At 41.4% G+C, this 560,670-nt stretch overlaps 7 protein-coding genes, 1 long non-coding RNA gene and 1 pseudogene across 11 annotated transcripts in view; 7 read left to right on the top strand and 2 right to left on the bottom strand.

The window, feature by feature from the left end:
• Window positions 1–19,920, top strand: part of hdac7a (histone deacetylase 7a) — a 57,626-nt gene extending 37,706 nt beyond the window's left edge. For both annotated transcript variants that reach the window (XM_053424567.1, XM_053424568.1), the window contains 19 exons: window positions 196–305; window positions 892–993; window positions 1,392–1,557; window positions 2,162–2,367; window positions 3,168–3,371; window positions 3,936–4,161; window positions 4,646–4,779; window positions 5,030–5,150; window positions 5,322–5,371; window positions 6,065–6,172; window positions 8,067–8,122; window positions 8,917–9,004; window positions 9,161–9,280; window positions 9,367–9,464; window positions 14,736–14,854; window positions 15,031–15,164; window positions 15,595–15,676; window positions 16,203–16,341; window positions 16,448–19,920. In XM_053424567.1, the coding sequence (XP_053280542.1) occupies window positions 196–305; window positions 892–993; window positions 1,392–1,557; window positions 2,162–2,367; window positions 3,168–3,371; window positions 3,936–4,161; window positions 4,646–4,779; window positions 5,030–5,150; window positions 5,322–5,371; window positions 6,065–6,172; window positions 8,067–8,122; window positions 8,917–9,004; window positions 9,161–9,280; window positions 9,367–9,464; window positions 14,736–14,854; window positions 15,031–15,164; window positions 15,595–15,676; window positions 16,203–16,341; window positions 16,448–16,490 (2,306 nt within the window). In that variant the 3' untranslated portion in view covers window positions 16,491–19,920. The remainder of the gene's footprint in view (window positions 1–195; window positions 306–891; window positions 994–1,391; window positions 1,558–2,161; window positions 2,368–3,167; window positions 3,372–3,935; window positions 4,162–4,645; window positions 4,780–5,029; window positions 5,151–5,321; window positions 5,372–6,064; window positions 6,173–8,066; window positions 8,123–8,916; window positions 9,005–9,160; window positions 9,281–9,366; window positions 9,465–14,735; window positions 14,855–15,030; window positions 15,165–15,594; window positions 15,677–16,202; window positions 16,342–16,447) is intronic.
• An 8,750-nt stretch (window positions 19,921–28,670) lies between these two features.
• On the bottom strand, window positions 28,671–32,597 carry LOC128442534 (twist-related protein 2). Of its 2 annotated transcripts, none has more exons than XM_053425032.1 (3): window positions 31,366–32,597; window positions 30,909–31,156; window positions 28,671–29,279 (listed from the first exon to the last, which is right to left on the bottom strand). In XM_053425032.1, exon 1 carries the CDS (start codon window positions 32,219–32,221, stop codon window positions 31,574–31,576), a length of 648 nt encoding a protein of 215 aa, XP_053281007.1. In that variant the 5' UTR covers window positions 32,222–32,597; the 3' UTR covers window positions 28,671–29,279; window positions 30,909–31,156; window positions 31,366–31,573. The 2 variants fall into 2 exon arrangements, with proteins under 2 accessions (XP_053281007.1, XP_053281006.1); XM_053425031.1 differs by having other exon boundaries at window positions 31,322–32,597.
• Window positions 32,598–40,832: 8,235 nt separating this feature from the next.
• On the top strand, window positions 40,833–41,377 carry LOC128442294 (trypsin-1-like; annotated as a pseudogene).
• Window positions 41,378–47,198: 5,821 nt separating this feature from the next.
• Window positions 47,199–53,076, top strand: LOC128442923 (E3 ubiquitin/ISG15 ligase TRIM25). Its single transcript, XM_053425549.1, has 4 exons — window positions 47,199–48,021; window positions 49,037–49,176; window positions 50,161–50,328; window positions 50,567–53,076. The coding sequence occupies exons 1-4, from the start codon at window positions 47,404–47,406 to the stop codon at window positions 51,273–51,275; spliced, it is 1,635 nt and encodes a 544-aa protein (XP_053281524.1). The 5' UTR covers window positions 47,199–47,403; the 3' UTR covers window positions 51,276–53,076.
• A 395-nt stretch (window positions 53,077–53,471) lies between these two features.
• Window positions 53,472–104,950, top strand: LOC128442711 (MICOS complex subunit mic25a). The gene is made up of 8 exons (XM_053425277.1): window positions 53,472–53,669; window positions 57,110–57,203; window positions 58,756–58,978; window positions 59,766–59,910; window positions 80,402–80,485; window positions 86,803–86,873; window positions 97,231–97,366; window positions 103,778–104,950. Exons 1-8 carry the CDS (start codon window positions 53,586–53,588, stop codon window positions 103,829–103,831), a joined length of 891 nt encoding a protein of 296 aa, XP_053281252.1. The 5' UTR covers window positions 53,472–53,585; the 3' UTR covers window positions 103,832–104,950.
• A 249-nt stretch (window positions 104,951–105,199) lies between these two features.
• On the top strand, window positions 105,200–107,873 carry LOC128442295 (E3 SUMO-protein ligase ZBED1). The gene is made up of 2 exons (XM_053424689.1): window positions 105,200–106,076; window positions 106,457–107,873. Exons 1-2 carry the CDS (start codon window positions 105,200–105,202, stop codon window positions 107,467–107,469), a joined length of 1,890 nt encoding a protein of 629 aa, XP_053280664.1. The 3' UTR covers window positions 107,470–107,873.
• An 80,950-nt stretch (window positions 107,874–188,823) lies between these two features.
• LOC128442895 (plexin-A1) lies at window positions 188,824–442,028 on the top strand. Its single transcript, XM_053425513.1, has 33 exons — window positions 188,824–188,970; window positions 228,955–230,349; window positions 250,753–250,935; window positions 311,301–311,432; window positions 327,235–327,335; window positions 329,513–329,636; window positions 329,941–330,094; window positions 331,426–331,525; window positions 339,758–339,872; window positions 357,238–357,438; window positions 368,146–368,242; window positions 373,413–373,636; window positions 381,144–381,295; window positions 382,794–382,914; window positions 383,053–383,189; window positions 385,765–385,932; window positions 392,973–393,066; window positions 395,153–395,389; window positions 400,573–400,716; window positions 407,471–407,705; window positions 413,570–413,718; window positions 417,626–417,723; window positions 418,286–418,444; window positions 419,638–419,704; window positions 426,101–426,247; window positions 426,895–427,054; window positions 427,829–427,932; window positions 428,030–428,126; window positions 430,935–431,125; window positions 435,522–435,691; window positions 436,800–437,012; window positions 439,423–439,573; window positions 441,846–442,028. The coding sequence occupies exons 2-33, from the start codon at window positions 229,171–229,173 to the stop codon at window positions 441,939–441,941; spliced, it is 5,700 nt and encodes a 1,899-aa protein (XP_053281488.1). The 5' UTR covers window positions 188,824–188,970; window positions 228,955–229,170; the 3' UTR covers window positions 441,942–442,028.
• A 93,787-nt stretch (window positions 442,029–535,815) lies between these two features.
• Window positions 535,816–536,358, top strand: LOC128442640 (uncharacterized). Of its 2 annotated transcripts, XR_008338858.1 has the most exons (4): window positions 535,817–535,879; window positions 535,967–536,029; window positions 536,118–536,249; window positions 536,333–536,358. It is a non-coding gene; the product is annotated as an uncharacterized LOC128442640 (long non-coding RNA). The 2 variants fall into 2 exon arrangements; XR_008338857.1 differs by having other exon boundaries at window positions 535,816–535,879; window positions 535,967–536,249.
• On the bottom strand, window positions 536,313–537,700 carry LOC128442639 (putative nuclease HARBI1). Its single transcript, XM_053425197.1, has 4 exons — window positions 537,268–537,700; window positions 537,074–537,186; window positions 536,882–536,993; window positions 536,313–536,773 (listed from the first exon to the last, which is right to left on the bottom strand). Exons 1-4 carry the CDS (start codon window positions 537,698–537,700, stop codon window positions 536,403–536,405), a joined length of 1,029 nt encoding a protein of 342 aa, XP_053281172.1. The 3' UTR covers window positions 536,313–536,402.
• Between the last annotated feature and the right edge of the window lie 22,970 nt (window positions 537,701–560,670).

The raw sequence follows: 560,670 nt of genomic DNA on the forward strand, positions 1-560,670 counted from the left end.
ACACACACACACACACACGCACACGCACACGCACACGCACACACACACACACAAATGAGCAGGATTGTGAATACACTCTAAATTAGGAGCTTAAACAATTGTTTCACAGACGTAATATAATCTAATGTAATTAAGCTATGATCCAGATACATAATTGTATTTACACTCTCCCACTGTCTGTCTGTCTCTCACCAGACTCGTCCCCCAGCAGCAGCAGTACTCCAGTCTCTGGCTGCAGTTCACCCAATGACAGTCTGCCCAATGAAAATGGACTACTGCCATCTGCAGGCGGCCTCTCACATGAGGTCAGCATGCATATACACACACATGCACTCGAGCACCTTTGGAGTATAAACGAGTTGATGTAAAGCGAAGGCGTCTTGCTCCAGTGAAATGAGCTAAGAAATAACGTTGAAATTTTATGATAACCAGAAAAATATAAAAGACCAACGATAAATAGAAGCATATACTTTTTAGCCTCTTAGACATTTAAACGAGTGAGCACAAGGTTTGATTAAAAAGTTTTTTCATGAACATGAACTGTGCCGAGCCCTTGAGTAATGACATGTTTAAAGCAGTGACACAAGAGTACAGGAACAATGAGGGTCAGCCGTTTATGCATAATTCATTTAATCACCGAATCCGAACAGCAGCCTCTGCCACACCTGCTTCACATGTCTGATTCATGATTCAGCTCAGGACAAAACATCAGCTCAGGTTTAATTAGACTACATGGGTTTATGTTACTCTACATGTGACATTCAATCATATTCAGAGCACACAGCAAAGACAGATGATGTAACGAGAGCAGAGCAGCGATGGAGGAGAGTTCCTCTGATGTGAGGATAAATGTGATGTTTTTTTAATAGAAAATATGTTTGGAATTTCCAGGCCCAGAAGCTGCTGCTCAGAGACGGCACCCTGGCTAACTTCACCATCCAGAGCCCCTCCACTCTGCCCACCATCACACTGGGACTACCAGCCAACGCCAGGGTAAACAATGAACTGCACCACACGTCTGTCATAACAACTCGATTAGTCTTACATTATCTTCTTTCCCTAAAACAAGTGGGAGGTGCTGCTGAATAGGCTGAGAGCTGCTGAAGTCTAGATATTTTCCTGAAATATTCCAAAGGGGGCTGGATGTAAAAATGCAAAAGTCTGAGTCAGTTGCTCTGGACAATCTCTGGAACCTTTCTTGCCAGCACCCATGTAAAATACCGGGAACATGTCAGAGTGAACCCATTTGGGAACACGGCAGGAAAATGTCTGGAAGTTCACAGCGATTGAGTGAGAATGTTGAAGATAGATGCTAAACAGGAAGAACACAAATATCTCATGATGAGAATGAGTTAGGATTGAAGATGCTGAATTGTGCCGGTTGTGTGCAGGGTGAAGGAGAGATGTCCTCTCTGAAGGTCGGCCGGCTGCCGGTGGTTACAGCCGGGGGCTCGTCCGTCTTCCTGTCCCTGAGCAGAGAGGATCAGGCCGGGCACCCCCACCTGCCCGTCATCATCCTGGAGTCCTCTGGTCTACCGCGCGCTCCGCTACTCAGTGGTGAGGCGAACACACACACTGATGCACACACTGTAGACATGTTCCTGCATAAACAGCCTCAGTGACTGTGCACACAGACCAAGAGCTCCATATTGTATTCATGTTAAAACACTGATAAGGAAGCAGAGTTCTTGGTTTTACTTTCTTTAACCAATTAAGTTCTTAGACTTGGCTGCACACACAAACATTTACAAGGCTGCAAAATACACAAATAGATGCACATGGTCACGCACAGTTTAGATTCATTAACTTGAACCACTGGGGAAGCAGTCCCTTTTAAGTTGAAGGGCTTTTCATTGTATTTTATTAAAGGCTAGAGCACCACCCAGTGGCTACATTCAGATACTATATACTATATACTACTAGAATATTAACTTCAGTTAATGTTTTTTTTCAGTAGACTGTTTTAATACACATCCACCTCTGCTTTCTCTGTCAGAGGCTTTACTTTTTTTGACACGTCATAATTAAAAGAATGATATTCTATAGACATTATCCAATTAATTTACCAATCAATATTGAATCTGTTTGTGTGTGTACATGTCTGTCTTTCTCTCACACAGTAACACACTTTCTCCTCCTTTTTGTTCCTGTTTTTCCCCAGTTCCGGGCCTAGACCCCATCCAGCTGCAGTTTGCCACCCAGTTAGACCACCTGTCTCCTGGAGGCTCTCATCCCCACAAGCCCTTGAGCCGGACACGCTCGGAACCACTCCCGCAGAGCCAAAGGACCCTTCATACACACCTCCTTCAGCAACATCATAACACACAACTCCTGGAGAGGCTCAAACAGCAGACCCACCTGGGCAAGGTATAGGACCTCAGTTAAGACGGTGGAATCATACTATCACTGCCTTATTCCACATTTGCATCTGATTGAAACTTTAAGGTTGTCTATTACAGACTTTGAAATGACAAATTGTGAAACCAAATAAATGTAGGAAACTGCCTTAGCTTGTGAATATATTTTAGAAGATATTGATTTAATGCAGGCGTTGTCACACTGAACTGCACCTCTCCAGTGGCTCGTTACAGACAACACGAAGCAAACAAGAAAAAAAAACCTTCTCAAAGTCTTAACACGATCCAGTTTGAACACAGACATATAACACACATTGAGAGTATGACACTGATGGAGGATATCATTATCTCCAACATCTATTATTATTATTACGAGCCAGAGAAATTATAGAAGAGACACTACTTATTACACTTATTGCATTTGGACAGTCCTTTTTCAGAAGGACAACAAAAAAAATCTCAAGGCTGCAATCTTAGATGTGATGTCTACTGTGTATATAAACAGCACCCACTAATGATGATTGTTGTGACCACAGCAACGTTTTATTTCGATCAAGCTCTTCAGATTTATGTGCATGGTAAATCTTGTGGTAACAATGAAAAAGAACTGCACATCATATTTTACAAAGTATTGACTGTCTACACTACATCAGCCATTGTGCTGGATCTGTGCTTGTATATTTTAATGAGTACACTATCACTAGATAATGTCTTCATCTGCGTTTACACAAAATTATCTTTCTGTGTTTTTCATGCCAATTTAAATGCTTAAATGTTTTTTTGTGTGTGTGTCTGTGTGTGGATGTGCAGCTGATGTCTAAGTCCAGCGAGAAGCCCAGACTGCATCAGATCCCCTCTGAGGACATGGACTCAGAGGACGGTGGTGGGATGTCGCCCACAGAGCCGACCTATCAGAGCAGAGCGCGGGCAGAGTCACTGAGGGAGGCGGAGCCAACAGCATCCGATAGCCATGAGGAGCAACTGAACCTGCAACATGCACTCATACTCAACCAGGTTGGAAACATTGTATATTGTGATACATGAGGTCGATAAACACAGCAAGCGGGCAACAGATGGAGTAAAACCTATATGAATTTATCCACTTGTCCTGCAGATGGCAGCGTAACACCTGCACCTGCATGTTTCTAGTTGTAGCCGCAACTTCTCTTTACCTTAAAGTGATCATTTCAGCATGATGTGATAACATAGTGCATGTAAATGCTGAGCTTATGTGGAAGCCGCACACAACACAAAGCACACAGCTGAGAGTTTTAAGTATTAAAAGTTAAGGAAGAGATCAGAATCATAAATGACGCACAGATGGAGAAGACTGCTCGTGATGGTTCATGTCAGCTCAGAAGTTTTAATGATATTAGGCTGGAGAAGCTCTGTAACCTCCATCACACAATATCAGCCACAATACAATTAATGTTGCAAACTTTAATGATTGTTATGAGCAGTGATATATACAAATCTTATTGTCAGTTCTACTTCCTTCTCTTATGTGCATTATATCTATTTTGAATTGATCCATAATGTGAATACGTTCCATCCTCATCACCCCAACTCTTCCTGTAGTCGTTGCTATGGGAGCAGCAGAAGCAGCTGCAGCAGCTGCATCGACAGATGGAGACGCTGGCAGTGCCGATGCTGCGCGGTGGCATCGGGGTCGGTAGCGGGCTGGGCATCCATCGCCCCCTGTCTCGGGCACAGTCATCCCCGGCCTCCACCTCTCTCACTCTGCCCGAGAAGACCCTGAGCTTGGCTCCACAGGAGACCAGCAGCAAACCACGCTTCACCACTGGTGAGTCATTCATGATTGTAACATGTTAAAATTGGTAAATTTAATAATTGTATTAATTATATTTAAAATACTGCTGTGGCTTTTGGGGTTGAAGATCCTGACTAAACGACCACAACCTCCTGGTTGGAATAAAGCTGGTGATGCATGTTGTCGGCCATCTTGCTCCCATGTGAAATTATAAAGTTGACAAGCAGTGTAGTTTGCTTTAAGGCCAGAGTCAAACTGTCCCATTTCTTTTATTAAATAAATAGTTTGAAGTGATAGTAAATGCACATATTTATATTGCAGTCGAGAGTAAAAGGATAAGATTAAAATAACTCACACAGGGGTTACCCCTAGTTGCTAATTGCCAATACGTGTATTTCCTTAAATGTCAATCTCTGTAAAGGAAGGAGAACTTCCTGAAGTTAGGTCATTGATCAGTCACAACTGTGGGAAATTATAAATGTCTATATGACGCTTGCGTGTGTGTGTTTGTACACAGGTCTGGTATATGATTCTCAAATGCTGAAGCACCAGTGTACATGTGGGGACAACAGCAGTCACCCGGAGCATGCTGGCAGGATACAGAGCATCTGGTCTCGACTACAGGAGAGAGGCCTTAGGGGAGAGTGTGAGGTATGAGTATGAGCGTGCACACACACACACATAGATTATGTGTGGCATAACATTGAGAAAGGTGCAGACACTGATTTATAGATTATTTATTTTTTTTACCCTAAATCAATATCCTTTATTTAAAAATATTGATTTTCAGTTTAAAGGTACAGATTCTTTTGAAACAGAACTTTGATTAGAACAACATATCTTTTTGCACCATCAAGTATTAACGATAAGAGACTCAAATAATACCTTTTTGTCCAAACAGACTATTCGTGGTCGTAAAGCCACTCTGGAGGAGCTGCAGTCAGTCCACACAGAGCGACATGTGTTGCTCTATGGCACAAATCCTCTCAACAGACTCAAGCTGGATAACCGCAAACTGGCCGGTATGTATAAACCTCACAGTGATGGATTTATAAAATCTAAAAACGATAAAGGTGAACTCTGCTTCATGCCTATCGAGTCATTTTGTGGCATAAAGTAGTTATACTAAAAAGTAAAAAACTACTTACAAATATATATTTCTGAAAATATAACACAAATTTCTGTTTCCTCAGGAATCCTCTCTCAGAGAATGTTTGTGATGTTGCCATGTAGAGGAGTAGGGGTAAGAGAAAAGATGCTCACACACACAAACACACACAACCCTATTTTTGATCATAATTCTCCAAAGCTCCTAATGAAAGCTATACTATACACCACATTCAATTCACTTATGAATGATGACATTTTTTCAAACAAAAGCAACAAAGAAGAGTAAAAGGATTACAAGAAGGACAGAGAGGAAGACAGGATATTAAAGAGGAAAAGAGAGCTGGCTGGGCCAAATGCTAATGTGGGCCTGACAGTCCGCGTCAGACCATGACAAGTCAAACTAACTGGAACAATATGTCCACGACCAGGATAAAAGAAATTCCTGGAATTTCATTGCCCAAGCCTGATGGACAGTAATGGCAGCCCGTGACCAAACAGCACAGAGAAAGGAAAAATAAAATTAGTTGTAAATATGAGTCTGACCACAACATTAGAGAGTGAAACATTTTCACTTTCGAGTCACAGCTGTAAATTGGGTTATCCTTTCCCCAGAGAAATTCTTCACTTTACTCCCATGTCCTGCACATATGTACAGGTGGGAATCATATTTAGAATCAGTGTGAAGGTCTGTCTGAGGTCTGGATTATCGACAGTTCTAAACAATAATTAACACAAATAATAATAGTTCCCCACTTTTGGATATGTGTGGATATTTCTTTTTAATCAATAGATGAATGACCTCCATCATTTGTCTGTTGATCGGCAGGTTGATAATGACACAATATGGAACGAGTCGCACACCTCTACGGCGGCACGCATGGCGGCGGGCAGCGTGGTGGAGCTGGCAAGCAGAGTGGCCAAAGGAGAACTGAAGGTGAGAAACTAAACTCTTAGCGTCCAAGAGACGTTCAAGGGCACCAGAAGTTACTCTGTCAACTCCATAACAGTTGGAATTTTTCTGCATGTTTCCTGCCTCACTTTCAATTAAAAAATTATGTTTATATATAAAAACCTATGTCAAAACTTACCACAGATATCTACATTAGCGTATCAAAGGGTGCACCCCACAGGAGAGTATGTAAGTGTCTCCATCTACTTACCTTCAAACCATCTTATTGGCTTAACACTTGGCAAGTGTGATCGTACTGGTCTGAAAAGGTGCATTATTGGATTTGGTACAATTTGGAAATGCACTTTGTTCACATCAGGTTCACTTTACATAAACAGGCGACCATCTTGGCAACAACAACAATGGAATCACTTTCTTTTGAAGCAAATGGTCTTGGAACCTGGGTCTGAAGATTGTATAGGTTGCTAAACAGACCTCTGAAATACCAAAATGTATGAAAAATAACAGCAGTACAAATCATTCAAACGTATATATGAAACACACACATGAACAGTAGGACAGGTAGGATGAACACAAAGTGTTCTAACTTCACTCTGCACCATAGACTGTTTATAAGAAGCTCTCCTCACAAAACGGACAGTATATCTTAGAACTGTTTGAGGAGGACTCGCTAATGACAAGGAAGCTCAGGAGCTTTAACACAGGACAAGAAAACAGACCATTCCAAACAGGGACTACACCAGTATCTGAAGTATGTAAACAGCTAGTTCAATATACTTCCACCAAACATTGAGTAAATACATATTGTGTGAAAGTGATTTTATTATTTTTGCAGAGACATGAAAATTATGTTTCACTCCCACATGCAAAGTTCTTATTTCAAGGCACTGAGCAATGGGACTTAATCAACGTTAAAAACATTGTGAAGTCATTCTGGAGTATGTGTGTCCACAGCTAACGATGCTTTTTCTTTGAATGAAAACTATAGAATCTGAGAGAGACTTCAAAATGCAAAGTGTGGCTCATTCTGCATTAAGAGGCCACTTCAAAGACGACTGGGTTTCAGTTTTCCCTGTTATAAAACTGCCTCCATTTCCTCATTCTCCTCCTCACAATGATTTAAAGTCTGGGAGAAACATGAAATCAAATGTAAATATACCACCGGCTAAAAGCGTATCTAAGGCAGCAGCTTCATTCCAACGTTCAACCCTAAAATAAAGCAACAACAAAACTGTGCAAAACAATAAACGGCAACCTAGGATGAGCCATTGTTACACACAACCACTGCACTGCTACCACTGTATATATTCATTTACAATAAGCACCATGAATGGCTGGAACTCATCCATTTGATCTTGTGTGTGTGCTTGGGGGTTTACTCTTTGAGGCAAAGAAATTGGATAATTAAAAATGAAAACCCTACACAACAACTTATAATAATGATCACAACGTATAGGAATTCATATCATTTTCAATACTAAGAAAGGGCAGAGAACCTTTTACCTAAACTAATTTAATATATAAATCGGTTTAACGAACAGGAGGAATAAAAGAGAGTTCATGTCTTTCGGTTGTGCTCATGGGCTCTAGTGTGTCCCTGTGCTGCTGCTGTGAGGAGCTGTGAGTTGAGGCTACAGGAAGGAAGCTGTGTTCATATACATTACAGGGATTTTCTCATATCATTTAAGATTAAGATCATAACACTCGGCACTGATGTAAACAAACCCTACACAGAGCAAAAAGCAAATGGTTGTTGTCGTTTTTTTGTGGTTTTTGAATTTCGGTAGCGGGTTTGCGCCTTTGAGGAAGAATTTAACTTTTCTGTTTAATTCCCGTATCGTATAAAAAGTCAGATTAAGACGGTGCATTTAAAGTTCCAGTCACACACTGATTAATAGTCTCTTCTTCATCTGCACAGAACGGCTTTGCTGTGGTCAGGCCGCCAGGGCATCACGCAGACCCCTCCAATCCAATGTAAGTGTGTGTGTGTGTGTGTGTGTGTGTGTGTGTGTGTGTGTGTGTGTGTGTGTGTGTGTGTGTGTGTGTGTGTGTGTGTGTGTGTGTGTGTGTGTGTGTGTGTGTGTGTGTGTGTGTGTGTGTGTGTGTGTGTGTGTGTGTGTGTGTGTTTGTGTGTGTGTGTGCGTGTCAGTCAGACACATGCTCAGCCTGACCACAGAGAGTGCTGCACGGTCAGCAGCTTCTCTTTGAAGGATATTTAAGAAATAGGGAAACATTAAGATTAATAATTGATATGTTATTCCACTAGATTTAAAACCCCAACCCAGAATAATTTGACGTAGGATGCTACTTTATACCTTTAGAGACTTTTAGAACTGTTTTTTATTTTTCCATCTTGTTTACACCAAGGGTAGCATCGCAAAGCAGTTGGTAACTACGATATGTCGATGTAGCAAAATGATATGAAAAAGTGGCATTATAATAAGATTAAGATGTATACTGTCTACATAATGTGACCAGGTTGTAATACTCCACATGTCTTTATTTGATTATTGATTATTCTGAGTTCGATCTTGTTCAGGTTAGGTTAATCATAAAATACTGTTTACGGCCAGTGTCATTATTTATTAATGGGGTTTATATTGGGACATTAATGTCCATGTCAACTTAGTCACTGTCTAACCAGAGGCTTTTTGAACCTTTATGACTTTATAACACTCACATAACAACAATAATAAACTATCTATGGGAGAGCTCAATGAAAACTACTTTTGAATATTCATATGTATCCACTGTGTTTTCTTCTACAGGGGTTTTTGTTACTTCAATTCAGTGGCAATAGCAGCCAAGCAGCTCCAGCACAAGCTCAGCGTCGGCAAGGTCCTCATTGTTGACTGGGTAAGATGGTTTCTTTACTCTCACTCCACGCAGGGATTTCAACCATTGTTCATTATTTTGATGTGATATTTGGTGTGAGCGTGTCTGTGAAACTCTGACGTGAAGTTATATCCCTTGGTGCTGATTTCTACATGTCTTCCTTCGTTCTGCTGCTAGGATGTTCACCATGGTAACGGAACCCAGGAAGTGTTCTACAGCGATCCCAGCGTTCTCTACATCTCGCTTCATCGCTACGACGACGGGAACTTCTTTCCCGGCAGTGGGTCACCGGCTGAGGTGGGTGACATCCACGATCCTTTGTAGCCCTTTTGTGAATCACAAGAATTAAGATAAATTCTAAATATACATGTCTCTGGTTTCAGGTTGGTTCTGGAGCAGGTGAGGGCTTCAATGTTAACGTGGCGTGGACGGGAGGACTGAACCCGCCCATGGGAGATGCTGAGTACCTCGCCGCATTCAGGTAGAACCGGCTACTGCTCTGTCTTACACACTTGCAACACAAACTGATGACATGCATACAGATGGGTGACAAATCAAAGGGGAAAAACTGGCACAAAGTGTCTGAGCTGAGTGAGAGGGCTCCCTGATACAGATCCTCTTTGTCTGTGGGAGCGCTGTACGCTCCAGGGACGAACAACATCCCATATTCTTCCAAAATCTCCCGTAGATCATAGGTTTGGCAAAGATCTGGTTACTGTGAAGGATATAGCATGTGATTCATATAACTTTAAAACTCATCAAAGTATTCACTGACCCCATGTGTCCTTTTTGGAGGCATCTGCTTTCGCTTATTCATATTCTGTTCGTTATTTAGTCGCCCATCGTTATGTTGTAGAGATGTAGGAGTTCTCAGATCGAATAAATTAGAAAGGCCTCCTTAAACTTATTTCGAGATGAGTTTTAAAAATTGTAAATCTTGTATGTGTTTGTCACTGCAGCTCTTTTTTATTAAGATCTGGACACAAAAAGCCGCCGGAGACATTGAGCCACAATAGCTCTTCCTGTTGTCATTGTATCAGCATGCTCACAAAGTGAGACCAGGACACCAGGAATGCAAATTGTTTTTCTGTCCCTCTGGCTTTCATTTGGGTCCGGGATGTGAAATCTAGTCAAACTGGTGAAAAAAAAACAACTATAGTTTTGCCACCAGCTGTTTTATTGATCAGGATAAGGACATTAAGTGGAGCTGTGATCAAACAACCCCTCTCACTTCCTCTACACTGAGCCACAACAAACACAGTGAAGCTGATCAGAAGCTCGGCCTCACATCGCCTCTGACGTACTGCTTGCGTAGTTAATAATCCTTGTCATTTGGAGAGCATGTGTCTGCCGGTGCCTGTTTCCAGTAACTTCAGATGCTTTACAGCAAATGGCGCCCAGGTCTTGAGTTTGACAGACTACAGCTTGTTACTTCCTGCTCGCGGGTTGGGTAATTGTTGTCGGTGGGTGTTTGGCCCCAGTAAAGCTTCAGTAGTGTGGGCTTTTTGGTTGTCTGGTGCAGCAAACCCCAAGGGAACTGCCGTAACCACACGGTTACTGGAAAAGGGGAAGAGTGGCAAAGTCGCAGACATGACAGGGGGGAACCTGGGCCCATACACACAAGCATGCATATGTTTATATGCAGCACAAACACACAAAATCAAACACACACTCCCACAAGCGCCCATCAGGTGGGTGGGCCGCGATCCAAACATTAGTAAACTGACAAAATAAGCAGACAGGCCCAGACAGCAGTGATCTGCCTCACTGCATTAAGTTCCTGTCATGCTGATTTCTGCTCATTTGAAAAGATTTAGATACTAGTGCAGTGTGTTTGCATGACCTGTCCTTCTGAAACTGTAAAAAAGTGAAGACCTGCTGTGGGACCCTGAAGCTGCACCACCGCTGCTGCATAAAGACCTGTTCACCTGTTTATTCAAAGTCCTGTTAAACTCGACTCAGAAGCCCAAACTGAAGGATCAGTGGTTGTTTCCGTTGTCGTGAATTTGCCCACTGTTGTGAACACGCTGTTGTTGTGATCACTTACGATGATTAGTCTGAGCTGCACACCCACTCACTGCTGGAGTGCAGGAAGCCTCTTTATTCAAAGCTCGACACCAAACTCGACAATGCACTTTTTTGGGTTCTTAACAATACAGTGTGGAGATGAACAGTTCCACATACAGATTGATTCAGGATTGAGAAGATAACAAGGCAAAGGCGCCCTTGGCCATAAGAGGCTGCTCCAGGACTTGCCTCTTTGTAGCATGATCCTGACCTCTGACCTTTGTTTGGCGCAGAGCAACAGAAAGACAGATTTACCCATGAGAATCATTTGTAGGTGGGGGTTTGTGCACCCAGTATATTTGAGAGGGAGCAGTTCCCCTCCGAGGCAGTGACACGAAACCTGACACTAGACATGTAGGGTAGTGAGAGCTGTTATAAGAGAAAACGTTCATCTGGCCGCAGATGTCCTGCCTGCAGTGTGAATATTGTATTTTATATTATGGTATTCCATAATGTGGCATGGTATTTTGTGTGGAGAAACGTTTTTCAACCAGATATTTGATTTAGATGTAATCTTTAAAATGGTGCCCTCCTTCTGGAGTCTGAAGAAAACAATTTACTGCAGCTTTGAACTGCTCGATATTTGATACTTTCATATCCATCTGCTTAGAATTTAGAATGTGTTCCTCCCTGTTTGCACAGGAGAAGTTGTGTGTGCAGTGAACGATGTAATGCTGGCTGCAGTGTTTTATTTTTCTGTGACAGACCGTCTTCAGTGTTTGGATGTGTAAGAGCTTCTGTGTTGTCCAAGAACAGTATTCAGAGAGGAAGGTGTGGACCTGCCGCAGCTCGATGTCACAAAGAAAACAGAGAAAATAGAGTTTAAAAGAAAAAAAAGGATCAAGTTACAAAATTGAGTCGAACCATTCTCCCAGAATTAAGATGGAAGTTCCTCCTCATGATCAAGGGCGCCAACCAAACTGTTTCAAAGAATCATTTTTATTACATCATGCCACTTGTATGGCCTTCTCTTCAGATCTGGACCTAATATAAGTTCTACGTAATGATTTGATTTGTGTCAGTCTGCCTGTAGCCCCAGATGATGAGATGATGAGACAAATATTTCCAGATGATTGCCCACTCAGTTATAGAGAATCATTTAATTTTAGTATGTGATGTGAATATGAATCCCTGATTCCAGGTAAAACGTTTTTCTATTAGGAGCTATAAAATGAGACATGGGGGGAAAAGGGACAGAGGATGGCACGCAACAAAGTGGACTTGAACATTGAACTGGTCAGTATCTAAGATACAGAGGCCTCCAGGATGCCAGATACGCTGTTTCCGTTAAAGTTCCCCTTAAACTTTGATCTGGATCAGGGGAGGGATCTGGAATTTCTAGTGAGTAAATGTGCCGAGAAAGTAAATAACTGCACTGAACTCACTGAGAAGCAAGAGGAACATTTCGTAGGTATTATGAATAGCCCGTGAGTTTTAGGTCTAACAACTTACCATGCGTCTCTGTGTAATTAATACAGTTTGCAAGTGTTGAACGGTCTGAGGTAAAGAGTAGAAGAAAGGGTTCATGGGTAAAGTCTGAGTGCTGCGACTTCAGAGAGGGGGTTTTGGTGCTTTTTCACATTATCCTTCAACCCCCCCTCCCCCTTTCTTTTCCATTACCCTGACCCTCACCACCCTACACACACACACACACACACACACACACACACACACACATAGGTTCTCCCAACTCTATTTCTCCTCCCTTGATTGATCTTTAATAAGCCCCCCCACCCTTCATCCACCTTCCCTCCTTCCCTCCATCTTTCCATTAGTTTGTCTGTAGTTACTGTCTGGGGGGAACGCAGGAGTTTTAATGGGTCTACAGGAGAGGTGGGGTCGGGTTTTGTGGTAAGGTGTGTGTGTGTGTGTGTGTTTGTGTGTGAGGAGTGTGTGTGTGCATGCTCTGCTTCATATCCGCATGTTTATGATGGAGTGTAGGTCTGCTTAATGGATCGTAATTATTCATCCAATTAAAGCGTAATTCAACCCCAACATGCAACACACAGCGTTGTAAAAGTGTGACACAGTAAAACCACTTCCGCGTCATGTGTTTGCGTCAGTGTTGTGCCTGAAATTTCATCCATGTGCCGCCTTTTGTCTTTGTGTTGTGTATTTGCGTGTATATGCTTGAAGTGTGTTAGTGCTTTACGTATGTGGGCTCATTTTTGTGTGTGAGCTCATGTTGTCCATCTGCATGCAGTCATGACAGCAGTATGTGTTTGAATATGTGCGTGTGTGCTGGTGTGCTGTGTGTGAAGGGGAGGGAGGGAGGGAGGTCTCCAAAGTCCCCAGGCAGAATAATGAAGTTAAATGGATCCCAGATGGGCAGTTTTTCCTCTTTTCTCTGTGTTGTCAATGACGTGAGGCGAGTGACAAGCCTCTAATGGGAAACAGACTCGCACACTCCGACTTTGAACTCCGCCGACAGCATCGAGCCGCCGAGTTGAGCCTCTTTCCACCTCGGGCCAGCTCCGCTCTCTTCTTAACAACAATAGCATTAAGGAAACGTTCACGTGTTTGAAGCTCACAAACAACACTGTGCAGCTCCGAGAGCTGACCAAACAATATGACTCTGTCACACACACTCTGCTGCGGCCTCACCGGAGAAACAATGGTCCTTTGTCAGTTCTGCCTAAGCTGCTGAGTCTGGGATCAGCCAAACCTTTGCTCCACTTTTTATGTAAATTATCTTTTTAGACTTGATCATAAGTATTAGTCATGTCAGAGGGTTTGGTCCAGTTTTGAAATCCCTAATTAAACTGCTACTATTTACTAAGTATTAGGAACTTAGTTATGAAATGAAGTGATTTGTTAAGCTGTGAATCACCTGACATGTGGGCAACAAGTCAGGTTGTGAAAGTACATAGTCATGGTTTGCACATTGTGTTGAAATGTGCCTTTGTGAGTGATTTTTTCATTCCAACACAAATGCATTTTCTCATGCGTATAGTGATTTCACTCTGCTGTTTTGTTAGGGTGTCAAAACAACTCCACTCAGTGATACCTGAAGCTGGACTGAAGCAGTGGGACTTTAGAAATGTACTTATGTGTTATGTGTTAAATTCACCTCACACTGACATGTCAGGAGTTAATTCCAACTGTCCGATGTCCTTTCACCCTCCTGCACATTGAGCAACAAACTGAAAGTCAGTCCGACTCTAAAATGAATTAACATACAATATCAACACAAGGAAATATAAAAATAGAGTGAAAATAATATATACAGTGTAAATAGAAAGTATACTATCGGAGCCGATTGCTAATGTTAATGCTCTCTGGATTTTGAACTTGTTGTGGCACTGACATTTCAGATCTCAGAATCCAGGTTTCATGAGTGATTTCTGAGACTTGTTATTGGTTTGCATGTGACTAAAGAAAAAAACCTATTTCCTCTCTTTCTATTCTTGGAGCAGCTGTACTGTATAATTAAGGCTCCATATCTGGACAAAAGACAGCAATAGAAAATTTCAAAGAATGGATTTGAAGTGCATTTCTAACCTCCTTGAAGTGGAACACAATCTTCAATGATCACCTGTTATTTTAGGGGTAAAAAAGTAAAGTTCAATAACACTTGCGTCACTGTATAAACCTCTATCGGTAACCTGTAGGGACTGCATAAACACAGACGTCTCTTTATGGTCTGTTTTGTCAGTAACAGTGGTCTGTGTTTGTGTGTCTGTAGGTCTGTGGTGATGCCCATCGCTCAGGAGTTCTCCCCGGACGTCGTGCTGGTGTCAGCTGGATTCGATGCTGCAGAGGGAAACCCGGCTCCTCTGGGAGGGTACAAGGTCTCCGCTAAATGTGAGCATAGCCCTCGCCATCATACTTGATTCTCATGTGATTATTATTATACCTGTAATTAAGTCTACTTTTTACAATATGTGGTGTCAACATTGCAACTGTACCTCCCAGCCAAGATTTATTTTTGGCTTTTGCGTGGAACTCATACTTTGTATGTGTACCTTTGTGTACCTCAGGTTTCAGTTTCCTGACCCACCAGCTGATGTCTCTAGCAGGAGGTCGTGTGGTTTTGGCCCTCGAGGGAGGTCACGACCTTACAGCTATCTGCGACGCGTCTGAAGCCTGCGTCAGTGCACTCCTGGGCATAGAGGTAAGGCATGCTGAGTCATGGAATTGTTTGCCTGATCCGAGATCATCTGTGAATAACATGTCTGTTCAATGCTGGAATGCTGTACAGAGTTTGTGGAATATGAATATGTAGATAATAGGGCGGTTAGGGAAGACAGGCATGGGAACTTTGCATTTCATATACCTTTCTCCTTAATAAGTACAAATAAGGTTGGGCTATTCACAAATCTGAAAACAATTATTGAAAGAAAACTAAGCATACAAACAAAGTCATTGAGCCTGTTTGTAGCATATTTAGTCAAATGTGTCTTTTTTTGACTAACATCTGTGGATTCAGTATGTTTTTAGACAGTATCGGTAGAAAGTTATTCCTCATGACAATAAATCATGTAAATCTTTCATATCTCTTTAGTCACTAACCATTTAACCATTGAAACCTGTCTGTTCCATAGGAGCCACTGTCAGAAGAAGTCCTTCTTCAGAAGCCCAACGCTAACGCAGTCCAATCGCTGCAGACTGTGATACAGATACAAAGTGAGTATTATTTATTCAAGTTGTTGTTTTGACCGTCACCTGTCAAAAGTTAACTGAGTTCATCCTCCTCCTTTGCTGTCTGCTTACCATTTGAACTTATTAAGACCAATAGAGCAAATACAAGCCATCGAGACATTTGAAAACAAATCAACTAAAACCTAAACTTTTTTTTTAAATCCAATAGATCTGACAAATTCACTAAGATCTTCTTCCAACTCAAACTTCTTCAATGCAATTTCCATCGTTGTTGTCATCAAAAAAACTCTACTGTTACATATCGCTTCCCTTGCTTAGATTGGGAGCCACTCTATGAAACGCCTCTTTAAAAACATTTTTACATGCTAAGTGAAACAAACTATAATATTACTTAACTATTATTTCCCATAATGTATTTTGCCTTTCCTGCAAGTATTTCAGCGAGTCACATGTCGCAACCGTTCTTTTAAGATCGATGAGCTAGTTCGGCCTATCAGAACCAGAGCCATCTCGCTGTGGTGTGACCTGTAATGGTTTGTGGATGTTACAGGTCAGTATTGGCAGAGTGTGAAGGCTAACAGTGGATCAGTGGGTCTGTCCCACCTGGCTGCTCAGACAAGAGACTGTGAGGAAACAGATGCTGTCAATGCTTTGGCCTCGCTTTCTGTGGGAGTCCTCTCCAGCAAGAGGTACAGAAAACACACACACATACACACACAAACACACAAACACAAGAGCATGCTTCATTTTTGCACTAACTATCCACTCACATCTATTTTACACCTTACTTTCCAGCGGCCCTGATGAGCCAATGGAGCACGACTGCGACTCCATGTAGAAGAATCCGACCAATCACCTCACAGAACTCGCTTTAAGGAGCTGGGCCCAAGTCGTGTCCCCGGCTCTCTTGCGCTGTCACATCACCATGAAGGGGGGGGGGGGGGGGGGGCGCGTTTGTAATGCCACTGAGCCCCATGCGCCTTATTCACACACACACATGCACATCCACTGACTCTCAATGCTGAACCTCTAAGGATCTGCCACGTGAACACCTCAATGCTGGTAACCACTCAGATGAAGCCAGCAGCACGACATGCAGCTTGGAAACCTTCTGGAACCTCACCAAAGAGCAATACACATGAGCTTTTATGAACTTTTCATATCTCCGGACTAACATTGGGCTGTTTGTACGTTCAGAGGTCCGAGCCCGGTGACCTCGAACCCTACAGGAAGTGACAGAGTCCAGCTCTGATTCTCCTTGAAGCACTATCTACCAGCAGCTGATTTGGTGCCTTACCTTTGCCTTAACGAAAGGACCGACAACTGTTTTTTAGAAGGGGACAACTTTGGATTCTAAAAGGTTTTCTCTCGTGCCACGTTGCTTCCCGTATCAGAAGCAACTGTCAACCAAATGGGATCCAAAATGGCTGACACGGAACCTACCTACTGTATGACATCAGGTGAAATCAAGAAGTGTACACATTAGAGATGCTCTGACGTCCTAATCCGGATGTATGCTCATCTCATCCACCCATCACCCACCCAAAGGACTTGTTTTTCTCAAATTTAGAGACCTGCAACCGCATGAACATTCCAAAAATTAAGAAGCATCCATTGTGCCAGGATTTTGGCGACTCCACCTCACTTCAATGATGCATCCGGCTGCGCTAAATGAACGCTCCCTTGCAGCGCTCATTGCAGGAATGCACAATATTCCATTTGCACGGAGCTGCAGCCGTGGGAATGAGCGGCAAATACGCGCATCACTTGTACTCACACACACAGGCCTAATCGATAAGATGCAAAAAAAATTCCACATGAAAAGTGACCACATGAAATGAAAGAGACCGCAAGAGAGGACACGAATGGTCTGTTTAAATGATGTCATAACCACTAAAAGAAGACAAAAGAAGTCGGGGGAAATAGAGAAGATGAAGACACAAAGTGGACCACTGTGGTTTTTGTAGAAACAAAGAAAAGGGCAAAATGTCCTTGTTGTTAAATTGCACTGTTCATTCCGTAATGTGAACCATAAGAAATTCCAAAGCTCTGGGGAAAAAAAACAACAACTCCTCTCTCTAGGTTATTTAATGTTTCTTTTTTTGAAGATCTGGAAGAAATGGTGTTTGCTATTATTTTTTTTCCCCACTCGTCATGAGATGTCTTATGAAGCCTGTTACTCATTCTTAGGAGACGCATCCGCCGAAATACTGTACAGCTGTAGTTCCTGTGAAGTAGGTCTGAAAAGTAGGCAAGATTTAAAATGAACTCTTCTTCAGTGTCTTACACACAAACACACACTCTTTATACATACCTACACACACACACATGCAAAGATGAACTCTTGATGTACCACTATTATTGAATACTGTATGTTATTGTTAATATTTGAGACTAAAGGAGCATTCATTCCACTGTGGCACCACTGAGGACCATTGTATTGTTCTGTAGTGGCAATAATGTTAATGCACTTAATGGACATCACCCAAAGAAAACTGCCTTAAATCCGCCTGCGCCTGGCAACAGAGCTGTGTGTGCAAGCAGCTCGAGGGACCAGCATGGATAGTGCTCTCACAGAGACTCTTAATTTGTAAAGGACGACATTTGAACCTGTGGATTTAAGTGAACATCATATATGCAGACTTTTGATAATGGCCTCGTTTGAATGCTATGTTCGTCGTGTTAAAAAATAACATTAGATTTGGAGCTTCATCACAGTCTAATTAAGGAAACTGATGCTCTGTGTTTTGTTTGTATGTGAACTTAGCATCTGCACTTCTTCGAGCTGTAGACCACGCCATGCTAACATCCGTCATCTTTGTAGTAGCGCTCGTGTTGATCATTGATGTGAGGAATTTTTCTGACTGCCCTGCTGTAGGGGCGTGGAAGGGCTCTGCCTCCTAGAACTAACAAGATTCATGTTTCTTAGTTTATTGTGTCTCTTAAGTTGTTATGTAGCAAAGTTAAGTGTGTTGATGCACATTAGGTCCAATTAAGGCTTTTTTTATTTTTAGATTAAAGCTGCAGTATAATGAGATTTTGCAAAATTTACATTTTTATTCCAGATTTCTTAAATTGTATGTTGTGTAAGCTTCTGAAGTAGCTTCTTAGGTAGACACTAAATGGTCTCTCTAACCAAACTTGGACGGATGAAATTCATATTTGACTACACTCCTTTATCTGAAAGCGGTTCGTACATCCATAATTGGATTTAAAGCAGCTCATGTTGGCAGAGATTTGGTGAAAGGAGACTTGATTTGATGCAGCTTTTGTAAAATCTCGACTGAAATCAGGACAATGTGCAGTTCATGTGACTGGCTGAAGGAATTATTGTCAGTTCAGCTTCCAGGTAGGGAAATGTATTGTAGTGTTGAGCTTGCTTTAATCAGACCCTGGGCAGCGTCTGCCCAACAGAAGGTCTCCGAGTTTTTTACATTAGACAAAATGACCACAGGGCCTCTGTCACCACTGCTCCATGACAGTCAGAGCTATTGAGGACATGTTGCCTGGAGGATTGATGCTCTTCAAAGGAGTGCAACTGAAACAAGTGTGTCACTCTTTTCATTTTGTTCATAGTGTTGTCAACAAGTGGCAGGAACAATATGCTGTGTCGGTTTTACACAGGGTGCCCAGCAGGTGCCTGTGATGTCTTTGAAGTAAAAGTCCATGTCGACTGTGAGTGTGTGTCTGTGTGTGTGTGTGCGTTTGTTTTTTGTGTGTGTGTGTGTGTGTGTTTATGTGTTTGTATGAGAGAGAGATAGAAATAGAGTGTCTGATTGTATGTGCACTAGTTTATATGTAAACTTCTATCATGTGTTTTGTGTATGCATCCACAAGTGTTAGTCTGTGTTTCTGTGTGTGTGCCTGTTGAATACTGTAAGTGACCTCCTGTATTATATTCCCAGTTTTTGTCTTATGAAGAGGCCACTACCGCCTCAACTCTTAATTCCCTTTATTAATGATGTCATGTGTACCTTCTTCTTAAAGAAAGACACTGTAAATAGAAACTTCAAGACCAAAATACACATGTCACACATGTGCCTTGATGCATTCAGTAGTGTGTGTATTGGTAACTCTTAACTAACTGGACTTACGGTAACTCTGTATGTATGAACATGACTTTGAAATCGTTGTTTCATGCTACTCTATAGTATTTACCTGTATGTGTTATTTTTCTTTCACTTTTCCTACCATGTGTATGTATAGAAAGATTCTCTATTTTGTACTGTTATTTTTCTCTTTACTCTTGATTAAAAGAAATAACTTCTTGTATGAGCCAGTTTTTTATATTTCCTTGTCCAAGTATCACAAAATAAAATAATGGAAAATGGATTATATTTTAATGTTAGCAATATCTCTAAATAGAGAAAGTTACCAGATAGATGAGCATTTAAGTGAGCATTGTTTTTACTATCGTTATTGATTAATATTATTACTATTGTTATTAGTATTACTATTAAGTGGGTATTATTATGTTGAAACACATCTGAAGCATTGTTCTTCTTTCAGATAATGTAATGTAAAATTGGACAAGCAGCTCCAGGTCAGGATAAAGGCACCTGGAAATAGACTGTATTTGTGTTTTAAGTGACATTTCCATCTTGACGTGGGTAGCAAGCTGTGAGTTTCAATTCCATCTTTTCAGACATGGTCAACCTGATGATTAAATGCTTGCGATATACATAAGATACAAATTACAAACCAATATTTTTCCAGCGTTTTTAGTGAGCTAATGCTGCCATGGCATATTACCATGTTAAATTACCAACATATTGAGATCGGAGGTAAACTTGCTGTTTAGCAATGCAGTTGTTGAAACAAATGCATCGTGATGTGAAGTGTTCACATGCTTGCTATGATACTATGTTGGCGTCCGTGGCATTGCAATTTTAAGCTCATCCACAACAAAGCCGGAAGCTACATCCAGTTTTAATATATTTCTAATATGTAATAGGGTATTCCACTAGAGGGCACACCACAGAACCACAACTCCCAGGTTTTAATTCTAGATAAAAACACATATGCAAAGTTAAAAGCAGCAAACCTACATCTCTGGCCTTAGTAGCTGCTAACTGGCTCAAACTCCTGAAGTTATAATCGACACGCATCCTAACTTTAAAACTTGAATGCAAAAATGTCTGGAAAAAACAACAAATATATCATGATTCATGACTAATACAAGTCAGTCAGAGTCAATTTCAGTTCAGGGCAATTAAACCAAATGCTGTTTGTCATACAAGCATCTCATTCATAAACCTTCCATTTCTCTGCTGTGTGTAGACAAGATAACGAAATAGGTGTAGACATGATCCAGCCTCAACCTTTATGGTCAGTGCTATAATCTGTTTTTAATATTTTTTAATCACTGCATGGCTCTATAAGCATCAGGGTACAGTTTGTCTTGAGATGACGTGAATTCTTGGATCTGACATTTCATCCCAGATGTGACGTCTCTGCGTGATCAGCTTTCTGATCAGTCACCTGCTGAAAGCCAGGATCCACAGACCAAGCAGCTCCACAGGTCTGTGAACTAAAGCTTCTCTTAATCAACGTGTCATATGACTCTGATGATCTCATTCAAATTAAAACAGGGAGGGTTTGTTGGCAGAGCTTAATTTCCCTGTTATATTATGTTTAATAACTAACTTTGAGCCTTCTGCAGCACTTCAGCTCTAAAATATTTGTTAGTACAGCCCTCTCCCCTGAAAAAAGCAGAAATCCTGAATCTGAAATCTAAAAACCAACTAATCAGTTTTCTGCATCAATCTACGGTTAGCTGTGTTGGACAGGACGGCTTGATTCTTACATTGGCAAACGGAGTTGAGAGATTTGTGAATTTGATTCACTTCCTAACTTGGACCTGCAGACGTCAGATCAGAACAACTGGAAACACCTACGAGTTTGAACGGAGCCTTTACTGAAAACTCACCAGTCCTTCGATCTTCTACAAGTCAGAGTTTGTTGAAGCCTGGTGCAAACTAGAGGATTTTTAGCTCTTGACTTTAGCCCCCCTAAAATGTTCTTCAGCCCCCTAAAATAATTATTGGGATTTTTTTTAAAATTATTTTTAATTTAAAATCTTTTAATTAAACTATTGTTTTACACATGGACAAGTTATTTATAACTCTAACATGCTACATATGTAATTTCTGGTTTGTATGTTTTCTCCCCCTTCAAATTACAATCCAATAGCCTCTCATCATACTTAACAATAAAAGACCGGGCACTAGGACCTTGGGGAGTCTGCATCGCTGCTGCGCTGGCTTTCTCACTCTGCCAAGGAACGTCTCTCATCAAGACAGCAGGATTACAGCCAAGGAGTTTAGCTCATAGTAAATGATGCACAGAGTGAAATTGTAAGTACAGGTAGTTACAGAATGTGGCTATCTGTAGTTGTTAACGATTGTTACCTGCTTCAATTTAGGTTTACTTGAGGCAAATGAAAGGGAATATTGTAATGAGCTATGTTAACACTAAGCTAGTTAGCTAGCTATTTTGTTAGAAAATGTCTCCAGTGAGCAAGAGTGTGAACGAGCAAATTTGAAATATAAGAAATAACTATCGACAGCTCTCTATTCTTTGCATTAATACCTATCTCTAGTATTTTAAAACAATAATATCAGTGCCTATAGAATGTTGTTGTTTATAATCAGTTCATATTTGTGTTGTCAAATTTCACAATGACCCTGAAATTCTGTCTTTTCTGTTATCTTATACTGAATGAATGCAAGCAAAGAAACAGAGAAAAATCACACTCTTTCTGATTGAACCGATCTATGAACTGTCTGAAACATGGATATCCGCTGCGAGAGCAAACATTCAGCATCCTTAGGGGCTAAGCCCCCCCTTTCTTTCAATCCTAGAAACGCCCCTGATAGATAGTCTTGTTGTCCTTGTGACGGCACTAATCTTCTCTGGTCAGGGTCAAAAGACATAAGGTGAATAGATTCATACAAGTGTGTTTGAGTATGTATATATGTATGTATGTGTGTATATTTATGTTTGTATGTGTGTATCTATCTGTATAGGTTGTTTAGATAAATTCATTTGATGCATTTCACTGCAGGTTCCCATAGCAACCCCCCCCCACCCCCACCCCCACCTCCCTCCACAGCTCAACGGTCAAGTGACGACAGTCTTCCAAGGTATATACCTTGGAAGACTGTCATACCTTTGAAGTCTGTCTTACTTAAGAAACCGCCAGTTTTCACTTTTCGCTCAGTTCTCGTCTGACTACTTGGCTGGTTGCACCTGAACTCTGTTCTTTGGATTTGACTTGAAGTCAACTAAGATCTATTTGAACTCTGGTCTTTCACCTGAACTCGTTTCTTTCACCTGAACTTGTTTCTTTGGATTGAGAGAAGAGAAAGATGTTCCGGAGGCCCCGTGACAGGGAGGCTGTTGTGTCCTTGGAGGCATCTGCCTCCTCCAAGAAGCCATGGACCCCACCTGATCGGAGGGGCGAGAAGTGGCGTCGCGTTCCATCCAAGCCCGTGGGCTTTCTCCAAGCTGCCTCCTACGAGCATCAGCCGCAGGTGAACATCGCCTTTGGCTTTCCATCCATCCAGAGGACCGAGAAGACAGAGGAGGAAGCTGTGAGGAAGGAGCAGGTCCGGCCTGAGGAGACCGTCAGCTGTGTCACGGACAACTTTCAAGCGTTCATAAGTCACGAGGAGATGGACGGTGAGGAGAGCCTGCAGGAAACGGTTGAGCTCGTCTTCAAGAGGGCCGTGCAGAAACCAGACTCTGCTGCAGTCTTCGCAGAGCTGTGTCAGCGCCTCTCAACAGTAAGTGATGCATCTATGACTGGAAGCTACTTTTATCCTGTTTCTTACTTAGTTGAGAAGTTGATCTTTTTTTGCAGGTTGTAACATTCATTTAACACTTTGATAAACAAGCTATGCTAACCCCTTAATGCACACCATGGGTCATATCTTTGAGATAAATGTATTATATCATTTAATATTCCAGGTATTCATTAAATATCCAGTTTTTGATTACCAGAAATATTGATCTTTATTTTTCCTTTATTACTTTATGAACAAACATATATTTTGTATTGCACATATTATTCTTTCTCACTAGTAATGGATTGTGAAGAAACTCTTAATAATAATTTGAATTTGTCCATAAGGTAAGAAAGGAAAAAAGAAAATAATGATTTATGTTAATCAAAAACAAAATAACTAATGATTATCTGGAATATTAAATGAAGAAATAAATTGATTTCAGAGATATAGCAAAGAAACATTCATGCCATGCATGAAATAACATAGGAAATTAAAACAGGTCATTATTGACCCATGTTGTGAATTAGAAGGGTAGCGATACAAAAAGTATTTTTTTTCAAATAGTAAGAAAGGAAAAATTTAAATAAGGATTTGTGATGATCATAAACAAGTTAATTGAGGAATACCTGAAATACTAAATGAATTAAAATGAATCGTCACTTTGGCTAATCAAATAATAAGTTAACTAATGATTGTCTGGAATATTAAATGAAGAAATAAATTGATTTCAGAGATATAGCAAAGAAACATTCATGCCATGAATGAAATAACATAGGAAATTAAAACAGGTCATTATTGACCCATGTTGTGAATTAGAAGGGTAGCGATACAAAAAGTATTTTTTTTCAAATAGTAAGAAAGGAAAAATTAAAATAAGGATTTGTGATGATCATAAACAAGTTAATTGAGGAATACCTGAAATACTAAATGAATTAAAATGAATCGTCACTTTGGTTAATCAAATAATAAGTTAATTTAGAGTTGAGGATAATAATCAGCACACACTGATAATTGTTGACTGCATTTGGTGTTTGCTGTATAAAGTGATTCTTTACACATAAATAATCACAATGTTTTCCTAAGTATGTGAGTTGCATTTGTGTTAATATTTCCTTATGGTTTTCTTCTCTTCAGGTGGAATTCCAATCCTTGTCCGACTGGTCGGCCAGCGTCTCCTTCAGGTCCCTGCTGGTCAAACACTGCCAGGCAGAGTTTAAGAAGAACTTTGAAAGGGAGGACATTTCATGGAAGGGGGGGTCCTGCCTAGAGCCAGTCAGGGACGTGAGGGTTATTGATCGACTGAGGGAAGAGAAGAACAACGCCAAACCCTCCTGTCGCTCCATACATACCATCCGGTTTATTGGGGAGCTGTTCCTCTCCAAGGTTCTGGGTGAGAAAGCAATGCACTGCTGCATCAGGAGGCTGCTGCAAAATGGAGACGGGCCGTCTCTCGAGAGCCTCTGTGAGCTCCTCCAGCTCATCCAGCAGGACCTGGAGGTGGTCACATCCAGGGAGGTGATGGACTCGTACTATAACCAGCTGAAGTTCGTCGCAGAGAAAGGGAGGAGGGCCCCAAGGCTCTCCCTTTTGTTGAAGGACACGGTGAAGGCAAGGAAGTGAGCAGGCTCCACCCCCCACACAGACACACATGCTGCATGATTACAAACCTCACTGATGGATGACCGAGGGCATCTCCTCAATCCACGCTGCTGGGAGGACTCGGCGACTTTAAACTGGTGGTGGTTTCTCATCACTGGAAACTGTCCAGACCTTCTGCCCTGCACAGTGAGGAATATAAAGACAGTTATTATTATCAGTGTCTGATCTTATGAAAATGTGTCAAATAGCAAATGAGAGATGAGATATTTTCAAAACTTTTACATCATGTTTCTGATCCTCACCGGCTCAGGTGAACAGTTCCTTCAGTCAGCGGTTTGAAAGTTTCCAACTCGTCTTCATCGATCCACACTGTAAACTCAACATTCGTCACTTTAACCCTGTACAGACTTTGGAGAACGCTGTTATTGTAAAGTTGTATTGTATACCACAGTACATGTGAATGTAAATACACTTGTGCTTTTTTCTATTCTAAATAAAGGATATGACATGATATTACACAGAGTGTGATTTTGGTTTGTGATGTCTTATTGCCGTAATATGTGCTTCTGAAAAACTGCTGCATCCAGTAATTATGAAGGAAGAGAAGGAAACATAACAAATCCTGATAACAGACTCATATTCATATATTTTCTGATAGTGCAGCTCCAAGTTGAGTTAATCTGATCATGTTGTCCTCTTCATTTGGTTACTTGAGAACTAAATAGAGGTTTTATTTAAGATGATATAACACATTTAAACTCTAACTTTACAAATTTCTCAAGTTGAAATCCAGATAATAAAGTTATTTTCAGGCTTTAACTCTTTATATAAAACTTCTACCCACTTTATAAATGATTTGTTCTGTTGTGCACGATTGGGGTTTGTGAGCTGTGGAGAGTTTTGTTCATAGAAAAATCTCCTACTACTGAGTCCCAATTGTAAATAAACATTTTGAGAATAGTTTGTACTGTTTCTTGTTGTATATATACATGCGAGTGATGAATCAGAGTAATAATTCCATAAATTTTCTAAACTGTCTTTCCCATTTAGCATCTTAGTTGATGGGGACCCAGAATCAAATCAATACTTTCTTTTATTTGCATAGTCAGTATTCACAAATCACATTTTGCCTCATAGGGCTCAACAACCTGTACAAGGAGCGACACCCTCTGCCTTGATAAAGCAGCAAAGGGGACAGTCAGAAATAGACACCAGAAAAGTAATAATAAGTGAACATGTAATACTTTCTACTAATGCAATGAAATATAAAAACAATTTAAAAATACAAATATAATATAATATACTATAATAGATAGCAGGGGCGTCGTTAGGCCTGTTTTAGGGGGGCTGAAGCTGGGATTATTTAATTTTTTTGGTAATTTTAAATTTTTTAATTAAACTATTGTTTTAGACATGGACAAGTTATTTATAACTCTAACATGCTACATATGTAAGTGCGTTTCTGGTTTGTATGTTTTCTCCCCCTTCAAATTACAATCCAATAGCCTCTCATCATACTTAACAATAAAAGACCGGGCACTAGGACCTTGGGGAGTCTGCATCGCTGCTGCGCTGGCTTTCTCACTCTGCCAAGGAACGTCTCTCATCAAGACAGCAGGATTACAGCCAAGGAGTTTAGCTCATAGTAAATGATGCACAGAGTGAAATTGTAAGTACAGGTAGTTACAGAATGTGGCTATCTGTAGTTGTTAACGATTGTTACCTGCTTCAATTTAGGTTTACTTGAGGCAAATGAAAGGGAATATTGTAATGAGCTATGTTAACACTAAGCTAGCTAGCTAGCTATTTTGTTAGAAAATGTCTCCAGTGAGCAAGAGTGTGAACGAGCAAATTTGAAATGTAAGAAATAAGTATCGACAGCTCTCTATTCTTTGCATTAATACCTATCTCTAGTATTTTAAAACAATAATATCAGTGCCTATAAAATGTTGTTGTTTATAATCAGTTCATATTTGTGTTGTCAAATTTCACAATGACCCTGAAATTCTGTCTTTTCTGTTATCTTATACTGAATGAATGCAAGCAAAGATACAGAGAAAAATCACACTCTTTCTGATTGAGCCAATCTATGAACTGTATGAAACATGGATATCCGCTGCCCCAAGTGAGCAACATTCAGCATCCTTAGGGGCTAAGCCCCCCCTTTCTTTCAATCCTAGAAACGCCCCTGCTCAGACATATTGACAGGTTTAACAGATTTGTTATCATTTAATCATCAGAACACACACACTTGATGATCTGGCCAGAACGTCAGACCACACATTTGTCGTTTGTAGGAAACAATTTTTTTGAAAACCTCTTTGGGCGGATACTCGCACTGACCCTGTGATTGTCAGAAGGGGAAAATCAGGTCTAAAATCTTCCCGATTATCCTCTGGCTTGCAGCAGCCTTACAGCCAGCAGATTACCACATGAATTTAATGTAAAGTGCAGCCAAATGTTGAATGCCATGTAAATACATTTTTTAAGCTCTCCAATACTGAATATATATTAACAAACGTTCTTCTGAGTGTGAGAGACTCTACCTTTGCTTTTTTTTATTAACTTACACTGAGGATTAAATAAATCCTGGAAGCTAAGTCAAAATCAGTGGACTGCAGAGACAGCAGCTGTGTCAGGGGCCGCATCCTTCGGCTGCTTTTCAATACTGATTGCATCACAGCGGTGTGACCAGGCTGTCCTCTTTCGAATGCTCTTTCAAATTCCGAATGTGTCCTTCCATCCAATGAAACGAAGGCTCCAACAGGTAGATCCTCCCAAGGTCAACCTATCCCAGAATTCACTGTGCTTTCAGTCACTAACTGTTTTTCAAAGATGTCATGGCACCAGTAAGCATCAAGAAGTCAGTATCACACTTTTGTCGCGTCCGACTGCAGCTGTTGCTAAGCGACAGCAGTAAGGGCGTGACACACTGGTGACGCGTTTCACAGAAATCCTCCATAGAACAGGCCGTTTATTTTCCGTTTGGTCTTCGTTGGCCTCGTAGACCACATCCTCCGAAGAAGCCGCCCCCGGAATTGGGACAAAGTTTGTGTGTTGTTTATATGTATGAGGTCTTATGATAGATGTGGGACTACCAGTCATTTCGCTGCAAGGAGTTTTTATTTGTCATGGTTTGACATAATGCAATATGGCCAACATTCGGTGATACTGAATTACAAAAGCAAGTTACTGATCAGTTTAGTTCAGCTATGCTGTTTCTCTTTTCAGTGTTTTTGTCCAAAGTTTTAATGATTTCAAGCACCAAGATACACAACTTGAATAGGATCAAGTTACAACCTAGAGGGTAAGTCCATACAGGCTATAAATATTCCTTGAGTCCTTAATTGCACATTAACATGCTGTTTTTTGGAGGAATTAACTGTCCCTGACCGGCCAGGCAAAGGCACAGAGAGACCTCATTAAAAAAAATGAGCGAGAGAGAAGGAGAGGGAAAGAGAGAGAGCGCGGGAGAGAGAGAGAGCGGGGGAAGGAGGAAGGAAGGGAAAACAAGAGAGACAGTTTAACAAGTGAGACAGGAGACAAAGAGGGTGTGGTGCCAGCAGGACGAACAGTAAATCTCTGCGCTGTTCCTCGGCCAGTTTAAGAAACAACTGGAACGTCAGCAATAGTTTGAAGGCAGTTTTATTTTCTTAGACAAATATGTTTTTGTGTCCTTTATGTATCACTACATATTGGTCTGCAAGCCTTTCTCTGCTTGTGATGTTTATAATCAGTCAAAGTGTGTCATTTATTTCACATAGAGCACCACACTGTACAGACTTCAAGTAAATGCAACACAGCCACACAGCCACCCTCTGTAAACTGATTCACAGGAGATGAACACACTATAATGTAACGTTTGAAGGTGAAGTCTTGGTTTAACTGCAGGTTAAAGGTTTTTCCGGTGACAGCAATTGTATAAATTCACTTTGAACAATTTAATAGGGGAAAATAGTATGAAACAAAAACAAAAACAAAACAAAATGCTACAACTTCTTCAGTAATGTTGTTATCTTCTCGATATATGGCATCTTTTAGATTGTTTGGCTGGTCCAAAGAAACGTCCTGATGTCAGTCTGTATCCTGATGCCTTTTATTAAGTCTCTTAAACAGTCTCTCTCCTTAATTCAAACATGAGGTACCTAAAGGTTTCCATTGCCATCAAATCCACACGATTAGAAATTGTAGCAAGGAGTAGAGATGTACAAGGAAGAATCAGTCACTTTATACAGCAGCTGGAAAGATAGAAATATAGACATGTTACTATGATAACAAGTTATATTCATATAAGAGTTTGTGATGGTCACACTGTACACAGTTTAATCAATTAATGTTGGACGTATGAATAAGACTCTCCCACATTACTGCTCCAGAGGACATTAATGAGGCACCTATATTTTAATATTATATTATAAGAAGAAGATGAGTCATTTTCTTAATTATTTTCATCTTCGCATAAAAGCAGAAGCAAATGTTCCATTATTTGTTGTATACCTTCTCACCCTAGCATCCCTGTACTGCACTCACCACTGTAAAAAGAAAATGTATTACCATCTTTAAAAAAATATTTAAATTGGTGACACATAACTATATTCTGTTTCTTCAAATTAAAGTTAGCAAGTGTTTAAAATAACGTCATCAATTATCAGTCATTTTAAAGTTGGTCGCACAGTTTTCTTTTTCAGTGAATCCCTGTTTTTCTAAATGTGGCTCTCCTCCAGTCTCAGTAATTTGACGAATGCTTACTGAAATTGAACTTTCTATGTAAACTGCTTAGGGCTGCTTTGTTTCAATTTTGTCCCAGAACTGAATTATTTTCAAATGTCAAGTTGCTTCTAACGTGTCAGTCAAGTTCCGTCCTCTGAGCCCACACTGTGCTGACTGCTGGGGCTCGATAAAGAAAGACTTCAAGCGTCTTTATAGGAGCTGGAAACATTAGCTACCTCCCTGCACATTCTAATGATAGGTTGCTGCATACTGGCGAATGAAGGAACAAGTGGTTTGTCATTGATATGTGTTGAGTACAAACAGCAAGGCAACCTTTATTACTTTGTAGTTTGGTTTAATATGAAATGAAAGCTAATGTTGCCGCCAACTTTTGCTTGGCATTAACATCTGTTTTACGTCAGGACAGATTCAGAGGTACAGCAACTCTAAAAACTGGCTTTTTTCTATAATTTGGTAATTATGTATGTCGACTTTTAGAGAAAAGACATATGTGTGTATGTTTTTGTGCATGGTTGCGTGCGCATGCAAATACCTGTGCATGTAAGCTAATTTGTGTGCATATAACTCAGCCCTCACCTCCTCTATCACTCCCAGTGGTTTTACGGCGGGAAGCCACATCAGTCCCTCCCTTTGATGGCAACACACATGATTCATGGCTTTTTAAGACCATTTGTTTTCATTACGCCTCCTCGTCAGCTTGCCGTAGCTGTATCGCGCTTTCATGCAACGCAAGCGAATTGGGCCGAAAGGAGAGGAAAGAATTTCTGGAGGAGAGGCTTTTTTTTGGCTTTGGAAGAAACAAAGGGGCTTCGTTTGGGTAAAAAGAGAAGAAGCTTTAGTCAGGATGACAGCCGCCCGCAGCTCCTTTTTCCACTGTCGCCTGGGTTCAGAGGTGGTCAGGGATTCACAGTATGTCAGAGTCTTGGAAAAGTAGGAGTCGAAAGGGTATGGAAATGTCAAAGGTCTGAAATATCAAATTTTGTCTTTTCAGTTCTGACCTTTTCTAATCCCATCCCTGCTTTCTCTACATGTTGAGTTTACTATATTACATAAAACCAGTGCAGTACTTAAATGCAGACAATTAAATCAAATAAAAACATGAACTAAAGATCAAATGTGGCTCAGAGTATGCATACCTATGATGATGATGTGATGTTGACCCTTGCCAGTTAAGGGTGATAAAAGATAGGGATTAAACCAGAGGTCAAGCTTCGCAATCCAGGAAGAGCTGAGGGGTCCGGAGGGGGGGTTTCTGGAAGAACAAACCGTGTTGTCATGTGGAGGCAACATTAAGGAAAGGGCATCCTTAACCATCAGCTGGTTGAACTGAATGTATGTAGAATGATGTCCGGCTGTTTTTGTCTCTCGCCTGTCCTGTCGTCCCCTGTGATCGATGTAAACAGAGGACAAGTGTCGTAAAAAAAAATCCTCAAAAAATTGCTAGGAATCACAAACTGAGCACAATGTCCCTGTTTTGGTACATTTCTCCAAAACTGACACACATGAGCCGCAAGAGCTCAACAATAGAATGATAAGAACTCATATTTACATCAGTTATCTGGTCTGACAACAATGGAAGTTACTGCAATTTACATCAAAGGGTAGTGGCTTCAAACTACCAAACTCTCTTCTCATCGAGGTGTCGGATAGTCTTTCCCACTGAGGCAAACAGATGAGCTACATTGAGGAGTTTATAAGTGTGAGTCCACAGTCAGCTGTCTGCAAGAATACTCCCGGCATGAGGATGTTTTAGGCGTAAGGTTTTTAGGAGTCAAAAGACAAATCTTTCTTCCTGGCGGGGTTAGTGACTCGCGGACATGGACGACCAGGCCCCCTCCATTCTCCACACGGAGAAGGCGTAGCTCAGTCTTTCATGTGCAAGGTAGTTACATCCAGCTTGTTTAGAGTCCATCTCGTCGCTCTCCAACACCTGGTACAGGAAGTCAATGTAGCGCGATGCCAGCTTGAGGGTCTGGATCTTGCTCAGTTTGTCAGAGGGAAGTGTGGGGATTATCTTGCGCAACGAGGCAAAGGCATCATTCAGAGATTGTGTCCGCTGACGCTCCCGGATGTTGGCAATCACCCGCTGGCCGTGCGGGTCCTCGAGGGCTAGGAGGTCTCCGGGACTAGGACCGGGGACGGGGGAAAGGGAGGGGCCTGAGGAAGGTGGCCGGTGCAGAGGACTCCTCTTAACTCTCTTGGTTCCAGAAGGAGTGTAGACCTGGATCTCGTCCCCTGGCTTGACTTTGCTATCATCCACTGCTGTGGTAGGAGCAACTGTGGCGACGTGATCCTCAGGATGTGAGCCGGTCTGCCTTTTACGCCCGGTGGCCCCTGGTGTGGCTACAACAACGGGACATGCGTTCGAAGGTGGTCTACCAATGTTCTCCTGGCTGGAAACCACCCCTCCCTCAGGGTGGTCATCATTAGACTGCTCCTCCTCTCTCATGCTTGGCCACGTTCTTCTTCTTTGAATATCTCAGTGGTTCTCTTTTCTCTTCAGTGTGGTTCTCTCCACTCCCCCTCTGCTCCTCTCACACAGTTTTCTTGGCTCCGTTCGTCTTCAGAAACTCCCTCCGTTACCTTCTGTGTTCCTCTGGGCCTCTGCTGTGTCGTTCTGCCTTCTCCAACAGTCATAAGATTCTCCCTTTGTCACATCTAAACGTGTTAAGCCAAAATGGGAGCGTATCACCTCCAGGGTTTAGACTGCCACAACGCTTCTTCATCCACACGCATGGAAATCTGCCAGCGATTTCTACTCATTCTCTGTCAGCGCATACACTGCATCGGCAAACTGGACTGCTCTCATGCTCCGCTCCTCTAGCTGCATGTGAGACAGCAGCAGCCCGAATCTGACTTTTTAAAGGGAGGGGACCGTGAAACTTTCAGCTTCCCACCCATTTGACTCCCTGATTGGTCCGGAGGTCTTTTTTTTGGACAGCTGAGCTTAAGACAACAGGAAGAACAAATTTTAGGCAATTGGTCCGATCAAAGGGACGAGGCGGAGACAAAGGTGTGTCGTACAGCCAACCAAACTGAGCGGTTGTGACGTTTGCTTCTTGTCATAGAAGTTGCCCAAGTTTATAGGTTCCAGATTTCCTCCAAAGCTCGCCGACCACCCCCCTCCCTCTCTCTGCCTGGTTCTCTGTCCTCTCCATAACACTGCTCTCCAAATACTTCAGAGAAAAGAGAGAGAGAAAAAAAAACTGTAAAAGAACCTCCACAAATGTTTTTGTTTCTGGGTTGAAAGTTGGACAAAGGTCACCTACGTTCTTCTGCCACGTGCTGGGTCTTTAGTGAAATGTGATGATATTTCTTAAGATGCAACATTCCAGACAGATGGAGTCATGACGATTGGGGACTTAAGAAATATATCTTAACAGTAAACAAAATTATATTATATTGTAGTTGTCAGATCGGCCAATTGAAGTGATTGAAGAGGAATAGAAATATGTAATCCTTGTAAAACATGTGGAAAAAATAGATTTTTTACAAAACAAAAATAGATTTTGATGTTTTATGAGCAAGTAAAGAGCTTACTGTAAATACATAATGTGACAAATTAGATGCTATAATACTTCATTATAGGCCTAACAGAGAGAGTTTCTTTTTGTTTGTGAAACAACAAATACAATGAATTTCATTCTGCTGGCTCTGACTGGGCTGTAGATTCTGAGCATAGACCCGAAGGGAGGAAAGCTGGCACTCTAATCACAGCATTAAGGCAAAAATGAGTCTTGAGAATCAGAAGGAGGCCTTTGAGACATTTCAGTTTCTTTCATCCACTGAGCTACATCTAGAACAAGCTTTGGTCCAGGTCCAATGTGGACTTCACGCTCCAAACTTTCTGGGTGAGCCTCTGGCATGGCCCTCAACCACACCTCCGCAAGAAAAGAGTCTATTGTTTGCGTGATACTTTATCAGAGACAAGATGGATCCCTGTGATGAATACACTGGAAAACTTGTTGGTTTGCACAGAACTAGAAAAAACTAATGTCATGTCAAAGATGGCTCCACAACAAGAAGAGGGACCTGTACTGTCTGAACACAGATGATACCCTTCCTTTTTTGTGCGCAGACAATTTCGTCACGACAACATTTGCACTGGTATTTGTAAAAAGCACAGCTCAGTGTTTGAAAAAGATGATGGAGGTTTTGAGTATCTTGAACCAGTTTTTTAACAAACTGTTATCTTCATCTTTATCACATAATTTTCTCTTTTTACAATCAATGGCCTCAAGTGCCTTGTTGCACCTGTGTAGCATTTCTCTACTAGACAAAAACCCCACAAACACCTGGTACCATCTGCCTTTTGTCTGGGAAACAACACAATCAACATGACTGCTGTGTCAAATTAAACAATAGCTGTAGACTCGGGTCTATGTCGGCCCTGATTGGCAGTGATGGAAACAAGAAACCTGGGTGAGCGCGCTAATTAGGTAAGACAGCAAGGTGAGAGAGATCTTCATTTGTCAGTGCATTTGTGATGTTGACATTTACATATGGAGGGGGAAATCAGAAAGGCAAACTCCGCTACTGGCAACCGGGAAGGACTCAATTCCCTTTTTAAAGGTTTAACCGCCGATTAACCGGTGTTAAAGAAATCTAGTACACTGGAGTTGCAGTTCTTTGCCAGTGCAAATCTTTTGTATGGTCCTATCATGGGTTTTTGTTCGCTGGCCATCTTTCTGCTTGTTTCAAAAGTACAAAGTTCCATTGAAGCATCACAGGATGTGGCTTCCATGGAGTTCTCTGACCAGATGAGGGAAATGCACTTATTGAAATAAAGACATGAGCATTTGTCTAGGTATTTTAACTCTGCAGGACCTGACAGTAGGTATGCAAGGAAATATGGAGATTAACTAAACAAGTATTTAGATAGTGTGACAGGTAAAATGTACAAATATCCCACTGTTCCTTAACAACAGCCAACTGCATCTTTGTCTCAACGTGATCGCAGTTAAAGGGAAAGTTCACTGAAAAATGTTAATTCACTCATTATCTACTCACCACTATTCCGATGAAGGGGTGGGTGAAGTGTTTGAGTCCACAAAACACTTCTGGAGTGTCAGAAGTAAACTTTGTTGCAGCAGAATCCGATACAATTACAGTCAATGGTGACCTAGAGTTCAGACGTCAACAAATTTATAACATAACATGCCTCCATACTTCTCATGTGGTGTCATCCAAGTGTCCATAAGCCATTTATATTTTTGACATGAAAATAGGTCATTTGCACCATGTTTTAAGCCTCAACGTCCACTAATATCTTCATGCGATGTGCAATAACGAACCATAGGTGGTGCTGACATCCGCTAGCTTAGTCCCTTAGGGTGGACTTTTAGGACCTCGTTTAGGGGAAAATATAAATGTCGGGCTTGCAGACACTTGGATGTCACAGCATGAGCAGTAATGAGCCATGTTGTGTTTTTGTTTTATTAAGTCTGAAGAAGGACTCACCATTGACTTCAATTATATTGGATTCTGCTTTAACAAAGTTTACCCCTGGGACTCCAGAAGTGTTTTGATGACTCAAACACTTCACCCACCCTCCATCGGAATAGTGGTGAGTAGATGATGAGTGCATTTCCATTTTTCAGTGAACTATCTCTTTCAGATGACTATCCAGTTGGATGCTATCTCTACCCATATCTCTCATAGAGGTCACCATGTGTGAATGGCTGGTAAGTCTTAAGGCAAACCTTCTATATGAACAGTGTGTTCTTTATCACAGCTGCTCTTAATTTGCCGCTTGCTGTTCATCTTGGCATCGTGGCTCAGTTGTTAATGTCGCTGGATGTACATAACATCTGTTGCCCTCAGCATGGGCAGGTCAGGGTAGTTAACATGAAGTTTGCACAGCATAGAAGAGCTGAATCATTTACTCAAAAATATAGCAAACTCTCTGTGGTTATTTCCTGTAGAGTTTGTCTCATGACACTGTGGGCAGACTGCAGGGTTCCCCCAAGGTTCCCCCATCCACTGCAAGGTAAAGCCCTTAAATGCATCTGGTTGCTGGGTCATTGCCATAGAACAGTTCAGATGTGTAAAAGGCAAAGTATAAAATGCACCATAGGGATTTATAGTGTATTACAAAAAGTAAACCAGAATTGCACTCAACACAGTGCATACCTCTACTGAGGCCAAACAATCCTACGTCAACATCTGTATAGCTCTAATAATAGAAAAGTAAGAAAAGGGAAAAAGAATGTGGATCCGTACCAAACTCAAAGGTCTCAACACCATAAATGTTAGTAATTTAATCGTCAAGGTTTCTAACTTTTTTCCAAAGAAACCAAAAGAAAGAAACTCTATTGCACAATGTCAATTACAGTGGTTAAAAAAAGTGACATTTAATCGCTGTCTTACTAAAAAAACAATTAAAACAAGAAAGACGGCTGCTAACTGTCAATGTTTTAAAATGTTACTGTTATTAAGAACGAAAGGCATTCAACACATTTGGGCCTTTAGGATTCGCACAAATCTATTTGGTGAAAATAGGACCAAAGCTTTGTTTGTATTTAAAACAGTTAGCTCTGATAACTTGGCTACAGAGAAGTTTTAAATGCTTCAATATCTCCGTTGATATGATTGTTTAAGATAAAATAAGATAAGATAAGATCAACTTTATTTATTTCACATTTCTCACAATACAATCCCATTTTACAGACTTCTCACATAAGCAGAGGGTAAATAAATACAGATTTAAATATATAATATTAATATTGTTACATAAAGATGATCATTTAAAAAGTAAAGGGAGTCACAGCATATACATTAGACTCTAATCGAGTTCACACTCTAATTTAATTCCGTCTCTAAGCTGCTTGATGTTTCATTATATTTATCGCAAACGTGTTAATTGTGCACAATGTGTGTATCAGAAAAGAAAGTCGCCTTCTGCCACTGGAAACAATGAGGGTTGAGTTGCTGGACAGGAATCCACAACTAATGGACATGTTGGAAATTGGTAAAATTAAAGTCAGAGGAGTTTCACATGGCCATTTGATCCATTATCAAAATAAAGCATTCCATTCCGTACTGTAAGGAGGTGGAGAGTATGAGTAGCATATCCTCAAACATGGCGTGTGGTCACATTATGATTAAATTAATATAAACACAATCAGCCTGGTGTTGAATGACTTGAAATATTTATATGACTTATTGCTGCAGTCCTGCTAGACAACGTTTCAAATTGTTGCTGTGGAAATCAGTGTCTGTGTGCGCAGACCGCTGACTCCTTTTCATCTTCTTCTCTTCAAACATCATCAGACTGTGCGTCCTCTCTGTGGGCGACGGCACACCTGTGATGCATCACAACTATTTACAGATCACAGTTCCCTTGAAACTGTCCCTCGCCTGCTAAAAATAAATACCTCCGAGCTAGAGGAGTGGTGGAAAATGGATATCAGGTTCTTGATATAAACACATATATGTAGGAGCAGGGGAAGGGCGAGGGTCGGGGTCTCGCTCACAATGCTTGGTTTTGTACGGGAAGACCCCCCGGAGGCTGGCTGCGTCTGGAAACAGGGGAAAGAACACGGGACCCTGTCTGTTTGAACTGCACGCTCAAATGAGGGCTTAGCATAAATATTTCCACCATGAGAAATAGGAGAATGTTATCACATGTGGAGCTTGTGTACACACACACACACACATGGTTGAAAACGTTTGGTTTTACAAAGTGGCATACACAGACTCATGGAAAAGAGGTAAAGAGGACTCACCATATAAATAAGTGAGTAAAAGATTTATTAGATTTTAATATATTTGTGCTCCACTGATAATTTGAATAGAATGTTTATTCCTTCAAGACCTAAGGCGCAGAATAAAAAACGCACTTCAAGACCTAAACATTTTTCTAAAACATCCCCATAAACCTGAGGATTTTCTGAGGAACGCACATAATTGCCAACATTTACAAACAGATAAAGCTATAAAATAAATAATAGGCAAATGTGGAAAAAAGCACAAAGTAAAACAATAACGTTTTCAGATTTTCAGAGAAAGGACTGTAGAAGCATAAATCAAAACAGCAATGAATTCGTAATTTAGATTCCGATTTTTTGTAGTTGTTTACAGTATTCTCAAGTCTTTGGTTCTCACTGAGACAGCGTGCCTCTGGCAGACATTGCATGTATTACTTTTCCCTCATAAATTGACCCCTCACTATGTATGTTTTCATGAAACAGGACTTTGATGTAACTTGTATAGGAAAAGACTTGAGAGCGACAATGTTGTCGGCTCACTGACACGCTTTAGGAAACGTGCAGATAATTTTGGCCAATGAAGTCGGCCTCAGTCCGACCAAGTCCTTTAAGAACGCAGCTTTTTTGCGATAGATCCTCATGTTCTATTTGCAATTGGGTCTTCATTCATTCCTGGACTTAGTAAAACCCCAGTTTTCCAACACACTATTACTGGTCTGATTGCATTATGGGCAATGTAGGATTTTCACAAGGAAGAAGAATCATTAGGTTAAAAAAAACAATATCTCTTGTTCTGCTGCGATGATATTTGATCCTTTTTTCATTAAATATCCAATAATTTAGTTTTCACTTTCACTTTTTGTTTAAAGAAAAAAGAAAAATCCTCGACAGCAGAGGGTACACAGAGACACAAAGACAAATCTGGAGATGAACAAAGGCTTAAAATGCAAAAACTAAAAGTTAAATGATACAAGTTCAAAGCACAAAACTATAGCAAACATCAGGTTATATGGATCCTTAAATAAGAATTCTGTTTTTCCTGATTAAAGATCCCACATAATTACAATTGCAGTCATACATTCACAGTTCTTCTATAAAATGTTGCAGTTATTGCTCAAAACTTTACATTCTGACTGTCCCTTGCATCAGTCCAGGCACATAACAGATATCAATCACAGCAAGGGTATTCCTTCACTGTAACTGGTATCTAACAGCACCATTGGGTACATGATCTCTCTGTTGCTGTGTCGTTTGGAAGCTCAAAACCTACTTGATGTATCTTGCAAAAATAACTTAAGTGCCACTAGAGGTCATTGTGTCATTGCCTAACCTTTTATTAGAGACATTTAATAGTATTACTCTAACCATTGCTGTATGCTTTATAAAGATACACACTTAATAATATTGAATGTAGAGCTTTTATACGGCTACAGTCATAGGTAAGAGTTATACAAGTGTTGACAATTTATATTGTTGAAAAATCCATATCCTCGTTCAAGATAATGCTCATGTCAGGCCTGTCGTTTACAGCCATTATCCCCATGCTTTGTCCAAACTGTATTCTTACTAATCCATCATTGGACAAACAAAACATTTGTTTCTCTCTCTCTGAATTTTTTTTTTCAAAGGTTTTCATTTATTTTCAATGATTTTGATGTTTAGAGATTGTTTGGTATTTCTTTCCCATTAATAACGATGCTAAGACATCACAGAAAATCATGTAGCCTAAATTAAAATTGATGATAAGAATTTAGTTCCCTACTTCCATGTCTGATCCTGACTCATTATGTGAGACAAGGCCCTACATTTGACGACAGGTTATTTAAATACTTGACTCTACAAGCCTGTGAACGATTAAACAAAGCAAAATAACATATTACTTGCATCATGTATATGTATAGAAATAGTATATACTTTAGTAATAGTATGTTCATACTCTTTATATATACTGTATAAACACGCCATCAAGCTCTATGTTGTGCACAAGTATAAAATATTGTGTAGATCTGTCTTTTTCAAGATATATCAACAGTCTTTTTATTCAATTAAATGAATAACTATAACGAAAATTACCATATAGATAGTTAGCTAAGTTGAAGGATATAGAGTTCTTGACAGTGTAAAGGTTGGCAAAATTCACTTATGCAACATTAATGAAAAAACATTTGTGAAACAAAAACATTTATTATGAATATAATAAATAACCCAAATTACTAACAGTGTACTTACTAAACAAAGTTGTGTATGTGAGTATGCGTGTGTGTGTCTGTATGAGTCAGCGTGCTTCCAAAATGGCGGTTCACCACGCTGAAGTCAGCCGATGGGTCGAAAATAGCGGCGTGCTCCTCTCGAAGAGGTGAATAGAAAGAGAAGATGTGAGCTGGAGAAGCCAGGCTTTTCCCTTCGGTGTTGCATGGAAAGAGAGTGAACAGGGGGACACCTGGCCTTATATTGGCCCGGTGACCTCACAGGTCATGGGGCCCAGAGTGAACAATGGAGTTGAAACTTGTGTCCCTGGTCGGTTTTCAAGACCTCGGCGTGACGTTGTGGCACCCTGTGAGACGGAGTTCTGGAGGCTCTGGTTTTCTCCAGAACAAAGGACATGCGGCTTTAGGCTATTGACTACAAATGTAGGCTGAAACTGTATTTTACAATATGGGTTTATGTACCAGAGAAGTGATTTCTGCCATCTCAAAAGAATAATTTAATCGATTAAAATGTAATCGATCTCTAAATTTAATCTCTAAGAGAATGAATAAGCTCTGACTGACGAGTGAAGGAAACACATCACCTGTGGTCAAAAGAAGAAAGTCACATAGTATTAGATAATATTTAACGTTGCTGTGATAGTTATTAGTCATCAGTGATAACACAACCAAAAACAGTCTCAAAATTGTAAGTACACTCAACATTCATGAGGGGCCATTTATGGGTTCAGTATCTTGCCAAGGACACTTCAGCATGCAGATGGGGAAGAGTGGGGATTGAACCGGCAACCTTCATGGTGGAGAACATCCGCTCTACCCCCTTGGCCACACCGCCCCACGTCACGTACGGTGACTCTTTTTTGATATCATGCAACACATATATGATGAAGAATTGAACCACTGCATGGTTAAGGATTAGAACGTCATCAATTTGCTGACAATAAAGATATTCTTATTTTTTTAATGCAGTGTTTTATTTCTAAGTAATTCTGGAAATCATTCACTTGACCCCAACATCCAGCAGCAGGGATTGGCTCCTCACCGACCAATGAGGATTGCCAGAGAGCAGGGCAGCTCACCTACCTGTGGATATAAACCCAGGATCTTGGTGAAGTCTTGTCATCTACTCGATCACACAGCAACCATGAGGTCTCTGGTCTTCGTTCTGCTCATCGGAGCTGCTTGTAAGTGTCTAATTGACTTGCTTTCTAAGAGAAGCCAATTCTTCTTCTTATAATAAGAATAGAAGTTAACAGGTTTACCTGCCCATCATGTGTTTTCAGTTGCCTTGGAGGACTAAAAGATCGTCGGAGGGTATGAGTGCACGCCTTATTCCCAGGCCCATCAGGTGTCTCTGAACTCTGGCTACCACTTCTGTGGAGGCTCCCTGGTCAACGAGAACTGGGTTGTGTCTGCTGCTCACTGCTACAAGTCGTAAGTTTCTCCTTGATGCTATGAAGACAACGTTTTTCATGCAGGAATCATTGTGTTTAAACAGCATCATGAAAGTCACGATCAAAACAACCATCTCTGTCCTTTGCAGCCGCTAGGAGGTGCGTATGGGCGAGCACCACATCAGGGTCAGTGAGGGATCCGAGCAGTATGTCAGCTCCTCCCGTTATCCGCCACCCCAACTACGACTCCTGGAACATCGACAACGACATCATGCTGATAAAATGGACAATGTGAAGATGGAGAATACACAAGTTGTCTATGAGAACAAATTGCTACAAGGTTAACTGGAGGATGCTCTAAGAGAGATGCAGCTCGCTGGTGACACCGCCTTATCGGAGCAATTGGTGGATAGAGATAAACTAGACTCTCTGACTCGTGAAAATCTACAAGTTGCCTCTGTGAACAAAAAGCTACAAAGTGAACTTGTCGATGCTTTACGTGAGAGACATGTGTCCGACATCTCCAAGCAGCGTGATCTGGACGATCTGACTGAGGTAAATCATCACCTGGCTTCCAAGAGCAAGAGGGTACAAGGTGAACTTGAGGATGCTCAAAATGATATACGCCTTGCTCGTGAAGCTGCCATGATCAAGCACCAGTACTACACAGCTAAACTGGACAATGTGAAGATGGAGAATACACAAGTTGTCTCTGAGAATCAAAACGCTACGAGGGGAACAGAAGGATGCTGTACAGCAGCACCATCAACATCAGAACACCAGAAAGCCTACACATCTTCTGCCGCAGGCTGTAAACACATCTCTTCCGACTACACCTTCGGCCTAGTCCCAATTCAATCCTTGGCCATGTGGTGGTTGGAATCTTCTCCTACAAATTGGGACTGCATTTCAAGAAACCTGCCACGTCAGTAGTGGTCGTTGTAAACAGACGAGTCAAACGTTTTGCCGGGGATGTCATTGTAATAAAAATGTTTTAGATCTTATATAAACCAATGATATGGTTTGAAGTTACTAAAGTGACAATTAAAAAAAAATCCAAATAAAATGTTTGCAAATGCAGGTGAATCAATGACATTTGAAACTGAAAAGCTTGGCTGCTCTGCCTTATTTCACGTATGAATCAACAGCTCAGAGGTTCAGGCTGCTAGCAGCTTTGTTATTAGCGGAGCAGTTAGGTTCAGGTCCTTGCTGCTATACGCTGGTTCAATCAAGTGCATCATGAGGTTTCCAAGAGGGCTGGTGCGATGTGACAATACGGTATTATCGTGCAAAAAAAAAAGAAGATCGCTAGCATGCTAAAGTTAGCGCATCGCAACCTTTTGTTTTAAGGCTGTTGGGAAATTACCATAATACATTGAAATGATATCAAACCGAGATATTATATTCAACCTTATTTATGGAGCAAATACTACATTTGTGGGTACCTCTCCCAGCTTGCCGGTGATTCGTGAGGCATTGTGTGTACCCCTAGATTTTAAGTAAGGGTCACAAAAATCTCAGTTCCTAGGCCTCAGTCCCAACAGGTATTGTGTGGATCAATAAACTTTTATCTAATCGTGTCTTATCTTGAATTAATTTTCAAGAGGGGCACCATTGAGACATTTTTCGACGCCCATTGAAAAGTCCTCCAGAATACGTAAATTTTAATCACTTTCTAACTCTCTGCAAATTTTGGTAAGAATTTGAGCATGTTGAAGCCCTCAAAAAGCCAATTCATTTGCCTGAATGATAATAATAATAATAATAATAATAATAAAAACAATCATTACTATTTCAATAGGGCCTCCCACTGTCAGTGCTCGGGCCTTAAATACCAGGTCCCAAAATATCTGCTTGATTTAATACTTAAAGTCTAGACTGATAAATGTATGAATATACAATAATTTGCACAAAAGGCGTTGATTTGACCCCCATCACTTGCATATGAATCACCCAAGGATCTCTAAAGGGCTAGTATGAATACAACAAATAATGACTGCAAGAGGAGAAACATGTTCACATGAGCACCAGTCACCAGACCATAGTTGTAACACAAGACGGTACAGTATCACTAAGCCGGAGGCTTAAATCTTTTAACATGTGAAGACTTAATGTTACCTCACCAACGTCAGAGTTGTTTTAAGAAAAACTTCTAACTTGACCTGTCAAATACAATGAACATTAGTTGATGCTGTCTGTCTGTCTTTTCTTTTCTTTCTATTCTCTGGGCCAGTCAGACAAAATCTATCTGACAGGCTTGCTGCCAAAACAGGAAATTCCACCTTTTTTTTAACAGGACAGCATGTCCGCAAACAGGTAACTTTAATCCTTTTGACTTCTAATTGTTTTTGACTCAAACGTTGCCAACTATGAAAGTTTGTCAGGTCTCTTACAAAGAAAAAATTGCTACTTAACAAATAACATAAAACTTTAGTTTTAGTTTGTTCGTTTTTTAGGTAGCTTATCACTAAATATATATATTTTTTTATTTAAAACAAAGCCCTGCAACTAATAAAATACATATCCTTAACAATAATAGGTAGATATAATACAACACTCATTATTCAGTCATGTAAAAATATTGCAAAAATATGAACCATTGGCCATTTCATCTATGTGTTATGTTGTTTTTTATGTATGTGAAGCTCTCCAAGTTAAAAATCCAATAGAAAACACTGTTCTTGAAACTCCTTTAACATCTAACATAGCAGTTTTCTGGCAGAGAAGTTCAAATCATTATCATGATATGATGTTACATCACCATGACCCACATTGGCATTATGCACACTTAATCTGGCATGCCCCCTAACAAAGTCAGGTTAATTGAGAGCGGAGTCCAACATTTCCTAAACATGCTAGAATTGGTTCACCAATCAAAACAGAGAGGGCCAGCTAGTCAATCAGAGCCGACTGGGCTTTCTCGGGAGGGGGGGCCTTAAAGAGACGGGAGCTAAGTGTTTTAGAAAGAGGTTGAAAACAGGAGCTGCAGCAAATTACACTATGAGGAAGGCGATGTGTTTTCTGAACATTAGAGCATGGAAACCTTTTCATGTAATAACCCAAATTAAAATTATCAACCAGATTATGAGCATTATATCGTTTAAACACTTGCATCAGTACTTAGTCTTACAATCGTGTGAAAGCCAACAGTGACAACAATTTGACAATGTAGCAGCAGTGGCCAACCTCCAAACTTCTTTTAATTAATTAAAAAATTTAGCCCAAAATCAAAAAGTCACAAAGCTCTTCACAGCAAGCAGTCAGCGGAGGTGGCAGTCTTGGTGTCCAGGCAGCTTGGGATATTTCTGGAATATTAAACTTAATGTCTGCTGACGCAGCAGGAATGCTGATCATCCGGTTCAGTTTGATGTTCAGGATTTTGGTTGCCGGCAATGATATCACGTCCAACTTCCAGTAACCAGGACATTATGGCTGTGATGAGAAACAAAAGACAGTGACTAAGGGGAAGGTTCATTTGGAATCACTTTCCTTTCAAAAATAAAAGAGAATCTGTGGACAATCACACACTACCGTAAACCACAGACATATTGAAACATACAGCAGCAGCTAAAGCAGATTAACAGCAGAGTTAATTGTTTAACTTGGCTAACTTGCTCTTTCCCTGCTCTCATCCTAGCTACCTTCTGTGCCCGAACCCTGAACTTTCACTACTGGGGTCCCTCAAGGTTCCGTCTTGGGTCCCCTCTTCTTCTCTCTGTACACCAACTCTCTCGGCTCTGTCATTCACTCACATGGCTTTTACTACAACAGTTATGCTGATGACACACAACTAACTCTCTTTTCCCCAATCTGAAACACAGGTAGCAGCACAAATCTCTGGCTGTCTGACTGACATCTCTCAGTGGATGTCTGCAACACAGACTGCTAGGACCCTGGGTGTAACACTCGACAGTCAACTCTCCCTTACTGCCAAAATTACTGCAACAACCCAGTTCCTGTAGATACATGCTTCACAACATCAGGAGATTACGTCCCCTTCTCCCTGGTCATCTCACGCCTAGACTACTGTAACTCCCTCCTGGCAGTTCTACCTGCTATGGCTATCCGACCTTGGCAGCTCATCCAGAATGCAGCAGCTCGACTGGTTTTTAACCTACCTAAATTCACACACACTACTCCGCTCCTCCGCTCCCTTCACTGGTTAACAGTAGCTGGCAACATCCATTTCAAAACACTAGTATGTGTACCGTGCTGCAAACGGATCGGGTCCAGTCTACATCCGGTCTACATGGTCAAACGTTACACCCCAGCCCGTTCACTGGCTCTGCATCTGCCAATTGGCTTGCTGCTCCCTCCCTGCGAGCTAACCCTCAACAAAATCAGGACTGTTTTCTGTCCCGGCTCCTAAATGGTGGAACGAGCTCCCTAATGACATCAGGACAGCAGAAAGTTGACACATCTTCCGCCTCAAACAAAAAAAAAATCTCTTCCGGCTTTACCTTGAATAAAATGATAAAAATAGCACTTTGGCAGCACTTATAGTTCAGCTTTCTTGAAGAAAATGTTACTTTCTTGATTATTGTTGTTCTGAGCTTGTACCCTCATGGTTGAATGCACTTATTGTAAGTAGCTTGGATAAAAGCGTCAGCTAAATGAAATGTGATGGATAATTAACTTTGACTGAGCCAATTGAAACTGTGGTGTACTGGGTGTGGAAATTTAGAAGTCATTGTTCAAGCATGTTTTCTCCACTGCAGGTAAATTTCCTTGAACTGAAACAAAATATGATCACACCTTACAGCCTTTAAAGATACAGACACACAGCATAGAGATTTTTGTGGAACAGGGTGAGCCTTGCTTCCTTCAAGTCACAAAACTAACATGTCCCTCAGGAGATTTTATTAATGTTCTATGGCTGCACAGGAACAGAGAGGATGCTGTTTGGCTGTAGTGGTCAGGACAAGGACAGAGGTTAATGAGGGAACAGTGGTAGATGAAATGCTGTGTATTTCTTGATGTGAAGCACTTTGAGTGGTCATTAGAACACTACTATATAAATTATTTAGCTGTAACCTTCACAACCCTTTCAAAACTTAGTACTCACAAACGGCGGGCCTTAAAATAAATAATGTTACAATAATCAAATCTGAATAGTCTGCATAAAAAAGCAATTTAGCGTTGACAGAAAAGTCATGACATACCACAAATAACATACAGCTCAATGTATAACCTCCTGAGATTCATTTCAATATAAAATGCATGTACTCATACTTGAAGATTATACTTTTCCATTAATAAAGTTGTCATTTCATAGTTGACATATTTCTTCAAATTTCAATGATCCTGTCTCATTCATTTTTTATTTGTAAATCGTCAGACACTTCTAACTTTGTTTTGTACAGTATAATAATGAAGAACTGTGATGATTATCAGCAACAAAACATAATGGTGGATACGGTGAATAATGTACATATTTCACCGTTATTTTTGTTTTGTATATATGTTTTTAAATTGTAGGCTAGTCAATAAGTAAACAGCATCTATTTCATGAACTGAAACCTGTCATGAGGTCTTATGTAGGCTAATATGTCAAACAAGCAGTCAGGACACGGTACCTGCAGTTATCATTATCGTCACTGCTCTCGTCTGGATGGTTAAGCTCTTCACTTTCAATGCAATACTTTTCTTTTTTTCTGCCCCATCTTTGCTTTATATAGGTGACCTTAAAACACACCAAACATGGAACACTACAACACAGAAGGAGGTGGATGGGTATTTCCTCCCCAAAGTGTGTACAGTCAACAGGAGACGTGAGCCTGATGACACACTTCCTTGTGTGTATGGTACCTGCTTCCCCCATTTACAGTATTTGGACCAAGCACATGCAGAAACAGACTTGTGCACACTTCCATGCTTACAATGAACCAGACAGAGATGCCATGAGATAAAACTTTTCTCTTTTTGAGATTAAGTGCAATGCATTCCCTTCATTGAATTTTCTACAAGTTGTGCGGGGGAAATCCTTTGAGAAAGAGTTCTGAGAGCTTGTGTGTAAAACTCTCACGTGGAACATGTTTTTACCATCAACAGCAGCCATGATGCGGGTGTCAATTACTGGCATCACAGACGACCGGGCCTCTTGGAAAGGAATGTTGTCCTGCACCTCCTGCCATTCAGATAAATACATGATGATGATAGGCTGATGCCTTCCTCCTTTGCTCTGTATATATCCAGCTGTCGCTTCAGACTCACTTGTGGCCTCGAGAGACAAGAAAGCAGAGAAACAAAAGGTAGATATTTTTAGCAGAGGGCGTTGACAAGAAGAGAATTAACAGTAAGAAGATACCATCGCCTCTCAGCATGTCTTTGTCCAAGCCGGAGGAGCTGCTTGTGCACGAGCTGAGCTGTCCCATCTGCCTTCAGCTCTACTCCAACCCTGTGGTTCTCCCCTGTGGGCACAACTACTGCCGAGCTTGCATCTGCAAGTCCGTGGACAAGTGTGGCGAAACGCTCCCACGTTGCCCGGAGTGTCGAGAGGAATTTGAGGGCGTGCGCTCCCTCCAGAAGAACTTCAAACTCTGCGGCATCATTGAGGGTTACCAGGCCACCATACAGCATCTGGACAGGCAGCACGACACTTTGCCCCAGACCATGGAAGTTCTCTGCGACCACTGCATCGACCAGCCAGCGTTGGCTGTGAAGACCTGCCTGAAGTGTGAGGTGTCCCTGTGCTCCAGGCACCTTCAGAGACACCATGAGAAGGAGTCATTCAAAATGCACACCGTGGTGGAGCCTCTGAATGAGCTGGGGGTGAAGGGCTGCGCTGTCCACCATCAGCAACTCGAGTACTTCTGTTCCAATGACATGACATCGCTTTGCAGCACATGCTTCATACAGGGCAATCACAAGAACCATGATGTGCTCACCTTCAGCGTGGCCGAAGAAGAGATGAGGCGGTCACTGGCGAGCTGCAATAAGGTAGTTTTAAATTGCTTTTACAGGCTTTAACAGGACCTTTACTATTACTCCGTTTTTTTAACATCTATAATGTGTGGAATCAGTGTCAAAAGAAAGCGTTTTCTCTTTCACTGATCAAATTCCTGAATAATTAAATAATTGACAAGACGATTGCTGGATGGAAAGCTATTTGGTATTAATATAAGAGAGAATTACACACACTCGGATGAAATTGGTGCCTATATATTAATTTGCTCACAGTAAGTCAGTGTGAAATATTTTCATTATGAAGTACAATTTGACAAATATGGATAAAAAGAATAATAGGACACTCAGTACAGTCTCCTTACATTTAATCAAATCACACCAGATTTCACACATTCATAGACATTAGTTCACTGAATCTGACGGTGAATACTGTTATATAAAAATGAGGACATCATATTTTATGCTTATTGTGAAACATTGATGGAAACATTTGAGATTTGAATAAAGTGACTACGTGGAAACCACTGAATGACAACAATACAAAAACTTGAAGAACCTGTTTAAGTAACAATGATAACGTGAGATCTCAGTTACAGGTGACTAAGTTAAATGAAGAAGTACTGAGCCCTTGTTCCAAAAAGTCTGAAATTATATCAAGATAAAAACATGAATATCAATCAATATGATAATGTCCCAGTTTTATTCATTTTGAGTTTAAAGCCTGATTACTGCTCCTGAGTGAAGGTTGTGAGTTTAAACACATTTTAATTGTGTGTTAATACCTTCCCACTGTGCTTACACAACACATAGGCTATTTTAATAATGATTGAACTTTTGCTATATTGTGATTATTATTTTTTTATTTTTTTGCCCAGCCCCAACAGTAATGTCAATTCACAGAGATCATGGGAATGGAAGAGCAGCTGTGAGAGTGTCACATGAGAATATGCTCTCTGTGTTTTCCCTGAGTCAGAAAAGAACAACCAGTCATTCCAGATTTTCCTCCTGCTGTGTTTAACACACAAATGCATTGAATGTGTGTTTGCAGCTTGTGTCCTGCAGGCTGCAGATGACCGAAACTCTCCTTCAGAAAACGGCAGAGGAGCAGGGAGCCTCCGAAGCCATAGGTGACAAACTGATCAACAAGGCTGTCTCACTCCTGGACAGTATGGCTGCACTTGTGGACAGGTAATAGATTGTACATGTACGGGTAGAGATTATCCTCAAGCAGATACACTGACGTACTGAAGGATGTTTTAAACGCTCTGTAGTTCCTGAAATGGTGTCTTATATCATAAGTTATAATTAAGTTTTATGTGAGAGCTTTCTGCTAGTCTCTCTCACCTCCTCTCACCGGTGTGACGTTAGACTCTGATGGCAAAATGCGGGTGTGGTTGCTGATGTTTCTAGGCCAAATCTGAACAAAGCAGACCCACACAGTCCACAGCAAATGTTTTGACTTAAACTCTTAATAATAATATGTCAGCAAATTTTTTATTTGTCAAACTTTGAGTTGGCTCACCTAGACACTGAGCACAGCGGGTGACAGTAAATATGTTAGTGGAACTGTCCTTCAGTCGCCTTATGTCGGTTTATTATAATCATCAAGTCACAATTTGTCTCTAAAATAGAATTATTTTAATCCATTAAAAAACCATCCAGTCTTAATGCACATTATTTAAACAATTTATTTAAATTAGTAAGATGTAATAACCTTATTTCAAAGGGGAAAATGAGTGAACTTCATTATCATATAAAGGTGACTGAAAAGGAGTTTCACAGGATTGTTCTGCCTTTGTCAGAAATTGGCACTGATTGAACAATAACACACGTTCCTTCTTAAGGCTGGACAAGCCAGACCAGGGAGGGACTGTGTAGATTAAAACTGAAATAAGATTTCATCTAATGAATGAGGTTCAACTGCATTTTATTGCCTAGGAGTAAACCTTTCACCCGAAATATGATCAGTGAACTAACGTCAGGGATTATTCAAAGTTTTAATAAATGTAGGATGTCTCATTATTCATTAGTTTAAAAGTCTGTCGTGGGTAAGTAGTTGAATATTAATGCTAGTGATGATAATTAAAATGAATAACTCTTGTAGGTGGATCACCCTTATGATGTGACCTGTTTTAACCTCCTATTTATGTACTATTGTTGTTTTGCTTTCAGGTACAGGGAGCGTCTGCGTGTGCTTTTGGAGGAGGAGAGAGGCCAGCGCAGGAATAGCTGGCAGCTCGGAGTGAGTGCACTGGAAGAGCAACAGCAGCAGTTACTGGATGCCCAGCGAAGTGCAACACAGGCCCTGAGTGAGACTGACCCATACGTCTTCATACACAGGTACACCAGAACTAAAGTAATTCTCTCTCTAAAGTCTACTTGTAGAATAATGAAGCTTCAGACCTGAATGACAAAGCTTTTATTTTGATGAATTGTGAACTTGGGTCAAAGGATTGTGTGGATTATAATATGTGTCACACATACAGTATGAGTTTAGAAATTCTATCCCAGTCCCTTTATAAAGATCTGTTTGTTCATGTTTGTGGAAATGAAGTGAGGAACCTTCTCTGCTCATTAGGTTCCTGACAATTGAAAATCAGATGAGAAAGGTTGTGGACGTCCCCGTTCCCTCCACAATCCCATCAAAGGCACCGCTCAACACCAGGAGTCTCCAGGGAGGCCTCAAAACCCAGGACTTCCGCTCAGAAATGAACCGCTTCCTGGATTCACTTCACATCATCCTCAACCCGCTGGACCTCTCCTTCAACATCTTCACCGCCCATCCCAGCCTGATCGTGTCCAATGATCTGCGTACGGTCAAGTACAGCTCCAGCAAGCAGCCTTACCCAGAGCACCCGGAGCGTTTCACAAGTGCACCACAGGTTCTGTGCAGCCAAGGTTTCTCAAGTGGTGAGCATGTATGGGTGGTGGAGGTGGGGGCCAACAGCATGTGGTCACTGGGCGTGTGTTACAAGAGCATCCCGCGCCGTGGGGACCACAGTCGTCTGGGACACAACTCTGTGTCCTGGCGACTGCAGTGGAAAAACGGCAAGCTGACAGTGTGCCAGTCCTCCGCTAATGTGGCTCTGGGAGAAACGACTATCTATCCGCTGAGGATTGAGGTAGCGTTGGACTACGAGGGGGGCACGTTATCGTTCCATAGCACCAAAGGGCGCAGGGATCACCTGCATACCTTCAGGGCTGTGTTTAGGGAGCCAGTTTACCCAGTGTTTGGTATTCAATCCAACACACCAGATTCCTGGATCACTCTGAACAATGGGATGTGAAATGTCAATTTCTAAATACTTTCCTTGCATATTTGTCTGTTCAACCAAGTAAACTGGCCTAAATCCTGAGGTGGAGGAAGTAAAAGTAAAATTACCCTACTCCTTTTCTACTTGAGTTAAAGTAAGTGCTGTTAAATGTAGTTAAAGTATTACAAGTAAAAGGACTTGCTGAGTGAAGCCTGTTCTCTAATGCAAAACTCTACTTCATCATTATGGTTGAGTCTCAGCCTTTTCCAGATCTATGTTAGATGTTGGTTAACCAGTGATGCTACTGCTGCAGTGGGAGGGTTCTTATGTTACGTGCGCGCTCTGATTGGATCAGTGATTTGTTCCCCTCTTATTATTGATTAATTTAAAAATTGTAAAAAACAAACATCAATTTGTAGCACAATGTATTGTAAAGATGTTACAAGAAGAACATTTGCTGATGGGTAAAAGTGAAAAGTACCTGAAAATAAATCTACTTAATATGCTATACACCATTTTATGATGCCATGCTATTAAAATGTTTATTTACTATTTAGCATGACTGCATTACAAAAATTACTAATCATATGAGATCATTTGTTTACAATAATTGTTTTGTTTCTCATGATCAGGATAATTTAGATGCGGTTTAGATCTGGTTCCAAGTCCTCTCCCACATTACAGTAAACACCTCTGTCTAAATTACTCAGAGTGAGATCATTACAGACCTATTTCTATTTTACCTTTCCTCAGTACACTTCAATGGAAAATTCTTCATAACCAACATCTTGTTTGTTGAACCAATAACAGCATTTTGGAAAAGCAAACCGCAGCACTGACGCAGCACTGACATTTGTAAAATGACCTGAGAATCGGAGTGGATGTGTTAAATGTCTCCCTCAGATTTCAGTGCAGCTTTTGATACGATCGAAGATTTTAATTGACCGACTTGAGAAATGGGTTTACTTGGATGCTCGTGATCTGTGTAATTTCCGTTTTTTCATGATTCATGCTTCCACTGGGGAACATCGCTATATCATTTACTGACAATACACAGCTTTTTTCTTCAGGGAACTGGATGCTCTTATTGCCTACCTCAAGGACAGGAATCTATGAATAGGTAAAAGCTTTCTTAATCTAAATGAGGATATAAAAAAACAGAGGTAGGCAACTTTTAACCGGCCCTAAAACGGCAAGATTATACTCGCTCTATGTTTGATAGTCTCAGCACATTGATTAAAACACATTTTCAATTTAACAAGGTTATTAGAATATAATTTTTTTAAAGTCCGATTTTTTTCCGACTCGGATTCTACAATGCTCATTTACACTTAACAATTTAAATTTAAATCGTTGTAATTCCCTTTTTTACCGTATTACTAAAAAGTCAAAAAGAAAGCATAAACTATTTCAGAATGTTATCTGTATATTTTAGAATTGATTATTTCTAATTGATTTAAGTTGTTTATAAATAATCTTACTCTTACCTACATCTTTCCTTTTATAATGACCCATGCCCTAACTGAAAAAAAGCCTAAATGGCTGACAGATGCATTGGGGGGAGGTTTGTTTCCTCATTTTAATATATGTTCATGTTAAAATCAATTAAAAGTCTTTGCAATGAAATGTCAAATGTTGTTTTAATTTTTAGATCATTATACGATTGCATTCTGATCTTTTGCATACACCATTAAAAAGTCAAAAAAGTCAACTATTCATGTTTCATCCTATTTTCTTATTTGTGTTAACATTTGATTAATGTCCACTGCACGACTTTGAAAATCAAATGTCACGATTTTTATATGGTCAAGGTTAAAATAAAAATGCAAACTGCCCTGATGTGTTTTCATTTCATTTCTTTTTACTGAAGTATAATATGTGGGAAATGAAAAGGCTGATATGGCTTTTGCTGATATGGCTATTTTTTTTCTTCAGATTTAATATAGTGTTCCGTAGGCTTGCACAGATTTAAAAGTGAATTCATTTAAGAGTTTAAGGTTTGACACTGGGGTTGCCAGATTGGGCCATTGACAGGACACTAACAACGTCTCGGTCATAAATTGCTTTACTTAAATACACATGATTTTACTTAAATACAAATACAAAAGTAAACACATTCAGAATGAATCTTCTTCATGAACAATTTTAATTAGTTGCTTAATCTCCCAGATAAACACAGTCTGGGTTTTACATATCACTACGAAAGGGGGATGCCTGCGAAGAATCTGGCAACCCCGATCCCATCTGTCACAGATTCTGTCCCCGGGCTGGACGCTAACATCATCTTTTCATGACGCTGTCATCCCCGTCCATTCGCAGAGGTGACACTTTACCAACACAACCATGGGCTCTGGGGAGAGTACAACCAGGAAGGTGTCGTTCGGCGTGGACGATGAGGACAGAGTCCGGATTCTCCGTGGAGTCAAGGTAATGCTAATCTGGCTAGCGCTTGATAAGCCATGCTAATCTTTTTATATGGCAGTCTACGGTGCTGCCCGGTGCTAACTAGCTGTTAGCGTGTGGCTGGTACAGCTGACCCGGTGGTCCACGGTTCCCTCTGGGTGTCAGGCAGTGTGGCGCCGGTTGAAGCTGGAGGAGGAGGATGTGAGGAGAGGGGCAGTGACAGGTTGATGTGCGACCTGGGGCTATTTCAACATGCATCTTATTCCCTGCACCAGACCTCATCCCCAATACGCTACATGGTAGAGGTGTGCCTTGCTCATCGGCTCAGGAACATATCTGGCATGTGATTAGTGTCTTTTAGCAACAGTCAACGTGTGCTGGTACATTCGGCGTGGTTATTATCCACCTGGCAGGACCAGGACCAGTGGAAATCCCCCATTTCCACAGCTCAACCAGATCCTGTCCTGGTTTGCTAACACCAGGGCGTCCAGGTCGCACCTAGGTGAACCAAGTGTTAACCTTCGCCGGTGCTTGAGGTGAACATGTCGGCTGCACTGTGGATGTGATGCAAAGTCAACAAGGGGATAATCTTGTGCCTCATGGGCGTAGCCGAGAGAAACTCGGTGGTTTTACATTTTCTTTTTTTTCCGCATGGAGTCTGATGTTGTGAGCCTAATGACAGCGCTGCCTTCCATTGCTTCGGGATTTGTGGGATTTTTGCCTACTGCAAGTCATGACCAACAAATGAATCGATGATTTAACTTTATAGGAAGCCACAAATATAACACTGCTCAATACTGAAACCTTTTAAATATAGTTAATCGTGGGGACTTAAAAAAACATCTATTTTGTATGATTATAGCTTGTTTGCACAATTAATCATATTACAATGGAGGTCGATTGAGATCACTAGGGCTGCAACTAATCATTATTTTCATCATCACTTAAATAATCAACTGTTTTTTTTAAAGTAATTGCTTAATTATTGTGTCTATAACATGATGGGAAAGAGTGAAATGTTTATACACTGATCAACTGAGGTCATCAAATGTCACATTTTATGTTCAACAGTCCAAACTCCATTGATATTCAGTTAATCCTCAAATCTGAAAAAGAAATACATTAAACCCCACATTTAAGAAGCTAAGAACGACAAGAAAATATTACTATTTAGTCAGTAAAACAATTGCAGATTAATTATCTGGTAATGACCTATTGGTTAATTGGCTAAATTTTTGACACAGATTCTGTTTAATTTTCAATAGCAGTATAACATAAATGAAAACAGTTTTAAAAAAGTTCGCTTGACAGAATGCAAAGACTATTGATATACAAATATCTTGAGTTCTTTTACATTTCTTTTTACAATTAAAAAATATATCAGTATTCAGTACACCTTGACCCTCACAACCTTTTGGGTGTGTTTCCATATGGAGCACTCTCCTGACCCCATCTAACATCAGTTAAAGGGATATTTCACTGAAAAATGAAAATACACTCATTATCTAACTACCACTATGGCAATGGAGGGCTGGGTGAACTGATTGAGTCCAAAAAACACTTCTGGAGTTCCAAGGATAAGATGTAGCCAAATCCAAGATCCATGAAGTAACTGGTGACTCCTTCTTCAGATGTAAAAAAACATAACATGCCTCAATACTGCTTGTGTGGTGTCATCCAAGTGTCTAGACTCTAGAAGCCCCGACATTCATATTCGACTTGAACAGTAACATTTACACTGTGTTTTAAGCCTAAATGTCCACTAATATCCTCCTCAGAGGTTTAGGATCACGTTCTCACTGACACACCAGAAAACTGTATGCACTATAGCCCAAAGACATGCACTAGCTGTGTGTTCGTATCGCTACATCCGCTAGCATCGCTAGAAATGTAATGGACATTTAGACTTAAAAAACACAATGTAGGTGACGTTGTTTCAAGTCGAATAAGAATTTCGGGGCTTTGATGACACCACACAAGCAGGATGGAGTCATGTTATGTTTTTTCCATGTTGTTTTATTTGGTCTGAGAAAGAGGTTGCCTTGGCTGCAACACTGTTTACCCCTGAGACTCCTAAAGGGTTTTGTGGACGCAAACACTTCACCCACCCCTCCATCGGTATAGTGGTGAGTAGATAATGAGTGAATTTAAATTTTCCCGTGAACTATCCCTTTAAGATATCAGCTTGTGGTTTAACCATGATCTCTTTTTATTCCACTTGTATTCAAGCACCCACAGAGAATGTGTGAATGTCTGTGGGGTGATTGAATCTGTAGCATTCCTCCTATCTGAGAACTTGTTGGATCAAAAATTGACAAATTTCAAGGAGGATTTGAATTCACCTTTAAATCTAGCTTTATATAGTCAACCAAATGCAAGCTGTTACGGTTTGAAGGAGGAGATGGACCCAGGATGCAGAGGTTATAACAAAAGGGGATTTAATATACAAAAAGGTCTTAAATAAGACAAAAACAAAACAGGAATACTAACAAAAGTTACACTGGCAACAAGGCGCACGGAGAACAAGGAACGAGGAAGCAGGAGAAGCTGGTCGAAACAGCAGGAACAAACCATCTCTCACGACGTGTGGAGAAAACAACGAGTACAACCCGACACCAGACAAAGGGAAACAGAGGCTTAAATACACAGCAGGAAGGCCGGGGCAATTACACCAGGTGAAACACATGAGGATTGGAGATCACAATCACAGACAGGAAGTGAGACACCGAGAAGCTGAAACAAGACAGTGAGAGCAAGGCTACAAAATAAAACAGGAAATAGAAAACACACAGACGACTGAAAATAACAAACTAAAATGACAGGACACCACACAAGCTTGTCAAAGTATAAAAACCTTTGGATTGCCATTGATAAACCACAGAAGTTTAATTTTAATAGTTGTGTTTCTTCCATGCATTACAGTGATTGTGAACTTGTTTGTAAAAATGTAAAAAGCAAAAACAAAGAGGCTTACAGATAATGAATTGGCAGCGCCGCCTGAACATTCACATGCTATGAGTCATAGAAACAGTGAGTCAGTGACTCCAGTCGTTTTTGGTGTAGCTAAGTTTAACCATTTCCTTGGAGACACACACACACACACACATACACACGCACGCACGCACGCACACGCACACACACAAACGAAGTACAGCTGCAATGATCCTCTGTTTTTTGGGGGATACTTGGCCGTTTCATGTGTTTCCTCAAGCCAAAGGATTAAAAAGATGAAAGAATGATTTTCATTTGAATAAAGATGACACCACATGATGTGCATGATATGCTTCATAGTCTAGTAAACTTTTATTAGGTTGTTTGAAAGGGAGGCCTAACATTGTTATGTGATGAAAACAAAATGAGGGAGAAAAAAGCATTTAATTTCTTTTCAGTTCTGTGTTGATTCTGTACCTCTAGACTGCCAATCCTTGTCATTTTGTAATTTGCCCTGTATCCCCTCTATTTAGCTGTCAGAAGATGTTCTACAGAGGATGAAGGGAGTAGCCAACATTGCTCCAGTGCGCACACCATCGGCAAACTCAAGCACGCAGAAAGACACAGGTACCATTCACCTTTTGGCCAGTGTGTCCATTACCTGGCTGCATTGTATTCCTCTTTTATTAGAGCTGATCTGGCAGGTTGCATCTCTGGAGCATGAAATGCAAATGTAAACAAATGCCTGTTTGAATTGTCAGTTAACTGAGTTATAACAATTTAAATCCTACATTTACTAATGAACACGGCCCTGCTCATGTCAACACTTTAGAATGTAAGGGTCAGTTGAGAAGAGAAAAAAAGAAAAGGAAAAGCGTGCTAGGCAAGTCTTCAGTCGACATGAAAACCTCAGCCCAGATGTGATGGAGCCAGAACGAGTGTCTCTGAGATGTTAAAGGTGTTAAAGTCTGCTGTCCCAGTTAATGTCCATCCATCATCTATTCTTTAAGAGTCATAAGGAGGCTGGAGCTAATGCCGGCTGACATTGGGTGAGGGGGAGATACATCCTGGAGAGATCCACAGCATATGGCAGAGCCAACATATAGAGACAAACAATCATGTTCCACCACTACATTCACACCTAGGTTTGCTAATAAATGTAACCTGCACGTATGGACAGTAAGACAAAGGCAGACTAACCCAGGGAAAACCCTCACAGACATGAGGACGACGTGCAAACTTTGTGTTGTGCTGTTTGCATGCTGTCAACACAGGTACTTACAGTGATTGTACTTGCACACATTGTGTGTTATGCAAAAGAGATTCAAAACGTTTTCTTTTTTTTATTAAATGTGTTGCAGAATAATTACAGATTTAGACGCGACAGGTGAATGCCAGCACAGATTTTAGACACATCAAGGTCAGATGACTCAAACTGAAGTGCCGCACTTACACAGTCATACGTGTGTAATGTCTTTTGACGTCACGGTGGATATAAAAGGAACTGCAGTACAAATTGGAGGCATGAACATTGAAAGACAAGACAGTAATAATAATCATAATCAGTAAACATGGAACAGTTAATCAATAGAAATCTAGTAATTACTGTATTGACCCGTGGACCAGATTACCTTGGTTATAAGAGCCCCCTAAATCTATTTTTCCAAAACAAGGTCTTGGAAACAATGATATAAATATATAAAAAATTTACTCTTTGAGATCCAGAGCTCCAGAGCTTGGATGTTAATCCAAATATAAGGCTCAATTAAATAAAAATGTAAATATCTTATTTATCTTTTGTCTCTCAGGCACTTACTGTCACACTCTTCTGTCTGGTTCTGAGGAGGATCATTGTCTCTGATAGTTATATCCCCCAGTCTCTTTGAGCTCATTATGGCAGGTGTCACAAGGATAATCTAGGTTGTGTAAGACTTTTACTTCTGCTGAACTGCAGAGACACTATAAATAGACTTGAGATACTCACTCGTCCAGCAGCAGTAAAACAACAATGACATCTGTTGGAATGGTTATTACTGCAGTACTGTCTTTATTCCACTAGTCTTAGTCCCCCACATTTTTAAATGGAATTTTCGGGAAGGTAACTGAATTATATCTGAAATGATAGCTTGTCTTCTGTAAAAGGTGTTTTACACTTGATACCCTTTCTGTATTTGTGCAGGTGCCTCTGGCAGTGCCAGTTCAAGCCCTCCTCCTCCGCAGACCTCACAGCGCCGTGCCCAACCCAGCACCCCGTCCAGCTACCCGCCCAGCACCCCGTCCAGCAGCCCGCCCAGCACCCCGCCCAGCACCCCGTCCAGCAGCCCGCCCAGCACCCCGCCCAGCACCCCGCCCAGCACCCCGTCCAACACTAGCAAACCAGAAACTAAAGACGACCAGAAGAGGTGGGTTTGAATGTCATGCATTGACTTAAATCTGTTAATGTGTTATGCATTTTAATATTCCCTTTGCTGACATCAGAACTTGTGCACAGCACGGTTGTACGGCCACTTGATTCATGTTTGCAAGTTCTTCCCATGTCAGTTCTCTCCAGATACTACGGTTTCCTCTCACAGTCAAAGACAAGAGACTGGGGTCACATTAGCATAAGCGCTAAATTGAGCGTAGCTTGAATGTGAGTGTGAATGGTTGTTTGTCTCTGTAGGTTGGTCCTGTGATACACTGGAGACCTGTCCAGTGTTTAAAACGCCTCTCGCCTAATGTCAGCTGGGATTGGCTCCAGTCCGTGGTATAGACGATGGCTGGGTTGATGGAACAGTGGTTTTTAGTTTAATAGGGACTAAAGTTGTCAGTTAAAGTTTACAGTAAAGGGTCAGTTGTTTTGGGTCGGATACCTATATAGGAGGCACATTTGAAAGATAGAATAGACCAGAAACTATGAAAGTCTTGTCTGTGAAGAATTGTCACTGTTATTTCAAAGTTGTTGAAAATATTTAATATCAGGGTTGAAACTTGCAGCTACTTTGATCCCTCTGGAGATTCTAATCTTCTGAGCTCATTTCAGATTCTCAATGGCTTTGACCAGCCTGAATATTGGCATATGCTGCCACCTTGTGGATATATAAGCCCAAGACATTTGACCATAATCTGAGAGCTTTGTAAAGCAACAAATGTCAGAATTATATTGTGTTTTACTTGATTATATATTAATTTATTGTACTTGTGTTTCAGGTTTGAGAAAAAGCAGACGATCCTTAAGGAGGAGCTGGCCAAGAAGGCACAGAAAGAGAGAGAGGCAGCGAGGCAGGAGATGACTAAAGCCATGACCTGGGAAAGACAACACACACGACAGGAAGCTGAGAAGTTCAAACAACTGGTAGGCACACATACACACACACACACACACACACACACACACACACACACACACACACACACACACACACACACACACACACACACACACAGAAAGAGTCATTTACACATCAGATGTATTCCTTCTTTCAAAAAGGGATAGCACCGAAACATTTAATTAACTGATTATCTGCCTACCACTATGCCGATGGCGCGGTGGGTGAAGTGTTTGAGTCCACAAAACACTTTTAGAGTCTCAGGGGTAAACATTGTTGCAGCCAAGGAGACGTGATAAAACAACAGCAAAAACATAACATGCCTCCATACTGCTCCTGTGGTGTCAGCCAAGTATCCAGAAGCCCCGACATTCAAATTCTACTCAGCCCGCATCATTAACACTGTATTTTAAGCCTTAAAGTCCACTACCAGAGGTAGGGATGCTAGAGGATAACATAACTGCTAGCATATAGAGCTTGTGTGCAGTGTGTGCATACGAATAAGAGGACAGGTAAGCTAAAAACACCACACAAGGGTGAGGCTGCCTGCAGCATTATCTAAAGTTAAAGATCCAAGTGGAGTTCTACAGATACTGAGCACACACGTCTTTTGTTGTAAAATGTCCGGCGTAATCGGTAACACCGGTGTTTTCACGGGTGGAGGGACAATCTCCAGTGTGCCATCACTAATGGTGAAAGGACTGTATGTAAGTAGCGCTGTTACATTGTTACAGACCACTTTACACTACCACTACCTCTTTACAGTACACGTCACTTTCTCCAATTCACACACATTCATACAGCCTTCTTTCAGTTGGCACAGCTGTCAGGGGCATAATCTTAGTGTGTAACTGTGACAACAGAACACAGTGGCCAATTGGCCATGCAGTCACACAGCATATAATGTGTGTCTTCCAACCCCTGTAATCCTCTTATCTTATTTTCTGGGTCTGCACAAATATGCACCAGTCTGCCATAGTGAAGGATATGGGCTGGGACCATGTGGGGCCCACTGTAAGATATGTGCGGCTCACTTATGGAACTGGTTACTTGATATTGAATATCCAGTATTTATAGGAAATGAAAATTGTCCTGCTTTTGTTTCAGAGAGTTTGTTCCTCAAGTATAGGTCTGGCGAGACATTTGTTAATAATGAATAAGATTTGTTTGAGAATTTGTATTTGCTCAGTGTAAAGCGATAAATATGGACTAAACCAAAACAGCACACATTCCGGATGGCGGATCATGGAGGCATCTGATTGTGGTGGCAGCTAATTGTGGATTATAGCAAGATAAACAGTAGGCCTACTCACATACTCTACCATTGGTGACAATAACTCCTCCACTCATTTCTCATTGCTGCTCCCTTCATCTCGATCAGACATTGTCTTATGTATAAATACTTAAAACATTGACAAACTTCTCCTTTATGTCACAAACTGTTTCTTCTAATCCATGTTGTAAATACTATTATTTCTGTCCGTCCTGGGAGAGAGATCCCTCCCATGGGGCTCTCTAAGGTTTCAATGTTTTTCCCCTGTTAATAGTTATGTTTTGGTCGTTTTTTCCGTACTCTTGTTAAGAGGGTATGGGTTAAGGACAGAGGATGCCCCACCTGTGAGACATTGCTATTCGGGAATATGGGCTATACAAATACAATTTGATTGATATAGTTTGTACTAAAACGTGATATTTTCCCACTAGTCGGGAGATATGCTGTTTGAAAATAAGAAAATTAGGCCATGTTTCTTTTCTGAAGTCCTTTAACTGAGAACTGGACAATACTTTTGTATGAAGATTTTTTTTAAGGATTATTGGTTATTTTGACATGAACATTTAGATAAGCCTATTACTCTGATTCATCAGGATTAACCGTAGTTATGAAGCTGTTCAATAAAAAAGTTTTGCAGTTCAATTGGAATCTCTCCATAATGTACAAAATCTGTTATTTCAGCTCATATAGAAGTTGCATATCAAGTTGAACAGCATGTCTGTCTTTACTCTAAAACTCATCTAATGAGACACTGGACGTTGCTGACAACACATTGTACCTGTTCATCATTTTCCTCCATGAATATGCTGATCATCAAATATTGATGTGTTAGGCCTTAGCATTCCTGTTACCTCCTTGTTGGCAAAGAACATGTCTCTTATCCCTAGAGTCCCTGTCAGCATGAGAACGAGTGTGACACCACTGACAAACGGTATATGACATTTTTTAAAGAAAAGTCCCTAGTGGCAAAAGATGAATAGTCTAGTTTTTTTTGCAATACTACACAACTCGCAAATCAGCTTTTTTTCTTGCCTGGTCTGTTGACAAAGACTCTAACATAAATTCAACCTTCTATTTCCATTTGACTGTCATTCACAGCCATATGTTCTCTCATATCTGTCCTTAAGTTAACCTGGTGGATAATGTGAAAAATCCTTTCACCCCCTCAACCCACACTCCTATCCATAGTGTCTTTTATCTTAAATGAGACCATTATTTATAAAATAAACATCATGTTGTATTGAAGAAGACTTGAAACTAGAGATTGTTTCTCATAAACTTTTTTTCTCAACCAATGACGTTGCCCTCTGCTGGTCATTTGAGAGGATACAGGTTTTAAGAACATATATAATGGCTTCACTTTCTTGACCCAGACTCTACGGCTCTCTAGTCTGTGTGACGTATTTTGTGGTCAGTTTTCATCCCAGAGCGTTAGACCGAAGACTTAAGAGTTAACATGCTGTGAGTTGAAAGATGAATCTGTGTAAAAGCAGATAAATTTGAGGAAATGAGTTTGTGTCGAGGGTCAATTCATGTTTCAGCCTGCTGCAGTTTTCTCTGGTTAAATCACACGTTGGAGCGTTTCGCACAGACACAAATTGGGTCTTTGGAAATGCATTTGTAATTTGCATGTTGATGCTCCCTCTGCCTCCTCCTCTCCTTCCTGCTCATTTTCTTCCTCCTCTCTTTACTTCCTCTCTGCCTCATTTCCTTGCTCTTCGTCGTCTCTTCGCTCCCTCCTCCGGCCCTCTATCTCCGTCTGTTTTTCTCTCTTTTTGTATCCCGGCCCATCACTCTCTTCTGCCCTGCCCTGGAGACAGTATTATCAGTGCTGTGCAAGCGGTAAATAGCACCCCGAGAGTTTCCTGGAGCTGGAGATAGGACTGGTGTGGCGTAAGAGGAGTAGTCACAGGGAGGGGGGGAGGTTGTTTTACACACCAGCGGATGCCTGTTTCATGTGACACCCCCCCCCCCCCCCCCCCTCCCCAGCTTCACCTTCTCTTCCACCTACCTCCCCCATGTCGAGACACGCCGTAACACCTGCCTTATCTCCACTCCAGCACACTCCCCCTCCTATTAGAAAGATGGTGGTGGCACGTCGTGCGCAGAATGACCAGTCGAGCAACTTCCTGATGCCGAGGGCTCCTTGTAATTACGGTTTCTTGTGCTTTGAATACATAAATGCAAGGGCAGAATCGCTCAGAGTCTCAACTCAAATGAGATCTTCCTTTTGCCCTGTTGTGGAATCAGTGAGTGGGATCACTCATCAGCTGAAGCTCTCTGCACATGTCAATTAAGCTAAAGGGCTGTGGTTTATTTGAGCAGTTGTTACTAGTTATTACACCGATGTAAAGATACAGACACCACCACGTGTGTGTTTCCCTGTCCTGCCTGCGTTATGTGGTTTGAAGCAAGGTATCAATACATTGAAAAGGGGAATGTGTGCTCTTGCTTTCTTTTTTCACGTCAGAAATATAGAATTCATCACGACAACGTTACCTTTTGCAGTTTCCGAATATCACTGCATTGTTAGTGTAGCTACCTCCTTTTGAATCATCTGAAAGAGGCACTGCAGAGATTGTGGCCTTGCAAGTTCATAATGGACTCAGATGTGACAAATATTTAAAAGAACAGTCACTGATGCAGCAGAGGCTGAGATGACAGACAGAGATGTTCCGATAACGATATCAGAAAATGCCTTCTATATTGCTACAAATGCCAGGTTGGGCATCGGCAAGTGCACACATCTCCGTACTGGTTCAAAACCATGTATTTAAAGTATATTAGCTCCAGCCAGATACAACTGGAATTTTCCTTTCCTGCAATTTCCTTCTTTTTTCAATGATCCAAAACGCTAGCAAGTCCTGGAAAAATCCCCACAAGGAAAATTCTGTCATTTTTGTCGCCAGTTAGAACACCAGCAGTCTGGTAGAGTATGTGAAAAATTTGAGCCAGGCCATAGACCACTGATAGCAATCACTTTCATACAGGGTCAGGAGCATACAGCTGTTTAAATACATTTTATAAGTGGTTATTTTTTCAAATGCACAGGTATCGGATCAGAACTCGTTAATCCACGTATCCGAATCTGTATTGTGAAAGGGAGAAATTTTAAATTAACCACGACAACGCCAAAAATAACGTCAAAATGTTACTTGACATGTATAAGTGCCTTTGTTCACCCTTTATGTTTTTATATGTACAACAAAGCTGACAATTAATGTAGGTTCATAAACTAGCAACTAATTTCAAATCCTTCATAGAAATATTAATGTTTCTAATATTATATATATAAATATAATTTTTAGTGTACATGTAGAACTGATCACAACATTGACTACAGTATGTAGTAGTTGTTGTTTATAAATACAAACATATCTTAAATATGGCTTATTATCACTTACATTGTCCGTAGCTACTTAGTGCAATAACAAATCATAAACACCCAGAGTGCTCCTTTTAGGCAGTACAGGTGTTTTCAAAATGTTTTTCCAAGGATTCAAATGGATTTTCACAGCAGTGTCCCCAAATTAGAGTACCTGGTAGCATGGCTGCTGGTATCTTGCCAAAGTTAGCGAGCTGCCATGGTCAGTACCAATTAACATTTGGCAGCAGGCCCATGTTAATTTCACACCCTGTGAGGGAAAAGTTTAAAGAGATGACAGTGATGCAATATTGCCAGGAGAGAAGGATAAGTATGACTGAACATATCAGAAAATGAGAAATAAGAGGTGGCAGCTGATTAAGTATTGACTAAGTAATTGGGAGCAAGAAGGATGCGAGGGTGAAAAAGAAGTGACTGAACATTTTGTGAAGGGTGAGGCTGAGAAATGAAGAGGAGCCGCGACTGAAGGGGAGTGAAAGAGACGCTGACACCCGTTTCCTGTAGAACTGAGCTGAAGAGGAGGGGATGAATGAAAGGCTGAAAAACAAAAAAAAGGCTCCAAGAGTGATTTGACAATTTCCTGGAGGATCAGGAGGAGGTGGAAGAGAAGAGCCGCAGTGGAAAGAGGAGAGGGGAGGAGTGACTATTCGAGATGTTGCTTTGAAACCTTAGAATTATATAGGAGTGAAAAGGGGGAAAGTATGATGAAAAATAAAGTTGCAAAAGGATTAAACATTTTGCACAGTTTTGATAGAAAATAAAAACTCGACTTGAGTGGTGATGATGAGATTGAGGCTCTAACGTGACGGATGATGACCTGCAGAGTTCTAGTAAAGAGGAAGAGGAGGAGAGTGTATGTAAATGTGTGGCTGATAACTGTGTAAAGAGTCACTGTAGAGTGATGAGGAGGGTTTAGCCTTGAATGTGGAACAAAGGTGTGCGGAGACCGAGCTACAGGTTACTATAGCACTTCCTGTCCTGGTCGCATGGGCTCAGCACAGAGTCACACGTCAGGAGAGAGCCAGACAATGATGTGTGGCATCTTCCATTTAGTCCCCTCTTCGCTCCCTCACCCATTTCATCCTGTCCTTTGTCCTCTTCTGAGTGAACTGCGTGATCCCACCATTCCTCTGGCCCTTTCTTCATCTGTCAGCCAAGGCCCTCATCCACCGTGCCGGACTCTGTGAATAGTCTTTGTTAAAGGCAAATCTTCCGCAGATTAATTTCAGAATGAAAGAGGGGGAACAGGAGAATGGAAAGAAAGGAAGCAAGTCGAACTAAAGGGCTTAAAGGGAGTTTTCTTTTTATAATGTATTAATTGCCTCTTGGCGTCTGTTGAAAGCAAAAAAAAGGTTATAAGTCATATTAGCATATGGTAAATTTCCCTCTCTCTCTATGTGCTCACAGAACAATTAGGGAAGCCTATTTTATTGGCTGCCCTTTAACTTCGTCTGACGGAGCTTCAGCTCATACCAATGCTATCCGTGCTTTCCTCAGTCTTTGAACATGGCTGTGGGTGAGTGAGCTGCATCCTACCAGGAAATACTGTCTCAGGGACAAATGTAAGTTGGTTAAAGTTAATGTGTGCTGAATTTTTTATATATGATTAGAGCAATTATAAAGGTACATCCTATTTAACGTTTTTTGTAGATTAAATCAACACTACTCTACTGAATATCAATGTCCAACCAAATGACCAAACTCCTAATCTTTATTCACAGATTATGAATGTAAATTTTGCAGAATCTGTAGGCTAGAAACCAGATTTAAGTTAGACCAATCCCTTTTGAGCAGACTTTGGTTGGCTGCAGGTTAACTGTCCATCTGGAGAGACAAAGACACGGAAAACATTGACCGATATGCATCTGCCTTCAACACTAGGACCTGAAAAACCAGGAAACCTCACCTACTGCTGCTTTGATTTCTTAAAATACATCATTAATTCCTAAAAGAACACACAATGCTCCTGGCAGCAAACCAACCTTTGAGATGCAGTGTGTTTCTTTAGAAGCAGACTGGATTTGTTCCCCTCTTTAAATGTCATGTCTCTCTGACAGCTACATCCCAGGCATTGAGATTTTTGAAGTGACATTTTTACTTCATTTCAATTCTCTTCTAAAATGCATGTAAACCTTCCACAAAATACACTCTTTGCAGGCGCACAGGCTTATGGTATATAATTAACAGAGGTTATGTCAAGATTAGGTTAGGTGCCAATTTTAAAGGATGGTAGTTGCACAGAGGGATTTAGTTCTGTATACTTCAGCTTAAGTTTTATGAAGTAGTTACATTTGTGGGTTTTACTACAGTGAGATCTGTTGAAAATGCTGGATTACGCAGTTCTTTCGTTAGACTCTAGATGGCACCAAAAGCCTTATCCATGTTGAACTGACATCACAGAAATGTGGACGCTTCCCTCTCTGTCTTGCACTCTCATAACCGTCTGCCTCTTTGTCTCAGCGCCCATCATACACACAATTGAGTTAAATCTGAAGTTCTCTTATTGGAGACTAGTGAAAAATATTATTCCACAGGTTCCCCAATGTCAATCTACTTTACCCTTTGTCTCTCTCGTACAATCACTTGCCCTCTCTCCCATCACTGATACTGCTGGAGAATAGGTTTTACACTAAATTCATTCTGATTCAGATTTGCCATTAACTATTCTCCCCTATTGCTCATCCTGCTCTAAAAAGTTTGTTTTGTAAAACCATTTAAAGATAAAACACTCAAATGTCAGGTCAGGATACTTAGCTTCACAACCACAGTTAATTAAACTCTTCCAATTAATCATGATACTTTAAATGCAGGAAATACTGCAGACAGAGTTTTTCAGTGTAGGTCAGTACTGCGTTTGATCCGATAAAGCCTTTACATGGGTTTTTAAGGTGGTCTCACACACAGCCCATAGAATCTCAGTATGTTAGTACTGGTCATGGTTTTTTAAAGAGGCACTACACTTTTGAAAATGATTTATTCTAGCTGTAAAGTAAAGGATGTGACTGCACTGGGATGTGCGGATGGAAGGAGGTTCTTTGAGAACATTTGCAATTATCATTTTACTTTACAATTGCTCTATTCTAACTAATGCTTTGCTCCAAGCTCTTCAGCTTTAGGCATTACTGGGGAGGGATACAACAGCTTGAAGTGACACAGGGTTGGACCTACGTGGCCCTCCACCACAGTCATGTCTGCCTCAGGGGATTCTGCAGGGAATAAGAGCTCTTACTCAAGTGAGCCCTGTAGTTGACTTCCAATTCTGCAGTGGTGGAGGAAGTACTCAAGCATTTCACTTAATACATATTATAAATAAATAGACAAACATGTTCTACGTACAAGTATCACCTGAGTAAAAGTAAGTGTAATTGCTTTTAAATATACTTTAGGTATTAAAACTTAAAGTACTTGCCGAGTGTTACCTATTCACTAATTGGTCCACTTTCTTCGTCCTTATGGCTGAGTCTCGGCCTCTTCTAATTCCATGTTAGGTTTCATTGTTTCTTTTCACCAGTGATGCTGCTGCTGCACGGGTGGGGGGGGGGGGGGGTTAATGTCACACCCAATCCCCAAGGCTCCCATTTTGGTAACCACTGCTGTAATTCAGTATGTGTGGGTTTAAACATGATTCTTCCTGTGTTACGCACCCATGCATCATTTCACCATTGTCTGTGGTTGCTTTCTGCTCAAAATCTATTGCTACAGTACACAGTTATAAAAACACTTGCAGAATATGCCTCATATCTCAGGAATTCTCCCCTAACACTGCCACCTCTTTTTTACGATATAGATTCTGCTTAATGTCTCGCGTTTGACTACTAGTTTTTTCTGAAGCGGCAGTGGATCGAAATATGGCTGGGATCCCTCCTGTCCGTATCTGTTTGTCAGAGAGTGCTGCCGGAATGAGCCAGATGTTGGCTCTGATTGGACAAATCTGCCTCTCCTGTTTATACCTAAATCCTTGCAATCAGCCAGAGATTCTCTGCTGGAGGGGGGGGGGGACGACAATGTTGTGTCTCTCACACACTCTTTCAGATTTTGGTAAGTGTGTGAGGGTATCGGCTGCGTTCACACACGCACACACACATTAGAGTGAAACAGACCGAGGCAGATGGGGACATGCTTCATTATAGCAATAGGTATGAGCTGTTGAATTGCTTGATGTTTTATCATGTACGCCTCTGACTGCTTATTTAGTCCGACATATGGTAACACACTGCTATTATGCTGTTTTAGATGAGTGAAGAACAGGTTAAATCAGTTGCTTTGCTCAGCACACAGATGTTGTCCTGAATTCAAAAATGAGTTTACATTGTTGCAGCAATTTACAGAGTGTTACTGTGCAGATGCTGAACACGCACGCTTTAATTTGTGTACATTTTGCTGAGAAATATGAGCTCTCACTTGTTCCAGTGTTTGGGTAGAAAAACTAGGAGGAAGTGATTGTAAGCAAAAATCGCGGTTGAAGAGACGATGTATAAAAACGGGGGGGGTGAACAGAAGAGAGAGGGAATGCTGGGAAATGAGGGTGCATGAGAGACAGCAGGAGTAGCATTGCAGGAAATAGGGGGAAAGAGGTGGGTGAAGGAATGGGTATGGATGAGACTACGGAGAGGAAGCTGCAGCACAGATAAGCCTGCGGTTGTATCAGTAATTGTAATCTGCAGGAACTGACATGGTTCTGCATGTAAAGCTATTAGGCTGCTCAAAAGCCTGCTTCCCTGTGCTCCGTCAGATAGTCAGGTGAGGCGAGCCATGCACGCGGGCGGACGAGTCCAGTTAATCTCGGCACCCTTAGAAACAGGACTGAGAGAAGAATGGAGTCGGAGTAGATGACTTCTGTCCACGTTTATCAACAACAATGCTGCTGCAAATTCAGCCCCGTTAGAGTGGTCCGCAATGACAAAAAGACACAATTTCACATAAGCCATGAGGACGTTATAGGTCACTGAAGCAGTCAAGGGGCAGGTACACTGTGTCATCCTGCTAAATGTAGTTCCTGCGCTGTAATACTGGAATACAGCCTGGGAAGATGAGAGGTGCCACAATGTTCCCTAACGGACTAGGACATACATTTTTTTATGGCACAATCAATATTCTCAACACCTCCGCCTGTTCCTTCGGTCCTTAACTCTCACAGAGGAAGATCATCCTCACTCACAGTCCACTGCAAGCCGCCTCTGAACTAACACCGACTCTGGGCTGATAATGAAATTCAGTCACGGCAGCCTACAAGTAGATTTTCAGCAGGGTTTGATTCCAGTTACAGAGTTTAAGCCTCTTAACATGTTCAAAGTCCCAGCAGCACGTCTGCTGGCAAAAAAACACATGTTGCAACAAATGAGGGAGCATTTTTAGTTTTGGGAGTTAACATCAAAGATTTTATGAGCTTAGTCAATATCAAATTGCAGCTGGATTTTTCATGTCAGACATCTTGACATGTCACAGTAGGAAAAATTTAGCTTTTTCATTTTCAGGGTCCCGGTGTTGCTCACGTTGGCTCGGTGTCCCACTCTTTTCTCACTGAGACACTTAAGCTGATGTTCATGTTATTATCAACACCTGAACCTTTTATACAGGAACAAGTCAAACTGTCAGCTGGAAAGACTTCTGCCAGATTTCTTTACTTTTTCTTTCATGCAACACAGATTTAGTTGAGTGAGTCACACAAATAAGTTCTGACTGCAGTGACTCATGCTTCGGGGTAAAGTACTTTTGGATAAGCAATTCAGGTTTAACCACACAATCTTAACTGAGACGTTGATAGGTAATTAAGAAGTTAGGACATTCCTATTGTTCTCCTGCATAAGTCTGAGGCGGTTTGTTTGTTTGTTGGTTTGTATATTTGTTTATAAGCAAGATAACACAAAAACAACTGAACAGATCTGGGGATGCAGAAATGTCTACGAAAGATATTAAACATTTTATACAATATTTGTATCAAGTCCACAGAGAATACCCGTTTATTGGGATCATTTTAATAGATACTAATTTTTCATGAACCCCCTGGCAGTCTGCCACGGACCCCCATTTGAGAACATTGGTCAGGATGTCATGATTGACGTCATAACAACAAATGGAAAGATAAAGATTGAGTATCACGTGAAAGATGAAGCAATCAGAGTAAAAGGAGTAAAACTATAAACGGAGGAGTACCACTCCTCCCTCTGTATTGCTGCCTAGCTGTAATTATCAGTCAGATTATTATTGAGTGCTAATTTATTTCCTCGCTGGGAGCTATGTGTTAAATAAACGCAGCAGAGTAAATAAAGAGAGGGGGAGAACAGACTGCTGCTGCTATCAGATGGCAACACAGCGCACACGCTGCCCACAGGGGAAGAGTGAGATGCGTTTATATTTATACGCGTCTGTCCCAGAGATACTTGTGAGCCCAAACACTTGTATTCCCTGCCCATGTGGTTTTCTCAACATCCATTGGACTGTTAACATTGGTGTGCTGCCCCCGGATGCTCTGTTCGTGTGTTCCTGCTGCACTGGATCAGGGAGTTGGCCTTCCACAGCTGATATCGCTACCCAGTAGGCCCCCCATCGGCTCAGCCAGCCGCCATCTGTTTTCCCTTCAGCCCAGTCTCCAAACCTACAGTAAGAAGTGGCTGTGAAAGAAACATGTTCCTATTTAAGGGCGTTTAACTAATGAGGGATAATTTAGTGTCTGAAAGTTGTATTTTTGTGTTTGGTTCAGCTGTAATTATTTCTAAAAGATTGAGGACTGTTATGAAACCTGAGTCTCTGTTCATATTCAGTATTTTTTCGAATACCTTTCTCAGTGAGAAGGTTTTTTATATATTTTTTTAACAAACAAGTAAAAATTCCTGATTATCAAATGAAGTTAACACAATCAGTCATACAAGAAACTTTTCCTGATTAAAAAGTTAAATTTACTACATTTTTTATAAAAGAACACTCTGATGAAATATTTATTAAACAAAACTACAAAAGTGAATCGCTTTCGATGGCAGCTCTTGGTTCTTGTCGGTTTAATGTACTCAGCAAAATGGACACAATTGTTCCATACCAAAAGATGATTGCAGCCTATACATTTTTCTAATTTGCTGACCAGTCTTATTTTTTCTTCCTTTACTTTCTTTTCTTTCTCATTATTTGTGTTATCGGTGTTCAGCCACATACCAATAACATAACTCGCCCACTGGCGAAACCGTTGTTTTTTTCTGTAATTTAAAATATGGTTCATGTTTACGTTTCAGTTGTTGTGACCACATTCGTCAGATATAATAACATCATGAGAGTATCACATATCTTGTCACATGACATGAGGAGAGTTGACCGAAATTGAGATGAGGATTTTGGGCAAAAACTTTACGGATGTTTTGAAAGTTTACTGGCTCAACATGTTTCAGAGAGAGAGCATGCAAGTGAGCAACAGACAGTGGTGCAGAGCGCTGTAAACTACACAATGAAGCAGCTGCGCAAAAACGTCCTAAAATCTTTTGTGTTATTATGAGACGGGGACTGTCACAGTCTTGGTCATTAATGGGAAACACTGCACAGTTTCAAGTGCAGCGTTACCCACACCGGAATTTAATGCTGTCTTTTCTTGTCAAATGTCTGCTGCAATCTGTAGCACCGGTGTTGTTAGGAGTTTATTACCTGGTGGAAAAATTGTATCCATATACCTGTCCCTATATGGTTGTATTAAAGTTGCTGTCTGTCGAATTAAGTGACATAATGTAGTGAAGCTGCATGTGGCAGCTGAATTCCCTTCACCTCATCCTCCCCTTCCAAACATAAAAGAGAACCTGTGTTAACCTTTTAGTTCTCGTAAAAACCCAAAGGGTGTGTAATTTGTCCAGTCTTGGCTACTACAAGGAACATGGCGGCTTCCACAGAGAGAACCCCCCCCCCATGTAAATATGAAGTATTTCAATATAAAGGGCCCATTCTAAGGTAAATAAAACAACAATTTTTATAATTTAGATGAAACACACTCGACAAAACATCACTAGGATTATTTTATATTAAATATTTGTCAATAGATGCCTTTCACCTAAATCATTAACACAGAACCTTTAAGATATACCGAAGTGGGTCTGCCACTCAGTTTTGGTGCCATTGCTCTCATTTGCCACGAAATCCATGTTTTCCATAGAGCACGAGACTCCTGTAAAACTGTTTGTGGGGCATGGTAATCTACATGGTAACATTTTCGTTTTCATCCAGCTCATTGTTAGAATTCAATGTCAAAATCTAATAATGCATCCATGGGTAAGTTTACCCGGCTTTCAAGGAGCTCATTCATCGGACAGCTTTGATTGCTTGTAACCCTGGAGCCTAGGCACTACACAGACAATTTGTGGAAAATCGAAACAAGCTTTCTTGGCAGCAGATCGATACCCACATGTCAGTTTTGGTGTTTGGTCAACGCCATGGTGCAACTGGCAGTGAGATATTGTAGACAGTGGCAGCCAAAAATGGAAAAAGAGTGGTCAAAGTAGGAGTTAAACAGTACGACACTTATTTCATATAATTTCCGTATTCTGTGAGTGAGTCATCAGTATATTTATAAAGCCTAATTTTAACCTCATGTATTGATAAGATTGAAAAAGTAAAGCAAGAACATTTGAATTAGCAGAAATTGGTCGTGGTCCTGCTTAACTAATAATAGGTTGTTTTGTCTCTGACAGTAAATAAGTTGACTAACTGAAGCTTTTTTCAAACATGAAAGTGTTAAAAATTCCCTTTTTACCTGGTGTATTCTCACATGGGCAAACTCTGACATTTTATCAGATGGAGCTGGCCAACCCTACATAACATTTCAGGAGAATGTTGGGACTTCAGTGAATGTCTGAAAGCACCTCAAGATAATCACTCACAGATTGCTGTCGTTTTAGCTTCTCCTGAACTAATGAATTTTCTTTGAGCTTAACCAGAACTCTGTGATTGTGTGAAACATGTCACTTTTCATTGCACAGACAGTCGCGAACATAGCTGTTGTCAACTTTTGTTGTAATCACTTGGCCTTGTTCACTGTGTCCACCGCAGTGTCTCCTGTCTGCTGTTTCATTCTGTGTGTGTGTGTGTGTGTGTGTGTGTGTGTGTGTTTTCCACACTAGCCTTGTTTAAATTATGTATGTTGCGAGTGTGATTGTCACGGGTTAAGGTCAAAGGGTTTGATCAGGCAAATAAGTGACAACATTTTTCATGCAGCTCAACCTCAACACAGAGTCATGTCATCAGCAAGGTATGAAATCCAGGTATGACCAGCATCATGTTTGGGGTCAGATGCAGTATCTCTGGCTCTAAATAGTTCCCACTGTCATAAGAATTTTACCCCGACGACAGGGCTGTCGTGTCTGAGGTTGGCAGTCTCTGTTAGTTGGTGTCTTGGTTGTTCCATTGGCTCAGACTCCTTCAGTCCATTTGGCGTGCACATTCAAGTTTGGCCTTGTGCACTGTGATGGGAACTTTTGATTGTTTGCCAGGCTGTTCCATATTTCTTAAAAGAAGCTCCAGTCAACAAAGCAAAACTGATCACAGACAATGGGAACTGTGTAAACGTCTCTGCGGGATTTATTTTTTGATGTCAGATGTTTCCACAACAGAGACCCTGCTTGCCGTCTCATTCTTGCTCTGATTTTGTCACTTCCTTTTTACCGTTATCATTCCCAGCTCGTTTTCCCCCCACAAATTGCTCTATTTTGTTTATTCTGTCTCACACATTATCACTTCTTCTGCTCTCTCTGTAGTTTCTAGATAGATGCGTCACACCTCAAGCTGTGTGCCGAGTATAGTTTCATATGCAGAAGGTGCCAAGGCAGGAATGATATACAGTAACACGTTTGTAAGCCAATCTCCCATTTAGCCCTGAGCCAACTGCTGCCATATTCAACTATGCACCTTATTAATAACTGATGTTGTTTTTCTGCACTTGTTTACATTTGTTAAGAATTAGTTTTCCCTTTGGTTCCCAGCATTTACAGTCTTTTTTCGATTTCTTCCTCTCAACCAGATGAGGTCGTTTCATTGTTGTCATTTCTAATCATTTTTAGGATATTTTTAGAGCAATTATTTTAAACTGCCAGGGGAAAATAAAATTGATGTCTCATGTGATAAGCAGCATTTGTTTAAATCTCTGTAAATCTCTTTTTAAACAGATACATCAGTTTAAGTTTGCATGTGAGATCTGAGCAAATATATATTATGATATATATCCGCAATAGTTATCTAGATCTTTCTGTTGATGCTATATTCAGGAATTGTTTTTTTATGTCCAGAATATTTAAATTAACTCAAGTGCTGAGTAAAATGAAACGCCTTTCTTGGTGGCAACTGTGCGGCTCTTTAATGTTCTGTACGTCCAACAGCACAGTGCTTGAAATCCCTATAATTTTACACTGTTTTGTTGTCAATCATCGCTGCAAAGTGGATTCCTTTTGTGAGCAGGTGCACTTGGCCAGTGAGCCCATGTCGACTCAAATAAGACACAGGAATTAAAACAGACATTACAGAATGAACAAATGCATAGCATCGACGCTCAGTTTAAAGATTAACTTGGTTTTGGGATAATCCTGAGATGACTTTTGTGTGTTTGTTTGATCTGTTCATCATTCCCAAATCTTCAAGCTAAAAACTGTTTAGCTGTCTATCCATTCTTAGGCTAATGCTACTGTTGTACCATTCGTAGATGGAAAGGACAATCACTTCTTTTTACTTTTTAGCGAAAGGAGATTGAAAAAGTCCAAAAGCTGGTATTGATTACCTAATGAGATTTTATCATTTATTTATTTGTCCTACATCCTATATTTACAAATCAAAATCATACGTTTACCCAATATGGAGGACTAATCCTTCTCAAGTTAGAGAACTTGTGTTGAAACCTCCCTGGCAAAGGTAACGACATCTTTGGAGAAAATAAACACTGTATGATGAATTTTGGGTTAATTTCACCTTTGCCAACCTCTATAATCAGATTCTGCATCTTTATGGGCAGAATCTGTAGGGGAGGAACAGAACTTTGGAGCCAGCGCAGGTAAACCATGCGTGTGGGGAGCAAGAAAAGTGGAACACATTGACCAAAATTTATTGGCTTTTCTAATTTATCTACATTCATATGCAGATATCTGTTATTGGAGGTTAGGCCATACATCACCTGGACCTAAAAAACCTTCAAAAAGTATCACTGTTTGTGTTTCGTTTGAAGAAATGTTTGATTTTGGTGATAAAAGAAAATAGTTGTACTGTAAATGGTGGATGGTGAATGGAAGACAGAGTCTTGGCCTTGATATCCGCTTTCTACAACGAAGCCCAAAGATGTGTTTGTTTCATGTAGTGATAGTGTTGCCTTAGAGCACGTACACGTGATAACAGATAACACTTCATAGTATAGACAAAAAAGACTGAATGAATGACAGACACTCTCAGGTATCCCAAAAGAGAGACCGATGAAACAAACATAACCATAGAAGCCTCAGACATCCTCTGTGTGCATGTGGTCCTTTGAATGTGCCTTGATGCGGGTGTGGTGCGGTGTGTTGGGTGTAAAGTCACGCCTGGCTGGCTATTATCTACCGTAGACTCCGAGGTCCCTGGAGGGACACCAGAGGAGTCATCTGATTCACTCGCAGTTTCCTCACTGACTGCAAATTAAACCGGGGCCGACACGGAGAGAGTTACAGATAGGAAGGAGAGCCGTGTTTTTTTAATTAAATCCATTCTGTTTCTGCTTAATCGCTGCCAAACAGATACTTGTCTGACATAATATTAACACATGAACAGTTCCTCTTCCCACCTGCATTAACATGCACCAGCTGCAGCTTTTCAGCTCACAGTGCATGTATCTCTCACATCAGAACCAGGAGCCCCCTCGCTCTCCGTCTCTCCTCGGTTAGGGGTCTGTTTATGAAACACAGACGATCGGCTCTGATTTGATTTGGCGTTCAGCAGCCCTGATAATTATGATGAATCTTCCTTTCTGTGTTAGTGGTTGTGTATGTGCGTGTAGACTCTCCTCACCTCAGCTGTTTCTTTACCGATGCTGCTTTTCAGTGCCGCTGTGCTGTTATTCAGATCCGGGGACAAGAGTGCTTCGAAAATATTGATTGGCATTAATTTGCCGGGTAGAGCAGATGCATGCGCTCTAGTACATTAGGTTAGTTCAGTCACTGTCTGACAGCCTGACAATCACAGAGATACGTTAGTTATTATTCAAACTTTCTACATGTCAGGTTTCCAGTGTGTTAATACCCATCTGGTGTCAAACTGAACTTTATGAACCACAAACTGTATACTCAAAGTTACATTGAGTTTGCCTCATGGTTATACTTTAGTTTATAACCTAGGGAATGATATGACGGAGCCAAAATGCTGGAGGCCAACTGTCTTTCGGTTTCACAAGGCACATCTTCATTGCATAAGGGAAGTGTAAATTACAGGTGAAGTGTCAGTAACCTAAACATAGTACATGTGATGTTTCGGAAAATGTGACTTCATTAAAGCCAATTTGATTTCTGAGGCACAGAAATAAGATAATACATTTCTGTTGTTGGAGAGTTTCAGCTTCTCAACCGCTGATTTGAGACACCACAAGAGGTAATTTGATAGCCACATGAAGAAGAAGGTTGCATTTGCTGAGTGTGAAACGAGAAGGCCATTTTAACATTCACCTGAAGGGCTAAGGCTTCACTATGGTCACCTTAAAGGTCCAGAAAAATTGTTTTTCTGGGTTGCATAATACAATAAGGTGGCACAACGGTATGTTGATTAGTGCCGTCACCTCAGAGCAAGGTTCCCTTTTCGAATCGCACTTCAGCCGGGGTCTTTCTGTGTGGAGTAGCTTGTTCTCCTTGTGTCTGCCTGTGTTTCTATCGGGTATTCCAGCTTCCTTGCCTGGTACGCTGGCAACAACCAAGGAGTACACCACCTCTCGCCCAATTTCAGCTCCCCTGACAACCCTCAAGGGATAAGCTGGATAATGGATGGATGGAGAGAGAACCTAATATGTTTCAAAACTGTGACTAATTGCAAGTATTTTATATGGAAGATTTTAAAGTGCCTTAACCAAACACTGTGCTATATTAAAGCTGTATCCACCGACCGTTTGTGCTTCATTCTCCCTCTTTCTTGATCTCTCCTTCCTAACTCCGCTTTGTTTCTCTGCCCCCGCTGCTCTTTTCTCCTTTCACTTTCCATTTCCCAACCTCTCTAGTCGCCAGATGATTTAGAGGTGATGGTAAGTTTAGCCACAATTTAAAAATTCTTTCTCTCCGCTCCATTTCGAATGCTTTCAAACCCGTGCAGTTTTTTTATTTCCCCATTGTCTCTTTGCACTGGCTGAGAGTCACTTTAAAAAAGTGGAAATAATATTCAATGATTTCTATTAAACTGAACTCGAAAAAAGACTCCATAAAAAACGTTTTGAACATCATGCATGTCTAGAGTCTAATATCCTATACTCTAGCAATCCAGTTACTAATTTACTACTTCATTAATTGAGGTTATTTAATAAAAATTCTAACTTAAGAAAACTGAATCTAATAAAGTCAAGAAGGTTTTTTTTAAATAAAGTTTCAGTTTTTCAGATATTTATACTCTCAGTTTTGCAGCCGTCACATATTCAAACGCAGACATTCTGACGTTCTGCGTTGGCGCAGACAAGAAAAGTTCAGAAAACGTACGACGCAATTTCAGTACATTTCTGAAAGCAGCTTATCTCTTCCTTCTTTCCAAACCTTGTTTTGCTTTTGTTTTGTTTTCACCTCACTCTCTGTTGTGTACCCCCCTCCTGTTTTTATTTTCTTCTGTCACTGTCAGGGTTTTGTGGCTTTGCATGTGCATTCATGAGCCTGTATGTGCATGGGCATGTTTTTGTGAAAATACGAGCATGTATTCCATCTTCGGTGCTATTGAACTACCTAAAAATACTATTATATGTAGTGTGCCGAGGTTCTGGCTTCATCTTTCTGTGCTGGCACAAGCAGGGACACAATGGATAGTTTGCTATCCATTATTAAATGGGTGGCTGAATAGAGGGGCAGTTGAAAGTTGAAGCTGTAATTTGAGGCTCTATATGGAATTTTATTTGATCTTTCACATCTCAGGCCTTTTAAGACTATATGGCCAAATATTTGAGTGCTAACGATCGTGGCCCACATGCTGGGATGTCTTTGTGTCACATTATAGCATGTACAATAATGTGTTTGCTGCATTAGTGCTTAAAAAATGCTTTCATTGTGTTGAATGAATGTTCAGTATTTTGGACTTTAACTTCTTGCCCAGCCATGGGCAAGAAGTAGTCGACCACAGGTCGGCTGTTTTACCGATACACGTCAAACATTGTTATTTACAGAACTGCGTCGTACAGCTTGATACTAATGCAACATATCGTTAGAAAGCTAGGATTCTGCTTATTCCACTGAGATAAACCATTTCAAGATCCGATTACCACAGCAGGTACAATCAACGTCTCAGTCAGAAGTAGAAAAAAAGACGATCACAAAGTCGATGTGACTCACCTAAGAAGATTCATATTAAACCACAGATCGATAACATTCCAACAAAAACGGTGTTGGTACATGGCCAAAAGTACAGACGATCCAATCCAGTAACATAATCAGTCCAAAACACACTATTACATCAAAGAATAGCCACTGTCATTTGTTGCATAATGTCAGTGCAGCCACCTCCTCCGTGTAAACTGGGACGTACTCTCACTCGTAATTTCTGTTTGCATGTAAACAAAGATCTCAAAATGGTGTATAGCCATATCCTATTGGTTCATGTGAGCTGTCAATCTAAACTTGACCCAATCGGCGCTGGCATGGGCTGGCATAGGCTGTCCACAGCCTGCAATAGCCAACGAGTCATCTTGTTGTTTGAAAGAGCCTGCCCCTCTTCTGACGTGTGTAAAGGCTGAGCCAATTGCAACCGATTGTTCTGATGACTGGCGTACCGTTTAGCCAATGAAATTTCCAAAATAATGATGTGATGTTTGACAGGGGAAAACAAAGGAGACACCTCGCAAATCACTGCGCAACAGTGTCCAGCTGTTCTCAGAGCACCGTGCTTCGTCCCCGTCGTGACTGTTACATTTTGCTAAAATATATGAAAGATGTTTATGTGTATACATTTTAAACCATATGACCGGTTTTGTGTCCTTTATATAAAAGTATGATTTTTAGTGTAACATTAGCCTTTTTAGCCGTGTTGGTTACCATGGTTACAAAGAGTCCTTTGGAGTCGCCAAATGGCCTTTGTGGAAAACGCCTAGACATGCGCTTTCTGTGGTATTGTTATCAAATTTGGACTTGGGCTATTCAAGGCTTCATGCTAGGGTCCCATTGTGTTTTCCAGCTCATAAGTCCAAGCTAGAGTCATCTGCAGGCATCTGTTTATTAAAAAATATTCAAGCGTAAATAAAAACCTTCTACTTCACTGTGTGCCAACTGCTAATTACTCAATGCCAGTAGCACTTAGAGTGATTCTGTTGGGGGGGAAAGTTCAAAATGTTACCTTTCAAAAGAGACCAAGATCATGCATGTACTCCAAATGGTTCAAGAACAGCTTTCCATTTAATTTGGGTATTCCTCAATCAGGCGTTTTAGGCAAATCTCACCTGCCTCTTAAGAGGTTAAAGCATTGTTTTAGAGGGAATTAATGTCTTCTATTTATGGTCACGATTCATCTCGTAGCTGCTATTAGGCCAGGATTTTCCGAAATGTGATTCTACATTTTTCTCTTCACCTTCCAATCCTATATATCTTGAATTCTCCCAGAATAAACTTGTGACCCCTTGTCGGGGTACTACCCTCAGGAGTGGAGCCATCTTTGTACGATACTAAATGATGATCACAGACATTTGTGTTTGTGTGTGTGTGTTATCTTGTAGGTTCAGAAGCTGCAGAAGAAAGATGCCCAGCTCACAGCGCTGGATGCCTTCTACAAGGAACAGCTGGCACAACTGGAGAAGAGGGTACAACATTTACACAAACATACGCACACAGACACAAACTTGAAAATACTTTATTAGAGGCTTTCACAGACTCCCAGAGAAGACAGAGCTGTAGATGTAGGTATATTGTATGTATATAAATATATTAAACATCTCCATGAAAATACACACACATACACTGATTTACAATCACAAAAATACAGGGACAGACACTCACACGTGCAATAACTCTCCACAAGTTTGTGTATATACGAAGAAAGTGGATGGCTAGAGAGGATCTGGGTTACAAGTCTGAGTCTGCTGAAACAATTGAAATTACATGATTAACATGGTCAATGGCTCCCAAAACTGAAACCCTTTCAGATGGGGCACTTGCCGATATTAGTATCTTTTGTATTAAAGTGATATTACCCTTGAGGATGTATGTGCCATGTTTTTCTGCAGTGCTAATACAGTGGGTACAGTGTGTTAGCACTGAAAGCATTCAGTACAAGTCTGAAGTAAATTAAAACAACCTGCCATCGAGTAAGACAGCAAGTTCAGTCTGCACAAGATCTGTCGAAAAAGCAGAGAATTTGATCCAGGCTGAGCATCTCCTGAGAGCCCTTACAAGCCCTTTCATTCTCTTTCATCCACCTGTCTGACATTTACAAGGCAGAGAGGTGTGGAAGCTGTTCGTCTCAAGTTAGGTCTCAGCCTCACGGGGCGCCACACAAGGAGGACCTTTCCACAGGCTCTCTGGGGAGAAGCACTCCTCTGGTTCTCGGGTGGAGAAGACCTTTACTGGACATTATGTGTCAAATCTCAGTATTATGCTCTGTTTACCGTGCCTAATTGAAGCCTGTCCTAGGGGCGGGGGGAGTGTTGGCAGCAGAGGGCATCACATGGGGCAACTGTGACAATAGAGTGGCATCACCACAGATACAGTTGCCCCCTGTGGACCTTCAACTTACTGATGACAGACTGCAGACTTGGTAACTTTTATTCTTCATGTTTCGACAAAACCACCTGGTCTTTTGGAATATGCACATGGAGCAATATCAGGACAAAAAACCTTTGCTTTAACATTGCTGGTTAAAGTACATTATTTATTTTGAATATATTGTGATCAATATATGTATTGATATACAGAAATAAATAATTTTATGTGAAAATAAAAAGGAAATCTCCCAAATCTATATTACTTTAATTAATTAATTATTTTAAAAATAAATGTCAATGTACAAGGAAGCACATTCCAAAGGATTTTGCAACACATCAGCGATCCTGGAGGTTACTATAGGGTTGAATACACTTCCAGTTGACTCACATAGGAACACAGAGCTATGTGGAAACAAGGCGTGAAAGACGAGACTGGGATTTAAATCTAGTTTCTGTGTGCATATGCTCATGTGAGTAGAAGTTACGTTTAGTGGGTCTGCCGTAAGCCACAATAAGCGGATAGAGTCACTGACTCGAGCAACAGGCTTTTCTCTGTTCGGTTAAATCTGAAGTTTTGGCTTTTTGAAACTAGGCATGTCCAATCCTGTCCTGCTAGGCTCTGCTGAAGACTTTTTTCTTTCTTTCTTACTTTCTTTCATTCCTTTTCTCCGTCTTTCTTACTTTCGTTTTGTCTTACTTTCTTTTACTCCATGAATTTCTGTAAGTATTCTTTTAGTTTCAAGTCAAACATACACACTGGCTTACATCACAAAAGGAAAAAATCTGTATTTTTTATTTACCACACAGTCATTTATGTTTTTCATTTATTACCTTGGTAAATTGTCCCTACACACATTTTAAATACGCGCGCACACACACACACACACACACACACACACACACACACACACACACAAAGGTCTGGGTGTCAGCTGCCTGGCTATTTGTGCTGGTCTCATTAGTAACAGGTTGGGTTTGCAGAGGGAGCAGTAGACTGGCAGGCTGGCATACGAGTGGCACAAGCTGTATTTGCTGCTGAGCTTAGGATGTCTGTTTACAGAAGACTGTGTGTGTGTGTGTGTGTTTGAGTGTGTGCATCAGAGTCGTGTTTTGCATGCATACTGTATATTCAGCTGCATGTGTGCTGTACATGTATATTTGTGGGTTAATGTGTGTATCTGCGGGGCTCAGTGTGTTTGCAGACTGCATTGCTGTGGTTTTAGTCTGTTTGACTGTTCTCAACGTTTGAGATTCGGTTATCTCAAACTGCTCAGCTGAACTGAACCAAAAACTGAGCTAGGTTTTAGTTTATGTTATACCACTCTTTGCATTGACAGACTTACAGGATGAAGATGTAGATGTAAGTGTCATGACCTTTCTTAATATGCACTGGGGAGCAGAAAGACCGATTTTTTTTTTTAGCAGTCTACTACCTTGGAACCGTCGCTCGGGATAAAGTCTTACTTTAAAAATATGGGAAAACTACAAGGTAGTTCTCAATTCTCTGGCTTATATATGCACACTAGTATGATGGTATAAGTATTTATTTCATGGTCTCTCTCCTTCTTCATACTGTCTGTCATTCTCTCTCTTACATTCACACACACCAATTAGGGCGTACAGAGGGAGATAATAATCATCCTCCAACTCTGACAGGCTGCTTGATATGCTGTCAGTATTGGCCCACACACACACACACACACACACACACACACACACACACACAAATACGCCGCTATTAAAAATACATTTCCTGGTGACTAACCTGAACCTTCATTACTTGAGTAATCCTAAGTATAGTCTGGTTTATAATCAGGTCTTCACCTCAAAATCTATACAGAATTCCTTATATTCCTTAATTCCGTATGTATGTGTTAAACATACTGAATACATATATGTATATACATATATATTTATGTGCGTGTGAGTGTGTGTGTGTGTGTGTGTACGTACGTGTGTGTATACGCACATATGTATATGAAATTAAAGGCACATATTCATAACATACTGTTTATGTCTGTTAGCTCTTGAGTCAGATTGACTTTGAGACAAAGCATTTTTTAAATGCTGTACTTTTCTGCTGTGTTGCACTTTCTTATGGAAATGCAAACACTCTGGGGTCTATATAGAGTCAAAGTTTAACGCTCTCATCCTGTGAAGAGCCATCTTCTCAAAATGCTGCAGCGAGGGATTCGAATCAGCTTATTAGTTTATCTTGTTAACAACATTTCCACTGAGGCTGCGCCCATCTGGAGATGAAGATAGGAGTTTTATAATAAGTTAATGTTTCTAAACATTGTATGTGTGTGGCTAACATTCCAGTCACCTCATTATTTTTCCCTGAGAAGAAAAAAAAGTATGCTTGCGTTGTTCCCCAGTGGTAAACACTCCACAAAATCCAACCAGCTACAATCAATTAGAATATGTGGTGGGGAGACGCAGGCACTGCGAAACAGATAAATATGAAAACAAATGTTGTCAGATCCTCTGGAGGTGTTGGTATAAATGTTTAAATCAATTTTAATTGTTCTTCTTGCACATATGACTCTGTAGACATTTATTTGTTATGTTGTATTTCACATCTCGTGTGTGTGTGTGCGTGTGTGCGTGTGTCCTTTTCAAGCAGCTATAAAATTGATGTCAATTGTCCTTATGGCAAGTCACTGCACATCTGGAACGATCAGCAGCCAAACCCAAATCCTGGAGGTCTTAAATCTGAGCTTTCACTGGGATCAGCTTAAAACAATATGACTAGCTTAAATTTTAACTTGGATATTCAAACAACCCTGTACCTGCTTGATAACTTTTTCAGGTAACACAAAATCGTTGTTGTTGTAATTTATTTAGCTTTAAATTTGTGTTGTATGAGTGAGTCACGCCTATTACAAAGGATGATGAACAGTGACTGGTGACTACTACAGATACAAGGATATGCAGTGTCAGGGGCAGTATAAAAGCTCAGAAATGACTGGATTTAAGTTGGTGTCAGTTCAGTACCAGTGTAAAAAGAGTAAACATGGCAGATGACAGCTGGATCAGAAATCTTCTGAACACCCCTTAATTCAGGTCACTATGGCAACCAATGCTCCCACTCCTATTAATTTATCCCCATGAGTGAAGTATTAAGAATAATTCTTACAAAAGGGAAATTTAATTTTCTGTGTAAGAGTGATACTTTATGTGATCCTGATGTGTGGGTTATTGTGCGTGCACATTCGTGTGTTTGCACGTGTGTTATATGAACCTGCTTATATTCAGAAAAATATAACACTAATAACACAGGCAACATCGATGGATGTTAACAACCTAGTTGTGTAAGCAACACTTTCTTCCTTTGTTCTCTGCCAGCATGTCGCTATGATTTATTTCATGGTCATTTTGACAAGGTGTTCATAAATACATCTGATTTTTTTAAAAGGTATAAACTGTACAGTGAAACACAGTACACCTCAACTGTGTTTATGCAAACGAAGTGTGAGATGTGCCTTAGACCATGTGTAAGGCTTTATAGTCTGGCAATGTGACGAGGTGGAGATGGGGGGGAATAGGGAGATAGCATCTGAATAAAGCATTGTTTGTTACTTAAAAAGGCTTATACAATTTTGAAAAAGCTAATTCATTTAATTAGTTCATTTAATTGCTATCCATTGTTTCAAAGTCCATTTCATTTGCATTGGGGCTGCATTTTTGTTGGGGGTTGATTTGACCTGAAACACATGTAAATACAGTTTCTTTTGATTTGACCAAAAACATGTGTCAGTAAATGCAGTATTGGAAACCCTGTGTGTGCTACTGTTTAATGTAGCATCAGACCCCAGATTGTCTGTGACAACATTTAAAATCAAGGTGAACTGAGGCTGTGCAGGATTTCAATGCCGATGCACAAGGTGCAGAGATGGAAAAAGGTCTGGGGGCCATGCAAATGAAGTAGGGCAAATCTGTGTTGTTGTCGCTGAGAATAGATGTTTCTGTTGGAATGTTAATCTGCTGACACTTTGGGGATTTCTCTAGGACTGTAAACTGAATTCTTGGAATTGGGCAGAAAAAGACAATATTGTTTAAAATTATCTATAAAAAAAAAAAAAAAGATATATGTTGTCCCTAGCGGCACAAAGTGTTTCGTCCTCTGATCACTGAGCAGCTTCTGGCTGAAACCCCACTTCTACACTACACACGCATTTCTGTGGATCCATCATGACCCAGTATTCTGACTGTTAAAGTGTGAGACATTGGATCTCATTAATCCTTTACATCACAGACTCATTTCTGACTTGAAAATATAATAAAAACAGTCAGCTATTCATATTTTATCATTGAAAGTCACTACATTAAAGCGGGACTGTGTTGCATTTCAAGATATCATGTAAATCTGTGTTTAAGTCATAGTCGGGACTACTTTTGTACCTGGATTGTCGAGGCGAATGATTTTTGCCCTTAAATACGAGTTCACAAATATCTCCCCCTCTATCGTTTTCCTCTTACCTTCATGCCCTCTGCTGCTTCACCGTTATTCTTCTCTTACCTCCCGTGCAGCTTTTTTCTCTTTTCTTCTCCAGTAACCCTTCCCTCCCCAGCTGGTACAGTTTGCTGGTTAAATATTTGGTTGGGATACTCTGGGCTGGAAGGCCTAAGCTCGGAGGATCAGCAGAAGAGAGGCTGCAGTTGTTGGGGATTAGCTGCTTGTTTTATCATAATACCCCTGCCTGCTTGTTTGGGGTTGGTGCTCTCTGGGCTGCAAACTAAAAAATCACAGTTTCTTTAAACATTTATGAGTAATGCAAGTCATTATTGCTGAGCTTTAGTTTTGCCAGAAGAAACAGAAAAAAAACATCCTCGGGATTTGGATGCAACGCCACAACTTTTCCTTCATACTGTACTTTTATTAGTCTGTGGTAAAGTTAACTTTAAGACTGGGAAAAATGTTTTTTGGTCATGTGTTGGGACAATATCGAGTAAAGAGTAAATGAAAATAAAATGACTATTAGACTAAGGCAAGAAGTCTATTTGATTTGATAAAAGAGTCAAAAGGATGGGAATCCACAAAGGATTGTGAATAATTTAATGGTTTATTGTTATCATTAAAGTTAGGCTGTTGAACTAAAATTAAATGTCAGTTTTCCAGGAAGTTAAAAGGAACAGTTCTATAGATATTCAACACAACTGTAACAACGTTGAAATTCCGGTGAAGTACTTGTGTATAAAACTGTCTTAAAAGATGTATGGCATGACAATTATACAAAAAATGTAATAGTAAATGTGCTTTGATACAAAACTGAATTAGTTATCCACTACAAAAAGCCTCCAAAAGCCTTTTTCCATTTAAAAACATAAAAAAATTAAAAATCATATTTAAAAAACTAAAGGAAAGAGCTCAACTAATGCTTTCGGTTTGTCTTCCTGTGTTCTCCTATGTCTAGAATCGGGAAAGATACGAACAGAGCAAGGACCAATTCCACCAAGCTGCCTCCGAGACTGAAGAACACGTGAGGTGAGACACACATGCACAAACACACACATGTTCACAAGCTAATTTGCAGTTCCTAACGTAAGGTGATATTATTCCCTGGAGCCTCTGACACGCACCCACCAACTCGCACATGAGCATATGTAACAGCAGAATAACAAGCGGCGATTGATAGTAATCTGCACTTTTTCTCATTTCTTAACTAGTTAAACGAATACAATCTCTTGAGCAAACCTGACTAATGTGATAAGTGTTTTAATTGGCTGCTTTAATTAAGCTAAATTTAACAATACCCTATTTCCCCATCCTCGCCTCCCACTGTGGACTTGTAATGAGCCACAGCCAGGGAGAAGGTACCTAATTATTGCCTCTGCAGTCTGTAAACCACACAGCTGTAATTCACATTGGAGACCTGGCCTCGACTTGCTGTTAAATTTGGTGTCACACCAGTAACGGTGCTTTCAAAAGACAAGAGTACAGCCACGCCAGTGTTTATGGGTGAGGACAAAATATACTTGTTTATGTCCTTCAGTGTGTCCCTATCCCCGGAGGCAGATTTAAGCTTGTGGCCAACTTCTTGGAAGAGTTTTTCTCATATTATGTCCACAACTTGAATTTTTTTTATCAACCTTGCTAATAAAAAAAGAAAGCCAATGAAAAAGAAGATCATGTGGGTTTTAGAAAAAAAAACTACATTTCTAAAATATATTTAAAGGCATAAGTTATGACAAATGGTAAACTTAAACATCCCATTGTAAAATTCAAATTTTTTAGTTAAGCTTTGACCAATGGTGGTTGCTGCCCTTGTCCATGTTCTCCTTCCTAGCCACATCACATCTTCTCCCTCCTCCTGAGGGATGATCCCAAGCCAGTGTGTTCTGCGTCTGCCCAAGGCAATCATCCACATTGGACATGCGCAGAAATAATTTAAACGGATGGGCTCCAACCGCAGAGGACCACATTTATGCTCCGCTCAATGTGTGTTCACATGGAGGTTAACACATCCTCTCCATAATTTTGAGTGACTGTTCACTGCTATCTGCAGTTTAGGAATATGAGATTCCCATTAGTCTACTGCAGCATGCTTTTGATCCGTGCTGGATGTTGAAGACCGTGGTGATCTTACCTCTAGGCAAAACAGTACAGTAATACCTCTAATCCTCTGCTTGCGTGTGTGTGTGCGTGTGCGTTTGTGCGTGTGTGTGTGTGTGTCGAGAGGGAAGGAGGGTATTCTGAATCCATGAGTGTTCTATCAAGGAAGATAAAACAATCCAACGCTTCCTGTACGGCAGTACCTTTATGGTAAATTATATGGGGCTTTTGCAGGCTTTAGGGAATGGATTAGGCTCCATTCATTCTATAATGTAGTCTAAACCTAACCTTTTTGGAATTTAGAAGTGATAGTTAAATGAGTGGATTAAAGTGTAAGGAAACGAGTGACTGTGTTTATGGTGTCAGAATACAGAAATGGGATGTTTTTGATCTGTCTATGTGTACTTAAGTGGTTACACCATGGTTCATTTCAGTAGAATGGAGTCATTGTAATGTTAGTTACACCTGTGCTTTCCCACTGTGACAAGTCAGATACATGTCTGGCTCCTTATACGTCCTCAGCTGTGTGATCTCAAACTAAACAACCTAATAGATATTGTTTGTTCCTGTCCATGGAACCTACCAGCCGCAGATGAACTGGACCTCTGTCTCCATTGTAACAATAATGAACCTCATGTTCAAGTTTTGGGGTGTTTATGGTCTAGTCACCACAAAACGTTTTGCAAACCATATCATATTTTCAAAGAGAGGTTGGGATGAAATGGAGTTCCAATAACATTGTTTCCCGTGTGAAAGGAACCAGTGAAGTCACCGAGGTATCTATGATCCATGACAGTTCCATGACCTGTGTATATTATTTGAACCACTTCTTTTAATTCAACCACAATCTTTCCGAAACCTTACCGAGTAGTGTTACTTCCAAATCCTTACCACACTAAAACAGTTCCTAAGAACATCACATGCTCTACACTGTAATAATGAAGAAAAATGTCCGACCTAAAAGTAGCTTTATCTTAGGAGATGCTCAATGGGTCATGAGTGGCAAGAGACAAACAAATTTGATTGTTCAGGTCGCAGGTGGATCGTTTTCTCCCCTTGTGGCTCTTTTGAAATGGAGATTGTCCCGGCTACAGGACACAAGAAGAAACCTTGGATTGTATCAAGTAACTCTATTTTCAAATAGTTTTTTTATTTCTTAATATATGAGATATATAAGGTGAACAACCACGATTTAGAGGTCAGCCAGACCAGAATCACATTCACTCAGAATTCTTCTGAGTGAATTCTGTAACCACTGCAGCTTTGATTACGCTGAAAATTGTCTCACATTAATTTAATTCCAAATGCCTTTGCTGTTAGTAAAAGAGAGGTAGAGCCTGGAAATTGATAGACGTTGTGTGTATGTGTGTATTTGAAAGCAAAAGACAATTCGGTGTTCTAACATTTTCAGATGACAAAGCTCCTGAGAAATCAGTGGGAAACTTCAGACAGACTCTGGTTTTGTGCTGTAAACAGTTTTGAGTGAAGTTTGTCTCAGTGCGGAGCATTAGAACAAACACCTATAATATTTGAGGTGTCTAACCCCCCCTGGCTCCCGTGTGTGTGTGTGTGTGTGTGTGTGTGTGTGTGTGTGTGTGTGTGTGTGTGTGTGTGTGTGTGTGTGTGTGTGTGTGTGTGTGTGTGTGTGTGTGTGTGTGTGTGTGTGTGTGTGTGTGTGTGTGTGTGTGTGTGTGTGTGTGTGTGTGTGTGTTAATCCAGTGTTAATCCTTGAAGTAAAATGGCAGTGTTAGCTTCCGGCATACTGTGGTTTGAGAGACCCAGACAATCACAGGGCCACTCTGTGTCATTGTCCTGTGTGTTCATACGAAAGAGATAGAGGATGAAAAGAGAGAGAAAGACACCTTTAGCGCTCTGAAATATCAAACTCAGCGAAGCGTAGAAGAAAAAAATCATCAAGTTTCCTATTGTTGTCTTTTCCTCTTCCTGTCTCGGTTTGCTTTCTCTGACCAAACCTTCATATTTGCAGCTCTGATGTACTGACTGTATGCACTGCACACCAGGGATCCAAGTTACACAGATCTTTTTGTTAAGTATATAAATAAATAAATAAATAAGTTAGAGAAAACCAAATGGAGAAGAGAAAAATCTTCTAGACTAAGATATGCCATTTATGTCTATAAGGTTAAATATCTTACAACACTAAAGTAGGTCATGAATAAAATGCATAGATTATGTACTGTATATATAGTTATTTAAAAAATGTGGTTTTGTTTCTTAAATCACAAGAACATAATTCAACAACCACAGTCACACTAATAATGTGTTCTCTCCAGCACATAATGCACGCTTTAATAATTGTTCTTTCTTTGTTAAGGGGAGTAAAACAACACTATCAGGACATTCAGCCATGTAGTATCAATACTATACATGCAAGAGCAAGAAATGCAAATAAATAGTTAAACAATATAATTGTTAAATTAAACTAATACCACAGGCCCCCAATCCACCACCTTGTCATCACATGTTCCAGTTTCGTAGACCTTCCACCTCAGAAATCCACAGATTTCGTCAGGTTACATAATGCTGTAGATGTTGGTCTGACTTCAGGCTTGCATCAGCAAGACAACTTTAGAACTTAAGTCTACACCACTGGGTCTCTAGATGATTCTGTACATTTGAACACTAAAGCTCCAGCTGCAGCTTGTGTAGATTTAGGCCCTGTCCCAATTCCTCTCTTTTGGCTCTACCCTTAGATATGAAGTGCCCTTCCCTGGGAGTGTCCCCCTCCAAACGGAGCCACGAGGATTAGGGTTAAAAAATCTTCACCAGTGAATTGGTACACTACTCGCTACTTCATCAGCAACCGAACAACGTTATTACGCTGACAAACAATATCAACTAACATTATTATATCTGATAACTGCAGGAAAGATTGATCTATTGATCAATACACAATCAGTCAGCATGTTTACATCGCTTATGTAAATGTAGCATTAATCATTACATTTTCATTTGCTTCTTGATTGAAAAAAGATATTCGGCTAGATTTAAACATTTTCTCATGGTTGTTTTGGTAGAGTTCATACTTGAATTTAGGAGCAATTTCTGCCCGGCGGTCGCCATGTTGATTGGCTTCCTCCCTTCATATTGCATTTAGGAATTTTCATCTACCCCTCCGTTTGCAGGGGGGTCCTGAATAAACTTTGGTTCCAGGAGTGTTTGAAGAGCTAGATGGCCACTACCCCTGCATCACACAGAGAAATGGGACAACTCTATCCCTTCACTCGCAAAACGATGGAGTAGGGCGAAGGGGTGAATTGGGACAGGGCATTGCTGAACCTGGGTGAGACTACTGGCGCTGAAAGTCTAAGTGAGGTCCAATCTTGCAGTGAGAGTCAGTCGATAGCTTTGAAACAAATGCCACATGATATTTGCAGTGGTTCAGCACAACTACCCTGCCTTATGACATGTGTACCCTCTTGTTGGTGCTGCCACCGAAAAACCGAGGCCTCTTAGCAGTGGTCTGTGGGAGCAAGCCCACAATGCCACAGTGATTGCTAAACCTAACTGTGGCCACTTAACAAAGGCATTTTGAATTCCCTCACTCGTCGACAACCTTCAGCTGTGCAATTACAGAAAGACTGAGGGAGACAGGAGGAAGGAAACTGTTGCCTTTTCAGATACATTTTGTATGAGAGAGCGAGAGAGACAACCTCCTCCTCTTCAATGGTGAAAGTAATAGAACGGGAGCGAGAGGGAGACGGACAAGGCAGATGTCCACGTCAAGCAGCTCAGGTCAGTATCCTAGGCTTTTTAACAAGGCCAGCTGTCTGTAACAGTAGTAGCTGAACTAGCCTTAATAGCCAGCCTTTGTCAGATCCTCCCAGCCTTTGTCAGATGATACCAGCCAGCGGAGATCACTCAGAGATACGGCTGGAAACATTGGCAAGGCAAGTCTGATTGAAAAAGGCAGTGTTGCTGTGCTGTAAGAAAAAAGCCAGGCAAAAACATGTCGTTCACTGAAGTTAGACCCAGATACATTTCCAATGTGTTCATTAAATGCCACTGAACTTTAAAGTGGCCTTTTGAAGAAAAACTAAATAATTAACCCTGATTTGAATGGTAATGGTAGCTGTGCTATTAACTTTATCAAGTGGACAGCAACTATACATGCAACCGCAGTCCGCCTTGATTTTACAGCTGTCAGGAATATAAGATTGTTTGAAGGTATTCATTGTATAAACAGAGGCCATTTCTGTTCATCCTGAATCTGATGCGTTATAAGAAACAACTCTTGTTTTACTGACTAATGAACACATTTGAACAATTTACACAAACTTTCTCATTTCCGACCCTGAGAATGAATAGTGCTTATGTTCAACACACTCCATCACAAGACCTGTCAGGCTCTACGCCACCATCCAGTCCAGTCACAGCCCTTTCACTGGGTGGACTGGTGGTATCTGAGTGCAGGTTTTTAAACTACAACATTTCCTGTCATTAGCCGGCGTCTTTTACCTTTCAGCAGCTGCCCACTCGAGATTTTATAAAAAAAAAGTAATAAATGTCTCTCACTGCTGTACGTGGAGTTTTTATTTTTTTAATAGCTGTTTAGATATGTGACGACAAAAGCTTCAGATGGTCCTGGAGTAAAAAAGTTTATGGGCTCAAACTAGGGTCAGTGTGATTTTTTTATTTGTAAAGTTATTTTGCAAGCTGAAAAAAGCCAAGGTTGTCCTTAAGGTGTCTATCCCATTCAAGGGGGGCAATTAACCGTATTGTGAAACTAAACAACCCTAACCTTAATATAATGTGAAAATTCATATTAGACATGGTGTTGTCAGATTTTGTAGAACAGGTGAGAAGCGTGGCTGACATCTTGCTACAGTGTACGGCTCTCAATTTGTTAAAGCTAGATCGTTTACTAAATAATTTCTGAACAGCATAAAAAAAACTCATTAACTTTGAATACACTAAGACTGGGGTTTTCGCTCTGATAAACCATCTTCAGCCGGGCAAACAGACACTGGTCTGTAATGCACAGTCACTAGTTCAGTGAAGTTTTTGTGGCAAACTTAAAAAATAATTTTGATACTACCCACAAAATATTCCAGTAACGAGGAGCCTCATAAGAGCAATGATCCTGACCTTGATTTAATGGGAGGCAATTTGTGTTTAGGTTTTATTGGGTTGGTTGTTTTAATTGTTAATACGCGATTAAAATATTTTTAGTGGATATTTATAAGTAGGAGAGCATTGGACCTGGACTTATTCAGGACATTTGTGTATATATGAAGTATCATGCAGGGTCATGTTACAGAGTGCGGTAAGAAGAAAAAAATATGTGCAGCATTGACAAAGGAGTATCAGGAGAGACGAATATACTGTGCCTCATCATCCATGTTTATATAAGAGACCGAGTAAAGACTGAGCTCTAGTACATAGAGGGCACTCTCTTCCTGGTTGCAGGTGTGATAGGAATGGAGAGATGGGGGAGGACGTGTGAAGCAGAGTGGAGATACAAGATAGAGGAGAAGAGGATATGTGCCCTCAGTCAATTGAAAAGCTGTCAGGGTGCAGGTGCATACAAGCTACAAGCTGGAGATAAGAGGCAACTCTGTCTGTCAAGCTGTTTTCCTCTTCACCTCTATCGCCCTCTTCTTCCCTTGTTATAATTTATTTTGTTTCTCTTTACTTAACCTCAGCGCGAGTATTAATCAAGCCAGCCATGGTGCAACCGTCATTGCAGGAATTCTGACCCTGTAACTATTCAAATGACAGTTTATGCCTCAGTAAGTAAGGATGGATCTGTGTACGCCAGAGTCTCTAGTAAGCATGTTCTCATTATTGGACCTGTCCAGTAGTGAGCAAATTATTTGAATGCTGCAAAGTATTCTGGATTAGAATGAGAAGGTTTCCCCAAGAGAATAGCTAGACATGTATCTACTAATTCCAGAAAAATCTCTGTCTGAATGTGGCTTGAATATCTAAGAACCTTATCAGCTTCACTCTTCAAATGTGTATTGTGAAGCGCACATGAAAGTGCTGTGTCGACTTTGATGCGATTCGCTCAATTGGCTTGAATCAACAGCAGAAGCGTCGGCAAGACCTTTTTTCCTGTACATTACACACAATGTTAAACATGTGGTGCAGTAAAACTTAGTGAAACTGGAAGAAGCAGCTTCCTATTGTGTTGATTGATTAGTTGCAGTGGTGCAGGTTGGTGTTTTCTCATTTCTCTCTCCACCTCTTTTATTCTAAGCTAACGCCTTGAATACAAATATCAGAGGGCTATAGATCTTCTCTCTTCAGTCATCAAATCAGATATAGGCCATATGTCCCCTTCATACACAGGCCTATATACCCCACAGTAACACAAGAAGGGCTGCAGCAGCTGCCTCGATAAGTCACGTATCAGACAATGAATCAACAAGACTTGGAAGGGGAAGAAATGGAGGAGAGTGTAAAACAGACGATGATTGATGGTGTAAGCCCAAGTTGTTCAGGGCAAAGACTGCTTCTGGACTCCAGAAACAGAAGGTCGACAAAAATAGACAAAATGCCCAGGTTGATGACTGGCCAAAGAAACCTGATAGAGACATTTCTTGCCGGACTGAGGAGAAAATCAGTAACATGCACTACCCGGCTTTGTCTTTCCACTCCTTATCATTGCTATCATGTTTTTTTGATGAAACCGTATATTTCCACACATTAAATACATACATTAAACGCGAGGAATGTTTCATTCAGCATAATTTTATGTCGTTAGGACCATAACATATGTCGTTCGGACTCGTTCTCACTAACAAGATGTTGCAGAGTTTGACTGCACTTGTGTTGTAGCCCTCAAGTCAGTCACAATATTGGATTCCCTTAATTTTCCCCTCCTACGGCACTGCTTCCTATGAGATGTTAACAAGATTTTCTAATTACTTGCCTGAAATGCAGTAGAGATACCAATACTTTGTAGTTGACAGGATAGAAATAAATGGTGCATAGAAGAAAACAATGTGTCACATGTACAGCCAAAGCTATTAAGGAAAAAAAATGTCACTCTTAACTAAGCATGGTTTTGAGGCAATAAAGCATTCTTCTTATCAGTCTTGTTGCTTTGCCAGTAACTTTTGTAGTTCTTGGTGTGTTGTGTGTCTTTTCCATTTACCAATTTCTCCCCTTTGATTTCCCTCCCTCTCTCCGTCCTGGTAAGCTGGTCTGCGATGTCCACGAGTCTGAAGCCTCTGTGTTCCGTCCGCCTCCGCTGCTGAAGATTAAAAATAATGGGCAGCACCATTAATTAAACAGCTAATCTTACTGTTTATGTTTTGTCACATTTTCCGCTCACAGATGCGTAGAGAGCTCCCCCCCCCCCGAAAAAATGACTGCTCCTGCAGCAAACACGCACTCACACACATACGCACACATTAACCACAACGCGCCGTTCCATGGCTCGACGAGCTGTCAGGGATGCTGCTTTACTTCACTCCAGTTAAAAAGAAGACGCCGCCTCTCTCTCCCTCTCTTTATTTATTTATTTTTGGAAGCGGCGCAGTTAATATTGTTGATTTAAGACCTCACCTTCAATTTGCTGTAGCATGTGGACAGAGCTTTAGCTTTTGCTGCGGCTGAAGCAATTTTCTGCTTCAAGCGCCTTTAATAAACCACGCCGCGCTATCAGGGGGCTTCGGCTTCCCTGATGAAGGCCATTTATTTCAAATTAAAGGAGTGTTCCTTATCTTCGGGAGCCTCTAATGGAGAGAGAGATAAAGACGGCGCACTTTGGTGTCGTCGTCTCTAGGTTGTTAATGTAACGAGAGAAACGTAGGGCGCGAGCGAGGGAGTAGTAAGACAGGAGACTGAGTTGAAGAGAAGACAATCAAGTAAAAAAAACAAACAAGACAGATTAAATAGGGAAGATTAACCATAAGAGGTGGTGTGGGGGAACAGATATGATTGACTGTCGTTCCTCTTTTTGAAATGGGCCTCTGAGTGAATAGCAGTGGATTTTTCATCCCTCCCTTTCATCTTTCTATCTCACTTTTCCCTGTGCCTCTTTTTTTATTTTCCTCTTTTACCTTTATCACCCATTCTCTGATCAACTGCCTTTGCCTTCACGATATCGTTGCTGATGAAAAAGCGTGTGTTTGCCTGTGTGGCTACGACTATGACACACTGGGGTCAGCTCTCCTCTATGAATCAAAGCTAAAAAGAGCCTTTAACTTGGCTTTCAATGAAATCTGGTGTGAGCTGCTCCTCGCAGAGAAAGTGTGTATGCTCCGGGCACAACGTGGAGGAGACGTGCGTGCGGGTGTGTGTGTGTCTGTGTGTTGCACATGTTCATAGTACTTTCATGTTGACAGTGTGCTCCAAAGTGTGTGGCCATGTGCATTTGTGCACTTGCCTTTTTATACTTGCGTGGTTGTTCAAGCCTTGCTTGGTCTTGCTTCAATCAGTCAGAATCCATTACAGTGAGGTATACAGGTAAACCCGCCATCGTTAACAATCTGACAGATAGACGGGCAAAGACCAATTATAATACAGCCCTCATATCAAATTAAGCAAGCTCAGTCTCTCAGTGCACACGTTTCTGTTATATTTGATCAGTATGCTCCTATCCACCTAATTAAATGTGATTTAGCACTAATTACATGATTTGAAATGAAGCACTTACTATGCACACCTTAGCTTGTTAAACAGGTTGCAGTGGGTGTAAATGTTAATTGTTTTTTCATCTTTGTCTTGCTTCATTTAATCAGATACATTTTCCCCGCTTGGGAATAGCTTTTCATTTTCACATTTTTCTTTTGTTTGGTCGGTTTGTTAAGAAAGAAGGACACTTTTAATTTGTATGTCTTTCACTGTTGCCATCTTTTACCACGGTTACCATGGTTACCGTGGCTAAAGGCATAATTTCTTTCTAAAGGCAAGTTTAGAAAAGAATTTGAAAAATGCCTGTTCGCTCGCACATTGGGATCATTTCAAGACATTGGCAATTATCAGTGAATTCAGTTTTCATTTCCAGGCTGCATCTGTGTGAACACAGCCTCTTTCTCTCTCTCGTTTTACTCACTGTATGTTCTATACTACTCTGTCAGAAGCTGGATTCAGCTTGAGAGCAGAAGCAGACACCTCAGATCAGATTGATACTTTTTTTTAAAGAAATATCAAGAGGAAGATTTAGGTGGTTAAATGTTGCAGATCAGCTGTTAGAAATCTTCGAGGTTCTGCTCTTTCCTAGTTTTTTCTGACTTCATTATCCCTCTGCAAGGCCGAAGTTAGTCAGGTAGAGGGAAGCAAACCTAACTGTTTTCTATTGTCCGTGTTTTCGCAGGCCTCGTAACACAGACCCAGTGTGTCTTGGCCTCCAGACTCAGATTTTATCCTGCTACAAGGACAACCGAGACCAGACTCTAAAGTGTTCAGACCTCGCCAAAACATACATGCAGTGTATCAACGCTGCAAAGAAGGTAAGAGTTATTCAAATCTAGATCTCATGGTTTAATATATCTACATATTTCCCCACCACAGACAACAATTATGAGCAACCCTCTTTTAAGGCGAGTTGGTGTCAATACACTTAATAATAATGTACATAAAGTCACTTGGTTCTGGTTATGCATTTCATGTCAGGCATTTCACATGCCATATAACAACCACGCAACCAACAACCCACAAAGACATCAAACAGTGCTAGAGACCAGGCAATCAGCAAATGAAGGAGGGGAAGAGTGAAGGAATGAATTGAATAAATAAAAATCTCTAGTGTATCACATCATATGGTCAATAGTGAAGGACCAGAATTGTTGATGAACGTCAATGGATTTTTCTGAGATAAAGGTAAATATTAGAGCTGTGAAAAATAACGCGTTAACGCGTTATGATTAAATTACAGGATTAATTCGTTTTTTTTTTTTAACGCATTTAACGCATGCGCAGAAGGACCTTCCAATTCCGCCGCCTCTGCACTAGTTGCCGCTCTAATGCAGTCAGACGGCAGCTGCCATTCAAACAAACAAACAACATGGATAATTCTGATGAACCGGAGGACCTTCTGGACGGGAAGATCGTGTTCCAAAAAAACAAAGATCGAACATTCAGTAAAACCAAGGTGATATGCACACTCTGCGAGAAGTTATCGTTTCACCGTAGCAATACCCGCCTAACCACCGCAACGCGAAGCATGTGTTGGTTGGCGAGGGGCGTTCAAGTGGAATGCGACAAACCAGACTCACTCGCCGGACACATTGTGCAAAAGAAGCGGTCAGCTTTACTGTCAGAGAATTTGAACAAGTTAGTTTGCCTCACCAACTGGCTAAAGACCGAGTAGCTAAGAGGGCCTTTAGAGGCATTAGATTGTATCATGGTGTGGTTAATGGTTGTGTGACAAAAAATATAAAAAATGTCAACCATCCTATGGCTAAGAAGCTCAAATAATTTCTGTTTAATTTAAAAAAAAAAGTTTTATTCAACCACACAATGGCTAAGGAACCCGAATTCTGTTTAGGATGAAGATTATATTAATGTTCCATATGGAAAAGCAATGATAACTGCTGAAGAACTGCTGAGTTGCAGCACAAAAGAAAAGTTAAATGTCATAAATCTTGTTTTCACAAAAATATTCCGAAAAAATCGGTAATGTGATTAATCATGATTAATCCATAGAAACCTGTGATTAATTTGATTAAAAATTTTAATCATTTCACAGCCCTAGTAAATATATTACAGATTTACTCAAAAGTACATATAATTTCCGTCATCACCACAATCACCATAGACATCATTATATCCTGATGGGAAAAATACAGAATCTATGCACAAAAAACACATCTTTAATTACACACACTGTTTAGTATTTTACTGCAGCCCATGAAATTTATATAGAGAAGTTAATGAGATAATAGTCCTAATGTTAAGCAATAGGTCAAAATCCATTCACATTAAAACTAGAACAAACAATAACTTGCTATATTGGTCCCCCATCCCAACGTTTTATATCAGACACAGTGATTCACACACCAGTGATTCCAAATTACAATACGCAACATCAACACAATGTTAGTCTCACATGGCCACTGACATATCTCCACAGTGCTGTGTCAGAGCTGGATCGAGGTCTGGCTGCACTCATTATCATTCTGCTATCGGGTGAAAAAACTGCTCTTACTTGTTTGTATTTCTTTAAACCAATGACAATAGTCTTGGGTGACACTAACCCCAGGATGCAGCGATGGTGCCCTTCCAAAATGGTGTCTGCAGGGGTCTTGTTTTTTGTTGTAAGGTTTGCACATGGGGAGGCAAAGACTGTCAATATATAATGGCTAAATCCCAATAAAAGAAAAATGCTTAAAAAGAAGAAAAAAAAAATACAGTAGACAACGTATTTTAACTGTGGGATTGAAAAGTTCCACTTTTGTAGGTTGTTTTTCACTATTGTTCATCAGTGGTGGTGACAGATTTGAAAGTGTGTTTGAGTTTTATTTTGGTTTGAGTTGCAACTTTCTTACAAAAGAATTAATAATGTCATATTGGAGAAATGTTTTTTATTTCCACAGCTGCTGTCTCTTTGATGTTAAAGAAAAGGTCATATTCTTTTAGAGATAATTCTGTGCAAGTAAAGGAGGGAAAATCTGGTTAATAGGGATTTGAGCGCGGCCCCTTCAGGTTTTTACTTAGCAACAACAGCCTTGTCATTTAAATCAGCTTTCAGATTGAACATTTGTAAAAGTATGCTTTTTTTCAGCACTGTCAACCTTGTTTTCCTACCAGTGCCACCTCGTCAAGGCAAACTCATTCAAGGCTTTGATAAAATAAGTCTTCAGTTAAAGTTTCCCTGGGCACTGTAGCTCTTTTTAAAACCAGACATTTGCTATTAATGTGTGAGTAGTTAGTTAACTTATCGACTGAAGAAAAATGGTGTCAATAATAGAGAGGCTCATCCAGTCAGATGAGGCTGTATCAGCATTCTCACCATTAGAATTCTAGGAGGGTGTGAAACCAAAATGCTTGCACTGCAGACTTTTTATGTTTTTTTGCATTATATGTATATTTTAATATTTTAAGTGCAAAGCCTCATCTTTTAACCAAGTCCCTAATCACAGCAAAGAAGACATACTTTATATGATGCGTGAGAGCCATGTTTTATATAGTATCATTTTATTTATCAATAAAAGGAGATAAGAAAAGCAAAGCAATAAAAACAATATATAAATAAAGGAAAGACAACAGTAAGTGAGTCAATTCTATTGTAAGCGTCATTAATATATAAATGACATCCACGGCTGGTTGCACCAGAATCTTAATTCAAAACAACTGATTTGTTGGCTATGTCCACCAGCCTCCCTCCGACCACAACTCCCCCCTTGCTCCGTGTTCTCACCAAGTTGCCAATACAATCTATGTGTGTGGTGGGGCCAAGTAGTGCATCCCCTATAAACATTACCAGAAGCACAACTGAATGTGTCCAGGAGAGCTAACAAAAAGCAATCCAGCTGGCTGCTCCATGTGAGACGCTTGGTAAATTAACTTATTTCGGTCTTGCGTTAACTCTTGGAGGTGAGGCTGTGGTGTTATTGGTTTACCAGCAGCGTGATGGGCAGGGGACAGGTGTGTCCACAGTGTTTGTGTGGTCTTCAGTCCATCACAGTGTGGTAAACGGGTGGGAATAATCATGTTCCCCCATTACATTACCTCCAATCAGAGGTGGAGCCATTTCACTTGAGCAATGTAAAGAGGGGCGATGGTTTTAAGGGGTGGAAGGCACATGAAGTTCCTGGATAGGCTACCAGAATGAAGAAAGAGAGAGAGATTCAGATAATAACACACACTGAATATAAGCGTGAGGCTCTGCTCAGGGTGCTGATATGCACCACCACCACCAGAAAAATAAGAAATGTAAAACTGGAGATGGTAAAAAATAACACGTACAAATAAAGATTGAGGAGTAAAATAAATGTTTGAAACGAAGGGGAACAGTAACCTAAACTTTACTTCTTTGAAACCCTTTTCAAACTCAGTACTGTTTTTAAATATTCTCATTTATATATCTAACTTATGATGTGTTTGACGTGTCTGATGATTCTCCTCTTCAGCAGTGTAGTTTTATTTGCAACATAGAGAGCCCTTCTTATGCATGCACTCAGTAAAACCTAGCCCTTGTACTTTACTTTTCAGTGCTCAACCTTCCTCAGTTGGACCTGCTGCTGTATTATTCAAAAGCAAAGACAAGTTCTTCAAGTATTTGCATCATTGCAGCAGTTTTGAGTTATTAATTCACAGAAAGTTAAAGGAAAAATCGCGAGGAGGAGGAGAATGAGGAGGAGGAGGGGGGGAAGTTGGAGGAACGGATACTGGAAGCCTGTACTTCCAAGGTCTTTACAGTAGAGGCATTTGAAGGTGTAGCTGCTCATCATGCACCCAAACAACGTATTAATCTACCTCATGCTGCTCCCAGCTCACATCTCTACCGCATTGCTCAGGGGTACTGAGGCTTCCCCTGGCATACAGTAATACAGCATGTGATAATCAGCTCGCCGCCGAAACTTGATTCCTCTGTTGTCGCTAATGTAAAGTGCTTGTGAGTGAGGCTGCATGTACGTGTGTGCCCTGTCAATATCATCTGAGCCTTTGTATATGCCTTGTATTACTCCATGCGGAAGAGAACGCACATTTATATACATGGGTTTTGACCCCCTGTTTGCGCTCTTGTATTTGTCCACTTCTGAGAACCAAATGAGTAAGCTCTTTATGTGTATGTGTGTCTGTGTGTGTGTGTGTGTGTGTGTGTGCGCGTGTGTGTGTGTTTGTGTGCTTGCGTGCGTGTGCGCAACAGAGTGAAAAATGATTTCTTTCTCACATTAGCTAGTGCGAGATAACAAGGACTGAAGTGAAGACGCTTTGAAGACCGTCTTTAAAAGAGCACAGCAGATCATACACTGTGCTTGTGTGGGGGGTGCGTGAATAGCTTGCTATATTGCAGTCTGCTTAAACCTACACATCAAGGTCTTTGCTTCTGATTGGCCCCCAAGGCATCTCTCTTACTTTCACCCCATCAATTTGAAAGTTTATAAAGTTTTTCCTCCATTTTCTGTCTTTAGAAGCTGTCACAGTGAGTTTGGGTATCCCTGATAACTTTTTTTATGGGGGGAAGCTGCAAATCACATTAACATCATTACTGTTTTTTATTAAGGATTCATTTGAAATCCACATTCCACACGGTACCATTCCAGCTAAAATCCTGATCCATATTTCATTCGCAATATCTGTCACAATAATTGCGTTTCTTTGCCCAACTTTGATTCTGCTGCATTTATTAGATAACCTAAAAAGATGCCAAGTAGTTGTTCATGAAAGGAAGATACAATAAAAATGTTTGTAACCCATCACCTTGAGCAAACCACTTTCAAAGACAAAATAACAATCTCAATTGATAGAACTAGTATAAGCTGTTCAGTAGTATGAAAAGATCAAAAGTATTGTACTTTTTATGAAATTGGCACATTTTGCATATTTCCTAACAGTTCGCCTCAAATTTAGTGAACTCCAAGATGAGCACCGATTGGGGTATGATGTATACTATACTATATCAATATTAATACTGCTAATATAAAGATCATAAATATAAATAGTTTTGTTTTTCTACTGACTCTTGACTTTGCATTAATCAGTATTTTGGTTTATGTTTTATTATAGATAATTCATCCCAGCCTAAAAAATTCACCTTATCAACCTTTGAAGTGAGCTTCAAAGTTCAGCACTTTCTTCTCGAGGATTTTCCTTTTCGTCTCTATCAAAGTGTGATCTAGGACTATGTTGAAATGATGGTTTTCATGTTAAGTTATTCATATTTAATTGTCATATTCAATATTTTAAGTGCTAGATGTTTGATTCCAACAAACTGGAAGGGGCTATGATACTGTGATGTTCTACCATGTCCTCTTAACAAAGCAAAACAGGGTTTGCTGCTCCTCTCTGTAATACATGTGTGCTCTAAGCCAAGTGTTTTCATGTTCACATGAACGGTTAATTGAGTTTAAATCTCTTAAATTTTGTATTAGGAAACTGCTGCTAATTCATTCAATCAACGTTAGGAGTTAAATGATAGAAGAAAACCTCTGAGGGTGAATGACTTCTGAGCTTGTGTGCAAAAGGTCTTAATTTGAGGCTTATTTTTTTCCAGGGACTGTGTTATGTTTCCAGTCTCACAGACACAACTGTGATATGTTTTGATCAGTGTCACAGCAGGTCAGTGAACAGGCCTACATGTCAAAGGAGTCTTCCAGCTGAGTTACGCTAACATCTCCACGTGTGCATGTGTGTTTGATGGCAAATGGGCTGGGGGGGTCCCCACGGAGTCTGCAGAGAATGAGCAGACAACCTCTCATCATTATTCTCTGGGAGACTGAGCCTGACATGGGCACTGCCACTTCGAACACATACACACTGCCCGGTCCAGGGGGATGAACTAGTCTTTCATCTGCATTCTCAGATGCAGAAACATAAACATCACACACATACATGTACATATCGTCTGTACACCTGGTAAGATTCTGAAGTCATTTAGCGCCAGTCTCAGAGAGAGACCGGCATTGATGCTAATCAGTGTCAGAGTCTCTGTTCACTATGGAGAAAAAGAGAAAGCAAAAGACAAAATATGAGCAGAGAAATAAAGAATAGACTCTGTTTAGGTGAGAGTGAAAACACCAACACAGAGAGGAAACTGGTATAGTCGACTGGTATACACTGTGTCCACTCCCAGATATACTGTATGTGGAGCTGCAGCAAGGCTGGGATCTGCTCAGCAGTCTAAACCTCTGAATCTTTAAATGCTGTTATTTTCCCCTTCAGCAAGGCCAACTACTGATGCGTACACACATTCACAGGTATATATCCGGAGCCCTGCTGTGGAGTACAGACATAGCAGGCTTTGGGGCTAATACCCGGGGAGCTGCTCCTAAAGTTAAAAGCTGCCTGTCGGACTGAAGATTGAGATGCTGAAATGGAACCACAGAGATGGAGAAGGAGGAAGGATCAGAGTCGAGCAAAAGCCAAAGCAAAAAATATAAAAAAGTTTAGAGAGTGCTGAGGACCAGCAGGCTGACTGAGAAACTGATTTCAAAACACCTCTACCTCTGTATACCTGAAACTGTCTTGATTCACTTTTTTGCTTTATGCCTTGTCATGTAAAAAAGTAAACGTGTATATGTTTTAGATTATTGGTTATTAGTTGCTGTCGATCTATGTGGTTGTCATGCAAAAGATTCCGAGTGACAGGTACAAACACTATAAAGTGAATGATCGGTTCTTACAGGAGAGACAGAACGACATGCTACTTACACACAAATGCACCTGAAACTGAGAACTGACTGTGTGAACGGTAACAACTATATGGACCAGGAGGCACACAGCTGGCGGGAAAGATGTAAATCTGACAGGCCGCTTCAGTCTAGATAATTAATGGTAAAAACAGATCTAACAACAAAGTAACTGTGACGGAGTCAGAGAACATTTACTGAAATTGACAGATGAGCTATGTTTTCTGCTTCACTCTATAGCAAGAGCTAAAAAGATAGCTTACATACTGTCAAATCAGAACTTGGCATCACTTTGTTTACTGCATTGACTGACCTCAGCCAAAGGTCTGACAGAGGTCAGTACACTGGGCAAGAGGCAGGACAGGGCTGACATACAGAGACAGTAGGGTGTCTAGGCTCAACGTTAGATGGGGTGAGAAGTTTGGACATCTGGAGGGAGTTTTGAGTGGAGACACTGCTATCCAGTGTTAAAGGGAGCCAGTTGATAGGGTTTGGTCATTTCACCAGGAGCCTCCTGGGCGCAAGCATTGGAGGTTAACCGGACTTGCCCAACTGGGAGGGGACCCATAGGTAGACCCAGAGCTCATTGGAGGGACTACATACTTCCACTGGCCTGGGAACACCTCGTTATACACAACTTGTTGTTCCTTTGTGGTGCTTCGTGGAAGAAGTCAGGTAAATAGCAGATATCCTTGAACAGTGGTCGATATCAAGGGCGGGGTTGCTGGGTTGTTCAGTTGTTGACAGTAGGGCTGCAGGATATATCGGCTATGTACGATATATCGATATAATTTCCACGGGGATACAAGATTTGACAATATCGTTTATATCGATATATGCGTTAAAATGGTCAGTTTCGCCTCAAGCGTCTGCGTTTGCCTTGGGAGACTGTGAGCGCAACCACGACCCCTCCCACTCTGTCGTTCCGAACGTGCCGATTGCAAAGACGCGTCGTTCCCGCCCCCACCACCCCGTCACAACAAATCAAGCATGGAGGATCCCGATAAAAAAAACGAGACGGCGGAGCGAGACGAAATTGTTTCTAAAAGGAGAAACAACGGCTCCATCATATGGAAATGGTTTGGTTTTAAAAAAAAAGATGAGCAGCAGCTGCAGGTCATCTGTAGGGAATGCAACAAAACAGTTGCGTCCAAAAGTGGAAGCACCACCAATCTTTTCCACCATTTGCAGCAGCGGCACAAAGTGCAATACGAGGAATGTGTGAAACTCCGTGGCTGTGCTGCTGCTGCTGCATCACCGACCGCGAAAGCATCTTCTGCGGCTGCCCCAAAACAATGTCTATTGCAAGAATCCTTCACTCGTGGTGAGCCATATGACAAGAAAACCGCAAAGTGGCGTGAGATCACTAAAGCGGTAGCCTACCACATTGCAAAAGACATGGTCCCGGTCGCAACGGTCGCCCAGGATGGTTTCAAAAAGTTGCTCCGAACAATGGACCCAAGGTACAATTTGCCAAATCGAAACTATTTCTCTGAAGAAGTGCTGCCAGAGATGTACACCACTCTCAGGCAAAAGCTGACAGCCCGGCTCGCAACAGTAAAATATTTTGCGGTCACTACCGACATGTGGTCCAGTAGGACCTGCGAGCCGTATATGTCATTGACAGTTCATTTTATCGAGGACTGGAGAATGGAGTCGGCGTGCCTCCAAACCAGCTACTTTCCTCAAGATCACACCGGAGAGCACATCGCTGAAGCCCTGCAGGATGCGCTCTCAAACTGGAAGCTGGAGGAAAAGCGGCTGGTGGCCATAACCACCGACAACGGGAGCAACGTTGTTAAAGCGGCCCAACTGCTAAAATGGCTGAGGATGCAATGCTTTGGTCACCGACTTCATTTGGCCATTGGTGAGTACAATGGCAAAGTAATAGTTACAGGGAAGAGAAAATGTGTGCATGCTTTAAAACGGTTGTTTGCCATAACAACTTTTTCACACAGTTAAATGGTGTTTGAATTTGACATAAATCTAAATCACACACCTCCCTCTTAAACACAGGTGATCTTCCTTTTTTAGATAATAAAAATCAAAGAAGAATTACATTTTTTAAATACTTTTATTTTAAATGTTTTCTATTAAAGAACATGAACACACAATTGAAAAAGTGAATACAAAAACAAAATAAAATAACACGGCGTACTCTACTTAACAGGTTTCTAAGACATTGTTTAAATTAAAAGGTTAAATGAAAAAGTAAATGATTTAAAATATTTAACAATTTTATTTCAGGACATGGCATGGATGATCACCGCATCACAAGGTGCATTGCGCTGTGCAAGAAAATTGTCAGCAGCTTTTCCTATAGCTGGAAACGGAGGAGAGAATTGGCTGAGGTGCAGATTCAGCTGGGTCTACCGACTCACCAGCTCATCACAGAGTCAGCCACACGTTGGGGATCGAGACAGCAGATGATCAGCAGGGTCCTGGAGCAAGAGGCAGCCCTCTCCAAAGTCCTGTTTGCTGACAAGAAGTCGAGACATCTTGTCCTTAACTGGCAGGACGTAGAGGTCCTGCAGGCAGTCCAGAAAGTCCTGAAGCCCCTTCATGACTTCACAGACGCTCTCTCCGGTGAAGAGTATGTCACCCTCTCCTACGTCAGGCCTGTGCTACACCTCTTCAATTCAAGTCTCCTAATACGGGAAGAGGATGATAGTGAGCTGTGTAGGTCGATCAAGACCAGAATCTTGGATTACCTTAATGCCAAGTATGCTGACCCAGACACAAGTGACCTTTTGGATATGGCATCACTTGCGGATCCACGTTTCAGGGTCCAATACATCCCAGGTGAAAGAGTTGAGGCACTGAAACACAGAGCTGTGTTGGAGGTGGAGGCCTTGCAGGCTGATTTGGGCGGCGGTAAGCCGGACCCGGCTGGCCCTGTGCCAGAGGAACCAGGAATGCCACCACCATCCACAAAGAAGAAGTCACTGGCCAGCTTCTTCAAGCAGAGCACAGCCACCAACACCAGGCTGACACAGAGGGAGGCGATTGAAAGTGAGCTTACAAGCTACTTACAGTCAGCTATCATCGACCACGACACAGATCCTCTCCAATGGTGGAAGATGCATGCCGATATTTTTCCAGCACTGAGCCTCCTGGCAAAAAAGTACCTTTGCGCACCAGCAACCAGTTCCCCTTCTGAAAGGGTTTTCAGTTGCAGCGGCAACATTGTCAACTGTCACAGGGCATCCCTGAAGCCTGAGGCGGTTGATAGACTAGTTTTCCTTGCACAAAACCTGTAAAATATAAGAGCACTGCAAATGAGAAACGTTTTTTTGGCCTGTTCTGTTGGTAATTTTGTTCTGTTTACATTCTTGTTCTTTGCACAGCTGTAGGAGAAGAAAAATCTTAACCCTTTTCATTTAATTAAAACTATTTAATATATTTGTTATTTCACACAATGTTAGATGTTGGCACCACATAATTTGTCAAAGAGATTTAAAGATTTTATTTATTTTGTTAAGAAGCATAAAAACTGTTCTGTTCATGTGTTCATGTGTTCATTCAATTTACCTTTCTTGCACTTGGCACATGTGCCAGCCAGAGTTCCATGTTCCATTCTGGTGAAAATGACTATACAAAATCACATGTTGATATATGTTGCAGTCATACTGATCTGTGTTTTATTAAAAGTGCTTGCAACGTCTCACATGTGGCTTTTGACTTAAAAAAAACCATCTAACCCACTCTATAGAAAATATCGAGATATATATCGTATATCGCCATTCAGCCAAAAAATATCGGGATATCATATTTTGCCCATATCGTGCAGCCCTAGTTGACAGCATTGTCATTCCAGGGCTACAGGTTAGTGAGATAGCAGAAAGGATGATCAATTATCACTGCTGCCAATCAGAGGCCCCTTTGCAGATTTCCTATGTGCTGTGTCAAGATGGAGCTTTCTCAGTGGCAGAATTTAGAAATGTATCCCTCACATTTAACATCTGGCTGACTTTAGTTCCTTAAGGTGAAAGACTCCTTTTATTATAACACCTTCTGCTCGGGTAGCAGTTATGAGGTACCACTACTATGGCCTAACAAAATCCAATATGACAGTCCTGCAATGAATCCCTTGTGAAGCTGTTAATGTTCAGTTTTTGTTGGCTATGTGACATGTTTAGAGCTGGTGTTGTTGATGTACTGAGCTGGATTATAGTGAGAGGTGTTAGGAGAAATCTGTCCCTCTCAGTTATGTTTATCCGGAGGGGCTGGACAGAACATTTGAGCGTGACAGCTCTGAAGTTAAAGCAGGGGAGCATCACATGTACCCACTGCAGGATGTTATAGCAATTTTTCCGAACGCTGTTGTGATGCGAAATGGGACACCTTCAAAGTGCAGGATCCCGCGTGCTGCTTCTGAGGAATACTTATTGTATGAGTACGAGTCCCTGTGGATGGCACGCCAGAAATGGGAAGAAAGAGAAAATAGTTTCATCAACTTTTGATAAGTCCATTTGGAAAGAAAACCCCTATTGACAATACTGACACACTGATAATAAATCTCTATCTGTTGCCAATCTGAATGCACACAGATTTTTGCGAAGCCAGTGAATCACAGTGGTGATATTGATTTTCTTTTACCTTCCATCTTATTCTTGATTGAACAGGAGTCATGTTGGTACAAAGATCACAGCAGCTCAGCTGCACTGCTGACAGAAAACAATATAGACAAACTTACTGAAGAAAAAAATACAAAAAGAGGGCTAAGGACTAGTATTTGTATTGAAGAACAAAAAAGAGATTCTGTAGATACACACAATGTTGACACTCTTAGATAAGGGGGATGGATGTGTTTATGTTGGCATGGTTGTGAGGGCGATGCAACCATCAGCACTGACAACAACAAGGTAACGGTGGAGGAGGTTGTGACAATGGACCTCTCAAGAAAGACTGGCTGAGTTGGATTATAAAAGAGGGTGTGGTGATCAATACATTCATTCTTAACCAGTCATACTACTGGTCTCATCACAGCTGTGGTAATCCCAGTGACGCACAACAGAGACTGCACAACAACCTGAAAAGGCTTCTCCAAGAGCAGCGTGGCATGACCATGCGAACATCTAGTGGCAGATGGTGTGGGCTTTTATTGAATGAACATGTACATTGATGATAGAAATAAATAAAATAAATTGTTGATGAAGCCTTTTTATCTGATCACTCTGTCACATGTGTCTGTCGGTCACATCAGACCCTGAAATGTGGCACAACAGCATTGCAATGGAGGGCATTTCAAGATTAAAACATGGGATAATACTGTTGCTTTAAAACAAATTTAGTGAGGAGGCAAGGATGCACAGGATTGATGAGCCGCTGTAATCTGACATCTTCCAACAGAATACCAAGTCACCCTGGACCAATCTGATGTATGTGGTGTTGTATGGGTTTACTCTGTGGCAGCCTGGTGTCATTTCCCCAAGATTTATCAAAAGGTTTAACACAGACAGCTGCGTGTAGTGCCACTGTGCTTTGACATAGCACTTTTCATATCAAATTTATCAACATGTCTTACTCTGTTGCCTTCAGATGGCTGCAGGGATTTAAAGACCTGATCGAGAAACTTTTCATAAAGTATATAAAGCGGCTGTGACAACAGACACTGTAAGAATCACTGCAGACTGATTTACAGAGGTTACTGCTCGAAGCACAATACACTCATTTTTATGCTGATTTAAACACCTCTGCTGCTAGAAAGTAAATATTTAAAATGCTTTATTTACATTCTAGCCATCAATATGTATGCAGTTTGTTCCTGTTGATAAAAAACTACCTAGTAATCATCAAATGGCATCAGATTGATGTTGCCTTGGAAAGACAGGGTCTTGCATCTATTCTATTCTCAGCCCAAAGTCTCAGGATTCTATCTTACCCGCAGAGCGAAGCAGCGCCATACACAACATCTTTGATAGTGTCAGACTGTCACAGTTTTCCCATCCAGCTCCAATGTTGTTTAAATGGCTAAGAGCCCATCTCGAAGCTGTGGAAAGTGAATCCCTGATAGACCAACAAAATCTGGTCTAAAGTCTAGGCTGTAGTATTTCACTGTTGTTTTAAGGGCAATGGGACTGCTGTACAACACACATACTTGATGCTCGTTATACACATACATTTTCTTGTACACTTCCACTTTGCGCAGAAGGAGATACATTTCCTCTGCAGGGAAGCGTTCTTTATTACTATGTGACAAATCCATCTTTAGAATATCAGTCGGTCATGGGGCAAATGCACCTGACTGTTAAAGGGAATGGGAGCGTATACTCTGATTGGTCTATTACGTGTTACACCCACCACACACTCGTGAATAATCAAGAAACTAAATACAAACCTTTTGAACCATTTGCTTGCTGCAGCGACCATTTTTCCCACCACGAAAGTAGCAAAACTGGATTTGGACGAGTCCTACATGCACTTGAGCTAACGCTATAGACAATGTGCTCATCCCACTGCCCGTGCACCTTATGATTGTGTACCTTACACGTACAAGCAAATATATCACTGAAGTGTCAGACCACCACTGAATATTATTACAGCAAAGTGGAGAGACATTACATGAACATATACCAGAGTAATGAACGTGAAGAAACAAACTAGCAACTGAAATATTAAGGGAAGTATAGGGGGAGGGGAAAGGCTGAAGAACAGAGGTGGAGCCAGACGAGGGGTGATGGAGGGGAAGGAGCCTTTGTGAGGCAGAAAGATGGAGAAGAAAGAGTGAGACAGATAAGACAAGGCCAGATGGGGGGAGGCGTGAGTCCAGAAGCGAGATATTTGTAGAAAAGAGCGAAGATCAGGAGGATAAAATTGCGAGAATGGAAATATGGGTGCTACAGTGAGGAAAGTAGTGGCAATGGAAGAGAGGGATGGAGATGGACCGAGGATGAAAGATGTAGAGAGAGAGAGGAAGAGGAGGCAGGCCCCTCAGCAGTCAGCACTAATGAAGAAGAATGAGGAGCCTGAGCTGCTTGCTGGACCTGCAACTGACCACATACACCAATACTGACACACCAACACACACACACACTGACACTGACGTCGAGAAAGTTTCACACATACCCTGATTATCTGCTTCTCATTTTATGACACAAAATTTATGAAGCGATCAAGTTGTCAAACTCAATATTCACCACATTGCTATCTATGAATAAATATAACAGTGTCTTGTAGCTTTCTTTAAATTCACTGTTTTAATTCTTCTGAGAGAATCTCTCTTAGATTCAAAACTCAGGCATGGAGTTTCACAGCAAGCTTCTGAAATAGTGTAGCCTGCTTTACACTCCATTTTTCTCTATCCACTTTCTAAATCAAGAACTTCTCTCCAAAGTTGAAAATACATTTTTTATCTTTTGACACGATCCTATAACTGCTCCAACCACTCTGAGTTCGTGCCCACCAGAGAAAACAGGAATAAAACATAGAGGAAAAATAATATATTAATCAATTATTCAGAGGTTGTCGTTCATGCTGTGTGCAGGTGTAGAACTGCTTTAAAAAGGTGACATGCGTTTGGAGCACATTTGTGTCAGATTCTTGCTCCTCTTTGCTCCGAGTTAAAGGGCTGTTTGTGCCTCATTAGCTGTGACTGCCTACAGACAAGGGGGAAAAAATCCTAAAACGAATCCTCCAACTTTTTTTCCGCCCCATTTTACAGCTTTGAACTAAAGTTGATAAAGACTCGCCAGAACACGGGATTATAATCAGGGCTGAGATGAATGTCTGTCGACCAAAACTTTTATTTTGTATCTCTTTCTTATAACTGAAATTGCAGCTCACCAAGGAAGTTATTTGTTTGTCATTAGCTGTTACGTCTGTGTTGCTTTTTATAAGTGTATGTAAAATTAATGCTGTGGTGTAGTGTGGAATTTTTTATTAATGTAAATTTTGTAATTACTTACAATCTCTGGCATACTCTGGTCATACACTTCCTGGTGCACACACAGGCAGTAGTAATCTTAGCAGTAGTAATCAGTAGCCGGCGTATTGTAGAGCGATGTGGTGATCCCAGGATGGAAGTGCAGCTTTTCTGGAGCTTTGACATAAGTACAAAACAGAACAGTGGTAATGACTGCAGGGGCGTCGCTGTGGATCAGAGGTTCAGACTCTGACTATAAACACCAATGTCCCATTAAGATCCAGTTGGGAACTTGTATCTTTTCTGCTTGTTTCCTGCCAGCTCTACACTACTGTTATCATATAAATAACAATGAATGATGAATGTGGTAGAGATTTCTTTAGAAAAAAAGACAGCAAATGTGCAATTTGTTGAAATTAGTTTGAATTCATGCCACTTAATTCTAAAATATGCCAGCAATTTCACATTTATTATGTATTTTCTTCGTAGAATCCAAAATGCTTCCTCACATTGCTCATCAAAGGATTTGGTGCCATTATTATGTTTCTAAGTTTTAATAAAAGGGAACAGTTACCAGCAGGACAATCGTTAGATCAGTGACTGTGCATTTTCCAACACTCTTGCTTTTAAACACTCTGAATTTCAAATTAAATTATTACAGTTTGAAAATTAATTTATTTTAGAACTGTAACTTGATAGTGACAGCCTTAGGCTCTAGATGTTTTGACATCTATCACACGCTGCTTGATGTCCTTCAGACTCATCAGACCTTCACTCTGGGCATGTACCAACAAGTTGTCAATTATTCACTCAGTTATTCTCCGTACAACAGTCCTACAAACTTTTAAGGCACTGCAGATGTTCATTTTCTTCGCCATCTGTAACTAAGCAATGTCCCCAAATATACAGACAAACATCAGCAGCTTTCAGACATGGACCCCGGAAAATTCACACAATTAGATCTGGACTCCTGAAGTTTTCCTTGTCACACATTCAATTATTGTCGATTAATCTGTTGATTATTTTTTCCATTAATAGATTATTCATTGGATGAAAAGACAATATCTTCTGATACAATGCTGTTTATATGTGTTCCAGATATCTGCAACTTATTTATGTTATGTTATGTTTAACTTATATCCACTTTCAGATATTGACAATTTAATTCTGATTAGGCATAATCCAAGTTCGAGATGTCTTGAATTAAGTATCAGCTAGTTGAGTATGATGTTGTAGATGTAAATTAAACTTGAATTATGATAAATCAGAGTTAGATTTTAGTTAGCTCAAACTGGAATTGAAGGTTGTGATTTAATATAATATATAGTAATTAATAGGGATGAGCGAGTACAGCATTATCTGTATCTGTATCTGTATCTGTTAACCATATCAATTATCTGTATCCGTATCCGTACTCGGAGTGGGCGGGACCTAACCCGGAAGTGGGTGTGATTTAACCCGGAAGTGGGCCGGGTTGTCTTGAAATGGGCGGGGCTTTAACCAGTATGTTATTTTAAGCATGCAATTGATATGGGTTGATCAGAAATTGTTATATTTATTGCTGATTAGAAAACTATTACAGGACAGCATCAGCATTGAGCTTCAGATCAATGATTTTGATCACAATAGCAAACGAACTATTTACAGAACAAGTTTTGTAACAATGAATACAACACATGCTGTTGCAATTATGAAGTGAAATGTAATAACAAGTGTTTTCATACTCAACATAACTTTCTTTTTTAACTTTGAATTTTTGTGTGTGTGTGTAAGTGAGTAAGAGCGAGACAGAGAGAGAGAGGGGGAGTGTGTGTGTGTGTGTGTGTAGCTTAATTTGTAATATTTTTTATACCACTACTACCTAGAACTTGTCAGACACTCAGTGCGTGAAGTAAAATAAAACTGGTTAGAGCCAACTGACGGTTTAAAAAAAGTTTAAACCGTTAAAGTAAAAAAAAAAAAACTGTTTAAAAAAAAAAAAAAAAAAAATCTCCGACAGGCAGAGACGCAACGCGAGTCGCTTTCTACCAGCACCACGTCTGAACGAACACACGTTTAACAGAACTCTACTGGTTAATAAGTAAGTACAAACTGAAATAAAAACAAACTTCAAGCTGAAGAAACCCTAAACGTTAACGGAAAAGACCCACAAACCTGAGTGACTGAGAGACAGAGAGCTGTTCTTTGAGTGAGTGAGCAGAGCGGTGTGTGAAGGGGAGGAGCGCTGTGACGCTGTGTGAGGATTTTCATTCAGTCCGAGCACAGATATTGACTCGTATTACTCGTATAATACTCGTGCTCGGCAAAAGTGCTTTATCCGTACCGGATACTCGTTTCAGCCGAGTATCCGGCTCATCTCTAGTAATTAAATATAATTGTAGATATCTATAATGAGAAACCACTCATTAATGTCAGTGTAGGATCAGTTTTCCTTTGACCCATATCCTGTTGAATATAGACAGAACAATGTTGATTTATGAAGCAGTGATTCTCTTTAACATGGTGGAATATGTTGACTTTTACAGATATGAAAGCAGAATCAAAGAACCAACCTAATAGTATTCATTTGAACTAACATCGATTTGCAATATATAGGAAAGTTATCTAGAGGAACGCTTCTATGATAAGCTTAAAAAGATTTTCCCCATTAACTTACAATGTCAGACTCTAGTGACAATAGAGAATCCAGTATTCTCTCCATCTCCTCCATGCGGTCTCTCCCTGATGTATTGCTCCACAATACAGCCTCACTCCTCACAAGATAAATAATGAGACAATTTACACCAGTTTATTAAATTACAGCATGATTTGCTTGTTTACTTTCTAACGTTCCTTCTTAAAGCTTTAGAAAAAAAAGACATCTGAAACATTTCTGTAACGCAGAAGTGCAGTTTTCAAGCATATCTGGGCACGTGTGTTGTAATGTGTGAAAAATCGTGACTGATCTCAGAACTACTGAAGTTGAGTGAAGGACGGTGACACACTTGTCTAGAGCTAGCTGTTGTCAATCATCCATCAGAGATCCCAAGATTATCCACAAATGGACACGAATAAAGACCCGAAAAGGGCTGCTTTTTTCAAACTAGAGTTTGTCAGTATGACGCAGTCACATTTACATACACTGACGTGTGCAGATATGTCCTCTATACTTTCTATGATTTAAACAGACAATATCAGATCCCTAATGGTACAGACTGCTGGTCTGAGATGTACAGGGGAAATATCTCTTCCACTTTGGTATTGTTCTGATTGTTGTCTAATTTCAGCTTTAACTAGTCGGGCACTGCTTGCCTTGCTTGTTCTGACTGCTCTAACATGTGGGCATGGTTTCTCTGCTCAGGCTAAATGAGAACAGAGAACAAGGGACCATATGTAGAGCAGCTCCTCGTTCCTGTGCATGGTTACCTGCATACATTAACATATACATAGTAGCACACAATTACTTTCATCATCGTTTCACGGTTTGTAGAAAACTTGAACGTTTATCCGTTTTTTTTCTCCATCTTTTTTATCTATCTTTAATGAAATCTTGCTTCATCTGTCAGTAGTGCTTTTCTTTGCCTGCTTTCTCACACCACAACCTTTCATCTAGCTTCTGCGTCTGTCCGTATTTCTTTATTTCTCTTTCTCTCCGCGTCCACTCCACTCTTTTGTCTCCCTTGTTATATTCCACCTTGCCTCCTCTCTGTTTCCTTTCTTTTCTTTTTTCTGAGCTGCTTCCTCCATTTCTCTCCCCCTGCTCTGCAGTCGACTTATTGATTTCATTTTCATACTGTTGGCAGTTGTTCCCTCCGTCATAAACCATCAGGTTTTCCTCCTTTCAAGCCGGCATTGATCATTGTGCAGTTGATCACAACCAATCACCCCTGAGCATCATTATCTGCTCCTACTCGTTCTCTTTTGTTGTCCGTCTGTCTCGTGTCGTGTACTCTGTGGGTTTTATCTTTTTATCTTGCCTTTCAGAGCTCCAGGGAAATGGCCGGCCTGTACTCGCAGGTGTTTATGTAGGGAATTAGGCTTCAGAATTAAAAATTACTCACTCAGAAGGAAGGCTGAGGACTTTTTAAGAAAACAGCTTTGCCAAACTTTGATAAGAGATTATCAGAAGCATACTTTTGTTGTTGCAAACAAACACCAATTTGAATGTGTTTGTGAGCGAGTGCAGAGCCAGTCAGTGCTGTGTAAAACATTTCAAACAGATGTGTCGCTGAATGTGAACATCGTTATGATAATCTAGAATTAGAGTCCTACCAAAATTAAAAAGCTTTTTTGCAACAGCTTACATGTCTGCTCTGTAAATCACATGTCCTGCTGTGTTGTCATTGTAGGAAATAATAACAGAGCGAGGGTGGTGAAAGCGTAGCATATGAAATAGAAAAGATAAAACAACAACAACAGAATGAGGGGGAAAAAACATAAAATGAGATTTAAAAAAAGAAACAATTGAATATAATAGAGGATACAAGAATGAATATTAAGGAACATAACTGTAAGTGTTTTTACATGTACATTAAGTGTGGTAATGTAAAGGGCAATGTGCCTGCATGTCAATAACAGAGAAAATACTAAACAAAGCATTCATTATGATTATAAAAAAAGCGGAATAAATCCAATTAAATTTTCAATAAAGATAAAAGTAATTAAACATGACACTATACCCAATATGGATATAGAGAGTATTTTGTGGCTTTGCAAAAAGAAGCTTGATGACATGTTTGCTTGGATTTGAGACTTTCTTTAAAAAGTGAAACAGGAAGTTTTGATGAAAGACACTATTTTATTGTATTACGTTAACTGTAGGATCCGTTGTTTTGATATTGGCACCCAATTGATATTGGTACCCTTTGAAACAATGGTAGAAGCCTTTAGGTCATAACAGCCATGCGACATGTATCACTGCATCCTTTTCACACATGCAAGCAAGTTGAGGTACACAGGTGCACATATGATGAAGTTGCTGTTGTTAAATAGGACCTAGTTTATCTTGTTGTGGCAGCATGTGTGGCAGCATGTGGACTGAAACTCTGTGCTGCCCTCTGGTTTGCATACAACACTCTTTTTACAGTGTGGCTGCTGTTCTACTCAACATGGCTACTGCTGTGTTGCACGTGGGACTTTTTTACTTTTTTTTTTTTATTCTTATTTTTCTCTGAGAGTTGTAACACTTGCTGGTATTCTATCTGCCACTTCTCTATCTAGCCCCCGCCCCCCCCCCTCTCCTGTTGTCCTATTTTTCGTCTTTTGTTGCTCTGCAGTGAGCAATCGAACGTCACATCAAGCCAAATCTAGAGCCTCTGTTTCCTCTTTCATCTGCCTCGAGTTTCCCCGGTGGCCCTCAGATGCCTCAAAGCTTTTGAACGGGGGGAAGGGGTCGGGGGAGCGTGGGGACCTGGTGCGCGGGGGGGTAGAGTTGAGGGTACGCACAACAGCCTTCTGAGGGAGGTATTTTCACCAGCTTTTGTCCCCCTTGCTAGCTGTACCCTGACCTTTCGTTATGCCACCGGGCTGGTGTGCTCGCGCCACCAGACCCCCCACCTTCTTCTTTTCTTTCTGCATTCACTGATGGGGGTCTCAATCATAATTCAACATCGCACTGTATTATGTTCCACGGAAAGCGACCTCGACTGCATAAGCATTAGACATGCCTACATACTGGGAGCATTTCACACCAATATTCTGGACAGAATTTCATCATCGTCTTTCGCAGACACTTAAGAGGAGCTTTTGTGGAAGAAAGAACCCCAGCTGCGATAAGTGAGGACAACAGCGAGGCTTTTAGGTGGCTTTTGTCGCCTCGAAGCAGCCTCAACATTATCGGAACAGTCCACTTTGTACCAGCCTCTCTTTTGTGTCCCACTGTCACTCAATCCATCTGTCTCTCCACCTTCTCTTTCTCTTTTTCAGTTGACGCCTGCCTTGCTTTTGTGATTGTTGTTCAATTCACACCCTGTACTTCCAAAGGAGATCGATGTTTTCTTCCTCTGGCCTTTTTGTAAATAAATAAATACCGCTGCATTATTGTTTGCTCCCAGTGCTATGTTGACAAGTTCACTTTAATGTGAAACTCTGAAAATTGCTTTTTTTGTTGTTGTACTGCAGGTTTTTACAATGATTTGTCTGGCAAAATGTACAGAAGGCAGCATATATCGATGTTGCACCAGAACGATGACTAATGATATTGTCACCTGTGGTGTTCTGTTGTCAAGTAAAAATCTTTGCCCATGCTTTTAGTTGATGTAACTCAAAGTTTCACCTTACAATTAGCCTGAGGGTAGTATCTGCTTTAAGTGTTGGCTATATCGTTTTAAACCATCTTCGCCTTTGGGCACTAAATACAGCAGTAGGATGAGTTTCTCCACTTCTTCTCAGTGCTTTTAGCAGCAAGGGACTCTATGTGTCTATCAAAAGTTTCCTGTTCTCAATGAAGAGTGAAGCCTGTGGTAACCCTATCAAGACTTAGAGGCTCCAGTTCATCCCTGCTAATGCTTTAGTTAATGCTAACAGTCTTATCATTAGCATGACAAAGTTCACCTTAAAATAGAAATTCCCTCAATATCTATTCACCACTCTGCCGACAGAGGGGTGGGTGAGTCCACAAAACACTTTTGGAGTTTCAGGGGTAAACATTGTTGCAGTCAACTCCAATACAATTGAAGGAAAGAAGAAAGATAAAAAAAACATATAAAATGCCTCCATACTGCTCCTGTGGTATCAAAAGTGTTTGTGAGCAGCGATATTCAAATTCGACTTTGTGAATGTTCATTTTCAGATGAACTATCCCTTTAAATTAGGGGATTAGAAATGTCACCGGGACACTAATTCGGACCACCATGGAGACGGTATCTCTATACAACTCATGAATATTAGTAATAACATCGTTCTTGCTTCTTCCATTTCATTGTAAATAAATTTGTTTTTTGCACAGATTTTATGAAAAATTTAAGATTAATTGATGGTGGAGCCGTAGCTCATGTATGTTTGATAGAAGTGGTGGACAGCTGGTTATCACGATAACATGAAGTCAAGTTAGTTATTGGAGACAATCTTTGGGGAACATGTTCTCCTCCACATCCCCCTCCATCTCCATCCCACAGTAGTGGAGTGTTCAGGCGAATCAACTGCAGAGCCTTAGCCTATCACCAGGGAGCTCCAATTGCCTGCCAGTCATCAGATAAAATGGATTTCCAATCAAGTCAAGGCCGGGTCGGGTAAAATGGAGGACAGGCACACTTCTGCTGCTCGTCTACCTTTCCTGACTTTCTGCTTGTTGTTGTTTGTTTCTCTTTCTCTCTTTCTCCTACTATTTTTGGTCTCTGTCTCTACTCCCATCCCGCTGTCTCTCATCTACTGGCTAGAGCCACATGAAATGAAAATAGGCTTGTTGTAAAAGCCCAGGGACCAAACATACTATCTGGGAGGCAGTGTGATGTAACCACAGCACGTCTTCTTAGTCTGCTTTAACTCAGGATGGATCTTCAATTAGAGCAACAGGTGGGAAATCCATTAGTTTGTTAGTGGGTGAGTTGCGAAGTGTTACCAGCTTTCTCTAATAGAGTACAAGTGCACAGATACAGTTTTAAGAGCGGTTCTGTGTGTACTCATTACACAGAACCGTTTTTTTTCTGGGGTCCAGTTGGTCGTTTGGTTGATTAAAAATAAATTGTTTAGGTGGTTTAGCAAGCAAACATTTGAAATAAGCATCCTGCATCTCACACACGAAGACCTGGTGCTTTTCACAATTTTTTTGTAGAATTGATTAGATGAAAATAGTATGAACCGATCAACTTATTGTTTAGTTCTTACTCGTTTTTAGTTGATAGAAATGGAGGAGAGCTGGTTTTCTAGGTGACCTTGAAATAACTTAGTAGGTTGAAACAATCTTTGCGTTATGTGTTCTCATCCACATCTCTTTCCCTTTCCATCCTTTTACCCTCTTCCTTTACATTACTTTTGAATCTCTGCAACAAAGAGAGTGAATACGTGGATTACCCACAAATGTAAAATGTTGGTCATATATGAAGCAAACTTATTCGTACTTGGTAAAGGGTACCTTGAAGGTTTTCTTTTTCTGAATGAACACATGATTATTACCTGACCGGGTCTTTAAAATATATATCTGATGCTCGTTCAGATTTTTCTTGCTGTCACCAAATACCAAACCATAAACTAATCCTACTAACTAAATATTGTCTGTTTCCAAAGCATGATCAATTATATTCCTCTGTGTCGTAGATCTCCAGTGTTGCCATAGTTGCACTATAGCCCTGTGTGACGTTCCTTCATGATGATTGATCTATAAGTCAGTCTATAATATGTCCTACTGTCATAAAAAGTAAATTAACTAAATTGAAGGACCGAATTGTAGATTGACCCAGAGATGGAAATACAAATTGTACAGTTTTCTCTGTTTATGTTACTCTGGCTTATTATGTACAGTGTCCAGTTGTTTTTGAAACAATTACAACTGTAGATTTTTTTTTTTTATGTGAAGCAATATATGTGTTACTGCTGAATTAAGTCTTTATTATGAACAATTGGCTTTTTGCTGAGCAAAGGGAGAGGGAAGTTTAAAAAATGCACTAGATTGTCTTTTCACTACATTTATTGACAGTAAGAAAAATAAAGACTAACTCCAGCCTCATCCTTATATAGGACCAATGCATTCCCAGTTCAAATGCAAATATACCAATGCAACATATACGTAGCACTGGCCTAGCAAAATTTGTAATCCTCCTTTTTGCTTTCTGATTACAAGGTCAATAACAGGTAATGTTGATGATCTGACCACAAGGTGAATTAGGTTGCTATTCTGGAGTTTTGCTCTTATCAGAAAAAAAATTCTTAAGCAGGTGAGGTTTTTCCAGTTGTCATGGAGATTAGTTCAAACAGAGCTTTAAGTCCTTGCCGATGTCTTGCTGAGGAAATTACATACTATCACATTTCCTGCAAAGATTATTTTTAGATTGAAGAGGAAGTTTATTTTGTATGTAATTAGAGTCTGTCAGTGATAATTATAAATTAAGGGAAAAAGCAAACTCTTCTTTTTCCTTTTTTATAATACCTACAATACTTCACTATTTTGAAGGAAATATAACTTTATAGAATAGCATCAGAATCCTGTAAGTTACCTCGTAAGTGGAAGACACTGCAAAGCAAAGGTTACCCACACATGGATGTAGGTTCTCAGCTATATCAGAGGTACTGATTTTACCCGATGAAATGTGTTAGTACAGGTCAGAGGTCACCACCTCCTGTGTCCTTCAATCCCACTCTTCCCCATCTGCATGCCGAAGTGTCCTTGGCAAGATACTGAACCCCTAAATGGCCCCTCATAAATGTTGAGTGTAATAATTGTAAGTCGCTTTGGACAAAAGCGTCAGCCAAATGACATGTAATGTAATGTAATGTGTCTGTGTAGCCATGAAAGGCATGCTGCCATTCTTTCCACCTTGGTTTGAGCGCTCAAGAGCCTTCTCACTTCCGGACATAGAGCTCCGTAGTAGAGAAGAAAGGAAAGAAGTTGAAATGAGGAATGGAGATCTTGAAAAATTGTAAGACAGAAGAGTGGATTAGAGAAGAAAAGAACAGATGATATAGTGGAGCCGATAGGAGAAGAGAATGTGAGAGTGGGAGAGGAAACCATGGGATGAGATGAGAGGACAGGAGCAGGGAGCCATATTGATCACCCTGCTCTGTGAGTCTCTCAGTGGTTTTAATGGTTTGAGTTTCACAGCTGGACTGAACTCTGCAGTGCCTAGAGCCGATAACATGCTCTCTAGGCACACACACACACACACACACACAAACTTCCAAGCACATACACCACACAGTCTACCCTAGCGGGATGTGGGTCAATGTTCCCTAGCTTTCTGTCAGTTTAGCTCATTGCATCGTTCCACATGGACTGCAGGAGCTGGACTGCAGGTTCAGTGGGAGCCGTGTTCATCTGAAACAACCCTGCTCCTGTCCAGCCTCTCAAGCCAAGCACGGCTGAGTCTGATTGATTTCTGACTGTGGATTTATGATTTTATGACCATATAAATGCTCATTTGATTTAACATGAGCACAGGTTCCGTGTCTGGGAACTGTCAACATCATCAAGTAAAAAAAATATATATATATTCTATTGATCTTTATACCTAAGCATTTACTGTGGTCACACTTCAACTCCACTTGATAAAAACTAGGGAGTGATAAAATGTTGATATTTGTTAAGTTATGGTCGAGCAGCTCCGACTGCAGCATCTGGAGATGCTGTTGATAAAGCTCTTATCTCACTGGAGTAGTGAGGTAAACAGAGTCGCTGTCAATCAAAAGAAAGAAAAGTGCAGTTTGTTCAATGTCAAGTTCAAATTCAGTTGTTTTTTTTAACACAAACCACAAACAAAATCAAATGTTGATTAATTGATTATTGCTCTATTATCATCGCTTATAACGTGTCTCTAGTTAGGTAGGCCAACATTTATATCAGTTCATATATTTTAACTATAATTGCAGTGTAGCTCCATGGTTGGTGGTATTTATGGTGAGGCAGTCCATCAATAATGTTGATCCAGATTAGAACATGGCTGGTGATTCCTACAACCTTTTTGGAGGAAAAAACATGAGGTTGACATTTGTAGTTTTATCTAAAATGCCTGAACAAGCACTGGATAAATTGCTAGGAAGTTTGATTCAAAAACCCGGTAGGATGAATTGTAGTAGCTTTGGTGATCATCGAGGACCGTCATTAGCTCAAATATAATTTTGTCCAATACTACAAAAATACTTATTATCAATAGTTTGTTTGCATAACTAATATGCTTGATCCTCCCCTTAAAGAAATAGTGGGACTTCTTGCAAACACTCACGTAAATGATACACAAACTGTCATTTCAGCCTAGACCTGTTCTTGTATAATTAATCCACTTTAAATGCATATATCCAAGAGTTGTATGCATTACATCTGCAATTGTACAAAATCCTCATTATATCTGATCTGCTGTTTACTGTGATTCTGTGTGTGATCGAAGCCAGGAGCCACCTTGTTGGATAGTATCTCTCTAAACAAGCATATGTTATAACTAATAAGGATTCAAAGACTTAATTGACCTCCACATAGAAGGCCAGTCATTTAACATTTAACGCCCATGAGCATCTTATGGTGCTCTGTTACTAAATATGTTCTGTTTAGACAATCTCACTAGCAAGGCTGTGTATCACTAAACAATATTGATCACTTGGAAATCAGGTCTGCAAGATGCCAAAGCTCTATTCATATTTATCACCTTGGATTCATAGGTTCTGTTTGTCTATGGAACGTCTCGCCAGGATTTCAAGGTGTTAATTGATGATTGCCACTTCATGGGAGAGAACACAACCTGAGTGAAGTCCTCTTGGTTTTATATTGTAACTGGGGAATAATGGTATCTGGGTTTCAAGGACCCCATTGATCTGTTGTTTAAGGGTGGAGGATGCTCTCCTGTTATTGATCACATGTATCTGTTTCCATATAGGAGTTAGCTAGACCTGATGGACTACAGCTCTAATTGAGGTCACTGAGTCTCCCTTAGAGGACCAGCATGCTAAGGAGTGCTGTGATTGTTTATGAGCATTTACCTGCACCTGAAATGGGTAACAGGTAGTACTTCTGCACTTTTCTTACAAGTATGAAGACCTGTCATATGGCTCACATGAAATTAGTCTGCTGTTATTCAGATCCAAGTTTTTCACTAATGGATAGTTTATTTCATTACTTTAAATCAAGTCTACATAACTTAAACAACTTAACTCTCCTCTATCTTAGGAACCACTGCATCTGTGGGGCATGCACAGATTTGAAAAGAGTATAATTGGTTGGGTTTGATGCTGCTGTTAATATATTTCACCTCATTACACCACGCTCTCAACTTGCTGCTCTTAAATGATACACTTGGCAGCACAGCTAATGAAGCCACCTTTAGGATGAAGGGTAAACTCGTCAGATGCCATTAGCTGAGCGTTCAGCTATAAAAGAGGCTTTGCAATTAGAGGTTTATTGTAAAGAGATTTTATGAAATGTAGCACGAAAGGCCAAATTAACATTCCATGCCTAAATTTTGTGTGCGTTAAAGATTAAAGGTTCATTATTTGGTTATATATTAGGTCACAAAGAAAATTCTCGTAAAATTTACACAGCAAATGCTTAACTGAGACTTCATCATCAATAAGACCCAACAGACAGAATAATCAAGAGGGAAATTCTCTTCTTGTTCTCTTCCATGTGGAGCTACAGTTTTTTGCGATATAAAAAAAACACTGGGGTTGCAGGGCTGAGTAACAGTAGTAAACAAGTTCACCTCTCTCCATTACTGCGATAATCCCTACTATTACCAGGTATGACCTTTGCATTGAGATCAGTGAACGGTGGCAAAGTGTGCACAAAATATGGAAGGTCCTTGCGTCTAAGAGCATCTCAAAGGTCATACCTGTATGGAAATGAGTTCAAATGTCCTAATCATCACTTGTTTTCCTCTCTTTTTTTTTTGTCTCTTAGAATCTGCAGGTCAACCACGGATGAAGAGTGGGAGGAAAAGGGTGAAACAGACGAAGGCTTTTACTTTGGCACTAAGAGCAGAAATGGTTGCACTCCTGTTTTGACTTTTGAGAGAGTTGATTTGCTTTCGGCATGCCTTGTTTTGAATATTTTCAAATCATGCTATTTATCTGCGGTATATACCGCTGACATTGCTCCACTATTCTGCACTGCTACATTTTACAGGGAAGCTTTTGAACGAGTGTGTGTATTTGGTTCATGGTCTGAGTCAGGGAGGTGTTCAGATACAGTCAGGGTCACTCCTCTGTAAGCTGAATAGAGTTAGGTTCACGTCCAAACCTCTGCTGCTTTTTGTACTCGAGAACGCAGTAAAGCATTCAGGCTGGAGCTGAATCGGTCCCTTGGGGATCGTCCTTGCTCTGATCTCAGACTGAAAGAACTGATTGAGTTGATTTGCTTTCAAGTTTTTTAGTTCGTTTAATTTTTTTACCACATAGGAACAAGCTCAGGTGCTCCTGGCCATGACTTTAATTCATCAGACCTGTGCTGTAATATATGATTTTATTAAAACCATTCATACCTGGTCTCATTTGTGGCTGTACTTTGTTTTATACAACCCACACTTAGTTTATATGTATATGTTAAATTCCGATTCAATGCTCTGCACATTTGATTTCAACTAAGTGATTAATCGTTTCCTCAGAAGTCAGATCTCAACTCAAACTCAATCTTAATGTGAGTAGGTGGCAATGGAAGCCATACTGCAACGGTTGGCTGTAAAGAGATTTCTGGATATACATGAAAAATTTAACTAGCATAGCACTAAGTAGAGCATATATCTCAGACAAGGCCCAATAGTTCCCTTAAATTCAAGCAAGCTGCACCAAATTTATCACACTCATTGATATCAGTCTGCTTCTTATGCCTGGTTAGTTTCATCAAGATCCATGAATTATTCCCTGGTAATCAGTGAAAATATGAAAATAAGGCCCTAATTTGCAATGCAAAAATGCCAGTGATTTCTTCTTGGCCCATGTCCCATCCTTTTACCGTTTAGAAGTTTTTACATAGTCCTATTCAATTATAGAGCACATTACAACACACATTATCCTGAGACACATTCCATAGTGAGGTGGAGACCTCACAGTATTATAGAGAAACCTGACAATTTCCCACAATGAGCAAGCACTTTGCTACAGGAGAGAAAAAACCAACTCTTGAAATCAGGAACCAGTGTGAGCGTCCCTCTGCCTCAACAGGTTGTCTGTGAGTTTGTAAACAAACAAACTAAAACACAAACTCCTTGGTAGAGCTGATGAACTTTTTACTGCTGTTAGGATAAGTGACTTAAGGAGTGACTACAAAAACATTGTGAAACAGACTGACAAAAGGTAAGTTGCTGATGATGGAGACCCGTTAATACACCTAAACACCTTTTTACAGCAAAATTGGGACACATACACATTAAACAGAGGTACACTTTCTGAAAAGAGGATTGCATCATTTCACATTGCCATTAGATAGTTTACCTTTCAGTTATTTTATTACTTGTGTAACACTGTATGTCACAAGTGTTGGAGGATTAGTCCCTGGCCTTCATGTTGCTTTCTACCTTTTCCTTTGTAGCTTTTACATATCTTTCCCTTCAGCCTCTTGAAACTAAGACACAAATACAGATTGAATGATGTGGTGTTGCTTGGACGGAAACAGATGGCCACAGAAGTTACTGACTTCCTGTATGATAATTATCCTGGATGATGGAGACCTGTGCGGCTGAGAAGTGGTGGAAGGTAGCGTGTCCACTCTGTTGTCAAGTCATTCATAAACACTGGAACGGATTAATACCTGTGACTGGTGAGCAGGCATTTGACCTGGAAAAGAATATTGATTATAACCATTCCCACTTAAGAGAAAAAGACGATGTTCATGGGTGTTACTGGGTTTGTGTCCAGTCTGAATTGGTTTCTACCCAGATGTGGAGCACAATTCAATACAACTACTGCAATGACGCTTATGTTGATATTCCGAGATGGTGCCATTAAAGCATTGGAGATGAAAATGACTCAAATAGATGATGTGATTAAAATCTCCAATCAAAGTATAATTTGTTCTCTTCATTTTCAGTCAATTTTATTCCCATTGAGGGGAAAAACCAATGACGTATTGCATTAGAGGACTTAAGTATGATCATCAATGAGACACTAAAGAAATATTGATTGTTAAGGAAATTTATGGTGTCTTGTGAGTGTATTCGTCAATAAAGATGTGTTGAATATTGTGTACTGTATGTCTGCTCATGATTTTCCAGAAAGTCAGCAAGTCACTAAACTGTGCCCATCCAGGCCATGAAGATAAATAGAGACCATGTCCTGAGATCTCCAAGTAGGGTTGAGTTGAGAACAACTGGACATCGATGGGAATCACTTGAAGACTTTTTTTTTTTTTTTCATGGTGGGTGGTCCTATAGGGTTTAACCTCCTGTTAAGGGGTCAAAACCAGTGTAAAAAGGTGAATGGTTCGACAGTAACTTAGAATTCAACACTTCTTGAATGATCCTTATCTGAATGAATTAGGCCCTGTCCAGATCTGGTGTTAACATCTGACTTGTGTGATGCAAAAAAAAAAGTGGACTGCTCTATAATATGAATGTAATGTATACTTATAATTACATCAGTTCACACCTGTGATTAGAATTGGTCTGTGGCTCTTTCACATTAAAAAGCTTTCAACTAGTGAAATGGATAATTGACTTAACTGTGAAGCATCCTCAGGGAACGCAATGAATTTGTGTCCGTGGCGAGGGCTGGACATGATCTTTGAGACATGCCTCTACTGAACGACACAAGTAACAGAAAGAAGAGCAAGACACACCTACAACCTCTCAGCAAGGTAACCTACTCCTTTCACGTTGCCCTCCGGAAGACTTAGCGAGACTCTTTTGACTTCAAATTAGCTCTTACTTGTCAGAATGTGTTTGACTGCACTGGACCCTGATACACAAGTTAATTCTCTGTCATATCTGATAAAGAAGTTCAGGGAGAATTTGCTGCCCTCAGAATTCTGGGACCAGTATTAAACCACTCTCTGTTATATTGTTAAACTTACTAACACTAATTACTGTTTTTGCCCAATCTGAAGTATCATAGGTTGTTGGTGCAGCAGTTTGAAGTTTTGAATGACATCTCTTAAACAACAGGGTCCACAGTAATTATTGTAAGCAACAAAAATGTCAACAATGATGGACTGGATATACTGTTGTGTTAAGAGGAAACCATTGTGGTCACTGAATAGTCCCATGTAGAGGGTGGGCTCACTATTCCGCGGTATGTTTTTTTATCCAAATCAAAGACACTGACCACTTAAAAGTAGAGACTTCATATTAAAAATCATGAACAAAATATAAAACTTTCAACAATTCCTAGAAAAAGTTAGGTCCTGATGTCGTCCTGTTATAGTCCTCCGGCCTGAGTTTAATTTAATTGGAGAAAAAAGTTGTCGCTCCTACTTTTTGTAACACGTTCTGATAGAGGAATTAATGTGAGAAAGGTACATTTATTTTTTCTCATTTCTAAAGCTGCTCAGAGTATTTGGTAGAGCCCCTTCTCGGGCTGGAGACGTCCCCTGTCAGCAGCACTGAGGTGTACCCAGGTGTGCTATAATGTACCTGAGTGACTTAAATGTAACAAGTTTGACTCAAGTGGCTCCATTTTGTCTGCTCCAGCTAATTCTTCCTGAGTCGTGGCTCTAAATTCTTCAGCGAGGATCTGGTAATTGGCTTTGAGCACTGACTTAGGCTGGCAACGCTCTGCTGCTGTGCACGTCGCTGTGGAGCAGTCGCCGCAACACACAAACACACATTTGGGCACTTGCGGCCAATCTTAATAAAAGAAATGACACGGGGGGGGGGGGGGGGTTGGAGGAGGGAGGGTGGAAGATTCGGTCACGCAGATGTTGCTACGGCAACAGCGGTAAGCGAGGACAAGGGGCTGTAGGCAGCAGGTTAGAGAAGAGAAGTGAGGAAGACGACATTTGGCGCATTCAAATGCGTCCGTGCTCTCTCCCTGTTGATCTCGTGTCATACCCAATTACCACTGCAGCGAGGGGAAGAAGGGAGCGCAGGGAGGGGGGGGGAGCTCGGATGGGGGTTGCACTGAGAATACAGACAGAGGGAGAGGAGTATGCTGGTCTCTGCTTGAACCTGACCCAGAGATGGTGCACACGCGTGTGCCGAGGTAGACACCCACGCCTGTCATGACACTTATACAAGGTGGTGGCACAAATGTTCCTTAACTGCATCTTCAAGAAAACATGCACATGACAGGTGTGTGCGTCTACCTATCGGTGGAATGTAGGAGTCTGTGGAATATCCGATACTCGGCTCAGCAAACACATTTGTCCCTGAACTATGATAATGTTGAGACAATTTTCGTGATGAGAGAGGGGAGGGGGGGTCCTTTTCATTCTGGCCACTTACAATTTCCCATTATTGTCATTATTCCTTTAATTTACCAAAGTTGTTGCTAAGGGGGAAAAGCAGATGTTGTGTGTCAGGTAATAAATATGCAACCAATGTCTCCAGATTAGAGCACTTAAATTGAAGTTTTGACGTTTTGCTAGAAATCCCTCATTGCACAGGAAAACTGAAAATGCGCAGGTCAAAGATGCTCCAGATAAAATGATGGATGTTTTAACTGTCAGTAGTAGTAGTAGTAATTCTTTCTGTTCGCCTCCTAGTCAGGAATAGTGAGTATCTAACGATGGTGGTTTGAGAAGAGACGAACCAGGAGCTGGAGAAAGGGTTATGGAATATGTTCTAGAATAAGTCTAGAAGTCTAATCTATGGCAGCCACACAGAAGTCTTGTTTTGTTCATGTTTTGACGGGTTAAAAATATTTTGATAGGACGTAGAAGATCAACAGTATTTTAACTCAAGGCCCCTCAATGTTATTTTATATAATTGCAATGAATTCAATGACCACAACTGGCCTTGGTTCAGCAGGTAGAGCGGGCTGATGGTTCGAATTGCCCCCTCCCCCTCCCCCCCAACAAGTTCAGGTGTCTTTAAGTGAGACTATGAACCCCAAATTGCTCCTGATGCAAAGTAATAATAAACAAAACTAGGCAAGTAACAGTTGAAATATTAAATCAGAACTGATACAACTCGCATGCCTTATAACACATTCTGTACAACCACACCCCCACAAACAGAGGCCTGCACTCAGTGTCGTGATCTCATTTATAATGTTTGGAATGTAAAATTACAATTAAAGCACTGTAAGATCAGATGCTGGCATGTATTTATTTGTATAAAAGATAATAATTGTATCTTCTAACACAGGAAGATGTAACATATGAACACACAGTTATACACACTCCCACCACAGGGGAAATCATCCACTTGGTCCCTTATCTCTTCCCTCCATCAGATTATCAGAAATACTGACATCTATGAGCCCGACACTCCATCGGCACAACATCTGTACGTGTGTGTGCGTGTGTGTGTGTGTGTGTGTACCCAGTAGTCTACAGAGGCCTTCCTCAGACGGCGCTCCTCTGATTAAAGACTTCCACCTCTAATGCCATTAGAGGAATGAGAGAAGGATAGAAAGTGCATGAGGGGATGAGGCAAGACAGGAGAAACGGCAGAGGGAGAGAATGGTCTTCTTAACCTCTGCTTTCTGGCGGAGCAGGCAGACGTGCCACGAGAGAACAATTTAATCCCACTGTAGTAGCCCGGATTAGTCCTCCCATTTATCACTGCCTCACTCTTTTCTCAGGGCTGCACTGTCATTTTCTCTCTCCATCCATTTCTTCAACCCCTCTTTCTCTCTCTCAGTAATGTGTCTGGCACTGAGTGGCTTAATGCTGTTTAATTTGGTGACATCCCTTTATCTGCCTATTGTCATTACTCTTTCTCTGCCCCATGGGCTCCTATAGTGAAGACTGTGCAACTAAAATGGAATTGACAATTGAGTGTGTGACGATATATGGCTTTACATTTACTTTTATCTAATGTAAATTCTCTATCTGTCGTTAGTATAGATGAAAGTCAAAAACATGTTTTTATGAACGGGTGTCTTTCAATCCAGTGCTGCCAAATATTTTTGTACATAGAGGCTGTTCTGGGTAAAATGTTACGCGAATCTGGATTTTAGATCCATCAGTGTGGGCCAAATCAAGAAAGATTTGCGTTTTATGGAATCTTGAAACTGTGAAACTGTACATACCGTGTACAGAGATCAGTGGAGACCTTGATACTGTCATGAGAACTGTCTGTGTTCCCACCACATCTGCCCAGGTTCCCACAGAGACGGGCACCGGCTGGTCTTTGAAGGGTCATGCAAAAACCTCCTATCAGTTTGTCCTCACTTCCACCTCCACACAGTAGCAGGTGGGATGGCAGTGGAAAATGTCAGTTGAGTGACTCATTTTTATTGGTTATAATGGTTATATATGGTTATATAATAAATCCAAACTGTTCCAGGACGTTCCTGCCATTCTCACTTCCAATAAAATATATTCAAATCATTATGGCTGTTATGTTTATCAGTGTAAAACCTAAAATATACACTCTCCCTGCCCTCTGAAACATTAATTAAGGATAATCATCCAATTATTATGTCGAATAGGCTGTTTAGGCATTCTAAATAGATCTGTAGTTCAAAATTCGGTTAAGACAATTAAAATGAGGGAGTTCATGGCCCTTACTGTGAAGGCAATATGAACAGTGTGTGAGGGTTACAGCACAGCCCCAGAGTTTGCAACTGAAACAGGACCAGCAGACTTTCCAAAAGTTGAGTCTCTTTTGGTACATTGAGTCATTGGGTCCAACTGATGACAAGAGATGTTTCTACCACAACTTTGCTGCAATTGTCTTTCTCCATTGTTTAGAGAAAAAAAAGGCAAAGAAAATAAAATGGAGTTTAGATGGTAAAGAAAGGGACAAATCACTGTCCACCAGCCTTGTTAAAAAGGGGCATGTCTTTCTGCTGGCCATTTCTGTGTTTAGGGATGATTCCCACTGGGGTCACATGTAGCATAGCCAGTGACGAAACTTTGATTTCAGAGGTGGGGGGGACACAAATATTTTTTATAAAACTCTTCAGTTCACTGTGTTTTCTAGTAGTTCTTCTAGTTTTCTGTTGCTACTTTTAAGTTTACTGTTCCCTTTTTTTGGTTTGTCTGGTTGTAAAGCATGTAGCAAAACATTATCACCCAATTCTGTGTTTCACCTTGTTAGTCAACTTCACTCCATCTCAGTAGCACCAATTTTACACTTATTTTTGGAATATATGGTAAACAGACCTCATTTACATAGCACTACCCAGTGGTGGGCAGGTCAAACTGGCAGGAATATCACAGGTGGGGAGAAATTGAATAAAATGTCCATAATTCAGTGTAAGTAGTCAAGTGATCAAATTTATTTAAAATTAATGTAACACAGAACCACTGTCATTTTAGGCAGTTATAGTAGTTTCTCGTCTTGTTAAGCCTTAAAGGATGATCGTGGCAATTAAGGTGTGAAAGGGTGTATACATTTTATTTATCAGCACTTTCAATAAAACTCAAATACACTTTACAAGATTACTGAGAGCTTTGTAATTGATGAGGAGGATCTTGAAGTGGACGTGCTGCTTTATTGGGAGCCAGTGAAGGTGTCGCAGGATGGTGTAACGCATTTCTTTGACTTTGAAAGAAGTCTCTTATGTCCACTTTTCTTTTTTTAGACATCCTGGCTGCGCCTAATTACCAAACACACACACACCGATTCAAACGTTAATGTAAATGAAACCTCTGATATTAAAATCCTTCCAGCTGACGTGGCCCAGGCAAAACAAACGCCCAATTTACAGCGGAAGATTAACACGGCCTCCTCCCCAACTGGCAGACCGGTGTGCGTCCTGGTGCTGTTTATAACCTGATGGAGTGACAGCGGGGACGGCCAATCACACAAGGAATGCAGAGCCAATGGAGGAGCTTGTGGGCAGGTCTAAACGAAAGCAAACTGGCTTCAGCTCGAGCGGCCGTTTCCGCTTGGTCCTAGTGCCTGACGAGTCTCTGTTTACCATAGAGTAACATGGTTTCCGGACGGTGAAAACTGCAGGGGACCAGAACGGCCTTTTGAAAAAGCGCAGGGGACATGTCCCCTGTGTCCCCCCCCCAAATTACGTCCGTGAGCATAGCCAAGCCTTTCTTCATTCAAAATGGTAATTAGTTAATATATATCATCACAGACGAATAAGAGGTGAATTTAACTCTGAAATAAAAACAACTAGGAGATGATTTCTTTGATCAACAGGTAGAGAGTGTCATCAGCCACTGGCTACGTCACAGGTCTGTACGGTGAGTGCCGGTGCAGGCAACTCATCACAAGGACCTTTTATCGGCTCTTCTAGAGCTTTTAGTCAGAACTTGACATTTTCAAAGACTGTCTAACTGAGAGCAATCTCAGTCACTGCTTTTAACTTACTTCCAACACCCCTAATGACATTCTACTAGGGGTGTGAATAATATCACACACCTCCCCCATTACAGATCACAAACACTCAGAAATATCTTCTTGCATTGTCGCCTCATCACAAGAAAAGCAAGTATTATCTTTTAAAGTAACTATCTTTTGTTTGTTTCTCTATTCTTTGTGGTTCTAGTGCTGGAGAAGTGGAAAGTAGCTTTTCCCCTCTTTCAGAGTCTGTATCAATGTCTCGATGTCTTATTTTATACAGCGACATATAATAATTGTGACAGAGCATTATAGCACTTACTTATTCCTCTTCTTTATTGTTTGGTTTATTGGTGGCTGGCAACCAACGTCAGGGTGCCCTACCGCCATCTACTGTGTTGGTGCACCGTTACTGGAGGTACTGCAAAACTAGGTCCATGCGTGGAGTAGACGGTTCAAGCCTCTATTCCATCTTCTTTCTTCTTCTTCTTCTTCTTCTTCTTCTTCTTCTTCTTCTTTGTTCGGTTTATGTGCGGTTTTATTTTAGTTTGGCCAGAATTGTTATAGTAGAAAAAAAACATTCTTTCTGTGGCTAAAGGTGAGTTCACACCTCATCAGGAAGCCTCCGGGAAAGAGACGTGACATTTCCAACAGAATCTCTTAGCGGTTCACCAAAATGATGGGCTATAAATTGAGCTAGCTTATCACAACAGAGCGTTTCAGACAAACGGTGAAAAGCAATATGTAATATAGAACTACTAAATCAGATTTTAACCATTAAAGCATGTAAACCTATTCTAGTACGCAGACAGGCGTATGGGTATTTGGACATAATATCTAGGAGACACAAAGATGGTGTCAGCTTTTAAAGCACGAAACACCACTGTGCCTGAGCATCGTTTAAACTTTGGGTGAATAGAGAATATATGTACTTTATATATATATATATATATATATATGTGTACTTTATATATATATAATTATATATATATATATATATAATTTTGGAAGTAATTAAAAAAGCCAATCAGAAGCATCATCTAAACAAAAAACATCTAAACCAAACTGGACGAGTCACAACAGCAGATGTGCATGGACCAAGGTAACACTCTTCAGAGTTTGAGTGCCCAACAAGCAGCTTTCTTCTGCACAGGGAGAATTTGTGAGGGAGCGGCTTTTTGCAGCTTCAGATTTGTGGTTCCCAGACAAAGTAAAAATGTACAAAGTGGCACAAGATATTGAAAAAAATATATCTATCTGATTTGCAAATTAAACAATATCACCCAAACTCATTCTTTTGCCTGGAGTCACTACACTGTTTTGTTAAAATTTGATGTGTGCAAGGAATTTCTCCCTTTTCAAGCTGTGCATTCTGCGTCAAGTGCGCCTAGAAAGTGTGCTCTGCATTGTCCTATTGTGCAAGAACAAAAGCCTGCGAGGACATCTGAATATTCTGGTAAGTTTGAAAAAAACTACTTCAGGCATGTGGTGAGAGGCTTCAGGACATGAGGAGTAGACAAACAGATTGGAACATATTTCATCAAGTGTTCAATGTGGAACCAGCTGACCTGCCTCACAACCTACAACACAAACTCATTGAGCTGCAAAGCATGGCTTAGCTCAGAGCTACAAAAGGTACAACAACCTCCCTCTGCTTGAGGTTTATTAACTCTATGTACATCCTTAAGATCTCACCTCTTTGAGGAGACATGCCCTTTGCATCTGTTTACTCCAAGCTGTACTTTTCAAAGCTGACGGTGGCACGGGCTCAATGACTGAAATTAAGATTGACTGAATCAAAACCTGGAAAACCAACTGCATCATCACTACTGTTTGACATCATGTGCCTCAACAAATATGAGCAGTTCCAGTCAGTATTAAAGGGTTCAGTGTTACTTTATTGGCTCCTCAGTCAGAGCTGTTACAAAACATTATTTACTACATAAGTCATTTTCAGAAATGACCTGTTGGTAGAATCCGCACAATGCAGCGGGAGGTTCTCTGCACAGACGTGTTCACGAGGGCAACAAATCCTCTGCATTATTCAGGAGAGGGGTGGAGCAGCCGGGTGCAGCAGGCAGAGGCAGGAAGTGGTTTTCTAGGGGTCCAGGCACCTACTCCGGAGAAAATATGGAGAAGCTGAAGAGTTCAGTGCATGTACGAAAGCAGCTAAAGAGGAAGGGTGATATAGATTGTGAAACGAGCAGGGTTCATGTCTTCCATGATGACCTGTAAAGTAAACACCTCATTATAGAGCAGCCTCTTACTTTGAGTTGCATCATGTTGTGTGTGTGTGCGTGTGCGTGTGTGTATATATGTGTGAAAGAGAGACCACAGCACCTTCCTACTAAAGAAAATAAAATAAATTAAGTCACATTGTTAATACAAGGTCATAATAAGTGTATATCCATTCTTTAAATGAAGAGTCACCAGGTGATTCACTGCTTTGGGGGGCTGGTTTAATACGTATGCGAAGGCTGAAGATTGAGTTTTAAAATGTAAACTGGTTAAAGACCATAATAATAGACCTTGGACCTAATGTGTCTGGAACAGGTACAAACTAACTGGGGTCAATATAAATTATTCAAAATCAATTGTTTTTCAGCACTTATTTATTTGTGTGGGTTAATCACCTATTTTTTTAAACAGAGGGACAAAAAAACTAAAACATTCAGAAGATGTAGACAAGGAGCCAGAGAGCTCAGGATTTTATCTCAGTGTTGCCAGAGACATCAGACCAGATTCTTATCATTTCACGTCCTGTAGTTGTTGTTTGTTTGATTAACAAGCAACTTACGAGGCCCTGCAATCAAAATGGCTGGAGAGAAAAAAAAGGCTTTTACAGGAGGCTCACTTATCGTCTCATGCACTGATTGCCATGGAAACCAGGTGCTAGCTGAATGACTTGATATCCACCTCAGTCTTCAGCGACTGTGAATGAAAAGCTTTCATTGATCGAACGCTGTCCTTCAGCTGTGAAACAGTCATTTCATAAAGTTGTCTGCTCTGACTACTAATTACTTCAAGCTAAAAGAGAACATCATCTCAATGCTCGATTCATCTGTATACACCATGTATATTATAATTCAATAACTAATGAATATCAAGGCTGTGGAATTAAGTCTAGATATCTAGATACTAAGTTAATCTGTAAAACTGAGTCGAACCATCGGAGAGGAGTGTTACTGACAGGAGGAGGCAGACCAGTGTGTGACAGAGTAGAATAGAATTATTCCGAATCCCCCTCAAACTTTTCATCCCGTTGTTATAGTTATATTTGACAGCCGTGGACAGAGTTGTTCTGTTAGCCTCGGTATATGACAGCAGGGACATAGACCAGGACATCTGACAGCAGTAGGAGAGAATGGGACATTTATTTACTGACAAACAGCCTGGATTGCACATACATTGCACCGCTAGCTCACAGATATACTAATGAATTCATACTCTGCCTCAGTCCACAGTCTCACCGGACCAGGGCCTTTCTGCATTGACTCTGTATATTCCCCTTGTGTCTGAGTTGGTTTTAATCAAAGTCCTCTGACTACCTTACACAGTCCATACTTTAATGCATTAATTGGAGACTCTACATTGCCTGTATAGGTGTAAACATGAGCATGAATGTTTGTCTCTGAATGTAGAGTCCCGACCTGTCTAGAGTGTTCCCCTACCTCTTGCCCAATGTCAACAGGGATTGGCTCTGGAGTCTTCTGTCCGAACTTGACAGGTATTCTGTTTCTTTATATCAGAACGTAACTTGTGCGCAATGTCTTCCAATGAAAACAGGCATGTTGGTCTAAACCAAGCCCATCTTGTAGGGTTCTAACAGGTCCCGATGGGCAAGGGTTTGGGTATCCATAATCTAATTGGCTCCAGTAAACCCATGACCCTCAGTAAATCATTAAAGCTCAAGTTTAATAATTCTTCCAATCTTGCCAAACTACGTCTTTTCCAAACTGATTTTGTTCTGTGTGTTTCTGCTGTAACTGTTTTGATATGTTGGTCTTAAAACTGGTGTTCAGGGAAGGGATATAAATGAGAGAAGTCCTAAAAAGCCTTACAATCTCCCAAGTTTACAACAACATGTGTTGGAGCCTTCACAGAGACACTGCATGCGTGGCTGAGAGGGACTTGGACTAAATGTGGTAATTGAAAGTATTACTCAAGCACCATGACAAATGGATTACTGGCAGATCAATAGAAGACGGGACTTGTCTTTTCATAAATTAAGGTTTTTTAAATACTCACCTTGTTGTCATAGCAGTCTTATTAGACTGGACCAGAGATGCAGCATCGCTGTCTGACTGCCCTGCAGATATGCCCGAGGAATGCCCCTGTTATTTCTTTTGATGCCTGCTGCAGATATCATATTTTCCCAGGCAACATGGACAGCACAACCCACATGTCTGATCCCCAGAATGGAGACTTAACAAATGCTCAATGTCAAATTGTCATCATTGTACCGTGTGCCTCACCACACTAAGCACAGCAAAACCCTTGACGTGTGCAGTGTTTCTGTCGGAGAGGATGATGCTCTGAATCTGAGAGCCCTGCGTCCGCTGGAGACGGCTGATCATGACAGCATAAACTTCATCCGTGCCAGCTGCACTCGGCTAAAGATGTTCAGACATGGCCCGGTGATTCTGCTTGACTCTCCAGAGATGTTTGGACTTTCTGAACCTGGAAGAGAAACCTTGCAGGGATATTAATGACCACAGGGCTGCTCTCAGTTCTTAGGTGTCACCTTATGCCAATACATTCATCACTAACAACACTGACAGTATTAGAAAAACTTTTAGGGACGGCAAGCTCTCTGAAAGAGAAAGTAGGAATTTAAATAGCAGGTGTAACATGGACTGAATCACTATACTTGAGCCGCAAAAATGAATCTAAGGAGGAAACAATATGAAAAGAAAGACAAAGCTTTCATGAATAACACAGGTCTCATACACAGACATTCAAAGTTTTGATGTTTCAATTCAAATTCCAGTGCAGCCTCACTACGCAGCACCCTCAACTGGAGAATCAGATGTTGTTGAATTTGATGTGAAAGTGCTGCTGTCTTGATTGACCGTCACTTACATTGATCAGTCCCACTCTTACATATCCCTATGTTTCTCAGACAGCACAAGGTAGCAAGGTATCATACATTACCAAGAGATGTATGAAATCATCAGAAGCCTTTGAAATCCTGAGTAGTTAATTATTTCATTCACTTTGAATGAAGTAACGTTGCAGTTTGTTACCAAACTGCATTGTGGTTCCATTGCTTGTGCTGCTCTGCTCAACTTCTGCTTCTGCCATGTGGCAACAAAAGGACGAGCCAATCAAACCATGTCCAACCAAACACTAGGGGCAGGTACCAGCCCAATCAAATTTGTGTTAAAATGATGTTAAAACGGAGACAGAGGCAGCTGGTGAACCTGGTGTGTGTTCCTCTGGTGGGGGATACATTTTTACCGTGTACTTTTCTTTTTCCTTGCATTGAAAGCTAGCATGACATGTTAGCTTGGAAGCCAGCTATGTTGTGTGTCCCTAGCACTACACTGCATTGTTGTCGCTCGGCCCCTCGTGCCAGCAGCGAGTGTCGGGCACGTCCACATACAAACATTAACCCAATGCATACATGTGAGTCCAGCCTCAGTGACAGTTGAAATTGACACACAGTACAAATTGTATATCAAACATAATTTATTAACTACATTTTGGTCACCTGGGGGCAATAAAACAATCTGTAAACATAACATGGATTTTTTACCACCTTATGGAAAGCGGAGATAATCAGGGACTGACTAAAATCCCTTTAACATCAATCGAATGAGTAATGTCAACCAAACTGGGATCAGGGCTAACCACGACACCTCCCACACTGTGGTCATTGTGTAACTAATGGCTAAGAGCATGCACCAATGTGAGGTCTTACAATACAGACTGTAAACCACAGGAACACTTATTTTAAAATCTAGCAGATATGGATATATCCAGTCAATTATTTTAAAATCTAGCAGATATGGATATATCCAGTCAATTCCTCCTAAGTTAAACATGCACTGACAGCTCATAATTAATGTTATTTAAATAATTAATTTACTTTACTTTTACTTTATTTTTAAATTGACCATAGTGCGAAGCTAAATTAACTTTGGCAATCCTGTGTAAAATATTTTTTTTATCAGCAGTATGTATATGATAAATTTAGTAGCTGGGTTAAATTTAACAAGAGGATAGTGGAATCCAGTTTCTCCTTACCTGCACCTGAAAAAATCCATTATTAACAAGGAGCCAGGAGCCAAAACATCTATTTATTTGCTACTAGTCAGTCTTATGCTCCCTGAAACTTTCCCCTGGACATGTCATTATCTACCCAATTATAACAAGACTGCATTTTTTATATCGCTATATCCACAGCTTTCGAATCAAGCCCTATTTAATGATGTATGACAGAGTGTCTGGTTTGCGTCCTCCTGTGGTTCCCTTGATTGGCAGACAAGCACTTGAGGAAAAACTCCCGCTTCTCTTTTTCAATCAATCCTCACTTTTTGACATTTTTTTTTTGCTTGTTTTGGTGGTTAATGAATCCCTTTAGTCCAAAAATGTTCTGCAAACCTATATTTGCCTGTGTAGGAGTGTATAAAGGCAGGTTTACATCTGATTTCGTGTAAGAGAGCTTTTGAGTTTGTGTGTATAGATTGCATATGTTCTCTCTTATTGTCTGTGTTTACGCTGAAATACTTTGATGACACCCATGCTCCTCCAGGTACATGGATAAATATTTCAGATTTTGCCTCGATCCAGTTGAGCTGTTAATCATATTAGCCTTTACTTTGTTAAAGTTAAAGTTTTAGACCAATATGCTAGATGTGGTTTGTGGACTTAAAAGCCCTGTGGGAAGAATGGCTCTGTGATTAAAACTCTGGCCTTTTAAATTTGTGTGGGCCGCTCTAATTGGGACTAAGTTTGATCAAAACCTTGAAGTATTTTTTTATCCTAACTAGAGGTTGCTATGGCAACATGCCAGAAAGTAACAGAGGTCTAAAAGACAATTGGAAAAATAATATAATATATTTTAGGCTGGACACACTAGACAAACCTCCAGAACTGGCTAATGAGAAACAATGTTTTTTTTTGTAGAAAAACCTACCTTCACATTTATATTTACTTGGGGTCACAGTCCCTCTGTGCCTCCAGTGCCCCTCTCCCTCTCTTCTCTCCTTTTCCCCACAGGTGCAGCTTACCCATTAGATGACTCGGCAGAGGCTCACCAGGGAGCGCACCTGCACTCATCACCACTGGCTATATCTACCCTGGCTGTGCGCAGAGTCATCGCCAGTTCGTCCTTGTCACCCGTGGTACTACTCGTTCTCGGCCCCTCTGTCTGTTTCCGCCTGATACCACTGGTCTCGTAACCCCCATGTTCTTTCCCTCTGATCTCCAGGACTTTTCCCGTGGACCCTCCTGCTATCCTCCCTGCTGACGATCTCCCGGAGCTATCAGCCGCCCCGTCATTCTGCCTTGTCCCAGGATAAATAAACACCCTTGAACGCACCACCGTTGTGCTCTCTGTTTTGCCTCTGCTCTGGGGTCCTTCCACCCGACCTGACTAGTCACACATGTCTTGCAAAAGTAACGCAACCTACACACTTTGTCCACAAGATTAATTATGTACTTCATTCATAATTCATTTTACCTTTATCGTGAAACTAGTGCAGTCCTTGTTCTGAACCTGCCTGTTTGTAATGGTCTGTTTTCTTGTCCTGTGTTAATGCTCCTGAGCTACTTCCGAATTATTCCTTGTCATAAGTGAGTCCTCTTCAAACAGTTCTACAATATACTGTCACTTTTTATTGTTTGTGTGCTGGACATTGTGTGCAGAGCTTTTTTTTAAAAGTCTTTGGTGCAGTGCGGAGTTTGAAAAAACGTTGTGTGATCATCCTACCTGGTTTATCTGCAATGACGCGTTATGTGCCCATATCAAAGTCTATTCAGTTTCTATTAAATGTATCTGTTAAGTTATTCTTCCCCACTTAGCGTATAAAGTATGAGCAAAGCGTCTCCTTCAAAAGTACTTTATTTTTCCTGAACACCGGCTCTGTTCATCCGTTAAGTGCACAGGTAACGGGGACCAACTGACACACGTGATACAAAAAAACAGAAACCGTAACACTTCTAACAAACGGGCAATAGTGTTACCGTAAAACAATAAGAGCGTTCTCTATAATGATAATTTAACACCCCCACTCGCTCTTATCTTATAAGGTTGCATGAAAACAAAAGTAACAAAATATTGTATCCTTGATACTTAAAGAAACAAAATACTTGCACTCTTAAGTACCAAACATGTTTCGTGCAAATCTTTTTAACTTAAACTTAGTAGCTGGCTTTGTAAGGACATCAGCAATCATTTGCTCAGTAGGACAATATTCCAAAATAAACTTTCCATTGTTCACATTTTCTCTGATAAAATGATACTTAATGTCAATGTGTTTGCTCCGTTTTCTGTTGACTGGATTTTTGGCTAGTGCTATGGCACCTTGGTTGTCTTCATACACTTTTGTTTGTGCATATTGGTATGTGTCTATACCCCTGAGTAGCTGTTCTAAGTAAATGCATTCCTGTACAGCTAATGCTAAGGACATGTATTCAGCCTCACAAGTGGATAAAGCTACTGTCGGTTGTTTTCTTGTTTTCCAGGATATCAAAGAGCTTCCCTCATTTAGACTGACACAATAACCCGATGTACTACGCCTATCTGCTGGATCTGATGCCCAGTCAGCATCACTGTAGACTCTTAGGCCTAGTTTTTCTGTGTCATTTCTCCTGAAACATAAACCCTGTTCTGTTGTACCTTTGAGGTACCTGAACACATGTTTTATTGTGTTCCAGTGTTCTACTGTTGGTTCAGCAAAGTGCTGGGAGAGTTTACTGACCACAAAAGTTATGTCTGGTCTGGTACATGTAGACAAGTAAATTAAACTTCCTACTGCCTCCCTGTACTTTCTTGGGTCTTTCAGTTTTTCTGCATCTTCTGTGTAATCAAGTTTTGATTCACATGGAGTTTCTCTAGTTTTGCAATCCTGCATCCCAAATCGATCTAGAATTTTGCTCACATATCTCCCCTGTGACATTTTGACTACACCATCTGCTTGTTCGAAATCTATGCCCAAGAAATGTCTCAACTTTCCCAAGTCTTTCATTTTGAACCTTTCTTTGAGTATTTCTTTCACATTTTTCAGAATATACTCATCACTAGCTGCTATGACCAGAACGTCAACCCATATGATTAGGATTACTTTCTCGTTGTGCTTTCCTTTTGTATACACACAGGTATCAGCTGGGTTCTGTACAAAATCATTCTCAATCAAACATGTATGCAACATAGCATTCCAATTCCTCCCTGACTGTTTCAGACCATAGATAGATTTTCGTAATTTACACACCAGTTTTTCGCCTGTTTTGGATTTTTTGTCATAACCCTCAGGTTGGTCCATGTAAATTTCACGGTCAATTGGGGCATGCAAGTAAGCTGTTTTAACGTCCATCTGGTGTAGGACTAGGTTATCTTGTGCAGCCTTTTGCATGACCACTCTTACACTTGACATATCAGCTGTAGGTGAGAAGGTCTCCTCGTAGTCAGTGCCTGGTTTCTGACTGTAGCCTTTTGCTACGAATCTCGCTTTATATTTGTCAGATCCATCAATTTCTGTCTTAAGTGCATAAACCCATCTGCCCCCCACTGTCTGTTTGCCTGGTGGCAACTGAGTAAGGCTGAAAGTCTCATTCTCCTCCAGGGATTGCATCTCCTCTCTCATGGCATTCGTCCACTGCCTTGCTTTGCGTGATGCAATAGCGTCCTGGTAAGTTTGAGGTATGTCACACACTGCTCTGTAACAAGCGTCTATGGATGTGTGCAGTTTGTCCTCTGTCTCAAAATCCTGTAGATGAGCTGGTCTCTTTTTAGTTCTCGGTGGATACCTTCTCAGCACAGTCTCTGTGGCCTCACCTGGCTGTGTGTACTCAGTCTTTTCAGGTGAGGTCTCACTAACATCACTTTGAACACTCTGACCTGGTACATTTTCCACATTTTCGTCAAAAACATTCTCTTCACTGTTGTCAACAGTAGAGTGTGTATCCCCGTACTCTATGTGTGACTCAGATGTTTGTGTTTCCCTTTCTTTGGTTGTTTTAGTGGTGAATTTCACCAACCTATGCTTTTGGACCCTCTCTGTGTCTGGATAGTATACTAGATAGGCTGGGCTGTTTTTATCATAGCCTATGAAAACACCTTGCTCACATCTGGAGTCCAATTTGGTTTTCTCTTGCTTGTAGGCAAAACACATCGATCCGAATTTTTGTTATTTGGATATGTCTGGTACCTTGCCAGTGAATAGCTCATATGGCGTTTTCTTTGTACGCCTACTGTAGCATCTGTTTCCCACATAAGCTGAGGTCTGTACAGCGTAGTTCCATAGCTTATCTGGTAACCCGCTTTCTATCAGTAGGCATCTGCTCATATCATAGAGTGTTCTCCACCCTCTCTCTGCAGTGTCATTTTGGTGGGGTGAGTATGGAGCAGAGGTCTCATGTCTAATCCTATTTTTTGTTACCAGTGTCTGGAAGTCTCGACTTGTAAACTCAGTGCCGTTATCTGAACGGATACACTTGACTTCTCCATAAGGAGCTATGTCTGCTAAGAATCTTTCTGTGGCCTGCACTGTATCACTCTTGGACTTTAGAAAGTATACAAACATAGTGCCTGAGTAGTCGTCTGTAAAGGACTGTGCATATCTGTGTCCTTCTATGCTTGGTGTCCGCATGGGACCGGCTAAGTCAGTGTGGACTAGTTCTAGGGGCTTCTTTGCCTTCCTATCTGGCTCCCTATTTCTTGTCTGTGTGAACTTTCCCTGTGTACACACATCACATAACTTATCCAACCCTACTGCACCTCCCTTTATCTCCATGCCCTTCACAACACTTTGCAACCTTTTAACATCTTCATAGTTACAATGACCCAATATTTCATGCCATGTTTGCATATCATGACATAATTTACATTGATCAACATCCTTCTCAACAGTTGGTAAGTAATACAAATTTCCATTCTCATGAATATCAAACCTGCTACTATCCTTGGTGATAATGCGACTGTTCCCCTTCTTGAAGGTGATTGTCGCTCCTCCATTTGTTGCTCTTGCCACTGAGAAGATGTCGTGTGGATACGATGGCATGTAGAGTGCATCTCGTAGCTGCGCTGTGTGTTGTCGTCCTGCGCTGTCTAGAAGATGTATCACTGCCGTTCCTCTCTGTTGTGCTCTTCCACTGCACTTGCTTCCGTCTGCTAACTCCACTGAGTGGGTCTCTGGCTGGAACGAGTTGTCGAAGCTCTGGAACTTGTTGATGTCTTTCACGATGTGGGAAGTCGCCCCTGCATCCACCATGATGCCTTTCATTTTCACGTTTCCTGGTGGTCTTTCACTCTTAACATATTTCGCCATGAAGAGGTGGTCTTGGTCGTCATCTTGCTCCTCTGCAACTTTTCTGACTCCATCTTGTCCCCCCTTTTTCTTACAAAGTGATTCTGCATGCGTATTGTTCTTACAGTAATTGCACCACACTTTTCTGTAACCCTTTCTCGCCATGTGTCCCTTTATTCCACACTTGTAGCAAGTAATGTTGGAATCTTCTTCTTTTCTGCCACTGTGTGGCTTGCTGTGGCCTCCACCCTGTCTTGTAAATGTTTTCATCACATTATCTGTGATTGGTTCTGTCATTTTCATTTTCTCTGACTCCTCATAGACTCGTAGTCTTCTTTTGAAGTCTGCAAACGTGACGCTGTCTTCATTTTGCGTCACATGGACGGCTAGCGGCTTGAACGAGTCTGGTAGCCCGCTTAGCGTCATGGCCACGATGAGTCCATCACTCATGGTCTCTCCTGCCTCTCTTAATGCAGTAATGATGTTCTCTGCTCTTATTAAATAGTCTGTAACAGTCTCGCTGTCTGCCATGCGAAGCTTGGTTAGAGATGTGTACATATTTATAATCCGTGGCTTGCTCTTCCCAGAATAATGTTCTTTGAGTATACGCAGGGCTTTTCTGCCATCATCAGCAGCCTCGTGTCTTATTAGCGAGAGGCTCTTGTCATCTATTAGCCTTACCAGCTCGGCGTAGCTGTCGGCATTCTTCTGTCCGTCTTCGTCGCTCGCTTGATCTGGTTCTCTTAAAATGGTGTCCTTTAACTTCAGAATATGAAGGCAGCTTAGGAATCTTGTTTCCCAAAGGTCGAATTTTTTTTCGGACCCGTCGAATATCAGCTGGGGTGCTGGAGCTCCTGTAGCTCGGTTAGCCATCTTAGCTTCCCACCACTTTCTTTAAGCTTCTTCTTGCTATAGCGTAATACGTCGCTTTAAAACAATTCACGCTTGCTTCATCTTCTTCCCTGGGCCCATAACCTGTTAAGTTATTCTTCCCCACTTAGCGTATAAAGTATGAGCAAAGCGTCTCCTTCAAAAGTACTTTATTTTTCCTGAACACCGGCTCTGTTCATCCGTTAAGTGCACAGGTAACGGGGACCAACTGACACACTTGATACAAAAAACAGAAACCGTAACACTTCTAACAAACGGGCAATAGTGTTACCGTAAAACAATAAGAGCGTTCTCTATAATGATAATTTAACAGTATCGCATGTTGACATCAAACCAAATGTCTGCCCTGCATGGGCCACAAACAAGTCAAGGGTGAAGCCGATGGACATCATGTTTAGACATCAAGACCAGTGTTTGAACACAATTCAGACACTGAATTCTTCCTCGAACAACTGCCTCGACCCAAGTCAGGGTTCCTCCGGTCATGAAAAACCTGGACAAGTCAGGGAATTGTTAAATGTTAATATCCATGCCTGGAAAAGTGCTTGAAAAATATTCAATCACCAAAGTTTTGGAGAAGTCATGGAAACTTGTTATAATCATATTTCATGTTGTTATTTAACGCTGAGTTTTAAATAATTCATATGCTTTTAAAAGAAATACGCTCAAAATATAAGCAGGCTCTCATAATAATTGAAAAGTCATGGAAATGCATTGGTCAAAATGTGTATGAACCCTGTACTATGATAAGTGCCTAGAAGTGTCCCAAGTATTGCAGATCCCTAGCCACAAGAGTGGGACATTTCTTGGCAGTTTGCCTCAACGATAAGTGCCTAGAAATGTCCGGCGCATTCTGATTGGTCAGGACATTTCTAGGCATTTTGCTACTATTATAAGTGCCTAGAAGTGTCCCAAGTATTGCACTTCCGTAACCACTAATGTGGGACATTTCTAGGCATTTTTCTTTAATGTAAAGTGCATACAAGTGTCCCACGTATTGTTCTTGCCTTCAGCAAGAGTGGGACTTTTCTAGGCATTTGCCTCAATGATAATTGCTGGCCTAGAAGTGTCCGGCTCATTCTGATTGGTCGGGACATTTCTAGGCCTTTTTGTTATAATGTTAATTACTTACAAGTGTCCCACGTATTGTACATCCCTAACCACAAGTGCGGGACATTTCTAGGCATTTTGCTACGATGAGGATTCCTCCGGTCATGAAAATCTTTGAAAAGTCTTGGAATTGTTAAATGTTAATTTCCAGGCCTTGAAAAGTGCTTGAAAAAAATTATAAAAATTATGAAATTCTCATTATTAGCTTAAATACAATTTTTTTTTATTACCTTTTTCATGTATAAACTGAGATTTCACTAAATTACGGTGGCCCTGAAAGCTCAACGAACGGCAACTTAAGAAAACACATGCAAGTTGACAAAACACCAGCAAAGTAAAAAAACAGCTGCAAATAGAGAAACGCGCAGCAAATACCGGAACACGTTGCAAATACCGGAACGTGCTGCAAAAAGCCAAACGCGCAGCAAGAAGCCAAACGCGCAGCAAGAAGCCAAACGCGCAGCAAGAAGCCAAACGCGCAGCAAGAAGAGGCCACAACACAACGGAAGTGTTTCCAGGGGACAGCTAAAAGTGATGGACACTGCTGCCACAAAAACGTCCAATACACCATAGAAATTCGGTTCCACACAGGGTTCGGCCACCCGCGGCTCTTCGGCCCCTCTGCAGTGGCTGTACACTACAATGTTGTGCATAGGTTTCGCGAACGCTGAACTTAACGAATCAGTTTTCATATTATTAACGTGAACGTAACGATGAACGTGAGTGAACGTGACGTACATTTTTTAAATCATCACCGTATCAGGCCATCATGAAATACCAGGAACGGGCGAGTGTGTGTGTGTGTGTGTGTGTGTGCGTGTGCGCGTGCGTGTGTGTGTGTGTGTGCGCGCTAAGATGAGTTAGTGCCAGTCATGAGAAAAACACCTCATGTATTATTTCATTTGAGCTAGAGCTGCACGAGAGAGTTCAAGAAGTGAATCACAGCTTTTGTGACTCTGCTGTATTTTTTCAATTGTTGGGAGCTGATGAAAAGTTAATGCAAAAATCTTTTTGTTGTCTCTCTTGAGTGGAAAATATATAATTTACCTTGACACCCGACATTTAACGGAGCAAACAGCGAAGTTCTTCAACATGGATGACATTAAATTAATAATTGAAGTGGAGAAGTACAGTGAGTTGTATGATCCTCGGAACATGTTGTATAAAGACAATACTAAAATAGACAAACGTTGGGATTCAGTTGATTTAATGTTGGAGCAACAAGTAAGTATATGCTTTTATACTACTGGATCAACCGGTTTTGATGGCGTTTAATCAAACTTTGCCATCACCCCACGGTCACGCGGTGTGTCGAAAAATCTATCTTTAAATCCGTTTTTATGTCCATCTTGTTGTGATGACACTTATTTCAATTTAAAGTTTATCTGATGAAAGCCCTGGGACAAGTACTTCAAAGTAAAAATGTAGAATGTGGCCAAAATGGCCACTAAATGGAAAATGGCGGGCTTCCTGTATCGTTTTTCATAATGCCCCTTGCGACTTTTTTTTATAACTAGTCCCGATACACCTTTATTCCGATTTTGGTGAAGATCGGTCAAGGGGAAACCTAGGGGCTGGTCCTAGGGGGCGCTGTTGAGCCATTTTTCAGAATACGTACATTTTCACCACAACTTCTGCAAAGTTTGGTAAGAAGTTCAGCATGTTAAATCCCTCAAAAAGCCAATTCAGTTTAATCACAATAATAATAATAAGAAGAAGAATAATCCTCACAATTGCAATAGGGCCTCCCACCATTCGGTGCTCGGGCCCTAATAAATAAATAAATAAATAAATAATTCAGTCGTCCACTTTCGGACGGAAGCAGCATGTGAAGCATGAGAAGAATTTTCGAATTCTCTTTCTAATTCTTTTCAGCAGCTTTCTCTTTCCACCCGAGGAAGCTTTGGCTGCAGCGGTGACGTCTGAGGCCTCGTCTGAACTCCAGACGACTTCCTCTCTGGTGTCATCATCTCCGATGGTCAACCAGACTGCGGTATCTCTGGGGTTGATCTGCAGGTCAGACCCTTTGGAGACTTCCTCACTGGGGAAATCATCTCTGATGGCCGACCAGGCCGAGGTATCTCTGGGGTTGATCTGCAGGTCAGACTCTTTGGAGAGTTCCTCATTGGTGACATCATCTCTGATTGCCAACCAGACCGAGGTAGCGCTGGAGTGGATCTGCAGGTCAGACCCTTTGGAGAGTTCCTCACTGGTGTCCTCATCTCTGATGGCCGACCAGACCGAGTTATCTCTGGGGTTGATCTGCAGGTCAGACCCTTTGGAGACTTCCTCACTGGTTTCCTCATCTCTGATGGGCGACCAGACCCAGGTAGCGCTGGAGTGGATCTGCAGGTCAGACCCTTTGGAGACTTCCTCACTGGTGTCATCATCTCTGATGGCCGACCAGACCGAGGTATCTCTGGGGTTGCTCTTCAGGTCAGACCCTTTGGAGACTTCCTCACTGGTGTCATCATCTCCGACGGTCAACCAGACCGAGGTATCACTGGGGTTGCTCTTCAGGTCCGACCCTTTGGAGAGTTCCTCAATGGTGTCATAAAATCTGATTGGCGACCAGACCCAGGTAGCACTGGAGTTGATCTGCAGGTCAGACCCTTTGTAGAGTTCCTCACTGGTTTCATTGAAGGTGGGCGAGCAGGTGGTGTGGGACACTATTGTCTGGTCAGAACACCAGGACAGTTCACTGGTGGCACTTGGGGAGTCTAGAGCCTCCACAGAATACGAAGAGTCTTGGTTCATGAAGCCAGAGTAGCCGCTGTCTGAGGTTGAACAGTGGGAGCTGTCCTCAGTGGGCCAGACCCTCATTGCTTCTTGGCAGGTGGTCCGACTGGATGAAGGAAGACAATCAATTAGTAAATCAGTCACTGTCAATTAATTCAAACCATCGGTCCATCCAACCTGATGTGTTTAGTTCCAGTGTGAAAGGACATGTGGGCACTTACTAGTCTCTGCTGTGGAAGTCCTCCCTCAGGTGGCTCATGGAGATGAAGGGAAGCTTCAGAGCTTGACGAGGAGGGATCCTCTCATCCCCGTTGAGATGCATCATCCCCTCCAGCAGAGATACAAAGGCCATGCGGTCTTCCATCTCAGCCACCCCCAATTTTGGATGGATCTGGATTTGAAAACAGGTTTCAGGTCAGATGATCCAGCTCCCGATTGACAGATAAATAACTGGTGCAGATCCAGTCTTTACTTGTTCAACACTTGAGTGAGTACTCACATGAATCAGGCCGTTGAGGGAGCTCAGCTGCCGGATGAAGCTCTCCTTGTCCTCTGTTTGCAGGCAATTAACAGCATTGTATTCGTCTGCAGTCTGAAGGAACAAAAATAAATAAAGATGAGAACAAGGAAGTATGATTTAAACATGCTCCATTCAAATTCTCAAACATACAAGAACATGTTTACTCTACCATCAGTCTCCACGATGGACTGTTTTCACCCTCCTCTTCAATGAAGAACCGCTCGCTGTACCAGCCAGCATCGAGCAGGTGGTGCTGCGGCAGGCCCAGCAATGTCACCATGTCCTTCATCTGCAGACATAATACACATCATGAGAATCCCATCCACTTGCATTCTCTATGAATATGAATAAAAAATCCAATTGGTCATGTGATAAATACCATTTGATATTCGCACTTAAAGGTGAACGGGTTTCGACCCAGGTACAGGAACGCCAGTACGCACCCGACCCCCCACACATCGACGGCCTCGCAGAATGGAAGACCCAGAGAGATCTCTGGAGCCCTGAGAAGGAAAGACATGAGCCACAGACGAAAAATCTGTTGGAACATTTCAGGGCAGAGAAAATAACGTTGCTTAACAGATGCTGTGCAGGATGAACTCACCTGTACCCACACGGCTGGATCTTCATCCCCCGCCGGACTTTGGACGCCATCATGGCTAAGCCAAAGTCAATTAACTTCACACTGAGTGGCTTATCCTTCATGTTCACGAACATAACATTGTCTGGTTTTATGTCCGTGTGCAGGACCCTGAGACCCTTCAGGGCATCTAAGGCCACAAAGAGCTGCAGGGACACAAAGAATACACAACATTTAGAATTATTTCTTCCATGTGCTATTGTTGGGTGTTAGGTTTAGGTTTCGGGGATCTCTCTAACAGAAGAGTGCTGGTTTCATGATGCATTGATCGCTGCTACATACCTGCTTGGCAACTGGGCGAATCTCATGAAGAGGAAGGTGCTCCCACTCTCGCTGCCTTAGCAGGTCATAGAGACTTATGTCCAGCCGCTCAAACACCAAACAGGTCTGGTCCAGGTGCTGGAATACTTCATGGAACTTGACCATGTTGTTGAGATCAGCATCCAGGTCACTGATGACTTTCAGCATGTTTACCTGAAGAGAGAAGAGGAGACGTGATAAGACAACACTATCAACAGTTTGTGAGCAGCGACATGCTCTGATGGAGCAGACAACACCTGAGCACAGGAATATAAACAAAGACTTCAGTCTCCTGCCTCATGCTCAGCGTCCCGGGCGGACCCGGTGTCCTTCATGATTTTCAAAGCCACCATCTCTCTGGTCCTGAGGTTCATGGACGAGACGATTGTTCCGAAGCCGCCTTCCCCTAGAAAGTCCAGGACCGAATAGGAGGAAGAGCTGCTGTGGATCGTGAGGCAGTCCTGAGCGTCAGGTGCTGTCAGTGAAACTGTGGAGAGAGATGGTGGAGACAGAATATGTGACGTGGGTGTTTTCAGTGTGATAGATTCATTCAGACAACACAATATGAAATAACGCACAACAGGAGTCACATGTGTTTGCATTTTTCTAGTTGTCATTTTAAGACCATGTGAAGACTAAAAATGTTAGACCGACATTGCGTTGATTTCCTGATGACTTAAGTTATTTATGTTTTCAGTAAACAGATCAGACAAGATAATGTTGATGCTGTAGATAAAACAGCTAAAACCTCATTGGCCTCAGGTCACATACAATGAGTTGATCTTTCTTGGGCATGAAGTCAGTGCAGAAAGTGACACACAACCTGCTGTTGTTCAAAAGACTCTTCTGCTAGCATGGCTGCTCTGTTTTCAGAGTCTTACCTGAGGCAGTAGAAGATTCTTCTAGAGTTCTCCTCGATGACATGATGTCCTGTATTTGCAGGCCAGTAACGAGTAGCTGAGAATCCATTTGTAATCCAGAGACTACTTGCTTGTGGGTATCTCTCCAACAACCAAAGGTGAACTGAGTCCTTTACATCAAAACTCTCCTTTCCATTAAAATATCTGCCTCTCAAAGGACCTAACAACATGATGTCCTTTAACATCAAAGGACCTCACAACATGTGATAACAGGTTTTTATTTTTGTAATTCAAATTCAAATTAACTTTATTGGTCCCCGGTGGACAAAACAAACATATACATCATTTAAAAACATAAAACAGCAACTTGTTTGAAATGTTTCAAATAATAACATTGTAACAGTGTGTGAACGTGTTTTATGGTTGTCACAGATTATTTGGAACATGACGTTGCTGTGTGTGTGTGTGTGTGTGTGTGTGTGTGTGTGTGTGTGTGTGTGTGTGTGTGTGTGTGTGTGTGTGTGTGTGTGTGTGTGTGTGCGTGCGTGTGTCCCCCGGCGCTCCGACCCCGCCCACTCACTCGGAGAGACCCATAGGATCACGGAAGATGATCCGATCTAGAGACATGTCGTCTTCTCCTGTTAAACTGAATAAACAACGCTAACAAGCAAGCTCCTGTTTGTGAGGCAATATATTGTCCATAGTGTGCAGGGGTACAAAACCTTTACTATCAAAAGAGCGAGTGGGCGGGGTCGGAGCCCCGGGACCCGGGACCTATATACAGTCTATGCCCGGGACCGGAGCACTCGCTACACACAAACACACACACACACACACACACACTCGCCCGTTCCTGGTATTTCATGATGGCCTGATACGGTGATGTACGTGACGTTCACTCACGTTCACGTCAGATCGTTACGTTCACGTTAATAATATGAAAACTGATTCGTTAAGTTCAGCGTTCGCGAAACATATGCACAACATTGTACTGTACAGCCACTGCAGAGGGGCCGAAGAGCCGCGGGTGGCCGAACCCTGTGTGGAACCGAATTTCTATGGTGTATTGGACGTTTTTGTGGCAGCAGTGTCCATCACTTTTAGCTGTCCCCTGGAAACACTTCCGTTGTGTTGTGGCCTCTTCTTGCTGCGCGTTTGGCTTCTTGCTGCGCGTTTGGCTTTTTGCAGCACGTTCCGGTATTTGCAATGCGTTCCGGTATTTGCTGCGCGTTTCTCTATTTGCAGCTCGTTCCGGTATTTGCAGCGCGTTGCTCTAATGTGTTGTGTTGTGTTGTGAAATTGATGAAGATGTTTTTTTACTTTGCTGGTGTTTTGTCAACTTGCATGTGTTTTCTTAAGTTGCCGTTCGTTGAGCTTTCAGGGCCACCGTACTAAATGTTTGGTCATGGAAATTTGGTTTTAAGATATTGAAGAGTCATGGAAAAGTCATTGAAATCAGATAATTTCCATCTTCAACACAGGTTGGGGGAATGCAATTTTCTCCAGGAGAACATTATTGAGTCAGAAGTAAAGGAATATATTGGTTTTCAACTCAGAGGCTCAGACTGGCAGAACATCCCCTTGCAGCGCACTGCAGTGAGATGACAGTGCACAGTTAGTCAGTCCGCGGCTAAAACGTAATGTGTGAAAACTCTGGTCCACTCTGTCGGATTGTTGTAAACGTTATTAGATGTTTTTCATAAATTCAGACACATTCAACCTGAGGAGCACCCATTTACATTTCTAATCATCGCTGCTGTCACACATATGAGTCTGAGGGTATGAAAGAAAGTTACAGATTAAAAAGTGGATGAATCAATATAAGTAGTGGTAAGTATTTGAAGATTAAAAAAAAAAATTTGCTTTATGAACCATTCTTGGTTTGTTTAAACACAGGGTGTAAAAACAGTGACTGTAACAGGGATGGGGATTGAATAGATTTGATTGTTATCAATACTCTAATCAGTTCTCTTTATCAGTCTGATTATTTATTCTTTCAAGATCAATTTTCTTTGTGAAGAGAAAGCCTACTCAGGTTTTCAGCGTTCAGCGGCTTATTTAGTTATTGTCAGTCAAAGAAAAGTATATCTGAGAAGCCTTCCTGTTTGGCAATAATGTTTTTGTAACAAAGAATATTTATCTGGTAACATATGTGTTGTTGGGGAAGGGAAGTAGAGTCACTCCTGTGCAAAGGGTCAGATATTGTGTTCCTGGAACTGAACCCCATGTTGGGGATAATGACATTTAGGCAAACTGCTGGTTTCTCCACCCGTACTTAAAATGACCATTGTACGCACATTTAAAATAGCCCCTGTTGCCATATGTTGGCCGGTGTCTTCCTCTCTGCCGCAATTCCTTGTTGTTGCAAGTTTACAGAATTGTAGAGTTTGCACTTTGTTAGCTGACAGAAAAAACAATCCATAATGGATTTAAGGAAGTGGTAATCTAGGAGGCTTAAGATTCTAATGGTTTGGACACTATCAGAACCACACAGCTGTTATATCACGGCATCAGTTTCCTGCCTCTATCACTTTAAGCATCACTTTCTTTACTGTATGTATAGTAGATGAATGTTAATGTTGTGAAGAGGGATGGCCTTAATTGTAGCTCTGTACATACATAGCTTCAAACTAGTGTGACGCTCAAATACATGGTGGGGTCATGTGGGAACGATAGATGGCAGCCTTGGCTTCAGTTTACAGCTCTCACGCACACACACACACACACACACACACACACACACACACACACCCACACACACCATCTCATGTTCATTGAACGATGTGACCCTACTTAATTTTTCCACTTCAAACCTGAAACATTTACATTTAAAAAGTCCAAGTGAACCCTTAAAAGGAAACAAAGAAAACATTTGAAAAGCAATTAAAGTATTTAACCTCAGGAATAAACAGGATCATGATTCATCTGAAGCTGATTAACAGAAAGCCTCATACATTCCAGACTGCTAAGACATGCAGGCAGCATGAGGCGAGCTGTAGGCAACAGGCATAATTAATAACTTTTACTGAGAATTAAACCCACACTTTCAATTATAAATGGATCTATTTTGTTTTGTTTTCATCTAACATGCAAGTTTTTTTTTTTCCATTATATTGTTATTAACTTGAAAATGGACTGTATGAACTGTGTTTAACCTTAAAGCATCCAGTTGTTGTGGGAGCTGATCACATCCCTTATTGCTGGTCTGTGGTTACTCTTCACCTTATTCACACTGACTGAATATGCAGAGGGAAACGTGCCCAGGGCTGCGAGAGGAGATGGAAAGGGAGGAAGAGGGGGAAGCAGAGAGATGTGGAGAGTGAGCGGAGGAAGGTGAGGTAAAAGAGAGCAGAAGAAAAAGAAAGGACGGCGCAGAACAGAATAAAGCAAACGAGGAAAGAAGTGCAGGAGAAAATAAGGAAGGTGTTGACAACCGCATTAGAGGAGATGGCAGGAGATGCAAAAGAAAGAGGAGGTCCAAACGGGGGAGGGGACACAGAGGAGGAAGAGGAGAAAAGAGAAAAAGCTTCAGGATAGATCCGAGGTTGAATGAAACATCGGACAAGAGGTGAGAGAATAAAGTGAAGAATTGTTGATGAAAATAGGAGCGTAAATAAAGGAGGAGGTGAAGACACCAGTGAAAGTTAAGGGAAGGAAGCGAAGAAGGGGGAATAAAGAGTTTAGAGTAGGAGAGGCAACAGAGAAGACAAAGAAGAGAGACGGCAGGTGCAGAGGAACAGCAAGGAGGTCTAGAAGGGAAGGAGGAGCTGGCTTTATACAGCAGTGTTCCACTAATGTGTGTCATGCTCCGCATATGCAGCAGCATGATCAGTACTGTGATTCACTACTGCTGGCCAGTGTGTGTGTGTGTGTGTGTGTGTGTGTGTGTGTGTGTGTGTGTGTGTGTGTGTGTGTGTGAGATGGGGCTACGTTTAACAGCAGATTTGCTCTCATATGATTCATGAGTACCTGTGCACAAGTAACACAAACACACAAACACACACACATACGCACACACACTGAAAGTTTTGATGGCATTTTTACATGAAATTGTAATCTTTCAGAATTCCAATGTTTCTTGGGACACACACACACACACGCATAGAGACATGATGATGAGTCACAGGTGCGTGGCATAAGTGAATCTGATTTTCTGTCTTTGAGTGTACAAAGTGTGTGTGTGGTCACTGCAATGACCAACACACACACACTGCAACACACACATGGAAGGGAAATGTGTATTTTGAGGAGGAAACACAATGCTGTCATCTCCCATCCACATCTACAGCAGCGGACCCCGAGCCACCCAGCCAAGTAGCCACTAATGGAGACGTGATTGACAGGCAGGGACACACAGACCATCCCTGTGACTCACTCTACTAAAACACTGTGTGTCTGTTGTGTGTGTGAGAACAATGGAGTCAGTGGCAGCAGGTAGAGAAGAGAGCAGATGAGAACATTGAGGGACAAACACAGTGAGATTCACGGGTGGTTGTTTTTTCCCTGCAGCTTGACGCACTTTGATGTAAATGCAGAGTTTTATTTGGGACAGTGTGTGAACTGTTTAACTAAAGTGTTTTTAGATGTTATCTTTCTTTTCTTTGTCCTTGTGTCATAATTCTCTCCTCATATCTCCACGTCTTTTTATTCACAACAATGTGAATAAGGGTTGAACAGCATCAAAAGATCAAGGTTCAGGAGCAGAATGAATCAAACTTCTAATGTTTAGTGGTCGAGGTGCTGTTGGTGAGAGAGAGTGCATCTGTAAACAGCAGAATATGACATCACCAGGCACTCATTGTAAACAAGTCGTGTGCAGCAACAGGAGGAAAAGTGCAGGAGAAAGTAATAACACAAAGGATGGCTCTGCCCTATGAGGATTAGGGGCCATTTAAAGCGGAAAGATAAATGAGATTTAGAGAGTAAAGTTGTAATATTACAGGAAAATAGGAGAATAAAGTTATTATTTTATGGGTATGTGTCATTTTAGAGGGGAGAATATCAGAAGGTCAGTCTGTTGCCTGCGTTACAAAGAGGAATGTGGAGCCTCTTGTTAAGTTATAAGGTTTCACAAAAAACAAAGTCCTTCATCTTTCGCTACATGAGCTCCAAAATATCTTACGTAGCAGGAGAAACTGTGAAAGAGCAACACAGACTTATTTTATAGGGGAGAGACTTTTTGTTGACAGTCGAATTCAATCTGCTTACTATTCAAGCACATTTTCTCAAAAAACAATGAGATTAGTCGTCAAGATTGTGGATCCAGAAAAAGTTAAACTTGCTACCTATTTCCTAAAGAATGTTTTTCTCTTTATTCTTGCAATATTTAGTTTTCTCATGAATTGCAACTTTTTTCTTCTATAAATGTTTTCTTCCTCACCTGGCTCTAATGATTGGTCGAACAGTCTTATACGAACATGAATGAGCCAACACGAACCAATTAGTGACATGTAATTCATACCGGAATTATTAGCAGCTGAGCAGGAAATCCAAAGTAGCTGCAGAGTTCCAACGTGAAACTCTATGCTGGCACCATACAGAGCTTTAAGATCGCACTTAATATTTTGCTATTTTGGACACCGTCCAGAAACCTGAACTGAAATGGAATTCAGCCGTCATTAAGTAGCTTGTGTGAAAATGGCCTGTGAGCATGTTGAAGAGCTGCCTATAAATAAACAGTGTGATCATGGCATTATGAAAAAATGAGCTCCTGGTCACAGACAGTTAAAACACCTCCCAATCCTCCTCCATCCCTAAGATCATTACATTTGTTTCTTGTTATTTAAATTCAGTTTTGGGATGTTTTACATCTAATTGTGGGTATTTTGCTTCTTTTCCTGATCTTCTTGCATTTCCTTTGGGACATTTTAAACCTGTCCCTGGTTATTCTGTCCTGCCCCTTTAAGCTCTTTCGTGTGTTGTTCTTGTCACTTTGCATCTCTTCTGGGTCGTGGTGCGTCTGTTTCGGGACATTTTGTATCTTCTTGTGGTCCTTTCGTTTCTGTATGTGGTCACTTTGTAATCCTATTCAATTTCTTTGCAGTCCTTTCTGTGTTTTTACGGATTAGAAGAAAAAATATTACCAGTTGATCCATGAGAAGCCCTTGTCTTTAAGGTCTGGCAAAATGTAATACCTGATAAATCAACATGTATTCCTGCTCTTTAACGTGGTCAAATCACATGACTGGATTAAGGCCTCAGATGAAAAACAAAGCCATTTACAGCCTAGTTGTGAACTCCAACGACAGTGCTGCCCCCCCCCCCCCCCCCAAAAAAAAGAACCTGACACCATATGTTTTTTCTGGTGACAGACACCAGAAAAACCTCTGGCTATACCTGATTTTACTGTAGGTAGCTGCCTATGGTTTGTTTTGGTCTTTATATGTTACATTTTCACTAATTGTTTCCTACCCCCTGGGGATGTAAAGCCAGTTATGCAGCGCTTTGTCTACTTGAGCACAGTTATTGTTTACAGAAGGAGAACAGACCTCATTCACCAACTGTTCCGAAGAAGAAATTTCCTCTTACAACCCACATATGCAGTCTTTTCCAAATATCCTGACATTCACCAATGTTTTCTTATTCGGGAATTGTTCTTAGGTGAGAACAGAATCTACACAAACTCAAGAGCACTGTTTTCACACTCGACTGCTGACATGCTTGTGCAAGATAATCAGTTTTCTTTCATCAACAATTGCATGTTAAGATTTGAATTACCATGATATTGTATCATTTTTGATAAATACACATTTTGACAAAAAAAGACAGCTTACAATGCATATTAAAAATGTTTACATTGTTTTTATAAAAGTTCCTTCTTTTCTAAAGCGTGACCCTAATATTGTTTTGAATAAGCAGTGCTGTGTTGCAAATAATGTGCTGGTTTCTGATTATTCATCACATGTGTTCTTGTTTACAGCACATCAACACTAGATCTCAGTCTTTCTAAAGAAACATCTTAGTCGGCTTCTGTTACATGTATGACACCTCTTTTTCATTCTGAAATTTTTAGTATTATTTTATTTTCAGTTTTGCCTCTGTTGCATGTTAGAAACCTGATCAAAGGGACCCTCCTGAGGGTCTCCTGCTGTTTTCTCACATGAGCCCATTCGGACACTCTCCTGAGATTTTACTCCGGGGTTGTCAAGCCATTTGCGTTCTCACGTACAGCCCCTTGGGAGAATGTCAGGAGAAAGCAGATTAAATGTTTGGAGGAGGTGAAGGGCTGAAAGAAATGCCTATGAGAACACCTGGTTTGGTTTCACATCAGATTTTTTGAGAATTATTTAAGTTTTGTTTGTGTGTTTTAATTGAAATGAACAAACACAATTTTCAGATTTTTTTCTTTTTTTTCTTTTTATGACTAATATGTTGATATACTGTGAAAAATAAAAACAATGGCCAGACTCAGTAGATGAAGTTGTGCTGACAACAACAAAACTGAAAAGTGGCATGATAATTTAAAGGCGAAATCAGAGGCATTCAAAATCCGGAAACTCATTAAGGTTAAACAAGTGATCATGTGAGCAAATGTGTAGAATAACCAATAAGAAGCTTCCGCTCTGTTTGTTGGCTGCTGCCGTCTGGCCGACGGTACCGCAGCATCCGGGCCTGCACCACCAGGCTCAGAGACAGTTTCATCCCCCAGGCCATAATACTTTTAAACTCCTCTGAACTGCCATAACTCCACCAAACTAGCACCGTGACATATTTGCATATTTTCACCATTGCACAAATTGCACTATTGTTGTTTTATTTTGTCTTCAGCTGTTTATATATATATATATACATATATACTTTATTTTCTATTTCAAATTTTGATATTCTATTTTATACTATTTCTATTTGATTTTTTAGGTTGTAATTACTTGAGCATTGCTAGAAGAGAGCCTGTGACTCAAGCATTTCACTGCCAGCGACTGCTTAATGTTATTTTTGTGCATTTGATAATAAAAATCTTGAATCTTGAATCTTGCATGGTCCATGTCTGGCCACGCCCCTATGCAGTGATGTCACAGCAGGTGCTTGTAATCAGTAACCAAGTGCCAACCCCTGCGGCTGCAGGACGTGGGTTTGAACCCTCAGTTAATAGTGCAGCAGCCGCTGTGTGGCCTGGATGCTTCACTATCGATTCAGCTCTTAATATTCAGCTTAGCTGAAGTAGCAGCAGCATGAGAGAAGGACCACGTAGCTCTGTTAGTGGGTTTGGATCGAAGAGCAGGGAGAGAAAACAGAATGTGAGGAAGATCTCTGCAGGCGAAGACCTGAGGTAAGAGCCCACAGTAACAGCAGCAAGGTTATCACATGAAAAATTTAACTATTTATGTCAAAATCAGGACTGGGACTGAGCACAAGCAGCCAGCAGCAACATAAATGGGAACAAACCATAGGGATAAATGAGGATAAGGAAAATATGTTAACACTTCTTATGCTTGTGTATTATTTTTCTAATAATAAACCAACAGTTTCTACGGGATATCTATCATGATATTTTCTGAAACCCAAAGAAATGCTTTGAATGGTGGAAACTCTGTGATCGAAAGCTTACAATCTAATAAGGGTGGGTTTGCACGATTGAAAGTAAGTGTTGAAGCCTTGTGTAATATTTGCTCGGCTGAAAAAACAATAAAAATCTCTGCAAACATTATGTTGTGTTTGAATTTACCTTGTTCAATACTGCAGCACTCTTTCCAAGTGTTCCTCCAACACATTTCAGAGTTTCACACTTGTCACTATTCTCCCAGCGCATCAGTGTGTTTTCCAGGTTTGAAATCTTGTAAATGGTGTTCGTGGATGTACACCTGCACTTGTTCTGTTGTTGTTTTTAAGAACTGATTTACAGTTCCCACTTTCTCAAGATTGGCCAACACATTTGCAATGTTGTGAATCCTGGGATTTCTGGCAATGATGTCCAACAGCTCTGATCTGAAGCCTATAAACTGATGGTCTGAAAAAAAGTTCGGATTCTGGAGGCAGTGGCATTTGCTCTGAACCTACAGACTACTATTCCACCATTATACCAACTTGTATGTTACAACATGAGTGTGTAACAACTATTGTTAGTTCAGACTTGCAAATACAATATACAAAATAAGAACATGTCATGATCAGACGCACGTCCGTCTGTGACATCTGTTTGATGTTTTCAGGTCAGAAAGTTTGTAATTTCAAGTTTATCAAAAATAAATGCATCACTATGTGGTTGGAGATGCACACCACTGTTCCAGACCAGGAAGTAGCAGCAGCTAGCAGCCATTAGCCAATAAACACACAGCAAGGTCCTCGCGTTATTTAATACATCAGTGGAGGAAGTGACAACAAGACCAATCAAGAAGCAAGAAAATTCTGGATGATTAGCACATCTATCTTCTGTTGTTTTGGGATCTAAGATCAACCGAATAACAATCAGATCCCAATTCGGACCCTGGGTACATTCTGGTCTGCCAGGTGTCAGTGGAATCTCTCTGTGAGAGTGTGAAACTTCTGCTTCCTGTAAGGTTGTATTGCTGAAGGGGCGTTCAGATGGAAACCTTTAACTTTTTCTTGGCATTTGACTTCCAAAATCCTCTGACCTTTCTTAAAAAAAAGTCTCTGAACTTGCATTCTGCCTCTGTCCTTCCTCCATCTTCCCCTTCTCTCAGCCTTCTGCTGCACCAAGTTGAGGGTCACTCTGGTGTAAAGAGAGCACTGTTCCGAAAGGCGAGGGCTGGCTTTGAGGAGAGGATTATCTGCTGGTGTTGAGCTGTGGGATTCAGCTCCTTCTAGCGTGTGAGCTGGTCAGCGAGGTGCATCACTAAGCTTGTTGTTATTGTTTTGGTAGAAGAAGGCAATGTTCTGAGGGTGAAAGGAAGGAAAGAGGAGGATGTTAAAGGAAAATCAGGAAAGGGAAAAAATAAAAAATGGGGGAGAATATGAGACGTTCTTGAAGCCCAGGCTATATTTTAATGATTTACTTTATTTGGGAGGAAGGACAAAGATGAGCAGATGGATTGAAAATCACTGCATCTGCAGAAACTGTCATCGGACGCAGGATCTACTTTTTTTCACAAGTAGAACTGAGATGAGAAATCTGAGGAAAAAAGCTCAGTCATCTCATCTTGAGCAGCAGACACATGCACAGTCAAACACAGAAATAGAACACGACTTCATATGGAGACGACTCCGCTCGGTAGATCAGTTAATTGTCTTTTCATGCATTTGTCAGTGAGTGTCTTTCTTCTTTACGATGATACACTGACTCTAAAGCAGGTTATTTCCACAGAGAAAGAGAGACCGAGTGATTTTTCATGAAGGGAAATTACATACGACAAACCCACGTGACTAAGGGAGATTTGAAATGACTGCTGCATTTTGCTCGGAACATGCACTTGTTGCATTTTTAATTATAAGGGATTGCCAATGCTTTATACCCGCTCTCTGAAATAATGGGACTTCAAAAATTCCTACGAGGCCTGTGCCTACCGGACCGAATCACGATGTAGATTACGGTGTCTCATCTCAGTGCCTGAGCTCTGTACTGGAATAGTTACCCTGTTTACAGGCAACATTAACATCATTACACTGCAGAGTTAACATAGCATTTAACTCTGGTGGCACTTTAAGTCGACAGTGAGCTAGTAGCTAACTCAAACTCGAGTTGTCATGACAACAAATCACCTAAAGCTTAACAGTCTGAAGTTGGGCTGCATTTCAGGAGAAAGGATTCAGACACTGGGAAGTGGTGGAAAACAATTCTGTGTGAAGGGAGGAACGTGTCAATGAAGGACCTGGTGACACACAGGACACAATTGAAAGCAGAGGGATACATCTGGGTTTGACTGTTTGTTTGACTTTGCACATCCGGCAGTGTGGGCGTCCCAGGCCCCCACGGTGGGGAGATGGTTCATGATGTGATTGGAGCTGGAGTATTTGCATTGGAAGTGTTATTTTGAGTTTAAGTATTTTAGTTGGGTAAAGTTTTAATTTGTAATTTGATTTAGGTAAATACCTTTCTTAAGATTATTGCATTACACTTTGTTTCTCTTGTTTTGGGGTTGTTGGTAGGGATGAAGTGTGACAGCATGTCACACTTTGAATCCTACTTGAACAACATGTTATTTTTAGGCTTCAAATGTATTTGTCTGGTTTTCTGTTTTAATGCCCATGAAGTGTGTATTGGGCTTAGTTCGCTGCCAGAGCACAGGTGACCTTTAATCAATACTGTGCCTGAACGCATCCTGTGTAGACACAGGTGGAGCAGCGGAGCTACTGCTGCTCTCTGCTAACATGCTGCTCACGCTACACCTCCTGTGTAGACACAGGTGGAGCAGCGGAGCTACTGCTGCTCTCTGCTAACATGCTGCTCACGCTACACCTCCTGTGTAGACACAGTGTGTAACTCTGTTGAATAACCGCAAAGTGGCCTTGTGTTTGTGTAACGCCAATGCACCTTTTCAGCTAAACGTAAAAAGAAAATTGTTCAAATCTAATAACTTTTTCATCAAAGGAAGTTAAATCAAAGTCGGGTTGCAAAATGACCTCTGCCAGTCACCTGCTCAACAGACAGGACTGTGGTTAAAGTTTTATTTTAGCCATTAAAAATCTGTCAACATTCAAACGTATAATTCACAAAGTGGCCACCAATCAATTGTAAGAAATACATTGGAACCAAATGTCCCATCACAAGCTCTTTTAAATGTAATTTATGTCCACTTAATGTTTGCTGGCTGGCTGGATTGCTGGACTGCTGGTTGGCCTGCAGGTTGCTTCCTTTCCCCATCTCCCATCTCTCCAGCCTGTCAGCATTTCGACTGGGGCTGCTTCAGGTACTGTACTATGCTGACACTGATGGTTGCACAGTGCACATCCCATGCACTCAGGCTGAAAACTCAACCTGGCATTTTCCTGGAGCTGGATGGGAGACATGGGAGACGGAGCACTCTCGCTCTGACAGGCAGCTCCAGAGCCTTACTTATGATACAGTCGTATCAAGGAAACCAGTGGCCGTGAAAAATAGTGAGGAGTTAATGCTGCTTTGAAACATTGCAGCAAAATCTATTCTCCATCTTTTCTCGAAACCACCGATGTCCATTAGCGTCAGAGAATATGCTAGTTTTCATTCACACTAAGCACAACTTTCTGGTTCAAGGTCAGGGTAAGCTTGATTAACCTACCAGGGAAAATTCATGTGGTCATACATGTCTCAGTTGAAACAAAGAGGGACACCATACATGCACTCACACAAATATCTTATCTTAAGCAATAGACCTACCAACGATATAAAAGATGCAGAAAGATAATGCCTTGAGTAAGATATACAATCTGAAAGTGCAATCAGAATATACCATATACAGCAGCATCTACAATATACAACCTAAATGTTTATTTCAACATACCAGATCAAAAGTTATATAACACATACCTCACACAGCCTCATGTGCACTATACAGAGAATAGTGTACACAATAAGAGTAGGCCACAATCTGAATATATGTGTGCGACTATCTCTCATTGAGCAGTCTGATGGCTGTTCAATCAGGAGAGACTTGGTTTCCAATTTAACAGGTTTTATTCATTTTCTTTTTACACACACAGAAATGTGAATGTTAAACAGTCTTTGGCATTTTAGACCCCTGTGAGATGTCATCAGGATTTAGAAGGGGGTGTAGCAGAGCATCGAGCAGGAATACCCCCCGGGGTCTAGACACTGGTGGTGGTTTATCGTCTAATGTATGTTTGGAATGCAGATCTTATGGTCGTAGTCCTATTGAACTTCCTAATGTGGCATCCTCTGCCCTCAACCCTCACAAGGGTAAGGAAAAACTACAAAACCTTGACAGGGAAAAAGTAGAAACCTCAGGAAGAGACGCATGCAAGGGATCCCTCTTCTAGGATGGACAGAAGTGCAATGAATGCCACTAGAAATAGTATATTGATAGGCGGTTTTGAATATTCCTTGTCCGCGATCAGCTGCCACCATGATTGGCGCTGCTATGATCCTTGATCCGTTGGCGTAATCCGCGATCCATTGAGGTCGGGATCCGGATGAGGTGAATGTCCTTCGAGCCGGGAGGAGAATGGGGTGGAGGAGGGGTTTCGCGAGTCGCTGAATGATGGCAGACTGAGGAAGAGAGGAAAGGGAATTTTAAAGTTTGACAGCTGCTAAATGACTGGCTGACAGAGACCGCGCCCGACCTGATTGGATGATTAGGTACACCCCCAATCAGCTGATCACTAGGCAGGTTAAGTCCTCCATTGGGCGTTCCTATGTTTTAGGAACGCCCCTGATCAGCTGATCGTCTGCAGGTTAAGTCTTCCTGACTGAACTTACGCTAGCTTCATTAGGGAGAAGTGGTTAGCTTTACCTTGATGTTTATAATTTTCTGTTGCAGAATTCTTCCGGTTGACCTGCTACTCCCTATGAGTTTGAGGTGGAGAGGACACGTTGGATCATTGAGGATCTGACCAGCCTTTTTTAAAATAAGGTTGTCATACAGTTGTGCTGCCGACACCTGATCAACCCCAATGATCCTGCCTGCTGTCTCAATCACGTGCTGCAGTTTGACGTGAACTTGAGCATGCAGAGACAAAGGCTCTTCCGAACAGCTACACGTGAGAGTTTATAATATGTGAGGTATAACGCAACCTTGTGAGACTGAGGCTTCCTTTGAGTCTGAGCGCGGTTTATACTTCAGTGTTGTGGTGTTGCAACTTCTTCGGCAGCTAAACACGAAGGCTTTGAAACAATACTGTAGACGACACACACGCATCCACACACTTCTTACTTCACATTGGTTCATGGCAATGATTGGGAAATCTGCAAAAACTGTGAATGGCTCTGTGTGTTTTCCAACCAGTCACTGGTGACTGTCAGATTGAATACAATGTTGTAGTCCAAAAAGGTCTAAACTTTCAATTTCTGAGTAACACTATACTAGCAAAGCCATTTCCCCTCTACCACTTTAAGCTTAATGAGATCAACCCTCAATCACCCTAAAGGAAAAAGGGAAGTTTCCCACATCATACCACATACATAAGAAAATAAAAACACTTCACAACTGAGTCAACACAACTCCCACTAACCAACTGTTTTAGAATAAATATTGTTCAGGTGTAAATACAGCCACACTTGTGGATCTGTTGGGTACAGCTGGTTTTAAGGTAAAAAGCCAACATCAGCATGCTAACGCAATGATAATGTTGGCAAGCGGGTATTTCAAGGGAAATTACTATAATGTTCACCATCTCAATAATGTTCACCATCTCAAGTGTGTTGGCACGGTAACATTTCATTCTAACACATTCAAGTCCCAATGTACAGTTGGACCTGGTGAGAATACGACTTGATGATGGAAGTAAAGATCAGGGGATTGTCATTATTCTAATAAACGCCAGATGTTGTTTTAGACAGATTAAGTATCTGAACAATTTGACCTGCTCTTGTTCCAACTCATGAACTCAGGGGATCATCAAACTAATCAGTGGTCGTCCTCTGTTGGGAATACATGTCTTGACAATTTTTCATATCAATCCTGATTTCAGTTTATGGACTTTCAGCCCAGCACCAACCTTTTTGCATATAGTGAAAATGGTAAGAATATCATCCAAACAGTTTCTTCCTTTTCTTTTATGAATTGCTTGCCTCTTAACTCTCAAATGTAACTTTTAATGCCTGGGATGAGTGATTTTCAAGTATTTTACAACAGAGAATAAAAAGAGGTCTAAATGGCAGCTTGATGTTTTTAGAGGCATGTCTGCAAGATTGACAAGTACATCAAACTTTTGACACTCAGTTCCACATGGGGTCCGCTGGTTTCTGACTTTTGGATAGTTGCATGACTCATCTGACCACTTTCATCTCCTTTCTATCTCCCTCTTTTTATTAAGCCTCACCCCCATGTTAACCTCCTTTCCCCTCCGGTCCCAGCAATGCCCTCACTTCACCCCATATCGTCTCTCTTCTCATGTTTTCCACTCAAATGTTCTTTTCTTCTACACTATCCCCCCACTGTATTCCTCTCCTGTGTTCTTCTTCTTCCAGCCCTTTGTCTCTTGGGTGTTAATCAAAGCCATCGCCATCATCGCCAAGGGGGGGATATCTCCTTCACTACTCCTCACTTCATCTTGAATTAATGCAGGATGTCGGAGAAGGATGGGAGAATTTGAGCTGCCAAGAATGCATAGTCAGGGAGATGGTAAGGAGAGGAAGAGGTAAATAAATTCTACAAAGTATTTACATCCTGGTTGAATAGAGCTCTCGTATAAAAACAACCCACCCTTGCAGGATTCAACTTGGAAACAAAAGCATTTTTTGTTTCATGATAACATCCATTTTTTTTTCTGAAAGCCATTTATTTACTGTAACTTTGCTTCCACTAGCAGGTAAAGCCGGGAAAGAAGGAATTTTGCGTAAAGAGAAGGGACAGACACAAAGGAAACCAGTTTTATGGTTTCATACAGACATTTAGACGTTTAGAACAAGCAATGAACTAGTGTAATAAAAAAGCATTGATGCTGTAGATTAGGGAGGAAAATTAAGGTTTAAGGGTTGAATTGTGAATCAAGCCTAACAAAGTATTTTCGGAGGACCCCAGTCAGTGTGAGCTCACAGCTACAGATGTTTCATCATTACAGGAATGACGACGAATTGAAAAGAGACCAGAGGCAGCCATGATAATTCAGAGACTCCCAAGGTGAAAAAGGAAACCAATGGGCTCTATCCAGGAAAGCTTTCCGTGCAGTCCTTAAGTAAGAGAAATGAATTGTCTCCTGAATTTTAACCCTAACCCTAACCCTTCCATACATTTTATTTTTGAAAAAGCCAAAAAAATCCATTAACTCCCCTGAACAAAAGATTACTCTTACGATTTCCTTCCTTGCTTTACTTGCCTGAAATAAATAGATTCGGCATAAATGTCAAATCTATTACAGAATTCAATGAAGAGTTAATGCATCAGACATTAACATATCATACAGTACTTGTCTACTATATGACAAAGAATTAAGCTAGTTAGTACAGTAGCATGAAGGAAAAATTAGCATATAACCCAAAATGTGAAGGTGTTACTTTAAATCTGAGTGAATCATTATTCATAAAGGCCGATTTATAGTCGTTTTTTACGCAGGCACACAAGCATGCAAGACACGCAACGTGCCTCTTGCGGCTTGCGTGCGTCCGCCAATTTTTCTAAATATACGACAAAGCTACGTGAGCCTCACGCAGCCCGCAAGGCTTGTGATTGGTCTGCTAACTACATCCTTTCCGGAGTCGCATTTCCGGTTTCATGCCCCAATAATACCGGGAGAAACCACGGAAGATTTAGAAGAACGATTATGGACCAAATAGAAGAGCGTTTGGCAGAAGAGATCCGAAAGAATGAACACTTGTATAACAAGTCACTGACTGGCGGATTTGTCTGCCAGAAAAAGGCTATGAGGAGCCGCAGTGGCGATGTAAATAAACAGTCGACGAAGAATAAGAAGGCGTCTCTAAGGTCGTCTTCGACAAAACACGTTACACGGGGATCGGCCTCATAGTCCGCCCTGTACACGCCCCAATTAAACTGCTGACCAATGGGTTTCTGTGGGGCATCATGGCATCGAGCGATGGGAAGACGTGCAAAATTCAGACCCAGACATTGAGGAGCTTGTTGGAGAGGTGGAAGTGAAAAAAGACAGGTTGTTTGGTGTCCACAGCAGTGACATCATTATTTAAAGAAAATACACTAAGTGGTAACGTGACAGTGAATACAACAGAGAGGACAGTAACTGGGAAAAAAGCGGCCAGATTTGAGGGGACTTGTACGTAATTTAATCATCCAAAACTGCAGGATTGTTTAATTCAGAGACATCTACGGTCTCCTCCATATATAAAATATAACAAACATTTATTCCTAAAAGTGGCTTTAAGGAGAATAGTGAAAATTATAGAGTGTTTATCATATCACATGCATACCTGACAGCTAATGAACCCTGAGTGGTGAGTACTTGTGTTTGTACTGGGATACTGGACTCAGTTCAGCACAACGATCCAAGATCGAATCTGTATTAGCTGATCATCATCATGGGCCAAGAAATTCACAAAGTCACTAAACACTTGTTTCCTCCTCATCCCTTTATCTGCACACTCCTCTATCAGTGCCAGTGCATCCATCACACAGCCGTACACACAAGTGTCAACGCACTTTGGAAATGAAGGTTAAAGGTGAACACAGTTTATTTATCTTGTGAGTGGTCTCCAGTGCGCTCTGTCTCTTTCTCTTCCAATCTCCTCTCCTTTGATACAAACCTAATTTGATGTTGAACAAACAAACACGAGAACAAACTGTGGTAAACTACATCATATTAGGATTCTGCTGAGGCGGCAGTCGGTGCTGTATTGCTGCAGGCTGTAGCTTAAAGGCCTTGCTCGCTGCAGAGCCTGTTTGCCTGTCTGCAGCCCCAGCTGGCTGGAACTGAGCTTGACCCACATCATCAGATACAGGGGATGAATAATGAATGCGCAGACAGCCAACTAGCCAGTTTCCACCCGTCAAGAAGCCTGTCAGCCCACCACGCAGCTGGCCACCAAATCAACAAACAAGCCTGTTGGTCAGAGATCCAGTCGGTCAGCCAGTCAGCCTGTCAACCTATGAGCCTTGAATCCAGCCAGCCAACGACACAGGCAGCCAGCCACATTGCTGTCTCCTCACTTTCTCTCCTCCTCGTCCATCTGACTTCCTCCTCTCTTGTTTGCATTGTTCCTTATGACACCTCCCCTCCCCCCACCAGCACCACCACCACCACCGAAAACACAACCATCCAGACAGCAGTCCTGTTCACCCTCCTCCTCCTCGTCTTCCTCATCTAAAAAGGGCAGAGCTGTCCGAAATGTTCAGCCACAATACATTGTTTTTTCTCCGAGGCATCGACAGGGTCAACTGACCCCGACGGTGTATTTACTGTTGGGGAGGAGAAGGAGGAGAGATATGACAGAAAGATTTAAAAGTGGACTCGTGTTTGACAATTCAGATTATTTTGTGGCTTCAGGCCTCATAACACAACCCAACACGATGAACTGTGGTTGGAATCATTCAGAACAACAAACAGAAACACACTGTGATTTGAAATGATAGCATTGAGTGCAGTTAAACTAATAAGAGTGGGAAACACTTGCTTGAACACTGATGTGCCATGTCCGCACAGATCATGTGTAAACAGATTACTGAAACATGACGCGTTTTTACTATTGTAGTTTCACAATCTTTATCATATCGCTCCGTTTTTTTAATGGATCCTGAGTTCATTTGTAACTTTACAACTAACAAACCCAGAAAAAAACCTGTTTGTTCACAGTTACTATATAAGCTAATAGTGTCTACACAGGCTTTGTAGTGAAAATTGCACGGGAGCAGAGCAGCAGCAACACTAGCAGCAGCTCAAGGAGCAGTTTATGGTCCGACGGAATTAGTTTGTAAGACACGATGTCCAACCTTGCTGGAAGGAAAGAGCTTACACCTGATCCAAACGGTCACACTGGAAGGTGAAGTAAAAAAAGCAACCGTCATGGAGAGGAGGAAGACGACACACTGTTTAAAAATGGGGTTAATGGCCCACCTTGTCAGACAGTCTCTCCAGTAAGAAATTCCTCCTGTTGTGCTCGGCCATGCACAGGAAAAGTGCTGCGAATAGTTACATAACAAATGAGGATCTGTGAGGCAGAACTAGAGCACAACAATGTGCCCAATTGAGCCCAAATTTCACCATGGAGGTATGCTTCCAATGTTGTCATGTGACATGACGTTTAGAGCAGGTGTTTACAGTGTTCATGTCTTTGTAAACAAATGAATACACCATGATAACCTATATCTGTTAGCTTGGTGAAATGCATAATTAAATTGATGAAGGCCGTCTGTTTTGTTTACTTCAACCACTGGTATTTAGAATATGTGATAATAAATGCTTCTATGTCATAGCCTGAAGGCTTGATGATCAGAGGCCTGGGGGCCTGTGGGTTCCACACATGATCTTAGCTGTTCACAGGACTGCGTTCCAGTGAGGGTTACAGCTCTGAGTGCTGCCATTACCACTGGCACCACTGTTGCCTTCACTTTCCACATCTCCTCTAGCTCCTCTTTCAGCCCCTTGGTATTATTCAAGCTACTCGTGTTCTGTCTTCTCGATGTTGCTGTCACTTGGGATCGTAAAATCTATCACAACTGCTTTTTATCTGGATGGTTAGAGATCGCTGTTTAATTTATGTGTGCTGTATTATATATTAATATAAAAAAATGTCAAATGTTTTTCTTTAAAGAAAAAGCTTAGTAAATGAATTGCAACCATCTGATCACTCAACGTCAGACACTCCCGAGTCAGAACACAGCTTCTGATGACTGCTTTGAAGCTGTTTTGTCATTATTGATGACTACGTTATCACAGTGATGGAAAAATAATATACACAGTGCAAACAAGACTGCTTTGTAATTCTGTCCAATGTCCAATGTGCAATTGATTCTGTGCAGTGGGCCGTGGCCGGGCGCTAACCCGAGCTCAAGTCAACCAGGTCCTGGTTAAAATACATAAGAGGCTGAGCCGCCTTTTGGGCAAATTAAGCCTCTCTGTCGCAGAATGCCCCAATCCTTTGCGTCCTTGTTCTCTCTCTCTCTCTCTCTCTCTCTCTCTCTCTCTCTCTCTCTCTCTCTCTCTCTCTCTCTCTCTCTCTCTCTCTCTCTCTCTCTATCGCAGCCTCTCTCTTTCTGTCCCCATCCTCCCTGCACTCTCTCCATTATGCTCCCTGTCCCCTCCATCCTTGTACAGTATGTACCGACATAGCTGAGCCGAGCCAAGCTGAGCTGTCCGGGCCCGTCTGCTCACCGTGATAGTAACGGCTTTAATAAAAACACAGTTTGGGGGATGAGAATTGAATTTCATACTTGGACGCCCCGACACTACATGTGTTTCGTTTTAATAAAGAAAGAAGAGCGAGCGGAGTGAGAGGGAGAGGGACGGTGGTGCAGAGCCACTCAGCCAGGAGAAGATAGGCCAAGGCTTTTCTCATTTGTCCTCACATTCTTGCTTCCTTAAGCTCAGCTGTGTGTTTGCTGTTCCATGGGGAAGCTAAGGAGGGGAGGGGGTGCATCTGCCTTGTCAATCTGAGCATTTCCACACATTTTCAAGATAAGTGTTAAACCATTTTAAAAAACTGGCTCGGATTTTTTTCTTCTCTCCATAAATCAGTGTATCTGCTGTTGTCTTTTACAGTTCATAATTGATTCTACTCATTATTCAGTCCACATATACCCTTTTCAATATTACTTTTGCTTTACTTCCATTAACCCTGCCTGCATTTGGTGCGATGAGATTCTGTGTGATGCGATGAGAGAAATTTGCCAATAATTTAAAAGACCAGGGAATTGCATTACTTTATGACGAAGGACAAACAGGGAAGAGACAAGATATCACTCCAGAACTACATGTCATTTTGATTTACCTCTGAGCTGCCAGGGGCTGGAACATTTGGATATGTCTTTGCACTGCATGCTCTCACTGGCTGTGCTAACATCCACAAACACTTCACCTGGACTGATTTTAATGTGCTGCCTCTCCACGTTTGTCGTGATGTCCTTGCTCTGCTAGGGAGCTTGAATAGGGCCAAATCGTTTTCTCCAACCTGTCCCTCCTTCTTTCCAAATGTCTTTGATTACTACATTTAATGGTGCAGGGTAAATGTTTGGCGTTGTCTGACATGTTGCTTCTGTTTTTTGCTGACAATGTTACAGTACAATAATTCCTGCTGACATTTTGAACTTTTGTTTGTGGACGTAGCATCATAGCATCTCCAGTGAACCGATTCCAACAGGCTATAGACCGGTTCATAGTACATTCAGATTCACAGGTCTGCATAACAGTGTAGTCACATCTCTTGTGTTGAAACTGATATATGATTTGTATCGGTATATTTTGTTACACTGCAAGTTGTCGGGTTAAGACAACAACTGCAACAACACAAAGTGTTACTGCTTCAGCTAACATTTACTGTGTTGGTTTTGTGTCATTTTTTCTTTCAAACCAAAATGCATGTTGGATTTGGGTCGGACTTTGCTTCTACTCTCCAGGAGTTGGATCGAGTTTGGTAAGAAATATACACACCCCAAGCTACAACCTGATTCAAATGTAGATCAGAACCAATCAAAATTCAGAATGTTAGTGTTGGCTCTAATTCAGGAGTAGGTGAGTCTGTTGCTGAATTGTAGAACTTTTGTTCAGTTCAGTACAAGACGATCACTATTGATCAGATTGATGTTAATGAGTGTGTCAAGTCAGAGCAGCAGGAGGACTCAGTTGATTTGATGTTTGTCCATCTTCACACTCGTTCAGTAGCTGTTTAGGACTTTAAGCAAAAACGACACAAGATCATCGATGCTTGAAATAAAGATGCAAAAAACATTTTTAAATGAGATTCTTGCAAATTACCAATTTAGCTATTTAGTATGAAACAAGAGACATAAGAGAAATAACTTAAGAAGTCAGAAGTTATCACTGCTTTGCAAACGGTTAAGATTTATTTGTATGCCTTGGGGTTGTTTGTGTTTTTACAGCTTGATTGTGAATTTATAACGACACAAGTTTTGTGACTGGAATCTTGAGCCAATCTGCAGCCATGGAGAAAACATGGCTCATCTGTCACAACTGAAAAATGAGACAATTGTTCCAATAAACAAAAAACAAAAAATTGATTTGTCCCCTTTCCGCTTCTATCCTGAGATCTGTGAAAAATCCATTTCCCGACCATGTCTGCTGGGATAACTATGTGTCAGAAATGTTCACGAGCTCCATGGATGCTGTCGGTGACTGGCTGTAGAATTGAAGAGGGAAAGCTGAGCGCAGCAAGTTCCTACTCACCAGGTAATTGATGGCTCAGAGAATATACATACTAAACCTTTCTCAGAGACGAGGTGTTAGGAGCTCGGTGATCAGTTTGCATAAAGTCTGATAAAACATTCTGGCTGATAGAACTGTCTAACTCTCTGAAGAGCTCAAAAGGAAACTGCTTCTCTATCAGAGCTGCAAGTCTACATAAACATGATATTGATCTAAGCCCCCTGCAACTGACCAGGCGCTGATTTCCTTGAAATATTCTGACCTGAGCTCATTGCACAGTAGTTCTACATGGCATCTGACACACTGGTCAAGAAGTACGGGCTTAGTTTGCTGATTTCTGCAGGAGCTACACTGACATGAGGCGCAAACAAAGCAAAGCAACACTGGAGAAGTAACAGTTAATGAAATACTTTGGAGACTTTCCTAAATGTCTGCAGAGACCAAGGGACAAGTAGCACAGTTCCAAATATTGGCAGTCGAATAAATTGCTTTCTGAAGAACATGCATCCTTACACTCACCCTACACAAAGAAAGATTGTTGAAAGCTCCTTTGGATATTGTGTCCAGTCATTCTGCGTTATAGATCATAGATGGAAGACCAGCGGAATTACTTTGTAATGAAGCGTGTTGTTTGGAAGAAAGAGAGCAGATGTAGAGGAAAAAGTAGAGAGAATCGGAAAAGGGAGAGTCATTCTTTAGTGCTTGTCTGAAGATGTCCGTTTAACACTACCTGTCCTCTTCAATTGATGATTTGACACCTTCATAAACGATGCATGTCTCTTACTTTTCTTTGTTGGGCCACATATTGTTGCACTTAAAAAAAGTTAAACCATTTGATATTCAGTAATTATAGTTGAGTGCCTAGTTTCTTTGTTCCAGATACAATCCCATTTATTTGTCATTGCTTGCAAAGTACAAACCGCTCTGGTATGTTAGCTTGGTGCAGAGGCAGGAGTAGTGCTGCTTTTACTCAACTAAATGTAAACCATATAAAATGGAAGCAGTAAATCATAAAAATAAAAACTCACCTGAGTACTTGTGGCAATATTAAAATGTGTCTAAGCAGTGTAGGTGTTGAATGACTGAGTTGTTTGTCAGCTCGAGGCTGACCTCGCTATAGAGACTGTTCAGACCTCAACACCCATACAAACCCATGCACACTCAGCTCTGGTACATACTCTCTGCCCTTGACACTTCCCTGAACGTGTTGAACCGCAGCTTGTACGTCAAAGGATACCAAATACATCACTTCAGGTCTGCAGAGTCTTAGTGTGACTCACTGCTGCAGTTTAAAAGCTTTATTAGCCTGTTTGTGTAACATTTTGAATTTTATGTTGAATTTTTTATGCAGTACTTTATTGACTTCTTATCTCCTATTTTCTAGCCTCATGATTCAACATGCACAGATATCGGAATGGTTAGTTTTATGCACTGAAAAAAAAATGCAATCATTTATGAGATTTTCACTACGTTTTTTTTTTCCATTTAGTATATTGGTGCTGTCTTCACTGTGATTTGATTGGGACATGTCTACATGCATTTTGCCTGGCTACTGCCAAGAGCAAGAAACTGTAATAATCCTCATTTAAACTTGAAAAAAAAAAAAGCCAATTGACAAACTGGCTTTTAGGAATACTGTGACAAATCCCTGTCGAGCACCATATTACTGGGGCAAAAAATTAATTAATTAAATTAAGATTACGATTTTACTGGCCCTGTCAGTCCCTTTACTGGTCATTCAGGGTTATGCTATATGGATCTCTACCTGCTTTGGTTGACTACTGGCATATGCACTACTGCATTTTGTACCTGGTGGTCGATGTATTTACATAGTGAAACCACTTTTATATGAACCACTTCAAACGCCATTATTTGGAAGCCATTATATTGTGTAATCAAAATGTACTTCATATAGATGACGTTGTGGCAACAAATACTTTTTGCCTCAACTTAAAAAAGCTTTATATTCCCGACCGCTTAATCGACTGCTAGATCTGGAAAGCCTTCACTGTCCATTCCCTTAACATTCGGGACACATAGACATTGGAAATTATTTGAATGTTTGAATGTCCACGATGCATTGTTGGAGACAGAGAGTCCACTAGGGTAAACACTCACTTTATAGTGATTATCGGGTGATTTTTTTATAGCCAGAGACTAAATACAAAAAAGTTGACAAGATGCTGCTGGACCCAATCAAAGCAGGGCAGCAATCAACGAAAGGAGGGAACAGGACAAAGTCAGGAAGTGAAGTGCTCTGAAATAAGGAACAACGGTAAGTTCAAAATAAAATGAGCAAAACAGAAACACAAGTGGGGCAGATGCATGACAACTTTGGGATTGTAAAGTATATTGCTTTACTTCTTCTGGATACTCGTTTATACTTACTAGAGTAACGACTGATTATGAGGGTATGAAACTTCGTAAGGTAGTTAAGATCTCTGGAGAACCAATTCACTGTTGCAGCTATTTGAAGGTGGTCAGTAAATATGTACCAATCATGGACAAGCTGCCTATTAAGCTTCAAGTCTCATTTCCTGTTTCTAATCGCTTAATATCTAAGCTGTAATTTCTTGATGTAGAGGCTTTGGACTTATTGGAAGGCGTCTTTGACTTAGGTATAAAAACAGAAAGCCCAAAATCAAGAGCCAAATAGTGGTACAATTAATTATCATATCCACGGAACCACATACATGAGCAGGTGAGGAGCGACGGTATCTACAAGAGGAGGGGACGTAAGCCAGGAAGTACTTTAGTGTGCTTGTGTGTGTATTTTGTACTGCATGCTAGTCCTGGGTAGCAGGTTATCATGAGAGCACACAGACCTTAATAGAAAATGGCCATGTTGTCCTCCGACAGTTTTTTAAAAATTTTTTCTTCTTTAAGTTGCATGCCATATCAGGCAGGAGAAAAACCCTCTTCACAGATACACACTCACACAAACGCACAGTCCCTCTAATGCTGACCAAGCTATCACGGGGGAAATGAATAGATGGATGAAATGATGAAATGTGACATGATTTTTAGGATGGGGAAAATACCTGGTTGAAGAGGGGGATGAGAGGAGCTAGAGAGACAGATTATGAGATAGAAACAAGAATGAGTGAGAGAAATAAAGAAAGTGGAAGCTGGTGACAAATTGCAAATGCTCCGGAGCAGCCCTGACTGACAGGCCAATCATCTCGCCGGCACATCTTGAGGCACTGCCAGGCTGACTGTTATTAATTGAAATGTGATTGGAGGATGGGGGGCGGAGGGGTGGGTGGGGGTTGGGCGCCCACGATCTAATCCACATCAGAGCAATTAATAACACATTCACTCCTCTCCTCTTCTCTCCTCTCCACTCTCATCACCATTGATATTTTCAATGGTGACCAGAAATTAGAAAAGGAGGGAGAAATAATTGAAAAGGGATAATTCCGAGAGGGGAGCTGGGGGCGAAAGATGGAATTGGAAAGGGGGATTAATTTGTGCAACAATTCAGGGGGCTGCCCAGGGGGTATTTTTTTTATTTATTTCTTAATTCCCTGAGAGATTCTGCTATGGCCAAAGTCTCAGGACTGCTTTTTATTCATTCTGTGTAGCACAGGGAGAGTTCAGGTTCATTAACTTTCTTTCTTGATCAAGCTTTAAATAGGCAGGAGGTGTTGGCAGAAGTACTTATCCAGCCAACGTACTGCCAAGCTCCCAGCCAGAAAGTAAAGTTAAGGTCATATTAAGATTTTAAAGCGTGCAGGGGCAGAACTGTCGGGGCAGAATGTGTTAGCGAAATAAATCATCATTATGTATGGAAGCCGTGTTTTTTTAAGCCATTAAAGGTAGGGTTGCTGAGTTGTTTCTGAAACAGATTCACTTATTTGTTGAATTCTTCTCACGTACCGATCAATACATACAGTCGTCTGAAAAAAAAGAAACAGGCACTAGGACTAGGAATGGAATAAACATGGTGGTGTACTGGTTACCAGTTAGTGAGCGGGCTTTTAGCAGATGTCAATCAGTGTGTGGGCGTGTGTGTTGGACTTTCAGATGCAGTGGAGCCTGCTCTTGCCAACTTTTGTACCTGTCAAGTAGTTTCACTGTTAATTATCATCCAGATCCTCATTGAATGTCCTCTTCCATATTGGACCAATGAAAACCTCACATCCAATGCCATGCATCGTGCTTGTGTAGTAAATATTGGGCTGTTCTTGAAGCGATGTTGACAGCAAAGGTGTGGTGTGTGTGTCTTATACTTGTTTCTTGTATATAATTATCTTAATTGTTTCTTAGTTGCCATACTGCGACAATATCTTAACCATACCTGTTCTGTCTCATGGTTTCTTACAAATATTACATTTCTTGTAGCCTGTCACATATGCATGGTTTTTACTTGCAAAACATTTGACATCTGGCGCCTGCAGGTATATTGTTTTCTGTGCTCAATCTACATGTCCCCACAGAGTTCACCCTTGAACACTGAAATGCTCAGTATGAATATGGTAATGTATGGTGGTACAAGCAGAGAGTTGTTCAGGCTGTGGGATGTCTCAGGCTCAGGTTGGCCTTGAAACTCATCAAAACCCAAATCTATAGATGTCCAATAATGGCCAAGTAGCTGAAAATCCTGTATATGGAACTTTTGGGCTTCACGGTAACAAAGCAACTTGAGAGGACCTAACATTGCAGCTATAATTGATAAAATGCAAATATGACAATATTGCTACAGGTAGCAAATCCTTTTTTACCTTAAAACATCTTCTAAATAGATAAGCACTGGATTAAACAGCTTTAATTGGCATCTTGAATCAGTTATTCTCCCCCTTTAACAGTATTTGTCCTTGTTTTTCACATTTCCTTTGGAGAAGCTTGCATTCATTTGTACTTTTGGGCTGAAGGAAAAGTCAAGGTCTCAGGTGTGGAACATCAGTACAGCACTTTATTCACTTGTCCGTGGTCTTAAATTGGATGCATTGGAAGAAAGTTGATTTAACTATTCATTCATTTGGAGTCTGGAATTTCTGCTTGAAATCTGCATTCACATCCCAGATCGTGAATCTTTCCAGCGCTGCATGTTCAGCTTGTGTTTCAGCTATGTGGGAGTCACATTGACACACATTGAGTTGATGTGTGAACAGAAGTCATTGTCCGTCATGAAGCCCTCACATAAAGTAAAGTCCAGTAGGTGAGAACACAGTATCTGTGGACGATCACTACACGAGTACAAGGGCGGAATCAGGTGTCATTGTCCAGAGTTAAATGTCAAAACGACCATTGTGTTTCCTGGACTGTGACCTCTGAATACAACAGCTGCACAAACTCTGGAGCTGCAGAGCATCTTACATCAGCTATCAAGGTTTCAAAATCGTTCCCAATTTAAATTCCAATAAATGTTCAACTATATGCTGCAAGTTGAGGAGGATAGGTGAGAGGGGAGCCGCAGCTTTAATGCACATCATTTATTGGAGTGATTTGTTTCTCTCTACCTTAGAAAACAAATCTTTTTGTCAGTTTTACCCTGACATTCTCCCCTCTCTCTGAGAGCACTTGTTCTGTGTGGGAGCACACACACACACACACACTCACAAATTACGAATGCTGCCTCAGTCAAATTACTTCCTATTGAGTAAGGACTGCCATTATAAGTGAAGCCACATCATTGTGAACATCTGTAGTCAGAAGTGAAAAAGCTCTGAAAGGAATCCAGCAGCACAGACAAAAGCTGTACAAACTTAAGGTCTTAGCTCTGTCTGCGCAACCTTGGCTCTTTCTATTCAGAAACACTCCTGTTCTGAGACCTTAGAGCCTGAATATCATTTGAAAATGGTTTGAAAAAAATTTCAGAGAATAAGGGAAAGAAAGTAATTTGTGGTGTGTAGCTCAGTGGGCCAAGCGATCTCTTCTCCTCTTAGTTAGAGAATGAAATATTACATAACAGCCCACAGAGTGTACAGGATCAGGCACCAAATGAGTTGACTGACACAGTAAGTTTGATTTTAGCCTTGGAAAGACTTTTTCCATATGCAATCTGAAGTCTGAAATATTTACACCTTAAATTTAGTTTATGTGATGCAGAAATCAGCTCTTACTGCTTTCTCTTGGTGCATCCCCACTGAAACTTTTTTTTGTGCTTATAGACAATCAAGCATTTTCTATTGTTCCGTTGTCAGGGCCAATCAAATCTCTATTAAACTGTGCAATTAATATCATTGAAGGCCGGATCTTCTCCCATTCAGAGCATGGGAAAGTGTCTTGTTTTTCCATTTACACTATGGGAAATCAATACCTAGTTCTCTGCAGCAGGACATTGCAAAGCTTCATAATGTTTTTAAAAATGCTGTTTTTATGTGCTGAAAAACAAATATTGCACTTATTTCTAACTACAACATCATCCTTATAAGTTTACCCCTTCTGTCAACAAGTAAAGAGAAAGGCATTGAGCGAATGTCGGATCGAGGAAAATGTGTCGATGTCTCTAATGAGCCGGCCCTGTCCAAGACCCCCCCCCCCCCCTTTCAGCGGAGGACGAGCCGTTAAGAATGCAGGGCCGGCTGCCTGCTCTGGATTAATCACAGCCACTGGCCGGAGGAAATCAATGAGCTAAATGCTAACACTTTGGCCAGGACACAGACGGAAGAACTGGTCTGTTAGCAGAGGCCAAGAGGTGACGCTCTCGCTCCACATGGACAGCTGTAAACAGGCCAAAAAGAGAAGAGACACCAAAAGATGCAGTGATCAGTGTGTTTCTCTAACTGTCGGCTCTCCGTCCTGTGGATATTGGCTTTGCTATGTCAACAGTCATGTAAAGTTAATCTCTCCTGTGATACACACACACAGGCTGATGCGAAGGTATCAAGGATTTCTAATTGTCTTTTTCAATTTGTTTTCTTCATCTGGTCCAGTTCCTCTAGCCTCGACTGACAGAGCATATTGATGTGATGTTGTGCCAACCCCTTTCTTGTTGTTTCTCCACCTTGTGACAATCACAGAAATATCATAATACTGTACCTATGTGATTTAACTTAGCTTTTTTTTATCATATGAATCTACTGTATATTAACTGTGTTCATCCCTGTACCTCTCTTCATTCCTTTCTTTTTTTGCATTTCAGATCAATTCTGTCAAATTAGAGCGTATGGAGACAGGCTGTGATATTTCTGGCATCGAGTAACAGAAGAGGTAATATTACAAACGTACAATGTATCAACGAAAAAATCAATAATAAAATCAATTCCCTTTGGCAATAAAATAACAGCAAAAAGCTTTGTTATGTTGTTATTTCTCAAACCAGTTACTACCAACCATAGACTGTGTATAAAGAGGATTGCTCCACAAAAGTGAAGCCCTCTATAGCATGGCTAAAGAGTATTTAAGATTGGAGGCTACTAAGATATTTGACCAGATGACATCAGAGTAATGGGTCAGCATATGTTTGCTTTATCTGGACCCACACTATAGAATGATCGGGTTGATTTCAAGGCCAATACAATCCAATTATGGGGTAGTTACTGGTTAAAGGCTGATAAGAACAGATTATCTGGCCAAGTGATCATTTAGTGTGTGTGTGTGTGTGTCACAGATGTGATCTTATCGTCAGCAACTGGATCTGAACCTTCCATGTTTAAAATTGTAAATATCAAACGTTATTGGTATTTACCTGAGTTGAAATCAAGGAAACAATCCTGCAATAACCAATGAGATGGTGCTGACTGGGAAGTGTCATCAACCGGATATAGAACAGCCTACACTCACAAATTAATTGCCAACTTTATGTAATTAATTACATTATAATAACTACATTATTAAATGATTATTACATAAATTCAATGTAAAGGGGTGGATTTTAGATTGTATACAAATTGTATGTATGACTTATACTTTATTTCATCAAATCACTTTTTGATTTAGTCACATTAAGTCAACATGATAGAAAATTCTTCATTAAATCTGTCCCTTTATTAAAAAAATGGGGAATAAAGATTAATTTGTAATTTTAATACATATAGTTATCATTTTAGGCAAAACTAAATTGTGAGGGTAAAGACTGTTGTTTCACTTGCCAGGTGAACAAACTTGTGCACTTGTACAACTGCTTGTTTTGAAAACCCTCAACCGTGCAGCAGGCGATAGGGGAGCGAGGTTGATAAGAAACATTAGAATTATAGGCTGTAAAACCAGAACCACAAATGTGTCATGATGCTCCTTGCAGATTTTGATGATAATCACTTGATCCATTGTTGATGGAAACGAAGGAGAAGAAACCTTCACGATCGTGTTCATAATAAATCCTCTAGGACTGTTCAAGCAGATGGGGAATAAACAAAGACCTCCTGTGTCAAAGTTACACACTTTGAGTGTTTTTAGTTCCATCCTCATCACTAAGAGGTTGGCCGAGCTGTAATAACATCTCTCTACTTCCACCTTTTCAGAGATCCTCACACGCATTTGAACAAGTGCTTCAGCTTCTCCACTGAAGAATCTCTATTAATTTCTTCTGCAACGGCCTCGTCCTCTGATTTGTATCTCCTCTTCTTTTTCTTTTATTACCCTCTGTCTTCTCTCCTCTTATCTCGTCTCTCATTTTAGCGCACGTTCCCTTGTTGTTCCAGTCCCTTACTCTTTTCTTTCATTTCCCTGCCTTTTCTCCCTGTCGTTCTTTTTCCCCTCCTGAAGCCTCCTTTTCCTCTCTTCCTCTCGTTTTTTTCCATTCAACTCCCTTTATCTCCTCACGCTCTCATTCTGGTGGCCATACAACCTCAACCCCCCCCCCCCCCCTCCCGTATCTCTTTTGTATGTATCCGTCTTATTGATACCTCCTCTCTCTGCCTCTCCCCCCATCCCTCCATCTCTGGGTCTCACCAGTTGTTTACGCCTCCTCAGTGAGTGCTATTACAGCATCACTTTGCATTTAGATAACCATCGCCTCGCCACCCCAAATTGGTCAGGAGCAGGGGGATAAAGAGAGGGGGATGGAGGAGGAGGAATAGGAGGAGGAGGAGGTGATGTAGAGGTTCAAGCCGAATCTTTCCTGGAGAAATAATTGCAGATGTTGGAGCCCCAGCGAACACTGACATGTAGGGAAATTTTAGAGGAAATACAGACCGGCAATTTCACGACTGGCAATTATGATCAACAGCAGTTTTTCCATTACACTTTCATTCTGCCGCTCCCTGCTGTGTCATCCGCACACGTTTATTCTATTCCTGAATTCCTCTCTATCCTCAGCCCTCGAGTTATGCCAAAATGAGTTGCAGCCTAATGTCTCATGACAACTGCTCCACTTTTAAAAGCCAAGGAACCTGTGCTGGGTGAGCAGGGGAACCTGGGAAAATTAAATATAATAATTCATCTTGCGTCCGGAATAAAGTGTTGTAGGTCACGATGTGTGAAACCACTCACATCTGTATTTTTTACTCACACACGATCAATTATACAGTTGTTGTTATTGCTGCTTTTTCCTCATGGACTACAAATGAATGTATATACATCTGTCACCATAGAATAAATAAAACACTTTTCAAGCAATTAACAGAAAGTGCTTTCTAGAGGTAAACAAATTCTACACATAATAAACAAAACAAAAAGCTATACAGTCAATATACTGTAATTTTCATCCAGTTAAAGTTTCCAAATGAGTAGTTTGCCTGAAAACTAAATCAAGTAATGTGGTTTGTGATTGGAATATATGTAGAGAAACTTGTCTTAAGTATTTGTATTGCAACAGATTCTAAACTAAAAAACACATACAGCTCTTAATGATGCACATTACTGTTCCAGGATCATTTTGTCAGGCACTAATGACTTTAAAAGACAACTGTAATGTAGTGGAAATGATGCTGTCAGACACTAAAACTAATCCCCCATGTGTTTGAAACATTATGAATTAAAGAAAAGCTCTGGTGTACAAATAAAGTAATAAACACACAGCATAACAGTTGAGGTTTAGGTCCAAAGAACAGATTTGAAAGAGGTTTTGTTGTGTTGTGTGTGTGTGTGTTGTGTGTGTGTGTGTGTGTGTGTGTGTGTGTGTGTGTGTGTGTGTGTGTTTGTGTGTGCAAGAAAACAAGCACAATGTCCTTTATGTCCTGTGCCATAAGAATCAGGTCGAGATAAGATTAAATGTAAATGTTATCTATAGAAACTGAGATGATGGCGCTATCACATATGTGCACATACATATGACTTGCATACAATACAAATATTTTCTACACATGTTCAACTTTAATTCCTCATTTATTTTACTGGTTTACAAAGGTGGATTTTCAATTGCAAACTTTTGGAATTATTTGTGATCAAGCTCCAAAAAATGTTTAGCCTAATTTGGACCCAATGACCAAGAATAATCTAGAACTTAGGGGTGTGCTGACCAGGGCTTACCATTTGTTTCTGACACATGATTAAAAACAAAAGGCGATCTTGTACTAAGGAACTCTTTATTTACACAAGATCTGTTGGATTCTTTCAAAAATAAGCTAAAAAGTAATTTATTCAAACTGGCTTTTGCCTAGATTTCTTAGTGTTGTTTTTTAAATGTGCTAATGCTTTGTTGGATTCTCCAATTATTTAGGTTAAACAACTCTAATCTTCTCACATTGCTAAATAGTTTTGGATTAGATTTGGCCTACATCCCACATCCAGCCCAAATACCGCCATGAGTAATTGCACTTGGCCTGTCCGCTCCTGTTCGCCAGATCTGGGCCACAAGTAAGCCATAGCAATACTGTGTGTCAACCAAAGGTTTGGAGTAGAGAACATATTCACCATCTACCACATCCAGATTACACCTTGTCCAGACTAGAGCTCCCCACATTTGTTTTAGAATTGGGCCACTTTGGGCTCACATAAATTTAACCAGGTCACAAGAAGACCAGAAGGGCCATATAAATGCCGGAAGTGGTCCACAACTGTATGCCATCTGGGTTGTGAAGCACTTTGTGTATTACTCTGTGAAAGATGCCATATTAAATAAACTTTACTTACGGATACTCATTTTGGTAAAGGTAATGATGACGTGAAAATCCTGAATTTAGCTTGAAAGAGCCACTGATATTAAATCATAACGGAAAAACTGTTTATGGTTCATTTTAGTCAAACATTATTCCTGATTTCGCCAATGAGCCGTCAACATCCTCATATCTTAATATAAATCGGTCTCTATTGAGCAAAAAGTACAAATGTTGTCATTGTTTAACTTTGTGGTTTCATTCTTGGCAGTGAACAATCATTGGCATAACCTTTGACCTAATAAATAAATGAATATGAGGCGAAATCAGTGTTTCACGGGGGAATATGTTGAATTACACTGAATCATGCAGGAGAGGAAACAATGAGCAGAGCAGAGAGAAGCTGTAAATGCTGTGGATGAAAAGCAGCTTTAGTCCAGCTCTGTTTCTCTGTGGTCTCGGGATACAATATGAACAAAAGCCTGTCACCTTGTTCCCTCTGTAGCTGTTCTTCACCGGGCCTCCAGCTCACAGATGTTGCCGTTTCAAAGGTGAAGCGGCAACATTAGCTAGTTAGCTGTAGCATCAGCAGCCTCCCCTGCTGTTCATAAGCCGGGCCGGCTGTAATTACAGACGCTAAAAGGTCTATCCCTATCCAGCAAGCGTGGGTGTGCGTCATATGTGCGATAAAGATCAAGCAGGGACAATAAAGGAGCAAAGAAGCCTAGATGTCCTTTGAGCGGCTGCACTGAAAGAATCCCCCACCACCCACTCTTTCTTTTTCTCTTGCCCTCCATCTCTCCATGTGCCACCAGATTCATTCTTTTTCCACCATCATCTCCTCGATCTGACATGTCTGTTTTCCTCAACTTCTCCTTCCTCTTTGTAATGCTTGCTATGTTTGGTCTAACATCACAATGATCACGCTGATACTTCGGCGCTGATCGAAATCCAGCAGGCAAAACAAAAACAAAATTAAGCAAAAGGAAGAAAAACTAAAAAAAATATTGCCGGATCTTGACAACTGTACGCTAGGACAACTTTTAAAAAACAAAACGGAAGAAAGTTCGTTTAGATTTTTGTCTAAAAGGAATTAAAAAAGGGACAAAAACAGTTATTTTTAATACCTAATTAGTTTCTTTTTCAGGCGGCTCTCTGTGGAGATTTAATTATGATTTGGCATCAGGCGGCGTCTTGGGGATGAAATGGAAGTTATTGATCAAGGCTCTGTTGGAAGGCTGTAGAGATGGAAGGAGATACAAGCACAACCAGAAAATGAGAGATTGTGGAGCTGGAAACCCATTTTCATTCACACCATGAGCAGCGACGTGCTGACAAGCCGTGCACACCAAGACGTGTGTTGGACGCTGAACCATTTCGCTTGCATCAGTTTTTGCACTAAAGCAGCAACGTTTTTACAGAAATCTCTGCTTTGCTATTTTTCTTTTTGCTCGTTGATGTAATGATTTCAGCTGCTGGCGGCTTCTGAAGGCTGCTGTCGCTCTCTGCATCTCTCTCCGGAAGAATTCTTTCAGCGCACAGGAAGTGGTGTGTTGTCTCATTCTTCTTTGTTGAAAATACAGTTGAGAAAGATAAATATGATTATTATATATATCTACATCAGGGCGAAAGTAAATATTCATGTCAATATCCCTGCGGATCAACCCAGAGAAGGGTGTTAAGGTGTATAATGGAGGAGCCTGGTTGTACACCAGCTCAAGTACATTTAAAGATAAATATGGGATTAAATGTGGATTCCTGGGAGAACGACACGTTAAAGCTGCAGTTAGAAGTAATTTAATATTGTCAATTGAGCTGATGTTATGTGATATAGTGCCTAACGAACAGAGGATTGCTCTTAGTTCTGTGTTTCCCTTCAGCTCAATGGAGCATTTGAGTATAATTCAGCTTGTTTTGATTTTTCACTCCGTATTTGTTTGGGTTGAGTCACACATCTCTCTCCAACTTTATGATACGGCACTAAAATAATGAAACATAAAATCAGCTAAACCCAGAGCCGTTTTGCAGAATATCATGCTTTCATTTTCCATGTAATCAGGATAAAGTTTCCATGCTGCTCTTCTAGAGAGTCTGGGTTTCACAGTTCTTCTCCACATGCCACGCACAAAATAGAGAATGAAATGGTTTTTCAACACAGTTTTGATTTGAATCTGTCAAAAATGTGTCGAAAATACATATTTGCAACACTTCCTCTACCCGTTTCAGAGTAAAAGCACTCGTTTTTGCTTGGGTTTCTGTTTACTGAATCCATTCATTTGTTTTAACAAGGTTTTTATTGTTACTGCAGGACCAGCTTCATACTCTATTTGAGGAAATACAGCAGTCATACCAAAAACCTCACGTATCGACACGCACCTTGTGTAGCCCGGGAGTTACAGTTTTTATTCGGTTGCGTTGCCACTTTATTGGCACAAACACTTGATCGTGCCCAGTGCTAATGTGGGAGGACTTGGTTATACAATGTTCACCAGGTACAGAACAAAGAAAGACTTCCCTTGTAGATACTTGGATACGCATGTCAGAGGTGCAGTGGAGGAGCATTGTACCCTGAAGGCTATGCAGAGCTACCTCCTGTAAGACGCTATCTCTTTCTGCTCTGCTGTTTTTCTACCTTTATTCCAGTTGAGGAAGATACCTGATATTTTCAGCATTGTGAAGTCACTATCATTTTTATCCCTTAGTGTAATAGTAAATAGATACTTGTATGGCAGTGTACCCTCCAGTCAGCGATCATGGAAAGACGAGCATAAATATGGACACATTTTATCACATGCGCTTCCCATTTTCCTCTTCCTTATTGTAATAACTCACAAGAAATTGAACTATTATTCATAGCAGCTTACAGAGGTGGTAACCTCTATGTCAGCGATAAATCAGACAACTTTTACTTCCAGATGAATCAGGCTCCTGCCTTTAGAAATCCATCCACACAAATCTTTCAACGTTAAATATGAAGCTGGATTTAATTGATAAGGGATTTCAGCCCCACAATCGGAACAGAGCACATGTGGATGACTCAGAGGTTTTTTCAGAATTAGAAATGAACTCTTAGACCGGCAGTGCCTCATCAATCCAAGACAATGGGACTTAGAGGGAAGGATGTTCACGCGTGCACATATGCATCCAGTAGTGCAGTAATCTGAGCAGCTGAGTGTCATCCATGTAACCACATCCTCTTCCTCGGTGTGGAGAGGAGGAACCCGAGCCTTCATCTCCCTGAATGAAAAGTCCCTTGTCATCACTAATATGGGCAGGAATATCAGCATTTAATATGCACAAGGGGACGACAGAGGTCAGAGCCGGGGCCCAGGATAAGAAAACACTGCACAAATTCATGCAGATGAACAGAAGGTGGTGGGAGTGGAAAACACACACAACTTATTATACCAGCCCTAGTACTGTGATGTCGTTTTTCCCTCAATCGCCTTGACTCAAAGTAGAAAGAGACTCTTATTGGCACAACGTTTGAAGGGTTTGTGTTGTAACAGTGATTAGTGAAGTTCCCACTGGTGGACGGGGGGGGGGGGGGGGGGGGGGGGTGGTAAGGCTTTTATTTTTCAGCTGCTGAGTGTTGATCTGCTGATGATGATGATGAGTCACAAACACAAATACACACACAAACACACACACACCGATGTCCTTCTATCTTAGTGAGGACACTCATTGGCATAATACATTCCCCAGCCTTTTACCATGACCTCAACCATCACAAATAAATGCCAAACCCAACCCTTAAACCAAGTCCTTGACCCAAAACAAGTATATTAAAGGTGGGTCAGAAAGTGAGGACTCACACACAAACACACACTATGTCATGTCTCCATGACTTCAGAGGACATTATACGGACTTATATTGATTTCCTGGAGACTTACGCTAATCTTAACCTTAAAATGCACTGATTTACACCATGAGGACTTGCTTTGTGTCCCTGTTAGGTAGACAAGTTCCCTTAATATGACTGTGGGAACAGATGTAGGTCCCCATAACATGAGCAATACCACACACACACACCCACACACACGCACACGCACACACACACACACACACACACACACACACACAGCACACCTACCACTCCTGCTTGATGACAGGAACAATCATTTACTCTGAACAGCAGCAGCCTTTCATCGAGACCATATCAAAGACACTGATTCCTGTAAAATAACTTTATCAGGTCATTTATGAGCCTCAACCAGACTCTTCATGGACCACATGAAACCGCGGCCTCTGTCGCGTCCAATGCTGCCACCTATGCGCGTCATGGAGCGGTGCGTCTGGTGTTGCGCTTTTACGCAGTCACGCAGCCAGGGGGCGCACTCCTGTCGCCAACCCCTCTCCCTCTAACTCCCTCGCCCTCCCTCTCTCTCTCTCTCTCTCTCTCTCTCTCCCTCTCTCTCTTTACCAAGGGATGCCGGAGTCTGAGCGCGGCTCCTCTCTCATTCATGCTGAGCGCTGCTCTCCTGTGCGCACGGAGCTGCCGAGCTGAGCTTTGGAACCGGGAACCGCCGCTGCTGTCGCCGCTCTCGCCGCCGCTGCTGTCTGACAAGCCCGCTGGGAATGGAAATGTCTTCTGCTGCAACTCTCACGTCCCACTAACATGCCAAACAGGACGGACGCGACGGACGGATTGATGCGTAAGTACCCGCCAAACTTTTTCTGGTTGTTCTCCATACGCGTCTTGGAGCTCGGGGACATCCCTCTCTTTCTCCAACCCTTCCTCTCACCAGTGCCCGTCCTCCCCTCATTTCTCCCACCGGTGTCGCTCTCCCATCATCGCCTCCTAACGGGAACCCACACGGACCCGTCATGTGCTGCAGGGGATAAGAGGGTTTTTTGTGTTGTGTCATATTTTGCGCACGGAAATATCGCATGGCTTGTGATGGTGGGGGGGGGGGAGCAAGCAGTCGCATGCCGAGGATGCGCATGGACTGAACTGACCGTCACCCCTCATTTTCCACCTCCTCCGGTGGAATCAGTCAAGTTGTGATGAAGGTGAAGGATTGTTTTACTTCTCTGGCAATGAGCTGCGGATTCCGGATGCGCTGTGGCACCAGGGACAGGCTGTCAGTGCTTTGGAGTGGGAGCTCCATGGACTGGTTCATGTGCCACATGCCCGGGCTTTAATGTCTGGATGGCACATCGCAGGAGCACGCACTATAGGAATGTGGTCGCACGATGCAATTAGACTTCTAACTCTCCTATTCGCTAGAAACCATCCGTTGCGCAACACACACACATAAACACACACACACACACACACACACACACACACACACACACACACACGCAAACGCATAAAAGTATTGCAGGAGTTTTGCATTTGAAGCAGTTGGGGTTTAATGTGACGACTCTTTGTCGCATCTATAAACATGGAAACACACTTTGCGTCCGCTGTGCGCGTGCATGTGCTTGTAGCCTATATAATTGTGTGCGTCTCAGGCCAGTTCTCCTGCAGTGAGACCACACAGTGTGTGTGTGTGTGTGTGCAAGTTTGTACGTGCGTGTAGCAATGTGAACGTGTGTGTGTGCAGGTGTGTGTGTTTGTGCCCCAAACTCCCCCACGTACACACACACGCACATTTATAGCATCATCATGTTGGAGTCGCATCAACGTGCTTTGACAGTTTTGTGTCACCTTATGAATTTTTGACTTGAAATGCGTAGGTGAGGCAGACTGGCGGATTTTGAGAGACAACGGGCGCCAAGCCACCGCTTTGGCTGCCAAGCACATAGAAGACATCTCTTTAGGTGTGTGTGTGTCTGTGTGCGTGTGTGTGCGTGCGTGTGTGTGAGTGTGTGTGAGAGGGAGGCAGAGGAAGGAAAGAGTCTTCTCTGAACATCCTCTCATCTCCTTTTCTCTCTCTCTTATCTCACTCGGGGGTGAACTTATTAGGGTGTGCGTGTTTGTCTGTGTATGTGTGTGTGTGTGTGGGGGGAGAGAGAGAGAGAGAGAGAGAGAGATAAAAAAGAAATGATGTGGGTGCTGTGGAGGAGATGCAAAGAGATGTATGGGGAACACAGACTTCCTCCCCGCTCCCTTTTAAGTTCGTGCATGTGTGTCATGATGTTCCTGTGCTGGGACGCGTTGATAAGACAGACACCCTGTACATCACCTCCACTCTGTAGCAGAGGCGTGACATCCAGAGTGACGGCATGCACGGCTGCGGTGACATGATGACTGTGAAACATTTAACTCACCATTACTCCTATAGCCGCACACTGTTTTCAGAGGTTTAAGCCCAAAATGAGCCGGAATCCGACTCGAACGACGGCGGCGCAGCATGTGCCTTGAGCTGCCTTTAACCTAATTACCTAGTTTATTCCTGGAGTCTTTTATTATTAATTTGTTCTTCGAGGAGATCATCGTTTCTCTCCGCTCTCTATGTATCCACCTTTCTATGTATCACGGGCGCTCTGTGGGGGCTGTAACTAATCACATATCATCCCATGTGTCTTTTGTTCCGTCACACAGTTAAAGCAACCATATTGCAAGTTTTTACTTTTTTTTTTAAAGCTTCAAAAGTGGGACTATTTCCTATGTGAGGGGACTGATGTGACATGTCATGCAGTGTCCTAACATCGGCTCCATCGGATATATTATTATATATATTTATGTTGTTATTGTCAGAGGTCAATTTGTTATATTGTCACGATATTTGAAAGTTCTGCTGTAGAAAATGTAGTGACATGTTAAGATTAGCGCTGAGGCACTTTTTCTTGGGTGTGGAGTTGAATGGGCTTATTCTCTGTTCAGGGAGGAAGCTTCTTGTGCTCTTGACCAAGTCTATTCCTCATGGAGCTGCATTGACACTGACTTTTATTAGCCACATTATAAGTGAGAGTGGACTCGGCAGGCTCACCCCAGCGGGAAACCATTGTGTGTGGGCAAAAATACCAACCGCCTCAGGAAGAGAGAGTGTGTGTGTGTTTGTGTGTCTGTGTCTGTGTGTTTGTGTGTGGGAGGTCAGGGAGGCGGCGGTGCTGGAGTCGTGTCTGCGCTCTCAGCCCTCAGTGGCTCAGCCCCCGGCTGAGATGAGAGCACCAGACAATCGACCATGCACCCTGCGGTCCGGCTGCGTCGAGCAGCTACATAACCTCAAACACCTGTAATAAATAATCCCGGCAGGAGAGGGGGGAATAAAACAACAATAAAGCCGATTCGTTATGCTGTTATTACCAGTTGCAGTTTGAGAACCTGAGGGTTTTTATTCAACGTGCATTTACAGTGTATATTTAACTAGTGCATGAGCAGCTCGCAGATGTCAATGAACTAACAAGGTGATGAAGGAAGATATGACGCATGTGATATGATAACACCAAGTGAGACGTATCAATGGAAATGTTGCACACAGTCACTTACTTGCGGAGGTGTGAGGTGTTGATGGACTTATCCCTCCTACAGATTGTCTCTCTCAGTCCCTCTAATAAGGAGGGATCAGTTTAAAATGAGAATTTAATATTTATTGGCATGGCAACAGTCCATAGTGTTAAAATGTATAAGATGCAATAAGTTTACATTTTATTATCAGAATGCTCCTCTGAAATTGGTAATTTGTCGAAAATCTGATTCCCCTGGCGTCCAGAGAATTGTGGTGGTCAGCGAACGCCAGTGGGTGGAAAGTGTCCCAGTTGAGGATCATGGTCGTGGTGGGATGTCCAGTTACAAGTCCGGAAGTAAGAACATCACAATGATTTTTAGAGAGCAATCATCTTGCTGAGGGAAAGTGGGCAGAAAGGCAATTAAACATATTCCCTATTCTCTTGCTGTGTTGAATTCAACATAAGGGTAAAGTGATATTATAGGAGATGAGCCACTTAATCTTGTTTTTCCTCTTCCTTTTCCTGATCAGCCAGTAACAAAGTGTTTACAGCCTCCAATTTCTAGACAGAGGGAAGAGAGGATGAGAGAAAAATAAAGAGAGAGAGAGAGAGAGGAAGAGGGAGGCAATGGAGCTTTTAAGTTCCCAGCATCTTTTTGATGCAGCCTCCGAGCGGAAAGGCCACGGCAGATCAAACAGGGGCAGGCAGATCGGAGCGGTCTCTGTTGTGAGGGGAAGACACGATTCGACGCTGCACAGAGGCGACAGGTAAACAGCGGAGCGGGGGGGGGGGGGGGGGGGCACCCACGTTCACACACCGCCTCATTCCAAACGCTCCGTTCCAAAGTTCAAAATAGGACTTGCAAGAAGCTTAATTGTCGTTAGGAGCCGCGTTCAGGATTTTCAAGCGAGGCGAGAGGCGTGTGGGTGGATGGGGGGGAGTTGTTTCCTATTCGGGTGTGAGCAAGGATAATTCTGCCATTGTTTTGTCAGCAATTAAAAGAATTTCAGCAACCCATTTTTTTCCTCTGCTGCTGCAGAGAGTGCAGCGTGTGTTTGTTGTCCCAAATGGCCAATTTCTGCCTTTATGTTCTTACTGTCGGAACAGTTGAGGCTGCAGTAACCAGTGCACGCGTGTGTGTGTGTGCCTGCGTGTGTGTGTGTGTGTGTGTGCGCGTGCTCGCGCTCGCAAACACGACCCATACCTCGATGTGTAACTGAACGAAACCACTGAGCCTGTGTTCGTTTTGTATTTCGTTGTCCAATCTCCATATTTCACACAGTCACTCGGACATCCTCCCTTCACCCGCTTCTCTTCTTCTAAATATTTAGCGCCGGACCAAATTCAAACCTAGGGGATTTCATTCTGGATTTTTCCGTATACGTCTTTCAGATGCAGAACTTTCCTCTGATATCTGTACTTCTCCGTTAGACTTTCCCCCGGACAGTAATACCGTGTAGGAGAGAAAATCTGAAAAGGAGTAAAAGGTAGAAGGTGAACAGAAGGGAAGACTTACTCTTTTTTTCCCCATAATTTAAAGAACAATGTCAGTTGTTCTGTAAAACGCTCAAATTGGCTCTTCATCAGGAGGCCTCTACAACACAAGCAAATCCTTCCAAATTCTATATGTTGAATGTGTTTCTGAAACTCAAAGGCTTTTTTCCATCTTGTACTTCTGGAATTCTCCCCCAGGGAACCAGGGGAAGCTTTTTCTTTCAGTGCAAATGTCTATGTTACACTCCTATAGAGTCTCGCAGAGAGGAAACTGTTCAGCTGCTTTAAATTCAATACTCAGAGTTCACATATCATGGTGTTGTAAAACGGTGCACTGCAGACTCATCTTAAACTACCCAGATGACGTCTGGTGATTTGCACCAAATGGCACCAAAGGGACAAAAAGGCCAAAGATACAGAGTTAGCAAGTCCGGCTCTCTCTAGTGTTTATTACGCAGTTTGAATTTCACTCTGGAAGAGCTGTCACTTCCTTTGGAGACAGAAATGAAAGTGTTTGATGACAGCAAGGATCAGCAGAAAAGATGGAGAACCGCTTTTATGTTCCAGCTTGTAAAGTTTTCCTCTAAGAAAGTGTTTTACCGACGGACTGGCGGTGAAAGAATGGGGGATTTTGGGGGGTCCAAAGTGGGGTTGAGGAGTAATAACTGGTGCTTGTGAAAGTGAGAGGATGGCTGAGTGTGGTGATATACAGTATGCACTCCTGGCTGGGCCTGCTGCTTGCCGGAGGAGGGAGGAGAAGTGAGCAGACGAAAGAGGCTGAGAAATAGGAATGTTGCCGGGCTGAGAGGTCAAATGGGAAGGAAACGGCAGATGTGACTCTACATTTCCGTCCATTTTTGGGACAATTTTCTATGTAAACGTATGGTGAAATCCATAATTAAAAAAAATGCCTATGAAAACCTATTAAGTGAGCTGTTGAAGTGAAGAACTGGTCATCAGGAAATGAAGAACCATTCACAAACCATCCTCATGTGTGTTTTTGTTCTTTGGAGTCAACTAATTTTAACCATTTGTCATGCTGTGTAAAGACAAACAAATACTTTTGGTAATATTTGTAATACACTATGCAATCAAATCCAAGAAATACTTTAGATGCTTTAAATTCAAGCTAGTCACAAGAAAATGAAGAAAAATAACCCGGAAAGAAAGCGAGGGCGTAAAGTCATGGAGAAAAAACAACTCCTCTTATGAAAGAGGGAGAAATAGAAGGAAATGAAAGAGGAAGTAAAGAGGTGGAAGCAGTGATGCAAAGCGAGAACGGTGGTTTTCCTGACAATGTGACTCACATGAGAGGACGGGCAGAAAGACGAGGGGATGGATAGAAGCAAAGGCTCAGAGTCTGGGGTTGTGCACTTGAAATTCTGGTCTTTCTGGAAGAAGTGATTAGGAACTCAAAGAAGTGAGGAGAGAAAGGGGGATTGAAAAGAGTTGATAGGAGATATAGAGAGACCGACGTGGCTGCTGATCAAGATTTTTCTCGTGACTCACGGGACTCAGAGCACTAATGGTGCGTGCATACCGAACGCAAAGCATTTTTTGTCCCAATGTAATTACATATAAAGTCAATGAAAAGACTTACGTGAAAGATTTATTCAATGTAATGTTGTTAAAGCCAGACAGTGTTTGGAATGAAGCCCACCGCAGACAGGTGACGGTACACAAGCAGGCTGGTTATCAAACTGGCCATTGGTAACGGTCGTCCAGGCGCAGCTCCTGGAGAAGATGGTTAAACTCCCCGAGCTGTGTGCACCTCCACATGGACACAATGGTGCTGGTATTTCCACCACAGGTACCACGTAGCAGTTGTCATTTCAGCCACTAGGTCTCCTCTTGTGCAAGTAATGCCACACGAAAATGCACATTGGTGTGAACACAGAATGTAACAAGTAAGATTGCATTGTGTGCATTCACAAGCTCTGGGTTTCTGTCGCGTTCCCTTTGCAGCAGCGGCCGGTGTAGCATGTGCCGTGCTGTGTATCCCTGCCGCGTGTCCTCCCTCCTCACTCCCCCGCTGACCTGTGCTGCCTTTACACCCGAACAATAAACACCAACACTAATCAGAAGTTATTAGGTCACGTACACTTTGGTTTTGTTTGATTTCCTCCAGAGTTTATGAGATACATATTTAAACAGATTTACAAAAAGTCCAACACTTTGCACGGACGGAGTTCAACTGCTACACACAACATGAGACGAGACGTGACGCACACAGCCAGCACGTCAGAGTTAAAGTGACCGGAACCATCGGGATTCATGATCCAACATCATGGATTGATAACTAAATACATGTGATTGTCTGTTTGTGTGAAGAGGAACAAAGGCGAGCGGACACACACACACACACACACACACTTCTTCAGACAGGAGTGAAGTTCTTCCTGCAGATTATGACTCAACGCAGTGTTTTAACTTGATTGTTGCAGAAGAAGTGAAACACCATTTATCCAGGAACATTAATATGAATTCTGCAGTTTTTTTTTATGAAGATCAGTTCAACGTGTGAGTGAATAGAAAAAAGCAGAGTCTCTTCTTGGAAGGTGCTGAGTAATGCACCTCATGCGGTGGGCTGGTGGTGGCGCTCGGCAAAGCAGGAAGTCCGGAGTGACGATGGTAACTTCTTAAATCTACCATCGTCAACGGATGTTTCAAATACAAAACCCCAATCCATTGTAGCTGGATATTTTGTGCCAGGTGAAAACAGTTTCTGTTCACTTATGTTCAAATGCACTTTTTAAAAGGAAGATATCAAACTTTACTCTCAACGTCTGCGTGAGAGATGTTTCCAAAGAAGCAATGCAGTTCCAAGTTGAACTACAGTGTAACGTGTGACTTATTAGTATCCCATAAAAGAGCAGTCTTGATGCACTGTAACTTCACTTTTCATTACAGAGCCAAGCTTTGGCTAACTCAACTGTTTGGTTTCTCCTGCTGTGAAATCATCCCTTATTCCCACTTTGGGGCCATGCAAAGCTCACCAGGAGTCCAGTTACTATTCATATCCCTCTATTATAAAAATAACAATAAGGGGAAGCAACAAAAACAGAGCATTTGTATGGTTAGTGTTTCATCACGCTGCCAACAGAAACAATTTGCCATCTGGGGAAAACACAAGGTAAACAGACGTTGTCATCGCTCTTGTGTTTCAGACACTTCCAGAGGGATCCTGACAGGTCCCTCTTGGCTCCGTTGTGAAGGAGCCGCAGTGAAATGACAGGAATGACAGAGCAGAAACGCTGAGTCAGCGGGTACACTGACACTCCCCCAATCATCTTTCAAACACAGCCCCGCTCACACACTCTGAGGCTCATCTCATTTTATTGAGTGCTTAGTCAGTCACTCACCCGCACGTGTGAGGGCGGGGTGGCCATCGGGTGTTGTCCGTGTGTGTTTTGAGAAATGGGATAAGAGATCCATGTGTGCTGCGTCCTGTCACACAGAAGCACAGCGTCCATGTTACTGCGTTTCGATCAAGGTCGTCCCTCCACGTGTTTTTGTATCCATGAGCCGCCTCTGTGAGCAACATGGAATGTAAATAGAAATAGACGACCTTCACTTTTTCCCACTATCCAGAAACGAAGCCAAAAAGTCCTGGTACACTGTGCACCGCCATCTTGCACAAAAAAAAAACATTTGACTCTACATCATATATTGATCCAGGGTTGGAGCCGCTGTTGCAAGGTCCCATCGATACATGCGCTCGATGAAGCTGTCAGTCTCAGCTGTCATCATAGCATCAAATAACTAGCTACTAATCAGTAGATTGCACATCTCCACCAAGGGCCAACAGTCCCTTGAATTCAATCAAGCTGCATACAATTTCACTCATTGATATCAGTTCTCTAAATGGGCCTGATTTTTTATTTAAGATTATTGAATCATTCCCTTGGAAAATGGTGATGATGTTGAAAAATTTACAATTTTGCAGGAATGGAAAAAGGGAAAAAAATGGATGGTGGTTTTAGTGTAATCTTGCTTAGAAACAGGACTGACTAACATTACCTCCTTGGCAAAGGTATTTAAAACCACCTTACCGGAAAAATTCCCCCTTAAACATTACTTTTTGGTTTGGTCCATGTCTCCACTAACAGGGAGGAGCCAGGGTTTATGACCTATACTGCAGCCAGCCACCAGGGGGCCTGAAGTATTTGCTCAGTTATGGGCAGCCTCATGCCATCTCTCTTTATATACAGTCTGTTTTGAGCTCACACTAAAAATGTTGGCATTTAGTCACTTTTTGTGATTTTACTAAAACTCGGCAACTGCACCAATGTGTCTCAGGGGAATCAAGCTTTTGGCGCAAGTGGACCAGTGCTCTCTCATATGGGCATTTGCTCTGAACTGGACAAACAGGTGCTGCTCGAAAGTGACTGGCTTTGGCTTTTGTTGTGACGGATGAACTTCTTGCTTGAGTTTTAGAAATGAACGCTCTCTGTTGAGTTTCAGCCTCCTGGAGTGAGATTCATCCAATCCGGCTCCGTTTGCCGTCCTCCTCCTTTGTCTTGGTATCTTATTCTGCCAGCTTTAAATCCCCTTGCGTTCTGTCTCAAAGAAGGGGCACAGCTGATAAGACACAGTAACGGTGTAGTGTTGATAGTAAATGCTTCCGCTCCTCCACAACAAAGTAAACCATAGGGTCAAAAACATCCATTCAAGGCACCTTGAGGTTTGGTGTCTGAAAGCGGCAGAGCTCTCCTTGGCCGAATCGCTGCCTTTACACTGCATCGGAAACATTTTTAAGGCAATGCACAGGGACAATATAGCTTTCCACAGACGCGTGGGGTTGCAGATGGGCTGAAACTGAAGAGAAAATGTTGAGTTTGGTGAAAGCAACAGTGACACAAGCGGAGGAGAAGCTTTTGTCTAGTGAGATGAATTTACTCAATAACCTCTGCCTAATGGGGCTGTCTATTATTCTCTGTTTTTGTGCCTGTCTCTCTCTCCTATTTTTTTCCCCTTTCTCCACGGCTTAGGTATTGTGTGCCATTATTCTGAATGCCTCTTCCCATCTCTTTATTCGCTCTCTGCCTCGCTCTCTTATTCTCTCTGGCCTTCATTCAGTAAATTCACATGAAAGGGAGAGATAAATAATTCAGTGTGTTTCAATTTAACAGCTGAAACAATATGAAGTTTGGGTGTTTTTTGTGACGGCTGGAGCTTTTGTTCACTTTCTTATTTGTCCAGATCAGAGTTATCAGTACGGCCGACATTCGGTCAGATTTTACACATTGAACGGGGTCCCATTGGTGTGTGTTAGAAAACAACACCCAAACACACTGTGTCCTACAATATGAAACAATGCTCATGGATGATGTCAATTTGCCTCAGAAACTTTGATTTGACTGGAAATGTTTCTATAACTGGGACTTGATCCTGTTTTATAGATGATTTTCTTCCAACTCATCTGAACATGTCTCTGAGGAGCCAGCGTCAGTCCGTCTGTCTGCAGCCGATCAACCACTTTGCTCCTTATTGAAATATCTCAACAAATTTAAAACATGCGCTTGTATCACACTCAGGGTCAATCGGAAATCACTTTGGTGATCTCCTCACTTTTTATCCAGGTTTATCTTGTTTATAACCAGGCAGCATGGTGGTTTCCAATGTTGCCTCCCAGCAGTGTGGAGCTTACATGTTCCCCCTGTGTGTGAGTGGGTTTTCTGTGGGTACTCTGGCTTCCTCCCACAGCCCAATGAGCCAAAAAGGTTATGTCAGTTGGAGAATCTAAATTGACAGTAGGTGTTTGTTCCTCTGTGTTGGCTCTGTGATACGCCCCGGGTGTACTGCTCCTCTTGCCTACTGTCAGCTGGAATCGGCTCCAGCTCCCCCTGCGACCCTCAGGAGGATAAGCGTTATAGAAAATGGATGGATAGATCGTTTTTGACCAAATATTTACTAGAGTGGTACACGGGTGACAACCTGTCCGAGCCCAAGAGAAAACGAATGGAGCCGGACCTCAACCCAGTTTTTGGTTTTTCTTCTGTCCAAACCTGGCCCGAGCATGATGCAGTTAAAGTAAACTGCAGAGTTTGTGTTACTCTTCCCCCCGACACATACACACACATGCTTATTGCTTGGTTTTGTCGATTACAGACATGTGCAATGTAAAAAAGAGCTGAGCCAACGTGACCGACCTGACTCCTATCGACTTCTCTTCCACACTCTGACGCATGTGTCTTCGCTTGTTTCAGACCGACACAGTTGTTGTGTTCCTACCCAGCTATTGACTTGTTGAAATAGAAAAGATGCACTTGAACCCATCTGAGCACTCATGAGCGCGTTGGTCTTAAAATGAGGTTTTGTCAGGTGCACTGTTGGTGCTTTGCTGTCTTGAGGCAGTAAAAAGTGAGAGCAAGAGGTGAGAGCACAACACGAACACACTCTGCCAGTTCCACACGGATAAAGTGAACACACGTTTCCTCTCAAGTGAAGTATTCTTTCTCTCCGATTGGTTTATTGGGTGTTAGCACCCATGCTTAATTAAGAAACTGGAGTACAACCTTCTGAACCTGGTACCCAGGGCGGTGACCTTTTTTTCCACTGTCAAACTAGGAAGTGGATTTGGACACTTAGATCATTTAGATCATTAAAACGGAGCCTAAGCCTTGTTTCTATTGACTTGGACTGTCTCAGTCCGGGTGTGTTCACTCAGGTTTATCTCGGTCAAAAGCACTGGTGGCTGTTTTATAGCGTCTCCTGCACCACACCACAGGATTCTCTCCCAGCAGCAGCACTGCTCCTCATTCTCACTTCTTTTACTGGGCGTTCAATCTCAGACTGAGTTTGTGTGGTCTTACATTAGAGTCCAGGTCCCACTGTCACCATAGTCACATCAGTTAATGTGAGACACCCTGTAGATGCTCAGGGTTGGCTGTGTTCGAACTGTTCTGTGGTTTTCTTTCTCTATGATTCCACTTTCTCCTCCATTCACTCTCTTCATCTGCTTCTTTGTCAGTGTAGTTTCAATGTATGACTGTTTTATTTCTCCCTCCTTTGCTCTCAGTCTGACTGGTGCTGTTGGTTTTAGAGATCTCAGCAGACTGACTAGAGGAGGCTTTGCTGCAGGCTGCTCCTTCTCCCTAATGAGAGAAAAGGAGCCTTTCGCTGCATACACATATCTCTACACTGTGAGTGTGTGTTTGTGTGTGTGTGTGTGTGTGTGTTTTTGCAGAAGTGTGTGCATGTGTGAGTGTTTGAATGTTTATGTATGTGGTTGTGTAAAATTGCTTGTGTGAAATAGTATGTGTGTGTTTGAGTCAGCATGTTTCTGTGTGTCTCTATGGGGTTTGTTTGTGAGCATTTGTGTGTGTGTGAGTGTTTCATGTCTTGCCTCTCAACACACTGCTTCAAATTCTTTCCTCTTGTGAAACCGAGGAAACTGAACAGTTTATGAGGCGGTTGAACACAACATTTCATTTTCCCATTGTGTGCCGATGTACTTGACTGACTTCACTGCATACTGGGAATTCAACTCCATCATTTCTTCTTCTGTCGAACTACAGTAGGAGCTCAGTTCATCCATAGCTGCACCAGAGATTGTCTTTGTGTGATATGGTAGAATGTGTTTATAGTGAATTTGTTATACTGTCGAAACAATACGTTATACCTGAAACTGCAATTTTTTTCTATTTCCTTTTACTGGTGAATTAGTTCATCATTTAATTGTGAAAATGATTGTGAAACAAAACTCCATGTGTTGTTGTTGGAGACGGACAGAAGGTTAACCTTCATGTAGAGATGGGAGGATTCTCTCACGCCGTGCAACATCTTCTTTTTGTTGACCTGTGGTCGGAGCATCACTAAACTGAAACATCTCATGAGCTCACATTTGGTTCTCAGATCGTTGAAGCCTGTTCAGGATCCTATTTACTGGGATACCACAAAAACCTGGATCTGTACCTGATCTCTCTGAAGTGTCAGTGAAGATAGTGCTCAGTGTGGGGCGCACAGGAATATTCACATTAATGATACAGATATTAAAAGGCTGAGGAATTACATTAAAATGTATTAATTAAAATATAAGAACTGTAGCTTGAGTTTTGCCTATTTTTAATACACTTACTTCTCATTTGAACATGGTGAAACAATTTTCTAGCAATTTCTTTATAGGTGGACAACCTTAACTCCTGCTTTTCCCTTCTTACCTCTATGTGATGATTGATTGACAAAACTATCTGCAGATGAATTAATAATATAAATTATTTGTTGTTATATTATATCATATTTATGGTTTATTTTTCTAAACTAAAAGTCACTAAGATCGAACTGCAGTAGAACATTGAAAAGTTATATAGAATAAAAAAAAATATGACTTGATTAAAAAAGTAATTATCCCATAATCTTGAGGTAGAAAAAAATGGTATAAGGATTTGTAACTAAAATCAACCTCTGTCTATTCAGACATCATAGTAGGAGTATTATTTGACTGTGTTGTATATCATTGAGCTCGATCCATGTCTCTGTCGCTGTGTGTGATGAGTCTATTCCTCATGTCTGATGTGTAGCCACAGCTGCTCTGGGGATTACTCTTGAGGCAACACAGGGAGAGAAAAGAAGCATGAAAGAGTGTGAACTGACCAGAGAGCTCTGCCACTCTGAAGGGATTAGAAGGGGTTAAACTGCAGGGCGCGATAAAGACTGGCATTCTCTGTCACACACGTAGACTGCTGGTATGTGTGTGAGTGTGTGTGTGAGTGTGTGTGAGTGTGTGTGTGGGTGTGTGTGTGAGTGTGTGCCATGCTTGTATATGTCTTTGCATTTGTGCTTCTGGGTGCACGTGCATGTATGTGCTTCTGAAGAAGTGTGCGTGTGTGTCAGTGTGTGTGCGCGCGGGCCACGTATGAATGACCTATTACTATCATGGGGCAGCCAGGCAGTTCCATGGCTGAGCATCAGGGATTACTGATAGGTTTTTCTTTGCATACTGATGCTCAGAACTGGGAGAAAAACTTGCACGGAGAGAAATACAGAGTAGAAGGAGAGTTGAGGAGGAGAGGGAGTGTGTGTATTCGTGCGTGTGTGTGCGCGTGTGTGTGAGAAAGCTGGTGAGACGGACAGAGTGAGGAATTGCTGCTTGTGCTGCTGTTTAAGAGACTTAGTGGCTGTAAGGTTTGTACCACAAAGCAGTATTACAGTGCAAAGCCTCAGTTCATGTTGTGGCCGTGGAGGTTTGTGTTACATGGCGGAAAAAAAGGTAGAATAAACTCCCTCTTATCATAAATGAAAGGATGATACACGTTTTCTCGTGTTGTTCACCACTGCAGGTGCCGACTGGGACACAGTTATTATTATTATTCCAGATGAAGAATTTATTATATTCTTTCCAGAAACATTGTGACAGAATGATGGATATTTTTCCACTGGTTTTATTTTTATGGAACTTTCTCTGAGTTGCCCTTTTAAAAATCAATATGGGGTAGCACTGATAATTTGTTGACAATAAACCGAGGAAATGTATGGCAGTTTGTCTCATCCAGTTAGACCTTACATGACTGCTACAGTGCCTTGCATAAGTATTCACCCCCCTTGGACTTTTTCCCATTATGTACTGTTACTAACTGGAATTCAAATAGACTTAAACAAACTTTTTCCCGTTTGATCAACAAAACATGCGTAGTACTTTGGAGGTGCAAAATACATTTTATTGTGACACAAACAATAATGAGAACAAAAAAGTTGACATCTGTTGGGTGCATAAGTATTCACCCCCCTGTGTCAATACTTGGTAGAACCCCCTTTCGCTGCAATTACAGCTGCAAGTCTTTTGGGGTATGTCTCTACCAGCTTTGCACATCTAGAGATGGAAAGGTTTGTCCATTCTTCTTGGCAAAAAAGATGAAGCTCAGTCAGATTGGATGGAGACCGTCTGTGAACCGCAATCTTCAAGTCTTGCCATAGATTCTCTATTGGATTGAGGTCTGGGCTTTGACTGGGCCATTTCAAGACATTAACATTCTTTAATCCAAACCATTCCTTTGTAGCTCTGGCTGTATGTTTAGGGTCATTGTCCTGCTGGAAGATGAACCTCCGCCCCAGTCTCAAGTCTTTTGCAGACTGCATCAGATTTTCTTCAAGGATTTCCCTGTATTTGGCTCCATCCATCTTTCCCTCTATTCTGACCAGTTTCCCTGTACCTGCTGAAGAGAAGCATCCCCACAGCATGATGCTACCACCACCATGTTTCACTGTTGGGATGGTGTGCTCAGGGTGATGGGCAGTGTTGGGTTTTCGCCACACATAGCGTTTTGCATTGAGGCCAAAAAGTTCAATTTTGGTCTCATCTGACCAGAGCACCCTCTTCCACATGTTTGCTGTGTCTCCCACATGGCTTCTGGCAAACTCCAAACGGGATTTTTTATGGATCCCTTTCAACAATGGCTTTCTTCTTGCCACTCTTCCATAAAGGCCAGATTTGTGGAGTAGACGACTAATAGTTGTCCTGTGGACAGATTCTCCCACCTCAGCTGTGGATCTCTGCAACTCCTCCAGAGTAACCATGGGCCTCCTGGTTGCTTCTCTGATTCATTTTCTCCTTGTCCGACTCTTCAGTTTGGGTGGACGGCCTCCTCTTGGTAGGTTTGTGGTTGTGCCATATTCTTTCCATTTTCTTATGATGGATTTTATGGTGCTCAGAGAGATGTTCAAAGCTCTGGATATTTTTTTATAACCTAACCCTACTTCATATTTCTCCACAACTTTATCCCTGACCTGTTTGGTGAGCTCCTTGGTCTTCATGATGCTGTTTGTTCAGTAATGATCTCCAACAAACTCTGAGTCCGTCACAGAACAGGTGTATTTATACTGAGATTAAATTGCAGACAGGTGGACCCTATTTACTAATTATGTGACTTGCAAATGTGACTTGTGAATGCAATTGGTCGCACCAGATCTTTGTTAGGGGTTTCACAGTAAAGGGGGTGAATACATATGCACTCAACACTTTTCAGATTTTTATTTGTAAATAATTTATTTCAAATATTACATGGATGAAATCCATGTAATATTTCCCCCCACTTCCAAATGATGCACTATTTTGTGTTGGTCCATTACATAAACTCACGATGAAATAAATTTTAATCTGTGGTTATACCATGACAAAATGTAGAAAAGTCCAAAGGGGGTGAATACTTATGCAAGGCACTGTACATGGGACAAACATCATGTCTTTAATTTATCGAATTTGATTGAATTATGAAATATTTCTATTCATTTTACCTAATAATTTTTTTGTTCCCCATCTAACGAGGAACAAAAAAAAAAAAAAAAAAAAAAAAAAAAAAAAAAAAAAAATTTTTTTTTTTTTTTTTTTTTTTTTTTTTTTTTTTTTTTGTTCCCCATCTAACGACCTCTCCTGGAACCGTCACCTTATCGTGGTGGAGAGGTTTGCGTGTCCCTGTGAACCTGAGGGCTGTGTTGTCTGGAGCCTTGTGCTCCTGGTAGGGTCTCTCATGGCAGAGTGGTCTCAGGTGAGGGGCCAGACTAAGAATGGTTCAAAAAAGCCTCAATGAATATCGACGGAAGAGGAGATGTGACCCGGCCCGGAGGAAGCCCGGGGCCCCCGTCTGGAGCTAGGCCCAGACGGAGGGCTCGATGGCGAGCGCCTGGTGGCCGGGTTTGCCACGGAGCCCGGTCGGGCACAGCCCGAAGAAACTACGTGGCACCCCCCCTCTCTTCATCTCATGGGCCCACCACCTGTGGGAAGACCCGTTGGGGTCGGGTGCGCAGCCACATGGGTGGCAGCGAAGGTCAGGGGTCTCGACGGACCAGACCCGGGCGGCAGAAGCTGGCTCTGGGGACGTGGAACGTCACCTCGCTGTGGGGAAAGGAGCCGGAGCTTGTGAGGGAGGTGGAGCGCTACCAGTTAGATCTGGTGGGGCTTACCTCCACGCACAGTCTCGGCTCTGGTACCGTACTCCTGGATAAGGGTTGGACTCTATTCTTCTCCGGAGTTGCCAAGGGCGTGAGGCGCCGGGCGGGTGTGGGGATACTCATAAATCCCCGGCTGAGCGCCGCGGTGTTGGAGTTTACCCCGGTAGACGAGAGGGTCGCCTCCCTGCGCCTAAGGGTTGTAGGGGGGAAAACTCTGACTGTTGTTTGTGCGTATGCACCAAACAGCAGCTCAGAGTACTCGGCTTTCTTGGAGACCCTGAATGGAGTCCTGCATGGGGCTCCAGTAGGGGACTCCGTAGTTCTGCTGGGTGACTTCAACGCCCACGTGGGCAATGATGGAGATACCTGGAGAGGCGTGGTGGGGAGGAACGGCCTCCCTGATCTGAACCCGAGCGGTCGTTTGTTATTGGACTTCTGTGCTAGTCATGGATTATCCATAACAAACACCATGTTCGAACATAAGGGTGCTCATAAGTGTACCTGGTACCAGAGTACCCTAGGCCGAAGATCAATGATCGATTTTGTGATCGTGTCATCTGATCTGAGGCCGCATGTTTTGGACACTCGGGTAAAGAGAGGGGCGGAACTGTCAACCGACCACCATCTGGTTGTGAGTTGGATCAGGGAATGGGGGAAATTTCCGGATAGACCTGGTAAGCCCAAACGAGTAGTGCGGGTGAACTGGGAACGTCTGGAGGAGGCCCCCGTCCTAGGTATCTTCAACTCACACCTCCGGCGGAGTTTTTCTGGCATTCCTGTGGAGGTTGGGGACATTGAGCCGGAGTGGGCAGTGTTCAAAGCCTCCATTGCTGAAGCTGCGGCGGCTAGCTGTGGCCTCAGGGCCTTAGGTTCCTCAAGGGGCGGTAACCCTCGGACACCGTGGTGGACACCGGTGGTCAGGGAAGCCGTCCGATTGAAGAAGGAGGCCTTCCGGGATATGATATCCTGGAGGACTCCTGACTCGGTTGCAGGGTACCGACAGGCCCGAAGGGCTGCAGCTGCTGCCGTGTCGGAGGCTAAGCAGCGGGTGTGGGAGAAGTTCGGAGAGGTCATGGAGAAGGACTTTCGGTCGGCACCAAAGTGTTTCTGGAAGACTATCCGGCACCTCAGGAGGGGGAAACGGGGAACCATCCAAGCTGTGTACAGTAAGGATGGGACTCTGTTGACCTCAACTGAGGAGGTCGTCGGACGTTGGAAGGAACACTTTGAGGAACTCCTGAATCCGAATAACACGCCCTCTATGTTGGAGGCAGAGCTCGAGGTTGATGGTGTTTCGTCGTCAATTTCCCTGGTGGAGGTCACTGAGGTAGTCAAACATCTCCGCAGTGGCAAAGCCCCAGGGATTGATGAGATCCAGCCAGAAATGCTAAAGGCTCTGGGTGTTGAGGGGCTGTCATGGTTGACACGCCTATTCAACATCGCGTGGGAATCGGGTACAGTGCCAAAGGAGTGGCAAACCGGGGTGGTGGTTCCCCTGTTCAAAAAGGGGGACCAGAGAGTGTGTACCAATTATCGGGGTATCACACTCCTCAGCCTCCCTGGTAAAGTCTACTCCAAGGTGCTGGAAAGGAGGGTTCGGCCGATCGTCGAACCTCAGATTGAAGAGGAACAATGCGGTTTTCGCCCCGGACGTGGAACTACGGACCAGCTCTTCACTCTCGCAAGGATCCTGGAGGGGGCCTGGGAGTATGCCCATCCGGTCCACTTGTGTTTTGTGGATCTGGAGAAGGCGTATGACCGGGTCCCCCGGGAGAAACTGTGGGAGGTGCTGCGGGAGTATGGGGTAAGGGGGTCTCTCCTCAGGGCCATCCAATCTCTGTACTCCCAAAGCGAGAGCTGTGTTCGGGTCCTCGGCAGCCAGTCAGTTTCGTTCTCAGTGGGTGCTGGTCTCCGCCAGGGCTGCGCCTTGTCACCAATCCTGTTTGTGATATACATGGACAGGATATCGAGGCGTAGTCGTGGTGGGGAGGGGTTGCAGTTCGGTGGTCTGAGGATCTCGTCACTGCTTTTTGCGGATGATGTGGTCCTCATTGGATCATCGGCTTGTGACCTTCAGCACTCACTGGATCGGCTGGCGGCCGAGTGTGAAGCGGCTGGGATGAGGATCAGCACCGCTAAATCTGAGGCCATGACTCTTAGCAGGAAACCGATGGATTGCTTACTCCGGGTAGGAAATGAGTCCTTAGCCCAAGTGAAGGAGTTCAAGTACCTCGGGGTCTTGTTCGCGAGTGAGGGTACTATGGAGCGTGAGATTGGCCGGAGAATCGGAGCAGCGGGGGCGGTATTGCGTTCGCTTTACCGCACCGTTGTAACGAAAAGAGAGCTGAGCCGCAAGGCAAAGCTCTCGATCTACCGGTCGATCTTCGTTCCTATCCTCACCTATGGTCATGAGGGCTGGGTGATGACCGAAAGGACGAGATCGCGGGTACAAGCGGCCGAGATGAGTTTTCTCAGAAGGGTGGCTGGCGTCTCCCTTAGGGAGAGGGTGAGAAGCTCAGTCATCCGTGAGGGACTCGGATTAGAGCCGCTGCTCCTTTACTTAGAAAGGAGTCAGCTGAGGTGGTTCGGGCATCTGGTAAGGATGCCCACTGGGCGCCTCCCTTGGGAGGTGTTTCAGGCACGTCCAGTGGGGAGGAGACCTCGGGGAAGACCCAGGACTAGGTGGAGAGATTATATCTCAACACTGGCCTGGGAACGCCTCGGGATCCCCCCGTCAGAGCTGGTCAATGTGGCCCGGGAAAGGGAAGTCTGGGGCCCCCTGCTTGAGCTGCTCCCCCCGCGACCCGACCCCGGATAAGCGGATGACGATGAGATGAGATGATGAGATGAGATCTAACGAGTAGTAAGAAACATTTTTCTTTTTTAAACAACCAATTAACATATATTGTTTAGACCTGAAAAACCAACACTTGGCTTTGGTGTTTGATTGTACTGAAATACGATGGGAAATATATTTAGTGCTGGAGGAACGATGAAATTCACTAATCCTCTTCATGGTTGAAAGATCTCACGGGCAGTTTCCACTGGAGAAAGGGATGACCAGCCCTGCTGCAGCCAGAGGCACAGGTCATGCTACGTGTGCTGAATACACTCCTGAGTTTTACAGCTACCAATGCAGCATAGCAGCTTCTTTCTTACCTAGAATTCAAAGCTGCTACCAGAGTCCGACCAACTACAATTCATTGCAGCTGAAGCTCACAACCTTCCTGATGGTTTGAGCTTGCAGCCATCACTTTTTGCCGAAGCACCAAACAACTTCACAACGAAATCCAAACTGCTCCGGCTCAGTCAATGACCATTGTTCTTGACTAAACGATACAACGTGCAGAACTCGTCAGCAGAACTCTTCAGCAGCCATGCTGTCAAACTGACCCCCACCCCCCCTTCCCGTCCTGTTTCGGCGGCCACACCGGGTTCTGGAAATGATTACCGTGCCAGACAGAACAATCAGATAAGGCTGCTGCTGCAGCGGCTGCAGAGGGTTCATGGTTAGAGGTGAGAGGTCACATTCCTTCCTCTCTGATTAGATCCACTCTTCACACTGTTGCACTGTAAACTGTCACAGCTGTGCGAGTGCACATGCACCAGAACCAAAGCCTCAGCACATCACATTCTAATAATTGCTTCAATAAGATCCTTGGGTGATGTCATAGTGAGTCATGGACAGTGTGATGCATAGTGCACTGTGTTATGAATGTAGAGCAGGAGACACGACTGCAGGAAGAGAAAGAACGAGTGTGTCTGTCGCGGTGAAGCGACCCACCACAAACTGTCACCCCTGCTTCGTCCTCAAATAGATTAAGATACGGACAAAAGGGTCTTTTATTACAATCCAATTTAATGAGTGATGTCACCCTCATACATCTACATATCTGTCTTTGTTGAAGTGGATCTGCAGTCATGTGCAGCTGTTCGGAAATTCCTTCTCCCCTTGCCAAGCCGAACCAAACCGAGCCATGCCAGGCTAATCGTGAACATGGCTAATGCAGCCATGGATTTTGATGTGCTTGTCCTGGTCCAGCGTTTCTGGCACTTTGCTTCACGCTTGGAGTCACAGCGCATTTTTTCCACATTTTGCAGGCTGGAAAAAGAGGCTCCGGGGCCAGAGCGAGGGCTTTCTGCTCTTTCACACAAACACACATGCACAGACACACTCCGCCATTCATGCCCATGGCCCGGCTTGACCTCTTCACATGGACGATTGCGCGTGTGATGCCTTGTCTTAACATCCGTGTTCTTAAGTAGGTTCATTCCACACACAAAAGAAGTCACGTGTGAGCCAGCGGTGCAAACCCCCAAAAAGAACACCAGAGCAGCCGATGGTGGACATGGGCGTGTTCATTACGTCTTCACATTAACGGCTGCTGATGTTCCAGCATACATGCGTGCCTGCTGGCGAAAGAAGACGTCAGCCACAAGGAAACAAGAGAATCACTGCTCGAAAGCGACGAGCATATCACTCAAATATCTGCTTCTCTCAGTGAATGAGTAAGTTGGAGAGCTGAGTGTTGCCCCACTCCAGAGGTCCTTTAGGGAAATGAATGTGGCTGATACACCGAGAGTGGCCAGCGCAGCCAGATTAACAGATTTTATCGCAGCAAATGGAACTTGTTTTCACAACCTTTGGAGCTTTTCTTTCTCGTTTTTTTTTTTCTGGCACAAAAACACACAGTCATGCTGACGTTATTAGTATGCGGCCCCAGTGTTTCTGTCTTTTCACAGTCTCTCAGTGTTTAAGGATGAAATCTATCTGGACATATATTGCTGGTTTTGGTTTGTTCCAGGTTTCGGAGGCAAGGTCACATAGAGGATATTTGTATCTATACACTAGTTTATTTTTAATATGTTCTGTCACAACATATTTAATAGTAACACCTTTCTGACCTCCTACATCTCATGCTTTTAGGATAATCTGAATTTACTCAGTGAGATGTCTCATTCAGAATTTTTTGGCTTTATGATAAAAGTATCTCACCTTGTCCCTCTTTCTGCTATTTGTCCTTCCTTTAATCTAAAAAAAAAAAACTGCCTCGGCCAACTGACAGCGTGCAAGCGGAGTCATTGAACTAGAATGGGTTAGGGTTAAAAGTAAAAGTAAAAAAAGTGCTGTTAATAGCTTTTCCAGTGCTCTGTTACAGAAATGTTCTAAAAAGCTTATGAAGCCAGTCAAAAACAAATATTACTGAGCCAGTGAGAAGATAGTCAGCCCATGCCAAATTCCAGGAACTAAAAAATGCATCATGCTAATTCAAAATGTTCCAAAACACTTGAAATTTGGGATGCAAGGCTTCTGACGGGAGCTATCACTTCTCGAACACTGGCAACAGCAACAGTTGCTGTATATGTTCACAAAAATGAAATATGGCCCAGCATTGTTCGCCAGGAAATACTGGCTCACAAAACTAATGCTTGTTTTCAGATTGAAGGTATTTGTCAAAGGCAGAGCGGCTCTGAAGGCAGATGTATTCTTATGGAGTGAGTCAAACCTGGAAACAGTTTTTCTTTGTTTGCAAGATAAATCCAACTTGGATCCCGCCGCATCACAGACAGATGTTTTGTTTGGATATAAAAACGGAACCGTGAATTTATGACATGAGGGAAGTCAGCAGAAGAGGTGTCATTGCTGTCTCCCATAACCCCCGGCTTCTGGTTTTAACTTGATGTTGGAAGTTGAGCTGTGGTCACGAGTCATCCTTAATAACTGATACCTATTCAAAGAGGTGCTTCTTGTCTTGTCACTTTTACAGTAGTTTAATGTTAAATCTTTGCTTAACTAGAATTTGCTGTTCATAAAGTGATGAATCATCTCACTGGCTTCGTACAGGTATTTTTGAGCGTAACTCAAAAATGATGGTTATCATGTTCAAGTATACAAGTTTAAGCCGCAGAAGATTTCTTATGTGTTTGGAGAAAATCGACCACTTTTATGATCATTGTTATGCAGCCTCATTTGAGTGTTATGCTTGATCCAACCTTGGTTTAATGTGTTTATACTAGTGAGTGAAAAAGCACGTGTGCAGATTGACAGATCCAAACATTTCACGAGAAAAGACAGTGTCTAACATGAATGGAGAGGTGTGTCAATGTTTAAACTATTTATACAAAAGAAAATAATTATAATTTAGTGGTGGCTGTATCTTTAAGCAGAAACAAGAGATATGATGCTGGCAGTCACTGAGACTCCTCAAAGATCAGTGGTCAAATATTTTCACTCAAGGTCCCATGAGACAGTGTCACTACCCCCTTTATATATTTCCTGTTCAAACTGCATCATGAGATGTGATATCTGACAGAGAAAGAAATGAGTTATGGAGAGAATGACTGTCTCATAAAACAAAAAAAGGTTGGAATATTCAATCTGATTATTGTTATTAAGTTTGGGTAGTTTTGTTTTGTTTTATTAGCTGATGCCAGTAGAGACATGGCAGCAAATAAGGCACAGAGTTGGCGTCCGGTCGTTCATGAAGAGATTAAGCTGACTTCAATGGCTGGTATGAGGTCACCACTGACGAGTCAAAGTCTTACAGGAAGTAGCAGAGGAGAAGATGTTTTTACATCTTCAGAAAAGTAAGATTTGATGATTTTGGTAGAAGATTGAAGGACTGGTCTCTGTGGATAAACAACCTTGTGAACTCCTCTGAAAATCTTCTCTGTGTCCTCGGGGGGTCACGGCTCCCAGGTTAAGGGGAGACACTCTGTTTACAGTATTGGATTGCTGCCTTGGACCAGATCCACATGAGACACAATCCTTTCAGTCTCCGTCTGTGCGTCTGTCTCTCTCTTCCTCCGAGCCAGGCCTTTCTGTGCTCTCACGCCCTCTGTGACCCTCAGGCCCACGGGTGTCCCTTCCACATGCCTGAGAGGAAAAACAGTTCAACAGCAGTATCACTAGGGCACGAGCTGTAATATAGTATGACTGAATATTTATTCAGCAGCAGCAGGTCTCTGGCTGTGGATGGATTATATGAGCGACAGTGATATTTCACTGTAGGGGTGTATTTTCATTTTTCAACATGTTCCTGGCATCACCTGCACCAACCGGTCAACATTAGCTGTGCCTGGGGTGTGTGGTTTTCCCCCGCTGACCTTTTTCATCACAGCTCTCAAACTGTTACATTTCACAATACTTCAGCTTGTCAATGTGTTTTTATTCTAAGCCTCCTATAGCCTACAAGATTGTATTCTTTATTTTTGGATACACATTTCTACATTCAAAAAATACTAATTCAATAAATTTGTATCACTTATAAAAAAAGATGTTTGAACCGCTCCGTAATCATTTCTCCTCTAATACAACCAGGACGGCAAACATATGTGGCTAATTATTTATGAACCCCTATGGGCGCATGGCTGCCAAGATCTACAGCACATGGCTGCACCCAGCTGAGATATCGCTTTAAGGTTAACAAGAGCGAATCATGAATATCTATGGCTGAGTTGCACAAATGCAGCAAGCTGTCGGCAGGCCTTCAAGTCCTCACGCCTGAGTTAAACACACACACAGTCAGAGAGCGTGGCTGCAGGGTTTTGGGTTATATTAACAAGAGCAACATCAGTACACACAACTGGCTCTGTGTAAAATCCATATGCTGAGTTATTGAAGTGTGTGTTTGGAACAGCAAGTGGTGAGAGGCACAAGGATTTCCCTAAAGTCCGTGTGGTGTGGTCTGTGGTTGTAGTAAATATGCACTAAAGTTGAACTCTGCGCCCATGAGCTTTAAGGTCTCAATGTGCAGTGGTTTTCATTTTAAGCTATTCTGACTTAAGCATTGTCATTCGAGGAGTTGTGTATTTACACTTATTACCAGTTGTGGCTGGGTGCCTGGTATTGTTTTCACATTGTGAATCCACTTTAATGTGTGTCGGCATGGCAAAATGCTTTACGTGTTAAAAAAGTTACCAGTAGGTCGCTGGAACAGATCAATTGAAAGATTGTTTTCAGAATATTCGATTCAACTATTAACAGTTGGATTTAATAAGCGCTTCCCACATAATGTATTCAATCAATGTTCATAAAGGGGATGCACATGCACAGAGTCACTCACATGCAGGAGATTCCTCGTGACAGCTACACAGAACAAGAGTGAAAGATAAGTTGCCAGGTGAAAGAAACAACTGCTTTGTTTGCAACTGCAGCTGAAACTATCAGGTCTGAATGTCTGTGTGGACGGTAAATACATTATGGACCATAGAGTGAGTACATGGTTGTGCAACAGTCTGAGTGGGCATGTGGTGTATAGCACTGCACAAACCAAGAGATCTCTAATGCTATGACAGGAGTAAAAAAGTTCTTGGTTCATTGTGTAACTCTGCTGGGACAAATTAAAATGTTGCAGACCACCACAGTCTAGATTAATTAATGGGAAACACTGAAAACACTGAAAATCACCCATCTACTATCATTCAATCCTGTAATAATTTTGTTTTCAGAGCCCCTTTCTTTCTGGCAGTTTTGGTCAAACAGAGTTTGTTTTGACTTAAGCAAACAGGACTAGGTGTGAAAGCTCCCTCCTGGCAGTTACTCTTCACTTTGTTTCAAACAGTATTTATTGCTCCTTGGGGGAAATTCGCTTTTTACTCACCCACAGGGAGTTCAGAGGTCAGGTTCAGCTACAGAGCAGCAGCCCTGGAGCTGGTAGGGATCCAGCGACTGGCACAAAGGATCCTCAGCAGAACTGATGGTTGCCAGCATTGGGCTCATAAGTCGTCAACCATGTCCACACCACCATCAGGTCCGTTCTTCCTATCAAATAAACGTCTATAGGATGAGAGGAACATGTGCAAAACGTTTAAATTCTTCCCTCCTGTGAGGCCGTGGCCTTGCAGCACCGCTGGAATGCTGTCAATTCTAAGACGTGATAATCAGAACCAGATTCAGCAGCCCAGACCACATCCAACTGCAATCAGGCCAATGAGACGCCTCAAAGAATCGCCCTCTTCCTCTGCGACTGTAATCTCATGTCAAAAATGCACATGCAGATTTGATCAGGGATTAAATTAGAGCAGGGTTCTTTCTGTGATTTATGTCACGGACCCCTGAGTAAAGACAAATTAGGCCCCAGATCCCCATTTGATAATATTCTGTCCCAGGGATCCCATATGGAAAAGAGGTCTGTTGTTGATTTACTGTCGATTTTGGCTGAAGCGGATTGTGTATCCACTATCCACCCAACATGTAAATGTGAAGGTAGTGATCCCGAAAGTGACACCTGGATGGAATTGGCATTCTCAAACTGGAAACATTTCCAGAGAATTGAATTAAAGCGTAATTAAGTTTGGTGGGTCCCCCGCCCCTCCACCCGCAGGAACACCTGGGGCTTACCAGGTCCAGTCTGACAACCACTGTGCGAGAATATATTATGACGGGAAGTGAGGGAGGTCATAAATGATCTCTGTGGACACTGATCATACAAGCTCAGTGATATATGCTGTATATTTAAACATTCCTTCAAGAGTGGAAAAGGGATTTTTGTGGACTGAAGTAGCTTATTGTGTCACAACGAAGGTTCAGAACAATAATTAGTGTAGACACTCAACTAAGTAGGGTCATCTAAGGAGCCTTCCATACGTTTATTGCAAAAAACAGGTTCAGACAGCAGGTTACTAGCGCTTGTAGCAGGTTCATAGGGAAATGCACTGCAACAAGACGCTGATACACTGGTTAATAGTTAGAAGGACATGAACTAAAGCAAATGAACTGACAACGAATGAGCCTGAATACATGGTGAAGGCAAGAGTGATTGTGAAAAGCTGAAACTATTCAAGGCCGGACAAATAATCAAAGTGGAGGGAAAAGACAGGAAGTAAAAAAAGTGTGGGAAACACAAAGTACAGCAAAGGGCAAAACAAGGTAGAACCTCATGTGTGATGTAACACAGTGTGTGTTGAGTATGGCAAATAAAGTTGAACGATAAATATGTCACAAGACAAACAGCTTATGTGGGGATAGATTTCTATTAAAGAACAGGATTTTTTTGGGTATATATATTTGTTTTATTTCTTTCAAGGGAGTCCTGGTCAAGACAGGCAGCAACACAGTCAAGCTCAACAGGTAAAACATAAGACAATCAGAGTTACGATACACAAACAAGAATTGAGGTGCAAAACAAACATTCAACACAATCACGATGTTGTTATTCCTCGATTGAACTCCTCGCACCAAAGTCTGGCAACCAGCCTATGAACACATTCATTCCTATATTACGGCAGAAAAGCCTCTCGAGTGCATTTAGCGAATATTATTGCTACTGCTAATGAAAGTGAAAATGTATTTATACTGGTGTGAAATGTAATCAAAATGTCACACTGGGCTCATTTCAGGTTAAGAGCTTCACAGTCTCACTGGAACAAGTGAAGGAGATTTGGTTCCTTGCAGCGTTATAAATGTATTGCTGTAAAAATAATTCTGAGATGGAATTATCATTGAGATTATACTGTGGTATTTCTCAAACTTATGCCTACAAATGTATATTGATGCTTTAAATGGCCATTTTATGACTATTTTCCACACTGAAGAACAACTTTATGTGCTTGAGTTGAATGATCGACTACAGGAAAAGATTGTTAATAAACAATCAGTCGTTTATTACTCTGCACACTGGCTCAGCCGGGAGCAGGCACATGTTTTAACCCTGTGTGTCTGTGTGTGTCTGTGTGAGAGAGATAGAGGTTGTAAAAAATTATTTGAAAATGCATGGCAGGATTTTCGCCAAACTTTTCCTTTTCTATGATATTTCTGCAAATAAAGAGACAATCTGAAGCGTATATTGTTCAGAAAATGATTCCCCATCATATGATAAGTAACATCAAAGACGTGACATGGAAGTCAGAAAAGGACGTTGTGTAAAGTAAAAAATTTACATTTTCAAGCGCTCTCTGCATCCTATAGAACACTACACCCGACCTAAAGCTTATATAGATCTATGAATGATTTGTGACCTTTATGGTAGGAATGATGTCATCTTCACCTCACTATGAAGTCAGACAATGACATCATGTAATGCAATAAGGCATCAGTTTTGCAGTCAATAAGATTAGCGTCGCCATCTGTCACTTATTAAGATATGCCTCGCCACTGTGATGCTTTTCATTAACCCAAAAGATTTCCATTCACCAGTTTCATTTTGTAAACTGTGAGAATCTGCTATTTTCGTCTTGTTTTATCTGATTGCAAATTAAATATTTAGCTGTTTGTTGGACAAGCAATTTGAAGACGTCCCCTGAGATTCAGTTTGAAGAAGACACCCACATCAATGAGCCGATTTACTCGTCTGACCTTTGCCGACGGATAGAAGAAGAGAAAGGAGGGTTGGATTTGAAAGAAGAGAGGAGAAGGAGAGCGAGGGGTTAAACGCTGCGGAAACAGACGAGTTATTCCACCATGCGATCTGAACTGCTGTGTGCACTTTAATCAGCACTTCCATTTATATTAAAGATGCAAATGTAGCCTTTACAGGCAGATTGATATGCATGGAGGAAGTGTGTTGGTGTGTGTATCTGTGGGTTTGCACCACTTTATCAGGGTCCCCTGTTCATTAGCCCAGTGTAATTGTGTTAGCTGTGTTGCTGGCAGGGCGGGAAGGAAATATTTGTGTGTAAAGGTCACATCAGAGGAGAGACATACGGATAGATGACACACACACACACACACACACACACAACCATACACACACACACACATGCTGCTTCACTGCTTCAATCTCTAATGCACAGAAATATGCTTTGGCTGTGGTTGCCAGTGTGTGTTTTTGGACGCCCCCTCCTGCCCTAAAGTATGCATATGTCTTTGTGTGCACGAGTGTGTAGAAGTCGGTCCCTGAATGTGTGCGAGTGGCTGATTCAAGTGTTTAATCAAGTGTGATATTTCTGCTCTGAAAGCTTGGCATCTGCAATATAGGCAGCACAAAGAGCAGTTACTCCTGTGTGTATTGTAATCATATTTTTCTCTATGTGTATGATCATATTATCAGATAGAAAGTCCAAAGGATCATCTTATTTTATGAATATAGATTACATGATCCTTGGAGCAAATCTGCTGTATATATGGAAACATATTTCTTATAGGTTTTTCCTTTGAAATATGTACTGTACATTTAAATCCCCACACATATTTCCTAATATATACATAACTCCAAGACTGCATGTTCACTGTAAATTAGTACCATCAGATTGTAAGTCTTTCGATGGATTAGTGATGGGTTTCCTTATTTCTATTGTTACCTTAGGTGGTTATGTTTTCACCCCTGTCCACTAATTGGTTTGTTTTTAAGTAAAATGACACTAATGCAACTGAGCAAGTATCCATGATTCTTGTTGGATGGATGCTGTGTCGATCAGGGAAGAACCCATTAAATTTTGGCACAGATGAGGATCAGGAGGTGGATTCAGATAGTGTCTTCATAGTTTTCCCAGAGAATAATAAATAGATGTGATAAATTGGTGCACCTTGATTGAATTTAAGGGGACTGTTGGGCCTTGTTGGAGGTCTGCGTTCTACTGAGTGCATTTCTAGTTGAAATAGTAAAGCATTAAAACAATATAACACAAAGAAATTTCACTGAAAAGCCTCTAGTGCTCAGCAGTTAATGACCACGCATGCTGGGAACTCAGTAACTGAACGTATGTGTAACACAGAGCTGATAATGAAAGCCCCTCAAAGCTCATTGACTTAGAGGATTCTCTTCTTTAATCTGCAGGGCCGACTTCAAATGTTAACCTGCAGAGCCGTCAATAACACTGGAGCGAGGCTTGCTCTCAAAGAGAACAGCAGTAAACACACAAACACCCCTGTGTCGGTTTGATTCTACGGTAAAACAAGCTTGTAGAGAACCGGCAGCTTCAAACCTCCATAAAAACATTGCTGTGGTCACAGTGAATGTGGAGCTTGGGTCAGAAAAGCCATAAATGATATAATAGTGGCAGCCGAAAAGAAAACAACATGCACACTCAGCACACAGAGCCAGGTACACCAGTGAGTTTTAACAGTGGAAGACAGGGACTTTGGTTTTGGCTGCAGGGACAGACGAGGCATGAAGTCAAATTGAAACCAGAGAGCAAATAGTCGACATTGAGAATAATATTGTTTTCACAAAACGGTAATCTATCACACTATGAAGGTGCCATTTGGTTGAGTGCAAAGTCTGTGTCCGGCTACGCACAGTATGTCTGTGCTGCATCGTGGAACTCTCTGCTTCCTGTCCATCATCTGACCCCTTCAGGGGGAAATAAATGTCTCCAGGAAACAATGTCTTAAAAACGTGGCTCACCACAAACTTTGTTTTTCCCTCTGAAAAATTAACCAGAGGAATATCATCAGGGGTTATCTGGGCTTCGGTTCGGAGACTTTATTTTCAGCAGAAAGATTGTTTTGCAGAATGGGATGTTGAAACAACATGGCCATTCTCTGGGCAGACAGGATCCAGGGTTTTGCAGCTGGGACGTTTATTACCGACTGGAAGGCAGGATATCTCAGCCTCGGTTGGTTTGTTCACCACGTTGGTGCTGAGACCAACAACAACTACACAATGCCTTGCCACGGAAATTGGTACAGACATTGTTGGTGGTCAGAGGATGAACCCCATAGATTTGCTTTTCTAATCCAGTGACATATCTCAATATTTCTTGGGCAGGCTGACATAATGTTGTACATGTCAACTATTAGTTTGAATGATGTGATTATGAAGTACTGACCTCTTCACCTCCCTCAGCATTTCATTATGCTTTTTATCTCGTGCCACCATTTGGTCAAAATGTAATCCTTGTGTGATACTTTGGTGTTTAATCCCAATCCTATTACCCTCAGCTGTATTTTGTGTTATTGTGCACTGACAGTTGCATTCAGCTTAAAGCACTCATATGCCTTTGTACAGCCTCTTAGCACCAATAGATGTTATAATATGTCTCTCGTAAGAACCCCAACTTCATGGATATGCAATATTAGATCACTGGAGGCCACTTTAAACTAGGTTGCAATTTATTAATAAATTTCATATTCATGTTGTGATACATGTATGCAGTTACAACATCAACAAGATAAATTAATACAATGTGTCCACTAAAATATGACAAAATTATATATGTGTCGTTGTTTTGTTTCATCACCGTTTAAACACATAAATCTATTTAGGCTTAAATGACATTAATCATGGTTAGGTAAAATCTTGTCATCACCATTCAACTAGGTTAGTAACTGCTTATTAAAAAAAGATCCTGGTCATTATCCCAGTTCCTCCTGATGGTGACCGAACATTTGGACCCCCAGTTTATAGCCAGTGCCACAGCAAAATGAAGCAGGTTTCCATTGCAGCTTGGGCACAAAGTCTCTCAACCAAGATAGATTGTGATATTCTTCCCGCCTCCAGATATTAAACTACAGTGTGCACTTAGTTTCCCATCTGTCTGCACACAGACCCACCAGCAGCAGCAGGGAACTCGCTCTCTCCTCTTTTGTCCTTGTGTCACTTTTTCTCTCCTGTGTGCTTTTTTTCTCTATGCATGTGCACACAAACAATCTAATGCAGCGATTTCCCTTTCCCAGACCCCCAATGAATGGGCTGTGCGGTTTCTTTTTTTGTTTTCTTTTCCCCCCATCTCTCCATCCTTCATTGCTCTGTCCCTCCCGCTCATTTTCTTAAACTGCAAAATTGCTCTTCTGCGGTTGGGAGCCAGCTTCGATTATCTACGGCAAATTCCCTGATAAAGAACTGTGTTTCTGCGCCTATTCAAGCACTTAAAGCCCCTCTAAATGGCTTTAGCTGCAGGGTCCCCTCTTTGGAGACTACACACGCACTCTCGCTCTCCTTCGTGTACACTCTCTCTTGCACATACGCACACGCCCCACCCACACACACACACACATTTCAACACCCATCATAGGAACTGCAGGATAAATTCTCTTTTTTAAGGATTGTCAGCACATACAAACCTCTCTCTCTCTCTGTGTTTCTGTCTCTCACTACCAAACACACGGGAAAACTCGCACAATCATTTGCTAATATGCAGATGCTGGACAATCAGTGTTGAGTAAGTCGAGGAAATGTTTGTGTATTTGTTGTGTCTGTCTCCTGAGGAAAGTGACAGCACGTGTCATGTGTTCAAGCATCTTAAATGGTCAAATTAAGTGCTTATACTAAGAAGTTGATGGCAGATGGATGTGCTTACAATGTTTACCACCCGACACAGATAAGAGCAGCTCACGTCCTGTCCTTAAAGTCATTGAAACCTACATAGACAGAACACCAACATGGACTCTTATCCCCAAACGCATGCATGTGTTCAATCTTCATCGTCATTGAATAAATGAACAGCAGCAGATCAACAATGATCACAGTCGTGTTACCAGGCAACACCTGCAATCCCCTTGCTAATGAATGCTTTCACAAAGAGAGAGGGGGAAAGGGAGGAACAGGGGAGAAGTGGTTAGTTTGAATGAGATGTTGGATTAATGCAACAAGGATGGACTTATCAGCCAAGTCCAGACCAAAGATTTAAACATTAATAACCATTAATCACTTACTGCTGAGAAGATACAAATCACTGCATGCGTAAATGTGAAGCAGCTGCCAGGCTCTTTAATGCTCATTTAACTCTTTTCCCTCTGCTTGTTGTCTCTGTGCTAAGCTAAGCTAACTGCCTCCGGGCTGCAGTGTCAAATTTAACAACCAGATGAAGGAGAGGTGTTGATCTTCTCATCTAAATCTCGGCAAGAGAGCAAATTACATGAATTGTTACTGCTGTCATTTATAACAACTTCACATTCATAATTATCACTTTTGTTGTTTTCAACAACAACCAGTCAGAGCTGAAACCTGATGCTGGTCCTGGTGTTTTTGTGAAAGATCATTTAATTGGTTTTGGAATGCTAGTTTTGAAAACTGTCAATCAGTACCGGGATCGGTATAAATGTTTGTCATGCGGGTCAATAAAAGGTCAGGTGTTTCCTCTGATAGACAAGTTATGACCTGCTGCTTATTTCTACCGGCTGCAGAGGAGATAGACCGGTGGTGGGGGGGGGGGGGGTGTTGTGCAGATCACGCTCCTCATATTTTAAGCCCCCTAGGAAAACATAAGTCTCATTCATTCGTACCATGTTTTTTGTTTGTTTCTACTTGTGTGAGAGTAGTTTGAAAAGCTGCTCTGCCGCCGCCCTCCATGTGTGTGTTTAGAGGTAAAGTGCTAGAGAACTAGTGGTTTGAAAACACTCCCTCACACACATCAGGTGCCAGTTGATGAATCCAAATACTTTTTTAAACAAAGGGGTGGCGACACACTCAGAATCAGCAGTGGCATAAAGTTGCTGTTGACATCTCTGCAGATAGAGAATCCAAACAAAGCCATCAACTCACGATAAAATGTGAGTTATTATTTGTTGTGCTGGAGTAGATTGAAGAGTGTTATTGGTTTTGTGTGACATGATGGAAGTGATATCAGTCAAAGTTACAACAACAGAACACAGTGTTATATTTTATTTTATTCAAAAGTTGGGTAACAATACATTGTTAGCCCAAATGCTTTCTGTATTCGTCACTCTCAGTCCTTGTTGACATTTATGTTCAAGTTCAAAGTTCTGCTTCAAGAGCCATGAACACACAAAACCTAAAAGATTTATATCTGTTTCATTCCTGGTCCATTTCCGTGGTTGTCTGTAATTTATTTTTGGGAAATGTACACTACTTCCACACGATTTCAGAAGATTTACTGGAATGGCACTCAAAAGAGCTTATACCTCCACCAAGACCCAAATGTCTCCTTTTGAAACCACATTTAATTTGGATTCTTTATTTAGACCTGCACAATACCCCGACTAATAAATATCAGTCCCCTTAACATGTCTGAACATTTTCAACAAGATCCATGAACTATACTCTGAGAAATCCACCAAAAAATGGCCAAATTGCAATGTGAAAGAAAGTTAGGAAAAGAAAATCCAGGTTCTGCCTCCTGATCGGATTCCCACCAAAGTTTGATTGGATCGTCCTCTGGTCGTGCCCCACCCCTTCACACAATTTCATTGAAATCGATTGAATAGTTTATAAACAAACAAACACAGGCAAACACTTCCTTGGAGGAGGTAATAGATCTAAAATATCAGATGTAAACAAAAAGCAAAGAGAGAATCGTCTATGGGTCATTACATTTCCCTGGTCACAGATTTGTATATTTACTATAGCCTAATATGTGGAGCATGACTCATCTGTTTACCTTAGTTGGGAAAACTCTAACAACATTGGTGTAATCATCATCACCCTCTTTACCAGCAGGAGGACTGCAACGGGCCTGGTGAAGGTACCAGTCCACAAACAGACAATGCTTGATCATTTAAATAAACCAAACACTCCAAACCTAATTCAATTAAACCCAATCACTAGATGTTTAAATGCCGCTCATGTAATTGGTCCGTTGCACTTGTCAGGTCATTACTTCATCTGAACACATCCTTAGATCCCTCCACTGTGGAGAGATCAGAGACAGAGGGAGTGCATCGTAGATCAGTCTCAGTCAGATTAAGTGAGATTAAAGCTCAACTACTGTTCAGTGTAGATTTGTACTGCACTGTCTTAATGACTGATGGCTGAGCTGCACCAGTCAGACAGTCAGTGTGTGTGGGTCTTTTTAACTGTGGGTGTGTTAAATGTGGGTGTGTTTGTTCCAATGCATATAGAGATGTGTATGGGTGGATTGGGTTTGTGTGTGGCTGCATACTTACAAATGTATTCATGAATGTACGTGCATGGACGTGTGTTCCGACATTATGCAATCATCTGTTTTTCTCTGTGTGTGTGTTGGTGTATTTGAGTATTTTTCTGAATGGAGTGGAGTCATTGTATCTTCTCATCCTGCTAATCCCTTTTGTTGAAAACAAAGTGTGTGAGTGTGTGTGTGTGTGTGTGTGTGTATGTGTGTGTGTGTGTCTGTGTGCAGTCAGTGAGATGTTCAAACCGAGTTCTCCACTGGTGTTTGTGTGGATGCAGCTGTCTGTGGGGTCAGTGTGTCAGTTGTGGAATGCGACTGTAAATGAACCACTGTGTCCCCGCTGCATGCAGTACAGCAGCCCACATGTGCCCCACACACACACTTACACACACACACACACACACAGACACACACACAAACTTACGCACACACACACAGTCCAGTGCACATTTTCTGTATTCATTCAGCCTCACACAACACGTACTCCATTGGATTCACACACCAGCAAAGGCACAGCTCCAATTAATGAAGATGACATGACATATTGTCATCAGTGTCATCCAATTATATGTGCGTAACAGATAGAACATGACATAACGCAATTAAAAAACATCACCCTGTGTCAGTTGAGTAAAGAAAACCTGGTATGGGCATGAGTCACCACAAAAATACAAGAAATTAAAGTCAGTGCTTTGTTACTGAGTTGTCTGCCACAGCAGCCTTTTCATAATTAACTAAGTCAGTTCAGCAACATCATTATACCCACGCTTTGCAGTGGTGGATCAACTTTGACTTGACAACTGTCGTCTTTCACAATCTGACACAGTGGGACTCCTGAGACGAAACTGATGAAGCCTTTAGGGGTCGTACACAGGAAGTGAATGTGGCTGTTAGAAGATTAGCTGTGATGCTACTACTTGAGCCTCAATGTTTTCTTGATTCACCACAGGAATATCTGTGCTTCATTGCTCTCTCTCTGTGTCAGCGCTCCCTACCCCAATGGGGAAGCAGGCCTCATAAGATTTTTATTTTTTTATTTTTTACAAATGTCCATTTTATTTCATCAGGTTCCCCTTCCCCCTCCCTCCTCTTCGTCTTGTCTTATTTCTGTCTGTCTCTATAAAGTCAGGAGAGGGGGTGTGTGAGTAGACTACAGTCTGCACTATTAACACATGTCAATATCACGCCTTGTGGAAAATGGATTCCAAATAGAAGTTTCCTCACGTCCATGTGTGTGTCTGCTGCCGCCGTTCTAATATCTCCTCCACTGTCCTGATCTGACCTGCCGTGTACCGTTAACTCTGCTGCCACCTGTTGCAACAAGCCCAGAGTCAAATAGTGCAGAAAATCGTTTAGTGTGTTGAATAGTGTGTTGAGTTGAGCCATATTCAGACCTGCAGCAACTTTGGAAATGGACTTTCAATTGTTGCCACAGCCATTAGCACTTCAATCTTTACAGGCGTTCGGATGAACAAAAACTAAAAATAGACGAAAAAAACTCCTAGATTTTCTCGCTTCTCTAGAAAGATTAGAAATCAAGACAGTAATACAGCATCTGTCTTTTCTCATGATCACAAACCTTTTGTTTGTTTTTCATCCCTGGAGACGCAGAGATTCTGCTGTCTCTGCCACTTTCTGTTGTCAATTCTCCTTAGTACTAATTTACCCTGTTTTGTTTCACAAAATACTTTTTGAAACACTTACAACCAACACTGTCAGAATAAAATAAATAAATAAACAACTTAATAATACATAGATAGATAATTGAGTAAATGCCTAAATAAATAATTATTCAATAAATACAAAATAAAATACATATTTTGGTAATGCAATGTGTATTTCTACACACAGTGTGACATCTTCTCACTGAGGACTGTGTCCTGAGACACCAGCTCTATGCTGATGTAAAATCCATACATGTGTAAAATTAAGACCAAGTTTAAAACTGTGGATTAGTTGTTAACCGGATGCACAGGTTTGAAATGTCACATTGTAAACAGATTTGAAGTCCGAATAAACTGTTCCTTTTACTCTTAGCAGGAACTATAAAACCAGAGTGACTGTGCTGGTGAATATACAGGATATAAAATGCAAACATCTCGGTTCACTTGCTTTATCTACTGGGTCGTGAATGCACACGAAAGGACCAAGCGGTTCACATCCAGCTCATGTCCTCGACATTCTCTCTCCTTTCTGCACTTTATACAGAGAAAAAGTGTGTTTAAAAAGGAAAGGGGATTATTGTAAATGTTTATACTTTGACTGTGGTTTGTACAGTTGGACTACAGTTTAATACATGTTTTGTGTACTTACAGTTTATGTATAGGCCGATGTTTGGACGTGTGTCTGCGTGTGTTTGAATTGTAAATGAGTGTGAATAGCTGCTGGATGCTGACACACACACACAGACACACGCACAAACACACACACACATACAGAGTGAGGCCAGCAGGCATGGATTTGATCTACATGTGAAAGAAGTGGTGTGTATAAATGTGAGAATTTGGCAGAGCGCTGTGGCTTTGTGTGCAGTCAATGTGCCAAGAGCAATAAATTAGATTGGTACAGAACCTTAACGCCCCTACAGCTTTATGTGATGTGGCAGGGGGGCTTCAGGATGGCCCTGGCTCTCTCTCTCTCACACACACACACACACACACACACACACACACACACACACACACACACACATATACACAAACACTCAGAGAAATGAAGGTCTGGATAATTTAAGGTCCCCTCGGATCAGATAATATGCAGAAGACATGATATATGAACTAGTAACATTTTGTCATATTTTAATGTCACATATTTTTGATGAGTAAAGAGTAACTCAGACTGGACAGATACTATTTTAAGATTGCTTTAATGTTAAATTTTATCTCAGTGTGTAACTATCATGCATAGTGTAACATTACAGTAATATACACAAAGTCGTTGAAAATAATGAACAATTTAAATTTAAACATGACAAATCTGGGTAGAGCACACACAAAACTGAATCTGTTTGAGACAGTTTTAGGAACCATTGCATGACAACAGGAAGAATATATTTTTACCCAATTAGAATATCCTCTCATGTATTTGTGCCAACAGTCACTTTTGTAAACCAATGTCTTTATCCATAACTCAACCCCTCTCTCCATTTGATCTAATTCAGGCTTTAAGGAAATACTATTAAATCAATAAGTTGTTTTTCAGTTCAAAGACATCCGCTTCCTTCCTCTCATCTCGTTGTCCCACTGTCCACATGTGCTGCTCAGTTTTCACTTATTTATAGAATTTATAAAATACATCCGACAAAGTTAGATAAAAAAAATGCAGCAAAAATAGTCACTCTTAGCACGTCAGTTAGTACAGCATGTGCCACTTCTTCCACTCTTGTCAGGCTTCTATGTTGCTGCTTGGGTAGATCTGGTGAGTACATGGGTGGAGAATAGGTGTTTGTGAGTGTGTGTGAGGGGGGTCAGGTCTGTTTTGTGTCTATTGTGTCTTTGAGTGTGTGGAGATCTGGTGAACTCAGTAGGATATGAGAAATTGTGTAAAAAACGTTTTTGACCACTGTACGCATACGTTCACATTGTGTGTGCGGGTGTGTGAGTCCAAGATGCAAACAGTGGCTGTATTGTCCTGATGGGACGGGCAATAGCATCGTCATCTGAGCCACTAATCATGGCTGGGCTGGAGATGAAAGACGCTATTGACAAGAAGTGAAGTGTTGGAGAGAGAGGTGGGTGAGTAGGTGGGGGGTTGCGTTGAAAGAGAAGAACAAGAGACAGCAGTAGTAACAGCAAGTTTACACAGTGCTGTATGTGAATACATGGATGGATTAAAACGGTTCCAACAGCCTTTAAAACATTATTTTGTTAGAAGTCATCACAGACTAATATGTCAAATAACCATTGAGGGTGACATCAGTAAACATATCAATGGACCACAATGAGGTTTAATAAAAAATGGATAACTGTAGATTGAGGACGTTAATGGTTAAAGAAAATTACTACATGTTCCAGATAGTTGCCTGTAATAAGGATCGTGTTGTCAATTAGTTTGAGCCTTTGGTTTATCGACTCAAGAAATCATGCAGAAATAACCAAATATTATCTTGTGTTCGTACCAGCTCGCATTACAGTGCAAATTGCTAACATTCAGGGAAAATGAATGGAGAGAGAGTACTTTGTTGTTCGGCTGATTGCATTTGGATTAGTCTTCCATATCCAGCCCTATCTCCACAGTGCTGGGTCGGCGCTGCTGAATGGTCAGGCTGCAGCCATTATTGCTTTGTTAAAGTCGGAAAAATACAATTACCTTCGTCTTGGGTGGTGCTAACTTTTTGGATGGTGCAACGGTGCCCCTACAGTGTCAGGTGGAAGAATTGTTTCGGTGGAACCACATGGGGAGGTGAGAACTGACCTTAAAATGGCAAATTCCCTGCAAAGAAAAAATGCCAGAAATACAGTCAAAGATAAATGTTGACAGTGGGATTCTGTGTTGACAGATGTATGATGATTATCGTATTTGTACGATGAATTTGCCCGCTGCACAATGTACACTTGTCCAATGTGTCACTTAGCCATGGTCACATGACATGGCCATTTTGAATCACATTTAGGAGATTCGGAATCTCGACACAGCTTGGAAACGTCGGTTTTGAGTACCCCATCATTAATTTTCCTCAAAGTATCATCATTTTAAGCTTCTAATGATACTTCAACATTTCCCATCCGGCAAAGCTGTTATGATTGCAAAATTGTAATCTTTGCAAAACTTTTCATTGTCAGTATGTAGGTTGCCAGCTCGTAGGTTGTTGTTCATTTCAGTAGCCAAAGGCATCTTCTTTTCCTTTTTTACATCGTCACTTGTCAGTTGGAGATACTTGCCAGTAAGAGTGATTCTAACTCTACTTTTGACTGCAGACATTGAAGATATTGCACAAACATACTTTTTTAAAGTTTCTCTTCCACAAGTCTAACTTGAGCTAACATCCATCATCTTCATCACACAAGGAAGAAAGTAATAGCAACAATGGTGCTGATGATTTATCAATCCTCCAGCAGCACCTCTTCACTAAGGCCTTTGGCCTCAGTTAATGGCCGTCCCGGCTGTATATTTCTATCTTGTTTTGTACTATTAGTTTTATTTTCTCTTCTGTTTTGTATTCACAGACATTTGTAAAGCGTCCTTAGGTCCTGTGAAAGGCCCTATATAAATGCAAGCCATTATTATTTTTATTATGATCTAGGGTTTGGAGCAATGTTGCTTTTTTTTGGACTACAACTTTCAAGACTTTACCTGTTCCCCAGTGCATTCTGGGATAGACCCAAGCCTTTTGTGATGATGAACTGGATAAGCACATATAGACACAAGTGGTGGGTGGATGAATCGAATGAAAAATTCAAAGATAGTCAGTCCTCCCTCTCTTTGTCCCTCACTCTTTTTTATCAGTTTTCATTCATGGCAATCTTTCCCCATCCCCGCTGACTTTATATTGAACAGGTATGAGGCCAAATAGCTTTCCCTTCTCTCCCTCTCACTTTTTCTCCTGTTTTATTGAGTTGAACCAGTTGTCTCCCTCTCTCCTCTTTCCTGTATTTCTCTGCTCTGTTGCTCTGTAGTAAATATACTGTAGAGTTCTCCCTGCAGCCCTGCAGGTAATTTATGGCTGTTTACCTGCTATTACCATGCTGCACATCAGTGGCTCACCCTTTGCTTGTTTTCATATTTGGATAATGTGTAGAAAGGTCTACTCTTCCATTTGTATGTTTAAGGGCACACTGTTTAGGTATGCATCCTCACCTTTTCCTACACAAACACCTGTGTCGCAAGTAGTGTTTTTGTGTGTAGTCAAGGTGCTTATGTACTTCTGTGTGTGTATTTCCACTTTGTCTCCTGTATCTTTTAACGCTTCCAGACAATCGATACGCAGCGGAGCAATATTTGGCCCTGTCTTCTTTTAAAAGATGCACTCTGCAGAGTAGTGCGAGCCAAGTCGAGAAGTCAATAAAACAAAGCCGACTGTGCCCTCATTTGTTTTTTGGACCTCAGCACTGAGGGCCTCTGAGTCTGTGGGCGAATATTAAGTTTCCTGTCACCTCGATGCAAACAAATGAATCCCCTTTGTCAGATCTCTGGAAGTGCAAAACACAAGTCCATGAATATATTGACATCTGTGTTTGCTAACATATTTCTGTGTTTCTCTTTCTCAGGGCTAACAGCAGTCAAGGCTGAAGATCAGGGGATGAGTTTATAAAACTACAGCGGAGAAAGGAGACAAAAAAGGAAGAGGAAGTCGGCTGCTTGGAAACTCCTCTTTTGTGTCATCGTACCCTGCAGTCCTATAAGGCACTGACTGACCCTGACGTGGATTACACAGTCAGGAATACACCAACACCCACAGGCTCAACCCCCCTCCCCTCACTGCCATGTCCTCCCACCTGAACCCACCCCTCCTCGTCCTCCCAATCTTCTCACTGCTCCTCTCCCTTTCCATGCCCTCCACCTCCACTCTCTCCTCCTCCTCCTCCCCTCTCCTGTCCTTCTCCCCACCTGAAGGAGGTCTCACACATTTGGTGGTGCACAACAAAACCGGCGAGGTCTACCTGGGCGCTGTCAACTGGATCTACAAGCTGTCCAGCAACCTCACCAAGTTACGAAACCATGTTACGGGCCCTGTGACAGACAACCCTCGTTGTTACCCTCCACCTGGTGTGCAGTCCTGTCCCCATGAGCTGGTGCAAACCTCTAATGTCAATAAACTCCTGCTGCTTGATGCTGCCCATAACCGCTTAATTGCCTGTGGGAGTACTTCCCAGGGAATTTGCCAATTCCTGCGTCTGGATGACTTATTTAAGCTTGGTGAGCCTCACCATCGTAAAGAGCATTATCTATCCAGTGTTGCTGAAGCAGGCACAATGTCAGGTGTCGTGATCTCGCCGAATATCTTTGGTGAAGGTGGGAAATTATTCGTCGGCACACCCATCGACGGGAAATCTGAGTACTTCCCAACCCTGTCCAGCCGCAAGCTAATGTCCAATGAGGAGAACGCAGACATGTTCAGCTTCGTCTACCAGGATGAGTTTGTTTCCTCGCAGCTCAAGATTCCCTCAGACACGCTCTCCAAGTTCCCAGCCTTTGACATCTACTACATCTACGGCTTCAACAGTGAGCAGTTTGTGTATTATCTCACCTTACAGCTCGACACCCAGCTCACCTCGCCCGATGCAAGCAGCGAACAGTTCTTCACCTCTAAAATTGTTCGCCTGTGTGTTGACGATCCAAAGTTCTACTCCTATGTTGAGTTCCCCATTGGCTGCACCAAGGACGGAGTGGAATACCGCTTGGTTCAGGATGCTTATTTAGCCCGACCAGGGGCACGCTTGGCACGTTCGCTCGGTATTGAAGAACACGAAGAGGTTCTATTTACTGTATTTGCCCAGGGTCAGAAGAACCGAGCCAAACCACCCAAGGAGACCGCTTTGTGTCTGTTCACGATGAGACGGATAAAGGAGAAGATTAAAGAGAGGATTCAGTCGTGCTACAGGGGAGAAGGGAAACTCTCCCTGCCCTGGCTTCTAAACAAAGAGCTGGCCTGCATCAACTCGGTGAGTGTTTAAGATTGTAGCTTCCAAAAGTTATTTTTGGATTCTGATTCTGTTATCATCATAAGCTTTGCTAAAGGGATTGGTGGTGCAGGGGTTAGCACTATTTTTCAATACCTAGAAGGACCTGGATTGAATCTGTGAGCCTCTCTGAGTAGATTTAGCATGTTCTCTGTTTGAGTCTATGAATTTCTTCCGGGTGGTCTTGCTTCTTCCCACAGCTCATAGACATCGAGGATGGGTTGGATATTAAATAGTCTGTAGGTGTTAGTTTTATTGGTTGGTTTTCTCAATATGTTAGCCCTGTGATAGATTAGCAACCTGTCCGAGGTCCATCCTGCCTCTTGCCCACTGTCAGCTGGAATTGGCTCCTGCTCCCTCAGGACCTTGAAAATAATGAATTAACCATAATAATGATTGTTGGAGGCTTTAGTTTGTGGTCGGTTGTGAATGGTATTGTTTAAATTTGTTGAAACAGAATAGACCATTTCACAGCATACAAGCGCATTGTCTAGTTCCTGAAATGAGAAGTGTTAGTTTCAGTGGGTTTGTGTGGCTTCAGCTCAACAGTGGTTGGACCGCCTGCCTTTACCTTGCACCTTGCCAAAAGCATTTTCGTGGTCATGGGTTTAGGGTGTGTTAAAACCAAGTAAGCCTGGAAAGCATTACTGTATTTATTCAGTTTGCCTGTGTAGGTGAAAATGAATACAACTCTAACCCATTTAGCAATTTCTTAGAAGTGAGAACGGAATCAAAGCCAGACTGTAAGAGAACAACAATCCAAAAAAAACTAAAAGGGCAGTGTTTGGGGCGAGTTCCAATATTAGCCTAATGTGAAATGTAACTGAATACATTTTAGCTGAATACTGACACTGCAAAGCTCAAAATCTCCACTCTGGCAGGATGGCAAATAATCAAAAGCTGCTAGTGCATCCATTTGACATTCCCTGGTTAAACTATTAGTGGAAAGTATGTATCATATTAAATCTTACATGCAACCAAGTCATATTTTCACTGTGGTTTAGGCCGAAGCAACTGAAGTGTAGGTGGCATTGCACACGTAGTGGCACATAAATGCTGTTTCAGTGGCTTTTCCAATCCAGCACTGTAGCGACCAGGAAGAATGTGGGTAGTAAATGCAAAACGTTTGACATGAGATTTTTTTTTAAAAGTCACATTCACCTATTCATAGACATTCATAAAGCCATTCTTTATGCAGCACCTTTTTTCTCATACATCATTTGCCAAGGGCAATTTGGGGTTCATTGTCTCGCCCAAGGACACATTGGTACCGGAGGATCAAATCCCCGGCCTAGTGGACGATCTGCTCTACCTATGAGCCACGAAGAACAGTCTCTGGTGTTTTCTTGACCCATCTTTAATGTTTTTCGCAGTTAAATGCTTCATAAAGAGTATTGGTAGTCAGCATTGTATGGCATACATGTGATTTTAAATCATCACTGTCATTCTTAACACCATGTGATATCGTTAAAATATCTTCACTGATAAAATGGGTGTATTCATTTATTCAGGGGACGAGACACCTGTCTCTCTGAGCTTCTTTCTGCTTTTGTACGACTAATATCTTAGGAAGCTAAAGGAGCTAAATTAACAGGCTGTGGAAAGATCGTCTGCCTCATAGATGAGCTGGCCTAAGGGTGCCTTAGACATTAAGTGTGTGCATGTGTTGGTTTCACCTGCTCCCGTCACACACAAACACACACACACACACACACCACAGCCCTGTATCCTCATGAATAATTCACCTTGTCTCACCTTCTGTTATTCAGTCGGTGCTCCATAACAACCTGCCATAAATCTCTGGACTACTCTCCACCTCTCTCTCTTTCTCTCTCTCTCTCTCTCTCTCTCTCTCTCTCTCTGCTGTCCCATCTTCTCTTTGTCTTCCATGTCTTTCACTCTAACCCCATCATTTACATAAAGAGTTTTCAATTTTGCTAACCCTGTTGTCCCTCCGCTGGTTCTTTTGGCTAAATCTCTCTTGCTCTGCCAATCTCTTGTCTCCTCCACTCCTCTTCTGACCTTTTTTGTCTCCAATTTCCAACCTTTAACCTCCTTAATTACCCCACTCTTGCTTATTTTGCTCCACTTGTCTGCCTCTCTCAAGCATAAGCTATTTTGCTATCCCTCTCTGCCCTCTCCTTGACTTTCCACTGAGTGATGAGGTTTAAAGTGACTTAGAGTGTAAAGCCAGTGCACGGATTTGATCTGGAAATGCAATGTGAAGGGAAAAGGCAATGCAATCATAAAGGCAGGAGAGTGATTGGCAATAGTTGTGATGCATGACCACAACATTTATCGACAAATGCAGGGTCCCCATAGGATGACTCCTCTAATAACTCAATAAGTATTGGATGGATTGAAACATAATGCTGTACTTCTTTAGCTAATTTCACCATGAAATTGAAATTCAGTGAAATGTCATGACACATTTGGTGGATTGTGAGGAAATGAGGTACACATTCATGTTCCCCTGGGGATAGATTATACTCTCTCTTGTGATCCTTTAAATTTCACTCGAGTATCTTTATCAACTGTACTTTGTGTTTAAAGTTAATGGGTAAATAGTAGAGTGGTTAATACTCTAATGGTGTTTACAGGGTTCGCCTTAGAACTGCTAATCATTAGCATTCTAGCATTTAGCATTTATTCGCATTTGTTCAGTTACTGGGCAACCAACTAATTAAATTGAGAGGGTAGTTAAGATAATGCTAACTTGATTGGTAATTAGGGATGGGCATAATTCATCGACAATCGATTATGGATCATTAAGAATTTCGTCGATGACATTATTTTTCCGACGAAAAAACTGGATTTCGTTATGTGGCAGGAGGTCGGAATATCCGAGTTGCCTGGAACGCAGCACTGTGAGGATGTTAGCAGCTGGAGGAGGCAGCCCGGAGCTAGCCTCCGCTGCTCTGCTTCATGTCCGCACATGGACCCTCAGTCCAGAGGGAAGGGAACCCGGACAGACACGGGTCTGGGTGAGGGGATCCGGGAGTGAGGACATGACAACAACAGGACTGAGAGGTCGAGAACCGTCAAATCCAGCTAGCTCTCGGCAGCTAGCTGCTGCTCTCTCAGCGGGGCTTAAGAGTACAGCAGCGCATATTTTCAAGTGTAACCATTGAACGGATCCCGTTTAATTGCCAGATCTCAATGAGGAAACACCTGTTTTTTCTATTTTCACTGCACTTTAATATAGCCTATAAATAGAGTAGTGATTATTAATATAAAAATATTAATGATTAATTGAAAATAGATCGTTAATTCTCCGACGATCGATTAAACCAATTTAATCGAATGCCCATCCCTATTTGTAATAGTCCAAGCGATGGCTGGACTGGAATAATGTAAACAGAACTTGAAGAAACCTGATGGCTCTACTGTTTCGCAGACTTTCTTCCATGTCGTTTCCTTTTTTCTGTCTCTAGAAAATGTAGAAAATATATCGCACAACTGCAGGAGCCCACAGATGGAAAAATTGATTTATCTTCATTTCTAATTCTTGTTGACGTCAGGAGACCCTCAATACTGATTGGCTTTCTGGACACGGCATCACGCTCATTTTGAAACATTTGACCCTAACCCTAACCCTAACTTCCAACAAGCAAAAGTAACAACTTTTTGTCCCTCTAAGCTGCTATGAATTTCAGTCAATAGATTAGTATTACTACAAAAACTCTCTCCTGAACTACTAGGATTTTGAACCCTGATTGAATCATGGTGGGAAATGGACCAGTCTTTGTCAGATTGTTCATTTGCTCATTATCTGTAATGTGTTAGAAAAACTACTGATCCAGTTATGTATGAGTTATTTTTGGGCTTTCACAGGGTGGTAGCTGTAGAAATGTAGCTGTGGCTGTCTTTTTAAGGGATCATCACCTCATGTTGAGGCAAATGTAAGAAAATGTGATGCAGTCAGTGGAAAAAGTTACCCACTTCTCTTGCTACACAGCAAATTCCCACTGTCTGTGTTCAGCAGGAAAAACAATATGCCTTTTTAAATAAATGAGGCACACTCAGCACGTCATTGCTAGAGTTGCTAATTCGATCTACACTTTAAAAGTGTCACAAGTCATGTAAGACAGTAACAACATTACCTCTCGGTCACAAGCCAACCGGTGCTGTGCGAGCTCCATGTGGCCTTGTAGTCTGAAGTGTACTGTATAGGCATGTGATTATGCTAATGAGCGTACAGTTACATGATTGTCCTTTATGACCATCTGCCGTTCTGCCGACGATCGATCAAGGTCGTGTCAGCGGCGCTCGCTCTGGGACGCCTCTGTGATGAATTTATCATCCCCTCGTACAGACATGTTCAATGTTTCCTGACGAGAGCGGTGACAGCTTGTTGCCTCTGCGCTAGTGTCATGTGGAACCTTTCATAGCGGCTCATTTCAGGAGACAAGGTCGGGTCAGTCAGTCCACACTCAGACACTCCTCCCTACCTGGAAACTATCAAGCTTCATCACGCCGCACAGCCCTTGAGGAGATCATTTTATAAAAAGTGCTCCGGAGCTCTGGGAAATTTTTACTATTGTAAGAAATATAAATCTTTCGTGCCAAATTATGATACAGCTCCCGCATTCATATGGCGATAAATTGCAACTGACTACTTCAGGATTATAGTTAATAAAAGGAAGAACTTTATGGTCACAATTCCACACCTGTATTAATGAACTTGAAATCTGTCCAAGTCAAATTATCTTGTTATTGCTTAAGTAGTAAAAGTCATCTACAGAAATTAATTTGTATGTTTCAGTCCTTGAGCGTCTCTGCAATGTCATCCATGCTTTGAGTTCATTATTGACTCTCCACTGGATTGTGTGAAGGAGAAATGGATTTATACAATATGGACAGAAAGATGGACAAAGTCCCAACTGAGGGTCGGTCTCTGTGAGATCTGCTTAACGTCTATGCATTTGTCAAATACAGCTGATTCTGATCCAAGATCAGAGTGCGAGCAGAAACCAGTGCAACACAAATGTGATCAACGTAAGGAAATGAGAATGAAGCTCAGGTGTAGACCATAGCTGGAAATAAAGAGTGAGAATTCAACATCAGCTGGCGGTTAATCCAGGTAAATGTAGATGGGTTTGCAGCCAACGTCAAAATGAAATCAGGTTTCCATTTCCATTGACAAACACCTGGACATTTCCACACATTCCTCTAATCAAGTAAATAACAACTGCCAGCAAACATCTCTCTCCACATTTCCCCATACTGTCTGAGGGCAGCAGGTCAGTTTGAAGAATGTGCTGGACAGATTCATTTGCAGCACCTGATACTCCGGCTCCCTTAATCTGACGCAGGATTTTCCTTTTCAAAAAGAAGCATTGTGCTCAACCAAAGACAAAGAGAAAGTTGTAGGTAAAGGTATTGTTAAAGTCACAGTGTTTTAAGTTGGTGGTTCAAATCTCGTGATTTTTAGTGCATCATATTTATTATGTAAATATTAAAATATTCTCCTTTTTCATCAAAACACTTCCAGAGGTTTTTCTACCAACAAACTTCTTTGTTGTCGGTCAATCTTATTCTGATTGGTTTAGATGGATGCATTATCCAACCAATCCTAGAAGCAGAGACATTGTGGAACATATCCCACATTATTTACACGTGAGGACAGAGGTTTGATGTCCAAATATTTAGTAACTTTTGCAAATCAACAACACAGTGCATATAGGACTTAATGTCAGACCTATTGTAGATACTGAACGTGGATATAATCTGATGGAGCTTGTTTGCATTTGCTTGCACTGTCTTTCTCAGAACCGATGTATGATAACAGAAAAGCTGAGCTGGAAATGCTCAGTAAAATCGACATCCACACTATGATGGGTGTGGCTCACACTGCAGGTCTCTCCCTATGCATCTTTATGTCCACACATTATAGAGAAGGGGCCAGCGTTGGTCTTGTGAGAGTTAAAACTGAGCGGTGGGTGACCTTCGCTGGCTGTGGGCTGCCATCCAGCTCTACAGCTCTGTAAGCAGGCCGACCCAGCACCGCTACGGCTTCAGCATGACTAATGAGACTGATCCAGGCAGAGACGAGAGAGAGGGAGAGGGAGAAAGAGAGATACTATCCTCTACATGTGCGAGTTTAGGACTCACCTTATCTCCTTTTTTCTGCGTCTCTCCTCTCATTGAATGCTCATTTGCGTGTGTGTGTGTGTGTGTGTGTGTGTGTGCGTGCCCACTTCTTATCCTGGCCCGTGAAGAGAGGGGACAAAACAATAGTGGAGGCAAACATAGGAAAATAGGCTGATAATAAGAAATGTGTGTATGTGTGTGTCTGTGTGGGCATGTGAGTCCACATTGTCTACAAAAACACCAGGTGGATGTCAGAAGGAAAACTGCTTGCAATAACATATTGCAAGCAGTCTATTGTTATTGCCTCCTCTCTGTCCCTACCTCTCTGCCCCTTTCACTGTATTTCCTCTCCTTCTCTTGCTCTCTCTCTCTCTCTCCCTTTTTTTCTCAAAGCATTATAGTGCTTATTAATATTTATCAGTGTTGATCACTGCTGGCCAGGATTATAGTCTATTTCTGTGGCATTTTGTATTCTTTCTTCCAGGCGGGTGGTGACTGGTGTGTGTGTGTGTGTGTGTGTGTGTGTGTGTGTGCTTCCCTTTTCTTCATTCACGCTCTTTCTCGCTATTGTATCTTTCGTCTCATTACCGTTAGCTTCTGCCTCAGTGGATGGATCACCCACATTGCATCATGCCTTGGCCCTGCTGGATTGTTCTAATGGCTGCAGTTACATTATGCTCAGTGATATTTCCAAAATATGTGATAAGGAAACGTTATCTGTTAATGAGTTGATGCCTGATAATGTCCGTATGTAGCATGTAATGACCCGGAAAGTGGTTTATCCTTGCTCCTTAAAAAAAACATGTTTAAGTGGTATTGATGGAATATTCCTATAATATTCAGAAAATTGCTTTTCACTTTTGTGGGTATTTAAGTGACAAGGTGGCAGAAGCTGCTTTAAGCAGTCAGGATACCAATTCTAGACCTTGTCATGTATTTGACTTGCAGTTTGAACACTTCTAGTTGGCTGGGATAAGACTAGATCAAACTGTACTGAATGTATACATTAGTGCAAAAGATAAGCAACCACTGTACACAAGTAAATACTTGATTTTAAGATATGGGACCATACAATTATGAAATAAACATACTGTGATTGCTCAAGAGCATTGTAATGATAAGTCCACAACTTCACAGTGTTATAAACATGAATTTAGAAACGTGCATCAATGTGACTTATCTTCGGAGAGCTAAGACCCTTTAAGTGTTTTTAGACCAGTCACTGAATTAGGTTTCAGTAGTGCCTCTGTCAGATCACCATAAAAAAAACACCAATGGATAAAACATTGATAATGTCCAGATGATCCAGTCCAGTTAAGTGTTTTGTACAGGACACATTATTACATTGTGAAAGACACTCCACCATTGTGTCTTCGGACATCCTATAAATGTCCAAATTCACTGTGGTTTGAGCTCTAGTTTGGTCGCCATCAGTTGCTGACAAATAATTAGCCAATCAATTAATATTCAACTTGCTTCAAAAGCATTGTCTGCTGCCTATTGTACCTAAAATAACAATATGATGAGTGTGTTGATATTCAACCTATATAGTAAAAATGTCACTGTAACACCAACACGTGAGTGGAAATAATCCCCTATAGACGTGTTTTAATACAATTGTAACTAATGCACGTTTTAGTCTTTTGCAATTTGCAATTTGCAAATAAATACAGTAATTGTAATGTTTATGAAGAAACTCTCTTAAACAAAGTCCTTTTCTTAAGTGTTGATATTATGTATCCATAAAAACTATGAAAATGGAGTCCAAGTCACTCAGGAGCCAACATGTGATTATGATATTTTCTTCAAGTGGAGCTGGAAACAGATGGTGTTATCTCAGGTTCGAGGTTGAATTTTATTCACTTTATAAGTTTTTACGAGTCAGTGGGAGATTTAATGACTTGTAGAGATGAAGTTTTGTGTGTGCAGTGCTGAGGTGAAGTGCTGTCAAATGCTGTCGGGAGTACAGCCCATTGGGAGAGATCCTTTTTGACGAGGTGCAGTTTTCTTCCTCTTGAGACATTTAGATGCATGACGGTGCAAAATGCTAGATACATACAGAACCTCCAGTCATTCTAATGACTCCAGCTGTAACACTTCCCCATATGTTTTTTGTCTTGTGATATTTTCCGCCTCGGGCTGAATCACACGGGGCCCTTCATGCTGTGAAACCTTCCTAATTTATAGTGAATTCTCAATGGGGAGATTTCTCGCATCCAACTACAGTATGAATGGTTTCTGCGAACAAAATGTATTGCATAGTGGTGCTCTTTGTTAACTCTAGCACATGACAAACAGGATTAATGGCTGCCATAGGCTCATGATGGTGTCAGCTTCTCATGGATTTGTAGAATTATGGAGCTTGCGGCTGCTTAGCCTTAAAGCTGTGTGACCCTTTCCTCTGAAACTCGCCAGTGGTCTGAAAGAGATTTCACATGATGACAAACTACAAACATATCAACAGACATTTTGAAGTTTAAAAGCTTCAGTGTTAGTGTCACAATAATGAACAGTTCTCTATCGGTAGAAAGTCGGTAACTAGTTGTGGATAAGTGGTGCAACGACTCAATAACCTCCAACTTTGCGTTTCTCCTTGATCCTATCATCTCTGATTTCTCAGAAGGATCTGCTCAGAGGGTACTTAACACTCTGAAAGACTCATTCATATCTCTCATGACTGCTTAACTGGGTCAAATATCCAACAACATCTTGACTTTATTCAAACCTGCAACCGGTCAATACAGATCTCCGCAGCACACTCAGACTGCTGACCACGCAGCATCTAATGAAGAGTGTGATTATTTATTTATCTGGTTCATGCTCGGGTTGTATCTGTTTTTGTAGGTTTATGACAGGCATGAATGTATTCATGTGTGTTTCTGTTTATATGTGTTTGATAATTCATATATTTGTGTTTGTGTGTGTGTCTTGTGTGATTCTAAAGCAGTGTGTCTCAGCTGTGCTTGTGTTTTCCTGTTAGCAGTGCAGCGGGCGCTGTGAGATGAGCTCAACCTTAAACATATCTCCTGGCTTCATATTTTTGTATGAATGTTATGAAGATGTGTGCTGCATACACACACACACATTTATGTGATGTCATATGAACATATGAAAGTTACTGCACTAACTGAGCACCTTGTAAATTGAACATATCCTGCATCTAAAATAAAACACCATATTGACATGTTTAAAATAAATAACATTACCCATAGTTATTCGATTTTTCCTGTTATATGGGCGATGTTTTTTTCCAAACAACAAAAACCAAAACCTTTACCACCTAAATGTTAAATTGTGCATAGCATGTCAATGTGTGTTCTGTCATGTGCACAAATGTGTCTAGTTGGACCTGTGCTCCTTCCTTAACTTCCACTTTCCCCTTTACAGTATTTTACAGGCTCTGTTGTTCGGGTGAATCCCTGCAGTGGTCTGTAATAATTGGATTATGGCTGTCAGGAAGGGCTTTAGTTCAGATTACACAGATTGTAGTCCTGCAGTGCTCAGATGGACAGTGGGGCTTTAAGAGCATCATCTGGCTTGTGTTACATAGAAAGCGGATGTTGGCACACTCGCATATGTGATGTTTGCCTACATTTGGTAAATGTAGGCCAAAAGCAGCAGATGTGTCCCCCACGCAAAAGTTTAACAGAATCTATCATCTGCCTGTCTAGACATCTGTTTCTGGAGATTTATGGAGATTTAGATCTCTATTAGGGATGTCCCCCATCAAGTTATTTTAGCCCTGATTCTGATCAAAGAAAACAAAACTGGAAACAGTTTGATCTGAGCATACAGCAGCTGAATAGAAACCTACGGCCCTAAAAAATAACCTTTAATTCCCCTAGATCTGGATTTTGATTTGGGTCCGCACAAATCTTAACAGCATCGATAACAAATCCCTTAATGTGTTGGAATTTTTTTCAGTAAGGTTCACATGAAATAATGAACATGTTGCAAAATGTCCTATCCAGCATTTGTAAAGAACGAGAAAAAAAGAAATGCTTGATCTGCCCCTAATCCAGATCTGCACCAAAGTTGAATGGGTTCTTTCTTGACCAATACCACATCTTTCTACTGAGTTTTTTTGGTAATCTGTAAAGTGGGGTTTGAATAATCCTGCTGAGCGCCCATGACAACAAACTCCTTGGAGGAAGTGATAATGTTATGCAATAATCTTAATATATAATGGGTATAATATAAGATTATCTGGCCCATTGAAATAACAGATTACTTAAAGGGGACATATTATGCCCATTTTACCACAGTTGATATGGTTCCTTGGGGTCTTAATGAAATGTCTGTAACATATTTTGGTCAAAATACCAAAAGGATCATTTAAAACAGCACCTTTTTACCCTGTCTAAAACATCCCTCCTCAGATTGACCTGTTTTGAGTGCCCCTCCCCCCCGGTGAGCCTGGCTGGGAGAGCCCCAGCTCCCCAGCGCAGCCCCGCAGTGGGAGCAGTGGGAGAAGTGGGAGCAGTGGGAGCAGTGGGAGCAGTGGGAGCAGTGGGAGCTTGAGCTGGCGCAGCAGCAGCATCCTTCCACACGCACTACAAAAGTGGAATTTTCATAATATGTCCCCTTTAATGTAGTAGGGAGTAGTCCTCATGATTGAAATAGTGAAAGTTTGGGTTAAATACTTTTAAGTTTAACATTATCTATACATAAAAGATGAAGTGGGAGAGTGTGTGACTCCTGGAAGTGATGATATCCGTTGGAGAAATGATGGTGTTGTTGGCCGACGTGCAGTTGTACAGAGTCTTCTTAGATCTCACTGGCTACATGTGAGGAACTTCTCATGTTCGTTGTAGAAGTTAGGCCTTGACCACAGTAGAATCGTTCTGACTCATCCAACAGGAAAGGTCCAGTTGGTTACATTGCCAATGAATCTGTAATCAACACTTTATTTAGACGTGTGCACCTCACTCTCTGACATGTCACAATGTCTACTGTGAAAAAGTCCTCTGTGACAACTGCCTGTATCTGAACCTGTGTAATGTGCCAGTCCAGGTGTCAGAGAGCTCAGAGTCACTCATGAGGCCACACCATTTTTCACACTCACTCTAATATTGTGACAGCCTGGCGCAAGTGGACCAGACTCTGTTGAGCACAGCAAAGCAAGGCCTGACATTCGAGTGGGAATATTTAGCTTGATACCAATTAATAACTATATATATGTAGACCAGGCCTGATGCTGATTAAGGGTTTCGGCTGGTCTTAAATAGTTTTAAATAAAAAAAATCTGAATTATATGTCTTAAAAATTTGAAAATAACAATGTGAGAATGTGAAGTATTATTAATTGACGTTAAGGGGTTAACCCTAACCCCTAACCCTAACCCAACTAATAAAATGTGAATAATTATAATTCAACATGAATATAAAGTAACATTCCACGATTGTTGATACGTTGAATTCTCCCTTTATATTGAGAAAAGAGTCCACGTTTGATTAAACTGTAAATGCTTGGGACACAAAGATTAAAAACCACATCCACAGCAGGCCGATCGTTAAAATCTGCATCGCTGCTGTCACCAAATGTCTGCTGTGCCAGGAAAGCCAAACCTCAGAGCGGAGCGTTCCATGTGGCGTCAGCTCCGTTGCAGGCCGAGGCGATCTGGGGTAAAGCGAGTGAGCTACTGTCCCACTGTGGCACATTAACCTATATGTCCAGCTGACACCGGAGCACTGGAGCTCAGCCCTTGCTTCCCCCATTCTCTGCCTCTCTCTCCACGGGATTCCTTTTACTTTGTGCATTTTGTTTTTTTCTCCACACCTTCATGAAATTATGACCCAGAAAATGTTCTCATGGGAGCCACGGCTGCCAAAAAAATACAGAAACCGAAACTGGCAGGGATTTTGAACGCCCTCCGCCTTGTTTTTGCACTTAAAGCAACAGGCTCACATTCATGATTCAGCCACCTTGTCTAACCTCTGCAATTAAACTCAATTATCCCAAAAGAGTGTTTCAAGGTGTTTCACAGTATATTGAGTGTGACTAATGGAGGCTCGCTGATGAAGCTTCCCGCATGTGGGGATTATTGTTTTGAACGATGGAGGATGGAACAAGGGAGACAATAAAGGGATAATTGTAGGACCTTATAACAGATCATTTCCTATTTTATTTTATCCCTTACTCTTTCCTTTTTTACTTAAAGAAAGAAAATAGAGAGGAATTGTTTGGGTTACGACTGACACAGACACAAGTGGCTGTTACTTTTTTCACACACCTTCACACCTCAGGGTTGCAGGTCAGTCAGGCCTTTTCAGAATTATGTCACAGCTTCATACATGTGTTTTCAATCAGAGCAGGGGGATGACAAAATAAAGAAAGATGAAGGGGAAGAATGGTAGAAACCAGCAAAAGGAATGGAAGAATAAAAGTAAACCAGATCGGAGTATGGGAAGGGAATGAGCAAAGAACCAGTGTGGAATAAATCTAGCTGCAAAGTAAATGTTGATCTCATGGCATCCCAGCTATTCCTCTGCCGCTGACCTGTGGGGCCCTAGTCTCTCCCGGTCTCTCTTTCGCCTGCAGCTCCTCGTTCCACCAGAGCACATCTCCTCGCTGCCAGCCTCTCCCTCCATCTCTAACTCAATACTCCTCATTTCACCCGAGCCAAAACAACAGATGCTGAAATGTAGAAGGGCCTTGCCCCCACTGGTGAACTCGCAGAAAAGTAAAAACCATTTGGAAAAAATAAATAAAGAATCAGTCTAGTGATGCCCTGCTCTCTATGCAAGAAACAGAACCACACAAAACATAAAATTATTGGCGGTTCTTCCAACACCGTCACATTTCCATGAGGAATGTAATGAAGTTAGTGTCAGTTTCCTCACCGGCTGTCGTTCAAAATAAAGTGGGATCCTTTTGTATTACATCATCAGGACAGCGCCTAGTGATGAAGCTCGTTATTAAAAAAGAAAAAAAATTGAAACAATTTACATATATTGCTCCACAAGGTCAAGCAGTCATGTTCCCCTCTGCATTTACAACCTTCAGCAATAATTGAACAGTCGATTAACCTGCGTACCTTTGTGTAAGCTACTTGAACACAGGATCCAAAAAATGGCTCCACCGCTGTGTCCAAAACTCCACATGGTACTTGAAAGTGACGACAACAAACAGAAATCATTCTTGTTTCAATGCTTTGTCATTCTGTTGTCATGACCACAGGTGGTGTTGTCATTTAACTCCTGTTAAATTCCTCAATATTCAGCATCACTATCAGTGCTACCTTAAATTCTCCTGGGAAATATCAACACAAATGATACTTGCGACAAACTCTCTTTCTTTTCTTGTGCTTATAAAGTTACAATAGTCATGAATAAGTAATACAAGTCAGAACATGTGTGTTTGTGTGTGTGTGAAAGCATGTCCATGTGTGTGCGTGGGTGTGAGATGCAGATGCCTGTAGTTCTGTCTCCATTAGAGCAGAATGTTCTGCCAGATGTCTGCACCAAGTCCACAGTGTGTGCGTGTGGGTGTCTGTGGATATGTTGGAGAGGCTGTACACTTCCCTCTTTCCCAGTACACACACACTCTCTCTCACCCACATGCACACACTTCCACCTTGATCAACAAAGTGTGTGTGTGTGTGTGTGTGTGTTTGTGTCTGTATGTGTGCGCGTGTGTTTGGGTTTAAGCAGGTCAAGGCTTTGAGTGGTCCAGTCTATGGGACAGATGTCTGAGATCCCCACTGCAGCCCCGGTCCCTATAACACACAGACACATACACACAGTCTTTCTCTCTCTTTCATGACAAACAAACACAGATACACCCACATGCACACACACACACACACACATGCACTCATTAATGACCAATTAGAGAGCAGATATTGGCTCGCTGGGGGAATCTAAAGGCCAACCAGTGTTGTTCTCCGCTTGCAACGCCAAGTCACAACAACAACAACCTGGATATCAGCCAGGGGAGTGTGTGTGTGTGTGTGTGTATGTGTGTCTGTGTGTGTGCTGTTGACCTGTTGAAGTTTGGCAATACATTCCCATCTCCTCTCCTTTAAAAAACACAACACACTAACAACACACACTAACCCTCTCTTAATTAAATGCATTTTTTCCACTCTGCAAGTTCTGTTGTTCATTGCATCAGCTGGCAAGGTCTCAGGGGTGCAACTCTCACTTCAACATTATCTTTCTCACATGGGAACGAGGCATGAGCTATGTTTAACATATACATGCGCGCACACGCAGGCCCACTCACACACTCAGAGAAACACACCTTCACTCATTCACCCTGGGATTAGAGCGATGTGTTTATGCCAGTGCTGTATGATGAGATGCTTGAGACATCTGGCTCTCTGGAGACCATGTTGACAACATTTTTCTCTCTCTCTCTCCCCCCCCCTTTCCCTCCCTCTCCCTTCCCCTTTACCTCAGTAACTCTCTCTAGCTGGCCCCTTCTCTCCTTTTCTCCCCACGTGGGATGCAATCTCTCACTGTTTTCTTACATCTCTGCAAATGAGCAAGGATTTGAAAAACAACGTGCTGACAATTGAAGTTGATTAGACAGATGTAGCTGCTTTCATTCCCAATAAACTAAACTGCAGTGAAGTGACAACAGAGAGAGAGAGAGAGAGAGACATACATGGAAAGAGAGATGCACACATACACACATTGTACAGGTCCAATTTTCTATGCATTGTTAAGTACGTTTTTGAGTCTACATATGCACAAGTGTTTTGATTGTGGTAAAATGATCTCAAGTACAATAGATGAAATACATATACAGTGGGATCCCAAGTTTTTGAATCCAAAAAAGGGAAGGTGTTCTCAGGCTGTTGCACAAAGCTGTTTATGTCAAGTTTCATTTGAATGGCTTCAGCTTAAACAAATATTGAATTTTCATACTGAAACAGTCTGAAAGTAGTAATTAGTGCAGACTGAAGCTGTTATCAGATATAAACTGGGTCTGGACATTTTCTGGATATTGTCTCTCACATATGAAGAGCGAAGCAGGAGATTGTTTGGGTCAGACGCGTTCACAACGGCAGTAAATTGTCAAGAGCATCCAGGGGAGAAGTGGCGCCTGAGTAGAGCATGAAGGAGGCAGGACATGATGAATATGTTCCTTTGCGTTTCTTGTTTACAACAGCACATCGACACTCGAATGTAGTCTTTAAAATTTGTCTTCTACGTGCTTGGCACCTCGTTTAATTCTGAGATATTTGTATTGCTCCAGTTTTGTTTTCCTCTCGTGTTAGAAACGTCATCCAAATTATTCTTTCGGGGGCTCACTTGCACATTTTCCGTGTACGTTGCTAGAGTTGTTAAGAGGGCGCTGGCACCACAAGTTCTAAAAAGTGTTTGTAATACGTGGTGTTGGACATTTGCATTCTCATCGACATTTCGGATTGTAGTTTAACGAGGGATGTAGGTAACAGGTTTTCTCCATTGCCACATCTTTTGAAACCACATTCTGCTCAGTGCAGCTCTTATGGGCACACGCTTAATGGAGAATTCATGAATCCAAACTCACTCTCTCTCCTTCTCTCTATCTCTCTCCCTCTCTCTTCCTGGGTTGAGGCTCATTAGTGGCGACAAGAGCACTGTTGACCCTTAGCCTTCCCCCATGTCCCTCCCCTCTATCTCCCTCTTTCTTCCATGGCTTTCTCTCCCCCGTCTCCTCTCCTTTCCCTTGATCTCACTTGCCCCACTCTTTCCCTCATCACCCAGTCATCATTCACCCAGCCAGAGTTTGGCAGTGGCCTACGTGTGTGTGTGTGTGTGTGTGTGTGTGTGTGTGTGTGTGTGTGTGTGTGTGTGTGTGTGTGTGTGTGTGTGTATGTGATGCCAGGGGCCAGCCTGCGTCTGTGTGCAGCAGAGTTCCTCAGCAAGGACAACACAGGGGACTCTGTCCTTGTCCAACCCCCTGGAAATAGAACAAATGTGTGTGTGTGTGTGTGTGTGTGTGTGTGTGTGATGATATGTACAGTGAACTTGGCATGAGCGATATGCATTAATAATAATAACACGGTCAGAGGTGCAGCAGGCCAACAGGGACAAACTATATGGAGCTTATAAAAGCACTAATAAAAGACTACAGCGGGTCACCTTATGTTAGAGGCCCAGTAAAGGATTCTGACACAGATCTACAGCAAAGCCTGTATAATCATAGGTGAAGATACCAAATTCATAAAAATGCAATGAGATACAATCCACATCCAATCCAAAAATAGAATCAGGTTTTTCAGGTAGGAATGCACCCAATGTTTAGATTGCTTTGATTTAGATCAGAGTCATCATATGACACAATTTACAAGGGTTTCCTTCTCCTTCATCTGAGAAAGATAAGTTTGTCAGTAATGGCCTTGGCTGCACATCCTAATGTCAAACCCTCTGTTGGACATGAGATCCAACAGTGCACCTGGATGGACCAATGTGAAATGCGTTTTCAAAGTCATTCTAACTGCATCTGAATGAGATGTTTTCACACTCTAACTTACGCTTACACTCTAAAGCTCAGGTAAATAATCTGGATCCGTCTTGTTTTTCTATTGCTATTTTTTGCACTACTCCAGTGCAGAGAGCGGTGGTCCAGCACTTGTTATTGTTGAACTGTTAAAAAATACTCAAACAACCAGTATAGCTACAATAGTGTTAAAAACCATATAGTTATCAACTATCCATTAACAAGTCAAAAACACATGTATGTACTGCACCAGGATGTCCCTGCTCCCTGCCTCACACACATCAACCACTGGTTGGGCTGATCAGGGATCAGATAAATGCCACAGCAGCTCAGCGTAACAAGGGCATGGTTGTTTGTCCCAAAATCGCTGGGGTCATTTTCTCAGGAGCAACAGGAACACTAGCCAATGACACGTTGGCTGCCACTGTCACAGGGGACCGACCCTGCGAGTGGTTATATCCACTGGCGGTGTCCTGGATTAACTGAGTGACAGCTCAGGACAGGAGACAAGCTTACACATGTGTCAGGAAGAGACGGGGCTTTTACACCTGCTTGACATGTGGGTGCATTTGGTACATCCATGGGGTTTTCGGTCTCAAATACTTTGTGCATTTACACTTGCAACCAGATAAAAGTGTATGAGGCACAGTGTTGTGTCTTTGGGGTCATCGTGTGGACCTGCGTTAAACATGATTGAATAATTATTACATTGGAAATATCAATATACGTATATAATGTCATATATGATCATGATTACCTGTTTTTAGTCATAGACATTAACGTGAGCACACAGGGGTCAGATGTGTGTTTTTAAGGCTTTTCATTCATGTCTGTATCGTCGATTATAATTTTTCCAGCGCCTCCTCATGGAGTCGCTGCAGAGGAGTGACAGAGCAGACTGTAGGAATTACATGTCTACAAGGCACAAAACAGCCAGCAGATGCCAAGTCTGCGTGAAGCCACATTTGTCTGCAGTGAAAACACGTCGCCTGAACGCTCCACTGTGCCTCAATCTGAGCTGTTGACTCTATGGTAATGATGCAAGTCAGGCTAAACATAACAAACCATTAGCATCCTCAGCATGCCGGCGAGGGCGGTGGGAAGATGGCGATCTCACTTCAGCGCGAGCATGACAAACACTGGGAATGCAGATGAGTTTACAAGAGTGAAGCGCCTGCTGTAAATAAATCCAGGCCCAACGATGGTACAGCGAGTCACTAGTATAAACATTTTTTCCACTCGGGCTGTGTTTCTTCAGACCTTTGGTTTGGACAGCAGCCGTTTTTTTGATGCAGCAGAACAATAGTGTTATAGATATTCGGTAGCAATGCTTTGACCCCTAGTCATGTATCTCAACCATCATGTGACCTGTGATCATCATCCCGATAAAGGGAGGAACGAAAGAGGGAAAGAAAGACGGTCTCAGACAGCTGCAGGCATGTGAAAGAAGGAAAAACAGACTAACCCTCTGGGAAGGACATGAGTTCCCACCAGAAATGAAAACGACGAGGGAAAAGTATTAATACAGAGCATTCAGGGGAAAGAGGGAGAACAAGGTTGGGATAGGTGGTAGAAAAAGAAAGAGGGGGAAGTGAGTGAAAGAAATTGATAGAGATCTGGTTCTGGTCTTTATCAGAGGAAACGAAGGGGGGACTATGGCAGGGATACAAGGCCAGGGTTCACACTGTCACTGAGGCATGGCCATCTCTTTCTATACTCTATTCCCTCTTCCTCCCCCCTCTCTCTTTATTCCTGCATTTCTACCCCCCCCCCCCTTTCTCTCCTCTTCCTCATATCTGTCTCAATCTTCTCTGCATCACTCAAATCACTTGCAAACCATTTCCAAAATTTAGAACATGTTTATGTAAATCATGCAAAAGCCAAAGCTGTGTGTGTGTTTGTGTTTGTGTGTGTGTGTGTGTGTGTGTCTCACTGCCTCCCTCACTCCCTTTGACTCACTTTGTGTCTTTGTTCATTCAAGTTTAACTTGCAGTTTTTTCTAGCTGCCTTTGAAAGTCTGGTGAAAGGCAGACAATGTCCGCCACAGGCATTTTGGCAAAATTTACTTAAGCCTGCATAACACACAAATACACACACACACACACACACACACACACGCACAATCAAGCCCCGCACAATAACACAAATGAACATGCCAGCTTTCTCTTGGTCATTACAAGACAAAGTATCTCCATAAAGACTAATCAATCACACCACCCCTACAAAACTGCAAAGCTGTCAAGGGAATGTGTGTGTTTGCATGTGTGTGTGTGTGTGTGTGTGTGTGTGTGTGTGTGTGTGTGTGTGTGTGTGTGTGCATGTGTGTGAATGTGTGTGTGCATGTGCACAATTACAAGTTTACATGTTGCTGTTCGCATGTGTTTAATTTGGTCTATAGGTGAATTCCCTCTGAAGGTTTATGTGATTATTCCTGAGCATCTTTTCTTTTGCATGGTTTTCACTGCCAGTGTCAATTTGCACATTAATAAAATGTTAGAAATGCTAAAAAAAAATGTTAATGCTGGTGTGCACAAGATGGTTTTATTGCTACAACAAAGAGCAACACATTGCGATGGGAAAAAATGGAATCCTGATGTGAAACATGTGGTTTCAACATCTGTTAAGCTTTCCCTCAGATGAATAGTCTTAAAATAGATCAGATCCGTGTCGTTCAAATTAATACATGAAACAAACAACCATCTTTCCACCATATTTTCTACCTTCAATGGACCACCAGCTGCTTTATCTCAGTGAACCACCTGCCTCCTAAAACCATATCAGTGGGGAATGTGTGTGAAATCAGATTATATTTCACTGATTTCTTTCATTTAGGCTAAAGTTTGATTGACACCTGACTAATGCGGATGTGCTATTTGTATCTCAATGTGTGTTCTTCTTAAATCTCCTGTCAGAGGTGGAACTGAAGTTGTGCTTTTTCTAGTCGGCTTTTCATCAGGAGTCCATGCGTGTGTCTTTGTGTTTGTGTGTTTGTGTGTGTGTGTGTGTGTGTGTGTCTGTGTGTTTGTGTGCATGTGTGTGTCACATAGTACTGGTAATACAGATGCTGTCGATTATCTCCCATACACATGTCAGAGTCAGGGGAACCTCCTGATGCGTACATACCTATCACAGGATTTTAATGACATGCCTATTACAGCCCCCCCCCCCCGCATACACACACACACACGGTATGTTCGTAAATCAGACGTGACATATCAGCATATCTGGGTGCCTGTACGAGACACTTTGATTAGGGTATGCTAATCTGACCTATAATTTACTTCCTGTCATTTCTCTGTCATCTGCACCACGGCCCTGCTCCTACGTTCACCCTCCCCCCTCCATGTTTCTTCCGGTTCCCTTTGATTTACTCCCCATATTGGCTCGTCTCTTATTAGAACCTACACTGCCAACGCTGTACACAAAGAAATCGATATTTAAAACATTAACAAACAGCTGTTCATTCATTCGAACCACGCTGAGATGCTAAATTGCTCGGGTTGACATCGTGTCCAATGAAATAATCAAAGGAGGAGAAAACCTCCCATCACAGGAGACTTCAGCGCGTACCGGTGAGATTAGATCACTTTTCAAAAAAGTCCTATAGGAGGGAGTTGAGGGAACTGAAGTTCATTTTCCTAACGACGCCCATCAATTTCACACCATTTCTCACTCATTCTGTAGCGGCTTGGCTTCGCTCCAGCTCCATAAAACGTCTACTAAGTGCTGAGGGGATGGAAAGCCTCCCCCTTATTTAAGAATTAGTGTTATTTTAAAGAAAGAGATTTAAAAGGTGTTAATGCTTGAGTTAATGGCGTTTTCTCTCCTTCTATCCTCCCCCTGCTCTGAACACCCCAGCCTCTGCAGATAGACGATAACTTCTGCGGCCAGGACTTCAACCAGCCTCTAGGGGGCACCACAGCCATCGAGGGGATCCCTCTTTACGTGGACAAGGACGACGGCATGACCTCCGTGGCGGCCTATGACTACCGCGGACACACTGTGGCCTTCACAGGCACTCGCAGCGGACACATGAAGAAGGTAGGTCTCCTGAAGTTTGTGTTTGAAGTCTACACGCAGTTTGAAATCGCTATGGTGGTTGTGATGTGAAAACCTTGGAAGACTTCTTCTGATGTCTCATGGCTGTGTGGCTGGGAAATCTCTTAAAACATTTAACCAAGTTTGGGTCAAAACCTTACTTTTTTTATAAATATATCACGGCTAGAGAGACAATGCTGTTTTGCAGACACACTTTAATAGGATTTTCATCTGAGGTGACTCCAGTGTGTTATTTTTCATTGTGTCTTTTCTGGATTTTGACACCGGAGGTTGCTTATACATTTTGAATGGTGAGAGATATGAATTACAGTGAGTCAGTGATACAGATAGATAAAGTGTGTGTGTGTTTTTTCTTGTACTCTACATTGTGAGGACCATATTGAGCATAGTCCTTGCAGAGTGATGACATTTCGGAGAAATCCTCACTTTTTCAAAGGCTTGTTTAAGGGTTAAGACTTGGTTTGGGGGTTAGTGTCGGAGTTAGGTTTAGGTTAGGGTTATGGTTAGGCTTTTAGTTGTTGTGGTTAAGGTTAGGGCAAGGGGCTGGCCAATACATTATGTCAATGAGTGTTCTCACTAAGATAGAAGTACAAAAATTTGTGTTTGTGTTAGTTTTGCATTGTTGAAAATCATTTTCACTTTGGAAAAATGTTATGTAATATTGTGATGTGTTTTCAAAAGTCTTTGGTTTTGGTGTTGATGACAAATACTTTGTCATCAAAAATATAATTGCATCAGTTGTAAAAGTGTGATGCCATGATATCTTTGCGTGTACGTGTGTGTGTTTATACTGCTTTAAACCTCATTGGATGCGTGTGTGTGTGTGTGAGAGTGATTCTTTTGGGGATGTGTGGAGTGGAGCTCATGCTGCTTGACAATCTGGAGCTGTGTGCATTTTATATTGCTGAGTGTTGTGTGGTGGTCCACTCCCAGGGTCTGTCAAGAGCCAGGGAGGGCTTCTGAGTTGCCTGTAGGTGGGTGTGAAGATGATTTCTTATTTGTCCTCTGAGTACCGTAGCCGATAAGAATCCTAGTAATTTGCATGAGTGTGTGTGTATGTGTGTGTAAGAGTGTGTGTGTGTGCGTGTGTGTGTGTGTATGTATGTGTGGCCTGTGCTTAGTGTTGCAAAGGGTGCGTCAAAATCTAGCAGTAAGCTGTAATAGCAGTAATTTCCCCTCATGTTCAGCATAGCACAGCATGGCGTCCCTTTGTGTGTGTGCCGGTGGGTTTACAGTAGGAGTGTGTGTGTGTGCACCTCGAGTACCCCTGTTGAGTGGACCGCATGGTGCGTGTGCCAATCAGCTTCTCCTTCATCTGAGTTCCCACCGAGCCGCTGTGAGCGTGTTTCTTCTTCTATTTTTTTCCACTTCTTTCCTCAGCAGGGACACGTTGGAGTGTGTCCGTGTTCCAGATACTCCAATAAACAATCACCTGAGGATAAGAATCATAATTTAATTAATACATACATAATTTAAAATAATGAAATAAAAAAGTTAGGTGCATATTTTAATGTCATTGGCATTTAACTTTGAAAAGTTTCCAGAATGTTCTTTGAAGTCCACTAGTTTTTGTAGGTGCTTGTGTCCTTTGTTTCAAAGCCTCTCAATGTGTTTACATTGTACTTTCTGTCACGCTCTATTAAACTAAACTAAAAAGCATCTACATTATTCAGCTTAGTTTAAATATGACACTCAGGATTTAGCGCTGTGTGTCTCTGCTGTCAGGGGAATGTGCTTTCTTACAAGGAATGATGATATGCTCAACACACACACACCCGCACAGAGACACACACGCCTCCTTATAGCGTCCTGTCTCTGGCGTTTTGCTAAGTCGACTGAAACCTAGTCCCCTAGTCCTTGCGCCTGACCCCTGGACTGTCTGTATGTGTGTGTTTGTGCAGACGGATGATTTGTGGGTGTGTTGAGCGTGTGGGGTCAGCAGATCCCGGATGATATCCCGCTCATCGGAATCCCATTTCCCCTCAGCCGGCGAGTCTTCCTGTGCTCGGGGGTGAAGGAAGGTGAGCACAGAGGTGGAGGCTGCCGGTGTCCTCACACAGATCAATGCAGATGCTGCAGCAACATGCAGACGTCTGTGCGTGAGCAGGGAAATGGCGACACAGGGCGACAATTACTATAAATCAGCAGTGACTCACACTGTAGTTACTTTATGAGGCTTTTTTCATTTGTCTGTGCCTGGTTACTCTTTCCCCTAAACCGAGAGTAGATTAGTTTGGTTGTAAATTAAATTTTTTCTCTCCAACTGAATTAGAGAACAAGTGTTAAACGGCTGAACTAGATTAGTACAGAGTAGAACTCAGGACGGAGGAGGACAAGGGGGGTAGAGTTAGGACGAGGAAAAAGAGAGAAAGATGCGGAGGCAGACGGACCGAGATGGTTCCGGGCTGTGTGGTTTTATTGCTTTTCATTGGGAGTTAAACCGTGCTCCTTGGCCTAATGAAATGTAAAGCTGCAGTGTATTGACGTCTACACAGGCGCGCGCTCACACTCATTAGAATTCATACAATGTGAACGTTGCTAAATGCGTGTTCGCCTGCGCGGACATGTCTCGGCTGCTAGACTCCCTGTATCGATTGATCTATGAATATATAATCACTAGTGTAAATCTTAAACCCATCGGCAGTCCATTGAGCAAGTGTTGGCGTCCATATGCTTTGTGAGAGAGAGGGAGCTGTGACGTGCACCAGCGTTAATCCATGCTGCTTGACGTCAACATAATCACAATGCACACAGAATGGATGTCCGAAATCCTTCCAACATTTCCATCCCTGTTGAGTTTGTTGAGTTTCTGAGTTGCATGTTTTATTAGCTCTCCTTGTAGGCTGCTGCAGCTCTCGAATTAAAACTGTTCAACTTATCATTCTGTGTGTAAAGTCTTTTCACGTCTTTTTACGTGGCGCAGTGGACGACATCTGATTAACAACCCTGAGTCAAAATAATGGCTCATTTTGGCCTATGTTAATATACAGTTGTTATCAGAGAGAAGACAATAACAAAATACTGGCACTGCATTCGCGGCGATCTCTGTATCAGACACAACAATTAATCGCTGAATTGATGAGTCTAATTTTATAATGAACTATTTAGTATTAATGATACTGATTAAATAGATTTATCATTTCAGTTAGTACTGCAATAGCAATGTGCCGCCTTGATAAATTAGGAAATTATTCAGCAGATTAGTAGATTATGAAAATAATAGTTAATTGCAAATGAAACCTTTGGCACAGTGAATGTCTTAGAATGGATCGGCAATATGATATGTGGAATGGTTGATAAAAAAGAAGAATTTATCTTGGACCTAAGAGGTGCAGTGGGAAACATTGCCCAAGCAGCAATGTTCTGCTGATACACTCGACCAATCATGACATTTTAGCTTATTTTTACAAATAACTAGCATAAACCAACGAAAACTGCATAACAAAACACTTGCATATATCATTGTGATAAGAACAGAAGCTATTGATGATAATTATTTGTTTGACCTGTACTTTGACTTCTCTACTAATATGGAGGAGGAGGTATATTTAAACTATTGATTAATATGACATGAACAATACTGCAGCAATTGAGACGGTTTGGCGAGAGTAGAAGTTAAAAGTTAAAATGTTGTTGACAGTGCTTAAGGTGCAGACAAGGAGTGGTTGGGGTACTATTAGTACTGTGCTCCGTTTACCAGACACATTCCTAAAAAAAAAAAAAAAACTCCTCAGATCTCGGTGAAAACCTTGAAATCCTTTAATTCCCGTCATGTCGTCGCCTCCTTTGTCTACCTGGGAGAACAAGGCGCTCCTGCCACATCAGGGGAGAAGAAAAGCAACTCCTCGACAGCCTGTGGTATTTCCAGGTTTCAGAAACAAAGACAGACGGAGAGAGAAAGAGAGAGAGGGAAAGAGAGATTTACTCAGAGCGGTAAGAAGGTGTGTGTGTGTGTGTGGCTGGGAAAGGGGGGGTGGTTTCATGTCATTTCATCATTTCCCTGCTAGCAGCAAATCCAATTACTTTACCCATCGTTTCAATCTTGGAAGATAGCCTGAGTGACAGGATTGGAGTACAGCACTACCGAGCTAAGCGTGCCAACAGGTTGATTGACACGACGCTGGCACTTCACTGCCTCGAGACGAGGAGACGAGTGAGACTGGGGACACTCGGGGCTTCTCAGAGCTGCGGAGGTGAAACAGGAGTTCACCTGCTCCTGCCATCTCATTCGCCCCTCCCACTCCTGCTCAGATTATCCAACGCAAGATGTTCAACTTGTTTCACTCAGAGTTTGTCACAGACATGACACTCGGTATATTTCCTCATCCACCTACCCTACCCCTAACCTTTACTGCTGTGTGTATTGTATGATAATCTCCCACCATATTCTAACACTATATAAAGGAAACCTCACTGCCTGTCTAACAGACAGTATATAGCGTGCAGCATTGCAAATATTGCCCTTTAGTAATTGTACTTCACTACATTTAATTTAAAGGAGCGCCACCATCTACATTTCCTTTGAATATCTGGTGGAAGCCCAGAGAGGTCAAATTATCCAGTTACTCACAATCAATGCTTGAAAGTCCAAAAATTAATTGGTCTGGCTAACTGTACGTAAAGTAGATGAACTTGCTCTATTTCAACTAGTCAAGCAGTAAAATATTACATAGTGCATAATACATAACTATTGTCAGTGGTAGCATTTAACATAATATATGATGTCAGTTGAAGTGTATATAATATAGTACACAATGTCAGTGGTAGTGCTGATTATATAGTATGTCATGTAAGTGGTAGTTTAAACTATAGTACATAATGTCAGTGGTAGTGTCTTCAATGGTTTACAATGTCAGTGATGCTGTATATACATAACGTCAGTGGTAGTTCATCAAATGGTATATAATGGCAGTGGTATTGTTCAAAATATAGTAGTTACATAATTCCAGTTGTATTGTATGTTATATAGTACGTTAGGTCACTCGTAGTGCAAACCCCTGCATAGTTTCACTGTTAGTCTATAGATATAGTATATAATTTCAGTGGTAGTAGACCTATATAAAATGATGTTAGTTTTAGTCTATTAATAAAGTTATAAAGAATAGTTTACATTGTTTATTTAAACTATTACTTTAGTTGTTCTTCCATCATTTAGTGATTCTTTTTTTCCTTTCTATATCTGTCTTCACTATTTTAACAGAATAACTGATAGAAGCTTGGAGAGACAGAACCATCCAGTATTTGACACAGAAAGCAATAAAGAGAGAAAAGTCAGTAAGACTGACAAGATTTCTTTAATGCCTGTGAATCAATTTGAGACTCCTCATATGAAGCTTAGGATCCATTGGAGGGGTTTTGCCCTCGGGTCGGGAACCACTTGTCGAAGCAGTGCATCAATCTCCTCAATTCCCAGGATCCGGCCAATGAGAGCACCTCAGATCTCCTCCTGGAGTTTCAGATGGTGGCTCTGCAAGCTAAGCAGTATTACTTGCTGTCAGAATGATTAAGACTAATCAGGAAACATGGGATGGGAGGTAATTTAGCATGTGAATGCTAATTAGCAGTAGCATTTAGACTGGCAGATGATGATTGAAGCAGCGCATCGGCTGCTCAGCCTGGTTAAATGGCAAAAACACCAAGCTGGAGATGATTGATAATGTTGGGTCGGGCCGCTGTCTGTTTTGTGTGTGAGCGACTGAAGTGTCTCCGCTCTCCGATACAAACTCATAATGAGCAGATGAGCACAACACCTGCACACACTAATTCCATCTTTATCTCATTAACTAGAAGTTAGTGGAATAATGTCTTATCGGTTTCCTCAGAATACACAACAGGCCTTTCTGAGGCCTTGTGCGAAAGTGGTGTCATTTATACCTGCATGGAGCTTCCTACCAGAGTGACTCCCGCAGGCTCTGAGCACACACACACACACACACACACACACACACACACACACACACACACACACACACACACTATGCACATATGCATTGCACATGCTCAAATGTGTGATCTGAAAGTTTACACCGTGTACATGTGTGCGGATTTGCCACTATGCTATACAGCGTAATAATAGAAATCCATATGTCTGTGGAGCAGTGTTTTTTGCAGGTGTGTGTGAGCCTAAATATATGAATGTGTGAGAGAAGCTGTAGTGAGAGGCTGTTGAGGGAAGTCTACTGTGTAAATCATGCAGAGATAATATTTCTGCTGTGAGCGTTGCTAGTGTTTGACTGAATTATCCTCCTGTTCTCTCTACTAGTGCCTCTCTGCACTCGCTCTTCCCTGGTCTTATAGTTCTTGTGTGTATCCCAACACTCTCTCACACTCACTTATATGTCACCTTCAGCTCTCTCTCTCTCCACCAGCTGAGGAGCTGCAAATCTGGCTCCCCCGAGAACCTCCCGCCCTGTGTGTGTGCGTGCTTGTGTGTGTGTGTGTGTGTGTGTGTGTGTTGAACTGTCCTTCTCCCCTCTCCCTAATTCTCCATATCCCCTCTCTCTCTCTCCATTAGTACATTAGTGTACGCCGGCCAGCTAAAAAAGTGCTGTCGCTGTCAAACCCTTTGAGAGAGAGAGAGAGAGAGAGAGAGAGAGAGAGAGAGAGAAAGAGAGAGAGAGAGGGGGGCAAACAAAGAGAGAGAGAGACTGATGGACATATATAAAGTAAGACTTAAGGTGTTGTATATCAACATTTACAACAACTTAAGATGTATGTATTGTTTTTTTTTTATTCAACCAGAGGAAACTCTCATTTACATTAAAATATTTTTTAGAAGAGAAAAATGACTGAGTAAGCAGCCAAACACTGCTACAATAAAAACAATACAAACAAATAGAGCTGTTATACATCACATTACAATTCCTCAATATTTACCACCACTGACAATGTCATGTCCTTCTGTAGATTACTTCAGGAAGAGGGGGCAGCTTATTTATATTCTTTAAATAAGGAACCAACCCAAGGAGAGTTTTATATATTGAAGCCAGCCAATGTAAAAGTCTGCAAACATCATCAACTCATCATCAACAAGCAGCATCATACAGTGCACTGTGATGGACACGATTTCCACAACCAGTAATACAATACCATTCTCACTGGTGCATTCATAAAAATCAGATCACAATACTTCAGTGTTGGTGAAAACAAGTTTTAAATACAGGTTTTATAGATGTGTTTGTCTGGAAGGTTGTTTAAGAAGAGATCAAGCTAATACATAGACCGTCATGTTTAATATTCATGCAGATTTAAGCCTCCAGAGTAATGTATTATTATACATGTCTCTCAAGACATTATTATGTATTGGCTTAAAAAATAGAAAATAAAATAAATAAATAAATAATTCTCATAACTTGGGTTCTAGTCCTGATGTTTAAAAACTCATTTTACACAACACTACTGCACTTAACACGGTGGTTGATGCTCAGAGAGTGAGTCATATACCAATCACCGTGTCCTTGAGGAAGACACTGAACCACAGCTGTAGCTCACTGTCATCCCTGTGTCACTGAGGGAATGAGAGGCTAATTGTAAATCACTTAAAGTTTAAAGGCACATTATGAATGCAACCATTAGTCTTATACCGTTTGTTTGTCTTCAGCATTAAAGACACATTTTCAAGTTTTATTTTTTTTTAATTTTAATCAACTGCTGCACTTGAAAAGTTACTGTAATCTTTTCAGCTCCTCTTCATCGCCCACTGCCACAGAACGATAAACCATCGCTGGCTGCTGGGAGCTTTCACAACACTGTACATCGGATGAGAGTTTTTATGAAGCTCGGATGTTTTTGACAGCTTTCCCACCTATTGAAAAAAAAAGGACAGATTATGGACAGGACTTTATATGGTACCTGGTATATGGTCCATTAAAAATGCTTAAATGCTCCCCATCACTCATTCAGAAGGTAGGTTTTTAAGGGACCAACATAGATCCAGAATATGTGGTCTATATCATGTAAGCATGATGTTATACATATTATTTATAAAATCATAATCTTCCCCACATCTTCATCTGAAGCAGCACTTCTTCCTTTCTTTGTTACTGTCAGAGTTATACCATGCAGAAAATGAATGCATTAGAGTGAACATGATTCAGTGAGGCTGTACGTCAGACTCACTTCCACACGTTAAAATGTCTCCTCTGTGCTCATTTGCATTTGAAGTCCCCATCTGCTGCGTATTAAAGAATGAGACAAACGGACAGTAGGACTTGAAAAAGCCTTGAAGCCTTCTTTTCAAAGTCAGCACAGTGTCAGGTGAGGATGGACCGATGCAGAAATAGTCCTCCTTTAGTGCCTGTGAATGTACAGCAGCGGGCTCATGCCACCTCCGGGACAGAGGCTGACATGATACTGTGCCGCATCACTTTTTCACTGCTGCTAATGTGCCTTTGTGGTTGTGGGTTCAATTCCCAGGTGGGCTATAACTTCATACACTACCCCCTGTGTCCTTGAGCAGGGCATTATCTCAGCGGTCCCTCCGGAGGAATATGGCTTGGTGTTAATGGATGGATGACGTGCACGGGGAGCTAGATGGATATATTAGTGAGCTAATGAATCTTTGATAAGTGGGAAGGCTTTGTGTGTGTCGAGAGACAAAATGAAGATCACGGCTAAACCGGTCGACTGGGACAGGACTTTGGTTCTCATAAAAAAGTCTCTGACATTGGTGACGCTGTCAAATATGTACTGGAATGTACTCTTAAAGCACTGTAGCAAATCCTATCGAAAACCAAGGCCATTTTTAAAATGTTAAAATGTAATAATTAAATGACTTTGTTGTCATGAAGAGTAGACTTAATGCAGCTTCATATTAAATATACTGCTCATAATCCTACAACGTTTAGATAAATAAAACCAAGTTGGATTGGGAATTAAAATATTTGCAGCTACCTGGTAACATATTGATCCTGTGGAAGTTTGTGTCACTGTTTATGCCATTTTATGTTGACATAGCATTGCTTATATCCATGTTCTTGTCATGTTTAATAACTCAGAGCTGCTGTTTGTTTTAGGAGCAATTTGAATTCACCAAATTAACATAACAGTATTATCACACACACACACAGTGAGCTATTGATAGTAGTTTTCACAGGTTGATTAAACACCCAGATCTTTAGATGTAAAGCTGGGAGGTTTGCCTTTTAGTTTTATTCACTGACAGTTATCAAAGTTGAATTAACTGATAATCAACTATGTAGCCAATACATGAGCAACATTTGCATTCATTTGTCGACATGTTTCCAACCATCCAATCAACCTAGGTTTGACATTCACTCAGCTTTTAGCTCTGTTTTGGTCTCCACCAAATTCTAAGGCAAATCGATACAATATTTACCAGCTTTTTACCAGCTTGGCCTTTCTGTTGATATGATAGATAAAGAGGGAGGATACACAGTTCAGACTCTTAATATTGAGACCATAAGACATCTTTTTAATGAAGACCTGCATGTCTAGCAACACCTTTACCTCATCCTTCATCCATAGATACAGCACAGATGATAAATGACATATACGCTGACGGTTATTAAAAAGGCCTCTATTGCATTAATTAGTAGTAAATATTATTGTATAGTATATTTCAGACTCTCCATGATCCACTGTCTCCACCATGCACCAGGAAGGGCTTCCCCTTCTATGATGTAATCCACATCTGCCACAATAGGAATATTGAGCATCTTTTGACTACAAAATGAAAATGTGCAGTCAGTCAAGCTAACCCACGTGGACGTCACCAGCCCAAACACTGAGTCTGAGCATCCCACTGTTAGGATGTGCACTTCCACGAGTGCAGACAAGCAACAGACACGCACACATATGCAGACGCTCAGCGACAGCCAGCGATGCAGTCAGACAGCTGTTGTGCTGATGACCGGTGTCAGGTGCCAGCGGCCTGATTCGAGCTGGCTAACCTCCCCACATCACAACATGTGTCTGCACAGATACAGGAGGTGATGGGCGGACATGTGTCTCCGAGTCTGGCGTGCATCTGGAGAACAACTGGCGTGTGGGGGGTCGCTGTGTGTCTGGCAATGTTGGCGTGTGTGCATCTGTTTGTGTGTATGCAGGTCTGTTTGTAAATTGTACTACGATGTAGGTTCTAGGTAGAGATGTAGCTTACTGTGTGTGTGTGTGTGTGTGTGTGTGTGTACAATCTTCAGAATTAACCTCACGGGAAAGATTCTGCCTCAGTGTGGGTTTCTGTCTGATTGAAGAGTCATTTCAGTGTGATTGTGCATGTGTCTGTTACGTCTCTTTCACATCTTGGGAAATGCGTGTGCGTGCATGTGTGTGTGCACCTTTGATTAGAGGACACATGCAGGAAGGGATACAGACTTTGTGTGTGTGTGTGTTTAAAAGGACGGCACAGGGTATATTTTCCATTTGTTTGTGTGCAAAGTGTGTCTATGGATCTCTGAGACACACTGAGCCTTAGATTATAGGTAATCTGACAGTGTGAGTGTGTGTGTATGAGCGAGGCAATCTTCATCAGTGTGTGCACTGTTTAGTGTAGGAGGAAGTGTGTGTTTACACATTACAGCAGCTGTGCTTTCTTCATGTAGAATGGGAGCTGCCACTACACCCACACCAACACACACACACACACACACACACTGGTGCCACTGGTGCCAGTAGAGATTCTTTGTGTGTGTTTGCTGCAGCAGGGAAGAGAAAGGGGGCAGCTGCAGTGTAAAGCCTTCATCAACTGCTTCTCTAGACTGCCCCATCTGTCTGTCCATTAATACACTCACACCCATACACTAATGCATGCACATGGTCCTTCTGTTGTCTGAGCAGACACACATGGCGTGCTTCACACTTCACACCGGGTTCTGTCAGGACAATGATGTGTATCCTCTGAGGTCTTAAGTGAGTGTGTGTCTGACACCATGTAACGCCAATGGTGGCAAAATATTTCAGATGAAATGATACATTATAGCAACTAGGAGGAATTGTGTTGTAAAGTTGACATGAAATGAATTGTCCCTGGAGCTTTACTCGAGGGATAAACATAGAAAAATTCGAAAGATTTTAGCTTATTTTCTGTTTCAAAGACGGTGAAAGAGAGCGCCAGCTTTCCAAATAGATCGAGTAGAGGCAGACTGTGATAGCCACAGGATGTGACTCATACCATATTTGTACACGTCAAACCATTCAGAAAGTTCTTGTGCCTTGTTTGGAATCAATCTTCTTTCATGAATGTTTCCCCTTAGTTTGTCACCTTAATGTACAAAAGAAGACGCGCATGCAGGCTCATATACAGTGAGCTCCAACCTGAGCATTATGTCTGTCCCAGCCCAGATCTTCACCACTAAAGTGGATGTGTTCTTGTGCTGCCATTAGCCAACAGTTTGAAATACGGAAACACATGAAATAAGTTACTGATTTCACCAAATACTGCAGCAAAGCAGTCAGAGCTGTGTATTCCACTAGTCACCATGGTCTGCTGCTCCACACCAGCCTCTTGGGTTGAGCTACAATTGCGCATGAATATTAATATTATTGTCTTATCAATAGAAGGTTGTGGCAAAGCCTCTATTATCACATACTAATAACAACATTTTCATTAAAGAACCACTCGTCATAATATTGCAAATCTGACAATGTCAAGATAAAGAAGTATATTACAGGGGAAGTACAAACAACACATGTCCATCCATCATCAGACAGAGAGAAACCTTCAAACATAATTACATGTTATGTGTCTGTTGCAGACTGGTGCACCTGACCTATGCACGTCGTCTACATGACCTGAATGTAATGTCTTTATCAATTGTAGGCACTCCTCTTTGTCCCTGCATGTGTGTGTGTGTGTGTGTGTGTGTGTGTGTGTGTGTGTGTGTGTGTGTGTGAGTTGATTTTTACCGTCATGTTACTAAACCTGTAATGCTGTGAGGCTGACCTTGGTTTTCCAGTGTATGTTTTAGTGAAAGGCTGCTTGACTCTTAGACACAATGAAGTCCTGGCTCAACACCCGTATGTTTATGAGAGAGAGAGAGACACTGTGAGTCAATGAGATGGAAAAAATAAGAAGAGTGAGAGAGTGAGAGCGTTGTCCTTGATGATGTATATGACTTTGATTGGCCCTCTCTCCAGAAGCGTCCTGATTTCTGATTTGGACACTTTGGACATAGTGATTGCAGCGAGGACATCTAATGTCTCAAGTGGCCTCTGCAATCAGGGACAATGACCCTTCACTCCATGTACTCTCTCACACAAACTCTCACACAAACACTCAGATATGCTTACTTACATAATGTTTAACAAGCAACAGCAGTTTTTTGTTTCCCTGCGTTTTGGCTGAATTTCTGCTCTAAAAGATTAGTTGTCTCAGTTGATTCAGTGGATACAGGGAACGGAACCATGGATTTCTTGTTTTTCTCTCAAATCTTTCTACTTAAATTATTCTATCAATCCCCGACATCGATGTGACCCAGTGTTGATTTTTGAGTGAGAGTATGTGATGCTGTTGGGCTAAATACACAAATCAGCACTATTAAACATCGGTGATATTTGGGCGCTTTTGTAATTTCCTGACTGCCAATGCTTCTCTCCTCTTTGTTAACTTTTTCGAACAAGCAGTTATCGACATAGTGAACCTTGCTTTGGGACAAACCACAGCTACTTTTAATAGAACACTGTCGCGAGTCTTTCTCTGCGAGAGGAGCACCTCTCTCTTCGTGTCAGCGAGGCTGTGAACTGTGTGACAGACAGAAGCTGCTCTCACACACACACATGCTGAAACCCGAAATGTTTTACATCAACCAGAAGATCTGCATGTGCGAATCAAATGTTGAAGCAGACATTAATCAGACTTTACTCCCATAGCTCCCCAGTACAAAGTCCACGTAATGTCCATTTGAGCCGATGGGTGAATAGAGCCACTCATTGTCTGAAGAATTCACAGTGAGTGGGCGAGTTGATGACGTTTCTATAATTTCTCCTGCCACCCCCCCCCCCCCTCCCAAACCAAATGGAATCTTAGGTGAAAACCTAATGGACGGTTCTGAAACATGCTGACACCAGGCAGAATATATATACGTCACAATGACGTCATGAATATGTTAACTGCCGAATTGCGGTTCCACATCAATTTTCAACCATGGCCGTATTGTGCCCATTGACCCTTCATGGTCCATCCACACAGTCGGTTTCAACCCACACTTTTTTACCATTCGTTTACTGATTCATGCTCGGCCTTCCTTTGACATAACTCGTCTGGTACAAAATCAATGAATTGATTGTCTGGGTGCCTGTTGGGCTGAGATTAGAAAATGTTCATTTAAAAAATTTGAGTTTGTTTCATGAAGACAAACTGCAAAAACAGATATACCAACAGATGAGCAAACAGTGGAACTAGAGAGAAAAGTACTTATACAGGTTGACATTGAGAGAATGGAGGGACGACAGAAACCCAACCAGTGCTGGTGTTCAACCATCTGCTGTGTGTGTGTGTGCACCTGTTCCATTGTATCCGGAGACACCGGAGAGAATGACTTAGATTACTAAGACTGATATCAAAGTCACACTCTAGGATACGCTCCAAGTGCTAGCCCTGCGAACTCTCTCTCACACACACACAGACACACACACACACACACACACACACACACACACACACACACACACACACACACACACACACACACACTCCCTGTGTTTCTGCAGCCTGTTGGTTAGCATACAAAGCATCCAGATGAAAGACAGGCGGCCGACGTCATGTGTGTGCATATATTTTGTCTCTGTGCATGTGTGTGTGCAAGTGTGTGTGTGTGCATGTGCGTGTGTGCATGTGCGTGGGTATCTTCTCTAATTGAAGTGTACGGTGACTTGGCAGGCTGCCTGATGTTGCGGAGTCATATGGAGGGACAATAGACAAAGAGAATGGCAGAGAAATGGAGACAGAATAAAGGAGAAGAGTAGAGGGGGGGTAGAGGAGAATGGAAATGAGCTGATGATGGAAAGAATTAGACCATAACAACAGGACTAATGCAGTTAGTCTGTCCCAGTGGATCATAATGCAGCAATATTACATTTCTATCTACATTTCTTTCATTACGTATCAGGCTATATAAATGGAGTCATGTTTTTATATCTTTGAGCCTTTTTATTACAGCAACAATTCAAGGGGTGCGCGACACCGCCTCAATGTCACATGTTTTACGGGCTCTACACCAAATTGTGACACTTTGCAATAGTGCCATATATATTTTATTAGTCCCTGTTTTAAATCGACCAATGGATGGCCATGCAGCTGTCACTGGATAACAGTTATACTGAAGAAGACTTGTAAATATGATGATTATCAGGCAAGCTCGGGAGTTATAAGGGACCTCTATTTGAGTGAATTTATGGATTCCCATTTTGAAATCTTAATTGTCCTGTTCAAATTGCTGAACGTATCAGCAGCTAAACTAGGTTACTTTCTCAAAGCCCCTCCTCATGTTATCACCAGTCCATCTCTCCCTCCTGGGAGACAACACCTCAGATCTTCTAAATATTCAAAGGCAGAAACATTCACATTGGGATCTGTTATCATTACTTTCTTTGATTCAAATAATTATTTATTCACATTTAAAGTGAGAATAAATCACTCCACATCTCGTTTCTGTCGGTTTCGTGCCTCTCTCTCTTCATCTCTCTCTCGGGTTCTTTTGCAGTAAAACAGGAATTGTACGCATGCAGACAAGGAGCAAAAATGAGCAACTGTGGTTGAAGCTAAACAGCTTTGAACCAGAACCATCGGTTGATGAGCCAGAGTGGTGAGGTTAATCCATCAGATTACAGCAGATTACAATGCACCGGAGACGGCTGAATGGAAGATTATAGCGGAGAGATTATGGATAGAATAATGGTTGGAAGAGATAGAAGTTAAAGCATCTAGGATAGATAAAGGGATTGGTATTTGAACATGCTTGCTGATACGCACTTGTCCTCTTGTTGAAGCATTGGCTCAATTTTTCTGTTCACAAATGAACGAGACAAATAACTCTTTGTGTTATGGCTGATTAAATTCAAGTCTATTTCAATTATTGGTTCTGTGCTGTGATGTTCTACCAGGTGTATACATGTATCATATAATGGATGAGATAAATGATACACAATGTGTAACAATACTGCTCGACATGTATGAATACACAATATACTGTCAAGCTCCTCGTTCATATAAATCCCCAAACTCATGATCCTTCACTGGCAAATTTGTGCTGCATCTGGGAAGTTGCTAAGCAGTAATGACATTTACCACTCAGTATATCATTATGTACTAACTGCTTTTATCATTATTTATTTTAAAGTATAGTAAACAAACAAGTTCTCCATAATACTCTTTATAATCGGCTGTTGGGAGATATTTAGGAGATATTTCTTGTCAATGCACAGGTGCAATGAGATTTTTTGGCGAGCAGGGCTGTATTAAATAACACACACAAGTTGAGACTATAAGTAAAGGATAAAACATGACATTTTGTTTAAGAATTTATTATATATAATGAATGGAAATAGAGAAAGTGTGGACAGTACTTAAATCAGTGACGAATCCAAATAAAGTGAAATAACACAAAAGAAGTTATCGCATGAATAAAAAAAGGACCCATATGAACATTCTCTGATCTGACAGCTCTATGGGCAGGAACTCAATTTTAATCAATTGCTTTTACAAGAATATTTTCATTTGACTAATTTATGATTTGCTTCAACTGTTGTTAAGTTAAGTTTGGGTACAAACATGACAAGTTAAAGCCAGCGGTAAAGGTGTTTTCAGTCTCATTCAAAGTGCAATTGTATGTTGACCTTCTGCACTCTGACCCAGTGGTGTGACATTTAATCCATGAGCCAGTCAGGCCAGCGGTAATGGGACCATGAGACCTTTGGGACTTCTGACCATGTTAGCAGACCACGAGGCCTCCTGCTTCTGAGCACCACAACATATGAGTTCTTCCCCACCCTATTAAGAAGAAGGTTCCCCGAGGAGCCCTCGGCCAAGGCAGTGGAACAGTTTAGTGTGGTAATAACTTCTCTACTATGGTCTGCCGGAGAAGCCTGAAGAAGCATTTTCTGATACTCTGGCATTTAATACCCTTTTGAGGCATAATCTACATGCAGAGTATACAGCAGAGGCAGCCTTACATCTCAGTACTTATTAGTACTAATTACAATAATTTACGGTCAATTAAACAATGGTAAAGTTAAAAAAAAATTCTCAGGGGACAACTCGTGCTTCTGCAGAGCCCCATCGGTTTCCCTTGGGCCCAGATGCCCGATGCAGCCCAAATCAGCGACAGAAGATTGTATCAGTTTAGCCGGGAGTCTTCACAACTTCCACTGCCAGCATTATGTTTACTTATTATTTTCGAGATTAATATGTTTCATCACATTTTTTTTTATGAATATATGAAAACCTTTCACGTACCCCTCAGACTTTTGCCACAGAAATGCGGAGCCTCTCCCTTCTTGAGTTTCCTGACATCCAAGACCACGATGGTCCTGAGCCGTTTGAACATCAGTACAGGTGGCAGGTTCCCACCTAGCAGGGGCAAAACGGTGTCTGAGGAGCTTGGTGGTCCCCACTCATTTGAACCTACCGGCACAGGCAACCGTCTCAACCAGCGGTTCAAAGGGTTTGGGTGTGAGAGCCAGCTGAGGGGCCGACGAGATGGGGGACATCTCTGAATGGTGGATGACCTGGTGGTTTTGGGGGTTCAGTTCCTGTATTGACTTGAAAATGTCCGCCCTCGTTTGATTATATGACAGGACACAGAGACGGTTGATTTTATGAAGGCATTGGCTCTGGAAGGACCAACACAGTTTGAATCACTGATTGGTGTTATGAGCCACGATCAACCAATAAATACAGAATTTGGCAACGATTGTTTGAGCATGAACATTTTCTTTGTAATATGTCTCAATTTATCTGATTAAATGGTTATTATTATTTATGTTCTGAAGAGGAGTTGCTAGCCTACGTTCATTCCTTTACATATTTGGTGTTTCATATATACAGTGCATATGCAGAGCAGTGTTGCTCACTGGAAAACCCAGTGGAGAGGCTGCATCAGAAGAACAGACTGGGCGCGAGTGGTAGAGGAGGGAGCGGAGACAGGCGCGCGAGAGAGAGAGAGAGAGGGGAGAGATTAGAGATGAGAGGGTTCTCCACATCCTCCTGCATCAGTCCAAACAGCCTGCACACCAGCCAAGAGTCTCGCTGTCTCCCTCTTTCTGTGTCTTTCTCCCTCCCTCTCTCTCTCACTCTGCCAGATAGATGACAGAATGTGGAGTGAGGGATTAGAAAGGAGAGATGCAGGAAGACAGAGGGAAAAAATGCAAAATGTGTGTGTGTGTGTGTGTGTGTGTGAGAACTATTGGAGATGGTTTTGCTGCCTGTGTAAGCATTCATGGACGTGCATATCAAATCTATTATCTATTATTTTGCTAATGGTTGTATCTGTTTTTTTGGGGTTAAAGAACCCAATTTTTTTTTCTTTTTATATTTATATTATAATTTATTTTATGAGTAGCATGATTAGCTTTTCATTGAACAACTGTCACTTTTTCACATGAATTATCAGAGCTAAGTGAGCAAGTTGATCGACACCTTGATGATCAATCTTTTACCCAGAATCCCCTGCCAGGTAATCCAATGAGAGCTGGTTTGAAAAAGAGCTTACTTTGTGGTAAAGGCCACTACTGAATGTGCTTGTCTTTGCATATATACTTTACCTTATGTATTCGCTCTGCAGCCCTGTTATGATTACAAATTGCTTAAGGATAGCCGACTTTATATTGAAAAACCCCTCCCCCCCTGCTCTGTAAGTATTTTATTATCGGAGCCAGCAAAGCACAAGAACAGAGGACATGTTGCCTGGAATACTGGGTATCAAGCAGAATTGGAGCCCATGGGGGACATTGGGTGTGTTTGTGTATACACACTATATATTGCCGTTGTTTTTTCCTCAACTTTATTGTTTATTTGGATTGAACCAGCAATCTGCAGCATTGCTCCCAGGTCAGTCATCTATCACTTGTTTACTTCTGTGAAGGAGAAAGAAAAAAGGAGCAGTTTGAAACATTTAAGAATCGTCAGTCAGCCTGAGGCTGCGAGCCTGCAGGCCGAGTTCAAAAGGCAAAAAGCTTCACTTGTGGAGCTTGCTGGGAGCTGCGTACAGCGGGGTCAGAGGTCAACAGAGAGGAAGTTTAATAAAGAAAGAAAGGGAGGGCAAGAGGGGCGTTTGATTGATTGTTTCCTGTCTGGACCTCGAGTCTGCTCTCACCATTCGCTCATCATTTTCTTCTGCCCAGCTGTGTCTCCAATTGTTGTTTATTAGGAAATATGTCTCTGCAGTGTGTAAAATATAAGAATTACGAAACAGCCTTTGTTGCAGGCAGACCAAACTGAGCAGATGAATGATTTAACTTTAAAACCAATATGTTTAATAACCTGAAACAGTCGTAATACTTCAGATTAAATTATTAAAACCAGAAAGGACAAAACTGAACATGTCGTTTTTCTCATGTTTGTGTCTGTGTGTGTGCATTTTGGGTCACCATGTGTCCTCCTCTTTTTCCTTTTCTTTTTAATTTTCTCCTCCAGGGTAAAGCAGCTATTCGACATGTTACACACGCACACACACGCACACACACACACACACACACACACACACACACACACACACAAAGGCTCGGAGAAAGGAACAAAAAAGGCACAAGACAAAAAGATCAAATTATCAGCTACATTTAATTAACCACAAGTAGACAGACACAATAACAGAGCTGAATCCAGATTGTCTGTCCTCGAAAGAGAGAGAGAGAGAGAGAGAGAGAGAGAGAATTGAGAATTGAGTTGGACTGAAGCTCTCTCCATCCTCTCCTTCATTCCTTTGCAGCAGGGAGCGTTTCTTTTTCTTTTTTCTTTTGAAGCCATTGCTGCAGAGTGAAGTGATGACAGCTTATCGGATTAGGGATCGCTGGATAATAAATACCCTTGTTTGATTTCTCCACCCATACTCCTTAAACATGATTACTGCTTACTGTTACCACCAGCATCACATTATAGCACAGTGCGCGGCAGCACCGACATTTGCATAATGGTAATAAAGATGGAAAAAGGAGAAGTGTTCTCTGCAGAGGGGATGGATGCTGAGCTATGCATTGAGCTGTCACTCCCCCTCCATCTCTCTCTTTCTTTATCATTTCTCTTCCTGTTCTGTCTTGACCTTGTTACCACTCGCTATGAAAACACACAGAGCTGCTGTCTCTGCCTGTGTAAGAGCTGCGCTGCCTGTGCTTGTATACAACCACCTCCAAAATGACTTGAACAAATAAAATGCTGAATAATTGACATTTTATTCTTACTTTTGATTTATAACCTTTGGCTGCAGTTATAGCACACATGTAGCCACAGGTGTGACTGTGCCATCTAAATCTGAAGCTGACACACACTACACACAAATCTGCTCCGTCCATTAGTTAATGAAAAAAATGAACAGATGGATGGACAGACGTCCCTTCACTTGTAATGGAGCTTCAGAGTGGTCAGAGACAGATCAGGGTAAGTTTGCATTATCATTCAATCATTTAATTAAAATGCAAAGATGTCAAAATAAAGCTCTTTGCATCGAGTTAGAGGAGGAACGGCTACAGCATCTAGGGAAAACTCGTTGCCGTCTTCTGGGCTGCTCCTCTCCCATTAGCCTTGGCTGACTCTAATGTATCCGTTATAGATAAATGGAAAAAAACTCTTTGGTTAACAAACTCTTTTTAAGTGTTTGTATTTCTGTGCTAATTTAATTGAGAGTGTAATGTGGGTCGGAAGTCTAAGTTGACTGTGATACTTCAGTTTCAAGAATCTCTCAGTAAAACTTACATTCTTATCAAATCAATAATCCCAGTATTAGTTATGATTCCGTACCTGTTGTATATGGATCAGGATGCTCCCAAAAGAAAAGGATTCAGATTGTATAAGATTTTATCACATGCTTAATCAACACATTCCACCAAGTATATCGTGCCACGGCTGGTGACGTGTATGTTTCTGTGTGTGTGCATGTGCACTGGTTTATCTCTGCTGTGCACCAGGCCAGTGTGAGGCCACATTGAGTAACAGAGGCCCTCAGCTAACCAGGCATTTTCTGTTTCTGCTCCACCACAGTGACACTGACCAGACGCCCAAACCATGAGTGTGTTACACGCATGTGTGGCTCAGCAAATAAGTGTTATCAGTGTGTGAATGTATGTCTATAGGCTGCATAAATGTGTGTGTGGGCACAGATGCACGTGTGTGCACATGCATGCATTGCCTCTTAATGAACTCGTGACCTCTCAGTGAACTTCACTCCATTCTCATTCACTGAGCATCACAGAGAGCCTGTTAGCGGCATTAGCTAATTAAAGCTGGGACGCTTGTTGGCTTCCCTCCCTACAGCTCTCGTGCACATGCATGGGTGTGCACGTGACGTCCCCCAGCACGGCTCTTAGGCAACTCTGTCTAGACATCACCATGATCGCTCTGCCTCTGCAGAAACAGAAAGGCATCTGTTGATGTTTGGTTAATAACCAGTTGCAAGTGATGTGTAGTGATTGAGTTTTAAAGTGTGCGAAGCCTAAAGTGTTCAGTTCTCTCTGCTTTCCAAGTTTGTTGAAAGACATTCAGAGCAAAATGATATGATTGAAAGTAAATTTCATTTATTTTAATTGCATTTAAAACCACTTCAAAAAACATATATTGGATATTGTTTAGTTGATAAGAAGAATAGACAGGAAGCTTAAGATTGAAAAACACAGATAGAAGGAGCATTAGATTAATTTTCTATTCTCCTTCCAGCCATATGAGGACAGATAAACAGTGGCACGAGGACAGGCGAGAGATTGTTCTAATTTCCACAATGAGAGAGTCTTTTCTGGAACCTGGCTCTGTGCTTTTCATTTAGCCTTGAGTGCATTAGTGAAGTCGGCCTCTGGTGTGGGGTGGTGAGGCCTGACGTGCTGTCAGCTTTTCAATTCATCCCGGAGGTGCTGGACTGGGCTCAGGTCAGTTGTTCCCTGCGGGGCCACTCAAGTTTGTCCGCACCCGTCCATTACTTTACAGACATGTTCTTCTGAACAGGGGCCTTGTGGTGTTGAAACAGGAAAGAGCTTTCTCCCACATGTTGCCACAAAGTTTGAAGTGCACTATTGTCTCAGGTTTTATTGTATGCTGTAGAATTTTTATTATAGGATACGTTCACATTTATTGCCTCCCCCACGGATGATCTTTTCATCGTTTTCATCTGTGTGTAATGTTGCCAACTAACAGACAACAAAGAAACAAACATAACTGAACAGTTAACCACTACACTTGTTAAAGGGGTGTGGTATGTATGCAAAGTACCCATAACATGTTGGTGCGGATCCGGAATTTTTAGTTCCACTTTCTTTTGCTGTTTTAACCAGTTTCCTAGTGAATAACACAGGGATCTAGATTAAAACTCAAATCTCTTATATCTAGGGAACAGATATCAAGGAGTGTGTACAACTTGGTGCAGCTTGATTGAATATAAGGGAACTATCGGGCCTTGGCAGAGGTATCTTCTGAGTGCTGTTTTCAAGTGTGTTTTTAATTTCATACCTGTTTTATTTTAATAGCAACCATCCACTGCAGCTCAGCAGATCAAAACACACAGGGAGGGAACCCTGAACTCACAAGACTTTAAACCTACTGGATTTCTAGAACATGCTCAGCTGAAGCCTCAATTCCATCTACAGTTTGAAATACAGTTTACAGACGGCACTAACTTCTCAAATGCTTGTGGAAGCAATCTCTTTCTGGTCAGTTTGAAGGATTGAAGTTACCTAAATAGTTTAAACGTTATGTACCAATAGACATTTGAGTGTTAAGGCAGATGTGAAAGTGTGGACTTGTCTTTTGACTGGAATGAAGTGACCTGTCCCCCTCAGCCTTAGCAAGAAGTGTCACCATCTCTAGTGGAGAAACAAAAATATAATGTGTTCACTTCTTTCTCCGCAAAGGAAATAACATTTCCCCTGCTAGCAAATGGGAGAAATGCAATTTTCTTTGGACATGACAGTTAGCCCGACAGAGCACCTCATGTGACACGTATCTCCCTGGTGGAACATGCTGTCGACTTATTGACTCCTTCGACGTCTCTGTGCTTTTTTTTTCTTCCCTCCACTGTATGGGCCTACTGCCTCCTGAAGCACATGCAGTGATGAATGTCTACTGTGTCTTTGCATTGGTCGACTGAGTTTTACGTGACGAATCAAAATCCGATATCCTGGATGCACGCTGCCAGCATTGTAAGGGTGATGCGAGTCATGAGCACCATAACTCTGGAGATACACTAAATAATGAAAAACAAACCACTGAGCAGACTTTTTCTAGCTCGAGGTTCAAAATGACCCCGGTATTATGAATGCTGAATGACTGATTACTATGGATGTCCAGGGGGAAACGAGGAAAAGGTAGATATGTTCCCTTTATGGGGATTTTATTAGGATCATTTGCATAGACACATCATTTTTAACAAAGTGAGTCCCAGCGGTGTTTTTTTTATTTTTTTTTATTCAAATTTTACTCCAAAAAGAGTGTTACTTGTGTTTTTGTCATCTTGTATTCAACGCTTGTCCCTTACTCCACTGCAGTCTGATTCGATTAAGCTCTTACTTGCAGGCAATGCATAAATCTTTCACAGAACATTTCCTATTAAATCCATTTAAGGAAGTTCAGATGAGTGAACGGTTAGAGAAACAGGGCTACTTGGCCAGCATTCCTGTGTGTGTGTGTGCGCCTGCGTGCGTGTGTAGTGTCTGCATTTGGCGGACGTGAACTTTAGCAGCCCTGTCAGTAACATGATTACCCTCTAGCCATGTGGCCCATGAGTTGACACAATATACACACACATCAAACACACACACACCACACATACCAGGCCAGGCCATACTGCCTGTTACTGCGAGTGTCCTGGCTTGGAGACCCAACAGAAACAGACAGCACCAAAATATCACTGCAGGGCTGCCCGTGTCAACACTAGCAGATGCAACATTAATTCAATCAGCCATGGAAAGTCACCGAGCGGAAGGGCTGCGAGAAGTCCAGCACGGGGGAGCGGCAGTGGCAGTGTGTGGGAGACTCAGAGGACTACAGAGAGTTTATTCCATGTTCCGGGTTCAGTTGACCCCTTGTATTTAATGGACAGCCGTCCCAAATGTCATTTTTTTAATGGCTTCAGACGTTTCGGGATCAAAAGAAAAACATAAATCCTGTGAGTGGTCTCTTGACATTTCATAGAGGACAGGAATTGTATCTTCTTTCCTGTCGCTGTAAAGGTTTGTCTGAATTAGTGATGAGAGTTCAAACCGGTTTTCTCCCGTGTCTTGCCAGGCGCTGTTTAGTTCGATCAAGTTGATGACAAGCGCCAACAGGGTCCAATCAACATCATCTGTTATTGTCACCATTCATTTTTTCTTTGTTGTTCTTATTTGTGTTATAGACTTTGCCTTCGTCTGAGTTGTTGTCTTTGTGAACTCAAAGCTAACATGTTTCAGTCGACATCGTCCCAATGATTTTGGCACCTCAGATTCTTTAATGCTATGCAGATGGAGGAGCTGTGGTGACTGATGTCAGACTGGTTACCTCCTGTATGGATGACCTACTTAAGATCATAATCGGTATCCTGTTGTTGTGGGTGTGACAGTGAATGAGCAGGAAACATGGAGCACATTCCAAGTTCAGGGCATAACCGCTCAAATAGCCATTAAGCTTATAAGATTATGTAAATATTATCCTTGATAGCCAGTAGTAAATGTTTTATGCAACAGTCTTGCTCTGCAGCACAGGTCCTGGGAAGCATGATCAGTATTTGACTATGACAAATTCTATTCTGGTTCTGGACCTCTGAATCATCAGCCACATCTTTAATTTGTTAAGTGATTCAAATATATCACGGCTGTTTTTGCCTGTTGACCAATCGGAGCTTTGCAGATGGGATGAATACTGGGACGCCATCACTCTTACGCAGCCATCGTTCAACCTGGAAGCTGGCAGCTGCACAAGTTACTGAAAATTCATTTTGCACAAATAACAACTCTCACATCAGCATATTTTATCCCAACACTTCCGCATTAACTGCTCCACGACAGCAAGTTCCACGTGAGAGCATGGACATGGAAAGGGTCACGCTGTCTTTACCTAAACCACATATCACGTTGACCCACATTCTCCGTCATGTCCTAAAACTTAACTGTCTTGTAGTTATATTGGGCTTTTACCAATAACTTACATGTTTAGTCTCCCGTTTAACCAAAACCTCCAGCTGGATATAGTTAGTCCTGACATTTATTATGTATACACCAACATTAACATCTTTATCAAAATCACATCACTAAATCAGCAAATTGGATAACTAACTAAGCATAGACTTGGAGAAGTCCTCTTATTTTAAATTAATGACTGAAGTAACTGTTGCTAAATCCCAAAAGCACAGTCATACAGATTATGCTCCAGCAGCAGGAGTCGGGCACACCCACCATCAAGCATAAACACAAAGCTAGTCAGCGATGTGCAAACTCAGACTACCTCAACAGAAAATACAGAGCAAAAGATCCGAGAATAAATAGATGTGTCTCTGTGAGGTGAAGTGCAAAAAGATTCACAACACTGCATACTTCTAGCAAAAGGCAGAGTCAAAACAGAAACCCTCTCCTCCTGCTCTCACTGGAATCTTAAGCAGAGTTAATATTTGCCCAGGGAGTATTGGATGGCCTGTGAAAGAGACACACAGGTGGGTCTGTTTGTCCAACCTAATCTGCGAAAGCGGAGACAGACACAGAGCAGAGCACGCGACCACATCTCTGTCCTCTACTTGTCTCACTCGTGGAGGGAGGATAAGAGTGGACGTATCCCTGCAAAGGGAAACCGGCTAAACAGTTGTTTATCCTCTGTGACGCTTCCCAGGGAAACTCGCCTGACAAAGAGCACAATTTGCAGATGTCGGTGTTTAAAGGCTGCGGTGAATGTGTGACTTTGAGAGGACTGCTCGGGTTGGCCTGTTACTCTTCTGGAGCATACAGCATGCTGTGTTCTGTAATCCCTCTTCATCCTTTCGGTGTCATTTGCAGTGAGAAGTGCTGCACTGTGCAATCTGGCTGACATTAAGCATATCCTGCCATTCAGCCCTCTTCTTTACCTCCATGACTGGTGGCTTACTGTGACACAATCTGTCTCTGGCATTTCTTCTTTTTTTTTTCTTTAAAGCTATTCATCCAGGAAATGTTTGCTGAACACACATATTCTGTTACGACATCCTTCTTCTTTACTTCCATGTAAATCTGCACTCAGCCATGCACAGTTACTAATAGGGGCCACCGGGCAGCAGTTAAGGGTTCAATGCCTGGCTAAAGGGCATCTGACCCACATTTACCACCACCTGCTATGGTGTCGCTGAACTTTCATACTTACATCAAGTGACAACCACTGATCAAACTGGGGCAAGGTGCTCGTCCATCAGGAAAGTGTGAAGGTGAGCTGAAGGAATGGCTTAAAAGAAAAACTTTAAGTACAAATGTGGAATGGCTGTAATGCAGGAACCTCAAATAATAATTTATGTGTAATAAACCAGAACTAACCAAGATGGAAGTTTGTAAATGTGGTTATTTTGAGGCTTTATACAGAGACTTTTGTTTCTATTGTTGGCCTTTAAAAAAAAAAAAAAAGGTAACAGTTGAACAGCTGTTTGCTACTCACCCTGTATTGAAGTGATGAAATAGCTCAGTTTAAACTCTTTGAAAAACAAATAAATACAGAGAATGGACGCTATAGAACTTTTTTATTATCTAGTTCGATAGTTATAACCGAAGAACATCACAAAAAGAAAATAATCTAGGAGTACATAACAATTACTTCCTTGAAATAGCCCATATATACCCAGACAGACCTAAGGCGCAAAATATAATCACACTCCAAAACCTGAGTGTAGTTTGAAAACAACCACCTAGAACCTGAGGGTTTTCTGAAGAGCTGTCAGAATTGCCAACGTTTACAAAATCTTTTATTTCTCAGCTTTTGAAACAGATATAGAGATGAAATAAAAAACATTTGATAGCTTAAACATTTGGTTTTCATGCTCCCTTCTTCTTCCGTTTCCTCTCAGCTCCCCTCATTTAGAATGTCAGCCATCATCTGAATCGCTACTTAAAATTGTAATTGCCTCAGAGTGCTAAAAAACTTGCAAATTGATTTTTGGAAATAGAAAATCTCATTTCTATTTGTAGTATATTAGTAAAACTAGTACAAGTGGTATCGTACTTAGATTTGCATTCTCGCCCAATACAGTTTTTTTCTGCAGTATTTTCAATTCTGGTATCTGTATGGGACGATACCCTGACTTGCTTTTACCCCGTCTCTGGGGGATTTAGATGTGGCCACAGGGGAACAGAGAGTGGCACAAATCAACATGTGCTGGGCCAACGGAAGGCGTCTCTCTCTCTCTCTCTCTCTCTCTCTCTCTCTCTCTCTCTCTCTCTCTCTCTCTCTCTCTCTCTCTCTCTCTCTCTCCCTCTTTGTGTGTGTGTGCATGCTCGCACACATGTGTACAGGCACTAAGCTGCTATGAGGGGGGTCCACCAGGATTAGTATAATCGGGAGGGGCTTGTGAGGACCCCCTCCAACCCCCACAGCGCTTCACCTCCTTATCCCATCATCCCTCTGCTGCTCGGCCCGCCGTCCGTCACCCCCTTCATCTCCCCCTTTATCCTTCCCCCTTATCCCTATATCCTTCTCTCAATCTCTTTACAACGCTCCGTTCCTTATTCTCGCTCACACTCCCATTCATCTCCCTGACCTCATCCTCTTACAGTTATCCTTATCATTACCTTCTGCATTGTAGGCATTTAGCTCAGCAGCTTGGAATTACAAGCTGTAGTGCGCGGGCGGAGTGCGCCTCTGAGATACAGAGAATCAGAGTGCAGACGTCCCGGCCGTGTCGAAAAGCGTCTGATATCCCTGTGAATGCTGACCAACCACTTGGGAGCACGGTGCCTGGAAAAGCAATTTAAAGTGAGTGTAAGGATTCACTATACGGATTGTAGGTGCTGATAACTTAACAAACGGCTACTGCCTCAATGGAAACACAGCACAGCAACACACGTGTGCTCAATTTGACTTCATGTTATTCATTTACATTCCACAGGAAAGATGAACCCTTTATAGTCTGGGCTGTTTGTCACTCACTCCCTTATGTCATTAACACTCGTCATTAAGACTACATCTTAGCTCTAAGGGCCTGATCTACTAAGATCCCAAATATAGAGTGCTAAATTGCGTGCGCTTTATAACAGATGCTTGTTTGGTTGGTGGGCATTTTGCGGGTGATCTACTAAAAATAATTGCGCAAACACGGTAGAAGTGCAGTAGTATTCAAAAGGATGTTTTCTGTGTGTTACTGGTTTCCGCTGTGGCGCATTACAGAGAGCAGAGTGACCGCCTGTCAATCTAAAAATGTTAAGACGAGCAGAAAAAAAACGTTCTCTTTGTCTTCTGATGAGAAGGAGGGAAATTACTTCATACACATCACGCTAGACAGATGAGGTGCTGGTTTTTTCATGACCTGTTTTTTACTTTGTTATTTTGTCTTTTCATCATTTGGATAGAGGTTTATTTTGTTTCACCGTTCACAGAACTTTGTTTCTCATCTTGACCTGTTACATTTTGTGTGTTTGTGTGAACACGATGTGTTTTCTCCTCGGTCGAACAGCTCTTGTGCCATTTTCTACTTTTCCTGCTCACACCTGCATTTTAGAACTCCTTTTGATTTTGACAAACGTAATCCATCAGGTATCTCTGTGACTTTTTGTTTTCTTTGAGCCTCACATCTTCTTCACTTGTCTGGTCACCTCTTCCTAGAGGAGACTCCTCTGAGCCACTGACGAGCCCGACTGTGTTTGAACTGATGCTGACATGACAGAAATGGACCAGAACACATGTAGAACCCTATGTGTTAAAAGGGTTGTACTTGTATTCTTCTGTTCATATGTAAACCCATGTCAAGCTGAGATTTGTGACTTTAATGCAGTGGCCACTTTTTTTTATCAACCTGAATGTGCAGTAGCTCGGAGCCTGAAGAATGAAACATGTGTAACTACCTAAACACGAACCATCTGTGGATTAACTTAAAAGTGCATCAGTCAGGTCCTCGGGGTAAATAAAGGTTTAGCTGACCGTAGCACGGAGATGTAAACACATTTAATAAAGTGGAACCGCAGATTCTTTACCTCAGAGAAAAGCAGCCAGTTGTGTGAGGGTGTGCGACTCAAGCTTTGGTTTAAAATTCAACGTCATCCCCCATGTTCTCAGCTCTCCCTCTGCATATATCTCCTTAAATGCTCCACTTTATCCCATCCCCTCATCCATTTATCTTCCTCCCTCTGTCATCCACCCCCTTATTCCAGCACCGGCTCCTCCATACAGTAACTCAACGCTCCTCACAGTCAGCCTCATCTACTTATCTTCACCCTTTCTAAAGGTCATTACACGCACAGCCTGTTTTGCCTGATTAAAATAGAGGCCTATGGAAAGGAAGATGAGGTGTGTCATTTCTGCCAGCCCCTTGCGTGTACTCACACACGTGCTGAGATGGACAGAAATACATGCAACCTGCTGCCAACCAAAGTGCAGGAACGCTGACATGTGTGTGCATTTCTAACACACACCGCACACCTGCATGCATTCTGTCACACATTTGCAAAGGTGCAGGCTTATGAACCAGGACACAAAGTCTCCCCCACATGTGTTAGTGGTTGAACACACACACTGGATTACATTAACACCTCAAACAGGCTAAAATAAAGTTATAACAAACCGAAGACGCTAAAAGGAAAGTAGAATATTACAGTTGCATAGTTACTTGAAAAGAAATGAAGGGATGTTTTGAAAGTGAGGAGGGAATGAGCAAGTTTAGAGACGAAGAGGAACTGAACATTTCTGAAAAGAAAGAGGAGGAGGCATGGAGAAAGGGATCGCAGGCGTTGAAATAACAACCAGCGGAAAACAGAACAAACTGGGCATTTAGAGCAGGAGTTAAAAAAATAAGTGAGGTTGTTTCTTTTTCTGTTGTTTTTTAATTTATTTTTTGAGTTAGAGAAGCCGAGAGGGAAACCATAGGAGAAGGATTTGGCTGCAAGTGATGCCAGAGCCTTGTCGAATACAGATGAGTTTGAATTCACATTTTTTTATTTTTTAAAGGATAGAAAGAACCATTGTCAATCTGTTAAAAAGAAAAAAAACAATTATAGCTAAGGTAGTCTCCATCAATTGCGCTGTGACTGGTGCAACAACAGGGAACAAATTGGGATTCCACGGTCCTTGTTGGCGTAGGTGGTCTGTTTTACGTTGACAAACATCACGACATATAATGTGAATATTTACAGAAATGAAGAATTCTGGGAAAATCAATTTGATTCCCATGGTTCATGATTTATTGTTTGGTTTCGTGGACTGAAAACCACAAAGAACGCATTCATGTATTGTTGCCAAATCCTTAAATTCACTTTCTTTCTTTTTGTTTTTTTACTATTGGCCGTCACTTTCCCTCCTTCTGTTGCCTCCCTATGTTTGTTGTTTGAGTCTGTGTGTGTGTGTGTGTGTGCGTGCGTGTGTGTGTGTGTGTCCATTTCTTTAAGAGGGTCAAAGCCTTGTATAATATGTGTGCGAAGCCCTCGTGGTTTTCACATGCAGATCAGCCACATAAGCCTCTCCCCACAGGCCTTTCACATGGTACTTCTATAGTATTCACTTCTTGACAAAACCCACTTGTCCCGTATAGTTGGCTGACGGGCCACCAGCTCCTTTCTGTGGCCACAGAGCTCCGTGGCTGCTGCGGCTGTTGACTCGGCCGACGGCTGGAGGGTCCTGTTGATTCTGGCTGAGATGAAGCCTTTGTGGCTCTGCACTGTAGAGAGACCTCCGTCCAAATCTCTTTGTAATCAGGTTTTGAATGTTGACATTCTGTGTCCCTTAAGAGAAATGTCCATGTGCAGTCCGTGTGCATTCTCATGCAAATGAGAACCGACACGTTGAATTAGAAAGAGCGACTTGTGCTTCCTAATCCTGAACTAATGTCATGCTGCCAAATTTACACATTAATTTGGTGTGCCTGCGCCGCCTCGCTGAGTGACATGTGAATTCAGATTTGTTGTGGTAATGATGGCAGCAACTTCTGATTACGTTCATTGTCAGTTCATCTTTTGCATAATTCTGTGATTAAACAGGTTGTTATTTATCAGAAAGTCTTGGAAAGCACACAAATCCAAACTTGAGAAGATGTAGGTGCTGGACACAAGTGACGAAACAAGAAATGTCTGCACACCAGAATTGTTTTAATTGCCTCCTTTTTTTGGGCATGTTAAAAAGAAAAAGAAGGGCCTGTGTGTAGGTAACACAAGACCCATGTAAAGTTTCAGGCACAGAAACTCCACCATAAATAGAAAATATCAAAGGGCTTTGAGGGACATTTCCCGTTTCGTAGATAAATCTTTGTCCTAAAATGTCCATCACACGGTTCCAGATTCCAAGATGCTCTCCACAATGAGCAACCTGAACCCTTTGCAAAATGTCATTTTCATTCAGATTTAAAATAGAGAAAAGCAGAAATTTCCCTGGTACAAACAGTTTTTCTCTTTTCTTTGTTTACCAGGGAACGTCCTCTCTCTGGGGCGTCTTGATAGCCGAGGCTGTCAACCCTTTTTGCATTTAAGATTGATGTGAAATTCAAACGTCCATCATCTAAAATGTTGGCAAGAGTTGCCTGGTAACATGAGCTCACTAAACATTAGCTTAACATATGTGTATGCATTTTGTCGTGTGTGTGTGTCTGTGTTTTTTTGTGTTAAGGCCTTACACTTGACTTCAGCTCACTCAGTTTTATTGCACTTTGTTTTTTGGGGGCATATGATGCAGACACAAAGGAGTACACACTGCGGATTCCAGAAGACAGACAGACACACACACGCACACACACACACACACGTACAAAGTCCCATTAAATATTCATCTGAATGAGTGGATAAAACATTCATTGTTTGTATGCCATTTACTTATGCACATTACCAGCTATAATGCCATGGAGCAAATTATCTTTAGGGGAAGTTTAGAGAAAGGAATCATTGATTATCTTGCAACCTTGACAAAAACAAATAAAGAGTAAACCTTCATAAAAACTGCAGTGTAATGTTCAGAAAACGTCAGAATTTCCTAAATGTGTTACCAAGTTATCTCGAGTCAGCAAACGGGCCAAAGTGCTGTGAATCACTCGGTCTCTTCTTTTCCCTCTCCTCATTAAGTTGGCTGTGCCCGAGCTGTCCTTCCAGAAATATAATTGAAAACGGGGAGAAAGGCAAATGTTGCTTTAATCTCATTTGCGGGCGAACAATGGGCCTGGGACTACGCTAAATTCATAAAAGTGGCTTTAATGCAATGAAATTTAATGAGGTAATTTGTGATCGAGCGAGATGGTGGAATTATCCTGCCATGTGCAAGGGTGTACACACTCAAACACACACGTACAGGAGGGCAGATACACCTGGGAAGTCAATCTCTTACACTGTATGAACGTTAATAACAAGAGTAAAAGAGAATATTCATACGCACAGGAGTTTTTATCAAAGTGGACTTGAATGGAGCTCTCATTTGTGTGATTATGTTATTTGAAAAGTAATACCGTGTTTTTCATACAGAAAAGATAAAGCTCCTCGCAGTCGAAGGGTACATTAAGCTGCAGAGTTTAATAATCAAGATCCACAAATGCTGACACAAAATTTAAGATTAAAGATGTTAATGTGATTTGAAAAGATATGATCGGGAGTCTTGTGTAATGCCTGCACACATAAACATGCTAAAATGCGTCTTAGAGGCTCCCTATTGATCGGGCACAGACGGGATTACATCTGTAGATCTAATGATAAATCCAAAAGTGACTTTAATGCTTGGACGGCTGTGGCATCTCTGGCTTTGGTTGTCAACTGGGTCTGTGGTTCGATCCCTTTCTACCCCATTCCATGTGCCAAAGTGTCTTTGGGTCACTGAACAGAGATAAAGTGTCTGATTGATGAATGATAGAGAGAGTGCTGCACTGTACGAGGGTGATGGAAGCATGATAGCACGCTAAAAGCTAATGAAGCTAACATAATTCAATGGGTTTCCGGGGTTATCCTGTCTGTTAAAGGGGACATATTATGCCCATTTTACCACAGTTGATATGGTTCCTTGGGGTCTTAATGAAATGTCTGTAACATATTTTGGTCAAAATACCACAAGGATCATTTAAAACAGCACCTTTTAACCCTGTCTAAAACAGCCATCCTCAGATTGACCTGTTTTGAGTGCCCCGCCCCCCTCACCCCCGGTGAGCCTGGCTTCGAGATCCCCAGCGCAGCCCCGCAGTGGGAGCAGTGGGAGCTTGAGCTGGCGCAACAGCAGCATCCTTCCACACTGTTGAGTCAACGTTTAGAGGTGTCCAGGGGGTCCCTTGTTTTCGCGGCCACTTAAATGTCTGATGGGTAGCAGCAGCGAGCTAACTGGGCCGGTGGAGCCCGGCTAACGTTAGCTCGCTCGTCCAAGGCCATGTAGCGAGACTCCCTACATGGGCATGGCGTGACTATGACTTTTATTTCGGTCGTAATCCCATTCGACGCACTCTAGCGTATCGTTTCTGACATAGAGGAACCACAACAAATCGCGGGAGTTGTTTTTTTCCAGAGTTTTTGGGATGGTAGACATGCCAGATACCCAAATTAACGTGTACGAGCACTACAAAAGTGGAATTTTCATAATATGGCCCCTTTAAGTTAGCCTGCAGTCTGCTCGAAGCTGCTTCTGCTCGAGAGGCTCTCCTCTGGTTTTGTGACCCTGAAACAAAGTGGTCAGAGTAGATTCTGAACAGCTATTGGGCTGCTCCTCTATCAGACGGATCGGTAGTGACAACTGCCATGCCGTCTCCTTGTTGGCATTTTTACCAGCTGGCGGAAGGTGACGCTCAAAATACTGTAAAATCGCCTATGAGGCTTCTTTGTGACGGCCAAAGAGAAGAGACACCGAATTTAGTTGTTATCAACTTCTTGCGTATGTAAGTTTAACAGTTACATTTTTATTATTATAGCATTTATACACTGGCTCCCAATGATCTCAGTTCAAAGAAAATTATTTTTTACAGCATGAATAACCACTGAGGCTCAACCATCTCACCCAAGTGAAACCTTTTTACAAGTTTCCTCACAGAATAGATATTATCCTCTTTTACAGTTTCAAACTTTCTGTGTTTTACTGTCATCATTGCGAAATTCTTCTTCACATATTGGTTTCAGGCAGCTGGTTAGCTCACGTAAGCCAATGTACTTAAACACCATATATCGCTTTTTTGGCACCAAACCCGCACTGTCCTCAATTTCATTATGAATGAAACACGAGTGAATGCTGACATTAAAAGCTGTGAATGATTCTCTTCACTCACATTTCATGACCTAGTTTCAGTAACCTACAGAGTGTTTTTAAAGCTGCACCACTGGATAGGAGTGTACATAGTGTATTTGTGTTCCCCTTTGATGCAAGCGTGTGTAATGTTATGCTAAGAGATAGCACTGTATGGGGCTGTGCGCTGTGTTTTCATTGGATTGGCTTGAAAAACTAGGATAATATTCCACCTGCATATTTTCCCTTTGTCCTTTTACTGGAGCTCCCACCGCATCCTCCTACCACACCATGCAACTTTTTCAATAGAACAATTCATTTTAATTATACCATTTTATATTCGATTTTGCAACCGTTTACATACACAAGCACGCACTTCTTTTTTTCTGCTGCCAAGTCGCGTTGCTGTTGCTTTGCTTCCTCTGCAGAAGCCAATAACAGTTTAACTGCGCTGTCACTCAGCAGCAGCGAGCGGGTACCAAAGGGAAGAGAGAGAGAGAGACGGAGAGAGGGAAAGAGACATGGAGCAAGCAAGAGATTAAAAGTAGAGAGATGGATAAGATGGAGAGAGGAGACTGGGGCGGAGGAGAAAAAAGTGCAAATTAGATCAAGTAAAACATTGTCAAACTATGAAAAACAGTAAGACACGAATTCGGATGAAGCACGCCTATTAAAATGTGTTTTAAGACTTTACATGACGGATCGCTTTCAGGAGATTATTCCACAGAGTGGGAGCCCTGAAAGAAAAATCACCTCTGGTCCTCAGCCACTTTGGAACGGCCAGCAGGGCTTTCTCTGGGGACGTCGGGTTAAGACCAGGCACATATGGTGTTAAAAGATCTGAAATGTACTTAGGTGTAGATCCAGAATGGGCATTAAAAGTCAGTAATAAAATGTGTTCTAAAATCGACTGGAAGCCAATTAAAAGAAGCTAAAATCGTATTATCATATTGAGCATATTTCAACAGTCTGTAATTAATATAGACTGTTGGCTCAGGTGCAGGTGAAAGCATGTTTCTCTTGTTTCTTTTTCCAACACGACTGCACATGTGAAGTCTTGAACCTTCAGATTCCCAGCTCTTTTTCTCCATCATTGTACGGAGTAATCTTTGTGCCAAGATTAAATATCTCTTCCCCCCCTGTACGTCAGCCAGCCCTCTAAGCTCCATTAGCCAAGAGATGAGGTGAGGACGGGCCACATTATCTTAACGGAGGTGAATCACCTTCCCACTGGCTCCATAGGGGTTAATCACACTCTCATCTCTGGAATGGGATGGTGACGGAGGAGAGAAAAAGAGGGCGACCTTCTGCACTCTTGCGGTGCAGTCTCGGGTCAAGGTGGATGGGTGTGGATGCAGACATACAGGAGTTACCGTCACAATCTCCGGAGTGCATTATACACCCTTGCATGCATTATTTCAGTGCCCACATGTTACTGTATGTCATCTGTGTGTTCATGTACGTCTGTGGGAGTGAAACTGAGGAGCAGCTGAGCAGAAAATGAAGTTCACCCACTGGGTGTCCAGCCCTCTGTGGGACTTCTCATAAATCATGTCTGTTTTGCTTCTACTGTCAGCCAAAATGGGATTTTAATATGCATATAGTTGTTTTTTTTTAAGTTTAAACAAGTTGTAGAATAAAACTGATCCTCTTAAATGACAAAAAGTTACCGATAAATAAATGAATGCATAAATAAATACATAGATAAATAGGACAAAAAATACTGGCAAGATAATTGCCTGTTACAACAACATTTGATATTTCACATTATTTAGTATATTGTCCTGTCTACAGATACCAAACATGCCCAGAAGACCAGTCCCAATGACTTTGGTCCATGGGCCATTCACGGTTCATGGTCCCCACTGGATGAATTCTAACAACAGACTCATGTCCCAGATCAGCCTGAAACACAATACTTTCACCAACATCTTTGTTTTAACCACATGTATCTACAGGTAAGGTTCAATATTGAATTGCTTCCTCCATTAGGAATTAAAACCTCTTTTATTAATCTAAAGTCATTGTCTAAAGCAAATGGTGCATTTATGGTCCAAATAAAGTTTTGCAAGTTTTAACAGCCGTAAAATAATTTCACTGTGTCAAGTGCATGGGCTTGGTCTCTTGATAAATCATGTTTTGATTGCAACATGCAATAAACCAATCAGAGTGCCATCTCCCATTCCCCTTTAAGGTCTGTTGAGCTTGCTCCTTGGTGGATTGCTATTAAAATGTGGATTCATTCAATTCAATTTTATTTGTGTAGCAGCAAATCATATTATACAGTATCTCAATGTGCTTTACAAAGTAAGAGTGAGACCCTCAGTAACTGGAAGAAGCCTAAAGCAGACCCCGACTCAATGTGGGGATGAGAGTAAAGTCAGGTGGAAAACATTACTATGTAACCATCATGTTTCAGCTCTGTCAGACTGGTTGTCATAAGAAGTGTGATAATTATAGATGTAAAGATGTTATTAATCAAAGCAGCACCAGTTAATATAATAATAATAATAATAATAATAACCATTATGAGGATGACCTCTTCCCAGGTAAGAGGGGACGATTCTGCGCAGAGGAGGTAGTTGGTCAACATGGCAATGTCTTTCACCTGCCTCAAGACAGCATCGACCAACAGTGCGCCTGACCACACCTCATTTTGAGGCCAAAACGCCCATGGGCGTCAGATGTCTCAGATATTTATCTGCAGATTGTCCTTAAACATTAACATACATTAACAATCAGACTGTAAATCCCCGGCCTGATTGCTCTCATCCCGATGGATTCCACAGTAGATGACCTTTAAGTCCCAAACTCTCATCAGCGCAATCAGAAAGTGTCAGGTTGTTCCAGACACCCTTTTCCTTAGATAGTGCATCTGTCTCTACCCCGCGCACACACACACGCGCACACACACACACACACACACACACACACACACACACACACACACACACACACACACACACACACACACACACTTCACCCAGCTATATGAAGTGACACTAATGGAGCGTTCCATAATCTGCTCCATCCATCTATCAGTAATGGGCTGCACGATCAATCTATCTCAGGTGGGGGTGACTGGGGGTGGCTGGCGGGGGGGGGGGGGGGGGGTATCAGTACTCACCCTCATTGTAGCAATCGCTCATACGCTGTGTAATAACCATTCTCTGGGGTAATCTCGGCCGGGATGAGACGGCTTCCAGCCAGCCTTGACCCTCATGACACCATGGCTGTTGATGATGTCATTTCCTCAAATAGGACCCTTGTCTTGAAGTGCGGGTGTGCGTGCATGTGTGTGTCTGTGTGTGTGCCTGTGAGTGTGTACTTTGCAAGATGACTGCTCATGAGTAGCGGTCAAAGCTCTGATCTCATCTGTCTCCCTCAGTGCGCTGATTGAATCGAATGACCAGAGAGATACGGAGTGTTCAAAGTTGAGTGAGCCTGTGAGTGTGCTTGCGTGTGTGCTTGAGTTAGTGCGTGTGGGTGTGTGTGTGTGTATGTTTCTCATTACTCTGAGGAGAACATGAAGAAGGTTGCTCTATTGATTCTTCTTGTTTGTTAGGAAGACGTAGCGGGACATTTCAGCTTTTCCAAGATTCCTGTATTAATGAGCGTGTTCCTGTGAGGAGTGCCAGCAGTCCCGGAGCAGCAGCTCACTCTCTCCTTCTGCTTTTTCATCTCCCACCATCTCGCAGAGTTCACACAAGGCTGCCCTACTGGGATGATGCTGAAACCTTAAACAAATAAAGGAAATGTGCATTTATTGTATAGAAATATATGGAAACCTCACAGACTACTTAATTTCACTCGGTTTACGTGAGCTATATATGGCAAGAATAAAAGCAGGCCAATTCCTGCAACTTTAGCAGGACTGGGCTTATTTCATTTTTCTTTTTGTCAGCAGTTATTGTGAAAGCAGTTTATTTCCGTCAGCTCGCCTGTTGGGCCAGATGTGTTTCTTAGTCCACTTTCTGCTCTGCTGTGTCTGTTCCTGGGCGCCATTTTAATGAGAGCGCTGTTGTGAAGAGCAGCAGTGATCCATGACCTGTTTACACGCCTTTCAGTTTGCAGAGCGAGAGTTTACCCAACTTTTTGGGCCGGCATCAATCTTCATATTGTAACTTCACTGCATGTGTCAGGCTAAGCGGCATCTAATTGATGTAGGGTTGGGTTTGTTAAAATGGGATATTGTTTCATGGGATAAAGCAGAAACATTCAAACGTTTTAATTGGAGCTAAATTTGGTGCTAATTCAAAGCATTTTTCATCATAACAGCCAAATTAAACAGGAGTTCCCTGAGCTAACCTAAAAAAGAAGACAAATTGTCTGAAGTTCTCTCTCACACAGCCTGTTGGAAGTTGCAGTTCTCTGATTCTCCGACATGGAGATCAGGTCAGGCACTCAGGCCTCTGTACCACAGCGCACAGGGGGTCTGCGCATGCTGCCATGTGTCGGACATGTGCTGAATCACAATGAAAGACAAGATCAGTGCTTTCAAACAACATCAAATTATCACAAACAACACATAGTTAAGTTCAGATGAAAAGTAATGTCTTCCAAATGTGAGGATCACAACATTTTTTCATCTGGAGTAAAGGATGCTGTTGCACAGATGGGTCAACAAAACATCAGACGCGCTCTGCTCACTTCACATTTACTTTCTTAATGACAACCAGCATCAGATTATTATAATCAAATTATTTATTAGTTATTTTACCTGACCCAACAATCTTCGCTTCGCTGTAGCCAAGTCCTTTTTGTGGCCAAGCTGAACTAAAACCTTGAAGGACCGATCGTATGCCCATTTTACCACAGTTGATATGGTTCCTATGGGTCTTAATGAAATGTCTGTAACATACTTTTATCAAAATACCACAAGGATCATTTAAAACGCCACCTTTTTTACCCTGTCTACAACTGCCCTCCTCAGATTGACCTGTTTTGAGTGCCCCCCCCCCCCCCCACATGGGTATGGTGTGAAATTACGTACTTTCTGTCGTAATCCCATTGGACCACTCTAGCGTATCGTTTTGGACATAGGGGAACCACAACAAATCGAGTTGTTTTTTTCCAGAGTTTTTGGGACGGTAGACATGCCAGTTACCCAAAATAACATGTAAAAGCACTACAAAAGTGGAATTTTCATACGATGGGTCCTTTAATAATCGATGACACACTGTGGACGCATGCTTGCAGACACGAGTAGCTGATCATCAATAACATTTTAGTGCAAACAATACACGGGGCCTGTTTGTGTCTTCGGCCAACTTCATACCCGGTGTTAACACACGACTCAAATGCGTCCTGGGTGAGTTCTCACCTGCTCTTGGAGCTGTGCACTGATTGTGTCAGTCAGGATGGAAACAGGTCTGAGCCGGGCCTGAGTCTACACGTGGCTTCATCAGCTCTTTCCCTTGGTCATTAAAGGTTCAATGAGTTGACATCAGTCATGAGCATCAGTCTGGTTATTCCAGTCCCATGAGCCTGAGAAACAACCACATTCCAAACTGCCACATTTGGTTTTAATCACAATCCAGTTCATGGCAGCTTAATATTCTGTGGCTATAGAGCTAATGCATCATCACTGGGATTTAGTGAAAGTTCATATGATAACTCCAGTGAAGCATTACTGGTGAAAATATGATGATGTGGACTAAATAAGATGTCTGCAGTTTTCCAGAGACAGTTTTGCTTACGGCAGCTTTAAATGATTCTGTCAACAGCGACAGTACTTTAAGACCAGAATGTTTAAATGCTGATTTGCTCTGTGTGTGTGTGTGTGTGTGTGTGTGTTTGTTGCATGCCCATGATGGAGGTACAGAGTGACAATGGTTGCATTGTTTCTTGCAGCAGCTGTGATCGTTTAGAGGCAGAGACCGAAATATTTTGTGTGTGTGTGTGTGTGTTGTGTGTGTTGTGTGTGTTCTGTGCGTGTGCTTTTCGCTGGCGTCCATGTGGTGCCAGTGTGACTGCAGGATGGTCGCACCTCACTAATCATGACATCATGGTTTCCACTGGGCCATTGCCATCACTCCTCGCTCTGTTTTCTGCCCTCCCTCTGTCTCTGCACTCGTTTCTTCTGGCGCTGAACTTCCTGTCTTGGCAAAACTTCCCATGTCTACACACTCAAAATGTTCTACACTTCTTTCTTAAAACCTGTTTGCCTTTCTTTGTCTCTCTATATTACTTTTGCTGTTTTCTGTGTAACCATGTGGTCTTCACGAGACCAAAAGGAAAATCTTTCAGGCGAAGAGGCGAAACAAGAGACAGAAAAATGAAAGACTTGCTTAAAAAGAAATGAAAGGAGGATGGTGGGATTAGGGCATTTACAGCTGGATTGGTGTCTTTTACTGCCTGGCACAACACACACACACATATACCCACACACACGCACACACTCAGGCGCACACATACAGGCCCACCCACAGCAGAAAGGGAATCAGCCCATACCCACATTCCTCCCAAGCTTACCACATACACACACAAACTCCTGAGAACCACACTTAATGTATGTATGCAGACATACACAGTGCAACAAACATGTTATTTTCCCTGTGTAATCACTCTTTACATAATAGTAATAATTATAAAAACAGTAAAGAGACTTCTTTATTCACCTCACTTGTCTTAAAGAGGCCTTCGTTAGAGAAAAGCCAGAAAGAACTAATGTCCAAAACCAAGCACATGTCCAATTTTATAGTATATGAATTTAAACTAAATTTTGTTCTGCATGCAACTTTATATAAAAAACTGTTCCATCCAAGTTAACTTTAAAAAATGTAGGTAAAAGGTTTCCCCCTAGGGTTGCACAAAATTGCAGGCGACTGAACTATTCAATCAATAAAATGTATATGTTAGCTCGGAGAGGCAAGTTACAAAGAAATTTCAGCACGATAATGTTTTTTGTTTGTATCATGTTTTTTTGTTTTTTTTATGAAAAAATATAGAAACTGAAAGAAAGAAAGAAATTAGGTTATGTCCTGCATTTGACCCGTTAATCCAGCTCAAGCTGCTCGATGTGTGGACGCTTCCACTCCTTTATCCTGTCACCTCACCTGATTCCATAAAGCCTCCGCAGATGAAAACACATTTCCAGCCAAAACAAAGACATGGCCCTAACATTATAGCAAACAGACAATATAAACCTAGAAGAAATTGTCTGGCAGAATAAACATTTTCCTTAAATGAGGGGGGAAAAAAACGACTTTTAATCGGACCAATTATGTAAATAACAGTAGTTTTCTTATTATTCTTCGAAGATTATTGTTGAACTAGAAACCAAATGATACATATTATGTAATGATATAAAATGTTATATTTTTCTTTCTACTGCAAAGAATATTTTGCAGTTTGATGCTCATTTAAATCCAGGGTTGGAAATCGTGGAAAAGCTAGAAAGTGCAGGCTTTGAAAATATGCAACCGACGACTTTTCCTTAACTCGTCCCTGCTTCAACTGTGTCTTCCTCGGAGTTCATGTGCAGTGAGAACACGGGCAGACAGGTCAGTCAGTGACAGACAGGTACACCAGCCAATCATTGAATCTGTTCCTAGTGAAAGATCATTGTGTTTGTCCTGCAAGCGCCACAAACACCAGATTTTTTCCCCTCTTTTTTCCAGAAAACTATATTAATTGAGTGTTTCGTAATCACTTACTGTAGATTTGAGCTACATTTTCCCCTGAAAACCTGACAAGATATGATAACAACCCTCCCCCCCATTGTTACCAGGATGCATTGCAATATGTTGCGATTTTTACCGATATGCCACCATTGTTATATCATGTTTTCATGATTTGACATGTTTCTAAATTTGACTTTTGAATGGGAGTGAGGTTAAATCTGTCACAATGACACAATGAATTGCAGCCTAACATTAATGAGAGTTTACACAACACAGTTGTCACCCTGAACACACAACATCCTCCCACAAACACACAAATGACTATTGACAACTCCACATTTCAAGTTGACAGTTTGCTCCCTCATGCCCTCGCACACCCCGGCTCTCTTATACAGCCTGTCCGACCCCTTAGGTCACATTCAAATGATGACGCTGTCACTTCTACACCAGCCAACGTTTGAGTGGATGCTTTTATATTCACAACCCCACAGCTGCATCGAGAGCTGGAGCTTCTGGGGTCTTGACAGGAGATCAGCCCCGGGATAGTGCTCCGTCAGCGGGGCAAGATTCAAGACGCCACCCTGGCTCTGTCACGGTGGAGGTGGTGGAAGGTTTTAGAGCTGCAGAGAGCTGCCTGAGGAGAAAATCAAATTCAAAATTTCCTCTCCGCTTGTATTCTCTTTCTTCTGTTCACTCATCTTCCCTCTCTTTTTTTTCTCTCTTCCCTCCAACCCTGCTCATGTCGTTCATCTCTGAATTAATAACACAGCACTTTCTGCTATTAGTGCGGCTAACACTGTTATGATCTCCTTTATTACTTAGACTTCTCCAACCCACATCATGTTAACTGTATCATTTCTCGTAAGGAAAACAAAGGTTTTACAGATGAAAATAAACATTAAGATAAAACAAGAAAGATAAAAATAAAGAATGTTGATATTAAAGCTAACTACCTTCTCCCTGTGCAGATGTTACTGTAAACTATTTTCATAGGGCTCAGCCATAATTTGTATATGAAAATATCCCTTTGAAGCTCGTTAACTATTTGACCATTGCTGTTTATACGTTCTTTTATTGGGATTTCCGCCTATGAATGATGTTATGGACACATTTAACTGCACTGAGGGAAGAGAGAACGAGCATCTTGTACAGCCGCCGTACATAATAAAAAATGATTCAATACATGGGCAGTAATATGCCGAAGAATAAACGTTATTCTTTCATTATGGGGGTCAGTCTATATATCTGTGAACACCATGTGAGAAAAAGTTAGGTTTTTGACTGATTCATGCAAATGTTATTTGTTGGACTGCCAGTATGTAGAATGGGCACCATTTGCCATCAAGGTCAAATAAACCAGGGAGAAAAAGTGACGAGAAGAAATAAAGAGACATTTTGTAGGAAAAGAAGACTGGAAATAACAAAAACCTGCATTTGCTTCTGTTTGAAATGATATTCAAATCTTTGCCTGGGGGTGTGTTTGGTTTTTGTAATGGGTGTGCGCTGGCTGGGTGGGAGGCGGTTTATGGAATGCAAGCTTTAGCCGTACCACCAGCTGTGAAATGAGCTGGGTGCAGAAGCAAAACCCCATATTCATAAATACAGTTATACAACAATAATGGGGAGGATGAAGCCTTTCATAGCCTCCAGTCACGTGGAGCACGCCCGCAGTAGCTGTAGTTTACAGCCAGGCATTATCTGCAATGACGCCGTGGTAAATAAAAAGGTGAGTAAACTATTGTGTGACCCTCGGGGGCAAGGCAGCAGTATAAACAAAAATCAATTACATTTGTGCAAAAACCCTGATACATATTTGGCCCCTGAACAAATCCATCCTCCAATAACTTGCTCCAGTTTGATGCGACTCACTCCAGTGTTCAGAACGAATTCACATCATAAAGATTTTTATCATCTTGGGCGGGTTGTTAAAGTTTAGTTAACGCTATTCTGTGCACATAAAAAGGTAATTTGGGTTTAGTGTGGTTTACACTACAGTCCTGTTTGTTGTTTGGCTCCATAAAACATCTGTTTCGGCTCGAGTTGGAAACTGTATGAGTTGTTAGTGGATTTAACAGCATAAATAACCTTTCAAACCTGCGGGTGGCAAGTCAAAAAGCTCAGTGTGCTGAATTGTGTTTGTGTGGATGTGTGTGTGTGTGTGGGTGTGGATGTGTCGCTGCCTGGTACAACAACGAGATTACCAGTCATGGGAAACACTCTGCATGTGCACTGGGTTGGTTGCGTATCTGTGACTTCTCATGAAACAAGCAGCGTTCATGTGCTGAAACCTAATGTTTGCTAGCACCCTACCCAACAAAGACCTAGGGCAGTGGGGTTGGACTTATTACTGAATTGTAGCCACTTTAGAATCACAGCTTTATGAATGACACCGTCAGTCTGTAAGGTGGCCAGTCCACCTTGTTTAGGCCAGCAGATTATTGGCGATTGTCAACATTTTTTTAATGACTCTGGTTTTTAAAAAGAAATTTGATTCATCACACAATATTGTTATATAATTTATAAATTTTGCATTTAATACCACTTTGGAAATGTCCAAAAAGCCTAATTTCCTCTAATTGTACATAAAGGTTTATAGACTTGATTGACCTTACTGAGCACAGCCAGTTAATGATAATAATTATAATTATTATAATAATAATACATGGAACACACAAAAAAAACCTGATAAAAAACAAATAACTCTTAAAGGGGACATATTATGAAAATTCCACTTTTGTAGTGCTTCTACACGTTAATTTGGGTATCTGGCATGTCTACCGTCCCCAAAACTCTGGAAAAAAACAACTCCCGCGATCTGTTGTGGTTCCTCTATGTCAGAAACGATACGCTAGAGTGCGTCCAATGGGATTACGACCGAAATAAACGTCATAGTCACACCATGCCCATGTAGGGAGTCTCGCTACATGGCCTTGGCCGAGCGAGCTAACGCTAGCCGTCAGACATTTAAGTGGCTGCATAAACAAGGGACCCCCGGGACCCCTCTAAACGTTGACTCAACAGTGTGGAAGGATGCTGCTGCTGCGCCAGCTCAAGCTCCCACTGCTCCCACATCTCCCACTGCGGGGCTGCGCTGGGGAGCTGGGGCTCTCGCAGCCAGGCTCAACGGGGGTGAGGGGGGCGGGGCACTCAAAACAGGTCAATCTGAGGAGGGCTGTTTTAGACAGGGTAACAAGTTGCTGTTTTAAATGATCCTTGTGGTATTTTTACCAAAATATGTTAGACATTTCATTAAGACCCCAAGGAACCATATCAACTTTGGTAAATTGGGCATAATATGTCCCCTTTAATATAAAATACACATCATAATCAAACATTAAAAGGTTTTAAGGTGGACATTTCAGTGCAGACTTATTCAGGACGAGTCCCAGGGGGAGGGGGCAGCTATGGAGCTCTGGTGCCCCCGGCCTGGTGGTGATGCCCTGACAGTGTGCTGCTGCTGGCTCTACAGAGAGGGAGGGCAGATCTAATATAGGTGCGACTGATATCATGCTGTATGTAACCTGGTGTTAGTTACAGATAGAACACGTGTCTGGTTACAGCTCCTCTTACACTCATTACATTGATGGACTGCAACTCTATCTCTCACACACACACACGCACACACACACACACACACACACACACACACACACACACACACACACACACACACACACAGCCATGTTGTTAATTAATTGGCAGATGAGTTACGACCCATGTACGCTCAAGGGAGTATTGTCAGGAAAGACACGAAAAGGAACTGCACACACACACACACATATATGGATACATTGTCTCTCTGGGAGCAAAGCCATGTTTGTATGCATGAGTGGAGAATTACAATATGTTCACAAGTTACAGCATTCTATACAATGGTTTAGAAGAAATTAATGTGTTTTTGCAAGGTCTCTTTATTTTTGTGCGATTACTGTGTCAAAATGTGCGAAAGGCAGAGAGAAGTAGTGAGAAAAAGATTGTTGAGGTTTCCTGTGTGTATAGAAGACGGCTACAGGCAGAGAAAGACTGTTTCATTTGTGTGTGTGTGTGTGTGTGTGTGTGTGTGTGTCTGTGTGTGTGTCTGTGTGTGTGTTGGCGCTGTTCGTTCCCTCAAAGCACATTCCACCGCATACCACAAAATCCCTCCTTGTCCTTTCTCTAGTTTTCCTCACTTTTCTTTTCTCTTCATTCCCTCTTATCTCTGCCCTCATCTTTCTCTCTCATCCTGCCCACAACTCTCAGCATCTTTCTTGTTTCCTCCTCTCTCCTCCCTCTTGCGTTTGTTTTCATCCCTCCGTTTGTTTTCCATCTTGCCTAAAAGGTTGAGATTTGTCTCTGCAGATTTTCTTCAGCTGAATGACTGAGGGTTTCTTTGGGCAGAGTACTGTACACTCTGTGTTCGGTTATAGAAGGGTTAAAACTGCGTGCTGGCATTAGTTTAATTAAATCAATATGAACTTTAGAAACAAAGTTACCTGTTAATTGGTGTTAATATGAGAACTTGGGCCACCCATTATCCCCTCACGTCAGCAAATTCTTCCGTGCCCAAAGCTGTCTACTCATTGGAATGCACAGACACTTAAGCTTCTAAGAAATGGCCTCCTGTTCCGGGACCAGTCATTTTTTTGTTAACAGGGTTCCAGGACACTTCTTTCCTCTCCACTACCGCTGCTTCTATTGCGATCTCATCGAGTGTGATACCTCTATGCAGACACACTTACTACACAGCGGTGACAGCACCAGGGGAGTGTGTTATTGTCTCCCGCCGTATGGCTGTTTTAAATGGCAATTTGAAGCTCGGCTGGCTCTATAATTAGCTGTGAGCTCCCGCAGGAGAGGGGAAAAACGGGCTTATCGTCTCTCCTTTGTAATTACACAACTGAGCAGGGCGACAGACACACACATAAGCAGACACGAGTACCGACAGATGCACGAGACATATGAAAGGCGTGCGTGTATCAGCGACTACATGCCCATTTATATTTCCCACTCGCAGTAATGCACTTAAGCTTCTCTACCGGTGTAACTTTCTTCGTGTTCTCCAAAGGAAGTGGCTTTTATTTTTTGTGTCAGCAGCTGCGACAAATATGCGTAAGTGGAGATGAATGACGGCGCGGCAGCGGAAAAGACAAACCGAAAATATGATCGCTGCTCCCTCTTTGCAAGCGCTCTCCTCGTGTGTCTCGTCCCAGTGCAGCTGTGAGGCGCTGTACGGCAGCACACAGACATAAAGAGGAAGACAGAGTGCGTTAGAGGCCGGGGTCATTAATCTGACTGTCCACTGCTCTGCCTGCTCCCAGGACAAGAGAGCAGGGAAAGCGAGGAGAGAGAGAGGATGTGCGGAGAACAATGAAACCCTGTGAGTGTCACAGAGCACAGCTACCCAGGACATAGCATACAAGCCTTATGCAAGTTATCTCCATGTGCAGCAAGACTGGCGTGTCATCCCTGGACTATATGTACGGACGATGCATTGCCATTCCACCCAATAGCCAGAAATGAAACCGAAATATCCCGGATATAAACACTGCCATCTTGTGCATTTTGAGTCACAACTCTGTGCGGTAGTGATTGGTGGATGGCGCTGCAGGATAGGTTCTGTCAATACACACATCCGACCAATTGCGAGTCAGTCTCAGCTTTCAATCGTGACATTTCACCCCATTTATATAGCAAGTTAATACCAAACTTACCAGAAAAAACAACACATTTGAACATTGAAAAGTGTTATAAGAAACACCTGAAACGGCAGAAACCATCTCTGAGAAGAAATATATTTTACAGGATTCAGCCACCAGGTAGTGGCGCTAGCTTCACTGTTTGAGAACAGTGTCATGATGTCCATATTATATATACATTCAATGGTTGACATATATAATATAATTTATAAATTAAGTCTAAAAATGCATTCTTGTTTACATCTGTGTCTTTCTAGAAGGTCCCATATATATTCAGGACATTTCATGTGAGTAAACGAAACCGCTCAGCATCAGACCATTTGCATTGTTAGATTAGTATTACTTTACGATTGCATTAAACTCCCTAAATTTAATATATTGCCCTTTTTATGACATTACATATTTTTCTCAATGAACCCTGGTGTCAGGTTTACGCAGAACAAACTTACAGGCTGTTTCAATCTGTCTACTAACACGTATTTGGAGTCGCACTGAGGCAATTCTAACAGTGACAGCAGGAATAATCGCTGGATCTGTGTGTGTTAGTGTGTGTGTGTGTGTGTGTGTGTGTGTGTGTGTGTGTGTGTGTGTGTGTGTGTGTGTGTTTTATTACTTCTGGGTTTTCAAAGTTGTATGTAATTCAAAAGTTAACTGATGTAACTTCTATGATTTTGTATCCATAGTAACAGTGAACAGGGAAGTGAGAAAAGGAGAAAGAGTCGAAAAAGAAGACCGGGAAAAAAAGGCCTCTCGTCCCTACTTAGTGTGAAAGCTACATTGTCAGATGGAGATTAATGAATGGGGGAAAAAAAGCACATTTGCTTTTATTATTATCCTCCCAGCAAATATTAATAATTCACACCTCCTCTCTTCTTTTAATTGCTTTTCCTTAATGTACTATCACCTCACAAACAAATTGGAGTAAAACAAATATCAGACTAAACTACCAACACACACCCAAACACACGCTCCCTGAGGTTTATCACTCACTCTTAACCTGAGCTCACTTATTGCTTAAGCTGTGGCTGTTTATGGATTTGTGTGTAAGTGTATGCGCACATGTGAGATTGTTTGGAAGTTGCATGTTGCCAGACTGTGTATGTTTGTGTGTGTAAAGCTTGTTACCTTTGAAGCATGTTGCCTTGTAATCATGCCAGAGGAGGGGAGCAAAGAGAAAGAAAGAGGGAGACATTTATCATTCATTCAGTATTCATTCACCCTGTGACCGCACCGTGACATTGTTTTCTTTATTTAGTTCATGGGCCATCAGATGATAATTTATACGCACTACGCCTTTAATAATGAGTGTCTCCTTCTCGAGGTGGGGCCAGCCCCGTTGTTTATGTGTACACACACAAACACATGAAATACTCAGTCAACATTGGGGTCTTGACCACTTTTTGTCAAAGTCAACACACACACAAACACACACACACACTCAACACACATACTCCAAGAGTGGCAATGATGAAGTATCCTTCCCTCCTGTTGTTTGCTCTAGTCAGGCTGATCTGAAAGAACAGAACCGTGAGTGTGTGTGTGTGCGTGTATGTGGTGCAGGTATAACTCATTTTGTGGGGACCTTAATCTGTTTATGCAGTCACATTGTTTTGACTTCCATAAGCTTTTTCCCATTACCTAATTCATCAAATCTTAAGGTGAAGACGTGGTTAAATGTTAGATTTAGATTAAGGTTAGGCTTAGGTTAAGGCTTGATATAAAAATATTGTGCATTGTCTTATAATGTGTGTGGAGAAATGCTCAATTGAAATGATAAAATAAACTAGTCAGGCTGTAAACGGTGCACACAGAACCAAAGATGGAGTCTTGGCCTGGGTATCTGCTTTGTACAATGGATGTCCCGACATCTTATTGCTACATGATTGGCTATGGGCTCCGAGATTGAGGTTAAGGTTTGGGTTATGGTTGGGCAGGTTATTGTTAAGGCAATTGTGTGTGTGTGTGTGTGTGTGTGTGTGTGTGTGTGTGTGTGTGTGTGTGTGTGTGTGTGTCATGTACTGAAATCTTATCCTTGAAATTCCTTTCCTTTCTTTACCTTTAAATCCATACTCCTGTTTACCCTGAAGACAGCGGAGCGGTGGTCCTCAAGGCCAACACCTCTCTGCACTTGACAAATTGAGCTAGTTTAGCAGTAGTTTCACTCCTCACTACAGGGCAACAAACACATATACACACAAACACACACACACACACACACACACACACTCACACCTACGGAGGCTCCTGGGCTGCGCTGTACAGAAGTGGGATCTGCTTGGCTGCCCATGTGTGTCAGCTGAGCTGTTACATCAAGGGAGAGACCGCAAAAGAGAGAGAGAGTGTGACAAGTTGAAGAGAGAGTGGGATGAGAGAGGGACAGATGGAGAGAGAGAGAGAGAGAGGGAGAGAAACAAAAGAGAAATGCAATTGTTTCCAAAGCTCTGAGGAGCGAGTGAGAGGAACGGTGGTGCCAAATCAGATATTGCAAGGGAAGTGAACGCCGTGCAGATGCAAATACAGACTCACAAACACACACACACACACACACACACACACACACATTGCTGATAAAGCTGGAGAGATGAAGATTTGTCCTCAGTTATCCTCATCTCAGAGCTGTCGAGATAAAACTATTATGGTTGGAGTGTGAAAGCAATAGCTCAGGGCCAACAGATATATTTTGGGTGCAGGAATGCATCCTCCGTTCGGATTGGTCTCTCTCCGTTGACCTTGAAGTCGTCAGGGTGACATGTTAGGGGCATCCCCAAGCATGGAGAAACACTGAGGGGCCACACACACTAAAGACACTGAAAACCTCCATATTACAGGGACGTGCCACCACAGTCCTGCTCCTTTATCACTACAGGTCTTCTGCTGGCAGAGCGATGCCTCTTTGCATTTAACAGAGCATTTTCCCGATGACAGATGTTTTCAAATTAAGACTCTTCTGCTCTGTTAAAATAACACTAATGAGCTATGAGAGCACGTGCACCACTGCAGCAGTGACACAAATATTACTGCTACTCTATAACTGTTACCAAGAAAAAGCCTTGCAAGTAGTCTTCAGAATGACTATTTGACACAGCACTGCCAAATTAAGGTTCACATAGTCGGGTGGATATCTACTTTTTAATTGGCAATCATTTTGTGCTACAGCATCTCTGAAAATTGAATTGTTGAAGTCTAATCCGTAGGCAGGCACTGTAATCCAGAGTGACCAACAACTTGGGGACAGCTTTAAAGCCTCAGTACAGTACGGCCCTGTCGGGCCTGGTATTCAAATGCATCCTAGAAGTTTCTCCTGTGACTGGAACTCACTTCCTCGCTCTATATGCCAATAATCACGAGTCATTTGTGTCATCAAATACCAAATGATGTTGTTTTTACCCAGTCTGAGATTAAAGATGTTTCGGATGTGACCGTGTCGGCACAAATGAACTGAGCCCTGGGGCGCCCCTGTGGGTAGAGGATGATGTAAGGATGTCCTCCCAGTGAGATGTGTCTTTATTAACCCCAATCTTGTCCCAGGGATTTTTATTGAGTTGAAAGATTACAACACTGATCATCACCTACGATTCATTCACATTTGTCTATTAAGTATACAACAGTAGAAGTCGTTTGTTACATTACTTGTCATTACTCATCCTATTAGTTTCCTTGAATAGGCCTCCAACATCCCCAAACCTGCCATACTCACATGTCTCATCTTATTTATTTCATATTTGTACAATGAAGCTGAGATGTTGGTTCAAAGAGCAGCCGACCAAGCCACCGGAGCCTTTCACTGCTCATTAGCATCTAACTTATAGCCCCAGCCCACAGTCCCCTCTCCAAAGTGAAGGACACGGACTTCACACGTCCCAAACTGCGAAACAGAAAACTGTTACTGAATAAATATGTTTACCACCCAGCACTCTTTCCCTTTTTTATCATTGTCCTCCACATGGAGGTCAAATGTGCTCTGATGTGCAGTGAAACCATGACCATCTTGCTCATGCTCATTTAAGAAGGAACAAAACTGAGGCTTAGGAGAGTTTTTTAAGGGGTGATTGTATCTGAACCATTCTCAGCAGGGAAATATTACAGAAAACATATATTCTATACACATTGTATGATTTACAATTCAAATATGTGCACACATACACCCAGCCTGGAACCTGCTCACAATAATCTTCCTTCCTCACCCCCATTTCCTAAGGTGATCCAAGATTTTCAAACCAGCAACTGCACCATTACAATCCATTCTGCTGATGTGTGTGGATGTCATTAGATTCACGGTGGCCTCAACCTGCAGGATGTGCCTCTGGGAAGAGCGCCGACCTGTTGTTTCAGCACACAGACAGACCTAGTTATGTCAGCAGCATTCTCAGGGGTGGCATGGCACAAAGGGACAGAAGGAGCCGAGGGAGGAGGAAGTTCACAAAAAGTACCTCAACATGTCATTTCATCTCATCCGAAACTGCCACTCAGTGTCACAGTACATCAGCTCAGTTCAAGATTCTCAATTTTGTATATCACCTGAGTCATCTTCATTCTTCTTCCTTGTTTCAACACAATGACACTTGTGACTGTGAGTGAGACAGCATTGAACGAAGGGCTCCTTAGTGGACCACCACTGGTAGAGCATTTCTTTTAAAAGGAGTAAAGGCTGCTGCACACTAGAGGATTTTCAACTTGATCCTAAAAACAGACATAATGACAGATTTAACCGATTTTGTATCGTCTGTATAATCGTCAGAACGCACACATTTGCCGTTTTTAAGATTTAATTTTATAGTAGAAATTCCAGACTCTCGTTATCTCACAGAAACTTGCAGGATTCTTTTTCTCCAGTTTTTTATGGGGGTTGGAGTAAACAACTTTTTGGAAGTATGCAACATTCAGTTGGTTTCACTTCAAGGTCAGCTCAAAATAATGTTGGTATTTACAATTTAGATGAATTTTTTAAACCCCTCACACCAATAAAATTGTGGGAAGGGGCAATTTGAGTCTAAAATTGGCCCCGATTATCCTCTAGTGTGCAGCCTTCTTCACTATCAGGCTAAATAATTTAGAATGACGGTCATTTTTTGCAACACAAAGATCGCAGCAGAATAATGCATTGAGAGTTGAGAAGGTTGGAAGTGTGGGAGGAGGAGAATAAGGGCAATGAAGTGAACAATAGGGACAGACAAGAAAAAGAGAAAGCTAAGAGGGGTATGAAAGAGATGAGGGGTAAAGAAGCAAAGACGACAGAGAGGATGAGGAACGAAGCATGCGATCCTTCCAGGGAGTGGTTACAGCTTGTGGTTACGATCAGAGCCGGCATGAGAGGAAAGCTTTGTGTGCGTGTGTGTGTGTGTGTACGTGTGTGTGTTTACTGGAAGAAGGTTTGTGAAAGATTAAAGAGGCCTTACGACTGCAAATGCATGCTCACAACACACATGCAACTGTTTCTGCTTGGCCCAGGCTGACACTGGAAAAAAAGTACAGTGTTCCGTCTTACTATCTGACAAGAAGTGTACATATTCCAGCCTGGTAAAGGAAGTTGTGTGGGGGCACGCGTGCTTATCTGTTATGCTCCTGACTTGAATAAAAAGAGACATCTTCTGTCAGTGTCTTCTGGTTATAAAGTGTCATTGCTTTGTTGCACATACTCCCCAGCAGGGATGTAAGTCAAAGGGTTACAGTGAGATTTTGACAATCTCCGTGCCCTGCAGTTGGAATGAGAAATCCTCACGGTGTTAATAGTGCTAATAATGCACGCCAGGGGTCGACAGAAGAAAAAATAACATCAGTATAATGCAAGCTGTTGTCAAGTTATACCGCGGAGAATTTTCAATGTGAGTGCATCTAATTGCTTTTGCAGCTTCAGCCACTCCTGTCACATTGTGGCACGTCCAGGCAGCAGGAAAAGGGAAAATGCTTCACTGCTGCTCAAAACAACAACTACTGGGAACTAACATGCCAGCCGCTCCGAAACAGTGAAAACATGTTTTGTTCATAACTTGGGTCTTGCTTTTGTAGTTTGATACATTATTAGACATGGACTAGACAATGATAGCCAAATAAATAAACTAAATTGACAAGGCATCACGTTAATGTTCTTTCTTTTATCCCTTCACTGTGTGTTTGAATGTTTACTCTGTCTCATGCCCAGACTGAAATTATCATTGACCAGATTGTATGTATTTTTTTTTTTTTTTGCTGTGGTTGAAAAGAGTTTGGTGGGAGAAAACAATTCAGGCACTTTTGGGCCACTTCTAAAATATAGGACAACAATATTTAAATGTTCTTGAAATGTATCAAGATGAAAACTGAAAGTTGCACAAGAGTGGAAAAGCCAATGTTACTTTTTGTAATGCACACTCAGCTTGGATTTGTCTTTTCTGAAACTCAAGAGAGTTGGAAAGCAAGAGCTAATCATCTGCATGTGTTGCTGAAGCTAATGCACAAGCAACAAATGCTCCCTTTATTGTATGTGTTTTAGGAGATGTATTTGACCTCAAAGCATTCTCATCTGACCACAATTGATCGACACGTGTGATCACTTGGAAGTTCATCTCAGCAGGGGGCAACTCTGGACGACAGAATTGGCGTAATTCTGATCTTATCACTGAATTGCTGCTGCTAGAGACACTGGTTGTGTGTGGATACTGAGGTGAAATACACGTTCAATCAGACTAACATTGTGAGTGTACTGCACTTTTCATTGACCGGACCTTGGCAGTGTTGTTCTCCTTTAGCCAGAGCCAACTATTGTTAGCTGGTAGGAAAACAGCTTCATAGTGGCATGCTGTCACCGACCAGCTGTCTGCCTGTCATTCCTTCTGTGTGTGTGTGTGTGTGTGTGTGTGTGTGTGTGTGTGTGTGTGTGTCACCTGGGGCCAGTCTCCTGTTGTGAGAGCAGTGGTGCGACAAAAGAACGATGATTAATTTCACTCCAAGTAACCTGTCTCGCTGATGTGGGTCGTGTGCGTGCGTGTGTATTTGTTAGAGAGAGAGTTGTAGACTGTGAAGTCAGCAGGTGTGCTGTGATACGTTGGACGCCCTCCACTTAGGGTCACACACACACCCTTGCATACACACACTGAGACGACTACATTCTAAATCCAACCCCACCACGATCTAACACACTCTCACACATCATTATCTCTTTTTACCTCCGCCAAGGACGATGTGTTTTTATTTGGTTTGTTTGGTAGTTAGCAGGATTACAAATAACAAAATACTTGTATGGGACAGAAAAGAACCCATCAATTGTTGTGTGGATCAAAATAAACAGGCCAGCCTAGAAGTTTCTGTCACTTTCTCCGAGCCTTACCTGTAGTATTCCTTCAATCTATGGCAGTAGCAGTGGTGCATGTGCATGCAGGTGAATGTTGTTTTTACAACAGATTCAGAGTGACAGGTACAGACTCAAGAGTGAAAGCGTGAGAGAGAGCCACATGCCACTTGGGAGTGTGCCCACAGCTGAAGGTAAAACTATGAGGTCTGACTGTCTGCACGCATGGTAACAACTTTATGGAAGATAGTTTTAGGCTAGGGTTAGCCATTTTGTTTGGATGGTTAAGGTTAGGGGCTTAGGGAATGTATTATGTCAATGAGTGTCCTCACTAAGATAGAAGTACAAATGTGTGTGTGTGTGTGTGTGTGTGCGTGTGTGTGTGCTCGCAGACCCATGAACCTAAAATCAATTTCATCAGGGATCATGAATGCAGTGAGGAGCTGTTAACACACACTCATTCACCAGCACCCCTGCACACACACACTCTTCTGTAGATTTCATTAAGGAAATGCCCTTTCCCTCCCTCTGTTCCCTCCGTCATCAAAGAGCTACTTGAACATTGAGGACACTGGTTCATTACTCGGCCTCACCGGACATCTGTAACATCGGTCTCACTGAGAAATGCTAACAAGGTTAACAAGCTGCTCCAATCTCCCCCTCTTTTATCCTCTCTGCATCCTCCCCTCATCCTCTTTTCTCTCCTCTGCTTTTGTCCAGGCGTGTAATTAACTAGATGTTTAACAGCTGAGGTTGGACAGGGCACCGCTGTTTCTGGACACACACATCCACATACACACATACACACACACAGACACACGGTAGGTAAAGGACGTCTGTGTCTGTGGGGAGCTGGAAGAACAAGGGGAAGTGAGAGGGAAGAAAGGGGGAAACAGAGAATATATATTGGGGAATAATATAAAGTGAAGAAGTAAATGGAAGGAAAGAAGGAAATTAATGGAATACAGGTTAGAGAGAACAAAAAGGATTAAGATACAAGTAGAAAACTGAGTGAATGAAACAAAAAAAGCAACGCACCATGTGGCAAAGAACGAATCATTACCTGAAGTAAAAGGCATAAGAAAGCAAGTGAGGAGAGAAGAGAATTCCTACAGATCCAGTGTAAAAAACAAGGAGATTAAAAGAAAGTTTAAACAACATGAAAGGTGGTTCAGAGAAAAGAAAAGAAGAAATAAATGTAAGCAGGTGAAGTATTTCCAGTGTACTTGACCCAAAGGTGTGACCAGTGTTTGAACCCTGAATGGTATTAATCACTGCAGCAGCTAAACCTCATTACTCAGCTTTGTTCACTTTCATTTCGTTGTCCACCGCTACACACTCACTATTGCGTGCCCTCACACTCAGCATTCCTCTTGGTGTTGAACTGCAAAGCTCACCTTCCTCCAGCTTCATCCGTCTCCATCATCATCATCATCATCATCATCATCATCATCATCAACAACTTTTGCCAGTATCTTGGGCCCAGTTCATGCTTGAAGTTCCCTATGTGCTTCATAATAATCCTGCAGTTTGCATTCTAGTGCTCATTATTTGACTAATATCAAAATACAGTGTTCCCTGTTTTGTTTTTCTAACCTGTAACATAACTTGTAACTTCGAAGAGACAGATATATTTCCCTCTAAAATGGGAAGACCACTGGACATCCATTCATCCAGTGACTAGAAAAACAACTCCAAAGCAATGCTGATATAGTTGGTTGTATAATTGTTTACTGCAAAAGTGATTCAGTCAATTTTGTGTTCAAAACTTGGTCCTATTTCTCCTTTAGACTTAAATGATCTATCTTTGTTGTTGCTCCAGGTGTAAAGTTTGGTTTATTAGGAAGTTGTATAAAGTTGAATAGTGTTTAATATAATTGTATATTTGATTAAATATAAAGCTCTGTTGGCTCCTGGGGTTGGCATTACAATTATACTGTTCTTTACAGGGGAACCTTTCTTGGCCCAACTTTACTTTAAAAATTGATGATTAAAAACACTTTTAGTCACATTGTGATACAACAGAGAAACTCATAGGGAGACTTTCAGTGTGGATAGATGGAGAATTTGACATTTTCTTCTTATCCAGTTCCCATCATATTCTGCTATTATGTTTACCCAACTCTAACCTTATTTTATTTTTCTGCCGTATCCCAAATAACCTGTATGTATGGCAGTTTGGCTCACACCATCATATTCGCAGGGATGTTAAATGGAAAACGCTCATATCAGCTGTTTTGAAATGTAATGACAATGTTCTGAGTCTTGAGAACCCATTGTCACATTTTACTACGTAAGACATTCATTGCTAAGTCTAAATGTTGTGTAGCAAGGTCTGCATTTCTGAGTGCACCTGTTGACTTCAGCATTTACAAAGGTTACAGTGTCCTCGGTCATTTCAGCATTGGTTTGGTAATAAGCTTTGTCCCAGGAGGATAGAGGAGACAGTTAGGTCTGGTGGTAGGAGGGAGGCTGAGGAGGTGGCAAACATGATGGTTAAGATGGGAGGGATTAACTTTCATCCAAATACTAACTTTCCCCACAGTATCATATCCGTAGAGTTGCGTTAGTCGAAATGGATGACAGAGACTGTCCTTCACATGAAAGGTTGAAGACATGATATGTGTCTTTTCCGCCGTCCTCAAGAAAGACACGCAACCTCCCTCCGCTTCCTCTGTATATCATCCTGGACAAGTTCCCCGGAATATTGATAGAGTGCTGCATCACTGTTTTAAAGTGACTGCACAGATTTAGTCATTGTCAGCCCTGTTTCATCTCATATAAATCTTGTGTTTTGAAACTAATTGAGTTATAATTTGAATGCAAGAGCATCGTTGAATGTTTAGCGCACTAATCAGAGAGCGGCACTGCTGAGCACGATAACAATATGCATACTACAAAAAGGTAAACTAATGAAAAACAGTCTGTTTTAATGACTCGTAAGCTGTCAGTAACTTCAAAGTGGGAACCTTTATGGGCCTTTTTTCATCTGATAATCATCCTGGGAGCAGTTATGAAAGCATTTTTAATAAGAACCTTTTAAAGCTGGCAGACAGTGCTTTCAGACCGGAGCCTCTTTCATCTTATAGCCGGGGCTCTTTGCTAATAAGTTCCAGAAAGTGAAAAACTGGACAAAAGGAAACATAAAAACAGCCCAATGCCCCAGTGTTGCCCCTTTTTCACTTTTACGGCTTGAATTCAGTGAGCACAGACCACAAAGAGGGAAGATGTGGAATTTATGGAGCTGGTCCCTGCAGGTTATTCCAGCTGGGTAAACAGATGACATTTATCTCACACTCTTGGAATATAACGCTATGCTTAATAATAGCTAAACAAAGTTGTCCACTAGATGTGATTACACAGTCCGCATCATTTTAGTGGGAATTCTATAGAAAGCAAATAAAACCAGTCGATTGTTGGCGGGTTAAACAAACTCTCTCACCCTTAAGTGCTGCCACTTCCTCATTGAGGTCTGTGTTTGGACAGAGTAACTTCCAGAGTGCAGAGGTCGCAGAAGTAGAACAAAAACCTGCAGGCGACTGGAATAGATGAGAATCTATAGTCACCTGCTCTGGTCTGTAGTCCCCCCCCCTCCCTCCCTCTGTGCCAGCTGACCTGAAACCCACTCCAACTGCCCTCTGCCCCGAGCTGTAGGGCAAAATATGCTCCCTACTCCTTCCTTCACTTATCACAAGTGGTTCGAAGGCCTCAGGCATGTTGCAGTTTTAGAATGTTTTGTGGGTTTTTTAGTTTTGTTTGTGTGTCTTTCAGAGAGCGGTTGAAGTAACAGGAATTACTAAAGGTCACACTCAATTCACCTCCAAAGTTTGTGTGCGTGCCTGTGTGGGTGCAGTGGCACAAGGGACAGCTAAGACAAATTATCTTTTGACAGTTACAACCTGTGCACACCCCCTTCACTTGTTTAAAATACACCATTGAAACCATGAGATGCAGTAAACTGCTCAAGTTAGTGCAACATCAGATTTGCCTGGTATCACATTCCAGCCAAACCTGCAGCTTGTCCTCTATTTCCACAATAAACATATTCACATTGAGCGTTTGGTGTAACATCTCTACGTTCCGTACTATGTGTCCTACTTAAGCCCAATACTTCTCTATTAAAGCTACGCCATAGATTATGAATAGACGTATGCCCTATGCAGAGCCATGAGCTCTATCCTGACATGCACCCCCCTAAAATGTAACTATGCATTGAGTCTGTGAGTCTGCTTGTTAGCATGACAATTCCGTTAGACTTGCCGTCATTTTTTTCTTGCGTTGAAGGAACAAACCCGGACAATGTCTTTCTTTTCTTTATTGCAGTTCTATAACAAAGAGTAATTGCTCTTCCACATCCGTCAGCTCCGACTCCAGCACAATCCGAATAGTTGCCATTGTTTTCAAGTAAGGAGAGATGCTAGAGAATGGACCAGAAATTGGAAGACATTCAACTACTAACACTAGCATTTCTGAAGTGTAGTTGCAGCTCGACTCACACACACACACACACACACACACACACGTACAACTATGAATTCTCGGCCCTGTGTGTAGGCTACGTGTGTACCTACGGCATAGCTTCGATGCAGAAGCATGAATTGGGCTTAGTAACACCTCAGAGCTGATTGTCTGAGCACTTGACTTTTAATCAAATCCACTTCCTTCTCTCTAACTACGTAAGCACGCACAGTGATGACGGCCTGTCTGTTAGTGAACCTTATGTTCAGAGAAAGATTAAGGAAACTCAGGAAGTGATTTTGCAGATAATAACCTGGACGACTGTTATGACTATAATGAGGAAAAAAAAGAGAGATGACAGAGCGGAACAGAAAGTTTTAGAAAGCTTAACTGCTGCAGGTGATGGATGAGCAGATGAATGCTGAGAAATTAGAAAGAGAAAGAGGCAGGCATAAAGAAGTATAAGGGAAAGGAATGGATTTAGTTTCTGGTATGATGGGAGTGACCCTCATGACTCTGTAATTTTGTCAGTAGACTCAACACTGGCAAGAACCAACAAAAGAGCCATAATTTAGTTGTGTACTGCACTTACACCTACTACGGTCTGGCACCTTAACCAAATGGTCTGATTGTGAGTTTCAGCATACATTGAGAAGCATGTGAAAGTGCTGAAAATGTAATCTGTCTCTTCAATACCTGTTTTTCAGCTGAAATAAACATTTTAAGTCAACTTTTTGAGGCGTTACAGCAAATTAATTGGGAATTGGCTGCTTTTACATAAGATGGATGTGAATACTTAATTATCCTGAAGATGTAGCTGGTGTGCATTGGTATAGATCTCCACAAGATGGAATGAGTCAAGAATTAAAAGGATTCAGCCGGAATTGGTTGTCGCTCTCGATGGTTAGTAGTGTTAAATACAGTGAATAGAATGAGGCACAGAAATATTTGACAATACTCAAATTCACAGGTGAGGTGGGACACTTTAAACCCTCAAAGTGAGGACCTGGGATTGAGATGTAGCTGTAAGGATTGTTAGGAAACATTGGATTTTGCTCTTGGAATTTCAGCTTCTTTAAAAGTTTCCTATTTTATCTTCAGGAGTTAGAAAGGTGTAGGCCACTGGACTTGTGTTGCTTTAAGATATTTCACCTCTAACCCAAAAGGACTCTTCACAACTGTGGAACTGTTTCTTGATGAAGTAGAAGTTGAAGAAGCTTTTCGGATGAGAGGTGAAACATCTTCAAGAAACACAAGTCCAGTGGCCTTCTGTACACTGTACGTCTCCTGAAGATAACATGACCATGCTGACTCAGAACCATCACAGACATATGCCTTTTCTCCTAATTCTACTTCGAAAAATTAAATATACCTGGGGTTTAATGTCTGGGAACACTTTATTATGTGGTCTTACAAAATTGGACACAACTGTACATGGGTGCTTTTGCTGTCTTGAGTCCTGAAAGTCAACTGCAAAGTGCCATGTGAATGTCCTTGTGTTTGCCAGTTAAGAGTTGACTGAATAGGTGTTCAAATTCAAGACATTTAGTCTATTTCTACCTGTAGGGTAGCTAACACTAGCTGATTGGATGTCCATGCTCTGTTTATAAAATATTTCAATACTGACAGTTCCTAGCTGTACAGTAGAACATTTCTAAAAAGTTCTTAAAATATGTTTGATCTTGGAGGTGAATTCAGTTTTTTTGTGTGTTGTTATGCAATTGAATGTTTCTTGCAAATAAACTAGTTCCTGTGAGAAACGTGTTGAGTGTGTTCACTGGGGAGCACCAAAGGCAGGATTCAAGTGTACGTGATTTTTTTGTTTTGTTGTTTATAGTATTTTTGACTAATAACCATTTTCCTCTGTCCTCTCCCAGATCCTTGTGAACTCCATTACCCAACCTGCCTTGCTGTATGAGAATGTGGTGGTGAGCGATGGAAGCCCCCTTCTTAGAGATCTTCTCTTCGGCCCGGAACACCAGTACTTATACACCCTCAACGACAAACAGGTATGAGAAGCACATTCATAAACGCTCAAAATACAGAGATACACATCCAGGCGAGGTTAGCAGTGCATCCCATAATGTATCTTCCAGTCTCAGTGGACAACCATGAGTATAAAATGACTAAAGTTCCTTTGTAATTTATTGTTTTGTGGTTGTAATGATGGATCTAGTGATAGGTTTTAGTCTGTGGTACACACACACGCACACACACACACATACACACACACCTCAACAAAACACTGCTAGTGGCACCATAAGGAGTTCATGCGAAACTATATATATGTATACATATATATAAAGCAATCAGGCTAATTACATACATACAGTACCACATACGGTCCACATACATGTGCAATTTTAAAATACACAACCACACACATATACACACATGCACACACATGCACTCTTAAGTGCTAATTAATACCATGAATATTACGTGTATCAGGCTCCACACCACCCTTCAAACAGGGAAAGACTACAGTACATATACAAGCTCTGCGTAATAATTGCTGTGAAAGATTTAGTGTGACAGCTTTGATGCATTGAATCAAGCTCAAGAGAAATAATTAATCAGTTTTGAAGGGTTTTTGATTGTTTGCCTGTTTGTTATTGGGAAGCACCATGAATTTTACTTAAAGGCATTTAATTAAATCAGCATTTTAACCATTGGCTGGTTTTATTAGCTGTGTTACAACATTCACTTTTATCTAATGTCCCGTGTCAGAGTAAAAGCCAATCTAGAAAAGAGCCTTGTTTTTCAGACAGTTATGTGACAGTAGTTAATGGCACACACAGTGTACACCCTTTTAACATTCTGAAGCAGGTTCAGGGGCTCAACAACAACTTTAGTGAATCAAAATGCTCAATCCACAGAGAAATGAGTATTGCTGTCAGAACATTTCTAATTTTGTGGTGTCACAACTGTACACCACTCAGCCCCGCCCCCTGCATGCACCACCCAATCCCACCTCCCCAATTGTTTTTTGAAACTTTATTAGTAGCTCAACACAAGTAGTCTCAGTGGACCTAAATAAGTCAAATGTTATTGATATAGTGACTTTTAAGAAACTCTGGTTACAAAATGCTTTACAAGGATAAAAGGTGAAGATAAAGAAAGCCAATATATTACTCAAAATGCTAGTGGCTAATGTAAAAAAAAATAATAACTAGGCATTTCCATCTAATATTGGCTCATTTCAGCATTGAGAATAATTACCATTTGCATTTAGCAGTGAATTTGACCGAGCCACAAGAGGCAGGCTGCTTCCCATGTTTACCTGTGGCTGGCCTGGCTGTGCATCATTCAGAAGGAGCGGCTCAGACACAAACATCCTGTTCTTTTTATTGCTCCAGAGAGAACTGTGAGAGAGAAGTTAAACTAGTGTTTTTTTTTTAATTTTTAAATAATCCTACAGACTAATGGAGATGAAAACATAACCTTCTTGGCCGAAGTGCCAAGAATTTTCAAATGCATCGCCTCATATCTAACACCGACCTCATCCGCAGGGTTGAGTAAAGTATATTCAGTAGCCCAGGGCCGCTCATCCCTGAGAGTTTGATAGCACAGTTTGTCTAGAAGCTGCTCCTCAGCCTCCTCCCTTCACCTTCCTTTACCTGCGTGACTCTCTCTCTCTCCTAACGGTTCATGACCATGATGTGATAACCCTCAGTGAGACTCCCCCGCACGTAGACAGTAACTACCATGTGAGTGCTGTGTAATTTACCAGCGATTAGACATAATTGACTTCCATGTGTCTGGATGAGCGCGAAGAGGAAGTGGAGAGTAATTGATACAAATGGACATTGCCTGTGTTGATGTAAGACTGGGGAAATAAGGCCCCTTCAATCATTGAGCAGTCTAGAAACTGAAATATACTGCACAGGGAGATACATATATATATATATATATATATATATATATATATATATATATATATATATATTCAAGTCGAGGGAATCTGCCAACACAAATACACACACACACTGATTAAGGATTCGCACACACACTGAATCACAACATAATGTATTCATAGAAATCAGAATGTAAATGTCAAAATTATTAACATTTACAATTATGCCAACATTTTAATATGAATAGAATTAGAGTCTGTGGAATATGTATGAGTTCCGATTCAAAGCACAGCAAGCAGTGGTATAAAGCTGAGTTTCTGGATCATGAGCACAATACAAGATCAGCCATATTACGAAATGTAACAGCAAGATGGGGTCTTAGCCAAACCGAAGAAGGAGAGGGGGTCTGGAAGAGAGAATAGAGATTTGGGAAATCCTCAGCGTCCTATATGTTAACACAAATAATACTGATGTGTCAACAGAGGCTGTAAAACTGAAGTGATGACATCAATTAGAAAGAACACAGTGTGGCTGCGTTGGCCCCATGTCCAATGAGCATGTGTGTTTTCAGCCAGCAGTGTCAGCCATTGCTCAGCACAGAGCAGAATGCTGAGCAGTAAGGCCATGCTGGGAGTATTTGCACATTTCCCCTTTAACTCCTGTCACCTGCATTAAAGATGACTGCTAGCTTCACCTAAAAGTCTGTCTCAATTATTAAAGCCACTGTTTTATTTTTGATGAGCACTGATATGTCCAATACATGTCTGTGCATGTCATTGCAGTGACTCTGACAGGGAGAAGTCAGGTTAAAAGTACAATGCTGCTCTGCTCAGAGTTGACTGATGATACAATTTAGTGGTGTTATTTTTCTGTTCCCCTCTAAAACTTAGACCATATCGACATTTTGAGAAATATGTTTATTTGCTTTCTTGCAGAGCAAAAAAAAAAAAAAAAAAAGATATCACTCTCATATGAAATAAGCTTTAGCCAGCAGGCGATTAACCTGGTTTAGCATGAAGACTGAAGGCAGGTGGAAACAGCTTGCCGAAACAGATCTGCCTCCCAGCACACTTGAATTTTACTTATTAACATGTTGTGTTTTTTTCTTAATCCACACAGAAACAGGAAAGTAAAAAAAAACTAACTTTTAAGTCAATGATGTTGTTTTGGCAAGAGTCTGTGTTCGTTAAGCGGTTTTCCAATATGAACTCCGGAAAATGTCCAAACAATGGGGAGCAGACTTTTTCTTTGCCTTTCATATATCGAAAACATAGCAGGAGATTTTCTGGGTCACTTAAACTTTTGCATTCTACAACACAGGCCCTCTGAAGCTCAGGAGATTATCCAGGGTTCAGTGCATGTCTGATAAGAGTGATAGGTTTATCTGAACTGTTTGTTGCCATCAGTTGGTCTACTGTTGCTGATCGTATCTAATCTTTTAATCTAACACTTGCAAAAAAACCTTTACAATTAACTATTCTGTAATATTAATTTGATTAATATTTTTCGATGGCAATATTAATAGATTCAATTGGTTAGGTTTATTTAGTGGCTACTGCTTTTTTTGCCTCAGACCTGCGGTGAAGTCAGTTTTGTCTTTTTCTTTATAAATAAATAAATGTGTATTTTAAGTTTGTGTAATTTTGCTTCTGTAAAATTCAGAATCCCAGTATTTCACAGAGTAGATCAGGTAAAGTGTCTGTCTCTCTGGAGAGCTGAGATAACGGCCTTTTACTTAAACGTTGACCGGTCAGAAACAGAATATATGATACAGAGAGGGAGCGGTGGTGAGAGTTGAGGAGGTTGGGAAATGTGATTGGTTTGCAGGATGTGCTCTCCTCCTTTTCCCGACTCTTCCCGCCTCATCTCTTCAGTATTCTTGGGGGTCCTCACTTCTGCCTCTCTCAGATGGAGTGAGTTTGTGGTGTAAGTGCTCTCCCAGTAGCAGCTTCACACAGCATAGTATAGAGTTGGGCTCTTCCATCTGCTGCTGAATGTGAACTTGTGTTCCAGACAGTACAGGACCGGGGGCTGTACAGAGCCTCCCTGCAGCCTGCTGATGAGCAGCTTCTTCCTCGCCAGAGGCTGTCTGTACTTTGGATAATGTATAGTGGTTTAAGGTCGCTGGCCAAGCCCAGGGGTGTATGAGCCTCAGCAATATTTTTCAAGCTAAAAAGTATGGAAAACAAAACAAAAGTGTTAAACTACAACTCTTTTGTTTGGTCTGTGGACAGAATTTGAGTTTTTTTCAAGGATCCACTCTGACCAGAACATACTAGGTATTTACTATTCTCAAAAAAGATGTGCAGAGATGTAGCTGCTTCTGCCCAAGAGCACAGATTTGCAATATAGCTGTCGGAATTGCAAGAACATCTTTTTGTGTTTGCTTCCTCCCATCATCACAATACCAACCACTGAGGCCAACAGGGTCATTTTTCAGAGATTTATAATAAATTGCAATGAAATAATTGCCCTAAAAAATATAATTCCACAATCACAAACTTTATCATCGGATCATTTTATATTTGTGTAGGTGAGTAGAGTTTTCACTTTGAAATCTACTCAACACTGTGCTTCTATAATTAGGTTGAGAAACCAGACAGACTGCTGACTCTGCCAAAGCGTTATACAGGTAACTGTAGGATTCTACCAGCGCACTGCTTGTTGTTCTGACAGGTCTTCATCCTCAGACATCTAACCAATAGTTCCTGTGTGGTGGATAATCATGATGCTGGACAGTTTAACTAGTTTTAGCAACTGGTAACATTTGCATACAAATATGAATTGATCCAGTGTTTACTCTGCACACTGACCTAGACGCCAGTGAGACGACTGCATCAATCTAACATCAGCTTTGGGAGGGGGAGACGTGAGACGGAGAGAAAATGAAAGAGAGAAGGTGATGGAGATGAGAGGAGGAAGAGGCACTGCCCTCTGTGCCCAGGATAAGATTAGCATCATGTCCCAGCGCTGCTCTGCACAAGCAGCATCTTACTGACCTGATCACATTCAAACAATGTAGACAATTACCACACACACACACACACATACAAAGTAGACCTATCACTCCTGTTATGATTGGATCTCAATGGAGTCTGTGTATGTGTGTGTGTGAATTCCCCTTTACTTGAACAATTTAATCAAACATTGTCAACATTCATATTCTGAGGGTTTGTCATCTTTTAGCCTTTGTATTTCCGGAGTGCAGTGTTGATCATTCATTGAAATGTTTTATCGGATTCTCATTAATTTGGTCAACTGCTCTACACATCGTCTGTACTGTCCACCGGCAATTTGTGTTTTTGGGCCTTTATCGCCTTTAATGCACAGCACAGATTAAACTTGTGAAAGGGGGATAGAGAGAGAGTGGGGGAGGACATGCATATATGACCATGAGGCGGAATCGAACCTGGGCCACTGCGCGGCGTTAGCTCTACCGGGTGAGCTTTACGCTGCCCATAAGGTTCTAAAGAAATTATCATTTAGTTTTTTGCTTTTTGAATGTCTTGAAATTCACATGTGGAGATCTGGGAAGTTATATCTTTAGATTGAAGACTTTTACTCACTTGGGGCTAACTACATTAGACAAAGACATAAATAAGTACTTAATAAGTAAATATCTGCTTTCTTTACTACTGCCCCCTATACTTACCTCAAATGAAACAGACCTGGTAAAAAATACAGATTTGTGCATAAACTCTGTAAAAGAAGTGGGTGATGCACTTCACTCCTGTGCTTGGTGCACTAGTTTGCAGATCTGGGGTCTTTCTGGAGTGAGGACCACAGTACAGCACCACAGAACCTTTCTCCACATGTCCTTTCAAATCGTATTGTATTCATATGAGGAGCGTTTCCAGATGGGAGCTATATCTTTGCCCCGGTTGTCCTCTTCCTCCCCCTGTTCCTGTCTCGTTGTTGAATAATAGAAATGCCAAGTGATGAGCGCTCAAACATCAAAAAGCCCATTTCCCAGCTTGACAGAGCAATTTACCTTTTCCCATATTCAGCCGCACCCGTAATTAAAAGCGGTGGATTGGAGTGCAGCATATAGACTACGTATCTGTATAGCAGCAGTGGCTCACATGCACACGCATTCGCACCCACGTAGAGGGAAAACATAAAGTCCTCTGATTCACTGCAGGTGGAGTGTTTTCGATTAGCGAGCGATGGCTTTATACATGGCTCTTACTCTTCGTGTCTGCGCTATACACACACATAGTCATACTCATACTCACACGTTTTTCTACGTTCTCTGGTTCCATGTATCTTTGCCAGCCCCCAGCTTTTGGTCTGTCGCTGTCTGGTCGGTGACATCACATCATTTTTGCGCTCATAAAAATTAACAACGGCACTAGATCAACTTTATCGCTGCTGTTGTTTCCCCCCTTGCATGTTCAAACTGTCCCGATTTAATAAAAAGCAGCAGGCTACAGGAGCGATTTTTCATCCTGTCGTTGCAAGACAGAAATATTTCGTGTTTCCTTTATGTCCCTGTGGCTGACATCACCTAATTGCTTTAAAATAAAGGACTAAGTGGATTACATTTCATAATGTATTGATTTCCGCTGTACTTTTCAAGCAAATTACTCACTTGTCGTATAATCACCAGTCTTCCTTCTAAAATGCAGCTGGGAGGTGAAGCGTGCTATTTACGGGTTCCCCATTATGATGAGTTATTGTGTAATTCCATCAAATATAATAGAGTCTCAGGATTTTATTTCAGTTTCGTGGTTTTCTTTTTTAATTTGTTTTGAGGATTTGTAATCTGTTTCTTCTCGTAATCTCCTCGTTGTTCGGTGCAGATCTGAGGCTGAGCCCGGCCTCTGATCTTTTCCCTGCCTCAGCGTCAGCACCAGATTTCCGCCACTGAACTCACAGGCGCAAGGTCAAAGCTCTCTGCTTGTAAAACAGCTTCGTAAGGTGACCCCTGCCTCCGCGGGGCCGCTCAGACAGTGGCATAATGGTCTGATGATGTACCTCCTTGTATTGATTTAGCTACAGTGCAGAAATATACTGCGCTGCTGTACTGCACAGTGGAGAAACCCTACCCCTGGCACTACATCAGACAGGGCTCATGTTCAATTCACTCAGCACTTACTGCACTTGGAGGTCAGGGAGAAAGGACTTGCATGCACTTCTTTTTAAAACGGTTTCTTTGGTGTTTGTCCAACTTTGAAGTTGCCTTAAAAAAGAGAGATGTTAGTGGAGACAGGAACTGGGAGAATAATGAGGAGAGGATTTCGAAGTCTAACGGAAGTGCCCTCGGCCCTGTCGCCTAATTGGCGAGTTGAGTTTTGGGGATGGCATGTCTCGGCGGTTATTTATCTTGGGCAAGCTGAAATCACACTGACAGGGTTGTTAAGACTACACTGTTCAGAGAAGTGGTCTTTTCAAGCAGAGGGTGCAATGCATACCATTTCTGATGTGTCTCTGAGCAAGGCAATGAATTACTTCAGGGCCATTGCTGCTGTCTGAACTTAAAGACTAACTGGACTTTTACTCTTCACAATAGATGTAAACTGTCATATGTAAAAAACACATTATGCCTAGCTTTTCAGAGTCAAAATATTTTGTTTTTAAGTTGATAATTATACAGTAGAAGGACATTTGGTAATATGTGTTAATAGCCGTCTGTGGAGCCAAATGGATGTGTTGTGGGGGTTTGGGAGCTGGACATGACTATTGTTATCTTGTGTTTGTAATCCATTTAACAACTGTAAAGATATGCATTACGTTTTTTATATGTATCCTTGTGGGGTAAAGGTTAATAATTTATAATAGCTTTTAAGATATCATGTTTTATTCTCTTGTGTCATTATTATTTTAATCATATGGTTCTGCCTGACATACTTTCTCGAATTTAAAATTGCACAAATCTATTTTTAAAAGGCGTGATACCTTTGTGTTTTCACACACACACACACACACACACACACACACACACACACACACACACACACACACACACACACACACACCTTCCCCAGCTGTCAGACTGTCGAGGCAGAGAGATGAGTGATCGGCCGATCACCATGTGATTTGTGAGACGATCAAAGAGACAGACAGGAAGAGAGGGGAAGAGAGAACAGAGAGAGATGTCTTAATGTGGTCATGTGTGAGTGTGTGTATGTGTGTGTGTGTGTATGAGGGAGAGACTGAGTTAGACAGAGTTAAGACGTGGATATCAAATGCATGTACCCTTTATGTTTTATTGTATTGTAGTGGGGAGTAAACACAGGCTGTTTATTTACTTTTTACAAAGTCAAAATAGCGTTTACGTACCTTTTTTAAAGTTTGACACTAATTCATCACCATTGTATACTGAGCATTATATGATAGAGCCTCACTGTTGCCCGGCCCTTGGCCTCTTCTCTCCCGTCTCCTCCCGCTCGCTGCTTGCACATTCTCAAAGTCTCTGTTTCAAAAACTGACCGAGTGTCTGTGGGTCCTTCCTGTAAGAACGGTTCATCAAAATGGGACTTTTCCCTTTTAACAGTCAGACACAGATAAGCTGCTCCTCCCGTTGTTATCAGCTGCATTGATTTGGGGTAGTTATCGGAACCGCATGCTAGCAATTACATTTTTGACTTAATTTCCATTATTCTGGTTGGACATTAACGTGGCCATTTTCACAATAAATGCACTCTGTGTATGTTGTTATGTATTATTACGCATGCATTTGTGAGAAAGCAGGATTTTATTTGTGTCTGTTTGTATGGAAGGTAAATAAAAACACGTATACTCCTTTAAACTGTCCCTTTACTGTTCCTCCAGGTGACTATAGGCCTAAACAGAACACTCGCCTTCCTTGTTGTCAGTAATATAAAGGGTGTACGATTACATAAAGTCCCAGTGCGGTTTTAAACTGTAGGTTGCTGATTTAATCTTATACTGTACACAATACAGGACAGTAATGTCACACAGCAATGTGTTCCTACTGTTTGCCTTGTGCAGGAGGGACACAAAACAGAAGGAAGACCAAGAGAAACATTTTAAATAAGTTTATTGAACAGGTTTGGTAAAGATAGATAGATAGATGGAAAGATAGATAGATAGAAAGAAAGAAGGGCTGAAATGATTCTTGAACCAAAACCGGAACAACAGTCCAGAAGTCCACAGCAGCAGTTCCATCCTGTTTTAGCTTTACAGAAGTGAAGTCGGCACGTTTTCGCCGCTTGGGAGTAGACGCCTGTTTTTTTTAAGTCAGTCATTGAGGCTGTGGGAGAGGCTCATACACACACTTTCACCTCCTTCCTATTCTTTGGTTATTTCTGTTTATGTGGTTTTATGTGAAGTCAAAGCAAACATGTTATAGTGTTCTTCTCTTTACTGAACCAACTGTACATCTAAAAACAGAGGTTTGAACTGATCCGGAGTATCGATACAGCCCTAATAGATATGGATGGATGGATTAATCTATTGATATCTAAAGAGATACAGAAATGGCATTTATATATATACACTGCTCAAAAAAAATTAAAGGAACACTTTTTTATAAGGGTATGGCATGAATTCAATTGCACTTTTTTGATAATTATCTGGTCAGTTAAATAGCAGAGGGGGTTGTTAATCAGTTTCAGCTGCATTGGTGTTGATGGAATTAACAACAGGTGCACTAGAGGGGCAACAATGAGACGACCCCCAAAATAGGAGTGGTTTTGCATGTGGAGGCCATTTCAAGTTTCTCCCTCTTGATCACTTCGACTGGTTTTCCATTAGTGTTGGCTTTAGCTAGAGTCAGTATCTCTACTGGGAGCATGAGGCGATTTCTTAACCCTACAGAAGTTGCACAGATTGTCCAACTCCTCCAGGATGGCACATCCATGCGTGCCGTTGCAAGGAGATTTGATGTGTCTCCCAGCATAATCTCCAGAACATGGAGGAGATTCCAGGAGACAGGCAGTTACTCTAGGAGAGCTGGACAGGGCCGTAGAAGGTCCTCAACCCATCAGCAGGACCGATATCTGCTGCTTTGTGCAAGGAGGAACAGGTTGAGCACTGCCCGAGCCCTACAGAATGACCTCCAGCAGGCCACTGGTGTGAATGTCTCTGCCCAAACAGTCAGAAACAGACTTCATGAGGGTGGCCTCAGGGCGCGACGTCCTGTAGTGTGCCCTGTGCTCACTGCCCAGCACCTTGGAGCTCGATTGGCATTTGCTATAGAACACCAGAATTGGCGTGTCCCTCACTGGCGCCCTGTGCTTTTCACAGATGAGAACAGGTTCACCCTGAGCACCTGTGATAGACGTGAAACGGTCTGGAGAAGCCAAGAACGCTATGCTGCCTGCAACATCGTTCAGCATGACCGGTTTGGTGGTGGGTCAGTGATGGTCTGGGGAGGCATATCCATGGAGGCACGCACAGACCTCTACAGGCTAGAGAACGGCAGTCTTACTGCCATTAGGTATCGGGATGAAATCCTTGAACCCATGGTCAGACCCTACGCTGGTGCAGTAGGTCCTGGGTTCCTCCTGATGCACGATAATGCCCGGCCTCATGTGGCAAGGGTATGCAGGCAGTACCTGGAGGATGAAGAAATTGATGCAATTGAATGGCCCTCACGATCACCTGACCTAAACCCGATAGAACACCTCTGGGACATTATGTTTCGGTCCATCAGACGCCGCCAGGTTGCTCCTCAGACTTTACAGGAGCTCACTGATGCCCTTAGACAGATCTGGGAGGACATCCCACAAGACACCATCCGTTGTCTCATTAGGAGCATGCCGTGACGTTCTCAGGCATGCATACAAGCACATTTTGAGTTGCAGAAATTGAATTTTGGCCAAATGGACAAGCCTGCCACATCACTTATTCACTATGATTTCCGGGGTGTCTATAAAATTGAGCCCTCTGTAGGCTGAAAACGTTTATTTCCATCAAAGATGTGGCATCCTTTTGGTCCTAAGACATTAAACTGTCCATATCAGTATAAATATCCAACATACTTTTTTTCACAATGAGACCCGATGTGTTTTCAAAGTGTTCCTTTAATTTTTTTGAGCAGTGTATATATATCTAGCATCCAGCTTTCATTATTTCATCGTGTGTGTGTACCTGTACGCTGTTTGTGCTTGTTTTTCCATCTGTGTGTACGCGCCTGTGTTCACTGAATTCGTTATTTAGAGCCGCGTGTTAAAGTTCATGCAGCGTATTAACTCCAGCCTGCAGACCATCTTTACGAGCAAATATGTCTGCATCAGTGTACGCATGTCAGCACAAATTGCTTATCTACGTGCACTTTGCTGGTAACGTGTGTGTTGGTATGGCAGCCTTACAATCCAGCATATCAAGCCATCCATCAACCTATTGTGCAGCGATAGCACCTCGTACAGCCCCCGCATTATACAGATGGGACAATTACAGCCGGGCTTATAGCTGAAACTAGCTGGGACCACACGGGCCCCCCGAATGTGGAATGAAACATCAGTCGTAATTATATTTGTGTCTTACTCATCAATCCTTCCCTGCATTCCTCATCTCGGCCCCTCCTTTATACACCCACAGCCCCTTCTCTCCTCTCATCAGCTGCGAGGCAAATTAAGAGCCTCTCCATCATGACCCAAATGAGAGAGGCTCATTTGTAGCTCTTATTTATTTGTTATAACAAAACACTTGAACATCCACCCCATCATCTCCTCTGCTCCCCTGTCTTCCCTTCACTCTGGAAAGTTGGCAAAAGAAAGGACACTGTCCACTATTAGTTTGAAGGGCAGAATGAATGTTTAAAATGGACACTTTTCCTACGTGATCTCATTTTTCCACCTCTTTTCCTTTTTCTTGACTTCTCTTCTCTCCTCCTCCTCCTCCATCCGCTATCCACAGAATATCTTCCCCTCTGCAGCAGCAAATAGACCAGGATGAAAATGCCATATTTAATATAACTAGGTGATTCTCACTTACTGTCTCACACACACACACACACACACACACACACACACACACACACACATCACACGCCTGGCATTATAAGACAAAGCGTCTTTGGCTGTGCATCTCTCGTTTCCCATCCCATTATCTGTTTTCTAAAACTCAATAATTGAACTGCTCTCTTGGAATACATCATCCGCCCCACAATCACAAAACCCATTGAATAAACTTATCTCCCTGGTTATTGTGCTTCTGCCATGACATGTTTTTTTTTTCACCTCCCTCTATCAGATAGGCTGTATTACTAGCAGGGTATTTGTCCAGGCGCAAGTAATGACTACAATTTGCTGCTATTTGGTGTCCTATAAGAGGCCTGGGGCTGGTAATGGTAGCATTGTATAGTAGTTATCAGACACAGGTTTCTATTATCATGCTATGAATCTGCCATAAACCCTCATTTCTGACTGTAGAACAGAGTGACAGGGGGAGGAGATGTACAGGGTGAGGAGGAAATTGTGAGTTGTGCTGTTTGCACGAAAGCTGCCTGGGGATGCAAAGTGAAATAGCATCATACCAGGAAGATACAAAATCCCTTCTGCAAAAGAAAAAAAACTTGCTCAGAAATACATTATCAATAGAGATCTGTGTTTTCAAAATGTCATAACCTTATGGGTCAGTGATGATTCAGTTAAAGACAATAAAATGCATACTCTCCTCATTGGGTTTGGAGTTCCCTTTTGCACACAAAAAGACGTGCATGCTGATGTTGACACAAAAAACAAACAATAAACAGATATGTCCCAAGTGCGTCAAACATCCAAGGCAATTAGTTGTTTTTATGGAACACACCAGGACGAATCCCAATCTGTATGGTTTTCATTTCCTCTTCTTCATTTACAGAAGAGTAGGCTCAGGAAGTGCACTGCTGTCGCCCACGAGAACTTGGCTAAGCAAATGCAAAAGCAGTACTTATTTGTTTTGCTTATTTAGAGCAGGGGATTAAGATCAGATCACTTGTGGAGAATCCAGGTATGATTGACTGAGTACATTAGGCTATCGACTTGTGATTAATATCGGCCAACACGTATGTGTGAATCAGGACCTTTGATGCAGACTGCTCACTTGCACCACAGCTGGATCAGGTCCTAGAAGAGGCCTCTGCTTGAGGTTGGCAGTTGTGGCAGTCATCTGGTGGAAGCAGGAGCTTGCACATTGGTGGGTGCAGTAAGGTGCTGTCATGCAAAACTTATGAAAAGCACAAGATTTGTAGAATGAGGACATGTTTGAAGTTCACAGTTACATGATAACCAGCATGTGCGTTGGTGTCTGATGCAGCATTTTGGGCAAAAGGCATGAGAAGAGCCTTATTTACTGTTTGAAGGTTAAGAAGTTTAGAAAAAAAAAAAGGTACATAAAGGTAGAGCTTCCTCTTTGAAGGTTTCTACACTGCTGTGCCTGCAGCTGTGCCTGTAGCTGGCATTAGAATTCACCCTCAGCACCTTCCAGCTCACCTGGTGTGCCCCCCGCCTCTGCAGTGTTATTGATGTCGTACTTCACCTTACTGAGGCAGCTGGAGGTGTGTGTGTGTGTGCGTCTGCATGAGCTCATTGGTGGGAACTTGTCTTGGGTGGTCAGCGATGTATTTAAGTATTTAACAACTGTCCCAGAAAACTTGTTTCAAACTCTCACGTTGCTTCAAATTGTCATTTTTGCGGTGTGCGTGCTTGTGTGTGAGTGTGTTTGCCCGAGGCGGCTTCCTGTCTGCCAATCCACCTGTCACCAGCAAACAGCATCCAGCACATGGAGATTAAACATAGGGATGCTGTACGCTAGATATTTTGGAAAAGTAAGAGCGGAGTAAACATCTCACGATTAAAGCTTTTGAAATGTTCTCATAAAGGATAATTCTGTGACTTCAGAGTGTTGGACAACCTGGGTGAAATTCAAGGTAACGTGTGCTTCCTGATAAGCGTGCCGACAGATGGTGGATCTGCCGACAGCAGCAGAAAACATGTCTTTTTAATGATAACTGCAAAGGGAACTGTCTGTGGGAATGGACTCAGTAAATGGTGTTTCCTGTCTGTCCCTCTGCGTTCCGAGATGTTCAGCATCTTTTTTTTGGTCGCAGTTTAAGTGACAGGTACATTTGTTCAGCATTGTTTCATGTCCGTCTTAATACCCGAGTTCTCTCGTTTCCCCAAAAGAAATCATTAAAGTTTCATCTTATCTCAGTCACTCAGACACACAGATGGCAGCCGGTAGAGATTTAGTGGACAATAGGAGTAATCCTTGATGTTTATCTCAATGGTGTTAAGTACAATAGCATATTCTTTGCAAGGACTTCCCAGGCATTAGGCGAAACGTAGTCCTCTTATGTTCTGATGGGGAGTTAAGCAGAAACCTGTCGGCCATGTGTCAGATTCTGTAGGAAACAAAACATTCAAAGAAAGTAACTGAAGGTTCAAGTTGTTATGCTCATCCCTCATTTGTCTCAGGAAACTGCCATTTTCAATGTTTGACTTTGGAGATGTGTCGTACTAAAATGTTGTCAGGCTACATTGACAACATTTGTTAGTATTTATTTTAATCTAAAGCTGAATCGTTATTTTGCGGGTTCTACTGCATTTTTTATTGCAAAACTATAAATCTGATTGATCTGCAGAGTTGAGTAATGTTTGGTTCTTAACAATGTTGGGGCTAAATAGATTTAAAACAGTACCAGTGCCTAAAAAGTGCCAGATTCAATATTGATTTTTTTAAATAAAAAAACACAAAATGATGGTTGTGAATAATAATTTATTTTTTAGTGCTTACGGAAATTGGAAGATAATATCTAATATAATAACTGTCAAAAGTTTACATTTTACTTAGCTTAACCCTCCAAACATAAGGGTGTCTCAGGCTCTTCATCAACTTTTTTTTAGTTTTGTTTTCAGGTATTTCCTTAATGTCCTGGTCATGGCCACACTTAGAGTGTGTGCTGCCAACTGGGTTAAGTCTAATGTTAACTAGACACAAGCTGTGATGCTTATGTTGCCTCGAAGCAGGACGACTATTTCACTCCGAAGCTCAGGCAGTGTAATTTGTCTTGTGATTTGGTCCGTAAGGCGGTGAAGGTGCAGGAACTGGTACAGAATTGTAGCTGGATGTTGGTAAACAAGCCCACTATTGACTTTTGTTGATGTTGATCTTAAACTGTTAAACCAGATGGAATATACACAGTTATAAAGGGATAGTTCACCCAGAAATTTAAATTATCTCATTATCTACTCACCACTACGAGGTGTGGGTGAAGTGTTTGAGTCCAAAAAACACTTTAGGATCTTCACGGGTAAACAGTGTTTAAGCCAAAGTGACCTCTTCTTTAGTCGTGATAAAAAACAGACAGAAACCCATATACTGCTTGTGTGGTGTCCTCCAAGTGTCAGCAAGCCCCGGCGTTCATATTTGTCTCGAAACAAGATAATTTACCTTTAACGTACAGTATCGGATGTAGCGATGCTAGCGGATGTAGCCACACGAAAACACACCCAGCGCGTGCATATATGATGAAGAGTGCTTGAGCAAATATAAAGTCCTGTCTGTTTAATCTGTGAGGGTGTTGTCCAGACATTGAGGATTATTTTGAGTTTCCAGTGCAGAGATTCTAGTTATTTCCTTTTTTCTCTACATTCGGTTTAGTATCTCTCAAAAATAAACAGCTTTTCTTGCATCACTATTTTCTGATCCAGCGGAGAACTGTGAGCTGTACACGGTGAATAACAGAGAGATGTTTGTCAGAGTGTGTAATCCTAACCCATGTGTGTGTTTACATGAGCTTCACCCTCGACCCCCCCCCCCCCCCCCCCCCCCCCCCCCCCGGCTCGCCTTGCAGTGTGGAGCTGTGAGCAGCACCTCCAGAGCTGTTTATCTCTGATAGTCACAGTGGGCTTGTTCCTCCTTAATCTCATGTTCCAGGCGCAGGACACCTCCGGTACATCCTGTTTAAACCAAGGCCTATATTATGGACTGAGTAGTTTGAAGCTGGTTCGCGCAGGGTATGTGTGCAACATTGACAAGATCTGTGTGTGTGTGTGTCTTCCAGGTTACACGTGTACCAGTGGAGAGCTGTGAGCAGTACACCTCCTGTGGAGCCTGTCTGGGATCAGGAGACCCTCACTGTGGCTGGTGTGTGCTGCATAATGTGTAAGTGCACGTACTGTTTACTATGTCATGTCAGTGCTGTAATTTCAGCCGCTACATTAAGTAGGAGCTCTGTGGTTAATTATGATCTGATACCTGGACGGACAGGTGTGTTTAAAATCCATGAATTCCATTTGTCAACAAGGTTATAATTATGTAAATGTGTCTGCTACTACATTACATTTGTGTTTTAACACAACAAAAGCCACAATTAGCCACTTTATTAAAGGGCTGGGTTTAAGAAGGGGATATGGAAATCTATATGTATTGATCTGCGAAAAAATATACATTTCCTTTACATGTGTGTAGTGTCAATATGAAACTTCATTGTGTAACTAAATTGCAGTTGATACAGTCCTCCACCAAGGCCCTACAGTCTCCTCAAATTCAAATTGCAAACACTCATAGATGTCAGTCCCCTAAATGTGGCAGATTTCGATTCAATGATTCTCTGGGAAAAGTCCAGATCTTGCAAAGATTAAGAAGGAACAAACAAAATAATGTACATTATGAAAGTCAAATCTTACCTATCTTACCACTTTCCGCAAAGGTCAATGATTCGTTCTTCATGGTTGGTCAGTTTCCTAATTTCCCCAAAAGTTGCTATAGACCCAGACGGGGCTTTCTAATCATGATGTGGGTTGGTTGGGCTTGATTGAACTCATCATGTCCTCTTTGTAGTCCAATCAGGATCTCACTGGTCAATTTTAGTTTCCTAAAGATGGCATTGATGTTAGAAAATGTGCTTTTTACTGTTTGAAAATAAACTTATATTCTGCCCTGAATGAATGAATCACTTCCACGAAACATAAAACACTGATACATTCCTATAATCAATAATACATAAACGCCTACAGCACATAAGGAGCAGGTTGGGGTGATGGAGAAAGCTGTGGCAGCAGATGGTTTGGCCGGGAAGACACAGGCAGAGTGGTCATTGACAATCTTCAGCGCGGCCACCTGTATTGATATGATTGGTCGTCACAGGTCAGATGATAGCCGAGCAGCTACTGAATGAGTCACTGATTGTAATGCATGAATGAGCAGCTGGCGGATTTGGCTAGTGCAGCGTCTGTGCTCCACCTGAGCTAATGCACTATTCTATTAGTTTTTGATTCACTCTCACCGAAGCACAGCCTGTTTATTACGCTCAGGAATCAGGATCACCAGACTAGTTAGAAGTCCAGGTGTCATTTCAAATTCTAATTTGTGTTTCAAAACCCTTATAGTAGTCGGCTGACTCAACAACAAAGCACTAGGAAAGACTCATGTTGATAGTGGATTTGAATACTGCAGTGCACATTTAACCCGTCTCCCGCTAAAAAGAAGCCCATGAAGAAATAGGAGGTCAAACCGAATTCTGCAGGAGGACTTTTAACTAAGAGGAGCGAGCACATCACTCCTGTCTCAGATGAACTGCACTCTGCTCCCTGTTTCTTTTAGAATTGATTTTCACGTCCTTTAATTACCTACAAAGCTCTTAATGGCGTAGCAACCTCGTACATCTCTTAACTTTTAATACCCTGTCAACGACAAAAAGCCCTGATGTCCTCCAAAGTGCCCAAAGTACTGCGAGAAACAAACAAACTGCAAATGCTGCTTTCAAGAACAATGCACCACAACTTTGGAACAACCTGAATGTCAATCAGTCCACCTCTGAGGACAGCTTTAAAAGATAACTTATTATTAATTTATATTAATCGACATAGACTTAAAATGTTTGATCCTGGAAACACATTTTTCATTATTTATGTTTCAACTGTGTTTGAAAGTAAAAAACGCATTAGATCACTCATTGGTTAACCAGTAATGCACCGGCAAATAAATACAACTGCAAAGATAAAACACATCTAAGGTACACAAAGGCTACTTATAATTGTCAGGACAACAGGAGCCAGACTAGGGTTTTGTCTCTCTCCAAACAACGACTACTTTTCTTTACAGCTTAATTGGAAAAGTGCTGTTTATCTTTTCACCATTACCAAATATATTCCAGTCACAAACGGAGGTTCAGTGTGAATCCCAGCGGAGGACATCACTGATTCAGTGGAGCCTGCACTCCAAACAACCTCAAATTTTAACAGCTGTGTGATGAACCTGAGGTTGTGTGTCACAATGAAAGTGTGAATTTCTGATTTCTGATTCATCATCCATTGATTGATTGTATCTGTCTCTTGCAGATGCTCGAGGAAGGACAGCTGTGAGCGAGCGGACGAACCTCAGCGTTTCACCACCAGGGTGGAGCAGTGCGTCCGACTCTCCGTCCAACCTGACACCATCTCCGTCACCATGTCAGAAGTGCAGGTGCAGTGAATAGTTGTATTTGTGTGTTGTTGTTTTTTGGTGATTTTAAATGTTTGTGCATATATGTGTCTGTGGTGGGAGAAGTTGACATAATAAAGATGGACAGGAAAAGTGAGTCAAACAGATGAGGAAAGGGATTTAATGAAGCGTGGTCTCATTTCATCGCTGGCAATCTGTCCATCATTTTGAGAATGAACTGAGAAGTGACACATACCTGAGAAGCAGCTGTGGTAGTAGATATCCTCTATATTACATTACCACTGGTGTATATCAGTTTAATTGTATGCTGTCTCTCATCTCCTAGTTGGTACTTCAGACGCAGAATGTGCCCAGTCTGTCTGCTGGAGTGAACTGCTCCTTCGAGGACTACATAGAGACAGAGGGACGCATCTATGGTGGACGCATCTACTGCCTGTCGCCCTCTACGAAGGAGGTGGCCCCAATCACACGAGACCAGGGTAAATAAACGACACGATGTCTGACCGGCTGTCTGTGGAGAAATATTCAATTCGTAAAAATCCGAAACCAGCAATGCGTTTAGAAACCCAAATTATTTAACACTTAATACGTTAAAATAGGAATAAACAGTGTCAAATGCAAAACCTGTATTTGCAATAATTGAAAAACAAGATTAAAATTGATCATTACGAGTTTCTTATTTCCATAAAACAAAAAACAGCCATTTGGCCTTTTTATCCATAGTGTTATATTATGCTGAGTTTTATTTCGTTATTTATTTAATGATCTACTTTAATGGCTGCAGTGTGATCAACAGTCGCCTCTTCCTCTCACGCTCCTTGAAGAGGCAGGAGCCAAGTGATTGGCTTAGAGCTGTAAGAGCGACGACAGCACAGTCGTGCAATGAAGAAAGCAATTTGTTCACATGAGGTTATGAATTAGTCCTGCTGCTCTGGAAGCTGCACTCTCTGAAAAGGATGCACAAATATAATTAGTTAGCTTCATTCAGCCTGTCCATTCCACTGTTAGAAACACAAAATTATGCTTTTTAACTACAGCCAGAGTCAAAATGAGAAACTGCTGATTCTAAACCTTACTGAATAAAAGCCTGAAATACAGTGTATACACACAGCTGAACCGTTTGAACAAAGCAACTTCTCCACAAATCCCATTGATTGTGCTCCAGGCTGCCTGCACTCTCCAGCAGAAACACTGTGCACGATGCACGTTACACCTAAACTGGAACGGCACTCAGTGGAGTGTGTACACCTCCGCCACGGAGGAGCAATCCCACACATGACCGTATAGTTCCTATAGTAGAAATATAAAAGAAACAAATATGTGGTCTGATTGCCTCAATGATTGATTTTTCATTAAACAAATATATAAACTGAACATGAAAAACAATGTAACATGTATCATTTCTACCCTTCAACTCCATGTATCTGCTCTAGAAAAAGCTTCACACTATTAAAGACACACTATATGTCAACTAGAGAAGCTGTAATTTAACAACAATAAATAACACTGGTGGAACAAATAATTGAAAGAATTATGCAGTAGTTGGTACCAACCAAAATGTGACTTATTTACATTTAATGTCACTAAATATGCCAAATTTTGTAAATAATTTAATGGGAAAAATCCCATTATTTTCTGAGTATATGTAAACAGGAATGGATGAAAACTGTGATTGCGCAAGTTCTTGGTTTCATGAAACATTACCTACACACTAACAATGAGTGACTTGTGCACTATCCAAAAACAGGAGGACCCTATTTGGAAGAAAAGGACTAATAAGTTAAAGTGAATGTTTTGTGTGTACTTCCAGGTGATCGACGCGTGATCAAGTTGTATCTTAAGTCGAAGGAAACAGGAAAGAAGTTTGCCAGCGTGGACTTTGTGTTCTACAACTGCAGCGTCCACCGATCGTGAGTTTTTGTGTGTTTTAAAACTTTTTAGACTTGAATTAGAAAAGGACCTCTCATTGTTCACATGTCATTTTATCCGAACTACCGTGAAAGCTAATCCACACACACAAGGATATGACACACCCAGCAGGACACAGACTGGTGGGTAGCAGTGATCAATCGAGCGCTGCCTGTGGTGCTTTTCAAAATACAACAGTGGTAAAATGTTGGCCTGAAAATAAGTCCGATAATGGGGGAATGGAGAGAACAGCATGCAAGCTCTGCTAATTCATTATTCAATGTATTCAAGCTTTTTACAAATCAATTACTTAATTAAATCTCAAGCAATGAAGGGAGCCCTGGTGACTGAAATATAAATGGATTCCTAACCATGCAAGACGTAGAAGAGCAGCCAAGCAGAGGCAGCTAAAACACGCCAGTTGTGTTCCTTGAAATGAATTATCCCTAATGTAAGCATTGGAATACTGATTGGCTTTTCAGCACTGGTATGGAAACAGATTTCACATATTGTGCAGCTGACTCTGTTAAGAGAGAGAGAGGGACCACAGACACAGGCTACAGCCACACTTCTACTTTTGTTTTAGAACACATCAACTCTTCTATGGACACATTTAATATCTACCCTACTTGGGAGTTTTAGAGCCACGTTTGGAAATGCTGCTAGCCCCACTTTAGGTTAAAATCTGGATGGTTTCGCAATCGGAAATTGAAATGTTCGGAAAACGTTGGCTTAAATACTCGAAACTGTCTTTTTGGTCATGACAGCCTTCACTGATTTGTCAGGCTCATATCACATGACTCCCTTTCAGAAGAATACAACCGGCATTAGCTTTGGCTACGAGAGTAGAACTCAACGTGGATAAACAAATACAAGCGTTGCTGACCCTGTTGTCTTTGCTAACAGCTGTTGTGCAGTTAAATTCTGCATTTTACACTGATACGACTGATTACATGTGTAGGAGATGAGCTGCAAACGTGATGCTATGAAGATGCTTTGAACCCCAGTGACAAACACTTTCAGTTCAAAGACAGGATGGAGGGAGTAGAGAGAGAGAGAGAGAGAGCAGCAGCGAGATCATCCTGATAATGAATGAAGAATCTGTTCTTAATTGATCTGCCACCTTAAATGAAGGTTAAATGAAAACAAATAAAATGTCATTCCCTAAATGACTCTTGGCTGCTCTCTCTCTCTCTCTCTCTCTCTCTCTCTCTCTCTCTCTCTCTCTCTCTCTCTCTCTCTCTCTCTCTCTCTCTCTCTCTTCCACCTGGCACAAACTCGCATCTCAAATAAACTGCGGGTGCCGATACAGACCAAATAAAAACCAATCTGTGGCCTTCCTAATGTGGAGTTCTCTTTCTCTTGCCAAACATAAACTGATGACAGCTTTACTTCCTTTCTGAATGTTTATAGCATTTAAAAACCCCAAAATAAAAAAGTAAGAGCTTCCCGGAAAAAGCTTGTCACCTATAAACATGTCTAATCAATCTACCTTTTTTGGTTCGTCCTGTTTCTTGACCAAATGCTAAACAAGATACACTGTCCTTTTGGTCACTTAAAGCCTTTTCACAGTCTGTATTTTTCATATGCGAGAGTGGTGCATGTAATTATTCTATTTCTTTTGAAAATCCGCAGTGGGAGATATAATGTACGGTTTTTCATCCGTTTTCTTTCTTTCATTCTTTCCACTGTTTCCTCCGTTTTTATGACTGTTCCTGAATGACTGCAATAGTCCATAACACCGACATGTAAAAACGACTGATTATGACACCTTTGATTCCTGGATCAGCAGTGTTACAAGCTGTGCACTGTGCACTTTTTCTGGCTTTCAAGCCAACATCCCTCCCCGACAACCTCTCTCTTCCCCACGACTCTCTTTTCCTGTCCTGCTTTCCAACCGTCCTCCGCTTTCTCTTCTCCCACTTGCTCATTTTACAAGTCTCCCACCCCCATCCCCAGACCCCACTTAGCCCTCTCCAACCCCCCCACCCCACTCCCCTTTTTTCCTTTGCCCCGCACTCGTTCATCCAACCCATTTATTGCCTGCACTCTGCTCTTGGCCCTGCATATATCTGCATAGTAATAGGCCGTTAATTAGACCTAGCGAGGGTGCCTGTGTGGAGATGGTCATAATGGACTGAGCTTGAAGAGAGAGCTCACCTGGGCCACTTCTCAGAGCCTCCAGGCCTAGTTCAATGGCTCTGATTCATTTTGTGATTGTGTGTGTGTGTGTGAACATCAAGAGCTTCTGTTTTATGGGTTGCACTGTAGTGTCATATTTGTGAACATGCAGTAGGGGTTTGTGTGTGTGTGTGTGTGTGTGATGCTCCATTCCCCTGATTAACCAGCCCTCAAAGCCGCCTCCTCTTGTTGCTGCATAAACAGCCGTACTGCTGTTTAAGCCTTTGATGATGGCTTTGCTGGCCCCTTGAGGCCCCTGTGGATGACTATACCACCAAAGAGCAATTATTACTGCAGAGGCTGTCGCAAATATATTATACACTACTCCCCCTCTGTCGTCACCTTTCACTTCCAAATCTTTGACCCCGCCTGCAGAACGCGGGGCGCCAGAGTCCATTGGCAGATAATGGACTTTTTCCTCGTGGGCGTGTTGGAGCCTGGACTCCCGACAGTGGACGTAGAGACGTACACTATCAGCCCACAGGCCCAGAAAAGACTTGTGTGGAACTTCATACAGCCTCGTGCAACACGTCTAAGCCCTCGCAGCTCTGGCCATAACATTTTCTGCTGCAAACACACACAAACAGGTGCACACACAGCCAGAAGGGCCACGCAGAGACAGAAGGCACACTCTCGGAAATTGCACTGCGAGCTATTTGCATACGCTGTTACAATATTAGAAATTTGCATTAAAAAAGAGGTTTGGAATGATTTAATTGAGCAAGCGGGGGGAGGAATTATTCATCTTTAAAGAGAGGAAGGGAAACAAATGGGAGGCAGATTGCTGCGGGGAAGAGCGGGACAAGGCGGAAAAATTCACATTCCCTGAGAGCTCTAGAGGGAAAGACAACTGAAGGAGGAGTGGAGAGGGAAAGAGAGATATATAAAGCTGAGTGTTAGCGAACGAGGGAGAGAGATTGTGCCCATTGTGTCAGGAATAATGCATCCTACACAGCTAAAAGGTTTGCGCCCCAGCCGTAGGCCACCATGACCATTACAATATGAAAGCGCGGAAATCTATGCAGTGAAAGGACACACTCGAGGGAGGGGAGAGGCCCACGCTCCGGCGCCCAGGAAGGGGCTGTCATTTGTAGGCTGGCCGGTGGCTGTGGCCTCCTGTTCCGCGACCAACTCTCCTCTGGTTACAAACAGTTAAGAGTCCATTAGTGGATTCTTTTTAGACAATATAGTTGTTGGTCCAATTTTCCGTGAATGTGACCCTGTTTAATTAAACTGAGGGTTGAGACTCGCAGACTAACTGCTTTTGGACATCCCTGTGACAAGATGCAGTAACATCTTGTAATGAGTCCCCTGTCCCAGTCTAAACTCTTCATTTGGCTCGTCTGCTGCATTACTTAATCATGTGTGCATCATTTTATTGCTGCTCTCTTTGGAGCTTTATTGGATAAAACACAAGGAGGCCTACGCATAAATCCAGCACACTTGGTCTTCTCTGTCCATCTTCTAAACCCTGCTCACATGTCTGGGAGATGTGATGTCAAACCATTCAGAGGTTTTTAATCACAATCAGGATCAAGTGCTGATAAGGCCTAAACCATTTTCTACTTGTTTTGCCATTAAATGTCACCGGCCTGTTTGATTTGGGGTTGGCTCATGTTGACATGTTTTGGAGAGCATCAGATAAAACACTCACCTCCTGATTAGGAAAGACTCACTGCTGTATCCACATTAACCAGAATGAAATGAGCAGATGATCACACATAGATGCTTTTGTGCAGATCTATTGCTCGCATATCAACGGCTTTGTTCCATCGATCCAGCCTCACTAGCACCGCAACTCTGAGGAGATGAAAAGGCTTTTGACCCGGCTCTGTTGCTAGGCCTTGTTAAATAGCAGGGGATTTTATTGATTACATTGCAGCAGCACAGCCACTTACCCAATCCAGTTGTCCAGGCATTGACAGCTCTACTGTAGAGCAAGTCTCCACTGCCCAGGTGACTCAAAGGAATGCCAGGATGTCAACTTGGGTGACAGCCTGTGTGTGTAAGTGCATCTCGGCTCCACAAGTGTGTGTGCCATCGCAGACACGAGCGTGCACACACGGCCGCGTGAATGTGCGCGGACATGTGGCTGCAACAAGAAATCGATGAACCCCGGGGTTAATAGCGAGGAGGAACTGGCTCACCAGCTCTACTAACAAACATCACGCTGTTAGCATAACCTTAGTCCACCTTTCTTCCGATGGAAATCCACTGGCATTGATTAGAAACCTCACACTGCAGTTCAGTCTTGTCGTGACTAGCTTATCTCTGGCTATATGCAGACCCCTCTGTCACTCTTTCGTCTAATACAGGCGATTTAGGAGTTGACCCTCGAAGATCTGAATAAACCAAGGACAGAGGGATGATGACAGAGCCAGGATTAAACAGAAATCTACTCTAATGCCAGTGTCCCTGGCAGCAGGGTTGTATTGTGAGCCGAGCCGTCGTCTTCCAGTTTGGAGGACTGGTTTTAAACCCCCATGGTGGCTCATTACTGTGGTGTTTTGGGATTAGTTTGGCAGAGATCACTCGCTGGCTAAACAGTAGCAGTATCCGGAATCATATTTCTTCTGACATTAGAATAGAAAAGCTAATTTGAACTGATCTGATTTGTGCATTATATTCATAGAAAATATACAAAAGGAAAAACAATATATACATGTGAAAAAAAAACTACTACTATGCTTCTCTTAAAATACTACTTTAGAAAAGGATTTTGGGAGTTCTTTATTACACTTTTTTTGTCTTGCAGTTACAGTCTCTAACCAGTAGAACGCCAAAGTCCTTGAGGTTATTCCCAGTCAAAATAAAAAAAAAAAAATGACTGGGAAAAAACATAAAAACAACTGAGTAGAATAATAGAGATTATGTGGATATTGAACAAACCACTGCTTTGTTAAATTAGTCCCAAAATGCTTTTAAATGTATGCCACTATAAGTAATCCTCACTATAATCCGCTATTCTAACTCTCAAATGAAGTATGATTGAAAGTCAAATAAATGTTAAACAGCTTTAAACCATAAAACCAGATGAAACATACTCAGCCCTGTTAACAAGATGGTGTAAAGTTGGAGAACCAGATTAGACAACCAGCGGAAACAGTCCAACAATTCAGTGGATTAACGGCCACCTGAGGAATTTAACTCTAATATGCAATCTTTCTTCAGCTCTTTTTACTTAATTTTGCGACTACCATATAAACTAGCACACCTTCAAACAGAGTCAGGCTAGCTGTTTTCCCTCTGCTTGCTTGCTGTTCTCTTGCTAAGCTAAGCTAACAGCATGGTGGTCGTAGCTCTTTATTTAACATGTTTGTCTTTTTCTCTCTCCCTTGTCTGTCTGTCTGTATGTGGAACACATATTTTGAGTAACGTTCATCTTATTAGCTTCACAACTGGCAAATGTATGGTTAAGGGCCCCAGTAAGTGTTTTACTGAATTTGGTCAGATTTTGACAGGTAACAGGTTCAATATTAATAAACTCTGAATAAACAGGTGACGAGTGCCCTGTAACAGGGTCTCATCAACGAAAGTGACATTGTTGATTGTGACAAAAAATAAAGAAATTAGAAAATGATTGACTGAAAGTGTATAAGTTTCCCAGTTGGTGATTTTGCAAAAACGTTTTAAATGAAGCGTTAAATTTAAGATCGATTTTCAAAGTACAATCTGTCCTCAAAACCAAGGGCCCATTTTCTAATAATTTAACTTAAGTGAATAACAAGCCTATAAATGTGTAGTTACACTGTAAAAAAAAAAAAAGTTCTGTGGAGTGATGACTGGATGATGTGGGGTACATAGGACCCCACAGGTCCCCTGTCAGTTTGTAGGGAGGATGTGAGTGGGAAAGCAGAGACTGTGTGGGGGTTGATCTGTAGGAGGTCTGACTGAGAACAGTGACAGGTCTGATGTGTAATTAGAGCCACTTAAGTGAAACTCGGTTCGGAAGTGGGGTAAAGATTACAAACCAGGACTTGTTGTTGCTGGGAGAGAACACCAGGTTTAAAGTTATACAGCACCTTCTTCTGTCACTCTCTGTAATTATTGGTTTTAACTTTTGACTTTTATTCATTTTTGAAAACCAAGATGGGGTTGATTTTAAGTTCACACTGAGCTGACAAAGACTACTTTAAAATTACAAGAATATGATGATAGAGTTTGGTTCCTGTTCTCCCTGTTGTTTGTCACAATGACAATGAAAGCTTAATACAGCACTCTTTTATTTAAAAATAAAAGCACTTTCAATCCTTTAGTTTGAACCAAAAGAAAATTCAGCTATTTTCTCCTTTTTCATCATGAAATTACTCTTTGCTAAATTGAAAACTCAATTTAACTTCTCACACAAACAAAGTAAAAACCCAAACTAACCTTTGTGTTTCTATACCATCTTCCCTTGCTCTTTGTTTCTGCTCGTGACGAGGGCCGTGCTTTTGTCTGTTAATCCACGTTTGAATGTGTATGAAGTCACTTTGCTTCCTCAACTCTTAAGAAGAAAAAAAAGACAAATGTTATTTAAAAAACGACTTATCTTGGTCTGCCAGCTTAGTTCTGTGTAAGCCTGCAAGCATGGAGAACAGGAGGAGAGCATTGGATCACCGAGGTTTCTCTCTCTCTCTCTCTCTCTCTCTCTCTCTCTCTCTCTCTCTCTCTCTCTCTCTCTCTCTCTCTCTCTCCGCTGTTTCCTCTTGGCCTCACTGACAGCTGGAATGAAGTCTTAATGCACGAGGCCACGCTTCCACTTGTCAGTTCAACCTGAATTCCTGAGATCTGACCATAAACATTTGATGTTGTGCAACTATGGTGCAGCATGTCCACGCTTGGCCTGTCAGTGTAGGATACGCCGAGGTTTGCTTTTGATCCGTGTTTCCACTCTTTCTGTATTTGACTTGGCATCAGTTCTCCCTGAGCATATCGTACCTAATCTATAATGAATTCAGGTCATGGTAGCTGGGCTTTCCGTCGGTGGATTTTATCCTGGTAATAATGAGCATATTTTAATATAAAATTTGGCAACTTTTCGATGTGTTTGTCTTCTAAATGTGGCTACAGGTTTTTCTTTTTGATTTGCTCCCAGATAAAAGAACTGAATAAGGAAGAAATTAAAGAATTACAAATCCCCAACAAAGAATTGTCTAATGACTAATGCGGGTTCACACTGAATTAGTCATCTCTTTTGAGTAGTTAATTGAGTTCTGGAATGCCAAAGAAGATCAGAGCTACAGAGACAAGAGAACGGGAGGGGGAAGGTATTTCATTTTTCACTGAAAAGCAATTTAAATAGCAGAGTAAAACACAAGTGCACTAACCTCGCTCCTGTTCTTCCTCTATTCTCCCTTCTCTCTGTTGCCTCTCCCGTCAGGCCAGCGCTTGTTATTTAAGACCTGCCCTTCTTCAAAGAGTAACTAATTAACTTTAGTAATGACAACCTGTGACCATGACATTCGTTATTCCGACAAGGAGGTTATGTTTTTGTCTTGGTTTGTTTGTTTTGTCTGTCTATTAGTTAACAGTGTGGTTTATCCGTAAATTAACAGATTATCGATACATTGGTGGACGGACGCGGTATGGGTAAGGAAAGAACCTGCTACATGTGGTTGAGAATCAGGATCGGGGGGCAGATTCAGGATTCTTTTCTCCCTTTCTTTCACATTGCAAGATATTTTTTTTTAATTCTCAAAGAATAATTCATTGATTTTGTGTGGAATGTTGTGCAGAACCAAATCAAAATCCAGATCTAGTGGCTTTAACTCGGGTTGTGAGGTATACGCTCCATTCCAGCTTTACTCTGCATCTTCCTGTTTTTTGTTGATTTAAATGATTGCGTTCTTCCAGGTTGTACAGTTTCCGTCACACCTTTATCCTAACAGGAGAAGAAAACATGCAAGCTTTCATTTCTGGATTAATTTTGTGCAAGAAGAGAGAGAATTCTTAGAAAAAACAAATATGAATAATTGTTATGATGATAGCCACCATAGCCAACCATACAAAGAAAAAGAGAGTTTTACTTTAAATATTAAAACTCCTGCATGTTCTTCTCTCTCTCACTACAGGTGTCTGTCATGCGTAAATGGAAACTTTCCATGTTACTGGTGCAAATATCGCCACATGTGCACGCAGGATGCCAGCGACTGCTCCTTCCAGGAGGGACGAGTCAACACCTCTGAGGTGAGAGATAAGCGCACACTCACACACTCACACACACAAACAGCACTCACACACATTAACAGACAAAATTTCTGAATTCACACCCCAAAAATCCATTAGCACATGTAATAAATTCACAAGTATTAATAGATGAGTGCACACAAACACACAAACACACCCACCCACACACACACACAAGTATGTTGTCTCACTACAGAGCATGCAGCTGGGACCTGTGTTTGTGCGTGTGTGCGTGTGTGTGCTACCATGAGTGGCCCAGCAGCAGCTGTTGTACTCCAAGCAGAGCTGGATTTATTTACTTATAAACAAGGCAGGGTGAATGAGTATGCAAATGGAGCTCGCACTACGCTCTCAAATGTTATATTTGCATGAAAGGAAACATTGATCCAGGAGCTCACTGCCTTTCACAGTTCCTCTGTCTCCCCCTACGTCTCTAACTCTCACTGTCGCTCATGCAAACACAAAAGTAACAATGAAAAAGACGTCACCTTTTTGGTTTTCGGAAAAACCCAATCTTTTGCAAATATTTCCCTTCCTTTCTTCTCCCCTTCTCTTCTCTCACCTTTCTTTGTCGCCTTTCAGACCTTACATACAGTCAGGAGGTGTAAATATGAATGTGCAAGTGTGTCTGCGTACAGGTGTTAAAAGATTTTCGTGTTATTGAATGTGAATATATGTGTGAACAATACTTTATTCAGGACATTTTCTGCATGTGTCTGTAAAATGTACCACAGGAGTGAGTTTGGTATGTTCAATGATGTTCAATTGGGCAAAAGAGTATTTTTGTGTGTGTGTGTGTATGGAAGAGATACCACTTGACTCCACACACCCTGTCATCACATGTTACAGCCTTCCTGTAAACACAGCATGCTGACATCCACCCTCATCTTATTTGAAGTGCAACAACAATTCATCCTCTTATTTTCCTCCGCTCTTTCCTTTCCTCTTCTGACGCCTTTTTGGTGCAGCCGCTGCTATGGTTACCAAGACTCTTTGAATGTCAGGGTGCTTCTGCTGAATTTTGATAGACACACACAATCACACACACACACACACACACACACACACAAACACAAACAAACACACACACACACACACACACACACACACACTCACACACCCACACATTACCAGTGTCAACACCACATCCTCACATGGATTATGGGTATTAAAGCAGCAGACAGTGAAGTGACAGCTTTTGGCTTTTGGGATGGATGCATGGTGTTTTGATGTTTCCTTATGTTCTGAATTGAATAAGCAATGCACATGTGCACTTGAGCCGGCAGAAGCAGACGTAGCAGAAGCAGCTTTGTCGCCACACGTTTATCTCCTCTCGCCAAGATTGTGTTCCAACTTGCCAGTCTGCAGCTCCTGCTGAAAGCCATATTGCCCATCTCCGCTGCCGGAAAAAGTTTCCCCCTGTGTCATTAGCAGTCGGTTGCCAAAGTGATTGAATTCACACTACGCTGGTTATCTTCCCAAAGGTATCTCTCACTTTTCTTGAGGCTGACTTCACTTCATATCTGATCAATTTCATAGCATCTGTGAATCTGTGCCACATGTAAATCACAAAAATACGAGCTTATCGCTTTCTCCGTGTGTGTGAGTGTGCGTGTGCGTGCGTGTGTGTAAATAGAAAAACTCTAATGTATAATTCCTGCCCTCCTAAAGTAAACATAAGTCTCTGCCATCACTTCCTGGGTATGTAAATGTATATAAATCAGCTGTATTGTGACAGCAAATAAACAGAGAGGCACATTAGGGGCGACCAGGCAGAAAATTGCCAGAGTCGGAGAAACACTTGAGAAGACCATCAGCAGAAATGTGTATAAACACAAACAATGGGAGAAACAAACACGGAGACAAACAAATTTGCTCTGCTCCAGTGAATCTCAGCGCTGGGCTGGTGAAACAGAGTGGGCAGAGGCTCGCCCCTGAGGTCGGCTCACATATCTTCATTCAGATTAGAGAAAATAGGAAAATGAGATTAGTATTTCAAGAAAGGAACAGCTAAAGTAATAAATAGGTTTGTTAGCATTTATTTTCCTGTCTACAAGCTCGCACGCTTATTCATCGATTGATTGTGATTTGCCTGCTTGTTTGATTAAGTTGTTCATTCATTTTGCATGGCGTTTCTTTTTATTCTGGATATTTCATGTCCCATTAAATAGTTAGCGCGGCACATGATTGACAGCAGAGACACGAAGTCGCTGCCAAGTAACAGCTTCAGATGGCAGCTCTGACAAGAAGTGACTTATTTTTTATTTTCATTGCTCTGTGAAACAAGTGCTCCGACCTAAACCACCGTATACAGCAGTTTGTTTGTCCTTAGCCTGAAATGACTTATATGAGCGAACCAGCAGAAGTTGTAGAAGACCATTCCAGTAACGGTAACAGTGATAAAAAACTTATGATTATAAGATAAATCATGTGTTTGACTGTCGATTTCACACAGGAAGCAAACAGTGTCCCCTGTGTGAACGTCTTATATTTTGTTGACTTGTCCATCCACCTTCATCATCACTTCCTCCTTTGTTCCTGTCATAATTAATCCTTTTTGCTAGAGGTCACCTCACAATAAACCGTAACTATGGGTCATAATAAGCTGCTCACACAATGAAGGCTTTAGCTCCGTGCAACAACAATCTCATCATTAGTAATGACCTGAGCTGCTGGTTATTGATGATAATACTGCCTTCATGTTGATTTGGATGTATCATTAATATATGTAGCGCAGACACCAATGTGGCAAAATATAAAGGAAAGGTGTCAGAGAGCCAAATAAACAATGTGGAAAGTTATTACAAGTTTACACAACTTCTAATCAGGACAAAAATAAAGAAAGGTAAGGTAAATGGATTTTCACCTTCATTGCAGTGTGATGTCAACAGTTAAGTTTAACTTCAGCTTTTCTTCGGTTGACTCAAAGCAATAGGTTTGCATGGCCGTCATGATTCTGCCAGGCATTTAAATGAAAAGGAGGAGAAATGGATGCGTTGGAATCAGAGATGTACAGTAATTTATAGTTATTTCACACACTTCTCTTCTGTGTCATAAACTGGCAACATTACCCACAGTTCAACTTGTGAATTAACAGTTTAACTGTGTGGTTAACGTAGCTGGCAGCGGCTAGCCTTAGGAAGAAAGGGGGAGTGGGCTTCAGACGACCAGTTAGCTCATTTTTGTGAACGTTGTCTTCAGAACCAACTGATGCTGACATGACGTCACTTGAATCCCACATCAGACCATGTGCGTTGGCGAAAATGTCAAACTCCATTAAAAAAAAGGAGGTGCAGAATGGATGATTATGGATGTTACAAGGGACACTGGTCTGTTTGAGATAGAGCATATCACGATGACAGATCTTCTCACTTCAAGAAACACATTACCCACAACCAAGCCCATGCATTTTATTTCTAGTGCAGTGGTATTTTTCTATTCACCTGAAAAAGGGTGTGCTTTTTCACCCAGGCTGGATCAATTTCCTCTTAATGCATCTGCAACAGAGAGCACTGAGGCGTGGAATTTAGACAAATGTTTTCTTTCTACTAATTTATTCAGTTTTTAGGAAAGTGAAGCTTGAAGCTGTTCATGAAGACTCGGCTGAGGGAAGTCATGTGAATCTGTGGATCAACAAGCTCATAATTCATGAGCCAGTGCTGATTCTGCCTCAGCCGTTCAGAGCAGCTCAACTATCGAGGCACTGACCTTTTCAATAAGTGGAACTGCAACTCACCACCTCACACGGTTCTTTCTCTCTTGCTTTCTTTCCATCTTCCTTTATGTTATCCCTCATTTCCCTTCATTCATTCGCTTCTTTCACTTGAACCCTATATAGTTTTTTCCTCTAATTCTAAATTTGTCTATCCCTTCTTATTTTCCCGTTTCCCCTTTTGTTCCTTCATTCATCTTCCGTTTCTCCCTGTGGTCCATGCATTGTCCTCTTTTCAGCCCTCCTCCCATTCTTCCCATTTGCCCCATTCATCCCTTATATCTTATTTCTCCTCCCTTCCCCTCCCTCTCTCTCTCTCTTATCTCCTCCTCTTCTGATATTGATGCTGACCTCCTTACTGTCAGTGAAATACAGTAGGTCCATGATGCATTGCTGCAGCACGGGGGATTGAACCCCTGGCTTCGTAGCCTAGCCTCAATGATAATCATTAGCAGGTTGTGTTTGCCTCCAGATGCAAAGAAGGTGAATATAGATGGATCAGCATTAGCCTCCGTGCTGCTAATTAGATGATGAATCAATGTGATGAGTGAGTTGTGTAGTCACCTCACCTTTATAGGACACACCAGCGCAGGCATGCATGTATGCATGTGCCAACATGCACACACGTCTCACTTATCAGTGCTCGAACCGTTCCATGCATCTCACCATCCACATGGGCTCTCCCTGTTTTGCCCTCTAACCCATTGAGCTCTTCCTTCATCTTCACCCATTTCTTGCTTCCTCTACAAGTCATTTACCAGGAGCCCGACCCCCCCCTCTCTGTGTCTCAGCTGAGGGGGTCAGAGTTACAGCTGCCCTTCCATTGTGTCTGGTTGCAGGAATTCAGGCTGGTACACAGCTCAGAGATACCCAGCTCGGAGACTCTGGGGCTGGGGCTGGCAACGACCGAGCTTCCCTTCTCCCCCTGAGTTTCTCTGGCTGTGCCACTAATAGAATCAGCTTTGTGTGTGCGTGCGCGCGTGTGTGTGCGCGCGTGTGTGTGTGCGTGTTTATGCCCGTGCACATGTGTGTTAATTATTCAAAGTGAATTAAAGCTTAAAGATGCATCTCCAGATGCCTCCCTGATCGTTGGCGTGTTTAATGGAGAGAGACAGATGAGATGAGAAGGGAAAGGTGGAGCATCCACAATAAAACATAAGGGAGGGGTGTGGATGTGGCCTATTTGTTAGAGAAGAAGCGAGCCTGCTAAAACAGCTACGGGCCTCATTTATGAAACTATATGCAAACAGCACATAAAGAAAATTAGAAGAAAATATTCTTTCTGTAAAAAAAAAAAATATATATATTAAAGTATATATGTGTTTTCCATCCTGCTGTTCCCTTAACAAATATTTCTCTGGTAAGATTTCTGTAGCTACTAATTTTGCATATCTCACATGTTGTTAAATTGCTAACAGAAGACTGACCAGAAGGAGAAGATGGAGCGAGCAGGTTGTTGAAAGGAATGGGATGAAGAAGTGGGAGGAGGATGAGGGTGATGTTTAAGTATTCAGGAAATGAAAGGATACTTCAGGGTCAGGACACCACCTTGTGCCTTGTGTGTTCTTAGCATCTACTCAATAATTCTTTGTCATTTGGTTAATGCTATCTGCCCTACTTACTGCTTTCCCTGGAAGCTCAGCTGCTTAAACTCGAGATTGCCTCGGATTTAGAGAGCTTACTTTCGTCTGCAGAATATATCCATTGGTAAAGATGAATCTGATGGATGTATGTAAACATCAGGAGGACACTCTCTGTTTGTATCCCTTTATCATTATCAGTGGAGATCGTGATTTCCTGTGTTGCTTTATTCTAATCAGACCGCACCTCTCCCTCCTGCAGGCGTCTTAATATACCTCACTCTACTGTTGCTCCTGCGTCACTGAGGCACATGAGTAATCTTTGTGTGGGATCTAAGTTCTAAAAGAGTTTTGATGGTGTTCACTGTCTCAACGGTCATCAACCTGCTAAATGGTGCACTGAGGAGGAGACAGAGGTGAATCAGCCGGAGTGTCAGTGCTCTTCACTCGACTGTTTTATACTAGCAGAGGTGAAGTAAAGCTATTGATATGATTGATTTTTATCACATTTCCTAAAATATAAAAATTGTTTATATATGAAAATTGACCATGATATCCCTACATATGAAATACTGATTTAAATACAGTTAAATCTCTCTCTATAAGGACCCTGTTAGACCACATACCTCCACCAGGGCTGACTGGTCCCTATATCACCATATTGCATACATATGTATTGAGATCAGATACCTTCAGATCATTATCTTGGTCCACAGCAGATTTCATTTGTTTATAGATATTGATATTGGACACATGCATTCTTTTCTCACAAGAATATCTTCACTATATCGTTGGAAATGTACAGAAATGTTGAAAAAACTTTATATCAAACAAAATCCTTGATCCATCCCTTGATCCAGATCAGCACCAAAACTTAACGTGGTAATTACATGTGTTCTTTTATGTGACAATGTGAAGGCTGTTCAGACACAGTGAGATTATTTCACAGGCTGAGTCACTTAAAGGGTTTTCTAATACAGGTGCTAATACCACACTTTTTATCGACACCACACTCTGAGGAGGAGAAAGACAGTAGAAATATCAAATGCATTATTGGCAGTGGAAGTAACGATCAAAGTCGGAAAATGTCTGATCAAAGAATGTTGGAGGAGAAGCTGTTTTGAAGGGATTTATGGACACAGTTCAGTGTGAACACTCTAAGTATTAAGGTTCAATATCCAGCCCTGCAGTCGTGTTGGTTTCACCCTCCCACCAAACGGGAACTGATGGAGCTCAAAGGCGGTTGAAAAGCACTGCATTCTCTTTGAAGCAAACGTACACCTCATTCACAGAGAGACCTCCGAAAAAAACATCCGTGTACTGGGAAAAGGTGAAGTTCGAGATGAACCAGTTCAAAGACTCACATGAACTTCCCTCTCTCAGACACGGGTGTATCAATTATTGCGCATGATTCAGATAATACATGTATAGTAAAAGGAATTGCCCTTTGTTCTTCAGGAGATGTAAAACCATTTTGATCAGAGATGATTCATTCAGAGGCAGAAATTTTCAAAGAAACCTTTATAAAGAGGAATCTTACAAGATCCCTGTATATCACATGGTGGGAAGTATATTGTATGTTTGCATGTCTGTTGCTTTCCTACGTTGGTTTTTCTTGTAATAGATGAGTGGCAGGGAGGATTCCTTTCATGTAGGGATTTGAAGGAAACCTGTTTAGATTACAGGGGATGAATAATACGATCAGGTTTGCTCAAGTTTTCGAAACTAAGTCAAATTGGCAACATTTTCCGACGTCTGCCGTAATGAGGTCAAAGCGCTGCTTATGTTCCTGCATCTGTTTAAAGATCTCAGTTCGTAGCAGCGCAGAATGTTTCTGTGTTTTATCTGTAGTGGCTCACCCGCCTCGCTTCATATCCCCTACAGTGAAGGGCTGCGACGAGTGGGTGGACACTCCAAAAGGCTTCTGACACAGTTCAAAGTGTCTTTCATTGAAGAGAAGAACTCCAGGCGCCATGCGGTGAGGTGCCTGCCCTCCCTCCACCTGAGACTATGACTGAGCTTCATTTGAGCAAAATAGATGAAAAGTTTCCGTATTGAAATGAAGCGCGGGGATGAGTCACGAATCTGGAATAAAAGATGAAAACAGGTCTCGCAAAGAGAAGCGACCGCTTTCAAAAAGTTTCCGGCCCCAGTGTATTTGGTTGCCTGATCCTATACACTGTGTCTTTTCTTTGTGGCTGATGGTGTTGTGTGTTGCTTGAACTTTTTCAGCCCGGGACCTTCGGGATGAGAAGTCTGTTATTCTCCTGTCCCGAGACTAATACTGGAAGTAAACTTCAACACATGAAGTCAGTACATTTATCACAGAGTCGCTGACCTTGAAAGGTTGGCGGATTCTTAGGTGGGTCACAGAAGCATCTTGTTATTCACTGGGTCACGGTCTAAAACGGGTTGCGAGTCTCTTTTCGGTCGGTTCCCATATGACAAGGAGCAGTTTGTCATTTTCAGCTCACAAGATTAAAACAAAATTCATCAAATTTTGGTCCTGCGGCTTGAAAAAAAGAGAACAGAGGGTTGCGCTTTGTGAGGCCACCCAAATAACTTCTCATTATCTGTCATGTATCTACCGTACCACCCTCAGGAATACACACACACACACACACACACACACACACACAAACACACACAAACACACACTGTGTATCTTTTAGAGGTTTGTATCGATCCACTAGCTGATGCTTATCGGCCACATCCTCCTCTTTGACCATCCAGACCTGATAGCATCCAGATGGACACACAATCACACTCGGTCATCAGAGATAATACACAGGGTATTGCTGTTCTAATGGAGATCTGTGTGAGATGAACAGCTACAGTCGATGGAGTAAAGCTCTTTTTCCCAGTTATCACAGGGTTTTTCTATAGCTTTTCAACGTGATGGCTTAGTATTGTATTGAACTGTAGGTAATAGGTTTATCTCGAATAGCTTTAGAAAATGTGTTTGTATTTATTTGCATTTTAATCAGTCATCATGTATAATACAGTATATATATATATATATATATATATAATACATCATAATTACAGCATAGATAATTCAAAGTCTGTGTTGTGACTGAACTGGGCTCAAAGCAAACAAAATGCTTATATATGCCCGCCTATATTCTTCTGAAATTAGGCTGCACTCCAATTATACAAAACAGAATAACTATTGTTATATGTAACCCTTTTAGATATAACTTTGTGATTTATTGTTTGAAAAACCAAAAGTCGGCGACACATTTTTGTTAGCATTGTTTAACAATTTAACGCCAATAATATAAATCAACTTTTATTCCTTTTTTTAGTTTTTTGTGCCACAAACTTATAATAAGTGTCAGATCAAATTTGCTCTCCACTAACTGGTATTAAATTAGATTTGGCTCTGAGCAATATCTCATTATTTCACAACATACTAATTCATTTCATTTTCTTAACATGATAATGATAATTCACTTACAAACAGTGAATTAGTGTCTTCATAGAAACCAGTTCTGTTAGAAGTACATTTGACTCTTTTTTGTAATAGACTACTGAGTCTCTACTTGCATTTGTTGAATTTATCCTTATATATACTTATTATTGTTAATATTTCTTATTATATTTATAAGTATATACTTAAAGTACTTATATTTACACTTATGATATTGGTCCCTGCAGTGACAACAGCCGCTGTGCTGAATATAAAAAGCACAACTTTGACTGCAATGTAGCTGCAACTGCAGTAAACTCAACCCACAGACCCACGATAACTGGGCTGTATTCAGAGCTCAACAGGATATTTATGGCTGTGCAGTAACATTAACTGCAGTACACTGCAGGGATACACATACATACAGACAGTCCCCAAGAGTCACCACACCGGAGAGCTGCTCGCCCCGCTGCAGCAGAGGTACCCTCACAGTGACTCTGTGAAAGGGCCGTTAATGTGGTTCTGGGACTGTCAAAGCTCTGCCAGTCCCCCTGTGTCTCCGGCTGAAGAAAGGAGAGTTAGCCCTGAGCGCTGCACAAAGGGGAAAATTTTGAACCTAACTTCATACACTTCCTGAACCAACACATCTCAAACCAAAAATTGTCAAATTGGGGGTCTAGGTTGTGTCACTTAAGGGGTCCTTAAATTGCAAAAGTTTGAAATCCACTGGTTTAAGTATTATAGAAAATAAGGATCCAGCTATAATTATTGTGTACTGACCCTTTAAGAGGGAAAGACAGACATACCTACGTACATACATACGCATACATGTACACATATATGTTTTCATAGGTCACTTTTGAGACCACAACATAAAAATGCATACATTTTCTGGAGACCTAACCACTATCAGGACTTGCCTCAACCTAACTCGTACCCTAGCCTTGGAACATGTCTTCACCTCAATATACGATATAGATCATGCAGACTTTTTTGAGCCCATAATGTGGCTGTGTAAATGGATTTAGGTCCCCACAACATGAGTAATACCTGGACGCTCACACACTCAACTTACTGACAATGTGAAAGCAATACCAGCTACATGGCTCACAGTTTGTGGTTTTTTAACAATGTTGTTGAACGAGTAACAAGAAGCTTTTAGAAACATATTATAGCAGCGAGGACTTTGTGAATTGTTTTCCTTCACCAAAGTGAACTCGTTTACAGAATCAGCGCTCTGTCCCAGGTCTGCACTGAACTGAAATGTAGTGTCTCGGGAGGTTTTTTGTCTCTTCACACAATTTAAAATGTCCTTGTGACTTTAAAAATCTCAAACCTCACTGGAAACAATTTGCATACGTTTTACCAACATTTTCAGTTATCGTTAAAAACCCCAGAGGGTTCCGCAACAGACTAACTTAGATTTAAATTCAGACTTGGTTAGGAATAAATCCAATTATAGTCCAAGTGTGTCTTTGTAAAACCAACTTCTAATCAATCATACCACATATCTTTGTTCTGGATAAAAATATCTCAAGGGCTGTGAATTTCAGTTACTTTTATAGAAATATTTATTATTTTGAGCACAGAATCCTCATCTCATTACGTCCGTAAATTCCATATTAAGTGTATGTACTGTTCCAACCACTGTGGGCAATTCTACAGAATAAACAATTCAATCTATTTTACATATCCTCCATGCTATATAAATAAAGTATTAAAATAGCAGTCACAAACTATCTTGGTGAAGAGTCCATACCTCTCCCAAAGCTAATGCCTCATCTCGCTATATGTAAAAGAAAGTGGAAGACAATTTCACGGAAATAGGTTCGACAGTTTTTTCTTCGTCCTGCTAACAATTTAACAAACAATCGTCAGTGACAACACTGCCTGAATGGTGGAGGTAATTAACTGCTTGTTGTGTTTTTTTCTGGCCAACAACCCCCCCCCCCCCCCTAACACAAACACACATTTATGATTCCATTCAGTTCATGGTAGCTTCTCCATGTTTTAAATATTCTTGTCCCTGCGTCAAGTCCCATAAAATGTAAAAACACTTTGCAGTAGAATGAACATTTAGCTCCAATGAGCCTTTGTTCAAAGTTCAAAAGGACAAGTAGCTCTTAGCTGCTGACTAAGGAGTACATACCATCCCATACAGAAGACAGTGCATATTAAAACCAAATAACATTACATCTGGTTCACAAACACAATTATTAATGCTATGGCTGTCCATAAATGCTATCTACAGTTTAAAAATAATAATATTAGGAAAAGAATAAATATATACATACGGTACAAACGGATATGCAGGATATTGCATGCAACTGAAAGAACAATGTCTACGAGCTGTACAAACACATGTCAACCAGCTGCTGCACTGATGGACGTGAGATTGTGTCTGTCCTCAGTTTGACCTCCCTCTCTGGGTTCTCACATAAACAGATTTCCAGCAGTCAGTGCATATATACACAACCTGTAGGAAGTATCCGATACATGCTCTGAGTGTAGCAGCAATAATGAGATGTTTTGGATGCACGGGCTGACAACACTCGCTCCTTGTGTTCCCTCGCTGTTGGGTTACGAGAGACAGACATGGAGAGGTGAAGATGAAGTTAATAGTTAATGAAGAGTGAGAGGAAACCACTCCGGAGGAAAGATGAGTCTAAATATGAGGAAGTGTTTCAGCGGATCTATATGGGATACAGTCTTATGACTTGTCTGTGTATTGATCGAATGGAGAGATCTATCGGGGCTACTAGCATGAACCATTGCACATTATTGTGTCGTTCTCTGGGGCCTGTGAGTGTGTGCGTGTGTGTGTGTTTGTTACTGTGTGTTAGATGTCCTCCTCTAAGGGTTTGACTATATCATTGTTTCAAACAGAGACATTGCTCAGCAGATGACGCGTCCTCTCACTCCTAGGAGATATGGTCATCATATTCAGACCTTTTTCTTTCTTTTGGTGTGTGTGTGTGTAAAACAGCGCACCAGTCGATGGGGTCTCGCCCCCTTCCTCTCCTGAAACGGTTCATTGGACTGTAACGCTAATCCGCAGGGACCCTCTTCACTGCGGTGACCCCCCCTCGACACTCACACACATAGACAAACACACAGAGACCCCCTCATCCATCATACTCAGAGGTTGTCATTGCCTCAGTGAGGTGGCCTCATGGGTGACAGCCGGCAGCCAATGGGGGCCCTATCTTCATCTCTGACATCAGCGGGCTTTTGACGTCTCAAAAAGTCATTTGAAGTGAAGGAAAGAAAGTAAACTGATAATATGACGGCTTTAGGTGCAACAGAGCTGGATATAAATAAAGAACATGTCATATCCATCAGGATAATCAAACCCATCCATTGTAACATCGTATCCCAGCAGCCAATTAGGAGGAGGAAGAGATAGGTTGGGGGGGCAAAAGGAGAGGCTATAGAGGAGAGTAACAAGTCAATATGAAGAGCCTGTTGAGCCTCAGTGACAGCTGCTGTTCCTGGCTGCAGGCGTCATTATATTTAAATGAAGAGCAGAGCCGGTAGGAGGCAGAAAGGGGGAGGATCAGATGCATTATAGATAAGGGATGAATAAAATGTTTGTTGTTCAAACCAATGCTTATACCTGAGCATGGATATAAATCGACCTCCTAAAATCTTTCACTGAAACCTTGATTCCTCAATAACTGCTGTAGCTCCACAGTCGCCTCCTCACTCAGGTTGTCAGCCAGTCTGAACTCCATCGCCTTTATGGGGCCCTAAGCATAATTTGATCTGAGGGGGCTCGCCTATTGCCAATACTTGATCATTCACAAACTGTTAATCTTACACACCCATTGTCAATTGTATTAGTTGTAGCTTGTTGCTTGATGCCAGCCTTTATGCTTCTATTGTTTTTTAATCTTAATAACACATGACTTCTGTCAGACAGATGGAAAAAACGAAATAGAAGCAATTACTCTATATCAAGCCACTATCACAAAATACATAAAAGTAGATGAAATAATTATTGCCATTTTAAATAAAGATCCAATGGCAATGGTTGTATATAGTGATTTGGTTGTTATGGCTATACTTAATTCAGAATGACAACTCTGCGTTCAGATGTGAGGAGAAGTTGGGCTTTCGTGTGAAGTTCACCACCAACATGCTTCAATAGATCCACGACTCTGCCTAGAAAATATTTATAATATTGGGGAAACCCAGGATATTTTGTCTAGTTTACCAAGTTACAGATGTTATATGCATCGCATGAAGTTATTGTTAGTAATGTTGTTCCCTAAAGTCCAGTAAATGCAGTTGATGCTAAGTGGCTGGACACAGTAGTACACAGCTACCGTAGAGCTTATGACTGAGACGTTCACTCAATGAGAGATTTGCTCTGATACGAGGGAGGAGGGGTCTTGCTTAATTTGCGGGGTCCTACACAACGTGCCTAGTGAGCGTATATGTACGGCCGGCTCTGATCACAATTGCAATCTCATCGGTCCACATTGAAACTGACCAAATTATGTAGGTTAGCTTTTGGATAACTGTCCAAACAGCTATGATGCCCAGCATATTCAGCACTAAGCAATTGTATATATTGTCAATACATGTTTTTTTCAGTAGCCCAGGCCAACAAGACCAGCGTATATATGTTTTAAACGTCTCTGCACTTGTGTACACACACCCACAGATGTGCAAGCAGCTGACAGAGATTTTGTAGATGTAATAGAAATGTTGCATTGGTTTATCTTTGGAGCATGGAAGGCAAACTTTTTATTTTTTTCTAAAAGCTTACGGTCCAACCTTTGATCACAGTTTCCTTGTATTTGGCCCCAAGGCTACTGTAAAACACTCCACAGGCCTCAGAGAGCAACAGCTTACTGCACAGAGCCAGAGGGAGAGATTTAGACCTGTGTGTGTGTGTGTCTGTGTGTAGTAGTAGGTGTGTAAGAACGAATATGAATGTATTTCGTTAGTGTATCGACTGTTATGTGCATTTAGGGTGTATGTATCTAAATTGAACACAGTGTTAGTGTGTGTGTGTGTGCGTGTGCATGTGTGTGTGTGTGTGTGGGGGAAGTAGTTTGGACAGATATAAGCGGTGTGTATGACTCCCCGTGCTGCGCGCTCCACCCTTGCCTCGCTCTGTTGGGAACCTGACCTCTTAGACTCTCATCCCCTACTTTAATAAACGAGTGTATGGCTCCCAAGACCTTTCCTCGCCTCCTCATCTCCCCCACTCCTCCCTATTTTCGCTTCACCCCTCCTCACCTCTTTCTTATCCGATGGTTTATGTCAGCTCATCCCTGGCATCAGCGTTCATCCCTGACTTGCACTGCAGTAAATTCACATCTCAACGAGCCACTCCCTTAGATTTACCTGGTTTTCCAGTGGTCACCAGTTGCAGACTGCTTGTACTGGAAACCTTTACTGGTGCGAAACTAGTTTTTATAAATGAGAATGCCCGCTCTACCTAGACTCTTATTCCCGGATAAAACAAATGTGGGAAAAACAAGGTGTCAGTGGGAGAGAAGGAGAGAGGAAGTATGACAAAAATCAAGTATGAGTGGGAGGATGAAAGAAGAGAGGGGCGTAAAACTGAGGGATGGGAGGAATCCCCCAGGTAAAGAGATTGCTGTGATGCATTGTGTCGAACTGCTCCGTTATCTGATGCAGACTCAGTTCTAACACCTGTCACCACTCCTAATGAAACAGCTCCCACAATCCTCTGCTCCCTTCTCTTTTGTTCACTCCCTTGCTCCGCTGTGTGCCTCCCTTGCTCTCTTCTTCCTATATGTGTTTGTGAAATTGTGAGTCTTTGTATGCAGGTCCTATGTGGCTGAATGTCTTGTGTGGGTGTGTGTGCGTTTGCGTATGCTAGTGTGTGTGTGTGTTTTTTTCCACAGCTGGATGCTTGAGCCTGGTCTGTCCAACATTAATAATGACTGCTCCTTCAGATGAGATACTGCTCTGCTACCACTGTCTATCTGGGAGGAACACACACACACACACACACACACACACACACAGACACACACACACACACTATACTTTTTTAGCCCTACTTTACATTTTATTAGAGCAGTAGTTCATCTGTGTCGCCATCTGTGAATACTTTAAACTTTCACTGTCAGCCTCACTAATTGACAATCTGCTTCTCTCTGCTCACTTGCATCGATTTCATCTCCTCCTCCTTCCTGTGGAAAGATATTGACAAAACATGATGATTTTCAGATTTCATCAGACAGAAGCATTTCATTTACAAGTCATTTGTAAATTGATAATGCAAATAGACTGTGGGTATCATTCATTGGACGGGTATCTCATGCAATCTTCTCCTTTCCAAACCTGCTTATTGGTTTAATGCATTCCTGCAGGTCCCATACAACTAGATCCCCCGTGGTTTGAGTGAGTCCAGTGAATTCCTCCAGAGCTAGAGTGGAACTGACCTCACCTGTAGAGCTCCTTGTTTGTCCTTCTTCATCAGTAAAAGTTATATATAACACAGCAGACATACATCTAACATTTTACATCTTCACTGTTACGTTTGTACCTCTGTCCATTTCTTTGTTTGTAAGTATGAGTGTGCAAGAATTGCTGAACACAAAACCTAGTGGAAGGATGTGGAATGAATCCGATAAGAACCCTTTAATGTTGGTGCAGATCAGGATCAGGGGGCAGGTCCAATCATTTTTAGTGATTTACTGATTTCTCAGGGAAAAATGGAAATCGATGAAAACAAAATCTGCATAATTTACTGACCTTATTGCCAAAGACAACTGGGACTGGTATTGATTTCACTTATTGTAAGTCGCTTTGGATAAAAACATCAGTTAAATTAAATGTAATGTAATGTAATGTATTATGAAATACTGTTTTAAAGTGTTTTTTAGCCCCTATAGCACAATAATGGTGCTGCAGGACGATTCTCCAGTGCAGACTCAGCTATCTTCATGTGATTTGAGATCTCTGTATTTATCTACAGAAATGTTGAACTACAGGTTACTGGATTTTCAAATGTTCCTTGAGGCATTTCCCAATCTGCATCTTTCCATATGGCATCAGTGCCATCACCTGCAGCTGTGGGAGCGTGTTGCATTACAGTGACGGCTGTGTGGAGGGGATCTCTGCGTCCCATTATGTCCAGACCTCTCTCTACCCTCAGCACCCTCTCAGCCGTTCCCAGGCCAATCTGAAAGTCATTACCGTTGCTCCATTACACAGTACCTCCTCGTATAGAGATGACTCTGCAGTATGTGGTTTAATGTCAGGTAGTCATTCCTGATTAATTCAGTTCCCACTGATTTATCATGGCAGATACAAACGACTGATATCCTAATAGGAAAGGTATAGTTTTGCTGAATAGCTTACGGTGGAATAGGACTTAATTTATAAGCTCTTCTTTGGTGTTTATTTGGCCTTTATGATTGTTTCCCTCATCTCCAGATGAACATTAAACGTATATTATTGGCTCTAACTAGTTCAGTAGAATTTATGATATTGCAGAGGCTCTTCATAACCACGCAAGCTGCAGAATATGTCTTTAAAAAGTTGCATTCTCTCATTCATATTTTATATGAATTAGAATTTTCCACAAACTAAATGTCTACCATCTTCGAACAAGGAGGTACATCTCCGCTATTATCAGTAAAGTGACACTTGACTCAGCCATCATGGTTTAAAGTCACTATACAGACAGACAATATACAGCAGAGGTTCATAATAGAGGCCTCATAACTATCTCCTCACACATATATGATGTAATTGAATCTCATTAATAGAAGCAGTTCAAAACGTAGCATGAGCAGTGATGAAAACCTGGCTTCCAGCTGAGAGCCGCATATTGTCTTTTGATTTACTTAGAGCTGAAAAAAAAAGAAACACCAAGGGATTTCACTTATTTTTGCTCCAGTTAATATGATGCAAAGCCAAACATTTGGTTATTGATTGAAGAGCAGCAAGGAGCTGCAGAATGGAATCTGCTGACCCCTCTGTCTCCTGCTCTCATCCCCAAACTGTAGCTGGATTACTGTACAGCCTGAATTAATGCTGCCTCTGGCTCTCAGTTTGGTCCTCGAGTCAGAAAATCCTTTTGGAAATAAAAGAGAGAAAAAACATACCTCCTATCCATCTTAGCCTTGTATTAGGAGAAAGGGTTGATTCCAAAATGACATGCACTGCCACATTTAATTTTGAGTGTTTCATAAGTAGGACTAGAATTGTTCCTCAAGAGTGTTGATCCTTTTTAAGTAGAGCTTTTGAGTCTGATTCAAATTCAGATTCTTTGTTAATCCCAGAAGAGCAGCTTGACACATTGTCGAACCCATGTAAATAAATAAGAAAAAATAAATGAGTAGATAGACACAAGCGTACATCAACATGGCACCAGTGCACAAATCAGCAACATCAATAACAATAATCAACAACTTTAAGCATTTAGTAGCCTGATAGCAGATGGAATGAATGAATTTGAGTGATGATTTATTTCATGAGCTGACAGATATTAGCCGCGGGGTGGGGACAGAAAATTCCCTTGAGACTTCATAATCATGATGGCGTCTGATTCCTTGTTCTTTCTGGACCTCCCAAATGTTCCAAAGGGAAAACCCCTTTTTAAGTTGCATAAAATATTCTCACTGACAGATATTTTTTTTAATTCTTTATATTTTCTCTCATTTTCAGGAGTGTCCTCAGATCCTTCCCTCCACTCAGATCTACATCCCTGCCGGTGTCATGAGGCCCATCACCCTGCTGGCCCAGAACCTGCCGCAGCCTCAGTCTGGACAGAGGAACTACGAGTGCATCTTCCACATCCAGGGCAGCACGCACAGCGTCCCGGCTCTGAGGTTCAACAGCACCAGCATACAGTGTCAGAAGACCACGGTAAGACTCAAACACGTTCACGTGCACACGCAGCTACGACTACAGCGGCTCACAGAGCTGACATCCCCAGCAACGTCTGTTAACCTGATAAATGTGAGTTAGTGGATTGAATGAGAGCCTTGTTATCGACAGATTACCTCCGCAGCCAGTCTTAATCAACGACCCCTCTGCTCTGACCAGTCCCAGGCTGTTAGCTCTGTCAGCAGGAGCTCCGTCCGGGACAGCCACATTGGTTTAACCATCGGGAGGCTTTACAGTTGGTTAGTTGCAGCGTGAGACAGATAAAGTAGCAGTAATAGACTGGTGTGGCGAGGAGTTGAAACCGAGGCATGTAGCCACAGGGACTGGCTGTCGCAAAGCCGCTTGCTCTTCATTTCCACCCTTCATTCCTGCCTCTCAGCCCCCAAGCCAAACTGTCCCCGCTAATGGGGAGCAGCCGTTTCAGCTATGTTAATTTCCTCCGCTCCAATCAGGGCACGAGACAGAGGAGAGGCTTTTTAACGACACCAATTATGACTTACTTAACGAGACATATCATTAACATTTGAGCCGCGCGGTGCAGTGCTAGCTCACGATGATAGGTCCAACACAGGGAGTCCTCACAGTTTAAAGAGGCAGTGGGAGCCAGTATGTGGCTTTGGCAGATTCCGCCGGGCGCCTTCACTTCAGCCTGTCACACACTTGTCAGGGGGCTGTGGGTCGTTTAGCCGGCTGATGCATTACCGCTGGGCTCAGAACACATCACTGATTTGTGGCCACTTGCTGTTTTTTGAGCTCTACCCAGTCACCCACTCCCTCGTCACACAAAGGGAAAGATTGAGCTTCAGCTTTGTGGTACTGGACACCGTTCAGCCGCTGTTGTCAGATGGTGACATGGAAAATTGTTCTGGGGGACGTTATTGAAGTGGATTTTCCAGATCGGTTCTTTTGTGCTTAGGAGAGCTGTGCATATTTAGCGGCTTGTGTTTCTGTAATTGCCCCATGTGATTGACTTCTTATAGATTTAACTTTTTGGGTTGTTATTACTCACATCATTATTAATGTCAAAAGCCATTTGAATAGAGTGAGCTGCATAAGCACTGCAAATGCTGAGCATCAAACTCCGAAGTGCACATCCTTTGCAAAGAGTATGGTGGCTTTTAGTATCCAACTACTCCATCAACCTCAGATAGGAGCTGCTTTCAGACATGCACTGACCTCCAGATAATCTCCAGACATTCTCCGAAGGGGCTGTGGGAAGCTCCGGACTTTCTCAAGTAAGAACTGTTGAAATGTCTAAATGAGCTCATGGTGCAAAAGATTATCCCGAGGATTCACAACAAGTGAGTGAAAATGTAGATGATGTTTCTAGCACCCCAGATGGCAAAATTAATAAAACAATAGAATAAGAATACAAATATATCGAGATGAAAAGTGGTGCCAAGGCAAACTCCGGACCGAGACCAGAGCCAATTGTGCAGACAATCTCAGGAGAACATGTCTGAAAACGGCTATGGTCAGTCCCTTCTATCACTGACAATGTAAACCTATTGCTCCTGAAATAAAACCTAAGCTATTATATGGACCCTCAAACACAGGCATTTATTCCGAGAAGTAGAAGTTTACATCCCCGGTGTTCAATACACTTGTTAACAGTGCTGCTGCAGGGCAGAGACTTTCCCCAACAAAACTCTGACACAGCAGCAAAAACAAAAATGGATCAACACACGTATGCACAAACGCTCTTCATTCGTCAGTGTGAGCCTTAATGTTTTGTAAAATCCCAATGTTCTCAATGCGGGAAAAATAAATAAAAGTAAATATAAAGACCTCAACAAAACTTTGCAGCTGTTGCCGAAGAGAGGGGGGATTTGTGTTTGTTTGTGTGTGTGTGTGTGTGTGTGTGTGTGTGTGTGTGTGTGTGTGTGTGTGTGTGTGTGTGTGTTTGTCTGTGTCCGTGTGGTGCTGTGAGGGAATAATCCTCCTTCTCTCTGTGCCCCCGCCTCACTTTCTCGTCAGGTGGGACCGTGATAGGATCCAATTAAGGGAGCTGTAGATAAAATGATGATGAATTGTTGTGTTGTGGTAGACTGACGGACACAAACACACATGCGCACGCACACTCACACACACACGCACACAAACACAAGGCAAACCACTAAAACACACAAGAGGGAAGTAAAAAGACAAAGGGAGAGAGAGAGCCAAAGAGGAGGTGAGGGAATTTGGAACGGACAATGACGACACAACAAAGAGTGTGATGAAGGACGTAAAAAGAGGGAGGAGGGAATGAGAAGAATAAGAAGAACAGAGACAGACGGGAGGTGGGTTAGGGCGAAGCTCAGCAGACTAGGAGGGAAAGGAAGTAAACGAACGAGGGAGAAACAGATGGAGAGAGAATGAGTGTGGAATATAAAAGATGTTGCATGTCCGACAGAGGAATGCTGAAAGAAAAGGAAATCATGATCCGTGCAAAAGTGGGAGTGAGACTGGAGGACCTGGACCACAGGGTGGAAGGACGGCTGAGACAATAAGATCTTCATTATAGTAGACAGGAAACAAATTATCAAGTAAATGTTGAGATAATCTGTTAAAACAAAGCAAAGACGACTCTCACCTGTCCATTCACAATCTGAACCCAGATTACTACACCTGGATTGAGTTATATCCGTTTGAGTGCAGACTGATTTGAAACGTGTACATTGACATTTAATAAGTAGATTAGAAACTGACTGCTGACTTGATGTTACAACATTGCAGAAGAAGCAGGTTCATATGTACATTATTCATTTCATACCATAATAAACCAGTGACTACCAATATGCCACATTAAATTATGTTTACTCATTAGGACAAGTACAACAAAGCCTGTGATGGTGTATACAGAAGTATGTCCTCTGCGGTTCTCTGGTTCTCTGATGCTCCCTGAACACAGCAGACATAGAGAGAGGTTTGCTTCTCACACTGGCCACCTAGCTTTGCAAAGTGAAAGGTGCCATATAAATCTGTCTATCAAATTGATGTAAGATGCTTTTTTTGAAAAGAAAAATCTCAAAGGGTTGTGATAATATAAACTCCTCATGCTTTACATTCACTTTGAAAGAGCTATAACCAATAAGGAAGGATCCGAAACCCAGACAATCAATGACGCAACTTCAGCAGGTCACATGGCACTCACCGACCAATGTGACTTGACCACAAACAGGTTTAGGTTTAGTACTTCCCACTGTGGAGGTTTTGCTATAGTTGTCTCTACGATAGACATCAATATTTATAAATATATATATTTTTCTCTTGTAGGCTGTTGTATTTAGTTTAATCTGACATTGAGTCTTTATAATATAAATCATCATCATCATCATCTTCATCATCATCATCAATATTCACTTCCTTACAAATTTGGGGGCGACCACACACACACAATAAATCAAATTAATTCACATAGTCAGTTTAAACATTATAAATAATTAAAATGTCATTGGAAAAGTATTTCCATCCATGTGTGAATGTTTCCTTGACCTCCCCTTTACTAGTAATTACTTCCTCATACATAATAATTAGTGTGTTTTCATGAACAATGAGAGCACGAACCCAGAGGCTCGACACAGACAGTAGAAGATCCATGATTGAGAAGCTGCACCCTGGTAACCATTGTGTTGACTATCCTCAGCGAGCGGGTGTGTGTACATGTATCACAGCTGCTGTGACGGGGACAGTGGAGTGTAATAAATCACAGGGAAAATTAGCCAGCAGTACATGTACACTCATCCATTCAATCTTACTGTCTCTTTGTGCATTATTTAGCCCCTCGCCAAACACTGAAGCATTGAACTTGCATACTCAAATACTCCAGGGAACCAACGTATGCATGGATGATCACAGGAAAACACACACACACACACACACACGCACGCACACACACGCACCCCAAGATACATGCAAGCTGCGTGGATACATACTGTTTTGTTTCATGGACAAACACACACACCCTCCCCAGGGGTTTGGAAGCCCAACGTGAAGCAGACATATGGAGATTCTCCACATGATCCTCTCCCTAATCATGTGGAGCAGACGGAGAATGTAGCATCAGCAGCAACCAGCAACCTGCTTTACATGATTTATTACACTGACACAGACGCTATCAAACTCTCTGTATGCACGTGTTTGTGTGTGTGTGTGTGTGTGTGTGTGTGTGTGTGTGTGTTTCCTACTGTAAGTCCATGCATCTGGCACATTTGCGAGCGGCACAGTCCATTTTGGGAGGGTGACAGACTATTTGTGTGTTCACTGTCCACAAATTTCGTCTCAACTTGGCACAAGTCTGGACTCCCAATAACTTCCTCAAACAAGCTCCACATAACACACACACACACACACACAGTACTGATGTAGTACGTTGTACAGACGAGCATGTTCCTCTGCAACCTTAAAGCAAGGGTTGGAGATCCCGGGACGGCAAGCCAGATGCAGCCCCCACCCCCTCCTTTCTTATGAACGAGTACTGACCGACTGCTAGAAGAAGACTTCTCCGTGACTCTCTCGCTAACTTAGGACAATCGTCTCTGCCTCAGCGCTGTGTGTCTCTCTGGCTTGTGAAACTTCAGTCATGTACAGTGAGAGCAGGGATAGTTCGGCTACAGACAGGTACGTCCCAATGTAATGACTGCTCGTCCTTCCAGAGCCACAGACAACTCCATTTTTGTTATTGCTATGAGGACGTGAGGAGGATTCAAACATATACGATAAAATAGTATTTTAGGAACAACTTGACCTTCAGTCTGTTCTGTCAAACGCATGTTGGAACAGTTGTTAAGTTCAGAAGTTGAATGATGGACCAAACTCACAAGTTTAACAGCAGAAACCGGGACTTGTGTGTGTCTGCTTGGTGTAGCTATTGAAATAGCAAAACTGCAATATAAATATTCTCTTTGCAAATAAAAGTACTGCATTAAAAATATCCAGAGTACAAACCAGTTGTGACTAACATGCTTGTACTGTACATGTAATGTTTGGGGCAGATATTTGTTGTTGTTGACAAAGGTAGAGCTTGATTGAACTATTTGTATTACATAATATTTTAACCTGTTAAAATAAGTAGACTAATAATATAAATGTCGAGGAAACAAAGCACACCATTCCATTCTGACATGTAGAAACTACAATAAATGTAAAACTGAATCAATCTCTGTGCAGTGGTTGAGTAAATTCACCTTATTTCATTATAAATACAACAAATATTTAACTAGCATTAGGGAAACATTGTGTTTTTATCAAATATTAGAATCAATCAATCAATGTGTTCTTTAAATCAGTGCTGACTTTATCCAAGACATCTCTTTTACCCTTAACTGAAACGTTTGACTTGCCTGAACATGACAACATGTTAATCTTAATTTAGTTGTCAGGAAGGTACAGAGGCAGAAAGTATGTGAATGTATCTTGACTGTGTTGGACTTGGTCTGGAGCACTGACTACATTGGGACAAGGATTCTGAATTGGTTTTTGTAATAGGATTTAATAATTTGGATTAGGATATTGATAGCTGAATGAATACTGGAACATTATTCCATTTCATGCAAGGGCAGACACATGCAGATTTGAGTGCATTGCTGACAGTAACAGTCAGTGCTAAGAAACCTAGACCCCCTGAATCCCCTGTGTGCCAACTTTAAAAACACTGAAATGTTTTTAGCTGGATCTGAACTAGACCTGTTTGTTCTTTGAGAGCTGGGACACTGTCCCATGCAGAGCCAATATTTCCTACTCTAACCTGGAGGCATAGATAAAGTGTGTAAATTAATAAAGAAAAACTTCTCTCCTGTGCCGGGCTGTGCTGCATATAATCCATGCCAAGAAAGCTAGTAAAGCACATCCACCGTTATTTCATCTGATCCGCTGCGACACTCATTGTTCTCTGTGCTCTCTGAGACAAGTCTAACCTCTGCACTCTGACATTTCACCTCTGGAGCAGGCGCTCTTGCTCAGGGACACACACAGGTCATTTGGTATGTTGTGGCCACAGATGCACTTTGAAGTTGATTGCAGTCGCTGTATACACTCAGCCTTTCAATCATGTATGATTGTGCCCTGGTCTTTTTTGATTAAATTAAACTTGATTCAGGTAATTGGTACCGGACTCAGAGACTGGAGACTTGAGACTTGACTTAGTGTAGTAATTAAGTCAACTACAACACTGGTACGATACACTGACACTTTCTTTACTCTTTCACTGCAATTCAGTGCAGTTTTAGATACTCTATTTCCATTTTCTGTATTTTAAATTTTGAGTCACTTTTGTCTTTTCTACTTAACATTTATTTCAGTTATGTCCCTGGAAAGTTACAACTTACGTCTTAGATATCCATGATTTTTGTCGTACTTTATCCCCATTATTTATTATTTATTAACAACATTATAGTCATTATATTCATATGACAACCATACACATTTATTGCCAACAGCAGTGGCATTAACTTTACTTTCACTTGGATTATTTACTGTATATTGTTGTGTTGGCACTTTAACTTGGCCTCTTCTTTCACCTCTGTTAGGGTAAGTGAATAGTGTTAATTGGCAGTGAGCAGTTTGCAAATATGTTCAATATTAAGGTTTATAATAAGGATGATATTACAGCTCTTCACTAAAGCACAGTTCTTTCGTGAATTAGTTGCACAGGCCCCTCCTGCAGACAACGCTTGCAGGCTTAGTGCATAAAAGTAAGTGTTGTTTATTATTTGATTTATTATTTGCATTTTTTTAAACTGTAGTAATCCAATAATGTGGGCATAGTATCTGCTTTAATGCACAAACAAAGGAAGAACAATAAAAACAAAAGAGTTTAATTTACTAAAGCCCTATTGAAGTGAAGGGAACTGGAATGAAGGGCTTGTGTGTGGCTGTGTGTGAGCACTGTATTTTTAACACACACTATCCTTCAGCGTATCCTTCAACATGACTAATTACAGGAGGGTGACCTGCACATGGACGCGCACACTTTTTTTTTTCTACCTTCTCCTCCTCTCAGCAGCCAGCTGCTCTGTTTTGTTAACATTGGCAGTTTTCAGTTCACCCAGACATTAAAGCACGTACACACACACACACACACACACACACCCACACACACACACACTAGCCATATCTATTCATACAGTCCATGGAGACATGCAGTCCATGGAGACGATTCATGTAGCGAGAGAATAAACGAGTGTGGGAGCAGATAACGAATGAACCCAAGCCAGGCTGGTGTGTTACTGTAATGAGGCCAGGGACGGCTTTGTGCTCACCTTGTACTTTTTACACCTCCTCCCCTCCCTTGCCTTTTTTCTCCTCTTGTCGCCTCTCCTCCCTTGTTTCCTTTCCGTGCCCCTCCTCCTCCTCGTACTCTCTGCACTCTTATCACCTCCTTGTTTCAACTCTCCTTCCTCCAACTGTCCTCTACTCCTTTTTTGTCCCATATGTTATTTTCTCCCTGTGTTCTCTCTCTCCTCGACCTCTTTTCCTCCTCTTGTCATCCTCGCATTGCCTCTTGTTGTTTCCCTATTTGCCCTCTGTTGCTGTCCTAATCTCCTTTCCTAATTCCACTCCTCTCACTTTCCCCTTATCGCCTCTATAAGCTTCCCTCCATTTACATCCACCCAACTTTTCTGTCCTCATCTTCCTCCCCTTGTCTCGTCTCTTTTCCCCCCACCCTGCTTAACTCCTCTCCCCTTGTCTCCTCTCCTCTCCTCTCCTCCCTTGGGGGGGTACACACTATGAGTTGGCTCAGGTAGATTAATTACATGCAGTGACATGGAGGAGCTGGCCAGAGGCTTCAGTAATGAGTCTGATTACTCATCTCCAGCAGCTCCGGGCGCTCAGGGGAGGGAAGTCAGGACAGTAGGCCAGCAGAGGGGACTCACAGTGGGGGCAGAGCAACTTCCACCCACAGGGATCCACCGATACAGAGTTTTTAAACAGCACTGGTGCTTCCGCTTTAAGATCAGAGTGCCAAAAGTCACTGACATGCTGGTAGTCACAGCTCTGTAAGCTCTCTACATCAATAAGTAAAGAGGATGTACCCAATACAGTTACAGGAGGAAAATTACATGCCTTTCTTTATGGATGCACACATATATATTTATTTATTTAAAAACAAGAGAAGCTGCAGGCTGCCGCAGGACAGAAATCCAAATGTCTAATCTCCAGTAGACCAGAGGAATGCCCAGTATGGAAGAAATCCTAAACAGAGGCCAATGAGGTAGCCCAGACCTGAATGGCTGAGCGACAAAAACATAATTAAACTCAAGATATGTGGAAAAAGCGTGGATAATAAATCATAAAACAAAAGACAGCTAAAATTCCTCATTAAGCCATGCCATGACTTTTCTTTTCAAGACAGATGATTGTAGGTAAAGTGTTTACTTGTTCCCAGCCTGTGTGTGAGTCAAAGCAAGAGAGAGGTGAGGTAAAGGTATAAGCTGTGAATGGCTACAGGAGTGTAATTATTATCACGACATGATTGTCGACTTTTGGAAAACAGTTCTCCTTATCTGTCTCGTTTTGAATTCTGTCTATCAAAAAATGAAAGGAGACTTTATTAGGGAGAAGAACCACTATATGGTGGTTGTGACATTTAAAGATCAGTGAATGGTTGATTAAAACTTAATGTGAACCTAAATCAAAACTTGGAGATTTACAAAATGAGAAGAGTAATAACTGACAGGACCAGTGTGTATGATTTATCATTTAACACTATTTAATTGGAATTGCATTCGTGGTCGCCAGAGAATAAATCATAATGACATTGATTATCCACGATTTTCTTTCCTTCTCTCTTTATTGAATTGTCATTTTCACTCCAAAATGTCCCCCAGGAAGCTGGCGATGCTCGCTGTGAGTGGTGGCACGGTGTCACGGTGTCACGGTGTGGTTTGTGTCAGCGTTTTAAACCATGTGACGGTATGAATAAAGCATGATGTGGCGGGCAGCGGTGTGGGCAGGGGCTGACAAGAGAACAAGGGCGCCCAGTGTTTTTGGCGATGGCAAACAAGTAGAAGCCCTTAAAGTTTAATGGGGGCCACGCCACAGAGAGAAGAGGAGTGGTGTGTGTGTGTGTGTGTGTGTGTGTGTGTGTGTGTGTGTGCGTTTGTCCTGTGGTTTCTCTCAGGCTCCTGGCTGCCACACGCAGACCTCAAGCCAGTGGGACGTAATAGTGATGCTAATAAAGTCAACAGCCGACCTCATGTGTGATGGACTTGGATCCCACTGAACTAGTGGGAGGAGAATACGGCCATCAGCCTTTACTTTGTGGCCGGAGAGTGTTTTGGTTGAATCCCTCTGCTCGGAGGCCACTGACCTCCCAGAATCCTGTGGTTTCGTTGGGATGTGCTGCTCTCAGCTTCTCACTGACTCAATAGAGATCCTGACTTCCCACAATGAGCCTGTTTACAATGTCTCCTCTTTCCCCCTCTGGCCTCTTGTTTAAGTTTTAGTCTCCTCTTCTATTCGTTGTTTTATTTCATCGCCTTCTCCCCGAGGCTCCAGAATGAATTGAAACCATGATGGGTCTAAATTAACACAGTATTTTCTTTCATCCACTTCAGAAGCTTGTCTACTGTGACCCGTGCAGTTCATTATTTTAAAAGCCGAGTAAACAGTTGGCAACTTTTAAAGTTGTGAGATCGCTGTGCAGTTCACACTCAAGTCTTTCAGTCGTTCATAGCGATGATACACTACATTATCTTTCAAGAAAAACTTACCACTTGTCTTCACACTATCTTTACTCCCAAAAAACATACGTGAAAAGAGACACGATGAGTCTGACCGATGCTCCTGCTCTTCTGGGTTATCCTGCCAAGGAACAGAGTGGAAACAGTTCAGGGGACGTCACAGTTGTCAAGAAAAGAGAGCGACTCCGGAAGTATTTTTCGCCTTAAACCGAGAGAAAAACAACAGAGCCCGATCTGACAGGCATTCTGTTTTTTTCTCTGAACCCGACCGAAGCCCAATGCACACTTGCTTGATTTCCCCGATTATTCCATCTATGTGTGTTGGCACCTGAGTTATGGTACAGCCGCATTAGAGTTGAGAAAAGTTTTGACTTGTACGTGCATGTGTGTGTGTGTGTGTGCGTGTGTGTGTGTGCTTGTGTGCGAGTGTGTGTGTGTCCTCCCAGGCCCCGTTGCCCATGGGATGGTTGAACCGTGTCTACTCAATCCAGGTTGTCAGGGAACAAATTGGAAATGCCAATTTCACTTTACACTGCTCTGTATCTTATCTCTCCCTTACCCTCATCCCACCACTTAGCTCATGTGTAAATGAATAGGGTCCTCTCACACGTCTTACCAGCGTCCGATTTCTGTCTGCCTCCACCGTTCAGACCTCTGCTCCACCCTCTCCCATCTTCACTTCTCCTCATCTTCTTCTTTCCCCATTTTTCTCTTGTCACCAATCCCATCTTTTCTCGCTCAATCCTCCTCTTCCTCCATCTCCATTCACTCATGCCCACTCAACTGTAGCCCATCTGCTATTTCTCTGTGTGTATTTATCAAATATGTCTCTTTTGGTGGATATGAATTTATACATGTGATTTAAATGTATTCCTGCTCCGGCTGTGTCGCTGTCTGCAATGACCAATCTGCAGCAAATGACTATGCAAATGAACCAATATCTCACACACTTCCCAATTTAAGTATAAATCAAGAGTTTTCACACTGCCTCCTTGTCTCTGTGTTTCTCCGTCTCTCTCAGTACGACTACGAGGGCGGCGACATCAGCGACCTGCCGGTCGACCTCTCCGTGGTGTGGAATGGAAACTTCGTCATTGACAACCCGTTCAACATTCAAGGTACAACATTTGTGTTGCTGCTTGTTTATATGTCGGTAATGATTCCCTGGGAAGCAGACAGGCACTATGTGCAGTTTTCTCTCCCCCTCCATGAGAAATCTGTAATTTCAGTTTTTTGACAGGCATCAGTGAGAAAGGTGAAGGTGTACCGTTGGTTTGGAAAAACACTCTTCTTGTGTCGGGGATAAAAGGGGGGGCAGAGGGAGTGATTGATGGATACCAATGATAAACAAACACCCAACACAGGAATTAATAGGGATGGATGTTGGAGAGGAAGATAAACAAATGTAGAGAGAGATGAAAGAAGAAAGGATGAAGAGGGAGAAAGATGTGGATGACAGGATGATAAATGCACTGTGTAATGGCGATGGGGGGGGGGGGGGCGAGGGTTGTAGATGAGAATGAAGGAATTGATAAAGAGAAACAGAGAGCGACATGGAGGGATGGCATTTATTATTTTTTAATCGCTATTTGTGCATGAAGTGGAAAACAATTACCAATTCTAAATTCTTTATCAAGTGTAATATATTGGGTGGCGGAGGCTAATGATTTTAGACGTCCCATTACACAAGATAATATAAGTCTTGCTCTCAAGTGTGTCAGGAAGTCTTTTGCTGAGAATTTGCACAACCAGAGTCAGATTAACGAACCCTCCCCACTCTATTCTCTACTTCTTCTTTTTTCAACCCCATTCACTTTTCAGTCTCAGTCTTTAAAAGACACACATGCACATTTTAATCTCACATCCTTTTGTGTTGTATCTGACCTCATTTTGATAAATGTCACACGCACAGTTAATTTGCAGATTGCCTGGAAATTAGTTGCTTATCGGTCGTGACCTAATTCGTCTGCCAGTGTCATTTTGTTTAAAATATGCTCCCTGAAGCTTTTCTGTCGGTCTGCGCTGAGAGATTCTCTCTGGGGATCAGACAATCTGTGTTTTAACATGTGCTGAGAAGTGCTCACAACTAAATAAAGAATCCCCCTTTTTCTGTGCAATCAAGTAGATGGATTTAGTGACTGTTCTGAAACAGTATTCAATATGTAACAAAGGCTGATCTTTGGTGAATTATTCATCCGGCACTTGTATATGCATTTATTTAATGAGTGTAGTCATTTTTCACACAGTAGTTTAACATTTATGTCTTTAATGAAATGTTTTAGCCTGAAACATATTCCGATATAAAGTTTCCTCATATTAAATAGCTATTCAATAATGTTGAGTGAATGATGTTAAATTACTAATGGTTCTGTGTTTGCCTTCTGTGTTTTGGTTCACCTAAACCAGTGTGAAAGTTTCAAAACTTTCAAGTGCACATAAATTGTGTCACCTCTTAGCAAACTTTGTCTTGTGTGCTGATGAAGCAGGTTGTCCATCACACCAACTGTGGGGAGATACCGGTCTGTCCATAGAAATTAAAGATTGGATTTTAAAATGGAATGTACAAATATTAGATATTTTTTTTTATATATACAAATAAATCCAATGCACACACATAAACCATACAAAATAAAAAAATAAATATCTGTGGCCCGATGGTGCTAGATAATGTTCAATTGTTAATTAGTCCCATTTAGACTTGTGATCCCTTACCAGTGTTACCATCAGCCTCAGCTGTAGTTTGTGTTTAGTTGTGATACGAGGACCATGCTTGACAAAGCTGATGAACGTGGTTAACGTTATACCAACTAGAGCAGTGTTGACATTTTTAGCACATGGTTAGGGGTCATAGTCGTCATAGTGTTAGTGACATGCTTAGGAAATATCCCCGTTACGCCAGGTTCACACCGGACACGGAAGCTGCAGGTGTTAATGTATAAAAGTGACCTCCTTTTTTAAGGATTTTCATGTTTCACGTGCTTTCATCTTCTTCCAGAATGTCCTGGACACTTTTTTATCAGAGTAATTCCCTGGGTCAAAGTGAAGCCATGACTTGCCACAGACAAGATATAACTTATTTTATAAACAGTAACAATGCAGGATCCATTATCCAGAAAATGGTTTGAAATATAATTTTTGCAACCTTTCCTGACTTTATTCATAACGAACAGATTAAATATCCAGTCATTTAACATATCGGGGGGGAATCGAGTAGTCTCTAGTTGTGTCCCAATCCAGAGGTGATATCCTTCAGAGAACTAGTGTAGTCATGATCTTTGTAGACTGAGAAGACAGTGAAGGCCGATCTAAAATGAAACTGTTTGGTATCTTACTCTTTTGTTAGCTACTCTGAACCGCTACGCTAACTTCACCTCAGCTTCCCAGAGAGTGAAGTCGTGAGAATCCTCATGCAATGAATCCTGGAATAGGTTCGGGAATGAAAGGACGCATTGTGAGGTAATTTGTGGATTTAAAAGCGGGAAATACAGCAGTGAGAATAAACCTCATAGGCTACATTCCCACTTTTCTCTTGCATCACCCGCTAACACTTTCAAATCCCCAAAATGACCTCACAGATCACTGTTGATATGTTGAAAATACACACAGCTCACTGTTGAGTTGAACACCGAGCTGTGAGGACTTCCGGGTCACACTTGTGTACCATGAAGAGAATATAATTATTTTTTTTCAAGTTATCTTGCGTTATCTGGAAGACTTTGAAAACAAAGTCATCACAGGGCGTTTGGCATCCATCTCCTTCATGAGGTTTTATAGAGTAGCACTCGTTACAGGCCCCAGGGATGTGTGCTGCGGAGAGCGCCTCACATGTGACAGGATGGTGTCGAGCTCTGAGAGTTCTTGAACGTGAAATCCAGTGATCTTAGAGGCTGTTCAGTGTGTGTCTGTGTGTGTGTGACGAGCACGCTCCGGCTGTTATGACTGTGAGTACTTGCTACTTGACTTTCTACGTGGCAGGGAATTGAATGCATGCAGCATCCCAGGCCAATGGCGTGTTCCTCAAAAGAAGCCAAACACAGACTTGTGAAACAGCTGGCGAGGTTATGGATGAGTAGTTAGAATGAATCAACAGCACTATCACTCCCCACTAGATATAGTATGGCTCCTTTGTTCTAAAGCCTCTCAGAATACCCATTATGATCATGAAATTCAATTATATGCTTAGTGTTGAAGGTCTAAAACTCGGTATTATGAAACCTTCCTCACTCATAACTCTCATAAAGACCTTCTCCTCCTTTTCTCCTCCTTTTCTCCTCCTTTTTTTCTCCATCCACTATTAATCCCTCCACCTCTCCGTCCCCGGTCTTTTTTCCCGCTGAATAGAAGCAGCCTTTTCCGTCAGAGGCAGAGCCGCACTGCGCTGACCCGATTTTGCCCCCGTGTAAAGTGGAGATGTTAATGTTAATTAAATCATTCATTTGGTTCAGATTAATTAGCGTCGCGCTACTTTTAAGACGAGCCGTGGCTAATCAGATTAGGGCGAGCGAAGGGCTGAGGCCGGCAGATGGATCCGAGAGAAGCTCTCTTTGAAGTCCGGCCGCCGTACGTCTGCCGTAGGAGGAGGTGGAGGGAGGAGATTCTTGCATGCTCTGTTGTTGTTCATGCATCTGTTTTTCCACTTTAGCTCATTTCAAATCTGTTTAATTGGTGTGACGGCAAACAAACCTGCCTGCAGGTTGAGGCAACAGAGAATCAACTGCGGAAATGATGATAGAGATTAGCAGATGACAAATGGTATCAAAACAGAACTCAAAAGATCTTAACCATTCACCGGAATACCCTGCACTCGTCTGGATGTGACTTCCTCTCCTCTGTTTGTTTTTCAGATTGTGTGTGGGTTAAGATTGCTTTTCATCTCTCTCTCTCTCTCTCTTTCTCATTTTCTCTCAACTTCTTCCTACCCCCTCCTTCCCTCTCTCTTTCTGGCAGTTTCCTTTCTTTCCTCTGATTCACTCGGCCTCTCGGGGCCCCACCATCTTTAAATTCATAACAATTCTTGTTGCTGTTTTGTTAACAAGCGCAGCTAAAAATCCTCCTCCCCCTCTTCCCTGTTTTCTTTCATCTCCCTCTCCTCTCCCTACTCAGGTGTTTGAGGTTTTAATTATATATTTATGATGCTTTTTTTAATATATCGATATTTTTTTCTACTTTTAATGACTTTTTCAACTCTGCAGAGTTTAGGGAACGGTTTTACACACAACAAATTATCAATTCCCTGTTGGCGTGAGTAGACATTACCTGTTGAATTAATATCTGTAATATCCCTCTAGGTCGCTTTGTTCATATTTCACATTTTTCCTCTCTATTTATCTGTGGAGCTGCTCTCTCGTCGTCAGAGTGGTTTTAGGTGTTGTGTAGGTGATTAACATTCATTTATGCTGGTCCTGTGCTCCCTCTCTCACTCACAGGCACACAGGAGCCTGATTACTTTTTTCTTGCCTTTTTTCAATTAACAACTCAGAGAACTTTATGTTCATCAGAAATGAGAATTCCCCAGCAGAATAAAAAAGGGTATATTATTACCATTAGTTCATGCATGTCAATTAGGATTACGATTATATACATTGTTGCTGCTATCATTAATAACATCTTTGCATCCATAATTATCGCTGATTGTTTTCAATGCAACAACTAGTCTGTCAGAGCTGAAACATGATGGTTACACAACTGTTCCTGGTCTTTTCTCTCCCCCCCTTTCCACCCACCTCTCATCTCCTCCCCATTTTTCTCTGCTCACCCAAACTGGTCAAGGCAGATGGCCGCCCACATTGAGTCTGGTTCTGCTCGAGGTTTCTCCCAGTTACCGAGGGAGTAGTCTCTCTCCACAGTCGCCAAAGTGTTTGCTCATTGTGGGAACTGTTTGGTTTCTCTATTATTTTTAAGGGCTCAACCTATTTAAATATATATATATATATAAAATAAAATGTGAAATATGTTCGTTCTGTACATTGATTATTTAGTGCAATCATGGATATGTCCGGTATTGCTAGCATTGTAATGAGTCCAGTCGGTTGACTCATTACGAGAGGAAGGGTTTGTATAGTTGGATGGCCACAGTTTGACCAGCACCAGCATATGTAAAGTGCCTTGAGATAATGAATGTTATGATTTGGCACTACACAAATCAAATTAAATTGAATTGAAATGCATGACAAAAACTCTAAATCCCTGGGAAGATTTCCTAAACTGCACAGTGACATAATACGTTAAGGTGTCATGACAATTTATACTGTATCTGAGTCTCTCCCACTCTTTCCGTCTCTCAACCAGCTCATCTCTACAAGTGCAGAGCGCTGCGGGACAGCTGTGGTATGTGCCTGAAGGCTGACCCCAGGTTTGAGTGTGGCTGGTGCGTCCTGGACAAGAAGTGCTCCCTCAGGCAGGAGTGTAACGGTGGAGGAAACTCCCACCTCCCGCTGCAGCTGGGTGAAGGTGGAGGGTGGATGCACGCCACCTCTGGAAACAGCCGCTGCACCCATCCAAAGATCACGAAGGTATGTGTGTGCGTACGGGAATGCATGTGGATGACATGGCTGCATATATAGGAGACAGGACTACTCACCATTGGACCAGCATAAAATATTAAAATGCTTGTGGGTGTATGTTAGAGGATGGGCTTTTTTATGTGTGTAGTTTAGCTTCGTTATATTATGGCTGAGTTTGAAAAGTTGATTTTTTCTCTGTGTACAGGATCATACAGAATTTGTGATGTACAGTATATGCATGAGTATGAATGCCTTCCATTCCTCTGATACTGGTTTCTGAGCATATGCTCTTATGTAGTTTGCATCCACAGCTTTAAACACCATACACACTCCCTTAGTGCTGGCTCTATAGTTAATGTTAATTGGGAACAGTTTCCTGGTATGTGGGGAGATACTGCTTAGCTGTCGCCTGTCTTTGAAAATAGGCCTCAAACCTATCAGTATATTTAGGATTTTTCGAGGGGCCTGATCACTGGTCACTCAGTGAGCGTGGTTTTAAATGTTAGACAAAAATTGTGTATAATAGAATGTTTTTAAAATATTGCCCAAATGAAGTATAGGTTTTTATTTCAATAAATTAAAAATAAAACAACACAGTTCGCTTTCCAAAGCAATAATCAAGATGCTCTGTGTACAAATATAAACCTGTATAAATGACACAAACCATTGTAATTACATCAGTGATTATATATTTATGATGTAAAAATAGAACTGAGCTGAACCGAAATCAAAAGCTTTTATCTCCTTGTATCCCGTTTTTCAGGCTACTGTACAGAAGATGCTGAAAACAACTCTAATTTATTTATTTTACAACTAACTTTAGTACTGCCACCATTCAACCTTTGCTACAGATAATACAAAATGTTTTCCCAATTTTCCAACACTATGACTTTATTTATAAAATAGGCCATTCTCTTAAGCTGCTTCATTTCTATGCTTTGTGCAAAATGAAAGAAATTTTAGACGCAAAATTACGTCACTATTGCATCTTGGCAGTGTGTGTGTGTATTTTTTTGGGTGCAAAGGCAGCATGATTTGAGAAAGTGGAACCATCGAGAAAGTGGAACCACCATTGAAATTCACAGTCATCAACACCCAACAGAAACTCTTCTAATCACTCTCCCTCCAGTGTTACAGTTCTAAAATCACCTGCGAAGAAAAGCAGCGCGGCCTCTTTGAGCTCTGCGTCATAATCTCGTCCACTCATGAGGAATGTAAATGTCGCCTGCGGAGATGTTAGAATCAGAAACCTTGATAGACCATTGCATCAGCTGTCTTTGTTGAAGCCCCCGTGGTCACGAAAGCCCTACGTGTCCTGAACCCATAATGAAAGCTGCTTGTTTTGAATGTGTTGCTGTTAAAACACACATATGTCGGGACCTTGTGGCTGCCCTTGGCACAGAGATTGAGTTATTACTCATGGTTACGTCACACTGCTACTCCGGAGACCAAGACATGTAAAGGTTTGCTTGGTTTTGGTGTCACTGTCTCTCTGGTTGTCTTTCGGGGACAGGAATGGTCAAAATCCAAAATGGTCTGTTGCAGATTTTCTGCCTCATCTGATTAATTTTTACATGTTTTATTTATTCAACGTTGTAGATTGTTTCATTTTAATATAGATCATAATCTCAATGGTTTTATAAACAGAGGGAAAACATGTTCAGCTTTCACAAAATAACAAATAAAATACTATATTTGTAGATCAAGTTCAGAAAGTGACGGTATCCTCACTTTGAATTATCTATCTGTAGTATGTAAAGCCCCGGCTGTTGATCAAATGATTGAGGGCAATTTATTTTCTTCAGCTGTCTTTTTTACACTTATTGTGTATATATCATAAGAAATAATACTTTTTATCTAAATGTTTCAACTGAATCTCAGAGTACGGGGAGTTTCTCTTTAACTTAAACTGTTGCATCAGGGCATTGTGATTCCTAGTGTTCAACTCTTGGCCAACAACTGTTAACACCACTGGCGTAGGGCAAAATGTTAGCCTTCAGAAGTTGAGCCACTCCCAGCTGACATCGGGCGATAGGCATGACACCCTGGGGTCTGGTCACACATTAGCAAAGTATACCTGTTAGATTTTGTGCATCAACTTGTGTCCATTATTTGTGTCAATGTATTTGCATCTTTGTGTGTGTGCAGTTTTTATCGATAAAAAAAAGTATACCAATGGAATGAGACCGGGAGTCAGAAATGTCTAAACAGTAATGAAAAAGAAAATGAGACATGTTGACAGTAACAATTGTCCCTATTATCTTGATTTATGTTGTCTATTTAAATTACATTCCTTTCCAGCAGATGTAGAAGAAACAACTTCTGTTTGTCAAGTACATCAGCTATCATGAGTGTCAATACTTGTAGATAACAGGAACAAGCTCAGGTGGTAAACTTTTGGATCCTGGATTATTTACGTGAAGAGACCATCAAGTGGACATATAGCACCAAGTGTATCTTAGATCTGCAAATGTAAAGCTTCTTCATTTAGTCAAGGGTTCGGTCTCGGACATGAGTCTTTTTAAGAAAAAAAAAGTTTATTATTGTGTCTGAGGAGCACTATCTAAAACATTTGACTTCACACTGTCCTGATTCTGACTGCTCTTGTATTCAGTCAGTGTTCTTGTTAATCATGTGTTGACAATAACCCCGAACACATTCAAATGGCAGGGGTTGATCCTATCGAAAAAAATATCCTTTAATAACATTACAGTCACGCAACACCTAAAATCCATTTTTGTGAAAATCATTTTCCCACTTCAGTACTGCCAGGTTTTTTGAACATAATAACTGGCTTTATAGATTATTTGTTTGAGGCAGAATTCCCTAGAAAGAAAAGAAGAACCACTGCAAATTGAATTTACCCATACTCCCCATTTGACTTAAAATGTTTTAGCTGTTATCCTCAAAGTATTCTCTGACCACATAAACAACTTTCCCAGTCTGCAACAGCCGATGGCTGCTACTTCCATTGCTAATGTGCCATTGGTTACCACTGAGACCACAGCCAGTTTACCATGTGACAACACACACACATGATATGTGTACAACTACCAGGAAACCACTGCTGTAATATTGATGATTTGATGTGGCTACTGTGTGGTCCGGCCTGCAATGTAGAGGCTGCACCACCTCAGACGCCACAGGACTTTACTTCTTCTGGATTCTTGGTCTGTGGTATTTAAAAGAAGTGGCCAAATATCCGAAGAAAAATAATGTCAAAGGTAACAAAGATCAATTAGATTAATCCCCTATAGATCCTTGTAAAGCCAAAGTGGTAATTTAGCTCCAAGGCATCCTAAAATTGTAAAACAGTGGAGGAAACAAATTTTGTCATCTCTGTCCACACAGCATACATCCTCACATTTGACTCTACACAAAATTGCTTAACTTCTGCAAACTCTGTTGACTTCAGTGATTGTTTTGGAGGGGGAAATCAAATGCTCCCCTCAAACAAAACAGCCAACAGGGGGATGCACTGTCACACTAAATGATGGAGTCGTAACAAGGCTGCCATTCAGTGTGAATAACTGGCCGTTGCCTCCAGGGTTCACTGGTTAGTGGCCAGTATCTGGCAGGGTCTGCAGGGCGTTTGACTCACACACGCATCCACAAGCATTTGGGGCCCCATGTGTTCAGACAAGTCCTAAATCAGTTTGGTTGCTCATGTGGAACATTTATATCTGTTGTCCTTTTGCAGTTAAATCCTGAGGCTTGTTAGTTAGTGCTCATGGTTGTATCAGATCGCTATCCTTCCCAAAAAAAAATATTTTCAGCTTTGGGGTGTTTGTACTCTACATTCCCCGGAAAGTGGTGGTTATGTGCCTGGATGTAGTGGTGTTGTGTCAAATCACTGTAACGTGAGTCCAAAGCTGCTTGTGGTCCCATTTCCGCACTGTGGCATCTGCCTGCATGCCCACAGGCTCAGTAAGGGCTAGTTATCTTGTTATGTGGTGCCATACTTGTATACTTCCCAGAGTTTGTGAGGTTACAGTGGAAATCCACTCTCACATGTCAGAGGAATATTATTATGTACACAAACACAACATTCTTTCATTCATGGCAGCCAGTAGGTACAGTGGTCTGGATCCATCTCTCTTACCACAGCGATCATGTTTCAGATACATAGCTGGAGATTAGAGTGTGGTTGATAGGAAGCAGTGTTATTGCTGACCTAGGAATCTGGGTCTGGTCGGCAGCTCTACTTACTGTCGGTTAGCCATGTTTCATCCAACACTAAAATATTCTTCTCAGGCCCCCCCACCCTCGCATGCTTGAAGGGATGTTGAGATTTCCAATTCTTGTTTGGGGAAGTGGTATAAAGTGGTTCTTTACTCAAAATAGGCCCTGGCTATCAAAACCTCACCTATCTTCTCACAAATACGGATGAGGAGCGACAGATGACACCACCACAAACACCAAGGCTGGTTTAGCTGTGTCAGTGAAAATGATAGTTAATGTTGGATACAGCTTAAACATGCAGATTGCCTTTCATGTAAAACATCAGTCAGGACCATGACGTCCTGTTTTTTGTGATTGGAGAGCCACTCATTGTCAGTGCCGTACAAGGAAGCTGCAGAACCACAGTAGCCTTATACATAAAATTAATACACTTCCAAACACTTCACATGATGTTGTTACCTGATGTACTGTTTTTGAATTACATTGTTTGAAATGGTTGGGTTCGTTTAAATGGTTCAATTATAGCTCTTCCCCTTCCTGACTGACATGTTAACTCTACCCTTTACCACTATTTTGATATAAACCAGATTAAGACAATAGCCTGAATAAACTGTAGTCTGAATAAGATCGTGTTTGGAATAATCAATAATCAAAAAAGACAATAGAGTATTCCAACCTTTGAGTCATTATGTAAACATGTACACACCTTAATCACATTAAAGAATCCTGCTGGACAGCATGGTGCATGTTACTATCTCAGGTTGGGGTTTTTAAACTCTGGCAGGAATGTGGAACAAATGAAGTAATGAATGTAATGTGAGTCATAATCAGACTATGCTCAACATGAATGAATGATTCTATTAGCAACTATAAAAATTATAATCCTTATAATGTCTAAGGTCAATGGTCAGATTATTAATGTCTCTTTAAAGATAGTCATAGTTACTTGTGAGGGCTTTGCAGGGATTCAAACAGACAACACAATTCATTGTCAAGAGCAGCTTCAGGCAAAAGTACAGTAGCATTGTACATTAGTAATGAGAATAATTCTGCAGCACGGACGTGATGTTCTAACGTTACATATGCACAAGCTCTAATCATGTTCCCTAAAGCCTGTTTTCCTTGCCCTGCTGACTGTGTGTTTGTGTGTGTGTGTGTGTGTGTGTGTGTGTGTGTGTGTGTGTGTGTGTGTGTGTGTGTGTTTGTGCGCAGTGTGATATGTTTCCATTGTGTTCCCTGGTCCGTCTATAGAACCCACCCCTCGATAATGTTAGTAATCACTTCGAACCCAACAGCGCTCATCCCTCTCTTCCTCTGTTGCCTCCCAGTCTGTGGCTTTGCCACCGTTCACATGCCAGGCCTCGGTGGCTATAGCTGATATTGTGTTTTGTGGTATCTTGGCTTCTTTCTTCCAAAACTATCTGAATCTCCATTTCCACACCCTGACATCTGCCGTCCATATCCCCCAGAGCTTGATGGGGTTTCACTCTGGGCAGTGTTTGCCAGCTACTGTGTTTGTGGGACTGAAGGCAGTAGCTCTATTGGTTCCCAACGGGTTCCAGCTTCTGAGTAGTGGGCAGCATTAACCCCAGCTCAACTGCTCTGCCTGGGTCTCCCCCCCACCCCCCCATCTCTCCATTAAGTTCACATCTTCACTGTCGCTTTAAGGATAGTTTGCTATAGTGTTATAAGGTACCAGCAACACATTACATCTCAAACATGAAAGAGATTTGTGCCAAGATCCGTATAGCTGCTGATGAAGTTGTCTTTGTTTTAGTTAGAGTACTGTCTGTACTCGCACAATACTGCCAAATGTATTGTCTGACAATCTGTGGATGAAGTTTAGGTTCATTTAAAAAAAACATGGTACTTAGACTGGATGTAAAAAGATCTAAGTGTGTGTTTGTGTCATTGTACTGATGTTTCTTTTGTGGTAATATTAAGAAACTTTTTTTTATTCTACTTTTTTAATCTATTATTTGATGTCCTGAGGTTGTCAAAACATTTTTTCAGTTAAATGTTGTTGCTGACAATGATTCAAGTTGAGCAGTTTCATGCAGTTTTTATTTATTTGTCTCTCTTTTCTATTGCAATTATTTTCTCTGCATTGTTCAAAGTTGTACATGCAAACATTGATTGGATTTTGTTTAAGGTAGAGTTGGTAAATTGCTTTTGAAAGACCCTTTCACTAGAATCTTCTTCACATCGCGAAGCACCAATAAATCCATTTGTCTGAAATAATAAAGAAGAGAGATGATAGCCAGAGGATATCGATGGAGTCACTGAAAAGTTGTCTTCTAGCAGGTGTCAGACAGTGCTTGCATATTTTCGAAGTGTAGCCTGCTCTTGCTAGTTTTTCTGGGATTACCAGCCCTAGCTCTAAGTCCAAAGTCGCTGACTCATACTGTTTTATATTGCCTCCATCAATGAGTCAGAGGTGCCCTTGAGCAAGGCATTTGGTTATGAATCAAGGTAAAGGGTCTCTGCAGACTTTATCCATATACAAGTTTAGGATTACATCTCATCTGTGTGGCAACACAAACTGTTCACCCCCTAAACTAGTTCACACCGTCCAAATCACCATTTGTCAGGGTCTGTTGTTTGTTACTGTCTGCGCTACAATAACAGCATCATGCCTCCAACCTGTCAGCGTCTCAGTTTGCATTTCCACACTGGGCTGTCTGCTCAGTCAAGCACCTCGGAAGAACAGGGCAATGGACAGATTATACATAATTACCTTGTGATGCTTGTTAGGGATTAGGTGCGTGTGTGTGTGTGTGTGTTTGCCCATGCCGTAGTGTGTGTGTGTTCGTGACAGCCACCGTCCATCAGTCACCATATTTGTTTTGTCACACCACACCTGTCCCGTTACGCGCCATAATCTGGCTAGATAAATCACATTATGGGTCGGCAGTGTGACCGCGCGTTACACCGCCACAGCCCCGCTGACGAAGCCAAGCCGGCGTAATAAGTTTCAATTAAACCGCGGAGATGATGCTGCTTTGGTTCTGTGTCGGCATAACTTGTTATTTTGCCCTTTCTTTATCTCATTCTCCGTGTTTGTCAAAGGCAAGAGGGTGATTTTTCTTCATTAAAGCTCGAATCACCTGATACAAGCTGTGTGTGTGGATGTGTGTTATGCCAGTTTCGCAGTGTTTAAACTGTGTCATGTTGTGGGGGCGATTTTCACACTTGAATATTAAGAATAAAATATGAGACTGTGGATTAAGTGTTGTGTGTGTACTTTTGTGTGTGTAATATGTCTGTTAAATGTGAAAATTCTAGTAGTATAAATAAAAAATACACTCTTTTGTCTCTTTTTGGCAATCTCCAGTTGTTCCCTGAGACGGGGCCTCGCCAAGGAGGGACCAGGGTGACCATCCTGGGGGAGAACCTGGGTCTGCAGTTCAGAGACATTCAGATGGGCGTCAGGTTGGGCAAAGTGCCCTGTGTGCCTATTGAGGAGGAGTACGTGAGCGCTGAGAGGTACGTTCAGGAACAGAGGACACAAATACAGGTAGTTAAACACACATGCACTGAAGGGCGTGCACAAACTGAAAATGATACGTGCACCGACACGGATCAAAGCATTCACAGTCACATGCAGAGAAGCAGTTTTTTCTCACTGAAGCTCACACTAATGGATGTGTAGAAAACAGCCGCACCAAGGACAGCACCATCTCTTACCTCTCTCATCCTGACCAATCAAGCACCAGGAAAGATACCTGAGCGTGTGTTCCTGTGTAGGTGTAGCCTTATTCAACAGCTGAAAAGACATTGACATCAGGTTTTTCTCCTCTCTGTAAATTCCATCTGTCGTCCCCCTCCATTACTCCCTGCATACGCTCATTCCTTTATTTTTCTCATCCCTCCATCCTGACATTTACTCCTCTGCAGGGTCCTACACGGCTGAGGAATTGAGTTCACGCGGATCAAACAATCTCTCTGTAGTGCAGTTAGTCGGGAAATGATGCATGCTGAGATAGAGGGCATCACTATTCAAATATACCGCACACATCAGTTATTCACCACATTATTCCTGAAATCCCTGCACCACTTCAAACATGTGATATTTGTTAGATTCCTCCCTCTTGCATAGTCAGGTTCATTTAATTTTGACTTTCTCTGACTACTCCTGAGACATGGATTTAATTCCATTGTGTATTTCCGCTGCAGTGGTGTAGTGTGATAATGTGACTGGTGCGTCTAAAACTCAGTCCAGGGGCTGCAGGTATAGGCTAAGGTTTGTGGTTGTTTTTGTCCTTGCTTCTGATCAATTTTTGGCATAGTTGTGTATTTTTTTATAAAGGCTAATTAGTAAGGCACAACAAATTCTAATTTTACAAGAAAAAAGTTGTAATTTCACTAAAATAAATATCATAATTTTAGGCTCTGTATCAGTTTAGTGGTGGAATAGCATGAGATCAGCCCCTTGCTTATGTTAACATTAGGAAAATGGAGCATGTTGTTAAGTTATGGCTTTGTAAAGGTTTCACAAATAACTAAATACTTCATCTTTTGGCACATGAGCACCACATTCTCCAAAGTATCAGGACTTTTAAAAGAGTGTGAAAGAAATCCGGAGAAAGAATCTATGTCTGTTGTGGAGGAAATGTTTGGTAGTTGCTGACTGAAAATCAGTTACTTATATATTGTGTGATATTAAAAGGGGTTTCATAGTTTCCCAATGAGATTGGTTAGATGGTAGCAGTCAAGTTCTCTTCTCATCTTGCTTATTTTCCCAGAATTTTTTTATTATTAGTTTTTCCCTTTGGTCTTGTAATATTTTGACTTTATTCTTGCGAAAGTAAATTTTTTCCTCAGAATGTTTTTCTTGATCATGGCAGAAATAGCATTTGATTCTAAGGTGAATCCGTTACCAAAGAACAAATTTGATTCACCACAACAACAGGAAGACCCTGACCTCTTACTCTCTTCTCTTCCCCTCTCTTCCTCATAAATCCTTCAAACTTTCCATCCACAGAATAGTGTGTCTGCTGAACGACGCTACGGGCTACAGGGTCCAGGAGGCTCAGGTGGAGGTGTGTGTGAGGGACTGTGTCAACGACTACAGAGCCCTGTCGCCGAGGCCATTCACCTTCGTGGTAAGGACCATACAATGACAACAAAGGTTTTACAACTGGCGTTTTGTTCAAGTAGTTGTTTTGCAGCACGGTGCCTTGAAAAATCTCTAGGAACTGGAGAATTGACATAAACTTGTTTTTATCTCCTCTCTTGTCCAGACTCCATACTTCACCCGTATCCAGCCGTCTCAGGGGCCCATCTCCGGCGGCACCAGGGTCACCATCGAGGGAAGCAACCTGAACGCAGGCAGTTATGTGTCTGTCAGCATAGGACCACAGCCTTGCTACTTCAAAAAGTAAAGAGACCACTTTCGTCAGTCTAAATATAATTTGAATGATCCCTTTGGGGAAATGGGAACATGGCAGCAGAGGATATTAGATGTGACTTGGATTTAAGAAAAAGACAAATAAACAGTACTTTAGATAGAAAAACAAGTTCTTAATTATGAGTGAGGGTAGAGTTGATAACGCAAGAGACAGATACATATAATGTAATGTGTGCATAAATAAACAGATTTGTTAATGTGGAAAAATCTCATCAGCATACAGATAGTACATGCACATGGTAGCATGTAATCAGTGTGTCAGGTTACGAGGTTTTTGTGTGTGTGAGTGGGGGGGGGGGGTGTTAATGTTTGCATTTACGAGTGTGGGCACACTTGCTGTTGCAAAGACCCCGTTTTTATTTGTCTGCACTGCTCTCTTTAATCTGGTGCATGAAAAAAAAAAATCCAAACCATCACCACAGTTGCTTGCATGTCACATGCATGGATTAGCTTCTCGCGGCTAATCTCCATTGAAGCAACTGTACAGTAGCTTTGATGGCACAGCAGTCATATCTGTGCCGCAGCTTCCTCACAGTAATCCAACAGCTTGCACATCACCACAACCCCTCACTCACCTCAACGCCGCCTTTATCTGTCGCACCCTAACTGTGCCCATGTGTTTGTGGCGTCTTGTGAAGGTTGCAGGGGCATGTGTTCTTGACGAATGGGGTTGCAATGGTTACAGGGCAGGGAGACTGTGGATTCTCTCTCTCCCTTTGTCTCTCCATCACATACAAACTCCCCTCCCTATGTATGAGTGCCATGGTGTACAGACACACAAAATAATGTGCAATACTACATTCAAATACACACACACACAGGCACACGCACACATGTGTCACTCCTGTGAAGTCATGGCCCAGAAAAGCAGCCACCACTCAACTGTGCTAAATACATATTAGATAATGTAGCTACTGGGCACTGCGCACAAGACATCAATTGAAGATGTTATTTTGCCTTTGGGACACGCACACACACACACACACACACACACACACACATACACATACACACACATATGAAGACACACAACCTCCATCCTAGTGTTTGGGACTGGGGCAACTGATGCTTTTCAAAGCACCAATCATAGTAGGCTAAGTATAAAGATTAAAAGTGATCTAGAAACATTTAACCCTACACCACAGCTGTCTCACTTCTTTTGATGTATAAGAAGTACAAGCTATTAAAGAGTAACACACTATCACAAGATTCAATATTCAATACTTAAATGCCATTGACACAAAGTTGAATTGGTCTTGTCGAGCTCACCCACACTGATAATAAACTAGAAGGGCTTTGTGAGAGCTCATACCTCTTCCAAGGCTAATGCCCTATCTCACCATGTCAACAAATTGTTTCCCATTCATTTTTAACACTGTGGTTCCCAGCCATTTTCTACTTTTCAATTTTTTTTACACTCCTCATAAGAACATAGGAAATCTCTAAGTTATTTTGCTCCATTGCTTTCTTGAATCGCTGTGTGCAGCACTATTGGCAATGCTGTTTGACACATGCTCACTTGTGCTATCATCCACAAAGTCTTTACCATTTATGCACTGTCAAACCTTTTAGTCTCACCTGCATGTTGGTATGCGATGCAGTTCTTTCTCTCCCACGGTCAACTGAATCTGTTGCGTGTGACAGCAAAATATTGGTGTTTTGGGGGAATTATGTGGGAAATGCTAATAGCACCCTTAAACAAAATTCCTGGAACATCAAATTTGTTTAGATCCCTGCCAACGTTTAAAGTGTTTTGTCCCGACCCATACTGCGTCCTTCTTCCAAGTTTCACAGTCAGCAGTTTCTGTGCACTTCCGCCGACTAGCAGACAACAGAAACCAAAAGAAAAACATAAGCTCCTTGACAGAGATAAAAATACAAACTTAAGTACCTGCTACGGTATGAAATGTGTAATCAAAATTTGAGCTTTTAAAAATCATATGTCTGTGCTTCGATAAATGTGAATTAAAAATAAAAATAAACCCCAAGCTGTGGCACTAAATCTGGACTCACTGCTGTGATCAAAAGCTGAAGCTAAGATACAAAGTCTGATTCCCGCAGACCAGGAAATTGGTCATTTCACAGGACCTGACAGGCTTTCGGGCCTGAAGTGCGATGGCCACAAGTGGAATTATTCAATCAAATTAGCAGCATATGATTTTAACAGAATTAGATTAATGGACTCAGGCCAGACACTGGTAATTACCAGAATAATGAGGAAGTCATTAAACATGTCAAAGCTTTGACCTCAGTATTTAAGGTGTGCCCTGGCACAAGGAGGAAACCATTTACTCTTTAATAGTATCATAATTCCTTTAGAGTGGGCAGACTCTTTGTTCTCATGTGAATTGTTGCTTTCTTCTTTAAGTTCCTGTATTTTTTGGGTGGATTTCTCTTTATTAGACATTCCTGTGAAAAAGCAGAAGCTTTACAGATTTCAATCCTCAGTTAAATAAACGTTCTTATCAATATTGTTCTTTAATTTATAAAATGCTTAAGTGATCGCTTTCCACCAATGTTTCCTTGTTGTCCTGTGTCCATCCAGGAGGAATGCCCGGGAGATAGTGTGTGTGACCCCAGCTGGACTGGCAGCTGGCACTTCATCGGTCTTGGTGGACATCGACGACGCTGAGCTGAGAAACCCTGAAGTCAAGTTTAACTACACTGACGACCCCACTGTCCTGAGGATTGAACCTGACTGGAGCATTGCCAGGTAAACCAGTGTGGTGCGATTTACTAAGCTGGACTATTTATTGTATTTCGTCCAATTAGGTCCATGATGATTCTCGGCCTTCAGTCATGCAGCACTACACTGTATATCTCCACTTAAATAAATTAAGACCTTGCACAACTAAGCATTGAGCATGAGAGCAACATCACTATGGAGGACACGCTCTAGCAAAGGTTTCTCATTTTGCTAGATTTATTGATTCTATCCTTTCTAGGGCACATACGGAATGTGGTTGACTTTTCACCCGCTGCTGCAGTATTTACTGCAACCTCCAATATTCACAGATGCTGGCCCCTGATGTTCCTTATATGATTTAAGTCCTGTCAGGAAATGTCAAAGCTGGATACTAGCTTGCAATATGGAGTTTAGAATGTATCTACAGTACCGTTTTGTCAATTACAATCTTCTGTGAACATGCAGTGACTTAAAGTATTTTTATGTTATCCACCATCTGACTAAGCCAATTCCATCTAACACGTTATGTCAGATCAATTACTGGAGCCTGCATTTTCTTTTCGGTATCCCCTCTGTTATTCAACTTTTTTCGTTCATTTATATAAAATGTTGAAACAGGACAAAACGTTGCCCTGTTTCATTTTATTTCACCTCCCTCCTTCCCTCTCCTTCTTTTCTTCTCCCTGTTGCTTCCTTCCCGCTGGTGACTCATCAGTAGAGGGTAGCAGATAGATGCAGAGTTTGTTAAAGAAGAGTGTTGATGGATTCTGCCCGTTCCCCGTTGCTCAGTGGGACTGGCCCGAGAAACAGCTGAGGCCCAATCACTGCCCCTGCACACCCACTGTGTGTGTGTGTGTGTGTGTGTGTGTGTGTGTGTGTGTGTGTGTGTGTGTGTGTGTGCTAGCGTGCGTGTGTGTGTCTGAAGGCTAAAAACTAGGCTTCTACTTCTGGAAGCTAACTCAGGGGTGATGGACCCACATAAAGAAGATAGCATACACACACACACACACACACACACACACACACACACACACACATACACACCACTGATTCCCTGAGGCCAAGAAAACCACAAAACCTTGCACCTGCACCTCACAAATGGCAACACAAAGACTGTGTTTGTTACAGCTATAGAAAAAGCTTTTATTTGGCTGATGTGTTTTAGCCAGTGCCCTCACGTTGGCTCAGGTGTGAAGTATAACCAACCAGTGAGATGTGATATCATATTGGCGGATATCTGCTTCATTGTCTGCTTTTGTACAAATACATGCACGCCTCCGGAGCATCATCATTGTGCATGGGTGATGATAGATAGAGTGGATGAAAGACGGTGAGGACAAAAAAGAGAACGAGAAGTGTGCATGTGGGGGATGGAATGATGATTTTCCATTTAGTAAGAAGACAGAGGACTTCAAAAATAAATCAATGAGGGCTCATCAGGGACAGCGAGGGAAGCTATTTGGGTTGCATTAGAGGTTAGATGAGCAATTTTGGTCCAAAATATTTAAATATTCTCCCAAACCAACTGCAGATGCGAACGAGGATTGCCACTTCTACAGCAAGGACTGCCAAGGTGCCCTTAGGCAAGGTACTAAATCTTCTTACTGCTTCAGTGCTGCTTGATCTGCATAACCATTGGTAAAGTAGTTGAGCTAAATCCAGCCGCGAAGACAGGAAGCCGTCAGTTTCCTCAGTATCCTGAAAGTGCAAATTAATTAACCACAGTATTCACTTTATTACAGGCAAAAAAGGTCACACCAAGAAGTGAAATAATAAAGTTATTTCACACACTCCCACAGAAAAGGTAAAGGATTGGTCGGGACATGGCAGGAATATTTAATAAACTCAGGTAATTAGAGAGCTGACTGAACAACGGACATGCTAGCAGTCGTCACTATAGTTAGTTACTAAAGCACTACCATACATACAGTGTGTGTTCTTTATTCAGAATAGAAACAGTTCCTTGAGCAATCTTTTCAAAGAACTGATACTAATATGGGGCTAAAGAGCCTAAAGGTTATTGCAAACCTATATTATAACTTAACAAGATGCTCCATATTCCTCATTTTAACACAGGCAAAAGGCTGATCTTCTGATATTCCCCTGACACATAAACCTAAAAGCCTATTACTTTTTTACTTTTCTCATCATATTAAGACTTTACTTTTGTAAAGTAAAGCAAAATTATATTCTCATAATATTGTGACTTTTTCCTCAACAGGGCCCTAATACTTTTTGTACCTAGCTATCTGCAAATGATGACTTTTTTCTGGAAGCGATCCATAGTGTTAAAAAAGAGGATGGAGCTACAAAGCTAATGAGCTGCTATAGGCTCCTTGGATCTCCATGAGCCGTGTCGATAAGGCTGACTATTGGCACCGACTAATTTCAAGTGTCAAAGTTAACAAAAGTTAAACCTGAAGTATTGATGCAGCCTCGTTTTTCCTCCACAAGCCAACAAACACTTTTAAGCGTGTCTCTGTCTTCACTGTGTTTTTCCTTTTATTCAGCCACTATTTGATGAGTCAGGTTTTCCTGTGAGGTAACTGTGTTGAGACAGTAAACTTAGAAATGATGTTTTGAAGGATCCCTTGCTTATAGTGGGAAAGAACATATATGTCACAGTAAGAGGAAGATTAGACCAACAAGCAGACAAGGAAAACCAAGACAGAAGTGACAGATGGCAAGAGTGGGAGGGAGGGCATATAGAGAGGGACACTAACAACAGTGGTTGGATTTCCCCAGCTATCCCTGGGAGTTTATCCTGATTGTCTTGTTGTCTCTTCCCTGAAGCGTCTACCTGAGCTAAAGAGACTCCGTTAGACAAAGAGAGGAGCAACAGGGAGAGAGGGACTCAGCACAAATATTCATCAAGCTGAGGAGGAAGGAGACACAGGACAGACAGCGTTATATAAGTGCAGGCTCATAGTGTCCCATGGTGTGTTTGTGGCAATGACATAAATGTTTCATTAGAAATCAGTTCATTTGAATGTGGCCTCAGCTCCTCTGCTCCCTTGTTAATCAGCTACCTTCATCTCTGTTATATAGAGCCTAGTGCTATTATGCCATAAAACTTACTTTTGCTTTTTTCTTTCTTTTAACATCCAAAATATTTTATGAGCAAATACAGTTTATTCTATGTAAAAAAAAAAACGGGTATTAAAGCATTACTCTTGCAACTAAAAAGTATCACATTAAAATGGCTTTATTGCATTCATAAAGGATTATGGATTAACTAAGGATTAAATATTATTTATTATATATAATTCAGCTGAACAGATTACATTGCTGTATAATAAAAGTCCGAACTTAAGAAAGGACAACTCAAGGAGGACCATCCTTCGCTGTGACACAAGGGGGAATTTAAAATCATTTATATATTTTAGACATAACGTTTGACCTTATTTAGACTTTGCTCGAACAGAACAGACTGGATTTGTTCACAATAAACTGTACCACATCATTGTGGACTTTAAAAGAGCTCAGCCTAAACTGAAGTGTCTCACTTCTGCCTTTTTCAGACATGACCTGCGGGTAAATCCGGAGAATAGGCTACAGAGTTCACCTGCAGTCTGCCTCTCACACAGCAGGAGGTTTTCTGCACAGACGTGTTCACGACAGCAACGATTACCACATTTGTCATGTGAGAGGTGAAGCAGCAATGTGCAGCAGACAGTGGCAGTTTATTTTGTATTTTTGTGTCTGTCGTGAGTTAGAAGCATCCAGCAGGGAATTCACACTGCTGTGTCCTCACATTGAATTCTCCTGGATTCCTATGGTAATTATATTAGGAGGCCAGGCGGAGAAAGTCCACAGAGACTGCAGAGTGTCTCACTCTGACATTTTCGTTCACACATGCACCTTTTCCGGAGTTCAGTGCATTTTAAGGCAGACACCTTAAAATCACCAGGAGGCGCTGGGATGCTGGGGTACATAGGCTACTTTGTTAACAGAGTAGGTGACATCACAGGGGGTTGTTGGTTAGTAGAGAGTGGGATGTAAACAACATCCAAGACGGTGTATGAGAACTCTCTAGGTAACTCTTATAGATGTCACTTCAATGTTGTAGAAACACTTCTTTATGGTATAGTCACCATCTGTTTTTAATAAAAGTGGCAAACCCATCTCCTCCTATCTCTACACTCTCATTTATTTCTGTCCAAACTGAACCATCTGAAAGCTGTCGATGGCAGTGTTGGGATTTGGAGTATCCTCCTGTGGTCATGCCTCTTTGAGGTACTCTGATTCCTTAAAAGGGCTGCTAGCTCATCCATCTTACTGTCTGGTGAGCTCCGATTTCAACTGATAGATGAAGGATACATTCTCTTCCATCAGTCTCTTTTGTTTTGACCGATCTCTCCTCCCTTGTCTCTTCATTCTTTCACTGCATCCTCTGTGGATCGTCCACTTGACACAGATGCTGCGGGGTTGTCCGTTGTTCTGATCACTACACCGGCAAGTTTGAACACAATCAGCTAGTGCCTGGAGACAGTGGCTTTGGAATGGAAGCGTAGCCGAAATGCAAACACAACAGTACACTTTCTACAAAGTCATTCCTCACAGAAAAAGCATAGCATTGATAACTTTTTGATGAACAAAAACATTTTACAAAAGACGGCAGCTAAAAATTTGGAACAGTTAGATAACGAGCATGCACACACATTGGCTTAATTTAGCTCTTGAGGGTTTCAGTGGTCTTGTTTGAATACAGTATTACAAGTAGTGAATACAAGTATGTGAAAGTAGAAGCTAATCATATGCGGTACGTCAGCTGTCAATATACCAAACACTTGATGACCCCATCACGTCTACAATCACAAAGACTCCACTGAGACTGAATGAGTCAGACTTGTGCTCCGTAGCCAGGAATGGGCTGGCTGCCAAACTACAGAAGAAAAAAAATCACTTAGCTGAGAACAATAGGCAGAGTTATCAGTGATGGAGCAGATGCTAAGTTTACCTTTTATCATTTACACCTGTCCTTCCCTATCATTACCATCTGCTGGTATTGTAAGTCTTCCTTGATTATGGAGGGGGAGAATGTCTCACATTAGACTCTATACAACTCTATCAAAGATGTGAAGTGGCTCATGCTCCGAATCACCGTATCACTTACTCTGCTGTTCGCTCTTATTACCTAAGTCGTATGGGTCAGATTAACTTCTACAAAGAAGACACCTGCATATTTCAGAAATCAATTGCTATATGTGGTAGCTCACCGGAAGGATTGAGCTTTATTGTCGTGCTGAGTAGAGTTAGAAGAAAGCTGAAACAAGGGCCAGTGATAAAGGCTTGTTTCTGTCTCAGAAAGTGACATATTGCCACAACACAACCAAATCATAATGTGATACTCCTTTGGTCTGCTCATATGACTTTTATATTGGTCTATGGACATTCTGCATCATTACCTCTCCCAAAAGGGTTATCATTTCCATTTTTTTTCATTGATTAAGGGGGCAGATTTTTTTTCTCCGCTTTCTAAAACATTGCGGGACAGGATGTTAGCTTTGGTGGAGGTTTGCATTCTTTGAGCACACTTGTAGTTAAAGCAAAACTTGTAAGGTTACTAAAAGCCTAATCCTTTATTATGAAGATAGGTATAAGGGATATAGGCGACAGGAACAGGAGATAATTTACTGGGTCAGTTCCCACAAGACACAAAAGTGTACAGTCTGCAAGGATTACTGTTCCAGAAACTGTATACCAAGATGGCTGTTTTAAAAAAGTTTTATATCATACTTTGTCATAAATCTCTTCCATGTTCAAGCAGAGCTAAAAGAACAATACACCAGGAGACATGTGGCAAATCTGTCTAAAGAAAAGAGGCTTCTCTGGTTTGGTTTAAGTCTGGGCAGTGACAAGCTAAAGCAGTATTCCCCTGCGAAGAGCCCATATCGTAACAGCAACAGAGGGAGTGAATCTTCAAAACACTCATCTTTGAAGTGTAGAAAGTGGATTCAGCTGTCAGACACAGGTACTTCTGAGTAGAGACGCGGGCGTCTTACATTCCAGCCAGCACGAGAAATTAGATCCCTCTTTTTTAATGAGATATTAAAACCCTAACCCTAACCCTAACCCATGGATTGAACTACAAACTTCACGAGGCCTAAACGACCCTTTGGATATTTACTCCAGGTTTTAAAAATATGCTTTACTGCTGCACATTGTTTATGACATTCTCAAGATACATTATTATCTCAGCCTTTCATTTCAGACAAATGTGAAAGAGACGACAGTACATCCTCCTCTAGGCAGTGGGGAACCTGCAGAAAGACACACAATAGGGAATATTAGACAGTATATTTCTCAGAGGTACTGCAGTGAAAGGCAGTGATCTCCTTTGCAGGAAACCGAGCAGGGTACTCAGAAGTTGGAACTGCCATTGTTAAAACAAGGCATGCATTGGGACAGGAAGACATCTTTCATAAAAACCTTATAAATCCGGTTTAAGTGTAGCAGTGAAAAAGGACGAACTAACACCATTGCCTCTAAAAGTGGCCAGGTTCCTCCACGCTATAGATTTTGTTTTATAGTTCACTTTATGATCCTTCTCCACTTCGGGTTCAAAGGAAACAAATCCACATATCATTTTAGGTCAGACCAACGTAGGACACCATTGAAGGATACTTCAACTTTCCCACAGAATTGCATCATCAACACTTGCCAATTTGATTGAACTTGTGATCGGCTGTTGTTTCTGACGCACAAGCATCCATGGACAAAATAATTAAGTCTGTTTAGGAATTGATCCAGCCACGTGAGTCTCCCTTCACTCCCCACTCGCAAACAAAATTACTCTTGGGACATCAGCCAAGTTTTGGCATTTGTATTTACTGGACAGGAAGGTTAAGGAAATAAAGAGAAATCCTGCACTTTGAATCCATCAGCACTACCCTCTTCTCTTTGGGAACACTTGTCAAACTGCTCCATGCACACTGCAGTAATATCCATTTAACGTTTACATTATAGCAGTTCGGCCTCTACCAATCCGAGATACCCTGAGATACCCACCAACTGGGCCTTTCTTTTTACTCATCACCCAATCTCTTTCCTTTGTATCTCTTCAGTGGTGGGACTCTGCTGACAGTGAGCGGTACCAACCTCGCAACCATCCGAGAACCAAAGATAAGGGCCAAGTATGGGCAGGCGGAATCGTTTCATGTGAGTATTGATGTGACTGACACATATTAAAAGCACACGCACACACACACACACACACACACACACACACACACTTACAGACAGGTCCATGTTGACAAGCAGGCTGTGCAGAAACACACACCACTCATATGCACAAATTGACATTCAGCAACATACCCAGGCTCCTAGTATAGTCACAGTATACCCACTTTAGATGTAGACTTTCTCATGCAGTGCTGTTCCAAACCTGCCTGTTTTGAATGGACTGTTTTCTTGCCCTGTGGTAATGCTGGTTGAAGCTTTCTATCTAAAACTGTAAAAGTGAACTGCAGTAATTGAGCCGCGGCAAGAAACGACCAGTCCAGTCCACAGAGCAATGAAGCTTTGTGACACTGCTGCTACACAAAGAGCTGCTCTTTCTCACTAAATGCGACACTGCACTTTCTGGGGCCCTTAACAATGTCAAGTGTGTACTTGATATTTGAGCCAGACAAAAATATCTGGAATTATTAGATGGCCAGTATCATACATACAAGAACTGACATATATAGTGAGGCATACCCGCCCGAGCACACAAGCACATCTGCAGACAAGTTCTTTTAAAGTACTGCTGAAGGTGGCGGATGGGCTGCCTCTGTGTTTTGCTCACATCTCCTTCAGACATCTAACGTCACCTCAGGCCACATAGCTTTTCAAATGTCAGCGCACCACATGAGTGTCTTTGACACAAATCGCGAGGCTGTGTGTGCATGTGTGAGTGAGAGACAGAGGCAGAGGACGATCCGGGGAATAAAGAAGAAAGGAAAACATATCCACACAGAACCGCTTTAAGGAGTTGAAAAGTGTCTTGGGTTCTATAGATGCTGTTCTCAAAGCACTTTGATGATTGTCGGAGTGAGTTGAGGCTTTTTAGTTGTTAGTGTTAGGGAACTAGACTTGACACAATACTCAGGCTCTTCAGCCTGCAGATGAAGCTGCCCTTCGTTGAGGCAACAGCCATCGCTGTATCCCACACAGTCCTCTATTAAACAACTCTGCACTTAAGCACCAGGATGATGTTTTCGAAAGTTGTTCCCCATTCACGACAAGTCACGACACAAATACCAGCCATTTTCCAAAACATTCTATCGTGTCTCACATATTTGTCAATGCATTTTTCTCACCTGGTTTCTGTTGCTTTCTGTGCGATGTGGTACAATAAAACAGTCAGCTCACAGAGATTTGTTTGAGATAGGTCCCAACAAACACCATGATTACTTTTAGCTTTGCCAGAGTGGCATTACGGTTGCATTGCAGCAAAAACTAAACAGAATCTGTAGATTCATTTAGCAGCCTTTCCCAGATCTGACAGCTTAATAGCTCTGCATTCACCAGCCAAATAATACACTTCATGTTTTTTCATTGGATATTTACGTTTCTTTATTTTTATCACTGTTGAGGTCGACAAAATAGGCTGTGTTATATCAGTAACTATGCTTATTTATATACATTGTGCATGTATATGTGTTGTAATCCAAATCAATCAAGCAGTTATTCATAATTGCCTTCCTCCCTTTCAAAGTATTGTGGTAACACATCCGTGATAAACGGTCTAAAACAAGACAAAAGTGCTGTCCTCCAAACAGCCCTATAAATTAATGCAAACATTATTGTCTTTTCACATATTCTCCAAAGCAATGATGTAATAAATGCACCAACAAATGCACACAGCACATAACTGATTATTAACAGTTGATCATAAATTTGCAACCAATTTACATATCCAATAAGGATAATAGCATCGCAGTTTCACAGGGCATTGACGCACAAAACGGATGAATTATTGTACCTAACAGATCCATTTTAGAGAGAAAAATATAACCTGAGGGTTATTCTCAGTATTTTAAACAAAGAGTCTGTTGAATGCTTATCCATGATATTATTTCTTAATGGAACTATAAATATATTATGATTAAAAGCATTTAGATTTGTGTTGTCACTCATTATCTAGTATATAGTTTTATTCTACCCTTCTTCACGGCATTACCTCAAATATAAAAGAAAATGGAGATCTTCCTGGTGACTGCAAACATAAGCCTCAATATGTGCTTGTGTCTTCCCTTTTCAGAACTGTACGGTGTATAACAACTCAGTCATGGTGTGCCTCGCCCCGTCGGTGGCCGATTCAGAGCTGGGATTTTCAGAGGCCGGCACAGGCCCGGACGAGATCGGCTTCTACATGGACAATGTGAATGCTCTGGTGGTGGTGAACGAGACATTCAGCTACTACCCTGACCCCGTGTTTGAGCCGCTGAGTCCCTCCGGAATACTGGAGCTCAAACCCACATCACCACTCATTCTCAAGGTCAGAGGTGTTATTTGCTTTGTACTTCCCCGTACTATCTGGTTGTTTTTTATTATTCCTCTGATCAGTTGTTTTTACCATGGATACAATGTTGCCTTTGTGAACACTTCTAAACTTGACATGGGGCTTGTTCTGCGATGCTGTGAAGCTGTGATGCAGCAGAGACTCATATCTTCTGCTCTCAGACAGCGTTTGCAGTGGGAATGAGGCTATTGACATTTACACAGAATGTGTCACATTTGCTTGGTGTTAAATCGTCTGGATTTCAAGCTAATTAATTTCTCACACCATATTCCGGGGACGATAAATGAACCTCTTGCAAATTGAAACATAAGGTTATCCCTGATTTTAAGCTATGGTGGGATCCGCTGTTGGTCTTTGCAAGAGAACCCCCCCCCCCCCCCCCCCAGATCAGACAGACTAAAGACTAAACTGAGGAAAACACATTAGGGCAGCAGACAGTCAGAATGAGGTAGACTCATTGAAGACATTAACAATATAAAATAAGTCACACCTTCGACTACAGAAAATATATTGTTTGTGTAGAAAGAAGTATTTCAGTAAAGTGCAGTGGCATATGATCATTGCACAAGAATATAAATACGTGAGGTAATAATGAGATAGGAACAAATAAGAACAGGAAATTTTACTAGAATGTCAAAATAAAACAGGAAACACTGCTTTTCAAAACACATAACCTCATGTCTTCATATTTAGCAGCAGAGAAAACCTACTCATCGCACCTCTAATATTTCCTCTAACCCTAAAACCAATGCAGGTTTTTGATGATGTGCATCTGTAAGAAAAATACTAGGGCTGTGAAATGATTAAAATGTTTAATCAAATTAATCACAGGTTTCTATGGATTAATCATGATTAATCACATTACCGATTTTTTCGGAATATTTTTGTGAAAACAAGATTTATGACATTTAACTTTTCTTTTGTGCTGCAACTCAGCAGTTCTTCAGCAGTTATCATTGCTTTTCCATATGGAACATTAATATAATCTTCATCCTAAACAGAATTCGGGCTCCTTAGCCATTGTGTGGTTGAATAAAACTTTTTTTTTTAAATTAAACAAAAATTATTTGAGCTTCTTAGCCATAGGATGGTTGACATTTTTTATATTTTTTGTCACACAACCATTAACCACACCATGATACAATCTAATGCCTCTAAAGGCCCTCTTAGCTACTCGGTCTTTAGCCAGTTGGTGAGGCAAACTAACTTGTTCAAATTCTCTGACAGTAAAGCTGACCGCTTCTTTTGCACAATGTGTCCGGCGAGTGAGTCTGGTTTGTCGCATTCCACTTGAACGCCCCTCGCCAACCAACACATGCTTCGCGTTGCGGTGGTTAGGCGGGTATTGCTACGGTGAAACGATAACTTCTCGCAGAGTGTGCATATCACCTTGGTTTTACTGAATGTTCGATCTTTGTTTTTTTGGAACACGATCTTCCCGTCCAGAAGGTCCTCAGGTTCATCAGAATTATCCATGTTGTTTGTTTGTTTGAATGGCAGCTGCCGTCTGACTGCATTAGAGCGGCGACTAGTGCAGAGGCGGCGGAATTGGAAGGTCCTTCTGCGCATGCGTTAAATGCGTTAAAAAAAAAAAAAAAAATTAATCCTGTAATTTAATCATAACGCGTTAACGCGTTATTTTTCACAGCTCTAAAAAATACATGTTGATTTAATTGTGTAGGTAGTGAGGTAATTGCATATTTTATTAACACACTTGAAAGCACAGTTTAATCCATTCCTTACACTTATGTTTTTTTTTAACAACTAAGAAAAGACCACTCTCCAAACTCCTTATTCACCCGACCACTATCGCTCTTGCACACCACCTCGACATGTGAAGTTATCCAACCTTGTTTTATATTGTCTTTTATAACCGTCATTGATTTTTAACAGAGTATCGATGTGGAGCACACGTACAAAAAGTCTCAGCTAGTGGTAGATAGATAGCTTTTCAGATGTCTACAAGAGTCTCAAACATATTGAGCCCATCTTGTATTAATAATGACAAGTACACACACACTCACTCACACAAACACACACACACACTCAGCTGCAGTTTTTTTTTCTCTTATTAGAAAAAAAAAGCACTCAAATGTGTTTACATGGTTTGTGAGACGGGGAGGAAAAAGTCTCACAGATTCATAATTGAAAGCTGAAAGCAAACGTCCACACCTTCCAAGGCCTATTCCCGTCCTTCAGTAACTAACAGCAGCTTCTTTGACTGCCGTCCTCCTCTGCGGCCCTGAGCCGTCTTAAATAACAATTTGTGTAATTCATTTCTGGTGCCGCGAGGGCAGCGTGGAAGCACACAGTCCCGGAGTCCAGGAGATTTGGATTCCGTTGGTTTTCATTTTCATCGACAGTGATTGGACTCAAGTAAAAGGAAATTAATTGGCAATTTTTTGAGTTTGTGAGTGTGTATGTCATTATGTGATCACACCGTGCTCAGCCGAAATGTTGAGTCAGAGCGACTGCAGAGAGAGGGAGGTGGAAAACGTAGCAATGAGACTGGAATCAGTAAATAAAGCTGGGCTACTCCACGACTTTAGAGATGTTGTTTTTAATTTCCACCTCACACAAGTAAATGTCCCGTGTGAAGCCAAAGCTAAGGATTTTGCACTATACACTGCTATCAGCTGCTACTTGTCAAAGAATACAACGTTTGTTTGCTAACATTGCTAAAAAGGAGAAGCATGCTGCCGTGATCATATGTGTGAGACGTCCAAAGAAAGAGGCATCATAATATGGACAGACAGGAGACTCCTACTATTTTGCTATGAAATCGTAGGACTAACATTTTGAAAAATGCCAGAAATCCATTGGTCAATCGGTTGTTGGCTCCTCCCAACCTCTTGTACGCTGCACAGTGTTTGCTGAAATACGGTGCGTCTCCAAAATGAGCTAACCTCAAAGTGGAAACAGAATTTAACTGATGGCACGATGTGGACTGGGCACTGTATAGGTGCAAAACCGTTATAAAACCTTTTATCTAACCTTGACCTCCACACAATAAAGGGACAACATAATATAAATCTATTGCAGAGCAATGTTACATTTGCTTAGAATCTTTTGTTCAGTGCTTTTATCTTTTGTTATAATTTGCCTTGGCTAGGTTGTGGTATCACAGTCGGTCACAGTGTTTATTTCCATGAAGAAATTGAAAGCAGCATAACCAGTGTAATTTATTTCTTAAATGATTATTTATTAGCAAAGAGCCTCTCAGTAATTGTCAAATCTCCTGCTTGGCTTGTTGGTAGAACTGCCTACCTAGTGGAAGCACTGATGAGATGGACAGAAATGCAATTTGGCAAGATGGGATGTGGGGGTAGCGTGTCTCAGATCACGCACTGCGCTCGCCACGCAATTAATTTCTCATCTGAAGTGCCGGGTGTGTTTTTGGTGAGTGTGTTAGCTGGAGAAAAAAATACTTATCTGGTTGTGGTGTGTCTTGAGTGCTTTTCTGTGTGTGTTTGTGTGTCTTTGACAGTATGGCCCGGCGTGATGCTTCTTGCCTGTTGTGTGTATGTGTGGCAACAGCTCCATGTGTGGCTGTGACTTGAGTGCGTGTGCGGCTCGAACTCTGCATGTGTGTGCGTGTTTGCAAGATGGAATGGGATGCATGTTTACAGGGTTGCTGAGCGGGGCTGGGTGGCAGCCTGCAGAGACGATGGGATTGGAAAACGGAGTCTGTCTCTGCGTCCCACTGCTAAGCCAGCGGGACACGCTGCAGCTATCTTCCTCTCTCTCTGTCTCTCCCCATCTCTCCCGCGCGCCTGCTATAGTCCCCACACATTTTTCTACCTCTCTTATAATCTTCCCTCCACTCTCTCCACTCCACGCGCCCGCTCTCCTGATGTTTTGCCGCCGCATTTCCTATCCGTCTTGTTTTCTTTGTATTCATTTTTCCCCCTTATTGTTTTTCTCACCTTTACTTTGGGATCCCTCTTCAGGCCCCACAGAGGTTCCTCCCGTCCGTCACAGAGTGTGGCTCAAATTGGACTTGGTACATGGAAATGAAAAACTGGAACTGAAAATGACAAATGTTAGAAGACAAAAAACACCTTCTGTGCAGACTTTGTGTGGAATTCAGTTTCATGGACACAGGAAAAACTGTTTTGGTGCATGTGGGGGAGGTTTCTGTTTACCACCTTAGTGTAAGTCAAGTACATATACAGTCAACATGGGTAAATACTCTATATATTTGCATAGACCCATTCACACACATAGTAGACAGTGCATCCATGTGAAGCACTGTCCGTATCACTCAGGGTCAATTTGGGCTCCAGTTTCTTGCCCAAGGACACTTTGGCATGCTAAATGGGGGGGATGGAGATCGAACCACCAACCCTCTGGTTATTGGACGACCTGCTCTACCTCTTGAGCCACAGTCGCCCAATTTCATGTTTTGATAGGTTGTTTTGACCGGAATCATCAAATAAAATTCAAAATAAAACAACAATTGTGAAGATTTGATGATTGAAAACAGTATAAGATGTTATTAAGTCACATAAGCAAATGTACTGGCCCTTCTACACTTCATCGTCAAAACTGACTTGATCCCTATTAACAAGTGTGGTGTTTGTATTCTAAACCCCATTCCTATATCTTGTTTGTGTGCAATTGAGTTCTATTACCGTCTGAAACTATAAGAACATTCCTCATTGTTATAAACATGGGCACTGTAGTTTTCTTGTATTTCATCCTGCTGCTGTATTTACCAGAGCATCAAATGTGAATTCATCCACAGACAGATCTACAAGCAGTTGCTTCAGGAAATCCCTTTTAAGAGAGAAGATAAAATAAATACCTGTTTTTTAAAGATCAATATCATCAGTAAGCTTTTTTAACAGTAAGACAAATATAGAGCATCGGTGCCTTCGTCCTTTAAGTCATTTTTAATTGAGCACTTGACTGTCGGTGAGTCATTTCTCTCTGGCTCGTATGCTTTAACAGATAATTGAATGATTTCATTAGAGGAAAACGATTAAAGTTTTACGGAACAACTTAACTGCTAAGCAATTAGCAGTTAGAGGGTTACACTTGAAAGTCGTCCTTTAAAGAAAAGGTGTTGATTGTATCTCATGATCAGTTCTCTGTGGGAAAATATGAGCTGAGGCCCTCTCCTGCCTCTCATGCATTTGTTCTCGTTTTGTGTTTAGGGTCGTAACCTGATCCCAGCGGCTCCAGGAAACAGTCGCCTGAACTACACGGTGCTGATTGGAGAGACTCCCTGCGTCCTCACCCTGTCGGAGAGCCAGCTGCTGTGTGAATGGCCCAACCTCACTGGACAACACAAAGTCACGGTCAGATCAGCGCTCTGTGTCCTCTGCCTCTTTATCTCTGTCACTTTGACCTGTCCTGACTTTGCTGAAAAGTTGCACTTTTCTGTCCCATTTTGTCCCCGTGTGCACTGAATTGATTATCTACAACAGAACTTGATGTTGTGAGCTGATTCCTTAACAATTAATTTCTTATCTTTCTCATTCATTAAATTATTTTGAAATGTATTTTAAAAGCGATTTTCTTGGAAAGACAAAAAAGACAGCACTGTCCCAGTAACTCTTATTTATGAATATGAGACATTGGAGTCTGACAATCTCCGCCTATAATGTCACTCTAACCTTGTCTGTGAGTTATGAGAATGACCCGCTCGTGTCGCTTCTAAACGATTTCCGCCGACAGATCCGGGGACACGCTACACTGAGCACTCGCACCGAGGCTGCTGTTAAATATGTAACGCACAATTAACATGTTGCTCTTCATTGGCCTTGAGCGGGCCTGTTGCTGCTGAAACCAGGCGGTGGAGAAGTTGAGTTCAGTCACAGGAACCAGACTCCTGATAAACGTCTGTCTACGAGCCAATCCACCGACTGTTCACCGCCGCAGCGCCGTTAACGTTCACATCCGTTAAGTGTCTGTAATGTCACGTTTCACAGCTACATTATATCCTCAACATGACCACAGTGAACCTTTAGACATGTCTGCAGATGTAAAACCGTGTTCCTGTCTCTCTGCTGAAGTGTATCGGCGCCAGCAGCTGGGCAGGCGTCAGCACTTCTCCACTGCAGGTGCTGCTGCTTTTGGATTTGAGTGCTTTTCAAGTCCCCTCAGTGCCATCTTCATTTTTCATGTATTTTTATTAGCTTCCCTTTACTTTGAGGGTGTAGACATTTAATAGTGCACAGAATATAATGTACCTAACCCTCAGTAAATCCACCAGCCAATCCTCCTCCCACACTCCCACTTTAATCAAAGCTGCACACATCACCGCTGCTCTGTACTTATATCTCCATGTATTAACACCGAACTTTGCCTCCTTCAGCATGTTTTAAGATTAATGCTATGACAATGGAACGATCTGATTAATCATGTAAATGTAAATGTTTGAATTATACAATCCACACTTAATGAAGGAACCTGCAATGCTTTTTTAAAAGAATGAATTAAACAGTGCGAGGGTAAACCTAAAAATATATAATTTGCCCTGCAAGTGTAATCACACATCTGTAAGTGAGAGACACACATCGGAAAATAGGACACAGCTTGACTTACAGTTGCCCTCCAGTGAAAATCAAGGGTTTTAAACATGTTAAAATGCATTCTATATGAGGTCAGGGTCATGGTGACCTCATGTTCTTATGAACACAATACGTTGGAAACATCCATCTGGAATTTCATTACATTGGACACAAACATTCACTTAGAATCCCAGATTAATTTTTTAGATTAAGTCACTGTTGCTAGAAAGCTAAGTTGGACTCAAATAAGTAAAGAAGATAAATAAGATTTCAGTGGTCATAGGTCACAGTTACCTTATCTGAATCTAGAAATAAAATGTGTGTAAACTGAAGCTGCAGTGGTTGTTGGAGGAATACAACCCCAGTGCAGTAATTCTATTTGTCTACCAGCAAAGGGTCATACCTCTATGCTCTACATACTAAAAATCTGGCAAATAATAGGACACCTGATCCTGCAAACTCAAAACTTTTTATTCATAAGACTATCAAACTGATTTTTGGGGAGCAGAGAGCTGAATTAATGTACAGCACATTTGATGAGAGATAAGAGAAGTGTATGAGTGTTCACTTTTGCTCCAGTTTATGTCCATGACGAGGCACTGTCTCACTGTCACCAGCGCAGCTCTGTCCTCGAGTTATGCAGAAACATAAAAGGTGGTATTAAGAATAGAATTGTTTCTCCGGGATGCCACTGATATGCAGACACTAAGCTCGTCTCTAAGCTTTAATCCAGAAAACCTCCTTCCCTGTATAAATCTCTCTGATGTGCAAATTTTGTCCAACTCTCAGCAAATCCAAGCTAAAGCATCATTGCAGCGTCACTTAGTTCTACTTCCTGTTTTGCATGTGAAGTGAAGAAGCTGTAGCTAGCTTCTCTTTTTTCTTACCGACATCCACAGTGTGAGTGAAGCCGATGCTGCTTCCATTTGCAGTCCAGAAATTACAATAGAGCAGGAAGTAGTTCAGGGGAAAGTCAAAGAACGAGCGTGCGACGACGTCCCAGCTCTACTTGTCCGGAGTGGTGAGCTGTCAACAGATGGCAGATCTGAAATCCCTGATTCACTCTGACTGGAGCAGACTTTCAAAATCACCACGCAGCTCCTGGGGCATCTGCACAGAGGAAGGTCAGGTCTCCTTCAGGCGACTCGGTTCTGCCATGAATATATTTGGTTGTTTGTCAGAATTTCCCGCCAGTAAACCCACTCAGTGCCCCCCCCCCTCCCCTCCCAGCTTTAAACTTATCACCAATCTTTATGACATTTACTCGCCGCCAGCCACCGCCAATACACCTAGAAAGCCACTGACAGAACATCCATGTAATTCGGTATGATAGCTCTCGACGGATAGAGCCAGCTCCAAGGTGGAACTCTCTTGAATTCCTGTCTTTTTTTCTAGCCTCCCGTTTTTCTCCTTTTTTTTCCCAATGAAATGTCATGTCGAATATCGGAGCGATGCATTGTGGTGGCGGGGGTGGTGGAGTTAGTCCTTCGTTTGACAATAGCCGAAGAAAAAATAGAGCTGTCTGTTCTTATCTCTTCTGCTGTGTGTGTGTGTGTGTGTGTGTGTGTGTGTGTGTGTGTGTGTGTGTGTGTGTGTGTGTGTGTGTGTGTGTGTGTGTGTGTGTGTGTGTGTGTGTGTGTGTGTTACTACATGCACTGTGATTGTGTTTGTGCGCGCAGCTGTGGCACAATAATGCTCCCTACTTAGAATGACCTACATACATGGGACCCCAATGGGTGTCCAGACATACTGCGCTTGTGTGTGTTTGATTTGTGCATTGCTGTACAGTAAGAAGTGGTGAGTGTGTGCGTCAATGTGTCTCTGTGTGTCCCCTCAGATGCTCAGCTGTGTGGTGGCAGCTGTGCACCTCCCTCGAGTTTTCGAAGAAACTTGTTTGTGTTTTTTGGCCTTCAGCTCTTCAAGTTCCTCCATCAGTCCTTCAGTCTGTCACAAGAATAAAAATAGAAAAACGCCTCGAAAATGTGTCACCAACTTCTACTTATGCTGCGTTCGAGTCATTGAAGGATACTTCTCCCTCTGGTTAATTGCACCAGATATGCTGGTGACCTCTGATTATGTAACACGTATTCATTTGCAAGGGGCCGGGAAAGTAACCCTAACGCTGAGTTTCCCAAATCCAACATAACCTTCACCTTCCCTTCCTCCCGTTTTAAATGTTATCCCCATTTTCCAAAAACAAACTTGTTGAAATCTCATGAATATTTAAATTCAAATACCTCACAGCTTTTAGTTTCATGTGGACATAAATAGAATTATCAGTCTAAGTTCCATTTTATGGGACCTTTGAAATGCATATTTCCCTGACGTTGTCATAGTTGTGTCCTTTACCTCAGAAAAAAAAAGCCCAAATGTTGGTAATAACCTTTCCACTGTCTCTGCTCTGCTCTGTTAATGGGGCGCGTGTTCTGTTCAAGTGTCCCAGGAAGTGTTGACAGTGTGTGACAGTGAGCACAGCATGAACAACACCAGGACCCTGGAAATGAAGCAGCTAAATGTAATTAAGTCCTCACTAATTTAAACATTTACACCTCTTATCTTCCTGCTGTCAGAATGTCCTCAATGAAAAGGCGTGGGAGGAAACGCCCTCTCACTTTTAGATTTAACACAAATCCGACCCCCTGCTGACACTGACAACATCATTTGCTTTACTTGATGTTCTTTTTTTGGGGGTGTGTGAGCTACACAGAATGGTTCGACATATAATCACTTGCTGCATTTTTGAATGTAAATCGAATATTCGGTCGTTATGGTTCTGTTCTGTTTACCAGCCAGTCACTGGTCCTGTGATTGATGTTGGGCAGGTACACAGTGGGTTTATCAGAGCTTCCTCATGACAGTGGTGACATGAGATGTGAGGGCGGATCCGAACAGTAAAGTTATATGCTGTAAAATCAAAACAGTAATCTGGTGTTGTCCCATCAAACCCAGGGGACTGTAGATTTTGGTGATGTTGCTCTGTGGGGGCATGGCTGCAGATCTGTTTTTAGACTTGAACTTTCAGGAAAATGACTTTTTCATGAATTTAACGCAGCAGGAGATTCTCCAGTCAGACGTCCGCACAATCACAGAAATCTTCAGAGCATTCAGGCGAGGGGTGGCGCAGCATCCAGGGGGCAGGACCTAATTTATCAATTCTATGGAGATCACGTGTTTTTGTTAAAACATTGCCTACGATGCTCAAAGCTCTCATCGCCTGTCAAAGATTACATCTTCTATGTCTCCTACGTGTCTGACACCTTTTTTTCAACCTGAGATTTTAGTATTCTTGTTTTCAGTTTTGTCAATGTCTCTTGTCTTAAATGTCATCAACACACCCAATCGCTCTCTGTGAAGCCTTTGGATAATCTCATGCTTTTTCCAAACATTGTCTAGAGTTTTTACTCTGTAACTGGCAGAAGAAGCTCTGCAGAATGTCCAGAGCAACCGACTCAGATATTTGGGTTGTTACATACAGCCCCTCTGGAAAAGTGTAGGAGATTATCCAGAGTTCAGAGTTCTAAAACCAGCTCAACTGACCCATTACACAACCAATTGTTGCCATACAAAAATTAGATGAATTAAAAAAACAAAATTTAAAAAGAGCTTTGATGTTTAAAATGCATGAAGTGGTAAATCCACACGGTGAGCCTGTGCTATTCTGTTGACAGTTATTAGGTCATAAAGGGGATCCTGTATGATGTTTATACTGACTAGACAAAGACTGTCTTTCATCCATCCGTCCATTGTCTATTGTAGGTCGCCAGCATATCTCAGAGCCAACATACAGAAATAACCTCACATCCACACCTATGCTCAGTTTAGAGAACTAATCTAACCCTAACCTGCATGTCGTTAAACTGTGAGAGGAAGATGGAGGACCCAACCACCGTGCTGTCCCGCCCAGTTGTCTCACAATCTCTTCAAATCATACATGTCTGTTCCACAAACTAAAAAATCCAAACTCTTGCTTTAATCGTCTTCTCGTTTAATTGTCTCCGACATTGCAAATTCAATTTGTAGGTTATGACTATATTGATATTGATTTAACAGCTCCTCTCTTTTCTTTTTTCAGACTTTGATAATGATAACATGAAAGTGCACTTACAGAAACTTCAAAGCACATAATCACACTTCATTTGAATCTGTTATCAACCCCCCTGCAGGATCGCTTGATTTGATGGATTCCAATGCAGCGTGCATGTGTGTGTGTGTGTGTGGATGTGTGTGTGTGTGTGTGTGTATGTGTGTGTGTGTGTTGTTCTCCTCTCTGAGACAAACTGTGCTTATGTAAATGTAGTTAGTCAGACAAAAAAAAAACATGTGTTTGACTTCCCATAATTAGCCAAACTCCTTGGGGAGAGATTTAAACGCTGGTGATTACGTTTTTTGATTACTTATACTGTGTCTGGGTGTGTGTATAGTCTAATAAGTGTGTGTTGAGTGTTTCTATGTGTATGTGTGTGTGTTTGACTTTAACACCATCGGCTGGTTTAGCTTTGTTCATAAACGTGTAAGAAATGAGAACATCAATAATTACCCTAATCCACAGCAGTGAACTGGGTGCTAGTGCTGGTTCGGAGCTGGTTCAACTAACAAAGCTTTTAAAGACCAGTTTGATTGGCCTTGGGCTAGAGCCCCTTTAGAGCCATGTCATTTTGTCAACCTATATGTCACTCTCTACATCTCAACACCTGTCCCATGAGCTGGCAACTGTTATATATTATTTTATATTTGATGTGTTCATACATTCATTTATTAAGTCCAGCCTTACTCTGCTTGCTCTCCTCTCTCCTGCTTGAACTGACACGCAGAGACACACACACACACCCTGACAGCGACTCACCGCATGATCAACACTGATCACCACACTCACGCATACTCACCGCGTCATCGGACACACGTGTAAACTCTAGGCGATTCTTGTTTTTATGGCCAAGAGCCAGTTCTATGGCTGTCGATACACAGAACTGGTTCCAGATTGGCTTCAAACTGGCCCTGGAGCTGCCTCGTGGAAAAGTGGTATAACAGAACATCTGTGTTGAAAACCCACTTACCGGGGGATGTGCAGACAATGCAGAGGAGAGTAAATCATTTAAAGCACTGAGCAAGTTAACTTGTGAGATCTTCATTATCAAAGGCTTGTGAAGCTGCTCCCCCAAAGGCAAGACTTGAAAAAACCTTTACCAGTAATGTTCAAAGCTGAGGGGATGTGAGACTCCTCTGTATCAGCCTGTCAGAGATCAGCCTGTTTAGCACAAGCACAGAACAGATAAACATTTAATGAAGCTTGTGGTAGAAATTGGGTCAACCAACTTCTCTTTCAACAGACCACCGCTGTTTGATCTCTTCAGACCATTCTTTTCAACTGACCACTGTCTGGTTTATATGTCTTACTGGGAAGTGCTGGTTTCCAGAAAATTTGACAGAGGAAAGTAAATCAGTTGGTGAATGACTGTGTCTCTTTATAATTAAGGAGTTACTGGAACTTGTGTTCTTTTTTCTCTAAATCATTAAATATTTGTTGCATTTGTGTGTTCAGATCCGTGCTGGGGGGTTCGAGTACTCCCCCGGGACTCTTCACATCTACTCAGACAGCCTTCTGACACTCCCCGCCATCATCGGCATCGGAGGGGGCGGCGGCCTGCTCCTGTTGGTCATCATCGCTGTGCTGATAGCCTATAAGAGGAAGTCGAGGGACGCTGACCGCACACTGAAACGTCTTCAGCTCCAGATGGACAACCTGGAGTCCAGAGTGGCTCTGGAGTGTAAAGAAGGTAGGTCACAGAAACAGAGTACACTGTGCTAGCCACAGCTTTTAATAACTATACAGTCATTTTGATTAATATCTATATTAATGTAAAACATACAATTTATTCAAATGTAACAATTGAACTGTTGTAGAGAACATTAGCTAAATTTAGCTAATATAAAGAAACAAATAAATGATCTAGTTTTTGGGTTTAGACCAAATGAGGTGTTAAAGTAATAGTTTAATCTTTTTGGAAAAACAATAATTTTCGTTTGTACCATTGCTATGTTACAGACTAATTCACTTTAAATCTAAATAAAGTAAATAAAGTGAAGTCCCACATAATCCATATTATTGCTACACACAACATCGTACTCTCTTCATCTAACAGTTCCTATATCAGCTGAGTAAACTGGTTTGAAGGGAAAGGCAATGACACTGATTACACTGTGTGAGTGTACTTCGCTGAATAAGTGTTCAACAGTTCATGACAAAAACAGGAAGTACAGTATAAGTTTCATGAATTTTGTGAATGTGCCGGCTGAACTAGGTAAAAAAAGATACATATGTGGATTAAGAGAGTTTTATACCCGAAATATATAGAGACAGATCCACAGTATAGTCATGGATGACAACATGGTGGCTGCAGGGTGTGTTTACCAAGGAAAATGCATGACTGTGTCATACCTGAGTCACACCGAAGAAAAAACACTTTATATGTAAGAATGCAGTGTTGATCTAAATACATAATGGAAATAACTAATGCCCAGTTACATGACCATCATTACAGTTACAGTTTCAGAACAGGGTGTGTATGAAACACTGACACGACACAGATTGGCTGAGAAAAAAGGGAGGTGTTTTTCAATATTTTCATTGACGTCTTTGTGAGTAACCTTGAATATATGTGGAAAAAAAATCTGGCATGTTTCGGGGTTTAAGGTCTGATATTTTAATCAGGAGAGACTTATATGGTAATGCATGAGAATGAAAAATCATTTATTGTCATCATTTATTTTGAAATAGTCTGTGGTGCCAGAGCAGTCTCATGAGTCAGACGCTTCTGATCTGGAGGAGACTTTCCCTGGAGCCCAGACACTGGTGGTGATGATGAGGGATGAAGCATGGAGTTTGAACGTCGAGGATGACTCGGAATCCCGAATTGAGATGGTGCAGGGGTCGCTCAGATTCGCCCTGCTGAACTGACAGCGGAGAGAGAGAACATTTTAAACTCTGACAGCTTAAGGTTGATTGGCTCAAAGTGAGCGTGTCAGGATTTGGTTGGATAAAAAGAGGATGAGCTGGTGGAGCCCAGGAAGAGCGGGGAACTGTGCATGTGACTTAGGAGGTTATGAACAAGAAGACGGTCTATCTGACTGAACTTTCAGTTAGCTTCATTTATGAGTATGTCAGCCGGGCGCAGATCCAGTGAATATAGATGTAGTTTCATAAGGGGACTGTCGGGCCTTGGCGGAGGTATGAACTCTGCAGGCTGACATTCTAACCGTGAGATCGTTCTCAGAGAGATGAGAGATGAAGTGGGAGAGACAGCCGGCTGGGAGGGAGGGAGAGGGTCCTCATGTGAGGTCACACTGTTAGCAGTAGTGTCTGATGACTGATGTAGGGACAGTCCAGCTGTTTACACTCCATATAATGACACAGGCACACACAGTTATGGTACAAGGTTACAGTATGATTACACCACAGTCGTGACACAGAGTCACGGCTCTGTCAGCCACCAAGGATCAGCTGTCAGACAAAACCCACGACAGTTTTTGATTTAAAGTGCGGCAGTTTCAAGGAGAGCGGTGCAAGGTCACGTTTTCAGAAAGGGGTTCCCACCTCGTCTGAGGAGTAAGAACTTTTTTTTAAGACACAGGACAGACACAGGAAAGGTCTCCTCTCTTTGCTCAGCGGGAAGACGGTTGAATTTTGTTGATACAGAATAAAAACATTCAGTTTTCCAGGAAGTAGAACATGAACACGCCTGCAACGTCCCCCCCAGTTGGCCCCGCCGAGACGAGACTGTGCGTGTGGGCGGAGGAACAGATGAAGGGGGCGGTCTTCTGTGTGTGAGGTTGGCTGCTCGCTACGAGGAGTTTTCAGGGGGGAAGTGACAGGGGACGTCAGGCTCCGTCGGCCGTGAGAAGCAGACTCTCATCTGAACTAGTTCATCGTCAGTCAATTAGCTACATTATAGAAATGACAAGTGCTGAATGGCAAGTGTCACGTTTTAGTTCAGGAGAGATGATTTTTTCTCAGATGCTACATGACCAAACGAAATGCAAATTGACCTTCAAATAAATGAACGTGCAAAGACAAGACTTTGTGTGGAATTTAGTAAGAAGCAAACATTATTACACATAAGGAAATAGAGGTGGAACCAATATGCTTTTTAGAACATCATGGGAAGTCACAGTGACAACTTTCTGTTACAAAACATATGCTAACACAATGTGCACAATAAGTTAAAATATAGCGTCAAACTCTGTCCATACTATTGGGAATTTTCTGCAAATCCAAAGTGCAGATTTTTAAAGCCTCCAGCATATGGGAAACAACAAATCCCAGTTTACTTTACATCCCAGTTTACTTTACGCATGCCCGCTGTTTCTGTTTGTAATGAGCATGCACCAAAACCAGAGCCTTTTTAATCATTTTTGTATTATTGTCTGGATGGACATATTTTTTCAAACAAAGGTCATGCAGACAACTGGTAACCTAGTTTCTGTATATTTGATGGTTATTGTGGTTATTTTTACTATAGAGTGTGTAGTTCAAGGTTTTAGTTCAAGGTTTTACAGAATAACCCAATCTTTTTTTTGCAAAGATAATTTCCGCAGAAATAAAACTAATTTATTGAATTTGAAATGGTTGGTATTTTAGAGTGATAAACACACCAGTACACCCATTGCTCTGCTTGTTGTACATGGTCTCACTCAGGTTATGTCTGGGACTGACTCAGAAAAAAAGTGACATTTTGGGAAATGGCCACAATGGCTAAAGACATAAAGTCTGGCTATAAATCTAATTTTATGAATCCTGATGTGCTGCAGTGTTTCTGTCTCTATTATTACCAGACCCTTTATAGCTTAAACCATTTACTTATTTAAGTAATAGATGAAAGATTGGTTAGAGAATAGAGGAACAGGTGAAACACAAGATGACAGAGGGAAGTGGAGAAGATAACCGACAGGAGAGAAAGCATGTTCCCGAATATCGAACAATCCCTTTCCTCTTCTCCATCCTTCTCTTTTTCTCATCTTCTTAACATCCCTCTCCTCTGTCTCTCCCATTCTGCCTTTTCTACTCTGCCTCTTTCTCCACGACTCTACTGTACTTTCCACGTCTTCTCATTTCTGACCTTTTACCTCCTAATCTTTCGCACTTCTTAGTCCCCTTCACTTATGTCCTCTATCCCCTGGATTCCCTTTCCTGTCTGTCCTCCCATCCTCGCTTCTGACCCTCATGATCTTTTTTCCTCTCCTTTCTTCTTTTTCTTCCCCTCATCTTTCCTTCATCTCCTCCGCTTTATCCCCCTGTCATTCTCTGTTGTGGACCAAGCAGGCCAATTACAGCTGGGGGAAATTATGCATGAAAACTCATCCGTCGCTCTTTTAATAATTATCCACTCATGCAATTAATTGTCTTCCAGGAACTTTGTTTTGTGTTTCCTTTTTCTGCTTTCTCTCCCCAGGCCGCTTTTCCCTTTTTCATCTCATTGTGCTCAAGTCTTTTTTGACAAAGATTGAATTTACTGAAGTTAAGTCACACTTGGAGAAATTCAGTTCCAGACATGTTCAGCCTCTTCTTTCAGTGGATTTTTCGCCTAATTGTCACATCCAGATTTATTTTTTGAAAAAATTAAAGTCAGACTGACACGTAAACTGGCTTTTTCCCGTTGCTTTCTCTACATATCCGTGACTAAAATGAAGTGACTAGCTGATCCTGGGTGGGTTATTGTGCTTTAATGGCTGTCTATCCCTGTATTCCCCTCATGGTTCTGTCTAGTCTGCGTTTTACTTCTCATTTATTGCCTTTGTGGGACTCTATCCTCATTATGGTGTTTATTTTTAAGCCTAACTGTCTAGCCCCTTGTTAAAGATGCAGACACTGTACCTGAAGTGATGCACTGTTGGTGTCTGTCAACAGTACCTCTCCTTATTTGTGTCAGGCAGGTTCCTCATCTGACACATACATCCTGTTTACAGGGCTGTCACACACTGTCAGTGCAGTCTTGGTTTGTGATTCTTATGTCCACCGTCCATCTTTGTAATCAGTGCCATTGGTGAAGCATTACAGAATTACCCTCTGCTTTTAATTACATGGGATCTCAAGTGTTACAGATTGATGACATCAAGATAGATAAAGTTGTCACTTTAGGATTCAAGCATGGGCTACCGCTACCTTACCTATAGTGCACAGGTTCCAACATGGCCCTTAACGTTTCCCTATTTCACACTCTCACTAACATAGGCCTTTATATATATATATATATATATATATTTTTTTTTTTTTTTTTTTTTTTTTTTTACTGCTTTTATCCCTACATATGGATATACTGCTGCTTTCTCACAATGGCTAAGTTGGACATTATCCTACATTTAGCTAGCGTGGCGAAAGTTAAAATTTCAGATAACCTTTGGAGCAACTGACTTGGACATTACCAAACACAGTTTGATGTATTTTAGATAAGAAATAAAAATAGACTGCAACAATAATCTAGTGTATTTATAATTTATGAAAGATAATAATATAATGTCTGGAATGGAAACAGAATTCTGCTGTTGGTAGACGAGGTACGTCAGAGACACCATATAACAAGGAGAATGTAGCAGCACACTATGAAGATGCTTCCACAGTGGCTGTAAATAAAAACAATGCCAGATTTATTGTTGTTGTTCGTTTGCCAAAGAGACAGAAAAAGAAAGGCTGTTGCAGCATCCTATCAAAAGCTCAAATGCAAATAATAGTAGAATAAAAAACATTGACAGAAAGCAGAAGAAAGCTCAGCTCTGTGTCTGTGCTGCAGCCATCTAGGATCAGATTAAATAACCCCTGGAACTCCCCCGAATTTTTCAGCATATTTGAGAGTATTTGATACTTTTTATTCCTACGTTTATATAAGTTTTATTTTCGCTCCATTTCAAATTGTTAATTTCAGGAGCTTAATAACTAGGTCATTCTAGCAGAAGGTGTTCACTGGCAGGTAAAAATGAAGCCTCTTGTGATAAGTTGCGTCACAGAGGCAGCACGTCGTCTACAAACACCCTCGATCAACACCGGAGTTTATAATGACAAGGAATGAAGTGCTTAAACAAAAGATTAATACAAATTTTGAGTTTCTGACCTCTATGCTTCTACTTCATTATTCCCATGATATGATTACATAATGGGGAGAGATGAGCAAGTATGTGTAACCCCCCCTGCCGCAGTCTGCAGGTGGATGCTGGTGTGGTAAAAGAAGAGATGAAAAATCTTTGCAGCTCAAAGAGGCTACCAAATTGGGAGGTTTTGTGTTGTAGAGGCTTGTGGAGAGTGAGACATGTCACATGATTAGAGCAGAGCAGCTCAGTAGGACAGCCTGGACTAGCTCTCTCCCTATGCTCCAGCTTTTAGTTCCCTCAAACAACAAGACCCTTTGCCATCGGTCAATAAAACAACTTCACATGTTAAAGGTCACCACGGTTGACCTCAGAGTAAGGATTCATGTCAACATACTGATGTCCCTGAAACTAATTAATGTCACCACCACAGAACTCCATCGTTTTGGATGCTGATGTGACTCAGCCTATAGGAGTTTGCATAGTCACTTTTAAAAGATCTGCAAGCAAGTTCCAAATCCAATCCATAACCGTCCTTTATCCTGTTACTCCCTTTTTTTTGTAGCTTTTGCTGAGCTTCAGACCGACATCCATGAGCTGACCCAGGAGCTGGACGGGGCTGGGATCCCATTCCTTGACTATCGGACGTATGCGATGAGGGTCCTGTTCCCCGGGATCGAGGACCACCCCGTGCTCAAGGAGATGGAGGTACGGGTCAGTACACCACCAACTGAACTTGAAAAGGATACCAACTAAACATGAATAATCAATCGCAGTAGAACCCAATACTAGGCCACTAATGTCCGAAGTAGAGACGTGGTGGTTGCTTATAGCTGCGACGAGAAGTTAAATCCAGAGAAGTATTTCGGAGAAGTACTTTGAAATTTGGATTTAAAAGCATAAAAATGTCCTTCTGGCTTTACAGCCTAATACTTCGGTAGCCATTATCACATGACAGGTTTTATCAAAGACTGGCAACTCAGAAAAAAATTTGAGGCAAGAAGAACTCCACACATGGTTCACCTTAAAGCGATCGCATAGCCTACATATCACCTACTGTATCTTAATATATTCACCTTGTCTCAATGAATGCGGGGGACTTTTCGGGCACCTAAGTAGCCTCATTAGTCAATTCTCGTGGGACAGACGCACGTTCTGTTCTCATGATGTCTAGAAGTGGAGTTTTAAAGTAAGAATAACCAGAATTTGAAGATTAAAGAGATGTAAGAAAGGATTGTGAGTGTAGCAAACGATGAGGGCAAAGATAAGAAGAGGATTAGAACAGAGAGGGAGAGATAAGATCCACAGTTACTATAGGATTGTGACTCGTATTATAGATAGTTGTTAATTTATTAATTAAGCGAGTACATACGACTACCCTGCTGAATTGAGATGCAGCGGATTTAGAAAGACATCTTATACTGCCGAGGGAAGTGGAATTAATGGTACGTCAACAGAGACAACGCTCCTCCAAAGCTAAAGAGCCCGAGCCAAGTTTGTAATCAGCAGTATCATTAAGATGTAGAATCCTGTGCCGCTCCATTGACTTTGATTGGAGCGCTGACTTTTTGAAGTCGAGGAATAATTTGTTTGACCTTTTACAGCTTCATTTAATCGTTCTAATCCAGAGAGTGGATTTATATTCCTATGAAAAAATAGAAAGACAAAAAGTCCTCTGGGCTTTTATAGTTGCCATTTGTGAATTTAGTGATTTATCCTCTGCTATTTTTGGCGAGGGGGAACATAAGTGATTACTTACACAAAAGGATAATCCTAAAAAAAGTAAATTATGGTTTCCAGTGGACACTATAAAGCTATAACTTAACTTGAAAGACTACAGAGTAATTAGATAGTGTTCTCCAGCAGGAAGGTAGCAGAGGAGTAAATCTACTCAGACTCAAACGTTACGTCAATTTATTTGCTTTACTGCTTTAACAGACAAATATGAACCTTTGTGAAGTAATGTATTCTAGGTTCAGTATTTATTTAGACCATGACTCTTGTATTAAACTTATCAGATCTAAATCCTTTCAAACCCTATTTTAGATTTAATTAGGCTTTCAACATTTACAGTTATGTAAATAATTTAAACATTTAGAATCTGTTATTAGTTCTGCATTTATTTTTATTGTCTACAAAAAACAGATACAACCTAAACATCGTCAAGGAAAACTGAAATGCATCAATAAAGCGTGTATACATGCAAACTCAAAAGCTACAAACCAGCAAACACGGGGAAACTGAAAGACGCAGAAAATCCAGAGGTGTTAACAGACGAACTGACGATGAACAACAGGAAACACAGGATTTAAAAACATTAGCTCAGAAGACATGAATAAGCAAGGCTGGTAATAAATGTGGAGGAAACAAAAGACACAGAGGGAGAACAACTAGAGAGACACATGAAGGAAGTCTTCAAAATACAACTGGGAATGAAAAACTAACAAAGACATTTGCAAAAATGCAGACATACAAAATACAAGGAGAATTTCTGAAGATTGGATGAGAGTTGAAAAAAGTCCAGCTACTTACTTACACTTGCACAACTTCTAAAGATGTATTTATGGATGGTAATCACTGTGTAGATCTGCAGTACGTTTGAAGAGATTGAGTGTTGAGGCAGAAAAATGCAGGCGTGTCCATTGTCTCTTAGACAGTGTCATTGTCAGTTAATGTTTATATTTAAAGGTGATTGAGGGTTTAACTTCGAATTCAACTTCAACCTTATAAGCTTTGGCTTATCTAGGTTGTCTTCCTGTGAGCGACAACTCCAGTTGCATCACTCACATTTTTGTGACAGAAATTGAAACGTAGGCGGCCGGTGCTGAAGCAACTGTGTCTGAGGACCGCGATGGCTCTGAGCCATTCAAACCACCGGCAGTGTTACATTTTTGATTTATGCATGAATGTCAATATGTAGAGATGTCCAAAATGGTTGACTCTACATAAGCATAAGATGCAAGATGTTTTGAAACAGGAGGAGTCATTGTTGGCCATATTCAACCCATAAATGCAGATTGTTTTATCAATTTTGTAATTAAATGTGATTTTAAATTCCCCAATAGTGTATTTCATCAAAAAACACATTAGTATCTCAATGATATATAATCTAAATACTTAATTTAGGAAGGACTACAGAGAGGTGAAGCTGTCCAGGCAGAGTTAGGGAGAATTTCTGCGCAGGAGAGACAGGCAGCACAGAACCAGGAGACAGGAACAGCCTCTGAATTTAAAAGAATCTTTCTACTTCTGCCATGAAAAAGTCAGATTCTCCGGCTCCGCTCTCCTGTCTGTACATTTCCTCACTCAATTGTAGGCGGGCACAGATGTGAAGGGATCTTACGTGTTTGATGGTTAAGTCTAGACTTCCGTCTTTCTCCCTCTATATTTCCCACAGGGATTGCTGGCTTAATCCAATGGCCTGTGCAAACCAATGCTCCTAGTCTTATTGCTCTGTGTGACTGCTCTCTCCTCTAATCTGGACAGCCACGCTACACACCAGTTTTAGTCTCTCTTTCACACACACACACACACACACACACACACACACACACACACACAGGACATCACAAACGTACGCGGCTTTGTGGATAGCTGGATATGCCCTTCTTGAAATTCAGTAAAGACTCTGCTGTCTGCAGGACTGTACTGTATGTACATGCGTCTCTCATCTCATTGCTCCGACTCTCTTCTAACACACATTCACATCACACTGAGTTTTCCACCCTGGAGGCCCGAGAATCTCATTTAGCCCTTTAGAGCGAGGCCCAGACACTTTATATTGGCACATCGAATGAGAGAGAGAAAAGACGTTATAGTGGCACAAAAGGATGACAATAGAGAGCGAGAGAAAGAGGGGAGAATGAAATGGTGTGTCTGTGTGTGTGTGTGCGTGTGTGTGTGTGTGTGTGTGTGTGTGTGTGTGTGTGTGTGTGTGTGTGTGAGACAGAGCCCCACAATGACAAAGAGGAGGAGAAATTAAAATGGATGAAAGACCAGTGATGTGAAACAGTCAACAATAAATGTGAGGGGGGGGGATTAGAGCGCTGAGGAAGACGGAGACAGTGAGAGACAGCGAGGCGTCTTTGGGGGGTTTAGCGTGCTGTTGATGAGTAGTGACAGGTGCCAGCCACTGGAACAAGCAGGGTGCACCTCTGACACCAATGCTGACGAAAACCGTCCTGCCATGCTCCCCCCCTTGCTTCTTCCCAGACAGAAGAAGATCTCTGACATTGGGCTGATTGAACAGATACAAAGTCGAGAGTTTCCCACTGACAGCGGGGTGTTGACGTGTTGCTCAAAGATTCATTGTAGAGCTTTCACGTATCGGAAATAAAAGCTGATTCAGCAAAGTGGCAAGAAAACACTCAGAGGGACTGAGCCAATAAATAATAAGCATTTGCATAAATTATTGCATTGCAGAGGTCAAATAATAAGCAGAATGGAGAACACAATCTTTTTTTTACACATGGCAATGCCTTAGCAGAGATCGATGAATGCATGTGGTACTTTGTCTCTGTACCTCAGTAGCTATACAGCAATAACAATCAGGAATGTTGATATATAGAGAAGGTCTTTGTGGTTTCTGTTCTAACTTGTCTGTCTCTGTGTGTTTCTTCAGGTTCAGGCGAATGTTGAGAAGGCACTGACGCTGTTTGGCCAGCTGCTGACCAAGAAGCACTTCCTGTTGACTTTCATACGAACCCTGGAGGCACAAAGGTATCACAGTTCCTCTCCTTATTGATTTGATTTGATGAATTTATTTGTACAAACAAACAATGGGATTAAAATAACAAAAGTAAAAAAACAAACATGTAATGTGCAGGTGAGATCAAATAAACCCCTTGAGGCTTATGGTAGGAATCTCACCTAAGGAAACATGAACAGCTACAAAAATCATGCAATCCATCAAATTAGATTTTGTTCCCACACATCTAAATATGTCGTTATTAACATGTTTTCCCCAACTTTCAACAACGTGAATAAACAATGTCTGCCACTTTTCAAAAGAAATGCAAAAGCAAAATAAGAGCATTTAATATCAAAATATAGATCAGAGCAGATTCCCAGTTTTGGGAACAGGATCATGTAAATGCAAAAATGTCACTATAGTAGGTTTACAACTATTACAGCAAGGTTATATGTTTAAATCTATGGTGCGTTCATTGCAGTATATGTTACATGATGCTGTGTTTTTATGAGCAGTTTTGGATGTGACCCAACAAAAGCTGTCAGGAACGTTTGTGGAACAGTCTCATCGAGAGTGTCAATGTGTTTCCAGGTCATTCTCAATGCGAGACAGAGGCAACGTGGCTTCTCTGATCATGACGGCCCTGCAGGGGGAGATGGAGTACGCCACTGGAGTCCTGAAACAGCTGCTGTCCGACCTGATCGACAGAAACCTGGAGAGCAAAAACCATCCCAAACTGCTGCTCCGGAGGTGAGGAAGACGTGGAGAGACAGGGATAAACTGTAGACTGGATACTGGACATGTTCCAATTTTAATAAGATGTTTCACATCTCATCTCAATCCATTAACTTGAACCAGTTTAAAACTTTTGCTGTCAACAAAGACTAGGTATGAGGGCAAACAAGATTATTACAAATAAACCCACAAACCAAATCCTAGTGTACGTGCTACCATAGAAACTAGATATTGTTAAATGTTTATTCTGAATGAGTCTGATAGTGATTTGTATTGTTCCTTTTTAGCAACCTGCTGTAACAACTGGCCACAGCATAGATCCACTGCTCATTAAACTGTCCATTGACAAATCTATTTTTCTCATTATCATCCGTCACACGGCATCACATAAGGCTAATATAGAAAGAGAACTGCTGCAAGAGCCATAGAAGTTTTGGACTTCTTTAAAGATCTCTCACTCCACAAATGAGGCAGGGAAGTAAAGCTTCTGTCAGCTTCACTGATGTGGAAACAAAAAACATAACCAGGGGTTGTAGCACAGTCAGAATCACTGCAATATGGCAAATACATGTCGGATACATTCGGATTATATCCAGATCTGTTCATAGTTATTAGCATTGAACATATGCCTGATCGTTACTATACAGATCTCTGCATCATTCCACCTCCCTGATCTGGAGCTGCCCCAAAATTGAATGGGTTCTTCTGTGACCCATACAGCATCCTTTTAGCTGCATGGCAATCCATCCAGTAGCTTTGGTTCAATGCTGCTAACTAATAGACAAACAGATGGATGGATGGAATGACACTTTATTGATCCCGGTATTTATAAATAATTATTTACCATTTACCAGGGTCATATGATCAAAAGCAAAGGAAATCATGGCAACAACTTGGCGGCAAAAAGGCCTGAGGGCCAAGAAAAGCCTTCAAATGACTCCTGTCACATTCATGTCTGCACTGAGGCCTTGACCTCGCTTAATGGGGTCACAAGAGTCTTGTATTGATCTGTTTTAGTGGACCAGTTCTTTTATAGACATTTTTCTCAACCAAACTCCTTATTGTCCTTTTAATTAATACTTAATTACCTAGATCTATCTTACAAACGTCGTAAGACTTATTATTAATGTTTTTATGATTGTGTGACTCACTCATTTGTAGCTTTTCCTTTTAATGTTTTTTTTTCTTTATGTTCCTCCCTGCAATAGAACGGAGTCTGTGGCTGAGAAGATGCTGACCAACTGGTTTACATTTCTGCTGTATAAGTTCCTCAAGGTAAGAACAACAACAACCCGCTATAATCATTCAATCTTCATAATTCTAAATAAACAGTCATAATCTAAAGTGGATTAAGAACACATCGTGTAATATTTTAAATATATCTCCACTGCCTTCGTGTTAGGGAGCTTTTTATTGAATTCCCCTGGCTTATGTTCTTTCTGCGATTTATCTCAGTGTTGTTATTAAAAGGGTTTTCCTGTTTCCAGTGCATATTACCTTGCTTTACACATACAGAAGATAATCAAAGGCTTGCGGCAGCTTTCTTCTGCTCTCAGTTGTTACAATGTCTGTTTTCTTTTGTGCGCAGATTCTCTCACCTCTCATAATTTCAGTCTGGTACCTGACACATCCTCGTCATTGATATTCCTGTCGTTCTTACAGCTTCTCTCCTTCTGATGTCTCTTTCATCAGTGTCATTTCTGTTGTCATTATTACTGCCGTCTCTCTCTCTCTCTCTCTCTCTCTCTCTCTCTCTCTCTCTCTCTCTCTCTCTCTCTCTCTCTCTCTCTCTCTCTCGCTCTCTGCCTTAAGGTCATTTTCATTACTGGGGGGTGCGCTGTCGTCCCACGCCTCCTCTCCTTCCCTTCATCCTTGCCGTCTCCTGTCCCTTTTCCCTGTCACTCGCCGCTTATAGAAAGTCAGCTCATAGAAATGGTTTCTGACGTTTCTCTCTCTCGCAATAGTTTGTCGTCTCCTCTCCACATTATAATTACAAAACTTTGAGTTGTCCTCATATGGCGTTATAATCCTAATCCCATTATGAGAGCTAAACCATGATCATTTTAGGCCAATGTTCATTCAGTTAATGTTGAGTGTTGGGAGAAAATAACATTAATTTTGTGTCATTCTCTAGTTATGATGATTGTGTTGTTACACAAGTATGAATATAATACATTCACCAACGAATTTCCCAATAGTCTGTTAGTAACGTGCAAAGATTTCATTTTATCGGTGTTCACACTCTGCATGTGTATATTTAATGGCTCGAGGAAGTGCGGTTTTGAATTTGGTGCAATTTGTTGAGTTGAACCAAAACTGGCCGACCAGCTTATTTTGATCAAATCAATTCAAGTTAATTTTATGAAAAACTAAAATATCTATTATATCTTCACTGCAGATAAACCAGGTAGGATGTTTCTAAAAAACTCAGTCAAGCACATAAACAATAAAAAGTTACATTATATTGTAGAACTGTTTGAGGAGGACTCACTAATAACAAGGAATACATCTGAAGTAGTTTCAGAGCATCAACACAAGACAAGAGAACAGGCAGATTTAGAACGGGCCCTACATTAGTACAAGCAAACTATATATGATGCGTCTAAACTGTTACTTAAATCCCTTTTACTTTTAGGTTTATTTGGCTAGAAAATAAGGGAAACAGTGTCCCTGACTCATGCATTGCTGATTTGGTTTCCAGTGAGTGTTAGTGATGTAGGACTCTGAGACTATGTATCTCCCTGAACAGCAATTCCTCATTATATCCTCAAAATGTAAATATCAGCATACAATCAGGGAGCCCTAATGACGGCGGTGTGTGGAGGAAACGCAAATTTTTGTCGGAACTCGCGCAGCAGCCGAGCAGCAAAGGCGGAAAGACAAAGCAAGAGCACAACAGTGTGATGCATACTCACTCTGTCTCGTTAGTAGCTACCCACCTAATTGGCCCAGATGCTAACAAGGTTCCTTAGAGCATATGGCATTAAAATGAGGGAGGGAGGAGGAGAAGAAGGGGATAGAGATGGTGGGGAGAGGGAAGAAGAATAGAGGGAGTCTCGACAATTAGGAGGAAGCGAGGGAGGGAGGAAGTGTTGCAGGGAGGAAGTGAGGGGAAAGGATGTGGGAGGAAAAGAGTCAGAGACAGTTTAGTGTAGCAAATGTAAAAGGAGGAGCTAGAGTGGAGGAGGGGCAGCGTTCAAGTAACGACAGAAAGAGAGTGGTAGTAAAGTAGAAAAGATATTGGAAGGAGACAATCCTCTAACTGGAAATTATGTTTCTGGAATGGGCTGTTTGCTTGTTGTTTGGTGATGGTTGTTGTGGTTTTCTTTCTCTTTTTCTTAAAGTTTATTCATATTGAACATATCAGAAACAGATTTCTGGAATTATTGAGTTAATGTTGATAGTGAATAACTAAAATAATGTTGGGGGGGGGGGGGGGGCAAATGAAAAAAGGAATGACAAGTTGACAGTAAAGTACGAAAGGAATGCAGAGGCAATATTAGATATTTTATGAGACAGAAGCTTGTTCTGAGATCAAATGTAAGGAGAGATATATCACTTCCACTTTGGTATCGTCTAATTAAAATCTATTTTTGGTTTTAACAGATCATCACCTTGCTTGTCCTTGCATGCGGCATGATGACATCATAAATATGCTAATTCAAATTTTACATCGTCTAGCAACATTTAGTGAGCAATCAACTAGCTTTAGCTATTTTCCATTTGCAGTGGGTCAATGACAGTTCAGGCTTTGACCTCTTCATGTGTGAGGTGATATTTCCTTCTTAATCAGATTTTTTTGTTAAATATAACGTAAGAGCAACTTGTTAATTTTCCTGAAACCTTCTGTGGGTTTGTGTTTTTCCAACCTAAGAGGTTAGGAAATATTTCTTGTAAACAAAAACAATTTCTGCTAAATTCAGTATTTCTCACCCGGATGCATTATGCATATCCTTGTATTCTAATAAGGCAAAAAGAGAAAACATTAAACTCTATGGTGATGCCTTTTAAAGGTAGACATTAGGAGGAAAACAAAGTGATTAAACTCATCTGACATTAGTAAAGCATACAAATATATTTCCATCAGTCTTAAGTCTTCATTGTGCTGACAAGAATTGATTGACATGTATTTTCAAGCATACTCTTTTCTAAACTGTTCTCCTTTTACAAACATCCCAAAAGCACTTCTGTACAAACATGGTCAATCATCTGTATTCATATAGCACTTCTCTAGTCTTATTGATCCACTCAAAGCGCTTTAAGGTACAAATTGCATTCACCCATTCAGCCACACATTCATACAGCAATTATATATCCTCCCCTTTTTCTATTACACAATAGCCATCAGGGGCAATTTTGGGTTCAATATCTGGCCCGAGGACACTTTGGCAAGCAGACTCGTGGACTCAGGGATCAAATTACCAACGTTATGGTAGAGGATGATCTGCTCCACCTCCTGAGCCACAACCACCTCCACCTTAGTGGATAGAGTGACAAATTCAGCATCAGCAGGAATAACCAAATAGTTTTTGATCCAATATTTAACCATTCTGTCACTGGGATGGAGCTGTGGTAGCAAGGTCCCATTGACAGATAGAAGTCACGTTTCATTCTGTTTCATTATCAAATAATTTAAATCCAATTTACTGGACAGATGAGCACATAAGAACTACCTGAAATAACAGAAACCATCATTGAGAAAAAATCATTGTCCACTAATATGTAGGAGGTGAGTTTTATATAGTACAGCCAACCTCGAGCAACCAATCGAGACGCTTTGGCTTCTCTTTTGGGGAGCAGTCGTTTCGTCCATTTCTACATCTATGATAACATCACATACATCCTACATGTTTGCATCATATCAAAGGTAGAGGCAGGAAGAAAATACTGTGTGAGAGAATTTGAGAGAAAGAGAGAGGGAAGATTAAATAAAAAGTAAAGGGTGGAAGATTGGTATCACAGGGAGAGAGGGGGAAAAGCCAGAGAAAAAGGAGGAATGCGTGATACAAAGAAAAAGCTACTTGTTGAGTGCGCTTGAAGGTGAAACAGATACATTTGTACGGTTCCCTCTGCTCAACTGGCTCTGTCTCTCTCACACACACACACACACACACACAGCCTGAAGTATCTCCCTGAGCACGGCACAGTCGATCATTAAACTCTCGTCTGGATGAGTATTGGCTGTGATGTGTCCTCTCTCCCCTCTCTAAACTGCCGCTGCCTCGGTCGGGAGTGTTTTCCTTTAGGGCCGAGTGATGACTAATGACAGTATTGATTGGCAAGTGTCTTTGATAGAGGGAGAAGTGGGGAACATATTTATAACATCTGGGTCTAGTCACATAAGACTCACTCTGGGATGTAAACAAATGCGGGAGACCTGAAAAGGTTCTTTATATAACAGCTGCTTTCACTATTTAAGTCTGCAAGACGAAAGAGTGTTTTACGTAACACCACAGTGTCCTTCATGTTGCGAGACATAACTTTAAGGTCTGATATTTAGAATGTCCACTGCTGAATTAAAAAACTTGGTACAATCTTGCCTTATTGGCTGTAGATATTTAGTTCTGTCGTTACCTTTTTACTTCTTTTACATCTGCAACTCACAGGCCGGAGTCTGACAGTATGCGATATCTTACTCATTTTAATATCTGCTTTTAAAGATTTGATACATTGCACACCATGACTGTATTTTTTTGGACCAGAATTTTTGCACATTTAAAAATAAATGCGACCTCAAGCTGCGTCAATAGCAGTGCACCAACTCTGAAAGTGTCATCCATCATTAGAAATTTTGGAACAGGTTTGATTTGCTGCACTTTTGAAGGCATTTCTGAAAGTTGTTCTGGTTCGATTGCATCACAGAAATTAGTTTTTGGGTTTTTGATATGTGGTCTCGGTGCTGAGTGAATCAAACTGAGCCACTGACATACTGAAATAGAATGGGAAGTGAACTGGATCATTTTCACAGCTTCAGGTACGAGGAGAGTATGAAATTCGCCTTGTACCTGATGGCTTCTCAGGATTGGATGGACCCAAAATGTTCTTTTTTGAAACAGTGAGAGGACCACAAAATCATCCCCACTGCTCGACTTCATTTAAATCCAGCAGCGAACTTTCAAATTGAATAGAATATTTAAATGTATCAGACTCAGTGGACGCATATGGAAAATACTGACCCTGTGCAGAGACGTTAATAATCCTTCAGTAAGAGGAGACAAAGGGAGGATAGATGCTAAGTTAAGAGGTGTGGGAGGGTTTTGGACATTCGACTCAAAATGTGAATGACATGCTTGCCATAGAACATTTAATAATGTTACTGTGCTTGTTCACTCATAGCCTCTGTTAAGGTGGTTATAATTGTTTTTTTTTGCACTATAAACCTGGGTCCTGTTTGACCTGGAATGCACCTTAGAGAGTTCCAGCTCTGTAGATACCAAGAAAGAAAGTAGATAACTTGCACATGCCCATAGAAATAGCCAAACCTGTTATTTTTGTTATTTTAAATTGCAAAACTTTTATAAAGCACTGCCCACAAATCACATGAAATAAACATGGTGTATCCTACATCCTCTGCCATTGTGCCAATAATGCTTGGCTGGTAAGCTCGAGAAAAGAGATGTGCACAAAAAAACAGATGCATGGTCCAGTTTCACTTACATCATCACAACAAGCATTAGACAGAGAGACATAGATACTATATAGGTAATTATACCAAAATAATACTGTCACATAATCAAATAAAGTTATTGTACATTTTAAGAATTATAAATATTGATCAGCAGATAAAATTGGGTTTGAAATTCAGCTTAATGATTTGATTTACAGATTTTAAACCCGGAGAGGCAGGTGTAAGAGGAGAAAGAGAGAAGGGAAATTCAAATGAAAAGATCCATTCAGTTAATTTACCACAGCTCCTACATAAGAACTCAGCACCACAACAAAAGAAAGGAAGAGCAGAAATGAGACAAACTGTAAAACTTCTCCAATCTTCCCAACATTTAGTAGCTCACTGTACATGAAGATTACATTTTATGTATCGATATTAAATTATAATAAATGCAGAGGGTCATGAGATGAGTCATGAATTAAGAAAATCATTTTCAGGATGATCTATAAGGGATATTCTATTTATGAATAAAAAAAATTAATCAGACCTTTGGTCTTACTCATTTGTGGTTCTTTGTCTTATATCTTAGCTACTAGCCACTAGACTGTTTATCTCGTCGGCTTCACACTCTACATGTGTATTGTTTTGGCTCCAAGAAAGTGCAGTGTTGAATTTGGTGTTTTTGGCACATGATATGTTTAACATTAATACATTTTAAATAAACAGTCGACCAGTGCTCTGTAGCGGCAGCTGGGTCTCATCCACCAAAGTGACGTTGTCAATTACAACAGCAACAATGACTATTGATTGTGGTAACAGCTCCAGTAAACCTTGAATAAACAGGTGAACAGCTCATTGTGCAGCAGCGGTGGCGCAGTTTCAGGGGTCTGTCTTTACTTGCTGCAACTCAGCATCACTTTAGCTTTTTGAGAAAGAAAGCTGCAAGCAGTATTAACACAGACAAAGCAAACAGGCAGGTTACACCGAACCAGTTACTCAAATGAGAGACAATAAGAAAGGTGGACGACTGACTCTAGAACCTCTGTTTCCCCCTCTCTCTGTAGGAGTGTGCTGGGGAGCCTCTGTTCATGCTTTACTGTGCCATGAAGCAGCAGATGGAGAAGGGACCCATCGACGCCATCACAGGAGAAGCCCGCTACTCCCTCAGTGAGGACAAGCTCATCAGGCAGCAGATTGACTACAAAACACTGGTCAGTAAACTCACTGTGTCTCCAGGGTTCTGGGGCTGTCCTATCCAATCTGAATCACTGCACGACTCATTACGTTTCAGTCACATTTGACAAAGATGAAGATTTTAAAACCAAACTGGAAGTAATCAGCAGTAAGAAACGACAGAGCCTCTTTTTCCCTGAATGGATTTGGAATGTTGCTTCAGGATTTGGTCCAGGGGAAACATGAAGCCGCAGCACCAGTTATGTTTGGAGTGAGGATGGGATCTGTCTGAAAACTGGCCCGATCTTAGTACTGTGTTATTGACTTTGTCTGTCCAAAAAAAGAACTACAGGTCTGGATTGGAACCACACAGATGAACCTCGTTGAACTTTCAGTTAATTTTTACAAACAGGAAAATGCCTGGATGATAATATAGCTACTGCAGTGGTGAATTTCGTCATCAGGGGCCATAAAGGGGCCACAATTTACACAGAGGGGCCCTTACTTGTCCAACGTCTATGCACAGTTCCCGATTCAGTATGATGCACATTGAAGTCATTCCTTGTTTACTGTTAGCTCTAAAGCTTTGAGCAAAGCCTCATATTATTGTATATAACTTGCAGTGTTCCTGCTTCAACCTAATTTATTTTGTCTCCTTCCCTTTTGTTTTTTTTCCTTCTGCCAGACGTTGCACTGTGTAAACCCAGAGAATGAGAATTCCGCAGAGGTGACGGTCAAGTGTCTGAATTGTGACACCATCACTCAGGTCAAAGAGAAGCTGCTCGATGCTGTGTACAAGGGCAGCCCCTATTCACAAAGGCCAAAGGCTTCTGATATGGACCTGGGTAAGAAGCACAGTGCTGCACATGCATGTATGAATCCTGCACAGATTTTATCACTTCCGCTCAAAACACACAATCACAACTTGTACAAGTTAGCTGTAGTATGATGGTTTGGTGCACTTGTCTGAACTGCTGGTTAATGTCAGTGGTCGTGACAGAGCTAGAGATGTGTTGGATGTTTACGTGAATCAAACTCAGGTGACTAGATTTTAGTTGACATTATTGTTATTACATATGAAATAATTCATTATATTTTGACCACATTGGGAGAGTGCAGAAACCCTTGAACACAACATTTGCTTATTATCACCTTATTACGTTGCTCACCTACATATCCTGCAGACACAGTGTGCATTAATGTGGAGTCCTGTTCTAGTTCCAGTTACTGAGGAAAACATGTGGCTTTGTAAATGCTCCACATGTTCATCAGCAATAGTCAAAAAAAAATTGAAAAGCAAAATAATGAGCTGAGAGCAGCTAACCTCTTTAAGGCTTTATGGAGCCAAGAGGAGCTGCAGAGGCCTACAAGATATTGGTCATTTGAAAATATTGATTTGAGCATCTTTCAGTCGTGACTACAGTTCAAAGAAGTGGATGAGTACACTGCAAACACCTCACAAATACATCGATGCCATTACTCAAAGCCTGCAACAGTTGTGATTAAGGAATAAAGAAAATGAAGAAAATATTATTCACTGTTTGTTGCATTTGTGTGTAGCTTAAGAACTGACAACTTGTGTAAGTTTATCTAATCCTCCGTATCCTTTTTTTCTGAAGAATGGCGTCAAGGTCGGATGGCCAGAATCATTCTGCAAGATGAAGATGTCACAACTAAGATCGACAACGACTGGAAGCGCCTCAACACACTGGCTCACTATCAGGTACACGAGCACCGGCATGCACTGCAGACAGGAACGAGCAGGAGCTGTGCGCTAAGCCGCTCTCATACTGTATTTTGTTGTGTGTCTGTCTGTGCAGGTGACGGACGGCTCGGTGATCGCTCTGGTGCCAAAGCAGAACTCTGCCTACAACATCTCCAACTCGTCCACCTTCACCAAGAGCCTCAGCAGATACGGTACGGCTCACACTCTCCTCGTCACCTCATCCTATTTAAATCATTCTGTCAATGATTCCCATTCCTCCCGCTGCACCCTCCATTGCTCTTTCATTCTCTCTCTCTTTGTTTTTCATTGCCATGATTGGCTGCATTTCTTTTTCTTTTTTTTCCCTGCCTCCCTCTGAGTGAATGGCAATCCTTTTTATCCTCTCCTATCAGCCCGGGCCAAGGCTATTCCATGGCTATTTCCAAGCAGTCCATAAATGACAGGCATTAAATTAGACACCTCGATCCCAGCTGACAGAGTGGAAGAGAAGAGAGGCAGAGAAAGGGAGGACCCCTGGCAGTCAGATAAACAGATAGAGGCCCAGCATCAATATTGTATACTTCACTAGAAAATTTGAATATGGAGAAGATAAATGGCTCTGTAGTTAGATAAAGCTCGAACCTTGTCTGCTACTCAGTAGGAAATGATCTTAACATTTACATTTCTGCTGTTGTCCCAAGGTAAGCTGATCTAAAAAATACATCTGATAAAAAAAAATTGGAAAAAGAAAGACGAAAAAGGTTTTGTTGAAGGTATTAACCCCTTTTCCTGTGTTTGTCTATGATATGAAATTCGATTAGGCATTGATATTGAATTAACTCTGGTGACGGTTGTGGTATCTGAAAACAGGAGAAAAATAAGCCCAGAAGAGACAAAGAGAGAAGTGGAGGTCGTCAACAAAATTAGGAATATTATTTCCTTTCATATATGAATAATGCCGCAGAAGATTGTCCTGGTCAGACTCGAGGAGTACAGCCTGTGGAGAGAGTGCAGGACATGAAGAATAATTCCGGTGGGATTTTCGGTGGCCAACTCAGACATGGGCGTTCGAGTATAAAGCCCGTCTGTAAAAGGCTCGAAAGCAGCTCATTGTACAATGACATCGTATATGAAGGTGGCTTTTTTCACCTCCACCTTTCATATTGACATTTGTACAATGAAAACCACTTAAAGTTACCAAGAAGCTTTGGACAAATCATTCCTACACGACTGCTGTTTGAATAATCAATTTATAGTTTTCAAGTCAGCTCACAGAGTTTGGTTAAACTAGGCTGAGGCAATTCATGACGGTGTTTCAGCAAGCTCAATCAATAAGTGACGCAGATAGTGACACACATGCACATACACAGACACACACATACACACACACACACACACGGACAGCCAATAGAGAAGGTAATGGTCCACTGAAATTCATGAGGTTATCATAAAGATCAGCTCTTCGTGTGATTGTTGACCAGCATGAAGAAATGTTTTTCTGCTGTGAACAACGAAGCCCCTGCTGTAAACTCTTCCTGCAGTCTGGCGTATGTTTAGACTCTCTTCTAATTCATGAGGTTGTTGGACTCCCATTGCGTGTACATATTTAATTCCACCGTAAGGGAGTGTGTGCATGCTGTGCTGTGTGCCGTGTCTTATCTTCCTCTACTGCTGTGGCTCAGTGAATTATTTTGACCTCCCTTTCCTGCTCAGCTCGCCGTTTTTGGAATTCGCCAGAGCATAGCTATCACTCCCTCTCTCCTGCAGCAGGTGTTTTCCTTGGTGAGTGAAGTGTAATGCTTTGTCTCTGACCAAACTTGGCTTGGAGCAGGGAAAGGACCCTCGCCCAGGTTATCATGTATCTTTAGATTTGCAAATGTTACTGTTGTCCAGAACATGATTTGATATAATAGGTTGTTCCATATTTAGATCTCAATAAGATGATAATCTGCATTAAACAAATTATGAGCTACCTAATTATATTTGCCTCTGTACATGTCAAATATTTTTTTCTCAAAGTTGGTGTCCGTCATTTTAGGTAGTTGTTATTACATTGACGCATGTCTAATTATCATTTTGAAATGTCGGGACTAATAGTTGATTCTGATTGGTCGACTATGTCTATCAGCGGGACGTCATTACCACAGCTCCACCCCCTGATCACTACTGCACAGATTGCAGCGTTCATCTGGGATATTTTGGCTTAATTTCCTGATAGTTTGAGGAAGTGGAAGGGCATCATCCATCTTTAAAAACAGCCCATGGATCAGTGTCACACCTTGCTTTTGCTTTTGTGTGTGTGTGTGTTTGTGTGTGTGTGTGTGTGTGTGTGTGTGTGTGTGCGTGTATGTGTGTGTGTGTGTGTGTGTGCGCGTGCGCACGTGCGTGTGCGTTAATGTCAGCCACCAGCAGCAATGATAGGTTTGGTATCAGAGCCACTCCGCATCCCGCTGGCACTAGCACCATCCCACTCAGCCTCATTCACTGTTCTATCCTGTGCTCCCCCATTACTCTCCATTTCACCCCTCTCTCCCCCCAGATGTTTAGTCTTTGTGTCCATTTACCCCCCCCCCCCCCCCCTTCATCTCCCCACATTCCCTCCCTCCACTCCTCTTCACGTCCTTTCCCGCATCAACATTTTTCTCTTTTATCTATCATCCATCCATTCCATATTCCCTCCTTCCCCCAGGATGGGAGCTACTCAGCAGATATTCATCTCCCCCCCTGTGCACCTCCCTTGTTCCTTCCTCCCTCTCTCTCAACCCTTAATGGAATGGTCATAGATATGCATCTCTTTGCTTCACTCTAATCAACTCTGACACCCACACCATGAATAATGAAAGCAACACAGAGAGAAATGGTGGGGGAGAGATATTCAAGTGTGTTTGGGGGTATTTACTGGTCTGGTAAAATGGCCCTAACAAGGCAAATTAGCCCTTTTGCATTCACTGCATCACGGTTTCAAAAGGAAGCTGACATAAAGCTGAAATAATCAATCTGTCTTGTGTGTGTGGATTTAGAGAGTATGCTGAGGACAGCCAGCAGTCCAGACAGCCTACGATCCAGAACACCCATGATCACGCCCGACCTGGAGAGTGGCACCAAACTGTGGCATCTGGTGAAGAACCACGACCACTCGGACCAGAGAGAGGGCGACCGGGGAAGCAAGATGGTCTCTGAGATCTACCTGACCAGGCTGCTTGCCACAAAAGTAAGACGCAGGGGAGGAACCTGCACATCTGTGTGTTGTTATTTTCTCAAACAGCACTTAGAAGAACTGAGTGACATTCAAACCCAACACTAAAACTCAGACTAATGGAACCTTTAAGGTTGTAGATGTGGAGGAAAGTACTCACACTGACTGTCCTTGAGGGGTCTTAAAATCCTAGAAAGGTAAATTATATACATTTTAAATTTCCATTAAGCATTTGGCGGAATGTTTGTCCAGCTGTAAGCTTTCAGAGGCATTGTCCAGAACACAAGTACATCTCAAAGGAGAAGCGTCTGGATGGTATACAAACTTCAAGTATTACTTTAAAAAATTGATGTTCGAATGTATAATTAAATCATTACTTCGAGGTAGAAACTGATCTTGTGGTCTCTTTGCTGTTCTAATTTCAACTAGCATCCTGTAGCTATAGTTAATAGCAGAGCAGTTTCAGCAAAATTACTGCTTGTAATCTACTAGAGGAAAACTGAAACTTGGAACAGGAAAGCAAGTAAAGCCGTTTTCAGAAAGGAGAAAAGGCCGGAACCAATTGTGTGGACTTTTCCGGGTCTCAAGACACACCACATAGGAAATTGCCAGGGAGCGGAGGGAGTGGTTGTCCAGCAAAGTAGTCAGACTCGAAAGCACAATTGGGTCCTGTTGCAGCCAAAGCCTCGTAAATTTACTTTGGCTCAACACTGTGACTGCAACATAAAAAGAGGACACCACGCTGGAGTCACGACTAAAACAAAGAGTTTTTTTAACAAAACGAAGAATAAACGAATAGAGGCCGGGACAATAAGAAAAGAAAACTGGGAACATCTGGACCATCCACGAGGGGTGAATGCAGAAGTTGCAGAATTCAGAAATGATCAGAATTATCAGGGTGTTAACCAAGAAAATAACTTCTAGAGCTCCCCTCACCACCACCACCACACACTCTCTCACACACACACACACAGACAGCAAAGGGCACAGCAGGGCAAACCCCTTCAGCACTGGACAGCTCCACAAAGGCAATGACAGAACTGACAGTTGCCGTGTTGGATGCCACACTGTCGGCCAGCTGCTCTTGTGCCATAGATTTTTTTTACCAGGGCTAACATCAACCACGGCACCACCTGGCTTACTGGCTTTTCATCTGCAAAGCATGAAAAGTTTCATTGATATGTCCCCGTTTTTTACAATGAAAACAAACTCGGCTCTATCTAGTGGATCTCCCCTCAGGCCCCACTGGAAACACTGACATAAGCCAGCACCACAAAGGAAGTCGAGCCGTTACCTGAACCACTATCATTAAACCGAGGGTGCAACCTTTTCACCAGACACAGATTTGTGAGTGAGAACATATTCATCCGCAATAATCGCAGCATCTGAATATTTGAGAGTGTTCTGCTCATTCAGGGAAGTGGAAGCCCTCTCAGCCAAGCAGCTTTTAAACCCCTCCAAGAGCCAAAAGGTTTTAAGATCACTCAACGTTTTGACACCTGTCAAATAATGCCTCTTTCTGGAGAGTAAACTAGAAATCGGTTTGAGACTCAAGTTTTCTGTATTTGCAGAACTTCTGACGATAAGCCTCTGGCACAAGTTCAGATGATCCCAAAATACCAGCTTTAACGTTCTCATAATCAAGGCTCTTCTTAGGAGGCAACGCTGCATAAACCTCCTGGACTTTACCCGTAAGTACGGTCTGCCATAAAAGTGTCCAAATATCTTTGGACCAACTTTTTTTTTCAAGATTTCTCAGCTCAAGACTACTGGTAATTTCTATCCCTCTCAAATCAAGCCGACGCAACTCCAACTCAATCTCTTTCAATGTCAGCTGTTCATCCAAACCCGCCTCCTCTCACTTGGTAGAAGCAACTCCACCCTTCGCGGCTTCACCAGCTGAAAGCAATCTCCTCTCAACCAAAGCAGACGACAGCTTCTTGCCTTGTGATAGTAATATCTAATTTCCTTGCAATGAATTGGAGATTATCCTTAGTACATTTCTCATACAACTCATGCCTAGGGTTGCTCAGAAAATCCTCCTAATCGAACTCCATCATTACGCAGGGAAACCAATGTGCAAAGTGATTATTACACCAAAACCACAAATATACAACTCCCCCTCAGCTCTGCACACAAAGTTTCATTGTCAATCCAAATATAATGCGTCAGCGTTGTATTATGCACACTAACAACGAGTGTGCACACCAAGTTTTATGGCCAAAAAAACAAACGCACACACGCGGCACTGTCGGGCTAACTGTGCTAACCAAGTGCTACAAAGTAACAGGGACAGCAAAATTGAGAATCCACAAAAGATCACTATGCAAACAAAGTGTTACAGCGCAACAAAGTAAACACGCATAGTAACCTTAGAGGAGGCCACTCCACACAACGAGCAGCACACTGCCACAACTCAAACCACTACAGCCCACAAAGGTACAACAGTAGTAACATCCCAAAACCTTCACATACCGACAACAGCATCGGCTTTTAAGACAAGCCCCCAGATATGATTATGGACACAGCAGAATCCGTCAGAGGATCTCCAGCTGTGTTCTCACAGTGGCTCACTCTGCTATTATCTGAGTGTTTTACCTGGGGGCCAGCAGGAGAAACTCCAGAGAAAGTGTAGAGCCTCTCACTGGGACAATTGTGTTCTCACAATCGGCTTGGAGTTCAGTGATGTCTGAAAGCAGCTTAACAGGACTGGCCAGTAAAGATCTTCAGTTGAGATCGGTTTGGAGTCAGCTTCATCAATAAACCACATTTAGGAGACTTGTACTAAAGCATTTTACCAAATCTAACCAGAGCCAGTGAAGCATTTATTATGTGCATAACATCATGATTGATGGGTGGTGATAGATAGCAGTATTTTAGTGCATTTACTTGATTGACAAAGCCTTTTATTTTTTTTGATTTGTGCAAACCAAACAGTTTACCAATGGACCCTCTGTGTATTTAGACACACAAGCCTGTACTTCTATCCTTGTGAGGACACTCATGGATGACATTTATTCCATGGCTCATAACTGTAACCGTAACCATCACAACTCACCCACTCACACACACATACATATAATCCTCTACGTCTCAGAGACAATCCAGCTGTATTTCCTTGTGTCTCTCAGTTCTATGTCTCCTAATCATACGGGGGGGGGGACAGAGCAATGGGCAGCTGTTACAAGCGAGTCGGCTTTTCAATTTCCACTGGTAATAAGAAAAAACAGATTAATAAAAGGTGGGCTTGTGGTGCAGAGAGGCAGATACAGGAGGTGTCAGGAGACAGGTAATTTGTTGAGGGATTGAAGATTTGGCCACGCGTGATGAAAAAACAGAGAGGCAAATATAATTGAGTAGCTCATCTTGTCCTTGTCTATGTGCGTCTGCCTGCCCGGATGTCTCATCTATGCACATCTCAGCACTTTGATCCTTAACTGGGACAGAATTCATTCCTGTTCCATTTCAGGAAGGCTGACTAAATGTGATCCCCAAACATTTCTGCAGTAATAGATTCAGCCAGCCGGAGAAGTCCGGGAAACAAATGTGTTGTTTAAGGAAATTCAATCCCATTTATGTTGAAGAGTTGTCATTGGACGAGAGCGTCCGAGTCGAGGAGCTGGGCTTCCTGTTTGTGATTCTCTGCAGCTCAGTGACCAGAGCGAGGCAGTAACAAAGCATAAGTTATTGCTGTGATTCACAGTGGGACCATTCCCAGTGAAAACATACAAACATATGGCCCATTCAGGGGCTGTGCACACAAGTGGCTCAAACTAGTTCACTATATTCTGACACACAGCACTGTCACACTGTTATTAATCAGCCTCTGCCTTCTCACTGACATTTTCTTATTGTCTGAACCTCTAATATAAAGGTTGCATTATTAAGTAGAATATCGTAAAAATGTCTAAATATATTAGAGAAAATATATACTTAAATGACATAGTGCAGCCATCTTGACCACGTGTTTGTTCACAGGAAACCAGAAACATAACTTTTGGTGTGTATACTGTGACTGGCATTCAAGCTCCACTAAAACTAAAATGTTCTCTCATTCTTATGGAACAATACTGATTACCAGGCATAGTTAAATATACAGTTACATTTATAAATACAATTAATGAATAGCTAAATTCAAATCTTGGCGTTAAGTTTTAATTTTATGAAAAACACTGACAATATCTTAGCTGCAGATAAACCAGGTAGGATAAACACTACGTTTTCACTCTGCAACACAGAAACAATAAAAAGTGACTCACGAATAATTCCTGAAGTAGCTTCAGAGCAGTAACACAGGACCAGAGAACAGAGCAACAGGCCGGTTTCAGATGGGCACCAAACAATTAGAATTAAAACTAAGAAATATAATTTAATGTTCTTGTTTTGTCACTTTTCTCACTCTACCACTCAGGGTACGTTACAGAAGTTTGTGGACGACCTGTTTGAGACCATCTTCAGCACGGCACACAGAGGCAGTGCGCTGCCCCTCGCCATCAAGTACATGTTCGACTTCCTGGACGAGCAGGCCGACAAACACTCGATCAATGACTACGACGTACGACACACTTGGAAGAGCAACTGGTTAGTGAGATAGTTTTCTCTCTCTCTCTCTCGTTTTACATTTAACAATTGAAACAAACTATTGCCATGGATTTACAGTTACAATTACAAGATGGCAACCTAAAATACAATGAAGGCTTTAACGCATACTATTTAAGTTATCATGTTTCAAATGAAAATAGCAAACGTTTATTTCCAGCTTTTCAGATGGGGATGATTTGTTGCTTTTAATTGTTTTATGTGATATGTAATTGATTCAACATAATATATAAGATATCATGTGATTGATTAATAGGTTTTGGGGACAAAACAAAACTATTCCTCACCTTGGCCTTTGGAATTTAGATTGACATTATTTATCATTTTCTGACTTATTAATGTACAGCTCTACACTGGAATAGCATAGACTGTGTCATTTCAACATTACGATTTTCCGTATGTTATACAGAGTTTTACACCACTCAAAGTTTTTCTTACCAGATGATTGTCCATAACCTGTGTTCCAAGTGTGCATACTACCTAAAGAGCACAGTGTTTATGAGGGCTTAGTAATTATTGATGGGCAGTGGTAATTAGTGGCCAAAGTGTATTTAAATGGCCTTGTAACTGAGTGTGTTATGTAATAGAATGTTGTGATAATGATAGTGTTCTGCATCCCATCTGCTAATGCCTGGAAAGTATATATTACTGTGAATAATTATTCAAACTTAAGTCATTAAATCAGTGAATGCAAGTCTGCAAAATGCACAGACGAGTTAAATAGTTACTGTACGCTTGGTCGTAATTTACTGGATGACTTCAGAACATCTTTGAACTAGTGCTGCGATATTTTTCATACATTATTTATTCCCATTTATTTGATGGTTCATTTAGAGGATTGTTGTAAAACATTTAGCATATCTGACCACACAACTGACACATCACCTGAGATCATGGCACCTATTGAGTGAGATTACAATGAACACAAGGTTTAAATGTACACAATTCCCTTATCAGATATTAAAATTAAGTAGTACAATTCTAACAAAGTCAGTGAAATACCTGTCACAAGGGGCATAGTTATACAGGCGTTTACCAGTTATAATGTACTGCATGTAAACTTGACTGTGTGTTTCTTTACCTTCTGCAGTCTTCCTCTGCGTTTCTGGGTGAACGTGATCAAGAACCCCCAGTTTGTGTTTGACATTCACAAGAACAGCATCACGGACGCCTGTCTGTCTGTGGTAGCCCAGACCTTCATGGACTCCTGTTCAACCTCAGAACACAAACTGGGAAAAGACTCACCTTCGAATAAGCTTCTCTACGCTAAAGACATCCCCAACTACAAGAACTGGGTGGAGAGGTAGGTCAAAGTTTAACACAGACAAACTGACGTGCAAATCCACAAAACTCAACTAGAAACTCATTTAGTTCCTTGTACGACTTGTAGTATTAGGGCCACTTAAAGATTTTGACAATAAAGTGGTAGTATAACATGACCTAAGTTCTGATATTACAAAAAATAATTAAAAAAAAGTCATATTTTAACAAGATTAATGTGTCTACAAGAAAAAAGTTGTAATTTTACAAGACAAAGGTTATAAGATTAGGGGGGAAAAACATGCATTACAATATAATAGTGGAGGAGCCTCTTAAATTATACTTTATTAAGGGTTTAAGAAATAACAAAATATTTAAATTGCCTCTTCGTTAGTGTAGGAGATGTCTAATAGTGGTTTAAATACACAGGTATCGTTGATTACATGTTGTATTTATGCATGATGGATTCAATGAGGTTTCTTATTATCTCACAAGAAAATGAGATTAATCATCTCAAGCTTTTGGATCCAGACGAAGGAGAAATTGGCAAGTACAAAATACTCTGTTGTACTTATGAGCAGGTGGAATAATAATAGTAATATTACATTATATTTATAAAGTGCCTTTAATCGTGTTATTGACACTTTACATCAAGGTTAAAACCAGGGAGAGCCAATAAAAGCAAATACGTAGAAATATGAATTACATCATAGATCATATAAAAGCAGTTCTGCAGAGGTGAATTTTGAGCGATGTTTTGAAGGTTGGCAGGTCAGTGCAGCCTCTGAATGGTTGGGAGAGAGGGTTCCAGTGGGAGGAAGCAGCTTCAAAAAAGCCTCTGTCGCCCCAGGTCTGGTGCTTGGTCCTGAGTGGAGGTGACAGGAGGTTGGCATCAGAGGAGCGGAGGCTGGAGGAGAGAGGGTGGTGGTGGTGGTGGAGCAGAGGAGGGAGCCTGGCTATTGGGAAATTTGTGTGGAAGGTGAAGAATGATAATGTGACAAGCGCCGTGGAGTAATGGGATCAAGGTTATAAACATGGTATTAGGATTAAAAACAGCTGTAACACTCAAAAATACAGGTTGAACTTTATCTGGTTCTAGAAATCAAAGATTGGCTCTGGGTTAAATTGGTGTTAAGCAATCAGAGGAGGAATATGTGAAAACTCCTGAGAAAGTCCTGATCAAATTGTAGGGACGGTTAATGTCTGAAGAAGGCTTAAGTATCTTCTCTGAACTGCTACACCCTTCACTCTTTGGCAATTTGCTTTGCCGGGTCTTCAACAGCATGTATAGATGTTCCGATATTTCTGATACTGAACTTACCGAGATATAATGCGAGCAGGGCAGGGAACATCATCTGCCAAATGGGGATAATCATGTGTAAAACAAGTGTTGGCTCTAAACTAAATGATATATCCAAAGTGCAATGCCCTTCTCCTCTTGCCGCTGCAGCACTCATGCACTTGGACAACAACAGGCTTGACTGTGCTACAGTAAGTCCTGAGGCTTGCAGAGAGCATTTGGAGTTAGAGATAGGGATTTATAGGAGAGGGTTAATTGGGTGCAGTTAAACCTCGTTTCGCTCATGCCTCCTAACCCACTCTCAACATCAGACTGCCCTGCTGCAGTAAACCTTGAGATAGTTTAGATATGGATCCTGCAGGCAGGTTCAGGTGCAACTCAATATTGGTATATATTCTCAATCTACTGTGCTATTCACTGCCTGCTACATATTTACTGGAGTTTTTGCTCCTCTGCTGCAGCCGACAACACTGAGTCAATAATGTGAAGGTTGTTGCTCAGACAGAACGGACCTCAGTGGGTGCAAGTCAACACTCAACATGAGGGACTGCACATAAATAACTAATATTTGTTTTATGTGTAAAGCAAGGCCTTCTGTATCCATTTTTAGTCATCTCGATATAAATGACGTTTGACAAACAAACCTTATAGCAGATTAGCGCCACCTACTGGAATAGAATGGAATTGAATGTGGATAAGGTACGCAACCATGGAACGCTACACCCGTGCGGACCCTCGTTTTAGTATGAATGGAAATGTGGACAAGCACATGTAATCAATTCAAGTAAAAAAATCTCATGGACATGGAACCCGGAAAGAATAGTCAACCTTTTCAGGCAGCAGCTAATGTTAAATTGACAGAACTTAGTAGATTTGTTCTACATGTTTTATTTTGTGAGAGGCTGCTGCAGATTTTCTAATATTATCTTTTTGCCAAACCTGTCCGAACCCTTTTAGGCCACAACAGATGAAGAGTTCTACAGAGAACCCATCTGGAAAGCTTACACTGCTCAAAATAATTTAACAAAAAGCAATTGTGGATGACCAGAATATTCATGTTCAGACTCTGTTTGAATAAAATAAGTGTATAAGCTTTTGGACGTAATACGGATGTTTTCTTGATGTTTACCTGTTTGCCTGATGTCTCCTCCAGGTATTACTCTGACATCTCCCGCATGCCGGCCATCAGCGACCAGGACATGAGTGCATACCTAGCAGAGCAGTCCCGCCTGCACCTCAGCCAGTTCAACAGCATGTCTGCGCTGCACGAGATCTACTCCTACATCATCAAATACAAAGACGAGGTGGGCTCCGTCGATTCCCAACCACCTCCCCCCCTACCCTCCTCACTTGCCTTGACTAATACCATGAGGTCATTTTAATTCAATTACACTGATAACCAGTGGTACAGGCTGGAAGGTATTATCACCATTAGGATGCACATTAAGGCATGAGCTCAACACATTACAGACCTAACGGAGCCACATTAAATTAATGTGGTTTTCATTTCCCCCCCCTCGACATGTACAGTGTCCCACAGCTGCTGCCGGCTGATTAAAACTCCACATTTCGTCTCAAAGTGTGTGGTTTATCTGATAAAGGAGCAGTTTGATATTTTTTTGCTGAAGAAGATCAAACCAACCATTCTCCTCTCTGTGCTAAATATGAGGCTTTTGTAGGGATTAAACAAACAAGAGACAACATGCTAATTACTGAGCTTTAGAAGCGCTGCTAGGTCGATTTTTTGTTTTACCTTTAGACACAAGCCAGGCTGAGGGTCTCCTCCCTGTTTTTAGTCTGTGCTCAGACAAACTCACCATCTGCCTGCAATGGCTTCATAATTTAGCGTACATACACATATGAGAGTGATATAAAAAATGAATGTATTTTTTTGTACCTTTATTCAAGAGAGTAGTTTTTTGATTTGCTGCACGTCAGCTTTAGCTCTTCTCCACTTGCTGCTTTTGTGCGTAAGAGAAACTTCTGCCCTCCGATTTTTCTGTGCAGCAACTCTGTCAAAACAGCCAACCAATAGAATGCCAGATGGAGTGATGATGATATGCCTTTTTGGAGAGCGGTAGTGCAGGAACCTGGTTAAATTGATCGCCTGTGCAGCACAGAAACCTAACACATCCACAACAAGGGTCACAGTTTCACTTGTCAACAATACACCTGGCATTCTATTGGTTGGGGAGTTTTGATAGATTCATTGCCTACCAAAAATCTGAGAGTTGAGGAGAAATCAGAGAGCGGATGTTTAACACAAGCACAGAGGCAGCGTGTGGAGAAGAGCTGAAGTTGGAGCGCAGCAAATTTAAGCACAAGCATGGTTCATCTGAGTGAAAGCATTACAATATCTGAACTTGAAAACAATACGTACGAATAACCCTAAAACTGAAAGCCCAAGCCCTTGAATAAAGAGAGAAGAAACAAATATAGAATTTCATGTAACTCTCGGCAACAAAGCAAATAAGTGTATTTGACAAATATTGAACTATTTTCGCTAATGTGATCAAGCTGTACGTTGCTCATGTTTTTCAAAGAAGAGAAGGAGGCAGGATTAATTAGTAAAATAATGTGTGTGTTACTTGCTTCTGCCGAACGTGTGTGTGCATGTGAGAGTGTGCACGCTAAATGTCCTTGTTTAAGTGGACTGATAATTTAGCCTTAAATCTGTTCCATGCCCCCTCGTCCAACCCATTAAGACCCAAATGACTGAAAGAGCCCCCTCGCACCCCCACCCTCCAAGCTATTTAATCTTTCCTCCATCTCCTTATCCCTCCTTCTTTCCTTCACTGCCTCATTATCCTCCATCCTCTCCATCCCTTAATTTCCCCCTCCCATGAGTCACCGCGGTTCATATAACCCCCCCTCCTCTTTCACCCTCCTCCCGCTTCTGATGGACAGCCCCGTGTCCTTTGCAACCTCCGCCTTCCCCAGCTTTATCGCGCTTTTATGTGGCGACCGATAAGTTGTCTCAGCCAGCCTCCCTCCCTCCCTCCCTCCCTCCCCTCCTCCCTCCCTCCCTCCCCTCCGTCCCTCCGTAGCAGCAGTATTACAGTGGTTAAGCTGGCTGGCTGCAGGTGTCTCCATTCAAACCAAATGCCCCCCTTCATTACAGCCTATTATACAGATGTAGGCAGCTGCACAATCGCAGTCGCCCTCTGACACATGCCCTGACCTCACGTGCACACAGAAAAATGCACGTGCGTGAATGTACACGCTCAAAAATGTTTGCTGATACACACACACACTTCAGTAAGAGAGGACAAGTGCACACATACATACAGTCTTTTTGCACAAGCTCCTCTCTGCCCTGTTCAAGGCCCACATAATAAAACACCAACAGACACACACAAAAACACACACACCACTCTCCAAGTGGCCTTGATCATGCAGTTGTGGACATCCTGCTCACCCAGACACCTGCCCACCATCTCCATGCTGTCAGCATCTGTTTAAAATGCCATCACTAACAGAGACTCTGACATAAGCCACAGAGCATTTGTGTTAATGAGTTTGCTGCATGCAATAAGATATAAAGAACTGATCATCTTTCTCCATATTTGTGTCCAGATCCTTTCAGCGTTGCAGAAGGACGACCAGTCGCGCAGACAGCGGCTACGCGGAAAGCTGGAGCAGGTGATCGACACCATGGCTCTGGCCAGCTGAGGACCAGCCAATCACGCTCCTCGGCTAGCAGAGAACTGGCCGACCAGCACACCTTCCCTGACAACCGTAGACGCCCCGTGACATTTAGACCCTCAACGTTTGAAGTCTCTCGCTGTCGCCCTTGTAAACAACAACAAACATGAGCAGCAGAAAAGACTGCCAGGACACAAGCACCCAGCGGCAGCCCACTGGAGAGATAGCAGAGTTTGGACCTAAAGCCAGGGTTGGGGTTTTTTTTTGTTTTTTGTTTTTTTCTGAGCCCCCAACCCAGCCCTGAACAACCAAATCAACCCCCCCGACAGTCTCAGCAGATATGGTCCTCAGCTCAGGAGAGAGTTCATTTTCATCAAGGCCCCTCATCACATTGAGAGTCCTAGAGGGGCAGCAGCTGGGTACTTTGGCCACAATCAGGAGCAGTACATGCACAGTGGCGACCAGAGACTCATGGAGCCGGACGCAGAGCTGAAACGCTGCAGGGGGAAAAGGTACAAGTCACCAGCCAGTAGCTTTCCACAGCCAGAGCTACAGTTCAATAGCAACTGTGGGCTAATACAAATCCAGGATGCGATATCTCTATACTTGATCCCTTTCTCTTTCCTGTTGCTGTCCTCAACGGGGAGGTCAGTGGTCAAGGGACAGCTACAGAGCAGCCGCCATGGAGCTGGTGGAAATTCAGTGTGTTGCTCAAAGACACTTCAGCAGGACACTTGGCTGCCACCGCAGAGCAACCATGAGGAAGGACTTTGCAGGGAAACTCTTCCTCCAGCACTGACTCTCTATCAACAAGACCTCTGAGAAAGGACATCTTCAGTTTCACCACTCGGCTTTTGATTTGTTATTGTATTCGATTCCGTTGTTCCCTCAACTGCCTACTCTCCCTAGTGCTGTGCCACTTGTGTTACTGCTGAATTTGCACAACAAAGCTAAATCAAAAGAGAGAAGAGGATATATGAATATATATATATATATATATGGATATATAAATACAAACCTTTTGTTTTTAAAACAAATGAGAAGTTGAATTCTTTTTCGATTTTACTGTACAAAAGATAAGTTCGACAAGAGGATTTGATATTTCCGAGATGAAAAATTATGAGGAAAAAGTTGTCCTGTGCCATGTTTTCCTTTGAATGTTGTTTAGTGCAAAGAGACTTCTTTTCGTTAGATGAAATGTGCTTTCATGAAATGTTGCCATGCTTACCGACTGAAAGTGAGAGTTAAAAAATAGGTAACTGGCAAAGATATACATATATATATAATTACAGACACTTTCTATATTTCATGAGGTCTTTGGCTAGTTGTGTGCTACATCTCTGGCGAAAGAACAAATGGTGTCTGGAAGTCGCCCTTGCGCCGACCAACCTACAGTGCTCTTGTGTTTGTTTTGAAGCAACCAAATACAGCTGATTTAGATGAAGTCATTTCTGTGGAGGCCAGCCTGGTCTCTGTGTGGCGGTCGGACCACTGGAGGAATCAGGCAGCCGTCGAGGTTGAACCGTGGCACATGTTCTCTGCAACTTCTTGATCTTGTTTTATAGCCTTCCCCCTCTTGTCTGAAACACTTTATTAGATGTGCCATCTGACATGAAGGCTAGTTTTTGGTGTGATGCAAAAGAAAGTGAAACAGTGTTGTCGAACTTTGGCTTCTATTTTCTTTTTTCTTAGTCTGCAGTGAATACGGTAAAAGCTCAAGGCTCCATTTTTGAAATGTGAATGTGGTTTATGAAGCGATAATGAAATGTAGCTTGATTCATGTGAGTGGTGTTTTTGTACCAGTTGAAGGCCTTTTTTTTCATTCTGTGGTTTTACAGGGGTATCAAAAAAATGAAGAACGTGCTGCACCACATAAACTGGCAGTGCTCAGAAAAAACATGCGTACATGAACAAGACATTCCTGTATCATATGACAGTAAGTATTAGAGAAAAAAATAAGATTGACAGGCGTTAAACACACCGGGGGTAATGTCATGTAAACTGTATGTTTGATGAACTGTCATTCATCCATGAGAAGCAGATCAGACTCATCAACAACCAGATCAGATGAAGTGAACTACTTATCCCTGTTTGTTTCTTTTGATAACGGAGAAAATAGAAGATGGTGAAACAGGTTGATTTCCATAAGATTAACAAGAATACTGCAGTTACCAATGCATCAAAATCATTTTGGATACATCCACATTACTATGTTTTTGGTTGAAAACACATCAACTCTGCTACAAATACGCCTGTAAAACACAACATGGATAATCAATTAGCAACAGGCTGACCCCGTAGTCCTTGCTAACAGCTTGAATTCTGCATTTAACTATGATAAAAGTGATCACATGCGAAAAGGAGCTTATGTTCTAACAATTCCTGTTCACACCAACAAACTTATGTCCGCGTTTTTTGGCATGTTAGTATGAACAGGTATTAAAACTCATCCTTAGCCAAAACGCTTGTGTGGAAAAATTTCGTTTTTCAAATGAAATTGGGTAGTATGGATTTATCCCTTCTTTTCCTTCCTGTTCAACAGTGCTTCCCTCCCAGGCCTGCTAGGTGTATGCTAAACCGCACCACTTGAGTTATCATCCCCTCCTACACTTAGACAGTCCGAGGAGAGCAAAGTGAGAGATGGCAGTTATTACTAACTTACTTTGGTTTTTCTATCTTGGTAATAGATCCTTATGACTGCAGTGAGTGCTGCTCTTCGGTACAATCCAACACAGCCAAGGAAATTCTCAAGTATACTTTCCAACACAGTTGTATCTATCTAGAATGAGACTTGCTCATACCTCTCTTCTTTTCACATTGTCTCAAATTAACCTTTGCTGGAATAGATACTTAAACAGAGCTTTAAAATAGCAGCTGGGAATACTGGAAAATATTTTCAATATTAATTGTAGTTATAAGGACACTAGCATATTTTTTGATTCTTAAACTAAGTTATTAGTTCAAGTAATGCAATTGAACTGAAATTTCAATATGCACCCCACGTATTTTTGCAAATTGTTCTGACAATATTACATTATTTTCTTTACTCCGAAGAAAACAGCCAGTAGAGAAAGGATGCTTCCACACCTGCCATGTTTGGTTTGGACCTTAGGTCTTTTCAGGTCGTTTGAACCCAAAACAGAAGAAGTGGTGTGGGTCCACATCAAACTGAAACCTGTTATCCATGTAAGATTTTTTCTGCTACCACTATGCTATTATTATAATAGCAGGATAAATCTTTCATTTTTCTCCTTTCAAGCAGCTAAGGCTGCCCACAGAATTAAACCACAGAGCAATGCAGCACATGGATGTGATGACCACAGAACATTGCAAAATTGCAATGTGAAAACAAACCAGATCAAATGTTGGCCGACATGATGTAACAAAAATACAAACCTTGGTTCAGACCCTGAAAAGGACTTTCTGTTCAGAAGGCACCTGGTATGATAGAAAGCACTAAACAGACCAATGAACATAACCCAGTGATATTGTTCAGTCACAGCTGGTACACAGAATGAAATTCAGGGTGATATTTAATTTAGTGTGTTTGGCCTTTCGGCTAATTTTCACATCAGAGCCCTTTGGATTGTGTCTTTTGAGCAGCACTCCCTCCAATCAAAGCCTCACGCTTAAAAGGAAAGTGGGAAACAAAAATCTAGTTTTGAAAAGAGCGATCAGGTAAATAAGTTAACAGCTGCCGCATATGAGGTGATAACTAAACTGACATGCTAATCTTTAGGTCGATAACAAGGATTCCTTATTGGAATCCCACTTCCCAACTATAGAAAAATTAACATTATATTTTTCCCTCAGCTGAGAAAACAGGTGTGTAATATAAAGATCTTCAGTCTCTTAATATTCAGTTGAAGTTATAAGGCAAACTTAGCATCAGTGACATTGTGTAGCCTCCAAGCCAAACACATTTTGCTGCTGTCAAGTGAAAGCTCTTTCTCTCCACCAAAACCACATTACCTTTGAGGGATTACGATGTGTAAAGAAACCCTTTAAAAAATGCAGTGTATATTTTTTTGCAGTTCAAACTGAAACGCCACGTTTCATCTGACAGCATGAATGTGTTTGGACAGGGTGAGACGTACTGTTTGTGCTTCCATACTTGAACCACTGATCTACACAGGGTAAAAAACAACATGCAGGGCAGCAGACCAAAGCTTTCGTCATCCACATCAGGAGAGGAACTCCATGACAGGAGATTAACTTTGATCCATCTGCTTCTCAGCACTTCCACAAAACGGATTTCAGTTACAGTCTTTTAAATAACTAGGAAGTCATTTAGTTTTCTATGGCTCATGAATGCTGAAATCGAGACATCACTTCCATGTACAGGCACTCATCAACACATTTTGTTCAATTTAAATGGGTGTTTTGACAGCAGTTCACTTGCTCATTTGTTCTTGTGTTAAAGGCTTGTAAAGATAATTTTAGAGATTCTGGAAAGAGTAATGAGGCTTATTAAGCCTTGTTGATAACTTTGTAAGGGTGTAAAAAGAAAAAGAAACGTTTAGCAAGATGGTTGGATAAGACTCACTCGGTCTCCGGTGCTTTTGTTTCTTAGCCTCTTGTTTTCTGCTTCACCACTTGTCGGGGTGAAAGATGAAAAGACTTTGGCGAGGCAGAGGAAGCGCTTTGAAGGCAATGTTACCGCTTCATTTTCCATTCTGTTGCATCTGTGGCATTCAGTTTTTCCCATAGAAAAAGACAGTGATGAAATGATGAAGGAGTCTCTCATTGATTGAACGATTCAGAACTGTTCTCCGAGCTTTGTCAGCCCCTTCTCATACTGAAAAGAAATATGAATCAAGGCAAGGCAATTCAAAGGTTTGTGCTTTGAGGGAATATGCTGGAAATACCTTCTTACATCCTTTGAGGTTTAGCAAGTTTTTAACAGGAAACCACCACAACCACCCCTAAAACAATATATTATCATCTTTAACCTTGTTGTTGATCAAGCTAGCTTCGGTACACTGGTTTTCTCTTTGTCTTTTTGCTAATTTTATCTAAGCTAACTACATTGTGACTCCAGCTCTCTTTTAAATACAGAGAAATAACAGTGACATCATCATGTAGCTCTATAAGACAAGAAAAACTAGCACATATTTGTTGCAAGTACATTTAAGTGTATATCAAAAAGGTGTATAAAGATGGTTAGCTAGGTTTAGCAGAGTGGGGTGTAGATATAAAAAATAAAATAAAAAGACTTTACCTGAAAGGATTTTTCCCATTAACGAAAGAATACATTTAACCTTTAAAAAGCACTGGATTAGCTGGTGCTCCCTTCTAGCTGTTCTGCTCAGCTAAATTAGCCACTGTCTCTAGCTTCATTTTCATTAGACTGGGTTTCAGTCCTCTCATCCAACTCTCAGCAGAAAAGGGAAAAAGAACATTTCCCAAAATGTCAAACTATTTCTGAAACAAGGTGTTACCATCCCATGCCCCCCCCCCCCCCACACACACACACACATTCTGAAAGCAGTCTTTAGAACTTTACAAGTGTATATAGTAAGTGTGCTTATTTTTCCATACAACTTCCACCCACCAAAATAAAAAAAACACCTCAGACCCATAACAGCGCACAACCTTAATACATCCCCCATTCATCTGCCACTTCAGATTTGATCCCCCTCAACAGGGCTTTTCATCCCTCAGCTCCAACTCTCTGGCATCATCACCTGCTGAGTTTGATTAAAGTACATTTCAGAAGAGTACAGGACAGAAAATATCTTCACACACAGATTAAGAGGAAGTAGAAAGAAAAAAAAAATAACTTAAAGAGTTTTAATACTTTATGAATTCTGATACCTTTTTAAGAGTTTCAGACTTGAAGCTGCTGTGACAGGTTTTGGCTGTTTCACGCCCGTGTAAATATCCTGCTCTTTCCTATTTTGCAGATTTATTACGTGTAAATAGACACGCATCAAGGAGAGATTAAACATGTTTTTTGCTAAATCTGGCTCGTCTGATGTTTTTATTTCCCCTCCCTGTCCGTAAATATCCTCAAAGTTGTGGATTTGAAAGTTGTAACAAGTTTTAAGTTTATCTCAAGTGCAGGTTACCACAGGAGAACTCAACAGATCAAAAGCAGCACACACAAGACTTGGTATTGTACTCTGTGTACTCTATGTATTCTGGGAAAGAAGAAGCTGCTGCGTCCGTGTGATTTCCACTCACTTGTGCTACGGTGGTGTTGATGAAGACATTGACAATGATTCCTACAATTGCCCCAATTCTGGTTGATTACTTACAAACCCTCTCTTTGTACAAACTGTGTTTCTACATCTAATGCAATATTAGCCCAGTACTATACTGCAGGTAGTAGTACTTTATTTATTATCAAAAAGGAGAAGAAAAAGACAAGTAGCACAGGACGATGGCTGTTGAGGCATTGATACTTCAGATGAATAGAAGAAAAGAACTACACTGTCTTCAAACGATTGAGGACTGGCACAGTCTCCAGTCTTAAACCCCATGGAGCTGGTTTGTTCAGTGGCCAAGAAAGCTCAGCGCACCTGAATTTAAGGACACACATGCACATAGAAAAAACACAAAGAAATGAATACAGCATTTTCATCAGTTTGACAACACAAACACAACTCACATGAGAAACGTGGGGCAGACTACAGCAGAAGTGTTTCTACCACACAAAAAGTAATGAATCTGACTTGGACATGTATACACAGAAAAATTGGGTATAAAGTTGACAGCTGATGTTAAGAATAGCAAGTGAACATATTGGTTAGTGATGTGCAAAACATAACAAATATATATATATTTAATGCACAATAAACAATATGCATGCAATAAACAGAAATAATAATAATAAAATTAAAGAAGTAAAGGTGCGGGGGTACATAAGCATGGTGAAAGAGGATTATAGTTGTAATTAAACTATGTGGCTGTTGAAGTTACATGCCAAACAAGAATAAATAAACTTTAAAAAAAAACACAGAGAGACAAATAGCTTTCAAAGATTCCATTGTTTTTTTGAATTCTTAAAATGTCACAAAGCATCGAACAACAAGAGGGAGGCTAAATGACAATGACTCACAAGTGTCTCTGCTCCCAAGTGAATTTCAGCTCTAAGGACTACTGAATGAGGGAGTGATTTCTGTCTTCATCCTTCCTTTCCTGAGCAAATCATATCAAAACAGATCAACTCCTCTTCCCCGTCACTTCCCTCAGACCATCCAGTTGGAAAATATAAAATTTTAAAATGCGCCACACGCTCCCCATGGGAACAAAAGGATTTGACAGGCAAGCCATCAATCAATTAAAAAGTCCATTATGAGGAGAGATTCAGACCTCCAGAGAGAATCTGCCCTGGATATCACAGACACCTTGTCTTTGTTCTGAATGGAATTGACCTCACTTTATTATCCTAAGTGCTTTTTCAAAATCCTTTTTCCTCCATATTCCTCTCTCCTCCACCTGCAGGGCTGTCTCAGACCCTTGTGTCTTTCTGTGAGTGGAGAGGTTTCAAGCTGAGGAGCAGATTGGAGTGTGTCTGGTCTTTTAGAGAGACAGGCTGAGATGGTTTCCTCAGGGGTTTCTTCCCCGCTCCCCTTCCTCTCCTGTAATATGCCTCTTGCATACTGTCTGAACTCCATGCTGTAGCACTTTTGTCACAGCAGGTAAAGCGAGCAGTGCTTAGATTAATCCACAAGGGGCACACACTCTCACTGACATCAGATACCATCTCCCATCGCCCCTCTGTTTGGCTTTGTGTTCTCACATATCCGGGCATCTGATTACCATGTTTGAAATGTACTTGTTTCTTATTTTGCTCGTCTCTCGTTCTCTTTTGCCTGGAGGCATGTCTGGCAATTCAATAACCCCGACCACTCTCAAAACAAACACACTGCCTTGCTCTAAAGATGCCCCGACACGGAATAAGAGACAGAGTCACATTGGCCTGGGGCCCCCCAGCCTCTGACTCTCAGCTGGTGATTAAACTGCGATAAGACCCGTCTGTGTCCACAGAGAGGAGGACAACATAACTGAAGAGAACAACGGTGAGAATAGGAAAAAAAGGGGCGTAGAGTGAGACGAGTGTAGAAATGGAAAGCAGGCTAGAGAGCTGACTTTGGTCGTCTTGGAGGAGGTGGGCGGTTATACTGCCTGGCTCAGATCTCGCTCATTCTGTTGTTATGAAGCCCCAATAAATGACGACCAGCAGGGGAAATAAGATGATAGCGCAGAATCAGGGCAGCAGACAGAGTCATGTCAGCCCTGGCTGCTCCCCCTCTGTCAAAGCTGAAGAAAATGAAGTGCTAAACTGTGACTGTGCTGGTGCATGACCTGACAATTCATGAAGTGGAGCGGGTTTTGGACATATTCATTACTGATGTGTCTGTCAAAATCACTTATGGGATTTACTGCTTTTATACAACACATTAGCTCTACACTTTACGTAAATATAAATTTGGATGACATGACAACTCCCAAGAGTGAAGCCAAAGGGTCTCGATCGCCGGCTAATGGCTGCCTTCAGTATAAGCTATAAATCCTGCCTCCTTCATGAAAGCAGATGAGAGATGGACCAAACCAAAAAGTCAGAATGTAAATATGATAAATAATAAAGATATTTTTTTTGTAATTCAGGGAATTATTATCACTCTGATGTAAGTGTTCCAGGTCTAAATTACTTATCTAATGATATGAAAATGAGGTGGTCGAGTGTATGTATGAGCAGGACTGAAAACTTTTTAATAATGGGCAGAGCAAAGATGTTGTCAGAACTGATATAAGATGAAAAAGGGTTTCGAACTGCCAAAGTCAAAAATAATTATCGTTACTGGTTAATTACCTGCTTAAGTCAAGAGAAAGATTATAGGAGAGAGACAATGGCCTCTTGTTTTTTTTAGCCATGCTAGCAGCTTGCTGGTTTACTTTGGAACATGTATTTCAACAAACATTGGATTGATTGCCATGAAATTAAATAGATGTCGACAAATGTGGTTATTTCCAGATTTTTCAAGGGGCAATGATGAGGTTAGCATAAGAGAAATGTGTTAACAAGTTTTGGAGTGTCGTGTAATTTGACACTGAAGTTTATAGTCATCTCAGGAGGAACTGTAATAACTTTGGTCATCCCCAGACTTTCTCATTTCAAATTTTCCCTCAATACGCCTGCAAAACTAATGACATCTGCCTTAGTTGCTCTTTGTGTTTATCTATTGGCATATGTTAGCTTGATAAAAAGCTAAACCAAGATGGTGAATATTGGAAGAATTGTATAAGCTAACAGTGAGCATATTAGCGTGCAGATGTTAACATTTAGCTCAAATATACTGTTGTGTCACACTGCGGCCTCACAGAGCTGCTAGAATGACTGAAGACTTTTAATATTCATGCAGACATGATTAATAGTACACGTTAATTGGGAAATAAAATATTTGCTGTGCAGGGATGATCCTAGCTGGATGATTGGGGCATAAACCCACGTGGGCACACATCTGGAGCATTACTTTCCAGGTTTGCATGTTCCCGGTCTCTTCTTCATTCTATCCATGACATAGGCAGAATTTTTTTTCCAGAGATATTCACCATGCTCCTTGGTGAAGTCATTGCACTGCATTGCATTCTACAGGATGTAGATTGTAATAGTAGATCACAAATAAACAAACCTCCCTGGGAGAGCATAACATCCGTTTTGAGTGATCAGACGACAACTGGTCAGCGCTAAGTTCAGGTCTGAATGCACCAAGCTCAAAGGTGGCCACTTTCTTTTCCCTGTGTAAATACAAGTGTGACCACATACACATTAACCTGGAGACACATTCAGGACAAATTTTGTTGCTAAGTGTGAACGTGAATACCTAATGTAGACTCTGCAAACAGGAACACCCAATTGCTAATTATCATATTGTTAATGGCACAATTAGTAGTAGTTGGCCCAGTTAGTTTCATAAAAACATAAAAACGGTAATCAATTTGCATGTTTCCACAGCTTTAGCAGTAACTCTCTGAAAATAATATTTTTTTATGCTCGGATCCTGGAAACTGTTAAAATAGACTTTTCACTGCACCAGGCTGAATCAGTGAATTACAGAATAGCCCCCAGAATGAATTGCATAACCTACAGCATCAAACGACAGACCACATGAGCCAATGAAAGGCCAATGTGGTGTTATGAATTCAGCCTCTAGTTCGGCTCCAGCTATTTTCACCAATCTGAACCCCCCCGCCTGCTTCGCTCCTCGTCGTTTGGGCTCAGTTCACCTTTCCTCTCGCTAGCCGCCGAGCTGCCTGCACACTTTCATCTCCCCCTGTCTCAGCAGGACGGTCGGATGCTTGGGAGACCTGACGGAGAACAAACCTGACGAGACAAAGTAGTCATCTAATCACCCCCCCACACACACACCTCTTCAGTCTCTCCACCCCACTCTCCACTCTCTCGCCCCTCTATCCCCTTCTGTCACTTCTGTCATCCTTTTATCTCCTCCGACCTCTCATCTGCTCCCTCCCTCTCTCGCTGCCTGTCTGCTAGAGCCGCGCTCCTGCTTTCTCTCTCCATGTATCACTTTTGGCTTGGCTGCAGGCAGTGCTGCGGTATTGGAAGCAGCATGGGGCTTGAGGAGTCATCTGGTACTAAGCAGAGCTAAGCCCCGCTTCCGAAGAGCATCTTAGCACGATGGTCTGGAGAGGTTTACAAAGAATATCAGGTGATAAAGCAGTAAACCTGGGCACTTGGCCTCAGACACCTCAGGGGGGCCGAGATAATTGAGCTAACTAAAGTCTGATCTGAGGTGATTTTAGAGTCAAGTTGGACTGCACACTGATACTGTGCAGTATCCAAAGTCAACGGTGGCTCAGGTTCAAAGCACCGCTAAGTGCAGGAGCCAAACTCAGATGAAATAGTTCCCGGTGTGATGCTGCTCTTATTTATATTGAGACACAATTAAACCTCGTTGCAGGTGGCAGAAAATAATAATCAATACTTCATATTTCAATGTTATGAAAACATGTTGATTAACATATTTGGCGAGTTGCAAGTACATTGATACTGACCATTTGTTTGCAGACGACATATATCGTATGCATCACAATATCTGTGTATTCATTTGTAGTGACTACAGCCAAAATAAACTGCTTTATTGTTATTTTTACTGGAGCAGTGCAACCTGCCCGTTTGAGTGGGCTATTCGCTTGGCCTGTGGTGATGCTGGTTGAAGCTTTCTTTCTTTAAAAGTGACCAATGATCAATCAGATTTTGTTTTTCCTCATTGATCTACTGTACATGTGGTGAAGAAATAGGGCAGGGCTGTTCTATAAGACAGTATGTGAGCTGTTCCAAAACAGGATTTCTTTCAGTTCCTTTTGTTCTGGGTTTGCCTGCTGAGTAGATCAATGTGCACCTTTTCACTCCGACATCCATATAATATGAGCTTGTAATAACAGGCTGACTCACGTGAACTTTTGACCTCAACTGAGAAAAAAACACATAATATGAAACAGTGACTTTAATAATGTGTTCTATTGATAAAGAAGCTCTGTTCTTACACCCTGTTTTTTTTCTCTCTGGTTTATTTCTAATCACTCCCCTGAGTGCGCCACAGTCTCAGCGGATGGATGGATGGTGCTTCCTCTGATGCATTAAGTCACGACAGCAACTTCTTTCGCTTCACAGGCATCTCACGAATCAAGTTGTACGTGCTGAGATGTGGCTCGTCGCCATGTCAACGCCACAGTCTGGTGAAGGTCAAGGTCAAGGAAGTGCACAGCTTTATGTGACACTATAATTACCATGCTTAGATTTTTAGGTAAGCGGCCCCCGGAACATCATCAGGACATCTTTAACTGTTGTTCTGTGCTATTAAAAGGAATCTGTCTGAGGCCGTACAGTTTTAGGAGCCATGTGGAGTTGAGGGTGGCAGAGGGCTGATGAGAGCAACTTTCTCTGCATACAGAGCTGATTTGACTGCCTGAGATAAGGTCAAAACACTCACACTGTTTAAGTTGCCGTGATTGCAATGCACTTCAGCACCCCTTCTACCCACACCCACCAGTCTCACACAGACAAGACACATTTTTACTTTCTTAATTTTGAACTAAACATACATTTTACTTTATATTTAAAGGGTTTTACAGCAGAGTTATAATGTGTACAGTCAAATTTCAAATATATGTCTGTTATGAACATTTTCCTGCTCTTTATCGGTGGTGTTGATTGTTTCTTATTTTCACTCAGGAAACATTAATTTCAACCGAATCCACAATCAGAATTCACAAGTTTTGTTTGTGATGTTCCAAGAACTTACAATGAAGTCATTGTTAAGGCACGAACATCTCACACTCCCTTATGTGCATCCATGACAACTCCCTGCAGCTCCTAGAAAATCCAAAGCGCCTTTTTCAGAAAGGTTATGTTGTAAAGCCCGCTGCGATGTCCACTGCATCCGATGCTTTTACACATTGCATTTCATCAACCGCAACTTCTCATCAACATCCATAATCGACAATATGTCAATGATCTTATTGTCACTCCCCAATCTTGACTTCATGAGGTCAGATCAAGATACCTAATATCAATCGAGTTTGAATTCATATTATAACCTCTCTGCACGTGACTTGTCTGACATCCATCCATCCATTCTATTGAAAGATTCAGTCGTTGGTTTATGAAAAAGCTTAATGGATGAAAACAAAGACAAGTCTTACTACTCGACATCCCCCCTTTGCAGTTACATCAGGGTAAAAGACCAGGCTCATATCTTTGGTTGCATATCCATATTACTAACCCTGGAGAAGGCCTTTGTGCATCAAAGATAATGACCATAAATCTGAGACTAAAATTTCTAAATATATCTGTAGCCTTAATATTTTTAAATTAATTCATCTTAATAACAAATCTGGTGACATTAGATCACATCTGGTTGAAGGGTTGGTAAAATAAACATCTGCACAGGGTAGATGATTAGCACCAGGCTACAGTATATCTACATTAGTAGGTCTTGCTACCTTATAAGTCCGATGGCAGATAGCAATCCTTGGGCAGAAAAAATCTTGGCTAAAAGTAAGTTATGAAACCTTCAAAGTTCAAGTATCTGCATTGTTGAAAATATCTCATGAAGACTACGACACTGGCTGCCACAATCATTTTTTTTTCTCAAAGCTGGTCGAGCAGAAATGAACGGTGTTGTCTTCTAACAGCCTGTTGCTACACTGCTACAACTTCTGACATCTGAAAGTAAAGTTTCTCACAGAAACAGTCTGTGGAGTTAGAACAATGCATAATCTGTGGTGTTTATGGAGACTGTTGCACCTGTATGGAGGACCACAAGTGTCATAGCAATAGTAAATAAAGCACCTTATTCATTAATAACCAATTTTACAATAAAATATGCATATTTATGTATTTCTTTATTTGTATGAAAAAAATCTTAATTTTCGTTTTGATCATTATTTTATATTTGATTGGACAATAATTTTAATAGTAATGAACCAAATCGATACAACATGAATTTATCTGATAATGATTATAAAGGGTATAAAAACAAGAGTATAAAATAATCAATAGGGTCATGAATTAAAAATATTTAAATGAATCCATGTAACCATAATGGAATCCCCCAAAAAATAATATGAAAGTGTAGCTTATAAAGAGAGATGAGTAACTGGATTCACAAATTGAGTTAAGGACACAGAATTTAATCAGGTACTGTAGAACGTAATATCTTGTCCCAATGGCATTTACATATTCTCTGCTGCTTTTCCATTTCTATTATCTATTCAATTTTCTTTCATTAAATTCCTTCAAAGTCTTCACTACCTGTCTTTAGGTTCTCCAATCATACGTCTGTCCTGTTCTTGTGAACGGGTTTTCTCACCTCAACACCTGGTGGGAATTCACACCATTTCATCTGGATATAAGGAGGAACTTTTTATACTTTTCAGTACATTGTACTTTGTATTTAGCATCAAATATTCAATCATCTTTAAACAGCTGTTACAAGGTTATGTACTAAACTGAGGTTTGGTTATCCGTCATAGACAGAGATGTCAGCAGCATGTAGATGAGAAAACAAATGAAACCTGTCTATTGGAGTTCAGTTCAGGATTGAGATTAAGACTTTGAAGAGGAGACAAACCAGTCCACATGTGCTTTGGAAACCTTGTATGTTTGTCACTGTTATCTACTGAGGATGCATTCACACATGCACACAGTTTAACAGTACAGGTCGAGCCAGGGTGGAGGAGGACGTTGTTGGAGATGAATTCACAGCACTGACAAGGTCAAGACTCGGAGGGTCTGTATGTGTCGCATTGATTATCAGACGCACTGTATAATGGCATGGCCCGACCAGCCTCACAGACTGCGAACTACACAAATAAAGACAGACAGGGGAAACGCTGCTTAGTACTTAGCAGACAGGTGTGGCTGTCAGGCACGGTGTGTAAAGACAGTGAGTCTGACAGACACAATGCAAGCCAGGCAATCTAAACATGGGACAGGTAGACAATCGTCCTCACACTGAAGTTAGTGTAGAGAGACAGAGAGAGACGAAAAAAACTGCTGACATGCCGGCTGGCAGGCAGGTCAGATGACACTGTAGAGTAAAGAAAGGCAGAAAAGGAATACATGAAGGAGAGGGAGATAATTAGATGGGCTAGCCAGGCATGAATAGATATCATTTGGATCATGGTGTGTGAATAAAGAGAGAGAATCTATAAGTGAGAGGAGAAAAGTAGTTTTTTTAACTAACAGCCCAGAATGAAGCTGCTGTTTTTGTGGGTTGAAGCACCGTTTTCACCACAGTTATCACTTGTTGCCGCAGATATAAATTGCGTTCCATTTCTACCCACTCCAAACGTAATGGCTCACTGATGACCTGCAGGCTGATCAGTTTACTCAAGGGAGAGAGGCGACAACAAATGCTGTTTGTAGTTATGAGGGATCAAGCAGTGAGGCAATGAGGAAACTGGAGTCGTAAAATTTAAAAATACAAAATTAAAAATGTTGTATTTCTTTGGGTTTTTATTTACCCAAAGAAATACAAAACATTATAAACCACAATGAGACATGAGGCCACATACATGTCCTAAATCAAATGGCAAACAACGGTTAAACAAGATGGCCGCCAACTGCAACTAATTACTAAGCAAAAAAACTTAACACAAGTCCCCCCCTGACATAGCAGCACACGGGTTTGCCCAATGAGCTGGCTCCAGGATTTAAGTGTCCTCAGCCCTCAGCTGCACCTTTTGCCAGCAGGAAGGAACCTCCCCCAACAACCACGGTAACTCAATGACAAAGAAGCGAATGATTAATATAAAAAAGCAATTCCCTGTGGAGCCCTACAGTGTTAAAATCTTGCATCATCTAAACATTGTAAAGTTAAAAGCACAACAGATTCCAAATAAACAAACTGATGTTAATTGTTGAGTGTGATTGACAATTGAAATGAACCTGTGAGTAGCAAACTAATGGGCATCACCCTGTGTGGCCAAATACAACGTTTTATCACAAAAGTAAAAAGTTGTGGCATGTTTTTCATTGCTCTTCATTTGTATTAGCATACATTGCAGTAGGTTAGCAATGACCTGTTTATCTCAAGCCTCTGCAAGTTTCAGAGGTCCAGGTTCAAAGCCTGACATCTCAAAGCGTTGAGTGTTAAATGATGCAATTAAAAAAAGTTCAGTACTGTTACAGGCTCCTGTTGAGGTGTTTTCTTTTTTTGTTTCTACGTCTGGCTGCTTGTTCAAGCCGAAAGGTCAAATTGCTGGTGTTTGAAACTGGAAGCACTTGAGCCTCATGTGCCACATTATATGGTTCTGCCTGAGGTGATAAACCTAGTTCTTGATATATTCTGTCTTTTTTCCAGAGGCATTATCTTTGGTTGTGTGTCTGTGCACTCATCCCATTCTGTTGAATATGATACTGTGGGATACTGCCTTGAGAGAATTTTGGGTGAAACTTTCACTTGCACTCGAGAGGGAGTGGTCATCAGAGGTCAAAAGTCATATCATTATTAATTCATATTATTGTGAGCAGAGACTACCACACACACAGCTCCTCCACATGTCACCGGTTCTTCTCCTTCCTCGACTATTTGCTGATATGTCTGTTGTTTCATCAAAACATTATCTGTCCGGGAAGCAGATCTTCATGTGGAGTTGAGCTTTAAGATGGGAGGGGAAGGAGAGGATCCATTTAGGCTCAATTAATGCCATGTTTTAGTTGATTCAATATAAAGTCATTCTTGGAAGAAAAAATAAATGAAACATACCCTGATGTATCTGATATTTGTGATAGATGTAACTTTACAAATGGTATTCCAAAACGTATCATCTACAGATTCAACCTGACGCACTGGTTGCCCTGCTTGGCTGCTCTGTAGCTTCTCTTGCACTGAACATACTGTACAGCAGACCCTTATGTTTGGTATGTTAGTAGCAAACAGACAAACTCTCTAAGTATATGGAAAGCTACCAGTTCTCCTTGTTTCTGCAGGTGGTTCATGGAACTAGCTTCAGGGATACATCTTGACAGGCTTCGGAGCAACACATGAGGTTTTCATTTGAGAGCACTTGGAGCCCAATTATTAGGGACCTTAACTTTCCCAAATTAAACCCCAAATTTTGCGTGACATCCATTCTGTCTATTCCTGGCTATATGCTTTACTTTCACTGAATGATTGACTTACCCAGTGTAGCCAATGCTACCTCATAAAATTGCATTTCTGACACAATTTAACAAATAAATATCTAATATAATCAATTGATTTTATATCCTTAACTTATAAGGTCAGCTTCATTGTAACATCCTAATTTTCAGCAAAAACACTAATTTCACATTTGGTTGGATCCGGAATTGCCTACACAAGTCTTAGGTGTCCCCCTTGACAATGTGACAGGAAATATCCTGTGGTCCGCTGGGTTGTGTAAAATCCCCATTGTATAATATGTAACTTCACAAACATCCATATTTGAAGCAGTGTCTACCATCATGGTTACAACTTTTTGTTCTATAATGGTTTATTGGCCAGACATGTGAACACATACAATGAATAAGGCAGTGATCTTAAACACTTATTAACACAATACATAATATATATATCACAAGAACAATATATATATCACAAGAACAACAAAACTAAACAAAGTCAAGTCAGATCTATTCTAATATTATTGTTTCCCAATAATTATCTAGACTGTGGCAGCCGGCCATATTCTAATTTGAACCAAACATTTTAGTACATGGTACATATCTTCCAACTTGGTGTGTGTATTTGCCACTTACCACTTTGTTCTGCCGCTGCTACCGCATTCATGGGCTGTGGTCGATAATGTTTTTACTGCCTGACAGTAAAGCCTCATAGTTTCCGCTGCAGTTGTGGCATCAATGCAGTTCCTTCTCTCTCAGGATAACTTGTGCATCGCTGTTAAAGCCATAGATTGAATTAATTATCTGGGAAACACTGTGTCAACATCGCAAATTGCAAAAAACACTTAATACTTTTCATTGAGTTCTTTCCTCGTTAAGTCCTCACACGCAAAGTTCTTTTTCTGACATTTAATAGAACAAACAATTACTTGATTAAGTGAGATAATCTTTGCCACCTTAAATTAATTATTGTTAAAACAACAGCTATTTGCAACGTACATCAACGCAGCTCATTACTGAAGGTAATCCTGAGGTGAATGCTTGTAAAAAAAAATCTTGAGTACCCTGATCATACAGAATATGAAAAAACATTTTATAAAAGTATGGCAGGGACTTTATAGTCATCTCGACTCTGTTTATTCAGTGCTCATTATTATCCTCAGTACATAAATAGGAAGGGCAAAAACCTATACTTCAGTTTGAGCTAACATCTAAAAATAAAGATGTTTGAGCTGCGAAAACACAGGATCTGCATATTTATATAGCAAAGCTCTCCATATGACATTTGCAGTGCATGTGGAGAGTCACTGACTCTTTGCTGGGTTCCTATCTTGCCTGGAGCTGAATATTGTGTGCTGACCGTGTACAGTATGCAAACAGAGCATCAAACATATACAGCACACTGTCCACAGAGTGCCTATCATCTTCCTTGTGACACTAGCCACACACCCATGGACACATTGCCAACACTGCTTGTCTGGACCAAGGTAGTAGATGCACTTTAATGCCATAGTTAAGGGATGCAAAATAAAACCAAATCAATAATTATTTCAGTATAATTGTAATTAATGTCAATAAAACATATATCCATGTGATGCTTATGTATTTTGCAAGCACATTTAGGAAGTAGAAACCATAATTGATCTACCCCAGCTTTGTAAAATGTTTCAATGTGTGTCCTCCTCTAAAACTGCATCCTTCACTCAGCAGCAAGAAAAAAATGATTTAAACAACAGTCAAAAGCAAAAACAACTAATAACAGATTTTCTTTTTAACCTGATGTAATTTTGCGTGGTTTCACCCAGCCTTGCTACTGTTGGAAACAATGGGAACAGGATGTGACAACAACAATTGGGCTTGGTTTGAAAAAGCCACTTTGGAGAGAATCCCTGCAGCTAAAAAGAAGCTGGGAAGAAAAGCACCAACCTGAGGAGACGCCTCAATGTGCCAAATAGACACTAAAGTAACCAAATGTTAAGTAATGTAATGCTACTTTCAGTGTACAGTGCAAAACGTATTCTCTAGTTCCCATGCGTTATTATTTCGTGGCCATGTTATTTTTTTTATTCCCAAATGTCACCAGAGGGGCTCAGTAGCTTTCCGCAGGCCATTTTACATGTACAAACTGAGCAGTCAGGTCGTGGCTGACGATTGCACCACACAGTAGGAGCACATAAATACTGACATTCGTCTTCACATCGCAGACGATTTACTCGTGCAGTATGAATTGGAGTTCTTCATTTCTAAAATACTACAGTGTATGCCCAGCTTTAAAGTGGTTTACACTAGAGATAGTCAGATTTGCAGCTGGGATACTAAAATAAGTGTCTATGGTTTTTGTCAGTAATTTACATTTGCTGGTCTCCAGGTAAACACTGTGATTTTACTTCTGACTTTCAGGATGCACAGATATACTGTCTATGTATATTGTATAGTGTATGTGGAAGAACCATGCAGAGCATTAAGCAGCACTGCAGTTAATTATTCAACGTGCAGTAGCATACATCGATGATGTTTTACACACAAAGTCCATTAGGCTTCACTATCTTAACAAACATGTAAAAGCATCTTAATGTATAATGAGTGGAAGGATAGAGGCACAGCTTGTTTTTCTTCCTTCTCTGCTCCTTTCTTTGTGTCAGGGAGCAGGAGGCGGAGGTAACCTTGGTTGACTGTATGTTGCAGTGCTTTGGAATTTGAAAATGAATAACTCTGTAGTGAAAAGAGAATCTTTGGAGGAGTGTAATTTGCAGCAAAACAAGGTTAGATGTATAATGGATTGGAGTGACATGGCAAAATGAGGAGAAAGCATTTTCATTTAATTTCTGTTTCTGGTTTTATTGTTATCAGCAGTGTAATCAGCAGGGAAATCTGCTTCTCTTTGTTTCCTCAGTCTGGGCAAAGCATTCTGGGACCTCCTCAGTTTAAAGTAGCATGAACCAGGTTTGAATTAAAATAAGTACAAAAGTTGTAACAACCTTGTTTTTGTAAAAGCTACCCGAATCAATATTTTCACATATTCTAATGATTAAATTACTGTGAAACTTTTAAAGTTGTAGTTGTAGTTTTGAATACACAGACAACCCTCTTCTCTCTCTGCAGTTCCTTTAGCACATGATGCCCTCTAAGGTCTTTCAGCTCATTATTTTGATTTCACGATTCACTCTTTTACTGCTGAATCTTTTGAAATTCTCAGTAATTATTATCCGCCGATCATCCAAGTCAACCTGCCAAATAATTATTTGTCTGTCACAAAAACTCAGATTTTTTTGGGGTAAAATGTTCGTAAATGTAAGTGTGCAATCTTGCAATATAACCCTGAATCTTTTTTTAAATACACTGGAATATATCTTATATTCAACCAGTTGCAAATTCAAATATTTGAATCAATGTGACAAGCTTTTAAATTCACTATTCATGCCATCAAAACAAGCATGTTAACAGCAAGAGTGAGTAACAAGATCGTGGGAACAACCGTGGCTGAGGGTGAAGCCGGTGCAGAAAACTGTAGTTAACTGAGTGGCCACTTGAGGCTGGCTCCAAGAACGAGTCAATCTCGTAGACTGCCATGTTAAAATCCCAACTTCAGAACATAATTAAACATTTCTACAGCCTTGTTCAAAAACGGTTTTATTGTCAATCACAAAGATCGTCCTTTGTGACAACAAAGGAAACTTTTGTCTCACTCGCTCATTTAGATAATATAAATGTTGGAAATTATGCATAATTATCAGCTGATTGACAGGTGACATTAGTTCGTCACCCTGGCTGCTAGCAGCTGTTGTCTGCTCGGCTTTACCTGTGCTAACAGGCTAATCATCGTCATAGAGAATGGTCCTTTGAGTCTGCGGACAAGTTTTCAGCCACATATCGGATAAATAATAAGACTTTTTGTACGACTGATTGTCCTGACATAGTGCTCCAGTTTCTGTTTATGTGTTAGCAGGGTATTAGCAGGTATCTGTGTCTCTGTACCTGGCTTCTAGGCTTAACTCGGCTAACCGGCCAGCTTGTATAGTTGCTTATCACAATTATTAAACTGACAGAACACCAACATGAACTGGTTCACATGTCAGAGAAAATCGTTACAGTTCATTGGGATCATATTTTTAAACTGAAGGTGACTGTGTGTGTTTGGAGAATTAAGCTCCACCACGTTAGTTATCTAACTTAAGCTCTGTTGTTCCACTTGCCATCCTCGTAATCTATTGTTAACATTGATGCTACACTTGACTGAGTATGTTAAAGTGAGTAGCTTAAGTATTAATGTCACATAAATTACTGTTCCAGACATAACGTTAGTGCAGATGCTGTATTGTGAAATTGGTTGAGCTGGCATAATTAACAAGTAGTTGTTTAGACTGTATGCTAACGTAACGTTGAATTTAACCAGTTTGATTGATAATACTACCACAACAGATTCCAATTATTATACTGAAGAAACAGATTTACTGCTACTCAAATGTAAATATTTAACTTCACATCACAGAACTGACAAGACTGAACAGTCATCACTGACTCCCAGGTACAGACGTCTTTTCATAACTTCAATTAAAGCAAAGTATTACTTATAACAAAGAAGTATTTAACATGATAAATTACATTATAACGTATAATGTTGAATAACTGCATACTGAAAATTCGTAATTTTAAAACCATTTGCACATACATTCTAGAAGAGGAAGATGTTCTAACCCTCTCCCTTGTTGCTACTTTTTGGACGGGGACACTCCAAGCTGAAAGCACTTAGATATTTTCATATCTTGTCTCATAATATTGATATCTCTCTAACCCTAGAGAAAACTGCAGTGGACAGTGGACCAACTGAAAATGAAAATTCTAGATTATTTTCCCAGCATAACCTACGGCCTAAAAACTTTGTTAAATGCATATTTTGAGGTGAACATCTTTTTTGTTATTGCTCTTCTCCACACTTAGAGTTACAACACTTTTGACCGTGATCGAGCGCTCAATATCAAATTTACTATTTCTGCTTTAATTTACCCATTAAGACCTGATGCAACCACCATTTGAAAACAACCTCCTAAAACCAGCGTCTTTTTAATCAGATATAAACATGAAGTGAAAACCACAAGAGATCTGTTCATGGGCAAAAGTGATTATTTACAATAAAAGTCAAAGGTTTAATCACTGAAATCGTATATATTATATATAACTATCGGATTCAGAGGCTGAGAAATAAAAGTTTAGTGACTGTCTTCGGGCAGGTCTGTATTTACCTTTGCCTTTGGTGATACTAGCTCTTATACTAGCTTTACTGCCTGAAATCCTCATTCTCCCCCTCCTGCCCCTACTTGCGTCTCACCCGCTGAGCCCTGGCTAAGTCTGTGTCTGAATCTTCTATGTCTGTGTCATTGTTGTTTTCATCCAAGTAACTGCTTTACTCTGCTTCAAGGTCGCTACCCCTGCTTAGGCCTTCGAACCAATGTCTGGGCCACAACTTTAAATATAGTTTTTTATGGGCTAACATTGCAGAAAAAAGAAACCCATTTCATTTCTCCATGCTTGAATTTCAGCGAATCACTATGCATTTCATTGGTCATGTATCATCCGGCTCTAAAGGGAGAAGCACACAGGTGTCAGACTTGGTCTCAAAAGGAGAAAGGCACATATTGCATTTCGTCTAAAATGGAAAAATCTGATGTTTGAACCAAAGTTGTGTTGATTTTTTCCTAAAAATTTACAGGACAATCAGTTGATTGTTAAGGCTGACATTTTTTGTTGATGTATGTATGCGAGTGTTGTCAGGGTGTTGGGTAGCTGCATTGCCACAATGATCTTATTGTGCTTCATCTTCATGTGTTACGGAGGAGAAATGCAGGGGGACAGCACCAGGAAGGTCTAATAGTGGTAGAGAAAAGTCTATAATCAGTGCCAACAGCACAGTTAAACCTTAAGAGAGCATCTGGAGAGTACAGGCGGCTGAGAGGCAAGCAGGACTAATGAAGTGAGCTGTAGCGTATGAATGGCAACGGCTGGCCGGGTGAGTGAGAGTGCAGACAGCGAGAGTTGCAGAGTTCAGAAAGCCCTGTCTGTGATCCTTCTCTGCAGCTTTCGCTCCAGCAAACTGACACCACAACCTCCATGCATCTTTCATGACCCGTGTTGGCTGACAAGCTCTCTGCGGCTCTCTCCCTTTCTCTCCTCTTTGAATCTCACCTTCACAGTCGCGCACACACACACACACACGCACGCACACAAGCCTAATCGCACACGCACCGTCACACATTCTTTCACTCTCAACTAAGCTATCTCCCGAAACCCTCAAAAACCATCAGTCTCACCAATTCACTCCCTAATGCAGAATGGCATTTCATTCGGAGAAGACAGCGAGGGCAGAGAGACACTGAAGTGGTTGAAAGAAAGAAGAAAATGAGGGAGAATGAATCTTAAAAAAAGAGCCTCAAAGCATGAAATTCTGCCTTTAGCCTCTAGATAATAGCTGCTACGCTCCCATTTTGGCAAAGAGGGTGACAGTGTACAAGTAATGGGATTACAATTGTCTGACTTTAACTTTTCAATAAGAACTTATTCAATAAAAAGTATCTGTAATCTGATGGCAAGCATATTCACAGAAAACACTAATACAAAGGCCACAGCACAACTGCAAAAGCCACACAACAAAAACATAATCACAACGGAATTGAGAGATTACGGACGATTGCGGACGATTACTTTGTTTTTACTCTTTCTTGAGCTATCGTTTGCGAAAATTCTGTGAAGCCACTTGCTGCTTAAAATGTGTTGCTTGTCTATTTGAGATGTTACTATACAGGTGTTCGGAGCACCCATAAAGGGTATCACCACATTTCAAGTGGCGACTGGCTTGTCTAGGTTTTCACCAATGACAGCTCCCTTGACCCATACAACCATTACTTGACTGTTTGTTTCATTGTCAACATCCATTGTTGCTCACTTCAGTATGCTTCCATTGTTAGGCTTTTGTACTTGCGTTGTAGCTTTTGTTGTTGTGTTGTGGCTTTCGGATTCTTGTTTTTTGAGCTGTCTCTTTGAGCTGGAAAGAGACTAAGCCAGAGACAAACCTGTGCTTAACTGCCAGCAGAGTAAGGCCATGTGCTGGGAAAGTTAAATTTGGCTACAAGTTATTGGTTTGTGTCTGGCTGTTGTTGGAATCTTTATAAAAACCTGCTGAAAATCCATATTTATGTGTGCATAGATAAACATGTCGTCACTTCTTCTGCAACAATGAGGTTAAAAAACAGCATTTCGATTTAATCTCTGAGAATAATTTGTATCCTCTGTACAGGTGGGTCTGTGTCTGTTTGTGTGTGTTTATGTCACTCTTCACACAAACAGACCTTTGCATGTATTAATTTATATAGTCAGGTGAGGGGTGTTCAGCTGCAACATGCCAATTCACCACTTTATATCACTAAATTCTACACACTGAACCTTTAAAGAAATCAGACTCCATTACCGAGCTGCAATACAGTGCATTACTAACTGCAGCTGCGTTAATCATTCATATTAAATGGATTAGCCTACACATGGATGCCGATCCCAAAAGCCCAATACTGCCTGTTGTCATCCACATCATTGGTCATGGCTACACACTGAGTCAGTCCGTTCAACGACTCTGATGAACAAATGTCCAGCATTATATGAACGTCTAATTCAGTTCCAGGATAATTACTTTGTTATGAGGACAGTGTTTACCGTGTGCCTCTCAATGCTCCGCTGCTCCCACATTACCACGGACATTATTGTTTACTTCTTAGTATTAGTTGCCTGTTGAGCATGTTTGAATAATGTGTACTGTGCTACTATTGTGTTGCATTTTTCACTGTAAGGTTGTTGTATCACTTTTATCCCCCAGGTTGACAATTTCCTAGAGGATAGGAGATTTGTAACGATTAATTGCTGACAGTTTAAAAAAAAAAAAATATTTTTTCTTTTTTTCTAATTTACCCAGTGCAGTAAACCGAACAAAACTAAAGCAAATACATTTTTTACTGTGACCACAGTTTTCCTCTGAAATTGCATTAGATGGCTTAGGTGCCTTTGCATACAATTTGTCAAGGCATGTACCTTACTGTTTCCTGTTTCTTCACATGCTCCCAGACTGATGTTGAGATCAGCGCTCTGTGAGGATTAGACAGCGGAATTCCTTGTTCCTCTTGTCACTGAAGATAGGTCTTCATGATTTTGACTGTATGTTTGGGTTTGTTCGTTCAATAAACAAAAGACAAAAGTCTGTCAGAAATGTTCCCTGGCATTGGACTAATCCTAATCAGAAAATGTACAGTTTTCTTACATGTTGACATATTTACATTGTGTTTTAAGCAGCAACATACATGTCGATGGCTGAGAGCCAACCTATTGATTCTCCTGGATCTGCTGTAGACAAACCTGTTCCAAAAAAAAACTTAAAACCAGAGCAATACTTAACATTCAGAGGGAAAAAAGCAGAGGCGCTACACTTCACATACTCTTAATAATGAAGCGAGTTGTGTCATGACATTGTACATTTGCATTGCCTTATTTAGTTAGAGCAGTGTGTCACAATGTTGCTGACAAATTAAATGAGACATTTTGAACTTTTACAAGCTGTGAATGGTGGAGGCCCACTGTGTCACATTCAGATGGTTGTGTGAGGAAGAGAGCCAAAGCTTGAGCCGGTGAGACAGACTGCAGGAGGGCTGAACAACAAAACATGACAAACAATATAACAAGGTTTGGTATCTATCGATATAATTTGTATGCCTTGTATAACCACACTGAGGTTGTACAACACTGTCGATCCTCCTCAGATTTGTAAAAATACAAAAATAATTTTAAACCGCAACATTAATCAGATAATTATCGATTTCAACTAAATAAACATTATTTTCTTGATATAACTTTTGGGCATATGACCCAGCCCTCTGCAGCAGTGCCAGACAAACAGGAGGCTACAGTTGGCTTGACAATCACCTGCGAGGTTAACTTTTCTCCCAATACTGTCTGCATTTCTTTTACTTTTGGAACAAACAATAACAAACAAAAAACATGCAAACACACTTAAGATGGAAAATAAATACTACATATGTATGTAAGTTATATAGAGTCCGATCTGGAGATGAATCTGTTCAGTTGATTCATTCTCAGTCAGCTTTTCGGGAACAACTTCGGAATCCAGCATTCATAACAATGAATCCAGGGACATGCTGTATAAATCTAAACACCTGCTGTATATAAATGACTATAATTACATTGTGAACAAATTGACAGTCATATTTGTATTGTCATTCATCACCATTCATCAGCACCATCGACAATACTGAAAATACAAAAAGAAACATTGAAGGATCACAATCTGCAAATTGTAGGTTATTCCCTTTTCCCAACCAATCGTGGAGCATCTCCGTTATTCTGTGTTATTGTTTATTGTACTGTGATGGGATTTGGGCCTCTCTAGTTAGTTCTTTGTCTGCTCAACAATTTTTTCCATTCTCTACTCGGAGTGTAGCAACATACAGCATTCACATTGATTTATGGCCCAGTTGCTGATAACAGTTGTATAGAGCATGTTAAAGTCAATAAGAGACCCTTAACTCCTGAAAGAGTGTCTTTAGAAAGAACTGCAGAAAGTTATCAAAGCATTGAAAAAATAGAGGCAAACTCAGACTGGAAGTTTTTCAAATATTTCTATTTTTTTTAGTTGGTTGCTGAAATGATGCATTGTGTTTTCCTTCTGACAGTGACTGCATTTAACTTGGCGCTCAAGTTTCTTAACTAATGATGATACAGTGTGGAGCTCTTCTCATCTATTATATATATATTACTTTAATTCTCATACAAGTAGTGAATGTACAGAAGTATATTTGCACGATACGCCATGGGACACACTGTCAAAGAAAGAAATGCCAAGATCCAGTAAATACACATGAGCAGGGGGAAGTTAAAGGGATGGTTTACAGATTATTTTTTTTACCCATTATCTAATCACAAACTGTGTCTACGGAGAAATGGGTGAAGTGATTGAGTCCAAAAAACACGTTTCGAGTCTCAGGGGTAAACTGTGTTTCAGTCAAAGTGAGTCCTTCTTAAGACGTAATAAAACAAAACGTAAAAATACAACATTCCCCCATACTGCTCCTGTGGTGTCATCCAAGTGTCCGCAAGCATTCATATTTTCCTTGTTCAGGGCCTGCAGACACTTGGATGACACCACAGGAGCAGTATGGAGGAATGTTGTGTTTATTCTGTTGTTTTACTACGTCTGAAGTGTAGGTCACCATTTACCTCAACTGCATCAGATTCTGCTACAAGTTTACCCCTGAGACTGCAGCAGTGTTTCACACACTCAAACTCTTCACCCACCCCTCCATCGGCATTGTGGTGAGTAGATAATGAGTGAATTCTCATTTTTCATATTTTCTTAATAATACTGGTGACATTAATGTGGATTATACAAACTGTCTTTTCAAGGATTGGGAACCAGGTGTTGTTATTCTTTGTTCAGTCTATTGGTGGGTGGCAACCAACGTCAAGGTTCATTACTACTGTTTCTTCTTCCTCTTCATTAAGTTTATTGGCCGGTGGAATACCCACTACCTTTTATTGGTATTGTATTGACTTCAAAGCCAGGGCATTGGCTTTAACTTTGGCAACATGTTTGACATCAGAGACTATTTTAACTAACACTATAGAGTAAAATGATAATGCATATATTGTGCATTTTTTTGCCATTATTCCTTTTTGGACACTTTTATGGAATACATATAAAATATACCTAAATCAAAGTACAGCGATTGTATTAATATGTAATTCATGGCTTTGCTTTCACCTTTATCAAATCTTGATTTTATCGGAGCAGAATGGAAATGGCTGGTAAGTGACGGCCAGTGAACATGTCTTGATGTTCAAAGTTCCAGTCACTATTGTTCTATCGTTAGATAAAGACATATAAATGAGAACAGTTTCATTGTGAATTCATCTGTATCAAAATATTGTACAAGTGAGCACAGAGAGCAGAATAGCAGCAAACAGTTTTAGAGTTAAAACCAGCTGACACCAGGTAGAATACAAGTATGACACCATTAATGAATAAAAGTAGCTGTTTAATGGAACATAAAATCCATGCCTCTAGGCGTCAGTAAGTAGGTTTTTCCTTTTGTGAAAGAAAAATAAATACAACTTTTTTTTTTGTTACTAGAAAGTTAGTCAAAAGTACCTACACAAGTGCAAATGTACAGTAAGGATACCTGTCTATTTGTGTTTCTCATCACTGATGAAGAAAAAACGGTTCTCTATGTCTTACAGTATCAGAAAATATTGCAGTGCTATTGCTAATGTGAAACTGGCAGTACTACAAGTACTTACAAACCACATAACGAGTTAAGATGCCTTGGAGCAAAATGTGATCCACACACCGCCGAGCTGAACTTTAGATCTGCTATGAAGTAAACACTCAAACTGGTACAGAGCTCCAAGTTTCTGTGGGGATATCAAGGTTAATGTATCTGATGCCGTTAGAGCTTTTTATTACTGCCAATAAAAGTCTGAAACACACTGGTAGTTGGCAAACTGTAGTTCCTGCTGTTTTCCTGGAGGTTTGGCGTGCTGCCCAACGATGAAATTGTTTCAAAAATTAATTTACAAAAGCTCAAAGAGCCCACAGCCTTCTGATGTAAACAAAATGAGTGGGGGAGTATCCTGCTCAATGTAACTTCTCAATTTCAGACAGAGGTTAGTTGGAGAAGAAAAAAAGATTTTCAATAATGCTTTGTCCTGCAGTTTGTGAACACTACGTTCCATCTCTGTAGTTTTCAACTCCAAAGTTTAAACTGTTGGTAACTTTCTAAGTCTTTAGTGGTTTTTGTTGACGGTGTCACCTGTTACTGTGTGAGACTGCCTGTCAAAAATAGATTGCCCTTTAATTCTAATACCACAAAAATAAACAATTATTCTTGAGTGAATGTGATCTTTTGCTACAAAACTGAAGCATTATTCAACTAATTAAAATATGGTTGTGTTTCTGAATGATGTTATGTTTATGCTACTAGTTTTTGAAAATGTTTGTTTGAAAAAGTCAATAGGATTACGTATTGATAACAATTATGAAGTATTTCCAATGAATTATCTAGACTGTGCTGGTCTAATGTGTACTCATAAAGACATCTTGGTGTTTTGCTCCATTCTATACCTGTGTGCAGCACTATTTGCCATGTGATCTACGGCACTATTGTCCATAAAGTTTTGACTTGTCATGCAGACAGTCAGACCTCATAGTTTCAGCTACAGTTGTGTTCATACCTAAGCTGCATGCAATGCAGTTCTCTCTCACACACAATAACTTGTCCCTCTTTCGACAGCATGTGAATGATTTTGGTGCATGTGCACAACCGCTACCGTTAAAGATTTAAGGAATTATGCGGGATCATTAACATTTCGTAGCCAGTTTTTACAGGATTTAAAGGGGGTAAGGATAAAAGAGGTAAGGATACAATTATCTTGACATGGTTGGCTTGATGTTTACATCAGGGAACATGAGGCTTGTGTGGTTCAGTAATCAAATCCAGAAAGAAAATGCAGGTCAGCATGTGTAAAATAGTGGTAGTAGGTCATGGAAACAGAGGCAAGCAGAGAAGAGCAGCTTGAACACTACAACAATCAAGCAATACAATGATCTTGCAATAGATGCAAGCTAATGAGGTTGAATCTCAATTAATCAGTTAAATGAAAGGCCTTTTCCTTCCAGTTGCCACATTGTACACAGAGCAGTACTGAGCGTGGTAGGGTGTAACTTCTACAAATCGAGTTTTGTCCTAAAATAAGCGCAATCCTAATTGAGAAAGCAGCATGATACATGATCCGTTTTCTCCCTCAATTTTGCCTGAGTGGACAGTGCTGTCAGGAGCCATAATTCTAGGTAAGCTGCATTGATAAAAAATCTGTTATGATGTTGGGTATTTTAGGAGGGGGGAAATATATATATATATGAAGTTATATTTATGGACTGGGAAAATAAGGTTTTCAACATATACAAGAAGAAATCAGAAAAAGTTTTGATGTGGTTGGGTTTAACCGAGGGTTCCATTTAGAAACTGGTTCAGCAATTTTTGGGACTTGTAAATTTGGCTTTGGAAAGATCTGTTTGTATTTTTGGGGTAAACCAATATGTTTGTGTCAGGGGTGATACACGCTGATACCGATCTTTAGAAATCACTGGGGAACCAGCTCCTTTCAAAGCAAATTTAAATTGTATAATTAAATTGATCAGACTCAGAAAAGAAAACTGTTAATTCCAAATCAATGCATCTCCGTTTATCCTACTTCAAAAAGACAACACAGGCAACAACCGGGAATAAATACATTTGTTATATTACAATTCTTTACTTGCAGGGTATAATTGCAAAGATCGTGACACTCAAATGATGCACAGCAGCACAGTCGATAATATTAGCTAAAAGAGATCAAATGGGTACCGTGGTAATATGGGTAGTGTTGGTAGTTAATGCTATATGATGGTAATGCAAGATGAGTATTTTACGGATTGAAAGGTCTTACAGTCATCTGTTTGTCCGTTCTTGTACAACCACATACTATTCAGATGCTCAGTCTTACTAAGTTTCTCTTGGATTAATGCTAATTATCATAAGAACGCTGAAAATAGGATGATTTTATCGTCCCCAATTGGTACTTGTCAACTCTTATTTCAATTTGTCAGAAAAATCTGTATTTATCAACAGTCATGATGTCATGTCTTCTGCTCTACAGCTCATATCAGCTTCCAGCTAAAACTTCTGAACATAAATTAGGCTTAATTATCTTGATGGAATTTAAATCTTAATTAATGTCAGTGATGATTAATTTAGTAGCCGCTACAAAGTAATGTACTGTTTCTGGTTTACTGCCCCAGAAACTGCTTTCCGAGTGAAACGGACTGTTACTTTTTTAACCTAAGAGGAGAACCCAGTGTAACTAGTTTGCGTGGATGCAATCGCAGTAATGAATAAAGCAGATCTGAAGCATCTTTGCAGCTGGAAGCATCAAGCTCAACTGAAGAAGCTGCAAGGACAAAATCGGTTTTGTATAAGGTTAATGGCCCTTGACAGGGGCGTTTCTAGGATTGAAAGAAAGGGGGGGCTTAGCCCCTAAGGATGCTGAATGTTTGCTCTCGCAGCGGATATCCATGTTTCATACAGTTCAGAGATTGGCTCAATCAGAAAGAGTGTGATTTTTCTCTGTATCTTTGCTTGCATTCATTCAGTATAAGATAACAGAAAAGACAGAATTTCAGGGTCATTGTGAAATTTGACAACACAAATATGATTATAAACAACATTTTATAGGCACTGATATTATTGTTTTAAAATACTAGAGATAGGTATTAATGCAAAGAATAGAGAGGCCTTCGATAGTTATTTCTTACATTTCAAATTTGCTCGTTCACACTCTTGCTCACTGGAGACATTTTCTAACAAAATAGCTAGCTAGCTAGCTTAGTGTTAACATAGCTCATTACAATATTCCCTTTCATTTGCCTCAAGTAAACCTAAATTGAAGCAGGTAACAATCGTTAACAACTACAGATAGCCACATTCTGTAACTACCTGTACTTACAATTTCACTCTGTGCATCATTTACTATGAGCTAAACTCCTTGGCTGTAATCCTGCTGTCTTGATGAGAGACGTTCCTTGGCAGAGTGAGAAAGCCAGCGCAGCAGCGATTCAGACTCCCCAAGGTCCTAGTGCTCGGTCTTTTATTGCTAAGTATGATGAGAGGCTATTGGATTGTAATTTGAAGGGGGAGAAAACATACAAACCAGAAATTACATATGTAGCATGTTAGAGTTATATATAACTTGTCCATGTGTAAAACAATAGTTTTTTTTTTTAAATAAAAAATTACAAAAAAAATCAAAAAAAATCCCAATAATTATTTTGGGGTCTGAAGAACATTTTAGGGGGGCTTCAGCTTCAGCCCCCCTAAAAACAGGCCTAACGACGCCCCTGCTATCTATTATAGTATATTATATTATATTTGTATTTTTAAATTGTTTTTATATTTCATTGCATTAGTAGAAAGTATTACATGTTCACTTATTATTACTTTTCTGGTGTCTCTTTCTGACTGTCCCCTTTGCTGCTTTATCAAGGCAGAGGGTGTCGCTCCTTGTACAGGTTGTTGAGCCCTATGAGGCAAAATGTGATTTGTGAATACTGACTATGAAAATAAAAGAAAGTATTGATTTGATTCTGGGTCTCCATCAACTAAGATGCTAAATGGGAAAGACAGTTTAGAAAATGTATGGAATTATTACTCTGATTCATCACTCACACGTATACGACAAGAAACAGTACAAATTTTTCTCAAAATGTTTATTTACAATTGGGACTCAGTAGTAGGAGATTTCTCTATAAACAAAACTCTCCACAGCTCACAAACCCCTATCTTGCACAACAGAACAGATCATTTATAAAGTGGATAGAAGTTTTATATAAAGAGTTAAAGCCTGAAAATAACTTTATTATCTGGACTTCAACTTGAGAAATTTGTAAAGTTAGAGTTTAAATGTGTTATATCATCTAAAATAAATAAATTTAGTTCTCAAGTAAACAAATGAAGAGAACAACATGATCAGATTAACTCAACTTGGAGCTGCACTATAAGAAAATGTATGAATATGAGTCTGTTATCAGGATTTGTTATGTTTCCTTCTCTTCCTTCATAATTACTGGATGCAGCAGTTTTTCAGAAGCACATAATACGGCGATAAGACATCATAAACCAAAATCACACTCTGTGTAATATCACGTCATATCCTTTATTTAGAATAGAAAAAAGCACAAGTGTATTTACATTCACATGTACTGTGGTATACAATACAACTTTACAATAACGGCGTTCTCCAAAGTCTGTACAGGGTTAAAGTGACAAATGTTGAGTTTACAGTGTGGATCGATGAAGACGAGTTGGAAACTTTCAAACCGCTGACTGAAGGAACTGTTCACCTGAGCCGGTGAGGATCAGAAACATGATGTAAAAGTTTTGAAAATATCTCATCTCTCATTTGCTATTTGACACATTTTCCGACACTGATAATAATTATTATACTTGCTTACAATGTGGCTGATGATACAAAACGATAGAAAAATAATCTCTGCCTGTTTCACTCTGTTTCTCTGCAGCACTGCGTAAAGTAGCCAGGTGGATAGCATCATGTTGTGGCTCCTCAAACACGAGCAGCCCAGCAGCCGGAAGTCTGTCACAGTGTAAAGGTGATCACTCAACCATGTCAGATGATGATAATTAGAAATAAGGATTGTTGTAGTTTTGATGGTGTATCTGTCTTTATATTCCTCACTGTGCAGGGCAGAGGGTCTGGACAGTTTCCAGTGATGAGAAACCACCACCAGTTTAAAGTCGCCGAGTCCTCCCAGCAGCGTGGATAGAGGAGATGCCCTCGGTCATCCATCAGTGAGGTTTGTAATCATGCAGCATGTGTTTCTGTGTGGGGGGTGGAGCCTGCTCACTTCCTTGCCTTCACCGTGTCCTTCAACAAAAGGGAGAGCCTTGGGGCCCTCCTCACTTTCTCTGCGAAGAACTTCAGCTGGTTATAGTACGAGTCCATCACCTCCCTGGATGTGACCACCTCCAGGTTCTGCTGGATGAGCTGGAGGAGCTGACAGAGGCTCTCGAGAGACGGCCCGTCTCCATTTTGCAGCAGCCTCCTGATGCAGCAGTGCATGGCTTTCTCACCCAGAACCTTGGAGAGGAACAGCTCCCCAATAAACCGGATGGTATGTATGGAGCGACAGGAGGGTTTGGCGTTGTTCTTCTCTTCCCTCAGTCGATCAATAACCCTCACGTCCCTGACTGGCTCTAGGCAGGACTCCACCTTCCGAGAAATGTCCTCCCTTTCAAAGTTCTTCTTAAACTCTGCCTGGCAGTGTTTGACCAGCAGGGACCTGAAGGAGACGCTGGCCGACCAGTCGGACAAGGATTGGAATTCCACCTGAAGAGAAGAAAACCATAAGGAAATATTAACACAAATGCAACTCACATACTTAGGAAAACATTGTGATTATTTATGTGTAAAGAATAACTTTATACAGCAAACACCAAATGCAGTCAACAATTATCAGTGTGTGCTGATTATTATCCTCAATTCTAAATGAACTTATTATTTGATTAACCAAAGTGACGATTCATTTTGATTAATTTAGTATTTCAGGTATTCCTCAATTAACTTGTTTATGATCATCACAAATCCTTATTTTAATTTTTCCTTTCTTACTATTTGAAAAAAAAGTACTTTTTGTATCGCTACCCTACTAATTCACAACATGGGTCAAAAATGACCTGTTTTAATTTCCTATGCTATATCTCTGAAATCCATTTATTTCTTCATTTAATATTCCAGACAATCATTAGTTAAGTTATTATTTGATTAGCCAAAGTGACGATTCATTTTGATTAATTTAGTATTTCAGGTATTCCTCAATTATCTTGTTTTTGATTAACACAAATCATTATTTTCTTTTTTCCTTTCTTACCTTATGAACAAATGTAAATTATTATTAAGAGTTTCTTCACAATCCAATACTAGTGAGAGAGAATAATATGTCCAATACAAAATATATGTTTGTTCATAAAGTAATAAAGGAAAAATAAAGATCAATATTTCTGGTAATCAAAAACTGGATATTTAATGAATACCTGGAATATTAAATTATATAATACATTTATCTCAAAGATATGACCCATGGTGTGCATTAAGGGGTTAGCATAGCTTGTTTATCAAAGTTTTAAATGAATGTTACAACCTGTAAAAAAAGATCAACTTCTCAACTAAGTAAGAAACAGGATAAAAGTAGCTTCCAGTCATAGATGCATCACTTACTGTTGAGAGGCGCTGACACAGATTGGCGAAGACTGCAGCAGAGTCTGGTTTCTGCACGGCCCTCTTGAAGACGAGCTCAACCGTTTCCTGCAGGCTCTCCTCACCGTCCATCTCCTCGTGACTTATGAACGCTTGAAAGTTGTCTGTGACACAGCTGACGGTCTCCTCAGGCCGGACCTGCTCCTTCCTCACAGCTTCCTCCTCTGTCTTCTCGGTCCTCTGGATGGATGGAAAGCCAAAGGCGATGTTCACCTGCGGCTGATGCTCGTAGGAGGCAGCTTGGAGAAAGCCCACGGGCTTGGATGGAACGCGACGCCACTTCTCGCCCCTCCGATCAGGTGGGGTCCATGGCTTCTTGGAGGAGGCAGATGCCTCCAAGGACACAACAGCCTCCCTGTCACGGGGCCTCCGGAACATCTTTCTCTTCTCTCAATCCAAAGAAACAAGTTCAGGTGAAAAAAACGAGTTCAGGTGAAAGACCAGAGTTCAAATAGATCTTAGTTGACTTCAAGTCAAATCCAAAGAACAGAGTTCAGGTGCAACCAGCCAAGTAGTCAGACGAGAACTGAGCGAAAAGCTGTCGTCACTTGACCGTTGAGCTGTGGAGGGAGGTGGGGGGGTTTCTATGGGAACCTGCAGTGAAATGCATCAAATGAATTTATCTAAACAACCTATACAGATAGATACACAGCTCATTACAATATTCCCTTTCATTTGCCTCAAGTAAACCTAAATTGAAGCAGGTAACAATCGTTAACAACTACAGATAGCCACATTCTGTAACTACCTGTACTTACAATTTCAATCCATGCATCATTTACTATGAGCTAAACTCCTTGGCTGTCTTTTATTGTTAAGTATGATGAGAGGCTATTGGATTGTAATTTGAAGGGGGAGAAAATATACAAACCAGAAATGCACTTACATATGTAGCATGTTAGAGTTATAAATAACTTGTCCATGTGTAAAACAATAGTTTAAAAAAAAAATCTAAAAAAATCCCAATAATTATATTGGGGGGCTGAAGAACATTTTAGGGGGGCTTCAGCCCCCCTAAAACAGGCCTAACGACGCCCCTGGCCCTTGATATGGAAAGGAATCCTCACCCTTGAAAGCAGGTACCTGAACGTTTTGCACGCTGATTCTCTTTGTAAGTGAAAAAGACACATTTAGAGTCAGAGATCAGAGAAGCGTCGTGTTTTGCCAACATGGACTTCAGGATTCAGAGTCACTCTCACTTGTGCTTTTTTCTACATTATTGAAGGGTTACTTGCATTGTAGCATGTCATGAAGGAGCATTGCACCATTAGCTGTGTGAGGGGGACAAAACACAGCCCAGGTCAGAAAAGTAAGAAGGAAAATGAATTGGCTTTATAATTGCTTTAGATTTGCTGATACTGTTTTTTTAATAAATATACCTGGATCGGCCATGATACCAATCCTAATTAGATTTGGAGCCCTCTTGGTGTTATGCATATCGATTATCTGTTCTCTGCTGTGCAATCTTAGTGTGAAAAATATCCATGTTTCAACCAAGCTGCTAAAAGACAGAATAAACAGCAAACTTTCAAAACTATTTTAAGTTTAAGAGTTTAGGAGGCTTTGCAGATCTCATCTGATGCTGAGCCGTCACTTACATGTTATATATTAATTGAATAATGTTTGAGCAGCTTTACTTTACAGGCCCCAGAGATTAAAGGGGGACTTGCTGTCTGGTTGTTTGGGCAGGGAAGAAACATGTATATGCTGATTCAATACTATCACTACTTGGGTACACTTCAGATATGGTATTGTGAATTATTTAATTACAGAGAGTAATTATATCATGAGCTATTATACTGTGCCAGTCATGTGTGTTTTTTTCGTTGCGTTTTCAGTCAGTGAATAGAAACAGCATTTGTCACTGTGTAGGCTCTGACACATCAGAGATCCCTGCACTGCAATCTCCTTAAATATCATTCTAAGCAAACAGTCAGAGCTCTGGCTTTATCTCAGGAGGCATCTCAGATGTCAGATCAAAGTGCACCACACACAAACATAAACACCTTTTCACCCCACTGCTAAGCTTCAAGCTGCTCATTAACATTTTTACCTTCTCCTCCCTCGTCCTTCCTGCCCCCTATTCTCTACCTGCTCCTGACTGATCAGGGGTCGGCTAGCAGTGCCTCCATTAGTCACGTCTCATTTCTTCCCAGCTCCCAGACTCTGATCCAGGGTCAGGGACTGCCCAGCAGCCATTTCCCCTACCTACCAGAGCACGGGTGTTCTGGCTGACCCTACCTCTTATCTCTGTTAAGTCAGACACTCGCTAGCGGTGGTCCTCTCATCGCTTCTCAGCCCCTCTGTTCTCACATTTACTGCCAGCACATACACACATGCAGGTGTATTCACAATGTGTATTTTTTACTCAGGTCATTTTATAGCAATGGATGTAAGGAAAAGAGCACATTAACACAGATGTAGTCAGTGGGAATGCTTCTGGTGGACTCATGCTTGATGGTGGACGTGCCCAACGCTTGGTACCGGCACAATGATTATAACGACAACAATCACTGTGTCCTGCCTGGGACACACAACATAGCCGGCTGGTTTGCTCAAGTACATGCAAGGTGTTATGAAATGCTGAAGAGATGCACAACCGAAAGAACACACACCAGATTCACCAACTGATTCGCCTCCTCTTCATGTTAGCTTGATTTGTTTGGCTAGCAACTGCGCTTAAGGGTTTGTTTAAATGCAACAGCGCCAATGAACCACAATGCACTTTTTCGAAACTCATAGTCGCCCTATTCAATTGTGTAGGAACAGCATTTCTGTCGAACTCACACGTGTGAATCCTGTGTTACTGACACAGATTTGCTACACAGCTGGCCATAAGGGGCTGAGAGGTGGCGCTTTGAATGAGCTGTGGGAATAGACTGTGTACCAGTCATATATGCCCCATATATGCCCCAAATAATGTTATTCCAGATCAATAACAAAAATATTTACACAGTAAGTCTCCTGTGTAAACATGGTGTTAATACCCTATTGGGCCATCTTCCAGAACATGTCATATAACAATTGTTCTTCCCAATTCAGAAATGTGCAGTAGAGAATGCCCAGAATGGATCCAGCTTACCAATCTATTTTTCACCATTTAAATAACACAAAAAAACATTTAAATTAAATTAAAGACCCTTGGTTTTTGTTACAGGTTGTAGTGCATTAGAGAATTGGAATAATATGATGAATGGAGCCATAGATTGAAAAAACATGGGGGTATGCTTTGTACATTTTCTATTTGCTATAGAAATTGTCACTTTGTGCTCATTGCTTTTTTTTCTAATTGAACATTGTAAAGATAAGTAGTTTTTGTTCCTTTATGGAAAATTGCTAAACCATATCTCATGCTTCAAGCTTCTAAACATTAGTATTTTATGGTTTTCTTTTATTATTTACTAAGCAAATGACAAATGTTGCCTTTCCCCAGCTTTAGTAATATAAAGCAAAATATTTTCGTTGAAGATAATCATTTTTGCTGTAAAACTTTTTTACATGCTGTTACAGTTTTATAGTCAATATTGTAAATTGAAAATCAGGTTATTAATCATATTAAAAATAACTTGGATGCCGCTATACTTATCTCCATACTGTGAAAGTGAACAGAATTTCTATAGGTTTTTTGATTATTGACGGACAAGGGGATACATACCTGACATTTCATGGACTCTATGATTCACCAGTCAACAAAGAACCAGCGTAGACTATTAAGTGTTAATTGCAGTCTGAGCCAGAGTGTTTCTATTCCTCTAGTGAAATGAATTATTTGTAGGGTTGTTAATGAGACTTTTCTCCAACCTCTATTCATCCTTGCTCCAACTCCTCCCTCCCTTCCTGGTGCTCCTCCAACCTGACCCTCTGAGCTGGACCTCCACTGAGCAGCTGAACTTGTTACACACAGCTCGATACTCCCCTGTGCGTGGCCACTGGGTGTTCTGGGTGGCTTTGTGAGTTTGTGTATGTAAGCCGATGATTTCTCGCCTGCCCTGACTCTCTCCTCTCCTCCAGCCGTCTCTCTTGCTTTCCCTGTTAGCCCTGAACTGGCTGACCTGTTCGAGAGAAAAGAGAAAAAAAACATTGTAGTAGTCCAAACTTAGTTTAGTTTAGTTGCAGACGGGATTAAAATGAGCTCACATCCTCATCCAGACTCAGTCATGCAGAGAAATTGAATATAGTCTTTAAGGGCGAACGACACATTTGTCATTCAGAGCGTTTACATCCTGTCAATCCCGCACCTGTCAGCCGACACGTCAACACATTTACCAATTCTCACTCGAATGACTCCCTACTAAATTGCTCCCCTTGATTGGCAATTTGTAAGACTGTTCTAACAAATCTCGTGTTGTCTATCTTGCCTTTTCGGGCATTTTCGATGCTGTGTAATGTCAACTCATCCCACTTTGTCTTCTTTAAATGATTTGTCGTTGACGCGGCTGGTTTGCGCTGACTTAATTATAATAATCTTTTATCAACTGCCGCTCCTGATAGCAATTTCAGCACCGATGAGGTGTTTTTTGCAGCTGTTTAACGAGCACTGCTGCCATTTTATCATGCTCTTTACTCTCTGATTTTTTTTCTTTGCCTTGAAAGACGTGTTTCATCTTGAGTGGGGTTTGTGCTTCCCTGCTCAAGTGTTTATTGAGGGTGTAGCCTATGGGGCAAAACAAAGCGAGATCTATAAGTGCGGCTAAAGCGAACGCCGAGTGTTTTGAGTTTCCTGATTTCAATCGATAGCCCAACCTTGGTTCATTTAAATCATTCATAGTCTAATCTTGAATGTAATAGTGGCCTCAGGGCATGATAAGCTGAGCACCTTGTCTATAAATAATGGCACGGCATTAGCCACTGGCTGCAGAATGACAGGGAATCGATACGAAGGGACCTGTTTCAAATGCAAAAGGATATTTACCTGTATCACTTAAAAAGGAATGAGAGAGTAAGCAATTCTAGCATGATTTATGAAATTCCATTCCTGAGATATTTTTTCCATCTGCTATAATTAAGCCTGTGTTATTGAGCGCCGGCATCTGCCTGCTTTCGGGATCTCCCTCCTTTCCCCTTCTCCGTTTTATTTTTCTGCTCTTGTTTGAGCAAGCGTTTCCGTCAGCGTGGTAACAGCGAGGCCCCCTGCCATGTAGATCACTACAAGTGAGGCAGAGACAAACAATGTGAAACTGCAACCTTGGAATAATCCTGGAACCATTCCCTCATTAGAAATCCTCTGCTGTAATGTATAGTGCATGTGGAGGGGAAATATGAAAGACTTTGTATCTATTATGGAACAAAGCTGGCCGCTATTGTGAATGTGGCTCAGTAGACTTGCAGTGTGAATGAACTGTATGCCCAGTGCTCCTGTGCCTGTCAGGATGTAGGCGGCATTTTTGTCTGAGAGCTGAAAGTAGGTTATTAAGTGTTACTACAAAAGGCATGATCAAAAACACACTTTTTCAGACCAGTGTGTCATCCGCTATACTCAACAGCTCCTCTCACTAATTAGTCTCTCTATGGCTTCACACTGCACAGAGAAAAAGTAAATGAGAGAAAAGCAGTGCTTGGATGGGAGTGGTTTCATCAGGGGATGTGAATTTAACAATAACCGGGACATACTCGACATTATAGTCATGTGCACAGCTTCGTGGTCAAACCTGTTCCTCCGAGGATGACATCTTCAGAGTTGTTGGCTGTTTCCACACAAAAGTTTGCGAGGCTGTTGGGTTATTAAATCTGACTAAAACTCTCAGATCCCTGTAACGAGAAGCTCCTTCTCTTTAATCAGTTTTTACAGATAAATGTAATCTCTTATTGTTCCTTAACATGAAGTCTACCCTGTTTGACTGCATACATTCGGACTGAATGTGTCACATTCTAGAAGGGCCATAACATGGTAGCACTAGAAATGCAGACATGAATATAACTTTAATTAGGTCATTGACAAAAATTGGCGAGTATGTCAATTGATTCAGTGTTTAAGATATTTTCTCACCGCAAAAAATAGCAATGTATTATTCCAGCTTTTCAAATGTGAATTTATTTTACTACTCTTACAATATATTAGATAACAATGAACAGATTAATGTATAATGAAAATATTTGTTATTTGTAACCATTTCTCTGTGGACCTTCGTTTGAACACTGGATTGGTTTTATCTTAAACAGGAAAGGGCCTTCCCTTTTAACATAATAATATAATCTTAAATATCTTGATGTCCTATAAGCTGTTGCTTTTACCATATGTGTTGTGTGACATTTTTTATAGCACTTGTCAGATCTCAGAGGAAAACCATGGGCAGCAGCAGGTTGACCTGTACTGCCTGTTTCTGACCAGACTGACCAAGAAGTAATGAAATGAAAGAAAAGGCCTTGAGTCTTCACAGGCAATTTCACAACTTACCCTTCAGTTATCCATAAATTGGAACTCAGTGGTCAAACCATCAAGAACCTGCTTCAATTACACAAATAAAAAATACGTCATCACATACATGTTTTTAAAATGTATTAACAAACGCCTGATTGTTGGCATGACCAGGAATAGTCAGACAAAAATTAGATGTGAATCCACAGATACCGCGACAATCAACAAAAAATGAAAGCAACATCTATCACAGTTAATGATTGAACCCAAAACCAATAATATGTAGTGTACAGAATATTTATTCAATAAACTTTTTATCAGATTGTGCTAAGATCTCCTTACAGTCCACTAGCTGATCAGCCTGTGTGTGTGTGTTGAAAAAAAATGACTAGTTTAAATACATTACATTTCATTTAGCTGACGCTTTTAACTAAAGCGACTTACAATAAGTGCAGTCAACCATGAGGTTTAGGGTCACAACTTTTTGAGACAAGTTGTTCACCCTGGCTATGCAATGCATGAGAATGGGAGGTGGAACTTCTGAAGGAGGGTTGTATTTTCCCAGAATGAGTAACTCCACCTTCAATACACCCGCTTTCAACAAAATATCGACTGCTCTGATACATTGCAGTTACAAGTCTGTAAACGGCCAATTACCACAAGATATTTCAGTGAAATATGAATAGACCGATATAACAAACTGGAAGATGAATGTGTGAGCTCTCAGAAACATTGTTTGACTAAAGGGAACCTGGAGACAAAGGACAGAATCATGAACATCACAAAGTACTGAATATAATTTTCAAAACGCATAGATATTACGGTGCAAATAGATGAGTGTTGTAGATTACCAGCCTCCTTTGAACATCAAAGAGCTCATCTAAAAACGCCCTAATAGGGATATTAAATTATGATCTGAACCGTGGCTGTTACACAGCCCCAGGAAATATGTAACATGCATAGGTCAAATTGTAAATTAAGCAAATACCTTGTTTCAGAATGACATCATTTTTATTACCCCTGTAGCACATAAAAAGTAGAAATTAGTGTTGTGAGGACATCTAGGACATGGCCGAGTACCTATCTTCGCTCCCAGAGGTGAGGCTTTGAACAATTACAAAGATGTTCATTTATCGTTTATCAGTATAAAATGTTTCCTGCCCTGTCTGGCAATTTCAAAATCACATCGAGTCAAGACCCATCTGTATTCACCCCTTCAGAGAAGCTTTCATTCCAGGCAGACTGAATTGATGGTGTGCGGCTATTGTAAAGTAGAAACTTGTGCAATCAAACTGTCAACACTCCCATTTCTGTCTCAGGATGTATACCATCTCAGACACTCCTGTTATTACATTTGATATTCAGGAAATACGGAAGATTAGCCCAGGCATACGTACATGTCTTTTTTTCAAGGGAATAAATGATTGCTTTGAAAAATAAAGTGCTAGCCGTTGGCTGACTCTGACCACAGTAATTTAGCTTTAACTCTCCATATCAAATGAGCTGTTGATCAACTACTAGCCAGATTGCAGAAGTAGCTCATGTTTGTTGCACAGGTTCAAAGAATATATGAATGAGTGAATGGGTATGGATAGAGAGAGCTTTTTATATATATATTAAGTGGCTTAACAGAAAGATTAATTATGTCTTGAAATAAGTAATGTAAGATCTTTCAATACACATGCTTCAAAACTGTAACAAGTCAAAGTCAGATTGCTTTATTAAAGTTGCATTGAATTGTCAGACACCTTTTAATGAAAGAATATACTCAGGCCTATTTATTCATACACTACATATTTTCGAAACAGCTTGTGTTATTTGATAGTTAGCAACATTTTAAGAACCCACTTGGTTGCTTTAGTTTTTATTCTTACAGAAATCCGACATGGAATGAATGTGCAGCAGTTTTAACATCTAAATAAGCTTTGATGAAACCTAGTCAGCCACAAGGATTTATTTTATTGTGAAAGCATATGACACCACTTTCACTTCGCTTCTGCTCAGAAGCAAGTACTATTTCTTGAACATTAAAATGGATCACATAAATACAAAAATAGCCAATAGTGAATATCTTCTCAATGGCTTTGCTGCTTGTAAAAAGTGCCACACTGACGCTTGATAGCCACAATCCTGACCCGTGATCCCTGAGGAAGCACACTGAGAGCTGCAGGTGCAAAGGTATCAATTCACAGATTCCAAGAATACACCCAAAACAGGAGGACAAGGAGGCTTTAAGCCATTTGACTGTGTAGTGAGCGTGTGTGTTTAATCACAAGTGACGTGATGGGTCATATGTTAACAGGTCTGGACTGGTTTGGACTTGGAGACAATAGCCGGTAACTGGTGGGGTCTGGTGCAGAGCTTTGGGGATGCAGGCTATTGCGGGTTTGCAAAATTTACCAGTGCAATATACTACTGTCTTGCAAATGCAATTATAGCTGAAGCTTTTGTGAAGTGTCCATCACCACCATGTTGTCCCGGCAATGAAACACTTCAGAGAAAACATGCAAATAGACACTTTTAAAAAGTATTGACTGAAGAAGACAATTAAAAAAAACTGATTATGTTAAAGTTGAATTAGGAAACTTAGAAATTTGATTACTACAACAAAGCATTTGATTGACGAGTGAAAAGAAAGCATTTTATTCATACAGCCCTTTCCTCTTTGTCTCTTTTCCACCTGCCACTCGTCTGTCCCATTTTGCTTCCACATTGTTATGGGCATTCTTTCTTCCATCACAGTACGTCGGCCTCATTTAATTACAGCATGTGTGTTGACAAGGAGTTAAAGTAGATATTATTAATGTCTAGGCTAAATTGGGGTAGTTCCCAGGGCACAAACATGTCTTGAGCTTTTTTAATTAATGTACAGTAGCAGTCAGGCCACAATGGGAACATGTTTAAATCATAGTGTCCCCACATCTCCTGTTTATATGACATGTCTAAGTCTAAATCTTCCATCTTACCTTGTCTTTGTGCATCAGTGTGGAGGTGACTTTATTCTCAATGTTCCCCAGTTGCATTAAAATAACAACTTTTAAAGCTTGTTATACATGAACAAAATGTATGCAGATTTCAGTGTTTTCCCATTTATGTAGAAAATGGGTAATTTTACCTTAACCATTTTCTCTGACTACTGGAGATACCCTCCAAAGAAATATTCCCACCATGTTTCGTGAAAATAAGTTATTTTTTGTTCACACACACACACACACACAGGGATGCAACAATTCAAAATTGACGGCCGTGTTGGATGAACAGACAAAGCTCAGAGGGGAGGATACTGGCCCTGACATCTCTAATCTTATCCACAAAGAAAGACAGAAAGTTGTTGCAGTCATTGTTGGAAACAAATTTTATGTCAGGACATGCAGGACTAACAATGATAATTATGGGATCAACAAGGACTTTAAGTTAAAGAAGAGGACCAGACTTTTTCAGCTGAGAGACCATTTAGGAAACGCAAGCAATGTTCACGTTTACTGGGAATAAAATCTAAATTAGAAGACAGGTAAACAGAAAACATGTATGATCAGTGACATGCAACTCTTCAGAAAGAATAGTCACGATTTTAAATCAAGTGTAAAAACAAGGAAAGCATCACCATTAGTAAATAAACCTCTGATTCATCATGTTACACAGATCTTGCCTAAGCTCTTTGCAGGAGTAAAATAATATCTTTAGCTCCCAGCCTCATTTCCAGCTGCCCTATCTGCCCTTCACAGGTAAAACGTATGTAAAAGTGAATTATTTGTGGTGATCAAACCTTGCCCTGCTCCATATATTGTAGAGAAAGAGTCGGTGATTCTAATATTTCATACTCCTGCTCGCTGGGATGCAGACAAAAAACCCTGCGCTGTACTATCATACTCCCCCCCCCCCCCCCCCCCCCCCCCACACACACACACACAACCCCCTCTTCTGGTGGATGGTGCTTGTTTAGACTTTGTTATTGTTTCTTTATGTAATGTTGCTGAGCCACAGACAAGAAGGGGCCCGGCGAACACCGCAACAATACCGTGATGGATGAGGGTGGTTGCTGTAATTATATGAGGACCAACAGGTAACGGAGCACAGAGACCGAGAGCGGCGGCCTGCTCGGCGATGATAGCGCAGATCCGCTCTGCTCTGTTTTCTTTTGTTCTGCTGCGAGTCCGACAGAGGCTCAGATACCAGGGCGAAACACAAACACACACACACACAGTTGCCAGTGCAGATGCAGTATGCAGACACACACACACACACACACACACACACACACACACACACACACACACACACACACACACACACAGTTGTGTCTCAATGACCTCAGGGGACATTATTTTATAGCTGAACCTAACTAGAAAACATGTATTCAACTTAAAAATATAATGATTTAAATTGTTGAGGAAGTTTGCTTTTTGTCCCCTAAATGTGACTGTACAAACAGAGTGAGGTCCCCACAACATGAGTAATACCTGGACCTTACACATATATACACACACACAGTGTGATTTGGTCCCTTTGCTGACTTGGAATCCTGCAGTATTTTTTTCTGATCCTTCCCCCCCTCCAAATAACTTGAATGAACTGAATGAGAGAGCAAGGTTTTCCCAATTGAGTGTATTACAGAATTATTGTCGCAGATGATGGCTAACAGAGACAGACAGATTGAGGTCGTTACACAAGAGACGCAGATGAGAGAGAAGATGAAAAGGCATGGGGGGCTCCCTGCTGTTTCAATACAGTGGTGCACTGCAAAGAGAGAGAGGAGATGGAGGGAGAGTAGAAGAGAGGAGCTGGGGGGGGGGGTGAAAAAGTATGACAAAATCTTGACAAATGTATTGGTATAAGAAGAAAATGAGGGGTGACTTGTAGAAGATAGTTTTGTTGATCTGATGGAATAAAGAGAAGGAACAATGACAAGTTGCTTCACAGCAAAGCTTCCACATTACAGAACTACCCCGTGTCTCGCAGGAGCATCCAGGTCTATGGAAGATCCTGCAGGAGCATCCAGGTCTGTGGAAGATCCTGCAGGAGCATCCAGGTCTGTGGAAGATCCTGCTCGGTCTGGTGTGGGAGTGTCGTTCGGCAGAGTGAAGCTTTGCTCTGCAGGAACATTTCCTCTTTCAGCTCCACTCACCAGGATACCGCGCTGCTGTGTAATGTGTGCATGCTGCTCAGCTAGCTTCCCCCTAGGACCAGCAAGTATCTGCAGTTTTCAAACAAACCACTTATTTTTAGAAAATGTTGATGAATTATTTTTCCTAGCATTTTGCTAACAAACCTGTGCTCCTCATTATGCAAAGATGTTTTGCCGCTACATGAGCTTGTTTATTGTAACCTAGAAACTTACAGCAACTGGAGCTGTCATTTTTTGTATAATAGAAAAGAAATCCAAACAAAAAGAGCTGTGACGTTAGAGGAGCTATGTCTGATGCCCCTGATTATTGATGCATCTTGATACACAGCTACATCTTTGAAGTACAAGTATCATTCTTAGCAGGAATAAAAGTGATTTATATTTGTTTATAATGTTGTCTCAAGGGTTGCAAGGGTACAGTTTGCAACAAAGCCACTTTAGGAAGGTTTTATCTTACTGGAAACTGAACTAAAATGTTAAATAAATAATATTCTTGAGAGAATGAAGAATACAGACACGAGTCAGGATCAGTTCTTCCTCCTTTTCCCTCTCCTCCCTCTGCTGCTGCAATTCACTGTCTAAAGGTACAGCAGGTACAGGAGGGTTGGGTGGTTTGTTTCAGACAGAAGCTTTGTGCACAAGAGTTTGCCATATTTTAGGTTTTGTGAAAATAAAAGATAACAGGCTACATGTTTTGGATGTTTGAGATTCTGCTTAATAATTAAATCTTAGCTTAACAAGCTGTGTTTGTGTAAAACTACAAAAGCTTCTCACAAAGCAGAGGAAAAGGAATGACTCATCAGAAATGTCACAGATCGTTTTAATTTAGAAAAAATATTAACATTACATTGTCTGTAGGGATGTACCAATGTTGCCAAATTAAGACCATATAATATCAATGGGCACCAGAAGACAGCATTGGGAACCTGACATCAAGCATAAGCAACCAACCATTATAAAGATACAAAAAACAGGGAGCCTGCATGGCCTCCTTCATACTCTGGCCTCACCACTTCATCCCAGTTTCATCTGACCCCCAAAGTCTTTGAGGTTCACTTCACTGTCAGTTATTAGCTGCTCTCCATATGCCACTGTGTGGTCCTGCAGAACAAGGTTGTGGTGCTGGTGCAGTGCGGTTCATCATCATGCATACGTGTTCATAAGCTCATCTACCTGCACCATAACAAATGAGCTGATTACCCACTCCTTGTTCCTGGGTGCAGGGTTGGTGTGTGTGTGTGTGTGTGTGTACATGTGTGAGGCAGAGACAGAATAGGCAACGGGAACAGGTGTGTAAGGGGGAATGGACACCCCATATATCATAGTGTTGCAGATATATACACCCCCCTCCCCTACCTCACTGGAGAACAGCATGTACCCAAAAGCCCCCCCCCCCCCAAGTGCCTTTGCACACACACACACACACACACACACACACACTTGCAAACACGCACACATTCACACACACACTAGTAGACGACAACCGCTGGAGCTCGACCTACATGGTGCGTCCTCCTGCCTCAGATCTGACTATTCATCACTGCATGGCACCACTCCCCCACTGGGAGGGTGTTGGGCTTTTTTTGGGGTAGAGAGAGTGAGAAGGGGAGACAAAGGGGAGAACGAGCATGGTGTGCAACATAGTGTAGGGCAGGTTGCCCTTTAAACCTCCAGAACAATGGGACCTTCAGCATTACAGCTGCTAAATAAAAGTCTTCCTGGTAAAAAGATAAAAATGGGTAAACACCGCTGGATCAACATGGGCTAAAAGAAACTAACAGATTATATAAATCCTGATGTAATATTTAGAGTAACTGCAGCTCCAAGAACAGATGTAACTCAGTCATCTCTCATAGATGGCTTATTTCATCAGTTTTACTGAGAAACTGAAACATGTTCTCTGGGTTTACTGTCCATGTTTCTTGAGTATCCAGTCCCTGGCAACCTCACAGTTATCACATGACTTCAGGTGTGATAACTGAAGTCATGTGGCAAGCACTTGTCCACTGCTTGTCATGATACAGTTGGAGTGTGTAGTGCACTGTGAAACCTCAATTGGTCATTTTTTATTGCATGCTGCTGTAGGGATGGGAATGTCAGGCCTTTATTTTTGTTGGTCGTTAACTTTAATCCAAATTCAAATGCGTCACCAACTATTTGACGGTTTGGCGTAAAATTGGGCACAGATATACTGACCTAAGTCATCCCCTGACTTTTCCTGCAGCACCAACCCAAGGTTGGTATTTGAGGTTTCGAACGTCTCTCTAATTAATATTGAGCTTAAGAGTAGTAGATAGACATATTGTTGACCTTAAAATAGGGCCACAGCAGCTGTTTTATATATTTTTTGAGAATACCTCACTAGATGGAGACAGTGGGTATAGTTGGCTGTTGGCTGCGTTTCTAATACAGGATTCCCCTCTCCTTCCACTAACCTTCTGGCATCATTTTTAAAATCTTCTTTGCTAAGGGAAACAATGACCTCTGAGCTGCAAAGTACACACGGAGAATAGCCAGTTTTGTTTAAGATTTAGATACAGTCATGGAGATAACAAAAAAAAACTGTCTATTTCAGTTCCCGTCTCACCATGTCAAAAATTCCACCAAAAGTTCCACCAAAAGAACCTCCAAAGATCAAATTTTTTTTTATGTGTATCTTAATGTTTTGCCCAGCAATAACGCTTATCTATACTTCTTCAGGGTTTTTCTCAATTCTTTTAAACTGTCTATCCATTTTAGAAACTATTTCCTCTAACAGTGTTGCCTTTAGTGTCGTAGATACCTCATGTTGTTTTATTCCTTAACTCTAATGTTGTTTAGCGAAAATGTGAGGGATCCCTCTCCTAGGACGGACAGAAGTGCAATAGATGCCTCATGTAACAGAGGACATCAGAATGATAAAGTATTTAAAACATTGGCTAGAATAAACAGTTTTCAGCATAATAGAAGGGAAATAGCCTGATGGATTATTGTCAGTAATGGTTGAGTATCTGAATAGACATATTGTATACCAACCTGTCTTGTTGTAATCATAGTCCACGGTCAGCAGCCACTAGGATCAGGATCCACCAACACGATCGAATGCTGCCATCACGATCCACCATCAGCTGCCACCTTGATCATGGTCCACCACCACTATCAGATGCCAAGATGATACATAATCCGCCATTATTATCACGATCAGCCAACACAATACAGGATCCGCCATTATTATCACAATCAGCCAAAACAATACAGGATCCGCCATTATTATCACAATCAGCCAAAACAATACAGGATCCGCCATTATTATCACGATCAGCCTGCATGATACAGAATCCGCCATACTTATAATCAGGAGGAGAAGGAGAAATGTGCTCAAGTGACAGCTGTCTCCTCTGATTGATGTGTTTATAGTGATTTTCGAGAGAATATCAACGGATACCGATCGGTGGACGATCAAACGGAGCACCCTGGCAAAATAGCAGTTCACTATCCAATGATTAATTAATTGTGGGTTACCACTTGTTAAGGTCACACACACACCTGTGATTTAGGTTAGTCGCCACTGGGACTTTATTTGGCCACTCACAAGGGTGAGGGTAATGATACCATTGTATACCCTCTATATAACAGGCGCAGGCATAGCGTAGCATTGAGCGAATGCTATGATTATGATCCGATGTTAATTTAATACATTTTTTATACGTATATTTTACTTCTGCAGTATATTACTGAAATATATGGTAAAGGTTTTAATGTAAGGATAAGACAAGTATTGATTCAAAAACAATTTCCGCAGTTGTCACCTCATCTTTAGGAGAATTATTCAATTCATGCTCTGTTTAGTCTGTGCCAGTGCTTTATGTTTCGTCCTTATTAGCGCTTAATGCCCTTGATTCTCCATGTGACTGGTCCTATAAAAGCCAGTGAATCTTTTGTCTTTATTCAGCCTTCAAAATAGGTTTCTTTGAGATAAGACAGCTTTTTTTCATGCCAGACACAATCTCTGTCTCCCTCTGTTTTCCCTCTGGAACTGGAAAGAAAAGGAGAGCAGCGATGATTTTAATTGCTCTCCTCTCATCCACATCTGCCCCACCGCATTCATCAGTTCCTCCCCTCTTCAGAAAGGGGCTGAAGAGTAAGGCGGTGGGATTTTATTTTATTATTTGGGGGCAGAGGGGGGAGTCTCTCATGGGATGGGGCACATCTGGGAAAGGAATGGTGATGGGGATGAAGAGATGAGGGAAAGACAGATTGGTCTTTGTAACTGTGTATTTAAGTACAAACTTCAATGTGCTTTTTTTGAGTTTCTGTGTGTCTGTGTGTCTCTCAAGGGGGGAGGATGGCTGGACAGGGCCTCAAATCCTCTGGGAGTCTGTGATTGGAAGGGAACTGGGACTCAGGGAGTGTGAAGCAGAGGTGGACGAGGGAGAAAAAGACAAGTTGGAGGATGGTAGGGCAGAGAAGGTGGAGACAGAGGGATGAAAAGAGAAAATTAATGCTGCGGTGCAGCAAAAGCTCAATTATACAATGAAGAAAGACAAGTACATTTTTCAAAGTTGTTGAGAGGGCGCCCTGCCTCCAGCAAATAGTGAACAGTCCTTGAAAGAAGCGAAAGCGGCTCTCCATTGATGAAAACCATCATTTGAAATCATTGCACTAAACCTTTGCTTTCACTTCCTTTTAAAGAAAAGAAAATCTGACCACAACACCGACACATTTTTTTCTAATAACAGCCTTCAACAGAGCATAGTCAATGGGTTTCAATACTGAAGTGAGGCTTTTTTCTGTCTTTCAAAGAACTTTTCCTCTCAAATACACACATATTCATTGCCGCCATAATTGCTGATCCACTTTTGATACAAGGTAGAAGGTTTTTTGGTAGCACATCACACTCTCAAGCTGTCCAACAACAGTAGTTGGTGAGGAGCCTATTTTTTTTTCAACACAGCAATATTGATTGGACATGACATGATGATTTCTACACTGAAATGTCTGATTGATTTTGTATTTCTTCTCTACTTGTTTGATAAAATTAAATGAAGTAAAGTTAACAAGGAGAAGGCAGCCTTTTGTGATGTGACAATTTATAAAATGATCTACCTTGAAGATGTCCATGAATGTAGAGATTTTTACATGTTATGACATTTACATTTGGCCTACCATGAAGGCGTATATACCCATTCACAAACCAACTAAATGATTTCCTGCTTGGTCGACTGGATACAAATTATATCGCAAATTTTTAATCATAGTGTCTCTATTATGCCTGATGTATTTGAAAAACAATTCAAGGTGAACAAGCAGCATGACAGATGAGGAGCTTGTGATAAAAAAAAGGAGTTGACAGGTGCAGTCACACACATAAACAATGTCATTGGACATGTAAACTCAGACAAGGTCCAAAAAACAGAATTTGTAAACTCGAGCAATTTATGTAGAGCCAGTTGAGATGGTGGGGCATGCTCAGTTTGGTTCGATTTGGTTGGCAGTGCGCAGCGTGAATGATAGAAACACTGACAGGATCAGTAAATTACTGACAGAGCCGGTAAAAACTGCATGGGAAACCTTTTTATGGTCTAAACATGAATGAAATGACCAAAAAGGCACACTGTAAGCAGACTACTTGATCCATATGACCAAAATATTTTGAAAATATTTAGTTATAAACGGTTTAGCAATATATCCGTGATACTTCTATCTCCTTTCCACTGTATATGACTTGTTGGGAAGATCCCCAGCTGGTTATACAGCCTCCATTTACTAGTTGACACAAGGAATAAAGTCGAGACATTTAAAGGTTTCAGTGACCACATTAAGAGTCTATCCAAATATCTCACACAAGTGGGCAAGGCGAAAGGTTCTCGACCAGTTCAATCTAAAAATAAGACATTAGTTAGTATGATACCGTAGAGAAAGCCATATTTCTCCCTAACTCCCTGAATAGCATTCTGTGCCATAACAGTTCTGATATTTCATTCATCTTATAACTGATGCAGCAGACTCTTGGGGAAACTGGAAATGGGCAAGCTAGTTTGACTGTTTCATTGTTATCTGGCCCTGTTTTGTTGACACTGGCTGGGGCTTGTCAAGCTAAAGTATGCGTAATATGGATAATCCTGGGATCTTTGACAGTGGACGGGCTAAAGCTAGCTACAGACAAGTGTGCTTGTCAAGATGCTCTAGATTCAGCTTCCACTGATCTGAGATTAAACTCTCGAAACTGTAATAATAGAAAAATACTTCAACAGTTTGTTTTATTTTCAACTTCATAAGCAGTTACTAGTAAGCTTGGACATTTTTCCTCTGAGCTGCACATTTGATATGTTTACGGAGTAATCCTTATACTGGTTTATCCAGGACGGATTGCAGAAAGGTGAGAATGTCCAGGCAGAGTGCAACGAGATGCAGGAGACATACATTCAGCATAGAAAATAAAGTCAGCACAGGATAATATGACAGGACAGGCCCCATGACGTTAAAGCTGCTTTCAGACATGCACTGGACTTCACAGTTTCTCCGTATTTCACCGCAATTTCTACAGAGGTTACCAAAAGTAAAACAGGAAACATGAAATTAAATGATAATAAATAAAATAAACACAACTTAGGAAGTAAGGGAAGATCTAAAAGTAAGCGCATTATGACTAACATTTATCAGAGCGTATCCACCATCACCACCATCACCTATCATTTAATTCTACAGAAGTCAATCACTTGTTCTTCAATGATATTGTCAAACTAGAAAGATTTTGAGAGAGGGGTACTTAAATAACACTGAATATCAATATGGGCCGTGAATGATGTATATCTACAGAAAAGGCGATCAGTGCTTAATTGGTTTGGTCAGCCCTTACTCTTCACTGATTGAGTTATTAAAGTTTGATTTAAGTAGCTGTGAACCCACTGGGCGTGGTCATCAATACGACAGCGCTTAAATCGCAGTCTTGTGTGATACTGGACAGCGTAAAATCTGTGCTCCATGAGCATACAAGCGGCATGAATCCCACCAGAACGTGGAAGTTTACGCCATTCTTTAAATACACCATTATTGGCGAGAGATGTATGTTGTATACGGTGGCTTGCCAAAGCTTTGGAATAAAGGCTTTTATTTTTCTATTGAGGACGTAGTTGTGTGCCATAAAATGCAACAAAGCAGAAATATGCATCGTCCACATGTCCTCAAATGTACTGCAATTCTACATGTGAATATACACTCAAACACATGCTGCACTTTGCCCCATCCCAGCTCACAGAAGGCTGAAGCTTTTTGGCTGTTCATCGTAGGAGGTCTTTGAAAAAAAATAAAGGGTTGGGAAGTAAGGAGCGAAGCCGGAGGAGTGGGGCTCCCAAAGGTGGCGTCCCGGATGCTGGGAGGCCTCAGAGGACCCTGGGATGATTGTCTGTAACCTTCCCCCTCTCCTTGCACTGTTCAAGGACATAGTCCTGTGTGTGTGTGTGTTATTTTAAGCACTTCAGCATCACATTTGCCATTGATATATCTGGGTATGCAATGGTTTGTGAGGTACAGTTTAAGGACTCTCAACACTAGGGCCATCTCAGGCTTTAGATTGTGTGTTTGTGTGAGTAATGAATTGTCTGATAAGTGCTCAATATTCACCCGCACTGGGTTTAAGAGACACAAACCTCCTTATTTAAACAGCTCCTGCGCCTCTTTTCTAACAGATCTTCATAATTTCTGTAAAACCAACATTTCATGTATATTTCAGCAGCTGTACCAGGAGGCAGATGACTAAGCAAGCAAGGAGGGGTAGAACAAAACACACATTAAAACACAGAGTGGAACCGAGGAGCACCAGATTAGTGCTCATTATGCAGCATTAATCATCTCTAATCTGTTCTTAATCCAATATTTTTACCTCACTTTATTAATGAGACACGCTTAAAGACTAGATAAGACTGGAAATAAAGACCATCTTGGTGAAAGGAGGTGGACTGATGGTGGGAAGGGGAGAAACCAAGTCACAGTGAAGGAGCAACAAAGGAGAGATACTCAGATTTGGACTTTCGATGTAAAGCAGTGCTCCACAAACACCACACAGTTACATAAGAAGTCAGGAATAGTGAGCAGGGCCTTTTTTTCCAAAACTACAGAAGGAAACAGTGCAAAATTTATGACAGGCTTGTAATGGTTTAAATTATAATTCCCTTCTATTGGCAATATTTTGATATGAAGCTCCTGTTCGCCCTTATTCTCTGTCCTCTCCTTGGACGGGGCAATATTAGCACAGACAAAATGATGATGCTGCAGTGGACACTCTGAACAAGGTGAAGTGACATTTACTTGAGTTTAAACCTTTCTTTTTTCAGACAATACATTTGGTTTTCAGTCTTTTAGCTACAGGTAGGTCAAACAAATGCAGACTAATCTAAACAGCCCTACTGTAAATCCTACCATCATTAAAGTTATAATGTCCAGTTTATGTTAAAAATGTTAAAATCAAATTCTATCAGAGAGAAGTGGATCCAATCTGATGGTCATTCTGGAATTTTGGAGTAGGGATGGGCATTCGATTAAATTGTCTTAATCGATCGTCGGGTGAATAAACAATCGATTTTCGATTAATCATTAATATTTTTATATAAAAATTCACTATTTATAGGCTATATTAAAATGCAGTGAAAATAGAAAAAACACAGCGCGTTTCCTCATTGCAAGATGAACAACTCTTGCAGCAGTTATACGGGATCCGTTCAATGGATACACTTAATATATGCGCTGCTGTACTCCTAAGCCCCGCTGAGAGAGCAGCAGCTAGCTGCCGAGAGCTAGCTGGATTTGACGGTTCTCGACCTCTCAGTCAGGTTGTTGTCATGTCCTCACTCCCGGAACCCCTCACCAAGACCCGGGTCTGTCCGGGTTCCCTTCCATGTGGACTGAGGGTCTGTGTGCGGACATGAAGCCGAGCAGCGGAGGCTAGCTCCGGGCTACTACCTCCAGCTGCTAACGTCCTCACTGTGCTGCGTTCCAGGCAACTCGGATATTCCGACCTCCTGCCACATAACGAAATCCGTTGCATTCCTTCAAGACTCACCCTACACAACAGAACATGCCTAAAGGCCGAATTAAGGCCTAATTATAGTCCTGCGACTGCAACCGCGGAAGGCCACGCAGCTGCATCGACGGACTCGTTTTGGTTTATGCTTCACTCACATGTTGCGCAGGTTGCAACGCAATTCACCGCCAGAACACTAGGCGGAGTAACGTTTTGTTTCGAAAACAAAACACACAAAGAAGAGACGTCTTCTTCTTCGTCGAATCTTTATTTACATCGCCACTCCGGTTCCTAATAGCCTATTTCTGGCGGACAAATCGGCCAGTCAGTGACGGGTTATACAAGTGGTCATACTTTCGGATCTCTTCTGCCAAGTGCTCTTCTATTTGTTCCATATTCGTTCTTCTAAATCTTCCGTGATTTCCGCGTATTGTGGGGCATGAAACCGGAAACTAGACTCCGGACGGGATGTAGTAAGCAGACCAATCACAAGCCTTGCGGGCTGCGTGAGGCTCGCGTCGTTTTGTCGTGTAGTTAGAAAAATTGGCGGACGCACGCAAGCCCGCAGAGGGCACGAAAGGGGCGTGTTGCGTGTCTTGCGTGCGTCCGTGCAACACGAGTATAATTCGGCCTTTATAGTCGGGTTGCACGCACGCACGCATGCACGCAAGACACGCAACACGCCCCTTTCGTGCCCTCTGCGGGCTTGCGTGCGTCCGCCAATTTTACCGGTTTCATGCCCCACAACACGCGGAAATCACGGAAGATTTAGAAGAACGAATATGGACCAAATAGAAGAGCACTTTGCAGAAGAGATCCGAAAGTATGACCACTTGTATAACCCGTCACTGACTGGCCGATTTGTCAGCAGAGTTTTCATTATTTGTGTTTATAACTATCCTTTATAACAACTTTCCTTTATGGGTTGGGAAGAGGAGGCTTTTTCTTCTTGCTTGGTATCAGCTTCTGGAAATGAAAACATTTGGCTAATTATTAGAGGTGCATGTGTAATCAAAGTTTTACAGTTTTATTATTCCCCAAATGTTACTTTTTTTTATTGAAGATTAGTGTAACTCCATCCTTTTGATGAACTCTGATGCCTTTGCCAGTTTAGAAGTTAGTTAATTTGTACCATTATAAATCAGATGTCACTCTAACGCAGGTACAGACCAAACAACCTGGAGACAGCTTGGAAAAGAAAAGTCTTCATCTGTGTGAGGATTCCAAAGCTAAACCAATATTTTATCAATCTGCTAATTAAGAACTGCTCAGGAAGTTCAATTAGTAAATAAACATGTAAGCATTGTTTTTATTTACCCTGATCTTTTGGTTTGTTTTTCCCATTTAAAGGTGTGTGACATAATCATACCCTCTGTAATTTTGTTGTCTTTTTCATTCCAGCTTTACATATTCTACACTTCTATTACACAGGCTGCTTCAGTATTTCTGCCCAGTTACAATCTCACAGTGCAGAGCATACCTCAGTATGGTCAGATCGAGGTTTCCACCTCAAAAAGACAGATCCAGAGTTTGTCTCGACTGAATAAAGTGCCTAAAGAAATTGCGGTGATATCAGTTACAAATATTACACATATAATGCATAAGCGACTGGATTCGACAGAATGACATTGCATCTTTTATTTTTTTGGACCAATGTCACTTTTGCCAGTGTTTTGCCTTCGACTGACACATCTAACCAATCAGAATGCCTGTGGTTGACAACTTTACATCTTAAAGCAGTAATAGACGAAGAACAACTTCATTCACCCTTCAGTCTGATAAATATAACAATTAAATTTGTTTGTCTGTAGCCATTGATTGTTTTTTGTCATTAATATGATATGACGCAGCCAACTTGTGTTAACATATAAACACCTGGGACTGTTTACACATAAACAGAGCTTCCTCAAATTCAAATCTCAAGAAAAAACTATGATCCTGGTGCGAACTGTTGCATGTTTTTAAAACTGTCCGAACCAAAATCCCGAAATGTCCTGAAGCATCTCTGATACAGTTCAAGCTCCTGAATCAAGCAATTAAACTCACTAAGTTCTATTTTCTTTATCAATAGTGGGTGTACTATGGAATTCCTTATCGCTTGACATTGATTCCATCTTTCTTTTCCAGGGGGGCGATTCCTTTAGGCACATCAAAATTCTATCCAAGGAGTAAAAGCCTTAGGTCAAAGCTCAACTGGTCAAAGGTCTGACAGCCATGGAAACATTTGTAATGTTTTTGCTTTAATTACTTTACTAAAATAACAGTAAAACTAATTGTGTATTTGTGTGTGTGCGAGAGAGAGTTGTTACATCTTCTTCCATGATAACTGAGTCATTGTCTATACACCTGTCTGCTGGGTTTTCTATATTCAACGCAGATGCAGAAAGTAAACAAATCATTGAAGAAGAGTAAAATTAAAGAAGAGTTAATTGGAGAAATAATAGTCAGTTTCTTGCCTTTTGAATGTGTGTGTGTGTGTGTGTCCTCTTGCATGCCCATAAACATCCACCAAAAGAACTTAAAATGTGACTACATTTTTAGATCTGGGTCTAGAGTTCCAATGAAACGTGAGATAATGAAGAATCATATGAGGAAGTTAGGCTCCACAGGAAAGACAAAGACGGAAACAAAATACCAAACGACAAGACATTAAATGGGTACCTCTTCAGAGATTAAGAAAAGTAAGAATGAGTGCAGCCAATTCAAGGTGCTCCGTTATATAACACTGTTTGTGTGTGGGAAATACGCTGTATAGTACGTAAACCTGTTCCCCTCCATCAATCAACTTATCTGCCGGTCAACACGACAGACACCTCTCATCCAGCCTCTGAGTCACATCAACCTGCCTGCTCCAGAACAGGCTGCGTGGGTGATAGAGGAGACCCAAGCACACAAGCAAAGAAAAAACTGACAGAAGTGAAGCAACATATTGTTGTTGGGCGGGTGTTAGGGGCTGGGAAAAACTTGAAAAATAAATTCTCATTTTTTAACCTCTCAAACAAGCTGCCCAAAGTTATACTGTATTGTCCCAGTGGGCCTCCAGAATCACAGATCTGTTCTGTTCACCTCTGAGCAGTCATCGGTGCACTGTAAAGCGTAACAGTACATCTTAATAAATTAAGTAAGTGACCACAACTTAATTCTCAAACCAATTATCAATAATTTAACATTGCACAATAGTAAATTATATGTTATTTTGAGTTTGCTTAAATTCGTAGATCATTTTAAGTACTGGTGATATAATTCCATTTGTTTCATTGATTCGTTTTCTTTAAGTTGATTTTATACTATTTAAAAAAATGCAGTTCCTATGGGCTGCTATTTTCCTATGGTTTAGGATTTTAAATTGTATTTTAGTTTTTGTTTATAAATCATCAGATTGTGGATAAGTCTGCCTCCAGATCATCTTTAATAATCATCCAAAGTGATAACCTAAGCGAGGATGTTAATTACATTATGTACAAGCAAGTATTTTTAACAACTTGATTGACAGAAAATGTATTGCCAACTAATATGAAACGTAATTAATTGTGTAGCATAAGTACATTTGCAAGAATAAATGACAATTGTCTAATGTATACAGCTTCTCAACTATGAGAATATATTGTTTTAGTTTCTTTGTCTTATAAATCATTAACTATTTTGGAGTGTTTGGCAAGCTCCTCCTCCATCTCATCTGTGAATATTCTCTTTACCTCAGCTACTGCACCCCAGGCTAATGATTTGACTTTCCCTTTCTCTTTTTTCTTTATGAATCTTTTGAGGGTTGTCTTATCAATATTTCTATCCCTTCCAGCTTTTCTTTAGGACTTCTTTCCTTGCATGACCTCAGCGGCTGCACTCTCCATCTCTGTGAGGGGTGTTTGGCCCCAGGTTGTCTTCCTGGTGTATAGTTTCTTGGCATGATGGCTTTTCTACAATGTTTATGACATTAAAAATAAAACATTAAAATATGTTTAAGACTAAACTTAACTTGTGCTTCATGTCCCACTTTAACCCACAGCCACCGTTTTAGAAAAAACAACATCTCTTAGCAATTCAGGCTAATCTTCAGCTAGCATCAATGACATGGTTTTATATGTTGGAGGTTTACCAACATGTATGATATAAGTTTTTCTAGCTGATTCAATTTATTTTGACACAACAGTTGCTTAAGTTCAAAGCAAGAAAATTTACTTTTACATGCAAAAAAACCATTTTTGTGAAAAAACATACTTTCCACAGCACCCGCACCAACTTCTCCTTCAATGGGAGGGGCTTGAAAACATAACGGTCACATGACCACAAATTTGTTCCGTTGCCTAGATACAGGGGGTGTCAGACATTACCCGATGTCCCACATTACCCCGCTCTCCCCTATACCTTAAATGACACAAAGTCAAGTATGCCTGCTTATATTTTGATTGTATTTGTTTAAAAGCATATGACTTATTTAAAACTCAGTGTAAATGAAAGACATGAAAATATGAATATAATAAATTTCCATGACTTTTCCAAAACTTTTGGGATTTTATTTTTTTCCATGACTTTTCCAGGCCTGGAAAAACACATTTTAAAATTCCATGGATTTCCAGGTTTTCCATGACCGTAGGAACCCTGGACATAGGAAGAAGTGAGTGCTTTAACCTGATGACCTGGAGCTGAGGTGAAAAGCGGATATACGGCCAATTTACACCAGTGACACAGATAGTGAGGCCCGGGAGTAAACTGTGTCAGATATTTAGAAAAGCTATTAGAGCGCTTACAAACTCATTCAACTTTCTACGTCAATTTCACTTCAGTCTAATCACAACCGGTAACCTGCCGTTCACCTGCTGTCGCACAAGGAACTGAGGGCGGGACCGCTTCCAACCGGTCAGCACAAGGTTTGCACTCGGCACCGGAGTTATGGTAAAAATCGACAAAAAAATTGTTTTTGCAGGACAAACTTCACTACTGACGGAGAACACTGCAACGATACGTCTTCCATTCAAAGTAATATTGTTCCTTTATTGCTGGTTTTAATGCCTTGGTTTTTGAAATATTTAAGAACAATGTCAGTCCGCTGAAACTTGCTAATGAGTTCGGTAAAAGGAGCTAGCTTGAAGTGCTCCCAATTCCCACGTTTGAAACACTCAAAAGTTAACGGTCAAAAGTCATGGAGCTAAAGTTGGCAGTTGTTGGGTTAACGTTAGTTAGTTTGTAAAAGTGTTGTGTTAAGCTTGTGTTATAGTTCTGGTTCACTAGGTTCAGTACCGTTAAGGTAATAACTGTTCAACTATTTTAAAAGCACAGAATGAGAGAGAGACTCGTAACTCGACTAAAAGCAATGACAGAGAGAATGGCGGTGGAAACATGTTAGCTTGGCATGGTGCTTTCCGGCTCCACCCTGTTAACGGTCATTGTGGAAAAGTGGCAGGTGAGTGAAGACTAAAGCCAAAAGTTCTATTGCTTAAATGTAAAAGTTGTTTTAAGGAGAGCAAACCATGTGGAATTCAGTCAAGTATTAGGAAATCTGAGGGAAAAACGTCACGACGTCTGTGATGAAGCTGAAGCTTTGGCGTCATTGGACCTTCCAACAGGACAAGGATACCAAGCATACAGTTGCAAGCAAAATTATTCAAGCCCCATTGAGTATGAGGCTTACTGGAAAATTGAAAAAAATTTCAGCTGTTTACAATATACAAAATAGACAAGAACAGTTGAAAAAGTTCAATAAAACTAATATAACCATGGTTTTCATCCAAATTCAACACAACGCTTCTTCTAGGAGCCAAATAAAATGTTATGTAGACTCTTATACTATCTTTCTTTATTAGTACGTGCATGTGTGTGTATGTAAGAATGAATGAGTGACACCATGTCTGTAGGTGTTTTTACCCCCACCTAGAGGAAACCTGACCTGGACCTGAGAGGTTAAAGATGGAGCCCAAGGGGGAAAAGGCCTTAGGAGCCAGTAGCCAGAGCGTCTGGGCGTGGCTGAGGAAGGCAACAGTTCTTTTATCGTGTACTGTGACGTTTGCCATGAGAACTGTGCTCTACGAAAGACTCTTTAGTTTAATATCTTTTAGTTTATTTCCACCAACTTGTAATCCACCTTTCTGCAATAAACGGTCAAAGGGACCAACTGGACTCACCTCTACTCCTCATCTTTTCTACACGCGTCAGAACCAAAATCGAGCTCAGCCACCAGTGGTAGTAAAATAGAAATTGCTGCTACACTTCTTTTAATCACTACCGCAGTCTCAAAATTATTCAACCCCTGTCTCAAGCACACCTGGGGCAACTAATTAAGGGCTTCATTAGTTCAGGTATGCTTGAGATAGAACACATAAATACCTGGGGTCTCATTTATAAAAGAGTGCGTAGGATTCATACTAAATGTGTACGTACGTAAAAAAGCCGGAAATGGCGTACGCTAAAGATAATTCTGATTTATTAAACCGTGCGCACGCACACCTGAACAAAACGTTTTCTTTATAAATCACAGTCCACCTGGAAACGTTCGTACATACCTCGCCTGCACACATCACGCAGAACCCGCACCGGTGTCACGGCAGTATTTATTTATTTAGAGCAGTCACATTCACTACAGTGGTTTGATGATACACGCACAGTGTTAGAAGATATTATTAAAAACTATTAATGACTCAGCTCCGTAACTCGGCTGTCAAATCGAATCTGAACATTATTAGCTTTAAGTTGTTTTTTATATTTTTTAATTAAAAGGCTTGTGTGGAGCAGATATGTCGCGCGAGCAAAACTAAGATGTCAATGTAAATGATGAATTGGATCAATGATCTTGCTGCAGCTCACCACCTCACGTCTGCGTCGCCACTTTCCGTCTCCAAAACGTCCGTACGCATGGGTCAGAGTTTGCGTGGAAATACTCAGATTTTCCTGTCAAGTTTGTTTTTATAAATCCCAACGTTTGCGTGAGAAGTGGCTTACGCACGTTTCAGGCCCCGTTTTGAGCGTACGCAACGGTTATAAATGAGACCCCAGGCCTGGCTAGGGGTTTGTTGAGAGTGACGTTTGATTGCATGTTAGAAATATGGCTTAGTCAAAAGAATTGTCCAAAAAGTTCAGAGTAGAGATCATTGCCTTGCACTAACAAGGAAAGTTATACAAAAACATAGCAAAAGCACTGAATGTCTCTAGAGATACAGCTGGAAGCATAGTTCAGCGGCTGCCACCAGATTCCTGAGGCGGCAATTGGTCAAAAACCCTTAAGTGACTGCAAAACACCTGCAGCAAGACTTGGTTGCAGCAGGCACTGAGGTTTCAGTTTCCACAGTAAGGCGCATACTAAACACTGATGGGTTCCATGCCCGGACTCCAAGACGTACACCACTACTGACCCAAAAGCACAAGAAATATGCAATATGCTGGAAACCATATAAACAAGCCACCAAAGTTTTGGAATTCTGTTCTGTGGAGCGATGAAACAAAACTGGAACTTTTCGGGGCTATGGATCAGCAGTGTGTCTAGAGGAAGAAGAATGAATTATATGCTGAACAACCTACAGTGAAGCATAGCGGTGGCTCAGTGATGCTCTTGGGCTGCTTTGCTGCCTCTGGCACTGGATACATGCAGCGTGTGGAGGGCATGATGGATTCAGTCAAGTATCAGGAAATATTAGGAAAAAACGTCATGCCGTCTGTGATGAAGCTGAAGCTTGGGCGTCATTGGACCTTCCAATACGACCATGATCCAAAGCATACCTCAAAGTCCACGAGGCTTGGTTTCAGAAGAAGAAACGGAAGATTCTAGAATGGCCATCAAAGTCGCCTGACTTGAACCCCATCAAAAATCTCTGGTGGGACTTGAAGAAGGCGTTTGCAAAATTTTGCCTGCAACTGTATGCAGCAGTTGTTGTAAAAGCCAGAAACGACTGCACAGTTGCCGGGCAGTATTAATCATACCATGGCTCCTACTTCGAGGAAAATCTACTTATTTCTGATGAGGGTCAGCAATTATTAATAATTATCTATGTTGATGATTTTGAAATGGCCAACCCTTTAGGAAAAATAAAAAAAATACACAAAGTTCCAAAAGAAGAATCAGAAGGATTTGCTTGCTTTTAGAACATCAGTAGCACAGGCACTCTGCATGCAAGGCAAGGATATGTCAAGGAAGAAGAGGGGGCGGCCCTCATCTGATGTTGAAAGGGAATTTGAAAAAGAAGAAACATTGAGGTCCAGCTAAGGCTATTCCAACACTGGAACTATGTTCAGATGCTGTGGGTCACTGGCCAGTGGTTGAAAGTGGGCGGCAACGCTGCAAACTCCCAAACTGCAAGGGCCAGAATGTGCTTAGACGTTCAAAGTGCAGTGTTCACCTGTGCCTCAACAAGACCAAAAAACTGCTTTCGAGAAGTTTTCTTCTTGCGAACAAGGGGATGCCAGCCCTAGGGACTGTGCAGCAAAGTGATTTTGCAGTATTAAGCTGTATTTGAAATACTGTGATGATGGAACAGCAACGATTGTACAGAAACATTTGTTGTTATTCAATTTGAAGCAATAGCAGCATTAATAAAATAATCTACATACCTGAGACTAGAAAATGTATTTAATTACTGTTATGGCCAATTATGCCTAATGTCGCTAATTTGCCTCATACCTAAATGTATATATATATATATTGTATGTGCTATATTGGAATTAACAATCTCCACTTAATTTAGCATCTTCATGACAGCAAAAAGCACAAATATTTGTTTTATATAATTGTAAATAAATTCAGGCAATAACCTGTTTTAAGAGTGCGTTGTTCCAATTATACCATGCACTGTTGTAAATTATTCAACCAATCCATGCCTATTTAAAGGACATTTTCAATATTTTGGGAGAGTTAAATTGAAGAGCAGCAGAAAAGTGAGCAGCTAGTGTACAGATTATGGTGGGTGGTCTATTCAGCTAGTAAAAACAGAGCCTGCACCTTAAGTAACTCTTTGTGTTTTGTATTACAATGAATGCTGTCCTAAAACTAAGGGTCATTCTAGATGATATCAACGCTGAAAGGCCTAATTTGCGCTCTCGTCCTGAGACTGTAACTGCCGTCATATTGGAGGTGAAAAATATGTTGCACTGGGCCTATGACTTTTGCCTTTAGTTCCAAGACCCAGAGTTTGTCAATGCTCTGTAATTTAGTTAACATAAAGGACCTTCCATCCAAAGAAACTATTAAGATAGTAAGATTTGTTGATTTAGATCTTAGTTCAACCAGCACAGACACAGTGTTCCTGTCTGATAACAAAGATTCACCACAGCGTCTTTGTCAATGGCCAGAGATATTTATTGTTCCAACATTCTCATATGAGCTGGCTGGAGTATGCTCTAAAAGAGGGCAACTCTGCATATGTGAAGGAGGGAAAAATTCTCAGGTTGATCAGGGATCCAAAATACAACATATTAAATGTAATGGCTGCTGAAATATATAAACAGAAAGCATATCCTAGTACCAAACATATAGACAAGGCTGCTGAGGCTCTGGTGAGCAAACACCCCTGTCAGAAAGAAAATGGTTCCAAAACGGGGTATTAGGGTTGGAAGAACAGTTTGCGCTCCAAAATGGTCAACTACAGGACAAAACTGAGCAGGGCTGGCATAAAAGATATGGCTGTGAATGCAGGAAAGCGCAGCAGGACCAATCCAGAGGGTGAAGCATCCAGGGCCAACATCAAAAGCCCCAAAGGAGGGGATGTCAACTTCCATCCTAATTATCCACTGGGAGAAACTAAGGACACATTGGAGACCATGAGGCTTGGGATGGTGCAGCAGTTCAAGAGGACATCGATTGAAAGAGACGCGGTTCTGATCCACCAACTCATGCAGCGTACCTTTGCGCTTGCTCTGCCCTTGACAAGTACACACCACTGCTGCGAAAGCTCTTCAAAAAGAAGAAGACTGGAAGTTTGGCAGAAAATATGGAAGAGGTTTTAATGGCATATAATGATCAGGTAAAAACTCTCATCATAGGTCTTCAAAACTCGCAAGGTATTTTTTTCCATTATTTTCCATTACTACAGCTTTTTCACCAAAACCTTATTATCTACTCACCACTATGCCGATGAAGGGATGGGTGAAGTGTTTGAGTCCTGAAAACACTCGAGGAGTTTCACAGGGAAAACAGCGTTGCCGCTAAATCCAACACAATTAAAGTAACTGGTTTCCTTTTTCCAAAGATTTGTTTGTATTTGTTCAGTTATAACATGCAATGGCAGTGCAGTATGAAGGAGGAATGATTACATACACCAACTCTTAAAAAAAAACATATGAAAAGTGATTGTATCACATTCATGAGAATAGTACAGATAACCTGAAAACAAAATGACTCAGGCATAAAAACATGACCTGGTTGAATTTTGGTGTTGGGACATGTCCCAGGCACCAATAAACACATGCAAACAAGGATAAAAATGTGAGCAATGCATAAGTTTGTGCTAAACTTTTTTTTCACTAAGCTTCCAATGCACATCAACATATTTAAAACGATATATTCTTGTAGCAAGCAAATTGCATGAATCACATACCTCATTTACTTCAAAGAGCGCTGGCCATCTTCCCTTCCAAATCATATTTCCTATATGCATACGTCTTTTCCACTTTCATTCCCACCCCCTCCTTTATTCCTCTTCTTAACATCTGAAAGAAGTTCCACTCTCAAGGCTCACGTCAGATTCCCCAATAGGATAAGGAGGGCAGTAGTTAACTTCGGACTGCTTGATTTGCCCTCTGGCTTCTGCTTGAGAGAGTCACCTAAGGACAGCTCAGCTTTCTTAATTGAGTGCAGTAGATGCCAGTTAATCTTCAAGCTAGCTTTCCACCCAGCATATCCAGTGAGGGGACCTTTCTCAGTCAGGCAGGGATGCTTTGAGATGAGTGCTTCTCCAACCATGTTAAACTGCTTATCAGTGACATAAACTTTGTACCAGACTATTTCTTGCACCAGTCCTTCGAGAACGTTCAACCAAAGTGTAGGATCTTGAGAAAGCAAGTTAGCCTTTATTGCTGTATGCTGCATGACCCCACTCAAGTTTCAGCTCTGCATCATAGCAAAACTGAGGAGCACGGAAGTTGCTGGGCCAAACTGACCTTGCCCCGGATGACTCTGTTGATGAGAGTATGTCTGTGCCAACACACCCACTAGACAGGGTTGAGGAGCCTTCAAGAACATGAGCCATAGCTGAAGTGGAGAGGCTATTAAAAAACTGGGGAGTTGAAACCTCTGTCATTGAGATTACTCTAATAGTCATTCTATCCTGTACTTCATCCATTGTAGTGAGATTCATGAACTAATTTCCAAATAGTGCATCCATGAATTGAAGTCTGAAGTCAGAGTCAAGACCATATTGTCTTTGTACCTCGCTAACAAGTCCATCAGCGGATCCGAGAAGGACATTTTGGAAAGTCAACATTTGGCTGCTGTTGTCACCCAGGATTACTTGGGAATGGCCAGGGAAATCAATTCAAAGATTACATTTTAAAAAGGTTGTTGCATATTGTTTTCATGGTGCATTTTTCATGGAACACAATTTTGTGCAGCATTATTCTCTCCTTAACTGGAAATTTCGTACGCATGATCTGAGAGTTTTTCAACTTTGTTACCAGAGTACGAACACATCTAGGTAAGAACATATCGATGAATCCCAGATTTGTGCGTCAAACATTCATATGCATGGTTTAAGCGTGCGTACGCACTGTTAGTAAACAAGGCCCTATCAGTCTAAAGTGACTAACTCTAACTATGACCAACATTTGGTAAGATTTAATAACTTTGACCTAGTAAAGAGTTCCTCAGATCCACGTGAATTAATCCGACTAAGGTGAAAAGGTGGTGGAATGTAATTATTCTGCTGCACTCAGTGGGCGGAGTTTCAGACGAAACATAACTAATTTCTTTATTCATAAAATGACTGAGACTAATCGATTTTACAACCCTCAAGATTTAAATAGTTCTACATGATTAATATATGTTCAGATAAGGGACATAAATTAATCATGTGCTATACAATTACTGCATATTGTACTTTTTTCAGTGTTGGTCCAGCCTGCAATAATTTGACTGTTAGATGGACTGACATGATATTCGGATATTCATGGTCCCCAGAGAATGGATCTGAATGACTTTCATGACTTTTCCTCTTGCACCAGCATGAGTTCGATATTTGTTTGTCTATAAACAGCTGTTCCCCTACAATTGGTTAATAATGGCCAGAGGACATTTTCTCAGAGCTTTCTTCTTTAGATTCAAATTTTTTTTAAATAATTTTATTCAGTCATTGGTGTTGTATACTCAGTCTATTATCAGGTACTATCGACAATAATGAGTACATGGGAGAAACGGGATTGCTCGTACACATGAATTAGTTTTTGCACAGAACGGAGGATTCCAACAACGTAAGCACGTAACACAAAAGGGGGCGTAACAGTATCCGTGAACGGTACAAACTTAGGCTGTCAATACACAACAATTGGTATTAGCTAGTAGTCATATCAGTCCATTCTCATATACAGATATATATGATGGCATAACATAATATCTGGACAAGAAAGAAGAACCAGATCAGCTCTCCTTTGAATTCCCTCCCTAGAAACAAAAGTAAATCCCTTTCCCTTGGTAGGAAGTGCAAAATAGCAGCAGAAAGTAGAAAATATGTTTTGTTTAAACAGGGAAATGACAAACATTGGGCATGTGAACCTTTATGTAAGAGAAACGTTAAAATGCTCAAACGGATTGGGGGAGGTTAGCAATGTCATTCACCCCTACTCATTGCCCGACAGACTGGCACTAGATCGGAGCTGCCTTGCCGGCTCTCCTTCACCTCTCTGACAGAGTTCATATGTTCACCCTTGGCAGCCACTGAACTTATGATTTTACCCAGAATCCTTTGCACATCATTTAATATGCCAGGCACTGTTTAGGGCAGCCTTTGATAACGCCTGAAGAGACATTGCTTCAAGTGTTCTGTTCTTTAAATCTTTATATCTCCCTGCCTTACTCTCTGTTGAGGTCACTCCACTCTCTCTCTCTTTCTTTCTCTCTCTCTCCCACTGACACCCTTCACTTTGTCATCTTTGACAGACTTGGATACACTGTAAACTATTAAAACACACACTATATAATATTATATTTAATAGAAATAAAATGTTATACCTTTTTGGCTCTAGTGATGATGAGACAGGATCTGATATAGCTCTTCTGGTAAAAATATTTTTATCAATATACATTGATACATAAATTCAACCCAAATTCTTTTTCAAGTTTTTGACCAGATCCAATTGTGGAGAAGAGTATTCGTAAGCGCCAAACCATACTCGTGAAGGAACTACTTCTTCAATTCCCCGAACACAATTAAATACTGCATAAATTACAAAAGCTTTTTGTGTTGACAGCAGTGGTGTATATCACCCATGAAGTTTACAATCATTACAAAAAATTGTGTAATGGGTTTAGAAGATCAGAGATAGGCTGAGGAGTGGAGTGTTTAAAGCTCTTCTCAGCCCTGTTCAAACGGAACGATTGTTGTGCAAGGAGCAGACAATGAGCTCGCTAGAATGCTTTTCTGCGGGCGGACACTTTTCGATGCACATCCAGAGTTGAAATAATCCATCTCAACTGTGGTTTTCTGCTTGCAGTCACTGTTGTTCGCACTTCAATCAAACGTGCATGCAAAGTTGACAAATGTTGAGACTAAATACAAGCAATACAATACAGTTGTAACAACTCAATCTTCCAGAGTAACTCTCTCTGCAGAGCAATGCCTCCAGTGATCAGGACGTGTTTGTTTGTGTGTGTCGGCATTTCATTTCTTGTGCATTATACATTTTGACCAATCAGTCTCTGTTTGTCATAATGCCAATTTTTTCCATAGATTCAATCAACTAATTAAAAGTAAACTTAGTGGACAAATTAGTTATTGAAACTTCAACAGTGTGCTAGGAACTAGCTTTTAGAAAAAGATATTTGACGTTAAATTGGTCCATGTCCCCTCTGCTAACATGGAGGAGTTTATGACCTATACTGCTGCCAGCCACCAGGGGCTGATCAAAACATTTGGCTTCACCCCACATTTGAGAAGCTATTATGTCATCAATCTTTACAGATGTGTGTGTGTGTGTGTGTGTGTGTGTGTGTGAGTGAGTGTGTGTCGTTCATTTACAACCCCTTAGTGTGCCCTCTGTCTGCAGGTATAGCATGCGTGTGCTTGAGTCTGGGTGTAAGCTTGTGTATTGTCACAGCCCGGCTCAAGACTGTGACAAGGAGGGAGATGACGCGGGTGAACTGTTATTATTTCAGGATATTTATTACCAGAAAAAATTATAATTAATACCCAAAGTCTCCAAAAACAAAACAGAGAAGGGTGCTGGCTGATTGTCGCTGACGTCCACTCCCCCTACCGTTCTGGGGAAGGAAGCACAGGGACACCTAGTGTCCAGGCGAGGGTGGAAGGGGTCGTCACAGTATGAATATGAGTACAAGTCTGCGCAACATCCTTGGAGGCATGTGTTGAAGCTGTACAATCTACTGTATGGCCAACTCACACCACACACACAGATGGCTGTCTGTCTATCTGTCTGTCTGTGTTTACCTTTCTCCGCTCTGATCTGGACCTGTGTGGCCTGTGGTGACCAGCAGAGCAGAGTAATTGCCTGTTATCTAGGGGGTCGATTCTTCATGGGGTCCCGTAAATTGCTTTGTATTGACACCCTGTCAGAGTTGGGATCCTTATGTTAACCCTAGATCTGCCCTAAGGTGAGGTGACTCTCCCCAACATGAGCCAAACCTCTACCATGCTCCTCTGTCTGGGGTTTCCCACCGGCCATTGCAGCGGGTCCCTGCAAGGCCCATCAACATAAATTTGAATATTTTAAACAGTTTTAATGCCAGTTAGAGGGAAGCCGAGTGAAACCATCAGATAATTCAGATGGACGTCCAGAGTGTATGACCCTTGACGGATCTAGTACCTATTCCTAATCTTGTAGGAGGTATTTCATCAAAATCCATCATAGTAGGATGACGGCTATGGTGAGGGTGTGAGAGATGTGATTGTGAACCACCCACATGGTGATGGAAAGGAGATGTTTCTGGTTAGTTACTGGGTAGTTGACAAATAAGGGTGAAACAGTATTTTTTTTAAATAAAGTTCTAATGAGGATTACTGTCTTATGAAATTATAATGTTCTAATCCTGAATTTTTTTAAACTGCTAGTGTTCCGTGGATTTTTTGTATAATTCCATTATTTTTTCAGCTTTTCTTATAGCTTCAGCCACAATTTGTCCTGCGGTGTGACATGTCACTTTGACAAAATTTAAATATTTTACTATTATTGATTTCAAGTACAAAGCAGGTATGTTTAAAGTTTAAGAAGTACTCTTTCAGAATGTTTATTAAAATTCTGCATTTTATAATTTTTCACAGCTGTTTATTTGATTATTCACTTGTGCCGTCTTTCATCACTCACTCTAGTGGAAATATTCTGTAAAATGAAAAAATGCTATGTTTTCATACATAATAATACAAGTTAATTAACATTAGGAAAAGTAATTTATTTGTATTTGAAGTGATGTCAGGACGTGCCGTCACACCACAGGACGAGATGAGACATTGTATGAACTTTATTGGTAAAATGTATGAAGAACTTTTGTAACATACAAATCCATTCGCATTTTTAACTTAACATTTATCAAAGTAATTTAAAATATTGTTTCTTAGAGCATGAATTTGAACTAAAAGTGAACAAGACATACTGAATAATCAACATATCAGAGGCATCACTTCTATAATTGCATCAGTCGTCAAAAAGAAGAAGACAAAACAAATCTTGCTTCTCAGTAGAACGTAATTGAAATCATGTTAGGCAAAGCTATGTGTTAAACATGATCCAATCCAGTTTGGCTAATTCTGCTACTCTACCACAGGGCTCAGGCTCTGAAACCCCCTTATTATGTTGGTACGTGAGTAATAGTTGCTATCATCTGTGTCAGGCCACTGGAAAGCATTCTTCTGTCCATGCTGCACCATACAATTCACCTGTATGTCCTCTCCCTGAATATCTGAGATTTGGCTCACATATCGCTTCTCATCATACTTGACAATGATGAACCTTCCCAACTCCAGCAAGTCTTGGTCACCTTCATCATCTTCATCTGCGGAGGGAGGGACTGGGCTCACCTCTTGACCTGGACTGTCAGTGGTCATTGTGACTTGTGTGAAGTTGAAGCAGTCACACACTTTGGGATAGCTGCAGAAGCAACTGACTTCCCTCTGAAATATTTCCCCTGGTGTCGTTGTGAAAATCTGATGTGTGTCCTCTCACAGCTGGTAGGACAGGAGGGAGCAGTGTGTCAAATTCAGCAATGTCCTTTTCCTCAATCAATTTAATTTGGATTTTCATCCCATCTTTGCTGGACAAGAAGTCAAACAGGGCCTCAGCAGTTTGCAGATCATGTCCCCTTAGGACAACCTGGTCTGCCATCCGCTTCACACCTTTTTTCGCATGCTGCATCTGGAGGTCCTCAATAACTGGCTGTTAGTGAGCCCATGCAGCACGCTCATCGTGCCTCAGAGACTTTGAGATGGTTGCAAAGCTCTGAGTGGCCGTTTTGGTGTATGCTACCTAGGGCTGCTTGATTATGGAAAATATCATAATCGCAATTATTTCTGGACAATATCGAAATCACGATTATTCAAACGATTATTATGTGGTCTTATTTTGAAGTCTATGCTTTATTCTTTAAATGACTGTAACCGGAAGTGTCACTCACTTTCAGTCAAGGTAAACAAAGATGACGGCTGCGTGTCTTATTCCTTCATGAAAACAGGATATCGGTGCCCGGTTATTCAAACCCTTAATGATGGCAACCCTAACACTCTCCATAAAAGCACTTTGTAACTGAGAACTTTGAAATTTCCTCTCATTATTAAATGTCCCCATTTGGAGATGGTTTGACCCCATAATCGAAATCACGATTAAAATTTGATTTATCGAGCAGCCCTAATGCTACCATTGTATGGAGGGTTACTTGGCTCCTATCACCACCAAAGTGAAAAGCCTGTATTTCAGTATTAAGTTTACAACCTTAGTTTTCAGAGAAAGCTATATGTAAAGCTAGGTCGTTCTCCTGCTAATTTTCCTTCAACTCCCTCATTTTCCGTGCTTGGTGCATCCAGATAAACTGGTGGAATGCTACAGACTCCAAGGCATGATAGAAGGCCTCTGCAAGTTGTCCCAGTGTTCCAGTCACCCCTTTCTACACCCAGTTTGTATACACCTTGTCCCCCACAGTCACATCTTCTCGCTGCCACTGCTCTCACCTTGCCAATTCAGAGGTATCATGTGTGTTGAGCTGCACCTCATCAAAACAGCATTTTGTGTACTGCCTCTTCATATACTGCTGATCTTCAGCATTGCACGTGATCTCAGACAGAAGATTGGAAAGGCTCTTGGTTGTGATCATGGCTTTGCATACCAAACACTATGAGAAGATGCATGTTCTCATGCTGATAACATGCACAAGTATTCATTTCTGTGGGTCTGGCCTCCGTGATGTGCTTGGGCCAGTACCTCACAAACTGACGGTATGACATCTGATGCGCCAAGGTGCATTCCTGGCTGAATTTGGTGTGGAGCTCCAATTATGTGTTGGTCAGAACTTGCCGCTGCATTTTATGTTTCTGCCATACTGTATCCTTTTTTCCCGCCAAGAGCCTACTGTTTTCATCTCTGGTAAGAAAATGAATTACTTTTCTTCTTTTTTTCTGTAGCAACCTTTATCTTTGCTCTTCTGATGGTGGATTGACGGGCAGATTCCTTACTTTTGCTCCAGCGATGCTTTTGGACCCTCATATTGCTGTTCACTTTTCTTATGCCAGCTCTGATTTAAGCGTCATGTCCTTAACTTTGGCTCTCAATTTGGCTTGACACACTTTTTTCTTCCCACTATTGCTTGGTGGATTGGCCAAGGGAAGGTTATGGCTGATTGTTGACAGACTAGAAGGAGGACTTGGAATGGGAGATAGAGAAGGAGAACCATACACAGGAGAACCATGTACAAGTCCTTCAGGGGATGGGGGAGTCATGTCTAAAATAGCTGCCAGATCCTTCTTCTTCCTGTTCTTTGCCTTTGTCTGCCTCCATTCCTCACGACGCTTTTCTTTTTTCTTTTTTTTGGGAGGCAACTTATATTTCTTGGTGGAATTCTCCCTTAGCTTTCTTTTCTTGATATATGTTGAAAACAAAGACAATTGTTGCACAGTTTCTACACAAAGTATAAATTTTAAAGAATGCCTCAACTCCCTTTCCCGATTATCAGCTTATTTACTTTCTTCTTCTCTCCTTAAGGATTTCCTCACGCCTGGCTTCATCCTGGTTTAACCTTTCCCGGTACTACTTAGTCCTTTCTTCGCTCATGCTATAAAAATCGACAAAAACACCTTTAATGTGATTGTTAACATTCCACATACAATAAATGATTATGTCCCATTGGCCCAAATACCTAATATTTATAACATTTAGGTATGTAAAAACCTTACAAGACATCTAACATATTTATGTCACACCACAGGACATTTTCATCCTTGTGGCCATTTTGAGTCATTGCTTTACAAGACTGACCTTAGCTATTATGCTTACTGAATAATAACACCGTTTTAACCTTAAAATGTTTAATTTAAAAAATAAATTTTCTACAAATTTTGAACTGCAGCCGTCACACTACAGAACTCTCAAAAAATGACACGTTCACTGTCTGACAGAGTGAAATTTATTAAATTAATCAGAGGTTAACACTCACCTTTCAGGGGGATAAACTAAGGACCCCTATAGTTGTCAATGTAACTACCATTTCAAAAATTGGATTTTCCATGTCACGCCACAGGACAGCATTTGTGTTAAGTTATTTTGCTGTAAATACTAATATACTAGTGTTGTGCATATTTAAAAATAATATTAATAAAGTCATTACATATAATATAATGCCAAGGCAGTTATTAGCTGCTCCAGATATTTCTGGTTTATGTTGTTAATATGCAAGTTTAATGCTTCACCTATGTTATGGTCACACTGCAGGACATTTTGCGTATTCACCTTAAAATATAATCAAAACATAACAGATATTTCATACAAAATCATAAGTTTAAAGCAATGTACCATAATATGCCTCACATCCATGTGTTGTTTAAGTGGTAAAATGCATATAAATAATAATTTACTATTAATTACAGGAAAAAATCATGCATCATGTCATCCACCACAAAAACGGTTTTGTATAAAATAAAAGTCCCCATGGTTTGGAATATGTTGAGCAGGTCATTATTTGACCACCATGCTACTGAGGCCAACCACGGCAGTGACTGAGCTAACCAGGGATACTAATTGGTTGGTTTAGAGGGAAAAGAGATTAGATACATAATGTACAGAATGGACACTCAAAAGTGAATACCTGATGCAGTGGATTGTACCAACTGCATTGATTTGATCCTAAATGGTTAGCATCAGTCAAATTACAAGAATCACATTCTTCCAACAATAAATCACATGAGTATATACTCCAGCAACACTTAGTTCCCTTCTCAGATATAAAAACTAGAGATATGTATGCGTCTGTGAAATTTGACCTCACAAGAGATGAAAGCTAGAAACAGAGCCCCACAACCCAAAAACTCGCGTGGAGATAAAAGTTTAGAATTTTGTAAATTGAAAGTGATATTTGTTATGAGGACATTATCTTTATTTTCCCAGAGTTTTTATGAAACTGGAAAGTTTGGACCCCAAATTGGGGGAAAAAACAGGATGGTTCTCTCCAAGGAATAAAAACAAGTATGTGTGTGTTCTTCTATTCTGGTTTGGACTTTGACCTGAATGTACACCTACCCATGGGGACTTGTGTCACTGTGGGGACAAAAAAAGAGGTCCCCACCGGCAGACCCCATTATAGGCTACAAAACAGTCTTTAGACATGCACAATGCAGTTTTCTTGCTGGGGACTCGAAAGGGCAATTTTCATCGCAAAAATGTTTGTGTGTTTTTTGCGACCTTAATGATCATACACAGGTACTGCAGTCCCCTTGAGGTCTGTTGTTCCGGAAGTGTCCGTTGCCGTTGGCTCACTCTCTAGCGGTCTCTAGTGGTCAAAGGTGCTCTAGTGAGCTTTAGCAAAGCATTTTATATTTTGTGTTTATTTTGACCAAAGATTGACATGGATTAATTCATAAATTTGTAATATATATATGCAATCCCTGAGAGTCACCGGCAAGAAGGCTGCAAAAGCGATGCGAGACACTCACAAATGTAAATAATTTCTCCATTAATGAGGATTTAAGCACTATGATTAAAATGTTAATTTCTTAGTTTAATATCGTTTCAATGTATTATGGTCATTTTTTCACAACCTTAAAAATATAATATAATCATGATGCATCCCCCCTCGTTGACTATACACAGTGCACTTGATTTAAGCAGTGTATGGCCCCAATGCTACTGAACTTACCTGCTCCTCTAATAAGAAAGCATACTGGCAGGGAATTGCAAAGACCACTGCTTGCAGTCTGAGGCTGTGTGCGCTTTTAATTTTAACATGAAATAATGCAGAACAACTTAGCTTTTCAACTACCACTGGATGAATGGCCAGTGTCATTGTGCTGTACCATTATTTCCACAGCACGGAGGGAAAGAAAGAAACATGTCCTGAGCATATACCTGCTAATTGTATTCATCTCCATTCGCACAGATGTCATTTGGATATTATAGTTTTGTCAGATTAGTAACTGCAAGCAAAGCATTAAGATCTCAACAATGTTATTACAATGGTATTTTTTAGAGATGAGCCGGATACTCGGCTGAAACGAGTATCCGGTACGGATAAAGCACTTTTGCCGAGCACCAGTATTATACGAGTAATACGAGTCAATATCTGTGCTCGGACTGAATGAAAATCCTCACACAGCGTCACAGCGCTCCTCCCCTTCACACACCGCTCTGCTCACTCACTCACAGAACAGCTCTCTGTCTCTCACTCACTCAGGTTCGCGGGTCTTTTCCGTTAACGTTTAGGGTTTCTTCAGCTTGAAGTTTGTTTTTATTTCAGTTTGTACTTACTTGTTAACCAGTAGAGTTCTGTTAAACGTGGGTTCGTTCAGACGTGGTGCTGGTAGAAAGCGACTCGCGTTGCGTCTCTGCCTGTCGGAGATTTTTTTTTAAACAGTTTTTTTTTTTTACTTCACGCATTGAGTGTCTGACACTTTCTAGGTATTAGTGGTATACAAAATATTACAAATTAAGCTACACACACACACCTGGTGTGGAAATACATTTAAAAAAAATTTAAATAAAAAAATCATAAAAAAATGTCAGAGTTAAAAAAGAAAGTTATGTTGAGTATGAAAACACTTGTTATTACATTTCACTTCATAATTGCAACAGCATGTGTTGTATTCATTGTTGCAAAACTTGTTCTGTAAATAGTTTGTTTGCTATTGTGATCAAAATCATTGATCTGAAGCTCAATGCTGATGCTGTCCTGTAATAGTTTTCTAATCAGCAATAAATATAACAATTTCTGATCAACCCATATCAATTGCATGCTTAAAATAACATACTGGTTAAAGCCCCGCCCGTTTCAAGACAACCCGGCCTACTTCCGGGTTAAATCCAGCCCACTTCCGGGTTAAATCACTACCACTTCCGGATTAGGCCCCGCCCACCCCGAGTACGGATACGGATACAGATAATTCATATGGTTAACAGATACAGATACAGATAATGCTGTACTCGCTCATCCCTAGCATTTTTATTCTCCATCATTCCAGGAACTCCACAGGAAACCAGTGTTGAATGCTTGCTGTACTGCATACCAAAGTATAACAAAAATTAAATTGTATTCTGTAAACATTCCTCTTCATAGATTTTATTATACAGGTGTCCAGAGCTAAACCTGGAGGGCCAAATAACTCCCCAACAGGTTTCCTAAAAATGGGAAAACCTCAAGAAAACACATAAGGTAAGCTGAGAGTAATGTTGAACTAACCTAAGGAGATACATAACCGTCTTAATGTAATCATAAAACCCTTAGAAATCACAACTCAACATTACATCAGAACTCTCATTGCTGTGTTATAACACTGTGTTTCTGTGTGTTTATTGCAGGATCTGAAAACTTGCATGAGGTGTTTTTCGTTAAACATAATTATTATATATTCCACTGAACATATGGCCATATCACCCAGTTGTGGAATAGTATGTATTCTTATTTTAGGATTTTCTTTTGGACATCCTTGAGCGGAATACTGCAGACACCACAGCAGGAAGTTATTCAATGGCATCCAGTCCTCATGTAGCCTCCACTAACCATGGTTATCCCCCCCCCCCGTGCAATATTTTTATTTGAGTGTTTATGAATTTCATACACTAAACAGCAAAATTCCTGAAACCGATATTAAAATAAAAATATTTATTACAACAAAAAACATAGGAAAATTTGTCATTATATATCCCTGATAAGCTATAAAAAGCACCTCTCCTTGAACAAAACCAATAACAAACTAAACATATTTCTGGATCTCTTGGACCTCTCGTCATATGCTAGTAGTCAGGTGGCTTAACGAAAATACCGATACCGACTGGACAAAAGCACCAAACTTTGCATGGGTCTTCCTTAGGGCTTAGTAGTCAAATTTAGCCTAGGAGCCACCCCTCCCCCCTCCCTATTTAATATTTAAGGGTATTTTTCAGAATTCGGGCCCATTTTTCAGAATTCGGCCCATTTCTGTCCACAGACAGGGTGTAATTATATTAAAAACGAATTACATCTAATACATTTTAGATCCATTAATTAGTATAAACAAAAACAAGCCTAGACTTTTTTTATGGTTGCTCTTACCATCAAGCGAATGGGCAATCCCTTCTTGGATGACTTCCCTGATTTAGTAACTCTTGACAATCGCAACTGCACAGATGAATCAGTAATAGCCACAGTGCGCACTTTGGAGTCCACAGGCAAGGAAAAAGTACCAAGACTTTGTCAAGAAGGTGCTTGATGACCGCACCCACTCTATCCATGACCCAATCAAGAGAAATTCTCTTCCGCTCTTCAGAAAATGTCATCACAAGCAAACATCTAAGCAGGGAAAGAAGATCAAAGTGCTTCAGAATAATGTAGCCCTCTTTGGCAGGCTGTACATTTCAATGCAAAGCCGGGATGGAAACTTGGATGATTTCTTTGCACATGAGATACAATCCTTCCCACCTTCTCTGTCAGACCTTGGCGCACTTCACTAACCAAACACAAAGTCTTACCTGCTCCAATGTCTTCACCAGCCTGGGCAAGCAGAGCCACCTTCAACCTACAACTGCAAAGTCCTAGATGGTGCCGTCATCTTCCACTGCTTGCCCACAACCAGAGTAAGCACATTTGATGAGTATGCAGATGCAATATTCATCCCTTACCTAGAGAGTCAGCTTTGGGATGCAAAAAGATTGGATCTTGTTTGGGACACTTACACCACAGACAGTTTGAAAGAGTCTACCCGAGAAAAGCGAGGCACAGGTGTACGAAGGAAAGTATCAAGTCATACCAAGCTTCCTGGCAATTGGATGGACTTCCTTCGGGACTCAATGAACAAGGAGGAACTGTTTGGTTTTTTGACTTCCAAGATTAAAGAGTTTAGCTGGCCACAAGACAAGGCTGTCTACGCCACATCAGGGCCAGCTGTGGTATCCATTGGTTCCAGCAGCCCCATGAACAACTGCAATCAGGAGGAAGCAGACACAAGGCTTGTAGTCCACATTCTTCATGCACTGGAACAAGGGGAGACGAAGTTCCTGGTACGTACAGTGGATACAGATGTCATTGTCATACTTGTTGGCACCTTCCATGACATGCTTGCGACTCAACCTTTGGTCGACATCTGGGTTGTTTTTGGTATGGGCAAGAATTACAGGTTTTACCACATCAACACCATCTGTGCAAGCCTCGGGGAGTCACGATCAAAAGGCCTACCTGTGTTCCATGCATACTCTGGCTGTGACACGACCTCTGCATTCAATGGAAAAGGCAAGAAGTCAGTATGTCAAGCCTGGCAGTCTTATGAAGATGTTACAGAGACATTTGTATTTCTGGCCAACCATCCCTTCCAGCAGCTCGAACTGGATGATGAATCATTCCAGAAGCTCGAGAGACTGACTGTTATTCTGTATGACAAAACCAGCCCTTTGACCTCAGTCAATGAAGCAAGAAAGGAACTTTTCTGCAAGAAGAATCTGGCAATGGACAAATTGCCACCCACCCAGGATGCACTGCTCCAGCACCTGAGACGAGCAGTGTATCAAGCAGGAATCTGGACTACCAGCACACAAACACAGCAGGTGGTTCCTTCTCCACAACAGTATGCCTGGAACAAGGTATCCAACTTATGGGTGCCTGTTTGGATGACAACTCTCATTAAATGTTCCTGCAAAGGAGACTGTTCCAACTGCAGCTGTGGCAAAGCAAACCTGGACTGTTCACCACTTTGCAAATGTAAATGTGTTCTGGACTTCTGAGAGTGTTAACTGTTTTTGAATAAATTCTGAGTTCTTTCCTGCATTGGGTCTGCGTTTGATCATTTTGATCCCAAAAATCTGGATTAAACTGATCCCAGCAGGAGGGTGGATTCATGGTGGATATCAGTAATAAAACTAGGTAACTAAAATTGGTTAGTTAAATAATACAACATTTATATCATGCATTTTACAGTATTTATATTTATTCATCAATTTCACTTGAATTTGTTAGGTGCCATTATAGGTCATTGGTAGGATCTTTTAGTTCTGCCAAGGGTGGTGAAGAGACTAGTAAAATGAAGAAGGAAATCTGGGCTGAAATCACACAACATGTGAATGCCATGGGGTTTGGCCAGAAGAGGACAACAGAGCAACTAAGATTTCGATGGAAGAATCTTAAGGCCGGGCAACAAAAGACCACGCTGAAGCCAAGAACAGCCAAACAGGCAACAACCCATATAAGAGGGGTGAATACACAGACATAGTCCTTGATATTATTGGAGGTGAAAAGTCGGAAGCTCTGCATGGGATCCAAGATGTTGCAGAGGATGGTGAGCCTGTGATGACAGCAGAAAGTGAGCCTTCTTCAGAAAAATGTATTCTTAATCTCAGCCCTGTAATCGAGGGAGAAGGTCAATCACAGGTGGAGCCAGAAGGCCTAGTTCCCACAGGACCCCCAGAGAGAGGCTCAAAGCACCCAAAGAAAGATGACGCCTATAAGGTACTTCTGCAAAAAGAGACTGAAAGGGCAGAAGTACAGTACATCCATCTAGCAGAGGAACAGCTTCTTCTTGCCCGACTGCAGCAAACCAAGGCCAGACTTGAGATCCGCCTCCTAAAGGCCAAGCTTGGACAAGCTGGTCTCTCCACAGCAGACGAAGCAGATGATGATGATGAAGAAGAAGGAGAACTCATAAGAAGAACTACTCAAAACAAGAACTAAGAAGTAATTTATTTTGTTAAGTATTGGACATTTAAGCCTTTTTTTATCCAGTTCAATTCAATAAATCTTTCTTTGAAACCTGTTCGAAACATCCATAATGTATTTGTGAGTAAAGTATGTATTTATTTATTTATTTGTTGTAGGTCTCAGATGAGTGGACTGCCTGTTTCCAAGAAATGGACAATGGAGGGGGATGTTTATATTGTTTGTTTGCGGTTCCGTTCAGTCCTATTTTCTGTTCAAATAAAGCATATTGGAGTGACCCCTCACTATTCTACCTGTTGTCCTTTACATAGCTACATTGTGATAGTCCCATTTAGACCACAGGTAATCCAGATTTGGTAATCCTGAAAAATTTGAATCCGGATCAGAGTAATCCAATCCCACATTGCTTTGAAAAACCAGCATAAAAATACAATGGATTACGTGATCCTGGATAGCAGAAAAAGAGATTTCCAAATCTGGATCAGTTTGATCCAGATTAAAACTTTTGAAAAACCAGGCCCTGGAGATCCTCAAATCTCTGCTTCAAACTGGTTCCTGAGTCGCTGGAAGGCCGCAATGTCATCAGCTTCATGTCCCAGCTGATCCCCAAGCTCCTGGGAGGAAAAGATTTCCTGAGCCTCCCATCATCGAAAGGGCTCACCGCAGGCTTTCCACCCGGCTAGATGACAGAGCCAAGCCTCGGCCCGTCCTGATCAAACACCTCAACTCCCAGGACAAAGTAAAGATTTTAAGACTTGCCAGAGAAAATTAGGAACTCCTTTACAATGGAACTCGCATTTTACATTGGATACATTTTGTGACCGTAGTTAACTTTTGGGTCCTAAATAAATGATCCATGGACTTGGCAGGTGAAATGATGCCATTTCTTTATATAAAAAGTAGCCTCCCCACATAAGTCCTCATGATACACCTAGAACAAGTATGTGAGTGTGTTTGTTTGTGTGTGTGTGAGAGAAAGAGTCTAAGAGAGTTGGATTCAGGAGGAGGTGAGAGGTACAAAGTGTGTAATGTGTTGTGATAGGAAACCCACTGGGAACGGCATGAGAAGCTCTGCATATCTCATTACTCACATACATAAATACACACACACACACACACACACACCAGCTGGCCTGTTCCACCCACTTTCTGTGTATGTCTGTGCGAATATGTGTCTGTCTGTCTGCTGTGAGTGCTGTGAGCCCAGGTGGTTTAACCAAATCCAAAGGACACCCTGGAGAGGCGCCCACCATCCTCTATCCCTCCTTCCCCCGAGAGAGGCAGAATCACTGAATATGTGCATGCAGCCAGAAGTCCTCGCAAGAATATTAAGCAGAGGATAGGGAAAGATAAGAGGAGAGGAAAATTCTTGGGTTGGATTTGGGAATTCAGATTAGTTTTAATTGGCAAAATATTAGGAATTTATAGCAAAGAGAGTGCAACAGAAGTGTCATGTGAAAGTAGTGTGATGGATGGAGAGAAAGAGACAGTAGAAATGTCAGACTGACGCAAGTTAAAAAAAGAGATGTCAAGTAAAGAGAGGTGGTTTCTCTTTGATGTGAGCGGTCATCTCCCACCTCCTCTTCTCAACACATTCTGCTTCCTGTCTGGATAATATATTTTCCCGCAATATCAAAAAAATCATTCGCATCATTCTGTAATCTGAACAATACTGGGTCTTTGAGCGTTATTACCATTGATATGAGAGTTAGATATTAGAGAGTAAACAGTATTTAATGTAAAAACTTAACATAAAGTAAAGCGTTACAATCTATTTCAGGTGTATTAAATGTAAAAAAAAAAGCATGTACACTGTGTGGGACTCTTGCAAATAAAAAACAAGTCCTGTTAGATCTCTCTGCAAAACAGACTAAGTAATAGGGACACTTTTTCAAATTTACCTTGAACCCAGTTTCACATTTACTGCAGTTTTACTTTCCTAGCAACTTCGTGAGGAAATAACTACATTGATAGTTATATGTGCTAATGTGCTTTCAGTCTTGAGCGTAGATATGTACTTTTATTCTTAAGTCTTGACCACTGTATTTTTTAAGAAATATATTAAAATTAAAAGAAGAATAGTGTGAAAATCAGTAACTTTTGTTAATCTGGTGTCCCTGCTTGTGTCCACATGGTTGGAGTCCTGTGATTCTTTGATTATGTGAACAAACCAGACAGATGCCGAATCTGCCCAATTGTGATACAGCCAACCAGAGGCCGTAGCCCCCCCTGGCCCGGTTAGAGTGTGATATGTGTCACTCTCTCTCTGCATTCAGTGGAGCCTGGCAGACGCTCCTCCTCCTTCCTGGCTGGTGGTGAAGTTACAGATCTGGATTGGAGTGGCGTCAACTCCAAATCACCAATCAACTGGAAGCACTTAGTTTATAATCTTTCCAACTGTGTCAGTCGAGGCAGCTGTATGTCATGTGTGAACAGCTCACCAACCTAGCTCTGGTGAGATCCCATTTGCAATTAAGAGATATTGATTGATGTTGTCTGAGAGTCAGAGCAGATTTGTTATTAGAGAATTAAAGTCTTTGATTTGAACTACTGTTTTTTTTAATAAGTATGAACTTCCGTTCTGGTTTGTGTTAGATTTGTGTAGCTGTGGCGGTTAAACATTGAGTTGTAAAATGTCCCCTTAACCAAAATCAACAAATGTATAAAATAAAGAATAAAGGAAATTAATCTGTTTAATTATTTTTCATTGATTTCTAGTTACAAAAACACTTGCACATGGTTTTATTGAATCTTTTCAGAGCAACAAGGTATAGTAGGTCACATGGGCTTAGTTTATAAGGGCTTTGTGCAGTATAATGAACAATGTGTGTTATGTAGAATTACTGTTGCTTTGGGAGAGGGCATAAAGCTTTAACTGTTTACAACTGGGAGCATTGCAGTGCTTAGAAACAGAAACAGTGGCTGTGCTTCAACAAATAACAGAGACAATCGAAGGATCTCGTTTATAATGGGCAATGTGCAAAGTAGGGTTGAGCCGAACACTCAAATCAAACAAGTATCCGGTACGGATATTATCTTTTACGAGCACGAGTACCATCTGAGTAAGATGTGTCAGTATCCGTACTCTTGATGAATGAAAAAGATCACTGCTGCTGCACCACAAATAAAGAATACATATTGCAACTTCTGATCAACCCATATCCGTGTAAGGCTTAAAATACCAACTGCCGGTTTAAGTCCCGCCCCATCCAGGTAGTTGGTTGGACAGATACAGATAATTGTGTACTCAGTCAGGCCTTGTGCAAAGGTCAGGGGGGAATTCTATAGCCTTAATGGCCGCTGTTATTCTCCTCTGGAGCTGCGCTACGTTTGCAAACACACACTGAACACAAGCTTTTGCCCAAGGGTAATCTGTAGCATCGCTACCTTCGCTACTTCCGCTAGAAGACATTTACGGTAAAATCATGTGTAATGTGTGAGTTGAATTTAAACTGAGCAGGAGCAGCATGAAAGCATTCGTATGTTTTTTACGATTGAAGAAGAACACACCAGTTACTTCAATTGTATTGGATTTGGCTGCGATGCTGTTTACCCCTTAAACTCCAAAAGTGTTTTGAGGACTGAAACACTTCACCCACCCCTCCAAGTAGAAAAGTAGAGAATTAGTGAATTTGAATTTTCGGTGAACTATCCTTTTAATTTAACCCATCCAATGTCAGGAAAACTTGCAATAAAAGTTGAAAGACTGATCTTTAGATTCAGTTTGTGGGGGTTAAAATCGATTATAAATCGTTATATATTTTTATATTTTATTGAAATTTAAAATTGTTGTTTGTTTAAATTATGGTTGTTTAAATACTGTTTAATGAGACATTTTGATAATTCAAATTCAAGATGATGCAAACTCAAACACAAGTCTGAAATAAAGATGATTTTAATAGACTTTGGCAGGAGAGACATGAGAGGCGTCACAGAGATGGGGACAGGCAATGATTACAGATGGATAGAGAGAACGAAGACCAGAGGATATGACAGAGAAATGAAGAAAAAGAACGTGATATTGAAGAAGAGGAGATCTGAGAGGAGGTGCAGGTTATGGAAAGTAGAGGGGCACAGAAAAGAAGGGCGAGAAAGAGCGTCAGAGGTCAACTAACACGTGGAAGAGGAGATAAACCTTCATGTAAGGCTATCCAAAAAAAGGCTCATGGTCCATGGAGGATAAATCCTGATGTTTATGAACTTGTTTTATTGTAACAGCATTATCAGGCCACAATTCCCATAGACACATCAGAAATATCATGACGCCATGATGGGAAATGCCATGAAACTTTCAAAAAAAATTCCAAATGCAAACCACAACATGTAGGTTTATTTAGAAACCAACATGACGACAGAAAAAATCATCAAAAAACAATGACCCTGTAAAAGCTCATTTTATGTACTGCCATATACTGTTAAGTAATTTATTTTGCCCAAATTACACTTCAGCACATAGGTGCTGAAGTATCCTACATCAGTCCACATTTCCTTTTTTCAAAGCACCCATGGACGATAAGATAATTATCACTGTATTCTTTTAGTATTGAAGAATATTAAAGAAATATTGTATGATTCTCGGGCAAGTTATAAAGCATCTTTTTTCTGACTATCGCGAAGTGGATTTGTGCACGAGGGATATCAGAGATATTGGTATCCCCTGGGAAGTGTGGGTCTGACTGATTGATATCAATGTGTTTCATGAGTGTGTGTTTAAATATGAATGAGTTGTGGCTCAGAGAGGGAATAGGAATTCTGACTTGCAGGATCTTTGTCTCATGTCTCTTCCTGTTCACCTTCCCCTCAACTGCCCTTTTGTCCTCCTGAATGCCCATGTGTTTTACAGACTTTGCTGTGATATCCTGATATTTAAAAAGATTTAGGCTCAGAACCGTGAGCTTCAGAGGAGCACTCCATTTATATCACCCCATCCAAGTTGAGTGTAAGAGTCTTACGTGCCTTAAATCAACACAATGTTGTTGATTTTATCTTAAAAATCACTTTGATGTTACACAAACTTATAATATGAAAAGTGGCTTACAGCATACCAACAACCAGAACCGAGGTTGGCAACTAGCTGTCAGATAGATCTTGTTTTTGGTATTCTCAGTTTGTCCATAAGAAATAAGCCAGTGAAGAAACCCAATTTCATTTCATTGTTGGAGGAATGGAAGGAGAGAAAAAGAGAAAAGGACTGAGTAAGAAAGTGGTCAAGAGGGAATATTGGACTGGGATAGGGTGAAAAGAATCTTGAATCCTTCCTGCCTACAGAGGATGGTAAAAACTATGCGAGAGTTTAAGTTGGCAAAATCTGTTCTGCTGCCTGTGTTTTGTGGTGAGTGACAGCAAGAGGGAGAGCGAGAGAGAGCAAGCCATCAGTGGGCAAAAGAGCACTGGATACAATCAACAAGGTGTATTAGCTTTTAACGCTGCTGTTTCTTTTTTCTTCAGCTTGTTAACAAATGTAGATGCATATACCTGTATTTAAGACAGTATAAAAAACTATGCCTCTACCTGTAAGGGTACCTAGAGTAAACACAAGAGCATTTTTTATGTTGTGTTGCGTTAAGATGTTTCATTGATTTCTGGTGTTAGGGTTAAAATATGACATTTCTTTTTATTTCCATCTTGGTTGTTTCTCACATAACCTTGTTTGAAAAGCATAAAAGACTTTACAAAGAGGTCAAGCTTGCTTGTTGAGGACAAACCACTTTATGCTTTGAAAGACTTCCTGCAGCTTCGGTATCCGACAGATATTTATTATAGCTACTCAGCTCCATATTTATTTCAAGCACTACCCAAGTGTTTTTTTCATCGTTGGGTGATTGTGTTGTGAAAAGTTTGAGCCTGTGTCATCAAACTTTATTTTTCTCCAATCTTCAAAAACTGCTGGAAGAGAGAGGATGATGAAAAAACATAAAAAAAGGCAAGTGAACCCATTTAGTCTGCCTCCCGAGCTATTTGTGATATAAATGCATCTTTCCCATATGGTGATACACAGATAGTGAGCAGCAGTCTTGCCAGTGGACCACCTCTATTTGTAAAGGTCAATGTCTTTACTTTAAAGAAATGTCCCCCTGCGGTGAGCTGCCAAGGTCAAGAGAGAGCCAAACCGGGTTGAGAGAAAGAGAGGGGATGGTAGAAAAAAGGAAAAGCCATTTCCCTCAATACAAAGTGGTGCTATTATTCATGCGGAGTGTACCAGTGTGTAGTCTGGTGGGGACTCAGCTGGAGTCAACTCCATTTTCAGGTGGTTTAAGAAATTGGCGTCTTGTGGAGGTGGAGAGCAGCTGAGATGCCGTGAGCTGATACAGGGGGGTCAATGCTTTACTGCTGTTACCCGCGTGACAGGCGTGCAGATACGGACACAGAGTGCTTGTAAGTATGTGAATTGATCAACACAACCAAAAGTTTGACACACAAAATTGTTCAATGGTGTGAGCATTAATGACTTTTTTTGGTCTCTTGAAACTGGCTGGTGTAAGGGTAGTGTTATACTTTCCATATCTGTGTGGACCCCAGGGTCCAAGTTACATCAATATCATCATCAGAGATTGTATTCACAGCTCTGTGCATATGTCCAATTTTTACCAATTCGATGACACCATGTGGCCAAGTGCAGCAGCTGTGCACACGCCTCTACAAGCAGAATACAGAAGTATAAAGAGAACAATGATGTGTGTATGTGTACAAATGTGTACAGTTGAAACCAAAAACACTTAAGAAAAACCTTAAGACTCACTAGAAAGACTTATACTGAAGGATCTATTTAACCTCAGAGCATAAGCAGAAACAAGTTGCCTTCATGACACTCTTCCATTTGAAGATTCACTCCAAATCCACTGAAATTTTTTTTTAATTATGTCAACTTTTTGGTTCAAATAGGATACCTATTTGAATTTTCTTCCTTCAACAAATTCAGTCTAATTTTCTGTTATACAAGTTCAGCAATCTGCTTTAAATCAAGTTAATGATTAAGTATGTCAATGAGATTTATTTTCATCGTCTCCTTTGAGAAATTTGCCTTGGGCTCGGTGTTGCTGCATCACATTTATCTTCAAACGTGAAATCAATAAAACCAATACAGCCTTAAAAACACATAAAAACAAATAATTTGTAGTGCACCTAATTATATAATTTTAAGGAGACATTTTGTTCATCTTCATTAGGTTGATAAGTTTTAATATAGATTATTAGAAATTTGTAGCTGAAACTTTAGATTGATCATATAAGAAGAATCTTAATCAGATTTAAGTGGTGCTTGACAGAATGATGTACTTTGGATAAAAGTAAATCAGATTTAATCATTTAAAATAAAATGTTACCACTTTTTTGATCACCCTCTCTGCATTTGACTCGTGGGTGCACATTGACAGCGTACTTCTCTCCTGTCCTTCACACCACTCTCCCATTGGACCCGGTTGTGAAAGTGGGAAAATGACAGATGGAGGAAGAGACAGAGGTGTGACAGTGGTGCCTGGACCCTGCAATCTTGCCTACTGTTAAGTGTGTGTGTGTGTGTGTGTGTGTGTGTGTGTGTGTGTGTGTGTTTAGTTTCTGAGCCTGTCTGCTTGCTCAAGTTATCTGCCCACATTGTTTATCTCTATGTGTGTGCGCATGCAGTTTGACAGTATGCTTGTTTGCCATGGAAATGTCTCTAGAGTCCAACAGCATGTCGTCACTCTTATCCAAGGTGTCAGAATGTTGTCTCCTCCAAACAAAGTGATGACATCCTGTCTCCAATTCACATTGGATGGAGCAGGCAGCTCTGGCCCTCTAATTCAAATTGTGGAGTGACAGCCACATGTTGATGACACTTGGCCAGAAAGTCAAAAATCCCAATCAGAACCTAAATTTGTATTAGGGTTGCAACTTTTTCAGAGTAAGACAAATACCTTTCAATCGTTAATAGTTAATTTATTGATATTATCATTTACAATGATTCTTTAGGGAATAAAAACAAAGTTGTTTTGAGTTTGCATCGAGAGAAACCCCTTGATACTTTTGGGTTATCCAAAGTGATTCCAAGCTGCTGATTTCAGTTTATTTTTGGGGGGGATCAAAATGATCAGTCTCCACCATGTTTTTTGCATTCATGTGTTTAATGCAAAGGTTCCAGATGCTAAATCTGACAGGCAGTCGATTAGACAGATGTGCATACATAGTGCAGGAATTCTCACAGCAGTGATGGCTGACATCAGTGACTTCAATAGAAAATGACCTTTCTTGTCAGACAGTGCTGCCAGACTCAGTATGAAGCAGAACATGGTATTATTTAAGTGGGAGCATTAGAAAACCACTAGAGGGGCAAAAATATTAAGATGATGTCAAGGCAGAACTGCTGCCACTCACTGCAACGTTTCCAAGTTGAAAAATAAATTTAGAAAGCCTCATTTGCAAGCTAATGCACTGCCAATCTATACTGGATATGTAATTTTGATTCAATCACTGTCAGTCTGTGGCCCTGGCTAGTATTATCTTCTTCAGTTTAAAAGACAGGTGATGATGTTAAGACTCACTGTGAAAGTTTCAGTCTCACATTACCTGCTCATGCTTGGGTATAACAGGCATATACAGGATATGTCCTCATGTGCTTATAGCATCATTTTAATACAAAAATAGAATTAATCAAAGATCTCTTACACACTTAATTTATCTTTATGACGGGGGTGTAGGCAGAGGAGACCTGTCTGAGTAAGAGGAGGAAGATGAAACAGCCACACACTGTAGATAACATTTAATATGTTTTGGTAAAACAGTCTTCAGGTATAGACATGTAAACTTAGCAGTTAGACAATAATTAACTATTTTCATTCCCCCATCAAAATGTATATGGATTGCATCATCTTTGTGATGAACCGTTCAATCAAGAAAGAAATACATATAAAATTAACAGTTTATTTTCACGCACAATGGGAGAACTCCTGTAATATGAATGAGAGTTAATTTGGTGACTAGACCCCTTGTGAAGTCATCAAGGTTGAAAGGGGATGAGGATATGTATTGTGTAGGAGAGGTTTCCCCTGGTTCTTGGATCCCTTTTCAAAAAGCATGTTTGCTTATTCAATTATTGATGAAGTCAGCCATGGAGACGGAAGCATGTGCCTTGCTGCTTATTGCGAGAATACGCCCCCTTCTCACTCAGAAGGCAGTGCAGGTTCTGGTCATCTCACGCCTAGATTACTGTAACTCCCTCCTGGCAGGTCTACCTGCTACTGCCATCCGACCTTTGCAGCTCATCCAGAATGCAGCAGCTCGACTGGTTTTTAACCAACCGAAATTCACTCACACTACTCCGCTCCCTTCACTGGTTACCAGTGGCCGCTCGCATCCGGTTCAAAACACTAGTACTTGCGTACCATGCTGTGAATGGATCAGGTCCAGTCTACATCCAGGACATGGTCAAACGTTACACCCCAGCTCGTTCACTCCGCTCTGCTTCGGCTAATCGGCTCGTTGCTCCCTCACTGCTAAACACTTATCAAAATCACGACTGTTTGCAGTCCTGGCTCCTAGATGGTGGAATGAGCTCCCCATCGACATCCGGACATCTGAAAGTATACACATCTTCCGCCGAAAACTAAAAACACACCTCTTCCGACTTTACCTTGAATGAATGAAAAAAAAACACTAACAACTCTTTGAAATTAACACTTTAGTAGCACTTTGTTTTGTTTTGAAGAAATTGTACTTTCTTGATTCTTGTTGTTCTGGGTTAGGGTTAGGGTCTGTACTCTCGGAGTTGATGCACTTATTGTAAGTCGCTTTGGATAAAAGAGTCAGCTAAATGAAATGTAATGTAATGTAATAATGATTGCAAAATGTTGCCGTTTCATAGAATATGAAGATGTGCTGGATTAGTCCAGTGACGATAACGAAGTTGTACCAAAGTGAAACATCACTATAATGACTGAAGTCCGACTTCATCTTCAGAGGACGATTTCGGAAGCCAGAGGGAGAACACAGATGCTGTTTTCATACAAAAGGAAGGTGAAACAAACGCGGGTGCCTCTTTTCTTGAGAAGCTAATAAATAAAATATAACCATACACTGCTTTAAGGGTTGCACAACTGTAACAGATGTAAACACGAGATTCAGGACTTTGTTTTGGGTTCTTTATTTAGCTCCAGACACCTGCAGAAAGTAACAGAAACCTTTTTGCTCCATTCAAAAGTCCTCAGTGTAACAAAATTGCACTCATACTTTTCTTCTATTTAAAAACACCCCCTTATCTATTATATAAAAACTACACACACACCAGTAACACATTGTTCGGCAAACAGATATTAAATCAAAAAGGAAACCCACATACCTGCAGAAACCTTTTTGCTCCATTCAAAGTTTAATTTACAATAAAGGCTGCTAAAATAATTGGCGCAAAAACAAAATGGCGGCTGCATTACATAAAATACATCTCCGTGGACGTTTTAATTGTTAATTTAAAGCATTTCCAAAACATATAAACACTCAAAACAGCGCAAGGTACTATATATTCACATGAAATTTACCCCGTTCATATATCAAAGAAAACGGTAAAACAGCATGGAGCATTCAACAGGTGACTTACCCTCAGTGTAAAAAATTGCACTGAGGGAAGGAATAGCCGACAGGAAGTAAGAACTTTTGGGGAGCACAAAAGGTGGTACACAGCTCAACACTTCCGCAGGTAGCGTTGACAAAATAAATCATAATACAATTCACAATTATAAATAAAAATAAATACTGTACATTCTTAATTCTGTTAGACCTGCACGGCGGCAATGACACAGCTTCTTTCTTCAGCACGAAGACACACAGCAGCCGCAGATGGTTTTGCTGGAAAATAAACAGGCTATTATTTTTTCAATGGACACTTATTTCGCCAGGCACCCTTTCAATGACAGTAATTACAGACGCGATTTCGGTCCAGCTTTCCCCTTAAACACTGCTCTGCTTTACCTGAAAACCTTTCTTTCCCTTCTGACCCAAACTTACTGGAGTTATTTATAACAATGCTCTCTTGGGAGCCAGAATGTCCACGACCACGGTTCTCACCAAAAAAAAACCTTTATGGTCAGGACAAACTCATCTGCCAATCTAGCAGCATCTGTAACCCTGCTTACTTGCTTTTCCTGAATGTAGGTAACAACACTTCAGATAAAGTATTTTTTCTTCTTCTTAGTTCCTCCATAGTATTAACCTGAGAAGCAGCACACAAGCGATTAAAGTGAGTGGAAAACTCTTGAACAAACTCAGTGTAAGACTGCTTGTCTTTTCTGAGTAATCTGAAACACTGACGATGAGCTTCCGGTACCAATTCATATGTCCTAAGTACAGCAGCTTAAACCAACTGGTAACTACAACTATCAGTAACACTCAAGGCTTCTAGTTGGTCTTTCCTGTTAGGCTTTCACAGAGCAAGGACCCAATCGCAGACCAGGATGCAAAAAATACTTCTTTATTTCACAAAAAAAGAAAACCAAGGATCCAAAAAGGCAAAAAATTAAAAGAGCAAAAAACTGAAAATCCAATTCAATAATTCAGCAAAACAGAGTTCCAAAAAGGGAAAAACAAAGAGACTCAAAAACCAGAGAGTCAAAAATCATACCAGAAAATAAAGCAAAAAAATTGCAGTATCCTTGTATTGCTTCTTCACAGTGAAAAATGATACAATCCGACAGGGGACAACAGAAAGACTGGGCTTACATAGAAGGGGGAACAAAGACAAGACACAGGTGAACAAATCAGGCAAACACTCAGGGTGACGATAGGGAACAGGTGAGGGAGTAAAAGAGCGGGAAGCAGTAGAGGGCGGAGTCTCAGGACAATAACAAAACACACATGGCCTGACAACATAAACACAACAAGCACATGACAACATAAATACACAGGGGGAAAGACATGACATAAAAAAACACAAGCAGGAAGCACAAGAGAAAATGTCTTAAATCACGGGGTCTTAACATTCCCCATGCTTACTCGTAAAGAAGCCAGATGGTACGTTTAGACCATGTACGGATCTCCGAAAGGTGAATCAGGTGACCAAGCCAGACTCTTTTCCACTCCCACGTATGGAGGACTGTGTGGACCCGGGGCCCGTTTCACAAAGCAGGTTCAACAAACTCTGAGTTAAAACCTTAACTCTGGGTTGAGCAACTCTGAGCTGTCAAACTCTAAGTTTTCGGTTTCAGAACAGGTGATAACACTTAGTTCAATCAACTCAGAGTCAAGGTAACCCTGAGTGAAGCTTGTGCATGAGGATATAAAAAGCCTTCATCAATGGAACACAGATAACATGATTCACCATGGCAACAAGTGGTAAACAGCCTCGATCCTCCTACTTCTCCCCAGTGGAGTTGGAAATATTAATGACTGCGTATGCAGAAAGTGAGCATATATTTTTAAAAAGAAGCAATACTGTGGCAGCAGCAAAAGCGCGGGATCTTGCGTGGCAGGAAATTGCTGACCGAGTCAATGCGTCAGTATTAATTTGAGAAAAAAAAGAAATGTTTTGTCTTGAATGTTCCACTTATTCAACAATTATATTCCATATGTGTGTCTGTGAGCACAGGTGTAACCCAACAGGCACCAAACGGACTTGGCAGCAGCTAAAGATGAAATATAAAAATGTAGTTCAAACAGGTAAGGTATAATAAAGTACAAGCAATTGTGATGTTGTTTAGCCTGCCCTCATTAAACAGCATTTAGTGGCTACATTCAACATGTGATGGATATATTTAAGTAATTAGGGAAATCTGCAAAAAAAAGAGAAATCCCAACACTGCCAGTATTTAATATTGTCTCTATGAAAGCAACACCTAAATGCCTTTTATACATACAAGTCTCCAAAGTTGTGTTTTCTGTATGTATTTAAATTTGACCTCCATTATAGCCAACAGAAAAAAGGCTGAGGCCCGCAAAACAGGTGGCGGTCCACCACCACCACCTCTCACAGAGGCTGAAAAGATGGCCCTCAGTCAGAACAGTGGACGACCCATTGCTGAGGGCATCTCTGGGGGGAGTTCATCGGACCCACCCACGCCCCAGGTCACAGGGGCCTACATAAGAGGTAAGTTATTCAAATGAATGGCATGTACGTTAATCCTTTTTCTAGTGTTCGCTCAGTAATGGCCACCCATTCATCTTAGACACAACTTAGTTGGCACACTGATTTTTCTTGTAGCAGTAAGCTACAGTTCTTTGCAATTGGCTGCTTTTGCTTTCAGATATCAATCTATTTTAAGGTGACTCAGAGTTTGAAAAATTGTGTTTAAATTAGGTGGGGCACTTTTCTGGGTAATCATCAACTGTCTAATCTTCATTTTCTACCATTTACTGATGGTGTAATCTGTCTCGTTGAGCCTTCTGCCATAACAGACCTCCATGCTGTTGTAAGTACTCTTAATATTCCACAGATTTTTCATAATTGGTAGAATATAACACACACATTCTGTTTCATTACCGGAGGATGATGAAGAAACCTTATCAGCTGCCACAGAGAGGGAAGATGCAGAGAGGCCTGCTGAAGTATACACCTTTTTTTTTTAAAATAACTTTGGCTCAGTTAATAGTGTTGTTCCACAATACAACTTGCAACTTCTTTCTCTCTAACAGAGCCATGCTGGAAATTACAATGGGGAAGAAGGTCCATCAACCTCCACAGCACAGCTTACCTCAGTAAGATGTTGTTCAGCATTGACCCACAACTTACAATGACACTAAATAGACATGGCACTGAAATTCAATGTCATTTATGTTCCTATAGCTCCCTGTGAAACAACTTTACAAGGTATATTTAGAATCTCAAATAAACAAATCACACCTAGAAATGGAGCACATAAGGCTGCAGATCACCAAAACAGAAAAGGAAATACAACTGCTGGACCATCAGTTAAAGGTGGGTGACGTGCCCACAGGTGGATGTTTTTTAATTGTTTCAACAACAATGGATTAACAACTGTACAAAATTTGTCCTTCTAGGAAATAAAGAAGACCTCATAAAATGAGATGCATATTGTCGTTCTTGAACATTGGGGAGGTGATGGGTCAGTTAGAAATGATTGACACATATCATGTCTCTAACAGCTCTTCCATCTCGTGTATCAGCAGGGGGGGTATGATTAATACCTGGATCACAGGGGGAAAGAGTAGGACATTGTTCTCCTCTAATAGTGGCAATGTTGTGGAGAACCACACATGCCACTATAATGTCACAAGCTCTCTCTGGGGTGACCCTGAGCCTACGAAGGCACTGGAACCGGGCCTTGAGTATCCCGATGGTCATCTCCACTCTGGCTCGTGTCCTGCAGTGAGCCAAGTTGTAGTGTCGCTGTGGGCCAGGCTCAGGGTCAGGGTAAGGGGTCAGCAGATAGCGCTGGCAGGGGTACCCTCTGTCTCCGAGTAGGTAACCATCGAACTCTACTATGATAATACAAGATACAGTTTGTTTCAGTTGCAATAGGAGGAAACAAAATATTTGATCATAGGATATAACTATATACTGTATATAAATTATATATATAAACTCACCACCGGCAAATCTGGCACTCAGTGTCGACTCACGAAACATTCGTGAGTCATGCACAGACCCAGGCCACTTCGCTTCCACATTGTTAATCATGTGGGCTCCATCACATATGATCTTCACAGTGGAGAACAGTAATTAGCTGTATGGTGTAGTGTATTTAATTTGGAATGTTAAAGGCTACTATTTAGGCCTACCTGCACATTAATGCTGTGGACAGATTTCCTATTCACATAATCTCCTTCATTTATTGAAGGAGCGATGATAGGAATGTGAGTGCCATCTATGCAGCCAATCACACCTGGAAACCCTAAAATATATCAAATTGACTGATTAGTGCTTCAAGTCTCAAAGCTTTATGACATAAATGAATTACTGCTTAGACTGATACCTGCAATTCTGTGGAACTCTTCTTTGAGAAGTCTGGTGGGTCTGTGACTTGGGAACACTACAAACGTGCATAGTAGCCGTTTCAGTGCAAGTGTCACATTTCGGACAGCCCGACAGACAGTTGCCTTGGACACATGCTCTGCATCACCGACGTTATACAAAAAACTGCCGTTGGCAAAAAAACGAAGTGCAATACAAAGAATTTGCTCGGAACTGAGAGCATGTCCACGATGCGTCATGTGAGCGATGTGAGGGCTGAGAATATCGTTTATATAAATTATAGATGATGCAGAGAAACGGAAACGCTCAAACAGATACTCATCAGGGAATGATAAAACATCCAATCGGGGTCTAATAATCCTCTCCCGGTGGAGATGTCTGCGGAGTATGTGCGCCTCGACATCAACTGGCTCTTCAATAAAAGGACACGCCATGTCTGCCACTGCCTTCAGTCTGCAGGCTTCAACTTAAGAGCAGGAGAAACTCGGGGTTAGTTGAAGAAAACCTGCCAGGGAGCAGGTTAGGTTCACGGAGTCTGTTGCCAGGGTAACTGACTGGCTTTGTGAAACTGAAAAACCAGAGTTTCCCTCATCTCAGGGTTAACTAACTCAGAGTTTTCACTAAACCTGCTTTGTGAAACGGGCCCCCGGTTGGCTCTGCTAAGTTTGTATGTAAGCTCGACCTACTTAAAGGCTACTGGCAGGTTCCTTTAACTTCCAGAGCTAGGGTGATTGCCACCTTTATTACATCCAGTGGTTTGTATTCCTACACCGTTATGCCATTTGGGTTATGTAATGCCCCAGCCACCTTCCAGGGCCTAATGAACAAGGTGGTCGCAGGATTGTTCGGCTGCGCTGTGTATTTGGATGACGTGGAGATTTACAGTGATCCAGGGGAGGCTTCTTTTAGCCAAAGCTCAGTTCGACCATTTTACTGCTGTTTTTATTAACATCTATGCTCCAGCAACCGGTGCAGAGAGGAAGCCGTTTTTACTGAAAATAGGTGAGATTCTTAATGATTGTGCCATGGAGGATTTTTTATTCTTGGGTGGGGATTTTAACTGCACTGAAGATGCGGTTTTAGACCGCAACCACGCAGAGCCTCATCCAGCCTCTCAGCACGCCTTAAAGCAGCTGGTCCGCTCTCACGGCATGGTGGACGTGTGGAGGAGGATGCACCCAGACTGCAGACAGTACACCTGGTCCCACATCAGAGAGAGTAGGATCTCCTCAGCCAGGTTAGACAGGATTTATTGTTTTAAACATCACTTTAACATTTTTAAAAGCTGCGCTATCATGCCGGCTGGTTTTAGTGATCATTCCCTGCTTTTATGTCATGTTTTTGTCAGGAATGTTTTACCGAAGAGCGCCTATTGGCATTTTAATTCTGTTTTAACATTTGATAAGAATTTTAAAGATGTTTTTATGTATTTCTGGGGTGTTTTTAGACAGAGGAAGGGCGAGTTTAGTAATCTTAGGCAGTGGTGGGACCACGGTAAGACACAAATACGCCTATTGTGTCAACAACACACCCTCAATGTCACAAGAGACGCCACCCGATCTATGAAAGATCTAGAGACCGACATAGTGGAACTAGAACATTTAAGTGAGTCCACCGGAAATCGAGGTTATATTGAAAGCCTCAAAGAAAAAAAAATGGCTTTAGCCGACCTGTTAGAAAGTAAAGTACAGGGTGCGTTAGTCAGGTCTCGGTTCCTGAACATTGCTGAAATGTATGCTCCAACTAGTTACTTCTTCAGTCTGGAGAAAAAAAACGGGCAGAGGAGAGTAATCCACACCCTGCTCTCAGACACAGGGGAAGAACTGATGGAGCCACGCCAGATAAGAGAGCGGGCTGTGAGTTTTTATCAAGCACTGTACTCTTCTGAGGAAGAACACACAGGCAGGGAGGAGTTCTGTACAGAACTACCTCAGATCTCGGAAGAGTCCAACTCACAGCTCGCTGCCCCCCTCCGGATGCAGGAGCTGCTGACCGCCCTGCAAGGCATGCAGGGACGGTGGGCTCCTGGCAGTGACGGACTGACCCCGGAGTTTTATAAAGCTTACTGGGGCATTTTATCGCATGATCTTTTACAGGTTTTTAATGAATGTCTGGCGTCTGGCTCCATGCCAGTGTCCTGCAGGAGGGCGGTCCTCACACTGCTCCCGAAAAAGGGTAACCTGCAGGACATCAAGAACTGGCGCCCTGTGTCATTGCTCTGTGTGGATTACAAACTTCTGTCCAAAGCACTGGCCTCCAGGCTGGGGAAGGCTATGGAGCAGGTCATTCACAGGGACCAGACCTACTGCGTGCTCGGCAGGTCCATGGTGGACAATGTCCACCTCATTCGAGACCTTTTGGATGTCTCCAGTTCATTTGATGTAGATATAGGCTGGATTTCCCTAGACCAAGAAAAAGCTTTTGACCGCGTTGAACACAGCTTCCTGTGGAAAGTAATGGGGAAGTTTGGGTTCAGCGCTGGCTTCATAGCTAAGATCAAGGTGCTGTACAGTGACGTTGAGAGCGTGTTAAAGATCAACGGCAGTCTGAGTGCTCCTTTCAGGGTAGGTAGAGGTGTCAGGCAGGGCTGTGCTCTGCCTGGGATGCTCTACGCACTCTCCCTGGAACCTCTCCTCCGCAGAATAAGATCTAGCATGCAAGGTGTGTTTTATCCTGGTTTTAGTGGCAACATGATTTTATCGGCTTATGCCGACGATCTTATTGTTTTTATTAAAGACCAGACGGATGTAGATATTTTAGCCAAAATCTTAAATGATTTTAGCATGGCATCGGCCGCGAGGGTCAACTGGAAAAAAAGCGAAGCCCTCGCAGTCGGGGAGTGGCCTGGCGGTCTCCCAGTTCTCCCCCAAAACCTGAAATGGAAGAGGAGTGGCATAAAGTACCTCGGGGTGTTTTTAGGAAACGAAGATATACATAAGAAGAACTGGGAGAACGTCACAGAAAAAATAGAAAACAAACTGTTAAAATGGAAATGGCTGCTCCCAAAAATGTCTCTTAGAGGGAGGGTACTGGTTTTAAATAATCTTGTGGCATCCCAACTGTGGCACCACCTAATGTTTGTGGAACCCCCCCCTGGCTTGCTTTCCACTTTACAAAAGAAAACGGTGGATTTTTTCTGGGGGGGTCTACACTGGGTGCCACAGGGGGTGCTGTTTTTAGCCAGGGAGGAGGGGGGACAGGGACTCGTCCACCTGGCCAGCCGGACTGCAACTTTTAGACTTCAATTCATCCAAAAATATCTCACAGGTCCGGCAGATCTGGTGTGGAGAGATGTGGCCAGCAGCATCCTTAGGCGTGCCAATAACCTGGGGTTGGATGATGCTCTGTTTTTAACAGATTCTAAATTCTTAAAGTTAAGTGGGTTGCCTCCTTTTTATCAAGGTGTTTTTAAATCATGGGCCCTTTTTAACAAAAAAAGGTGTCAAAAAGCAGCCTCTCTGTACTGGTTGTTGAGAGAACCACTTGTAAATGGAGCCAGACTGGACGTCAGCGGCACAACAACACCCGGCCTAATGGCGGCGCTGACCCGGTCTGGAACAGTGACCTTACAGCAGCTGGTGGATGCAGTGGGGCCGGCACTCAACAACACCCAGGCCCTGGGCTCCCTGCTGGGGCTGCAGTCTACCCGGATGGCCCAGAGGATCCTGGAGCTCTGGGCCCAGAGGCTCTCCATCCGTGAAAAGGACCTCCTGAAGGCCTACCAGAGGGGGGAGACCGCACCAGAGGCTGCAGACCCCTACCCAGAAATTATCCTGAGCCCAGGCCTGGGAGAAAAGACCGGCCCCCTACTAACTGAAATAAACACACACAAACTGACAATACACAAAATAGACAAAGAGACAATATACAGAAACTGTGTGAAAAGCATCCACCAGACCGGACTGAGCAACAGACCCCCCACTGTGTGGTCACGGAGGTGGGGAGAACATGGACCCAGCCAACAGTGGAGGATTTTATACAAACCTCCCCTTATGAAAGGAACAGGCGACCTCCAGTGGAGAATTTTACACGGCGGCGTCGCTTCCAACGCTTTTATTTCTATTCTTAATCCCACCGTTTTAAGCAAGTGTCCGTTTTGCGACCTGCGTGAGACTATTTATCACGTTTTTACTGAGTGCAAGAGACTGACAAGTTTCTTCGCTCTTTTAACTGCGTTTTTTAGTGATTTTAACGTCACTTTTACTGAGAAGGTTTTTATCATAATCAAGATAAGTGGCAGCTCCTGAACCACCTCTCAGGTGAGGCCAAGATGGCCATTTACATTAGTAGAAAAAACATGGTAGAGAACAGGAACGGGCAGGAAGCGGGGGCGGTGTGGGTGGTAAACCTCCGGGCAAGACTCCGACTTGAGTTCAGCTTTAACACAATGGTATCTGATCTCGAGTCTTTTAAAAGAATTTGGTGTTTTAATGACACTCTGCACCGTCACCAACAATGAGCTGTCCTTTCCACACTTTTTAACAGACTGAGTTTTTTTAACAGCAGCACTTTTTTTATTTATTGAATAATGCTGTAAACAAGTGTTTTGTAAAATGAAGAATATGTAAATAAAGTGTTTGTGAAAAATCAAATCTCTCTCTCAGCCGGGCCTGCTGCACCAGCCTGAACCTTCATCCTTTGTTTGGTTTGCTGCACTAACGAACACGCATCACACGACATTCTCACTCATCCACACACTTCTGACACAACTTATGCCCTTCATACTTACACACCTCAATTTTTAATGAATATGATGTAAGAGTTCAGTTAGGAGTTCAATAAATTACTTTTGATTGATAGATCTGTGTGTGATCTCCCTTTTTGTTGCCAGTCTTGAGCCAGGTGGTAACACAACTCAAAGAAGTTTAACATTTTAGAAAAGTGTCCTCATTCACGGTAAATAAACACTAAGTTGAATTCAACTCATTTCCAGCCTTTTTGCTAAGCTAAGTTGGTTCCTGTGAGCATTAGAGTAATATTTACTATACCGTTACAAGAATGTTAATGCATCCCCAAGAAGTGGCCTTAGATAACCCGAGCAAAGTTGCTTGCTGTTAGCTAACCTGCTTTGAGATGGACAAGGTTTCTGTGCCATCTTCTTTAATGAAACCTGCCACGCTTTATTACTGTGGAAGTGCTGATATGCTTCAGAGCTTCGTTGACTGTTCATCAATTCACCATCTGGAGCAGTGGAATCAATTATGTCGTTTAATATGCAGGTTGAACTCCCTTTGTAGTAGCAGGCAGAGATGTGATCACACTATACCCATCTATAATGGCTCAAATGGATGTATAGATCAGACAGTGAATGTTGTGGAGATTGTGCTGTCTTTGTCTTTATCAGTTTGGGCTCGTCTAATCTCGCTTTGTAAAGATTTTAAGTGGACCAATAATATTTCAAGGCCTTTGTAAGAGACTGCAGCCTCAATAATATTCACAAAGAATCAATGCATGCCGGAACAAAAATGCCTTTTATACAATATTCAACGTTAGTTGAACTTTAGTATCCACTTTGTTGCAAATGTAAATATGTATGTTTAAATTATTTGAATGTGTAACTCCATTGTACTCACGCAAGCAGCGCTCATTCATATTTCATTCTTATGAATATGAGAATGGTTTGTAGTCTCATGTCAGGTTTGGTGCCATCATCGCTCTGTGTCTCTCTGTGTGAATGTGTGTGTCCTTAAGCTCGCCTAGTTCTCACAAGATGCAGAAAAAATCGGACATGAAAGAAATCATGTAAGGCTTTGTAAAATGTGCTGCTTGAATCAATCTAACATTACTCTAATAAATAAAACTGAAATAACAACGTTATTCTGTTATTGAATTTAACATCTATAGTAATAGGAGGTGTTGGGGTCATCAGGCCCCCATTCCCCCTGCATGAACCGGTATTTGCAGAGGTGCAAGCAGCCTGTCACAATGCATGTCTTCCGGTAAAATAAATACAGTTTGCTTTCTATTTTCATAGTTCCATGTTTTGTTCACTCTTTGGAATTTTCCTTCATATCTTTCCTTGACTATATGACATTTTCCATCGGGGTCCGAGGAAAGTGGTTAGAAGAGGAAATGTTTTTGATTCATCGACTGCAGCCGTATTCTCACGTGTCAAAGCACTGCTACAATCACCAATCTCCCAAATCTCTTTCTTAAAGGGGACATTATGCCCATTTTACCACAGTTGATATGGTTCCTTGGGGTCTTAATGAAATGACTAACATATTTTGGTCAAAATACCACAAGGATCATTTAAAACAGAACCCTTTTTACCCTGTCTAAAACAGCCCTCCTCAGATTGACCTGTTTTGAGTGCCCCGCCCACCCTAACCCTCCTGGAGGTGCTCTGTATGATGTCCCAGGAGCTGCAAGAGTTCTAGTGTTCTTGCTCACAAAACAATCACACAGACATCAGCCAGTGTATTTATTTGTATTCATGCCAATGCAAAGTGAAATGACAGCTCCTACCAATAAAGAAATGTTGGCTGCTAAAAATCAGCCCATGAAATATTTATTCAAGAAACGTATTAGCTGTAGTGCATTAACGTTATTGTTTCACTTTTGAGAAGTTTAGCAAAACATGTCACAGCTCTAGCTACAATTGAGCAAACTGTGCTTTTCCTGTGGCCATCAACCTCATCTCATATCAGAAATCAGAGGTTTTCATTAAGATTGAATAAAAAACTGTGGTCCTTCCTGTCTGTCTCCTTCTCTGTTTTTGTCTCCCTCTCTGTCTCTGCCAGTGGTCCAGGCTTGTTTGGTTTACAACGGGCAGTAAAGCGACCTGGGCGGGCAGAGTTGAATGAAGGGGCAGAGGTCAAGGCATCACAGAGCTGATCCCAGACCAGCTGATGCTAGGGTAAACACGCAGCGGGAGAGGTGGCAGCCGTGGATGCAAATAGAGAAAGATTACAGAACTTTGCCATGTTTCCCCCTTTAAGCAGCATTAACTATTCCGATATGCTCTGAGGAGAGCATCGCTGGCTGAAAGAAAAAACTAATCTTTAAAAATGTATCGTAACAATTCAGTGTAAGTGCAAACATTGTGAAAGAACGTGAAAAGAGTAAATTTGAAATTCATTAGTTTTGAACGTGGAAAAATGCAGCACAAAAAACATTATGTAGTAATGAATTAAAGATATTCAGATCATTGACGGTCCAGGGTTTTTCCTCTATAGAGAATTGTGAGCCCCCTCTATAAAACCTCCCGACAAAATCCGAGTACAATTGAAACTGCTAGTGCCAAACTGATGTCTATAAACCGCTGATTATAATAAAATAATTGGGTAGCCTCTTTATTATTGTCCCAGAACCTGAGCAAAAGGTAACAGCGCACACAGACACAACAAAATTAACGGATTCAGTCAACAGAAATGCTGGAGGGCTTTTATTTTGAAACAGGCAGGCTACATATCCTTGAGCGATCTTTTTTTCTGTCTATTCTCCTGAAAACCGCGCACGGAAAGTGGTAAAAATATATGAGACATCTGGAAGAGCTCAAAAGGGAAAAACCTTCTTGCACCATTTTGCACTATGGATATATTTTTACTTATTCAATCAACTATGTTTATTTGCTGCTGTAATTATATTGTTTTTCTACATTATATTTACACACACACACACATATATGTATGAGAGATAAGCCTCTTACAACTGAGTATATTGACAATAAAGTTCTGGAAAGAATAGTGTACATGTTTTGAAAAATCAAATGAGTTCCCCAGTTGCTTACTCTCCTGATCGGGCCTGTGTCTTAATGTAAGCATGTTTCCTTTTGTAAAAAAAATACAAAATTACATTTATAACTTTACCATTTGAGGCCAACATCTTGTTCTATTTTCATGTAAAAGCAGATTTGGCCTTTATTAGAAAGCTGAAAAGTTGTATGAAAAGATATTCACACAGATACAATATTGAAGCTTATATAACTTCCCTGCAATACTAAAGGAGAACCACTTTATTATATGTGCTATGCTATATGAACCTTCATTTAATTAAAGTTTTTCTAATGGATTTTTATTGCATATATGTGACTTTCTCTTGACAAGTTTCAGTTGCAATGTCAAAACAGGTCAAATCACTGTTCCTCCCACATATTATAACGCTTAATACATGTTTTTTCAAGCACAGTGAGAATTTGAACTTGGCGACAGAGGCAGCAGTTGAGTTTATGTTTAAGTTCAGTTAGTGGGTAGAGTTCGTAGGATAATATTCACAGTTCGATGTTCCCGCAGAGGAAATTCAATGGAAAGACTACACTTTTTTACTCAAAAAATACATTTTTCTTTCCCTGTCTTTGGGTTTTTATTTCACATCTCCTTTATTGAATGTGACAGCTTCGATCGCCTTGAGAGCCTCTGTGTTCTTACTGTATCTGACTGGAGACGACACAAGGTCACCTATCTGGTGCAAACAAGACTCCTGAGGCATCCGCCCACCACTATTATCAACTGACAAGGTTAATGCATTCAGGTTGATGTAGAGTATTCATAGATTACACAGAAAAGTTGTATTTATCTAACTTCTCTGACCCCAGAGCTCTGACAACATGATCAGTTTTACTGTTTTGCATTATCATAACACAAAGTTCAAATTGTGTAAATGAATCACATCACGCCAAGTAGATTTAAATCAAACTGCCTAAAGACACAACAGAAAGTGATAGTTTCTGTTCATGTACTTCAGCCAGAATTTCAGCGCTTGGTTTTCTCATTTATCTGCAGTAGGTATTTTATTTTTCTTTAATAGTAAGTATTCATTGGAGTGAGTCTGTTGATGTGTGAAATGTGTTAGAATATCTTGTTGAACAAACTATTGTATTCATATAATAAGTCTTTGTTCGCTACAGACCTTCTCCTCTTTATGGAGAACCCAATGCCAAACCTCCCCATCTGTCCTGGAAAATCAGAGCAGTTTTTTCTCTGAATGAAAATATCACTTCCCCGTATGAAGTTCCTGTGAAGACTTTCAGAGCTCATAACTTTGCCTAAATTAATTTCAGTCAATTTTGAGTCATGGTCAAGGATTGCTCTGAGCACCTGTGAGCAAAAAAGGGACCTAGAAGGGACAGTTACATGAAGAGGCCTAGTCGTAGAGTTTAATCTGTCCTAAGACACAATGTTATGAACATGTTGAATAAATTCTAAGCCTTACTTTACAAGTAACCAATAATAATAAAACACAAGTCTAGTTGTGCAGCAGCCTGTTCACAAATAGTTTTCTTTATCACACATCCATCTATCGATCCATCCATTATATTTACTGCCTATCTTTGAAGGGTCAAAAACATTCAAACCAACAGTCAATTTAGAGTCTCCGATCACTGTGGGGGGAAGCAGGAGTACCTGGAGAGAATGTATTCAGACAATGGGAGAGCATGGAAACTCCACACATAAAAGGCCTCAACACAACTGGGATTTAAACCAAGAACTGTCTGAATGCTCAACAGTTGCATTGTTGGTTGGAATGTAAATCTACTACAAACCAGACAGCAAGCAAAGACTAATTGAAGCACGTAAAACAACCAATAAGACCATCAGAGCAGACAATGATTGTTTCCCATCAGCTCAATTAGTTGATGAGTGTGAAACCATTTAAGAGTTAAATTCAGTGCTGTGTTACATCACAGATTTTGGAGACTACAGTGCAACGCCTCATTACCTCCGTTTGTGTTACACTAGTAAGAAGTGTGTGCAGAGTTGGTGTATTTTGCAGTTGAAAAGTAAGGGCTGGGACCAAGAGGATTGTTAACACACATATACTGCACCACTTACAACTGCAGCAGACTTATCTTAATAACATTTCTCTTCTGCTCAAGAAACACTTAGCCTCTTAAAATCCCCCGTCTTTTCTGCTAGCAGTATTTCACTTTAGGTGCTCTCAGAAGGGCAGAGATGCTTTGTGAATGACTGACCTTTTACTAAGATCTAGTCTTAACTGTGAAGGAGAATTCTCATGAAAATGTCATTATTGTAAACATGATCTAAAAATTCCATCACTCGTGGAGTTATTATTTGTACCGGGTATCTTTATAAACATGTTACCATGTGTTATTTATTCATGACAAAGTTAAAGCTGCTCTGATAAATATTTTTTATATGAGCAATGGATGAAATTCCTGTATGAGCCTTTAGTTATGAACCCAATTTATAAATCACCCTGCTGTGTAGCTCCCTTCAGCTGAACCGAACACGTTAACATCTTTAAACTCTTGTTTGGTTTCTACAGCCTGTATCTTCACTGATTCAGTCTCATCAGCACCGTTTCCATACTTGGGAGGTGTTTTTTTTTTTAGGGAGGAGCTCAAAAACCCCACGTACTCTGCGGCGGACAGACATAGTTAACAACCAGCTGGTGAACAAATTAGAGCATTTAGCAGCTCCAGAGCCAGAGAGCCTTTCCCCCGGGATGCAGAGGAGACTCAACAGAGCTAAAAGGAGAGTGAATATAGGACGGGGACAGACACAACCCTACTTGACTGTTATTATAGCTCTGTGTCTGTTGGAAATAAAAATTTGACTTTGTTTGCAATAGATAATATTTTGTGTCGGTGATGTGTTCACAGCTTGTCGCCTTGATGTCCCCAAAAAGATAAGAAAAAAGTATTATTATGAACATTAGTAAATATTTTATATTATATAAGCAAGAGGATTATGATCAAACCTGTCCCCAATTTGTTTGTAAGACTGAATGAGAAAGATTTTCCAAGGCTTTAAATAATATCCCTAGTCAAGGTCCATACACACTTTTCTTTTTTTTTAAGCAATGTTGTCTTTTTTTTTCAGCACTATTCCCCATCCTGGTCTCATGTTGATATACCTGTAGCGTAGCTTGGTATCATGCAACATTCACATGTTGTGCTAAGTATTGCATGCATCGATCAAATATCAGCCCATTATTTTATTATGTTGACTGAGGTGAGAGCCAACAGAACACTTCCTCCTGCTGCTCAGCCATTTCTGATGAATTTCATTTTCAGTTGTCTGTCACAACCAGCATCTCTTTGTGTAAAACAGACCACGGTGGCATCAAAGTGCAAATCACTGAGCTGAAACTGTGTAATCTATTGGTAAAGCCGTGGTGCTGGATGGAGTGGGCTTATGTGCGATGGGGCAGATGGACGCTCGGACCAGGCAGGTGGGGCGCTAGACGGACAGACTGTAGGGAGGGCCCCACGCCTCAGCCCACACTGACTTGTCACAGTCCCTCTTTGTATGCAATCCCACCTTTATCTTACCCTCCTTCCCCTTCTTTTCACCCACATATACAAACAGACACAGGCAGACAAACACTGGGAACTGAGAAAAGGCAACCGCTGCCATCTGTTGTAGACTTAAGGATTACCCTGCTGAAGCATATAGCGGATAGAAGAATCTTCCTGTCTTTTCTTTTCTTCTGGTGAGTTGTGTTCCAGGGTTAAGGTTTACAATCAGAATGGGAATACCTGTGCTCAAAACGCCTGCATTATTAACACTGACTCGAGACTCCGTGGCAGCTTTAGTACCAGTTACCAGCACAATGCTGTCAAAAGAGAAATGTAGTGACGCAGAAGCACCGCAGACAATAATTCTGGGCTTAGTAGTGATGCAAAAATAATTTTTTTACGGCAAGAGGGCTCAGTGCTGCAGCTCCAGATTTTTATGAATATTGAGGCACCGGTACTCTGCTTTAGCTAAACTGTCCTATTACCTCTGAATGGAATGATATTTAAGAAGAGTACAGGTACAATATAAGAAGTGCAATCAAAAAGTTGCAGGGCTGCATCTTTGACGAGCAAAAACCATACCTGATTTAAATTCGGCCGACATTCCCATCAAAGTAGGCACGTTGTGCAGTAGTGCACCACTTCTGATGCCCCTTCCATGAGTGGAATGCTCCCTGGAAGTCATGATCTGTAAGCATTTCACTCACACTGAGACCTGAGATGAATCTCTACCGTTTTGTCCAAACAGAGACACTAAACATTTTGGGCAAGAGAAAGAAGTCGTAGTGAGGCAAATCCAGGGCAAGTAGGGAGTGCTGACAATAACACTTTCAATGAGCTAAGAGCGGGCCGGCATGACACAGTTCTGGGGTCGGATTTATGAAGGATTGCGTAGGATTCCTACTAAAAGTGTGCGTACGCACAAAAGCCAGAAAATGGCGTACACCAAAGCTGATTCCGATTTATAAAACCGTGCGTACGCACACCTGAACGCAATGTTCGACTCATAAATCCCAGTCCACCTGGAGACGTTCGTACGTGGATCTGCCTCCAAATCTGCCCATAAGCCCACTTTCAACCATAAATGTCCAATGCAAAGCACAGCATGAATGCGGAGCATATAAATTAACCTGCTGACCGATTTGGATTTGCACGGAGAATCATGGAGGGTCAGAAGAAAACCAAGAAACGCAACTACACAGACGCTGAAATAGAGGTGCTTTTGAGTGAGGTGGAGATGCAGAAGAACATTTTGTTTGGAAGCCACAGCACCGGGGTCACTAATAAACAAAAATGCACCGAGTGGAACAGTGTAACTTCTGCTGTCAATGAAGCAAGTTCCACAGAGAGGACGGTGGCAGAAATAAAAAAAAAGTGGTCTGATTTTAAAGTGGAGACAAAGCGGAGAATCACTTCACACCGCCTGAGCGGGACTGCTACTGGTGGGGGCCAGGGCACACCCGAGCTTACCCCGGTGGAGATAAGGATGGCCTCAATTCTCGGGGAAACAAGTCTTGGTGGCATTGTGTCTGAGAAGGAGGGTGACACCGACATGGACGAAATATTGGACAACACAGGTAACGCACAATTAGATTTTTTTTATTAAATTAGGGAATAACACTAGTGTTTAAGTAAGATTATTATGTTTGTTCCTCCAGAGTCGATGGGGACAGTGGCTGGAGAGGATGCGCCCGGCTCAGAAGCCCCCAGGGAGGAGGCAGCTGCAGAGCGGCAGTATTTATAGGTTTACCCCAATCTGACAAATTGATCACACCTTGCCAAGTTCGTTTGTGCGCTCCGTGCGCAGGGAGCACAGTCATGTCCACTTCAGCGATTTTATACACAAAAATATATAATAATTAAAATAGTAAACTACAGTCCTACTTAACCATGAAACTATACATTTTCTATATTTTTTTCCTCTTGTCCTCATTCAGTCACCCCAACCCTTCTGCCCGAGCGTGAGAGTTCAACAGTGGAGATATCGATAGTGCCAGCCGGGCATCAAACCCTCTGCAAACAATGTGGTGGTAGTTAAAAAATACATATATTTAATGTCAATCATATTATACAATAACTGTGCAGTTTAAGTACACTACATTTTTTACAATCTGCAATTTAATGCATATTCATTTTAATGTTTTAGTTGATTTATTTCTGATTGTTTATTTTGCAATTTGACTTTGTAAAAATTACTTAGGTAAGAAAGACAGCTATAGTTAACAGGGTTTAATTAAACCAGGGTTTAATAAAAAATAAGAAAATCTGTTTGTTTTCTTTTCCTTGTTATACTGTTCCGAAAACGTACAAAACTGTGACCTTAAAGCAGAGGTACGAACCGAACCGTGGTTTTTGTATACCTTTACACACCTAATATATAATATAATTGCAAAGGTTGCTGTTTGATCTCTTGATTGTGGGTAGAGGTCTTATTCTTTTCAGTGGTCATCCTTACTATAAGGGTTGGGTAATCCCGGGCCTGTGACCACGATCCTTGTGAAATCACAAATAGTAGTCTGTTAAGACAAACACCAGCTGCATGTTGATTATTGTGCTGCACTTTGTACGTTAGCACGTTGAAGGTAACTCATAGAAGACAAGTTTACTTTATGTATGTGTGTGTTTTCGTGTGTGTGTAAGTAAAAAAGAGCTGAATCGGCGTCCCACTAGTGTGTACAAAGGGACACAAACACATCAGAGGATACAAAAGCAATGGTACGAGCAATTCAAAGTGTGTGTATGTGTGTGTACATGCAAGACGCCAGCTCTTTAAAGCACTGTTAAAAGTGGTAGGGCTGCAGGCGAGGCCATCCATCAGAACAAGGCTGAGGCAGGTAACTCCCACAACACTTCTCTTTTTTCCCCTCACACTCTAGTTTCCACTCACTCTTTACAACATTGTTAATACTCTATTTAAGTCTCCATCCAAGCACTCTCTCTGTGTGTGACCTTACATAGATGAGGGATGCAAAAGGCTCAGATAATCAGCATTGAATCAACATAAATTGCACCCGACTTCAGTTTATGAAATATCCTAATTACGTCCAGCCTTTAATCTGCGATGATAAAATGTCTTTATGTAAACAGGGGATCAAATGATGATGGGAAGCAGTCTCATGTTGATATAAAGCCATTAAGATTTATGTTACATCCTGCGCTTCTTTTGAGCTCTAGCTCTTGTCGTGGTTTTACAGACCCCAACTCTGGATGAGTGTATGAATAAGCCCCGATATACTTATTGTAGTTACATGCCCAGCATGAAACTGTAACCAGACAAAGTTAGCTGGTGAAAATCAGTTAAAGCGCAAAATATTTCTCACAGGAAATTGCACGAGTAATGATGAGATAAACATTCAATCCAAAATCACCATAAAAGGCATCAAGGCTCCATTTTAACCGTCTAAGCTCACGGTCTAAAGTGCATGGAGCGAATGCCTTTTTGGTGTAACATGCAATAAAGCAATCTGAGTTTCATCTTTCGATCCATTTGAAAGCCAGGTGTGCTTTCACCTCGGCGGATTGTTATTACAGCAGCGGGTTCTCCTGATAGGTATAGGGATGCTGCTCTGCAGGGGAAACCGATCTGATGCAATACCTATCTGTGTTGTCACAATTGGTCAAATAATTATGTCATGTCATTACTGATGAGCATCCCTGTATGTGGATCAAGCAGAGTATGATTTGTGCACAGAGCTCTCTTGTTGCATATTACTATCCCGGGACATGCGTTCATTTTATTCAGTCGCACTTTCTGCTGCCTCATGACAACATTTCATATTAAACCCAAATGCCCATGGCTGCTAAGTTTATGTCTCTTAATTGGCTTCCACTGAGTGCCACATTGAAACGTCTTACTGAAAACCAATCAGTTGAGAGAAGGATCAAAATCATCAATAATGTCTTAACAAATTCTCAATTACATCACTGAAATCCAGAGTGCGGACCAGACCACTGTCTTGCTAAAAGCTGATTTTGCACTCAGAGCTAACAAAGGGGATATTGACCATTTTAACCCTATCCCATTTACCCTGACGCCTAACCCTACTTATGTGAATTGCACTTCTCAAGAGTTGTTAGTAGTAAGCTACTGCTTTCTTTTCTACCCCCCACCTGAGGCTGTGTATATCAGTATTAAAAATACAACTCTGCTTATTTTGCTGCCCACAAGTGGCCACATTACGGGTCCTGTCCTTCTCCAGCTTCACCCTTAATCATTAATAATAGTTAATCTTCTGTTATAGAACTATGTTTGTCTAGGAAATGGTGAAGCAGATGGACCCTCAGGAATCTCAAGAAGGTACAAACTGAAGAAACAAAAGCACATGGGAGAAAACACAGGAAGCTTACAAAGGAGATCAGGACGGGAGCTCAGGAGACACAGGCTACAAAAAACAGTGGAGGACAGGAAAGGAAAGGAGAGCACGACGGTTAGACAAACTTGGACAAGCGATCTGACAAGGACAAAGGGGAGCACAGAGGCTTATATACACACACAGGGAAGGCAGGGGCAATAGAACACAGGTGTAACACATGAGGAATGGTGCAGACAATCACAGACATAGGAAGTGAAGAACACACTAGGAGCAGGGTCTACAAAATAAAACAGGAAACAGAAAAAACAAACAGAGACGACAAACCGTTACAATACTACATATAACAGTTTTTTTCATACCCTACATTGACTATGGTACTTTCAGCAATATGTTAAAACTAGTTTCACCAAGAAATAAATGCCTTCTAACAGAGATGTTTGGTGTAATTAATAAACTGAACTGCTGATGGTGTGTTTAATTATATAAAAGCCATCTCCATTTATTAAAGCAATATATTATATATGTTCATCTCTCAATTTGTTGTGATTTAGACAAACAATACATTCAATATTAATAAACTTTGAATAAACTGGAGGCTGGGATTCATCAACGCAAGTGACGTTGTCGGTCACAACAACAGCGCGTTCACGACAATGGGTTTGTCACGATAACAGCAATCACCCCTGATTCTCCGGTTCAATGTACTCGAGCTTCACCAAACCTTGAATAAACAGGTGAACAGCGCTTTGTGCAGCAGTTTAGTCGCAGCATCACGGTTTTGTGGACTGACTCCTGTCTTTATTTGCTACGGCTCAATCACTGCAGGTCACTTTATCAGTTTCAGAGAGAAAGCTTCAACCAGCATCACCACAGGCTATGTAAACAGCCCATTCCAAACAGGCAGGTTTCAAAGGCCACTGTACTAGTCTTTTATAAAACTGAATTTATGTTTGAATACCCAAAACTAACAGATACAACGGTATTATCAGAAGAAGAAGAATTCTGTCTCATGCCAGTGTTCAGTTTGCAACAGAATACTTCAGGCTGTGGAACAACACCCATCATACATCTGATGCTGCTTCTGTTCTCTGTCAAACAGAATATATTAATTCAGTTTAGTTATTTATTTTCATTCTTTTTCAATTCTTCCACTTTGCTCCGTATTTTGTCTTGAACTTTTTGTTTGGCCGTCGACCAATAACTGACAGAATTTATGCTTTTATAATGATGATGGAGTCAGTGTTTTTGTCTGAGATGTTAACAAACTGACTCCTGCTCCCTGCATAATGAGCACTTACACTGAACCCTTTAGCTTTAATCATAATTGTCTGTTGTCTGTATAATGAAACATTCATTATTTCAAAATGTCTGTGTGTTATGGCGTCAATTAAAAAAACTGCTTTATCCTACTGCCATCTACCATTTGAAATGTTTGACTCTGCTGCTTGCTTGGGATTTTATATTTTTCTTAGTGACATCACTTAAAGAGGTTTAGAAAAAACTGATCTTAGAACACACACCCTCAATTTGAGTGATGTGCTGTGTGAACTCGAATAGTAATGAGTGTACACTCACCACAAGTCAGTGACTTTGGAAAAAGAGGAACTGGTGAAACACACTGGTCCCTCGTTTCTGAGGGACAAGAAAAGATGTGTCCCAATCCAAGGGGGAGCACACATTATTTAAATTCCAATACAAAACATAAAGACAGCTTTTTGGAGTTTTTTCCCCCAAACAATGACAACAAAGCACTTTCTGGATTTCTGAGCAATCAGGATCCCAATAATACCCCCAAACCACGGCACTAATTTTACACAGTGACACACGGAAATGTTCCTGTGTAATGTTGTTTGAATGCAGCACGAGAGACGTGCCATTAATTTTGCTCTGAGTGATTTCCCACCCTTTTCTCTGAATCCCTGGCAGGAATTTTCTTCCTCAAAGACAAGGTTGCCAGGGCAACAGCCTCAGGTTAAGATGTGTACGCCATGTGTATATGAATATGTCTTCTTTGTCTGACGTGGGTGTGTGTGTGTGTGTGTGTGTGTGTGCATGCATTGGTGTGTATCACTGACTTCCCATGTGTTTGCTTCGAGATCTATCAGTATGGGCACAAATTTTTTTGTGCTTAAATTTATTATGAATTCATAAGGGTTTAGTTGATATAATGTCACTGCATCAGAACGAAATTAAAGAATGGTTAATATTATATGTTAATTATGGCATGGCCACTTATTAACAATGCGTGGACACGAATTACTACTACTAATAATAATAATTAAAATTTCGAACGATTCACAATATAATTATTAAACGAATTAACGAGATGATTCGCGTGCACGTCTTGCTGGTAAGTTACCAGCAAGACGGAGACGGACGGATACCAAAGCTCCATTACGCACACGCTGCGCCTCTGTGCGCTTTGGAGAGGTTTTGCAGCGTCTTTACGCGTATTAATTATTATTAGTTTATTAATATATTAGCAATATATTATTAGCAATATATAAAGCTTTCTTAACAACAGCATCACGATATAATAAAATAATAACTGCAGACTCCAAAGATGAACAAAACGAGTTATGCACATTTGCATGTACAGTGTTTGCAAGCTCGGTGCGTAAATGTTACCAGACGAAGAATGAGGGAGTTTAAATCATGAAATAAAACCACGAAAATCAAGTGTAAACAATAATGGAATGTGGCGGATAAATACGACAAAATTAAATGAGTGACAATGACACCCGAAGTGTGTTGCTGATGTCCAGTCTACTCCATAATTTCGTGAGTGCTGTTGTGGCGATCTCAGGATATTCTCGAAAAGAGTTGTTTTTTCGAACATACTTTTAAGGCCGCCAGCATTTGCGATCTCCAGCAACTGATCTTCTTCTTGCACAGACATGCTGGATTCACCTGGTTTGTTGACAAATGGGTCTGACAAATACCGTGTGGGTTTGTGTTTGGCGAAAATGTCACGTGACTAGGCAAGCATCTCGACATGCGTAAAGCATGAGTCATAACGGAGAGGATCCAGTCATTTTTCAAAATAAAACACAGTTAAGAACCAGATAATAAATAAAACAGAAATAATGTAAGTTGTTTATTCTTTCTGTGCAGCCCGGTACCAAATGACCCACGGTGCGGTACCGGTCCGCGGCCCGGGATCCCTGGCCTAGGGGGTAGAGTAGTCGTTCTCCAACAAGAACGTTTGCGGTTAAATCCTCACTCTTCTCCACCTGCATGCCGAAGTGTCCTTGGCAAGATACTGATCCCTTAAAAAATGGCCCCTCATAATGCAATGTCTTACTGGAATGAGCATGAAATAATTAGAAGCCATAACACCCTGAGGAACTGCCCAGGACCTGCACCTGGTTAAACAGCTGTTTCACCAAAAGATGCCTGGAATAAGTTTATCAGTGACATCATTGATTACCACATGTAGTAGTGAACTGTATTATATAGTGAAATGCATGCAGTTTTTCTTTCAATTCATAAATCAACTTTCAAATTCCACTAAATTTGAACTCAAACTTTCTTAGTTTTGATTTTACTGTGTAAAAGTTTTTGTGAATTCATTACAGTCTTGATTTACTTCATATTCTGCTAAATCTCTCTCTCTCTCTCTCTGTCATGGCGGAATGTGCGTGGGGCTGAGAGCGGTGTGTGAGGGTGAACGGTATAGTGGGTTTAAGACTTACTTTGCTGAGCATTATCATTTAGGTGTATCTTTATTTGTTCGTCTAGAGTTGTCTGGTTGTTTTTTTCCTGTTTAGATTAGCTTGCTGAGTGAGTGTGTGAGTGAGTGTGTGCTAACAGGCAGCATGCCTGTGGCAGCGCTAGCGGACTTTGAAAGTCTGACTCGCCGGCATGCCATCAAACTGATCCCCGCAGTGGCATGCAGTGTGGCAGAGGCCGCGCTGGCTGTGGGAGAGGTGGTCGGCTGTGACTCGGTCAAGTCGGCCTCCCGGATGAACGCGGCTGCCTACTCCCGCTGCCGCTGACGGGGAGCTTCCGCTAGCAGCACAGTCAGGGGCTGCTGTTGGTGGGGCTCCGCCTACAGAGCCTCCCACTCCGCTGTTGGAGGGGGCTGAAGTGGTTCAGGTAGCCTCCGAAGCTCCGGAGAGTCCGCTCCCGGAGGTGGGAGTCCAGGGGGGAGGCCCCCCTGTAAACGAAGTCTCTGAGCAGGCAAACAAAAAAACTGACAGCCAGCCAGAGTCGATCGAAATAAACGATACTGAGGGGAAAGGGAGCAGCGCTGAAATGCTGTGTGAGGAGATGAAGGAAGGCATTAGTGATGATGAAATGTTTAAATTGACACAAAAGAGGAAAAATTCAGGGTCTGGGCACAGCAATGCCAAAGCATGCAAGGCAAGCCGCGGGTTGAGGTCCAGCCAGGGGAACGCTCCCTCCTCTCAGGAGGACGCGGATGGCCTCAACCCCCCCCCCCCCCCTCTGACATTAGAACCTTCCTGGAAAACACTAAAGGCCAGAGGCTGCCCTCGGTTGAGGATCACTTCCCTGACCTCAAACTGTTTTTAAAGTTCTCCTAACAGCTCACACGAAAAGCAGGCAGCGATGAGTTTTTAACAGACCAACACATTTATAGACTCAGGAAACTCATGTTAAGAGTAAAAGGCCAAATGATCCCTGATGATGATGAGTTTTAAAAAGTCCTTTTACTCTTCTCTTTTACTGACCTGTTTACTTACTGTTTTACTCTTTCTTTTATCCTTGTGTGATTTTAAAATCAGCACTTTAAATGTGAACGGAGACAGAGCTGATTTTAAAAGAGCGGCGTTTTTTAAACTCATGGATATTAACAGAATAGATATTATGTTTTCACAAGAAACCCACAACACCGAAGACAATGCAAGCGACTGGAAAAGGGCTTTTAATGGGGAGGTGATTTTAAGCCACAAGTCCAGCTGCAGTGGTGGGGGTGGGGATTATTTTTGCCAGGAGTTTTTTACCACTTTCTTTTAATGTGGAAGAAATTATTCCAGGTGTATTGTTAAAGGTGCAAGCTAATTATGAGAATGTCAAGCTGGTGTTTTTAAATGTCTATGCGCCCACGAATAGGGGCTTTTGGATGGCATTTTTAAACATTTTAGATGATACTGTTGAAACCTGTAGTGGTGATGATTTTATGTTTTTAGGAGGTGATTTTAACTGCACAGAAAATCCCACTTTAGACAGGAATCACTTAGAACCACATCCCGCATCAGGTCTCAGGCTGAACCAACTGACCGAGGCACACGAACTGTCTGTTGTGTGGAGGGTTTTTAACAGTAATCAAAGACAATACACCTGGAGCCATGCCAGAGACAATGTTGTATCCCTGGCTAGACTGGATCGACTCTATTGTTTTAAACACCATTTAAATATTTTTAAAAGGTGTTTTATTCAGCCTGTGGGTTTTACTGATCATTGTTTAGTCTCTTGCTCAGTTTTTATTAGAAAATGTTCGTTTAAAGCGCCTATTGGCATTTTAACACAGCTCTTTTAAACGACCAGGCTTTTAGAAATGCTTTTAAGTTGCTTTGGTTTTCCCACAGAGAGAGCAGGTCTGCCTTCAGTAGCATTCAGCAGTGGTGGGACATTGGAAAAATACAAGTAAAACAACTTTGCCATCAGTTCACTCGCAATGTCAGCAGAGATTTAACCCGGACAATGAGGGATCTGGAGAGACAGGTAGAAGAATTACAGTCTTTAGTAGCTTCTACAGGAAATCAAGGGCATTTAGACTCCCTCAAGACCAAACAGTCGGCTATAGCCAACCTGCTGGGGGTCTCAGCACAGGGAGCTCTGGTCAGGTCCCGGTTTATGAACATCTCACAGATGGATGCCCCCTCCCAGTTCTTCTTTGGGTTGGAGCAGAAAAATGGACAAAGGAAGACCATTCACTGTTTACGAACGGGCAGCGGCTCTGAAGTCTCAGACTCGTCTGAGATCAGGAAGTGTGCTACCGGTTTCTATAGAGACCTCTTTAAGAGTGAGTGGTCAAGTAATCCAGATGTGCACAGCAGTTTTCTGAATGGTCTCCCTCAGGTAAGCAGGAGCAATAACACAGAGCTAGCCGCACAAATTACTAAGGAGGAGCTGCACAGAGCCACCATGAGCCTGCAGAGCGGCAAAGCTCCAGGGATAGACGGCCTTCCTGCTGATTTTTTTAAGTCCTTCTGGGACATCTTGGGACAAGATCTGCTCGAGGTAGTCAACGACAGTTTACAGAATGGAAGGCTACCTCTGAGCTGCAGGAGGACCGTAATCACCCTGCTGCCGAAGAAGGGAGACCTTCAAGAGTTAAAGAAGTGGAGGCCGGTCTCTCTGTTGTGCACGGATTACAAAATCCTGTCCAAAGTTATGGCGTCCGTCATCCACCCTGACCAGACTTACTGTGTGCCCGGCAGGCTCATAAGTGACAATGTCATTTTGATTCGAGATGTTTTGGACCTCTCCAGTTCATTGGCAATAGAGACTGGTCTTATTTCCATAGACCAGGAAAAGGCTTTTGACCGGGTTGAACACCAGTACTTATGGCAGACTCTGGTTGCTTTTGGGTTCAACCCAGGCTTTATAGCCATGATCCGGGTTTTCTATACAGACATTGCGAGTGTTCTTAAAATAAATGGTGGGCTGAGTGCTCCTTTTGACATTAAGAGAGGGGTGAGGCAGGGCTGCTCTATCTCTGGGATGTTGTACTCTCTGGCCATCGAGCCTCTGCTCCATAAGCTAAGGAAGGTTTTAAAAGGTGTGTTTCCCCCAGTGCAGTATATCTTTTAAATTATCTGTGTATGCAGATGATCTTATTATACTTGTAAACACACAAAAAGACATTGATCTTTTATCTGATACTGTGAATGACTTTGGTTTTATCTCTTCTGCAAAGGTGAACTGGGGGAAGAGCGAGGTTCTGATGGCTGGAGAGAAGCTAGGGGATCGGCTCAGGCTGCCTGGAGGTCTGGCCTGGAAGAAAGGAGGACTCCAATACCCCGGAGTCTTCCTGGGAGATGAGACCCACATCAGAAAAAATTGGGACAATGTCCTACAAAAGGTCATACGTAAACTAAAAAAATGTTGCCCGAAATGTCATACAGAGGCTGGACATTAATTGTTAACAACCTAGTCTCATCTACCCTGTGGCACCGGCTGGCCTGTGTCGATCCTCCAACTTCTCTCTTGGCAGAGGTACAACGGGTTTTAATAGATTTCTTTTGGAGCAGGATGCACTGGATCCCAAAGAGTGTCCTTTTCCTTCCTACAGAGGAGGGGGGGCAGGGCCTGGTCCATCTGGCCAGCAGGGGCGCTGCCTTCCGCCTTCAGTTCGTCCAGAGATTGCTGACCGGGTCAAGGGACGCTCTGTGGAGACCTCTATCCCGGTGCATCCTGCAACATTTTAACAGCCTGCGTCTGGATTTTAGCCTGTTTTTAATGAGCGATAACAAGATAGTCTCACCATCTCTTCCTGGTTTTTGTAAGAGTGTTTTTAAAGTCTGGAACCTTTTAGAAAAAAAGCGAAGGCTACAGGGGTACTCCCTGCACTGGCTGCTGCAGGAGCCTGTCCTGTACGGGACCATTCTGGATCCCCCCCGCTAGGCACAAGGCACCCTGTCCAGAGTGCTGCAGGCTGCCGGGGTCTCCACGCTGGGCCAGGTGGTGGAGCTAGCCGGTCCTGAATTAGGACCCCACAGGGCTGGCCAACAAGCTTGGCATTACATCAGAACGGACAATGGAGAGGGTCCTCGGCCACTGGAGGACAAGACTTGCAGATTAGGACATCTTGCTTTTAAACTCTTTTAAAGATGGGTCCATTTCCCCCAATGCTGAGGACCCTTTCCCCGCCACTTTCCTCGCAATGGATTTAAAGGGCAATTCTGGACCTCTGGTGCAG

The sequence above is a fragment of the Pleuronectes platessa genome, chromosome 6, assembly GCF_947347685.1.
Source record: "Pleuronectes platessa chromosome 6, fPlePla1.1, whole genome shotgun sequence".
Classification (NCBI taxonomy): domain Eukaryota; kingdom Metazoa; phylum Chordata; class Actinopteri; order Pleuronectiformes; family Pleuronectidae; genus Pleuronectes; species Pleuronectes platessa.

Coding starts and splice junctions, on each gene's coding strand:
- LOC128442923 (XM_053425549.1), top strand. CDS start 47,404: ATGTCTTTGTCCAAGCCGGAGGAGCTGCTTGTGCACGAGCTGAGCTGT. Junction 48,022..49,036: donor CACTGGCGAGCTGCAATAAG/GTAGTTTTAAAT, acceptor GTGTGTTTGCAG/CTTGTGTCCTGCAGGCTGCA. Junction 50,329..50,566: donor CCATACGTCTTCATACACAG/GTACACCAGAAC, acceptor TCTGCTCATTAG/GTTCCTGACAATTGAAAATC.
- LOC128442711 (XM_053425277.1), top strand. CDS start 53,586: ATGGGCTCTGGGGAGAGTACAACCAGGAAGGTGTCGTTCGGCGTGGAC. Junction 58,979..59,765: donor ACTAAAGACGACCAGAAGAG/GTGGGTTTGAAT, acceptor CTTGTGTTTCAG/GTTTGAGAAAAAGCAGACGA. Junction 59,911..80,401: donor CTGAGAAGTTCAAACAACTG/GTAGGCACACAT, acceptor GTTATCTTGTAG/GTTCAGAAGCTGCAGAAGAA.
- LOC128442639 (XM_053425197.1), bottom strand. CDS start 537,700: ATGGCGTGTCCTTTTATTGAAGAGCCAGTTGATGTCGAGGCGCACATA. Junction 536,994..537,073: donor TCCACAGCATTAATGTGCAG/GTAGGCCTAAAT, acceptor TCCACTGTGAAG/ATCATATGTGATGGAGCCCA. Junction 536,774..536,881: donor GAGTGCCAGATTTGCCGGTG/GTGAGTTTATAT, acceptor GTATTATCATAG/TAGAGTTCGATGGTTACCTA.
- LOC128442534 (XM_053425032.1), bottom strand. CDS start 32,221: ATGAGAGAGGAGGAGCAGTCTAATGATGACCACCCTGAGGGAGGGGTG.
- LOC128442295 (XM_053424689.1), top strand. CDS start 105,200: ATGGAGGATCCCGATAAAAAAAACGAGACGGCGGAGCGAGACGAAATT. Junction 106,077..106,456: donor CCGACTTCATTTGGCCATTG/GTGAGTACAATG, acceptor ATTTTATTTCAG/GACATGGCATGGATGATCAC.
- LOC128442895 (XM_053425513.1), top strand. CDS start 229,171: ATGTCCTCCCACCTGAACCCACCCCTCCTCGTCCTCCCAATCTTCTCA. Junction 357,439..368,145: donor TACAGTGTCAGAAGACCACG/GTAAGACTCAAA, acceptor CGTCTCTCTCAG/TACGACTACGAGGGCGGCGA. Junction 368,243..373,412: donor CAACCCGTTCAACATTCAAG/GTACAACATTTG, acceptor TCTCTCAACCAG/CTCATCTCTACAAGTGCAGA.